This window comes from Lepisma saccharinum, chromosome 1, assembly GCF_977018435.1.
Source record: "Lepisma saccharinum chromosome 1, izLepSacc3.1, whole genome shotgun sequence".
Taxonomy (NCBI): Eukaryota; Metazoa; Arthropoda; class Insecta; order Zygentoma; family Lepismatidae; genus Lepisma; species Lepisma saccharinum.
The window spans coordinates 27904868-28455097 of NC_139229.1; the positions used below are offsets into that span (position 1 = coordinate 27904868).

Consider the following 550230-nt stretch of genomic DNA (forward strand, 5'->3'; position numbering starts at 1 on the left):
CGGAGGAACGCTTGGGCTTCCGATATGTCCGAGGCCCATTTTGACTGGTTCCAGCAACAGGTACGGTGCAAGCTTTATGGCGATTCAACACTGCATTGATGCCCTTCTTTGACACATGGAATGCTTTCATGTGGCACTGTTTAATTATCTGGCTATAACTATAACCAACATCGGATAACCAGATGTACCCATCCCAAAAGACTGGAATTTTTGGTGTCATATAAACTCTCACTCACACACTAATCATCGTCCTTGAAAGTCAACACACAATACTTTCGTCCTACTAGCTCTGGCTGCTCTGTGTTGTGCCTATGTGCTGCACCCTGGTGATCGAAATCGTTACCATCAACGTGAAACAACCTTCTGTATTCCAAAGAGTCAAAAATTGAAAAATTGTCTCACATGGGAGTCATAACGTCGTAAGAAGTAAAGAAACCGTAAGTCAGAGAGAGAGAGAGAGAGAGAGAGAGAGAAAGACGCTAGAGGCAGAGAGAATGGAAGCAAAAAGAAACAATACACAGAGAGAAATAAAGAAGTGTGGGGAATAAAAACATAAAAAGAGAGAAAGGGAAAATATGACAGAGAGAAGGGAAATAAGGAAGAGAGAGATGGGAAATAACAGATAGAAAGGGAATTATAAACAGCGAAAGAGTAGGAAAGGGAATTATATGCAGAGAAAGAGTGGGAAAGGGAAATAAAGAAACGAGAGAGAAGAGACATGAAAAGGAGAAAATAACAAAAGGAAAATATAAACACAGAGAAAGAGGTAAAGTGAAAAACAAACTATAGCAACAGGAGAGAGAGAGAAATAATGAGATATAAAGAAATAAGGGACATAGAAGAGGAATATAGAGAAACATGAGAGGGACGGGAGAGAGACAGAGAGAGAGAGAGAGAAATGACAGGAAACAAGACAAAATAGAAGAGGCTCAAACAAGAGAAAAAAGAATAAAGCAACCTAATTCCACGAGTGTTAAGTAGCCAGCCATGTGGGGGCAGATCGTGCCAATATACCCCCTTTTGCGCACAGCAGTGTCTACAATAATGTAAATAATTACAGCGATATAATGGCATGCTTTTGATTTTTTTCTTACAAGAAGATAATTTTGCATGAACGTTTCGTCAAACATAGATTAGACTGCTAAAAGAGGAAAGATACCACGCGTATTATGCCTCCTTTTTTCCTCGCGTTTTCCTCGACACGCCACTGCGGCGACATGAAAGCAGTTCGTTCGTTCAACAGATGAAAACAAACTTGAAAAACAGTTCCTGTTGATAAAAGTTCTGGCCCTGGCAACACCGTTCGAGAGGAAGCAGAGAGGAACCACCCCCTCGCCAAGGCCACGCGAAGTTCTTCCTCACTGGGGATCACCTACCAGCGCTGCGCCTCACCCACCAAGGTGTACGCATGAGTCATCTGTTTGTTATTGTGTTTCGTCAGTGTTTTTCCTCGTTGCTTTGGTGATTAGCATGTGAGGAAGAAGAAAACGGTTGAAGCGCGTGACCTCTTGCGCCTGTGCATTTCGATTTCTTTACTTCGCCCACTCTACGTCGAACGCTGAAAGCACTTACGTTAGTCGAGTGGCAGGCTGGAAGCCAAACGAACAAGAAATCCTGTTAGCGTGCAGTTGCTGTAAACGGATATTACCTGCGCGGGGGGGTCACAGCAGTTACTTCCCAGCAGTGTCGAATTGTGACGCAGTGTTTAAAGCGTGCTGCTGGACTGAAGCCAGCTTGTATCAAACGTTTTGTAGAGTTCAGTGAAGTGTCGCAGCCATGGAGTCCTGCGGGATGTCTTGCATCAAATACCTATTGTTTATTTTCAACCTCATATTTGCGGTAAGTTGTGTGGTGCGTGTCAAGGCGTAACTTAGGGAAGGAAAGGGGGTTGGTTGACCGACTGTACCCTCTCGAGAATTATGTCGAATTACTTTTTAATTGATGACTTTCGATGTTTCAGGGCATTAAAACACACATAACAGATATTTGAACCCAAAGTACAGTTCGCGTAAGTAAAAACCTCTATATCTTTGAGTACTTTCGCAGGGTTTTTTTTATTCGTGAGAACGGGTTGTATGCACATACAAATAGTGAAAAAACACATGTGCAAATAATGTCACGAAACAGCATACCTAACCTGACAAAAACGTTAGGTTAAGAGTGCTAAGTGCTGAACAAACACTTATACACGATAGTTTCACTTCTATTTTGGTTTCGTAAGTTTTGTCGTTCGTGTTTAGGCTACTCTATTTTATAATTTAATATAAAATAATATTTATTGTAAATTTATTGACTTTTGTCATTAGTGAAGCTGTGTAAGGTGATCATACGTCTCGTTTTGACCGGGACACTCCCGTTTCGAAGGCGTGTCCCATTGTCCCGTTGATGTTATTAAAAAATCACTAATTCTTTGTCCCGTTTTATAAAAGTCTAGAAGTTAGCTTGAAAATGGAGTCTAAATTTTAGACATTTCTTTCTAGAAACAAAATGTTGATGCAATTTTTAAACTAGCGTCACGGTAAAGCAGCTGAACTGCGTTTCAAACACTTCGTAACATTCAAAATGTTGCATTGTTGTCGAGAACGTTCTATCAGACAGTAGTTTACTGTTAGCTTGCATCCAGAGTTGTTTTGTTTTGTGTGTGTTCAGTCACTTGTAGAGCAGTGAATAAGCATGATGATAAGCGTACATGTAAAAAGAATTGACAAACCAACATCTTGACGCAAACTCAAAAGACAAGTCTCTCGTTATGTCAAATATGTGGAGTAAGTAAGTTTTTGGAGAGTTTTATGAACGGTTGTTAAAGAATAATGCTGTTCTCAAGAAGAATGGTTATTCTGCTAAATAGTTCTGGTATTCTTCAACTTCAGCGTAACACTATGTAAGTCGAGATTATAATAATTATTACCTTTTGACAACTGAAGATAATATTTCATTTATGTTTATGATGTACCATTCATGTGATCCAAACTTTACTTGGTACTTTAGTAGTATTATACGGACTACCTCCAATTAGTACACTATACGTACCTAACCTAACTCAACCTAACATAACCTTCATATATAATTAGTTAGGTTCTTATGGCGTACTAATTAGATATGAAGGTTAGATTAGTTACACCCACCGGCGAAAGAAACAGTAGGCGAATTGTCCACCATTTTCATTCGGTCTGAATTACACGATATGATAATAACGAATTGAAATAATGACTTCAATAAGCAAAGAACAATGCCTGCTTCGAACCAACATAGTTTCTTTCCTTAAAACAACACAGGATGTAAAACAAAAAAGTAATGAAAATAGCGGTGGACAATTTGCCTACCATTATCTTTGCCGTTGACTGTACGTATAGCGTACTAATTTGAGGTAGTCCCTATAATACTAAAGTATCCTTTAATTAATAATAATAATAATAATGTTATAGATACCTAACTAACCTACTTGGGCCAAAATATTATTGTTACCCATAGTTGTAGGCAACGTTCAGTTTTGTGTTTGGGATTGTCGTTTTGGCTTGCACCAAGCTGCAGGCTAGGAACCAGATGTACTTTACTTCACCATAACACATCTCCGCGAGTTAAAGAAAACGTACAGTGGGATCCACTAGTATTGCACAGCAAATTGTCCACGACTATTTTCATTAATTTTTCTCTTACATCCTATATGTTTTTAAATGATGGATTTTATGTAAGCTGGTGCAGAAGTTGTCAACAGCTTGTTTTGAGATTTATTTTAATTTTTGAAGCTCTTATTGGGTCAAATAAAGCGCACGAACATGGTGATGGACAATTTGCACGGTAATACTCATGGATCCCACTGTACGTAAACAACATAGGGTATAATATTCATAAATACCGTAGTGCAAAATTTCTCTTTCTAGCAGGGATAGCAAGAGTACTCCTGAGGTTAATGTTTTGGGAAAGTTTTTCTAAAAATTTCCCAATCGCAAGGGGAATTTGACTGTTCAAGATAGTGGTCTCGAACGATTTTCCTATAACGGGTCTTTTTAATATTCTTTTATTAGTGTGCTAACCAGTGTTAAACATGCAATAATAATTATTTCTAATAATAATAATAAGTATACTAATACAGTAATAAGTTTTATTATGAGTAGGTCTACAAATAATTATTACACTAGTAAGTAAAAGGTTGCTATAAAATATAAAAATAACAGGATAATGCGTTATACAGTATGTAAGCTTATTATAAGGTAAGGCTACTAAAATTCGCATAAAAATCAGGTGTACTCGTTTTTTCGAAACAATATATCAAGGATAATTATTGCAAAAACACTGTCAGGGTTCTAAATTGATCCAATAAACATAATGAAACAGTGTTGTATATAATTTTGCTTTAAAAAGCACACAACCATTAAGGGTTTTATCTGCCCGCTATATTATTTTATTAGTGTATTGAGTTATGAGAGATTCCTTACATGTACGAGGAAAGCAGACTTTTTGACCTTCGCGTTAAGTGATCCAATTTCGATCTTTCCACCGAAGTTCCCAGGTTCGAATCCCAGCTTGGGCATGGATTGCCTATTCATGTCCAATCATCACTCATCCTCATTGTCGCGATTAGCCAAAAGTGTGAGAAAAACGACGCTATATTCATTACGACACATGTTAGAGATTCCTTCTACAACCCACCCGTAACATTAAAGTTTCCAAAAGTGCCTTGTTTCTGTGATTTTACAACACACATCCCCTAACATAATGAAAACTTTCTCAACACCCCTTTATAGTTTTCACAAAGACTCAGTTTATTCTCGTTTTGGCTCTAAATTTACCCTTTCACGCACCAATATGCCAAACGTACACCCCTCAGATGGAAAATCTGGTCTATTCCCCAATCGAACCCTTATAAGTGTCAGTAGTTGATGTACCTTTACAAAAAGCTTCAGTAAATGACATTTGCATTTCAATAGTCAACATGATTTATCATGAAAAATACATTCAAACGTATTTTCCATGTATAGTTAGACTTTTAACAATTACTTTACAAGTTAGCATTAGTTAAAAAGGAAGAAAGACATTGCTTGCTCACCACATCCCTCCACTGCACATAGGCTACAACTGACCTACTTTAACCCAAGGTTATCTATTTTTATAAAAGGCAGTTCTTGATTGATTTCATTCATTTTACTTCGCTTTTCTACCACTTTTGGCTAATCGCGAAGATGATGATGATGGGATACTCACAAAAAACGCCAATACTCTTGCTGGGATTCAAACCCGAGACCCTTGGCGTCGTAATGTGCAAAAAGCAGTTCTTCTACAACACCGACAAGTTTGCAAATCGCATAAATATAATTTTTGGCGATTTGCTATAGAGGTCTCGTGAAAAACTTATCTCAATCCTGTATATGTATGTATGCAACCACGCAATACACATTCCGAATTGCCACTAAAATTCATATTTTTGTTCACTCTGGACAGAGCAAATAACAGTGTAATATTGATTAGGAACATGGTAAATGATAAAAGTATGTGAATTATACCATAACCGCACCCTAGAAGTTTCTATAAAGGGTTCTATGGGGGGTTCAACCAAATGAAAATTATGAAAGTAAAGTAAAAAAAAAAAATCTGTGGTTGTCATTCTCAAACAATAACTTTGGTACGGGATGTATTGAAAGTCTTACAAAAGGGTGCAACGATTTATAAATACTGCTGTGCCGTTCCAAACAGTGATTCTTGTTATTTGAAATTGATACAATCATGGTAAATTTTCAATTTAAATTTGTGTAAAAAAGTAATTTTCTGTATGACATGATGGCCCGGAGTGGTCTGACCTCCTCAATGATTAATACTTACATTTGTTTCTCCGCATTGATCAGGGTTGAATTTGAATGTTGTATCCCTGGTAGATTCACAGTGTACAGTCGCGATTAGCCTGATTAAGCATAGAGTGGATTTTAAAGGAACTTTTTGTTTGATATGATTTATTTTACTTCGCGTTTTTGCCACCTTTGGCTAATTGCGAACATGAGGATGAATGGTGATTGATGAATTAGGTGAAGGGACAATAACAAACACACGGGTACAGCACACAACACAAGTCCGAACGAGGATTATACTGGCAATGGATCCAGACGCCCGAGACTCGTTCGTTTGCAAAATGCAGTCCAGGGAGGCACTTACCCCGCCCTGAGATTTCTGGAAAGAGTTAATGTAATTCGAATGTTGAAATTGTAGTGATATTTTATAGCATTTTTTTCTTCTGTGACAGTAATTATTCCTATTATTATTATTATTATTATTTGAAGTAGGGTTATATTTAAGCTTAGTCTATTTTAAACTGATTATCTAAAAAACAGCTTTTTGTCAGTATACAGTTATGCTAATTGTATATGGTTATACAGAATATGGAAATTACAAATGTATATAACTTTTAAAAAACATTAGTAGTAGTAGTAATAATAATTATAATAAAAATAATAGCAACAATAAAAGTAATAATAATAAAAGTTTGTATGACCCTGCCCCCCCCCCCCCCCCCGATAAAAAATTCTGCGGGCGCCCTTGCTAGGGTGTACTACGTGGAAGTTGGGTTGATATTTGGGTGTCTTCAGAAAGTCATCCTTTACAACACCTCAAATGAACTTTGCCACACTGAGTTGAGAATTAACGTAATGCAAAAAATGTTTTACTTTGTACAATAATTGCGTTAGTATCGTGTTACTGAAATTGTCAGCAACTGGAACGGCAATGTGTTACTTTTTAAAAAGTAACGATCGTTAAGCCGCGTTTACACCGGGGTTGCTAACACATGTTACCAGCAAATGTTGGTAACATTTCGAAAAACTCTTGTGAATTTGTTATCAACTTCTCATGTTAGGGACAGATTTCCCGTGTTGTCAATAGAAATTTTGTTATCCACAAGAAGTTGGTAAAGATCAAAGAATGTTAGCAACATTTGTTACCAACACATGTTAACAAGAGCTAGTGACATCCAGCCAGCGAGTGCGGGATCATAGTTTCGTGTGAGGTGTGTTTTGTTTTGTAAATTATTCATCATGGAAAATCTTTTGAGTGAGATGGAGTGGTCAAAGGATCAAGTGCTGAACTTAGTTGAATTGTTCCGCGAGAAGCCTGTCCTTTGGGACAAAACTTGTCCACAGTTTAAAAGACAAAAACCAACAGGTCACTTCCGCTATAATTAGCTCTTGCCCGCAGTGAAGGTCTCACCGATCTTGTTGATCTTCTCTGTGCACATGCTGCCACATAGAGTAAATCTTCCTCCACAGTCGGCATCTTGCATCCAAAGTGTTAACAAAAGTTATTAACAAAAATAAAGTCAAACTAGTGTTCTGGTTACCAACATTTGTTGAAAACATCTGTTGTTAACCGTGTTGGTAACAAAAAGTTGATAACATTCGTTGTAAACGCGGCTTAAGTCGCAACTTCAACATTAAATTTGCTTCAGGCGGAAAACCATTTCACCCACTCTAGAACTTCTACCTCGTTGAATATAAATATGGCAACTTTCCAAGATGGCGGACATTCAATTTGGCAACAGGCATCGAATCATATATTTTGTCACTGCTTTATCCGATTTGATTATCTTTAAAAATAGTTTAAGTCGCTAAATTTAGTTACGAATAAGCAATGCAATTGTATTTTAAATTCTCGCGCACGCGCACACTGTGGTCGACACATGTGGTATCTTCCCTCCAATTTGATTGTCTGGCGTGGTTGGCAAATGGGGCTGTGCAAGTAATTATCCTCGTTTCTTAATCTACCCGAAACATCACCAGAGCGTTGCGTCGATTAGAGTGACCTCTTTCGTGTCGATCGATGCGCCCTCTAATTCAAAAACTCGAGTTTTTGTTCGTCAGAACACCACATTTGCTGGACTCAAGCGAGCCGTTTGCGGCTTACCAATTTGACGGAGTGACTTAGCCTACTTTCCTCCACGCTCAATATTCGTATGGGTATTGCATAAAACCTGCTTTTGTGTAGCTCGGTTTCGATCGAGGTGTTTGCGTGCAAAGCGGACGTGGACTGGTCTTGAGAAATCTGTTCATCGTAACAATCAAAAGCGGCCAGGACAATGAGTTTTCTTGTACATTGATTTATGTCTTACATTCTGGCGTCGTTTTTGTTGTTTACTTGACGTGGCATTTATTTCTACCTCGTTCGGGTAAGCCTACACAACCTGAACTTAATGTAATGCAAGGTAATGTCTAATAGTCCTAGGCCTATTCAGGGCATCGACTATATACATACGTATGTTTATGGTAGGCAATATTGATAAATTTTATATTACTGTTGTAAAATATTCACACAAACACACACAGACTAATTTATTTGGGGTTACCATAATGTTAGATTCAATTGCCTATCAGGGCTGTGTTAGCCTAATTATCGTAACTTCGTGTTCCTTTTTCACAGAAACTATTAGGTACATGAAGATGAAATTGTAACGTTCCAATTTCGTGATGCAAGCTGGAAGGCGTCTGAAATTTACACAGACGTTGACACCCCTTGCTGTTGCATTGCTTCTTTTGCCACTCTGATTCGTTCAAGGCTCTCAAACCTTTGTGATGGAAATTAAGGGTCGTTCTTAATAAAAGTTATTTTTGCCGGCCTCCGTGGCGAAGTGGTTAGCACACTGCGCTACGACGCCAGGGGTCCCGGGTTCGAATCCTGGTCTGGTCATGTGTGTTTCTGAGTGTCCATTCATCAATTTAATCATATCACTCATTCCCATCTTCGCGATTAGCCAAAAGTGGCAGAAAAGCGAAGTAAAATAAACCAAATCAATCAAAAGTTATTTTTAAAGTTAAGCGAATTGTTTAAAAGGCGTTTTCCAAGGCAAAATAGGGCTTTTAGGCATTTATAGGAATTTATAGTTCATTTAGGCGTTTAGGTCCTATAGAATTTCAGTAGAGGGGTGGTGTGTACATGAAACGCAAAGATCTCTAAATATCATATGTCTAGGACGTAGCAAAAGAAATAGGTATGGACCTAGAAATCCTCTCCTTAGTTATCATTATAGGTCCACTGCACGATAGTCTAAACAAATCTTTGTCCACCATACCCGATAAAATTACTTCTCATAATTTGCACTTATTAAACCGCTATTATTATTCCTTTGTGAATTGCACAGAGTAGTCCATAAATCGGTTTGCATTTCTTTTTCTGTGCGGTTTTGATTGCCACCGCAATCTTCTTGGTTTGTATAAATGTAAATGTGAAAAGTTGCATTAGCAATGGAGGCTGTGCTAGGGAGAGGGATAAATACGGGACGATTTGCGGAGGAGCTCTGTGCGATTTATAAAGTGGGGAAAAAACATCTAATTGTAAATAGCACCCCAGTGCTCACACCCTTCATGGTATTTCGAAATTAACAACTTATACATAAATGTTAAAGATGGTAAAATATATGTATGTAATACTGAAGTTCCATTCGATGTTTGGGTGTAAAGGGTGACCTTTTGAGAAGACCCAAAAATCAACCTTGCCAACGAGGCTCTGACGTCTGGACACTCAGCCAGTATAATCCTCTGTAGGGTTTTGTGTTGTGTCGCTCATATACGTATGTATTTGTGAATATCCCTTCATCCCCATCGTCGCGATCATGGGGAGTTCAAGATAAAATTTTCACGGGGCCAGGTTGAAATTTAGCACCCCCATATCTCTAAATTGGTAGCTATGATATCAAGACTAATGGTGGTAGTTGCATTTTTGGTTATAAATTACATTTATTCGTAATTGTTTCACATTGCATTATGTGCTCAACATATTGAAGATAACATTTTGTTTATAGTTTTTAATGTGTCTTGATTTAAAATTATGTAACAAACCTTAAAATGAAAAATTTCTATCTGTCCGAATATTTACGTGAGTCACTGTACATATATGCAGAGAAATAGAGAGGAGGTACATTAATTAGTGCAGTTAGTTGGACCTCCAAGTGATTTAAAAAATAAAATATAGTAAGCTTCTCTCACATACGTTAAATGTAGTAGTAGTAGTTTAGGTCCAATATAAATATAAACTTTTAATATATTTTAAGTATCTAATTGGGGAACCTTTTTAAAAAAATAAAAATAAAATATTTGACTCCAATTAACTGCTTTTTAGCGGTCGCATTTATAACAATTTTACCAGTTTGCAAGGATGTAACTAAGGAGAGTCTCTCCACAGCTTGGTCGTATATATTATTAATAATGTACTGTCGTGACAATGTTGGAAACAAGTTTCTCATCATGGAAAAGTTTGCTTCATCAGGAGAGAATGAACGTTAACTAGCGCCATCGTGAGGGGTCCCAAGTGAGATAAACTTCTGATAGGTCCTGTTAATTACATGTCGGCCTAGGTTCAAGTTCTGAACTAACAAGTTGATATAACCCCACAAAAAAATAATAATACTAAGGATTGAAGATCGATAACTTCCAGACCTTTTACACGATTATAAGCTGTGCATACTGAACTTGCAATTTTTGCAAAACTGTTTAGGTAAGTTGGTTTCATAAATTGTGTGTGACCGTGTACAATTTGTATTAACGCTGACTACACATTGCAATGCACGAAAACGATTTTACGAGACATGGCATCAAAGAACCTTTCAGTGGAAGCTATCATTTACCAACAGTCGTTTGACCTTGGCGCCATGTGTGTGTGTGTGTGTGTGTGTGTGTGTTAAGGATCAACTTTGCCAGTAGCATTTATGACGTGTTTTACTTCACGTTTAATCAGAAAAAGGATCTTCCGACATTTAATGGCATTTCCAAGTCGCAGTGTATTATTACATCCAGGAAATTCCAACAATCGATAATAACCGCATGCACGCTCATGCACAAAAAGTTTACTAAATACAGATCCGTCAAATCATGATAACGTATATCCTGTATAACGATATCGAAACATGCAAGGAAGGGAATAGAGAGATTCGAATCAAATATAAAAGTAAATATATTCAGTAAAGCGTCGAGGTGAAAAAAACTATAGGCTAATATAGATTTCTATAGGAGAGAACTTGTGATATAATTCTTTAGTTGTCGTTGCGTTATCTGTTTTGTTACGGTTATGTTATCCTTTCATATGATTATATTTTAGTTGATTGTCTTGATAAATGAAGCGTGAATGAAGTAGGACAAACATACACCCATGCCTTGCCCAGGATTCGAACTTAACGTATACTGCGCTGCACAAGCATTGATCGGCAAATTGTCCATGACTATTTTCATTAATTTTTCTCATGCATTCTGTGTGTTTTTAAAGAATAGAGTTACCATGGATGTTGATGCAGAGGTTATCAGCAGATTCTTTGGTGTTTTGTTTGTTTCAATTCTTGAAGCTCTCAATGTGCAAAACAAAGGGGATAAACATGGTGATCAGTAGCGAAGCGTAGTCTTACGAAGGAGGCAAGCAATGTTTCAGTACAACAAAACATATAGTACAATGGCACGCCAAGAGGGGGATTAAAGGTTTATAGCCTCATTGGCCCGGTCGCTGGATTTGTCAAAATATCATAATAAAGTGACGGTTCTAAAAATAAACCATATGATCCTCAAACGTCACATTTACTTTCGAAATTCCAGGTAACGTTATTCGTATGGTAGTAAACGTCTTACATATGCGAACTTTCCGCATACGACTAAAGGGGTACGTATTTTCTTATTTATATGTTAGTACTTTTATTTGTTCATAATTTTTTAATGTGGACAAACGGTGACCAAACGGATTTAGGTAAAATAACTCATTTATTTAATTTACACTGCGTGATTGTAATTTAGGATTTGTGGGCACCCTAAAAATCGCATTCGGAGTCAAACATTAAAATAAAAAGTTAAACACAAACTTTAAAAAATCCATTTCAAACAAAAGAAACACATGCATAGACGATGTACTCACCACAAAGAATTCCAAACTCCTTTGCATATATAGGAAATTTCCCGCTATCGAACAATTCAACAAATCTTAGGGCTTCAAGGTTCTCAAAACGTGAAGACACTCCTATGCTCTTTCCACAACTGGAAAGCATCCACGCAAGATCACTTTGGAAATCTCTGAAACGACCGAAAGTGATACCAACCTATTTCCTTCATTTTAACCCTCATGGGAAGGAAAGACATATCAGTATGGAGATAGAAATTAAGCGGTGGAATCAGAATCATTACAGCAGAAAGAGTATATATTTATTTTATAATATTTAAGTAATAAAGTGTCATACAGAGGCGGGGCCGGGGCCGGGGGAGGGTTGCCCCCCCCTTTGGCCCAGTATTCCTAAGAAAAGGAAAGTCAAAGGCAGGAAAAGATGACAAAATGAGGAGACTACTACAAAAAATCCTGGGAGCACCACTTGTGTCATAATAATAAAACTTAAAACATGTTCTTGTGTTCATAATGTGTACAATGTATACGATTTAATTGTGCTGTGTAAATATCAGTAGAGAGTTCTTTTTAGATAGCTTTATTTTCACCCCAAGTTTTATTCAAAAGCAGTCAATTTATTGAATGTGGTTGTAAAATTTGTGAAACAGCTCACTTGAATTACTGTGTAAATAATTTGGCAGTTGCAAACACTGGTGCGGTCAACACTTTTGACGTAATTTGAGCTGGACCGAGCTGGACACAGGCTGCAGACCAAGGTTCGTCGAATCTTCGCTCCCTCCCTGGGGAAACTCTGGGGTGCAGACATCTCACTTCCTGGAAACACAAACCCCCGCCCTTTACCATCTCGCCCGAACTCCCAATATCCATTTTTTTACGCGTTTTACAATTCGCGAAATCTAAAATAAATTGTAATATAAAATGATATATATATATATATGGAATTTAGAACAATGATAATAACTTATTTTAGTTATTTTATGACTAAGAAATATTTTTATATTCGCGATCTTATTTACGTGTTCATGAAGACAAATATTCTTTACTCCTAGTTTCTGGTGGCAATACTATATCCTTCTGCTTTCGGTTGAGCTCGGCTATTTTCGGGAATAACGCAAGCTCAGCAAGCAGAGCTTTTGGTATAAGCGTTGTGGACGGGTTCCACTCGAATTTCACGCTTCGCCATGTGACTCCTTCGGGTGCGTTATTTTCCCGCAGAGCAGCCGCAAGCATTGAGGCTGGTGCTTGCTACAGAGCTGCTGAGGGAGTTTGCGGCCTTAATTTTTCGCTAAATCGAGTGCGATGGAAACGAAATAAGGCTAAAACATTAAGTACATTAAATGATATTCGAATAATGCAAGCAGTGCTTGCATTGCTTGTACTATATCTTCGCCTCTGATGGTGATGGACAATTTGCTTGATAATACTTATACATCCCACTGTACATAGTATCGAACTGTTTTGTTGCGATACACATTTCCGCTACAGAAGACAACACTTTTATCAAATCAGTATGTGGATCTTGGTTCAGCACGCTCTCCCAGCTGTCTATGATAAAAGCCGTAAGAAGGTCTTTACTAACGCTAAAGTCGATGGCAATAGTATCGAACGGACAGCACGGGCAGTATTCAATCATGTTAACGACACGAGTTATGTGACCTGCGTTCTGTTCTAAATGGTTTATTTTGCTCGCCTCGTCTGATACTCTTCCTTTCTAGGCATCAATGTACGAGAAGTTCGTCGTTTACATTCTGAGCTATGCAAGTTCGAAAACTTTGAACTCCTTCATTGCCGAAAAAGATACTTTCTTAATATTTTAAGTGTCCAGAAAAGTTCTAGCCTTGAAGAAACTTTCTTCCCGCACAAACTGCTACTTGACACCACATGCGATAATAAGCTCAAGTCCTACCTTGGCACAGTTTCGTTTAAAAGTCCTCAATATGTAATCACCTTTTCCTCTGATTTACTTCAGTTTAAAAATAAACTAAAAAAAACTGCATGCGTTAGGATAATAGAAATGTAGACTGGTTCCTTCTGATTATACTAAAGCTTTAAGAATTGCGTGATTGTTTCTTGTACACTTGCTTCTAGTTTCTTTTCGGTAAAATTTGATCACGCTGAATGTTAACAAGCAGTTCATACCATGTATCGTGTAGTTAAATAGATGCCACACACAGCAAGCAGTTTTCACCATGACCATCTACTATAGTACACGCAGTGCACATGAGATTTTATAGAGCCACCTATAGTGCGCCTTTCTTAATCGTGCTTCTTATCTAGAGATTTTCCGATAATTCGCCAGCCAAATTGCGTTTTCCCTCAATAATTCATGAGGCAAATTAATATTCAATCTTTGGCTGTGTTATTTAGTGTAAAAACAGCCACAATAAATGTGTAATTCGTTATAGAACATATTCTTACCAATTCCACTTAAAGCCAGCCATAACTGGATATGGATATTAGTATTGAGTAATTACGACCCACGTGCGTGAGCTGCCATCTGACGGAACATTCAGAACTGATGAACATATGTCTCGAGTTTTGACATCATGGATGTGTTTCTTTATCCTCTTGATACTCTATGGCGCGTACCACAAGATGAAATTCAACGATAAAGAAAACCACACAGAAGCTTCAAGGTAGAGACATTGACGTTGCTTCAGTTGCTCAATAATCGATATCCAATAAAATTGATTTGTAAAAAGTAAATAACTGCTCAAGTGTTTATTGTGCCAGCGTTTGTAAAAAGAATAATATTTGACTGGACTTTTTGAACATTAAGATTATGAAGCCCTACTTTCCAGAGCTCTTCCATCAGTTTCGACATTTTTTCTCGTCCCAGTTTTCCATGACTATACGGCGTAAAATAGAACACACTCGTAAGTTTGAACACCAAGCCGCAGTTGAAAATATTTAAGTAAAAATTTGATCTTGCATCAAATATTGTACTTTTATTGTTTCACAATATTAATTTGATTATTTAAATATTTTGAAACTTCTAAGTTAATCATGACGATGTATCAGATTGCAGTGTACGTCGCGCGTATGCAGGCTGGAAGAGATAGTATGTCACTAAAATGTTCGGTCTTTTATCATCAAATTTAACAGGCTCGAGAATATTTTTTAAAGTTTGATTAAAGTCCACTTTAAGCTCATAGGCTGATCGGAACTTGATTTACAGTTTAAATTTGGATCCGAACCACTGTGTCTCAAATGGGAGATAGCATCCGAGACGCCTTGAGAGAATAGGTTTTTATTTTCCTAGTTTATTTACTTTACTCCTCATCTCATCGTTCGGTTTACCGTGTCAATTGGAGCCTACGACAACGAAATACAGTAATACCATTTATGCCAGCCCTGGACCCCTTCTTTTGCAAAACAATACTCTAATCTCTAGAATATGAAAATCAGCTTGGTTCCTGTTTACGTTACCAGTGCAAGTATAGGTTAGAATTGATTCTCGGCGAGCTGAGGTACCCGACTGAAATTTGCCCCTCCCAACTGTAGCTTCTGGATCCACTACTGGCTAGGAGAAAGATGGGAGCTCTAATACAGTCTACTTCGAGGTACGTGCCGCAATAATTTTTTTGCACGCCCAGAAGCAGACGCCGTATCTAATAATTTGAAAGGGGACGAAATTCCATAGGTCACCTATTGTAGAATGTCCGGTGGACAAAGTACACTGATGTAACACGTCCTCCAAGTGATAGAAACACGTATCTAACAAATTGAAAGGGGGCAAAATACCACAGGTCACCTATTGAAATGTTCGGGGGGGGGGGGGGAGGGTAATATACCAGAATTATGTAAGACCCTTTGTCAATCGTCCCCGTTGTGCTTTCAGAGAGGGAAATTCTACCGTGAAGGAGGAAAGTTTATAATGAACTTAATCCAGGAGTGGGGTACTTTTTCCGGAGGAACATTTAGCTATGGGACGTTCTATACTGTAACAACGACAGTGATCCACCAGGAGTGTGAGGTGTACGGAGGTCATCATCATGAGGTCAGACGATGGTGCAGACGATTTACGGAAGGCCAATCCAATGTGCACAACCCCTCAGCGGAGTGGTTAGCACAGTACGCTGCGACGCCAAGGAGTCCCGGGTTCGAATCTCCGCCTGGACATGGGTGTGAGTGTCCCTTCGTCAATTTTACCATATCATCACTCATGCTCGCGATTAGCCAAAAGTGGCTGAAAAGCGAAGTAAAATAAACCAAATTACTCAATCAATCCATACAGCTGAGCGCACGTGGGCTCTTTTGCAGAACTTCAAGTGAGAGATTTTCGTACAGTCTCGAGACCTCGCCCCTAGAGACTCTGTTGAAGCAATTTCTGGCAAGGCAATGTTTGGACAGCGACGCAGCGATGCGAAGTAATAACGACGGCTAAAAACCGCAAAGAATAGGCGATATACATTGGCGTACGCAGAGGGTCTACAGCCCCTCCGTAGAATTTTGAGAAAATGAACTTTTTCAAATTAAAACTGAAAATAACGTAGGAGAAAACACTGTGGTAAATACAAGCTCTCCTCAAAATAACCCCTGTTTATTATTTTTTGAGGATGGAAAGTTCTAAATATACGAAATATCTCTTATTGTGTATCTGCTCTCCGTGAACGCAGCTATGAACTATCAACTTTTACAATTCCAGCCCCCTCCGAAAAAAGAATCCAGCGTACCCCAGTGGCGGTGTCGTAATGGAAATCAACAGAGCCGCCCTGGATAGGGGTAACTCGGGCATTCGCCCGAGGCCCCGCACATCGGGAGGGGGGGGGCGGCAGCTCCAGATAAAATTAGTTGTGTACGGTTTATTACTAGTTTATAGGACGCTGGTGCTTCCAATTAAGCAATCAATCTGATTTTTCATGACTTCATGGTTTGCTTTGACACACTTAAAAATATCCAAAATTAATGAAATCATATTGTAAACAAAGTACTACATAAAAACCGTGTCCGAATATCTCAGTAAAAAATAGTTAATACAGTGGAACCTTCATAACTCGTACCTCAACAACTCTAATAAAACCTTGATTAAGACGAATCTTTGTACAGTTTATGGGATGCCGTTCGAGCCCAATAACTCGAAGGTAGACTATGAAAAACCTCTACGAGTCGAAGAAAAATTCTAATCACCTCTAAAACTCGAAGTTTTAGTCCCACGAACCTCAATAAGTCGAAGTGTAGTAAACTTTAGACCTCTCTAACTCGAAGTCTGCGATTTTGTCCCTCCATAACTCGAACCTTGGTAAGTCGAAATCCTTGATAACCTCGAATTTTCTCCCCCCCCCTCAAGTTCGAGTTATCTTTGTTCCGCTATACACTATTCGTTTAATTATAAAATGAAATGATGAAGTGATATTAGTTTATATGAAGGAATGTAAATTTACTACAGTGTCAAAATGTAAAGTAAACCAAAATAATTATGATAGCGAATCTTCTTTGAAATTATTAAAAATTGTCACTTTGATAGGTAAAATAATGGTTTGTTATTGAACAACCCAGTCTTGTAATTAAATAATATGATGTGGCACATCGGATAAGAAACAAAGTTTATAAACTGTAATTAGTCTTCCATGAATCTTGGTTTTAACTTTCATCACGTTCTGCTTATTGCTCTTAATTGTTTATTAAGTGGAATACTGTTTATATATATATATATATATATATATATATATAGGGTACCTGTACTTCAGATTAAGGAACAACAAAAATCGCTGATTTTTTCAAACTTTGAGAAACATATATTATAGGTCCCGCGCCTAATGTACCCCAAGCCCCGTACCCACCTATACAGCCGACCCTGGAAATCCACAGCCATCATCAGTTCCGTTTTAATGTTATTATTTGTATTCCACTAACGCCGCTCTTCTACGTCTTAGAGTTTAATCGCTACGATGAGACTGAATGTTGATTTTATAAAATGTATCAAAGAACAAGCATAGTGAAGCACCCGTGTCGTGGCCCACAATGGCACACGTCTGCTTTCCAACTCCCTGTGGAGTAAGAACGAAAGAACTTTTCATTTAAGCCAAGTCGATCAAGTTCTATCCGGGACAAAAGAAAAATATAGCTGTGGGAGTTTGAAACACCACTCAAGCACATGTTCCGTCGGCAAGGAAATGCTTAAAATGGAACATTGAATTTCTTGGAGCGACCAGGAATGCACTGTTGACAGATTGTCACTTGTTTTGAAATGTAATGCCTTTCATTTGTTGTTCCCTGGGAGTTGTTCAATAGACATGACTTGTAAAGTTGTGTAAGTCTTATTATGAATCGTGCTTAGTGCTAAACACACACAGTTCTTCATTGGAATGGCCTTGGCTGGTGACACTTAGCGTATTGACAGTTGTTGCGGGGGAAATGCTGCTCTCAAACTGTCAATTTGCAGTACGTTTTATGTACGCAAAGAGGAAAAAATGGCCGGTACGGTACTAAAAGTCAATATTCACAGGACTTCTTACGTAGGGACGGTATACGCAAAAAGAGACTTGTGAATGAGGAAGCCTGTATAATTCTTGGTCCCGTCTCAATAGCTAAACTCTGTCTTATTCTCAAGGTCTCAGCCTATTTATACATAATAATAACAGTAATAAAATCTGTCTTGAATAAGTTGCGTAGTAAAACAGTTTTGATCGGGCGAACTTTTTCGTACATTATATTTAATTCACTACAGATTCAACGAGACAACTCTCGACTGGGAATTCTCATATCGATTTTACATATGTTTGTCTCGTTCTCGACCTCGTCTGGACAAGTCTTGAAATAAGACTCGTTCTTATTGAAGTTTGAAAGAGATTCATTAGTTATTTTCCCGTTTTACAACAAATTTAGCTCTTTTTATATAACCCGAATTATAAAGTAACCACGTCTCGTGAAGCTCAGCCGATAGACCATCGATCCCAGATTTCAGTACTCCATTTGAACGATCAATAGTGCTGTTGAGTCACGCATGCGCAGAAACTGCCTGGCCACCGAGATCCCCAGATTTGTCACCATTAGTTTTTTTTTTTTTTTTTTTTTTTTGCTTGGGGCTTCATTAAAGATGTTGTGTACAAGACAAGAGATAAGTTCACGATTTGGGTGATTTGACACAGTGTATCGTTGCGCTAATAACGCCTCAAATGCTGGTCAACACTGGGCACGAGCTTAAGTATTGATTGAATATCTGTCGAGCTACGAATGATGCCCACATTGAGGTGTACCAGCGTACATAAAAACTTTGAGTTACTTTGTTATGCATATGTGTGTATTTTTGTATACCTCTAGCCCGGATACCCGTTAGAATGTTTAGATTGGAATAAAGCTGTCCTCCATGTAGACTGTATGGCTATCAAGGTATAGTCGGTGGTTAGAAAGAAAGAAACACTATTCCGTAAAGTGGTAGTTTTTAATACAAAATAATTGTAACCTACATACTTCTTAAAATGCCAAATTAGTCTTGTTAAACTTAGCATAAGTGAACTTCTTTCTGAGTTAAAAGTAAGTTCATGACTTCAAATAAAAACTGTTGTAATATTTTGTCAACCATGTACCTAGGAGTGAATTGTAGTCCTTTTATTTTCCAACTTTTGTACAATATAAACAGCTGTTATCAAATATTAGAAACTCAAACATTGTAGGCAGTAATGAAAGTAGTTTCAGTCAATAGCCAGAACGCCAATCACAAATGAATAGAGCATTTTGCACAGTAGTTCTGATCCACTTTAAACTGTAGGCTCGGTCCTGATTAGCCTTACTGTGCTTAAAGTGGACTTAACAACAATCAAACAAATACATGGACACTACTAATTCTACTACTAATAATAATAATGAATATTAAAATAATGTTTTTCATTATTATTATTATTGGTGCTATTTTCTGGGAGGAAAGGTTTCGACCTTCAAGTTTTTCTAAAATAATATATTTCTCCTCAAACCGACAGGAGTCAAATTTAGAACACCCAACGGCAAAAAAATAGTAGGCGAATGGCCCATCACCATTTTCATTGTCATTTTTTTAAAAAAAAAAATATCAAAACGGATTGAAATAGAGGACATCATCTGATTTGATTGAACAGGATTCCGTTCCTCAAGACAACACAGGATATAGAATAAAATAGATTGAAAATACCGAAGGGCAATTTGCGTACTATTACCTTTGCCCTTGGCTGTACAATAACTTTCTCTTTTCCTCTTCATCTATTATTTACAAGAATTGGTGTAACAATAGATGGACTTTTGTATAGTATATTAAATAAATAATACGTCGCAGCAGGAACTGAGTTTCGGCGTCCCTGATTTTCGGGAACTAAGTTCACGCTACAATCAGGGGTTACAGTTAGCCGGAATAATGTATCTTAGGAAAACAGTAAGGTACGGAACAAGGAATATTCTATCTGTATTGTTCTTACTGATGTCATTTACATATGGTAAACAGTTTATATCCTTTAGACATTTCAGTTTTGTCAATAAAATCATCTTATCTTTGTTTTATGACCACGAGAATCATTAACTTTCTTTTGTCTTTTTCGCAGCTGTCTGGTGTAGCGTTGGTAGCTGTTGGCTCTGTGATCAAGAGCAACATTGGCAACTATGGAAAGTTCTTGGAAGGAAATGTGAAAGCTCCGCCCATAGTTCTTATAGTCATCGGATGCGTCGTCTTTGTCATTGCCTTCTTTGGATGCTGTGGTGCAGTCAAGGAGAGCCCATGCATGTTGATTACGGTAAATAGTTTAACCTACTCTCCATTACGTCACAGTTCTGGCTTTATTTTGTAACTAAATGCATTTTTGTGTGCATGCTTCAAATGATATAAGCTAACTAACTCTCTAGCCTTCTTAAACCCGAAGTTTTATGGCTGCAGCAACACAAGCCTTCCTCCGTCTGTCCCTATCCTGGGCAAAATCAATCCAATCTTTTCCATCCTTACCGATTTCCTTTAGGTTCATCTCAACGTTATCCCTCCATGTTCGTCTTGGCCGGTCTTTTACCATCATGTTACCCAACAAGAATCCTGTAAACTCTTCCTTCCTCTCCCATTCATGCGACATGGCCTGCCCACCTAAGTCTTCTTGATTTAATTATTGTAAAAATATCTGGACATGAATACAAATTTTGCAGTTCTAAATTATGTAACCTTCTCCACTCACCTGTCACCTCCTCCCCTTTACGTCCAAATATTTTTCTAAGAATTTTATTTTCAAATCATATAAAAGTATCCCACATTACAGATAGAGGCTTTTATGTTACGAGAGTTTTCCTTCAAATAGGTAACAATTGTAATCTGTGTTTATCGCGTGTAATCTGAAAAATCTGAAGAAAATAAGCAGTACGAGTACACACATTCACGATCATGCCTATTGATGGACCATTGTTTTGAATAAGGGTACTTAAATCAATCAAATCACTAATATTTTTTTCAAGTATTCTCTGAAGTATTGTGTAACGTAAATAACTTCTTTGTTCATGTAAGTGTTTATGAAGCTACAATAGTTGTTTGTAAAATGTGAAATTTTCATTTTTGTTTGAAAATATTTTATGTATTCTGTAAATGTACAGAAGTGTCAAATATGTAGCAAACTTAAAGTGAAAATAATAATGTTTATGTAATTGTTTGCTTGCAGTTTTCTGTATTCTTATTGGTTATACTCATCCTGGAGTTGGCTGTTGGAATTGTGGCATACCTTTCAAGAGACCAGCTCAAAGATGAAATCCACAAAGTGATGTCTGAAAGCTTTGAATCTCAGAAAGAAGACGACATAGACGCATGGAATTCCATGCAGGAAAATGTAAGTGTATAACTTATTTTCATCAAAAGAAAATGATAGAGAATCATTGTTAAAACTCTTGACAAATCTTCCATAGTGTTCATTATCTTGCCAGAAGAAAGAATAATTGGAATTTCGAAGGACAATGCGAATGGAGGGTTTAATCACACTCTGAAATATCACTTTGTTTTTCAAAAGCCTTGAAAATTTACAGGTAAAGAACCTGTACAATTCATGAGAGTAAGTTTCTTTTTCTAAAATTGGACACATGCACTCTCTCTCTTGTATTCTTACTTGTACTTCCGCTTTTGGTATCTAGCATTGCTTTTCTGTCACTTCTGGCTAATCGTAACAAAGAGAATGTGTGAGGATTTGATTTGATTAAATTGATGGACACTATCAAAGAACCAAGGCATGGACTCGAACGTGGGAACTTCTGTAACAAGATCGAAAGTCTGCCACTTAACACGTATCACTGAGCCTTCAATTTTTATACACATTGTATGGGCGCAGTGATAAATGAGCAACTAATAATAAATGTGTTGATAATTATTACTTATGCTGCAAGATATCGCTAAAGCAGGCATATTTGAAACCTCGTATGCGGTACCTGTGACCTCCCTGAAAACTCTTATCTTTAATCGCTTATCAATTTTAGTGATTCTCTGCGAACATAATAATTTAAAAATATATAATTTTTCATAAGTAGCATGGAAGTATTATTATTATTGTACTGAATTTGCATCATTTTTGTACAATGAATATAAGTTATCAAGTTTTCTTTCAACCCAAACAATAATACCATAGAGTGTTTATTTTCTTTTTGTAGATGAGGGTAAGAATTCATCCTTTTCCACTTCCTAAAAATCTCCAGAATCAGACCGTCAGTAGTGTTTGTGTCTTGTGGCCTTATCCGTCCAAACTCACTTGTTCAGTCACTGAAGCATCCGAGTTGAAACATCTTGACTTTTAATGGGACTCATTACCCCTCAGTAGTGTCCGTGACTGTACTACTCCCCACAAACCCTGTTGGTCTCTTGTGATTGCATTTTACCAGATTACGGCAGAGTTCATGAGTTTGTTCCATATAGTTTTTGGGTTGCATAATTATTTTATATATATTGCTATATCAGGCACGTATGTATCTACAAATATTTTTTTGAAGTGTCTTAGTCAACTAAGTAAGTGTATTACACTTAATTATAACAACAACAATATATGAATAGTAAACAGTATAATAGTACATTCACTTAGCTAACATATTTCTAATGAAGACATGAAAATTTGTTTAAAAAATTCAGTTGTAGAAGAAGACCAGTCTAATGATAAACTCAAGATTCAAATTGTTGATAGTTTCAGCTGACAAAAGTAAAATCTCCCATAATGCATTAATTTTTCATAGACACTTAGTAAAAAACTGGTTCATTCAAACTGAAGCATTATCCTCATGTGTATAGCAGAAATTGTATATTACAAAACACACCAAATACAAGTATTTTGCCTATTATTTTTATTATTAAAATTTATTTTTTGTCCATTCTTTCAGATTAGTCCTGATGCCCTATCCATCCTCAAAATACATCCTTTTCTTGTTTTGCTAGATTTTGATAGAATTTATAATATTTTCTCAGGTCTAATTCAAAACCATATTAATGTTGTATTCTTTAGCTCAAGTGCTGTGGCCTTGAAGGACCTCACAATTACAAGGACCCACGACCAATCCCTAAATCTTGCTGTAAGGACAAGAAGGATTGCGACACTACTCAAAAAGAGAATGTGTACCAGAATGGTTGCGAGAATGAATTTGTGACGCTTGTCAAGGGATCAGCCATTATCATTGGTGCAGTTGGTATAGCTGTGGCCTTCATTGAGGTAAGAAGTAAACTGTGAAGATATTATGTTCATTCAGATTGTACTTTGTTAACATTTGAAATTCTATCACAGACCATTACTTGCCACACAGTGATGAATTATGGAATGGGCCCGGGGGTGGGTGGGAAACCCCCCGAAAATTTCAGCAACTGGCAGAGAATCCGACAATAGCTAAGAAAATTTAAAACCATCTTCACTTTGGCTTTCTTTCAATCACTTTAATTTTATATAGAACGTACTTTTCCTGCTTTTTTCGTTGTAATAAGCATCGATTCAGTTCCGTTCATAATTATAAAAGTCAAAATAATGAATGAATTTAAATTATCGTCCTTCTTGTTAACTGCTAAGTTAAGGAATATGATGGATCAGGATACACTTTAAGCGTGTGTGAAAGTATCAACTGCCGAGTGGGATGGGGAATCCTAAGAAAGCTTAATTTTTCATTGATGTCATGATCTGCGGCTCAAGTGTCGAGCCGAGCAGCTTCAAAACCTTAATTTTGATTATATAAGCGTTGCTATGTGTATTTAAAAAAGTTTTGAAACAATACCTCAAGATGGAAAGATAGTAGTTTTGAAAAAAGATCATAGATGGCAGCACAAGGTGAAAACATAACAATTGTTGGAAGATAAGTATTGATTTAATGAAAGTTAAAATATGGTAAAAAGATGTAGAAAAGAAGAAAGCAATGTGTATATATAATAGAATAAAAGATGGAAAGGGAAGTAGTAGTGGTTTTCATAATTCATAATTCATCAAGGGGCGATTCAATCCATATGAAGTTGTACAACAACATGGTTGCTTGACAATTTTTAAAAAAGTATATTTTTTGTGTGGTGTGAGCCTCATATGTTGACAGTTCAGAACCACTGCTATTTTATTTTTACTATCACCGATTTAAATATGGCGGGCATTTTCTTACCATGGCGCGCGTCATTTTCTCCATTCGTAAGCATCAGCGGCAACTTTTTTATTTCAGCTCTGGTAAGTCCTAGGACAATGAGACAAAATCTGTGATGTTAAGCATGTTATAGGCTACAATTATATTTGCGTAAAATATCCTGAATATTATTCCTTCATAATACATTTTAAGGTCAGAATTGTGTATCCTAAGCGCTCAAAATGTCATTTTTGGACATTTTTTTAGGGGGAAGGCAATTTGTTTATCATTCGATTTTTTTGTGCAAATAGTGTGTGTCAAAATTATTTGAAGCTCGAGACTTTATTTCTTTTTTTTTTCTACAGGGTGATAAACATGTACTTTTGTTAAAAAAAATTCCAAGTTCAGGGTTAAATATCTCTGGTGGGCAGTTGTTTAAAATCTGAAATTTTTACACAATACAGTACTCCATGATAAGTAACTTCAGTAAAATTTTTGAGTTTGAGATTTGAAGCTGAAGAATTCTCAGCGTATGTGAGAGAATGGAGTGGAAGGCTGCGTACTGCAACTGATGGAGGTCATCGGTATCGGGTTCAACTGGGGCTTTCTTTATGAGCATGAACTGCACAATATCGCACAGTACTGATGTCTACGCATTCAACCCCATAAAATTATTTCAGTCTCAGATGAATTTCAATTTGTAGCACATTTTCTGCGGTTAGAAACTCTTATCACCACATGATACTTCAGGTGCTCCATCGACATTGCATTGTTACATGCTGCCATTTTCCTCGCTATAGTTCAGCACCCCCTGGCGATAGAAATTTGAAACCTTCAATGGAGAAGCGGGAAAGTGTTAGAAGTGCAATGTATGGTTGTTCAAAATCCAAAATGAGTTTACAAGGTAACAAAAAAACAACAACATAGGAAGCTTTAATTTTCAGCATGCCCTCGTACATATACTTTATTGCAGAACAATTTCAGGATTGTAATGTTGTTGATTGACATTCCAAATTACAGTTTGCAGAATTTTAACAGAAAATGTTAAGAAATGAAATTAGGCATAGCATATTTAATGCAAAATATTGCATTTTTCACGAGTTTTGTATCTCTTAAACCAATTGAATCTCAAACTCAAAATTTTTACTAAAGTTACTTATCATGGAGTACTGTATTGTGTAAAAATTTCAGATTTTAAAACAACTGCCCACCAGAGATATTTAACCCTACACTTGGAATTTTTTAACAAAAGTACACGTTTATCACCCTGTAGAAAAAAAAGGATTAAAGTCTCAAGCGTCAAATAATTTTGACAGACACTATTGGTACACAGGTACTTGCATGAAAAAATTCAAGTGTTAAACAAACTGCCTTTCCCTTAAAAAAATGTCCAAAAAATGACATTTTGAGCGCTTAGGATACACAATTCTGACCTTAAAATGTATTATGAAGAAATAATATTGAGGATATTATACGCAAATATAATTGTAGCCTATAATGTGCTTAACATCACAGATTTTGTCTCATTGTCCTAGGACTTACCAGAGCTGAAATAAAAAAGTTGCCGTTGATGCTTACGAATGAAGAAAATGACACGCGCCATGATAAGAAAATGCCCGCCATATTTAAATCGGTGATAGTAAAAATAAAATAACAGTGGTTCTGAACTGTCAACATATGAGGCTCACACCACACAAAAAATATACTTCTTTAAAAATTGTCAAGCAACCATGTTGTACCACTTCATATGGATTGACTATATAGTTAATTGTTAGGCATGCATAAACAAGTACTCAACGAATTAAAAATTTAGGGACTCCACAAGCACAGTTCAAAATTTTAAATTTAGTTCTACATAGCTTAAATTGCTACATGGTTTTGCAATGTATGTATTAAAGAGGTTACTGTTAATTTAACAAGGTTTTAAATAAATGCATACCTACAATAAACATTTTCTTTAACAGTAATACTTTAAGTATTTAAAAATACAGGTATTATTTTCTTATTTAAAACCGTTAATATGTAACATGTTCCAAGTTTTTATTGGGAGTGGTGAAAAGTACTAGGGGGCACCAAAACTCCACCCCCCCCTGGTGAAAATCTTGAGCTGCCCCTACACGTCATCCACCGATATGCTGTAGAAAGCCTGGACGCTGTAGTTTGCTGTAAATTATTGCATGCTATATTATTATTTTATTGATTCTCATAATCTCATTCTTAAAATGGTTAATTTAAGCTAAGTACACAATATAATTTAGTTATTACATATCAGATCATCATCCTTCGCAGTTTCCTGCTTCAGATGTAAGGGACAATTTTAATAATGTATTGTAATTTGGTGTCTGTGAAGTCTTATTTTGCAGTTGTTTATTCCAAATTTATGAATTCAATTAAAATAAAATGTGATTTTGTGTAGCTTAAATTACGGCCATACTTTTTTCCTTGTAATTAGTTGAGTAATAAAAAGGTATAAGCCAATACCCAAAGTATATATTTAATTGGTACTGCTATGAATATGACTATACCAACAATCTAAATAAATAGTTCTTAAATGCTTGTAGACATTGTAAATTCATCATTGCTGACAATTATCTTACAGATAAAACTTGATAAATAAAAGTACTATTAAGTTATTTCAGCGAATATTTACCATTGATCTCTTGTCTTTTTCAGCTGTTTGGCATAATATTTGCCTGCTGCTTGTCATCAGAAATCAAGAAAGGTGAAAGATTATAATTTTTTTTCTTTCTTGCTGGAAACACTGTCAAATCACAAACTCTGTTTTTGTAAGTGTGTACAAAGATTTACTGGTCCAATCTCCACGACTTTCATGTGATTATTATTATGCAACGAAAGAATCTTTTGTAAATATTTTATTAATAAATAAATGTTTGTTTAATGGTTAGTGGGGTTTTGTTTTAAATATTTGTTTTTATTCCTCCTTAATGAAGTAATTGGAGGCCCAACTCTGCCACTCACCCAAGACCCCATACTTCAGGGGCCCCCGTGCCAGATAGAAATAATTGTGTACTGTTTCTTAGGGGTTATAAGATGCTCGTGCTTCCGATGAAGCAACTAATCTGATTCTTCCTGACGTCAATGATGGTTTTCACATAATTATACTGAAATCATATTTTGAAAAAGGTACTACATAAAAATCGAGTTCAAATACTTGAATAGAAAATAGTTAATATGCTCTATTTGTTTAATTATACAATGAAATTTTGAAATGACAAAAATTCACAATAGCATCAACATTCAATGAAAGTAAATGGGTATGATTTTAAAACTGCCACTTTGATAGGTAAAATAATACTTTGATATCAAACACACCAAATTTTGTAATTTATTGATTTGGTTATATTGTCACTTTTCTGCCACTTTTGATTAATCGCGACGATAAGGATGAGTGATGATATGATGAAACAGATGAAGGGACACTCACAAGGATAGCCCAGGCCGTGTTTCGAAGCTGGGACCCATGGTATCGTAGCACTCTGTGGTAAGCAGTCCGCCACTGAAGTCGCCAATTTTGTAATTAAATATAGCCAACGTCACACCAGTGGCCCATCGGAAATTAAAATAAAAGCACTAAAAAGGTAATTTTATTACCCTCCCATAATTTTTAGCCTTCAACATGTTATTTTTATTGCTCTTAGGTAATGCGCAATGAGTAAATTATTTTTTAAATTGTAATAATATTTATATTGTGATTATACAGAAGTTTGATCCGTCTATATGTGTCCCATTTTAAACCTTCACCCGTGCTCGCAGAATCGACCGATGTGAATGATTCAAACAGCAGGAGAAAGCCAAAGGCATCTAGTATCCCACCAAGTTCGCGTGTGTTTGGTGTGTGCATCGTGGCTCTCAAGGTGAACCGGTTTTGGGAAGGTTACGTCGTAGCACTTTTCCACGCCAAGTTTTCCGTGACAGATTGAAAAACAGTGCGGGGAAAATGGATGTGCATTGGGGTTAACAACCATCAAGAACATAATTAATCGACATAAACACCACGACGTTTCACCACTTCGTTCAGCCACAAAGGGGAGTAGAAAGCGACTGTGTACTACTGTAACTTCCACCTGTAGCTCGGAAGTTGCGCCGAATGACCCTACAGGAAAACTCTCCTACGCAACGTGTGATGGCAAGACGAGTGCACGTGACACAGTCAACTGTGAACCGCAACCTAAGTGACAAATTAAAGCTCTGGATGGTAGAAGTCGTGGACACTTCCTCGCTGCGGCCCATCGGAGGGCTAGAAAGAGTCAGACGTCCTCTTTTATCCGGACATGTCCTCCTTTTTAGGTGTCTGTCCGGCGTCCGGGCGGATTTTTTAGAAATCGGTAAATGTCCTTTTTAAAGTATGGCATCGACCATAGCAAATGTGCTACATAGAGAATGCTTCCACACATAACGATCATCATATCACTTGGGGTGCGTCAAGGATTCGAGCAATGCTCACCTAGAATCTGGGAGCCGAACACGATCACTTTCCCGACTGTCATCATTAGTAGGGTGCGGATTTATAGGCGCTAAAAACCTCTCAAATAGGCACAAAAATGATGAAAGTAGGCACTTAAAATGGTACTATATACTAAAAATTCACGAAAATACACCCTAAAATTAAAAAAATATATATTAAAATTGGTAATGAATGTGAACTTATTTCAATTTTCCTTTTACAATATCCAGTTATACTGTATTAGCACTTCAGTTTATACATAAAAGTGCGCTAACGATTAACAAACTATTAATACTCTTTTGATCGAAATTCACATTTGTGGGGAATCTTCAGATAAAGTAATTCTCACAAAAAGAGCTTGTGCTAACTACTGTGCGGATTTGAACAAACGATGAAAAAAAACAATTTGCATCATTGTGACAAAAAAATGTAAAGAGTGTTCCAATTGAGAGCCTCAAATCTGGCGAATACCAGATAACACCAACAAAGGCACGTAATACAAACCTGAAGTATGAAAAAATTGCAGAATAGCAATTTTTTGGCACGATTAAGCGAAATAGGTACTAACCCTTGAAATAGGCACTATAAAATGAGTTTTCGGACTAGAAACACCATGAAACGAACTTTAAACATTAAAGCCTGTGTTTTACTACAAATAAATAAAATAGGCAAAATTCGACACCCGTGTCATTAGTATTATTCTAACTCGTTGCTTCGCCCTTTGAGACTACAGGAATGCATGTAGTCTGTAAAAGTTAAGTGCTCCCCTGTGCTTTGCACCACGCCATGAATACTTATAGGGGTGTGTGGAGTTAGGGCCCCACACTTCCTTGATCGCGGTCGAAGGTGGGGGTGATGTGATCAGCACCAAGCCCCTGGCCGCCTTTACCCCCCAGAGTTTCCTCCAGGTATCCACTTTGTACGACGCTGGGTTAGCGTCGGAGCCGCTTGAACAGGTAGAAAAAATCCCGGATCTCCCCCGCCGGGGATCGAACCTCTCTCTCGCATGGTAGTCAGACGCCCTAACGACTGAGTCTGTGCAGTTCCTTTTCGATTGATTGATTTGGTTTATTTTACTTCGCTTTTCTGCGACTTTTGGCGGGCCGCATTTTTTTCTGGGGGGGTGGGGATTAAAAATTTTAAAAATTGTAAGTACTGAACTGAAAATTTAGTACTTTCGCATGACCTAAATTTCTAAAATGAGGCAATAAAAACAATGGAATCACAGATAAAAATTGTAAAATTGTATAATTACAATTTATTTCACAAAAATCCAATACTTATGGATGAATTGAAATAAATTAAAAACACACCATACAAATAAGAATCCTTCATAGTAAGTGTTCAGTGTGAAAATTGAGGCCGATCTGCTTCTTTTATTAAAGTTGGAATATCCACTTCAATTTCTGTTTTTGAAAGTCTCAGAAAGTGAAGCATCTGCCAGTTGGCTTCTGTAGCGGTTCTTGATGAACTTCATTGAAGAAAAAACACTTTCACACGTGTATGTGCTGCCGAACATCGATGTCATTCTTTGCCCAAAGCTACGAAGGTTTGGAAAGCGTTCCTTTGAAAGGTATTTGAAAAACTCTGGCCCCTTTTGTTGCCATTGTTGTTTGTAACTAGGTAGTCTTTTTCCCAACATTCTTGATAGGTTCTATTTTCATTTTGAATCTTACGTTTTTTGTAGATATTGCTCATTTCGATATTTGCACAAACTTTAAGAATCAGTCACAGTACAATCCGAGTTGGAACACTGGAAATCTCTTCGTAGTTCGTGCGTAGTAAAACACATCTCTATAGCGCCGCATTTTGTTTTCTAAACACAAAGAGAGAAGAAGCCTTTGCTGAAGCGGGTGAGTTCATTCCGCATAGCGAAGGGGTAGAATGCAGTGTGTGAAGAGAAAGTTACGTCACTTTAGATTCTTCTGATGATCATTATTGACTGCAGAATCAATTCTACCTGTGATATTGTCTTTCTTCACGGAGCTTCCGTTCCTTCAAATAGAACGTATTTTAATAAAAATACATAAAATTAATGTATTTTGCAAACTGGCTTCGCGGGCCGCAAAAAAAAGGCATCGCGGGCCGCCAGTTGGAAACCCCTGATCTAAACCTAAGATAAATTCACTTTCATCGTCAATGAAGATATATAACGCGTTTTTGACTTGGTTGAAATATTTTCCATTACTTCAGTTCCTGAAATTTCCTCGTCTCAGAATATTCGGCAAAACGAGAATTCCCATTTTGTCGCAAATTTTGCTTAGGCGAGATATTTGTTTCTGGGCCATTCGGCGAAAGGGGAGGTAATCCAGACGTACACAATAAGATGAGATTCACAATAATTATCCACGTTCTGAAATTCAAAATGAAACACAAGAATGTTTTTAACATGCAACTTGTATTTGTTGAAGCTCGTTACAGTAGCTATGGAACTACATTCAAAAACTGACGGCCCGACGCGCATAATAATTCTATTGTACTTTTACTTAAGGTAAAAGTTCTTAATACCGGATTTCCATTCAGAAGTGGAGGGATGCTGGCAGCTGCAGGATGGTACGCAAGGTTTTTTTAAAAAATATATTATTTTCAATCGATTTTCTGTACTTTCTGGCTAATAGCGACGATACGGATGAGTGATGATGTGATTAAATTGAAGAAAGGGTACTTACAAGGACACCTATGCCCAGATCGAGATTAGAACTTGGGAACTCCTGTGGCAAGATCGAAAGTTGGCCACTTAACACACTCGGTCACCGAACCGGCGTGTTTCTGTTATTAATGCTACATTGACTTGGCTTATATTACTTCGCTTTTCTGCCACTTTTGGCTACTCGCGAAGATGAAGATGATGGGACAGTCACAAAGAACACCCATTCCCAGGCCGTCATTCGAACCCGGGACCATTATTAATGTTATATGTAGAGCCCGGAAGTTCAGGCATTTATTTTCGTTAAAATAGGCAGGCAAAAAGGCATTTATAATGTGGAAAATAGGCACTAAAAATGAAAAAAAGGCAAAATAAACCGAAAAAAGGCACATTTGGAAGTCGCTTACTTTTATTTATAAATGTTAAGATCTACATTGGGAAGAGTATTTCAATTTTCTCCGTCTTGATTGCACATAACTACAAGGCGTTTTTTTAAGTTCTCAACATTCATTGATAGTCGTCTATCAGAGAGAATGTTTTTCATAATAGAAAATGATCTTTCTACTTCGACAGAAGTTATTGGAGCATACATAAAACAAGCTAATTTAGCTGGACTCATTTGGTAACAGCATTTTCACCTTTTAGAATATCACAAATTGTTTTCAATTGTTTCAAGTCCTCATTTGCACTCACTACCCGTTTACACTTTTCCGCAACAGCTGACCCCTTTTCTCCTGGCACTTCCATCATCTGCTGCATAGATTCCTCGTAGATTTTCATGGATGCTATGATTGTAATTGTCTCTGGCAATGCACCATAATGTGCAAAAACAAACTTGAATAGCACAGGAGTTTTTTTCACTTCACGAATTGAAGCCGCTTCATTTTCTGGAAGAGCATCTATCACCTCACTAATTTTTTCAAGGTTGTTAGCATAATATATAGCTGCTGATATCCAGGTTCCCCATCTGGTCAAGACTGGTTGCGGAGGTAAACTAAGCTCAGATGCAACTTCCTTAAATTTTCGGGTTCGATAGGGAGATTTCAGAAATATCTTCTTTGTGTTCGAAAGCAACCTGTCCCAAGTTCAATATTACTTAAATAAGGCGAAAATTATTCACATAATAAACGGAAGAAAAATAAATGCCAACAACGTCTTTTGGGAGAAAAATAATTTATATACACATTTTTTTAAAAAAATGGTCAAATTTCATTGAAAAAGGCATTATAATTAAAAATAGGCAGTGGGGTCCCAAATAGGCAAAATAGGCAAAATGAAAAGGCTTCTAAAACATTCGAAACAACATACGAAACGTATATCCGGAAAAAAATTATCAATATATGCAGTAGATAAAAAGAGGCATTTTGCCAAACTTCCGGGCTCTAGTTATATGTGTTCAAAGGTGTTTGTTTGTCTATATGATAGATAAACCCTCTGGCCAACAGGTCTTAGAGTGCCAAAGCCTGCCAACCAGATTTCAGTTAGTAGCCTAGTGAACTCATACAGTCCCATCACCGCTGCTGTACACAGCTTGATAGATTACATTGCAGAATGAATGATAGTTATTCTCTTTATCTGCTATTTTATCTTCTAGTTATATCCCGCGTGTTATATTTTGTGCTAACAAAATATAACACACAGGATTTCCCTGAAGTAACTTGGATTCTTGCCGTAAAACGATTGTGCCTTGTTTCCATATTAGACACACTATAGCCTAGTTGCTAACCAAGGCAGTTTTTTAAAAAAATTAAAAGCACTTTACAAGTTACGTTTCCACCCTATATCTCGTGGATTCCTGTTATTCGGATGTCAAGAAAAATTGTAGGACCTCTTCCGATAAGGTTTTCCCCTGCCGCTTGGTAGGAGACGTCGTGGAAATTCCACCTAGCACAATGGGCCTGCCTATGCGTTGGTGGCCCTATACTATGTTTACATGTACATGACGTTTTCCGAGATGTACGAGTTCGTCAGCTCTGGAATATTGCTGGGTTGAGAAGGTCCTACTCTGGCTCAGCATTCACTGTTGTTATGCTGGGGTGAACTTGGCCAGCTTACCACGGTACAATTACAGTAATAACAGTAATCCCTGAGATCTTTCCATGTCACTTCAGGCAAATGTAGCTACGTAATGAAGTAAGTGTATAGTTTTTATTGATGAAATTGATAAAATAGCTTCAGCTCCTAGTTCCGGTGCAAAAAATGCCGAAATAAGTAGAGAACCTGAATAAATAGCTTTCTCAAAACCTCTCTCTTGATAGCCAGTGTTTGTGTAGGTATGCAAATAGTAGGTATGTAATGTACATACGAGGGGCGATCAGGTTGCTCTGACCCTAACATAGAAAGAGCAGCAATGGGGTTTCAATTTTTTTTTATTTTTTAACATACTCCCCTACAACTCCAATGCACTTTTCCCATCGGTGCTCCAACGCCTGGATACCTTGCAAAAAAAATTCTTCCGACTGGTCCTCCAACCATGAGTCCACAGCCCTTATCACCTCAGAATCATCAGAAAATTTTTGCCCACGAATGTCATTCTTCAAATGTTTGAACAAATGGAAATCACTGGGGGCCAAATCTGGGAAATAGGGTGGGCGGGGCAGCAATTCGAACGATGCATATGCGATAGCGGCCCTCGCAATGCGTGAGGTGTGGACAGGTGCATTGTCCTGGTGAAGGAGCACACCACGGGTCAACATCCCACGCCTCTTTTTCTTGATGGAATCACGTAATTTCTTGATTAGGTCACTGTAGTATGTGCCAGTGATGGTTTGTACTCTTTGTAGATAGTCCACAAGAAGGACACCCTTGCAGTCCCAGAAAATTGAGGCCATCACCTTCTTGGCTGACGTTTGCACCTTGAACTTCTTCGTTGGTGGAGAATGTGGGTGTTTCCACTCCATGCTTCGTGATTTTGTTTCTGGGTCGAAGTGATGGACCCATGTTTCATCCATAGTTACAAATCGGGCAAGGAAATCGTCTATATCAGCACGAAACTTGTCAAGAAGTTCTCGACTGATGAGCACCCGGGTGCGCTTCTTATCTGGGGCGAGGTTTCGAGGGACCCATCTTGCAGCAATTTTTTTCATTTGTAATTCCTGGGTAATTATGTTTTTCATAGTGCCATATGACAGGCCACACATCTCAGCAACATGACGGATAGTGACTCGATGATCCTTCAGCACGATATCGTGGACTTTGTTAATGTTTTCGGTCGTCATGACAGTTTTTGGTACTCCACCTGCATGTTCATCCTCACACGACTCTCTCCCACAATGAAACTCACTACACCATCTCTTGACCATGCTGTATGAAGGAGCAGTGTCCCCTAATGTATCCACCAAGTCCTCATGAATTTTGGATACCGTCCACTTCTTCTTCACAAAATATTTGATCACCGCTCTCACCTCAGTTTTCCCCATTCTGGCACATTGACACAACTTCACTCAGTTAAACCCCTGTAAAAAGAAAACTGTACGCAACTCAGACTTGCAATTCAGAATGAAAGCATATAAAGGATCACTAAACAATAACAAAATAAAAAATCAATCGTAATGTCATTCCTTCTATGTTAGGGTCGGAGCAACCTGATCGCCCCTCGTAAGACCACTAACGCTTTTTCCTTTTGGATCTGTGAAGTAATTCTTTAAGCTTGTAGATTAGCTTGAGTGATAGGTATTCTAAGTGCTTTGTGCAATTTTTATTACCTTAGGTTTAAACATGTCAGTATTTGCAGACTCAAAGGAAAAATGGTGTATTACAAGAGATCGCTCTGGACATGAAAGCGAGATCTTGTTATACGCAGATGTAATCGACATTTATATCGAGTGTATTTGCAAGCGATATATCAAGTCGATTGCAGTTGGTTCTCCGGCGCAAGGCTGTAAGGTACAAATGGCCTTGCGTCCCTCTTCCAACTGAAAAAAGAGGCCCTCACAGATGGTAGAGACGTTGACGGCGTTGTGAGGCTTTGAACTGACATCTACCTGTACCAAGCAAGCCGCATCTCTTCAGGATCTTAAGAGACATAGATTGCCCAGGAACCATCAACAGAATTATGGAAGGTATTGCACCGACAGGAAATCATATCAGATGTCCTAAATTCACGGCCTCAAAATCAACAACACAAGGATGTTCACAGAGATGAATTCTAGGTCCAGAATTGTGGAATGTAAACTAAAACCATCTCTAGAAAAAAAGGAAATATTTCGAGATCAAAAGTACAAATAGACTATGCAGATGAAGTAATAATTGTAATATAAGAAAATTCAAGAACAAAGTTGAGAGGAAGTCCAGTATTGCGATAAACTCTTTCGAGGACTTGTGTGATACGACGAAATTGACGATTGCCACCCAGAAGACCCAATTTATAATCCTAAAGGGTAAGCTGAATGCTAATAAACACCTACAGATAAAACTCAGAGAAAAATTTTAGAAGAGTAAAGGAAGCTAAATATCTAGGTGTGAAATTACGAGAAATGCAACGATGACATGGATTACGTAACTTCAAGAGCTGATTCTATAATAAATAAATAGGTAGCAATAGGTTCGAACACATTCAGACTCCTTATGTCGCTTATAAACCCATACATATTCATAATCTACAACGCGACGTTTTCTGTCGACGAACCAATCTGAAAAGACTACCTAAAATATTCAGTCCGTTCGATTTGGCTCTGGGCCGAGATAGCGCTTGACATGGAGCAGATGCCGGCATTTTTGTCTCGTAACGTCTCGCTTATTTACGCACATATGTATCTCTAGCATGTAGACAATTATATTTATATTACATAACGAGTACTAACCTGTGTTGTAAGAGTTGTTCAAAGTTGTTCACGCGCTATATCGGCCCAGAACCAAAACGAACGCACTGTACAACGTAACAAAAATAGCATCATCACAAATGAAGTCGATCATTAGAATGACAGGTGCATTTCGAATAACATTACTGATAATTATGGTGCTATGGCCTATCGACAAAATAATCAAACACAGAGCCGCCATATGCTGGTGCAAGCAAGGCCAAGAAGAGAGAGTTTACGAAGTAATGGGCAGATATGCCCCCTACCATTGCAAAATTTACTCCCAGATCATTCAGGAGTGGAAGGACGAATGGACTAACAGCCTCCACGGCAGGAGACTGTACCACTTCTTCCCACGTATAAGCGAGAGGCTCATGACGACAGATTGCTGTCGTTCACCTCTCCAACGACGAACGGACACTTCACTCCGACCGTAAGAATAGCTACTGAACTCTTAGAACAGAATAAAGAATATACTGGACTGATTTTTCAAGACAAAATTTTACTACTTTTTTTCGTGAGTCTTTTGCAATGGTTGATTCAGAGTTTCCAAATTCCTCGGCACACAAAATAACTTTATGTTTAAGTACTGCATCATTATGAGTGATGCTTCTGTCTCTCCATTTTTAATGTCCGTTTGATGTGCACTTTGCAAAGGTTGGATCACTGACCAACACGTTACTGCAAAGTTCATAAGAACAAACCACAGATTTCATCAATGAAAATAAACTGACTCTTTGTTGTGAAGTGTCGATTATTCTAACACGATAAGTTTAAAGGAAACAAAATTTCGTTAAGGGTGTTTTCTTTTACTTCGGTAAAGCATCGAAGAGAAAACTTGATTATTGAAATTCGCAAATACTATATTACACTACTACCATGGTATACTTATGCACAGGGTTCGAAAACTAATTCAGGCGCCAGCTCCTTTTTCTCTGGAGCCAGGTTTTCTTTTTCTTTTTTTTTTTTCCAAATATGGTTTAAGATAAAGGTACACATTTTTAAATATGATCTTAAAACATTTAATTTAATTGGATTGGGTTCAAAGTAATTAATTCTTGCACCGGAGTGGCCTTTCTAAAGAAGGCTCAACTGGTAACAACGTAAAAACTATACAATAATTCTGACATATGGCCGACTCTACCATATCGCCACAGATTTTAAAATTCGGCTAGCAACAGTGAAAAAAAATAATGCCATGTTTATTATTATGATGTAATGTTACACGTGATACAGAAACACACACAAACGTTAAAAAAAAAATATACTGTGCTCGTTATTTTTAAAAAAGGTAATGGAAATTTCCATAAGCGAACTAGAAATATTTTTTTTTTTTAAAAAAAAACATTTTTTAGCACTGAATTTGAAAATTCAGGCAGCAGATGAAAAATTTCAGGCGCCCTGTATTTTTGATTGACTGATTGATTGATTTAGTTTATTTTACTTCGCTTTTGTGCCACGCCTGGCTAATTGTGAAGATAGAGATGAGTGATGATGTGATGAAATTGATGAATGGGCATTTACAAACAACCATTTCCAGGCCGGGATTCGAACCAGGGCCCCCTGGCGTCGTAGTGCGATATGCTAAGCACTCCGCCACGAGAGCCGGCGCCTTGTATTTCTCTACCCCTGTTTATGCATACATACTCTGATCAATAAGCCATCGATTCCACAGTTCACCTAAATTTTCAAGATGAAAGACCCGAGAAAAATGTGTGCCTGAAATTTGAAGCAATACCTACGGTATTTAAATTTGATAATACCTTTGCTGATGTATGCCTGAAGATTTTGTATCTATTCACTTTGAGATGTAAATTTTAAGGAACGGATTGTAACTTTGCATTCTGATCTCGCCAAGGGTCCCGCAATATGTTGCTACTCCAATGGATAACAATACACAATAATGACCATCTATTCCACTCTGGACCCCTTCAAAAAGCTAATCCGAAGAGCATAGCTGTCTCCTGCTAAAAGAACCATATACTCGTATGAACAACGCAATCCCATCATATGCCTCTCGAATAATTCTCCCTCCAGTACAAAATAAACGGGATGGCAGTTTTCAATAACAGTAATACGAAACTCAAGACAGAGCCGGGAAAAATATACGTAGCTATACCGCGTTTTTTACAACCTGTCCCGGTTCCCGCGCTAGCTGATTGCTGGCTTTTCTCGGTGCTGGGGAAAGTCAAAGCCAGGCAGCCAATTAAAATACGCAACGTGGCAACAGCGTCTACGTAAGCGCCTCTCTTCTGGCTTCCATTCGCTCCTCGCTGTCCAGCAGACTATTTTTTCCTCGTTTCTCATTGGCACCGAAACTGTCGAGCGATCCCTAGCGCGGGAAACGGGACAGGTTCTAACAAACGCGGTATACATATGGACAAAGGAGGGGGAGGAACGATACATGGGTTTTATGGGGGATGACATAACAAAAATGATGCGTGAACCTATGTGCGCAGCCTTAGACGAATCCAATGTAGACGAAGCGGTCCAGCTAAGATATCATATCTTTGAACGGGCAGGAAGAAATATGGTAAAGGGAGGGGGAAGGGCCTGTAAAGACAGGGTGGTACAACGTAAAGTGTAAAGCGATGAAAAAGAAACTAGATAAACGAGTTAAAAGGGTATAGATACGGAAATAGCATGGAAACCAGAAACAACTATATATCGAGTAGAAAGGCTTATAATAACATTTTAACGAATGAAAAGGAGAAATGGGAACAGGGAAATTTTGAAGATATAAGAAAGGCCGTAGCAGAAAAGAATAACACCGCTTTGTGGGGCATATTACGGAAATTACGGGGCCAAAAGAGCAACTGGGCACACATTGAACCTTACATTTGGGAAGCACGCTGTCGTCGTGTCGTCGGGGGAGGGGGCACCACGCCTAGAAGTTACGCGGGAAATATACTTTTTAGGGTATTTCGTTCCGATTCTCGACGAAGATATAGGGGTCGATGAGATAAAAATAGCGATAAGGAAACTGAAAAAGGGGAAAGCGGCAGGACTTGACTCATTGGGGCGGAATTTTTCAAAGCCAACGAAACTGACATTCATATGGTGGAAACACAAAGCAAATTAATGGACAAGATTTTTAAAGAGGGGTACTTTCCGGCAAGCTCCATAATCTGTCCTATTTATAAAGGGAAAGGGGACAGAAATGACGCAAACAATTTCAGGGCCATTTCTTTATTACCTATATGGAGTAAAATTTACACACACATCTTAAACCGTACGATTCAGAAATGGACAGAAATATTCGACAAAATCTCACCACTACAAGCGGGCTTCAGGAAAGGGTACAGCACGTTAGACAACATATTCATATTACAAACACTCGCACCGAGGAAACTAAAACAGAAGCGGGGGAAATTATACGCATGTTTCATTGATTTTTAAAAAGCATTCGACAAAGTTCATAGGGATATTTTGTGGGGAAAACTGTATGAGAAGGGAATGTCCACGCGTATGATCAGAGCACTGCAAGCAATATATGCGAGGGTAGAATTCGGAGTAAGATGCGAAGGAAACCAAGTCCCGGCACTTGTCCCAGACAATAGAGGGTCTTCAAAGGGGCATAGATAGCATATATGAGGGGTGCATCAAATATAAAATGAAGGTAAACATTAAAAAAACAAAAATCATTGCTTTCAAAAATGGCTACATATTTAGCAGACAGGAGACATGGACATGCGAGGGGATTTAATCGAGCGGGTTAAAAAACTTCACATACCTGGGGCAACATTCTCCATGACAGGGAGTTGGACACACCACATAAGGGCAAGAAAAACTAAAACAAAATTTGCAATAGAACAAGTCATAAGGACAATAAATAAGGCACCTCAAATGCCTTTCCCGGTCATTCAAAACCTCTATTCATCAATAGTATTAGGTACATTAAACTATGGAATAGAACTGTGGGGCTTAAGGGGGGTCAACACAATAATTGGCATACAAACAGAATTTTATAAGAGAGTAATGGGCGTAAGCAGAGGCACGGCCAACTGTGGGATTCTTAAGGAATTGGGCCTGAACAGAGACGCGGTACAAGCACGGATGAGGGTTGTTAAATATTGGATGCGATTATCACAAGAGGGCCAAACTACGCTGAGGGGACAATGTTTGGAAATACAGACAAGGGAGGAAAACGTTTACAGCTGGGGTCTGGAAGTGAAAAATATCTTATATAATAGCGGAATGGGTTGGGTATGGGAAGAGGGAGGGCATCTCAACAGAAAATCAAATCAGAGACAGGTTACTCGACATAGACAGACAAGAAATAATAGCAGACTGCCAAACAAAAACCTCAATCAGGGAACAGCTAAGAGTAAGAGAATGGGGGAAAGCGAAATATATCCAGGTTGTGGGAAAAAATGAGAGAGGCGCGTGGCATGGTTCAGATTAGGGGGATGGAAACAACTATAAACGCTAAACGAAGCAGGGGAAACGATATGTTCTTTGTGCGAGGGGGAGGAGACGGACAAGCATATCCTACTGAACTGCCCTTCTACACGTGACCTACGGGACAAATGGATGAAAAACTTAACAGGTAGGGAGATGATAGAAGTGGTAGACGACATAATAAAGATAAAGGAAGCGGGGCAGCAAGTGGGGAAATACCGGGAGAAGTAAGAGAACGGCGGGGGAAAGCTATTAGAGAAGGCAGCGAAATGAGTGATCATGCTCCAGACGAGCCATCTTTATAGTGTAAGTGTGTGTAAAGCAAAATGTATGCGTTTTTTGGCGAGAGTGCAGGAAAAGAGCAGTGGGGCGAGGAAGAAGGAAGAAAGACTGGAAGAAGAACTGTCGAGGGAGGGGAAGAATATGTATATAGGGGACAAAGTAAGAGACAGCTTAAAAGAAAACTAAATGTAACAAAATAATGTACAAAAATAAAAAAAATTGTAGTGCGTACAGCCTATGGCTCGCACACAAAAAAAGAAAATAAATCTAATCTAATATATAAAAAAATACAATTGTAGGTTCGGTGAGGTACCCGACTCTGAAATTCGCAACTCCGAATAGTAATTTCTGGATTCGCCACTGCGCCATATGCATATTCTATGTTCCAGGACTTGCAACCAAGGATGATGAGTGCAATAAGGGTTATCTGCAAGACGTTTTCAGGTTGCGGGGTGTGTGGGGGAGGGGACAAGCATCGAATTTCCCCCTACACCTGGACTCAGTTCGAAACAATGATCTGTACCAGTTTCTTTTTCATAACTAACACAAATTACTGTGACTGAAATGGAATTATATATGTGAAATATATAATATTAGACATTTCTTTTCCCGGGAGAAAGTATGTTTTGAATAAAAGGTGGTCAAGTTTGTAGACAAATATTCTTTTATACATACAAATTGTTGCCACTATTCTAGGGAGTTTTCAAACCAAAGTGCCAATCGACACTTCTCCACAACTGCCCTATAGTCAGCAAATAGCATTCACTGCGCATGCGCAACAAACAAATGAAGCCAACACTGTGCATGCTATTGAGAAAACAGTCCAACACGAGTGACATGCAAGCGACGTGTTGCAGTGTCTCAAGTCGCTGGTTGCTCGAGTGTGAACAGCTCTATTTGTTTATTAAGGCTAGTTGTGAATTGCTTGTTACTTCGCTGTGAAAGGTCCAGTAATAACACAATTTGAATCAGGTAGGAAAACCACCAAACATTGGGTTTGCCAGGAAAGGGCAACACAACTAGAAACAGAACCAAATGTTGCTAATCGTACCGAGAAGATACCATTATCAGCCTCATCTCGCAATTCGAGACCAGAGATCGGCCAAGATACGTCTGGTTCGAGACTTCAGTATGTAGTAAAGTATGTGAAGATTTCGCCTAAATCAATTTCGCCTATGTGACTTGTTGTTGCTGTTAGAATTGAATTACAATTTTTGGGTTTGCGTCGGCACATTAGGCCATTTTGCACCCTTCAGTGTGTGCGGGGAAATATCCCCTTATCAAAAATTCTTACTGGAAATTTTAAAACAGGTGGTGTAAAAGACCCCGCGAGAAAAGTTATAAGTGCAAGGTTGTAAATGGACCTGCACAAGACAAACACAACACATTCAACGAATACTTAAAACAACATCACAAACCTGGCCCATCGGAGGGTCCAGCCCATGCAGCAAGTGAATATGGGTTAGATGGCTGTGTCCAATACGCAGCCAAGTTAAAAGAACTTCTTCTCGACGAGAGAGAAGCGGGACGAAGAACGCCATGCACCTGTTGCTGTTAAACAGGTTATAGTCATTGTTTAACGTGATTACAAAACAAATGGACAACTGATTTCTTTTGAATTGTTAACTAGACGTTGGATTAGAATTTAAGATAGATAGGCTGATACGGTCCAGGTATTACCCGTATGGCTACAAGGCTTTGTCTTCAAGGCCAGAAGATAAATCATAAGCAGATGTATTTTGTGTGTAATCTTGCTCATGAATCAATGTACTTGAATGTTCCGGACATAACTCCAGTTTTCTATTAAATGTGTTAATTGTTCACCGTCGGTTTTTTATCTTGTGCAATGGATATTAATCTATCATACATTATCATGCCCTTCACTCGAACCTATCATAGGCCAGCAGCACATGAAAGTTTGTGCGTCCTTGATTTGGAGGGATACGAAGTTCAACCTTCATACATATGCATGTACGTACGTCTGCCTGTCTGTCTACCTACCTACCTCTGCCCCTCCCCCCCTCTCTCTTGTACAGTCATGGACACTTCTGGGTTGTAACGATTCCACTGAAAGTTAATGGGACTGTTGCAATCCAGTGTGTCCGTGACTGTACATACATACATACACATAAATTATATTTGTACATGAAGGGGCCATTTCATTTTAAAAATAAAATTTGCATTACCTTATACTTCCAATAACTTTAATTTTCAAGAAAAAATGGCTATTTTCAAGAGAGTTTGATTTAACAGGTTTCAAAAACATGTACGTACAATTCGGGAACAGACAAGCTCCAGGCTTCATTCCATTGTTGTCCCCTTATTTTAAACAGTTTTCACTTACATATAAAGTTTTGAAGAGCATAGACCAAGCGAGATAATTAGTTCCAAAATGTATTAGGGCTATAATAAATGATCTTCCCGATTTCAAAGTTTAATATCTCACGTTTATTTAGTTACAATGGCATGCAAATTATTTTAAATGAAAGAAAAACTCAAAAAGTTTTTCTTACATACAGTATGTAACATTGTTATTCGTACACATAGAATTTCCGAGGAAAAAATGTCATGTCTACTAGTAAATATAATCATTTTCATATGTAACTGGAAATTAATGTTAATGAAGGTTTCACCAACAAATGTCAATAAAAATGTATGTTCAAAGTGTATAAACAGATCGTATAATTTGTGTAAACAGAGAAAACCACGCTGTTTCATGCAACATTTTTATTCGTACAGGCAAGAGTTTCAATCTTCCTCGCATAGAGCGCCACCGCTTTTCGGGCGATTTCGTGCAGTTTGCAACTTCGTAACAAGTTTGAACATGCAGGCGCGCTCCCCGTCAAGTGGAATGCTGGGGTAGGTATTGTTGTAGGCCTATCGTCTATCTATCAGCGTATTCGAATTCGAAATGGGCAAGGTGAAGGAATGTAGTTCCGATCTGAAGGATGTTGTTATAAATTTGGCCCTTAGAGGTTATTCGTTAAGAAAAATTGGACAAACAGTCAATAAATCACACTCCAGAGTTCAATACATAGTAAACAAATTTAGAGAGGAAGGTTCAGCACAGAATGTGCCGAGAAAACCAAAAGAGAGACGGTTGAATAAACGTGGTGAACACTTTATTTTAAAAAGAGTGCGAGAAAACCCCCGACTAAGTGTTCCACAGTTACGACCGTTAGTAGAAAATGTTACTGGCAAGATGATGTCCGATCAAACTGTCCGACGTGCCTTGTGTAATCATGGATATAATGGCAGAATACCACGAAAGAGGCCGTATGTAAATAAGGTGAATCGCAGGAATAGACTTTCATTCGCAATAGAGCACATCCACAAGGACCAGGAATTTTGGGATAGTGTCATATGGTCAGACGAGTCCAAGATTAATATATATGGGTCAGATGGGATAAATAGGGTCTGGAGAAAATCAAATACAGACAATGATCACATTAACACAGTTCCAACACTTAAACACGGTGGTGGGTCATTATTGATTTGGTTCTGTATGTCGTCCAAATGTGTTGGTACCATCCAGTTTATTGATGGTATCATGGAAGCATATGTCTATTTGGACATATTGAAGAACAATGTAAAGCAGAGTGCAGCTTATCAACAGATTCCAACAAGACAATGACAGTAAGCATAAGGCGCGAGTTAACATGAATTTGCTAATATGGAATGTGCCCAAACTACTACAACACCAGCTCAAAGTCAAGACTTAAATCCCATTGAGCATTTTATGGGCAACTTTGAAGAGGCGAGTTCATAAAGCAGGCGTCAAGTCCAAACAAGAGTTGAAAACTGTTGTGCAAGCCGAGTGGAATAAAATAAGCTCTGAAACATGTCGGAAACTGGTTAATTCTATGAAGAACAGGTGTCAAGCAGTAATTAAAGCCAAAGGATACGCATCAAAGTATTAGAACTGTCAGTCAATTTGAACTGAATACACTTTTTTCTTTTATATTATTAAGTGTACGAATAGAAAAGTTGTAAAAAAATGGCATGTTTCTCTTTCAGTTTAATTTAATTTATTATTGTCATTGGTTATACAGAATTTGGGTAAGATTTTATGTTCGTAATGATATTAGTTATTGAATTGTAAAGAAACAATTTCAAAAGAGTGTATTTCCTTTCAGATATTAAAGCATTTTCTTTGAAAATCCGTGTGTACGAATAAGAATGTTACATACTGTACGTGTTATGTTCCACGTCAAAGATGCTCAATATTAGTGCCTTTTGTAATTCGGCACACATCAAGCCGATAGTCAAATTCTTGCCACACTCTTCCCAACATCAGTCAATGGACGCAACTGCTTCTTGGATGCGTACTCGAAGTTCAGGTAAGTTGTTAGGTAGGGGAGGCTCATACACTTGGTTTTTAACATAACCCCACAAAAAAAGTCACACGGGGTGATATCTGGCGAACGGGGGGGGGTGGGGAGGCAAGGAAGCAGAACCTGATCCTCACGACTAGCTCGTCCTATCCATTGATTTGGTAACCTTCTGTTCAGTTCCCTCCTGACATACCGGTGCCAATGTGGGGGCAATGTTCAATTCTCTGCTTGCACGAACCGTGGATTTTTTGGGGCTTCTGACGAAAGTCGCACGCACCCGATCAACTGTTTCATCACTAACTCCTGGCCGACCTGTTGATTTGCTCTTGCAGATACACCCACTTTCTTGAAATTGTCTATACCACTTCCGAATTGAGTGACCGCTTGGTGGATCTAACCCAAACTTCGTCCTAAAACTACGTTGGACACAAATAACTGACTGTTGTAGTACATGAAATTCCAGGACACAAAATGCTCTCGTGTCTTTGTTTCCAGCCATCTGGATTTACTGTCGCCCTAGCGGCAGAATGCGTAACTAAACATCAGCTTTGCCAGACACTAAAACTTTTTGAGTTTTTCTTTCATTTAAAATAGTTTGCATGTAATTGTGACTAAATAAACGTGAGATATTAAACTTTGAAATCGGGAAGATCATTTTTCACTATTTTGATTCTCTTGGGTAGGGATATAATGTCATATATCGGGTGTTTCAGAAATAATTGAGGGGTCCCAAAAAATATTGTAAGTAAAGTATTAAACTTACGTTAATGAAACCGGCACACATTGACACGATAATCTACTTCTTGCCACACTCGCATCAACATGGGACTGTCGATAGTGTCTATCGCTGTGATGATACGCTCCATTAGGCCTGCCATATCACGCGGCATTGGTTGGGACGAATACCTTGTCTTTGATGAAACCCAACAAAAAGAAGTCATAGTGTAAGGTCCAGTGAGCTTGGGGACCAAAACACTGAACAGAAAACACTGAGTGATGCGAGTGTCGCCTAGCTGCAGGAATGTGAACTCTCAGCTTAACAAAAAATACACGCACATGGACGTCCGCAGGATTTCTTCCAGGGAGGGGCAAGCAAGGTATTTTTTACCAGGGGGAGGGGGCAAACAAGGCAAATTTCTCCCTATAATAGTGTTGTTTCCTCAAAAGATATTGCTTCAATTTGAATTTATCATGTTCATGCAATAATTAACACACATAATTGTGGATAAAATGAAATTATGAAATTGTATGTGTGAAATATATAATTTTTGGTTGACTTTCGTTTCCATGGCGGGGCGGGGCACCCCTTTGTCCCCTTTTCGGACGTCCATTTACACGCACAAACTAAAAACTAGATAGTTTGAGCTGCGTCTGTCAGATTAATTGAAAGGGGGAGGGGGTTGGAATGGATACAATTCGGATCAAAGGATTTAGGGGGTGCTGTATCCAGTCTCAAAAATTTGGGGTTTACATTGTGTCCCTGTATGCCTCAGTTCCTGCGCCACTGTTCTCTTTCATGGGACAAGACAACGTGCCACTCTGGTATCTTCAGTCCATTCCTTTTGTACCGGTTTTATGGAGAAAGAGAACAATACCCAAATTAACTTCCAACTTCATACCATTGTGTCAACAATATTTAACTGGAAAAATCACGAGTATTTTCTTTTTTACCTGGAATCACAATTTATCTATAAATGCGAAGTTATGAAATATACATTTCCGGTCGTACATCGCTCTTCCTACTTGCTGGTGATAATCTGTCTCAATAGAGATAACAGAGATCCACCAGCTTGCTTTTATAGCAAGCATTGACACAGAACACCTTAGTACCTGAGTGATCCTTTCTTTACGTGCTGTCGTGATCGACTAAACGTTCACAATGGATTGTGCAGTGTCGTTTGTGAAGCTAATGCTCTTCATATTCAACTTCTTCTTCGTGGTGAGTATTTTGTTCCCCTTTATTATTCAGCTTCGTAACTTTACGAACAGGGCATGATATTAGTTGAAGGAATGACGCGTCAAGTTGTTATCGAACGGCCTGTCAGCCATTTTAAAATTCGTTGAACAGCAGTACAAGAATAAAGTAAAAGATACATGTACATTCTTCTTTACTAAATTACTGCTCATGGAGCAATGTTGGCAGATTTATTGCTTTGCAACTTGTTGATTTCAGTATCTTTTCCCCTGATAGTTTAAAGAGTAAGTTGCATTATGCACGAAAGTGTTATGCGCTAATGCGTTTTTGTGTGGAAAATAGTGGTAAACAGCTGCTGCGACAGGATCAATCATCTAGGGGTGCTGAGGAGGATGCGGAATGAAATTGAAGGGTTGCGATGTTGAAAATAATGGAAAAATGAAACATGCGTGTACGCTTTAACCACTACATCAAATACCAATGAACTTTTAGCAGCCTTCTATGAAAATATGCCAATGAAACTGAAAGTTACTTGTTACGTTTGTTCATCTTTCTTGCTTGCTTTCACTACAACATGTACAGGGAAGTAAATGCAGCTTCCCTTTCAAGTTAGTATTAATGGGTTCCTGTAGCACACAATACTAGTGGTGTTTCTTCAGTACCTAACATTCTACGCTCAGTATGACGATATGGTTTTCACAAGTCATAGTGTAGCATGACACTGTAAAGATTATAAGTGTTAGCGGTTAAATTAACAATACACGTTTGGTTAAGCTTTCAGGTAACTAAACGAAAAAAATTGTAGCATTTAGTAAATTTGGCAATTTTAAACAAATTATTTGGCAACCATAAGCAAATGTGCAATAATAAAAGAGCATTTATTACTAGTGAAAAACAATGTTATCGCCTGTTTACACATTTTTTTGGTTGCCATAAACTATTTGTGTGTGTGTGTGTGTGAGTGGTTATTCCAAACCTTTTTCTGTGAAGAGTTAAAAGTATTTTCGGATGAAAATAGCTTGTCAAAAAAAAGGGTGCGGAAGAAAATTAAGGCACCGCCCATAGTGGTAACGAACAAACTTCTGAGCAGTACACGAAGGTTGTTGCAATTATCAAACATAATACTGAATATGTTAGAAATCATTCGTAATTTTGTCAAAACTAATCGTGTGGTCTAATTTTGGAAGAGAGGAATTGTAACGTACGGTATAATGTGCACTTCAGCTTCAAATTTAAATATAGCGGTATTAAATAACATTCAAACCACTGAAAATAGAGCTTTGAATCACCTGAAAAAAGAAGGAAAGAAAGAAAAACAAGAGTTAAGACAGTCACAGACAGATGTTGCATGGTACGAGGGGGGGAGTTTATGAACGAACAAAAACAGATGGTGTATTCCATTGTCATGGGTGGGACACGCGGACTACATTTTTTATATTAAAGTAACTATTCTACTAATACTTAAGCAACATTTTTCTTACAGTTTTTGCTGTGTAATGAAACATGAAATACCGTTGATTAAACATAACTACTCTTAAAGGACTTTCCCAGATTTGTAGCTATTAGTGAAAAATTTTGTCACAGATGAAACAATGCCTTTTTAATTAATAAGAAATTTATTTTAATTTCTGTAAATTGTCAAATGATGAAAATTAATTATTTGAGACAAAAAGAAGGTAATTGACCTTTGAATATTCTAGTGTAGTTGAGGAGGGAAATGTAACAGTTAAAAGAGAAATTAATTGTATTTTGGTGTCACGGGTGGGACACAATACAAAACAAAAGAAAAGCAAAATGTTAAAATAAACGAACCGTCTAACTTAATTATGTATAATACTTGAATTTTTATGCAACTTACAATATTAGATTGTTCACTCACAAGGTAGGATGAAGTTACAGCATTGCACTTAATTTTAAAAATTGAGGTTGGAGGCCAGTTTCACATGGAATACCTCAGATCTAAGAAATGTCCTGTTCTGCGCTCGCAATACTACCACCAACTTCATGCTTATGGCTTCAGTACAGTTATTTAATACATATTGTTGTTGATACTGTTATACACAAGGTACAATGTGGTGATCAATAGTTTGTGCAAGGGCGTTTGGATAAGCGGAACTGACAAAATCTGGTAACAGGTTTATCATTTTGACAAAGTGATTATGATGGTATGTACCCAGTGCATAATTGCAATTCGAGATATAAAAAATCTCGGTACTGATTAATAATATAAATTAAAAAATAACAATACTTCCTGTTTGGTTGTTTGTCTTGAGTTGGGTTTTAAGTCCAGTTTGTGCACAGATAGGCTAATCGGGACTGGATCTACAGTTTAAGGTGGGATCCGAACCACTGCACCGGGTATCGTACCCGGGACCCGTTCTTTTGAAAAAAAGAAAGATAAGTTCATGAATCATTTTTACAATAGAAATACTACTGTGTTAACAATTCTCATGATTCTCTACTTATTGTACTCAATATACTGCATAGTAACACATTGTAATTTGTACAATAGGAAAGAGAAATAATGAAAAATGCGAATTTCGGACATTTTATGAGACAATTACGTCTCCAAAAAAGTGAACTTTGCTGCAATCAAGAGACAAAGGAATTTTGTTTTAGAGAAACGCGAATTCTAAAAATGAAGTTTAAACTAGGAGAATGACAATATTGTCCCAAGCGAGGGGCGCTGAAATCTGTGCGGAGAGCGCCAAATTCTACGCGCGCCTCGGGTGCATCAATTTCTAACTGATATGCCAATGTACACTATCTGGCCAATCGTCACCGGACACCCCTCAAAAAGTGCTCGGGATCGTCTGTACACGTCATACAATCTATAAAAGGCGTTGCCGGTTGAGAATATACTCATACCAGCTACAGCAGTCAATATGGACAGACGACGCGAACTGAGTGAGGCGGAACGAGGGATGATCATTGGAGCCCACAGGTTTGGGCATTCGACCCGTGAGATTTCCAACAAATTTCAGCTACCCCGGTCGACAGTGTGTGATGTTATTGTGAAGTGGAAGCGAGAGGGGGTCATGACATGCCAACCCAGACCCAGTAAACCGAAAATATTAACATATCGTGACTGTCGATGCTTGAAAAGTGTGGTGAAGTCAATCCGGATGGCCTCGCTCCAGACGGTGGCACAAGAGTTTCGTGCGGCTACCAATAGTGTAGCAAGTGATCGTACTGTCCGCCGGGAAATCAGTGCACTTGGTTTCCATGGTCGTGCAGCTGTTCACAAGCCGTTTATCACATCCCGCAATGTGAGCCGGCATGTCAAGTGGTGCAACGAACGCCGCAATTGGACCCCGGATCAATGGAAATCCCTCCTATGGAGTGATGAATCGCGCTACCAGCTGTGGCGGTCCGATGGACGCGTGTGGGTGTGGCGTATGCCCGGAGAAAGATTGCTACCAGAGTGTCTCGTACCCACGGTGAAATTTGGCGGAGGTGGCATCATGGTGTGGTCGTGCTTCTCCTGGTATGGTCTTGGTCCTCTTGTGTTAGTGCGTGGAAACATGAATGCAGATGCATACCTAACGATCCTGGACAATTCTGCGCTACCGACATTGTGGGCACAATTCAGTAGTGGTCCTTATCTGTTTCAGCACGACAATGCCCCATGTCATACGGGATGTGTGATCAACACGTGGTTAGAGGATATGGGTGTGCAAAAACTTGATTGGCCCTCCCAAAGTCCTGATCTCAACCTGATTGAGCATCTTTGGGACGAGTTGGAGCGCCGGTTGAGAGTCAGGCCACACCGCCCAAAAAACACTAAAGAGTTGTTCGCTGCTTTGCAAGAGGAATGGAGCAGGATTCCCGTCGAAACCTATCGCAATTTGGTGGACAGTCTTCCTCAGAGGGTTGCGGCTGTACTTGCTGCGAAAGGTGGCCCCACACGATACTGACGGACGCCTGAAACCGGATTAAAGTACTTGTTCCAGGTGTCCGGTGACGAATGGCCAGATAGTGTATCTTCAGATACTTTAAGAGTGACCATCACCTCTAATGTTATGCATTGTTCCCAACTAATCTACATTATCTTTATGAGTGTTTATGACCTAATAAACACATACATAACAGCCAACATGTCCATCATTAAGAACCTTAGGTTCTGACAAACTCACTTTGGGGCGTGGTTACATTATCAGGAACTTGACGTCAACAGGGCGTGTTATGTCTACGAAAAGTTCTATCAAAGGATTTGCTGTGTGGCTTAGGGAATTGAAGAGATAACGTGCTTTTTGCACATAAAGTATGTGCAAATGTAAATGGTTTCAATGGCTCTTGCAGCCTCATATTAATTCTGAAAAATATGCACAAAGTTCGTTTAGTAGCATTTTTTAATTACGCTATTGCCTTCTAATATGCACTTTTTCCATGATCATCTAGCTATGTATGGATTATTATTATTAATATAATTATTATCTCAATAGGGGTTCAATTAAGCCATACATCATTTCACTTAAAACAATATTATTACACATAATGGCTTGGTGCCCTATATATTAAGAAAACATAAAAAGGGCTACATCTAAGGAAAATGAGATGATTTTACATGAGTGCGTAGAATGTTCTATGGTAGCAACTAAAATAAAGAAAATTAGAGTGTTATATATATTTAAAAGGAATGGAAGTGTAAGGGTGCGTGGTTCTGGATATGAGTGGTTATGAAATTACTGTTAAAGGGATGGCGATGAAAATTTTAACATGTATGCGTGTTTCATAATGCTTTAATTAGTACATCGCGCTACGACGCCAGGGGTCCCGGGTTCGAATCCCGGCCTGGGCATGGATGTCTGTGAGTGTCCATTCATCAATTTCATCATATCATCACTCATTCCCTTCTTCGCAAATTAGCCAAAAGTATCACAAAAGGCGAAGTAAAATAAATCAAATATATCAATCAAACATAATGCTTTAAGTGAGCACGTACCCAGGAAGAAATTTCGGGAGAGGTTCTTGCATTGTCTCACATTTAATAAAATTAAAATTTTACTATTACAAATAATAACAATTGAATAATACATGTTGTTAAGAAAGTATATAATAATTATTATTTTAAAAATATATATGGCGTAAAATACGTACAGATATAACAATCATGGGCTTAACTTGGGGGCCCTTCCAATTTTAAGGTTTGTTAAAATTTACAAGTTCCGTATATTTTTTTTTAATCTCCTGGGCCTGAAGTTCATGTTCTGTCCTCCCTAAGTTAGGCCTCAGGTTACAGTTCTCATAACAATATACATTCATTATCTACCTTATTTGTAGCTGAGAACAACTACATTTTGTATTAAGAACTACGAAGGAAAATAATAAATAAAATATTTTAAACTTTTAAGATACCAAAAAATATTGATTTTATCAGCTGGAAATAACAAATACCCTGGTTATTATTTTATGCATATCATGAAATTTTATATTTAGCTATGCATTAATTTTCATTAACATTGTCAATAGAAAACTGATTTATCTCAAACGAATATTACGTGCGTTCGGCGAAGATATTATACAACAAACGACACACAGGAAATGTGATCATTTCGTTTTAGGAGTCAGAAGATTTATCGGAGGTGGGGGGAAGGGTGGTCCGGACCTCATGGATCAGCTGTGTTCTAGGGATGAAGACACCGAGGGGCTCAGCCATATTTAACAGCCCCATATACTCGAACAGGTGTTCTCGGGTTACAAGCCAGGTTAAATCTGAAAGCTAACGCCGATTTAACCTGGCTGGTAACCCAAAAACACCTGTTCGAATCACGTCGCCGGGAAACCTACACTTCCTATACTTTTACTACTTGTAAAAGTCCACTTTTATGAACAGCTAGGCTTAATGGTGCTGGACCTGCAGTTTAAAGTGGGATCCCAACTACACCAACCACCGGGTATCGACCCGGGATCCCTTGATTACAAGGCAACCACGTTACCACTATGCCATCGGCGGGAGGAGGTCCATTATACGAAAAGTACGGCCGAAAATGTTCTTTCGATTGTAAAATTTACGACTGGTTGGCGTTACTTCCAGGGATCCAAAGATAAATTCGATACGCGCCCTTCCTATAGTCTAATTCTTCTGAAAGTTGTGTTACTTAGAATGTAATCAACATAAGCTATTGACGTCATCAATGCGTAAATGAAAATACCCTCGTGTGTTGAATCTAAGATAAATCTTTTGCGAGATTATTACCGTAAATGATAATAGATAGTCTGGCACGCTGAAAAATTTCAGTACGTTAGGTGATATTGAGCATACTTTCCACAACATGTAATTTTTATCAAGATTTGAAATATTATCAGTAATTTCAAATTATATAACTGATTGCAATACTGTTATTCAGGATTTAGTTCATTTTCCCTCGCTGCGGCTGAATGAAAATTTTGATTAATACTAGGTATATGACATTGAACAATGTTGCACTGCAAGCTTCTCCCTGACGCCAGACATAATTATGGTTAGAATGTAAAGCATATCCTTGGAGAAACGTCTATTTAACCTGAAGGTAAATGTACGTTGATAAGTGTGAAGAAGAGCACGGAATGCTGAGTTCGACAATCACTAATGCTCCATTGTGAATATACGTGGCTAGAATTAGTACATAAACATTGACTGCCGTCTGGTTCAATGGTGTTGCTTTATCTATAGCCTATAAATAATGAATGCGTACATTACTTTCGCAAGCATAAGTATACATTTAACTAGCCACTATATTAACAAAGAGAAGAATTCATTACTGGCGATTCAATTAATGGAAAATACTCGAAAATCGCTGTATTTCTAGTAGTAAGTGATGACTTGGGCCAAAATATATTTTTGAAAAAACGCAATATTCTATGTTCGTTTTAATGTTTTAAAAACCCACAATGTACACGCGAAAATTTAGATTGATCAAAACATTAACAATGTTTTAAAATGTCAAGAAACTTGGTACTTTCAAAATACGACATTGGTTAATTATATTATATTATATTATATTATGTAATATAACAATGACTCCCAAAATATTTTTCTTCAGCTGTATATTAAAGAATGGAAAACCTTATGTCACGGTCAATATGTAGCCTACGTCATGAGACTTCACGAGTATATCAGAATATGATTGATTGATTGATTGATTGATTTAGTTTATTTTACTTCGCGTTTTGTGCCTCTTGGCTAATTTGCGAAGATGGGGATGAGTGATGAAATGATGAAATTGATGAACGGACATTCACAAACAACCAAGCCCGACCAGGATTCGAACCCGGGACCCTTGGCGTCGCAGCGCAATATCAGAATATGGAACAGAGAAAAGAAATAGAGAAGTTCACTACAATAGTGTCTCTGAAATCTTATGATCCGTACGTGTATAACCCTATACCAAAAAAACTACTTAGTTCTTTTCTGTTAAGTGTTCATAAAAGTGGGTTTAAGCAACGTCCTGAAGAAAATTATGGATGGCTTAGTTCTAACCCGGTTAAGGTAATAAATTAAAAAATTAAAAATGCCCTCTATCTGTATAAGTGTTATTGTTATAATTGTGTCTTTTGAGTGTATCATTTTTAATAATTACGAGTCATTTTTACTCAGCAATTGTGCAAGTACACTTTTAAAAATCAAAGCTATTTCAGCATCAAAAAATAACATTAACGTTTTGAAACAAAGTTAATTGGAGCCATAATTTTACTAAATATTAACATCCATTTCTATTGAGCTGATGTATTATATTGGGCACCTAATAGAAATTAAGGTCTAATATTAATTGTTCACCATGAAAATTCTATTCTATGATTACATTTATCGTTCCTATTTGAGTTTCAAAATATTCTATAGTGAAAGTGTCCAATAATGAAACATTTTTTTTTAATATTAGATTTTCCTATTGTCATATAATTTGTTCGCTTTCTATTTTGCAGCTGTCCGGAATTGCTATGATCACGGTTGGATCGATCATTCATAGCAACAGCGGCAGTTACAGCGAATTCCTTGATGCCAAATTTTCAACGCCTCCGATTACACTAATTGTTATCGGATGTATTGTCCTCGTTATTTCATTCTTCGGATGCTGTGGAGCCATTAAGGAGAGTCGTTGCATGATCATGACGGTATTCAAGTGTTTATATACCTATTTAGAATTAATGTAACTTTGTAATAAGGCTAGGATTCCTAAATAGGAGCAATTCCATTGTGACGAGTGTGACAATCAGACAAGTTTACATTCATTTTAAAATTACTTTCTTAGTACCTTCAAATATGCACCTCTATCAATTCATGTACCCTTGATGAAAGTTGTTTAATTTCAGAATATTCGTCCCCTAGCTCAATTTTCAGCTACAGGAAATACATTTTTTTGTAAATTGTAACGGGTGTGACACGTCTGAGACTTGACTTTAGGACCTTTCTCAGTCTTTCAATAAACTCTGTGAAATATATGGGTTTACTGAAACAATTTTATTTTCACACAAAGCAAACTTTACTCGACATTTATATGTTTTTAGTTTCTAAATATATTGCTACATACTTTTTTTATAAACATTTTTGCTTGTGTCGGGTGTGACAAATTTTGTAACGGGTGTGACACCATGCACATTATTTACTTCGTAGGATTATGGAACAATGCAAGGGCTATGAAAATTTTCATAAATAGATTCTTCAAATTCATGTTTGTTTCAGAAATGAAGTAGGATGCGTCAGAGATTAAGATACAGAAACAAAAAATGTTACAATGGCTGATAAGCAGAAATAATTAGAGCTATGTGAAATGAAATAGGTGAGGATAAAATAAATATCACAAACCGGAAACAATGTTCAAGGCAAATGAATTCTAATGAGAAAATTATGGAATAATGAAAACACACCTGGAAATTCTCATAATTTTTGTTCCTTTTTGACAGATAAGTCAAATGTTAAAAATCAAGAGGCAATTCTCGAAGCAAGGTTGTTTTTCAGTATTGTGTAAATGATTGAATTTTATATTATGACCACTTCAGCACATAGGAAATATTTGCCCGGCACACAATACGGGGATAAACCCCTCAACTAAAACAAAATTGAGGACAGACTTCTAACAAGTAAATAAAATATCTCCGTTAAAAACTTCCTGATTCAATTTTTAAAACTAATTCATTCATTTATTGCTTAAGTTCTGAAACTATACTGTCTGTGAGAATTAGCACCCTTACCCTTACCTTACGGAGGATTATACTGGCCGTAGGTTCAGACGCCAGAGCCTCGTTGGCATGCAACATTGCAGTTACCGGAAGTGATGTAACCAGTGTGGTATTAAGAAATTTCCAGTGGGGGGAAATTCTACTGACTGTCTAGGGATAAAATTTATCAAGCAGAGAGAGGGACACAAGTACCCACAGGGGGCAATCCCCCCATCCCCCCTACAAATACCACCCTGGATGTAACTTACCAGAAGATCGATCATTACACGCCAGTATTGCGTAAATGGTAAAGTTCCACGTTCATATAGCACCGTGCCATTTAGGGGGTGATCTCGATCTCGGCCATTTTGGAGGTGATGTGATCAGTACCACGCTTCAACTGCCTTTACCCCACTCCAAGGTACCTATTGATTTGAGGCTGGGTGAGCCCCAGAGCCGCTTCTTGCGGGGACAAAGCCATAAAAATCCGACATTAGATCACCCACCCAGGGAATCGAGCCCGGGTCTCTCGTGTGGCAGTCAGACTCCTTACCGATTAGATCATGGCGGCTCACAGTATTGTGTAAAAGTTACATGCTTTTTCAGCTGTTTTTTTAGCAAATTGTCCAATGCGTGTGTCACCAAAATTTTCTAACACCAAAATGTCCGACTCCCATTTCAGCGAGGATAGTATTTTTATATACAGGGTGTCCCAAATAAAACTATACCCGTAGTGGCCCAAATGAAAATGGGGCCGATCTGTGCCTTTTTTGGACTGAGGTTGAACATTTCCAACACCTGCTGTAAGCAGTGTCTTGGACACTATTGCAGTGAATAAACCTGTGCTTACTTGATCATTTCATTTCGTATAGTTTTGTTTGAGCCACTATGGGTACAGTTTTATTTGGACCACCCTGTACATCATGATTTGTTTTATGTTTTCATTGCAGTTTGCGATTCTTCTCCTGGTTATATTCGTTCTGGAGCTCACCATAGGAATTTTGGCTATCGTCTACAAGGACAAAGTGGAAAAATCTATAATGGATTCGATGTATGTAGTTCAACGAGACTACGGCAACAGCGAGGACGCCAAGAAAACATTCAATGCCTTGCAGCACGATGTAAGTAGCTACAGGGGTACAGAGTACGTATCACCTCAAATTTTCAGAAGGGAGTACTGGGGGTACATTGTACTCCATAAAGCCATCAATTCACATTGAGAAGTGTCAATACAGTTGAATGAATGAACGCATAAATGTTTTCGGTGCATCAGTACATATGACCATTTTGCACCCTTCAAAGTATAGGTATTAACAATTACATTATTTTTCATTTTGTATATTTCGATTTTTAATTTCAAATTTTTAATTTTTCGTATATATATATAATTTGATTTTGATTTGATTTAGTTTATTTTACTTCGCGTTTTGTGCCTCTTGGCTAATTTGCGAAGATGGGGATGAGTGATGAAATGATGAAATTGATGAATGGACATTCACAAACAACCAAGTCCGACCGGGATTCGAACCCGGGACCCTTGGCGTCGCAGCGCGATGTGCTAACCACTCGGCCACAGGGTCGGGCGTATATATATATATAATTATTGTGCACAAAAAATACAAGGCCATTCATTATGCCTGTGGACCACCTGTAAACTGTAAGTTATATTTGAAATATTAAATCTTACACTGTTATTTGATGAAATGTTGATGCGATTATTCAATTAATGCAAAATATTTATTAAACTAATGGTTTGGGCCCGTTAAACACTCCCCTTATATACCGACGGCTGAATACTGTTTTGTCGTATGTGCATCTGCACTAACTCTTCAGGAGGGCTGATTGAAGTTGGATTTATATGAATTTTGAATATATATATATATATATATATATATATATATATATATATATATATATATATATATTGATTACACTACATGCTTTGTGCAAACATTTTATAAATGTTGATAATTCACACCATTTGAATCCAGATACGTTGCTTCGGAACGTGACACATTAACATGTACGGAACACAATATCGTCATCAACATATTTCTGACGAAAATGTGGAGATATAACAAAACAGTATTCAGCCGGAGTTACGTCCATGCACACATAAAATACATATTTTTAATGTGAATGTTGTACCCCCTCAAATTAAAAACTTTCCTGCGCCACTGAGTACAGAATTATAATTAAATGATATCTGGCATCCATTTTGAGTAACAAGCATATCGCTTAGCGATAACGCTATCGTAAAGGCTCCACCCAAAACGATAAGTTTCCATGTAGTCCGAACAAGCTAGATTAACTGAACTTGGAAGCTCTGTTTGTCACGATATCTTGTATTTGTATTTTTTGAAAATTGTTATTTTAGTCTTATCTGATCCTTTATGGCTCACCACGACAATACCTATGAATGATGAAGTACGTGGGAAATCAACCAAATGCCTTGCTTGAACATCAAAATGCTTACAGTTGTCATACCTCTCATACGGAGATGTAATTCATATTTACTACAAGTACAACAAAAGAAGATGTTATTACACACACGCTTGCGAAGTGAATGCACATATACAGTGGCGGTGGTTAGGTTCCAAAAGGGGGAGGAAGGTGTTAAAACGGGGGGAAGACAGTTTACTTTCCCTTGGTACATAAGGTGTAGTATAGTTTGGGGACAAAAGTGGCAAAAAGTGTGGGGGGACAACTGGCCCCCACGCCCCCACTGCATATATATTTACTAATATTAGAATATGAAACACACTAGGTCCAGCATGGGAATCGACTTCTGTAGTGTTACAAAAAATATCCTATCCTACCATGCTGATCTTCGTTCAGTTGGTACAAGAGGAAAGGAGGGGGTGACGTATACATTTTTTTAATAGTCAGCCCCCATTTTGCCATATTTTCCAGCCTTTGACGTTCATATCTTTAAGAATATTTGACCAGGGGGGCTTATGACTCCCGTTAACATTCCCCCCTTGGGCACGCCACTGTACTGACACATCCAATTACATAAGACACAATGGTCCCCCATCCCCTTCGTAGCTTGGAACTTTCATCTTTTTTTAAGGATACACTAAATTTCTAAGTGAAAATATTAGGAGGGGCAACTCCTACTTTTAATCCAAAGTATTTAGTCGCATAAAAAGCTAAAACTTCGACAAATCATACTGATAGAAATGTCAAATGTCCGGAAGAATACCTCCGATATTAGTAGAGATAGAGAAAAATGGAAATAGGACGAAGTTGGAAATATGTGGGTTTATGTGCTTGAATTTTCAACGTAGAATGCACCGATGAGAGACCTAAAATGCCTTCTTGATACATGCATTGTCATTAAAGGACAAGAGCCATACTGTACTAAGCAGGAAAACGGATTATCGTCTGAATTCCTCATTTAACTAGTGCCGGACTTTTGAATCACCCTGTATTTTCACACATTTCAAATTATCCTACATATTGATTTTTACATAAAATTGTATATAATTTCAACTTTTCTAACTATAATTTGTATTTCTGCTACAACTTGTGTCAGATATATGTAAGATTCAGTGGCGTATGCTGAGACCAAGATCAGGGCTATCTCCAAATTTAGTAGTGTTTGAATTTTAAATGAAAATGTGTCCGGCAAAAAAGAGGGGGGGCTCTTCCTCATTCATTTTGGATTTTTTTTGTTTACATCGATATCTTGCCATTAAAAACAACAATAGTAGGCAATGGACATAAACTATTTCATGCTTATTTATAAAGAGGAGCGGTCTATAACATGCAATATGTAGGACCTTCATGCGAGTATGAAATAATAATTAACTTCTTACCTTACTTGAAGGTAAACTCCATTCTTCTCTCCTTTTCCGTGAATTTTTTGTCACTTTATCGAAGAATGTGTCCTCACATGAATTTCTGATGTTGATTAGAACCCCTTTCTCAATAGACATTATAGCTAAATTGCTAAGCCGCGCTTGTCCCTGTGTTGCTCATTGTGGCCCCTAAACGCACATTCTTGCTTCCCCAGAAATGCTAATGCTTCTTATAATAATTCTGTTTTCCTTCACTTTTTCTTTATGCAAATTGTCAGCAATCTTCTCTTGCAAATTCAAGGAATGATCAATTCTTAATGATTAAATCCATTTTCACACGCTCACGGAACAAAAACACAGCACAACAAAAGGATTACCATCCATGAACACGCTACGCGGGCGACACAAAGAACTCGGATCTCGGACACAACAAGTTTGACCATATATATATCCCTTCCTTTTGCGGAAACCACCACCGACCCGCGTGGTTGAAAACACGTGCGTGAATGGTTGCTATGACAACATGGATTGTTTATGTTGCCAAACGTATTTCATTGGGATGACTCGGGCCAAAACCCCCACCGCCAGGGCGAAGGTTTTGACATTTTGACAGCGAGGGGAGGTGGGAGGGGGTTTGCTTGAAACAGAAGTAAACAGGATGGCAACATGGCTGACGTCATCAGAATGGCCCATATAGCTGCGACCACAGTCGAATTTCATGGAGAAGCAGAGTGCCACCTTCAGGGGAAAATCACTAAATTGGGCGGATTTATAATGCTTGTATGTGACGAAATTCATGGAACTGGAAGAGAGACGGGCAATGCTCGAAGGGATGGAGAGGGGGGGAGGTGATGTAATTTTCATGAGGCATCCCCCTAGCTTGAATAATTTGCATTGGCACCCCCGCCTATATTTTTTTTTCCAGCGATTTAGCGAATTTCGTATTTCCATTGTTGGCAACACTACAATATCGCCAGGATGCAGCGAAGTCTTTACTCTCCAGCGCTTGGGGTTGGAAGCCAGCACCAGGACCACCAAGGTCGTCCCTGCCAGCACAAATACGTCATAGGTTGAAAGGACCGCCTGCTGGTTCAAAGACTTTATCCTCAGACGAAGAAGCCTGGCGATAAATAAAGACGACCTTACACTAGCGCTTTCCCCCGTGGTCGTTACGTGAGATTGAAGCATCGGTTAAATTTGCTAGTCTATTATTTCCTGTATTTTAATATGGGCTTCGGCGATAGCCTAGGTAGCCTAGAATATACGCGCCTGGTAAGATTCATGATCATCATTATTATTGAATATCTGACTAAGGAAGTAAAGCATTGACAGGTAAGTTATAAATAAATGCATGCTGTGTATAAACTAGGGATCAAAGACGGAAACACTCATACCTTTACGGGACTTTAACATTTTTCCACATTTAGATACTTTTAAATGTTGTGATCTATTTAAGAGAAGTCGATTCAAATTGTGTAATTCATTACATAAAAATGGATGTATGTGTGCATAACTCTCGAACGCCTGGAGCAATTTCAACCCAACTTGGTACACATATGACTTACAATCTGGAACGAAATACTGTGGGGTAAGACACCCCTGGTACCCCTAGGGGTGGGGCTGGGAAGGGGTGGCATGTAAAAATAATCTAAAACTACCGATATTAGTGTGGAATCTATAGCTTTCGGGGTCGCTAAGATGAATAGTGACACTCCCAATGCCGTTCAATTTATCTATTCTTGCTCCTGGAGGTGAAACTAAAAATGTTGTTTATAATCAAGTTTGGAGTTAAATTAATATTATAGTGAATTTGTAAAAGATTTTACTTTATAATTTGTAAACTGTACTTATACTTTTAAATGCCTGTAAATAAATATAGTTACATTTTACACTATAGTTAGAATTTATTATTTTCCTGGGATTGGGATAAATAAATCCCCGGGCAACGCCGGGTAATCAGATAGTTGACAATAAAAATAGCAACAACGTGCATTATTTAAGATGTTTTAAGGTAGACAAAATTATTTCCTTCTTAAAAGACTTCCCGAATAACGTAGTGTCGCCTCGTGTAAAGATTAACTGCACTGCAGTTGTAGTCAAATGTGCGACAGTTTCAGCGATTAGAGAGGACGTGGGGGACACAGTTGCACCTGCGCTATGGCCTCTAATGCTAAGCCTTGTCTACCAACAAAAAGAAAACAGTCCTTGCCGCCTCCCTCCCAGTTTTGTCCAATCGCCGCTACTGGTGCTAAATGTATAATTTTAGGCTGTCACTCATGTCCTTGGAGTGCATGCATGCTCCCTTGTTCCCCTTCTCAACTCCTATACTTGTAGGTCCATCCGTCCGGGCATAAAATTGACTTAAAAACGCAAAACAAAGAAAACTTTCCCTCTTTAAAATTAATATCTAATACTGCACTATTTGATTTTCTTGTCCCGTTCGGATCAAATTTAGATTGATTGATTGATTGATATGCTTTATTTTACTTTGCTTTTGTGCCACTTTTGGCTAGTTCGCAAAGATAGGGGTGAGTGATGATATGATGAAATTGATGAATGAACACTCACGGACATGCCGGGCTTCGAACCCGGGAGCTCTGGCATTGTAGCGCGACGTGCTAACCAATCCGCCACGGCTAGGATCAAATTTAGAAATGTAGATCTTGAGTTGTTCTTACAAGTAGACCTCAGATTTGTGTTCTAAAAATTGTGCTTTTAGGTTCTAAAAATCCCAAAATAGGTTCTAAAAATCCTAAATAGTCGCGAAAAATTCTGAAGTAGGTTCCAAAAGAAACTTAAAATGCTTCAAAATTCCTGAAAAATACTGATTTGGTACATCTTCAAAAACAAAATTTCAAAAGAACCATAAGAAATTTTAATAGCTATATGCAACAAACAAATATTAATTTTCTAACCATATTTTCATTACCATACACCATTTTCAAACTTATCCACAAATTATTATAATCCTATATTTGTTGTTAGCAAAAGTTACTTATTGATCTGAAGAATGAATTAAGTATCTATGATTTGCTGCACAATACCAGGGTGGCTAGTCACTGGGAATTCCTTGAATTCCGGAAATTGTCCGTGAATTTTTGGCTCCAGGAATTCTGCATGAATTTTTCTCCGTAGACGTGAAAAATTGCAACTTTTATTAATCCAAATTTCATTGAATTTATAAATATTTATAAAAGCCCTGACGCTTTTCACAGTTTAGCTTTTATTTTTATCGAAGAAGGAAAAGAAAAGAAACCTGCGTGGAAAATGAAGGGAGAGCAATCGACAGAAAACGTATTTCAAACACGTTAGTCATTGATTTTTTTTTATCAAACCGAGCAAATACCTCTGTATGACATAAAAACCTGAAAAACATTAAAATATACCGGGTGGTCCAAAAATCCCGGAACGGTCACATATCGTAAGAAATACACATCGAATCGGAAAACAAAAAAATACGTGTTTAATATGTGAAAGAAAGCTATTCAATGATATCACACTTGATTCCCCACCCCCGCCCCCTGGGGGGGGGGGGGGGGCGGAGGGCAAATGTGAAATTTTAAATGGAAATCCCCATTTTGTATTGTAGAATCGGAAAGAGGACTTCATTCCGAGTCCAACGAGCTATCAACCATCCTCCTAGCTCAATTAGGAACGGAGATATGGCGATTTTAAATTTTCAATAGATTATATGGAAGGGGGTATTGAAAGGTCTTGACGTGCAGATTCCGAATCTGCAATCGCTTTAGCTAAATTAGGGGCAGAGCGTCACTTTGAAAATATTTTGGGTTTCATGAAATTTTCACCCCCCCCCCCCCCCCCTTGCGAAAATTTAAAATCGCCATATCTCCGTTCCTAATTGAGCTAGGAGGATAGTTGATAGCACGTTGGGCTCGGAATGAAGTCCTCTTTCCGATTCTACAATACAAAATGGGGGTTTCCATTTAAAATTTCACAGTTGCCCCACGCCCCACCCCCAGGGGGCGGGGGTGGGGAATCAAGTATGATATCATTGAATAGCTTTCTTTCACTTATTAAACACGTATTTTTTCGTTTTCCGATTCGATGTGTATTTCCGGGACTTTTGGACCAACCGGTATATAAAAACCTAAAAAAAAGGTTTGATTTAGGCACATAAACCTAAAATAGGTTCTAACAAGCAAAATAGGTTATTATAGGTACTATAAAACTTCGTCAGTTGTTTCGTTTTTTAATGAAACGATGACATAACTTGTTATTTCTTACATACCTGCAAAGGAAAAAAAATAGGTTAAAAACGTAAAATCCGAGGTCTAGTTATAAGTCAACTTTATGTACAGATGGGCTAATAAGGACTGATCCTACAATTTAAATTGGGATCCGAACCACTGTGCAATGTGCCTCTTACCAGGCGACGACGCTACTACTACGTCATTGGGAATCCAGAGGTGGAAACACGATTAGAGTTTGTAAGTTCTATTTTATTTTTTTATTTTTCCGTAGCTGAAATGCTGTGGTGTGAAGGGTCCTGATGATTGGCTGACCACGTTCACAAATTTTCCCAGCTCGTGTTGCGAGAAGGACCTCACGAACCAAACATGCAACCGATTGTCGACAGACAACAAGGTGTACGAGATCGGGTGCTGGGCTGCTCTGAAGATGGCGTTGGATGAATTCGGAGTTGCTCTTGGTGCAGTGGCCATAACTGTGGCCTTTGTGGAGGTATGAGCTGTCGATTTTGTAGTTTTGAGTATTTTTACGGCGCAGATAACATCTAAGAGGGATTTCAAGGTGTATTACAGTGCTATAATGAAGTCGTTTAGTCCGATTTCGCCTAATTGCTTAATGTGATTTATGACCTGGTCGCCATTTTAGGCGAAATGGGATATCCTCTTTCGCCAAATCCCATTTCGCCTACACTGATTGAAAGGGAAATATTTCAAATTGAACTGTCTATCAACAGGGAGGTACCATATGTTAATTTATCCTCAACTCTTCCAGATGTCACATACCTGGTCCAGCGATCGGTCCAGCCAATAGAAAACGGTTAGGTGAGGTACAGCTAGACTGTGTGGCAATGCTCCTTTTTAGGAGCAACACTTTACTATTTGGCACATGTGACTGTTCGTAGTTACCATCAGACATGTTCCGAATTGTTCAGTGTTTATGTTGGTCAACGTCAAAATTTTCCTCACTGCAATATTTCCCTTCCAACGGGATATCCCATTTCGCAAAAATGGTAGACATCTGTCAGATCTGATTGACAGGTGCTGATAAGCCAGTAGGCGAAACGGGATTAGGCGAAATGGGATGCGATCAATGGAGTGCAAGTGGTTTGGTATAACGACGAAATATTCTCTCTCTCTCTCTCTCTCTCTCTGGCTTTTCCATTTCTCTCGTTTCATTATTTTCATTTCTTTTTCTCCCTTTCTGCTTTCGCAAGTTCTCTTTTCCCTCACATTAAATGTAGCTATACTTCTTCGGAAGTTCGCACAAAGCAGTGAATTTTGCTCATTTTATGTACAGTGTGATGCACAAGTATTGCTCGGCAAATTGTCCATGGCTATTTTCGTTAATTTTCCTCTAGCATGTTATGTGCTTTTAAGGAATAGATTTTTACTTGTGTTAGTGTAGAGGTGATCAACAGGTTGTTTGACGTTTTGTTTCAATTCTCGAGGCTCTCATTTCGTAAAAGAAATAGAATAAACATTGTGATGGACAATTTATACTTATACACCCCACTGTACGATAGACGGTATAACTGGTACTCCAGACATCCAAATATATCATTAAAGTCCAAATGTCTGCAAGACAATTACAAAACGCTAGCTAATTTTGCTTCTCTGTCAAGTACATATAGTAAGCTTTCATCTCTTTTCGTTTCAGATCATTGGAGTTACATTCGCGTGTTGCTTGGCGAATTCCATCAAGAATGAAGGTAGACGAGGGAGGTACAAATAAAGCATTTATTTTGTATATGTACAAAGTTAGTAATGAAGTTTTACATTTCAAGTATCCATTGAAGTTAGAGGTTGATTTTTTTGTATAAATTCATCGATAAATACTAAAAAGATAGGTAAACTTCATTTGTAAACACACACTATATACTTATTGTAATACAAAATATTAAAATAGTTGTATTTTTGTCAGTGTTACCTGCATCATTAGATCATCTACGAAATTATTGTGAGTGTCGTGTAATGTATCCCATCTTGTATGAACTAAAAATGTATCAGTTTTATATAAACAATAAACCCTGAAGTGAACTGTTTTGAATTCTAGCACATAACCTGATATCAATCCTCAAATCATTAACCTAGATAGGCCTATGTATTGGAAGTGACCTATTTAAATGTGGCGCTATTGGAGCCCCAGAAATAATATTTCCACCGACAAATTTTCTATTCTGATTATCCTCTTTTGTTTACAGTTTTACAATTTCTAACGTCTGCTTTCTACATATTAAATCCAACTATCACGATGAATAATGGTTGTATGTAATAGATGAAAGAATGAAAGCAATGGACTGGTTAAGATTCGAATCTAGAAAATTCTGAGGCGATCTGGTGACGTAAATAATTTTCTGACACATTAAACAACCTTAGATAATGATTTGCAGCAATTTTTGAATGTCATTATTCATAAGGTATGGTCATGAAAAAAACTGTTTTCGCCATCCACAAACAATTGGTCTTTCTGATCCCTCTTTTTGTTTCTTTCTTGCGAAGAAACTCTTAGTGAACAGACAAGTTCAGCCAGATAAACACTTATTTGACCTATTAAGTGTACTATCGAAGGCTCAAATAATAACGAAGAATGTACGCTACACTAACATTATTTAAAATGCTCAACACATTTTTGTTTCTAGTTGTACTTTAAAATTGAATAAACAACCTTCAAATTGAAATTGTGGAAACAGCTGAAGTAAAAGCGCTTTAAAGAAATATCTATGGATATGCAAAAACTGGTGGTTAATGAATCTCATATTTACAGTTAATGTTTAGTAAACTTAACAGCTCTACAAAACTTCGTTATATTTTTTTCTGGCATGTTGTGGAGTTGGCAATCTTGCTTACATCGAACCTGCTAAGAGGGTTCGTTTCCGGTTCAAGACTTGCCCGGACTTGCTCCGGTGGTGTGGTGAGATTAATGCAAGTGTGTGTGTTGTGCTGCGTTCTCGATTGAATAATCAACAATGTGTGTTCTATTGCTTGCTAAATACAAGATAAAAGAAGTGATTTGATTTCGTAATTGTAAGGTGGTTGGTGTAGTTCAATTATGGATCTCATGCGTGCCATTTTCGAGCTTATGTTGTGACCTATTTTTCATTCTCGCCTGGCTGTAAAAACTGGTGCTACGAATACGATTTCAGTGATCTGGGAAGACAAGATGCGTTTGTTTAGATTTTAATTGTTACTTTTTCGTTGGCAAGAATTTGACATCTCTTTTTGAAGCAGTTTATATCTACCAGCCAGCTCAGTTGCCTGATAAGAATAACGAAGTCTTGATATTCCAAAATACCGATTGCAAGGTAAATTTGGGTAAATTTCTCGTAAGGGACAAACAGATTTCATCAAATTTACAGGAGAAATTACTTACCGAATGCAGTTTCTTTATACTTCTGGAAGTTCGGGGAAGTGTTTTCTCGCATCGTTCATTGAATTTTGACGGTAAATCATCTATTTTTCGATATAAATGTGTGACCGTTGCACGAAAGCTCTTGCATCCATTTACTTCCAGGTGGATGTAGCCTGTGCGTGATGACGTAATCCGGGCCAGTGTTTCCAAACATGCGTTTATGTAACTGGTCACACGTTTAAATTTGAACGTGTTGAAAATTGCTCATTATTTACCGGTGAGGAGGAAAGTCGGAAATGTAGTTTTGATCCATTTTAATGCGAATGCATGTTGTTTTCTACTAAAATCTATTTCCGACGAGCTATTGCTGCTGCTGCCATTTGCTTTCTGCAGGAGAGCACAATACACTCTATTGCTGCTGCTAGAAGCCGATGTTGTCCGAATGTGGGAAACGTGTTCGGGAATGAAGTTTTGATCCATTTTAATGCGAATGCATGTTGTTTTCTACGAAAATCTATTTTCAAGGAGCTATTGCAGCTGCCGCTATTTGCTTTCTGCACGGGAGCACAATACACGCTATTGCTACTGCTAGAAGCCAATCTTGTCCGTATATGCTAAATTGAACGAAAGAAGTGCTAATGGAACCTAACCTAACAGGCCTAACCTAACCTAGTAGGCATACCTCGTCCCCGTGATGGTCCGTGGGGCTATCGTGAATTTTTGGGCTAACGTCAATGGTTTTTGGTGCTACCCGTGGATGGTTTCTGGGAAATAAGGATCAACAGTAATTACTCGTTAATGTAAGAAATATACATTATTTTGTATATGCTAAATTGAACGAAAGAAGTGCTAATGGAACCTAACCTAACAGGCCTAACCTAACCTAGTAGGCATAATTTTTGGGCCAAAAGTTCACGATAGCCCCACGGACCATCACGGGGACGAGGTATGCCTACTAGGTTAGGTTAGGCCTGTTAGGTTAGGTTCCATTAGCACTTCTTTCGTTCCATTTAGCATATACGGACAAGATTGGCTTCTAGCAGTAGCAATAGCGTGTATTGTGCTCCCGTGCAGAAAGCAAATAGCGGCAGCTGCAATAGCTCCTCGGAAATAGATTTTCGTAGAAAACAACATGCATTCACATTAAAATGGATCAAAACTTCATTCCGGAACACGTTTCCGACATTCGGACAACATCGGCTTCTAGCAGCATCAATAGAGTGTATTGTGCTCTCCTGCAGAAATCAAATGGCGGCAGCAGCAATAGCTCGTCGGAAATAGATTTTAGTAGAAAACAACATGCATTCGCATTAAAATGGATCAAAACTACATTCCCGAACACGTTTCCGACTTTCCTCCTCACCGGTAAATAATGAGCAATTGTGCCGATCTTGCACTTTCTACGCTAGGTGGGGTGGAAACATTGCATATTGACTACGGTGGTGAAACTGTGACGGCCATTTCCCGTGTTACGGAAGGGAAGAAGCAAGAAGAAGCAAGCAAGAAAAATTACTCGATATGTCGCAAATATAGCTATTTTCGGTGAAATAAGCGAAATGTCACCTTCAGCAATGTTCGTCAATGCAGAATACGTAAGTACGAATATCGAAATAAAGAAAATTAGGAAATTTAAGCTGTTTGTCCGATACGAGAAATTTACCTAAATTTGTAATCTTCCATGTTTTATACCAATATTTTGTTGTGATATTTTGTGACCTATCTGTGTTCTAGACCTAGGGTGTGTTGGGAGTAGCCATTTGTATCCATTCGTTCTACGTGCACAATTTTTGCAATACTGGCATGAAGCAATGATTTGAAGCCATGATAATCACTGTGTAGTGCATGACAAATACACGAGATTAGTACCTACAATTTTGGTTTCGCTATCTTATCGCTACAGCATGCAGACTGGGGGTCGAAAATGTCATATTGCACCTGCATTTAGCCTCTGTCGTGTGAATTCAACGTTCTCAAGTGAATTGGTGTTCGAAACATGTCATTAGTGTCAATACGTCACTTTTATACACGATATTTTCCCCAAACAAGTAGGTTTCCTGATAACACTGGATTTGCATAAAACTCGCACTTTTGTATGTGTGTAATGTACGGTCTCAGATTCATTGTCATTCGGAGGAAAAGTCCGAAAGTACAGTAGTCTACTTCGATACTGGGCAAGTCGAATGTGTAATTGTAATTGGAAAACGTTACTCAACATGTAAATGCAACGGTACGTACAAGAAACATAAGCTTTGTTGAATGAGTGTCAAATGTATGAAACGAAAGAAATTATGTTGCAAAGTCCAGCACAGCATCAACATGGCAAAAAATTACCACTACTTCTTTTACGACAGAAAATGAACTTACCTGTTGTTTTTTTCCCCCTGAACCTTCATTTGTACTTTTACTTCGGTTGCAATGAAACCAATATTACATGAATTAGGCCAAGCATTGTAGTGGGTTTTAGACCATGTAATTACAGGATATAACTGTCGTAAAAAATTAACTAATAAGTGGTTCATAATAAATAGTTGGTAAAAGTTGCATACAGTAAATCACATAAAAATAGAATATGAGTAGTGAGTACAGATTAGTTGCATTTATTCTGATGATACTCCCGAGATCTGCCACAAGATTGTTGAATAGTGATACTTTATTGTAAATTCAAGCTTGTGTGTTGCATTCGCATTTTTGTTTATTACATATTTGTTTACATACTTAGGTCAACACTTTTAAAAAGATATTCAGGCACGTTAGTTTTGCCGATATTCATACGATATACTACTATTGAATAGATAATAATTTTGGAATTTTATGTGATTTTTCATGCGAAACTAGCAGATTCCTATCGCAATACTAGCAGGTCCACAGTAAAAACTTTCCACTTATTATCAGGCACGTATCTAGAAATATATTTCGGCGGGGGGACGAACCAAGTGTGTCAGAGATGATAATGGTAATAATATAAAAGATTAAATTACAATAATAATTATATTAATTAATATTGTATTATTATTATATGAATAAATAAAAATACGGGATACGAATAGATATAACAGCGCATATTCATTCTCTAGCATACGTGTAGTTAACATGGCCAAACTTTCTATAAAACCTGCCCTGGCTAGGAAGCTAATGTCAAATAGATAAAGAATTGAATATTTATTAAATAACAGGAAAGGTTAGATCCAGTAGAAGAAAAGTAAAGTTCCTGATTCTGATTACGCATAAAATTATAAGTAGTAGTGGGCATAGATCATCTTTGATACTGCCATTTGAAACCGTATGATCATAATATAATTTTTGTCTTCCAATAACTTCGGCGGAAATAAATAAGCTTCGATTACACAACAAAGGATATTTTCATTATTTAATTTAAGTACGTGATAAGTCTTTCGAAAAGGAGGGGGGTCGGTACCCCCTGAATACGTCCTTGTGTATTGTAGTGTTACAATGAGTATTATTGTATTCTATACATTTGTAATAAATGGTTGATCTCCACTCTTAAAAGTACACAAAATGTAAGCATATAAACTATAACAGGATTCTCACTGTCTGGAAACCTGTGAAATTAGGAAAAAAATAATACGGTTGTTGTACAGTACTTCTGAATATAATTTTTTTCATTTATGTGAAAACATTCATTTGCAACAGTATGTGTTTTTCAGCTTCAGTTTCGAGGACTAGCAAACTGAATCAATTTTCAATTTCATGCACCTGAGAATTTTGTGAAATTGTGGTCACGTTCACAGCCACCCAGTCATTCTAAAAAATAATTACTATAATATTAATATTACTATAATAATTGATACAGACCAGAGCTCGAAACGGAACCTTCGCTATGGCGAGACCATGGGTACGCTGTAAAGAATCAGTACAATCTTTCAGGAAAATATACATTTATTATTTTCAATATTTTAACATTGATGAATTTCTTGTTCTGTAGTTCAACAAAGACATAAAACATAGTATGTTAATGAATGGATTGTTGCTATTTTTCTATTCAAAATAGAGACTTTGACAAGTTTTATTAATAAATACCATTCTACATTTTAAGAAGATTAAAAAATCTTAAAATACTTTAAAGTACTGCAAAACTACGCTTAACTTAGATGTTAATTATGAATTATAATTTCCAGGAAAAAGAGTAGTTTTGTGATGCTTTAATGTCTTTTAAAAGTTTTTGATTTGTACTAAGCATTTACAAAAAACCCTTCTTATGAAATGTATTTGGTTGAATGATTGGTTATCTATGGTACCTGTGTGTTGTATCATATCACTGAATCACACATTGAGGTTCACAGCGATAATCCTTGATTTCTTGTTCGTATCCGTCGATGCTCTGCCGGCATTCTAGTAGCAATGCAAATAATTACAACTGCCAATGCCTGAAATGAACGGAGGAGTTGCAAATTAAGTTCGCATCATGTGTCAAGTTTCTAAACTGTGCGTGAATATGAGGTCGTGGAATTGAAGTGAATTTTCAAAATGATAATAACAAATAAATAATAATAAACTCAACATACTCCCTAATCATGCCGTTTCGAGTTTACCATTCATGTCCTGTTTTTTTGTATTCGATCCTATACTCTGTTCCTGCTATCTCTGGAGCAAACAAAAACAAGTCTCTGCGCAAGCAGTGACGCTAGACGGCTCCACCAATGAACACGTGAGAGGCAACGGGATTGCTTGGAGGGGGGACGCGACTGCTGTTACCAGCCTTCGCAGCAGCGTGTAGTGCTTCGCTCTGCCAACTCGATTTCCCCTCTTTGCCGTTATGCGCGGCCTTGCTCCAGAGATAGTCGGAAAGAGTAAAAATGTGTGTTTGACCCTTTTATAAAGTACCGGTGATACTGATTTGCTCTCTAAAGCACTGTTCCGACCTCCGTGGCGGTGTTGCCATGGGTTCCGGGATCGAATCCCGGCCTGGTCATGAATGTTCTTGCGAGTGTCCCTTCATGAATTTCACCCATCTTCGCGATTAGCCAAAAGTTGCAGAAAATCGAAGTAAAATAAACTAAATCAAACAAACAATCTAAAGCACCGTGGGAGATTGTGTGGGAGAAGTAAAGGGTCGGTGTGACTGTCCACCCCTTTCCCCCGGAAATATCCTCTATCTCCCCACTTATTCTTTTCTGGCATCACATACAACCTGAGTGAAATCGTAACATAATATGCCACCACAGCTGCGTGCACAAACTGGTGTTGCGAAGGGAAGGGAGAGATTATTTCAAGGTAAGAACTTTATCTTTCGAATTTGTCCCCAGCTATCGCAGGTTCAGCAACGCATTTCCAATATGCGCAGAACGAGGCCGAACGGTACTGCAAACAAGGAAAGGAAGGGAGGGGGGTAGAACAGGAAGCAGGTAACTGGCTGTGACGTAATGCAAACCGCTATCAATCCTTGTTTTGCAATCTTCTTCACGCGGGGTCCCGAAAGGAGGAATGAGTGTTTGACCACACGCTGAAATATCTTGAAATAATAGCTTACAAATCACGGGAAAGGAGGGTCATTCTATGCTTTTGCGACACTTGCACTGATTTTTCATGTTCATGGAATCCCATCATGTTACATATCATTGTAAAGCTTAAATTCTGCTATTTCTGAATATGGAAACGGTTTTCCATTCAAGATTGCGACATTCATGTACAATGCCGTTCAAATAAGCTCATCACAAAATCAAGGAAGCTTCAGATTTTTACGGTACTTTGATGTAAATAAAGATAAGGAATAATAATAATTATAATTAAAATGTATTACTGGCCAAATAACATGACATGTATGGAGTGTGTAAATGCCTTAGTTGAAGAAATCGAGTGCTGCTAGCCAGTGGCGGCGATTGGGTACCAAAACCGGGGAGGGGGGGAGCAAGGTGCTAAAACTGGGGGAGCAAAGACAGTATATTTCCCTTTGCAAATAAGGTTTAGCATAGTGCAGTGGCAAAAGTGGTGAAAAGTGGGGGGCAACTGTCCCCCTAATCGCCATCACTGGCTGCCATATATTAATGTAAAAATCGACCATGACAGTTTGTAAAATATTACCGGCCATTAACCCTTCGTAAGGGCGTTAGAAAACTTTACGTCGATGGTCGCGCGTGGTGCCAGAGACCGGGTTTTTAAAATATGCTAAATTAATAGTCTAAAACGCCAAATCCATAATTTTTACGATTAGATCTTTTCTTTGAACATTTGAGATTCTACAAAACTATAAAAATTGAAATTCTACAAAACTATAAAAAGGCACTTTTCGTTAGTCGGGCACGGAACGGTAGACTGGATTTTCAGTAAACAGTAGATACGCCTATGGTCGTGTATGAACTCTGACAACAAGGGGATTCAACGAACCCTCCTGGCGGTTTCGAAGATGTTCCTAACATGAAAACAAAATATTGATGTTTAAGACAATCATTAATAAATAACGACGCTAAAACCACACACCCAGAACTAGAGACCGTGCGCTACCAACGCAGGGTTAACCTAATTAGTATATTTTTTTCAATGCTTGAGTTTTAAGAACTAAATGGTCCACGCAACTGCAATTTATAATCATTATCCATCTTTATGTATGACAAAATATTCGAATATAAATTTTAAAAAAGGTTGCATTTTTGGTGCTTAATAACGTTAAATTTAACAGCACAATTTTTTGTTAATTTTACGGTAACTTCTAACTGTTGATTAGAAAACTCAAAATGCATAAAATAAGAGTTGATGCGCTTTTAGTACATCAAGTTACCCAGTCAAGCGTGTAATTTTAGTTTCTTTGAAATAATAGTGACTGAACTAACCGACGCATTTTTGTGCAACACACTGACTAGCAGCTGAAAAAAGAGTACTCTTTGATGTATTTGTGTATTTTGCTGCACCAAACGTGCATCGTTAGCAATTTATGCACTTGAATCTATTGCTGGAGTATAAAAAAATATATAAATATTTGTGTCGATACATTTTGGGTACCGTATGTACCAATGTGCTCACGTAAATAGGTTAGGTTATGTTGGCTTCGTATTTCCCATCATCTTTTTGGCGTAAATACATTTTTGAAGCGCAAGAAATATAATCTCTGGACCCTTGGCCGACTTGTACACCCCTCCCCTCGAGAATTTTGTCGAGTTCTTTTTTAATGGATAGATTTCGACATTTTATATAATATAAAATTTGTTTCAGGGCACGGAAACCACAACCGAGATATTAGATCCAAAAGAATGGCCGCGGAAATATAAAATCTATCTCGGAGTACTTTTGCAGTTTTTTTATTTGTGAAAACCCATTGTATGCACACTCAAATAGCGAAAAGAAACCACATGCAAATGATAACGCCATCACGGTTTAAAAGGACTGGTTGACACTCCAAATCCTTTTCAGCATAAATTCGCTCATATTTTCAACTGCTTTCTTCATCCTCCTGTACACCTTGCGAATGTCATCCAGCACCAGTCAGAGCAATTACAGGTCTAGATTCAAATTTAGAACAACTGGTGTACATGTACAGTCACGGACACTTCTGAATTGTAAAGGTCCTATTTACTTTCAGTGGAATCGTTACGGCCCAGAAATGTCCGTCACTGTACATGAAGAGGAGGCTAAGCAAGTGCTTGATATAAACAAGTGCCTATTTAGTTATATCACCCGGACTCTTGAGAACTTTCCTAAAGTGGCTCAAAATCAGACGGTTGTGTTCTAAATTGGGTAGTGAAAGTCGTGATATTTTAGGAAGGGGGTAATGACTTCATTGACCCAAATTGCAAAAGTGGCAAATATATGCAAAACATTTTTTTTAAAAAAACAAAAAAAAAACTGTATTGTTATTGAACCGAAAATTGCAGTGGCTTCTCACAATAAATCTCAATTAAAGTGAACAAATATTTGGGGGAGTTTTTATTTTTTTAAAAATGTTTGCAAGTGAAGACTTGTATGTACATGGTACATGGAGAAGCTCCTGTCTACTTCCCCTGAAACCATTGGAGCATACTGAAAGCGAGAAATGTCTCTTGGATTTAATTCAGTCATCAAGAGAGAAATTTTCACTTGAGAAAACTTAATAATTGGGATAGGAGCTATTGCTATAAGTCTATTTTGTTTCATGGAAATACTGTTTTGCTCATATGTGGACAAGCATTAGCAAGCAATAATAAATACATTTTAAAAATCTCAAAATATAACGAAAATGTCATTGTCTTCAGAAAAAGTGTTAAAAAATGTTCAAATTTAAAGTGACCCAAAAATTGCCACAAAAATTATATATCCTCGACAATCACGAAAAATGCTAAAAAGAAGTTCCAAAGAAATTGCAGTCATTTAACCGATTATTTCGTTACGAAAGTTACTATGTATTTCAGCAATCTCTCCACGGGGGCCGGTGACAGACCGTATACTCTCAAAAATTTCGACTTTCTATTTTTTAATCGGCAGATTTTGATGTTTTACAAAGCCATAAATTTATTTCAAGACACGGAAACCACAATTAAGCGGGATACTTAGCCCCGAAGTGTGTCACCAGCGTACGTTCAATTACTCGAATCCCGACCCACTTTCGCCACTTTTTCAAAAGCAGATTTCACTCTACACTCACAAAAGGAATAACGTAAAATTACTATTGGCAACAAACCAACATTCCTAACATAAACGTCAGATCACTATCAACGTCAAACCCAACTCTCCTAACATTTACAAATACATTCAAATACCTTCTTTCCAAAAAAATAGATCACACATTCAAGAAAATCATTGTACAGTAACAAAATTATATACATTCCTTGGAAAATATGCACTTCCCGTTAAGTGGTTACAGTGGTTCCCACGTTTTACAAAGCTTGAAATTTATTTCGAAATATTCAAAATATTTATCACCGATGTGTGACCAGCATACGTTAATTTCTCATATCCCGCACCAGTTTTTCAAAAGCAAAGTACTTAAGATTTTGTGCTTTCGTAGTTAGGCAGGCCAGGTTTGGTTCTCTTAGCATTAAAATAAAGTCCCTAAATGCATTCTACTAAGGTTCCGATTTACTTCTACATTCATTCCCACTAGTCTACGATACTTACAGTCGCTTGTCAACGAAAAATACATTATCCATGGAAAGCGCGCATGCTTGCGTAAGGCATTTTTTTTTTTAACAAATAACTTTTTCGAAATCCAAACAGTGCTCATTACTTTAAGGAAGGTTCAAATTTTGTATGACAATGATTGCCAAAATTCTACAATAATTAGTCTTACTGCTAGGATAATTTTAAAAATATCGTAAAACAATCAGAACAGTTACCCATTTTTCGTTCTACACGCACAAAACACGTGCATATTCGAAGAATAACGTCATAACTAATAACGCATAAACCACTAATTTCTCGTTACACATCCCCGCGAGCTAAGAACGACGACAGACGCTCACGTGAGACACAATCTTCGTAAACCATGAAAAAATGTTTCACTTTCTTGCAGGTGTACCCTTTAACACTCGCGGACACACTGCACAGGCGTGGGAAAAAGAACCAAAAGACCAAGGCTTACCTTAGCTCGAACGAAGCTGCCTGTTGTGGACCTTTCATACTGTTTCTGAACAGCCGATTGGAAAACCTAGGGGTACTACTATGCACAGGTCTATCTTCTGAACAGGGATAATACATTACTTATCAATTAAGAATAATTTCCACAATACCATGAAATAGGCAGATTGAACGCCATGTCCAAGCAACAATTCACAACGGCCACATATACCTTAGCGTTAGCACACGATAACTCAATCAAGAATAATAACTGCCAGTTGCTCAAGAGGTGAACTGCCAGAAACTGACACGTGCCCTAGAACCGGAAAAGCATGACGTCAATTGAATTGGAAGTAAAACACATTGAAAGGGATTTTTTTAAAGTTTAAAAAGGGATAAAAACACGATGATTCACGCGGGCTGGAAAACATACCAATGCTAGATCGGTATTTTTGGTTACTTTACATAGTTTTCTGTGCCTTTCTAGGTCAATCGCGACGATGAAGATGAATGATATGATTTCTTTTACTTCGCTTTTCTGCCACTACTAATCGTGAAGATGAGGATGAGTGATGGGACACTCAGGAAGAACAATCCGTCCATTTAGAACCAGAGCAGAGGAACGTAACCCAAATAGACGGTTTTCAGTTTTGATTAAATTAACTCCTATTTGGAGTTAGATTGACAAATCTTCACTTCTAATCCTAAGCAGCAGTGTTGCCACATGAAGGGAAATTTCCCTTTCCCTAATTTTAAGCTAAAGGGGAAATTCGATGTTTTCAAGGAAATTTGAAGACATCTAACTCGACATTATCACAGTTTATGTTAAGTTTCAGTTTCATATCCGAATTTTAAATTAAATTTATTTATTTATTCTGCGCCTTCCTATTTCTGGTCCTTCGAACATAAGGCTATATCTATTTATATTTCTGCTAAGTTTTTTGTACGCCGCATTTCTGCATCTGCGGATAACAGTAACGATGAGAATCAATAATTTAATGGATTTCTGGCCAGGATTCAAACCTGGGACATCTGGCCATTAAGCGATGAAGCTGACAAGTATGTGAAAAATTTATTTTACATTTTCTAATCATAAGAACATGGACCCAACGGAAATACTACTACTGCTACAACCACCACTAATAATAATAATTACTACTATTGCTGCTGCTACTACCACTAATAATTATTATTATTAGTGGTAGTAGTAGTAGTACGTACCTATGCGATTTGTTTAGGTGAAGGGAAATATTGGTCCAACAAGGGAAATTTTACACCTTCGAAAGGGAAATTATCCCTCAGATTGTAGCAACACTGCTTAGCAGTAAGGTGGAGTCACTATATCTCCAATTTACTGACTCTTTTTAAGTCATACATATTTCTAAGAATTAATTATTTTCTTTCTCAGGGGGGTAGGAAGACATTGCCCGCCAATCTTGAAAAAAATCATTCTAGGGGGGCAAACATTGATGGACAAGGGCACCTTCAGGGGGACACAGAGGGACAATTGCCCTTTTCGATTTCAAATGTTATGCAAATAAAAATACATTTTGTAAAATTTTCTTGCTCGCTTCGCTCACAATGGCTCGTTTCCTTACTCTTACCAAGTTCCGAGCCGTAGTTAGGGAGTTACTGGTCGAAAATGTCGGCATCTCCGCTAGCGCCGCCCTCAACACTTCCCCCCATCTCTCGGCCTCGCAAGGAATTAAACTCATGGTATATGTTACTTGTAAAAAAATAATTATATTCGAAATACATTTATCATGCATTTTATGTCTTAAAAAAAATTGCACACGGCTGGGTCTCCAACATTTTAGTTACGATAGTGATTTTATGACATATGGTAGAACTGTAGTTTGTGAGGGAAGTGTACTGGGAGACGAAAGTTCGGGGAAGGGGGGCGCCGTAATGGCTTCCCGCCTCCTCCGAGACAACGTCTTTAATTCGCCACTGGCCCTGGCCGTGGGACAACACTACCTACCTCGATAAAGGGAATGGTGATCCCCACGTACATCGCAACGTAACACAAGCCCTCCAGGATTTTGGGTAATTCATAGCCGCAACTTTCAGGGTAGACTGTTTTTGTTGTTGGTTCTAGGCAGGAGTCGGGAAGATTATCACCCCAGTCTTTCGCGCTATCGGCTCCGCAGCAGGAAATCTTCAATGTAAAATACAAAATAACATTACAACAGACTCTTTGGTTTTACACAACGTATCTCCTCTGACTTAGAGGGCAAATTCTTATCCTCTCTCCTTCGATGTGCAACCAAATTTTCCTCTCTTCCTTCAAGTACATTACTCTGCTTGCTGATGATTCATCCACAGCATCACAAATTGCCCGGTGAAAGCGTGGAGCTGATCACATCATTTCCACTATGGCCGAGATCGAGAATGTGTGGATCCTCACTTCCACACCTTCTATGCTCCTTCGCGACACGTGCAATGCAAAATTACCAGCATTAATAAAAAGTAAGAACCAATTGTTCACTGTTGCTTGCCTGAGTCGGAACACACATCCCGGAGGGTGAGGGGGGAGGGAGGTTGATAGGCCCACCTCGTGAATTTTACCTCCTATGACGATACATTCATGATTTTATGAACGAAAGTAATGCAGAAAGATTTGGGACACTGTAATTTATTTTCATTTTTGCATAAAAATATTTCAGTGACAAAATCGAAAAAAAAGAGGCCGTGGGCCTGCACCCTTCTCGGCCAAACTAGGGTTACTAATAAATAAACAAACAAGTAAGAGCAAATGTGCTGTTGAGTATAGTCAACGAATTTAGTAGTATTGTGTAATTTATGCAGTACAATTTTGATGCACTCATTTTAATGTTGTTGTTTTTTTAATTAATTTTAAAAGTTTACACTTTCACTAAGACGAATTAAAGACTAATTACACTAAAAAATTAAAAAATCAACTTAAAAACAATCGAATAATGTTGGTAGCAGCTTGGACAAAAATGTTGCATAAGCGAATTGCTCCGGTACTCAGGCAAGTTGACACTGGTACGATAACAAAGCTCAGAATTGAGTTTAAGATATGGCAAGTTTTGCTCATTAACAGACACTTCTAGGTTGAAACAAACTTATTGACTTCAATAGATTGATTGATTTTTATATTATGGGCATTTCAGTACACATGCCATTTTTACCGGTCACACAATATTGGGCCTTATTTGTATAAAACAATTGAGGATAGATCCCTAACTAGAAAATAAAAATAGATCTCCTAAAAACTTCGTAACGTCTTAGAAAAAGTAAAACTATGCTATCTGAGAATCTCCTTACCCATGTTAAAAGCTGAGGCTGTAAAGGGGTATTCAGCACATGTAAGGACAAATACAGGACAACACGACCCCAAAGAGTGTTATCCTTGCCGTAGATCCAGGCGCCAGAGCTTCGTTAGTCTGCAAGAAGCCGTTACCAAAGTAACTTTCAATCACTACAACCCGGAAGTGTCCGTGACTGTACTACGTATGATACTGTGACTTTTTTCAACATTACCTTCACGAGACATAAGGTACAAAAAGATAGAGACACTTACATGTTGCTGAAGTGTGTTCCAAAGGTGTATCTCTTTCTGTGTCATGCGGGTGCCGTTGTCTGCAATGGACATCCTTAACCTTTCCCGAAGGTTGCTACCAAGATCCCTAAGTGTAAGGCGAGCCATGATTGCTGTCGCTATGTGCACCATGAATATCACAATGAGTAGCAGAGCCTGTGTTAGAAAGTAGCACAATTGAATGGGGCGTTCATGCGTGGTGGATTAGATTCAACCAGAGAGACAAGGGCTTGAGCGAATCGTGAGGCTGAGGGAGGTTGATTTAAAATGAACACCTCTGAATTCGTAGCGTTCCAGCCTGTAGAACGCGGGGATCGAACCAAGGGATGTTGCTCACCCCCACCGATTGTAGCACTTGATGGTAGAGACGGCCCCGAAAAGGCCAGGTGTGAATGCCTAGCTTAACATTTAGCAATTAATGTAAAACTCACGCTTTAGATTTAAACACTTCTGACTGAGCAATGAGAATGGCAGGTTAGGGTGAAAGTAACTTACCCTGCTCGGTAAACGAATAAATCTATAGCTCCAGCTGTTGTTCCTCTAGACGATTACCAACGGAATCCCCTGTGCTATTCTCCTCATCTGGTTTTGTTCCATTTCCTTGACCTTCGCTTACTTTGCTAAAGGTATCCGTTTCCTGTGTAAAACTAATTATTCTACAATATTCTAGGAGCAAGTTCTGGCAGGATCTTTATTCGTTTACTGGGCGGGGAATGTTATGAATTCAACACATCAAGAAATGTTTCAGTTCTCGGAAATCACGTTAGTTCTCGTCTCGTCTCGAATAAAGAAAACGATCTCGTTCTCGGTCTCGTATCGATATCTACTGTCGGATTAAAAATTATAGATACTCGACTAATAACTCCAATTAAAAATTAGCCAGTAGACCTACATAACAACGAGTTCCATCAAAATTTAGCTTATTAAATTCTGCATTAATCTATGCTAACCAAAATTTTCTTTCGAGTTTGCCTTATATTTTTTATCGTCGTGAGAACAAAAAAGGGCCGATTTTTTTGAGTTTTGCAAACGATCGCTCTTTTTGAACTTCTATAAATAAAAAAACGTGTTGTCCAATCGTGATGAAATTTTAGTATAGTGCAGGCAAAAAGGTTTTAAACACAATTCTAAATTTTCTGATTTTTAAAATTTCTAAATAAACCGTAATTATCAATTTTGTGAAACATTTCTATGCAGTACATCTCCTGTGTGTGCCTAATCTACAATAATTAACATCTCTACGCTGGGAGGAACCAGGCAACGTCGAAGTCTGCTGTGTTTCAAAGGCAACAGATCCCGTTGCGGTAGCACTGGCAGAGACGATTCCACGCAGGTAAAACAGCGATAGCGAAAAATCAGGCGAGGCCAGGCCGGCTCGGTAGCTCAGCGGTATGCCAGACCCGGGTTCGAGTCCTGGTCGAGCCTGCATTCGTCGCTGAAAATTTCTATGTAAACATTTTCTTAGTATTGGGTAGTCCTACAAATACAATATTTTCTTGCTTTGAAGCTCCTTGCATCTGTTTTTAAAATCAATTATCATTGTCAATTCACATTGTGAAACATATTTTAAGAAATTTTTTTTCACGGAGTAAAGCTGTACGCGGAACGTGGCAATCATAGGATTCCGGAAGGGGAACAAGGGAGCATGCCCTCCAGAGAAATGAGTGCCAGCCTAAAATTATACATTTAGCACCAGTAGCGGTGATTAGGTATCAAAACTGGGGGCGGCAAGGACTGTTTACTTTTTCTTGATAGACAAGGCCTAGCATTAAGAAGCCAAAGCACAGGGGCAACTGCCCAACATGCCCCCCCTCTAATCGCCGCCACTGCATGGCTATGAATGAGAAAAAAATATGGCATCGATGAACACCTGGAATTATACACACATACATATTCTGTTTACAGGGCATAGTCGAGTATTGAGACGCATACGAAATTTAAAAAAAGAAAAGAAAAATGTATCTTGCATGGAGATCGACAATGATTATAAATTGCGGTAAATATATTTTTAAAAACTTAGTAATTAAATTTATACTAATTAGCTTAACTGTGTCATGGTCAATTTTTTTTATCTTCGACCGTCATCTGTCTATTCAACTTTTTAGTGCGGTATGTCTGAATAAGTTGCACTCGAAAGAAATTTCGAGTATGACTAAATAGGACTAAATATTCCCTACATTTTAATGTACTAAAGTCTCGAAGATATATTTTCGGTACCGAATTTCCAAACGATATTGCGATATTATCCATTTATCCAGTTACAAGAGAAATGGAACAGATAACCAATTGAATAAAGAAACAAGGAAATGTGTGAAAAACACAAACTTGAAAACACGACTGTCAATATAAGTGTTTATATTATCTAGTTATGCTTAATTCCTACTTGTATAACGTAGCTAGACTTGCTTTATCTCGTTTTTAATGCCAGTAGCGTGACCATGATTTTCGAAAAGGAGGGGTTACGTGCAAAAGCGCCAGCAAGATTTCTTCTCAGGGGGGCAGTCGCAGAAACTTTTATTATTATTATTACTGATATTATTATTGTTTTAATTTTTGTTATTATTTTTACATTATTACTACTACTTATGTTTTTTAAATTACATACATTTGTAATTTCCATATTCTGTATATCTATATACAATTTGCATAACTGTATACTTAACATTAATTCATGTAGGACAAAAAGCTGTTTTTTATAGTGAGATAATCAGTGTAAAATAGACTGTAAGCTTAAATGTAACCCTACTTCAATTAATAGTTCCTGTAAATCACAGAAAACAATACTTTTTGTTATAAAATATCTCTACAATTTCAACATTCGAATTACATTAATTCTTTCCAGAAATTTCAGGGGGTGCAAGTGCCCCCCTACCCCCCCCCTTTCGGACGCCCATGGTTACGTGTACTTTTTAGTAGTCAGCCCTGATTTTGCCATCTTTTCCCGCCTTTGACGTTCTATTTTTAGGAAGGGGAGGGATATGACTCAAACCAACCCCTCCTAGGCATGCCGCTGATTTTTGCCTTATTCTGAATGTCGAAGTTAAAGTCATGTACGTACAGCCTTCTCTTGCAGCCACCAATAGGATAGCAATGCAATCCTTACCAGCAATACGATTTGATAATCTCTCACGAGATTCGTGGTCAGAAGGACGATGCCCAGGGTCACAATTAGAAGCGAGGATGCAAACAGCAGGACTCCCGGAATAATATCATCCTTGTCGAGGAAGTATGCATACTTCTGAATCAGCGACATTTCCAGAACGGACACTGCCATGGGACCAGTCATTGCTGCCTTGGTCAAGGAGACATCTGGAAGCAGAGGAAAAACATCAGTGGGCGTGTTACCGCGTTTAGGCAAACCAACTTTGCAATGATTTTGGGAATTAATCCTGTTCGATCACATTAAACACGAACTTTAGCCCTTTCAAGAATTACGGCTGCTGCACTGCCATGTATAGAACGGCCATAAGGAAAAGAACCTTCGGCCAAAATCCTCGCGCACCTTCCCCTCCATCGGTTCAACTCGGGCCATAAGGAAGCATGCTCCACTCTGCCCCTCCCCTCCACGCGGGAGTACAGGAGTCACAAACTCATTTGCCTGTGGTTCCACTACACATGTTTTATACCAGGATTGTTAAAGGCCCAGGAACCCATGGGTTCTATTGGGTTCCGCAACAGGACCGGAACCATTTCATTTAAATTCGGTCCAAGTTGCGTTTCGCTTTATTGAAAGAAAGATTCCTGGACCGTATTTAAATTGATCCGTAAAAAAGGTTTCTGGACTGTATTTAAATTCATCCGTAAAAAAGGTTCCTGGAGCGTATTTAAGTTGATCCGTAAAAAAAAGGTCCCTGGACCGTATTTACATTCACCCGAAAAGAGGTTCCTGGGCCGAATTGAAATACTTTAAACATAATGGGTTTTGGACCGTAAAGAACATACTTTACACTTGCTGATTTTCTCTCCCGGACCGAAATTGAATTTATTTAAAATTGCTGGGCCTTTAACATATATACGGCTTCATTATAAACACATTATCACGTGTTGCATAAAATATTTCACATAACATTCTTTAGTTCACATTTGTAGTCCACTAGTATCTGTAGCATTCCAAAGTGTATTATACGTGAACATGTTCGGATCACCGCATGTTCATATCTTACTTTCCTGAAGAATAATGGTATTAACAGTTTTATGCAACTAATTTCCCACATATACTCAACTTGGAAAAGCTTGGGCTGAACAGAGCAATTGTTTATTTAAATGTGTGAGAGTTTCAAGACCTACGTCACACGAAAATTCCTGTCCGTAGACTCAATTCTATGTATTTCACCTTTGTCGCATTTACAAATTTATGTACAGACGACTTTACATTGAAATCGAGTTGGAAGTTACATGCAGGACTGTACCAATCTCCGATTAGCTCTTCGATTACAACATGGAGTAAATTCGACTTCCCTTTAACTATTTCCAATCTCGAAACACATTTTATCTAAAGAATGTCACAATCACACTTTTAACTGTGAGAAATGTGGAATTGTTTCATCTAGCAGGATTTCTGTTTCAATTTTTTATCTAATCTTTCCTCTACCCACAATCACTAATCTCCATGGACACTATCAGTTATGGTCTGAGTGGCTCACATAATTCTTTCTTTATCGACTCCTGTTCAAATACCTGAATGGAAAGCCTATGACGAAATAAAGGAAATATCAGGGGTGTAGGTTGATCATTTCCTATCAGTGTTCAGTGTAGTGTTATAAACCATGGCTGCCTGCAGCGTGAGTGTATCAAAAAGTCTTCTTTTTGTATTCAACGCTATATTTGCGGTAAGTACTATGTTTTCTTGTTGACTTCTTAATAGTGAACTAGAATCATTTTCCATACAAAAAAAACTGCCTGTGGACAACCTAATGGTGGAATTTGAACCCGGAACCACTGACCAGTCGAGAGGGGTGTGTCCTTAAATTGGGTCACGAATCGTCAGCGAGTTGGCGAAATAATATGCGCGGACAGAAGTCACACTGCGTGAGTTTGTTGCACAACTGGACTATGGTCACAATGACTTACAAAAGATGGTGGAAGACTTAGGCCAGTCTCACACGGAACTTAGGTTCGTCTTCAGTTCCGGATCAACTTCCTGCTTGAAATTACCGTAAGATTGTTTTACGTCCTCAGTTCTCGCATGGTCATTAAAAACGCAGTCTTAAAATGGCGACTGCACAAACACGATACATCACTTCCAAACATTAGATGCTAACAACTTGAAGAAAAGGGAACATAATGTGTTCTCCAACAAAGAATAAAGGCATTGTTTAAAAATGCAGCCCGTAGCAGTCAGTGTGTGTGTGTAACAAATGTTATTTCAGGTTGATGTACCACTTTACAGATAGGTGCACAAGTTGCATTGACCGTATATTACGATAGGATTGCATCTTCTAATGAATCTTTTTTCCACACGACTTTGAAACTTATTCCCCAATACGGACTAGTCAAATATTACCTTCACAGCAATATTCAAAATACAGAAACCGTAGTGTTTACATTAAGTTTACCATATTTACATTACAATGATACATTTTTTGTTCATAAAATACTAGGTGTGAGATTTACTTCGAAAGCCATGAAGCAGTACATATTTACAGTTCGTATTTTAAAAACAGTCACCATATCAATACAGCAGATTTATTTCCTACAGCAAACATATGTGACTGATGTGACTGTTCAATTCAAAATATTCGTATGCTACTGTGAAAATAAAATATAAATGCCACAGGAGGAAAGTTAGATATGTTATCATGTGCCATAACTTTTCATAATTTACGACTTAACAATAGCTACATGATCTCCTCCACCATTTAAACACTTGAGAGTTTCATTTCCATGCTCTTCTTTCCCACATCTATAACACTTTATCCTTACATATTCGTACCTTCAGAGTTCAGAATGTGCAAATCTATAACATTTCTTACATTACATGACATTTCTAACTTTAAGTGTTACTTTAAAAATATGGCTCAACCACTACTATCTTTTTAGGCATTTCTTGAGAGCTGAACCTAATTGATATTAACTTGGAAGGAACAAAATACTACGATCATCATGATGACAATGAGAATTGAATTTTTTGAATTTTTGTTCTAAGTCCAGGAGCGAATTGACAATATAGAGAGTCTCCAATTTTGTTAATTTCCGGTATACTAGCTAATTTTGGTCTCCTAATCACGAATCTGTTGTAAAAAACCGGGGTCACGTCTGGAAATGTGAAAAAAAACGATTGGATTTTTTATATATATAGGTGTATATGTGTAATTTTACGAACGAAAATGTAATCTCCTGTCATTGTTTCCAACCACGCCGTTATTTTACAAGAAAATGATTTATGATGTTCAATTTTAGTACGAACCCAATTTTTTCGATGAATTCAGGGGTGAAATGAGTGCTAATGGGACCTAACCTAACAGGCCTAACCTAACCTCGTGTGAATGGTTCATGGCGCTACCCGTGGATGGTTTTTGGGGCTAACGTCAATGGTTTGTGGGGCTACCCGTGGATGGTTTTTGGGGCTAACGTCAATGGTTTGTGGGGCTTACCTGTGGATGGTTTTTGGGGCTAACGAACAATGTTTCAAAATGTACAATTTCCAGACGTGACCCCCGGTTTTTTACAACAGATTCGTGATTAGGAGGCCAAAATTAGTTAGTATACCGAAAATTAACAAAATTACAGAGGCTAACGTCAATGGTTTGTGGTGCTACCCGTGGATGGTTTTTGGGGCTAACGAACAAGTTTCATCAAAATGTAGAATTTCCAGACGTGACCCCTGGTTTTTTACAACAGATTCGTGATTAGGAGGCCAAAATTCCTTAGTATACCGAAAATTAACAAAATTACAGACTTTCTCTATATTGTCAATTCTTACCTAAGTCCATTTAATGCACTGGCTATTCGAGACTGGACCTACAGTTTAAAATAGGATCCGAACCGCTGGGCAATGTGCCTCCAGCGGGTATCGAACCAGGCGACGCCGTTGCCACTACGCCATCGGGAGGCCCTTGATAATGAGGAATATGTGCATAAATTCTCCTAGCTGGGATACCATCCTCTCGCTTCCCCCCAATTCGAGCAGGAATTCACTCCTAATTTTGATAACGTTCGTTTCACAATTTTCTAACATCATTGGCTTATGTCCATAAGAAGCCTAGAAGAAAAATACGAAGACCATGAGAACAAAGATATAAGAATGAAACTTTGAGAAAGTTCATACATACAGGAAGAATCGAAGAATTAGATTGATACAATAGAGTAATGGAAATGAACTGTCAGAGATCCTTAGAGAAGTCATGACATGAGTAATGTTGGGGTTACATTAGAAGGCTCAAGTTTCAAACACCATTTACTTCACTATTATCGGGATTTGACAGCTTAATCAGTTGTAAAGTAACGAAAGAAAAAACTTTACTGCGGAAAATTGACTTTTCTGTGGGGTACATTTCATTACTTGAATGGAAACTTTCGAAGTGTGTGTGTATGTGTGTGTGCTCATTTCATGCTTATTAATGAAACGTAGCGCTAGTATTAAGAGAAAAGAATAGTAAATCAATGCACCAGAAGAAAATGTCTATAAATTTAACTTACGTGGCGTGTATAATTATATTCTTGCTTTCAGTACTATTATTGATAGTTATACTAACACCTCCTTACAACAAGGCCTATGCCCATTTTGTTTACATACGTCATCATTCTTAGGTCATCACAACACGATATCACTATATTGCAATTATTGCACTTTATTCAGGAATTCACTTTATTTCAGAGTTGTTACTAAAATTATAAAAGAAAACTTAAGGAAATTATAATTTGGCTGTCAAAATAGTTGATACACGGCCGACTTATAGAATAAAGATGGCCGTGGTTCACACCGTATCTAAATATAAATCAAGTAGCCTAATTGCATAATTCGTTTCAAGTTTTACTTCTAGAAAGTAGATAAGATTGTGTTAAAACAAAGGCCCCCTTTCGAAGAAAGAACATTCTGAAACCTTCTGGTTCAATTGCCTAATGAGAGCGTTCAAGTTTAAAACGTATCTGTTCTATCATGCACGAAATACTTATTATTATTTTCTTTGTTTGGAAACATGTACCTATGTTGAAAAGCAATTCAGGATCGTTCCTTTTACAAGATATACTGGCGCGAATAATCGATAAACATTTGAAAATAATGAATACAGCTTTAAAGCATGTATCCAGGAACTGCCTGCATCGATTTTCAAGGTTATGTCTAGTGGCCGCGGTGGCTCAGTCGGTAACGCGTCTGACTACCATGCTCAAGGTCCCGGGTTCGATCCCCGGCCGGTTCAAATCCGGGAACTTTTCTAACGGTGGAAGCGGCCCCGGCGCCCACCCTGCGTCGAATAACATGGGTACCTGGGGGAAACCCTGGGGGACAAAGGCGGTCAGGGGCGTGATGTTGATCACATCAATCCCACTCACGACCGGATCAAGAAAGTGTGGGGCGTTACCCCCACACCCCCTATACGCCTTCATGGCGTGGTGCTATGCACAGGGGAACACTTTACCTTTATGTCTAGAGCCCGGAAGTTTGGCAAAATGCCTCTTTTTACCTACTGGATATATTGATAAAATTTTTCCGGATATACGTTTTTTATGTTGTTTCGAATGTTTTAGAAGCCTTTTCATTTTGCCTATTTGAGACCCCACTGCCTATTTTTTAATTATAATGCCTTTTTCAATTAAATTGGACCATTTTTTTTTTTAAAAAAGGTGTGTATATAAATTATTTTTCTCCCAAAAAAACGTTGTTGGCATTTATTTTTCCGTTTATTATGTGAATAATTTTCGCCTTATTTAAGTAATATTGAACTCACCCATGTTTCAACAGTGCTGAAGGAGAAAAGTGTGAGAGAAAAGTATTTCATGCTGAGTTAGGAAGAGAGCCTGTGGTTGATGGAAACTGAGCTGTTTGTGTAATATTGTGGTAATATTAATAGTTGTTAATTAAGTGAGTACTGTTTATAAAGAGAGAATTTTGTGACTGGAATTGAGTTAAACCCATATACTTATTTAAGTTGAAGTTTAAAACTACGGTAAAAGGAATTATACTCATTAATGTGATTTTCGTAAGGCAGTTCTTGTTAACGTCATGGCGGATGCCATAGGTTATATGGAACTTAATAATCAAGTAGAAATTATAACGAACTTGGTAGAAGACAATGAAATTGTTATAGAAGATAACATTATAGAAGAAACATCTAGAAAACAAGCTAAAAGAGTCAGATCTTCTGAAGATGATCAAGTTCCAGCAAAAGCGGTAAGGATAGACAGGTTAGATAATAGAGATAAAGTAAACACAGTTGGAGAAGGTCGAAGAGAAAATAATGTAGACAAGTGTAAAATGTATTATGATACACATAATGGGCCATATTTAGTAATAATGACTAGTACTAAAGGTGCAGAAAAGAAATTTAACTCTATGAAAATAGGCAATGAATTGCGAAAGAAAGATATAAGGGTCAGATATATCCAACCAAGTGGTTTATATAGAGCAAAGATTTATTTTTACACCAGGAATGAAGCTAACAATTTCATGAAAAATATGCATTTTCATAAAGAAAATAATATTGATGTGTTCATCCCGGAATCCTTATTGGTGAAGGAAGGATTGATATATGGTGTACCCACTGAATTTGAAGAGGAGGAAATTAAGGAAAGTATTGAAGACCCGACAGTAATATCAGTGGAAAGAATGAAAAAGAGAATTCGAAAAGATGATGGTTCATATTATTTTGTTCCTACTAAGCTAATATCAATCACGTTTAGATCTCAAGAAATGCCTAAACAGATTATAGTGGTTAGTCACATTTTCGATGTTACTCCTAAAGTTAGAAATGTGATGCAATGTAAGAAATGTTACAGGTTCGCACATTCAGCAGCCATATGCAAGGATAAAGCTAAGTGTGCTAGATGTGGAAGAGAGGAACATGAAAATTGTAATGAAACTCTGAAGTGTTTAAATTGCGGAGGAGAACATGTTGCTACTGATAAGTCATGTGTAAAATGGGAAATGGAAAGAGAAATCATGAGAGTTATGGCATATGATAATTTATCCCGGCAAGATGCAAGAGAGAAAGTAATAACAGGTAATGTTCCAAGCAATTATGTTGTTCAAGGCAACTCATATGCTGATCAAATAAAAAACCATATAAACAAAAGTCAAATAAGTGAAATTAACACAAGAAAGACTGGTGTTGTAGGAAATAGCATAACAATACAAAACAGATTTGAAGCCTTAAGTGATTGGGGTGAAAGAAAATCAGATACATACTTGGAAAATGTTTCATGGAAAAGAGTTCCTCCAGAACATCATAGAGACTATTCCAAATTTGAAAATAAATATGGAAAAAATTTCAGACTAAATTCCTATTCACAAATAAAGAATTATAATGGAAATTCTGAAGGAGAATCAAGTAAAGGTTCTCTAAAGAAATTACAAAGTAATCAAAAACAATTAAATGGAAAGTCTACAGGAACTGTAATTAAGACAAGGAAAAATGAGGAAGATGTGGATAGTACAAACAGAAGCATGCAGGAGGTGAGCACCGGAATCTACAACAATGAAGAACAGAAAAAAATCGTGTACTTTTCTCACATAACATCTCAGAAGGATCTTATGTATAATTTGTTACAATTAATGGCGAAACTTATGGCGACATTAACTAAAAATTCTGACTTATTAAGCATAAAAGAAATACTAACAGAATGCTCACAAATAAATGGCCAGGTGCAGAAAATTATTGAGGATTTGGAAATTTTTGGAGAGACACCTTAGGGTGTGGAAGGAAAAATAATGGAAAACATTCGTGGGGGTACACTGGAATGTAAGATCATTGAAAGCAAGAAAGCAAAATCTGGTGAAATTAATAGATGAATATAGACCTGAACTTTTATGTTTATCGGAAATCTCTGTGAACCCATCAAACATAAATTATTTTAAAGTAAATCATTATCACATAATTTATGAAAAGATTAAAGATGATAGTAAAGGAGTTGCAATTATGATTCATGAAAGCATTCCATTTGAACCTATATCTTTTGATTATACATTGTCTATATACGACACATACAAAATTGAAGTCGTAGGAATTAAAATAGCTTTTATGAATCAAAAAGTTAGTATTATATCTATATATATTCCTACAGGTGCAGAGTCACAGAAATTAACGACAAATACATTATCGCAAATGTTTCAATGCATAGAAAAGCCTTTTATTATAGCAGGGGATTTCAATTGCCATCACACAATATGGGGAGATCAGGATGAAGATAAGTTGGGGAAAGTGTTAGTAGAATGTATGGATTTGTACAACTTTACTGTAATTAATGACGGGTCTGCTACGTATATAGGAAGATTAGGTACTCGGCCAACAGCTATAGATTTAACGTTAATGTCAGATGATATATGTGGTCAATTTCAGTGGGAAACAGACAGTGATCAAAGAACCAGTGACCATTATCCATGTTTCTTTTATACTGATACTAATTCAGTGAGATCTTTCACTATTCCGCTCAGAAAATGGAAAGTTAACGAAGCTGATTGGAATAAATATTCTAAATTACTTACAATCTTATTTAAAAATACAGATTTAAATAATATTGATAAGAGTACATATGATTATTTTGTAGATTCTGTTAGTATTGTTATGGACAGATCATGTACAAGGGCAAAAGAGGAAGTTGTAAAAAAGTATCCAATAGTACACTGGTGGAATAAAGATTGCCAAAATTTTAAAATACAGAGAATTGAAGCTACTAAAGTTTATAAAACAATTCCAAATCAGGAAACTTGGATTAATTATAAGAAAGCAATAGCGCAGGCCAAGAAATGTTATATCAGCGCAAAGAGACAATCGTGGGCAAAGTATTGTGAAGACATAAATAACAAAGAGAGTATCAGTACCGTGTGGGCTAAATTTAAATCAATCCGCAAACCACATACCCCTCGATTAATACCACTCAAAGAAACCTGGAAAGATGAATTTATTATGAAGGTAACATGTAATAATAAACAAGAACCTGCAGATGCCCCTGATGAAATTTTCTCTTTCAGTCCTAAAGATAGACATTCACAAGGATTATATACCAATATCATGATCGATGAAATAAGAGATATAATAATAAGAGCCAAGGACACAACTCCAGGAAAAGATGGAATAACATACTCGATGATTCAAAACTTGCCGGAATGTGGTATAGTATATCTTTGTAACATCTACAACTATATAATGAATTCAGGAAATGTACCGCAATCGTGGTACACTCAAATGATTTTACCAATATTGAAACCTGGCAAAAGTCCACATAAAGGAGAATCTTATAGACCGATAGCTTTGTCTTCAGTACTGGGGAAAATTTTTGAAAAATTAATTCTAAAGAGAATAAGTTGGCATATAGAGGGACAGGAATTATTTTCAAGGCTTCAAGTTGGATTTAGGAAGGGAATGGGGTGTACAGATGCCTTGGCAATGTTATCATCAAAAATTTATGATACAATGAAAAGGAAAAGTAGTCTTATTGCTGCTTTCTTAGATATTAAAGGGGCATATGATAATGTAAATATAAATAAATTATTAAACATTCTACAAAATCTGAAAATACCTTATATGCATCTAAAAATAATTTGGAATCTATTAAAAAATCGTTGTTTATATTTTTACTTTCACAATAAAGTTGAGGGTCCTAGATGGATAAGAAGAGGACTTCCACAGGGAAGCCCTTTAAGTCCTTTACTTTTTAATATATATTTAATGGATGTTCAAAGAATATGTCCTGAGCCATTTGGATTTATACAATATGCAGATGATTTATGTATATATGAGAGTGTCAAGCAAGTAGATAAAGGAGTCACCAACATGGATGCGAAAATAATAGAGATAAAGAAATTTCTTGAGAATAGGTCTATGAATATATCGTCAGAAAAATCAAAGTTGATTATATTTAGTAAAAAAGGAGCTCCGAAAAATGTGAATCAATATACAAAAAAGTTACACATTCCCATAGAAAATTCAGTGAAATATTTAGGTGTTATATTTGATAGTAAATTAACATGGAAAGCTCATGTAAAAATGTTAGTGAAAAAGGCAGAAGTAATTTACAATGTATTTCGTTCTATGGCTACAACAAAATGGGGAAGTCATCCTAGTACCATGATGAATTTTTACAAAAACTATTACAAACCAACAATAGAATACGGGATTATAGTCTTTAATACAATTTCGGAACGTGTATTTCGACCTTTGGAAGTAATGCAGAGGAAAGTTCTTCGAAAGTGTCTAGGACTGATGAAGAGTACTCCCAATGTTGCTGTATACATGGAAGCATGCGAATGGAACTTAAGTTATAGGAAAAGAGAAATGTCTATTAAATATCTGTTGAAAACAATGTCAGAAGTTAATCATCCGTTTAACGACATTCTATTCGACTTGGTTGAATTATATGATACAGGCAAAATTAATAACTGCGAAGATATAGGATGGGTGCAATTATATAATGAGTACTATGAGGATCATCAAAAATTATTGAAAGTAAGGAGTAAGCCCATATATACTCTAGATTTTCCTGTTTGTGAATATAGAGATATTTATTTTCCTGAACAATATACAAAATATGATTACATGGAAAGATGGAAAGATTATTACTTTATATATACAGACGGTTCAAAAAGTAGTCAAAATGTAGGATGTGCTGTTTATGATGTACAGAAGAAGGAATCAATTATGGTACATTTACCGGAAGATTTTTCCATTTTTACAGCTGAAGCTTATGCAATTTACCAAGCACTAATTTATACATATAAATTGCAAGAAAAAAATATATTAATATTAACGGATTCCAAAAGTGTATTATATTCAATAAAGTCCAATTATGATTTATTATTTAAATGCTCCCCATACATTATAAACTGTGTAAAAACTTTACAAAATTTAAGGAGCAGGGGAAAGATAATTCATTTAACCTGGGTTAAAGCACATTGTCAAAATTTAGGAAATGATATGGCAGATTTGTATGCAAAACAAGCTAGGGTAATTCAACCTGTACTGGAGCTGAAAACCTGGTACACAGACCTTCTACCGAGGGTGAAGAAAAAGTTGAAGGAAAACTGGACGGAATGGTGCAAAGGTGAATTTCAAAATGCAGGCAGCTTTTATCAGAGGATAGCTAATTTTAATAGAATGAGGCCTTGGTTTACAAAAGTTCAAGGTTCACGGAATGTGATAGTATTACTAAATCGTATTAGGTCAGGACATACAACTACTAAAAGTCATTTACAAAAGATCCGGATTCTACAAAACCCAAACTGTATATGTGGCAACAAGGAAGATATACACCATATCCTATTTGAGTGTAATAGATACACACAAGAAAGAGAGACATTCTATAAAACTCTTATAAACTGTGAAATTCCTTTTCCTCAGTGTTTGGAATCTTTGATTTGTGAACCTAACCTTACAGTTGGATATATATTGTTATCTTTTTTTAGAAAATGTGGCTTAACTATTTAATAGAAAAAAAAATTGTTCATAGTATCTTTTAATAATAATGTACTAAAAAATGTAAGTTTATGTACAGTACATATGTATATAGATATGGGAAAAACTGCTTAGCGGTAATCCCAAGTAAAATGTAAATAAATAAATAAAATGCTGAGTTAGGATATTGCCTTTCGGTTAACGTTTCCTTGTGCATGATTGACTGCTGAAAACCTGTTGCAGAACATCTGCACAATTACGTCATCACGTCCAGCATTCGTGTCAGGACGTTATTGACAAGAAACAGCACTAATGCCCAAGGACCTTTGCATGGATTCCAAAATCAAGTTCTCTATCTATAGTTTAGTTCTGCACTTTGGAGGGAAAGGATCATGTAGTTGTCATCATGCCGAAATTTAGTGTGCCATTAAGTGGTAAGTTACACGGTTACGTGCGTGAATTTGGTGAAAATTGAAATGCTCTTCCCAATGTAGATTTTAACATTTTGCCAGAAATTATAGATAAAAGTAAGCGACTTCAAAATGTGCCTTTTTTTCGGTTTATTTTGCCTTTTTTTCATTTTTAGTGCCTATTTTCCACATTATAAATGCCTTTTTGCCTGCCTATTTTAACGAAAATAAATGCCTGAACTTCCGGGCTCTAGTTATGTCGTACTCTTGTTGAGAGAGACCTCTTTCGAAGTGCTTTGTGTGCAATGGCAGATAAGTTAGTTCACTTTTGAGTATATTCCTTCCGTTAATTTGAAATATACTGATTTTTGTAGGCTTACTTTCAAACTTTATTGGCTTACATTTATATTTTTCACACGTGAAGTAAATATCAATTCAAGGATGATTATAAAACTAGAAAGGCTATGGTCATAATCATAATAGGTGTTTCAGACCACGTCCAGTATTACACAATATGTTCTGTGAAAGTTTAGTTATAGTATTATTTTTAATGTAATATACGTACTTTGCCACCAGAGGCGTAGCAAGGCGTGGGCTAAGTGGATAACCACCCGGGATCTCACGTCTGAAGGGGCTTCGCATCCCATGGGGATTAAACGAAAAAATGTAATTTAATAAATCAGATGAAGGACGTATTTAGGGGGGTCCAGGGGTCCGGACCCCCCAAAGATTTATCAAGTACTAAAATTAAATAATGAAAAATACATTATTTTAGCCTTTGTTGTTTAATTTCCTCTGAATTCATTGGAAGACAAGGATTATATTGGGATCATACGGCTTTAAAGGACAGGAAGAACGTATTTAGGGGGTCCGGACCTCTCCCCCACCCGAAAGACTTATTAAGTACGAAAATTAAATGAAAATATACTCGTTTAGCATTTGTTGTATAATTTCCTCTGAACTTATTGGAAGACAAGGATTATATAGAGATTATACAGTTTTGAAAGACAGGAAGGACGTATTTAGGGGGTCCAGGGGTGCGGACCCCCACCCAAAAGACTTACGAAATAGCTACTAAAATTAAGTAATGAAAATATTAGCATCTGTTGCATAATCGATGGTTATTCATTTCCTTTGAACTTTTTAGAAGGCAAGGATTATATTGGGATCATACGGCTTTGAATGACATTACAAAGACGATTTATGTACTCTACTACTCAATATGCATAAAATATTAATCAGAAACTTACTTTTCTCCAACTGCATGTAACAACATTTTTGTTATTCGATAAATATTCAATTATTCATCTATTTGACATTAATTTCATTACCAGGGCACTTGTTTTTATGTAAATTATGCCGATCTTAACTACGTAATGAATATGCGCTGTTATATCTCTATTCAAATACAGTCTTTTTACCTATTTGTGTAATAATATAATATTAATTTATGTATTGTATTTAGTATTAATTTTATTTAATATAATTATTTTAATTTATTATTTTTATTTATATTTATTATTATTATTCCTGAGACACTTGGTCCGGACCCGCCCCGAAACATATTTCTAGATACGTGCCTGACAGCTGTCTGATTTTCAAAAGCAACGCCGCTATAAATAAGCTTTGAGAATTTCTCGTTGTCTGGTCTCGTATATGTGATTGTGGTTCGTGTTATGCAAAGAGTTTATATACGCTCTTTGGTGTTATGTTTCAATTAAACTCAGATCAAATTTAGAAGTCGTGTTTGAAGCACTCACCCGATACACAAAGAAGTTTGATTTATTTTTGATATGTTCGATCTGATAAAATTTACCAAAGAAACACGTTTAAAACATTCAATAGATTTGAAAATTCTTTTGTCGTTCGTGATGATTGTGATGTTGACTATTATGGACTATTTGAAGAATTACAAGTTCTTGTTGTGGTAGTTCCTTCAAATGTATCGATATGAAAGAAGTGTTTACATGCCTATATTGTGCGGCGAAAACTTTGGTGATGTGTTTCCAAATATTTGTATTTTCTAAGAATCATTTTGACTGCATCCGCTGAAAGGAGCTTTTACAGGTTGTAATAAATAAGAATCTAACTCCGAGCGACCATATCACAAGAACGATTATCGTGATCTGGCAACAGAGCACGATATGGCGTGGACTCTGAACTATTCAGAAGTCGTGAGAGAATTCAACTCCGGGGAAGTGGGAAATCATTAGATATCTTTTTAATCTGTGGTTTTTTTATTATTATTATTATTTAAATGTGATAAATACTTTTGCTGATGTGTTTGAAAATTTTGTTTCGTTTCACATTCAGATTACAAATTTGAAGAACGGATGGGGGCTTCACATTCTGATCTCACCCATGGTCTCGTTGTATGGTGCTTCACCAATATATACCACTACGACAAACCCCCAGTCGTTGTAGGTTTCCATACGCAGGTTACTGTAATGGCCACTTAAAGTTGTAGGGGTTGAGGGGGTAGAGGAGCAACTACCTTAAAAGGTAAAAAAAAAGGTAAAGTGCTCCCCTGTGCATAGCACCACGTCATGAAGGCGTATAGGGGGTGTGGGGGTAACGCCCCACACTTTCTTGATCCGGTCGTGAGTGGGGTGATGTGATCAGCATCACGCCCCTGACCGCCTTTAACTCCCAGGGATTCCCCCAGGTACCCATTTATTCGACGCTACCTTGTTGTTGTTAATTGTATACACTGACGATGCCAGGAGGGAGGGGCTTTCGTCCCCGTCAACGATTATATACAATCTTCTCAAAGGTTAAGTGATAAGGTTTACGTAACACGTGCAGTTCCTCGCGTTGTGGAAAATTGCTTTAAGTAGGCTTGTTTGCAGACATATCTATCATATGCATTATATACCCACGGAAGAAAAAATGTAAAATAGCAAGCTTGTGTGTTATTTGTGTAGAAATAACAAATAGGCTCTTTTATAATCACACAAAATCGGGCGTATTGAATATTTTTGCAACTTGTAGAATTCAAATATGTCTAGATAGTAGCATTTGTAGGACACTTATCAGAAATGTGTCGTCAATTCTCTCTCTCTCTTTTAGTGAAGCACTAAAATATACAGGAGATTCTTGCAATTACTGTATGACAATACCAACATGTCGGTGCGGAGAGACGAAAAATTAGAAGTTTCATGCCTAGCAAGAGAACGACAGTGCTAAGGATGTGTATTGAATACACGTATGACTGAATGCCAAAACTGGGGGCAAGGACAGTTTGTTTTCTCTTGGTTCTTGGTAGTCAAGGCTTAGCATTACGAAGCCATAGGGAGGGGACTGCCCCATTAGCCCCAATCGCCGCCACTGCATTTTTGAGAAGTAACCTAAACATGTTTCGATTTTAGTTGAGCTGTTTGTTTTAGGATGTAGTGTTAAAACATTATAAGAGGGGCGTAAGTAACACCCCTGCAACACGGGCTTCGGGGGCGCAGTAAGACTGATAAATTAACCCATAGTTCACAAAATTTTCATTTTGGGGTTAAAATATATTTTCAACCGAACATAATATATTTTTATGCCCCTACAATTGCAAACAGAAAATGTTAATCACTAGAAAAGTAGAAACTGAATTACCAGATTAGAAGAAAACCTTCATTAGCTGAATAGTTCAAGTCATTGAATACGTTCTCGAAAGGTAGACGACAGGCAAGGCAAGAAAATGTGCTTTTCTATCGTGCTTCAGATATTCTACTAAATGAAGTAAATAACAGATTTCAGAGTATGAAAGAAATGAAACAAAGCTTCACCTTTTAAAGCCCTAACGTAACACACTGACAGACAATTAGTGGAATTCGCTACTAATTTATGGAAGAAATATGAAGAAAATGTATCTTGCACTGTATATACAGAAATCGTTTGTTTTCGGAATGTAGTGTCAACTGAAATCAAAAGAAAAAACATGTCAAACATCAGCGAAGTTGCAGAATTTATCTTGGTAGGAAACAAAATTCTGGGTAGTAGCAGCAGTCCTGACGCATGCACCGTTTGTACGCTGTACTTGACCCCTTACCTGTAATGTCACCACCACCTGAGGGGTCGTTTTCCAAGCTAAAATTGATCAAAAATTGCTTGAGAAGCACAATGACAAGAGTAAGATTGAGTGGACTGGCGCTGTTAAGCATAGAAACTGATGGGGCTCGAAAACTGGACTTGACCAAACTAGCACGAGAATTTGCTTCCATCAAAAAACGCAGAGGACTGGTAATGGGCATTTAACAATATTGCATTTTTTTGTAGTAACAGTGTATTTTCATATGTAAATATAACATAATTGTTTACAGTTTGTCTGATGTGTGAACCTTTCGTATCAGTTTTTACATTCATTCAAATTACATGTATGTATTTTCAAATATGTATATACCAGTGGCGGTCCCTCCATGGAACAGAGGGAACAGGCTGTTCCCTCCTACTTATCGCCCATTGAAGCTATTTTAATTATCTATATTAACATAATAAGAACACTTCTTTCTCCCGAAATCAACACGCCGAAGAAAACTTTCACCGTGACTGGACGTTTGTTTACTTCACCCACCCTCGTCGTTCCACCCTCTACAAAAACAGTGCCTGACGCCGAGTATTTCCGACCAGGCGCGAAGGTAAACGAACCTCGTGGTCCCACCACGGAAGCTGAACTCTTTAGCTGTTCCCTACGAGACACAGCGAATTCGTTTTCCTTCGAGTTTTTGCTATGTGCTAAAGTTTAATTGCGTCGTAGTGATAGTTTTGAGGGTAGTAAGTCTATAGTTTCCTAATCTCATTGCAAAATTGCGTCTGACATTCATAACGAACTGGAAAAATCTTCTACAGTTAATCGTCTGCTAAATGCCTTGGCTAAATGCTGCGAAATAGCTTCCGAGGGAACAGCTCGCATCCACCTGTTCCAACAGCCCCAAGACCAGGCGCACGCAGAGGCAGGACAAGAAAGCGATTGTTGCGAGCGTAGGGTTGAGAATGTTGTATGATTGACCGGCTGAAGACGAAAGCTTTTAGTTCATTGAACTTTACAGAAAAGACAGCAAACTAAGACCTACCCTAACCGAATTAAAAACAAAAACGAAATCGTACACAAGGCATTTTATACAAAGTTACTACAACTCTGTAAAATGATTAACTGGATACTCTTCCAGTGGCAAATTATTGTTGTCCTTGTTTGTTCACGAGAAGGGAGTTTGGAACAGTTCGGGTTTTGTCACAATTTCTACAAATCTAGCGGACGTCATGAAAAAACTAGGCCATCTGAATGCCATTATTGCATTGAGGACGTTTGAATTACAAGAATGCTCAACTCTACAAAAAAATCAACTTAATCTACAAATAGAGAGATGAAACAGGTTTCGACAAAACATTTTTTTTCTGATCACTCATAAATTGCTTTTATTATTATTTTCTTTGTTGCGCATCAACAATTTTGTTTTTAATGTTATTTTTACATTATAGTATCATATATGCTTTAACATTGTTATTGTCCAAATTTTAACGTGCTTCATGTATGTTACTTCTGACAATTTGTAACATATGTATCGTATGTTTATTTGGTCAGGAGGAGTGCCAACTGGGGGATTATGGCGCAGGTTGCGCTATCTAGATTTTTTGGGGGGTTCCCTTCAAATAATATAAAATTCAACATTTATATCTTTTTCCAAAATATATGTAAAAATTTTACACCTTAAATGCACCATATTTAATCCATTAGATGAAGAAAAGAAAGTGTTTAAGGGTATTATCGAAGGGGGGGGGGGGGAGAAATATCCAACTGTTACATATTAGGCCTTAATTGACACGGGGTTCTGGGGGGATTGTGAATTAAACTTTGGGAAGAACAGTATCCAACTCTAGGTCTTAGATTATTGCGGGTATTTTAGTTAGAGGGGAATTGAGCCTTAAATTGAGGGCAATTATACAATTATTGTGTATTACTATTGTCTTAGACAGACTATTCGAGATTAAAATTACCACCTGAGCGCTAGTGTCGCTTCCAATATGGCAGCTCTAAGTAGGATAAATCTTTGTTTACATTCAGCAGTAGTACAAAATAGCAGCGTGTTGTCATGACTGGTATGGTAGAAAACGTTTCAATTACGCATTATTTTTAAATATTGGGAATGCGATGTGAATTCCAGGTACTCTAACAAACGTGAAGCTGTACTGAGAACGAAGCATTTAATAATGATAGGCGAAAATAACACGGAAAATGCAGACCAAACTATGTATACGCACTGGTTATCCAAAGCAGTGCTGTATCATCTGCACGTCATGTTGTAACTGGGGTTCTCGGAAATTATTTGAAAATAAAGGAATTGAAATTGACCTGTACTTGAAAAGCTGGGACAGGAGAAAATTGCGAACATATCGTTGTAGTTCTTTCTCGAAAGAGAAAGGCTGGTTTAATAATAATATTCACGATTTCATGACCAGGCTATACTCACTGAAAAATGACATCATACTGAATGAAACAATAACATTAACATGTCCACTTTTTTTTTCTGGTTACATTTGACATTAATTAATTCTCAAACTATTTTCATCTTCTCTCTTAATCGATTTGCACCTGTCCCAAATTTCACACATACGTAATACCGGTAATACATGGACGCATTGGGTAAGACGCTTCATGATTTTTCGAAAAAAAAGCTTTATTTATAAAGTACAATTTAAAACTTTACTCTCATGGTAATATATATTTATCTCTCGAAAAATAAAGTAAGCAGACTCGTGCATTCTTCGTAATTTCCTTGCCGGATTGCAGTGTTATATCCCCCATACTAATCTTCTGTCAATTACGTTTTCCCTGATTTATTAACAAATTTCATTTTGTTGATTGCACGAGGTGGAAACACATGAAAACTTTTAATTTGTTTTGACCCGTAAAACGATTTAGAGCAAAAAAAAAACCTGAACAGTAGACCTTACTCCCTCGCATATTCCCCATGCTTTAATCGACTTCAACACAACGTATCCTACTTAGAATACTTCCTGAAAATCCCACCAGATGACATATCGGTTAATTTTAGTCGCGGAAATTCTGGTGTTGAGACTGAGAAATAATTTTTTGGAGGAGGCATAATCCAATCTTCAATATCAACAGTAAGTCTAAACTTGGCATGGAAACTTTGGTGAAATCTCAGATTGTCAAGAGATTTCTGTAGTGTTTGGTTTTGGTTTGAGTTGGTGTTTGAAGTCCACTTTATGCACAGTAAGGCTAATCGAGACTGGACCTACAGTTTAAAGTGGAATCCGAACCACTATGTGCCTCCACCGGGTATCGAACCCGGGACCCCTTGATTACAAGGCGACGACGGTACCATAGCGCCATCGGTGAGGCCCCAGATTTCTGTAGTGGAGAGAGAGTTCGAAAATTAAATTTTGGAGACTGTATTAAGCGATATGATATCCACACGTTTTCGACCCCGAACGTGCCAAAGGGGAAGCTTATAAAGACTAAATATCTCGGGATCTTAAGAAAGTATTGACATCCCATTGAATTAATATTCTTGAAAGCCTGGAAAGGAATGGATTTAAAGATTTTCTTGCTCGCTTCGATCGCAATGATATGTTACTAGGATGCATGGCGCTTGAATGAGGTGAATGTGAAGTTTATGTACTATAGCTGCATTACAAGACAAGCTATATTCTCGATTATGATAAACGATTTTAGGGGTGGTCTTGAGTGATGGGCTCCCTGTTTAGGGAGGAGGGGCAGATCAAGTATGGTGTTCAGTAAAGCTAAGAAAGAAGTTACTTTCAGTAGACACGCTGTCGTAATTAAATACGTTGTGGGGATTACGTTATGGTTTAAGGGCACAAATTATATGATTTGGAGGGGATGCGCCATTGGCCTTGAGGGGGCATCCCTGTATTTAGTTCATTTCAATAAGGGTTGAATTTTACTTTGTCTACTGTATTATATTACGACGGGTATGGGAGGGGAGGGGGCAAGTGCAGGTCACCTGTTCCCCTGTCTGATTTAGCACCGCACGCCACTGGTATATACCTAATATAAATGTAGGAGTGAATTAATATTTTAGAAAGGAAATATATATTTTTTCAAAAAAAGAGTTAGTCTTAGTTACGCTACTGCATTATAAGCAATTTTCCACAACTGTAACTGTTCTTTACCTTTACCCTTTGCATTTTTCTTGTTTCAGCTATGTGGCCTAGGCCTTTTAATAGCAGGGTCTGTGATAGAAGCCCAACATGGAGGTTATGGTGAAGTGATTGGTTCAGATATACGAGGACCCCCTATTATCCTTATTGTCATCGGATGCTTTGTTTTCCTCATAGCTAGTCTTGGATGCTTTGGAGCCATTAGAGAGAGTAGACTATTACTCATTTTGGTAAGTGTTTTGTTTTGTATATATATATTTCCTTCTTTTACAACTAATGGAACAAAAAAACATGAGTGAGGAGGTATGGGGTAGTCACATTTAACAGGGTTTAGCCAATATTTTCCATCTGAGGGGTGTGGAGTCGATTTTAGAGGGATATATGAATAAATTTAGGATCAAAATGGCCATACACTGAGCTTTGTGATGAAAGGGGCGGGGATAAATTACTAGCATTTAACATATACCTAAATACCTTCGAAAATGCATATTTGTCTAAAAGTGCATTTATTTGTATCGTTTTTCTTGTTTTATGGGGAGGCATTCACACCCCTTCCAGTGCTATAATTGAACAAATGTTTTCATGTTCTCATCTAACAATTTTATTTTTATAATATGCGCACTGTAGGTGTTTTCTTTAATTGTATCACCCATACCTGTGCATAGTTTACTGCAAAGCCCATGGACCACATTTCTGGATCATTTCTTGACAATGATTCTATACAACAGTAATTTTCTGCTCGAGAGAATCCACTGTATGAGTTTGTATAGCTTCTCTTTTCTGTTATGACTTAGTTCATATTGATCAGTGATCACCGATAAATGCTCTCATTGAGGTATTTAAAATATCTGAATTACCTGTCCAAGATTCAAACCTAGAACCCTGGCCTTGTAGTACATTACACAAATCACACCACCATGTAAGCTCCCTTTGTGTTGAAATATTAGTTTTATGTCCCTGATAATATGCAATTGTGGATGAACAAACACTTGCAAGAAGCTCCAGTGCCCTGATCATTATTTGAAGGCAGGTCCCTTGCAGAGTATTATGCTAATCATACCTTGGAGGAGTGGCACCCATGGTGTATTTTCTGACAATTTTGGCTAATCACAACACTGAAGATGAATAGTGATTAGATGAAATTGATGAAGGGACACTTGCATAGAAACACCCACCCCATGCCCATGCAAGGACTGGAGGACTCAAACTTGATACCATCACAAAGTCCAGTCATGAACTCAGCCACCAAGGTGGCCTTAATATGGTTTGAATTCATTCGAAGACAAAATTGATTTTTTCTCCCAGCTACTCCTTAGTCTCTTCAGTCTGGGTAGGACTTCATATCTATCGACAAACTGTTTTAAAAACTGTTAAGGGTACCTGTTTTCTGCTGCTTATGCTCAAGAATGTGTTAACTCATTCAGACTGGTGGATGTTTGATTTGATTTGAAATGATTTATTTTACTTCGCTTTTTGTGCCACTTTTGGCTAATTTGCGAAGATGGGAATGAGGGACAATATGATGAAATTGATGAATGGACACTCAGAAACATCCATGCCCATGCCAGGATTCGAACCCGGGACCCCTAGCATCGAAGTGCATTGTGCTAACCACTCTGCCACAGGGGCCGGCAGACTGGTGGATGTCTGGTGGTATCTAAAGATTCAGTTGTGTGTGGCAGAAGCTAAATTTGATATGTATAGCACACCCAAATGTAGTTCTAGTAATTTTCTGAATACTTTGGGTAAATTACTGTAGTTTATAATATTGCTTCGGCGTGATTCAAATGTCGAATTGCACATATGGTGGAAAGTTGGAAACACATCATCCGGACCACAAGCTTTGGTCTACGGAAGTCACATATGCTATGTCGCAACCTCAATAGATGTGCTATTCAGCCTGTCAGCAAGGACGTATTTAGGGGGGTTCGGAACCCCCATCCCCGAGAGGTTTACCAAGTACTAAAATTACATAATGGAAATATACTTGTTTAGCATTTGTTGCATAATCGATCATTATTAATTTCCTCTGAACCTATTGGAAGGCAAGAATTATATTGGGATCATATGACATTGAAGGACAATACCAAAGATTTATGCTTGTACACTACTATTTATGATAACATGCATAAAATATTCATCAGGAACTTTTCGCTAACTGGATCTAACATTCTTTCTTTGGTATTCAATAAGTATTAAATTCTTCATATGTTTGACATTATTTTCTTTGCCAGGATATACTTGTTTTCATGCAAATTATGCCAATTTTAACTACAGGTAAGATAGATAATGATTACTTACTCTGGTATATTTCTATTCTTATACAGTCTTGTTTCTATTCGTGTAACTATAACAATATTAAGTATACATTTAAATTAGTATTTATTTAAATATAATTATTTTAATTTAAATATTATTATTTTTTCACTATTATTATTCCCGAGACACTTGCTTCGGACACCCCAAATATATTTCTAGATATGTGCCTGCCTGTCAGTAGGTGTAACATTGCGCTACGACACCAGGGGTCCCGAATTCGAATCATGAGCTGGGCATGGGTATTTATGAGTGTCCATTCGTCAATTTCATCACATCATCACTCATCCCCATCTTCGTAAATTAGCCAAAAGTGGCAGAAATATCAAAGTAAAATAAACCAAATCAATCAATCAATAGTCAGTAGGTGTAACGCTGTCGAACAGGAATGTGTCAAAGTTAACCATAGAGAACATACAACTGCAAATGCTTTTTACTTACAAGTATAAGCTGGGGCATGTCTAATGAATGCATTATACACCAATGGTATGTATGGCGATACAACACTGGGAATTGAGTTCCATAGTCACAGTCCAACAGCAGTTTCAGATGAGCTCCTGGAGAATACTATCATAGCTGACCCACAGCAATGTGTTCATGCTATTGCAGACAAGCTACGTATACATCATACCACTGCTGTTCAATGCCTCAGTGCCATCGGTAATATGAAAAAGTTAGGCCATTGGTGTCACATGAATTGGCACCAGTCAACAAACATGTCCTTTGGAAGTGTGCAGCTTTCTTAGACATAGGAATAAAGAGAAGGATTTCTGCATCTGATTGTCACGTCTGATGAAAAAATGCATATGGCATGACAATAGGAAATAATCAGTCAGTGGGTGGATAGTGATCAATGTCAGGGTGCTGTCAAAAGACAGCACCAAAAGTTTGCAACTTCTGTGGTGGTCTGCTGTTGGACAAATTCATCCACCTTCGACTGTCTGGGCGAGCTTAGCACTAGGGATAGTTACAATCCTGAAATGTATGTTAACTTGTCCATAGGTATCCAGCAGATAAAGTGTTCTCAAGTTGCATGACACTGTCTGTCCACACATTGCATAAAAGACTGTGCAGGTCCTCAGTGGCCCCACCATCTTCCCCAGTTTTATCTCCCACTGATTGCCATCTCTTTCACCATCTTGAGTGCTTCTTGGCAAAGAAAAATTTGCAAAATTGACAACTTCTTCACATCACATAGTCCCAACTTCATGGAATCAAGTCAGCAGAGCGATGGCAAAAGTGTTGATTGATTCATTAATTTGGCTCTTCTTACTTCGCTTTACTGCCACTTTTGGTTAATGGTAAAGATGAGTGATGATATGATGAAATTGATGAACGGAAACTGACAAAGAACATCCATGCCCTGGTCGGGATTCAAATGTGGAATTGGCTGCCTGCCATACATTTCATTCACACCAATCCAATAGTAGGCATTTTTTTAATTAAAGGGTCGTCCAAGTTTATGAGAGAACCTCAAGTCTAATCCCTTCCCCCCACACATCATTGGCTAGCTGTTGGTGTTAGCATCCCTGGTTCCACTGATTTTTAAAATGTATTATGGTCCCAGACTGGAGTCCTGGCATGACCTCTCAAAGCCTAAAGTTTATTTATATCCGTTTTGCAGTTTGCCATGCTACCTTGAGATAACTGTCTACAGTACTTGTTCTAATTATCCACTGTCATAATTTGTGCAAATTACAAATGACCCACCATCGTCACGAAATTGGGGAACTATGACTGAGTAGCGTAACCCCGTAACCGGTTGGGTGATCGCTCACCTCTGCTAATGCATGTGAGAGTGAGACCAGCAGTCAGGAGGTTGTTGCACCATGGATTATTATTATCTTTTAAACTGTTACTCTTTAAAAGTTGAGCCATCCAGTGTCAAAAATAAACATGCCTTCTTTCTTTGTAGTTTTCAGGGAGTCTTATCATCATCTTTATCCTACAATTGGCAGCTGGAATTACTGCACTAGTTGCTTCAGATGATATTCGAAAAGGTCTAAAAGATGCTCTGTACAGTATAAAGGATCGTTACAGCACGGACAGTACAGCACAAGAATTCTGGGACACCATACAGTCTGAGGTATTTTCCATTTATTATTTTTTAAATAATTTTGGGAAAATTCACTCCCTTCCCATTGTACATTCCCTGCTGATTTTACATTTCCGTATTTGTTTCCTGTGTTTAATATTTACAGAAGGGGTTTGTGGAACTTCTTTATATTGTATTGTTCTTTGTTTGTAGCATTTCTCCATTTCTTCATGCCTTCTGCTAATGTCATCATTTCTTTGTAGCTTTCGCAATTCACATCTTGAGTAATTTATTTGATATACTCCATCTTGGGTTTATACAGGTGTTTTCCCCCTTCTTTTCTCCTTCAGTTGCAGTTTTCATTATTCCTTCATATCTCAGGATCACGGCTGTATTTATAGGGAAATAATAGGAGGTCAACTTTCAGTAGTCTTAGGATAGTAAAATTTAAATACCTGTAATGTTAGTAACAACTGTTGATTATCTTTAAACACTTTTGAATCAATTTCATAATCTCACTGTATGTATATTTAACATTTACAATATTATTTTTCATTAACTACATTTAGATTTTTATTTTTCAAATTATATATCAAAATATATCTATAAACTTTGTTTTAAAATATACACGAGTAATGGACATTTTAGTTTATTTTTAACATAATTCATGCTGATACAGTTATTCTGAATATATGAATAAAATAAAATTATTATACATGAAGAATATACGAATCCATCTCAATGTTATCCCTCCATCTACGCCTTGGCCTTCCTACTGGTCTCTCACCATCAAGTTTCCCTACAAGAATCCTGTAAACTCTTTTCTTCTCCCATTCATGCCACATGACCTGCCCACCTAAGTTTTTCTTGATTTAATTATTCTAGTAATTTTTGGATATGAATACACATTGTGCAGTTCTAAATTATGTCTCCTCATCCCTTTTGGGTCCAAATATTTTTCTAAGGATTTTATTTTCAAATACTCTTAATTTATGTTAATCTTTTAAGGTAAGGGACCAATTTTCACATCCATGTAATAATATAGGCAAAGTTACTGTTTTGTATACACAAGAAGATAAAAGTATATGAAGAGAAAAGTAACATGCAATTCCTGAATTAAATCTGCTTTGAATTTCCTCTTTAATATTATTTTCATTTGTTAGCATTACTCCTAAGTACTTGAATTTGGAAATTGATTCAAACGAGTTGTTATCAATAATTAAATTTTGATTATTACCTAACACTTTGTTTCAGCCTGTACGCATATATTTAGTTTTCTCTTTGCTAACTTTCAAACCTATCTAAAAGGTAAAAAAAAAAAGGTAAAGTGTTCCCCTGTGCATAGCACCACGCCATGAAGGCGTATAGGGGGTGTGGGGGTAACGCCCCACACTTTCTTGATCCGGTCATGAGAGGGGGTGATGTGATCAGCATCACGCCCCTGACCGCCTTTACCCCCCAGGGTTTCCCCCAGGTACCCATGTTATTCGACGCTGGGTGTGCGCCGGGGCCGCTTCCACCGTTAGAAAAGTTCCCGGATTTGAACCTATCTATTAGCTGCTTTTTAAAAATATTTTAGCATTATTCTTAATTGTATTTATATCATCCCTTAGTAAGCCTACATCATCTGCATATCCTACTAGCGAAATCAAAAACCTTTTTTCTATGTGGTGGTGTACTCGGCTCCTGCTGCTTAGAGGGCATTGAACCCTCTCTATCCCTTTACATGCATTTTGGCCACTAAACTTGCTTTTTACCTAATCCAGTTAGGAGCTTCTGGTATAGATCGACCACAAGGAAAAAAACCTTGGGACGAAAAGTCCCTGCGCAGCTTCCCTTCTTCCCTCCACCTCCGGACATAAGGAAGCATGGTCCACTCTCCCCCTCCCCTACTCGCCAGGGTACGGTACACAGGAGTCGCGGATCTGCGCAAGTTGTTTTGCTCGTGGTTCCACTATAGTAACCAAGCAATTACCCGCACTTTATATTGAAAGTGGGCTGAAAGCAATCTCCGTCTTGGCCGACTGCATTAATGCTGCTTTCACCATCATTTTCAAAGCAAAGCCTCTAATATTTAGAACAGTTCAAGTTCAGCCAGGAAACCCAGGAAAAAAAATAATAAATACACAAATTTAGCTCAGCAAAAGGTCCTGCTGATTTTAATATTTTAATATTAAAAACATAATAATACATATACCAAACAAAAATGTTTGGTTAAATCACAAAAAAAGTAGAAATTCCTAGGTAAGCTTTTCAGTAGAGTTTGGGGGATGTTTATGCAAATTATCCTTATCCTGCCATTTTTCTTATCTGGCGCGATTCACCAGATATTCCCTTCCTCCCTGCACTGGCTCGATGCACATGCACTGGCATATACTGATGGGGCTACAGCTACCTCTTAAAATTTTGAAAAAAAAATCCAACATTTTCAAATGAAAGCAGTAAATAACTAAGGACAAAGAAACATATCAGTATCCACTTACAATGGCCCTGATTAATATTTTTGAGAGTGGAAAGTTCTAAATATATGAAATGTCTTATTCTGTATCTTGTGCCCCTACAATGCAGCTATGTAGCACTATCCTCCCTTACAATTCCAGCACCCCTCCCTTTACCCTGTGTATACCAGGCTGCACATGTTCTGTGCTTCCAAATGCAGCAATTTGTAATTTTCACAGCTGCTTTAAACACTTATGCACACCTCCTGTCATTAGAACACATACTTTTTATGTTACGGATCTTTCATTTTTATGCAGTTCAATCTTTGCTTGAACATTGGGAGATGCTCTTATATTTTAGCATGGGGCCAATGGGGTAGCTGGGAGGATACTTTGCATATTTATATTGGGCGGATATCACCTCCCTGCACACCCTTCCATTTCGAGCACTGCATCTATGAGGCACATTTCAAAAGAAAGGCCAATAATTTATAAAAAGGGACTGGCAACAGTGATCGGATTGTGCCTACACAGTAACTTCAGCTGGTCCATTGGCAACCTAACAATCATATTTTCACTAGTCAGCTGTTGGTTATCGTGCGAGTTAGAGCATGTTTAAAAATCTGCATGATTAACCCATTAACTGCTGCCGAGCTGTATATAAACTCTCTAAAAATGGGCCTGTTTTGCAAAGCATCTACATATAGACGGTATTTCAAAATTAACGGTTCTGTATTGCCCACTTTTTGGTGCTATTATTAGTCTATGTGGGATATTGGCAATCAAAAAAATCTATTGTTGATGCTTTGTCAGTTTGCAATATGGAATTAGCCATGGTGAGGCTAATTCTCTCACAGCCTCAAATCACTGTGTACCTGGGGGCAGCCCTGGAGGGTAAATGTGGCCAGGGCATGGTGCTGATCACATCACCTCCAAAATGACTTAGATCGAGATTATGTAGTGGGGGTGTGGGGATCTACCCTCACCATAAATGTGCCTTCAAGGCATGTGTTGTATGTAGGGGGAACCTTACCTAATATGGAATGTTTATTTGCGGCAGAGTCATCTATATATAGAGATTGTGTTCCTTAGCTTCATTTTGCAGCAAGTCTTTTTATAGTTAGTTTTTGCATTACTTACGATGACACGAATTTGCAGTTGCATCTTTATATATAGACATTTTCTTTTTTTGGTCGCACTTCTCTTCAACGTCGCCGCAGGGAAGGGGTTAAACAATCCCGCCAGCTGAGAACTATGGTCTGCGATTCAATTTCTTAATGCCAAAGGTCACAATGCTGTGGAAGGTCACAATGCTGTGGAAATTCACCGAGAATTGTGTGAGGTGCATGGCTCAAATGTAATGAGTGAAGGAAAAATACGGCAATTGTGTCCTGCATTCACACCCACCAAAGGCGAAACTCCATCTACACGAAAAGTCATAGCAACTGTGTTCTGTGACCAACAAGGTGTGCTTTTCGTGGATTTCATGGAGCCGGGGAAAACGATCACATCACAGGTGTACTGTGAAACAGTATCAAAACTTAGATATGTCTTGCATAACCGACTACGTGGAATGCTGCTGCACTCTGCAACTGTTCTTATCCATGACAACGCTAGACCACACACTCTCCAGGTGATTGAAAGTTTTGAATGGAAACTTTTTGATCACACCCAGACCTTACACTTTTTGATTATCACATCTTCCTACACATCAAAAAGTGGCTTTCACCTCACCTATTTGAAGAAACTGAGGTGTTGAAAATGGCAGTGAACTTCTATGCAGAGGCTATCAAAAGGCTTGTTCAATGGCACCAAAATTGTTTGGAAATAATGGCGACTATGTTGAGAAATGAAGTAGATATGTACGTGTTCTAACCATTAATACAGCGTTCCTACACTTCTTTTCTTCTTTGATATAATCAATCGGCCCTTATTTTTTAAATGTACCTCGTATGTACCTAGTCTTACCATAAATACTGTCCCAAAGTTGTAAGTAAATAGACACAAAATGGTGAGAGATATTGTAATATCAGAATAACATGAGGTGCATGGATGCATTATGAACCAAAATCACAAATAATTATTCGAAATGGCCACCTTTAGCACTGACACACTTCTGAAGTCTTCGTGGCCACGCATGAATTGAATTACGCAACACATCGACTGAACAATGAGCAACTGCCTTCAGAAGAGACCGACCGCTTTAAACTTTCAATATTGGGATGTCTCTTCTTACAAGCCATCTCCTGAATCTTGGACCACAATTTGTAGTCCAAAGGGTATAGGTCCGGTCTTGCAGAGGGCCAATCTGAAGTGGAAATGAAGTCTGGAACATTTGCTATGAGGGCACGCTCCATTTCTGTGAAAAAGGGGTAAAAACATCAGCCAAAGTGTACCAGCAGACAGTGCTTGAGAGACTATGCAATAATCTTACCGACACCATCTTCCATGGAGAGAACTGGAGCTTCCAGCAGGACTCAGCCCCAGCACACAAAGCACGCACCAACCAGCAGTGGTTGGAGGCAAATGTTCCTGACTTCATTTCCACGTCAGATTGGCCCTCTGCCAGTCCAGACTTAAACCCTTTGGACTACAAATTGTGGTCCAAGCTTCAGGAGATGGCTTGCAAGAAGAGACATCCCAATATTGACAGTTTAAAGCGGTCTCTTCAGAAGGCAGATGCAGAGTTTCCTCTTGATGTGTTGCGTAATTCCATTGATGAGTGGCCACGAAGACTTCAGAAGTGTGTCAGTGCTAAAGGTGGCCATTTCGAATAATTATTTGTGATTTTGGTTCATAATGCATCCATGCACCTCATGTTATTCTGATATTACAATATCTCTCACCATTTTGTGTCTATTTACTTACAACTTTGGGACAGTATTTATGGTAAGACTAGGTAGAACATTCAGGATTTCTACACACTCCATTTTCGCCTTTACATAAAGAAGTTAACATTTCTTTCTCTTTTTTAGTTCCACTGCTGTGGTGTTAGTACTGCTGCAGAATGGCTGCCTCAAGCCCCACCTTCTTCTTGCTTTGGAGACGGAATTTTGTACATCGATGGTTGTTTTCATGCAATGCAAGAAGAAATACAGGATGGAATCATTGCCATTGGAGGAGTTGCAATAGGCTTCATAATTGTCGAGGTATGGTTGTTTTATTGTCATTAGAATCATTAGTTCCTAGTTTTTGTCTAGAACATTTTGTTCTGCGATACAGTGCATATTTCAAAGATAAAAATGACGATACTTACAAATTTTTTTGAGAGATTTGTAAATTGTAATATGGCAAAAGAGGATTATTTTTTCACGACATGCATATTCTAATATGTCAGGGCAGCCCTGATGGATGCGACACTTGCTCATGTTTCCCTGAGATTTTGATGACCAGGAAGGACTCCAAAAGTAGGGGGACTGAGGGGGCTAGGCTGCTCAAGGGACCCAATTTATTGAAGAAAATGACGTTAACTCTACAACTTCTACAACCACTTCATGATAAATCCTAATTTTGTCCACTTTAATTTTACTCATTAGATTTGCTACAAGAAATGTGTTAGAGATCACTAAGTAACAAGTCAAAAGTTCTCTGACCCTTATAAACTAGGGCTAAGCCGATGTATTGGTATTGGTTGAATTTTATTAACCTTTTGGTACCAGACACTTTTTTGCCAGATAAGCCCCGGGTGCCCGGACCAATTTTGAACAAACAGCAGAGTTTTATAAAAATGACTGTAATCGGAGACTAATTGCTGTAGACAGATGAATAATATATCGTTATACATGGAATGAACCATAGATTCGGACCATATAAAATGTATGCACATTCAGCGTATATATGGAGGAAGGGGAGGGGATAAACTGGAAAATTCAAGAATTTTTTTGAAAAATGGGGGTTTCGCCCCCCCCCCCCCACCCTTTCACCTGACAAAAAAAGTACAGGACATTGTCAAAATACACATGGAAATAATAGCTGGAGTGTTAGGAACAAGAAAATAATTGCACTATTATCATATGAACGATAGTACATGACTTGTACCCCCAAAACAAGTGGTCTACATGCCAAACTAACTAACTAACTAACTCTCTAGCCTTCTTAAACCCGAAGGTTCATGGCTGCAGCAACACAGGCCTTCCATCTGTCCCTATCTTGAGCAAGATCTATATACTCTTTTCCATCCCTACCGATTTCCTTTAGGTCCATCTCAACGTTGTCCCTCCATCTTCGTCTTGGCCTTCCTACAGGTCTCTTATCATCTGGTTTCCCAACAAGAATCCTGTAAACTCCTCTTTCCTCTCCCATTCGTGCCACATGGCCTGCCCACCTAAGTCTTCTTCATTTAATTATTCTAATAATATCTGGACATGAATACAAATTATGTAGTTCTAAATTATGTAACCTTCTCCACTCACCTGTCTCCTCATCCCTTTTAGGTCCAAAGATTTTCCTAAGGATCTTATTTTCAAATACTCTCAATCTATGTTCCTCTTTCAATGTAAGGGACCAAGTTTCACACCCATATAATACTACAGGCAAAATTACTGTTTTGTATATTTTAACTTTTAGTTTCTTAGATATTAAACGAGAAGACAAAAGTTTACGAAGAGAGAAGTAACATGCATTTCCTGAATTAAGCCTACTTTTTATTTCCTCTTTAATATAATTTACATTTGTTAATATTACTCCTAAGTATTTGAATTTGGAAACTGGTTCAAACGAGATGTTATCAATAATTAGATTTTGATTATTACCTAACACTTGGTTTCGGCCTGTAAGCATATATTTAGTTTTCTCTTTGTTAACTTCCAAACCTATCTCTTTAGCAGTTTTGAAAAATATTTTAGCATTATTCTTAATTGTATTCACATCATCCCCCAGTAAGTCTACATCATCTGCATATGCTAACAACTGAGTCACACCATTTAATTTTAGTCCTTCTTTAGTTTCTTTTACCTTCCTTACAGCATATTCTAAGGCAAAATTAAAGAGCAATGGAGATAATGCATCTCCTTGTTTTAACCCATCATGAATTGTAAATTTGTCAGACATATTATTACCCACACGAATTTTACTTTCTGTTTCACTGGTGCATATTTTTATCATACTAACAAGCTTCTTAGGTATTCCAAACTCTACTAATATATTATATAATTTATCTCTTTGGACCGAATCATATGCTTTTTTGAAATCAATGAATAGCTGATGGACATTTTGATTATATTCCCACTTTTTTTCAAGTGTCTGTCTGATGTGAAAAATTTGATCTGTAGTTGATCTGTTACGCTTAAATCCACATTGATAATCACCTATAATTTCATTAGCATATGGGGTTAGTCTTGTTAAAAGAATGTTAGACAATATTTTGTATGTTGTTGAGAGTAGAGATATTCCACGGTAATTATTGCAGTTCATTTTATCACCTTTTTTAAACACAGGAACAAGTGGTCTACATGCCACTGACTCTTTTAGAAATAAACAAGACCTGAGTGACTAAAGCACGCCAAATATTGTACTTTCTTGCATGTGCGTCAGCAGTCTATTTTTAGACAATGCAGGTCACATTGCAGCCACTTGAGCTCAACAACAAAGACCTGTTTTCGTGCGTGCCTAAAGTTTATCTTCTGAACTTTAAGACAGAAATTTCGCTACCTCACCAACAGGCCATTACCAGGCAGGGGCCAGGGGGGGCTCAGCCCCCCCTGGAATCGTCGTCAGCCACCTTCCCTTGCATTGTCGTTAGCACCCAGTCATTAGGTAAAACTATTGTATAATTTGTTTGTAGTGACAAGTAAAAATGTAGACAGCGAATATTATGTGCTCATAACTTCATGAAGGGACAAATTCACAGAACGAAGATGAGCTATCACATTCCTTCATCTTGTTTATGAACTGAAGTTAAAGTAGCGGAAAGTACAGGGTGTCTACAAATGATTGAAAGCGGTTTCATGATGTTACTGTACATGTATTATTGAATGTATCACGAAGTAACTTTTCAGTTTTGTAGAGAAACTCAACAAATTTTGTGACACGTTACAAGTTATGGGAGTTTTCTGTTCGCTGTGGCGCTGTTGAGCATATTCGTGACTTTCCGGAACTCCATGCTTTTTGTGCAATCTCAAAATTTAGAGTTTATGGTCACTTGTTCTCCAGCGAACAACCATTACAAAATACGGGTATCTTGACATGTTAGAGACAGACAGTGAGAACTTTATCCACCAGTTGGATGGTGCTCTGCCCCACTTCCATCACGACGTCCACAAAATCTTAACCACCAGAGTATAAAACCCATGTGTCAGCCGTTGTGGGAATGATGATCAACAACTGCTGTCATTGCCTCACGGTGACTTTTTTGTGTGTGGGGTTATGTGAAGGATCTAGTGTTTGTGCGTCCATTACAGAGTGATCTAGCAGAACTGCGGGCTCGTATCATCAGTGCTTTTGATCGAATTGATAGGTACATACATGCTTCATCGCGTTGAATACTTGATTATAAAGTTTATGTCTGCAGAATCACGAAGGGGGCATATCGAACACTTGTAATGTATCACAAAAATTGTTGAGTTTATCTACAAAACTGTAAAGTTACTTCACAATATGTTCAATAATACACGCACAGCAGTAACATCGTGAAACTGCTTCAATCATTTGTAGGCACCCTGTATTTAGTAGGTTGTATAGAGTTTAGAAAGTTCTTGCATAGCAGGGCAGTAGCCAGGCTGAGTCCCCCCTTGACATAGGTAAAACTGTTTTGTACAATTTGTTTGCAGTGAAGAGTGAAACTGTAGACAGCAGATATTATTTTGCTCACAGCTTGGTGAAGGATAAATTCACAGAACATAAACTTCATCTTGTTTATGAGCTGAAGTCGAAGTAGCAGCAAGTATTTAGAAAAGTCTCTAGACTATAGAATGTTCTTTCACAGAGAAGCTTCTTTATCCGTACCTTTGCTGCCCCTGTTGCAGTCTCCCGTTTAGACAGAAATCTGTGACACTGACGTCATCATCCACATTCTTTCCATATCTACATCAAAAGTCAACAGTTCCTAAGTTTTGGGAACGAAGGGAAGTTTTATTCCTTCAGCTGAGGGTGGAATGTACGGTAGGCACTATGATTGAATATTGTGCATTTTTTTGTATGATATAAATATCTGTATCATCAAAAGTAGTGTGTAGTATGTAATAAGAGATGATGTAAATAGCAATTAACACTTCAAGAGATGTTTTAGAAGCTACCTATAGAAAAATGTACTAATTGTGTGATATTTTTAAATTTTATATTAACTTAATGACCCCCCCACACACACACATACAAATAATTTACCTTCTTTTAACATTGTTAAACTTTTGACAAATGGACTTGGTTAACAAAGCCCCTGATAACCTGTGAGCCCCCCCCCCCCCGCCCCGAGATCAATTCTAGCTACGGGCCTGCTCACCAAGTTGTATTAAGGCAAATTTATTTGAATCGACTGACACTAGATCTTTTTATAAATTAATTGACCTAATAGACCCTGTAAACTCTGGATTTAGAGCACCAGTCAGACCAGTCACAAGTCTTGATTGATTGAGTTAAGTGTTTTAAGTCCACTTTATGCACATAAGGCTAATCGGGACTGGACCTACAATTTAAAGTGGGATCTGAACCACTATGTGTATCCAACCTGGGACCATTTGATTACAAGGTGATGACGTTACTACTACAACATCGGAGAGGCCCTACACAAGTCATGAGTTTAGTAAAGAGAGAAATAAATGGTGAGAAGAATTATTACCAACTACATTACAGTTGTTTCAAGACACTTTACACAGTGGTGCAGATCCCACCTTAAACTGTAGGTTCAGTCCCGATTAGCCTGTCTGTGCATAAAGTGGACTTAAACCAATTCAATTTCAGCACTAAAACTGCATACACTTTTACAAAGTCCAAGGATGGCTGTTAATTAAATGCTAGCACATTAACTTTTCATCTTATTTTCTCTTGAATTCATCCTTTTATTTTGGAGAGAAAAGGGGGCATGGGGGAGCAGGGGAATGGGATTAGAAACCACCTCCAAAACAATATCCAGGCTGATCACTTCCAGTGTAGAAGTTCCTTGAAGTCGTCTAAGGCACTACACTATTGATTTGATTTCTTTTAGCTGCAAACTTTTACATTTGGAGTTGACAAGTTTGATTAGTGACATTTTACAAGTCTTACGGATAATTCAACATCTTAACTAATTATACTTTATACTTTTATAATTATATTTTAAGTAATTTTAAACTGAGTTTACCGCAACCATCATGAATTAACTAATTATGATATGGATTGGGTATAAAATTATTTTTGTTGGTGCTGATGTAGTTCTGGTGTCACTAGTTACAACCGTTCAGCACCTTTTTCGCAATGCCGTGACGAGCTATCACCAACCGAGGGAGCAGACCGCATTGAATGTCGCTCTGTCTGAACTTCAATCTGAGCTAATTTTTTTGTCCTTTACACAACACCAGTTCACTCTTTCTGCAAGCTATTGTTTGTAATATAAATTGTGATTGGCTCGCAAGTTCTCGCACAACTTGATTTCCTCCAATCTTACTACTGTTAAAAACCAACATAGCAACAACCCTTGTTCAACATCAAAGAATGCCAAACAAAGTGTTTAGCTGACAGTCATAGTTTTAAGCATTGCTATATGAAAAAAGACCTATACTCTCTCCTGAATGTGGCCGCGGTGGCTCAGTCGGTAACGCATCTGACTACCATGCTAAAGGTCCCGGGTTTGATCCCCGGCCGGTTAAAATCCGGGAACTTTTCTAACGTTGGAAGCGGCCCCGGTGCCCACCCAGCGACGAATAACATGGGTACCTGGGGGGTAAAGGCGGTCAGGGGCATGATGCTGATCACATCACCCCCACTCACGACCGGATCAAGAAAGTGTGGGGCGTTACCCCCCACACCCCCTATACGCCTTCATGGCATGGTGCTAAGCACAGGGTAGCATTTTACTTTACTTTACTTTTTACTTTTACTCTCTCCTGAATAGAAAACAAAATCCCATTGCTTGGTCCATGCATGAAAAGTCTAACTTGATCATTTATTCATGATTGAAAATGAAATCTCAAATGTGAAGCTTGGTGGTACTAAAGTGGTGGTAGTAAACATAGCCTTCATAGCACATAGCAATGCAAAAACTTAACCCTCTACTCTGTCTACAAATCCTTCATCAAAACTAGGGCCTCCCCGATGGCACAGTGGTATGGTCATTGCCTTGTAAACAAGGGGTTCCCGGGATCGATACCCGGTTGAAGCACATAGTGGTTCAGATCCCACTTTAAACTGTAGGCCCAGTCCCGATTAGCCTTACTGTGCATAAAGTGGACTTAAATCATCAAATCAACAATCAATCTACTGTTATGTTCGAACATTTCATGTGACATAACATTTATATGGAGATCAGTAACTAAACATATCATTGCAAACAAGTTAAAAAATGCCCTAGCTTACTCAAGGCCCATCAGCTCTTGTATTTCTATTCTTTTTTTTAACTGGAAATATTGTTATAAGAAATTGAAAGAAAACAACTATATTGTTCCACAGGGTGTTCCCAATGTTTCTGTATTTCTTTTGTTCATAAAATTCATGCAGTGGACATAGGCCCCCACCTCTTTGGGATTGTGTCCTGACATTGCACTATACAGTTGCTTAGCAATGATGATAATTTTTGTAATTATTATAATTACTATATAAATATACATATATAAACAAACTAAAAAGATAAAAAGAAAGAATTTATGCTCATTAAACATACACTTGTGATATTATGTTGCAAGTTTATTGAATGATAAAATGTGTGTGTGATACTTTTGCAATAATTGTTTCTTTTTTTATTAATGATGGTAATTTTTGTAATTATTATACAGGGTGATTATAAAGTCTTTATCCATTTTTGAGAAAATATATTTGAGATTAGAAAAAAATACTGAATGCACTCCCTAGTACACGGTAACACATAATCAACATTGAAAGAAAAAATATCTGAAATAATAAGTGGCGTACAGAAAAAAAATCCATAACAGTCACCTCAAAGTACTTCCACATGAGCACCCTTCACGTCTACACATGTATCCCCACGATGCATCATTTCATCCAACACCTTTGAGACAATTGCCAGTGACATGTTGAGCACAGCATTCTGGATATGTTGAGAGAGGTGTTCTTTACCCCATACACCTGTGATCTGATGTACCCCATGCAAAAAAGTCAAGAGGTTTGAGATCCAGAGATTGTGGTGCCCATATGCATTGTGATTCCCTACTAATCCACCTACGTGGAAATGTAGCATCCAAGTATGCACGAACAGTTTTTCCGAAGTGAGGTGGAGCTCCATCCTGTTGAAACCCACGGTTTGCAAGATGTCATCCTTCTCCAATAGTGGTTGAAGGAACAATTGCAGCATATCGAGATACTCACTGCCTGTCACTGTGTTCTGCGAAGAAGAACTGGCCGTATACCTTGCACTTCGTGAGCCCCAACAACATATTGACTTTGGGGGTGTTTTGTTCCCATTGGAGGACCTCATGTGGCTGTTCATTAGCCGGTACTCTGCAGTTGTGTCGGTTGACAGTTCCACATGTGGAAGGAGGCTTCATCACTAAAAAACACGTGTACCATCAAATCGTCCTCTCCACTGCCTGTAACAGCTCTGCATACATTATTTCATGACCAGCATAGTCCTCCCTTTCTAACTTGTGCACCTTGAAGGTGGTATGGTGGTTTTTTAAGGGTGTAATAGTCGGTTGTGGTAAAGTCAGCTCCAGGCTTAGCCTTCTCTTTGATGGTTTTGGGCTTCTGGTGATGGCATCTTCTATCTATTGCAGTTTCGGCTGCTACACTGGGCCTTCCAAAACATTTAGCACAGTGCATAGTACCTATTTACTTGAATTTTTGAACCAGTAGCCTGATATTAGCCCTGGTTGCAGTAGGTTGAAATTTCCTTTCGAAAGTTGCCTGGACGTCTTTGAAGCTTGATACCTGCAAATGTCCACACACCACAGCAATTCTCTCTTCTACAGTCAGCATCTTTCACATCACCCACAAAAAAAGAGGAAATCAGCAGTTTACATAAAAATGGATAGAAGCTTTATAATCACCCTGTATAACTGCACCTATATAAACAACAAAGGAAACAATGTTTCAATAACAAAACAGTTTCTTGAATTTTAGTGATAAAAAATGTGTGGGTCTCCGAGCTCCTTCCCCTCTCAGGTAAGAAAGTTCCTTGTATGGCATGGGCAAGCTAGGGTTAAGTTCAAAAACTTAAATCAGTTGCTTCATTTCAATGCTTTGTTCTCAAATATGTAATAACCAGCCATTCACGTTCTCTTGTTTTTCTTTTCCAAATGTTACAGCTTGTTGGGATTGCATTGGCATGCTGTTTGATTTCGGCCTTCAAAGAACCATCTGAGTTACCCCGTTTCAGTACAAAGTCATGAATTATATGGATCAGCAAAATCTATACTGTCATTTTCCCTCATTTTCATCGACTAGTGTTAGTTACCATAATTATAAACAAAAAAAATACTTATTAAAAAAAATACTAATTATGAGGCAAGGATCGTGCTCGTGAGTGACAAGTGCATTTATACTGAACACAAATTTACCACTAAATATCTCCAGTGGAAATCAGGTATGGAACAATGTATTTCAATTGAAGTAGGATTTTTGTTTTATATAACTATGCATTTTCTGTGTACTGTTCATATTTCAGTAAGCTGATTGACATTTCATAAAAATCACTGTCTTTTTTGTGCATACAATTGAAAATAAACTCCCGTTAATTTTTTCAGTTCTTTTTTTTTTTTGTTTGTTTTGTTTTGTTGTGTACAAATTTGACATGATGGGAGTTTTAAAATCAAGACTTTGTAGTGCTGTAGAGTACAAAAGTTTCCAAAAAATTGAGATTGCTATCTTTATTAGACACACTTTGTACAGTTTATTGTCTATCCCAGAGGTTGTCGAACTCCCTAAGGTATGGAGGCACTTCCGAGAGTTGGAAATACATGCTGAATTACCAAGAGTGGAATGAAATATTCATGCTAATTTCTTAAAAACTTATTCTTATTAACCAGTGGATAGAGCCTCACGTGCATGTGTAGCCTCTCTGGATAAGGGTGCGTCTTTCAAACTTGCACGATGAACAAAAAAATTGTAGAGATATGAAATCACCCCCCTCCTCCCAGAATGACAGGGTGTTTACCGAAGGTGAAATGTATACATTGTACCTCCCACGAACCCAAGTGGTTAGTGCTCTCGCCTTTGGTGCGAGTGGTTCCGGGTTTAATTCCCTGTTGGTGCTCCCAAAATTTCTTGAGTAAAAAAATAATAACAATGTATAAGAAAAGCAGTGTTGTCAGCTTACACAAAAAAACCCAGAAAATCGTTTCTAGCTGGATTGACAGGAACAAAAGAAAATACCATTCTTTGAGGACATGTAGTCCCATCCTCCAGTTTTGGGAAAAAATACTGACAATATGCAAATTTTAGAAAATCATAATTTTAAGTGTCCCACACTATGGCCATGCGGTCTATGGTGTCAGGCTTCAAGCTACATGATGCATTCTGATTCGAGTCTCCTGGGTGGAAGCGTAACAACTTTTCTCCCAAGATTTCGTCCAGTGTAAGGGGATCGGTGGCTATGAATGAGTAACGTAACCCGGTAATGGAAATTTACAATGACTGGGGATTTGTTGTCACCCTGTAACTGGTTGGCGATCGCCCACCTCTGCTGAGGAATGTAGGAGAGAAGCCAGTAGTTGGTAGGTAGGCCTTGGCCCACAAGGGCTGTTGCACCATGTGTTATTATTATTATTAGGTAATTTTGGAAATTGGACATCTCCTGCTTGCTGGACCTCTAATTGTAACCTATTGTTAACATTTTTTTGTTATAATTATTACATGTAAATTAAACCATATCAGCAAAAAGTGATGGTTGAAGAGTAATATATCATTCATAAGTTATATCCCAAAATGTTCATAAGGAAAACATTTTCAAATTGTGTTGGTGGTGGTTTCATACATTTGCTAAAGTTTTAATATTCACATTTACTAGTTTCCAAGATACTGACAAACCACTTTAGGCTGATTGTTGTCACATCTCAACAGACAGTCCAACTGAGTTAATTTATGTTGTGATGTGATGGTTAGAAGGAGGAGGGCAGCATCAAAATACTACACATTGTTCTCAAGTTCAAGTTACATGGAGAACAAGAGATCATAAAAATTGTTAACCATTCACAATAAATTATAGCATAAAAAGGCCACAATAGGCACTATCACCATTTGCACTATAAAATCTTTCCAAATGGTCTAATTTTTCTTTGAATTGTGAACATCAAACTATTTTTACTATATCGTATAGGAACAACAATAGGCATTTGCCCAAGATTCATAGGTCTAGACATCAGATATAAACGCATAGGTCAAGTGGACTTGTGGCATTTCAAAAATTCACTTAAGAGGGGCTCAAAAATTTTAAATTGAAAAAGGTGATTAGTGACCCTTTGTTGGATAGGTCTATAATTCATTCAGAAACTATGAACTTACACTAATTCAGTCATAAAACAAAAATGCTTGTGCAAATCTAGCAAAGTTTAGCAATGCTTCACTAATCAGCACATTATTATGATGTTTTATCTGAAAGAAAGAAATATAAAGTTAATTAATGTACACAATCAGCAACGGAAAAAAAAGGCTATGTGTATTAATAGGAACAATAATTTATTCCCACAGATGCATACTTTTAAGTACCTAGCATAGTCCTATAAAAATATGACTATACTGCTTAGAAAAAAAAGTAGAGGAAACATTTCAATAGACAGACAAGTTTTTTTAGTTCACTGTTCGTATGGCACAACTATTAATTTCCGGAGAAAATGCCTCTCATAAAACTACAGAAATACATTTTCCACCTAGAAAAAAACTGCTCTAGCAACTCAACCAGAGAACAACAGTTCAGTTCTGTACAAATGTCTAATAGTTCTATATACACATATATGTATATATTTATATATATATCTGACCACTATACATAGTATATATATTTATATATAAATATGAACATACTTCCTGATTATTAAACTTTACAATAATTATAATGGAGTTATATGTCAATATCGACATATATCCAGCACCCTGGCATAAGATTATTAACATTTACAACCATTCTAATGATGGAGAATTTAGAAAGACGATTACGTGTGAGAAAAGTAATGGCAGGGATCATTAAAACAATAATAATAAATCAGTCTTGTTTTTTTGTATCAATGATCAAATTTTCTTTAGAACAAATATTGTAGGCCTACATTGTTTTTTCTTTGTTTTGAATCCATAATTATTCCACCAAAGTGTTGCACAAAACTAGTGTGGAAGCCTCAATACCAGTTTTAAGGACGGGGGAAGATATCATTGCTCGTGCAACACTTGCGTGTGCTCTGTGGTGGACAGAGGAAAATAAATTGACAATTCAATCCACATTATCACTTAATTAGGCACAACAGTACTTTTGTAGCACTTGAATATTGTTAAATTTTTTCCCCAACTTTATTTAATATGTTGCCAAAAATACTTTTCTTTCCATAAATTACTTTGTATTCTTTCTGTATTTTGCTCTTTTTTTATTTACTAAAAAAAAATGATATTCTTTCCTAAGCTTCCCCTATTTTACTACATACACAGCTTCTCCAAGTAATTAATACCGCCTCTTCGCTATCGTATCTGCAATTTTTTCAGCTCTTATACTAGCAGCATCAAAAATAAAATATTTCTTTCACAACATTTTTACATTTTTCACTTGACTTCTTTTGTTTTTTGGACATTTTCCTCCCACTTGCGTGAAATTTTAACTAAAGTATCCTCGGTAGCATAGCGGGTAGCACCATCACCAAATAATCAAGGGAACCCACTTTAAACTGCAGGTCTTGTCTTGATTAGCACATATGTGCATAATGCTTGAGTTATGTGTCATACATGAAACGTATACAGTGTCATATGGACTAAATATGCATTTTTTGGTAAATGCAAATAATGACCGGGTCTTAGGATATTTTCCTGTGAATTCCAACATTGCATATCGTGATGTTCAGAGGGAATGATAAGATTACATACACAGATAGGGTTCAAGTCCTCTTATTCTCGAGAAAAGGCACTTGCTATGATATTCTCAACCCTTTGTCCACAGTTTGTATGGTCACAGGTTGGGTTCAGTTAGGCATTAACATTTAAGATGCAAAAAAATTGGTTATTTAACTTCCAGTGCATGCATGTTATCGTGGTAGTTCTTGCCATGGCACAATTCAGTGCTATAATGACAATGCAGATCATAATTTTAATTCAAGAAGCACTAAATTTGCTTCGGTAATAAAGTTCCATTGCAATATTATTCAACCTTGTATTTTCAAAGAATACTAATTTAGTATTTCACTGCAACAAAAATATAATTTTGGCATAACATCCAAAATAATTTAACACATAAGTAGTTATTGAAATATTCCCTGAATCTACTTTTGTTTATTTCAGCTTATTTTATATTGTAATTTTTTAACTGCATGGAAGCATAAAGAAAATTTTACATTATTTACTTGTGGTAAATTTAGTTGTAAGTATTCTTGCTTTTAAGTTATATGCCTGACAATGAAAAATTATTTTGTTGGAGATATTGAAAGCATGTTTACTGTGGCAATACTAAGATACCACTTACCAAAAGTTATTATTCCAATTATGTGGCATATGTTAGCAGGATGTTCAGACACTACACAATAGAAGACAATATGAAAAATGTAAAAATGCTGTGAAAGAAAGTTATCTCGAAACAGCTAGAAATAAAAAGATAATCAAAGACAGGTGTATAACCACACATTAATTATATTTTTAAACTCTTATGAGTAAAACAGCTGCTAATACAGGATGCAACAAAAGTTAAATACTTAGCAAAAAAATAATAATGTGCTTGCAGCTTATGGAAACATTTTTAACAAATGTATGTAAAACTACATTTAAGTATAGGTGACTGCAAGGAAACACATTTTAAATGTGTTTTCATTGGTAACTTTGATGTTTCTCTATAACCATGAGCTGATAGTAGTTTGTTTTGTAAACCATTTCTATTCAGAAAAGAACTTAATCACAACATTCAGGTTGAACAGAAATGAATTGTTTCTTAATTGAAATTAACTTTTATTGCATCCTGTACACAAATGTTTTATCAGTTCCTTGTTTTTATATAAATAGCTGCTGCTTAAAATAAATTGCTTCAGTCTTTGCCATCAAGGCTTGGAGATGAACCTGAGAAACTAGCGGCACAAGAGTCACTAAGGGACAACTGTTCGCCATGATCACTTTCGTCGCTTGGGGTATGAGTAGGGGTCAAGTCCTTGTCCTCGCATTCCTTCTCTTCTAGTTCTTCTCGCAGAGACAGCTGAGGAGGAGTTTGATGCTGAGATCGGGATCCTAACGTGTCCGAGGAACCAAGATCACTCAACGATGTCGAGAGATCCTCCAAAAAGTCAAAGCTCGCCACAGCCTCTCTCTCCTTCTCTCCGTAGCGTACAAAGAAGTCATCTCTCCCTAGAATTGTCGGACGAGATGCGGGGAGATAACGAAGAACGCCCAATTCTCTTGCCGATGCTAAGGGTAAAAACAGAGAAAAACAATTATCAACACAGCATTCTTTACATGGTCACTTATTACATGTATCACTTACATCACTTTGTAATTACAAGTAGTACATCTTGCCAAATATGAAATTGCTATTGGTACGATTACAACTATTGGCTCATTAACCTATGGTGTGTAATGGTCGTTTACTGATTACTGCAGTTAATATGTGTGTTTAGTTTTTCTTGCAGTTGCAAAATCTAGGTTGTGTATATGGTTGAGACACAGATGATAAAAATACTTTTAACAGGCTGTAACAGAAAGGTATGGAGTTTGGTCTATATTTCTGCAATAAAGCAATTACGAAGTTAAAACAAAAATAGCAAACAAATATAAAGATTCATAAAAGTCATATCAGTAACATGTTCCAGCCAATGAGGTAGAAGTTTTAGAGTGGCTGATGCAGTCCCCCACCACAAATTGCCTGTAAAGTTCTGACCAACTATTTTAGCACTGAAGAAAGAGACTACAGAAGAAGAAGAGGGCACATAGACTTCAGCCAGTACTCTTACTATTGTTGTGGCACCCATTACACTTTCATAAAGAAATGCCTTAGTTGAAACTTTCTCCAATGGTACTGCCTCCAATAGGAAGGGGAGTCACTTTAGAATTTCCCCATCAGGTGCAGATAAAAAATAAAAAAAAGTGACATTTTGCCACCACATGGCCCTGCATGCACTGAAAACTAATCTATTTCATGATTCTTCACCTGATGGCAGTGTCTGCAATGGGAATGGTTTGGATGGCATTGATATTATTGAAAAATGCATTTAGTTGGCATTTTGCAACCACATGACATTGTCTACAAAGTGGAGGGCTTAGTTCCGATTTTCGCCATCAGAGGGCATTGCCTGCATGAAAAAATATTGAAAGGGATTTTGCCACCAGAGGGCACTGCATGAACTAAAAAATGATTGACACTCTGCCACCATATAGCATTAAATGCAATGCTATATGTTCTGGATTTCCCAACAGGTGACACTATCTGCAAAACAGAGGGACTAGTTCAGAATTTTGTTACCAGATGGCATTGTATGGAATGCCAAAAATCATTTAGTTCAGAATTTTGCCACCAGATAGCATTGCATAAGAAAAAATATTAACATAGTGCAGGATTAAGCTACCAGATGGTACTGCATGCAATGAAAACTGCTCTAGTTCAGGATTTTGCCATTAGATGGCATTACCTGCAATGAAAAATATTGACTTTGTTCAGGATTTTGCGACCAGATGGTACTGTCTGCAAAGGGGATGGGCTAGTTCTGAATTTTGCTACCACATGACAGTTTGGTTTGAGTTCATGTTTGTTTCAAGTCCACTTTGTGCACAGTAAGGCTAATCGGGACTGGACCTACAGTTTAAAGTGGAATCCGAACCACTATGGGCCTCCGCCAGGTATCGAACCCGGGACCGTTTAATTATAAAGCGACGGTGCTATCAATGTGCCATCGGGGAGGCCCTGCCAGATGACAGTGTATGGATGAAAACAATATATTTAGTTTAGAATTTTGCCACTAGATGGTTCTGCATTCAGTGAAAAAAATATTTAGTTCAGCATTTTACCACCAAATTGCATTGCTTAAACAATATTGACAGTTCAGGATTTTGTCACCACATGGCACTGTCTGCAAAGTGATGGTTCAGAAGTTTGCTACCAGATGGCAGTGTATGGAATGAAAATTGATTTAGTTCGGGATTTTGCCACTATACTCTGGTGCAACCTATCTTGACAGTGACGTAGTAACAGCATTGCAATCTCCATTGTTGATACTTTCACTGTCTGCACTAAGAAAAAAGACAAACAAGGGAAAGAATTTCAATAGTTTGAAATGCAAGGGAAGGAAGATCAATATGTCGCAATGCGAGGTTTCTTTTAGAATGGAATCATGTAAAATAAAGAGCAATTAAAACGAGCCCGATGTATAAATACAAGAAAATGAACGGAATCTGATAATGAATACGAGATGGCAACATGCCTTTGAACGGAAAGTTCGCAAGGCTTGAGCACAAAAATATAGTTCCTTAATGAAAACACGTTACAGCATATACAGAGCATATAAATGTGTTAAAAATATTAGATACTTAAAAACTTGTTGAAATGTAGAGTATTCGGCACGATTATTTTCTTACAAGTCAAAGTTAAAATTATATATACTGGTCAGCAAAGAAGAGAAAACCCCCGGAAAATATGCGAACTAAAATCCACTCCCACTTGTTTCTGTCGCAGTGAACAGCAGCAGACAAGAATATGGGGGAAATTCTTCTTTTCCTCTGCTCTCAAATGGCACGCTGTTGCCACGATGCCTCACAGCTGTTCTCTGACAGATGAAATTCTGGCAGATCTGCCGCAAAACGCGATGTTCAGGGTGGCGAGGTTGAAGAAGTATGGATAGCGTTCGTGACGATTCCCGATTTAAATAATTAATAACAATAAAATCTATTGTCATAGTTGTGATTCTTACTATGCAATAGTAAATATTTCCATCTAAGAAACAGATTTTATCTTCAATTTAATTATTAATTATAATTATATCCTTGGAGACAGTGGCGGCGATTGGGGGGACCAGGCCAGAGGCGCTAACTTAAGATAAATTTGGGGCGGTAAGGTTCGCATAAACAATATTTATGTAAATAAATAACCCATCAAATATACACACAGCTTACATTTTAAAAAGAAAGAATGATTTGAAGAGGTTTTCTCGGGCAATCAACCATTGTTCAAAATTTTCAGCATTCATTTCCCCATGATAATCTCCGGTTTTCTGTTTAGCTTTGAACATAAGTAGACAGTTTGGTACAAAACCATTTTCACTCCCGGTGTGAAGGATGATCACCATCCTTCCAGCACTGGTATTTGATAAAGCACCATGTATACTGCCTTCATCCTGCCAACACTTTTCACCGTGTAGTTCTCAAGGGTAAATGTTTCCTCTAAGTATATAACTGGCCTTTTCACGTCACTCTTCTCATTTCGCCTCAATGCTATCAGAAAACTTGTTCGATTGGACACGATGTCACTTCTTTCCACCAAAGCACTTCTCACGTTTTTGCACTTTCGGAAACTAAATCCTAAGTCATTGCAAATAATGTTGAGAAGAGTTTCACGACTATCCCGAAAATTAATTTCTTTCTTTAATTTCGAAAGCACTTTTTTTACTGTTGGCACTTCATGTTCAACCGTATAAAAATTACCAATAGTTCTTCTAATCAAACACTTGTCATAGTCGTCTACAACAATTCTATGCTTTTCGGCAGACCTGTGCTTACCTGGTGTCGTAAATTTCCCCCCGGGAATTTCCTTCCTTTCTAATTTTCTTAATGAAAGTGTCCGACATTTGAACTGCAGCCGCCGCACGCTTTGTAGCTTGATTGATCGGAAACGTGCAATGCCCTTCTCTCGCTTCGTTGTCAAAAAATTTAACAACATTCGAAATCACCTCTCGACTCTTACTATGTACGGTTTTGCCCTTCATTTCGGTACAAACAACATACACAACAGACACACTCGTATTCAATTGACCTCTCGTCCATGTACGTTTGGCAACATTGAAAGGGTGTCAGAAGTCGAGCAGTCCTTGCTACCCCCACCTCCCACCCGACCCAACCCTCGAACAAACAAGTTGTTTACAGGACAGCAGCTAGGTTAAGCGAGAGCCTATATTTGTCTGCTGATTATCATGGCATCCTCATCGAGCGAGATCCGTACAGATGATGTTGATGTTTTTCAAAATTTTGCCACCAGATGGTACTGAATGGAATAAAAACAATATAGTTTGACATTCTGCCACTAGTTGGCACTGTCTACAAAGTTGATGGGCTAGTTCAGAATTTTGCTACCAGATGACAGTGTATGTAATGAAAAAATATATCTAGTTCGGGATCTAATAATAAAATTAGAATTTACTTGTTGAATGGTTTGAAATCAGAATCCCAAAATTGCAGATGATTCAACTCAACATCATAAAGAGAAAAATCAAAGATGGCTGGCTTGTCATTAGCATGACCACCACTCGAGTCATTAGCATGGAGGCTGAAATTTTCAATAATTCAATAAAAAGTTATAAGTGAAAATTCATTTTTGCTGCTTATGTTGCATTAAAATATTACACATCTAGCATCAAGAGAAAACTTTTAAATAAAACATTTAAGTGTCTCCTAGTTGTAGAATCACCCATATACAAAAAAATAAATAAAATCAATCTAAAAATATTGTCACTGGCTGTAATTTCCATTTCTTACCTTTCAATTAGATGAAACCATTACAAATAGCCTCCGAGAATGTATTAAAAGAGAAACTTTACAAGATATTATAACTGCATATTCTGCGAGTGAAGTGCAAGGCAAAAACCAAGCACACACAGAAAGACGATTTTCCATAAACACACACACCCTTACAACCAATGGAAATCTCTACGGATGATCACAGCATAGCGTAGCTACATTCAAAGCAAACTATTTTCTGAAAGTTCATTGTGTGCAATGTGAGGTTCAAAACACAATAACAAAATCATCCTTAATGAAAGCAGCCTTGCACTACACTGATGGCTGAGCAACATAACAACTATACTTACATATCCCAGGACATATCTAAGAATGTATATTTAACCATTCGTGACACGAATATGTTTTCAATAAAAACTTATACCATTGAACGCGCATGGACTCAACAGAACAGGACTTCAACGAATCATCCCCCCCCCCCCCCCACCCTTCCCCGTGGCTCAAAGATCTGATTACCACTGAAAACAAAATTGTGGAGTGAAGGAGGAAGGTCACAATCTCAGCAAGACAAAGAGAGGGTGTTGACAAAACAATAACGGATAAATGGTGACATTATAACCACACACCTAGAATTAGAGACCGTGCATGACCAATGCAGAGTTAACTTCAGCTTTCAGTTTGGTTCGTAAAAAAGGTAGTCTTGTAAATGTATATGCAAAACTTGGAACTCAGGACTTGCAGAACACAGCACCACCGAGGGGGACAGGATTTTATTTACAGACACCAAAATAATAGCCCAGTGTGCTAGTTACTTGGACCGACGAGTAAAGAAAGCATAGCCATTTCACAGAAAGCACCAATCTCAACAGAGATGTGGGACTCCACCTCAGTCACGCTTGGAATGCACTACTCCTTAAAAATAAGACACCAGCCAATGAGAACACCAGGATCCAGAGTCAGCCAATAGAAAGACAGCAACCAAACTACGCCCCATCATAGTAATATATACTAGTTTCCATTTTCACATTCCCTGAAGATGGAGAGCAATGTATGCACTTGAAATGTTCGAAGCTAACATCGATTTAACTTGGCTGCTATCTTGAGAACTCCTGTTTGAATCACGTCGCCAGGAAAGCGACAATTCCCATTTTATGAAAAATTCTGTACTATCAACCATGCTTTGTGTGTGTGTGTGTGTGTGTGAAACTTTCCAAAAAAAAAACTCTCTTCTGTTATCAGCAACACCTCAATACAAATGACAGACACCCACTTTCCTCTCCATTCTGAAAAAGGCATATGCAAAGAACTAGATCAAGTCTACAGAAAAAGTGCTCTGGTTTGAATGACACCCAAGTGGCAAGTGCACAATGACATGCAGAAAATTGCATTAATTTCCTAAAGTTTGTGTTCAACCAACATGTTATTCAGATGCCAGAGAACATCACGTAGCCTTCAATGTGAAATTTCCTTACATTTACTCACAATATAAGCAATTACATATGTTTTTATACTTCTAAGAATACCTGGACATATGAAAAAAATATACAATTTTTTATATTACTATTGTCCCCACTGCTCATGGATTTTTCATATAATTCCTGCACAACCTTATCCAAGGAGGAGCTGGTTTCTTTTAAATCTGAAGAACACACACAAGTTTCTTTTAAATCTGAAGAACACACATGAGAACATTATTTTTTAGAATTGTTAATGTACTTATATTGAAGAATTTGAGAACAACAATTGTAACAAAGTCAAATAAATTTTTAAAAGTCAAATTAAATGTTTGACTTCAATGTAGCCTATAATCAATTGAATTTAGATCAAAATGTAAATGTGATTGATTTTTTAATTATGGGCACATCAGCACATAGGCTATCACACATTATAGGGATAAGCCCTTTAACTAAAACAAAATGGAATCCAAGACACTAAGAAGAAAAAAATATATAATAGTGAATAAAGTCGGTGAGTTTTCGAAATTAATCGGAGAAAAACTATCCAACTGTGCAACACGGAAACACGAAAACTTCCATGTAGGTCATTGAAAAAATGTTCCTGGACCGTATATAAATTCAGCCACAAAAAAAGGTTCCTGGAGGACAATTTTAAAATTCATCTGGTGAAAAAGGTTCCTGAAGCATATTTAAATTTATCCAGAAAAATGGTTCATGATGATATTAAAAAAGAAAAAAAAAAGTAAAGTGCTCCCCTGTGCATAGCACCACGCCATGAAGGCGTATAGGGGTGTGGGGGTAACGCCCCACACTTTCTTGATCCGGTCGTGGTTGGGGTGATGTGATCAGCATCACGCCCCTGACCACCTTTACCCCCCAGGATTTCCCCCAGGTACCCATGTTATTCGACGCTGGGTGGGCACCGGGGCCGCTTCCAACGTTAGAAAAGTTCCCGGATTTGAACCGGCCGGGGATCGAACCCGAGACCTTTAGCATGGTAGTCAGATGCGTTACCGACTGAGCCATCGTGGCCACCTGATATTTAAATTCATCTGGAAAAAAGATTCCTGGACCATATTTAATTTCATCTGGGGAAAAAGGTTCTTTATGGTATAGAACCCATGTACACTTGCTGATTTTCTCTCCTGGATGGGAATTGAATTTATTAACAATTCCTGGATCTTGAACAATCCTGGGATTGTTAAAGATCCAGGATCCCATACATTCTAATGGGTTCCATTGGGTTCTGTAACATAACCTGAACCTTTTTTCTCTCACACAATTTAAATTCGGTCCAAGTTGCGTATTGCTTCATTTCAATTTGGAATTTGGACCCTATTTAAATTAATCTGGATAAAAGTTTCTCATCCAGAAAAAAAGGTTTTTGGACTGTATTCAAATTCATCCGGAAAAAAGGTTCCTGGACTGAACTGAAACACTTTACAGATAAAAATGTTCTTTACGGTCCAGATCCCATTTATGCTTGTTGACTTTTTTCTCCTGGACCGGAATTAGATTTATTTAAAATTCCTGGACCTTTAACAACCCTGGATAAAATCTCCATATCCTAGTTGAAATTTTCATCTGTAAAGTTCCACTCGCCACATATAAGGACACGCCGGGCAACAAGGCCCCAACAGAACATTATCCTGGACAACATGGCCTCGTTGGCCTGCGAGACATTGGGGTGCCTTGTCAGAACGCCACCCCTAACACCCCCAAAACGTAAATGTGAGATACCAAATCCTAATTTTTCAATATGCGAAATCAGAACAGCTTTTGTCAGTGGGTTCCTCGTGCAAATAATACAGTGTCGGCAATGGCAATGCCCAGTATAAAGACAGCACATTCATTTCTTTAGAAAAAGTGTATTCATGTAAAATAGGAATGCCCAACTCATTGGAATAAAAAAAGTACCACTTCAAACATGAATTAATGGAGTACTCACTTTTCAAACCAGCAGTGAAAAACTTCTGTGGCGTGACGAATCTCTCACCCAAACGAACAGAAGGGGAAAAATCTGTGGATGTTTAAACAATCGAACTAGAAACATGGGGTTCCTCCACAATGTTAGATTATATAAGAAAAAGTTACAGTCTATACAAATATGTTTACACAGCATGGACTTAACAGCTGATAAATTTTTCTATGCCGTACCTTGGAACTGAACCCAGATCTCATTTTTCAAATGATATACTAACTAACCGCTACATAATGAAGAGCAGCCTCAGACTGACATGAGAGGCTTCACACACCATGCACAAATAGTACAACATATTCATGCAATTATGCGTCCACGATTCACAGCTTAGATACATAAAATCAATTTAGACAGACAATTTCTCTACACTCCATCAAGGAGTGTAAACGTTTTTGAACAAATCACCACTACTCACGTTACATTACTTCTGTACTCTATGTGCGCCCACTGGAATATGATCACTGCAAATCTATATGAAACACGCGACTTTACCGTAAGTTTTCTTCCTCTGCTGGTTTAAAAAGATACATTGCAATACACACAAAACAAAACAATCAACATATATCTTTTTTCAATAAGTTAGTACTTACCTTTTTTATGTCGGCGGAAGCGGTGCAGCCTATGCAGATGTTGGTAGTCGGCCGGTTCCTCTCCGCTTTCACTTCCACTACAACTGCCTGACCCAGAGCTTCCACTCGAACTGCCGCTGGAGGCTAGCATCACATCCAAGAGATTGGCTCTGGCCTACTCATGGAGCAAATGCATGGGATTATTACATGTAAATGGATTTGCAAAATGTCTATTCAAAAACACTATGCAGAAAATTTAGTACCATGGAGTGAAACTGTCAACATTTTTTGCAAAAATCCTCTTGAATTAACAGAAATGTGCATGGAAATTTGATTGTTCATAACCACAACAATGAAAAGCTTAAATATGTTGGGTTTTTTTTTTTCAGTGAAATTGAAAGTAACAAATTTAATCACTCAATATATGTCCATCTTAATATATTCTAAATGCAATTGGCACTTTACTGCAGAAGTGCTGTGCAAATGCATCACCATAGCAATTTTTGTAATGATATTGTTGAGAAAAAAAAAATTCATCAATTATCACATTATAACAATCCAGCATTAACATTGAGTTCCGTTTTAAATCAACTTTATGCATATATGGGTTAATCAGGACTGGATATACTACTTTAAAATAGATCCAAACCACTAAGCAACATGTCTCCACAACAGATTGAACCCAGTACGTGTTGAATACAAGGCAATAACGTTACCACCATGACATTGGCATGTTTTTTACATGCAACCTGAACTCGAACATGAACATGTGTAAAAAACATGGGAACTGAAATAAAGAAACAATAGCATGTGGTTTTCTATACAAAACAATCTATCTCAGCATGAATTTCCAAGTAGGTGTACTACAATGGTTCCTTTGTTGTTAATATAGGTGTAGTAATATAAAATTACAAAAAATACTATTAATAATAAAAAATCATAAAAATCAAGAACCAGTTATTGCTAGTGTGCGTCACATTTTTTTTCATTGAGTAAAACTCCAAGAAACATTAGTTTTGCATCAATGTATTTCTTGTTTATATAGGTGGAATTATATAATAATTACAAAAGTATCATTAACAACAAAGGCAAGAAAATGGAAAAGAAACAATAAGAATGAACTGCATGAGTGTAATGTCTGAACACACATCCCAAGGGTGGGGGCTGATAAGGATTATAGAAAGATTGGGAGGTGGTGTGCCTGGCAGCAGCCCCTCCCTCCAAGTTAACTAGGGTTAAAACAAAAAGTTTTCTGCCTTTTGTAAGTCCCTGTGAATATAATAAAATAAAATCACAATGTGTTAACTATAATACATCGTGCATTTTTATATAACTTATCCTCCACATTACATAAGAGTTCAATTAGTTTAAACGATTAAAAAGAGAAACATTTCAAATTAATATGTATTTATCTTGATGAGAGCTAATGTTAAGTAACATTATAGCAATTGCTTTTCTCTAAACAAAGAAAACACTCAGCATTAAATCTCAAGCAGATATATAAAAGATAAATGTTCATGTTTCTAGTTCATGCATTTTGCAGCCTGGTGTTCAATATGTTGCATAGACACAATCCGACAGACAAATTCAATTGTTTGTACACCAACTGAAATTTGGTGATTGCCCAAGCAACATTGTACTTTACACACGCTGTATAGGAATGTATTTCATTTATTATTGTTATCACGTAGTCATAGTGTTTGGTTTTGATGATATGGGTTAACTATTTTTTTTTTTTTATCAAGAGAAGGCGTTTGTGATCTTAAGAATCAGCTGTTTGCGTAGGCGCCAAGGAGGGAAAACCGTTAAGTGTGCAAAAAGCAACATGGAGCGAATCACGGTGATAATTGTGCAGCTGGACAATACAAAGGACAATATCCGACTAATGTACTCTTAAGCATTTGTTTTCAGTGTAGTTACAACAGGTAGAATATAAGTATCCTAAAGAACCAGTGTGTGCTTTTTATCATTGTGTTTTCATGTGTGATCAACACAATCCCCAACACATGCACACACACCAATATGCATGGATCAATATGTAATCAATAGTAAACTTATTCTCTTGATGATAGATTTCAAACAATTGTCATTCATTTTTGATAATATTTGAAGTGACAAACAGTGCACCTTGACACAAGAGATGCTTATTTGATATGAGAAAAATTCAGGAGTATCAGCTTAGCGAATTTCAATAAAAGCAATTTTACACGGAGTTTAATATCTAAACAAAAAAAATAATGTTAAAGCTGATGCACACACTGCTATTTTCTTTTAATTTCATGTATCTGCAATAATACTAGAAAGACATATGGTGGAGCACACTACATTACCTTAGGATCATTGAAGTCTATGTCTCTTTCCACATGCACCCATCCAGTCCTGCAGCCTTCATCAACCTTGGAGTCATTCTGTGCGGCATGCTCAGCGGCATTCTCCTCGTCAACTTCTCCTTTCCTGATCATTCGATTCAGTTCCTCGATCACATCTTTGGTAGTTGCCTTCTCGTGGAAACTGGGAACTCTCGCATGCCCCAAGACGATGACACTTGATTTCTTGTCAGGTACCGAAGGATCACACTTGTTATTTACGGGCTGGTTTTCCTTGTCTTCAGGTGGCTCGGGTAAAGGTTCCGGAGATTCTTTGTTCATCACAGCATCTTCTTCCTCAAACTTGTCACCCTTGTGGATTGATTCACTGAACTTCTTCTTCAGGCTGGAACTTGTGATGACCGTATCTGGTGTGGAAACATCGGAGGGAAAACGCTCTGATCCGGCATTTGATGTTTGGGACGTTATGGAGTCTGCCATCTCAGAATTCAGGATCTCTTTTGTGTCTTCCATTTCTTCCTTTTCTTGATCTTTCTTGGATTCTTTTTCGCTCTGGTTAGGGATATTTTCTTGTGGAACCTGATTAACTTCTTCAACTTGCTCTTCGGTAACAGGATCCCCTGCATTGTGATCTGGCATTCTCCCGATAAGTTCCTGTTCCTTGGCACAGTCTTGAACTTCTCTATTTTGGCAATATTTTTGTTGCTCTGCAATAAAATTCAACACACTCTGCAAAGCTTCCTCTCTGTCCGGTGGTGGTATGTCGTTCTCCGATTCAGGAACGATCGTCTGGCCTCTTCTTAAAGATCCTCCATCTGAGAAAGCCAAACTTTTCGAAGACGATGCTAAACTTTTGCTGCTTTCAAACTTCACTAGCCTGTAAAAGTCTCTCGTGAAGTCTGTGCCAACATTTACAGGTTCACTTACGGAATCGTCGTACTCTCCTATGCTCCCATTTTCGCTAGACTTTGAATTTCGTTTGGATTCGCAACTTGGACAGGTGTCGCTCATGGCAGCTGAGCTACGCTTTGAACTAGAATCACAGCTATAATTGCACAGTGCTTCAAATTCAGAAGAAAACTGTTCAGAATCACAGCAAGAAAGTCTGTCTGAACTAGACCAACTAAGAGGAAAGTCAGATCTATCTGATTTTGGAGATATGAAATTTTGCCCCTTCTGTTCATTTATGTAAGGCCAGTTCTTATTTTGTTCCTGCCTGTATGGCCATTCCTGATCTTGGGAGTTCATAGGGCTGTCCAAAATACTTTCCGATTTTAGATAACTTGCGCTGTTCCATAAACATTCGTTAGAATCTTCCTCCAATTCAAGGTTGTTTTCCTGAATACTCGGAAGAGACCCTATTGTTCCCCCATAGCCATGGTCACTCCTGGCAGGTGTCGACGCTAGCCTACCTTCTTTAAAGTCCCAATTGAGAGCCTTCGCTTCAGAGTCTTTCATATCTGAAAATTTCCTCCAATCCTTATTTCTTGGAATGTCTTCAGAAGATAGATTCATACTCCAATCTTCCATTTCAGCCTGGTCGTATTCCAGAGATAACTCCTGATACTGCAAGGTACTTCGTGTATCATCCAGCCTTAGCCAGTGTTGAACGTAATCAGCCTGTTCCCATCCGTCCGATCCCTCATCGGATTCGGTACTGATGCTGCTCGACAAGTGTCCCCAGGAGAGGCCAAATTCTGTTTCAATGCAGACTAAACTCTCGTCATGTTGAGCTCCAAGACTCGCTTGCGCCTTGCTCCTTCTCAGTGGATGTGGTTGTCCCTCGAGATTTCCTTTCGGAGAACTGTAGCTGATATCTAGTGCCGAGGAAGACTGTTCGGGCAACCCTTGGTTGTTCCAGATATCTCCACTAATGTGAGACTGGGAATTCAAAGCACGCATGAATTTCAAGCACAAATGAGAATCTGAAAAGCTTCGCATTATATGCTGATACGGGTGTACGAATCTAGCAGGTGGAAAACTATGCCTTGGGTTGGCAACGTGTGAAAATAATTTGAATTCTAAAGGAATATAAAGTATATCTGAGTCATTGTCATCTTCGACTAATGGTAGCTGGTCGTCTTCGATTTCATTAAACTTTGCTCTGGCACTGATTTCAAGTACTTTCCTAGGCAAGTCAGATTTGTCGCATTTCTTTAGATGGCCATCACTATTCACAGATAAATTCGGTGCCTGTACATTGGCAACATTGGTAGGCTGGCACTGGTCTAAGTCCCATGAAATATCAGCTACAGTGGATGGATAGGTTTTAGGAGTCTTGGATTTATGACATGTTTCCCTCTCTGCTGCACTGTCAAGCGGCAAGTCTTGACTTGCAGTTATTTTGAAGTCACCTTCAAGACAAATGTTTCCCTTGAGAATCGTTGAAGTGGGCTGCGAGTACGGCACTTCAAAACTTCTCTCCTTGTTCATGTCATTTTCGTCACTCACTTCTTTTACATCTTCAAGACACTTCTGTATGCAGACACCTGAATCATGCAAAGAGTGAGTGCTGCTGTTCTTTGGTATGTATCGTGCAGTGCCACTTAAATCCAATGAACTTTCTGTACTTCTGTGGAGCTGTGTCGAATCTCCATCCTTCACTTCACCTTGAACATCACTCGACATCGTTGAGTACCCTTCATCCTTGTTTCCACTTTCGCCTGCAGTTGACACGGGACTCTCATTGCCTTCTTCGACAACTTCTTCTTTCACCACAGCATCCTCGCTTCGCACAGAAAGCAGTACAGTCTTCAACACGGTCCTACTGGAATTATCACTCACGTTTGTCACCTTTTGCTCTTGAGCACTACCCAAGAACACTTGGTCATAAACGACCTTGGAGTCGAGATCTCTGCAACTTGTTTGCAAACTATTGCTTTCATCATCATCTTTCAGTCTATTCTCATCACTAGCATTCTGGAAAGATTCTTCGAAGGAATTCTTGTGCACTTGTTCCTGTGCATACCTTGTCACTGGCGTGTTCACAGATTCGGCCATTTCACCAGCATGGGCAGAATTAGATTTGTTTGAAAGTGCTGGTGACAACTTACAGTAATATTTTCGACTAGGGGAACCATGGGAGGACTTCTGACTAGGGACTAGGTAGTCGATGTTGTACTGGTGGCATTTGGAACTTATGTTTAAGGTATGTGGACGAACTGGCAACTCACGCTTTCGACTGGAGCTTCGAACTTTCATAGACAAAATATCCATAGCATGTTTAAGCTTCAGTTTTGACGGCACTCCTCTCCACTGACAATGAAAATTTTCCACTGTCAGCGGCCAGGAAAACACGTGATTACTCTCGCAAATAGAGGGAGAAAAAGAGGAAGATTTTGTAGGGGAGAATGATGATTTAGGATTCTGAGCTATGTTTATTTCATTCTTTTGTATTATGGTGCTGGGGTCGTCGATTGAGCATTCTGTTTTGGCTGTGAACGTGTGCCACAAATTGTTCAGGGTGGGAGAATCTGAGGAAACAAAGTCACTTTTGTTGCCAACACGGGGACATGACAGCGAATGGACTTCTGCACTCTGCTCTTGATCACCAGTATCACTTTTCCCCACGCACAACACATCACTGTTCCTCAACGGAAGTTCAAAGTTGTTGATTGTTAACGGAAGCCCCTGCTGAACCTTTTCACAACAGTTGCTCTCTGTGTTTCTTTGAGCTCCGTGTTGGAAAAATTCATTTTTTTCCATCTCCGCTGCATAATTACACACTTCATCGTTTGCATAGAGGTCCTCAAGCTGCCGAAGCTTTTCGTTTGTCCAGATCAGCCCCTGCGAACTCGCAGCAGCGGCACTATTGTCTTTAAGCTTATCCACAGCACCCGGGGTTGGGTCCTTCAGCAAGTTCACTTTGTCGTTTTGACAACATGACTTCACGATCCAACCCCGGTCTTTCACAACCAGACGAGGGCTCGGGGAATCACAGAAAATACCACTGACAGACTGATGGACTTCATTGGTTCCAGCAGTGGGGTAAAAAGAGTCCTTATGATTTGTCTGCTTGTGGCTGTTCTTCGTCTCCTGAGTCAACCACAAGAACTCATTGATCGGGTTGCTGTTTGGAGTCGACGTGAAAGGAGATGCTCCGAAGCTCTTGCTTGGAAACGAAGAATGAAGCTGTGACAAACCAGGGGTTGATGCACTCTGAAAATATACACATATATTTTTTAAAAAAAGGTTGTACAGGAGTTACATTCAGCACAAAGAAACCAATATTATACGTGGGTGAATCAAAAAGTAAGTTACATCCGAGCCGTGTTCCTGTAATAAAAGAGAGAAAATAATCACACTTGGTGGCAGCACTGTCCGGAATGTATTCCCCCATACCCAAAGCAGCCATGCTGCAGCTGCTTTAATATGAGAGTTGTCACCGTGTCAGTTTGGCGTGTCGTACTGAGGTGGCGTCCAACATTGAGTTGTGCTCGGTCGTCCGATTTTTGTGGTCACGAAGGCATAATCAGAGTGAAATCCATCGCCAAATTGTCGATGTGTATGGTGGGAATGCAATGTCACATCCCATGATCAGGAAATTTTCAGATGTTCGAAAGAACGAACTTGAACGATGAACAGTGTGTAGGGCACCCTGCAACTGGAACACTATCGAAAAAGCGGAGCATGTGAATGCAATCATCCTTGCCAACCAGCATGTGAAAATTAAGAGAGATTGCAAGTGAACTGAACATATCATACAATAGTGTGTCTATGCTGATTCATGACCAGTTGGGTGTATAGTAAACTGTGCTCTCACTGGGTGCCACGATTGTTAACCAATGAGCACAAAAGTCAACTCAATTGAAATTGGACGGAATTTTTACACACAAGAAATCAAAAACTGGTCACATGATTCAAAAAGTGTTTGGAGGAATACCTTGGTGACTATGTCAAAAAAAGTTAAATGTTCGTGCATTTTTCTCCAATAATTAATTTTCTTTCTAATGTGTCTTGTTTGTTTTATACAGGGGGGTGTAACTTACTTTTTGATTTGCCCTAGTATCAGGGCTGAGCTGATATCGGTATTAGAAAGTATCAGCTGAATTTTATTGGATTTATTTACCAATGCCGGCCAATACTTTTCGAGCATTCTAGTTGTTTGTAGGGTCCACAACAATGGCACACAAAACTTTCACAGAGACTAATTATCCTGGAAGTTTTGCAAAATTTGAAGTTTCTATTGATTTTGTTCCAATACAATGTCAAAAAATTGTACTTTTTCGTTACATGTGTATTCTGTTGTAATTTTTGATATTTTATAGCAAAACTCTGGTAAATTGATGCTAAAAATTGGAGTGAAACACTCGGCCACTAATATTAATCAATATTTTGAACAAATTTATATTGTTACAATTTTCAAGAATCTGTATTGGTATTGGTTCAAAGTGATATTGGCTCAACCCTAATATATAAATTATGTACATGTAATGATACAAAAATAAAATTTTGCTCAAGACAAAAACCACACAGAAATTCATATTAAGAACAACATACATATTACCTATGGCTTAATAAATGTATTTAATAGGAACTTATCAAATTAATTCATTAACAAATTAAAAGCACAACTTCCTAATTATGAATAATGCTTATGTAGCTTCCCTTTAAAAAAAAATCATATCATAATAATAATATATTATTGCACTTCCTAGTACTGTTTTCTTCCTTAGCAGTGCTTCAGTATTTTTCCTACAGACCAAATTCTGATCTATTGTAAAAGGAAAAGAGATAAAAGCTATCCTGTGCATTCCACACAGGGGATTTGGAAGTATCGTTCCATATGTATCTCGTGCATGAGCATTAACAGAAAAATTCCCACCCACCTTTGGAATCAAACCTGGGTCCCTTGTGTGGTAGTCAGATACCTTACAGACTGGGGTAACAGAGACTGTGCTCATTTTACATCTCTTTTTTACTTAATAGTTAACCCCAATGCCAAATCACGATAACTTTATTTTGAATGAAGAGATTAACTTTTTAAATACCTATCATTGGGCAGTGGAGATGAAATTGTTAAGGAGTATATTGGGGAAGACTAGAAGGAATAGAATAAGGAATGAGCAGATCCGACAGGCACTGGGGGTGCTGAAGCTCCAGGACAGAATAGACCAGGCACAGCCAGAGGCAAAAAACTGTGAAGGATGATGATGATGTGCTTATTTAGATGAAAATTTGTATTTATTACGTGATGATAGTCAGAAACCCTACCACCTAGAACACCGTGGCTTCAGGACCATGGAGATTGAATGTATAGGGTTTTTTTTTAGAGTGATAGAACTTTGAATTGAAATAAAACACATAAAAAAATAAGTTTGAAGCCAATTGTGTTTTCATTTGAAAGATAACTTTCTGACATTTACTTTTTGAAAATAATTTCCAGCATATGTCCACCACGACTAGCTGTGATGAACCGGATTCGATCAGTCCAATTTTGAACCACTTTTTCAAGTAATTGGGGACGTATGTCGTTAATAACATGAGTTATGTTGGCTTCCAAAGTGTCAATTGTTGCTGGTTTATCAGCATAAACCAGAGACTTTAGATATCCCAAAGAAAATAATCCAGTGGCGTTAGGTCCCATGATTGTGAGGCCAATTCACTGACAGCACCGATATTTCCAAAGTGCTCTATACGTTTGGCGAACAGAACATTGATTTTGGAAATATATTTCCACAATTTGTAAACGTTGTTGCCGCGTCAGTCTTTCCATGATCATTTTTGCCAATGCTCACTGATATGAAATGACAAAACAACGTGTCATCAAAACAAAACGAATGACAGCTATCCCTATCGAAAGTTCTATCACTCTAAAAAAAAACACCCTTTATAAAGGAGGAAACTGCAAAATCCATTTTCCATTGCATTTAGTTCACACAATACTACCCTAATACAAAGCATTTATTGTTTCCATGGTCTATAAAAATTTTCATGAAAACTAGGAAAATCCTTCTCATTTTACTTCTGGTACATATAAAATCCGTTTTTGAATGCTTACCACAGTTCCATTGCTGCTCGTGCTGATGGAGTAGTTGCTGCACAGGCTGTTGGGAGAATCTGAACTCTCATCCAAGCTCTTGTCTCTTTTGCTCCCTTCACTTTTTGGAGTTGCAGCATTCGAAGTGGGGTGAGAATTTTGCTCACAATATTTCGATGACTGGAAAGAAAAGGATATAACATCAGATAGAGAATGAAGTTTGAAATATTTACTTATGCAAGAGTGTGTTCTTATAAATGCGTCACACAAAGACATGAACAGAGAAAATATAGGCTACTACTAGAGTCCTGCATGGGACCACTTTCACTTGCTCATGGGAGTCTCCCACCCCTCGAGCATGCTACAATTGAGAGTACCACACTCATAGTGGAACGATTGGCAGTTGTTATTGCCATGTGTACGGCCGTCCTATATTGAAGTCTAATAAGCAGCACTATCAAAACCTAAAAAACATACATGGAAGGAAACTAGTCCAAGCAATTCCAATTCCATATAATAAGTCCGACATTACTATGCAAGACACAAATACAATATATTTGAAATAATGCAATATCTATAGACCAAAATAAAATTGAACCCCTGGATACACATGCTGGCACACCTACCTAACAATTCCAAATATCTAATCACAGTCCATCAAATACTTGTACATCATTGTGCACTACGGAAAGGGATAATCATATTCTGTGAAATAATAAAATACAGTAATAACGTACCCTCAAACCCCCATTTTAATGTGACAATAATTGTAGAATCATATATAAAATGTCCACCTAGGATATTTCAGCCCACATTCATCTATTTTATTTTCATATGTCGCGGTATTGGTAAGATAGACCAAACTACATTTTAACATGGAGATGACCATGTTCACTTAGTCTTGCACTTTACGATCTATATTTGAGGGCCAACTGCCACCGACAAATTACGGTTATAGGTGTCCTACTGGGCTTTGAGTGTATACAGCTCATTTTGCCTCATTCACGTTACCTGCTCAAGTGAAGAAGCTCTCAATACTAGCTGTCTAGCAACATCCGTACAAACTATTGGGAGCTCAAGCAAAATCGCACTCTAGTGACTACGATTTTAATAATGTGTAGCTAGTCTTTCTGTTCAGACTCCTTAGTTGACATGGAGTGTTTGTGTCTGTGTTCAGGTGTGCGAGTGTGAGAGACAAGAAATGAAGATACCCAGAAGTTTAGATATAAAAAATAAAGGAAACCATTAATGTCATCAAGCAGAATGAAAATACATTTCATGGCATGGCTGCATTTTCATCAAAGATTCAATGATGACATCCGACTGCAGGGTAACCAGATGACTGTTGATAAGAGAACATGCACTGGGATGATACAACATTCACACTGCAGTGATGCCATTTTTCAATCCTCAATGTAAATATAGCCCAGCTGAGAAATATCACACTTTGATTTGTCTGACAAGTGTTGTCCCTTTTATTCAATTTATACTAATATATATTCTTTTCAGAAGGAATTAATTGTATAAACCATGCTGAGAATTCTTGCTGAGGCAAGCGTAATGTCCAGTCAATCTGGACGAGAGATGTATTTTGCGTGACACTTTTACCATTGTCAAGTGTACAAACTGACCCATATCTACAAGTGACACAAACAATAAAATTGAACACAGATAAGAGTTTCCACAGTACCTGAACGTGAAAAAGTGCATCAATGCCAGTTGAGGAGTTTTCATTTCCCTCGCCCAGACCAGATCCTTGTATCTGCTGCAGTAGGAGGGTGGTGAGAGTTCTGTTCTGATGCTCCAGTTCATGGATGCGATGCTGCAGAGTTGCTATCTCTTCACGTAGGCTCTGAGTGAAAAAAAAATATGAATGATTAAGTTACGTAACTATGTATATATTATTTTCTTGTAGTTTACGATTATTACAAGAGTAAGAAAACAGTTTTTCATTGTAACGTTTCAGGAGAACACATGCTCCCTTCTACAATGCAAGCAAAACTATGCATATATTGTTTCTGAATTCTTACAAGTATGATGCTACATCCTAGATAGCATGTAAGCATCGGCAAATACTCTATTCTTTATTACACTAACACAGGTATATTTATACATAGTACATACTCAGACCCAAGACGCCATTTAATCCAAGGTGCAGCTAAATTTTCAACATCCAAACCATGAAAAAAAATTTGAACAACAGATTCGAAGAAATACCGTATTTGTAAAATAACAATGTTTTGTGTAAACAGTAAAAATTCCACTTACCTTCTGTGTGAGAAGAGCCCTCACAACCTGATTGGCAATGTCATCAAGGCAGTGCTCGTACTGTCGACGCTGGGATTCACTTTCTTGGACAAGAAGAGCATTCTCCGATTCAAGGCTCTGAAGTCGCTCCAAAATTGCTGCTGGTACGTCACCAGCACCCTTCAAAGAAACAATGAAATTAAATTAAAATTCCAGTCTTCAAGTAACAAAGCAGTTTCACAAAATTTCAAAATTCTTAAGTTTAAAAATCTCTGTCTGACACGCTGTTTTTGCTGCTGCCATTTGCTTTCTGCACGAGAGCACAATGTTCACCGTAGTCAGTGTTTCAAACTCGCCGTGTTTTCACTAGAACATGACGTGTCGAGTATTTTTATTTTATTATTTTTTTTAAAATATGCTTGCCTAACCTAACCTTACGGAAAATGGTTTGTGGGGCTAATGTCAATGGTTTGTGGGGCTAACGTCAATGGTTTGTGGGGCTAACGTCAATGGTTTGTGGGGCTAATGTCAATGGTTTGTGAGGTATTAGCATAATTTCAAATCCGGGCACGAAAGTAGGTATTTTCCAGTGAACAAGGTTGCAACACTGCATAAATCGACAAAACACTCACACAACGTGCCCTGAACCAGTACGCTATCGCCCGCCATAATGTGTTACAGAATCGAAATAACAAGTAACAGTAAATACTCGTAAATGTAAGAAATATACATTATCTTAGTTAGAAATGCATTATTTCACCTTAGGAAATGTTCCGCATTCCAAAATAGTACGTTAGCAATGTAAAAAAGTGTGAAATATATGATTTATAGGTGTCACCCCCATACTATAATAGTACCTTAATCTGAAAATCATTAGTGTTTATAATTGCATTAAGATTTAAATGTTTGTGAATGCATATAATTTGCATATTTCACCAACAAAAATTATTATCATCTGTAGCATGTATGCTTTGCAGACAAATGAAGTATTTTGCTACATTTTTAGAGCATCACACATTTTCGTTAATGATAGAATTCAGATTATGTCACCACACTCATTTTTTTAAAAATTGTTAGCAGACACCACAAAGTACTTCATTATTCTATGAATTCAGTTCATTATGAATATTTTAATCCAATCTCATGTCTAGAACCTTGTATTTTGTGTGTAAAATGTCACACATATAATACTGGAATACCTCTATAGTTGTCGCTAGCTGCTTGTCATGTTATACACTTAACTTACAAATATAGTATACTAATAAAGTTATAACATTGTAAAACTTGTGTGTTTAGAATTCAACGGTGAAAGGGGAAGGTCCAGGGAAGGTAACGTGCACGGCAAGTGAAATTTTGCGAGACAGAAAAAATATTTAAAAAATTATATTTGAAGGAAATATTAACTTACAGCTGCTTCCAGGGCTCGGAGTTGTTTTCTCAAGGCATCATTTTCTTGGCTAAGCTTGGTGATTGTGTTCTGATACTGATGCACTCGTGTCTAAAAAGAAATAAAAACACTGATATCAGAAGGTTGCCCACCTCAATTTTACATCCCCCCTTCCTTTCAGTGATTCCTTTTAAAAAATATGCTGATTCAAAATAGTGGAAATCTCTGCAGGCTGCAGTGCTGGAGTAGTTTGCACAATGGGTGAAGCCACAGGTGAATTGTTTCATTAATTCATTATTCACGCTCATTGCTTAAATTAATCTCCAGGGATAGAAAAGTGGTACACAACAAAGTGTCAAGTCATGTGGCATCACATGGACGAGTTTACACTATTGTTTGAAAGTAGCATGATAGGCAAATATTAATCATAGCACATACATAGAAATTTGGGATATACCTAATGACAATGTGTGCATGAAACATTAAGATCTTTTATGTGCACTAATAGTGGCAGCGAGGGGGGGGGGGCAGTTGCTCCCCAATTGTTGCCACTTTTGCCCCCGCATTATGTTAAATCTTATCTACAAAGGGAAATATACTTTTTTGCCCCCCTACTTTTGGAACCCAATCGCCGGCTACTGTGCACTATTTGTATGTGTTGGGGGGGGGGGTTATAGAACTAGTGTGGCAAATTGGTGAGGTAAAAACATGTACAGGGAGGTTATTTCAGTCGTTTACCGCCAGAGTGACGGCCGTTCGGCGGACTCTTCATGCAACAGGTCCCGGCAAATTGCGTTCAGGAAGTCCGTAACAGAAACCGCTTGTTTTGTAATGTTTCCACTTTTCACAATTACAGTTACAATTACAATTGAAATAAGCACGTACCTTGTCGCAAGGATGCTGGAAAAGGTGTCCTGCCAAATACAAATATTTCTGGCACCTTATTTCTGACATTTAATCTTAGATTAGACATCGCTACTTTATCGTCAGTTGACAGAAATGGAAGACAGCATCCCGGCGCATAAAGCAAACCGAAAGCGTAAAATGATATTTAAAAGTAATAATAATGATGATCACTAACCTCCTGTGTTATAAGAGATGTTGAAAATGACCTCCTTGAACTTTCTTAGGTTCAAGAGATCCTGTCTCTCGTAATTCCCTGACCAGTTTTCTGCAAGAATTCGTTTTCACGTAATTATCGTACATAAAAACTCTCTGTTCAAGAGTATATTTGTTTAACGGCATAAGTAATGAATGAATAACAATTAACACACAATAAAGCACTGGCCATGAGTAGCACATTACAATAACACAGTATAAACAACACGCGTACTGATAAATGCAAACAGAAGTGAACATGAACGTACACTGACTACGTCTGGTAGCTGACAGTGTTGCTAACCATTTTTCGGCAATGTCCCTACAGACGTAGTCAAAATGTCCCTACAACTGACCAAATGTCCCTACGCCAAGTAAAGTGACTTAAAAAAACAACACCTCATGAGCATGCAAAACAGAAGATAAAATACACACATTTACTTACCAAATCTTTCTGCTCGGTGCTTCCACAATTAATGAAGGAGCGAATTTATAATACAGGACCCCTCCCCGATTTTTGTAATATTTGGCATACTCACTAATTGAGGCCTCCTAATCACGAATTTGAAGTTAAAATTTGTGGGTCACGTGTAGAAATTGCAAAATAAGTTAAATTGAGTGGTCCGCGATCGGCACGATTGCTCATTATTTACCGGAAGATTTTGTGTTTCCAATACTTAAAAAACGAAATATACATTCATGATATTACTACGACCCCAAATTTTAACTATGTTTGCCTATCCTAACCTAACCTAACCGTACCTGAATGGTTCGTGGGGCTATCCGTCAATGGTTTGTTGGGCTACCCGTTCATGTTTTTTTCGAGCCCAAATTTTAACTATGGTTGCCTTGCCTAACCTAACTTAATCTAACCTTACCGAGAATGGTCAGTGCGGCTATTCCTGAATGGTTTTGCGGTAATTGTGATTACGAACCGATAAAAAATCTTATTTTCGTAGCATTATAACGGCTAACGTTCATCATCAAAGACGCCATTTTCGTATCCTGCAATTTTATGATTGATGTACTGTTGCCAGATTTACCTGTAATCAAATCAGTTCTTCTACATCGTGATTGTCGCTGTCACATGTAAGGACGTTCTTTGGGCAATATACTGAAATCCATAAGTTTATTAATTAGCCCACAGCCATCCTCCTGCACACTCAACCTAACAATCTGTACAACATTAACAACTTTTTTACTGTTCTCTTCCGCCATTATTACACAATTCATGCTCTCCAAGTATGAAATCAACAGTGTGGCAACGCTGTAGAAAGCGTAACTAATTGCAAACGTCCATTGTTCATATCAACAAATATGGCTACCATACTTGTATACGGAGAATCATTGCGAGAATTGAAAAGCTTATTTTACAACTTCTACACGTTCATGAACAATTTTTTCACCTCACCCCAACATCTTAACTTGAGATAAATCATCACTACTAATTATTTCGTGAGTATAAGACGTAGCATAGAAATTACAGAAGGGTCCGGTATTGTAAATTCTTGCCTTAATGAATAATAGGGGTGTGCGGGACAGAATTTTTTGGGTCGGGACGGGATCGGGACGGTAATTTTTTTGAATCCCGACATTCGGGACTGAAAAATTTGCAATTTCCCGACCAAGTCGGAAAATTTTCGGGACGGGAAATGTTCGAAATTTCCCAAAGCACTTTAAATATAAGTCATTTTCACTTTAAGTGATTGTTTTTGCATTTCTAGAATAAAAATTTACAATTTTCGATAAGTTCCAAAAACTTACAATGCAGAAAACGTCGAGAATTAACGACTTTTTAAAGTGACCATTCGGTATTTCCCGACTGCTCGGGATTCCGAAAAGTCGGGAAGTCATTTCCCGAAGTCGGGATTGGGACGGTAAATTTTTTTCCCGATCCCGGTCCTGACTTTTCGGGATCCCGCACACCCCTAATGAATAACGTTGAGTCGTTTACTGTTGATTATGTTATTTGAAGTCATACATGTTACTGCTGTGAAGAGATAGATGTTGGTTGGTGATATATGCTGTATTTCCTGCGTCTTTAACAATTTTGGTCCCATTTTATTTCCCTTTTTTGTTTTTGTATCACTTAACATTGAAAATATTCTTTCCGTTTCCACGTTAGAATGCGGCAATGTTAGCACTATTTTCGCGAGAGTGGAAATTCTTTCAAAAAAGAACTTGCCTTGAAAGTTTTTGTTAACCGATAACATGTTCCAAAATTCTGATGGAGATTTGTTAGTTAGATCTTTTCTTTTCCTCCTCGCTAAAGTATCCAGATAAACTAATATATAAAATGTCATTTTCCAAGATTGAAAAAGTACCTACGATTTCCCTCATTTGGCAAAATCTGTCCCTACGCGGGCGAAATTTAGTGAAAAGTCCCTATGCGTAGGGACATGTCCCTACGGTTGGCATCACTGCCGACACGTGCATTATGTAGCGCCCTCTCGCGTCTGACAACTCCCCCAACCCCCGATACGCTGCCGGCGCTGTCGCGACAACTGAGGATAAAGTAGCGATGTCTAATCTAAGATTAGATGTCAGAAATAAGGTTCCAGAAATATTTGTATTTGGGAGGGCACCTTTTCCAGCATCCTTGCGACAAGTTACGCGCTTATTTCAATTGTAATTGTAACTGTAATTGTGAAAAGTGGAAACATTAGAAAACAAGCTGTTTCTGTTACGGACTTCCTGTAAGGCAATTTGCCGGGACCCGTTGCATGAAGAGACCGCCGAACGGCCGTCACTCTGACGGTAAACGACTGAAATAACCTCCCTGTATATACCCTAGACATTTATCTGAATCCTAATGTCTTACACAGAAATGCATTTAGTTGCCACAAAACAAAGAAAATGAAATACAAGCTTTGGATGGCTCTCTAAATCATATGTAATGACGAAACAATTACTCTCATTAACGTAATAAACTTCCTAAAGCATGAAACTTCTGCCCCTACCCCCAAATTCGTTTCCTCGCTCTTTAACGTAATGAATGACTTGCCCATGCTAATTGTCAAATTGGAGGATTTACTGCTAAAATTTTTCTACCCTCCTGTACTTTCAGGATTATGCTTCAAAGGGATCTCTGGGTAAAGGCACACAAAAAAAGAAAGTGTAAAGGGATTACAGCGGAGAAAAAATGGATCTGTACAGGCACCCTCTCCTGCCCGTATATAACCTTGTACTCTCAGCTGTGCCACCCTCATCTGATATTAACCATCCCCTTTTCCCATTAACAGCCCTTTTTTTTCGGGTTGCCAGAACAACATTGTTGCTGGAAATCAGATGCTCCTTTTCCTCGCAGTATCGCCATGCTAGAAATCTGGTCAAAGTTCTATTCATTAAACCACGCAGGTTTAAATATGTTAAAAACACATTGTTACAAATTTTTTATTGAAGGAAATTATATTATGAGGCGAAATTTGACATTTAGAAAATGTATGCACTGACGAAAAGTCTGGTATAAAAGTGGAATGTGTAACAACTTATTTGTAACAAAAATGATCTCTTTCCTAGACATACCCCACAAATGTTTTAATTAAAAGAAAAAAACTTTCTTTTTGGTTTGTTACAAAGAGTTTTCAGCATTGAATCCCTTTTTCCAGATTACTATCTGGCTACCCTGCTTTCTCTTCCTCCGGAAGCAAGTGACAATAAGACGGGTATGACTTCACTTCTGTGACTTACTGATCAATAAAACTTCCCCCCTCACTTCATTAAGTTCCCCCTTCTCTACTTTTGCACCATGTGTGTTACAATGGGAGAGAAAAAAGCCCCCTTGCACAATAGAAGAACCGAGGGCTGAAAGAAACTAAAAACGACTGACACGGTAAGTAGTGATGTGCACCGTTTGATGAAGTAGCAATTTGTCCACTATCACAGCGTGCAATAACGTATGGTACATTACGATTGACAATGAAACGCTTATCTTTCACCCCCCTTTTTTTTAAAAAAAAAAGAAAAAAAAGTGTGCTCTCTGAATGTTCAAAATAACAGTTCTTGAAATGGCTGTAGGCTAATGTCCACTAGCCTGGAAAAACGTAATAGCTCATTTTTACCAAAACACGGGGTGAGGTGAGGGGGAGGAATTATGAAGCATTGTAAATATTGACGCTGCCTTCTGACATACGCTGGTGCCCTTGCTTTTCCATTCCTTGGTTAATTGAGTTCTTTTGACGCATTTTGCGAGTGGAACATGTTCAATCGCTCGTGAATTTTTATTAGATTACCATCAAAAAGCTCCAATTTCAACCTGCATTTCCATGGAAAATTCGTTCGCGACCGTCGTTCTACCGCTAGGGGGCGAGTTGTTTGAATAATCCCCCGGCTTTACCTATAGCAGCGCCATCTGTTCGCTTTCCCCTCTCTTGCCCAGCAATATCAGTTGGTAAAAACTGAAAAGAATTATTTATGAAAGGCCATGAAATCAATCTTCTGAGCTTAAAGAGCTGCGGGTTTGGATTCAGTTTATCATTTTCTATACGCTGAAAAAAAAGCATGTGTAGTACACCACGATAAACGTGGTTTCCCTGGTGAGAAATGCGTTTACTAAACATCGTTCGCAGGCACAGAGGGCATTTAACGACAGAATTGGTGATGCCATGCTGCTAATAGAACGGATGCAGTGGCGGCGATTAGGAGGGGGGCGAGGGGGCAGTTGTCCCCCCACTTTTCGCCACCCCTTTCCCTGTACTATGCTAAATCTTATCTACAAAGGGAAATATACTGTCCTTGCACCCCTAGTTTTGACACCTTGCCCCCCCCCCCCCCCCGGTTTTGGAACCCAATCGCCGCCACTGAACGGATGCAATCGTGATACGAGATGGAGTCGAAAATATGCGTATCCAAAATATTCACTATCACATTACTGCACTTTGTTTTCCATAATGATAGGTTCTATAAGTGAATAAAACATCCAACGAAGTCAGACAATCTGAAATGAACTTCTTCAACGCAACGACAACTTTCTACGACAACTTACTAAACTCATGTCTGGATCGAAAAAGTTGTTCAAACAACTCTAGGATATTTTCTTACATCGATTTGGAGTTATTTGATCACAGAGAACTTGCACATTTATTTTCTTTATTTATTAATTAATTAATTTATTTATTTTTGTTAAGGTTGGTACAATGAGTTACATTAGTGTTACTAGGCAAATTGTCCATTGCCACAAAGAAAGGTTATAGAATTGAAACAAAACGTCCACGAAGCAGTTGGCAATCTCTGCATCAGAAGCAGTAAAACACGTAGAATGTAAGAAAAAAGGTGTGAAAATATCGACGGCCAATTTGCCTGATAAATTTTATGCATTCCACTGTACTTATTGAAAGTAGCCTCAGAAGCCAAGTTATAGAATTGGATGCCAAGTAAATTGGTTCATCACTAAAACCATTCTCTTTGTTTAAACTGCAGAAACCTGGAAATGTCACTTTGCCCTATGGTCTAGTACGGTGGGATCCATGAGTATTACCGTATAAATTGTCCATGACTATTTTCATTAATTTTTCTCTTACATCCTGTGTGTTTTTAAGCGATGGATTTTTATGTATGCTGGTGCAGAAGTTGTGAACAGCTTGTTTTGAGTTTTCTTTTAATTCTTGAAGCTATTATTGGATCAAATAAATTGCACAAACATGATGGGACAATTTTCACGGTAATACTCATGTGCTACGATGAAAATTTTGTTGCTAATATTGTTAATCAATTTGGGGTTCCCTTTGAACATTCGATCGATTTTTGGAAGGGTGTTGGTATTTCATGTACTATTTAGTGTTTTTGAGTAGACGGCTAAAAAATTTATCCCTCTTAGGGCGAAAGCTTCATCGCTTAACAAACCATTACAGCGAATAGCCGAAGGGGAGACAGCATGTCCTTCCTATCCACCGCTGCATAAATTTTGACGCTGTCAGCAGTTCCCTTGCACATATCAGGCGGCGCATAATACAGATAAACGAGTGGAAAATCCGGTAATGGCGGGTGCTCACGAGTTTCCGATAAACGCACAGTCTACTAAATAATGACGAGGAACACTCCACTCCACGCCGACTATCTCCGTGGAGGTTTATATCCTGCGAGAATAAACTCATTGAAGAAAGGCATGACATGTCCCCGTTTGGTGTGCTCTATCATATTGATCTACAGCGTTGCCAAATTTCCGCTTCAACGATCTTCCAGAACCCTGCTATTAGAGGGTGGAATTTACTCGCCCCTACCAACAATCCCCTACAGCCACCCCCGCCCCCTCCTCCCAAACCGCCGTAGCAGATGGAAACTCTCAGTAATAGAGGACTACCACTGGTCTGTGCATCCGTTTCATTATAACAAGGTTTCATATTAATTAAGTGCTTGGTCACGCACACAAACAGCGTAAAGCAGAAGAGATGGCCGAGGTTCGGGTAATGCACTAGTGTCCACCAGTGTTGCCAACTATGTCTGAGAAATGTTCCTACAATTGGCAATGTGCCGAATCTGTACAAGGGCAAGTTGGCAGAAGAAAAGACCTCGTTCGTTGGTGGAAAGAAAAACAAAACGAAATGTTGCGGAATTTGGAGAAAGAAATGTTACAATAGGTTTAAACTTACTGGAAAGGAAACGAGTGGTTAGAAAGGTAGATAAAGAGAAGTGTGTGGGTATAAATATCAGTGGCGTCTCGTGGCCTTAAATTTGGCCGGGGCTTATTATTTTAAGAATTTAAAATATAATGACAATTCAAATGAATTACAAAAAATAGGTATTTTTCTTCTTCTAGACTACAAAACGGGACTTATTTTTTTAAAAAAAAGTATTTAAAAGGTAATAACAATTCATATGAATTACAAAAAACAGGTATTTATCTTCTAAACTACAAAATTGGACTTATTTTTTCTAAAGAATTTAAAATATAATGACCATTCACATGAATTACAAAAGAAACAGGTATTGCTGTGAAACGTACCTTTCTACGAACGTTGGTTCTCATTTAAACAAGAACTATGCACTAATATGCTTCTGCTCAGCAAATTTTGTAATTGTTTTTTTTTTATTAATTTTGTAATTATTTTTTCATTGAAGCCCTCTAAACCTAATTGTTTAACAACAAGTTTTTCTTGGTCACTCAATGTCTGAAATGGTGTTGCCAACAAGAAATCCACTTTGTTCATAGCGAATAAAAGCCACCACAACGCTACACTACAACACGCGGGATCGAACGAACGCGACGCCACGGAAGTAGCCCCGAATCAACATCCAAATCCATTGCACCCCTCCCTTCGCTCTTTCTGCTAGCACGTGACCTTCACTGTAGCGTGTAGCGTAGACCACGCCTTCCTCTGCGACGAGCCCCGAGATGATAACTGACATCAATGCCGCTAGGAGCGCTGTCGTATCAGTTGCTGCTCACGATGAACTTACGTCGGTAAAAATCGCCTTTAAAAAGATTGTGTGATAGTTATGTATTATGGTGATTGAAAATTACGTCAATACGTCCGTTTTTCTTTAGGGGCTAAGCTCCGGAAGCCCCAAGGGACGAGACGCCACTGATAAATATTTACCCAGCACCGTGACTAAAGTCGAGATGTGAAGAGGAAATTAAAACATGAAAAGGAGTGACGTAACAGACTCAATGGGCAAGAGTTGGTGTTCATAATTGTAGTTGTACTCTGACGTTATTTTATGTAGTATTTTGTATCTCTTTTTACATTAAATCGGTGATTTTTGAAATTTTACTTTGCATTTTTGCTACTTTTGGCTAATTGCGAAAATGAGGATGAATGATATAATGTGATGAAATTGATAAACACTCACAAAGAACACCCACAGCCAGAACGGGATTCGAACCTGGGACCCCTGGCGTCGTAGCGCGCTGTGCTAACCATTCCGGCATGAAAGTTGACTTTTCGTTAATTGCAACAATGATTGGATAAACTAGAGAACAAATATGAAGGTACGTACATCCGTTGGGAAAACTCTAACTCTGAGGTTTTGGAGACTGAAGTACCGTGAGTGCGTAGATTAGAAATGTTACCTGAAAAGACTGGAGTATTTTGTGATATGGGTGAAGACTTAAATGTAAGACAAGATAGGGGAGGAAATACTTGGGAGGAATTCTGAAGGAAGATGGAGGAAGTGATTCGCTGACACAGAGGCGCCTGAAGTAACTAAGTCGTCAATTTTATATAGTTTTCTGTCTCTTCAGGTTAATCTCTGAGTATGAATGATGATTGGATGAAATTGATGAAGGAACACACACGAGAGTTTAAGCAGGGATCATAACCCGGAATCATAGGTGACGAGATCGTGAATCAACGCACTCTGCTACTTGGCGGTTAAGTCTTCAATTAAAATTGACGTAAATAGCGGCCCTCTCTTTGATGTCTGAAGAAGGTGACAAAGTACTCCGAGATGACAAAGTAACACACTAGCGTAAAACTTGGAAGTGCATGAACACCCCCTGAGAACGTTAATTCGCTACTGGAAGGGAGTAGTGATAATGCAAATAACATTTGTAAAAATATCTAGGACTTCCGAGATGGGTATCCATGTGGAGAAATATCAATGGGGTCGGCAACACTGCTGTCGGCTTATATCGGACCTTGCTGGCGCGAAACAAGCTGCATATTTTTTTGGTCCGCGGTTGAATGTGAGAAATTTGGGGTGATGTAAAATGAAAATGTACGGAACGTACTGCTTCCATTAACACTCGTTTGGATTAAGAGAAGGGGGTAGACAGGGGTGTGTACGTGTTAAGATAGCACTAGCGGGGATTATATACGGTGCTGTAAATGCATGTTGATGGATCCGGTGTCAAACATTTTTCAATCTGAATATGTACGGTAATTCTTGTTCAATTACACTATGTGTCCTTGCATATGTTTGTTTCGTATCAGTCTTACTCCGTTTGAAAACATTACTCCTTATTCTAAAGCAGCGGTTCTCAAACTTCTTCTCAGTGTACCCTTTTAGTCGTAACTAAACGTTTAATTATCTCCGCAATAGGTTTTCTCCGAATAATGGGTTTTGAAAAATCTTTTTGGCCGTCTGATTGGTAGTTTCTGCATTCTTTCTTTAGGGGTAAGCAAACGACAACTGATGTAATTTCCCAACACTCAACGCACGGCAGTTCTGAGCGGCACACTTTATATTTCTCTCCTCTTCACAGTCAAGAATCCATGGTCTGAACATTCTGTGACGTGTAAACGTCTAATATTCCATTGTAAACTGATTAGGTTTAGGCTCTTAACATTAGCACACTGCAATTTTTGTGACGTCACAAGCCGAAGGGCGGGGCGATGCTTGGGAAGTGTCCAATAAGTGAGACCAATTGTAAACTATGTATAACAGAATGGTTAAAGGGAATACGATCAATTATAATTTTATTATACGTCTACGAACGGGTCACATTCGTACTAATGATCATCTGCAATGTAGCTCTAGCACATTCCGACATCAATAATTTCCTTCCTCACAGATCCCTCTCCTATCATAAGGCTCCTTTACGGACATGCCGGAAGACTGTAACTTAGTGGTGCACAGTGGAATTTTTCACTGGGTATATCAAGTGCATAGTGAATTCATACTGTAAGAACTACATCGGTGCAGATTAGGTGACCAAAATCAACTCAAAAGTCGATAGGGTCAAAAACAAGTAGTAAAGAGAATACGCAAGTAGAATGCTTATGAAACCAAAAGGTTAGTTAATGTGGCTAGCTTAATGCTGGTTGGTTAGGTCACTGCGTATAAACACTTACCTCGTAGGCTACTGTAAGCGACGTCTTCTCTTGTTTCAGCTGCTCAGCTCGGGATTTGTACTGAAGCATAGATCGTACTGTGTCCTCCATTCTGAAAAAAAATGACATTTTTTCATTAGTAAACAGTTCACATTACAAATATTACAAGAATCTGACCAATTAATTATAAAGAGTTCCCTTCATGAAACTTAATCGAATGACCACAGACTTTCTGCTTACAATATGCTTTTAACCTCGTGGATCGTGAATCCAAGCGAAAATTATTCATTGAATTGCACGTAACTTCCGGTCGTCGTTTTTGCCCCGAATTCCATATCGAAAAGATATCGCTCCCGCTGTTGTGTCTTGGTCGACGATCTGCGGTTACATAATAATCTCTGGCAAAATCGGCCTATTATACCTTTCCAAGGTTAAATTAGAGGTCTCTGATTTTGCACATAAAACATGCCCAAATCAAGACTGGCATCTATGTACATAAGCTTAAGTCCAAGAGATTACATAATAGTTATAACGCAGTACTTGGTAGAAATATACATCAAGAAATACTGAAATGGCCTAAAAAAAAAGTACATAAACACAGTCTTTCACAAAAGACAGTAAAAGAAAATGTACAATAACATAGAAAATAATTATATTATATTAGTCACAGGTAACTTGAATAGTGTTTTTGTACTAGTTTACCAATGACGACGTCACAAAAATTGATAATATCACTAGAGCTTATTGTAGTTTTTGTTTTATTATTCATTAATAATTGTTAGTACGGTCGTCCCTGGTATTACAACTTAATTTAAAGCGAGAAGTTGATAACTGAACTACTAACATATATTACATCATTGTCAAGAGAAAGAATACGACACTTTGGTTACACAAAAATTAATTTTTGGGTAAATATCCGATATCGCCTGAACGGATTTCTTCAAATTTACAGGAGAAACTACTTACAGAAATCAGTTTCTGTAGCATTGTCGACGTTCTTGGAGGTATTTTCTTTCGCGGAAACTGAAAACTTCACCATAGTATGCTACAGAACAAGAAATAATCACTTGTTTATGTAAGGAACTTGCATTTTCTGTAACATTATGCCGTTGTTTTCATTGTGTACGTGCAGATGGCGCGAGCGTCGAAAGTCACGCGGTCTCGCCAGTGTTTCCAAACGTGCTGTTTTTTACGAGATTTTTTTTACTATGCTTACCTATGCTTACCGGAAATGGTCCATGGGGCTATCGTGAATGGTTTTGGGAGCTATCGTCAATGGTTTTTGGGGCTATCGTCAATGGTTTTTGGGGCTATCCGTCAATGGTTTGTTATGACATAATGAACACAAAGTAGGTATTTTTCGGTTAAGGTTAAAACTGCATACCCACTCCAAATCGACAAAACACAAGCACGACGCGCGATGATCCATGACGAGTGCACGCCATATTGTGTTACCCAAACAGAACAAGGAAGACAAATAATGACTCGTGTTGACACTATTTTATGGGAAAAGGCATAACTTCACCTTAAAGAATATTCCGCAATGCAGAATAGGTAAGTATCAATGCTAAAATTAACGAAATAAACTAGTGAGAGGTGTTCGAGCCTTATTTAGTCCAGTAAAAGTAGGCAAAATTTCATCAAAGAATGGAAAAAATTCCAACAGAGATAAAAATTGGTAGATATCACCAGTATGGTATTTCAAACAACATACTCAAAGTCCCCGACAATCCGAGTTGTGCTCTGTCCGCCATATTGGAAAATGGCGGATGAACGTTGACGTTTGATCATAATTGCTTTATTAACTAAAAATGGTGAAGGCTGAGCCGAAAATGTGTTCAGACATAAATTAAAGAAAATAAAATTTCCAATAACTGTAAGAAGATATTTTTTTGTGATTTAACCAACCTATCTAATAATGTTAAAAATAAGTTTAACCAATATAATCCAATAATGTAAAAAATAAATTTAACTCTGTGGAAACTTTTCCCATTATTTTGTAATCAAATTTTCCTGGTGTTGATTGAAGTTTTACACTTTTATTTCGCGACTTGTAACGAATAATATATATTACTGACCAAGCTTCTTCCAATCCGCTTCCCCTCATCATGTATCCTATCGCTCCCATGTACGACATAAGCATGTGGAATCCACCTAAACGAAGGACAACTGACGACATATCTCCGTTGTCTAGAGAAGCCGCAACAATTTCAGAGGCTTTCAGATATAGAGGTTGGTCGAAAGTAACAATACATGTCTTTTGACCATGTTTCATGTATTCTTCAACTGCGAACATAAGGGATGAGTATATGGCATCTGGACTTGTCGGCAGCAGCTTTATAAATGGTAATATACTTATTTCAGAAATGTGATATTCCTTGCTACCTTCAGTGGCAAGCTCCATATAAATACTCCAACTTGGACTTTGTGACAAGGTAAGGGATTTCCACACATTCATACAAAATCAAGAAGTGATGCAACATGCACTGATGGTGCTACCTGTTTGGTGTATTCAATTTCTTTATCTTGATTTTCTCCAGGCCACGGATAGCAGGCACAACGTATGTGTGTAATGGAACATTACCAAATTTGGCAAGGTAACATTCTGGTGGTTGCTTCTTCAATCGAACAATTTATTTTCTGGGATGAACAGATCTTGCAGGAGTAGTATTGTGGAAAGTTCCTAGTCTGTCCAAGGTCCGAACATTGACGTCTGCATTATCAAAAACAAACTGATTCAATAATTCCTTGTCAACAACAAATTCCTCATCACTTAACATTGCGGAACTAAGATACAATACGGCTTCATTGTAGGATGCACATAAACCCATGCTTGATAACATATCAATAATATTTCTTGAACCAAAATATCTGTGTGGATGAACTGCAAGTCCAATCTGAATCATTGAATTGAATGACCGTGGTCATACTGCTGATATAATAGCATGCTCAATACACGCACATTTTCTTTTGATGGAGTCTTCATTTCCTTTTATTCGTTTCATAATCACACCCTCTGTAGAGACCCCTAATGTGTCTGGAACCATATCATCAGCTGTCTTCAAGCATTCATGTGGATTTGGATACATATCTTTAGCATATGTTTAAGATCGTATATCTTCCCGAATTATTGCGGCAGCAGTTCTAACAATTCTAAGTCTTTCGTTCTTTGGATCTTCTTCTTTCTGTGTGTACCAACTTTTGGATAATATTTTATATCCTGTATCACGGAAACATACTGTAGTGGTTTGCCCTTTACGTGTTTTTATTATCATGTCTTCTCCATAGTGATCACATAGGCGTTTCTTAAGAGTTGTTTCTGAGATATCAGTATCTCGTGGAAGATATTCCTTCATCTTCGTCATTAGTGTTGCCCACGAGACGAGACTTTGGCCTGTCTCGTCTCGTGGAGTCTCGTGGAAATGCTGTCTCGTCTCGAAAATATTCGTTTGTCTTATGACACATGGTCAATCTCGTCTCGTCTCGAATTTTTAAAAGCCTGTCCCGTCTCGTCCCGTGGGCAACACTATTCGTCATAAGTTAATTCATCGAGTACTGACACTCGTCGTTATCATTATCAAGGTAGCAGCATAACTACAGAAATGCTATAGAAATACACTCATCTTCAGGCCTACCACGTTTTCCCGATGTAGGTGAGGATGTGTAAAATTTAGTGAAAAAGGATGGTGATACCTAGCCTCAACTGCAACTAGATCAATAACGGTATGCATTCGATCAAGCACTGTCCTTCCCCAACCATTGTTCCTCTTGATGGCAGCTTCAATGATTTTATCCTTGAATGTTAAGGATCGAACTTTAAATATTTTAACTCGTCTGTTCATTTTTTTTTTTTTAATTTCTGCTTGAAAATCACAAACTTCGCTGCAAGACAAGCAATCACATTTGAAGTGAAATATATGTACTGCTGATCGAAGGAGTATTGAATTTTGTGGTGAACGATTACTTGCAGCAGTAATACTACTCTCACGAGTATAGTCTTTACGGCACTTAATATGTAACCTCACATTCGTCTCATTTTCCAATTTCTCAAATATTCCATCTTTTCGACGTAAACTGCTGCTCTTTATAGCATTTAAGCCTTTTATCACAACCGCAGTGTCACCTTCACTCAACGTTTGTTCACAAATAATACAATATTGGGTTATATCCATTGTTGCCTTGCCGAAAAGGTTATTCAGTTTGTTTTCCGATGATCACATACACTACATCTAAGTTCCACAACGAGCAGCACTTGTAAAGAAATTACATATATTATTAACAGTGAAATGGTTGGTTAAATCACAAACATTTATCTTATTACAGTTATTGGAAATTTTATTTTCTTTAATTTATGTCTGAACACATTTTCGGCTCAGCCTTCACCATTTTTAGTTAATAAAACAATTATGATGAAACGTCACCCTTCATCCGCCATTTTTCAATGCGGCCAGAGCACAACTCGGATTGTCGGGGACTTTTAGTATGTTGTTTGAAATACCATACTGGTGATATCTACCAATTTTTATCTCTGTTTGAATTTTTTCCATTCTTTTTTCTAATTTGCCTGGACTAATTGGATAATTACAAATTTTTGTAAAGCTCTACAGATTTAAATAAATACAGCTTAAATATTACATTCTGTAGCTATTGTAATTGTAACGACAAAATTTGAGGTCTTGAAATTTTAAAAATATTTAAATATGGGGAAAGAAAATTCTGAAGTTTCTTCCTGTTCCTCGTCATATTAATCAATGGGCGAAATTCAACTTTACGATATCACCCATCTCATCACGCAGTGAACTTTGGGAAGAAACCGCTTAAAGTCTGGTAAACAGATTCGCGGATGTTAATAAAAACTTATGAGATGCCTTCATACAGCGACAAAATTTGCGATCTTGAATCACTTCAGCCAAGACCTCACACACAATATTTACCTGTCAGGTTTTCAACGCAAGCTCTGATCTGTTTGCCCGAAATATGGTGATTTCGCACAATGAATTCTGGGGGAAGTTGTTCGCTGAATATCATCAATTTCAACATATGTATACAAAGTTAAAATAAATAAATAGTGATAGTGGTAATACAACGTAAGTGTAAATAGTTCAAATATAGATAATTCCTTTTACAAAATGTTGCGTCTAAGCACACTGTAAGAATACAAAAATGTGTTCAAATCGCACAGAAACGTCATCTAAAGAATGGCGTGTAAAAATATGTCCTATTTCTAGTTATAAAATGTGTCAACATGAAAATTTTCCCAACAGCTCTGAAGCTGAACACAAGGAATCTCTCGTTACCAGATTAAGTCAAAATATAATGTAACTGAAGTTGCTGCCAGCGATACATTCAAATTAAAATATTAACAAGATGTGAACATTTGTTTCTAACTGGATTCATTGCACCACAAACCGGAAACGTTTATGCTTTTTCAACATGGGAAGCTTGAAGCCACAGTATATATATCTGACTCCCTGACCATAACACGATCGTCGGACCTGTATTCTGTGGTTTCAGACAGTATTAATGCTCAAAGCCTAGATGTGCGGGAAGGAGGGGCTTCAAATAGAAATACAGCTTTTTCCAGTCTGATTACTAGATGCCCGTGCTAATAGTCTCCAGCTCCTGAGCTCCAAGAAATTTCAGTTAAGAACGACACGGACCATTCTCATCTTGCCAAAGAAGAATACAGCAAAGTAGACTCCTCCCACCAACAAACTTATTCTCCCTCTCTTTCGCTTCGCTTAGCGAACGTAGCTCAAGATAAAAGCGTTTAAGCCAGCATTCAACGCAGACGAGCAAGGACAAAGAGAGCTTCATGGTTCATCAGATATCGACACAGGAAATAAACCCTTCTCTTTCCCTCGCTCCCCTTGTACAATTTCGTGCTACCCTTCTTCTGGCATGGCGTAGAGGACAATGTTGCCAGATAACGAATGCTAAAAGCCATGTGTTTTTCTTTATACATGTTCGTTGCTTCACTGCATTTTAAGTTGAGTTATGGATATACTTCCAATAATGTTAACTGATTGTTCAAATATACCTAGTCTTACCATAAATACTGTCACAAAGTTTTAAGTAAATTGACACAAAATGCTGAGAGATATTGTAATATCCTAATAACATTACTGAAATGGATACATGACAAATCAAAATCACAAATCATTATTCAAAATGGCCACCCTTAGCACGCACACATTCCGTAAGTCTTTGTGGCCACGCATCAATTGAATTACGCAACACATCGACTGGAAAATCAGCAACTGCCTTCAAAAGAGACCGCTTTAAACTTTCAATATTGGGATGTCTCTTCTTGCAAGCCATTTGTAGTCCAAAGGGTATAGGTCCGGACTTGCAGAAGGCCAATACGAAGTGGAAATGAAGTCTGGAACATTTGCCTCCAGCCACTGCTGTGTTGTTCGGGCCTCATATGCTGGGGCTGAATCCAGCTGGAAGCTCCAGTTCTGACCATGGAAGAGGGTGTTGTTGAGATTCTTCACTAGTCTCTCAAGAACTGTCTGCTGGTACACTTTGGCTGATGTTTTTACCCCTTTTTCACAGAAATGGGGCGTTCCCTCATAGAAAATGTTCCAGACTTCATTTCCACTTCAGATTGGCCTTCTGCAAGTCCGGACCTATACCCTTTGGACTACAAATTGTGGTCCAAGCTTCAGGAGATGGCTTGCAAGAAGAGACATCCCAATATTGAAAGTTTAAAGTGGTCGGTCTCTTCTGAAGGCAGTTGCTGATTTTCCAGTCGATGTGTTGCGTAATTCAATTGATGCGTGGCCACAAAAGTCTTACGGAATGTGTGCGTGCTAAGGGTGGCCATTTTGAATATTGATTTGTGATTTTGATTTGTCATGCATCCATTTCAGTAATGTTATTAGGATATTAAAATATCTCTCAGCATTTTGTGTCAATTTACTTAAAACTTGGTGACAGTATTTATGGTAAGACTAGGTACAAATTCGTATACAGATCTATATTCCCTTTCAAATCACTTGTCTATTGTCTATACTAAACCCTAACATGTACAGTGGGATTCACTAGTATTGCTCGGCAAATTGTCCATGACTATTTTCATTAATTTTTCTCTTACACCCTATGTGTTTGTAAGCGATGGATTTTTATGTATGCTGGTGCAGAAGTTGTGAACAGTTTGTTTCGAGTTTTCTTTTAATTCTTGAAGCTCTTATTGGGTCAAATAAAGTGCACGGACGGACAGGGTGATGGCCAATTTGCACGGTAATACTCGTGGATCCCACTGTACGTACAGTCAACGGCAAATAATAATAGGCAAATTGTCCATCACTATTTTCATTACTTTTTATTGCACACACTGTGTTGCTTTATGGAATGAAATTCTGATGACTGGAAGCAGGTTATTTAGTCTTCTGCTTATTGACATTTTTATATCAGTTCAATATCATCTCATCTCTTTGCGTACAACAGACCGAATGAAAATGGTGATGGACAATACGCTTACTTTTGGAAATATACTTCAACGGCTAGTTATGACGTCACGTACCACTAAACCTAACCTGCTTAACCTATTCACATGTTTATTTCTGCTATTAGATGCTTACGTGAGTAGGTTAGGTCAGGTTTAGTGCTGTTAGCATCTATATCCCAGTCCCCATAGCTGTCACTAGCCGCTCGTTATATACATGTCACATAGTAGCTTCTTTTGTAGCTAATGTCGAGGTGTCATTAAAAAAATACAAAGAAGATGCTTTATAGTTGTCGAGCATAAAAGCGAGCGTTTCTTTGGATGCTAATAGTTTTCTCTTTGTTAAATTATCACCAATCAAGCTTTCACAGTAGTTTCGAGCCAACTGTTAATCTTTCCTAACAGACAGACATTAATAATAATAAATTATCTTCTTCGAAGTATTTAACAACTGCTGTAAGTCGATGTGCATCTGAATTGTTATGCATATTATAGGCTATGTAATTTTAGAATGTTGAAGTATTAGCTGTCCCAGGTTCGATTCTCGGTAGAAGTGTCAAACTTTAGATAGTGCCCAGGCATTGCGAGTACAGGGGAACTACTTGGAAATTAAAAATAGTGAGCTCTGGTCTAGGAAAGACAAAACAGCAGCTATAGGACTATGCGCGTCACGCAATAGAAAGCTGCTTGGAAGGACCTAGCCCTCAAGGGGAGTCTAAAACATTCAATTTTCGTTCTATTTCTTACTCTGTAAATTAATGTAACAGAAATCAAACTCTGTTCACGACACTGCAGCACTGCTGCCTGTCTTAACATTTTGGACCAGACACCGTCGGCAAACTGGCGACAATGTAAACAAATGAATCACGCAAAAGGCGACAGCTGGGCCGAAATTAAGTGTCCATATATCGCATCTTGTCGCTTTGTAAGGGAGACAAAAATGCACAGAAGAGCCGGCAGCTTCCTCCATACAGACTGAATGATCATAGGAGAAAACTTTGTAAGAAAAAATAAATACATAAATAAAAGTTTCCTGGGATTCTTCTTCCAAGAAAAGGCGCTTGTCAAATCGACTGAGGCTTCCGCTGTCTCTCGTTACTCTCGACACCAGCTCCTTCGAGAGAAGGGAGGGAGGTTGTCAAAGTAAGGGAGAGACGAGCGCAAAGACACCGCCATCTTAAGTCCAAAAGTTAATTGTGCAGTTTCTTGGCGCATATTTGAATTTCTAATGAGAGAAGGGTCCTTTGGTTTTTTAAAAAAGGGCCAGATACTTGAGGGACAGTATTAATTTTCTCCCGAGTTATGCAAATACGTAAACAAATCGTCCGTTAAGTATCCAGGGACTGGTATAAAATAGCGGACATTAAAAAAAGATAGCGGAAAGGGAAGTGGGTTCAAGATTTGCGCAACGGACAAATCTTCGTCCGAGTGATGCAAATAGGGTATGCAGATAAAGACTTTAGCACGGCGGAAAGAAGAAGAATTGCCAGTTCAGCATCCTGGTCCGATTTAGGAGCATATCATACACTTGCCGGTGAGGATGGTGGAATTTCAGCACAGTGTTGCCAACCTACAAATGCATGTAAAAATGTCCAGACATGAAGTTCGTACTTGGAATTTACCCACATGAAAAATCCCTTTATCTATCTCACCAGAGCTTTCAAATTGTTTCCTCTAGTTCCAAAAATTTGTGAACATTGGAATTTAGACATACAAATGACACCGAGTCAGGCACTTTCCACTCCAGCCGAACCCCCCCCCCCCAAACTCTCTTCTCCCCTCAGAGTTCGTGAACACTTATTTTCACTGACTCCCGCCTTGAAATTAAGGCGTCCCGGGTTCGATTCCCGGTGGAGGCACATAGTGGTTTGGATCCCACTTTAAACTGTAGGTCCAGTCCCGATTAGCCTTGTGCTAAAGTGGACTTAAAACACCACATCAATCAATCAATCAATTATTAACAGACTCCCATTTAAGAAACACAATTTTTACAGTACCGCCACGCTAACACGCTTATAAAACCTTTTCCTTTTCGAGCAGGTCTCATCTCCAGGAAAATATCAATTAGAGGAAAGTCCCGGCATCTATTGACCTGTTGGGTGAGATGAGTCAAGGCTCCCTGTTTGGGTAACAAGCGGCAGCTTAGAATCCTTCCACCCCGAAGTAGCCAGCAGTGAAACAGGATTTTGTCAAAATAACCGTTATGTGCTGTGAATGGGGGGGGGGGGGGGTTTACCATGTCCGTACTCTAGTAAAAAGCATGATCCTGTCGCGCACAGTGATCGTGTAACAACTTTTCTAGCGCTTTCAGTCAGTGCATAGGACCGGCGGACACCCACAATCTGGAGGAAATTGGAGAGCTACGAATGAGTAGCGTAACCCGGTCATGGTAAACCTAAAACGACGACTGGGGTTTCATCGTGCTGACCACACGTCACCCCGCAACTGGTTGCACGATCTCCACCTCTTCTGAGGCATGCGGGAGTGAAGCAGGCACTGGCCCCCAAGGGTGGTTGCGCCAGGGGTTATCAAAAAGCATAATCCAATCGTGAGTTTTGGAACACTCTGGGATGCAAATTCCTTATCGCTGGTGAATTCTCATTTTACAACGAATGTGCCCCATAAACAGGGACGTAAACTATCTCCCACACCAAATCTTATTGTGCACTGGAATTTTGTGCTATTTTTCATCAATTAGTGCCAGATATCCCTGTTGCGTTAATTTTAAGGTTATTTCAATTTAGACAAGTCATAACTTTCCTAACAATATAAATTTTAAGTTAAACTCTGGAAAATATGAACAAGCTTATTCGATTTGGATTACATATGATCATTAATATCATGTAAATCTTAATGGAATTCTAGTTACACGCTTCACTTTCACACAATAAAATTTGCTATTTTACAATTACTTCAGTTCATCAAAGGAAAGGTTCATGATCATCTACGAACACTTTCACGTACACTTTTTCCTCAACGTTTGCTTCGGAAAGATTCTCACTTTTATTTGCTACACTAAGGGATGTACAGGGTGTCCCGTTGTGAAAGCGCCGAAATGTCAACCTCGCTTCCAAGGGTTACACCCTGGACGGCATTCTTGCAGACCAATGAGGCTCTGGCGTCTGGACTCCTCTGTGGGTTGTGTGTTCTGCTCACTCATCCAATTTATCTCATCACTACTCATCCTCACCTTCGCGATTAGTCAAAAGTGGGAGAAAAGAGAAGTAAAACATAACAAATCAATCAATCAGTCTTTGCAACCACATTGTAGTTACAACAATATATACGTATATGAGATTATTCGTTTGAGGTGCAAACATATTGCATTTAGGTAATCATTTTTTGCGTTACTGCCTTACGTTTTTTTAGTGAGTTTTAAGTCCGCTTTATGCACAGATAGGCTAATCGGTACTGGACCTACAGTTTCAAGTTGGATCCGAACCATTTTGCAATCTGCCTGCATCAGGAATCGGACTCGGGACCCTCTGATTACAAGGCGGAACGTTACCACTACGCCATCGGCATCCTAAAATTTGCTGTTATTCCGATAAAAACAAAATTACTTACGTCATGGCTCCGAAAACATCGAAACTTGCATCTTTAACCCCTTCGAACATATTTACATACTGTATTTTGCCGTCTTCAACTTTCGATATTATCGTTAAACATAAAAAGTTCTGGTTTGCAAAAGTTCTGATCATTAATTTTCCGCCGACAGTGACGTCAATTCCTCAGATGAACCTTTCCCTCGTGTTTGAAGAATTCTGTCGAGGCTTTCGAAATGAAGACGACACGAGGCCGCAACTGGCAGAACGCCCAGAATCAGACTCGACAACATCCGGCGGAGAGAATTTCCGACAAGAAGTGCGTTTTTCATCCGCCAGATGGCCAAAAAAGCGCGTTGTCAACACTGGAAATTATTTCTGTGATTAATAGAGCCTTCATGCATCTGTCACAAGTCGCTGTTCTTTACGGTTCAACGATTTCTGGACCGACTGTAATAAGGGAAGGAGATATCTTTCGAAATTAGGTCCCTTGGGATTGGGTTGATGGTTTATTACGGTTGTCACGTGCACTTCAACCGTAACGAACCTACTGAAAGTCAATACGGTCGTTACAACCAGGAAGTACTCGTAACTATGCCTTGGTCCCTTAAGTGGTACTTTTTACCAGAGTTGTTAAAGGTCCTGGTATTTTAAATAAATTCAATTCCGGTCCAGGAGAGAAAATCAGCAAGCGTAAATGGGATCTGGACCGTAAAGAACCTTTTTATCTGTAAATATTTCAATTCGGTCCAGGAACCTTTTTACCAGATCAATCTAAATACGGGCCAGGAACCTTTTTTTCCGGCTGAATTTAAATACGGCGCGGAAACATTTTTTCACTGAATTTAAATTCGGTCCAGGAACCTTTCTTCCGGATCAATTTAAATTCGATCCAGGAATCTTTTTTCAACGAAACAATACGCAACTTGGACCGAATTTAAATTGTGCTAGATAAAAGGTTCCGGTCCTGCAGCGGAACCCAACAAAACTCATTAGAATTTATGGGTTCCGGGACCTTTACCCACCTTGCTTTTTACAGCTACCTTGGCTGAGAAATACAGGGTGTTCCAAAAGTGTATGCACACTTTTACAGGACTGAACTCAAATATTCATTCCTTTGACGTAATTTGCTTACATTAGTAAATTTTGAAGGACAGAACTTTCTCCCAAAGTGATGAGGGTGTCTAGAATTTCATAAAAACAAAATTCCTTGACGTTTACAGACCAAGTCATTAGGGCAATTCATGTATATACACATGTGTGTAAGAAGATGTCTCTCTCAGTGGCGAAGCGTCCTAAGAGGCCCGGAGGCCTGGCCTACCCTAATATATTTGTCTATTACGGATTATTTTATTACTTATAATTTCATTAAACGACGCTTAATAAATGAAAACTGAAATTCTAGGTCTTCCGATAATTACCGCAAGTTTGCAACGCTGCCTGGAACCGTATCTGTGCATTCAGCGAGGCCCGCCTGAGAGTGCCTCAGCTGGTCCCATAACAACCTATGTAATTCATGCGGGAAAACAATTTCAGGGGCGCATTCGCCTGTAACGTACACGGAGAGACCGGCCTCCGACTTCATCCGAAGAGTGCCGATCGTGTGCGAGCGCGTGACGAAGCAGGCAGTGGACGTACAGAACTTGTTGAAGCAGCGTTTCCATGGAAGATTCAGAGCTGTGCCGGGAGCGGAGCACACCCAGCTGCTAACACGTCGCGAAAATGTGTTGCTAACACCTCTAAACCTGGCCTCCTAACCTATCAACGTAGGCATTATTAGAATTCTAACTGCAAATAATGAATGTAAGTTGGTTACCAGTATTAAGTTTGGTGCTTTCAGCTCTTTTGAGAAACCGCTTTTCGCAAAGTGTTAGCTGCTGGATGTGCCCCACACCAATCTCGATTCAGAGAGGGAAAGAATTTTATTTCTTTGAGAAAAGGGATATTGAGACGAAATTTCCATTCATGATTAGTGACTTAACTGAGAACGCGCTACTTTTAAAAGGGGGCCAAGTACAGTGCGTGCAAACGTATTGAGAATATCCATTTTACTGAAATTTTCTGGTCTGGACACAGAAAGGTGTCCGTGTTCTCATTTAGCATTTCATCATTTTCTAAATCGTATTACCCGGTGGAGGCACAAGTGGTTCGGATCCCACTTTAAACTGTAGGTCCAGTCCCGATTAGCCTAACTGTGCATAAAGTGGACTTAAAACACCAACTCAAACCACCAACTCTAAATCGTATTATAATTTTTAAAAAAAGTCGAGTGTTGAAGAAGAATTATATGCATAAAAGACTTAAAAAGAAATAAGTGAATGATGGATTTAGTTTATTTTACTTGGCTTTCTGCCATTTTTGTCTAATTGGGAGGATGAGCGATGATATATGACATTGACGAAGAGACACTCACAAAGAACACCCATGCCCAGGCACGGATTCGAACCTGAGGCCCTTGTCGTAGCACGCTGTTATAACCAATCCGCCGCGGAGGTCGGCATTAAAAAGAAATAAATACTAAGTGACGGTCAAGTGATCCATTTCTTTAATGCGAGAAACATTTACAATACTGTTATTGAAGTAGGAAATAATTTTTACGAGCAGCTTTAATCTAACAAATGTAAGATGGCTGGGCCTCACAGAACGGCTTTTTCATTGGGTGACGCGTGGTCAGAACATCGAGTCCCGTCGTCACTGTTTTCTGACCTTCGAGACAGAAGCGCCTTTATTCTCAGATATCTAATCGAGACTATATTAAAGTAGAATCTGAACCAATGCCTCCAGGGGGAATCGAACCTTCTACTTCTTGATTATAAGGTAAAAAAAAAGTAAAGTGTTCCCCTGTGCATAGCACCACGCCATGAAGGCGTATAGGGGGTGTGGGGGTAACGCCCCACACTTTCTTGATCCGGTCGTGAGTGGGAGTGATGTGATCAGCATCACGCCCCTGACCGCCTTTACCCCCCAGGGTTTCCCCCAGGTACCCATGTTATTCGACGCTGGGTGGGCGCCGGGGCCGTTCCCGGATTTCAACCGGCCGGGGATCGAACCCGGGACCTTTAGCATGGTAGTCAGACGCGTTACCGACTGAGCCACCGCGGCCACCATCTTATAAGGCGAGAGGCTTAATCCCTACATTATTCTTTACAATCCCTATCCCGACTTTTTCGAACAGCAGTAGACGAGATTCAGGTAATGTGTTATCTTTTATTTATAGGGGCTATATTTTAACATACTACTTTTTTTAAAAAAGTCAGCTCCCCCCCCCCCCCCAATCCCTGCTCCGTCCTGTGCCTACCCTTCCAGAGAAAGCACGCTTCGCCACTGGTCTCTCTACATTTTACCTGAACACCACACTTAGACTCCCACTGAGCCAAGACAAAAATAACGAAAAGGAAAACTGAACAGAAATTGATGGTTACAGGAATCAGGGGAGGGTTTTAATTAAAATTTGCCACGCACTATGACTAATGGTTACCTCATAAAGAATTATTTTTATTTAAAAAATCATAACAATTATACCCTAAGTAATACATACATAATTAAAGTGTATTAATCCCCATATCAACCAAACACAAAAATTGCAACAAAAAAGTGGTAAATGGCAATAGCCACTTTCTGTAGTACATTTCTACATGAAAATACATAGTGACATCTTTTCCTATGGAATTTAGTATACAATTCCTACAGTAACTTCTGGTAATACTCAATATATCAATGTGACTGAAGTATAGTTTGCCCACACCAAATTTAAAATTTCTTGTTTGTCCTTTTTTATTTGTTCAAAAAATTATTTTCAGTGTGTTTCTGTCAGAAACAAAAGTCGTTAACATTCGAAGAGAAAATAATAAATAAGCAAAAACCAGAGGAAATGTAAGGCTTTGATGGTCTACACCTTCTTTTGCAATTCGGACCATCCAAACAAGACGTTTTCCTTTCTTGGTTTTACCGCGATTTGGGGAGTTAAAACTAACAGCCGTCCGACGGTTGCCACTTGCTGCAAAATTGTGTTGGGAAGAGGGAAGGAGGCGGGGAATGTTCAGGCAAAAGTTCGTGAATAGGCTTCTGTCGGGTGTCAAGTGGTTTGTTGTTTGCGTGGGCGCTTTCTCATTTTGGGTATTTCTTGAAGAAATTTATTATTATAATTATTCTACAACAGCAAAATGGCAAGGGGTGGTATTATTAAGCATAAAAGTGTCCAGAGTCTTACAAGTAAAGAGAGAGAAATTGTAATAAATATAAATATACTTAAAGCAGAAAAATCCTGGTAAAAGTGTTAGTTGGACTGCAAGCGAAAATGCTGAAACGACTGGAATTTCGTTCAAAACTGTTTACAAAATTAACGAAGCGATTAAAGGTTCTCTTGCAACACCAAACGAGCAGAAAAACGTCAAGAAACAACAGGTACGCAAAATCCAACGACTTCGAATATAACTTTTATACGAGGCGATGTGCGGCGAAAAGTTCCAGGCACATTGTATATAATACATTGGCGAATTTTTCGGGACGAGGTTCCCTTGCTCTCCCAAAATGATGATTAAGTATTATGAAAAGTATTGATAGCATAATATTAAAAGATTAAAAAAAAAATAATCGAGCCGTTTTCCCTATAGGTATAGTTAAAAGAATGCCAGTCTCCTTCTTTCTGTAATTATCCTTGATATGAGTACAAATACAATAGAACTCCTTTTATTTCACACCTCTACTAATAATTGATTGATTGAGTTTTAAGTCCACTTTTATGCAGAGATAGGTTAGGTTAATTGGGACTGGACCTACAGTTTTATGTGAGACAAGAACTACCATTTGCCTCCAGCAGGTATCGAACCCTGAATCCCTTGATTATAATGCGACGACGGAAATTCTGCTAATGCTATCCCCTTAGAATCGAAGGGCCCTGGGTTCGTTTCCTGGCGGAGGTACATTCTAGGATGGATTATGCATTGAAGGTTCAGTCCCGATTAGTTCATCTGACCACAAATTAGGCCTACAACGAACCCTTGTAATTGTATTGATGTGAATGATGTGACGTGTCCAATAGGCGTATGTGCTGGTCATAACTCCCCTTTGGATAAGTATTCCTAAAAGAAGAGGGCCAACGGCAGGAGGAGATGGCATATGAGGACCGACTACTAAAAAGTATACGTACCCCCCCCCCTCCCCCTCTTCGAAAACACTGGGCACAACATTGATGTAAGGGCACTTTTTGATGTGTCGAATAAGTTGCAAATCTGCACATTATATTTCCAATATTACGTAATGCTTACAGCATATTCTGTGCACGTCCCAGAAAAGAAATCTAGACCCGGCTATGACTGTCGAGCTGATGCTGTGCAAAACGAATGGAGGGACAAAACAATAAAGACACAACAAGACTTTGTGTGCGGCCTTACGAGTGGTTTGCGAGCACCTACAGATCGGGGGAAAGATACATTTGCTTTGGTGCATGCCGCTAATGAACACGGTTTTGTCTCAAACGAGACAGTGTGCCGATCAATGTGAAACAGGCCTCCCCGATGGCACAGTGGTAACGTCCTGGTTTGATACCCTTTGGAGGATTTTAACTTGATCCACTTTTTTAAATGTCACGTCAGGTGGCTGTTCATGTTGTTTTCCTAATGTTAAGTAACACGTTTTAGTCATATTCACTAAGGCACCAGATTCTATTTCATATTGTCGTATACATTCCATTAAGTTCTTAATCGCTGCCTGATTTTGACATATGACTGTGACATCGTCGATATAAGCTCCAATCGTAAATTCCGTTCCTGTATTGTTATCATTTAGGGTCGTGCGACAGTGTTGAAGGAAAGGTGCCAAGGCCATTACAAAAAGCGTTAAGCTTAATGGGCTTCCTTGCGGAAGTCCTCTTTTGACTATGCATTTATTAGTTAAAAACCCATTGATTTTTGCCTTTAAGCTTATATTTGTCACTAATGTTTTAATATTTTCATACATTTGTCCATGAATACCCATCTTTTGTATCGTTTTTAACAAAAAAACTATGCCCCACTCTATCAAATGCCTGTGAATAATCAATCGCTACGAGGTATTTATTTGGTTGGGAGTCTGAGATTTTATTACACTCATGCTCATAAATTAAGGATAATGCTGAATCTTGTACAAAGAAATATTTGATGTGCACGTTGCAGCTTGAAATGATGTCTGGGTACTGTACCAAAGAACCTGTGTTGACTATGACCTTGATCCAGTTTGTTGTGGCGCTGTAAGCAGACCCATGACTCACAGGGGCGAAACTGCTGACCAGAGTACAGTGCCTGTAGGAAGTGTGCAGTTGTGTTCGGTTGTGCAGATGGTGAGTGTGTGTGTGTGTGAAATGGCTCAACAAACACATATTGATGAGGGTGGCTAGAGGCGGACCAAAGACAGCAGGTCATGTCACAGGTGCTCCATGTGCCACAAAGTGTCATCTCACGATTATGGCAACAATTCCAACAGACCGGAAACGTGTCTCGGCGCTACAGCAGTGGACGTTCACAGTGTACAACACCACGAGAAGACAGATATCTCACCGTTAGTGCCCGGAGACACTGACGGAGTACTGCCGGGGGCCTTGCTCGAGACCTTGCAGCTGCCACTGGAACAGTTGTTTCCAGACCCACTGTGTACAGACGACTCAACAGGCACGGTTTCTTCGCCAGGAGGCCTGCAATTTGCATTCCACTGTCACATGTTCACAGAGTAGCCCGTAACAACTGGTGTAGAGAACACAGGACATGGACAATGGAAGAATGGTCTTACGTACTCTTCACTGACGAGTCCAGGTATAGTCTCAACAATGATACTCGTCGTGTAACCATCTGGCGTGAACCAGGAACCAGATACCGACCTGGTACCATCGTCGAAAGGGCCCAGTATGGAGGTGGTGGTGTCATGGTGTGGGGTGGCATTATCCTGGGTTCACGTACACCCTTGCATATCTTCGACAGAGGTATTGTAACAGGTCAGGTGTACCGGGATGTTATTCTGCAAGACTACGTTCGTCTTTTCAGAGGTGCAGTCGGTCCTACATTCCTTATGATGGATGACAATGCCAAGCCACACCGAGCTGTTATTGTGGAGGAGTACCTTCAAACAGAAGAAATCATACAAATGGAGTGGCCTGCCTATTCCCCTGACCTCAACCCAATCGAACATGCTTGGGATGCTCTAGGCCGACGTGTCGCCGCACGTGTTCCACCTCCTCGGACTTTTCAGGAGCTCCGACAGGCACTGGTGCAAGAGTGGGAGGCCATACCCCAACAGCTGCTCGACAACCCCCTCCAGAGTATGCCAAGCCATTATACTCCATGTGTCAATGTGCATGGGCATCACATTCCATACTGAAACCTGTGCACATGCTCAAAGAACTGTGGAACAACATTTTACAATCTCCCTTGCTCTCTATCATATGTGCGCTCTTTGGTTTTTCTCACGTTTTCTGCAATAAACAGGGTTAAACAGGGTAGGTGGATGTCTTTCTTGTGTGTTCAACATGTGTCTGTGCTACCACAACTAGTTTGTTTCAGTGCTGTATCGTGGGGCACCAAAACCTGTATTATCCTTAATTTATGAGCATGAGTGTATTTCATCTCGTAATAGTGTCAATAAATGGTATATTTTTTTCTCCAACTACTCCATATTGATATGGTGTAGCCAGTTTTGTCAAAATCAACTTTAATCGATTTGCTACACATCAAATCAGTATTTTATAGTCTGTGTTAAATAATGTTATTGGTCTGTAATCTTTCATCTCCTTGGGTTGACTATTTTTTGGTATTAAAATTATTATTCCTGTTGTCTCATAATTTACTAAATTATTTTTGTTTAATACTGTATTAACCCATTTTGTTAAAGTATTACCCATTGTTGGCCATAAAACTTTATATGCATTAGTCGCTATTCCATCTTCCCCAGGTGCTGTTCCCCGTACTCCCTGTACTATTGCTTTATACACTTTTCATTTGTGTATGGTTGGTTTAATCCAACCATTTCTTCTGATTGGAGGATTGGTATGTATTTGTCTAAATATTGACTAGCCTTCTCATTATTTTGATATGCGTTTTAATATTTATTTTCCAAATATTTATACACTATTTGTTGTATTTGGTTCCCCTCATTATGGCCTACTCCATGATTATCCTGCAGTTCTGTTATCAGACTCTGTTTTTGTCGCTGATATACCGTGCGTCCATTTCGATCTGCAGCCGAGAGATCGGGAGAAGCGTGGCGGGCGGCGCTGGCGGAGATGCCGACATTTGCGGCCTGAAATGCCCGCTTATTTTTATGGACATATGCAGACATTTATATAAATATTGCAAACGAGCACTAACCTGTGTTATAAGAGTATGGTTTTAATTTTAGTAGCTTAGTGGCTGTATGTGCTGATGATTTTGACACTCCCATCTCCTGTGAAACACGGCGTAGAGGTTTGTTTGGATAACTTTCTAACGCTGCCCCAATTTCATCGAGTTTATCGAGGAAGCTCACGAAAACCATTGACTTTTAATGGTTGCGTCGGCAGCGTAATCTTGATACAGTGTTGCACATTCGAAACCTCCAAACGATCCCCACCGACACAAAACTCTTTCAAGGATATAAACTTAAGCAGGACGTTGCTGGTCAAAACTATGATTAAAATGTTTTATTATCTGTGACTCTTATCGTCACTTCTAAAGCGTATTTTTTTGTGTATATAATTGCAGAACTTGGATGAATTACAGATGATGAATTATAACTCAGGTTAGTGCTCGTTTTGCAATATTTATATAAATGTCTGGATATGTCCGTAAAAATAAGCGAGCATTACAGGCCGCAAATGTCGGCATCTGCGCCAGCGCCGCCCGCCACGCTTCTCCCGATCTCTCGGCTGCAGATCGAAATGGACGCACGGTATATTTGTTACGTGAACTAAATTTATTTCTTCTTCAATATATATGTTGGGGAGCGCACTGTGTATACGCATTCCTTCTACTTTTGTTGCCTGTAGGCGCAGTAGTTGTGCTTTTACTTTTTTTAATTTTCGCTTGCGTGTCACTGTCGTTTTTCTTTTTCTTATATAGGTCATGTAATACTGCATAATGGAAATTAAATTTATTATACCATTCGTGTTGTTTTTCCCAGGAGTATTGTTTACAATATCTTTGGAAATTTGGTTTAAAAATTTCTGTCCACCATCTATTAATATTTTGTTCATATAATGATCTCTTAGTCCGTTTTTCCCACTGTTTGTCAAAGCCATCTTCTTCTTCTTCTTCAATTAAATGTGATGTATTAATTTTCCAAGTTCCCCTCCCTATTCTAGTTAACCTTACCGGTGATTTCATTGTTGTAATTACAGCATGGTGATCACTAAAAAACACCGGTTCCATATGAACAGAGGTAATATTTGATTTTAGTTCACTTGAAACATATCCCCTATCTATTCTCGAGGCACTAGTTGCAGTAACGTATGTGTATCCGAGTTCATTGCCTCTTTTTTCTTGCCACACGTCCTTTAATTGCAAATTGTGCACCAATTTTTGCAAAGCATTTGAAAAATTATAACCCGGTGTTTGGTCCACATTACATAATACGCAATTAAAATCCCCTGCTAAATACATTGAACCTGCACTACCTGCAATGTATTGTGGTATTGTATATGTATAAAAAATACTTCTTTCGTTCCGGTATCTTGATCCCGACGGGGCATAAACGTTAATTAATGTCAAGGTTCCCAATTTCCCCATGATTAATCTTTCACTGGATTCTTTTTGTACTTGAATAAATGATAGTCCTTTACGAACTAAAATTGCAGTTCCTGTACCACTTGAATTATAATTGTTATATTCTATGTAATTTTGATTACATTCTAGCGAATTTCGGGCTACTTCTTGCAACATCGCAACATCTATACTTTTTTGATGCAAGAAACTACGTAGTGATTTTAACTTTGTTTCATTTTGTATATTATTTATATTTATATTTGCAACTCGTATTACTGATGTTTCCATATTCCTATATAATACTATTAATAGTATTAAAATAATCCACACTTTTGTATAATACATATTTTTCATATAAATAAATTACTCTAAGTACTATGTTCTTGAGCTGCCTTTTCGCTTTCATTACTTCTATTACCATTCCCCATCTTCACTACTGGAGAATTTAATCCAATAATTGGAGCACTATTTGAAAAGTTATTTCCTAATCGTCTGGTAGAACGCCGTTTTGCTATAGAGTTTTTTGTTTTTGTTTTTCGTTTAAGCTTAGTTTCACTTACCTTCATTTGATTACTATTTTCACTCCCACAAGTGGAAATGAGATCACTGTCTTCTTCTGATTCTTGTTTGTCACTCAGTGATTTAGTGGCGGATGCAGTTTCCTCTGGTGGTAAGGTAGTGGGGGGGAGGGATGTGTCCATGAATTCTTCCTTTTTCTTCTTACTCTTCATTTAATCTCTTGATTCTTTTTCTTCCTTCGAGTGTTTTTTATCTTGAGGTTCTGTCGTTTTTTCATTTGCTCCCTCCTCTTGTGTTCTTCCTATTTGTTTTCCCATCTCATTATTACTGGTTGGCTTCATTTGTGAAGTAACCTCATTTTTCTTCTGATTTGATGCACTAGCTAATCCCTCTGAGCTTACTATGTCGGTCTCATTGGGCAAAGCTGCCTTACTGTAGGTTGCCTTGACTTTCGGTGGGACCCGTAGGGTAGTCATTTGCCGCTGGTTACAACTGTATCTTAAATGTTCATCCGAACCACAGAACTCACACGTTGGAGTTTGTCCCGTATATATCACGTGTGCCTTATATTTGCCAATAGTTACAAATGATGGTATTGGCTTCTTTAATGACATTTTTACCATACGTACGCCACTGGGCACAGGGTAACGAAACTTTTCACTCCACATTTCTTCTGTCACTTCATCCACTGTTCCATATTCACTGAATTTCCCGTGCACTTGTCTTAATTCAACTTGCATAGGTAAATTAAATACACGTACGTATTTCACTATTCGACTTGCGTCCCTAATTTTGACTTTCACTACGTTCCCATTATCATACTTAAATTCTAATTTACCTGGGTACTGTTCTAGCAATTTTAACATAGTACGTTGTCGCACTAATTTCAAATAAACACCTCGCGCAGTTGTCGGTATTTGTATTGCTAAAATTTCATCAATACTAAGTTTAAACTGACTGTAAATGAACTCACGCATGTCCATTGCACTAGGTTTTCCTGCTCCATATGCGAAATTTATCAAAATGGTATTTTCACGATCCATTGCTATCCTTTTTGTTCTTATTAACAATTGTCAAATACTATTACCGATCAGAGTCCTATTTTCCACTTGGCTCAACACTCGCACTCGGTTTTACGCGTCACGCGTTATCTAAGCCCGCACGACTGCTTAGCTTCGACCTGCCTCTCCCGTGGCCAAGCACGGACTGACTGAGCCACCGCGTCCATTTTTATGAACGACACTTTATGTATTAATTCTGCTTTTACAATAAATGACAGTCTATTTGTTGATAAGTTACTATTAATCTATCTTACTTGCACAGAAGGTTTGCATTCAAATTTATACAATTCCAATTCTTTAACATGATGATAACTTATAACTAGAGTGCGGATTTTGCATATTTGCATATTTTATTCCGGTCCTCTAATTAATATACAACCGGGTTCTAAAGTTGTTTCAGAGCATTCCGAACCGAAGTACGGGGGTTTTAAAGTGCATATAAATGCATATTTAAGGTGTTCGTGCATATTTACTGCGTAAGCGCATATAAATGCATATTACGTGAAAAAATCATTAAATTGATAGTTTTTTTTAAATATATTTGTTTACTTGGTTAATGTTTCGTCTGTGGAGTGTGTCTGAGAGTAAAATTTTCAAGCACAGGTGTTCGAAAACAAGATCTAACGCCAGAGGACATAGCTGCATTGAAATATTGTCCAGTGACAAGTTGTAGTGTCGAGCACACCTTTTCTTCATACAAGGATAGATATACTAACTGATAAACGGAAAAAAATCACTCTAACCAATTTAGAGAGATATGTTGTAGTGCACTGCAATTTACATAAAGTCACAACTACTTAACGATTTTCGTTATATTGTATTTAACAACTGGAAATAGTAAATTCAATTTAATACAAGATTTTGCAACCTTACTTGAAATGGAAGCTGTAGTTACTTCGTCTTTACCTTCAATGGTCACTATGTGTGTGTGTAGTACTTTAAAAAATAAATGTATTTCGAGGAATTTTTTTGTGCCTATATTTATCCTTTAGTGCATAATTTCCATATTTGAGTGCATATTTTACTTGTTTTTAGTGCATAGATGCATGCATATTTTCCACTTTTTTAGTGCATATTGATCCGCACTCTACTTATAACTTATATACAATGCTGTATGTCGCAAGTATGTGTGACTTAGGACTTAAATTGGCAGCAATAGGGTATCTTCTTTTGTTCTTAGCCTAAAATACAATGTTTTCCATTGTGGGAAAAATATATATTAGTAGCGATGCAATTCTGACCATCGCATTGATATCCAGTGTTGTCTTGGATGCGTACGTTTATTTCTGTTACACTACTGCCACCTAGGGGCAACAAGTTTCATATATCAACGGCATTTAGTACGAAAGTCGGCGCCAGAAATAATAAAAAAAAAGCATGAAGAAACGATGAAGCGAGCTTCTTACGGTAAAACGTTTTCTCGAAGAAGAGCCTGATAAAAAAACAATGAAAGAAGTGGGTAGAAAACTGCCAATTTCTTAGCGAAATCGAATTAGGTGATTTATTGCTGCTAACTTTGGGTTATTTATCGACTTCAAATATCGTCTCGGGATACCCAGTATCGACTTTTAATACATCTCTATACCTAGGTATAAGGAAGAGAATCGATAGATCTATATACCCAAATATATGACTATCGACTCATCGAATTCAGTCTTTGTGGCCTAACTGATACGCCTAATGTCGTTGGAACAAGATTCCTTGTACAAGATTTGCCTACACTTAAAGGAAACCGTCAAATGGCTATATCGATATATTCGAGTGTTATTTTCTCAGAATCGAAGACTGGCATCGGTTTCTGGTGTTCTTACAATTAAATTTCAACCCTGCCATTGGTTTTCCGAAGATCTTCTATTTGAAAAAAATATGTAAAATTAAGGGGAGAAAGGGTGAGCCACGGTACACACTCACACATGTACACATTTCACACACACAATTTCATATCAGTCACAGCAATTTATGTATTAGAAGGGCAGTGCGGCAACTTGGTAACTTCAAACGGACAGCTTTTCTTTTTGAGGGGGCAAAACACAACGTGTTGTTCAACGTATTGATCAATATCAGTGTGTAAATATTCTTCTTCAATTATCTGCATCAATTTACCAAGAATTTTGCTTTTAAATGTTTAAGAATTACACCAGAATATTAAAATACACGTTACGTAATCACACAATCCAGTTTTTCACGCAAAATTGGTGCAAAATGAAAAGGGAAGTTTGAATTTTTCTTAATTTATAGGATAATTAAGACTCCGAGAAAGTGTCGGAACGGCATTTTTGCGGACTTGTGAAAGACCAAAAAGTCGCAATACAATCGGCTGGTATCGGTAAATAAATTCCAATCGTTACTGATACATCGGCATCGGTCCAGCCCCTAACTTGTACTCATTTCTCGAAATCTCGTGAAGAACTTGTCGATCTGAGTATATTTTTATGTAGTTGGATTAAGTTTCTTGCAGGAAAATACATTAAAACAGAAAAATCCTACAAACACAAGTTCACCAAAGCAATTTGTAAAAATACTTATATGGTAAATATGAATTCAAAAGAACTGAAAAAATATAAAACCACTATATTTTACAGAGCGATTATTCTCGGTAGCATTAACTTGTGGTGTGTGTGAGTGGAGGATAGGGGAGGAGGAGGGAGTTTTATTTGAAGTTCACTTTATGGCCAGAAGAGCCAATCGGGACTGTATCTACTGTTTAAAGTGAAATTCGAACTACGGTTGTAACGTACATCTACCGGGAATTGAACCCTGGACTCTTGGTTTGATTTGCTTTATTTTACTTAGCTTCTTGTGCCACTTTTGGCTAATTTGCGAAGATGGGGATGAGTTATGATATGATGAAATTGATGAATAGACATCACAAACGTCCATGCCCAAGCCAGGATTCGAACCCGAGACAGCTGGCGTCGCAGCGCGATGTGCTAACCACTCCGCCAAGCCTGGACCCTTGGAATACAGGTTGACAACCACTAGGCACGAACAAAAAGAGCCAAGGGTTGAGCTGGCGCATCAAACGGGCAACACCCGAACACTAGTTGCCCACTAGACACATCCATTTGGCATTTGTTTCTAGGATAATGAGTATGATGGAGTGGACGACCCGTCAAAGACCATCAATTCCACGTCACGACCAGTCACGGGAAGCGAAATGATGCGTGTCGAACGCAGTTACACTCACCTTCCGAATTCGTGCTGCAACGCTGAGAGCCTCGCACGGTACCTATCGGATTCTGAGTTCGATTCCCGGAGCCGACTCTCCGTCTCGGTCCGCAGCCGCCGTTCCCTCTCGACATCTCGCTGCAGCACCTCCCTCTGCAAATACAAAAATACATATAATTAGTGTTGTCGATCGATTAAAAATTGTAATCGATGCATCGATCGATAAATCGAAATGTCATCGATGTATCTACCGATTAATCGAAATCTAATCTATTCATCAAACGATAAATTGAAATGTAATCTATTCATCAAACAATTAATGGAAATATACTCAATTTATCGAACGATTAATCTATTTCAATTAAAATCAATTGATATTTTTAAATTTTATTATTTTATATAGATAATGCAATGCAGTATTTTCTTCCTAATAATTTCACACTTTGTGAAGAAAAGCATACACTTCATTACTGACGTGTATCAACTAATTAAGTGGTGTCATGCAAGAAACACTAGTTCAGGCTAATGACCTCTTAATCATAACTGAAGAGTCTACCTCACCAAATGGTATAGAGCGACCACAAATACATGAACCTTCGCGAATCTTCCCCTCCATACGTTCAGCTCGGTCCACGCTGAAGACTGCTCCATTCCGCCACTCTCTCCCTAACGCGAGTGCGATGCACACGACACGCGGTTCTGCGCAGGTTCTTTTGCTTGTGATCGTACAGATTTTTCCTCATAGAATTCAGAGCATTTGTGTTTCCTGCATCTCAAAGGATATATTTTATCGAATTGGTTAATCGCCAAGAAACACATTGGTGGCCTTTTATAAATTTGGTGATTTTAACTGAATTTTTTGGTAATTCTAAATAAAGAATTTGGTTGTGGTGAGCAATCACTTATTTATTGCTTATTTTAATAAATGTTTGGTTACGAGGGTTATTCCAAACCAAGTTCTCTCTCTGCGTAGTGATATTTACAGTTAACGCCGCCGCGCGCGTATACGTAAATTCTGAGTCGTGACGGAGCCTCCCCGATGGCGCAGTGGTAGCGTCGTCGCCTTATAATCAAGGGGTTTCGGGTTCGATACCCGGTGGAGGTACAGAGTGGTTCGTACCACTTTAAACTGTAGGCCTAGTCCCGATTAACCTTACTGTGCATAAAGTGGACTTAAAGCACCAACTCAATCAATCAATTAAGAGTCGTGACGGTCCAGTCGGTAGGGCATCTTACTACCACCCGGGAGAACCGAGTTTGATTCCCGAAGTGGGTGACTTCAAGGTGGAAGTCCCTACATGGAGTGGGTCTCTGGTTGATCATCCAAATACCGGTTACCACCCGGGGGCGAAGACGACCAGAGCATGGTGCTGATCACATCAATCCCCCCCCATTATGCGTCCACATGTTGGAATGTGTAGCTTATATAGGCCTACATGTACAGTGGGATCCATGAATATTACCGTGCAAATCGTCCATCACCATGTTCGAGCACTTTATTTGATCCAATATGAGCTTCACGAATTAAAAGAAAACTCAAAACAAGCTGTTGACAACTTCTGCACCAGCATACATAAAAATCCATCGCTTAAAAACACATAGGATGTAAGAGAAAAATTAATGAAAATAGTCATGGACAATTTGCACGGTAATACTCATGGATCCCACTGTACATACACGCACATTATATAACTCCACAATGACAGCGCAAGGATAACATGAATGTGGATGTAGATGATGGCGGGAACAATTTCTGGGAAGGGGAGGACAGTCGCATTTAGTAAACACACGATACGCAAAAGGGGCTCTGATGTAGAATCCCAGACAACAGTGGCGGCGACGAGACCCGATACCCTGATCAGATGTATACAAGTCTGGACTTGGCTGTAATATGTGAATTTATATCAACATTAGCTTTTGCCCTTCCCAGAAAAGAATACCACAGACTGCGGCAACGTCATCATTACGTTGCAATTCGGTCCAAACCACGCAGTTCCGTGTGTATTGAGAGCGAGCTGAGTGATGGATTCAAGATATCGCTACAGGAGTAACTGTTACCATGCGAGTGGAGAGGCAGAAAAGTGAAGTAGAATAAAAGGAGAATCGACACAACAAACAAAGAACAAATGCAGATTGGGATAAAATTGAAGCAAGACACGCGCATGCGCTGAAAAAAAAAATTACGACAGCTTGCCAGGAGATAATCTGACAGCATGGTAATTATCAGGCGCACAATATCAAAAGCCTATTTATTCACCGATGACGTCAACTCCCGACCGAAACAATCGCTCCGGAGCAACACTCGAGTTTCCCGTCGATTTCCTGTGACGTATTGACAATCTGACGCTAATGACGCGAGAACCAACGGTCGCAATTAGACCGGTCGCTTTCGTAATTATCCGAGCGTCGGGACGCCCACTCCGCCGCAATTTTTAACAGAAACAACGGGGAAGATCAAAGAACAAAATCCAAATATGGTTCCGCCAGTTACGAGATTTCACATCGAAGGCCAGGTCGTTCGTTAGTGTAACGAGGTGCCCTCTGGGGATTTGAAAGCGCGATATTAAAAATATTTCGCTCCCAGATGTCGACACCAGCGCGTACCGCTACGTTTTTCCTTTTGAAATTGGCAAATGCCCTCCTCCCCTCCCACGCTACGCAACAGTTTGTAAGATAGACACTACACAAAAAAGCATTATTACAGGTAATACACAATACAATTAATTAATTAACCCGTGGCGCAAGGCCTACCTACCGACTGCCTACATTCGTAGCTTCCCAATTTCCTCACGATGGTAGGTGGTCACCGGTCCCATACACTGGCCGAAATGTCAGGGGGGGAAAGTTGTTAAGCTTCCCCCAGGAGACTCGAAGATGCGCGCGTTTCATAACTCGAGCGCAAAGCCTCACGCTTAGACTTCTTAACAATAGAGGGCCTCCCCGATGGTGTAGTGGTAACGTTGTCGCCTTGTAACCAGTCAGTGTTGCCACATGAAGGGAAATTTCCCTTTTGCAGGGAAAATTCGGACCGAATCCTTAGTCAAAAGGGAATTTTGATGAAAAATACCACAATTCGAGGGAAATTTTAAGACGACTTACTCTACGCTATTACAGTTTATATTAATTTCCAATTTCATATCCACATCTTAATACTTTTGATTTCTTTTCCGTTCCTTCTTATTCTTATCCTTTGAATATAAGCCTGTATCTATTTATACATGTGTTGCTTTTATGCATCTTTGGATAATAGTAACGATGAGGATGAACGATTTAATGGTTGCCGACCAGGACTCAAATTTGGGACATCTGGCAAAATAGCGATGAAGGTGACGTGTATGCGAAAAATTTGTTTAATATTTTTTTTATTTATTTGAAATTGACCAACGTAAATACTACTACTGCTGCTACCATCACCATAACTAATAATAATAATAATTACAACTTCTGCTGCTACAACTTATTATTATTATGTGAAGGGAAAAATTGGTCCGAAAAGGGAAATTTTGACTCTGAGAAAGGGAAATTGTGCCCTCATATTGTGGCAACACTGTAACCCGTTCCGAATAGGCCACCTGCGCATAAAGTACTCAAAACTCAAAATCTGGCGCCGTGATTGAACCCAGGAACCAAGTTGGCAACATAAAATTGCTTTCACTAAACCAACGTCTAAATAATACACACACACATTTCGGCTCTCTATAAAAACGCTGAAACATGTTTAACATTCTGGGTAAGTACTTTTAAATCAAAGACCAAAAGCATATAAACATAGGCCGCCCGGCACGCTCCGACAAACGCCTAACCCAGCTGTGCTTTGTTCCACACGATGTGCTCCGTCGCTTATCGACCCAGCGGCAAGTTCAAGGAGAGGGAAAGAGGACACCCCTCAGCAGATAGGGGTAAATAAAGGGGAGGGGAGTGTTCCAGTTGCCATGCGACTTCCGATTTGAAAAAAAGAAAAGCGCTCCGCCGGCTTGAGCCTTCACGAAAACATCCCCGAGGGGCTAATGCGATCAAAAAGTGCCTTATTTTGTGTAATTAGAAGCAGTGGCGTATTTATACTTCATAATTGAGGATAGGTCTCCAGTCTACAAATTGTAAGATTGTGTTGTAGTTGTATCTTTGGAATTTATTCTGTCGAAAAGTGACGATAAGGGAAGGAGTCGAGGAAATTCTGAAAGGGGGTCTGTAACAGTAAACGTAAAGTTCCCCTTGTACTTTGCACCATGCAATATGTGATCATCATCCCACAATCTTTCCCCCCCCCCCCCCATCTCCCCGGATTTCCTCCAAGTATCCATTTGAGGCTGGGCAAACTTCAGAGCCGCTTTACATCACTCACCCCGTGTCTCCAGCGTGGCAGTGAAGAGGCCATACCGACTAGACTACCGTGGTTCAAGTAACAGTGAAAGTAGCTGTTAATTTCGTCCCTTATTTTTTTTAAAAAAAGCAGTAGCGTCAAAGGTAATTGCGTTAGGGTTACCCACTTCCAAGAGAAACCGAGTCGGGGTTACCCACTTGGAAAAGTAACCGCGTCGGGGTTACCCACTTGGAAAAGTAACCGAGTCGGGGTTACCCACTTGGAAAAGTAACCGAGTCGGGGTTACCCACTTGGAAAAGTAACCGAGTCGGGGTTACCCACTTGGAAAAGTAACCGAGTCGGGGTTACCCACTTGGAAAAGTAACCGAGTCGGGGTTACCCACTTGGAAAAGTAACCGAGTCGGGGTTACCCACTTGGAAAAGTAACCGAGTCGGGGTAACCCACTTGGAAAAGTAACCGAGTCGGGGTTACCCACTTGGAAAAGTAACCGAGTCGGGGTTACCCACTTGGAAAAGTAACCGAGTCGGGGTTACCCACTTGGAAAAGTAACCGCGTCGGGGTTACCCACTTGGAAAAGTAACCGCGTCGGGGTTACCCACTTGGAAAAGTAACCGAGTCGGGGTTACCCACCTCCAAGAGTAACCGCGTCGGGGTTACCCACTTGGAAAAGTAACCGAGTCGGGGTTACCCACTTGGAAAAGTAACCGAGTCTGGGTTCCCCACTTTCAAAAGTAACCGAGTCGGGGTTACCCACTTGGAAAAGTAACCGCGTCGGGGTTACCCACTTGGAAAAGTAACCGCGTCGGGGTTACCCACTTGGAAAAGTAACCGAGTCGGGGTTACCCACTTGGAAAAGTAACCGAGTCGGGGTTACCCACTTGGAAAAGTAACCGAGTCGGGGTTACCCACTTGGAAAAGTAACCGAGTCGGGGTTACCCACCTCCAAGAGTAACCGCGTCGGGGTTACCCACTTGGAAAAGTAACCGAGTCGGGGTTACCCACTTGGAAAAGTAACCGAGTCTGGGTTCCCCACTTGGAAAAGTAACCGCGTCGGGGTTACCCACTTGGAAAAGTAACCGCGTCGGGGTTACCCACTTGGAAAAGTAACCGAGTCGGGGTTACCCACTTGGAAAAGTAACCGAGTCGGGGTTACCCACTTGGAAAAGTAACCGAGTCCGGGTTACTCACATCCAAAAGGAACTGCGTTACAATTAATTGTTAACGTGACTACTAAACACTGCCATTGACGTTCGCTTAGACGCCTGCATTCCGTGACAAACTTTATTTGCACTCAAAACTTTATTTTAATTCAAAAGAGACCAAAACAATATGCTGCGAGCATCTCTTATTATATATGGTGACCACAGACAACGTCCCTTTGAACACGAACACACGTTCCAGATAGAAAATTGAATCCCACAAAAAGCTGACTTCCAAAAACCCTAGCCATCCTCGTATTTTACAAGCACCGAATGACGGAAACATCCTGCTAGCTTTATCCCAGGCAGCGAACACATGGACCTAAGAGAGGAGAGGGGAAGGGGATGATGAAATTTAATGCTTTCCGGTGTAGAGGGCACGCCTACAAAAAGACAAAAAAAAAAAAAAAGAGCAGACCATTACGATAACAAAATAGCGGTGGGAAGAGAGGTGGAATTGCGAAACACATTATGCATGATTTATAACTGGTGTTCCCACCAATTTGGCACGTGACCAAAACATCTGGAAAAAATATGCTTTTTTGTTTTGTATGTATTGGGAATGGCCAGCTGGGTGCTCCCAATTACAAACTCAACCGTGGAATTTTATATATTCGGTCATTTGCGTCCGTATTTTTGTTACGATATTTTCCACGGTTGCATTGAGACAATCCTACCGTGAACAGAGCGTCGGCATTTTCTCGTTTTTTGTTTGAGGAAGGCAAAAGTTCCACCAACTGTGGAAAAGGAGGACGGACGCCGACGGAGTGGTTAGCACAGCGCTATACGACGCCAGGTAAAGTATTATGGACGATATCATAAAACTGCTATGTATCCATTCTTACGTAACATTGAGCGTTTTCTAACACGTTGGGTGATGAGCAGATATTGAGGTTGCAGATGAGCAAGGAACGGTGTATTACATTGTGCTGTGGAAAATAGTTTATGATACTAGAATAACATAAGAAAAAATACAAAAAAAAATATTTATGAACAACTACTACAAAATTAGAAATTGAATTTTTGAGCCTCTCACACTTTAATAATATCTTAAGTACTGGAGAGTTGCCGTGAATGTGCCTATAGGTTAAGGAGAAAGCAGGACGTATGCGATTGCAATCAGTGTAAATTCCCCGCATTGCCACACGTATTACCAACCCTCGCTTCATTAGAACAATGTTAAATATTACGTCTCTGCTATGTACGGTTGCCTAACTTCATTATGATACACACACTTGGCACTGACTAAAAAGAGACGACGATGCATTAAAGAACGCCGCACACTTAGGCGACGCAGGGGTAGGATTACATAGTTGATTGCATCACCCACACGCTACCTTCGATCGGTTACGGTTGAAGACGGCTGTTGACGGAGCGATTCATTTGGTTTATTTTAATTTCGCTTTTCTGCCACACTTTGGTTAATCGGGACTGGACCTACAGTTTAAAGTGGGATCCGAAACACTGTGCAATGTGCCTCCACCGAGTATCGAACCCGGGACTCCTTGATTCGAAGGCAACGTTTTACTGGTTACTTTTTAGAAGTAATATCGTTCATTAACTTGCGATTCATTGCTGAATCCAGAACTGGCCACTTTACTTGGCCAGGATACTATTCATTTTGCAAAACCAAATTCCCTCACTTTTCCAAGATTTCCAGGTATTGTAAATAACCTTTAAGACCTTTTGAGGAATTAATCCAGGAATGAGAAAAAGGAAAACTTTTATACAAAACGTTCCCAAAAAAGAAACCAGTTAGGAGTCAAAAAGTTAAATGTGTTTTCAGTGTCCAATCCTGGCAAAAAAAAATTTGCCTCATTTTTCACGGCTTCAAACATTTTTACAAAATTCAGACTTTTCCCTGTCGGCAGAACAAAGACTCATTCCTTACCTAATCCAGAAACCAACAACATCGTGATATGATCGTACACATTTGTGTGTGGTGCGTGTGTAATGTTTGTACACGTGGTTCAGTTGAATAGGAAGTACAGTAACTTGCAAGACGTTGCTTTCTTATGGGTACTTTCCCCAACTATGGTGCGAGTATATGAAAGTATTTAAAGTCTGTGGTGCACCACGGGCGCGTTCAGCTATTCTTGGAATCACCGCTGTATCCACCGATACTCATCCCTGCAACTGCTGGGAGTTTCAAGTTTAGCGATTGTAGTACGTGGCACCAGGCCAGGGTCGTCACTGTAAGAGATTTTCGCGTGAAGTCCTTTTGGAGATGAATTTCTCAAGATGCGATACAAAAGTGAGCTGAATTTCTGGGAAAGCTACATTTCTCAAAAGACGAGAGAGAAAAAAATATGTGATAGAGAGAAAAGAAGAAAAACAAGACAGAGAAGGAGGAGATAACGAGTTAGATAGAGGGAACAAATAGATAACGGAATAGAGAGGAAAGAATAAATATAACGAGATAGAGGAAAATACGAATTAGAGAAGGAGTAGAAAGATAAGAGAGAAGGAAGACATAACGAGATAGAGAGAGGGAGAAAGAAAGATAACGAGATAGAGAAGGAAGAGATAATGAGGTAAACAGGAAGAGAGATAACGAAATAGAGAGGGAGAAAGAAAAATAACGAGAGAAGAAGGAAGAGATAACGTCATAGAGGAAGAAATTTAACGAGAGAACCTGGGTCTCTCGTGTGACAATGACCTCACGTCTTTATACAGTATTCGGCAGAACATAGATAAAGAATGTGTCACGAATTATATGAACTTTGGTCGAATCAGAAAAATAAAAAAATCAGTTGTGTTTTCTTCAGATTACATCGTTATGACTTTGGTTAGGGAATTGGATGCTTCGTAGAGGAAAACAGACATTATTTGTACCCTCCCATCTGCCAGGTATGTAATGTTTTTTTTAAGTGTTCGGCACATTCGATTTTAATATTCTCAGATGAACTTAACCTTCCCAACTGTTTATCTTCCATGCTGGGAGATGACAGTATTTTAACCATTTTTTTTTTAGATTTTTGAGGAGTACACGCCTTTTACGTGTATGTGATGAAGTTTTTAGTACCATACCTTTTCAATGTGTCGTGTCTGTGCAGGTCCCTTTACAACCTTGCACTTTGACCATTCTCAAGGGGGCTCTTTCAGTGGCGTGCCCAAGGGTGGGTTGGTGTGGGATATAACCCTCCCCTTTGGCCCAGTATTCCTAAAAAAAAGACCGTCAAAGGTAGAAAAATATGACAAAATGAGGGCTGACTACCAAGAAAAGGTATACATAACCACTCCCTTTCGAAAATCCTGGGCACGCCACTGGGCTCTTTACATCCCCTTTTTTAAGGTAAGGATTTTAGATAAGTGTGCAAAATGGCCAAGTGTGCCGACGGATCCAAAAATCTGAATTCACTCACACCCTTTCGAACGAGAGAAAAAGAGCTCAGAAATTTTGTAAAAGGTGATAAGACGTTTTGGACGAAAGTTTATACTTCTTTTTATAATTTTCAGCTTTGTCAGGTTACTGAGGGTTTGTAATCCATACTCTCCACCCCCGGACACCCTGTGCGTGCGACAGAACAAAGAATAGTGAAGGAGGTAGGTTAGGCAGAGATTGAAGTGTAAATTTGTCTGGGGGGGAGGATACTCCTCTACCTCGAGGACTGGAGCTTGGCAGAGAAACAGTGGCGTGCCCAAGGGGGTGTTGGTGGGGGTTATAACTCCTCCCTTTGGCCCAGTATTCCTAAAAAAAGAATATCACAAAAGCACGAAATCCTGGGTACGCCACTGCAGAGAAACAACCATCGCCACCCTCGAACAACCTGAACTATCCTAAAATACTTTCCCTCCCTGGAGACGCATAAGTAATTTCGCACGAAAAACAAATGAAAACAAAGGACACGTACACAGCGGCAAGCAAGCGTGAGCACATTATGAGATACAACATGGGTCGTGAAGCAGGTTCTGGGTTGGTAAAGGCGAGGGAATGAGCTCTACAGTAATACGAAAACAACATAGGGGTAAAACTATGCCGTTCAAGTCTACAAGTTTTAGTTCGGAAGCATGGCCGCTGCGCACGTTGTTGCTGTCCCCTTTCGGCGACTTCACAGACACGACCACCGCTGTCATGGTAACCGGGACAAAGCAACGCGAAGCGGGGGGAGCAAATTAAAAATTACGACCCCTCCCTCCCCACCCAGCTGCGAGAAAAACAAAAAATTATAAACACAATTTACATGCAGCATAACTTACTCTGCTCGTCTTCGAAAGAGTGGATCCCATATGCACGACGAACCTTCGCCGTTGGAGTCAAACCACTGCGACCAAAAAGGGCATTCCTACCGTGCATCACACACGAACACACACACGCGCACGCACTACACATACGCACTCAGAACTCGCGAAGGGGACGACGGGAAGGGTTGAAGCAGCAGTAGCAACATTGCGAAAAAAGTAAAAACAAAAAAAGCGTGCACGTGAATACGTCGCGTGCCAGCAAGGGGTGCGGGGGAGTGAGTTGCTTCATCTGAGTCAGGACGCCAGCCGCGAATCTGAGTCATTTCACGACCGAGAGTTGACGAACCTTGCCGAACGTCTCCGAACGTGTTCTCCATCTCCCCGATTTTTTTTTAACGTTTCACAGTGGGGGTGGGGAAGAGGAAAAAACGAAGCATCCAAGTAGGATAGCAGGGAAGCTAACCTTGGCGATTTAACACCGTCGATTCGAAAAATCAATAAAATCCCACCCTCGCTGTAGGAACGAGCTAATGTTCTGGCTAATTATTAGGAACAGTGGCGTAGAGACGCAGCTGTCTGTGGGGTGGTTGAATAAACACAGCGACCTGATAAAGCTAAAAGCCAAAGAATTTACACGTCTATTAGTTTCTATTAGTTCACAATCGTGGAGAAAAGTCAGCGACCAAAGACGGTGGAGAACAAGACGCTTCACCAGCATAGAAAAGCATTGTACGTAGTTTAGAAGCAGCCCAACAGATGTCTCTTGTCTCTTATCTTCGGCGTTATTCTTTCATCGTTCTAATACATTGTTAATAGTCTTCGAAAAGGAGGGATGAATGAACTCGCTCCCGCCTGGGAGAGACGGAGACAGAGAGAGAGAGAGAGAGAGAGAGAGAGAGAGAGAAAGTTCAGTTTCGAAACAGGTTTTAAGCACAAAAGCATGTAAAATGTACATTGTCAATCTGCCGCGCCGTCATTTCGTAGTAGCGTTAATCGTGACTCGGCTCTCTGGTAAAAGTCACTTTGAAGAAAAAGGTATCAGTCAAGGGTATCAATTTACCGACAAATCGCGGCATAACTATGATGATTCAATATAGTCAGCGATTCAGTTCATCTCTATTCTACTTCGTTAACGTTTTATTTTAATCGTCGCCAATATCGGTCACAACTAGAAAAGTGCCCAAAGTGAAATACAGGAACTTTTAATACGTTTCATACTATCTCACGTAAGAAAGCTGTGCAGTATTATGGCACATTTAAATAACATCGAATTCTAATGAAAAAAACAACAACTTTTCATTTGGTTATAAATTAGACAATTCAACTACACTCTTTTTAGCACTCTCTTCAATATACCTAGGTATTAGTATTACATTCTTCTAACTCGAATGTCACTATTTTCCGATGATACGATTTATATGAGAAGAGAGAAATAGGTAGATGAAATGGAAACGAGAGAGAAATGGGTAGATGAAATGGAAACGAGAGAGAAATGGGTAGATGAAATGGAAACGAGAGAGAAATGGGTAGATGAAATGGAAACGAGAGAGAAATGGGTAGATGAAATGGAAACGAGAGAGAAATGGGTAGATGAAATGGAAACGAGAGAGAAATAGGTAGATGAAATGGAAAGGAGAGAAAAATAGGTAGATGAAATGGAAACGAGAGAGAAATAGATGAAAGGGAAGGAGAGAGAAATAGAAACATGAAAGGGAAATAGAGAAATAGATGAAATGGAAAAGAGGAAGCGAGATGAAAAGGGAAAAATAGATAGATGAAATGGAAAGGAGAGAGAAAGCGATATGAAAGGGAAAGGAGAGAGAAAGCGATATGAAAGGGAAAGGAGAGAGAAAGCGATATGAAAGGGAAAGGAGAGAGAAAGAGATATGAAAGGGAAAGGAGAAACACCAAAGAAATAAAGAGAAACGAAATAAATAGAAGGAAGAGAAAGGAGAGAGAGAGATGACAGGGAAAGTACAGAGAGAAAGAGACCGAACGGAAACAAGAGAGATATGGAAGAAAAAGGAAAGTTCTATCTCCATAAAAAGAACATCAATATTAAGAGTATTGAGAATAAAAAAAGAACAAGCCAATGATCAACCAAAGTAGAGCGGTGCCACTCGAACATCTATAATAAAAACACAAGAGTAGACAAGTCATGGCCATTGAAACCAGAAACATCTTGATTACGAGCCCCCCCCCCCCCTTACAAGATCTGTAACACAAGTGACGAAATGAAACGCCCAGGTGAGACCTGAACTCGGAAACAATGGGAACCCGCAAGCGGAAATTAGAAGTGTTCCGGAAATAACATGGCATTGTCAGAGTTAATAAAAGTATATACGTTAAGATCTACATTCCACGATATACTGCGTTAAAATGACAAGCGGAAGTAGTTCGACTTTGTCGTTTCCACTACTTCCAGTACTTACTTTTTTTTCTAACTCCTGACAGTGAGACTAATTAGGGTATAAAATATGAATACCGTCCCTTATCTACCGGTGTTCTCCTTCCTGTGACAGTGCCAAGTATACATTATCGGAGAGTAACGAAAATACAGGTCTTTCTCTGGTATTTTCTGCACAAGCGAGTCTTGAAACTTCCGGCGACGGAATTTACTTGTATGCCAACCCACCCAAACAGGAACTGGCAAAGAAACTCGTATTTCTTTCTTCGAAAGCAAGGTACGACAGCTTACTTTCGTAGCATCCGCGGTGGAAACTTGGAACGGTGAGGCTGCAACACTGCCACAACAGCTGGAGCTAAGGGAGGCCGCAGGAAATAGAGGGTGGAAAACAAGGAGGTGCGGAAGTCAGAACACCAGACACAAGGGGAAAGTGTCTCGAACTGTGGAGCTGTTTTTTTCGGTCGGGAACGGACGGAGAAGCAAGTACAGAACGGCGACCTGCTCCAACGATTCGCTACAAAGTGTCTCGGGGGTTGCGGGCGCATGCGCGTGACCAGGCGGTGGCAGAGCATGACGAGGAATTCAGGTGGATCGGCGGTGTATTGTCGTCCCCCGGCATCGCGACCAGAAATTCATAATATCAGAGGGAAGTAACTGGGGAAGAGTTCCGTAACGTTCTGCTTTGTAACAGATTTTTCACAGGACAGTACTCTTTTTTTTTTGGGGGGGGGGGATAATATTGAGATCGACGATGTACCTTACAAAAAGCCTTGTGTCTGACTTCTTAATGGTTTACATGACGAATGCAACAGCTCTATTCATTCTCGCTTATATTTAATTCATCGATGGAGAGGGGTTGAGTGAGAAGTACAGACTGAATAGAGAACCACCCCACTCCATTGTGTTGTGGGACTCCTATTCCCGCTGGCTTCTCCAAAGGCGTGCTTGTAACGTCATCGCCTTGTAATCAAGGGGGTCCCGGGTTCGATACCCGGTGGAGGCAAATGGCACAGTGGTTCGGATCCCACTTTAAACTGTACGTCCAGTCGATGTGTGCATAAATAGAACAAAATCAATCCTATTTTCGCTTATCCAAAGAACGACAAGGTTCTATCTTTCTACCAGTTTAAATTACAATTCGCCGAACTACGTGGCGGAGTGGTTAGCAGAGCGTGCTATGATGGCAGGGATCCCGTGTTCGAATCCCGGCCTGGGAAATTTTTTGTGAGCATCCCTTCATCAATGCCATCCTATCATCACTCATCCTCATCGTCGCGATTAGCCATTCACAGAAAGACGACGCTAAATAACACGGAATAAATATGAGAGACAGTGAATAGGACATAAAACAAATAAATAAAGAGAGAAAAGACAGAACAGGAAAATCTATAAGAGAGTGGAGAACCTGCTGGTATCTATACGAACGGCGATGACATTAGGCGCGTGGCAGAAATTCGCGCTGTTGCCATGTCGGAGAACAACCTCGTGTGTTCGGAGGTTTAAGAGAACGAAAGATCTCGTTGTCTCTGTAATCCATGCGATACAAACGTACAGTATTTGCTCGAAAGGACAGGGACGACACGAAAGTATCCCGGAAAGAGGTCGGTCTGACGCTCGAACTAGGCAACGCAGCCCGGTTGACGTTGCCACACAGTGCGCGGGAACCAGCGTCTTTTGTTCCGCAGCCGTCTATTTTCATCGCCGTGCGTTTAGGTAGCGCAATACAGTACCCGTGACATCCAACTTCCAGAACAAAGCTATTTAGATTTCAGGATAGCGTAGCATCAAACATTAACGAATCAGATCAGCTTTAAAAATAAACTAATGAAACCACTCTCAGGAAGGAACCGAAAAGCGAGAAAAGAGAATACGGAAATAAGGATAATAAAGAGAATTGCAGAAAAACAACGTGATGGTTCAGCGATCAGAATCTAACCGATCACTAACAGGACACAGGATCAGACAGGAGCTACAGGATAGAAAAGACGAACAGCAAATGAGTGAATCGAAGCTGGGTACACTGGAAGAGAAAAAACAACCATTTGACCTCCCTTTGAACGCTATTTGCATGTAACGCTTTGCAATCACCAGTTCGAAAACTATTTGCGTCACTGTCCAGTTCGTGGTACGTCCAGGGAGGAAGAGGCAATGAATATTTAAAGAACTATTTATTGGATGGGGAGTGTACCGTGGGCTGTTTCGGCAAATGGTTTCCAAACCAGAAAACACGGTTACTGGGATAATGCATCGACAAACTCGTGCCTTGTCAGTCGTCGTACAAATTCGTAGTTGGGAGAACACATTCCTTCCTTTGATACTAGTAGTGTTTGGGACCACATTGACACGAAACTTTGCAGTCTCCTCCGCGCTTGTGAATAAGGAAACTAACTAACTAACTAACTCTCTCTCTCTCTCGCTCCCTCGCTCTCTCTCTCGCTCTGTCTGTCTGGAGTTGCAAATGGAAAATGGATATCTAGAAACCTATTAAAGAAAATGTGTCTACATACAAGCCTAGTAAAACTCGATCTTCTCGGATATCTAGCAAAAAATTCAGTCTCCGCCCGCACATCGTTAACATGCCACGGCTCCCACGTTCGAATCCCGGCCTGGTGGCGGACGTTCTTTGCGAGTGCCCATTCATTAGTTTCATCATGTGGTCATCATTCTCATAGTCGCGATTCGACCAAAATGGCAGAAAAGCGGAGATAAATAGAAAAAATCACAAAAATGTCGACCCAGACACGTGGCAAAAAACTAACCCAGTCTCGACGCGACGTGTGTGTGTGTGTGGGGGGGGGGGGGGGGTGGAGTCCCGGTCTAGGCTTCGAAAAAGACCAGCCTGACGATAAAGGTTGAACCACACATTTCAGGGACGGATGTACCGTGGTAAGACTTGATTTTTGTTACTTAGTGTCGAATTTCCAGCACTTCTTGGCTAATCGCTAAGATCAGAATTTTCATTGAGTTGGTGTTTTAAGTCCACTTTATGCACAGTAAGGCTAATCGGGACTGGACCTACAGTTTAAAATGGGATCCGAACCACTTGTGCCTCCACCGGGTATCAAACCCGAGACCCCTTAGATTACAATACGACGATGTTACCACTACGCCATCGGAGACAGAGGTGGCCACAGGGGGGTTTCATGACGCGCCCGCGTCATGGGAATTTTTGGGGGATACAATTTTATACCAATTCTATATATCTTCACTCAAAAATGGGGGGAATGTTTCGTTTGATTGACTTGTTATTGATATTTAGTTATGGTTATTATGTACAGTTTTTCTACCTACCTGTGGGTGATCGCGTCGATGGGGTTGAATGAAAAACCAATTCTTATGCACTTAGAATCGGTTTGGTTGGGGGAGGGGGCGTGCTGCTCGCGTTAATACAAGGTTAGTCAAGCAGACAAATTGCTAAGAATAAGGTTCAGTACACAAACAATGGCAGTGAGCCTGAACAGTTTTGTACATTTTATGTTAGCAAACATGAAAGTGAGCCAAAAGTACCTAAGGTAAACATATAATGCTTAAATATTGTTCCGCTAATTTTGTCTGACCAAAATAATTTTGAGTAAATAATTCGGCACAAAAGGGGGGGGGGGCGAATGTTCTACATTTTGGGGGAGGTCCTCTAAGATCATAATTATATGATGCAATTTATGAAGGGACACTCGAAAAGAACACCCATGCCGGGTTTCGAATCCAGTATACTTAGTATCGTGTAGCGCTGGGTGCTAACCACATCGTCACGGATAACGGTCGGACGTGGCATGAGGTCAAAGAACAGAAATGAAAACATTTGTTTACACATTTCCGTCACAGGACAGAAGTTTATCAATGCCTTGTCCAACAACGACTGTGATATACAGAGCATTCCCTGACATTCGCTACGAGACTCGGCGGCAAGCGGCCCGGCATCAGCGCTTGTCTTTCCTGGTGAACGGGCCCGCGACAGTCGCTTATATTAAACCTCGTAAAAAAGTTTAGAGTAACAGGGTCAGTTCTGAATAAAAGTGGAAAGAAAAATGGGGAAATAAAGTATACAAAGACAATCCGCACACCATCCGTGAGTTAAAGGAGAGTGTTGTACGAAAAATCGGGAGAATTACAGTAGACGAACTTGCACGTGTAAATGCCAATTTCCTTCGGAGATGCCAGGAATGTGTTGCAGCAGAGGGACATCATTTTCAACACCTTCTGTAGTCAAGGTTAGTACACAATATGAAAACTGTAATTTTAATAGCCGACTCTAGCGACTGTCTCCGACACGTTCACCGGGAGAGACAAGCGCTGATGCCGGCCAGCTTGCCGCCGAGTCTCGTAGCGAATGTCAGGGAATGCTCTGTATATGATATAAGGATAACGACAATAAGTTCCCTCTAAAACTCTAGGAAAATGGTCTTGCGAGTTTATACGTTAAACTCAAAAGACAAAAGTTTGGTTTTTGATTCACTTTATGCTCAGATAGGCCGATCGGAAACGGAATTTCTTGATTACACGAATAACGTTGTAGCGGTTTACAGGGTTAAGGACCATCGACGCAGTCTCCTGCTCTAGTGTTTAACTAGAGTCGCAGACAGTGGCGCTTTATTTCGTGGCTGCTGAGCGAACAGAAAGCTTGCTCACCGAGCAACGCTAATTCGAGCGTTGAGTACCTGAGCGATCACTTTGCTCGCTGAGCGCTCGACTTGCCTGGAGAAGCCTTCCAACCTAAGCTTCCTGCTTGTTAGGCCGGAAAAACTGGATTCAATATTCCTTGAAAATTAATGGCTCGTAAAAGCCACTTTGCGACGCCCAAAGGAGAAGAAGGGGGAGGGGGGTTAGTGCCCGCGTTAGGATACTTACTGGATATTCCTCGAGTTTCTGGAAAGGCGGTACTGATTGCTTCTAAGAGAGAGATCTTCTCGCGTCCAATACAAGGTTGCACCAGCCTCTTCGCCAAGAGGAAAGCTGTTATTGTGTTCCCCTTTACATCCATGCATTAAGGCTAAACACAAGCAACAAAGTTTTATTTTCAACTACATCTTCTTTGTAAATCAATATTCTATTTCTAATTAACAACGTTGAGGAGAAATAATTAGTGCACTTCAGAAGCAAAGAAAGGTTCACATCAAAGAGAACTGAATAATTCTTAAACCATCGAACGCCTGGAAATCGATAAGACTTTTTTGGAGACAAACTATACGCGAGGTCGTGAAAAAAACCTGCTAAAAGGTTGGTTGATTGGTTTCTTGTGCCATCGGGGAGGCCCACCTGCTAAAAGGCAATGGGGCCTTCTTCCCCATTTTGTTTATTTTGTACATCTTTTCTCTCTCTCCTACTTTCCTTTATCTTTCAATCTATCCTTCACTTTGTTATTCCTTCTTTTCCTCATTCTTCTCATTTCGTTATAACTTCGTTTGTATAACTCTTTCTCTCCTTACTACTCTAACGTATTTCGTTTATTTTCGTCTTTTGTTTCTCCCCAAATTCCTTTTCTCTCATTCTATCCTTCCCCTCTTTTTCTTTTTCATATATTTAATCCTCTCGCTCTCCGATTCCTCTTCTCTGTCAATATCTCCTCCCCTCTCTGTCATTCCTTCGTTCCCTCACTTCTTCGCAAAGGCGTTCCCTCTCTCATTTCTTTCCTTCTCCAATTCAGTTTTCTCTCATTCTTTTCTTCCCCCTTTCAATTTTTATTTCTCTGTCTCCGATTCGCGTTCGTCTTCATTTCCTTCTATCTTTCAATCCCTTCTCCATTTTCTGTCATTCCACCTTTTCTTCAATCTCCTTCTTCCGTTACATTAGCTTGTATTTCTCTCTTCCTTGCTTACCTCTCATTTCTATCGTGCTTTTCGACTTGCACCATTTCCCCCCATTTTCTTTTTTCTCAATTTTCCTTCCCCTTCCTGTCTTTATTCTCTCCCCCTATCCGGTGCCTTTTCTCTGTCTCCCAGTCTATCTACAACTATGAATATTGCATATCTCATGGTTAACCGTCCTATTAAAACAGAGTTGAAAATTTCTAATATAGGCTATGGGTGGGGAGGAAGATGGACAGAGCAGCATTTTATGGAGGGCTGCAGCCCACCTTCGCCCACCTGGCGACGACACTCTTGCAAGGATTTGATTTGATTTATTTTACTTCGTTTCTTGTGGCAACTTTGGCTAATTTGCGAGGATGGGAATTAGTGATGATATGATGAAATTGATGAATAGACATCACAAACGTCCATGCCCAAGCCAGGATTCGAACCCCAGGACCCCTGGTGTCGCAGAGCGATGTGCTAACCACTCCGCCACGGGGGGCGGCACTCTTGCAAGGAGTAAAGCACAATGACGACAAACTATTCCTGTAGTCCCAACGCATCACGTGAAGAGAGGCGAAATCCTCACATCCGAAATTGACACAGCGTTTACACGAGCTAGTACGGACTCCTTTCGTGCAATGGAACGCGAGAGCGCCTACACACTCCACGTGCATTACTGCTGCCCGCACCCTGTATCCCGAGAGTATAGTGCGTGGGTACGAGGAGCGACGCATTCCATGCAAAAATCCTCCCCCAGAGGGAGGAAGTCAGAGGCTGTATTGATTGCAGATTAACAGTGTAGCTAACTTTGAACGCCTCTTAAACTCAGATCAAAGAGATCTTTTCCCGGTGCAGCTGTGAGGTTGCCATCTGGCGGACTATTTCTCACGGTATCTAGTACCAGCATCCGTGTGCTTTTACCAAGACTAATCAATTGTAACAAAACGAATTCTCTTTCCAGACAATTTAAAGATAAATTAAGACGATACCGTGTTGCTTTAATATGCAAATTACCAGGTTTCAAGAGTTAAAACTGCACTTGTCATCAAAGAGAGTAAAGTTTATTCAATATTATTCAAGGGGCTTCTCGATGACGGAGTGGTAACGCTGTCGTCTTGTAATCAATGGGTTCCGGGTACGATCGCCGGTGGAGGAACGTTTCACAGTGGTTCGGATCCCATTTTAAACAGTAGCTCCGCCCTCGGTTAGCGGTTAGCTGAGTGTAAAGTTTATTTCAACTTTGTCGACACTATTCAACATAAATGTTCTTCTCAACGTGCAGGTTCTCAATAAGCATGGCAAGTTATCTCTTCTCTCTCCTGGTATTTTGGCAACTTCCTTCAAATCTTCTTCCCAAGCTCTTCTATACTCTGTCCCAGGAATCTGTGGAGCAAGGCCGCACATAACGGCAGAGAGAAGGGGGAAAACGAGCGGGCGGAGCAAAACAGTGCGCGCTGCTGAAAACTGCTTTTAGCTGCAGCCGCCTTGCAATCACTTTCTATGTCACGCGTTTATTGGTCGAGCCCTCTCAGTCACTACTTGTCTCGTTCGCTTGCTCCACACACTCCTGGGCAGGGTACAGCTCTGGTCTAATCACTTCTGATCTTTCTGTTCGCATGTGCTACCATACGAGTTTGCTGCTTTCTACTACCAGAGGTACCTTGTAATGAAAGTACTCTCAGGTTCGTTCATTTGACTAAGTAAATATGTGATAATCCTAACCAAATATGTCCGATGTGGTTAGAAGAACTTAAGAAAAAAGTTCTGCTGGTGAACAAACATTTGCGTGGCAATTTTTGTGAGGGGCTATTCCAAACATTTCTTTCTTGCGTACAATCTAACTCCATGGTATTCTTAAACTAGGAAATATATTGTCACAGCAACACCGTGACTCAATCTCTCTATTTCCAGTTCAATATCAATTCAATCTTGGGCAATTTTGACAATTTCCTTCAGGTCCGTCGTCACCAAAGACGATTGAGGAAACACAAGACACCTCGACTATTGAATACCCTGCATATCTAAGCGTCTCAGTGCTGCCATCTCTGGTCAAGCACGAAACTACTTTCCAGCAGTACGTGGAGGCTACTTCTGATTGGCTCATATCTTTTTCATCAGAATGGCGCGTACGGGAATCTAGTTACGATCGCGGCTACTAAGAAAGGACAGCTGCTCATGCGTCGTATAACAACAGGCACGGCAGATTGACAATTTACGTTTGATATTTTTTGAGCTTAAAACCTCTATGAAAACAGTTCGAAACAAATTTCTTACAATAACAGAACATTCTTGCGGTGGCGAGTTCACTCACCCGTTTTCAAATATTATTTGAACGACGAGAAAACAACGCGTAAGGCACAGACATCTGGTGGGCTGCTGCTAAATTACATGGCAGTTACATACGATGCGTTTCAAGGCCGGTTGAGGCATCTTGTACTCCACCGTCTTTGGTCCTCCACACTGTCCTTATAATACGTACTTTTCTTGGGACTTCACACATTTCTCTTTCCAACAAGAGTTCTATCTATGTTCACCCCTTAAAATTCCACTTAGCCGTGATGAAAGTTTCCGAACTAGCAAGGATACGCTAGCCACTAGCAAAAAAACCGAACTTCGAAATAACGGACAAGCTACTCAAATAGTACGAAGCATTCTTTATTGTGCAATAAACTTAATTTAATTTTCCCTTACTTTCATCGACGTTGCCAGCTCACCATTAAGAATTTTCGTATCCAATAAAAAGGAATCCAATAATTCGCGGACGTATTTTTCTCCTTTATAGCAGTACGCGCTAAAAGCATCGGGAGGTCGTTATGCTTTTTGATGTCGCATTCAATAAGGAAAGAGCGCATAAAAAAGGGGGGTTGAGGGGGGGCAATTCCTTAACTCACAGCGCTTCCTCCTGGCTCCATCGTCATCAGTCTTTCTGCAGGGGAGAGGGGGGGGGACATAGCCCCTAGCCTCCAAAAATTCCCTTTCAATTTTTTTTTTTAAAATAACAACCTAATCTGATTTGACCAAGGGAGGTAGAATCTCTCAAGGAAGAGGCCGTTTTCGAAACGGTCGGCACGCCATTATTACGTCATGGATAAAAGGGACGACGGGTTGCCAGTGTTGCCAACTCATCGAAGTTCAATTTTGGTGAGTGAATATGACGATTGCGGCGAAATTTATTGGCCGATAAAGAAGGAAATAAAGAACTTGTTTGCATCTTCAAGCGAGGGTCGTAATAGTGAAATTATTGTTGGGAAATCGGGACGTTCTCATCACTCAATTCAATTGGGTTTCCTGCTGGAAGTGGCAGGGAGAGGGGAAGCCTAGTTCTCCGTCGAACACCCTAATCTGGCCAGCTTTTAAGTTTAACCAAATCTAGTTGCACATTGCAACGAAAACTAAGTCATTTACGTCGAAAATGTAGTTCGCTATCTAGTTCAAGAACCTGTGGCATGTTTACGTAAGACACTAATTGCGTGGGCTGCATATTTCATGCGTCTGCCAACAGACCTGCTTTCCAGGGTTTGCAATTCGAAAGTATTATCGTATTTATTTATGAAGAACCAACCACCTTTCGTCTGCGAATAGTATTGTATTGCAACAATATTTTTGAAGCACTTCTTCCCAGAAACGTGATAACTATTTTTAGCATCATTTCCAGATAAATATAAAATATTTAGTAATTATAGTCTTGAGGCATCATAATAGTATTATATACAAGTTTATTAAAAAATCAATCTGGATTGGATGAGACAACTGGCCTGCTTAAGAGGGTTGAAAATTCGCTATAATTATCGGTTCATTCATGTCCTGCTTACTAACAGTATTTCGTCCAATCGAACAAATCTTCTTGGGTTACCAGCTAGGTTAATTCGACGTTAGCGTCCAACGTTTCGAGGGGATACATTGCTCTCATCAGACCGCCAGGAAAATTACAAATCCTATTTTCAATATTTTATTCAATATACGTTCATTCGGTGCACGCGTTAGTGTCATATCTTGCGTTCAAAATCGAGCAGCTTTTGAAAATGAAACGTTTGCCGAGCCATTCATTGTCCTCAAACCTCATGAAAGATCACACGTTGTACACTTTCGTATAAAGCGTACGTGGCTACGTGCACAACAATGTAGTAGTTCTCGTGAATTAAGTACAACAAATTTCAGCTAATGTTTGAATGATTGTTGCTGTGAAGTTTCGTTTCCCTGACTTCCATTGGCTAGTTTATTGGTGTTTTTCTTGCAGTATGGAAGTTCTGGGCCTGTAGCTTGTAGTCCATCTTGTCTTGGATTTGTGGTCCTTACAGGGACCGAATTACTCCCCGTAAGGAAGGCGTTAGCAGGTATGTGTGTATAGGTTGTGGTGCATTCCAGCATCTGGGTTGTCGTATGTTTGCAGGTTGCTCTAGAAGTCAATTTCCAGAGCGGTGTAAAAATCCTGGATTTTGGTGGTTGTTGGTGTATCTGGCGCTGATGAGTCTCGCTGCCCTACTTTGTAAAAGCCTACACAGAGTGGCTACTCTAAGGCTATGACGAAATTCAAGTATAATTCCCGGTTTTAAAGACAAACATTCCAAAAATTCAAGCGTACAAGCAGATGTTTTCTATATTTCAACCTTACATATTACCGCCTCTCACCACCCACACACATATATATTAACAATATAAAGGGTATGTGCGATTCCACTGTATCCAAAAATTATAATACAATTCAATTAAACGGTATATATATTTACAATATTTAATTTTAGGCGCGAAGTTTGCATTTGACATTTCACATACTCAGACTCCAAATACATCTACAGACAAGTCACAAATGGTGCGGGATACACTAATCTACGAAGAACTGTTAATGGTACAATAATTTCAAACACTAATTTACATAATCAACTTCAAGATATCATATTTTGCAATAATCTTCCGTCTTTCAGACAGATTGTTCTACAAATGACACTAAAAAGATGGATTGAGAGAATTCTGTTCTATTTTGCACGCAGCTGTCTTTACTTTCCTCGATAAATATAAAAAATAAACTATGAAATACCTGCCTTAGAATATGTATAAATTCAGTGGGCTAGCTACGTTCAATTTCCCAAATAACTATATTTCCCAGCAGTATACGCCGTATTCCCTCTGGTCAATCTTACTCATTATAGTATACCTTCTACCTTAGTTTCACTTATCTACGTCATTTGACCAATATGTTTCACGTGATGGGGACATAATGTTGAGAATGTCCACCAGTTGATTAGTTTCAGCCCAAGGAATATGTGACGCTGTGACTGGAAAACTGACACGTTAAATATGACTCTAATCCAATACTTTGTGCAAAACGTTCTTGTGACAAGTGTAGTGACGTATGGATGGTGTGTTTTCGAGTAGACAGGTAGAAGACTATTACTCAATGTAATTAGTGCGGTCTTCAAAGCATCAACAAGAAAATAAAATACAACATGATGAACTCTAGCCTATAAAATACTACTATAGCCCTTACGTTTAAATGCAATCATTAAAATTCAAATTTTAAATGTGCTTTCTTTATTGTAACGAACCTCTTTTATATCAATTATATCATCACAACCATAATAATCAACGGATTTTTTTTAATAACTTATTTCCTACACATATTTAGCGTGAACATCCAATTTACAGTAATGGAAATATCCAAAGTTATTGAAAACAAGGTTTCTACTCAAACGTTTCACGAAACTTGGAGTATACCCTCTGAAAATTGGGAAACAGCAATGCTTCCTAACATTGAATGTGAAACTTTGTATGAGACAATTCAAATTCTGTTATTCTACTCTAAATGTACACTAGGTGTTAGTCTGTGTTTTGAATTTCAATCTCTTCAACGTATTAAAACAATCAGAACCATCTATTGACACACTTTTAATGTACAGTGTGTTTTAAAAGTCCTGCAACATCCTAAAAATCTATAACGAAATAAATATTGTTTTTTTTGTTTTTACACAGAAAATCTATTATTATTTTAAGCCCACACTGCTTAATGACATGTGTGCATGTAATCACGTGATCCCAAGATGGCGTCCATTGGCCGCAGAGTACCCTCACCTTGACCTTGGCCCGCAAGGTCACCAGATCTTACGCCTTGCGATTACTGGATGTGGAGACATGTCAAGACCCAGGTGTATTCACAACATTCCGGACGAGTACCGTCAGAACGAAGGTTTAGATCAGATTCAAACGAAGATTGCAATCGTGTTTGGACGTGAATGGTGCCCAGCTGGAGATAAAACCAAACCACATCAAACATTAATTTTCAAGTTTCCTCCGCTTAATAAACCTATTACTTTAAAAGTTATAGGTTTTTAGAATCCTGCAGGACTTTTAAAACACACTGTACAATATATTTGGAACATCACAATACTTTTTAGAATAACACACAGGAACATGCACACGATTCACACTGTTTCCGTTTCTAGTTAAAAACAAAACACAAACCACGTTGAACACCAAACCGTGAATTTTTCCATCTTTCGGTCACCATAAGCAACGTTTGGAAAACTCTACAGAGGGTAAAAAACGGAAGCGAGTTAATTTTTCAACATCATCCACGCCCGGCGGAAACCTTTAGCTGCAGAAGTTTCACGAACTGTAAAAAATCCTCAAAATCCCTGCAAAAACTCGAGAGAACCCTGTCGACGGAACATCAAAGTTACAACAAAGGATTTTGTATTGGCGATTTCAGATACCTGGTATGCCATCTGGTGAGAGTTTTTGGAACTACCCGTAGTGAGAAAATTTGCTTCGGAATACACATGAACTGGATATATCTTAGGAAAAATAAGAATTGAAGAAACGATATTTGTACGTTGTGTTCAGAGGATATGTGAAGAAATACAAGATAATAATAGACAAAAAGAATCAATATACAGTCTCTAACAGCTTTCCACATTGTAATAAAAAGGTTTCCTGACTTCCGTTCACAGGGGTGATACGTTTCTACTGTTGCACGGCAACAAACGAAATTTCACAAAATGCACACTTGTCAAAATGTTTTGTCAATTAGTCCCGCGTGAGGTGTATGCACATGATAGCTTGCCACAAACCACTTAGCTTCTTTCCGGAGGAAAGGAGGCTGGAATTGTAGAAGTGGATATTACAAATACATCTGCATTCTAGAGGGGGATACAGTATTTTAAAAATCGTAATTGCCATTAAAAGTTGTTCAAGGTCAAAAATTGGTAATCGGGAGTCACTTTAAGGTGGGTTTGCATTTACTAACTTGGTTTCTTCGAGTTCTTTACTGTTTTCAATTGAAAATATTGATTTCCTCAAACTTTCTGGAAGTGATGTAGCCCCACTAGCTCCCCCCATGTGTACGCCAGCGCCACACCACCAATTGTCAGTTTCCATAAAGAATAACGGTGCATGGACCCAGAATGTACAGTTGGAGCCAACATGGCGTGTTTCTTGTAGCTAAACTGTGCGATGCTTACGTTCAAAGATAAGAAGTAGTCTTGTGTGCAAGGAAAAAGGAGCTTCGAGAAGTCTAATCTTGTGGTCTGCATAACGAACATTTGTGTGCAGAATGTTGGTGTACATCTTGCATATGCCGAATCGTGCGTGCGTAATATGCGTGTTTTTCTGAATGGAATTGTTTTGGTAAATAAACTAACACAGAAACCAGAGGCGCTCGTACCCACAAACGGTGACTATATGTATAATTTCCCTCTTGGAGATTTTAACCTAGATCCTGAAATACTTGCGGCCCTGCATAGTGTTGTGCGTGTTGCATAACTCTACGGCGGTGACCGAAGTTGCCATTGTGGGGATGAATTGTACAGCAAAGTCTAACGTTTCTCCAATTTGAACATGATCAACTTGGTATCCCACACCCATCAGCAATATTGGCAGCGACTGTAGCGCCAACGGTGGCAGTTTTGAGTCCCGAACTGCGCCCACGAAAAATAATAAGCGCTGGCAACACTGCGCCGCAGGGAACATTTCAATGAATTTATCAGCATGTCCCGACAGTACTTTTAAATCTGTTATACGACCGGGACGGCAGGACGTAAACACTGCAGGAATGGGTGTGGTTTGATCTTCACGTTATCATAATAGACAATCTTCGCGGCCAATTTGTGTTCGAGGCAGTTGGAATAGCTGAAGCTCTCTCGTTGCCGCTGCTTCGCTCCTTTTCCATCCCTGCATCTTCCTCTGCTCCTCTTTATCTCAGCCGTGTTTATCTTTCTTTCATCCCCCACCGTTTTTATGCCCTCGGATGGAAGATGCTCATGCGAGTCGCAATCTCCTTCATCCAAATTGAAAGGGGAACCGGTTTAGAGGCGCATTTCGTTGTCAACTACCGGAAATTATTCTTTTTCTTTTCTTTAAGGCATCTGCAGTTTCCGAGAAACCTTAGCCTCCCTGCTACTTATCTCCGATGCGCCTGTCTTGGAAAAATAAAGCCTCGTTCGTTTCATTGTACCCACCGGGGAACAATAATCCCTACCTCACACTTTCCTACAGTTCTAAGGTAGGAAATTGCCTTGCGTATTCTCTTAAAAATTGTTCCGAAAAAGTTCTTTCAACGATTACACATACAAACGACAATGTGCGTGTATGTTATAGGATCGTATAACCATTGCAGTGAAATAATATGTAACATAATCGTTGCTGAATTTCGCCATCGCGACTATAAACTGAGATGGCTGTGTATTGTTGCCAGCTTAAAATAAGAGCCACAATACTAAGATCGTTCTAGCTCCATTTTGCAGTTACGTCCCTGTTATGGCTCCAACTACAACGGATATCAGATACTTTCTCAAAACGAAGAAGCATCAGACGGGTTCTGCAGTTCATAGAGCAAGCGTTCGGAGCGACAACAGGAGGGCTCTACTGATTCCAGAGCCAACACTCGGAGAGGCAACAGGAGGGCTCTGCTTATTCCAGAGCCAACACTCGGAGAGGAAACAGGGGGGCTCTGCTGATCCCACAGCCAGTGCTCGGAGAGGCAACAGGAGGGCTCTGCTGATTCCAGAGCCAACACTCGGAGAGGCAACAGGAGGGCTCTGCTGATTCCAGAGCCAACACTCGGAGAGGCAACAGGAGGGCTCTGCTCATTCCACAGCCAGTGCTCGGAGAGGCAACAGGAGGGCTCTGCTGATTCCAGAACCAGTGCTCGAAGAGGCAACAGGAGGGCTCTGCTCATTCCAGAGCCAACACTCGGAGAGGAAACAGGGGGGCTCTGCTCATTCCAGAGCCAACGCTCGGAGAGGAAACAGGAGGGCTCTGCTGATTCCAGAGCCAACACTCGGAGAGGAAACAGGGGGGCTCTGCTGATTCCAGAGCCAACACTCGGAGAGGAAACAGGGGGGCTCTGCTGATTCCACAGCCACTGCTCGGAGAGGCAACAGGAGGGCTCTGCTGATTCCAGAGCCAGTGCTCGGAGAGGCAACAGGAGGGCTCTGCTCATTCCACAGCCAGTGCTCGGAGAGGCAACAGGAGGGCTCTGCTGATTCCACAGCCAACACTTGGAGAGGCAACAGGAGGGCTCCGCTCATTCCACAGCCAGTGCTCGAAAAGGCAACAGGAGGGCTCTGCTGATTCCAGAGCCAACACTCGGAGAGGCAACAGGAGGGCCCTGCTGATTCCAGAGCCAACACTCGGAGAGGCAACAGGAGGGCCCTGCTGATTCCAAAGCCAACACTCGGAAAGGCAACAGGAGGGCTCTGCTGATTCCACAGCCAGTGCTCGGAAAGGCAACAGGAGGGCTCTGCTGATTTCACAGCCAGTGCTCGGAAAGGCAACATGAGGGCTCTGCTGATTCCAGAGCCAACACTCGGAGAGGCAACAGGAGGGCTCTGCTGATTCCAGAGCCAACACTCGGAAAGGCAACAGGAGGGCTCTGCTCATTCCAGAGCCAACGCTCGGAGAGGCAACAGGAAGGCTCTGCTCATTCCAGAGCCAACGCTCGGAGAGGCAACAGGAGGGCTCTGCTCATTCCAGAGCCATCGCTCGGAGAGGAAACAGGAGGGCTCTGCTCATTCCAGAGCCATCGCTCGGAGAGGAAACAGGAGGGCTCTGCTGATTCCCAGAGCCAACGCTCGGAGAGGCAACAGGAGGGCTCTGCTGATTCCCAGAGCCAACACTCGGAGAGGCAACAGGAGGGCTCTGCTGATTCCCAGAGCCAACACTCGGAGAGGCAACAGGAGGGCTCTGCTGATTCCCAGAGCCAACACTCTGAGAGGCAACAGGAGGGCTCTGCTGATTCCCAGAGCCAACACTCGGAGAGGCAACAGGAGGGCTCTGCTGATTCCCAGAGCCAACACTCGGAGAGGCAACAGGAGAGCTCTGCTGATTCCAGAGCCAACACTCGGAGAGGCAACATGAGGGCTCTGCTGATTCCAGAGCCAACACTCGGAGAGGCAACAGGAGGGCTCTGCTGATTCCAGAGCCAACACTCGGAGAGGCAACAGCAGGGCTCTGCTGATTCCAGAGCCAACGCTCGGAGAGGCAACAGGTGGGCTCAGCTGATTCCAGAGCCAACACTCGGAGAGGCAACAGGAGGGCTCTGCTGATTCCACAGCCAGTGCTCGGAGAGGCAACAGGAGGGCTCTGCTGATTCCACAGACAGCGCTTGGAGAGGCAGCAGGATGGACTCTGCTGATTCCAGAGCCAACACTCGGAGAGGCAACTGGAGGGCTCTGCTGATTCCAGAGCCATCGCTCGGAGAGGCAACAGGAGGGCTCTGCTCATTCCAGAGCCATCGCTCGGAGAGGAAACAGGAGGGCTCTGCTCATTCCAGAGCCAACGCTCGGAGAGGAAACAGGAGGGCTCTGCTCATTCCAGAGCCAACCCTCGGAGAGGCAACAGGAGGGCTCTGCTGAATCCTAGAGCCAACACTCGGAGAGGCAACAGGAGGGCTCTGCTGAATCCCAGAGCCAACACTCGGAGAGGCAACAGGAGGGCTCTGCTGATTCCCAGAGCCAACACTCGGAGAGGCAACAGGAGGGCTCTGCTGATTCCCAGAGCCAACACTCGGAGAGGCAACAGGAGAGCTCTGCTGATTCCAGAGCCAACACTCGGAGAGGCAACATGAGGGCTCTGCTGATTCCAGAGCCAACACTCGGAGAGGCAACAGGAGGGCTCTGCTGATTCCAGAGCCAACACTCGGAGAGGCAACAGGAGGGCTCAGCTGATTCCAGAGCCAATACTCGGAGAGGCAACAGGAGGGCTCTGCTGATTCCACAGCCAGTGCTCGGAGAGGCAACAGGAGGGCTCTGCTGATTCCACAGACAGCGCTTGGAGAGGCAACAGGAGGGCTCTGCTGATTCCAGAGCCAACACTCGGAGAGGCAACAGGAGGGCTCTGCTGATTCCACAGCCAGTGCTCGGAGAGGCAACAGGAGGGCACTGCTGATTCCACAGACAGCGCTTGGAGAGGCAACAGGATGGACTCTGATGATTCTAGAGCCAACACTCGGAGAGGCAACAGGAGGGCTCTGCTGATTCCCAGAGCCAACACTCGGAGAGGCAACAGGATGGACTCTGCTGATTCTAGAGCCAACACTCGGAGAGGCAACTGGAGGGCTCTGCTCATTCCACAGCCAGTGCTCGGAGAGGCAACAGGAGGGCTCTGCTCATTCCAGAGCCAGTGCTCGGAAAGGCAACAGGGGGGCTCTGCTGATTCCAGAGCCAACACTCGGAGAGGCATCAGGGGGGCTCTGCTGATTCCACAGCCAGTGCTCGGAGAGGCAACAGGAGGGCTCTGCTGATTCCACAGACAGCGCTTGGAGAGGCAACAGGAGGGCTCTGCCGATTCCAGAGCCAACACTCGGAGAGGCAACAAGAGGGCTCTGCTGATTCCACAGCCAGTGCTCGGAGAGGCAACAGGAGGGCACTGCTGATTCCACAGACAGCGCTTGGAGAGGCAACAGGATGGACTCTGATGATTCTAGAGCCAACACTCGGAGAGGCATCTGGAGGGCTCTGCTGATTCCACAGCCAGTGCTCGGAGAGGCAACAGGGGGGCTCTGCTCATTCCAGAGCCAGTGCTCGGAGAGGCAACAGGGGGGCTCTGCTCATTCCAGAGCCAACACTCGGAGAGGCATCAGGGGGGCTCTGCTGATTCCACAGCCAGTGCTCGGAGAGGCAACAGGAGGGCTCTGCTGATTCCACAGACAGCGCTTGGAGAGGCAACAGGAGGGCTCTGCTGATTCCAGAGCCAACACTCGGAGAGGCAACAGCAGGGCTCTGCTGATTCCGGAGCCAACGCTCGGAGAGGCAACAGGTGGGCTCAGCTGATTCCAGAGCCAACACTCGGAGAGGCAACAGGAGGGCTCTGCTGATTCCACAGCCAGTGCTCGGAGAGGCAACAGGAGGGCACTGCTGATTCCACAGACAGCGCTTGGAGAGGCAACAGGATGGACTCTGATGATTCTAGAGCCAACACTCGGAGAGGCATCTGGAGGGCTCTGCTGATTCCACAGCCAGTGCTCGGAGAGGCAACAGGGGGGCTCTGCTCATTCCAGAGCCAGTGCTCGGAGAGGCAACAGGGGGGCTCTGCTGATTCCAGAGCCAACACTCGGAGAGGCATCAGGGGGGCTCTGCTGATTCCACAGCCAGTGCTCGGAGAGGCAACAGGAGGGCTCTGCTGATTCCACAGACAGCGCTTGGAGAGGCAACAGGAGGGCTCTGCTGATTCCAGAGCCAACACTCGGAGAGGCAACAGGAGGGCTCTGCTGATTCCACAGCCAGTGCTCGGAGAGGCAACAGGAGGGCACTGCTGATTCCACAGACAGCGCTTGGAGAGGCAACAGGATGGACTCTGATGATTCTAGAGCCAACACTCGGAGAGGCATCTGGAGGGCTCTGCTGATTCCACAGCCAGTGCTCGGAGAGGCAACAGGGGGGCTCTGCTCATTCCAGAGCCAGTGCTCGGAGAGGCAACAGGGGGGCTCTGCTGATTCCAGAGCCAACACTCGGAGAGGCATCAGGGGGGCTCTGCTGATTCCACAGCCAGTGCTCGGAGAGGCAACAGGAGGGCTCTGCTGATTCCACAGACAGCGCTTGGAGAGGCAACAGGAGGGCTCTGCTGATTCCAGAGCCAACACTCGGAGAGGCAACATGAGGGCTCTGCTGATTCCAGAAGGAAGCGCTTGTGAAACATAAAAACTCCGGTGTATTAGAGGTTTCGTAAAGTGCAAAAGTTCTCAAATTTATCAATCAGTTCACTTTAGCTCGGATATGCTCATCGGCACTGGAACTATAGTTTAAAGTGGGATGTGAACCACTATATGCCTCCATTGGAAATCGAACCCGGAACCCGACGCCATCGGGGACCTAAATCAAACCCCGTGGTGCAAATAGCCTTCTGTAGGTTGCAGCTTTTCGTTGAGTGACACGTGTTCAGCTCAACGAGTTCCATCGCCGCTACTATTGCTTCTAAGTAGCTCCCAACTGTCGTCCTCAATGGGAATCGACTCCGAAATTTTGGAAGCTCCAAATTAAGGACTGCTCGGACTTTAGAGGAAAGCGCTAACCATAAAGCTGTGGAGGAGCTTTACGTCATGGGGTGAGACCCTCAGAAGTTGTTTTGTAGCATAATTACGGTGGTGTTATAACTAATTGTTTCAAAGTTACTCTAATGAGCAGTCACAGCATCATAATTTTCCTGCTTCTCATCTGGCCATTACGAAGAGAAACTTGTCTATCACGAGAAACCGCGAACTCTCTCCACTGCTCCCAACAAAGCGCTTCGGGGCAACAGTGTCAGATGCAGACAGACACTTTGGAATCGTAGAAGCGCGCGTGAGGTGGATTATCGCCCATAACCATCACTAATGTCATTCTGCGGCACAATGAGCTGACGTGATCCTAATCGCGTGATTCGTTGGGTTTCACGAAAGCACGCCCGTTGACTCTTTCCCATTTAACATCTAACTAGCAGGAAACAATGCCTTTGTTGTTCCCAGAGACAGGCGGACGGGATCGTTTCCCGTTTATGCATATAGGTGGCGGTACACAACCCGGGTCAGCGGTCGTGGACCGTTCTAGAGGTTTCCAGGAAACGACCGATGATCCCTCAGCACGAAATAGGCACGTGGAGGCGACTCCGTGTCTCGCAGGCTGGAATCGAGCCGAGGACATTGGTGTCGGTGCTCATGCAAGGTACTGTGTGCGAAAACTGCATAGCATCGCGTGTTAAATTAAGGTCTGGCATGTGATTTATCGTACAATTAAGATATACAAGTATGTATCAATCGCACAACACACAAAGGCTCAACAGATATTCTAACAAAATACGACTGAATTAATTAAAAACGTCCAGTCACACCTCCGTGGCGGAATGGATAGCACAGCGCGTTATGACGCCAGGGGTAGCAGATTCGAATCCCAGGCTGGGCATGGATGTTCACTGTAAGGGCCCTCCATCACATCACACATCCTCATCGTCGCGATTAACCAAAAAGTGGCAGAAAGCGACGCTTAACAAAAATCAAATCAAAAACGTCCAGATGTACTGTTCATCTGTACTCCTAAACGTGTCTGAAGATGCTTACTATGTAATCTTGCCCCTGCGTTGCCAAAATGTGTGGCGCTCTTAAACACATCGTCACCTTTAAGAGGGGAGGGAAACCGTGCACAGCGAGAGAGGAAGGGAGGGAGGGGGAAGAAATAGATGGAAACAGAAAAGATAAAATTAAAAGAAAGGAGGGACAGCAAAGGGGAAGCAAGAGAAGAAAACAAATGTCCATCGACTTTAGTTCACGAGTTTGCCTGGGTTTTTCTTACTTTGGTAGAGCTTCTAAGCCAATTCACAAAATAACATTACCGATATCTCCTGGACGAACAAATTGATGTGTGTCCGTAGGATATTCATGATAGAAAATGTTGGATAATTATCTCTAAAAACTATATATATATTTTTATATATTCTTGTATTCGCATATAACAGAGCTTTTATCTTGCTCATTTTGCTATGCATTTGTTTCTATATAACCAATTGTTTATTTTGTGTACATCCAGTGCTTTAAGAAACCTGCACTTCCATTGGTCAGTTCATATCGGGTGCGGTGCCTAGTTGCCGCCATCTTTGCGCGGTAGCTTACTTCCGCCAGTGTTCGTGCAGGAGTCACTCCGGCAGCAGCCGAAAGTCACCGCGTTCCGGATATTCATAAAAAACGTAAGCCTAAGTGGTTACGTTTCATTCGGCATATCAGTGAAGTGCAGTGATATGTGGTTCAGTATCACAGGAACATTACAGTGCTGATATCATTCAGTGAAGAACTAGTGACGTGTTATTGCAAAACCGGCTTCCAATTTCATATACACAGTTTACTGAGGCAGGAGTGCAGGACAGTGTAATTACGTGTTATGTGTACATATTTATTATTAATATAACGTTATAGTTTTAGTAAGTGCCTTCATTTTCTTTACACCTTAAGAAGATCGCGGTGAACTCAGTTCTATGGTGATACAATCCATTCCAGGGAGACAATCAGGGTCCTACCGGGCTGCAAACGCAAACAGAAAATTTTGGATATCCTAACATTCTTCATGGATATTTCCAATGGATATCCCATATGGATCTGTAATGGTATTTTGTGAATTTCCTTAGGGCACGTTTTGCACATCTTAACGGTTTTATGTGTGTGCATTTATCTTACTTTACGTCGCGTTTTCTCCTCCTTAGGCTAGTCGCGACAATGAGGATGAATGATGATTAGAACGAAACTGGTGGCGAGATGGTGAATGGACGACTCAACGTGCTCCGCCATCGAGGCGACAGGAAAACAATAAGATCCCAGCTCTTGGGCACAAAGAAAATTATTTTGATAGAAAGCTCAAATTTCTAGTCTGTAAACATAAGAAGGGATGGTGATTAGATTAAATAGATTTTGATTTCTTAAATTCTTGTTATTTAGCGTCGCTTTTCTCCTCGTCTAGATAACCGCGCACCAAAATGCATAATTTCAGACCAGGGTTGTTAGAGGTCCAGGAACCCTTAAATTCAAATGGGTTCTATTGAGTTCCGCTGCAGGACCGGAATCTTTTTCTCGCAAAATTTAAATTCGGTCCAAGTTTAATTCCAATGCGGAACTTGAACCGGATTAAAATTGATCCAGAAAAAATGTTCCTGGACCGTATTAAAACTGACCCGGAAAAAAATGGTTCCTGGACCCAAATGAAATACTTTACATACAAAAATGTTCTTTACGGTCCGATTTACGCTTGCTGATTTTCTCTCCTGGACCGGAATTGAATTGATTTAAAATACCTGCACCTTTAGCAAACTTGCTTCAGACGATTCGACATGATCGTTTTAAAGAAAGCAAAATTACACGTTAGCTGCGTCAACTGACGCGCCAAAATGCATCCAACTTGCTTAGATGCATATCGAGCTCTGTGTGTGTGTTTGTACCAGGCCAGGACTCGAACAAGGAATCTACCGTGGCGGCTATTTTCCTCTTGACGTCATGATATTTCACCACATTTTCGCATTGGAATTTGACGCCAATGGAAAAAAAACATTGCTCCAGGACTCGAAATCGACAACGAATTATAGAGACTCGCACCCAATCAGCAACAGCCGGCAACTCGTCCATCATAGTCTCTTCAATCGGATATTTCTCGGATAAGAGAACCTGCCAATAATTTTTCTCGCGTCTCCTTTTACAATCAGCCTCGCCCGTGACATCACCACGACAGGAGGTGTATTATTCGGGAGGGTTGATAGCCAGCGTGTTAATCTCCGACGTAAATTTCCATGCTGACGTTAATGATGACCGATCGTCAGGGGTCATATAGATATCCAAGTGAGAACGGCTCGTTGTACACATCCCGTCCCTTCCTGCTGTCCACGTTAACCGTGTGGCTATCTCGAGGCAAAGAGGACGACGCAGTAACCAGCTGAGGGGGTGATGCCTGCAATTTTACTGAATATCAAAACCAAGAAAGAGCTCAACACTGAACCCTTCTTCAGCAGTTCTTCCGTTGCGAACGTCTGAAGTCACCGTACAATGGCAGGTGTCCCAGGTTTGAATCCTGTCCTGAGCATGGCCGTTCCTTGTATTCCTTTATCGGTTTCATCACAATCAATCCTCATCGTCGCGATTAGCCAAAAGTGGCAGAAAAGCGAAGTAAAATAACATAATCCAATCAACCAATTCTGCAGTCACCGCGAGGAAGTGGATTTTGATCGAGTTTTAAGTCCACTTTATGCAAAGAAAGGCTAATTGGGACTGGACCTACAGTTTAAAGCGGGATCCGAACCAATGTGCTTCCACCGGGTATTGAACCCGGGACCCCTTGATTGCAAGGCAAAAGCGCTACCACTGCGCCAGCGAGGAGTCCCTCGCGAAGAAGTGGGGTTCGGGAGAAAGGAAAGGGCGTGTTGTGGCGTTACTCGGAAGAGAAATTCCGAGAATACCCACACGACAACATTTTTGCTGCAGGTGTGTAGAGCAGACTTCATAGCTTCAACACTCAACAGGAAAATAAAGCCGATTTTGTCACTAACACACTTATCTTTGTTTCATATCTTTTGAAATAAAATACTCGTTCGAAATCTATAATAGACTAAATCTCCGCTTGAAAGCCTCAAGTGCAACAACCAGGCATCAAGAAACTGTGTCGGGATATGCAGGCACACCTTCTCACTAGAAACTCTTAAGAGTTTACAATAAAAACTCCAAAATTGTGCTTGACAGTTTGTATACAAACTTATTTGTGTTCTTACTTTTTTCAATATTTCTGAGAAAATATATGAAAATTAAAGTTCTGTATATACTTCTTAGCATATACAGAAGGTTGATCCGCGTATGTGTGTCCGATTTTGGACTAGCACTTACCTTATGAAAATCCATGGGACCACCATCGGTTCGCCTCAGTGTGATCACTGTGTGTCTTGGCAATAGCCCTGCACCGTAACTTCCATTGAAGGAGGCTACGAGGAAGTGCAGGAAGCGGAATCTTCTGCCAGTCCTTCTGACAGGCTTTCCACAGGCCCCCGGAGAGTGGTGACACTATGAGAGGAAAGTGCCAGTTTCAGTAGACCAAACCCACATAAATCCATGGGACTCGCATCGGGTGACTTCACCAGTATATCGTGAAATGGAATAGCTTGAATGCCGGTATCTGTCGCCATCTGTTGCAGGAAGTTCTGGGTAGAACGAGATGTATGTGATGAGACCTTACACAGATAGGCCTCACTGAGGTAATGTTCATGGCTTTTAAAAACCTTCCGGAGGTTTAATTTCTCACACAGGGTGTGGTTCACAGTTGACTGGGCCACGTGGAGTCGTGGGGCCATCACACGTTTCGTCAGGGGGTTCTCCTGTAGTGCATTCGATGCAACTTCCGAGACACGGGTTGCATCACTGCAGTGCACGCTCACTTCCTCGTCCCCCTGGTGGGTGACTGGACAGCTGGAACCTCGTGGTTTTTATGCCGCTTGATTATGTTCTTGATGGTCTTCGAACCCAAGGTGCATCCATGTTCTTTGCACTGTTTCTGATTTTTTGGCACTGAATATTTGGCGTGGAAAAGTGCAACTATGAAGCCCTCCCAAAAAAGGTTCACCTTAGGAGCCATGATGCCCACAACACACACTTGCGATAGTGCCACAATACTACAGTCTCTAACTGTCCTCCCATGCTTTTAACCGCTTGGATCGGTAGATTCTGTGCACAGGGGTGACGGTTCAAAATCGGACACATATACGCGGATCAACCTTCTGTACATTAGGTTCAAATTCTTATTTTTTTAATCATGAATATCATAAAGATTGTAAACGTAGGAACACCTAATAAATATTAAACGTAGGATTGTAATCTTTATTTGTTTAACACATTTCTACATACAGCCCCAACGACATATCAAAAACGTCCCACCAATCAGGGAGCCAAAAAGAATCCCTAAAATCCCACTGAGAAGTCCTATGGTGGGGTACATTAGATGCTTGGTTCCGACTAAAGAGTAGATGAGAAAAAAGTGTGAGAACCGCTGCTTTAGCCCATTACCAGATGTTGCATGTGAAGAGAATGACTACTTACGTGCCGATCGGTTTATTAACCTCTCTCGCCACATAATCACTAGCGACCGGTTATAAACCTACGACACGAGTAGAATTTCTGTCACGACCCTAGCACGATCTCGCCAATCATACAATCCAGCGCACTTTTCTGCACAATTTGTCATGTACTTGAACAACAACCAGCTAGCACCCTGGCGAGAAAACAAGCAAAAAACGAGAAAACGATGATCGTGCCCTCTGCCGGCAGGATCTTTCAACCGGCACGACATCGGCTGCCATGTGGATTCAGTTAGGAACGTCATCATTTGACATCTAGCATGCTCGTTTCCTCCAGTTTTTCAGAGCCCGAGACGAAACATGCCGAAGATTCTATTCGTGCCCGGTCGTGATTCTCACTCCAGTCGCCAGATGTCATTACAATCGCTTGCTACTTCGCCCTGATGGACGTCAGCGATTTGACATCAACAATTGAAGAGCAATGTTATCGGCCTCGTAGTAAAGAGAGGGGGGGATGGGGTGGAATGCCAGACGTTTTCGAGGATCCCTCAAGCGTCGTCATGGAAACCAGTCTTGTTTCTGGCGTCGGAAAGGTTGCCACGCGTCGACCTGATTTTTGTCCTCAACCTCAATACCAACAAAGTATTTCGGAAACTTTCGGCAGTATTCGTAGATTAGCACGATCCCCCACGATCTTCAAGCGTCAATTGAAACTAACGCTTGGACTACTAACTTTCAATATACGCTCCTGGTCATAAAAACGGCACATTCTTCAACTGTTTAACATTACAAATTCTACCACTTTGCGTGAACAGCAGTGTACCCTCCTGTTCACATAAACTGGCAATTTTATAAGGTTGGGTAGTTGAAGTATGTGCCACTTTACATGAACAGGAGTGTACATCGGCTGAAATTTGTAACTTCTAGGCCCTGCCGTTTCCAGAGGCAGTTAGTTCTCGGTGAAAATTCTCTTGTTCCATTTATTTATTTATTTATTTATTTCTACACCAGATATGCACTTGTCAAAAACCCCGAATAAGTACAACTAAGTAACGATTAACAATTTTATAGCTAACAAATATCAACAACTAAATAACATTGTGTTGTTCATTTTTATAAACGCCAAAAGAGGGGGCATTCGAGACAGCTTTCGTGACAATATAGTTTTAGTAACTGCTAGTTACTTGTAATGAACTGCAAATGTTAATAATTAAATAATTTTAAATCGGCAACAAAACAAAAAAAATATGTATTTTTATGCATTTTTTATAATTTGGCGAATGTTTTCAACTTTCGCGTCAAAATTTGATGCATTATGAGACAAATACATCAGTTACCAACACTGCTTGTTGCTACAGCATTCACGATTTCTAGGCAGAATTGTCCCTTAGTATGTAACAAGAGTTTCCACTTAAGTCCGTGAAGCACAGATGACTGGGAACCTGTGTAGCTGACAAGTTAACGTTCTTGCTTGAGGTAGGACCGGTCCCGTCTTCGAACACCGGTGCGAGATATAGAGCTTTCGGCGTTAACAAACAATCGCTGAGTACAACTGGGAAGCTATTTCGGTGTAGAAGGCCAGGAAATGGCGGCGACGGCACTCTATAACCCCCCCCCCCCTCCCCGAAGTGGTGTATAGGGACTGAAGAAGTGCGCGCCTGCCAATGGAGATCTTCGTTGGGTGTCGCGTGGTCAGATATTAAGAGTTTCACCACCGCTACTTTCTGGCTTTGGAGAACTGAGTCCGCTAATATTGCCTTCAAATGGTACATTGGGAATCGAACGTGGGGCCTCTGGCACCAGAGGCGAGAGCGCAATAGGAAGTCGCGCTTTGCAGACGTACCACAAAGTACTTTGTACTGCATTTGACGAGTGATTGGATACTGATGTAGCGTAATCCAGGCAGCTCTTAAAAAAATAATCCGAAGCCAGCCATGGATATCACCGACAGAAGGAAAATCAATTTCAGATTTTTCCCCCGTCACTGGCAACCCTGCTGAAATTTCGAGGGCGCTCCTTTTCAAGTTGACATGGAGTTATGAGTTTCCACTCAGCTTCAATTTCTCCACGTCTCCCACACCATATGAACTCTCTCTCTCGTTCCGAGAACAGACGCTGGAGCGTGTTTTCTTTAACTGGGGGTGAAGAATGGTTGGCAGTGCGCTAAGTGACGCAAGAGTCACTCACCAGAGGTCTCTGCTCTACCAACCCTCTTGAATGTCTTGTTTGGTTTCCCCGTCTTCCGCCCGGGCGCACATCTTACTCCACTTATCGTCTCCCTTACCACTACTTCTCTCCTTCTGCGTCAGGGCATTTCAAGCTGGCTGCTTCTTTCTCGTTCTTACTAGGGATGGCAAAATTCGGATAAAATTTTACTAAGATATCAGATAATCGGATATTTTGATATCCGGATTATCCGAAATACCCCATGCCCTACCTTCCTTACCCCCAAATTACTGGAAAACAAAGGGAGAAAACAGACAATACATGCATTGGTTTGTCTGTTCACGGAAATCAAGGAGAATCCGTTGGAAACGTTCCTTCTTCACCCCAACGTCTAAATGTTATACATATCCATAGGCAGGTCTGAATTCTTCTCGCTTACAGCAGGGGTTTATCCAGAATTCCCTGCTTACAGCAGGTCGTTCTTAGGATAAGTGTAATGTAAAGGTAAATTTAGAACCAAGATGACCTGACCTGATTGATTTGTTTTATAGTGTCGCTATCCTGCGTCTTTTGGCTAATCGTGACGGTGGGGATGAGTGATGATATGATGAAACTGATGAAGAGACGCTCGCAAAGAACACCCATGCCGGGATTTAAACCCGGAACCCCCGGATGTCGTAACGCGCTGTGATAACCAATTCGCCACGGAGATCCGACTCTGGCCTGACCTGCGTACGGCCTAAGTGGAATTCGTCATACAAATTGAACCTTTGCCCATCATAAAAATTATCTCTGCTCTGGATAACCCCTTTTTGCTTGTGACTGTGTGTCGGGTACCTCGACACGTCGTATTTTTCCAATCGACGAGTTAAAATTAATGTTCCGGACAAAACAGCCATGTAAAAACCATTTACTGCTTTCTGATCCTGGTTGACAATCACTAATACCAATTCCGATATCCGCAGAATCAAATCATTCACAAGGACAGAGCACGGCTTCAGAAATTAATTTGAGACGGGACATCATGTAATGGTAGGGTATCCTGTAGGTCAAAGTCTTGCGAGCTTCATTAGGAGAAGGTATGGCCAGACTTGTGCTCAAAATTCTGGGCTCGAATCTCGTTCCATTGACCCAACGCTCCAGCAAATACTTATTTTGAAAATTCGTTTTTATCTGCTGTTCGAATTGTCTAGTAATGTTTTGAATACGATTCCAATCTGGATCGTCTACAAAAATTGTACATTAAAGCATTGCTTCTGAATAGTTTTTTTTTTTTTTTTTTGTATTTGTTTCTTCTGAAACATTAAAATTTGCACCATTCGCTATAGATAATATTTTGTCGGAAACAACACGTAGGTATTTTAATATGCAAATGTTTGTTTATAAAATGACGAGAAAATTAAAAGGACCTCCCCGATGGCGCAGTTTGATTCGTTGTCGGCTTGTAATCAAGAGGTCCCGAGTTCGATACTCGGTGGAGGCACATAGTGGTTCGGATCCCACCTTAAACTGTAGGTCCAGTCCCGATTAGCCTTACTGTGCATAAAGTGGACTTAAAACACCAACTCAAACAAAATGAAAGGAGAAAATTAAAATAAACATTAAAGAAAGGAGTACTTCCCCCCACAAATAAAAAATAAAATTATATTTCATATTAATTTCAATAAGTAATTAAATAAAATGTAATATACAGTTGCTCGAGTTAATAAAAAAAAGTTAAGGACAATCGAACGGGAATCGAACTCAGAACCGTCGACACATGAAACTGGTACGCTACCATCTAATCACCAGGCACTTGACAGTAATATTTTCGCCTCACGAAACTCACTTAGAAATCTTCGGAACTCCGAATAAAATTATCCGGATTTGCCATCGCTACTCTGGAGATACTCTCGTGGTATCGCAACAGCAAGAGACTCTTTAGGAGTACCAAGCACTGACGGGTGGTGCCAAAGCACCACGTTCTATCTCGACGTCCTCTCTCCACCGTTTCCCGAGCGAGCATCTTGGGGAGCGCAGAGATTCACTTTCATACAAGGGCAGTTTCGACATCTGTTGAGGAGTGAGACGAGAATGGGGGAGTGCTGAAATTAAGATATTGATAAGACAAGGGACTCTGGGAAAACGGATGCAATTGTGCGGTTTCTCCAAGCTTATATCTCCGCTCCTGCGCACGCGCAGGTCGGGGACAACGTGAAAAACCAGAAGATAATATGGTTGCCGTCATTCAGGCGCCATTTGGGCCGTTAGGAGAGTAACGTCTCCCCGAAAAACCAGAATATCGAGGGTGAAACAGAGGGGGACACGAGAAAATATATACAGACGGCGACGAACGACACACAAAGAAACAGAAAGGAAGAAGGGGCGGGGAAAGAAGAAGGGAGGGGGAAGTAAATTGAGATATGATGAATTATGGGAGGTGCAATTGCGATCGGCGGGAGGCGGCGCGGAAGAGTATCGGAGGGGATGAAGGAACGTGTAAGAAACGAAGGGGAAAGGAGGGGGAGGGGAGGAAATCTGTTCGAGTGTTACAAAGAAACGCAGCGAAGTGCGAGGGCTGGTTGATTTGTGAGGAGACGGCGTCACGGGAAACAACTGAAGCTTGAGCAGATCCACTCTTCGGAGCGGGCTCTGTTATCCTTTCGTTCACAGTTCGAAACCAGATATGGAGCCTTGGAGGTGCATTTTCCGCGCTACCTAATCTCTAAAATTTGATCCATCATCAAAAAATATAATGTGAAATCTAGTACATAAGGAAACAATTCGGGTGTGTGCTGAGAAGCCAGGTTTTCAATGCTAAAGTGGAATGAGAACCAAAAGGATTTTTAATTTGTTTCTATTTGCAACGCTGCAAACTTTGTCTGGGCATTTCTAAAAACTCTATTGGAATAGCGTAATGCATTCAAAAGTATATGATTTCAGGTACAGTCACCGGCAATAAAATTTTCGCTTCTCTTCAAGGCGTTGTGTGTCTTGCATAACTCTACGACTTGGTAGAAGATGCCATTGAAAATTTACTATTAAAATCCACTTATCGCCGTCGAGTTAGGCAAGACAACGCCTTGCAGGAAAGCAAGAATTTCAGGATATATGTGTCCCACTTTTATTGCCGGTGACTGTACACAAAACATTCACAATATCATGTAAACTGTTTTTGAAAACAAATTGTGTTTGATTCGAGTATTCCAAAATCAGTATTACTTCCGTTTTGTATGCCTTCCTACATAAAGGGTAAGTGTTGTGTTGTAAAGAAAAAAGGAGGCACCGAAATACAAAAATGTAAGTAAATTTTAAACTACACACAAACTAGAAGAATGTGAGGATTCTTTCTTTACCCCAACCAACAGACTTAAGAAGGCAACCAAATCCAAAATTCAATCTTACTTCCGCGTAGTACACTTCGGTAACTGTAATGTTGAGGTCAACGAGGCTCTGGCGCCTTGACCCATGGCCACTAGAAATATATGTGGGATCCAGTGGCGTATGCTGAGTCTTAAGACATGTACTAGCTCACTATGACACCTGGTCCTGGGCTATGGAGGAAGGGAGGAGACTAGACTCATCAACGAACCCACGTTGCCAACTCCTAAGAATCCAGGTTGCCAACTCCTAAGAATCCAGGTTGCCAACTCCTAAGAATCCAGGTTGCCAACTCCTAAGAATTCAGGTTCCAACTCCTAAGAATTCAGGTTCCAACTCCTAAGAATTCAGGTTCCAACTCCTAAGAATTCAGGTTCCAACTCCTAAGAATTCAGGTTCCAACTCCTAAGAATTCAGGTTCCAACTCCTAAGAATTCAGGTTCCAACTCCTAAGAATTCAGGTTCCAACTCCTAAGAATTCAGGTTGCCAACATCGCATTGAAATCAGATTTATTCACAATTTCTAATCGATTTTTCTTCAGTATTTTACTTTCTACGCTTCAGGCTTTGCAGATAGCTTAGCTAGCCTGGAACATACGCTCCTGGTGGGATCGTATTGTTCTGCTTTTGTTCTTATTTGTGCGAATGCCCCTTTACAGTCTCAGCTTTTAAGTATGGTATGGAGATTTTTATGCTCCGAGAGAAAGTATACAACTTGTTAAGGATTTTTGTCTTTATTAGTTTTAAAAATTGAGTGTCATGTTAAGAAAAAAAATTCAATCGGTCAATACATATCGCTTCTTTTCCCCGCCTGCATACATTCACGACATTTGATCACTAGATGTAGAGATTTTTTACGTTTGTTAAGAAAATTCACGTAGAATTACAGGAATTAAAAGAATTGATGCGTTCCAAATTTTAATCGTACAAACATGTCTCCCACATCAACAATATACATGACTGATGATTTATTAAGAAATAACCCTTATCTTTATACATCGTGCTTAGATATTGCACTCGTCTTACTTTAAGGTTGCTTTCCTGCATCTTTGGACAAATCGTTACGATGAAGATGAATTCTGATCAGATAAAAGTTATAAAGATACACTCAGAGATGTCCAGGTCAGGATTCGAACCTGGAATCTTTGGTAGCGAGTAGACCACCAGGACGGATACACCATGCTCGGAACTTCCAACAAAATATATCCTAGATACACCAATGTAGGAAACAATGCTAACACGAATATTACAAATTTGTAAAATTGAGATTCTGGCCTGACTGGAGGGTAAAAACAAGGATGGACTTGCCCACGGCAGGGGAAGAACTGATGCTGCAACAATGGAGAACTTCTGCTTCGATCATCCCAGATGTCCTACGGGTGTGCAGTCCCGTACAATTAGCATGTCCGCAGTTCGGGAAACGTCCCGCACGCACCTGGCATCCGGGAGTGACCATTATGCATCACGCCAGGGAGGGCAAAGCGACATTTCCGCTGTTCCCTCGGGGGACGGAAGTTCCAAATGTGCGTCACCATTCCTCCCCCCTCCTCTCTCTCGCATAATATTTGCTCTCTGGGACTGCAAATCATCCACAAATACGCGGCGTTTGTATTCGGGGCCGGATCGTGGAGAATTGCTGTTTACTTTTTTTTTTTCCTCCAATGGATTTCCGACGAAAATACCTGAACATCGGCCGAAGTGTGCATCTCCATTCACTGATGTCTGGGAAAGTAGCTTCTCGACAAACCTCCTTGGTTCGTGTTCGATGTGTGTATATTTGACGACAAATAATAGGATGCTGCGAAACGTCACTCGAGCGAGGAACACAATTTGACAATTTGATAGTACCGTGTAATTTGTACGGCCTAATATTTATCCCTATTTCACGCTTTACAAACTTGGTTCTAGTTTGTGCGAGTAAACGTGGAAAAGACAGTACAAGGGAAGAACAAGTCAAACGGTATAGCGGTAGTAAGCTTTCAATTGAAATAAACTAGTAAAAAATGGGAAAAGATGCATTAAGAGAAACAACGCAGAGGTGAGAGAGAGAGAGAAAGAGGAAAACAGAGAGAAGTAATAGGTAAGGTGAGAGAGATAGAAATTATAGAAGAGGTGAGGTGAGACAGCGAGATGATGAGATATAGAGAGAGACGCAAATATGATTATATATATATATATATATATATATATAGACGAGGAGAGGATATATATATATATATATATATATATATACAGAGAGAGAGAGACGAGGAGGGGAGACAGAGAGATACGAGGAGAGGGGATACAGAGAGATACGCAAAGAGGGGATACAGAGAGATACGAAAAGAGGAGATACAGAGAGATACGAAAAGAGGGGGCCTCCCCCATGGTGCAGTGGTAGCGTCATTGCCTTGTAATCAAGGGGTCCCGGGTTCGATACCCGGTGGAGGCACAAGTGGTTCGGATCCCACTTTAAACTGTAGGTCCAGTCCCGGTTAGCCTTACTGTGCATAAAGTGCACTTAAAACAGCAACTCAAACCAAACGAAAAGAGGAGATACAGAGAGATACGCAAAGAGGGGATACAGAGTGATACGAAAAGAGAAGATACAGAGTGATACGAAAAGAGAAGATACAGAGTGATACGAAAAGAGAAGATACAGAGAGGTACGAGGAGAGGGGATACAGAGAGGTACGAGGAGAGGGGATACAGAGAGGTACGAGGAGAGGGGATACAGAGAGGTACGAGGAGAGGGGATACAGAGAGGTACGAGGAGAGGAGATATGGAGATATACGATGAGAGGGGATTTAGAGAATTGCGAGGAGAGGGAATATAGAGATACGAGGAGAGGAGATATAGAAAGATGCGAGGAGAGAAGATATAGAGAGATACGAGGAGAGAAGATATAGAGACGAGGAGAGACAGAAGTACAGAATGGAGAGGAGATATAGAAAGATAAGAGAGGTGACGATGTCAGAAGAGGGAGCGGGGAGGATAGAGAGAAGACAAAGAGAGAGAGAGGAACAAAAAAAAACAGTCAAACCCGACACACCTATTTTCTTCGCATCTCCTTACAGCCATCAACAATCCGCTGTCGACTATCTGTTTACACACGCGTCCGCAAGGTGGCATCTTAGTCGCGGATCAGCGGGCGACCGCTAATTGAACCAGAAGCGCTGGACCATGCAGCGGCCGGGGACAGCCGGGATTTCAGACAAGAAAAATGGACAGTGGAACGGGGAGGGAGGGAGACAAATCCCACCGTGGTCCAGGACTTATCTTCCTTCGTTCGAGAGCCTCAGCCGGGAGGGATGCTGGGGGCGGGCTTTATCTCCTCCTCGCACAGTCATAAGCATCCCTGTCTCCGTGTCTCCACATAACATTAGCACTGGGGGAGAGCTAGAGCGCTGGAGAAACAGGGTTGCCAGGTGATGAAAAATTTATCTGGATGCCCGATTTTTTTTCACGGTTGGCCCTTTTGCAGAGAATCTACATGTATATCAGTAATGACAATGGATGCGAAATTCACTAAGAAGGTATTCTAGGAGCTTTAGAAATAGTATTTTAATGCATAAACGTCTTATGGAGGATCCTATGGGTGGATCTAAGGTGGGAATTTCTACGACCTTTTCCATTTATTCTCCGAAATCTCATCTTTACATTGATGTACGATACGCATCACAATTTTGTTTCATGACTGCTGTCACAATCATCACAGATGGAAAATTCAATGGCTTAGAATAGGAGAAAAACACGTGGCCGCAAGGTTTGCACTCAATCGTGCTCTGTCGTCTGCTGTGACTAATATGGTCCACGGGAAATTTTCTCGCACAACTGAAACAAAGCAAGAGTCTCTGAAAACTTGTATCAGTGTGTACCTAAAAAAAATCATCACTGGATATCGTGCACGGTCTGCAACACTGAAAACAGCCATCGCCACGAAGAGGACAGCGGCAGGCACCGTGTCATCCGGAGCGCGATACACGAAGAAAGCGACCAAGAATTCGGCGATTCAAGCAAACCGCTTCGGACGCCGGAGGAGAACGACGCTGGGGGAATTGCTGCCGTCTCCGGGAATCCCGGAGATAAAGTTTTACGTCATGCCATCCGCATAATTGTCCGGGACAGCCAACAACTCCCTCCTGCCCGGGAACGTAAACCCTACAGCGTTCCCGCCGCGCTATGAAATGTAAATTCGTGTCTCCGGTCCGACGTTAGCTCTCGTACCAACCACCGTGGCGATGAAAGGATTCTTTTCGCTTACCCAGACTTGTTATTGTGATAACCTTTTGACATTACGGCTTGTGTTGCGTAAAACCGTGGGAAATAAAGAAAATTCTAAATTAAGTATTCCCCAGGGCCTTCTAAAAACTAGTGACTTTAAAATCCAGAAATACGTCACAAGTTACCCAGATCATCAACGCAACTGTCATGGTGCAACACCCTTCAGAGTCAAGTCTTGCCAAAGTGACACGTGGTCGAAGCATCGAATTCCTCGCCGCCGTTATACTGGCCTTTTGAGACTGGAGCCTCCTATCTATTTTGAAGTAACTCCCAAAATGTCCACAAATAACGAAATTTTTGGGGCTCCCACAGAAAGCTGCGCCAAGGCGAGTGCTCACCACCTGGCAACGTGGAAGCAACATACAATTTGAATCAAAAGAATGTCTATATAAAAAAAAACAATGTCGTCATTAAATAAAGGGTTAGCTGGAAGAAAGGTATATGTCAGAAATAATAGTTTTGAAATAATGAACGGAAACTATCTGCACCCTGCATCTCTTGCTGCGATATGAATATATCCACATATATGTACTTGCCTACAATATGCATCAATACTATCATATTAGAGCAATATATGCAGGATGCAGACATTTCTCTGATTATTTCAAAACTATATCTATATCTCCAGCTACGGGACGCGCAGTTTCGAGTCTCCTGTAAGGGAGGGGGGGAGCGTAACAACTTTTCTCCTGAGATGTATGTGTATGGGCCCGTGGCCACCCACCATCGTGAGGAAATTGGGGAGCTACGAATGAGTAGCGTAACCTGGTCATGGAAACCTTCAACAACGACTGGGGGGTTCGTCGTGCTGGCCACACGTCACTCCGTAACCGGTTGGATGATCACCCACCTCGGCCGGTGGGAGTGAGGATGACAGTCGGTAGGTGGGTCCTGACCCTCAGGGGTGTTGCGACACGGGTTAATTTGTTTTCATTTCACATCTGCACGGACTTTATAATGTAATGACAAAGATAAGTGACACTACACGCAAATGAAAAGGCAACGTAAAGGATAAACCATCAGAGATGTTAAGTCAGTCACAAGCGTTACATTACGATTGCATTAGGTATATCGGAAACAGGATTAGCACAATCCTGAAGGCTATGCAACACACAAGACCCCAGAGTTAAATGTGCTGCATATGCACCAGGAGGAACATCAATGTAACTGATGGGCGAAACAAAACCTCCTTGTCCATGAATTGGGCGCTGTTTAAATTATAGCATCTTTCGAAATCTCCAGTATCATTCCGAAAGAAATACAGATAGTTCTAGGGCCAAATGCCTAGCCATTTTATATCCGTGTTTTGCATCGTACGTGTGTAAAAGCAATTTCAAAATGATTATAGCCAGCCGATTGGTTGGTTGATTTGGTTATTTTACGTCGCTTTTCTACAAATTTGGGCTAATCGCGACGATGAGTATGAATGGCAATAAGATGAAGCTCATGAAAGGGAAATGACAAACATACATGGACAAGACAACACAAGTCCCACAGCGAGTCCAGTGAGACCAGACGCCAGAGCCTTGATAGTGTGCTACAATGCAGTCCAGGTATACTACGGGGAAGTGAGGTTGGTAATGGAGTGCATTCTGAAAAAGTTACCACATAAACCCCGGTTAGCCAGCAGAGAAAACAAATGCAAAAATATTACTATCTTGCGGTTTTTATTCAGATTTAGAAAAAAAATAATGTAAAAGAAATTACAATGGTTAATGTTCAGCTGGAGCTTTGACCTATGCCAGCGATTTTTTTGTTGGGAATTTCATTTCCTTTCGAAAAAACACTATGATATTCCAGATTCTAAAAGAATATCATCTGCTTAGAATTCCTTCTAGGAAATTCACGTGAATCTTCATGTGTGGTATGTTTTCGCTGTTCTTTAGATATTTACAAAGGTTTCGTGGCTACGTAAGCCTACTAGACTACTGCAAATATCTAGAACAGTGAAAGGAAACCACGAGAATTTTCACATGGAATGTTCTGGAAGGAATTCTAAGTACATTTATTTTTTCAGAATTTTGAATATCGTAGCGGTGTTTCGAAAGAAAATCTCGAAAACGCTTCGTTGGTGTCAGCCAAAGATCCAGCTGATCCTAAGTTAGAAACCAAGTAAGTTTAGATAAATGTGGATAAAAATTACGACAGTACGTGGCAACAGTGGCAGACTCTCGAGAGGAATTACAAACGAACAAGAAAGAACGAGTATAGTAGTATGCGACTCAAAACGCGATGTATATGCGACCATCTACATATATAATACCTGTCCGTCTGTTTCTTCCGTAAAGGCACAGCGTCCTCAATGGGAGAAGCCAAGCATCGACGTCGCTTATCGACCCCCTCACCCCGCAGGGATCACCCACCGCCACGGCGTTCCTCCAGGGACAGGAAGGAGCTTTATCACGCGGCGGAACTTAAGTCATCGTCCTCTTCCTTATGAAGCCCGTCCTTCAGTCAGGCTCCGCCATATTAAGCCATCCCCATCCCCTCGGCTTGAGGGATAAATTTAATCCCGAACGCTCTCGTTTTTGAAGATCGCATCGCGGCGTAAAATATTAAAAAAACGAGAATATTAGATTCTTAAATTTTGCAAGACGAGGCTTCCGTAAATATACTTCAAACCGGTGGTTTTTTCTGCGAAAAAATGATCCGATACCCTTCAATCTTTCTCATTGCGTTCATTGGCGTCCGCAAGGAGTGTCAAAGGGGCGCTTCACACACTTGGAATAAACAAAGAAAGGCCTACTTCTCTTTACACCCTCCCTTTTATTTCTAACTCCTCTGTATTTTCTTTCTATATTTCGACCTTTTCTCAGTTTTAGCACAGATAAAGATATACACAAGCAGATCTTCATCTAAGGCAGGAAAACCGGTGCACTGGCCTCCTGCTGAGAATCCCCATTCGCAAGAAGTTTTGTAATAATCCGCTAAGAGGCGCTGAGAGCACCACTAGCACTTTTGCTTCCACTTCTTCTACCGAACAGAATAAGAGATGGCGCTGCTGAATTTCACCGATGTCTAGGTCCAAAACTGACGTCACCAGACTCCCCCCTTCCCGGAGAGATGGGGGTTTCCGAGGAAACAGTTTTAGTACATATTCGTTCGTGTCTCCTTCCTTTCTTCTTGACCATTTCTTTTCTACGCTTTCCTACACATTTCTATTTTTTCTTTAATCTATCTTTCTATAGATCTTCTGCTACTTCCCTTCTCTCCCTCTCTCTCTCTTTCTACGCGGGTGATTGTAATGTCGCGCTTCTTTATCTGTTTCTCACTTATGTTTCGTTTACTTTCCTTCTCTATATCTATTTCGCTTCTTTAATTCTCTTTCTTTTTCCTTCTCACACTTCTATTAATGTGTGAAACATGGATCGTTTGTTTCTAGTGGTTCTAGGAGCATGGAAAAGGGAGATGGTGGTGAATGTGCAAAAGATTGATTAATTGTTATTTAAATAATGGGAATTTCAGCAGACAACCTGTTTTTGCCCGTCATACAATACAGGGAAAACCCTATTAACTGAAATAAAATTGAGGACACGCCCTCAGAACAAAATAAAATATGCCTGTCAGATTTGAGAATAGCACTATCGATTCGAAAACCGAGACCGGTTTCCTCATTCACGAGATTAACTAGTCTCGTCTCGACACCTACTGGATCGCAGGAAATAAGTTCGGTCCTGGTAACCTTGTCGTGAGAAAAAGAAAAAAGAACACGCGAGTTAACAGGTACGACAGAGTCCATCGTCGCCGGCGCGTGATGTACTTCCCGCGATATGAGTTTTCTTTGTGCCGGGAGAGAAAACTGATTCAGCAAATTTTGCGGTCGCCCGGGACGACATGAAGGGGGCGTGGTGCTGATCTGGCAACATTGAGAGTACCAGGTGGCTCTAGTCAAACAAAGGAAGATGAGGGTTTTATCCCCTCACCAATTTTGAACCAGGCTCTTTCCTTCGCTCTTCCACTTGCCTACATAAAGGAGAAAAAAATGATTTCGCGAGGATTCCCCCCAATGTCCTATCGGGATGTCCTCTAAAGCTGCATTCTACTAATTGGCCATTTAAAACTGGATACAGGACCCCAAATGTGAAAATTCATAACGATGCATTTTTCGTGCATCAAAATACACACAAAAATGCATGAAGGGGTACTTTTATCTGTTGCTGTTCCGTGTGATGCACTAAAAATGCCAAACTTGACACGATCATTTCAAAGAATCCAAAATTACCCGTTTAACTGCGTAAACTCGTGCACCAAAATGCATCGAGTTCTCTGTGCGCGCTATCCACAGCGAAAAACGTAACACACTGCAACATAACGTAAAGGCATATGATGTGGATATGGTCAGCACCACGCTCCGTCCTCCTTTATCTTCATTCATTAAGAGAATGGGCAGCTCCATGCAGGGGCTTTGCTGGAAAAATTCTCCATCGGAAATTAACCCATGCCGGGAATCGAACCCGGGTCCCCTGCGCAGCTGTCAAGACACCCTAGACTGATCACCGCAGCCACTGTAGATTGCAATTTCAAGGAGAAGTGACTGGTTGTATCTCACACCTGCATAAGGCTGTACTTTCCGTGCTTGAGCGAGATCTTAGTCTCTTATCAAGACAACCTTTAGCGTAAGACTTTGAAGCACATGAAACTCGATGTTATTAACATGAATCTTCTTGTTAGTTTCAAATATGTCCTGTTCCGCTTCCAAAATAGTGAACAGGCAACAGGGATGAAATATCTTCCTGTTTCAAACATTAATTAAAAACTTTTAGCACCTCTTATACCGTGTGGTGTATTGGCTTTTTACTCGGTAACTTTGATTCATTTATTGATTTGGTTTCATTTACTTCGCTCTTCTGCCACTTTTGGCTAATCGCGAGGATGGGAAATGAGTGATGATAAGAAATTTATGAAGGAACACTCACAGAGAACACAAATGACCGGGCCGGAATTCGAACCCAAGACCCCTGGAGTCGTAGCGCAACGTGCTAACCACTCCGCCACGGCTTTCAGCAGCTTTCGTTGCATGTGTGGTTTTCACTGAGAAGTATACTCTGTCCCGGGTATCTCTGGAGTAAGCGAACGGAAACAAGTCCTCTGCGTAAGAAGGAACTCGAGAGGGCTCGACCAATGAACGCGAGTGAAGCTACCAGCCGTTTGCAACAGCGTTCACTGGTTTGCTCCGCCCACTCTCTCGCTTTTCTCGTGTAATCACGAATCCTTCAACATTCGATAAAGGAAAAAAAAGACAATTTACTGACCAATTTAACTCAAAATTACAGACTAAGATGAAAAACTGACTTGACTGACCATTTTCCAACCCTGACTGAGGCCACCAATATGGTTTTCAGTACGCGCGGATTGCTATTTTCATTTTCACACGGCAATGCTTACGTCACCGCCAGAATACGTCGTCATTAGGTACAGTTTGGTTCCAAACAGAGACAAGTGGTTCCGAACGGAGTCATTAGCAGCGCAGAGCACAAGGTTGCAGAATGGTAGACGCTCCATTGTTTTACGGTTTCCTTAATTTCATTGGTGGGTTCGCCTCATTCTCCAAAGTCGGTGGAGCAAAGACGACCGCAATATATATCCCGAAATTTATGAAGCTTTTCCGCCTATCGTACGTTAACATCACTTTTCGATTTACTGCCTTCTGCATCGAATGACGATGACTTTTCTGAATGCGGGAGCCGAGGGGGAATTCCTCTGAGGCGCCCGTCTCGGCCCAGTGTTGCCAATCGATGGGTGCGGGGGCGCCAGAACAAAAGGCAATGCCAATCAGAAGAGCTGGGTATAAGAGAGAAAGGGTTATACGAGGGCGTGTCAGAAAGTTTGTGCAATCACCTAGAAGGGAACAACTTTGGACAACGATGACATCGTGGCGGGATTGGTCGCTGTGCTTGGTGACATTTTTGTCAGTGGTCTTTCATCTTGCGTAAACAGTTTGTATAGAACATTGCACTTTGTGTGACATCACTGTTCCACCTCAGCCTGGTGTCAAAGTGACGGCCTTCGTGAGGAAGCTTCATTTTCCGGAGAGAGGAAGAGTGCCAAGGGAAATGGTGGGTGAGGCAAGATTTCGATTCTCCATTCAAATCAATCCACTTGCTGATGGTCATCTCATAGGATAGGCTTTCCTCCCCGCACAGTACTTTCATCTCGTTGTGTATTTGCTACGCTTCTTTTCTCTGGAGATGCAGGAACTTGATAACGCTCCGTGCCTGAATTTTTATAATCATGACACTTTCGGGCTTTGCGTGTAAAAAAACGAACAAAAGTAAACATTCAAGAGAAACACAAATTTGTGTACTTAACCTAAAAGGACCAATGGACATATCTTAGGTGGTTTCTAGTCCCATTCTTTCAAGATGATTGCACGAACTTTTTGATACCGCCTCGTATATACACTGTTAGTTCCTGTGCACAGCCGCGGCACAGCGCTAGCATCGATAAGCGTTGGCAAAGTCTGAACATTTTACTGCTAAAAATCTGTGCATGAAAGAAAGCTTGAAGAAAAAAACACGCTGGTCGTTAGCAGCTATGCTCTTCAGTTTAAAAGAAGCAGTAACTTTGTACTTTAAGAGCAATTTACACAATGAATTGCCAGTGAAACAACTGTTCCAGGAATCTCTGGAGAGGGGGAACAAAAGCAAGTCTCTGCACAAGTACTAACTCGAGAGGGCTCGACCAATGAACGCGTGGAAGGGGAAGTGAGTGGAGATACCAGCTTTTTGCTCCGCCCACTGGATTTCTCCCTTTCTCTACCGTTATGCGCGGCCTTGATTCAGAGATTCTAGACATAGTGTAATTCCAGTCACTGGACAAGCTAGTGTGCCAGCAGCTGTCCTTCCAGTAACTGGAAGCCAATTTTATATCCAGCTATTGTCCAAGTGCCATACCAATCACTGGCATTGTGCAAATCAGGTTGTAGACTGATTGGTTTATTTTACTTTACTTCTTCGGTTTTCTGCCACTTTTGGCTAATCGCGAAGATGAGGATGAGTGATGGCATGATGAAATGGATGAAGAGACGAAAGAACACCCATGCCGGGATTCGCGCCGTAGCGCGCTGTGCTAACCACTCCTCCACGAATGTCGGCAAATCAGGATTTCGAATGTCCACTTTCATTGCATCTGAACTACCAATTGCTGCAAATGCAATTCTGAAGACTACAAATAAATCCAGTACCAAAAGTACTGGTCTCATCTCAACGAATAAGAACTGGAAAATTCAAAGTCCAGTATAGGCGCCGAGCCGTGCTCAGTGCAAAAAAATCAAACCAAATGAAATCTCCACGGTTGTTCTATCAACCGAAACGCTATGGTCTGGCGCCATGGTGATGTATTTCCGTTCCATAATTACACACCATTCTTCATCTCCCACTCGAAAAAATTCCATCACGTTGTGGTTCGGCAACCCTGCTATCATCCCTCCGAAACGGAAAGGGGAGGGATGTTTTCTCTCAACCACCCTACTTAATGTCAACTCACTCGTCAGGGGGGGTTAGTCTTTCATGTTGGCGCCGGGGCGGCCGACCCTCTCTCCATTTTTTGAGGGTCTTCTCGGTTTTTGGTGCTTTTCCCGTAGCGGTGCCTGTTTATCCCGCCAGAGAGGCGTTGTGGGGAATCCCCCCTTTTCGGCTCCGGTGGGTCCTTTTTGCTTTCACCCCCTCGGCCGCAGAATGAAGCCAAAACGACGGGGAATCCCCGTGAAACATATACGCGAAAAGGTCATCAAGGATGTTGGCGCCAGGATTCGGTTGTGAATCTCTAATGGACATCTTTTGTACAGTCGCAAAAGGGTTGGACTTATGAAAAATGTCATTGAATACACAATGCTACAGAAACCGATAACATTTTGTAACTTATGGAGGTTTATATACGCATCTTCCCGAGGGGTCGGATGATTTTTCCATAATTACTTTAAAACAATTTTTGTTGGAACTCCGGGCAGGACGCAGCCGTCTAACCCATGGTCACTTGCTGCAAGGGCTGGACCCTCCGATGGAACGTGTTTGTAATGTCGTTTTAAGTTTTCTGCATATTCTTGTTGAATGTGCCGCTCTAGATTCCCTACTACGGTAGAATTTTAATCTTCCCAGCTGTTTGTAATCCCCGTTGGCCGATGACAACAGCGTTTTATCAAATGTGTTTAGCTTTTTGAGAAGAGCTGGTCTCTCCCACTGCCTGTGATTAAGTTCTTAGTTTGTTCTTACTTTTTAATGTGTTGCGTTTGTCTTGTGTCCTTTCACAACCTTGCACTTTTAACTTTTCTCAAAGTGTTTTTTACATCCCTTGTTTAACATTTTAAGCAAGAATCTTAGATAAGGGTACATTTCCACAGATATATAGAACACTGTAATTGGGCATCAGCCTGTTGAGGTCAATTAATAAAATAAACATTACTGTAGATTTATAAATGAATAAAAAGGGACTGTAAAATGATGCTAATATTTATTAATTAATAGTTTACCAAATGTTTTGTTTTAAATATCAACTCAATCAAATACTCGGAACGAATGAGGACTTCAGTTCCAAAATGAAGTTTTATTCTAATTCACTATATTTCATAATGTAATAAAGACAAGCCCCTAGGTTATATCTTCCATCCTTGAATTTTACTGTATTTATATCAATTTCGTATTTCATGTAAATTATAATGCATTATGTAAGTATCTCTTTAGATTTTGTTTTGTCCGTGGTGGTTCAGATCTGAAACATTGAGTGTAAAGATATTATTTGTACATTGTAATATTTGAAATTTTGTGTTCATGTAGGCAATTCTTGTATTGGATAGTTACGTCTGACATTTTATGTTACTCTTTCAATCATACTTGTATTATTATTTTAATGTTCTTGTTTTTAGTAACTATACTTTCTTTTGTGTACATTTACAATGTACTTTAGCGTTGACATACTTTATGTTTATCAGAAAATATGGAACACTATAATTGAGCATTTGTGTTCAAATAAATAAATACATATTGAAGGGTGCAAAAGGGCCAAACATGAAGACGCACCCAACAATTTTAAATCAACCAATCAAGGACCACAATTTAGCAACTCGCACCTTCACAAACATGCAGTTACACTTCGTCTCGGTAATCTCTGGAGCAAGCGAACGAACACAGAGTCGAGAAGGAAAGAGAGTGCATGAAGGGGAAAACGCGCTGCAGCTACCAGCAGTTTGCATCAGTGCGCACTGCTATGCTATGCTCTACCTACTTGCTTCCTCCCCTTCTCTATCGTCATTCCCGGCCTTGTTCCACAGATTCCTGAAACAAGAGTACACGCGGATATCAGCACAGGCATAGTTAGTGGGTAACGTGTATGTAACATTCCACTGCATGGCCTTGAAGCTAACAGCTGGACAGCAGTTCTCAACTTCGCCATTGCACAACAAGAAGTTCTAGGAAATTCTTCTCTAAGGCAAAATTGCCTCGTCCACAGAAACAATATTCATGATTAAGTACAACGTAGAAGGGGGATAAACGGACTTGCAGATTCACTGAATTCGTTTGCAACAATTCGGAAAAAAACAAAACACGAATACATATTTCTCTCTCCACTCGACAACCTCCGTAACGAATGCATTCTGGGAAAACGAAAACACTCTCTGCCAAAACTTCCGTAATGATGAGACGAGCAAGAAAAGGAAGTTGGAAGAAAGAAAAAATCCTTGAAGATCGAAAATTACGATTCCCCGAACTTTGCCCCCTCCCCCCAAGCTTCTGCAAAAGAAAATCTCCGCTTCTTGGGAATCACGGAAAAGTTTCTCGGCCAACATTAGAAAAGAAATCCTCTGGGAGGAGGAAGGGTTCGTATTGGCAGTGTTGCCAAACTTGCGGAACTGTTTCAAGCAATGTGTAAAAGGCCGGAAGTAACTTTGTTCACCTATCAAAACGGAGCCAAGAGAAAAAATCTAATAAAGCCAATGTGGCTCGTCAGCAGTCACGGAGACCACAGGAAAAACCTCACCGGGTTGGGCGCAAATGGAACTTGGGGGATGGCGCCACTGATGTTTTCGCAATCATTTGTCACTGGCTCGGCAGACGGGTCCGAACGTCCGCTTGATTTTTGCGCTCCCGTAGTGAAAAATGAATACACCGCCTCCTGCCGACGCCTTCCTTGAAAGTTAACTCTCCAAACGAAGGAAGGATCATAAAAGATGAAAGAGCTAGATGAAAACAGACTAATAAGAGAAAGAGAGAGGATTCAATCTTCTCTTAGACGAATTTCCTTGATGCGTTTCTTAATCAATTTTCTTCATTTCCACTCCCCCCTTCCCGCCTTAATCCTCATCTCCCCGAAAACCTTCTCAATTGCAAGAACCTGAGCGCAGGGAAAATTGCTGCATGCTTGTAAACACGCAGAGTGTGTCCCCGTTATGCAACAGCCGGTTCTTGCTAGATTTTCCACCGGAGCAGAAAACTTAATCTCAGACACCCAAAGGAAGAATCAAATTTCAGTTACGGTCCATTGTGAGATTGCTGATAGCAATTGAAATCAACATTTTCCGAAATTGGACAAATTTTCGTCACAAGTCTCGTACTTTTTAAGGTCGATTGATTATGGGAATCGCTGCCAATGAACTCAAGACTGAGCTAGCCCCTTGAAGCACCCATAACTATACTCTGTCCGCTGTAAGAATGAAATTAATATAAACAAAAACATCTAGTGTGAGAAATTTTATTGGTTGTTTAAACGGCAGCTGCGCACGAATCTTGCGCGTAGGAACATGGTGCATTTTGTCAAAGCCGCAACCAATCAACGTAGTAGCTATATTGGAAATTCTGGCACCTTATGAACTGTACAGTCAACGGCAAAGATAATGGTAGGCAAAGTGTCCACCGCTATTTTCAATACTTTCTTATTCTACATCCTGTGTTGTTTTAAGGAATGAAACTGTGTTGGTTCGAAGTTGACATTGTTCTCTGCTTATTAACGTCTATTTCAATTCATTGTCATCACATTGTGCAATTCTGCCGAATGAAAATGGTGGTGGGCAATTCGCCTACTGTTTCTTTCGCCGGTGGGTGTACAGCTACCACCCATATAATAATGGGCACAGTAACAACAGAACTAAAGCCTGTTCGGCAAAAAAATAAACTTCAAAATTCTACTTTTGTCTCTTCCGTCGGAAGCCAGGGATGGTCACGTGATCCACTGAACCAATCGGCTTGGTCCAGTTGTCGTGGTGAGGGGAAATTCTCGTGGTATTCTGCGTTGCGAACTTTTTCGTTTCGTGTCGTTTTCGAAACAGGTGGAACCCTAAACAAGGCCAGGGACGGCAAAGCCTAATACGTAGTTGCCGCCGCGTAGCAAGCGAATTGGTCTCAGATTCCCTGCCTCTCCCTGAAATGCGAGCGAAGGGTGCATGTGGACAGCAAACGACGTAGTGTACGACTGTACAAAAACAGACGTACAGCAACACCGCTTCTCCTCCTTGAAACTCCCACAACTGGGACCGAAAAGTCTGGGTTTCCTGAAGTATATTCTTTGGCCGGTCGGGCTTTAACACACAGAAAATAAACCTTTCACACTCACGTGTCCTTATTTCCATTGATTTCATGCTTGCAGTGAATGGAGAATAGTTTTTGTGGAACAGTTCTGGTGCTCTAAACTCGTACAAATCCAGACGTATTCATCCTAGAGCCTCCGAAATCACGGTGGTTCAGTGGGTAGAGAAGCTACGCAGGAGACCTGGGTTTGATTAACGAAGAGGGTGAACTAAAGTGCGAACATTTTCAACAATATCCCTGCATAAAGCGCTCAGAACACCAGGCACCAGGAGGCAACCCTGGAAGGTAAGGGAGGCCGGATCGTGGTGCTGATTACTTCGTGTTCATTACGGCCCCTGCCTCCAGAATCCACATACGGTGTAGTGTACCTTTACCAATCAAAGATGATGGCATTTTTCAAAATGCATCCTGAGGACTTTCAGCTGTAGAGAGAGTGGGGGGGGGGACTTCACTATGCGCCTTCACCAGGTATCGAATCCGAGTCCCCTTGACTACAAGCGAAAAGTCAAGACGAGAACGAGACCTTTTTCCATTAACTGACTGATTTCACAATCATCCAATCGAAAAAGATCCATTTCCCACAAATCACTATTGTTTACACAGAGTTCGTTTCTAAAGCAGATGAAGAATAGTTTCTCAGTTCCTTTTGTTCGTACAGCATGAAGAGTATTCTGCATTCCGTTCTCTTGCTTTCGTCTACTTTTTAACTGCAAAAACTGTTATTGCCGCTAATGGCGTTTTGCACAGAATTAACGTTTCGTGACGTCTTTCCTCGTCACCTAATGCCAGTTCATTATCAATGATCGGCTCACCTGCATGCACCCACCTTGGAACAATGCCAGTGGCAAATTATCCGCGATGGGGCGCCACAGCCGACCGCAACGACAGCTCCAGAAGAATGAGAGATCTGGGAGAAGAATCTCGGGCTTAAAAATGGCCGATTGGATGAGATTTATTTTTCCTTCCATCACGAAGGCTAGAGAGCTCCGCAAACAGGCTTCGAGAGCTGCCTCGTCCCCTCCTCCCTTTTACGAGAAGCAGAGAGATTCTCGGTAATGTAAAGTTTACATTGGCGGGTAAATTCCCTCCAGCGGTCCTTTATCTCTCTCTCCCTTCCCCTTCGCTCTTTTCCCCCTCCCTTGTCTCTTCCTTCCTTCGGAAACTAAAACCCCTATCGCTCTTTCATGATAATGCCAGTTATTGTCCGGCTGAAAAGAGACAAGCAGAATTCAATACGTTGTAGCTCTGAGACAAGTGTTTCCATCTCACAGATGAAGTGTTCAAAAATGTTTTTGTTTTTACTTGTAACCTTTTTAAGTCCGTTTTATGCACAGTTAGGGTAATCGGGATTGTACCTACAGTTTTAAAGTGGGATCCGAATCACCATGTGCATCTCCTGGGTATAGAGCCCGGAATCCATTGATTAAAAGGCGACGACGTTACCACTACGCCATCTCCACACACAACCAAAATGTGTCAATCGCCACAGATATGTTGACTCCAGTAACACAATGTGATATACTTCTGGTGCATAAAAGTACACACACAATTGCATCAAGAGTACTTTTAGCAGCGGCTGTTATCAGACCCATTGCTGATCTACGCATGCATATTCTAGTCTAAGTTGCTGCGTGTATACCTCTTTGGGTTTGATAGAGATTGATTTGGTTTATTTTACTTCGCATTTTGCAGCCTCTTTTGACTAATCGCGAAGATGAGGGTGAGTGTATGATATGATGAAAGGACCCGCAAAGAACACGCACGCTCAGGCCGGGATTCGAACCCTGGATCACTGGCGTCGTAGCACGCTGTGGTAACCTCTACGCCACAGAGGTTTTTTGTACAGGCACTTATGAACGAGTGCGAATGTCTTTCAATCCATCTGCCTTTGACGTGATGCCATTGTCAAATTTCCTCCTCCATTCGTAAACTTGATTGTGTGGTAAGCACGTGTAGATATTGAATTTTCATTTGCAGGAGAATTTATGCAAGTATTAAGCACGCTTTAGCCATGACCAAAACGCTACCGTGTAAGGCGAAAAATCTTTCAGATGCCATGGCATACTTCATGGCATTTCTCAAGGATAGAACCCGTCCTATTTCCGTAGCATAACCAATCAGAAGCGACCTCTAGGTCACGAGTGCAGTTGTAATGGCGGCCGCGTGAGATTTAAACAATGCATCACTTCACATCTTTAAAAGCTGATAACTATTCAACCGAGAGGAATATAGTTTCGTATAAAACGTTATTAGATACAAAACAATGGCGCTGCTTAAATACATACTTTACAACGTTTACTAGTACACGTATCGAAGAATATTTGAGTTATTTCAAATGTAAACACCCTGCACTCAGCATAGATGGTGTAAATCGACGTGTCTTTCATGCTGTATATGTTATACATTGTTATCGCAAAAGCTAGCCGAATAGATACATGAAATGCTTGCGTGTACTTGCGTGTAAAGTACTTTCTGCTATAAGATTCTTGGAAGCTTTTCCATAGCATTTATGCTAGCAAAAATGCTAAAGCCGGCTTTAGGCTTCCAGAGAACAAGAAACCACTGTGTTGCGGAGACGCCGCCATCTTTAAAACGATAAAAATGGCGTTTTGAAGCTCACTTCATCAGTGTTGCAGCCATGCGGTCGTTTTGTAGATATCACATTTAAATTTGAGCTGTCGACAGTGTGTTATAAAATGTTTTAATTTGACTGCCCCTAGTTATAGTGACTTATGTGGATGACAGACACGCACCTAACGAATTATTTACAGGCACGACAGTTGGGTGCCAAAGAATTTCCTAAAGGACTCGGTACGAGCATCCCCCCCTTTGGACACACCTCTCTTTCACAGTTTCTGCACCAGCACACCGCTTTGAAACGCTCTCCAATTGCCGCTCAACAGGAAAGCATGGTTTCTAGAGCGACTCGCACGTCACATCATTCAATGTTTCATGCTACAGCCCACATCCGCCCTGGATACCACAACACCGGGCTTTTGTTCTCGTCTCCAGAAGATGAGCGCCGACCCTCTCCGTGTCTGACAGGAGACATAAAAAAAATCATCCCCCTTCCCCCCCAGGCAAGAGAAGGGGGGGCGAGAAAGAAGCATTCTTTCCTTAAACAATGTAACCCATCAGCCCAACAAAGCAAAGAATACGAAATAAAAAAAAATCACGGTAGACAATTCCCACCCTCTCAAAACAGGAGTTACCCCTCCGCATCTCAAATATTTAGCATCACTTCATTTACCTGTGAAGACGAGAGAGAGGTGCGTCCCGAAGGAGTTCCCTCAAGGCGAAACTTACAGGAGAATCTCATCTGGAACGCCACCGGAACTGACGTCATAAGGTATCCATTATTCATCGCCGAAAGGAAAGGGGGGTAGCTAAAAACTAAACGGCCCAGGTTACTCTCTCTCTTTTCATCTACGAAAAGGTCGAATGAATTAATTATAAGGGGAGTAAACTCGACATAACGAAGTAGACGGAATGGCGAAAAAAACGGAAGTGAAAAGTTGGGGGGAGAGATTTGGGGGGGGGAGTCTTGAAGCTGAGATTCCTTCCCACGCTTGATACGTGTGCTGCGTTGCTCAGTGCATCCCACACATGAACGTGTCCCCGTGAGACAACGTTGTAGGTTCGATCTTTCCTTAGTTTGGTTTCTCTAGACGCCAATACGAACTCAGTGCCCAAGCCTGACGAAAATTACAACCCCGTAGCACTTTGACTGATTTGATATATTTTACTTCGCTTTTCTGCCACTTTTGTCTAAGATGAGGATGGGTGATGACATTGATGAAGAGACACCCACAAAGAACACCCAGGCCGGGATTAGAACCCTGGAGCAGTAGTGCGATGTGCTAACCACTGTCCCACGGAGGTCGGCCACCTACAACTTGAAAGCATCCGTAGCTGAGATGAGAATGTGGTCAAGTCGCAAAAAGCAGTTGACAATCTTCTCTTTAGTGCCTACTTAGAATTATAAAGGACTCAATTTTGGCGATTACATGACCACCACACAGATTTTTTTTTTATGACCAAAAACTGCGTGGCGGAGCGGTTAGCACAACGAGCTACGACGTCAGGAATCCCGCCTTCGAATCCTGGCCTGGACATGAGTGCTCTTTGTGAGTGTCCCTTCATCAATGTCATCATATCATCCATCACTTATACTCGTCTTCACGACTAGACAGAAGTGGCAGAAAAGCGAAGTAAAATAAACCAATCAATAACAGAAAAAAAATTGTTTCTCGTAACCAAAAATCTGTTTAAATAGGCGACAAACAAATTATTGTTCAGCAGAACCGAATTCTTTTAGTTTTAACCAAAAAATGAGTCAAAATTACCATATTTAGTGAAATCTATCAATTTTTTTTTATTTTCGTTTACCAAAAGCTTAACCAAATTAAAAATTCTTTGAATTAACAAAAGGAGTTTTGTTAATTCAAAGAATTTTTATTTTCCTATTTGGGTTATTTTACATCGCTGTTATACCTCTTGGGTTATAGGTGACGATGATGAAATCATGAACCAGATAATTTGACAAGCCCTTACCCAGAATACCAAATTGAAGCTTCTGGCTGTGTAGTGCATAAATTATCCTTAAGATCATTAATAAAGACAGACTTCCGAGCACATTTTATGTCAGTTTATAAGAGCAAATAAAAATGCTCGTACTCACCCTAGCGAGCTGTCGCCGCAATCGGGCTACGGCCAGTCGGTCCTTTTGGCCATTTTTGGTCTCCTGCTCTAGGGCCTGCTCAAGCTCCAGAACACGAGCTTCCAAATTCTCCTGCAAATACAAAAGAGCAAAATATATGAAATAACTTGGCTATACATGAAAAACATTTACAAGATAAACCACACATTCAATCCTTATCCAATATCCATAAAGTCCCAACCCAATCACTCACTCAGACATGAATGTTCTCCATGAAGGAAGCCCCTAAGGCAAAAAGTGCTCCAGTACGTCGACGCACGAAATTCTCACAAAAGACCGAGAAAGGCGCTGATGTTACAATGCCAGATTTCAGTTTGTGCACACCGAATCAGATTAGACTGATAGAAAATATAAAATAGAAAATTGAGAGTACATAACAATTATCATTAACAAAGCATTGTTACAAGATGTTCAATTTTAGTGTTTTGTAATTTTAGATGCTTTTCTAGCTGCATTCTTATCCTCGAGATCATCAACAACGCAGAAGATTCAATTCCGAGTTAGAAACCGTGCATCAAACAAGAGTGACATTTACATAAGATGATTCAGTCCAGAGAATCAATAAACATTTACATACAACTTATTACTCAAAATATGAAAAATAGCTACATCATGGCTATTTTAATGAAACACTGTCTTGTTTTTCAATGTTTGTTGTTGACCAGGGAAACGGGCGTTGCTTGGGAACATAAAGAAAGGTTATTTCCACTACGTATTTCAAAATATAAGCGTCAGAATTTGCTATTCCTATTTACCTGTTGTCTCAAAGTCTAGTGTGTAATACTCCTGTTTTCTGATTTGATTAGCCTCTGTAGTCCACGACTGTCACCAAGGCAAGTCTCGTTCCCGGGTTAATCTGGACTGGAGCTACAGTTTACAGTAGCATCAAACCACTATGTACCTTCACATAGTGTATCGAACCCGGGATTCCTCGATTACAAGGCGACGACGTTGTCATGGAAAGTATAGTTTTAAAATGTTGTAATACCACAGTCGGTATAAATCTTATATTTAATAACTTCCATACTACTTATATTTTTCGCAAGACGTACAATTTGCTAACAATATTCTTCATTATGTGTTATTCCTCTCTCTAGTTGCATACATTTAATCTAATCTAATGTTTCACATAACTGAATGATCTACTACTGCTGCTAATAAAAATAATAATCTGTTTGAATACCCCTACTCACTTGTGAATTCGCATTAAATGAAATTATGCTGTTAATCGAGGGATGATTAATTGGTTGCCTTTTCTATTTAATCTCGTTATGCGACCCATCGAAACGGCATAACTCAGGAAAGGAACTACTAATATGCAAAAACATATGTTTGTCATGGTATCTTCTTTTAAAAAAATAAAGTGGTAACACTGCAGCTGCGTAATCAAAGGGTTCCAGTTAGGCCTACGATGTACGTTGCACAGTATTTCGGATCCAAGTTCAAACTGTAGGTCCACTCACGATTAGACTATCTGATCATAAATTGAAACTGAAATTGTTTTTCAAAAAAAAAAAAAGAAAAAAAAAGTTGTCTATTGTTTCGAAACTGAAGGCGAGATTGAGACGAAAATGGGACAGGCTTTATCACTGTGGCCGAGCATGTTTCATCTTTGATATTTGAACACCGAAATTCCCGAGTTCGAGTCCAGAGACGCTAAATTATAAAAAAATACAAACAAATACGTGAGGAGGGGCATCTACCCTCACTATCATGGTCCAAGGCAAGATTATCGCCTAAAAAAATCAATGACAGAAGGAGGATTCAGTTTCGTTTGTTTTCACTATACTTTGCGATCAAGAGGCCTAATTAAATTAAGCCTTTACAAACTTTAAGAGGACTTTCATTAGCATCTCCTCCTGCCTGTCGCATCTTGGGACGAGAAAAACAACAATGGTGCCGAATAGTCATTACTCAACAATTAAAATCCCCCAAACAATCTAACGAACCTGAGCGAAAGGCAACACTAGGCTTGAAAGTGGGATAAATCTTATATCCCAATGAATCCTTAATTGTCTCCCCCAGGGAGAAGAGCTGGAGGAGGACACTTTTTGAAGCGGGGGGAAAATTAAGAAGGAGCCGGAAACTATTGTGGAAAACCAATTTCGAAATCCAATTTCAGGTGGTCGGGAAACTTCTGCCCGGAGTTTCTCGGAAGAAGAAGGGAGGGGAGGGATCCATAGGTTCATGAGAGGCAAATATTGGTTCAAGAATATCAGAAACTCTCCTCCCCTGGACCCGTTGTTCGGCGAGCCTTTTCTCGTTAGTCGAAGTCACCCTTGCGAGTAATTTTGCTGGCCTACCGTAGGCAAATTCGGCCGTGACGTCATAAAATCTCGGCTCATGCAGGTGGACATTACTGTTTGTTGGTGCGATTCTGGAAATATCAACGCGACGTAAGATTCTCATGATAATTCCCCATGCAAATGCAAGCAGCCGCAGTATAGCAGCCAACGGCACCTCCGCCGTGGAGCAGCCAACGGTACCGTCATCAGTGGCTGTGACACTAGTACGACCTTCCGTTGAACTCAATCAATACTGTGGAAACGAAAATTGACTTGCCATTTTAAAAACAGGATCCGAACAATTGTTTGCAAAACCTGGCGTTAACATCTATGCTATCGGGAGGAAGCGTGCTAGTGTACTGACAAGAAAAAATTGCTTTAACTTTTAAAACTGCCACATGTTATCGGGAAACAAACAAACAAACAATTTGACGGCCACATGGGTCACACGATGTAAATTCTGGGGCAATTTCCACCTGTAGGCAATATCTGGAATTCGCATGTCTATATAGAATGAACCACATCATGTCAGACTCCCACAGCGAATAATACCATCGTCCCAAGATGTACTGTACCGATGTTCAGTCCCTGATTTAGCTCTTTTCCCCAAAATAATCTTCCAAATGCTCTACAGCATTATATTAGTAGCGTGTATTCATGTACCATTGCGAATTCGTATTACATGGTAATCATCTTCCTTTAATAAAACAGGGTTCTAAATTTGCTCCTGCTCTCTATAAACAACGAGTGATTACTGATGAGGATAACATCACAAGAAACGAGAGAAGTTGCGAACCACGTATCGCCGGGTGGATAATTACTCAGCCGAAGCAGGCAGCCGACAAATCAGAATCGTAACTCACCCTTAACTGTCCATTATGCTACCGACCCGCGCCGATGACGCAACACTGGAGCTGTAATTTCATTGTCGCTAATGGATATTTTCGGTTTTACAGTCCGCTGGATTTCCACGCTGGATGGCGAATATGCTCTACTTAATGACGAACAGAACGACACGAACGGGATGGATGTTCCCACCAGGGCAGGCAAAACGTAAACACAGAGGCGGCGCTCAAATAAATTGTTACGTACGAGGGTCGTTCGATAACTAAGCTTCAAGAGAAGTGTTTAGGATATGCATGATGCAAGGCTAAGTTGAAAAGAGAGACAGGGATGTCTGCAAAATTGAGACGTTCTCCAGCTTGTTGTCCAAGTCTCATCTCCAAAATTGAAAGTATACGAATATAACGTCGGATATACCACGTGGACCGTGTCTTATTACATGAAGGTAGGTTAAATGCATTGCATAATGTGAAAAAAAAAACAGTTTGTTTTAGTTTGCTTTGATAAGTCTACTTCATCTTACATTTTCGTATCCTAAATCGAGGGTCGAGACGAAACCTGAGCAGAGGTTCTCATAAAAAAATAATAATTAAAAAACCGATTCCCCGTCCTCGAGGAGAGAGTTGGGATTACAGTTTCCCCAAGGACCGAGAAAAGAGTCCTGATTCCTCGTCCACGAGGAGCAAAAAAAGGGTCCTGATTCCTCGTCCACGTTCACCGAGAAAAGAGTCCCGATTCCTGTTCGCCGAGGACCGAGAAAACAGACGAGATTATTGTTTTCCGAAGACAGAGAAAAGTAGTCGAGATTCCTCGTCCATGAGGACCGAGAAAAGAGTCTGGATTCCTTTTCCACGAGAACAGAGTCGAGATTCACCACCCACGAGAAGCGACTGTGCTATCGTGTTCTGTTGCCATTCCTTCCAAATAACGAACTCCCTTTTCTCAAAAGCCCTTCCCTGCCTTTTTCCGCGATGAGCAGAGGCGGCAGCAGCCACTCCCCGTCCTCTCGGCACCGCGTCACAACCAATACCTTCCCGGATAAAGCCTGGAATCAATTTACGAAGAGCCTTAACGCCACGGAACCAACTGAATCAAAGTAATCCTTCACAGAATTCCCGTCATCCCTCATAAATATTCCCCCAGACGTACAGCAGGGTTGCCAGCTTTGAGGGAAATTTTCAGTGCCCGAGGGAGACTGAAACCGGGAAAGATTTATATAAAAAATAAAGAAAAATTCTTCCAGCAACCAAAGTCAGCATATTCAATTGCATCTCATGTTTTTGACTCGAATTTTTTCGAGTCTTATTTTTATACAAAGTTCATGAGGTGCTTTAGTCAGTGTGTTTCATATCAGTAAATGTGTTTCCGCTGGGATTCGAAAATGTGATCTTTAGAATACAACCGTCCCCTATACGTGACAGCATTACACTACAATTGACTTTAGAAATGTACTAAGCAACATCCTCTCCTTTACCAGGACACCTAAGGTAAAGGCAACGTTCCCCGTGGAAATAGCACTGTGCCATGAAGGTACATTTAGGGGATGTGGGGTAAGGCCTAACACATTCTCGAGCTAGGCCATTTTAGAGGTGATGTGATCAGCACCACGCTCCGTCGCTTTTTCACCCTAGGGTTGCCTCCATTGATTTGATGCTCGGTGAGCCCAGAGCCGATTTATGCGGGGACAAAGCCGGAAAAATTTAGACCTCAGATGACACCTCAGTTGAAAATTTCCAATGCGGTTAGAAATAGGAGGCGGCGTGGTTAGCGCAGTGCGTTACAGAGCCAGGGATCCCGGGTTCGAATCCAGAACTATTGGTGTTCTTTGTGAGTGTGTCCATCAATTTCGTCATCTCTGATCCTCATCGTTGCGATTAGTCAAGAGTAACAGAAGAGCGACGCTATTTTTTTTTTTTTTAAAAAAAAAACAAATCAGAAAGAAGAAAATTTCACTGTCGGTGGGAAAAAGTGAAACATTCCCTCGAATGCCTGGAACAACACTGTTTCGCGACACAATTCGCGATGTCGCAGCGGAACAGTGATGCTCGCGTCGTCATCCCGCGGAGAAGATTTCCCCTCCTGCAGCAATCCAGGTTTCTCCCGCCTGGGACTCTCGGGCCAAATCTTCTAAATCCGGCCTCTGCACTAAGAGATGACCGAGTTCGCATACGAATTGCGTCATTATGGGCCTCCAAAACACCTAGCCCCGGAGAGGAAAGGCTCTATACCGGACCTAGTAACGCTGCCTCGATGGAAGCAAGTGAATTCTTCCTCTCCGGGTCCCCTTGTCTTACGGGAAGCGGAAGCGACGGCTTTTGCTACTCCGAAACTCAAGTATTATGCCGACTGTAACTTCCACGGACTTTTTAAGTCCGGAGTTTCCAAGATGGGAATCCCAAATGAGTGCAAATAAGGTTGGTTCCTGCCTTGGCGGAAACGACGGTCCAGAAAGGGTTTTCTAATTGGTCATTATCACGGCTCAGAAAGTTGTTCTGGTCTCCGGGATGCGGTTGAAAGTATTCTTCTCCTCTCAAAGGTACTATTTCTGCAAAGAAATCGACTCGTTATCGAAAACTTCTACTCAATTATGACGAGTCTAATGAAGGACTTATTTCTCTTACATCTTTGTTCTTTCCATTTTTCACATTGCATTGCTACCGTAACAAGTTTTGAATTGATGAAATAGACGATACAACAAGATTCGAACGCATGAGCTCTGATTTTGTAGTGCGCTACACTAACCACTACGCCGCGGAATTTGGTTATTTTTTTCTAATTTCAACTTGACTCAATCGTCACAACTGTTTATATGACCGATAAAAGAACTCACGTCAATACAGTGCTGAAACTCAATTAAAAAAACCTTTCTACAAACCATTTTTTTTTTAAAGATTAAAACGCGAGATATTCTCGAAGAAAATGCAATGCTTGAAAATTCATTCATCTAATAACAATACTTTACAAGACGGGAGAGAGAGAGATAAAGAAAGAAAGAGAAAGTAAGATAGGGAGAAATAAATAAAAAGAGAGAGAAAGATAGGGAGAGAAAAAAAAAGAGATAAAGTTATCAGCTTCCTTTCAACTTGCCCATCCACTACCGCAAAGTAATACATCCTGTGACATAGGCTACCCACACCACGGTACAGCTTTGCGGGTAACATACTCGCCAGGTTACACTTCGATCACAATTTCAATAAATACGATTCTTTGAAAGCAACGTTTTCAAATTTAGTGGTATAATTCAATAATCACAATCTGTCTGGATGACCTGCCAGCGGGGCAGGGTGTCTTGGGATCCCATTTTTGCTTTCATAGTGCAATACACAGCGCAGAACTTTACTTTATGATAATAAATTTTGCAATGCCAGTTCGACAAAGTGTCACATGTTTCATGGGACATTTTTGGATTGGATTGATTTGTTGTTTTAAGTCCACTTTATGCACAGTAAGGCTAATCGGGGCTGGACCTACAGTTTAAAGTGGGATCCGAACCACTATGTGCCTCCACTGGGAATCGAACCCGGGACCTCTTGATTACAAGGCGACGTCTTTACCATTGCGCCATTGGGGAGGCCATGGGACACTTTTGCTTGCGCTTGGGAAATTGATTGATTGGTTTGTTGTTTTAAGTCCACAGTAAGGCTAATCGGGACTGGACCTAGTTTAAAGTGGAATCCGAACCACTATGTGCCTTCATCGGGTATCGAACCCGGGACCGCTTGGTTACAAGGCGACGACGCTACTACTAGCGCCATCGAGGAGTCTTGCGCTTGGGAAATGTCTGCTGCATTTTGAAAATTAGAAAAAGTTATTTAAAATCTCTCGAGAGTTCTGGAGAATTGGATTCGCTGTTTTCTAGATACTTTTAGTTTCGTATTTTCAATGGTGCCTATGTAACAATAATACTGCTGATCTCCGTGGCGGAGTGGTCAAACGCCAGGGGTCCCGGGTTAGAATCTCGGCATGGTGTTATTTGAATCCCTTCATCAATTTCATCATATCATCAGTCATCATATTTGCGATTAGCCAAAGTGGAAGAAAAGAGAAGTAAAATAAACGAAATCAATCAATAAATATAATACTAAGTAAACTGCATGCGAAACGACCCTTTAGAGGGTCAATATCTGCCAAGCAGCTATTAATTGGGTGAAATCTGGTGGGTACATCGAGTCCCATCGACGCTTCTATCTGGCTTTCTATTCTGCAGCCCCCCATCACTGCTATCAAGTAGTTCCCCATCGTCCCCACGGTGACAGATCAACACAGATTTTTTTTTTTAAAAAAATGCAGGAGTTCGAATTATTGGAGCACGGTAGCTCAGTTGGTAGAGCACGCGCAACGCCAGGGTTCGAATCCCAGTGCAGGTGATATGCACCAGGAAACTTTCCAGTCATTTCCGTTTCTGTGCGGCTCTGAGGTCCACCCAGCCTCGTATAAATGGGTACCTTGGAGCAACCCTGGAGAGTAAAGGAGGCCGGGCGCAATCATATATTCCTAACTATGGACGAGATCAAGAATAGGTGGAGCTCTACACATCCAAATCACCCCATATGACATCGTGTGCACACACACACAGGAGTACCCTTACCACGGGGTTCGAACCGGTCGCACCAAAGGCACGATGGCTATCCAGGAGCCAAAGTATGTAGACAACATAAGTAAGACACATATTGAACACTCCAAGAAATATTCTAGACATTTGTTTTCACAATTCAGAACACCGGCTCAGGTCTTTTAGTAAGGTGCAAAGAACATTTCAAGTGCCCCCTTCTTGGCATTTGAGGTCAGCCCAATACCTTGAGTTTCTCCCGGCAGGTCAAACAAAAGACCCCGGATCCGAAGCACAAATCCCCTCACACGCCTCGACTCACAATATGGCGGTCCTACATCACCTCCTTATCGGGAAGGAGGAAATCTCCGAGATTAGCACGTGACTGCATTACGTTTGCAAATCACGTGACTACTCGGGAGCCCATTCCGCTGCTAACGAACTTAAGGGGGAGGGGGCGCGATTTATAGAGGGCGCAACAATAAACCAAACCCAAAAGGTCGCCCACAGGAAATCTCATGCATTCTCTCTCTCCCCCTACGCGAAAGAGACACAAGAAAGAAGGATTGAGATTTTTTTAACACTACACTTATCATTCCACAATGCAATTGAAGTGGAATGAATCCCTTTCATAAACTTTGCTGACGTGGTAAGAATATACGTATATATATATATATATATATATATATATATATATATATATATATATATATCGTTACAACTATAAAAAGGCTATACGTTAGATTAATTAGAGAATTAGTAAAAATCTTCTAAATGTAATATATGAAAAACTTTTCCGTTTTTATTGAGATTTGAATACTTTGAAACATTTTACTTTCATTATACAGCGCTTTTAAAAAAGGATGGGGCAGAAAACCTATAGCGAGAGCGGTAAAAATTTAAAGTCAATGAAGAAAAAGAACATGAGAGGTTGCAAGTTCTAAATTATGTAACCTTCTCCACTCACCTGTCTCCTCATCCCTTTTAGGTCCAAATATTTCTCTAAGGATTTTATTTCCAAATACTCTTAATTTATATTCCTCTTTCGAACCCAAGACTCAAGGCGTAACCACCATACCACTAATACCGGTACTATTCCCAATGCCCCGAGTTTCCTAATGACACAGCTCGCGATCTTAAACCAGTTTCAATGAGGCAAAGTACTTCACTTTAATGCATTGCCCACAAGTCTGTCGTTCTTCTAAAATAAAGAGAGCCTTTCAACAATGGTTCTTTTGTTTCTGCCTTAATTTCCGCCAGGTTCCGAGGTCCACGACGTCAGGCTCTCGTTTTAATCCTGCTGCTGTTTCAATAGGAGCTCGTAAGTCTCCTTTTGTCTTCTGGGAAAGCTCCAGCTTCCATTTCACAATGTCTATCGCTGGAACACGCTCGGGAAAAAAGGGACTAAGGACCGCGTATAATATATCGAATGTGAACTCTTACATAGGTCAAACAAAATTTCGTAAATTACATAAAACTAGAATCTGTGCAAGTGTGTGGGGGGGGGGGGGGGAGGGCAAGCCGCAGCGCGAGGAACAATGTTCAAAGCACCGTACAGGCTTCAGTGGATTGATTTTGTTTTTACGTCGCTTTTATTCCGCTTTTGGCTAATCGAGAAGATGAGGATGAATGATGATGTGATGAAATTGATGAAGGGACATTCACAAGGAACACCCATGCCGGGATCGAACCGGGAACCCTGGCGTCGTAGCGCGCTGTGCTAACCACTCCACCATTGAGGTTGGTAAACCTGACACTGGGCAGCACCAGCACCAATGTCAAAAACTGCAGCGAACTAGATTACGCTACCAAAAATGCATCACCGAACAGATCATGCACCAAAAGGTGTAGCAGCCTTAAGCAGATGAATTCCAAGTTGTGTATACAGCTCAGAGATGTTCATTTTAACTCACCCTCACACGTCTTCGGGAGGGTGAGAATGATGTGTAGCCTCATGAGGGTCGCCCTCCGGATGGTGAACACCTCTGATACAGGTGTTCCCACGAGTGCAGCGAACCAGACGGGGCTAAAATCCGGCCAAGCTAAGAACCGGAGCGGGGAACGCCTTTATGACAGTGACCCGCTGTTCCCGCCTTTACCTACGAAGGAACTTGCGGTCAAATATCCAATTAGCACTACTGCGGCCCCCATGTGTTTGGGCAATAAGTAGCAACCTTAGAATACCTCCTACCCGAAGCGACCAACAAGTAAACAGGACTTTGTCAAAATAACCGTTCTGCGCTGTGATTGGGGTCCGGGAGATAATGTACCACACACACACACGCTTCTGTATTATTGTTAAAATAAGAGCTGTATCGAGCGAACAATGATGCTGGTCTGCCACCACAAATTAAATCACGCGCATATTGATACCGGAGCTCACGAGTTAACGATTAAGGCATATAGCCCTCTACTGTAGTCAGCCAATGCTAATAATCCGAGATGAAAAACAACTGCGACACCCAAAATAATAAACCCTTTCCCCCTAGCACTAACGAGCACTGTCACGATAAATTTCCGCTTCGAAATAACTGGAGGAGACGCGAGAGCCAATAACCAATGACAAGCAAGCAGCATCCGATAAAAGAGCGACGTCACACACATCATCATTAACGCCGCCGTTCATTTGTACTTCCTCGGCTCCAAGTAATCATCCGCGACAACGGTGCCACCTGTGAAGAGATTCTGCGCTGGAAATTCCGGTGTCATGCTTGTTAAAACGGTGCGAGGACCTCTTCACGAGAGCCTGGTATGGCAGAATGGCCATTAAGGGGATGGTATACACATATATTTCAATTCTGTCAAATTGCTCGCGAGTTTTAGAAAAAGTGAACAGTCGAGTTTTGGCTTATGGATTTATCCTCATGTTACTGTTGCAAGCGGATTTCCAAGTCGATAATTAAGCTTTGTAACGCTTATGAAAAATATGATTAATAAATGTGTCGATTCGCATATGTAGTAATTTCTTCATCATGGCAATGCTCGTCCGCATGTTGCAAGTGTTCAGGATACGCTTACGACAAAAACGAGGACATCTTGCGTCCTACAAGCTTACGTAGCCGACTCTTGATAATGTTACTTTCATTTGTTCATTTCAAAGCTCTAAGCGAACGGTACACAACGCCTTCCCACACGATGGGATTCTTGTCTGAATGTCCACGGAGATATCTTCTGATAAAACCTACATCACTGTATACTTAAGACAGTCTATTATCTTGTTGTGCGCCTACATAAATAAATGCAAAAATCAACTCGAACGGGTTCCATTTTATGACATCTCGTGCTATAGGTTTGGAATAACTGGTGTCTTGTAATAATTACGATATCTATTGTTCTCAGGATTATTGTTTCACTACGATGCGGCCTCATACTGGTTAAAAACTTGTTGAAAGATTCGACGTCGTGGTTAGATTACATATACGTATATCTTACCATAGTTTAGATTAATAGCAATCACCAGAACACCTGACTTATGCGGGCGGGGACCGGGACAGCACCCGACTTATGCGGGCGGGAACCGGGACAGCACCCGACTTATGCGGGCGGGAACCGGGACAGCACCCGACTTATGCGGGAGGGGACCGGGACAGCACCCGACTTATGCGGGAGGGGACCGGGACAGCACCCGACTTATGCGGGAGGGGACCGGGACAGCACCCGACTTATGCGGGCGGAGGCTGCAGTACGTATATTTTTGCATGTACACTTTGAAGGATCCTCGAGAAGAAACTCCCAAGTTGTTTCACGATAAAAATACTCCAGGATAGAATATACCTACTGTGGGTTACATTTCTCATAATCGCAAGCTAGTGGCCTGCCTGGGAGCACATCATCTATCTCCCCACAGTGACCACTCAACAGCGTCTCCGGGTGTCGTTATCATCAACGTCACCTCGAAAGACATGTCCGCCCCAGCCCATCTTTTCAAGTGCCGCGTTACCGGCACGTGTCAGCGTCCATCACGATTGTCCGGGAAGAGAACATTGTGGCACCGAGGCCGCAAAGAATTACACGCCGCCTCGACAGCTGAAAGAGATGTTTTCATTTGGGACCCCTTCGATTAAGCAAAAGGGGGACGTCGACCAGCGATATTGCCCCCGTTCTCATTCTTGCGGGGGGCGATTACACCAGGGGCTGTTGCTTTCAGGCGTGACGGAGCTGGAGACATCCAACGACGAAAATTTCATTAGGACCCCCTTTGGAAGGGGGGAAAAAAGGTAGGCGATGTCCATCAGTGTTGTTGGTGGCAGCATTGCCAAGTATATGGGGGAGAAAACGACGCCACAGCGAGGAAATTTAATTATTGTGACTGCACTCTGCAGTTTTATTTATGATGACTTTTACGCTATGAAGAGGCATAGGCGATTTCTCCCGCGGGAGTCTTTGTTGCGTGTTGGTCTTCCTGCCGTCCTTCAAGCAGGATCCGCCTCGTGTCAGTCTCTATTCTTGTCATCCGGCCCTGGCTCCATCTCCCCTCCTGCCGAAACAGCCCTTCGAGTGTCGGCACGAAATTTCAGAGAGAAGAGTGCGAACGGAGACCTCAAAAGGCTGGATCTCTCTCTCTCAACTTCAATGCACTGCGGTACTGAAGCAGTTCCATCAGGCATCTGCTTCCGGAAATTATTCTATCGATCCTGGAGTATCAGATCACCCCTCGATGAGTGAACTCCTTATAACCCATGCCCTAAATTAAAACTACACTACGTCTGGAGTAAAACCGCGCTTAACGGTAGAAAAGAGAAGAAAGCGAGTAGGCGGACCAAAGCAGTGGACGCTATAGCAAACGGCTGCGGTCCCGTTGTCTCCTCCATGCAGTCCCATTCCTTCTCACGCGTCCTTTGCGCAGAGGACCAGTGTTAGTTTGCTTGCTCCACATATTCCTGGAACAGAGTGGAGGCCCGTTATTCTGCTGGACAGGGTATGACGGGCTTCGTGTCCTCCATGCTCAGAGGAACCCCTGCCATGATTTTTGGGATGAAGTGGACAGCAACAATGGAAAGCTAGTTCAGAGTTGCAACTCTCCCTCCATTTAAGGTAACAGGAGGGTGACGCGGGTGGACATTCTACACGTGATCTTTCTGATCATTCGTGCCTTCATCCCACCCACCATAGTTATGTCGTTGGGTGCTGCAGTGGCTGTACCCACTGGAAAGGGCAGGTTGCTTCAGTCATGACCCGAGAAGAGGAAGATGTGGCAACCCTTCCGACAAAAGTGCGGCAGAAGGAGGTTGTTAGAAACTTTTGGCTACTCGCGACGATGAGGATGATTCATGATATGATGAAAGGACACACACGGCATATATAATAGTAGACAAATTATCCATTACTATGTTATTTAATTGTTTCCAAAATGTGGAGCTCAAGAATTGAAACAGAGGCACGAATAAGCAGTGTGTCTGGCGTTGCAGGCATCGGTCGTATCACCATCCAACTTGGAAGGTGGCGACCAGGGTATCAGACTTGGCAGTCGGCGGCCGCTTTGTACAGTCATTTAAAAAAAAAAAAAAAAAAAAAAAAAAAAAAAAAAAAAAAAAAAACTTACCCCATAGAGCCTTAATACCAGTAGCCTTATGGGGGAAGTTTTTCTTTCCACGACTGTACATATGAGCCTTTTCAAAAGTACGACGTCATCCCTCTTCCTGCCAAAATCACAACCGTGTTGCAGTTATCAGTCAGAAACGTTTGCCACATCTTGTTCCTCTTCTCAAGAGGAAAGAGCGAAAATAGCGATGAACAATTTCAGTTTTGTTACTCTTGCGAATACCACGACTTGTGTAGTATCAATGTCATGAAATGTACAGTGTGTAGTGTCCGTAGGAGTCTTAAGGTTATCTAGAATAGAAAAGTTTACCGTGTATATAGCACCGTGCCATGAAGGCATATTTAGGAGACTTAGGGGTGGGGTCACACACATTCTCGAACTGTTGACATTTTTGGAGATGATGTGATCAGCACCACGCTCGGCCGCCTTTATCCCCCCGGGTTGCCCCAGGTACAAAGTGAGGCTAGGTGAGCCCCAGAGCCGCCGAAAATTCCGACCTTAGATCACTTATATATAGTGACCAAATACGTTGAAATGTGCGTGCTGAAGTAACTTCACAATGAAACCAATCAAGCAGAGAAAGACTGAAAACCTAGATAGAGTAAGGTGGGGCAAGACTGCGCAGTTTGAGTTCATAATTTTATATTCAAGCTATGAAACTACAGACACATATGAAAAATGCAATACACATTGCACTATCCTTTGCTGACTCACAGTAAATTTCCGAAAGCTGAATGAACAATATTTCTGCATGAAACAATTACAAAACCGTGACCATGCAAATGCGCAGTCTTACCCGCACCGCGGGGTAAGACTGCGATCAAGTTGGGGTAAGAATGCGCACTTTCTACACAGAGTCACATTTGTATAAAAAGAAACACAAATCACCTAAAAAAGTTCTTCTATCATATGGGATACATTTCTCGTGGCATTCTCACAGTAGGCACAGTGAAGGTGAATTCCGTCCTTCACTTGGGTTAGGAATCGCTAACACAAATCACAAATAAAGGTTCCTGTTTCATACGAGGTGCAATTTTCATGCCACCACTCGTCACATGTGGAACACTGGATCCAATCCTCTACTGGAGGATCGCTGTACTTCTCATTACAACCTGGGCAATTGTACTCTTTCTTCTGGCGTTTTCTGCTTGCTACATTGCTTCAACAATGATGTTCCGTTTGTGTTTCCCCTGAACTTTCTTCTTACTCTTCTCAGCCAAGGAGGCTTCCAAGTTGACTTTGAATGGAGATCCAGTTAACACCTGAGACTGCCTTCCCTTTCGTCGGCGGTGCTGAATATGCTCTGCACGTGGAAGTGGTGATATCTGGTTAACGGAAATGTGCCCGTATGATCCAGTATTGTTAACCCCACTTGTTGAAGGCTGCTCAAATGGAGTTGGAGCTGATACATTTGTCACAGTAGAGGGAAGAAACTCGTCCTCAGTGAAGATGTCTTGATTGAATGGGCATAATCCAGTCACTTCAAAGCCCTTCATGGCATTCCCAACTGTAGCTGCCTTCCCATATTCCTTTGTAAAAATGGATGCCACTTGGAAAACTGTGATTGGGCGACCCGGATGGTTACTCATCCACTTATCACACTCAGATGAATGAAACGACTTCAGTGGACCAAAAAATAATCTAATGGCTGGGCCTTGCAAGCCACACACTTGCACCTGCAAGCCACACACTTGTGGGGTAAAATTGTCCACGTGCGCAGTCTTGCCCCGTGCTGCTTTCCTGAACAAATCACGTGATGCTGCCCAGCCATTGCACAAAGCAATGGAAACTAATACACAGGTGGGCTCGGCATTAACACAGCTTTTTCTATCCATGAAAATCGTAATATTGTATACATTCACAGTGACGTAGTACTCAAAACACGAAGTACCAAAATAAATAGCAAACACCTTCAAAATCTTTTCACTTACCTCTCTCATCACAACGAATTTCAAACGTATCTTCACCACTGTCCACAGCTAGCTACCATCTTGGACGAAGTAACGGTGGCGCAGTGGTGCCAACTGTGTGTGATTTTCACCTCGAAAAACCGGTGCGCAGTCTTACCCGCCGCGCAGTCTTACCCCACCTTACTCTACTGTTCCTTTCTCAGGATAATCGCCATGATTTACACATCATGAACCATCTCAACAGAAGCACTCTTTAAATTACAATGTCCAAACAAACAGGATTTAGGAAACCCAGTCCGTGATGCTCAGTGGCGCTCCCACCATTAAGAAAAACAGGACTGGGAACTTCACAAAACGCGTTTAATTAAGGAGATATCTTTTTGTCCTCTCTCCGCAAGCACCACAGGCGACAACACGGGAAGATAAAAGAGAGGGCAGGAGGAAATATGGCGACCGACTGGGTAAACCGACCTGGGATTCTTTTTCTGAAGAGCGGCGCCTTGCAAGGCCTGCGAACAGAAATCACACAAGGAGGCCCTTAATTGCTGTGACTCGTGATTTACACGTCGTCTTTATCCACGGTTAATGCGACCGCGGAACAACAGGTGCGCGCATACTTTCGCGGGATCCTGGTGCTTTGTAACCTGTTCCCAGGTTTGCCTTCCCCAGAAACCTGCGAGACGGAAAATACAATTTATTTCCAACTTCTTTTGTCTCATAAAAATCGTGCTGAGAGAAACCATTTTGCGGGGGCCTTGAAACTAAAAGATGCCGTTTGTTATTCTGAATGGGGTCGTCATTTGTTTCTCACGATCCTCTCCCGTGTATTTATGAAGGGTCTTCCGTATCATGGTTCAAGCTGTGGTAAGTGTTGAAAGGTTGCCAACCTGGAAGACGTACAGGTTAGAGTACGATGCGCCGTTCAACGCGCATTGTTTAAGTTCACTTTTGCGCTCGGATACGCTAGTCAGGACCTAGCTTGCTGTTTCAAGTGGGATACGAACCACTATGTGCCTCCGTAGGGTATCGAACCGGGAGATCCTTCAACGGGCGACGCACTGATGCTGTCGTTTAAGGAATTCGCCCGTGGCAAAACGTGTTGCGGAAAGACTTAATTCTTGGTTGGAAAGCTGGCAAGACATTGAGGACCCCTGACAACTTTATGCTTCCTTGCGGAAAATTCGAACATATTTATTCCTATTTATAGCCTAGGACCACGTGACATAGTGAGACAGGCAAGATCTTGGACTCAGTATACGTCACTGCCATCCACATTCTTTTATTCGTCATTTTTGTATTTCACTGTACGTATTTTCTACGAATCCTTCATCAAAACTATCCGGATACCCGAATTATGCGTTGCATCCGGAACGATATCGGATAATTTAAAATCCAGTTTTCCGGATGTGGCCATCCCTACACACGGACCCTTCGAACTGGTCAAAGCCGGGCATCCTACAGGATATCATTTCCGGCTGACCACAACCAGACACCGAACTAACTTACTGATTCTCTCCACTGGTATTGGACGATATTATCCAATCGTATTATACTGGTACCTCCATATACAAAGAAGATGACCGACCAACCAACCCACTGAGCACCAACTCAAGCAGAGACGGCATTTCATTTACATTCCGCCGAGGCCCAACCCGTTCTTCGTATGGACCGTATCCGACTACAAATCACCTTATCGCGAAGACCATCTGAATGCAGACACGGTTCCTAACTGTCGCCCGAATTTTCGCAGGTCACGCTCGCCCAGTATTTACGTGTAAGCGTAACGTATTGGAACGGCGGCGGGGGGCAGATTTAAAGGAAACAAGAGCTGGCAATAAGAACGTTTTTATCTGCCTATTTTTCTTCTGCTTATCACCTCGACTCCCTTCCGATTCTATCATTTTCTGGCGCACTGTATAAAAGTTCTTGCCGTGTTTCTAATAATAGTGCAGCATATTAATAAGGAGAAATGAGATGAGGAAAACCGCTACTGTTCCGTTCATTCTTATCTCTGTAAGCATTACATAAACAGGGTGTCCACAAATTCTGAATTTATTTTTGTTTCTCTCGTTGTTGAAGAATTAGGGAAATATTCACCACATCTCTTCCTTTACAGCTCACCAAAACGAGAAATATCACAGATAGTTCGATAAGTGAAGAGTCATTTGTTTTTCTACTCTCGCATCCCTTTCGCTTGTGCCAGTATGTCCTCGTGTTGCCATGTTTCAACTTAGATCCCTTGCTCAATTGACAAAGAAAATCAATGTTAAAACACGTCTCTACTTTCGCTGTGTACGGTTCTCTCTTTCATCATGTTACAAGCACTGGATAAAGGTGACGACGATGTATTGAACGCCGCACGTTTTGTTAAGTAGCTGCAGCCGATTTCATTGTCCACGCACCCTCTACGCATGCACCTGTATATGGTAGCCTCCGCAGATTGGTCGCCGAGACCGGCATTTATTGGCGATACAGATAGTGGCACAAACACACACACAAAAAAATATGCTTTATTAAGAATTTGAATCGGATAACCTGGGTTAACATTGATCGTGTTACTACTACGATACGCAGACAGAGAGAGAGAGAGAGAGAGAGAGACAAGAGATGCGAAAAAGAGAGAAAACAGACGCGAGAGAGAGAGAGAGAAAAGAGACGCAAAAGAGAGGTAGGGAGAGAAAAGAGGGAGGGATAGAAAAAGATACTCAAAAGAGAGGGAGGGATAGAAAAAGATACTCAAAAGAGAGGGAGGGATAGAAAAAGAGACGCAAAAGAGATTGAGGGAAAGAAAAGAGACCCAAAAGAGAGGGATGGATAAAAAAGAGACCCAAAAGAGAGGGATGGATAAAAAAGAGACTCAAAAGAGAGGGAGGGAGATAAAAGAGACTCAAAAGAGAGGGAGGGAGAGAAAAGGCGCGAAAGAGAGAGGGCGAAAAGAGACGCAAAAGAGAGAGAGGGAGAAAAGAGACGCGAAAGAGAGAGAGAGGGAGAGAAAAAGAGAAAAGAGACGCGAAAGAGAGAGAGAGGGAGAGAAAAAGAGAAAAGAGACGCGAAAGAGAGAGAGAGGGAGAGAAAAAGAGAAAAGAGACGCGAAAGAGAGAGAGAGGGAGAGAAAAAGAGAAAAGAGACGCGAAAGAGAGAGAGAGGGAGAGAAAAAGAGAAAAGAGACGCGAAAGAGAGACTGAGACAAAAGACTCGAAAGAGATAGGGAGAGATGGAAGAGACGCGAAAGAGAAGTGAAAGACAGAGAGAAGAAGAGATGTGAAAGAGAGAAGAGCGAGGAGAGAGAGAGAGGGTGAGAGATAGAAGATGAAAGGGACAGATGTAAGAGTAAACTTTACTGCTGAACTTGCCTATATGTTATCGTTTGGAAGAAAAACAGCGGATATCAACTATGGCAGGCGCTGCTCAGCAACCGAAAACAATAGCTGTTAACAGGGCAACGCACAGCTCGTAAGTCACAGCTCCAAGGCGGAAACTGACCCAAAGAAAGTGCGGGAAGACCAAACCACGTGCTCTGGGAACAAATGCGCCTCGCAGGAATAAATCCAGGCAAGAGACATGACGGGAATTCGGATGGAGAAAGGTGGACGCTACCAAATCGCGATGCTGTTGCGGAGCCTTCGAATTTCCGACGGGAGGTTCATTGATGATGACTGCCTGTCTGTCTGTCTGTCTTCTTTCATGGATTTGTGGGAAAACTCAGAACGAGAACACGGTAAGTGAGAAACCTGGCACTAGATAATGTGGAAAAAAAAATTGAACATAAGAAGTGAAAGTAACACACTGAATGGGAATAAACAAACAAAAAGAAATGGGAAAACTACTACACAAAGAGGTTAACACCGAGCGAAACCTGAAAGAGGGGAGGGGAACGGTGAAGCGGACAAAGAGGAAAGTGGTGAAAAACAAATAATAATAACCCGTGGCTCTACAGCCCTGGAAGGGCCTTAGCCTATCTCCCACCTACAATCCTATCCAGATGTGTGGAGATATTCAACCAGTAATGGGGTGACGTAGGGTCAGCACGTCGAACCCGCAGCCGTTATAGGAGATATCCCAGATCGGATTACGCTCCTCACTCGTAGCTCCCCAATTGTCTAAAAATGGTAGGTTGCCACCGGTCCTATACACAGGCCGAGAACCCAGAGACTGAACCCAGGCGGACTCAACCCATGCCGTCCCGCAGTCGGGAGCTCAAAGTGCAGTGCCTTAGTTAGAGTGGTGCACGGAGGTACACGGTGAAAAAACAAAGGGAAAACTAAAAACGACAAGCGGGAAAGATCAACAGCCAAGGGGGGAAAAGATCAACAGCCAAGGGGGGAAAAGATCAACAGCCAAGGGGGGAAAAGATCAACAGCCAAGGGGGGAAAAGATCAACAGCCAAGGGGGGGAAAGATCAACAGCCAAGGGGGGGAAAGATCAACAGCCAAGGGGGGGAAAGATCAACAGCCAAGGGGGGGAAAGATCAACAGCCAAGGGGGGGAAAGATCAACAGCCAAGGGGGGGAAAGATCAACAGCCAAGGGGGGGAAAGATCAACAGCCAAGGGGGGGAAAGATCAACAGCCAAGGGGGGAAAGATCAACAGCCAAGGGGGGAAAGATCAACAGCCAAGGGGGGGAAGATCAACAGCCAAGGGGGGGAAAGATCAACAGCCAAGGGGGGGAAAGATCAACAGCCAAGGGGGGGGGAAAGATCAACAGCCAAGGGGGGTGAAAGATCAACAGCCAAGGGGGAACCAAACAAATTGAGAACTGGTAAAAGCACACAAATAAAAATGCGGAAAAAGGACAAGGATAAAAAGGACAAGGATAAAAAGGAAAAAAGGACAAGGATAAAAAGGATAAAAGAACAAGGAAAAAACGAAAAAATCAAGGGTAGAATGAAAAAGCAAGGGGAATACGGGACAATAGCAAAAAAAAAAGCCACTGGAGGGGAAAACTGCAATAGAGGATGGAAAACAATTGCCACAAGAAAGTTTACAAAAATGGCAATGAAGAGAACTGCTAATATTACACAGTACAGTATACACCGACGAAACAACAAATTATGACAGCTTATATTGCACAGCAAATAGCCATAAATAGAAGGGAAAAGTAACTAAAGGAATAGAAAATAGGTCATCCAGGCAGTTGCGAGCGATAACCAGTGAAAACATGACCAAGATACAATCACTTAGTCGTGTTTTTCAAATTAATCTGGTGCATTAGCAGAAAGGTTATTCGGACTCACCGAAAATTTATCAGGAAAGTTAATCAATGTAATACGTCACACACTACAGTAAACAACACGGAGGTAAAGTTATATATCATAAACAGTATAAAAATAGGTTGACTAAGTAATCAATCATATCTGCCTTAAAAGTCGATGCTTTCACTTTAAATCGACCAGTGCACCGGGGGGGGGGGGATGAATAAACTCCTTTTTTGGGGGATTATTTGTTCATCATTGAATTTAATCACGTTTGGTTTGAGTTGCTGTTTTAAGTCCACTTTATGCACAGTAAGGCTAATCGGGACTGGACCTACAGTTTAAAGTGGGATCCGAACCACTTGTGCCTCCACCGGGTATCGAACCCGGGACCCCGCGATTACAAGGCAATGACGCTACCACTGCGCCATGGGGGAGGCCCAAATTTAATCACGTGTTCATACATTTAGTGGCTGTTGAGGTTACAACCTGTAACACTGTCCAAATTAATGTAAATAAACTTTTCTTTTGCATTGTTTAATAATTTGAAATAATCAAATAGTTGATGCTCCTGCATTAAACAAGAATGAATGAAGGGAATTATTTTTAGTTCGAGTTTCTTCCACTTTTGGCTAATTGCAAAGACGAGGATGAATTGTGATTATATGAAATAGATGTAGGAAAAATCACAACTGGCCACGGGTCCTGACGCCAGAGCCTCGTTGGTCTGCACAATGCAGTCCAGGATGTAACGTGGAAAAGAGATTCACATTGCTGTGTCTCCACAAAGAATCACCCCTACACCCCAAATATCAAGATACCCTAATTTTTCCACAGTTTTCTATTAGGACAAGTCGCTAAACTGGCGCCCTGATCACTTCAGTCTAGCGCCAAAATAAATATTGTTGCATCTAATTCCGAACACTATCCTCCACTCCCCCCCTTCCAACAAGAACGTATAACGATGCAACTCTTACAAACTTGGGATTGTGTTCGAAAGAATCGTTGTTTAGCCGGTTTCATGATGTATCGGAATTTCAATGGTTGATAGATTAATTTGGTTTATTTTACCTCCTTTTCTGCCACATTTGGCTAATTGCGACGATAGGGATGAGTGGCAAGTGTCAAGCACATGAAGGGATTTCAACCCGGGACCCCTGGCGTCGTAGTGCCATGTGCTAACCTCTCCGCCACGGCCGGAATTTCAATGGACAAACCTTTGTGCTTTTATACTTTTCTCATCTCAGGTCTCCATTATAACAACCGACAAGGTGTTAAGCTGGGTGTCTGGGGGGATTCTGGAGTAGTATAGGCGATCGGAGACTGGTGCTAATCACGCCAGTGCATGGAGTTCTGCCTCCTTCCTCGTTATGTCTTTCCATGGTAACGTCGTAGCGCACTGTGCTTCAACCACGATTGCACGATTCATAACTTAAGGTTCATCGCGACGATGGGAAACAGACTGAGAAAATATATACCCGGATTCGAACCTAGGAACGCTAGCTTCGTAAAGTTCTACGCTAACCACTCTGTCACGGCGGATGGCGAGAGAGAAGGAATTGTGCGAAATTCGAACACTTTTATATCACACTACAATGCAAGGTAGTTTGTTTTCGGACTGGACCTACAGCTTAAAGTGGGTACCGAACCCAGAACCTCTTGATTACTAGGCAACAGCATTACAACTACACTATCCAGCAGGCCGAAGAACAACAATAAAGAAAAGTTTTTATCATGGTACACTCAGTTCTTGCACAACGCTTTAAGTGCATCTGTAATAATAAGAGAAAATCAAAACAATACCTGTGACGTTTCTCTTGTTATTCCAAAAGCCTGTCCAGAACCTCTGCTCTAGCTGTCACGAGCCGTACTACACCGACCACCGCCAAAGAGTTCCTCTGTTGTATACTCGGACTCTCGCTACGAGAGTCCCGGTTCGCAATTGCCGAATCGATCTCGATAAAAGTGCCGCTCCCGTCATCTACCGGCCGCCGGGGAAACTAACAGCTCCGGCGTGGGGATTCTTCTTCCCCCAAGGGCATCGATCGGGGGAGATTTCTCGCCGGGAAGGGAAAAATACGGATTCTCTTTTTACGGCCCGCGGAAACGTGCAAATCAGTGCCAAAAATGGACTGCTGGGAGTTAATCTGCTCGCCGAGCGCGTGGAGTATGACCGACCACTTAAGATTTATACGGAGGCCGATACTATTCCGGCCTCTTGTTTTTAACAGCTCGTCCAAGTTCGGGACGATTCGGGAAAGAACGAGCAGATGCGAGAAGCACAAATGAGCGACGTGGGAAGCAGTTTCCTCATAACTATTCTCCTTCTTTCCTTTTAAAATGGAGCTGCAAAGTCTTTTGCGCCATCCTTGACTGTAGTTGCGACGATGAAGATGTGCAATGACTAGCCACTTTACGCGCTGAAAGACTAATCGGGACTGGACGTACAGTTTAAGTGGGATCCGATCCACTTCTTGATTACCCAAAATGACAGGACACACACACTTTAATGTCCCTTTTCTGCTACTTTTGGCTAAACGCAACGATGGGGATGAAATAAAACGTAATGGACGACACAAGCCCCTGACTATACTATGTCCGAACAGCAGAGCCTAGTCAGCCTGAAAAAAAATCAGCCCAGGCATGGAAGATAGGTGAACATTTGAGTGCGTTCAGAGACCAGCCCTTCCACCCCAGGGACTCGAATTTGGAACCTTCGGTTTGAGGATCAACAGTTTTTCGAAATGAACATGTTTCATGAATGTTATATTGATTTCAAGAACAAGAGTACAAAAACAGATAAGATTTTTAATAACGATACTCAAATTATATCATCAAAACTTTAATACTTCAACGACATACACAGCTAAAATTTCATAACTCTTTAAGTATGATTATGACATAATTGAATGCCTGTTACCTTAAAAGAAGCAATACAGGGTGAGCATAAAGTCTTTCCCTGATTGTTAATATTTATATCTCAACTTCCACGGTAGATAGGCAAATAAATCCTATGGCAATAAGTAGTGCAGTCTGATTCTTATTCTCTTGTCTGACGATCCCATACCATGGCCACCGCGTTCGCCGGACATAATCCCTCTTGGCTTTCCTTATGGGGTTACGTTAAGGACACTGTGTTTAGTTCACCAGTTCCTGATATGCAAACTCTTCAGACACGAATACGAGATGCTATAGAGACGGTGACGGAAGAGATGTTGGCAAAGACATGGCGACAAATTGAGTATCGCCTAGACGTTCTAAGGGTAACAAAGGTAGCACATGTCGAAGTGTACTGATAAAAAACTTTATGAGTTAAGCTACCATTTCCAACAAACCGCATATATGTATCTAGCATAGTTCTTTAGCAATAAAAGTTTGTAATCAGGGAAAGACTTTATGCTCACCCTGTTATTATGCATCATCCACCGTCCAAGGGGCACTTTTTTTTTTCTGATTTTGGATGTTCAAAACTTAGGTCCGCCGTGGATTCTATTGAGTCTTGGATCCGTGAGTGTGTGTGTGAATTGTGGCCGTGCGGTCTAAGGCGCTGTGCTTTGGGCTCAGACTGCGGGACGACATGGGTTCGAGTCCGCCTGGGTTCAGTCTCTGGGTTCTCGGCCTGTGTACAGGACCGGTGGCAACCCACCATCGTGAGGAAATTGGGGAGCTACGAGTGAGTAGCGTAACCCGGTCACGGACATTTCCTATAACGGCTGGGGGTTCGACGTGCTGACCCCACGTCACCCCCTTACTGGTTGAAGATCTCCACACCTCTGGGTAGGATTGTGGAAGGAAGACTGGCAGTCGGGAGATAGGCCAAGGCCCTTACGAACTGTAGAGCCACGGGTTATTCAGTTATTATATTTTATTATTATATTTATTATTATAATTATTATTATTATATATAATATTATATATAAATAAGCAAGTTCTTTTTGCGATGTTTCACCGAAACATCGGTAAAAGTCGCCCGTAACAAAATTTTCTTCCCATTAAATTTATTGTTACAACAATAACTTTTTTTTCAACAAGAAATCAGTCTGTTTTTAGCAGTGAAGTACAAGATGTATAAATAAAGAAGTTAGCTCAAAATTATCTGTTCTAACCTCAAAATGAAAGAGTATAAGAGATGGTGTGCAGTCTGCAATCTTTTATCTTTAGAAAAAAATCCTCTCAACTTCAAAAGAAGCTAAGGAGTCATATTTCAATTAACGAATAATAATATATTTTATCTTCCACTGTGAAAGCCCTAGCTCAGTAAAATGAAAAGTCCTCAGCGCTGAACTGGGTTTCCATTTATAACTAATGTGGCAATAATTAAAGGAGTACAATTTATACTTCCCAAGATATTATTTCACTTTTAAAAATTCAATACACACTCAGTTGCAGCTTTTAACGAATTTGGGAATCAATCTTCCAAACCAAACAAAGACGAATCGAAACCAACAACTTTTAAAACACTGACAGGGTTCTTAATCTCAAGGGCTCCCTGTTAATTAATAAACATTATACACAATAGAAAGTTATTTGCTAGTGAAGAATACAGTTATAAGCAGGGCCCGGATTTTGACGTCGTCTTTTTTCCTATGTAGTATGCATTGCTCTTATGTATTAAAATCCAGAATACGAACCTCTGGTTATAAAAATGTGAATTTTATTGTGCATTTTTTTCACAAAATTTCCCATTTTTACGTCATTTTTTGGTAAATTTTCACGTTTTACGTCCTTATTTTTGTTTTTGCAATTACATTACGTTTCACTCTCTCATATTTTTAGCCAGGAACAGATTTATCGCTTTGATGGCGGTAACAATGAAAACAAGAATGCTATTGCCACGCAATTGTAGGAACAAAGTAGCATGCAGCTCGACAATGCTCATGAAAATCTGTGTCTTGGGGTTACTTATTGTCACGCCACGCTTTTGATTCGTTGATTTTCACTACCACACTTTTAGCTAGTGGAAGATCTGATTGTATTTGAATTTGGAGATGTTTTTCTACGGACGGTTCAGTATTATTTAAGATATGCGAAACAAAGGTGTATGAAGAAACCCACGCAACTTTTACTACAACAAAGTGAAGGAGTGTTTTCGAACAACAGGCGTTCCCTTACTTTCGAGAACCTTCGCAAGCTGATTGTTACCTGTTGCAATAATTATAAATAAGATTTTTATACCTAAAATTCACATGTATCTTGTAATTTCAGTGCTAATGTTACAGAAGTAAAAACTGTGCCGTAGTATCATATCCTGAAATGAAGACTAAAGACATTTTTAAGTCATTTTATGGATCATTTTTCAGATATTTTTATGTCATCAAAATCCGGGCGCTGGCTACAATTAATTAAAATAAGAGATCCTTTTTTCGCCTCAAATTGTGTAAATTGTTAAAAAAAATCAACCATATTATTACCGTATTTAGCCAACATGCAATTGTCACTCAGCTCGAGCACTATCTTGCAAAATGTTTTTTATATTCAATGGAACTTCACGTTAATTTTATCTTCATTTTCGTACTTGGGCGAAATAACATTTTTGTGCACTAAATCTTAATGGAACGTGTACATCTGCTCTTATCGCAACATTTCTGTAAACAATCTTCACAAGATTTTGTCCAGAGAAACATTTGAAACTTACATCCGACCGTACGGCCATCTATCAACACTTTCCTGTACTACGACGAAGACAAGAGAGGTAGCTTCCTGAACAGCTGTTACCGCTTTACACAGCTGCTGCCACCTGGTATCGGACAAGGGAACCAGCTCCGGTATCAGCTGTTCGGCAAGGCAGCATAGTGATTCGCTTCAGCCGTTTGCCAGACAAGACTGATCTGGCAGTGATTTTACCTGACGAAGCACGAATTCGAGAATCACACCAGCTTTTACGCAGCAGTGAAATTCGGAACGATAAAGAAAATAGAGAGACTGGAAGCTTGTTTCTTATAACGATACGGATGACGGTCAAGTGATGAAACTACGATTCTGAAGTACCAATTTCGATTCGTTGCTCACCCAGTGCTGGAAAAAGCAGTTCGAGAAAATACTGATAAGGTAGGATGGGTGGGTATAAAGCATACTTTGCTTAATACATCTGCATATCAGGGGTGTACCCAGGAGGGAGGTTTGTATGAGTTAAGCCTATAGCCCGGTTTTCAGCCACCAAACTGCTCAAGTGGTCAGACAAAAAGGCGCCAAAATTTGAAAATAGGAACAATAGATACTAAAAATATTGATGGATTGATTGGGTTGGTGTCCTTACGTCCACTTTATGCACAGTAAGGCTAATAGGGACTGGACCTACAGTTTAATGGGATCCGAACCTCTATGTGCCTCCACCGGGAATCTAACACAGGAACCCTTGATTGCAAGGCGATGACGATACCACTACGCCATCGTGGAGGTTGATACTAAAAATAGAATAGCCATTTAACAGGCATTCGTTTTCAATATTGTGAATACTGAAAACACTCAAATTCAATCATCCAAAATTTAATACTCCTATAACACTGACAGCTGCAATTTCATAAAACACAAATATGAGTGCTATAACTGTTACGGTAACAGAAACAATATTTTCTATTTATGCATTATCTATTCATTTTCAAAACAAAAATCTCAAATATTAACTGCTTTTCTCAAATGATGGAGTTATCAAGTTCCAAAGAAGCTATTGGGGCAAATTTCAATGAGGAAGCATTAACAATTTATATCTTGCATAGCTCGTGTTAGTATTCTCTAGATGTATGCAGCTTCCCCACCCCCTTTTGACTAATCGTGATGATGAGGGCTAGATTCTATTGATGATGGGGTATTCACACATGCAGTCATTCCCAGGCCAAGGGGGAACCACATGAACTTCCTTATGAACATAAACGTCAGCCTTGTCACTGTGAAGGACTTTTAATTCAATGGAAGCGTCACACTGTAAATTGTTCATGACAACCATTCATAATGTGCAGCTCTTTGTGGATGTATCCGATTAAAATCGTGTGCAATGGCATGCGAACGTCTCTCCATAGACGTCACTTCGATCTCGATGCATTACCGATGCGCTAAACAAATTTTAAGGCATTTTTCTAACACCTCGAAAAGGAGCAAATTGGTACAAGAATTCAGTCATAAGTTTTTACTGGTTTAAGATGAGTCGAAAAAACATTCACCATTGCATTTCTCGTGAAATTCTAGCCTGATTTGATGTATCATATCACCTCCTTCCCATTTAAAATTCTAAAGTTGAATTCAAGATGGCCGCCGACCGCGCGGGTGGCGTTAATGTGGTTCCTCCTGGGCCTGATAACGATTGGTCATCACCATTTCCATGTTGCGCGCTGCAGTGGCCTTGTACCGGGGGTGTTAAGTGACTTTTTGAGCCACCCTGTACATTATACATTGTGATTGCAAATGTTCCATTAAATGCTTCCGTGTAAAATACCATCTGCTATAAGATTTTTGGAAACATTTACATAGCATTTATGCTAGCAAAAATGTTAAAGGAAATGAACGAACGAACAGCACCCACCCATCTCTTACCACCACAGAGGTACAGGCTTCTTCGGTAGGGCGCCCCCAGTTTCAGATAGTCACAACTTCGTCTGAAAACTACATGTGCGAGCACGCATTACGGGTAATAAAAGAGCGCACAGTTTTGTTCTCGCGGCAGGAACCCCTTGCACCTTGGAAAAACACATTCCACGCACGACACACTACAACGAAGGCTTTAGTTAAATCATAATTACTCCAGCCGGCGAGCCGTCGCTTGTAACCCACTGGAAGCAAATGCGAGGGAGGGAAAAACTCGCATCAAACAGCAGAGCATCGCATGATCTCGGCGCCAACTTGTCCCCCTCGCAATAAATCTATCACGTTTCTTAACTGCAGGAAGAATTAGTGCCCAATTTGGGTTTTGGGTTCCCGGCTAAATACTTTACACACTCGCCAAACGATGTACTTCCGTAATGGACGAGTGGATAGCAAGAATTATGGGATGCTGCGCGGAAATTTTACCGAAGGGACGGAGCCGACCCTCGTCGTGAGACTTAATTAACATGAATTAATTAAGTTGCGACGGGAGTTAATTGCAACCGAAATAAGCTGGGGTTGAAGAACATCGTGGTTGGCCAAACAGTCGTAATTCAACAATAACTAAGTCAAATAAGAGGTGGGAAAAGAGAGAGAACACTGTGAACTTTCACACTCGTACCTTATTTTTGCTTAGAAAGTGCTCAAACCTGAATCAGTTAATTGTGTGTGAAAAACATTCGTACGTGGTCATACTTCATATGTTACAAACATAAAGCATTTTAAGCTACTTTTCTTCAACAGGAATTGTGACCAGCACCTGAGAACCCGACTGACTCTTGAGCCTTCCGGAACCCAACGACCGAAACTGCGCGTTCGGAAACCAGAGTCAACAACCGACATGGCGTATGGCGTATTCGAAAACCAGAGTCAACAACCGACATGGCGTATTCGGAAACCAGAAACTTTCTATTTGGTAACTTACTTGTTCAGGTCAAAAAGTAACTTTCCGATCATTATTTTCGGAAAGACGACTCAACTGTTCCAACCAATGGCGTTTGGACTTTCGGTCGACGGGGAAAGAACTGTAACACTTTTGATCATCTCCGCTGTTGTTTCAATCTGCTCCAGCAGGAAACCCGATACTGTTGGTGCTGCCCAGGTATCTTCTCAAAGGAGGCGGAACAGCATCCTCAGACAGAGGAGCGTTGCAACGTGTGGACGCCCACCACCGTTGCGCCCTCCTTGGCCTTCCTATATATTTAGCCACCGTCTTTCCCAACCCCGTCTCTGCCGGGCCAAGCATAACACCCGCCACTTCCGTATTCAAACTCTGGATATAGAGCCGAGTGGGGATTTTTTTCCGTGTTCCTCCATCCTGCTAGCGATCTCCACGAGCGGATCCAGACTCCTTTGGCCCCTCAAAGCGCCGACTGGCGGTAAAAGAGCCTCGCCGTGCGTTTTGTGCATCTTGGCCGGTTGCCATCGACACCCAACACCTGTTGAAACATCAGGAACACCGGGAGACGTCTTGAGCGATCGGAATGCTCCATCAGGGCCAGGTTGCGGCGCTCGTGTTTCCATCTGAGACGGCGTACCGTGTAAACAATCGCTTTGTGAAGCCACGAAATATGGTCTTTGAGTCGCTTTGTATTGAACTGCAGTGTTGCCAACAGTTTCAACAAGCACTTTCTCCATTGCGGTGAATTTAGACATCACTTTCAAACGGATGAGTTTGAGGTTACGTTTCAACAGCGTTAAGCATTTCCAGTGCTATTAATAAATGTTGTACTGGTAGTTGTAAATAGTCATATAGGATCCCCCTCACAATACCAAACTAAATTCCCTCACCAGGCAATTTCAAATTAACTTTCCACGTCATCTTATAATGCATTAACATATTACTGAAATTAAATTAAAGAAAAAATATAAAACAGTTGCATATCAAGACGCTTGTTGGGGAACAATATAAAATGTGCTTCTATCAGTCTAATCATGGTAAACTCAAAAACAATCACATTTCCCTGGCTAGTGCAGGTTTTTTAAAGTTTTCACAAAAATTCCTGACTATTTCAGGCCAGTGGGAACCCTTTCATTTGTATTTGTTATATAGCGTCGCTTTTAAGCCAATTTTGGCTTATCGCGACGACGAGGATGAATGATGAAAGTATCAAATTAATAAAGTTTTCCGGAACACGAACCTTCTGTAGTGAGATCGTTTGACGGTATCTGAATGTGTCTATAAATGTCGGCCTATATAAAATATCCTTGAAGCGGAACCAAAAAAATTAACACATTACCTCAATATTCGAATTGCTTGAGGAATTATTCTGCAGTTAGTAACACTGATGACAATTGTAGTCATCCGTCTTGAAAAACAATTGCTGCTGGAGAAGGAGGTCTATTGTTCGATCCCATAGGAACACAAGCTGTTTTTTGGTGTTGTTTTGTTTTCGTCAGAAGGGTAGGTTTTTTCTGCCCAGTTTATTTCTTCGTAGAGACATGTACACACTTCGATGCTATAAATCCCCATCTAGTTGCTTCGATTTCTTCCAACACGTGGTGAGAGTTCATACAGAAAGGTGTGGGGGTCTAATCCAGGAAATCGTGTTTGAAAACCGCTTTCATTCGTAATGAAATGTAAATCGTTATTGTTGAAGATCGAACATTATAATGAAGCCAGAAGAGACATTTGCAGATGAGCTTAACAATGTCCCTGCATAGAGCAGCTCTGCGACTCGCTCAGCCTCTACTCAATGGGTACCTGGGGGTAAAGGTGACGGAAGATGGAGATTATGCGAAGCCCTATCTCCACATCCTGTACGGCACGATGCAATCAACAGGGGATAACTCTGCCCCCCCCCCTTTCAAACGTTACAAACAATGGGGCACTTTCCCGAGTGGTATCTTATGGTAGTGGACCCTCAAGTATTAAAGTGAAAGACGCAGTGAAATTGAAATTTAAGTAAGCATAGTCATCATCTACATGTTAAAACATAGTTTAGTCATCTTACCAATACAGTGATATATGAAAATGAAATAGACGATTGTGGGCTGCAACTGCCAGGACGGATATTTTGCATAGGTTGCGATTATTGTCACATTAAAATGATTTCCCATTGTAAATGTTCGATCGTTGCCAAGATTGAGAACGTGCTGAGCCTTTATAAGGTGAGGAATAAAGAACAAGTGACGATCGCTTTATTCTACCCGGACAGTGGCGTGCCCAGGATTTTCGAAAGGGAGGGGTTATATGTACCTTTTTTTAAGTAGTCAGTCCTCATTTTGCCATATTTTCCGGCCTTTGACGTTCCTTAGAAATACCGGACAAAAGGGGGGGGGATTATAACCCCCACCAACACCCCCTTGGGCACGCCATTGTACCCGGATATATTCACCCCCTCGAAGAATCATCCACGAAGTAAAACAGGACGCAACTTGTCCATCGCTATTCTCATTCTTCTTCATTGTATACGTTTCTAGAGAAATGAATCATACTCCTGCTTAAGCAGAGGTTATTCGTGCTTTTGTTTCTATTCCTGGACCGCACATTGCGGGAAACAATGAACTGAGCATAGCGATGGGACAGTTTGCCTATTAATACTTGAACGTGGCTAACACGTAATCAAGTCGTCACGCGCTCGATTCGGACTTTTCGCAACGAAATTGATCGGATGCCTCGTCTGTAATGCTCTTTTCCACGGGTGGGGTTACAACATGCTTCGGTTCGTGGAAGATGTGCGCATATTTGCTTTTCTGCAAGCCTGGAGTTCGTTTCCAAGTATATAATCGATTTTCACTCCAACTTTCGACACATCTTGCTCCTTGTCGCCAAACTTCAGAACATGGACAATTTAGCCCACCACAGAGAATTGATTTTTATTCAAGTAGCACACGGGGTGGTTGGCACAGTTAAAAATAATGTAAACAAAAACACCTACACATACAAATTGTGTGAAAATTTTATACAAAAGCAGTTTATTCATGTACGTTACTTGCTTTGCATTACTCCCCAAATGATCAATAAGAATATCGACTGAGGAACGTTTACAAATTGATATATCCGACAATGTGCGGCGTAAGAGGCTTCGGCGCATATTACTGCGCATCCACCATCTGACGTAGGAGAGGCAACTCCACCCACTCGCCTCGTTAATCCACAGACGCCAACGAAGCAGTTTTCCAAAAGTCTTCTCTCGAAAAACCGCCATGATATTCCAAAATCGGAATTATTAGATCTATTCCTTGCAGACCATCACTTGAATCTTCGTGTGCCTTGTTTTCGCTGTTGTCTAGATATTCGCAGTAGGTTTCGTGACTACGTAAGCTTAATTTCAATCACTGATATATAGACAACAGCGTAGCTTTTCTTCAGGCTATGAAATACCATAGCAGTTTTCCCAAATTAGAGCAATTCTCGAAAACTGTTATGGGTGGTGCAGGCCAAGGTGGCCTTAACGATGCAAGTAGGTGGAGCTTCCTCTCTTACGTCAGGTGGTGGATGCGCAGTAATAATCGCTGTGACCTCTTACGCCGTTGCAGAAGAGGAAGACAAGCTATTGTCGGATAAATCAATTGGAAGATGTTCTTTCCTCCGATCCAGCGCGGCCAGTTCTCAGAAGCGTTAACTTAACGAAGTTTCGTTCCATTATTTTCAGTTGCAATTGTTACATGATGAAAAAAAATGTAGCTGTGCCGATCACTTTATCCGGGAGGATGAAATTCGTAGTGCCTACCGTGACCAGTTCAGCCTGGCAATCCTGTTCTACATCGAGTGTGGTTCTTGCTCTACGATTATCTATGTTCCCTTCAGAGTTCACTACAATCAGCTAGCTATCTCTCTCGCTGCTGGACGATTCCTCAAGACGGTAAGCAAATTGTTCATTACTATTTTCATCCCACCTTATATATCCTATGTTTGTAAATGACAGACTTGTTGTATAGCAGCGGATATACTCTGCTTATTGGTGTTTGATTCAACAGAAAACACCGTGAATAAGCAATCTGATGAACAATTTACCAACTATTGTCTTTGTCGCCTGCTGTACGAGAGGCGGTGAAGGCCGGATCCCGAGTCAAGATTGCTGTTCCAATGTATTAGCAGCAGAGAGCGAGCGAGAGAGAGAGAACTCTTCGTCTGCTTCTCCACAACACCCAGAAGATTAAGTCTCCGCCGAGCTCTTGCAACTCAAGGTTCCAATCACATCGCTATTATCTCGTCAGCTGATGATTTAGCTTAGCACGATGAGGATAACTGCAAGACTTCCCTTCTTCCCTTCAAGGCGGAGTCCCTTCATAACAGGGTCGCATTCACTCCGTAAATTACTTCTGGGTTGGCAGATGCAAGAACCAAGGTGAGACATACCTACTAATCCTGAGCTACTTGCTACCTAGAAACTTTCGAGCACGACTCATTCTGACCAAAAGGGTGGAGGCACATAGCAGTTCGGATCCCACTTTAAACTGTAGCTCCAGTCTCGATCAGCCTAACTGTGCATAAAGTGGACTCTCAAGAACTTGACACCTCATTCCGAGCAAGACCAGACACTAGCAACACCAAGGATGGGAATGAGACAATGGAGACTTACTTTAACCTTTCCTTCCTCACGCACAAAATAGGCAACAGCCAACTTCGATAGTCCACTGACTTTAAAGATTCTGCGTCTCGACAGACAAAACCTGCCACTCGCGAATCCTGTGAAAATTTAATTTCTTCCAAATTCAGCCGCATGTCTAGACTCCCATGTAAGTTCCTTACTGTGGCTCCAGTAGTTTTCAGTTTACTTAACTTCGTACAAACTGTCTGATTTTGCTTATCTCAATATGATAAAGTGCAAGAAGCAAATGAATGTTCATTTTTTTCCCCTCTTGGAAGTGTTGCAAGTCAGGTTCCTGAGAATCCTCGAGCTCCAGTCCGTTATGAAATTCTTATTAGATTTAAGCTCTGAAGTGCGACATTCATTTCCCTTCGTTTGGCACGTAAATTAATCTCATTTGAAGTTGGCTTGGCTTTCACTTATCCAACTTCTAAATCATAAAATTATACTTTCAGGATGCTTTCGTAATCTGGCCAGCCATGCATAATGGTGGCAACAGTGGAGATTTACCTCTGACCCTGCTCCTCCCCCTTTTTTTCTCTCAATACTGAATTCAATTTCACATCACATCCAAGATCCTACACATATAAATATGGATTCGGAACTTAGGGATCTAATGCATATTTAAGTGGAAATTTAGTCGCCAAATTTTGATCCGATAGCAAAAAGTTAAGAGGGACAATTACAATTACAGTTGTGCATTTATTGCAATATCGTTGGATTGGGCACTGCTATTTAAAAAAAAAAAAAAAGATTAGTATGCAAGGAAGTATGAATGTTGCAAGTGGAAACGGTTTTTCCCGATGTTTGAAAAATATGATCCCATGTATTCCTTATGGGAAATCAACTTCAAGTTACGGCTCATCAAATGGGAGTTTCGACTTTTCCTACTACTATGACATAGTTCAACGTGTCCCTTTTCCGTCCATGTACTTTTCTACGTCATTGAATGTTTGATATTCCCGAGAGAACGAATAAATTAATGGTCCCATAAGCGTAATGCATTTCTCATTGCCTCCTACGGCCATCCTGGCAGTGTTGTCAAACCTGATGTGCATAAAAGGGCTAAACTTCACCTTAAACAGAGCTAAAGATGACTTTCAAGTTGCTACATTAACGAAGGCTGCATAAAGTGCCTTCTAGGGTAATTTTAGGTGTCAGAGGGGTGGGGGCGCTGCTATTACCGTTAGCTTTAAAGTGATGGCAATTGATTCTTAATTTTCACCGCCTACATCTGGCGGCATCGCCCATCTCAATAATCCACTGATGCTCATATGAAATCGAAAGTAAAGAATTTCCGGATAACAATATTGTCATTTTCACCTTAGCCACGGAGATATATAAAAGTAGCTGGTGAGGTAAGAGGGTGGAGTGACGGAGCCAATATAACAATATCACGTCACGTGCAAAATGTACACTCATGGCAAAAGCTGGTATTTGTGGGTCGGAGCCAGTGGGGGCATCATAGTGGGGCAGGGGGCGGGTGCCACAGTTCATAGCCGAAAGAGTGCACGAAAGAGCCAGATCTGGAAACAGTGATCGGCAGCTGCCGAAGAGAGAAGGACCTAGGGGAAATTGTCCCTCATCCCATTAAATTAAAAGAGTATAAAATACCTTCAAAACCCATTCAAAACATTCGAATGCACGACACGAATTTATTTGGAAATTCGAAGTCACGAGTTCTAATTGTACTTCAGAATGAGGATTTTTTTTTACAATTTTCTCTTTTACAGGTCATTATCATTTATTGTAATCGTCACGAGTAATCGAAGAGAGGTAAAAAAAAAAACAAATACAGCTATACAAACAGGTCAAAGCAGTAGTTCAAATGTCCTGAACATTGCATTACAATTGTATGTTACCTAACTTTGAAAATTTGAGATCGTTCATTTTTTTTTTATCTTGTAAACTGTTGAGTGTGTCATAGACTACCAGAATCACAAAGACATGTAGATAGACTAACCTATAGACGTCAACCTGTAGACAAATAATCAACTTGTCAACAGTCTGGCAATATCCATAGCAACGAACTAAAGCTAACAGAATTGGGAAGAAGTCGAGAAAAATACCGAAGCGAACGTTTTTAAACAGAAACAAAGGTAAGATAATCAGTTTTCAGCACCTTTGGCTACAAATTGCTTGACACTTGATCATGGTCTCTTAAGCTTGTAGAAACGTTAAGTGACTATGAAGAAAAATCATTTTATTGAGGTCAAATCGAGAGTTTCGTTTACCACCACTTGGAATTAATTCCTACTAAAGACGTAAAGAAGAACGTAACATATAATATTTACCAGTATCTGAAAATATTGACTATTCAATATCTGAAAAGAATGATCAGTGACGTCGCAAAAAGTCCACCTAACAGCCTGAGGTGAGAGAGTGAACCAAGAAATTAGCCGCATTTCACGACGACGAATTTCCAACATTGGCAAAAACTGCACAGGTCATACACCACAAACCATGAAAATCCTACGTCACTTACCTTAGCGAGGTCATTCTTCTCGTTGTCGCTGCCCGCTGACTTTTCCTCGACGGAGAGTTTCCGGCTGGAGTCTGAGATGTCAGCTATGTCAACCGTCTCCCCGGAGTTCACGCTCCTAGAGTCGAGTTCCGTCGGTTTGATGAACTCGATCCTTCCTCCCTCGACGCATATGTTAGGGGTGAGGGGGTAAGTGCTGTTGGCGGAAGGGTAGGAGTTCGAAAGGGGTCTCTCTCCGCCTGCTCCAGGGCTGGACGATTTTCCGCTGTCTTCCTCGTCCTCTTTGTTCTCGAAGCCGAGGAGCTGAGTCTTCTCGCCTGACAAAGGATGGATTTGTCTGCAACGGAAAAGGGGAGAAAACTTCATCATTTAGGGAATATATGTACCCATGAGTGCATTAGAATACTATAACGACAGTAATTTTTAACTAGCTATCTTACCATTTCCGTTTAGCAAGTGATTTGTGGTTGCATCATTCCATCGAAGGTAAGTTCGAAAATTATTCCCGCATCTTCGGACACTCTACATGAAAACTATTTCTAAAGAAAACTACTGATTTATTATTTCGGTTGTGCTAGCACAGAGGTTACTTGCATGAATAATGATCTCATCCACATCAGATTGTATCCAGGTTACTCTTTTGTGGAACACCAGTGTTCTCGAACCCTCAAAGTAATCAACTGGCTACTATTATTATTGGTGACTCCAAACTGGTACCTCGATTACCTGCGGCGAAGTTATCTCAAGCTGGTGGCTCGATTGCCTCCGGCGAAGTTGCCCCAAGCTGGTGGCTCGATTGCCTCCGGCGAAGTTGCCCCAAGCTGGTGGCTCGATTGCCTCCGGCGAAGTTGCCCCAAGCTGGTGGCTCGATTGCCTCCGGCGAAGTTGCCCCAAGCTGGTGGCTCGATTGCCTCCGGCGAAGTTGCCCCAAGCTGGTGGCTCGATTGCCTCCGGCGAAGTTGCCCCAAGTTGGTGGCTCGATTGCCTCCGGCGAAGTTGTCCCAAGTTGGTGGCTCGATTGCCTCCGGCGAAGTTGTTCCAAGTTGGTGGCTCGATTGCCTCCGGCGAAGTTGTTCCAAGTTGGTGGCTCGATTGCCTCCGGCGAAGTTGTTCCAAGTTGGTGGCTCGATTGCCTCCGGCGAAGTTGTTCCAAGTTGGTGGCTCGATTGCCTCCGGCGAAGTTGTTCCAAGTTGGTGGCTCGATTGCCTCCGGCGAAGTTGTTCCAAGTTGGTGGCTCGATTGCCTCCGGCGAAGTTGTTCCAAGTTGGTGGCTCGATTGCCTCCGGCGAAGTTGTTCCAAGTTGGTGGCTCGATTGCCTCCGGCGAAGTTGTCCCAAGCTGGTGGCTCGATTGCCTCCGGCAAAGTTGCCCAAAGCTGGTGGCTCGATTGCCTCCGGCAAAGTTGCCCAAAGCTGGTGGCTCGATTCCCTGTGGCGACCAAGTTGGTGGCTGGATTGCCTCCGGCGAAGTTGCCCAAAGCTGGTGGCTCGATTCCCTGTGGCGAAGTTGTTCCAAGTTGGTGGCTCGATTCCCTGCGGCGAAGTTGCCCAAAGCTGGTGGCTCGATTGCCTCCGGCGAAGTTGTACCAAGCTGGTGGCTCGATTGCCTCCGGCGAAGTTGTCCCAAGCTGGTGGCTCGATTGCCTCCGGCGAAGTTGCCCAAAGCTGGTGGCTCGATTGCCTCCGGCGAAGTTGCCCAAAGCTGGTGGCTCGATTCCCTGTGGCGAAGTTGTTCCAAACTGGTGGCTCGATTCCCTGTGGCGAAGTTGTCCCAAGCTGGTGGCTCGATTCCCTCCGGCGAAGTTGCCCCAAGCTGATGACTCAGTTGCCTACGGTGTAGCTGACCAAACCGGTAGCCCGATTCAATAAAAAATAGTTTGGTTTGGAGGTTATTCGTTCGTTCCATAGGGAACTTGAAACTTAATTTTTACGTTCAGTTTATCTAACACCAATCTTTCGGGTTTACATACTGCTAATCCATGGTTTCCGGCATTGTGTTCCTTAATAGTTTTAGTAGTTAAAAGACTGACTATACATTTATTACTAAAACATTAACAAAACGACAGCTACCTATTGGTAGGGTCGTTGTCCCGTCCACGACATTTACGACTTCTGAGAAAGGCGCGTAACTGTCGAAAGTTTTGCAGAAGTTCATAACTCCTGTGTCTTTTTGATTGAGTCTGGGATGCGATGTTGGACAACATGATTGGACGTGAAAGAAGGCAGTCTACTGGCTGTAACAGTTGAAAGAAGACGAGGAAAACAGACATCTCGAGAATTTTTCTGTAAGGAAACAATGACATATGGACCTACTGTTTAAAAAATATTTTTCTCCATTATTGCTGAAAGGAACTGGACAAAAGGAACGACGAGAACAAGGCTTTCTGGTTGCATGACACTGCAGAATCTGGCACCTGGGCAAAGTTAACTGGCGTCGGCGAGTGCTGTAATTTGCCTCGATCTAGCAGGGTGTCGGGGCGGTGGTCCAAAGGAGACCCATTGCGAGGGAGAGGGAGGTAAAGATAAGCGGAAGACAGGCGTGAAAAGGAGCTTAATCATCACTCCTTTCTCGGCTTCCAAAGGTCACGACGTCAACTGGACGTAAACGGCGGACAAATTACAGTGGGCATTTCGTGCAGGTACCTACCTGGATTAGCAAAAAGATTGTCGATGTGTGAAAGGAACTAGAGACCGCTGACGGGTACTAATAGTAGGGGAAGCCTTGTTAATTTAAAGGAACTGCCCTATTTAAAATTCATGAGGGAGGGGGGTCAAGGGTTCGATACCCGGTGGTGGCACATTAAACAGTGGTGCGGATCCCGATTTAAAATGTAGGGCCAGTCTCGATTAGCCCTTTTGTGCATAAAATGGAGTTAAAACAAGAATTAATATTCATAACGAATGAACGAACTCCTTGCAAAGTCTAAAAGGACCAACAGGACTGACAACTGAACGCTTTCAAGGGTGGTAAATTAGAGGGGGCACAGTGGGCCATGGCCCTCATATTGGCCACGCCACCCTGCCAGGATGTAATATACAATTTCCGTGATTAAAATATAAAGTGTATATATAATTATGACTATGTGACGGGATCTACTAACTCCTGCATCATAGAAGTGTGTAGTTTAATACAGTGCCTTTATTAGGTTATTGTGCCGCTCCCTGTAGCTGCTGGACCACGCCACTTGCCGGCGAAATCGGATGTGCATAACCTTTCAACTGAAGATTTTTCAAAAGAGCTTTCATCTTAATTATTAAATTTTGAAAACAAAATTACTGCCGTGTATTTGCATTAAGTATGTGTAAAATTTATGGCACGTGCATAGAGGAAGAAGCTTGTTTGAAATAACCAAAAAATTATCTCTGATAAACAAATCGTTGTTTAAATAGGCAACAAACAAATGATTGTTCACTAGAACCACATTCTTTTAGCAATGGAATGCTTTTGCTTAGAGTCAAGATTAAGATTAAATCAAGTTGATTTAAACGCGATTTTTTTTAAAAAAATCACATTTAAATGACTTTAAAAAATAATATAAAGAATAATGTTACTAAGAACATTGTAGATATCAGAATCACTTTTGGTGAAAGTACATTAATCTCGTAATCAGTTAATGTTTATTACGCTCTAAGATAGGAAAATAAAGGAAATAAAATACATGTACTACTGGAGTGAAGCTCATACGAAAGGAGATGTAAACACATTTATCTTGATTTAAAATTCAATCATTTTTATAGGCAAAAACAACAAATATTTTGTGTAGAAAAATATACAAACTACTAATCATGTTAAACAATAAATAGTGTCATTATCATTAAACTAAAAAAAATATGGCAGCTGATATTTTTCAAACTATCATTTAAAAAATTCCAAAATTCAGCTACAAATAAAAAATATATTTAAAATAATATTTTAAGTTACAATTATAGAGTATAACACCATTAAGCCTTGTTTCCATGATTATGAAAAACTAAATATGCTGACCAAGGCAGTAATTTATTTTATTAAAAACATAAACTAAAAACGTAACGTTTCAACCTTCTAGCAAGGTCTTCATCAGACTCTGTATCAAGTACAAATACAAATACTTGATACAGAGTCTGATGAAGACCTTGCTAGAAGGTTGAAACGTTACGTTTTTAGTTTATGTTTTTAATAAAATAAATTACTGCCTTGGTCAGCATATTTAGTTTTTCATAATTATAGAGTACATCCACTGGAAGAAAAGTTACTGAAATTATTATTAGTTTAATGTACACACTCAACAAGCATTTCCATAGTAGGTACAGTATTAGAAACAGAAAAATGTATGTTTACGTATATCTTTTATTTGCTTTCATCAAACTATTCAAATATTTTACAGGGCAGTTTATTAGAAAAAGCCTTTCTATAAAAAAAAATATATGTATGGTGCCGAAAAGCAAAGAAGCAATTTTAAGTGTGTTTTTTTTAAAAAAATCAATAAAAATATTTTTTTAAATAAATATCATGGTTTTTATCTACTCTGGTTAGTTAAAAAAAATTGGTTAACGTAACCGAATTTAGAAAAGACTACCAAACCTTAACCAAACGCATTTTGTTACTTCAAAGGAATATGTTCTCTAGAACATTTTTTTCTACGTCACCCAGTAATACGTTTGTATTAAGAAATTCACTCACTTTACTTCGAAAATCGCCAGAAGAATACAATCAGTTCCAAAAACCAACAAATCGGGACATTCACCCCCGTCCTCGCAAATGCAAAACACACATCCTCCCAATCCGGCCCCCGTATTGTTCAAATTAAAACATTTGCACGCCGTAAGCCATATACGCTCACAAAATCGCCGACAACGACAAGGGACGGGAAAAAAAAAAGGATTTGCAAAACCTGTTTTAATTGCAAATTCAGCCGGACGCGCATTCGTGTACTGATAAATATAACGAGCTCTATGTTCGCCTCCGCAGGTCTGCGCACGAAACAAAGTATAATAATTATATTTTTTTATGAATATGGATGGAGACAGAGACATGAATATTCATGACCTATTGCCGGACCACATTGTCGGCTGAATTGTAAGCTACACGTAACAAAATACTAAATTGGACGGAAGAAATGTATTTTTCCCCCCCGTGCTGGACGCTGTTGAAACACCTGTCCCCACAGGAGAAACTAGACTAGGCTTAGTGACAATCTCGTTGTAATCAAGGGGTCCCAGTTCGATATCCAGTGAAGGCACACAGTGGTTCGGTTCAACTTGATTATTTTTGTAGACAGCATCGTTAGGTTGATATATCAAGGTTGGTCCATCCACTTTTTCTATCGAGTTAAATGTGACATCACCGATGAGAGATCATGACGCAATTTGAAAACTGAGTCCGGAATTGTTTAAATAGTTGATCTTCCAGTCTTAAAAATGTTTTGTCACACAATTAACATTTAACGAAGTAAACGTGGAATTAACATAAACAAAAATATAAAGTGTTAAATTACATTGTGATGCTGAAGGACATAAGATCCAGTGAGACAGAATTGCCATTCGCCGACCTCCGTAGCGGAGTGGTTAGCACAGCGTGCTACGACGCCAGAATCTCTGTGTGAGCATGGGTATTCATTGTGAGTGTCCATTAATCATATCATCCTTATCTTCGGGATTAGCCAAAAGAGAGAGAAAAGCGAATGAAAATGAACCAAATCAATAAAGAATTATTATTCCCACAGAATAAACACAACACACACCTAGGAGTAACTACAGGATGCAAAATCCTTTTTCAGGATGGGATTCTGGTACTAAATCTACGGAAGAATATTTCTTCAGCAGGCCCCTCCGGTACAACTTGTTTGTCTACCGATAGACTGGTTTCCACCGGTAGCTACCAAAAATCTCAAAGTTACATGCAGCCGACCTTGTACTTTACAGCCTCTTATATGTTGACAGGCCTCACGCAAAGGTCTTATCCCCTCTCCAGAATCCCAATAGACGACGTTAACATACCTTCCACATGCAAACTTGACAGGCACCAACAGAAACTTGAACGCGTGTTTTCTGTTTAAAATAACGACGACACGAACGGCTGAGAGAGAGAGGCTTTTCGGGAAGAATTTAACGAGGAGGGGAGTTCCCAAGGCGACCACATCATTAACCGCGTCCTTCGCTTTATGTTTCCGAGATGATGATGATCTCCTGGAGGTCTCCAGCAAGCTCCAGGCGCTTTGCATGCGGCGGAACCACGCGGATATTAAACGTTCGTTGTCTTCGTCGGCTGATGTCGAGGTTGCCGTAGGTTCGGATTTCCAAACCGTGATTCTGGGAAGTGAATTCATTGTTGAGCAAGCCATTTCAGGACCAACGCCTGTTTACGGGCGATTGCTGAGGAAAAAAAATCACAAAGAAATCCTCGAAAGCAACTTCTATTTAATGCAGGGCCAATCTATCGGTAAGCAGTTTACCGATACCGACCGATACTTTTACGCAGGCACGTATCCAGGAATTCCTTTCGGGGGGGGCTCAACACCAATTTTTTTAAGGGGTATAGTAAGAACCTCACAATTGTATGTTCAAGACCAGTGGTGGCAATTGGGTTCCAAAACGGAGGGGGTGCGGAGGGCGTTGCAAGGAAAGTTTACTTTCTCTTGGTAGACAAGGCTTAACATTAACAGGGCATAATATTGAGGCCAAAAAATTGGGAGCAACTATCCCTTAAATCGTCGCCACTGTAAGGGTGTCATTTTAATCAAAACGTGAAATCGGAACATTTTTTACCACTCAACTCCTCTGTTTCCATGCATTGTCATTGTGTGCCGGAACCATCTCAGTATGTGTGTTTGTCCATTTCTTCTCATCAGGCATAAAAACATCTATGGTGTCTTTGAGTGTTTTTTATGAAGCTGTTACACATGCATGGGATGGGCAATCCACTCGACAACGCGCGATTCAAATTGTGGGCTGCCAGCTGATGCAGACAGCTCTCGAATATTTCTCTCTGATTCGAGCCTGAACACCACTAACGTGTCTTGTCCTCCAATGTTTGCAGCTCTTATAAAAGCAGAAACCTATCAAATTGTTCAGATTCAGGCCTTAGCATTCACAAGTGTTCAAAAATGACTGTCACAGCTTCCTCTGTCTTGTCATATATCGGCACGAAACAAAGGAAGTCTTCTCGAATACGGCTGGATCACGAAACAATCAATGCACAATGAAATCTTTCGTTCCCAACACATATAATGTTTCGTCTCCCAGTATGATCAAATGCTTATTCATTTATCTCCAGTGATGTGCCCAATTGAGGGTTGGTGAGGTCATAACCCCATTTGATCCAGTATTCCTTTTCTTTAAAAAAAAGAACGTCAAAGACAGGAAAACATTGGTAAAATCAGGACTGACCACCTAAAATAGTATGCGTAACCCCTCTCCCTTCAGAAAATCCTGGGCACGCCACTCTTTATCTCGGACACATTTTTAAAAATCAACTCACCAGAAGTTTTTATCATTCCGTATTGGAGATTGAAGTACGAAGCGTTCTTCCTGCAGTTTTGGATATGATCCTTTGCGATGCTGTCTGCCTGCCTTCACACCTAACCTTAACAAGGCCCTAATTTTCCATCCTTGTGACTTCGATTTTGAAGACTTAGGAAGGTTTCAGACCAAAGGAAAAGGCGATACATGTCCATTGGAATGGGCCAATCAACAGCAACGTTTCACACCCTAGCGACACAAAAGGCCTCACAAACCTAATTTCGAATTGTGAAATCCTCAGGCGACACGGTGTGAAATCTCCCGTATTAAGCCACTGTCATTGTCACCTCGAAATAGTAGCTCTTGTTGACCACAGAAGAAATAAAAATCTCCTCAACCGGTGGGAATGCTCCTCAGTTTTATTCTCTCTCCTATATTTTCTGTGCTTGTTCACTATACAGGCAACACCTTACAATTTGATATACACAGGACATGTACTATGTAGACATTTTAACGAAAAATCGGTTGAAGTCAAGGATGGCTAGGTGGCTCAGTTGGTAGAGCCCTGATTCGGGTCCTGGTAGAGCCTGCAATTTCCGCCTAAAATGTCTACATATGCAACATCTTCTTGCTTTCTCTTCTTGACATTCATAAAATTTTCGGCTGTCTCTTTATGGTAGTTAAGTGTTTGAATGTGTTTCGAACCCAGTAGGCTTAAACAAAAGTATTTTTTTATACCATGAAATTCTCGGACTGCATATACGAAATTTAGTTCTGGCAAAACTAAATCATTACTCAAAACTTTGATTTTCAGTTGATCTATGCAGCTTATTTCTGTTTTAATAAACCACTCCAATATCCGGTACTGCTGAAATATTCACTTTAGAGAGAGAGGGGGGGGGGGGCTTGATCTCTTCAGCCCTCGACCCGAACTAGCATTACACTGAGGTCCCGGAAGTTCTGCAGTCGTCAATGTCTTCATTTTCCGAATCACTATATCTTATAAAGCAACCAGAGGACGCTGACTGATCAGTAATCGAAAAATTGAATTCGTGTATTTATATCCTCATTATATTCTAGAACATTCCTCAGATAAAACGATTCGTTAATATTGCCAGTAGTTGACTTCTTCTCTCATTCAAGAACATATCCTCTCCCGCCTTCCAGAGATTAGAAATTACAACGAATCGCCCTACGTGTGGCGCTACCTTTGTTGTGCAGCTTCCAAATGCTGACAAGTCTCTACATAGTGCTCAAGTGCGCTGCGACAACACCGAAAGCGCAAGAAAAGTTTACGTGCAATATTATGAACAACATGGTTATAGAACATTCTCCGTCTTGCTTCGATAATTGTCTATCTCCTTAAATCATAGTCACATTATTCAAGAAGTCAAAAACCTAATTTTATCTAGTAAAAAATAAAAAAAATTCTGAGGGTGGCTCGAGCCACCTCAACCCCACCTTGGATACGTGCTATTAACAATAACAGGGTTATATAACATTCTCCGTCTTGTCTCGATAATTATTTCTCTCAGATTTATAAATCACATTATTCAAGACGCCAAAAATCTAATTTTATCTAGTGTAAATTGAAAAATTTCCTGAGGGGGGCTCGAACCACCTCATGCCCACCTTCGATACGTGCTATTAACAATAACAGGGGTATAAAATATTCTCCGTCTTGCCTCGATAATTATTTCTCTCCTTAAATTATTTTCACATTATTCAAGAAGCCAAAAACCTAATTTTATCTAACTTAAACTGAAAAATTTCCTGGGGAGAGGGTCAAGCCCCCTGTGCCCCATCTTGGATAAAATATTCTCCGTCTTGCCTCGATAATTATTTCTCTCCTTAAATTATTTTCACATTATTCAAGAAGCCAAAAACCTAATTTTATCTAACTTAAACTGAAAAAATTCCTGGGGAGAGGGTCGAGCTCCCTGTGCCCCATCTTGGATACGTGCTATTATCAATAACAGGGTTACGGAACATTCTCCGTCTTGCCTCGATAATTATTTCTCTCCTTAAATTATTGTCACATTATTTTTTTTTCACACCACAAGAAACCAAAAACCTCATTTTATCTAGTGTAAACCTAAAACTTTCGGGGGGGGGCTCGAGCCCCCTAAGCACCCCCTCTGGATACGTGCCTGCTTTTACGGCATTTTGGTCTTTCATATGCTCCGCCAAAATGCCTCTCGACACTTTCCCGAAGTATAATTATCCTATTATATAATTATGATGATGATGATAATTTGTCTGCCTGAAGGCAGGTCTTTTGACCGGAAGGTCGCTGGGCAAAGTGAACCCATGGTGGTTTGCCATTGCCTTCCATGGGATGAGGATGAAATGGACATTTACAAACAACCATGCACGAGCGGGATTCGAACCCGGGACCCCTAGCGTCGCAGCGCGATGTGCTAACCACTCGGCCATGGGGTCCGGCTTATATAATTATAATAAGTATAATTTATTTCCACAATGGCTTAAAGTTTCATGAAGCTCTAGCCCAAAATAGTTGTATAAAATATACCTCCTACGAAACAACCAAAAATTGGCAATTACACACAAGAATCCACACGAACTAACTCCAACGCAACCACAACAAGCGTCTGCGATGATGTTCCCACCACTCCCCACGCAGTGGTATACGCGGAAAGTAACCCCTCTACCCGAACGGAGATTTGGTTTGGACCCTATCTCCTGACTACCTTTGAAACTATAAATGAAGTTGTATAAATTTATTTTCAAAGTTTACGAATTAATTTGAACTCTTCATTTATGCCTCATGTAAGATAAGCTCGATTGAACAAAAGTTTGAAGTGGGATACAAATCACTGCGCGGTTCCCCATCGGGAATCGAACCTGATACTCACTGATAAAGCAGCGCTAATGGAGAAGCACGAAGAAGAAAGTAATAGATTCTACATCAAAAATAAATGGAAGGCAACGTTCCTTTCCTGGCTGAGGGATACTTTCTCGCTGCTGTACCACACTTCCTTCAGCGTGGCGCAAGTTGATTAATGGCCCTCCCCAAAAAAGGAAACCGGGGGGAAACATAGATCTTCACGACCACCACATGCACAGATGCCCGAAGGAGCACGCTGGTAGGTGGATGTCGGGTACTTCCCTGATGATCCGGAGGCAGACCGTGTAATTTTGGCGCACCTTTGAGTGGAGCAAAGATACATTGCAGCTTCGTGGAACTGTGTTCCAGGTGGCCCGCGTGTAGGTAACTGCGTTGTGGATCGTTAACCGAACCCTTAATTACCCATCTGCTGAGAACGCTGACCTTCCAGCACCGGGGCAGACGTGTTGGGATGCGAGCTTCCATTAGTCATCCTCCAAATAAGTTTCAGACGGATCTACGGAAGATACAATTACATGCGGAACATTTTCAGAACACGAGGTGGTCAGTAATTGGGAAAGCTTGAGGTATGGGGAGGAGGCCCATAATTTCTTCTATTTCAAAAAGGGTAGTTCAAGGTTACATCGAGCACGCAAAGTGAAGGCCACCAATGCATCGAGCGGCGCAAAATTACGGTCGGCGTTGCATCGAGCGGCGCAAAGGCACGGTCGGCGTTGCATCGAGCGGCGCAAAGGCACGGTCGGCGTTGCATCGAGCGGCGCAAAGGCACGGTCGACGCAGTATCTTGTTGCATACACGGAGGCCACCGTTGCATTATGCTACATTCCTCCCCGAAGGCGTAGTGGCAACGATCTCCGTCGCCTTATAATCAAGGAGTTCCGGGCTCAATACCCGGTGAATGTACGTGGTTGTTCGGACTCCACTTTAAACTGTAGGTCCAGTCCCGATTAGCCTATCTGGGCACAAAGTGACCGTAAAACAAAAACATAACATGCATAATGCTACAAACGGGGAGGGCAACTATATGGCATCGAAGTAGACAAAGAAGAAACATCATCTCCTCATTACATTGGACGATATTTTGGGAAAGAAATTGAAACTAAGAAAGCAGCAAAGAAAATTAATTTGGAAGTACAAAATATAAGATAACCTTACGCTGGTATTAAGTATTTGGTATTGCAGGAAAGAAGTATAAAGTCTGCCCCGTGTAAAAAAACAACCACGAATGAAGGAGTCATGAATTTCAAAGAGAAAAACGTTCTCTTGAAATTAATTGCATGGCGCCATCTCTGTTACTGACGCTCAATCCTTTACTTCAAAACATTTCTATTCGTCGAGTTAATTCGCCTACGTCTCGTGCCGAACTTACGGTCCCATCTAGCGATGCTGTTTTTGTCCAAACGTTTTCGAACAGAGGGAGGCGGTTCAGTCAATTACGGATCGCTCAGCTTTTTAGCCTGTTGCATTCGGCGCTGGTGAAAAAAAAATCTAAATCCATTACGGTGCGTAATTAATTTTGCCGGAGGTGCGCCCGCAGGGGGAGGGGTGTTGGAGTGCGTGGGGAAGTGCAACGACTGTGTCGAAACACGCCCTCCAATTGAAGCTTATTAAGATATTTAATGGCACGCTTGTGCTCACAATTACATGACAAAACCGAAAGGTAATTTTCGCACGCTCCATTGTTTTTGGCACGAACGCCGCTTGCGTGATGCGGAGGGGTTGCGCTTCAACTCGGATTGTTTTGTAGCCAGACGTTCGTTGTATTTCCTAGCCAGTAACTGCAGGAATATTAGAGCAGAATTCGGCGGGTATTTTAAGTGTTAATACATTTCTGAAAACCATACTACGAGGGGCGTTCCGAACCCAGCTCTTCAGTTTTGAAAAAAAGGGGAACACAGCAAGATGAGTTTTCTCCAAACAAATTGCGTGACACAACAAAAGCAAGGCTTTTTTCTTATCAAGCACCTATTCGCTGGATGAACTCTGGTCAGTACATTATTCACTGTGCACCAGATTTCAGCGCCATACTACCACTACGTGGTAAAAATTGGAACTATTCTTTTCGTCAGCATTAGCTTCCCCATGGTCTCCATAGCCAATATACCAAGTTTCACCGCAATCCGTTGCTTCGAACGAGCTCCAGAGGGGTCTGGGTAGGGAACTTCACTTGGCATCTGGTACCTTACGTAGTGTTGCCGGTCTTCGGATTAGTAAAGTGTGGCCTCCCCGATGGCGCAGTGGTAGCGTCGTCGCCTTGCAATCAAGGGGTCGCTGGTTCGATACCCGGTGGAGGCACATAGTGGTTCGGATTCCACTTTAAACTGTAGGTCCAGTCCCGATTAGCCTTACGCCAAGGCTGGACTTAAAACACAAATTCAATCAATCGATTAGAAAAGTGCTTTTTAAATTACGCTATTTTCTTTACAGCTGCGCAATTTATTGCCACCTCCAACTTTATACCGATTTAGTGCCGTGTAATGTTTCTAGCGAGCTATTTGTGGGGGAAATAAAGAAAATATGGACAGAATAAGATGGCCAGTGACGTGGTGGGAAAGTTTGTCCATGGGTTGGGAACGACATACTTCCATTTGTTTAAAATGTGTCCGCTGGCTTAGGCTTAGGAACATTATACTACGACTAACATCGCTGGTTATTGCAGAGAAACGTTACGAAAGCCGATTTATAAGGGCCCATCTTCAGTTTTACAATGGAGAACAGAGTGTAGTTGCAACTTCATGTTCAACTTGTTTTCCTCTCGCTGCTCTCCGCTTTTGGTGAGATTATCCATCCCGGAATATCATGCTGGATAATATTCCCATCTCGTCTTCCCAATCGCTCCAATTTGCTGGCTTAGCCGGCTGTAAAAGAAAAGGATGAGCGCGACGTTTCGCATGAAGCGTTCGAAATGTCATTCAACTCTTCTCGAGTGGAGTTTGTCTCGCTCGCAACACATCAACGCCACCTGTACGGAGGCCAGCTGAACTCTCCCAAGGTAAGACCGAGCGAGTGGAGGACTTTGAAGCGATGCCGACGGGCTACATGTGCAGCTTTTATTTTTAACCTTAACTCGCCTTGTTTTTCTTGGGAAAGCGGGTCGCTTTAGATCTTTGAGGAGACCATTAGGAAAATAATTCAAAACAAAAAAAAGGGGGGGGGAGATGTCACTGAAGAAATTGGTTAGAAATGTGAAAAGTCCGATTGGGAAATGATGCCAATAAATTTGACTTTTTTCCAAACAAAATCTGTCCACCTCTCCTTTCTCTATGATGCACACGCGTAACTTGTGTGGAGGGCAAGGGGGCACTTGCCCCTCCCCCTCAGTTTTCATGTTTATTAAAATTTACACGTTGTTAACCTCCTCTGTCCGAGAAGCAAAGTAATAAAGAGGATTTTTTTTTGTGATTTTACAAGAGTAGAAGATATTTACTAAAATAGTCATCGATGGTTTGTTATTTGGCCTCGACTTCTACCTTTGGCTAACCGGGACGATGAGAATGAGTGATAAAACTGATGAAGGAATACTCGGAAACCACTCCGCCAGAGAGATCGGCTAGTCCTGGTTGGGATTGAAAAAACTTTTTTCGATTCTTCCCTCACAAAGTCTACCACCCCACCCCTAACAAAGAATAATTTTACAGCATTGTTTCAGGCTTCGGACTTACCGAAAACCATCCGAAAATCAACATGGTCCTTCCCCCTAGTTATAAGCTGCGGTTGTAAAGAAGCATTCAGAATAAATACGATCAACACGACTTCCCAGAGGATTATACTGGTCGAGGCGACAGAGCCTCGTTAGCCTGAAACATTGCAGCTACTGGAGTGTACTGAGAGGGGGTCAGGTTGACTCTCAGGTCGACCCGAAAAACTTGCAAAAAAAGAAAAATTCCGTATTGGCCTTTGCATGCAGTATATATCGTGTATCGTAATAATGTAAACAACTCATCAGTTTTATTTAAAAAATGTCTGGAACACAACAATGAGGTTTGTTGTATAACAGAAAATCTTCAAGGTTTGTTTTCATGCGCAAGACATTTGTAAACACGGTCATTGTGGCGCTGGTGTAGTGTTGAAGAAAATGGCGACTATCACAGGTGCAGAGAAAGCCACATGTCTCAAAGTTTCCAGACCTTACACCCCTAGACAAAGTCTATGTGCCACCTATGCCGCAGAATGTGCAACAGCTAAAGGAGAGAATAACAAACGAGGAGCTCTTGGAAAAAGTGTGGCAAAAACTAGAATTTCGATGGGATGTGTGTCGCTTAACTGCTAGAAGCCACACTGAACATTTGTAGCCATTGGTAGACAAGTAGCCATTGGTAGACAATCACAGAAACATACACAACAACCTATTATTGTTGTATTCCATATAGAGGGTGATTCTTATAGAACCGGCCTGATGAATTTGCTAATAATCCGTGGGCCATGCTGAGTCGTACGCTGTGCAGATGGTCTGACAGGTGGCAGCACTTATGCTGCAAGGTTAAAAGACGCATAGGAGTGCACTACACGTGCGAACGTGTTTGCAGTGCCCTCGCGTCAGGCCCACAAGATCACCCGACCTTACCAGCCCGGATTTTTTCTTGTGGGGTTTACTGAAGAACACGATGTATGGAAACAAACCGCGAACGTAACAAGCTTTAAAAAACAACATTTCGGCTGAAATCAGGAACATCACAGAAAAAACAAAGCGGCGATTCACGACGAATATGCAAACGTGGGTGGAGGCGCGCCTTCTTGGAAACGGCGGACACTTTCAACAAATGCTCTGATCAAAATCAACGGCAAAGAATCCAAGGTACATCATGTATAAATTACGTTAATATCTGTATGGTATATTTCGTATTACGGCTCATTTTGTCGGGCAGGTTCTATAAGAATCACCCTCTAGTTTAGTCGAAATAAATTCTTCACGTTGTTTACTATTATGATACACCCTGTATGTTGCTTACAGTATATTTTGAGAGAAGAGGCAGAGAAAGATATAAACTTGCTCACACACGAGACGAGATTGACATCTCATTCCAATACCATCCTTATCATGATGGAACATTTTCACTCACTAACCTTGTAAACGAACGTAAGCAAGAGTCGACGATGACTCTCGAGTGTTTAAAAGTTCGAGCTGTCAGTTTTCGATAGTTGCCTTTTGCTAAAAGAAATCCCCCTACAATTCCCGGAATATAAGACCCCTGTTGTACCATGTTGAAGCTTGTTAACTCTTTATAAACCCATCCAGCAGTCGTCACGGCAACAAATTCAGACGCTCAGGTGACGAAACCCACCCGTGACGAGCGGAAGTTGACCGTCCAACCGAGAGCGCAGATATACGAACATTTCCTTTCGATTATCGTTCCTGCTGGGCACCCTACCAAACAGGTTGGAACAGTTCCACGGACACATTTCTACAGTTTCTCCGGTCTTCGCCAAACTGCCAATTCGATGAAAGGCCAGTTTCTCGTTTTTAAAAACAACACGTACAGCCAACGGCAAAGATACAAGGCAATCCGTCGCTATTTTCATTCTTCTATTTCTATGGCCTATCGTGGAGTAAACTTGGGACCTCTGGTTTGTAGGCCGTTACGATGACCACTCTGCTGCTAATATCGGCTATTTAGTTCCGGAAAGCCAATACAATAAATGTCAAAATAGTTGTTGCAATACAGTGTAATAGTTAAAAGTAAGATGAGTAGACCTACCTGGCAGAGGCTGTCGTCTTGGGCTTCTCCAGAGAATCACGACCCGGGTCCCAGGGGGCAGCATTTGGCTCCAGCTGCTTCTCCTTCCCCCTCCTCCCGCTGGAGGCTCTGGAAAGACACGAGGGAAACGTCAGAAGAGAAGACTTACAGGAGCAAAATATGAGCAGTTTGACTATGCTGGATTGCTATATAAAGACATGAAATTCAGATCGGTTAAACAAATTCCTTAAACTACATTTCCACTGAGCATTTCTTTCCTACAGTAGAATTTGTAATGGGATGTTTGATCAATTTAAGGATAAGCTGGCAAATACGAGAGTAAAAAAAAATTGCATAAAATTATATGAAAGTAGGCTCTTGCAAAACAGATCTATCTGAAGGGGAATCGGGTTGCTTGGAGAGGCTATCTGAAGAGGCATCGGGTTACTTGGAGAGGCTATCTGAAGAGGAATCGGTTTGCTTGGATGAAGAGGAAACTGGTTACTTGGAGAGGCTATCTGAAGAGGAATCGGGTTACTTGGAGAGGCTATCTGAAGGGGAATCGGGTTGCTTGGAGAGGCTATCTGAAGGGGAATCGGGTTACTTGGAGAGGCTATCTGAAGGGGAATCGGGTTACTTGGAGAGGCTATCTGAAGGGGAATCGGGTTACTTGGAGAGGCTATCTGAAGGGGAATCGGGTTACTTGGAGAGGCTATCTGAAGGGGAATCGGGTTACTTGGAGAGGCTATCTGAAGAGGAATCGGGTTACTTGGAGAGGCTATCTGAAGAGGAATCGGGTTACTTGGAGAGGCTATCTGAAGAGGAATCGGGTTACTTGGAGAGGCTATCTGAAGAGGAATCTGGTTACTTGGAGAGGCTATCTGAAGAGGAATCTGGTTACTTGGAGAGGCTATCTGAAGAGGAATCTGGTTACTTGGAGAGGCTATCTGAAGAGGAAACGGGTTATTTGGAGAGGCTATCCGAAGGGGAAACGGGTTATTAAAGAGGCTATCCGAAGGGGAAACGGGGCACTTGCACAGGTTTTTCGTTGTAGAAACCGGCACTTGGAAAGGCATTTAAATAAGGAAGTAGGTGGTTGGGAGGAAATATTTATCTGTTCATCCGATAGTGAGTAATGTTATTTTTTTTTTACTTCGTATTTCTTACATATTTTGGTCAATCATGTATATGAGAAAATAGACTTAACAATAATGAAGGGAAATAACACAAAGTATGTAATATACACCACAAAGTAATGCCCCAAACCGTAACTACTCATCTCGCTACGCTAATATGGCTGGTTTGAAATATGGACATTCAGAATCAGAACCACTCTCTCAAACTTGTTTGGAAACAAAGGAAGCGGAAAGGGAATATGAAAAGAAAAAACAGGTCACGACCAGATTTATTTCGTCGCAACACAAAACAGCAGAAAAAACACGAAGTAACAAAACGACTGGATCGAAGACTGGGACAAATGCACTCTACCTCGGCCGTCATAATTTTTATCCCCAGCATTCTCAACCTCGCAATCAGAGGACAATAAATTACACTGCCACTGTTCCCAGAGTCTCCTTTTTTTCCCTTTTATTACGAAACAAGTCCAAAAATAGCAGATAAATTACCTTCTCGTTCTTTATCAACTCCATCTCTCGTGGAGACGAAAGCTCAGGTGGGCTCTAGAGAAGGCAATGAACGCTCCCGTCGGTCTGTTTCTGACAACTGGATAAAAAAAAAAGTACAAAAAAAAACACTTGTTGGAGCAAGTACACCTGTTGGAGAGCGGATAACAATGGGATTGCAAGATTCTCTCTCTGCAGTGTTGCCAGTCCGGTGCTGAGAAATTCGCTTCGTCAAGCTGATTTTAACACTTTTATGTCCTCGCGCGGAGACAGTTTTGGAACAGTTATTCTTGAAACAAAGAACTTTGGGTTTTCCCCACGTGGGCCTTGCTCTGATAGCATGGATACTTAGATCCTCTATCATCTATTTTTCTTTCTCTCTCCCTTTCCTAGTTCATTTCTTCCTCTGTTTATCTATTCCTTTCTTCCATCCATGTTCTTTTTCTCTTTTTTTCGTCTCTTTCCTTTTCTGCTTACATTTTTCCTTGGTCCCGGGTTCGAATCCAGGCCTGGGTATGGGTGTTCTTTGTGAGTGTCCAGCAATTTCATCATATCATCATTCATCTCCGCGATTAACCAAAAGTGAGAGAAAAGCTAAGTAAAACAAATCAATCAATCCTGCTTTCCTTCCATTTTCCCCAAGAAATGTTTGTAGGGGGACAGGCCGTTGACATAAATAAGATGTAACAATAGTTATCAAATTACATTGCAGTATTGTTATGTAATATTTTATGTGCTTATAATGTAATATTGTTATTATGCTTTTAGGCTCAAATAGGATAATCGGGACTGTGCCTGTAGTTTAAAGTGGAATCGGAGCCACTGTGAAAGGTGACCCCTTAATTACAAGGTGACGGCGTTATCACTGCACCCTCTTTAATTTTTCCTATGTAATCTTGTACTATGACCATCAGCTGAGAGAGAGTGGTTTGTTTGAAGCGCAGCTGTACTGAAATTTTGGGCGACGTAACCAAAGGTTGCCGCGGTGGCTCAGTCGGTGACGCGTCTGACTACCATGCTAAAGGTTCCGGGTTCGATCCCGGGCCGGTTCAAACCCGGGAACTTTTCGGAAGCGGCCCCGGCGCCCACCCAGCGTCGAATAACATGGGTACCTGGGGGAAACCCTGGAGGGTAAAGGCGGTTAGGGGCGTGATGCTGATCACATCACCCCCACTCACGACAGGATCAAGAAAGTGTGGAGCGTTACCCCCACACCCCTTATACGCCTTAATGGCGTGGTGCTATGCACAGGGGAGCACTTTACCTTTTTTACCTTTTACGTAACCAAAATAGTTTTCGAAATATCCTCTCCTTTCGAAAAATTTCTAGGATATTTCAACTTCCAAAAATTTCCACGTGCTTAGAATTTCTTCTAGAGCATTCACGTGTGCTTTGCTTTCTCTCTTATCTAGATATTCGCAATAGTTTAACCTCTTGTTTACCAAATATCTCGATCGAGATATATCGACATGTTCGTAGTTTTTACGTCATAATGTCGCTATTATTCGCTGGAATTGCGATTTTCTTCTTTTATATTATTAACACATATTCTGCACCGTAAAGACTCTTGCACGTCTTGTTCTTCCATAAAGGAGGGGGGGGGGGGAATGGCGGGAAAATGACGGTTTCCTTTGAAACTGAGTCAGTGGCACATAGACATGTCGTTTGGGAGGTACAAAGTCGTGTTCTATTGCTCGTATGATAATAGTGAAATTATTTTCTTGTTCCAGACATGCCAGCGATTATTTCCATGTGTATTTTGACAATGTCCTGTACTTTGTTTGTTGTCCAGGGGCGGAGGGGAAGAGGCATTTTTCTTTAGAAATTTTGGAATTTTCCGGTTTCTCCCCGCCCCCGCATCCATATATATATACTCAATGTGCATAAATTGTATATAGTCCGATTCTATGGTTCATTCCGCGTATAACGATATATCATTCGTCTGTCTAGAGCAATTAGCTCCGATCTACAGTCATCTAAATGAAACTCTGCATTCTGCTTAAAATTGGCCCGGTACCGGGGAGCTTACCTGGCAAAATGGGCTTGGTAAGGTTAAAAATACGCATCCGCAGCGACGAAATCAAGAGGTCCCGAGTTCGATACTCGGTGGAAGCACAGTGGTTCGAATCCCACTTTAAACTGTAGGTCCAGTCCCAATTAGCATTTATGTGCATAAAGTGGACTTAAAAAACAAATTCAATCAATCTAGAAGGAATTCTAAGGAAAAAGTAAACTCCATGGCGCTACTGCCCTCTAAGGGCCAGGTCATTGGGTTGTCAGCGGATCGAGTCCCATCGCAGCTTTCTTTTTACTGGCTTTCGAGATCGAATCCCCATTTGTCCTCACGATGCTGAGTCAACGCCGAAATTTGAAGGCCTCCCACTTGGAATCGTACCCAGGACCGCTCGCACCAAAGGCGAGAGCACTAACCATTTGGCTACGCGGGAGAGAGGGAATTCTAAGTAGATGTAATTTTTCAGAATTTACCATATCAGAGCGGATTTTCGAAAGTGACTTCGTTGGGGTCGGTCAAATGTCCAACTGACCCTTAAGGACAGTTTTCCCTCCGTCTCCTGGATCTCACCAAGGAGTTCGGGAACCTCCCCCATCCATATACGGAGAAACGCACAATTTACTCACGTACACACACACACGCGCGCACCCCTGGCTCTTCCGTGGCGAGGCAGATCACGTAGCGGGCATGCTACCGGCTCCATTGTTGCATTCGTCGCGCCGTAGGAAGTAACGCCCACTTTATCTCTGCACGCATTACACGCACACAACGCATATGGAAGCGCATGACTATCTGTATCCCTTCCCCCGTCGCCCTTGAAGGTATCATAAACATAACCCTATGGGCATATTTCCCACGCATCTCCCCTGACTCACTGTTGCCAACGCTTGATACGCAAAATTACCTAAATCTAAAAATAGTTTGCAATATATATATATACAGGGTGCTCGGAAATTCCCCTTACAAACTCCTAGGGCTAGTAGAGGGGACTGAGTAGACAATATTTGGAATAGGAACCCATGTCCGGAAACGTACCGTTTCCCTGCTACAACCATGACAATGTGTCGGATGTGCCTGTGTTGGTATGCAACCGGTAGGCAGTACATGACGTCAGAAGATCATCTGATGACCTAAAGTGACATAATTTATTACAACCATGTCAAATGAGGTGTTACGTAAGGTACAGAAGTGAATGACGTGTGACTCAGTCCATAATACAAACAAAATTATTTGGTAACAATTCCAAGGGAACAAAAAAGAACAGTACTATTCATTGATCAACACCACACCTGTGTCGACAGTGGAATGCGACAATTTGTAGACTTCACGTGCCATCAGGTGATCGTCTGACGTCAAGTACTGCCTACCCGGTTGCATACCAACACAGGCACATTCGACACATTGTCATGGTTGTAGCACGGAAACGATACGTTTCCGGACATGGGTTCCTATTCCAAATATTGTCTACTCAGTCCCCTCTACTAGCCCTAGGAGTTTGTAAGGGGAATTTCCGAGCACCCTGTATATACACACACACTTTCCTTTAATCTGATTGCGAGGGGTGTTCAATAAGTGCTTGATTAACATCTCCCCCGTGCATTTCACTCCTCTATGAGGGCTTCACACACTCGATTGGGGGTGACGTGATCAGTACCACGTTCCGAATTACTTGACACCCGATACCCACCGATAAGAGGCTACGTAGGCCGCAGATCCGCTTATGGAAGAACATTATCGCTAATATTCCTTTTTGAAAATACGTCGCTAACCTGATATGAAAGGGAGAGTATTTGTACTTTATATTTGTTATTCAGCGTCCATTTTCTGGGCATGGGTATTGTGAGATTTCATACCGAAGCGACACGTGTCGCTTGAAAACTAACTCTCAGTAATAAACACAAACTTTCGCACCGAAGCGACACGGAAAGCTGTACGTGTCGCTCGGACGGCCCGTTTTGTTTTCTCAATATTGTGCATCGTGTCACTCCAGTCTTTTGATAACAGCACGGTGAACGGTTGTTATAGACTAAAGGGGAGTGTGTTGCTTGTCGCTTCTACCTTAAATATGAACTTTTCGTGCAATATTTATAGATATGATCAATATTAGTGCCCTTAAAAATATCAATGATGAAGTTACTTATTGGTCGATTCAAATAGCGACGTTCCCCCCCTAATTGACCATCACAAGTCAAATTTCCACCTTTTCATATAGTCTCTTGGAACAGTGAAAATCAAAAATTAAGATACTTGCCCCTCGATGAACTTTCTCGAGCTTCCAGTAAAAATGCGCAAGATTCGGTGACTTCCATCCATAGATGGCAACTATGACTCGACTGCGAACCATCGCACGCTGAATACCAACGAAGGCTGGCTTTCTTTGTGAGGGACTGAAATACGACCGGGTAGCTGGGATCTTACCTAACGCGAAAGTTACGAGCTCCTCCGGTAATGGACCGAAAGTGTGGGTCCACGAGAGAACGGACCAGTTCGTATCTTGAGAGCCGAGGAGGCCAACAGGTTCCTTCATTACATTCCTTTACAAAGTGTTAGGAAGGTTGGTGTGTGTTGGGATAGAGAAGAGAGAGAGATAAATGCTTTCTCCATATTTTTCTTGTTTTTCTCTGTGTGTGAGGGAGGTAGAGGGAGAGAGAAAAAAGAGCGAGGACAGAGAGAGAGAGAGATTGCGCAAGAGGGTGAGAAAAAAGAGCGAGAGAGATAAAGGGATAAAAAGAGCTAGAGAGAATGAGAAAAGAGCGAACGATAAAAAGATCAAAAGAGAGAGAGAGAGATATAAATATCGAAAGAGATACAGAAAGAAAAATATCGAGAGGGGAAGAGAAAAGAATGATTGAGAGAGAAAAGGAGAACGGGAGTGAGGAGAAATAACGAGAGGGAGAGAGGAAATAGAACGAGAGGGAGAGAAGAAATAGAACGAGAGGATGAGAAGAAATAGAACGAGAGGGAGAGAGGAAATAGAACGAGAGGGAGAGAGGAAAATAGAACGAGAGGGAGAGAGGAAAATAGAACGAGAGGGAGAGAGGAAAATAGAACGAGAGGGAGAGAGGAAAATAGAACGAGAGGGAGAGAGGAAATAGAACGAGAGGGAGAGAGGAAATAGAACGAGAGGGAGAGAGGAAATAGAATGAGAGGGAGAGAGGAAAATAGAACGAGAGGGAGAGAGGAAATAGAACGAGAGGGAGAGAGGAAAATAGAACGAGAGGGAGAGAGGAAAAAGAACGAAAGGGAGAGAGAAAAACAGGGATAGGGAGAAAGAAAAAGGGCGAGAGAAAGAGAAAAAGTGCAAGAGAATGAGATGAAGACACTGACATCAACACAAAAATTGAGCATCCGTTAAACTGTATATCCAACCAATGTATGTAATGCATTTTAAAAACTAATTTTCCTAAACTTCCAGGCTCTACAGACCAGCACTAACAAATTTGTTAATTTTAAAAATCAAGGTTAAAGACATAAAAATGGAACAAATTTCACGTTTAACAGTTGACATTGCTGTATACGACGGACTAATGGGCCCTCACAATATGATTTTGCAATGGGGCTAAAATTACCCACTCTGAATGCTTACATAAAACATCAGGATACGATATATTCGTACTCGAGTGAAGTCAAATGTAATTTTAGAACTATCGCATAAGAGTTATAAAGGGAATGAAGTATTTATGGTAGTCTAGATCCAAAATTACCAATTTCTCCCCACGTTCCCTTCGCTACTCCTTGTGATCTGGAGAGTATTATTTTTTTTAAATTTCCTTAGGTCCAACAAGCACTGCTGTACCAAATACACTGCTCATATAACTTGGGGCACAAGGGCGACATCTGTTGGCAAGCAAAGCAAGTAACATTGCAGAAATGAACGCTGCTGCATCGTACGGAAAGGTCAAGAATTTTTAGCCGCGCGCCAAAATATTTGCACGTAATCTAAACAAAGTAAAGACTGGACGACATTGCGAGATTTTGCAAGGGTATCTTACCTAGCAAGACACAAGAGGAAGGCCGTTAAATAGGGAATATGGAAGGGGGATGAGTGAGCATAGCTTACTGCAACTCCCTTGGTTATAATTACATACAATTGCGTAATGCGGTTCGACCATCTTGGATAGGCTTTGCAGCTCGAAATGCGTTTGCCAAATCGGAACCTGCATACACCTTGCTTGCAGGTTTGCCAACTTTAAAGAATAAAGTTCTTGGAGATTTCTTTGCAGTCTTCAAACCCTTTAGATTAAAATGTTCCTGGTGACTAGTGTCCTGAATATCAGCTGTAGGCCCGTAGATTTTACCGATCTGATATATATGTATATATATAAATAACTTATAATTTAGTGCAAAATTCTGCCATTTTGTTATAATTTTGATGGATAATCTCCATGGCCTACTTTCTTAAAAAGTGAATGTCTTGATATGCAATTTCTTTCTCACAGAATTCCTGGAAACACATTTATTAACGAGATCAATGAACTATTAAAGTTCTTCAAGAACAATTTGGAATTTTATATCGGATCGGTAAAATATCGGTTAATGGTATCGGTAAATTTTATCGGTATTTGTCAAAATTCCATATCAGCCCATCCCTAGTTTGTTATAACTAGGGCTCGGATAGATATGCACTAAAAAACGCAAAATATGCATGCAAATATGCACTAAAAAGTGTAAAATATGCACTTTAAAAACCTGTTTAATTTATAAATGCTGTATATTACAAACTATGAAAGATTACATGCCAGGCAATGAATATACATTATTCTGAATGCTCACTCGCCACACACGCCACACAGATTTTTTTTTCAATTAATATGGTTCTGCGTACTACAGATCAAGATCATGATTGCATTTGATAACAACATGTCTTAAATTTTCGAACTTGAAACTCCTTCATGTTTTCAGCTAGAATAGTCTTATATTCAGAAACACACGTTCCACTTCGCAAGATACAAGTGGACTGTATTTTAGGGCAACAAAGTCAGACACATCAAGTTCGAGATCATCCACACGTTGTCCATCTGCGATAAGAAACTTACACGCGGCGTTGCCAGCTTAGTCGATTGTTGAGGTGAGAATGGTGTACTTGCCACATTTCATACAATCCAGGAAAAAGGAAAGAAGAACGACAGAAAAGCTAGAGAAAAGAGAAGCGAGGAGATGCAAAATAAATACAGTATATGCTCGGTGTTGGTTGTGGGTACAAAAATATGCACATCAACACATTTTCATACAAATATGCAACTGCTTAAAAATCCTTAAATATGCATTTGCATAAGCAATATGCATAATTATCCAAGCCCTAATAATAACAAATTTCTTCGCTCTGCAAATGAACGCCAAATGAAACATAAAAAAATTATATTAATACTAATCAGTCCGCCATTCCGGGAGACAAAAAAGTTTGTTCGGGAGTCCAGGAGAGAGTTCGATTCCGGGAGACTCCCGGCAATTACAGGAAGGCTGACAATTAATTCCGACATTGGTGAGCTCACGAGAGAAGGAAGTATTTTGAAGTTTAGCACGATTCGTAAAAAAACGCGGTGGACCAACAGAACTACGCGATATCGATTTTCCTATATCGAATGAATATCGATATTAAATCGACATATCATCTATCGAAAATAACAACGCCGATATCGAAAATGTCAGAATCGTCGATGACGATATATATAGACGCTTCGATATTTTAAAAATATCGATCGATTCTATACAGATATATCGCAGTATCGCAGAGCCCGATATGGTGTTTGCATGCCACGCGAGAAACCCGGGCTCGATTCCCAATCTCACGTGAGATTTCTTCTGACAAGAGTCTCTGAATAGAGCGGCTCTGGCCTCTGGGTACACCCAGCCTCCAATCAGTGGATACCTGGCGGCAAACCTGTGAGGTAAAGCCGGCTGGGAGCATGGTGCTCATCGCCATACGGCCACCAGTATAACCCGAGATCGAGAATGTGTGGAGCTCCGCCTCCGCGCCCTTTCGAGACTCAAGAATTCACCGGCTGATGCAGCATAGATGGACGCTTGAATGATTCGCAATTATGTCAGACTAATCATGACGTCATCCTTTGGCACCTGGTATGGAGAGCTGGTGCTGGCGATGCAACAAAATTGTGTCGTGTGTTTCCAAGCTTGTTTTGATATTTGGCCATCCGTTCTGCAGGCAGCAGTACGAAATATAATACTTTTATTATTATTATTATTATTATTATTATTGCACGGAGGACAAACCGTTTAAAAGTAACTAAGTTACAGTTACTGATACTCGAAATAGGGATTCGGGTTCGAATCCAGGCTAGGACATGGAATGTTTATTTTTCTGTGACGAAAAAACCGAGAATATAGCAAAATTGATATGGGTGAAAGTTGAGAAAATGTGTGAATGACGGGGGATACTACCGCGTAGGGGCTTTTTATTAACAAAAAAAAAAGTCTGTGGGGCATCTGACTTCCACGCGGGAGATCCGGATTCGATTCCGGGGTGGGTGATCTATGGTGGGAATTTTTTCGGCCTTGTCCTCGCATAAAGCGGGTCTGGGTCTCACCCAGCCTCAAATCAATGGGTACCTGGAGTCAATCCTAGGGGGTAGAGGAGGCCGGAGTGTGGTGCTGATCACATCACTTCCAAAGTGGCCGAGATCGAGAATGTGTGGAACCCTACCCCCACATACCCTAAATGTGCCTTCGTGGCACGGTGCTACATGCACGGGGAACTTAACTTTTCTTCATGAAAACTTGCACGCGTTCTATTTCTGTTTGTAATACATAAGTCTATCTAACAAATAAAACAAGAGATAGAGCAAGGAGTCTGCTACGTTTCATCGATAAATTCATTTTAGTTTATATGTGCATATACCTTAACACTGTTATTAAACAAGAAAGTTTATTAACTAATAAATCAACATTTTATTATTTGAAAAGTAAATACAGGGTGACTTGTAACTAGATTTATTCCCTGAAAGAGGTTAAATTTGCAATAAATTTGACCATATGATTCCCCGTCCGAAAATTAGTATAGTTTTCGAGATAATCGAATTTCAATTGTTTTTTTTTTTAAATGACAATTTTCCACATAAAAAGATGAATTGAGAAAAAACTGCTCATTGTATGGAACTTATTTCAGCGTTTTCTGATAGCTAACGAATAAGTGGTTCGTTGAAGAAAAAAAGTTTTTCCCAAATAACAATCACATGTAAGTAACGGGTGGGTCTAAACTTACAAGTGATGATAAAAAATGCACTCTTAGTTTACTTGGAAACGTATTAATAACAAAAATGGTATGACACGAAGCGTACAAATTACTTAAATTACTTCCTTGTGTCATCAGTTATCCAACAAGGAACAAATGTTGCTAACATTCACATTTGTGTACAAGAAATAATACTTCATTCATCTTCATGTGAATGGAATCAATGAACAATACAATTAAAGAACATTACACGTCTTGCTCAAAGTGGGCACCTCCGTTACGAATGCAGGCACGCAGGATTTTACGTATTGTAGCTAGATCCACATCCTCCAACAACATTGCCATCCCGTTCCTCAAAAAATGTTCATAAGTGATGCCATTTAAGATTTGGGGCAGGAAAAATTGCTCGATCAAATGATTGTTGATGACGCCTATCCATACTTCTGCCTGGGCGTGCGACAGTGGCTGGATGAAAATTACCCAAAGAAATGGATTGGCCGAGGCGGCCCGATTCCCTGGCCGGCTCGATCCCCCGATTTTACGCTTTGCGACTTCTACACTTGAAGCCACATGAAAGACTTAGTTTACAAGACACCGGTAAACTCGCAAGAAGAGTTCAGGGAGAGGATCTTAACAGCTGGTCAACACATCAAGGACACCATCACATCACGAGTTAAGAGAACAAAAGTCCGTAAAACCTTCGTGCCTGCATTCGTAACGGAGGTGTCCACTTTGAGCAAGACGTGTAATGTTCTTTAATTGTATTGTTCATTGATTCCATTCACATGAAGATGAATGAAGTATTATTTCTTGTACACAAATGTGAATGTTAGCAACATTTGTTCCTTGTTGGATAACTGATGATACAAGGAAGTAATTTAAGTAATTTGTACGCTTCGTGTCATACCATATTTGTTGCCAAGTAAACGAAGATTGGATTTTTTTTATCACCACTTGTAAGTTTAGATCCATCCGTTACTTACATGTGATTGTTATTTTGGACAAACGTTTTTTCTACGAACCACTTATTTGTTAGCTATCAGAAAACGCTGAAATATGTGCCATACAATGAGCTGTTTTTTCTCAATTCGTATTTTAATGTGAAAAATTGTCATTTAAAAAAAAAATAGATCTCGAAAACTACTAATTTTCGGACGGCGTATCACACGGTCAAATTTATTGCAAATTACCTATACTTTAACCCTTTTCAGGGAATACATCTAATTACAGGTCACAATGTATATTAAATTCTTCCTAGGAGCTGCAACGGATACTGAGAGAATTGTATTTCTTTGTAACCCGATGTCAAGTGGTCAAACACCTCAACGATTCTCTTTTATCTCCTAGTGGACAAAAACACAATCAATGTAGAAGGGGCCGGGAAACACGATCTCGCATACTTTACGTGAAAAGGGCACGCAAGAGCGTCCCCATGTACGCGTACTTTTGTGGCCGCAATTTGTTTACTTTACGACCCCATTACGCGACTCGTTTTCCCCACGGAGTAATGTATTCCTGCCATTGGGAGCTTTACGACCACTATTTTAATTTTTCCGTCTTCAACTGTTCGCCAGGTTTACAGTGGGATCAGCCTCACGCAATAATGGTTCCAGACTCTTGAAATGTTTGGTTAAATCTGGGAAATTACGGGTGGTTCATGTGTTTCGTCAGTAGGATAAAATAATAATTTAATTCACATTTCTTGAAAGAATGTAATGTTAAATTTGGACTTCTCGAGCAATCTCGCTTTTGAGCAAGCCCAGACACTTGCAACAGCGGGGTGTGAAAGAGAAAGGAGAGATTAACTTTTGTCGATACTTGACGGTGTGTGCTCATTGATCAAATTACCAGTGCCTTTGAGTAATCTGTGATCAATATGGCTGCGTCGAGTATACAAGATTTCAGTGATTTTGGAAAGGGGGGGGGGTGGTTGACGTGGACAAAACTCGAAATTTTCCTTTTCACACACTTGCACAACTTTCCAAAACTACGTTGAATACTTGGAATAACCAACTTTTATTTTAATACAATTACAAAAAGTGGAAAATGTTATTACCTTCTGTTACTTGAGCATCCTCTGTAATTACACTATATCGCAAGTCGTTAATTACAAACACTTCTTCATTAGCGGCAATCTTACGCAATCTTCCTCTTGTTACTATTTGCCTCACGAGATCGAAATACAAAACGGATACATTCTGTGGCGAGCAAGTGAACAGAGCTGCTCAAGTAGCTGAGCGATCGCGCTGATACTGGAAGCGCCCCAGGACTCTCTCCTGGAAGCAGGCCCGTACCCAGGGAAGGGGCCAAGGGGGGCCATGCCACCCCCTCGAACTATGAAATATTAAATGTATTCCTGTAAAAATTTTCAATTTTGTTCTTGTATAAATGAATGTGTTTGTTGTGAAGAAAGGCAGACTCCAGAAGTTTGCAGCCTGCAATATTGGGTACTGTTAGTTTTATAGCCATTGATGCAAGGCTACAAGACGTCCGATATACCGATTACGTTTAATCCCTGTCCAGACTTCTTTCAACCTGCAGTCGTGGTGCGAAAAATGTCTCTTTCTCTGTCTCTCTCTTTTGTTAACCCACATTTAAACATGCTCTATATTGTAATAATAATTGCAACATTTAATTTATGCATATATTATTTTCTAAATATCAAATTATCATGACTTGTTTATTGTTGGGACGAAGGGGGTGTGTTGAATTTCTTTCGTTACTTTGGACCACAACTTGCAACTCTACAATTGTAGGTTTACCTCTAACGGTATTGCCATTTCATTGGTGGGCACCCCTAATACCAACAGCATTTCTCCGACCACCGTAGCGGAGTGGTTATCAGAGCGCGCTACGACACTAGGGGTCCCGGGTTCGAATCCCGGTCTGGTCATTCTTTGTGTTCCTTCATCAATTTTATTATATCATTCATGCTCATCTTCGCGATTAACCAAAAGTGGCACAAGAAGAGAAGTAAAATAAAGCAAATCAATTAATCAATTTCTGATCTCCTTGTTCCACATATTTGGATCCACACCTTGCCCCTTCACAAATCCTGGGTAGGAGCCTTATAGCAACATATATAAAATAAGATAAAACACGAATGCAAAGTATGAACCAAATAAAATCTAACACTTAAAAAACGTTTCAACATTTTTATAACCTCTCTCCCCCCCCCTTCCCTCTCTCATATATAAAACACACTTTTGGATATGGCCCCTACCTCAAAAAAAAACCTTGGTACGGGCCTGCCTGGAAGCCATGATATCTGAGCAGGCCCAGACCCCGGCAGCATCGTAGGTGACAAAAGAGACAAAAATAGACTCATTCTCTCGTTGGAACTTTGTCGTCATTTGAAATAGTGATGGAGATAATCGATTAAAATAATCGATTAATTTGAGTTATTCGATCTTTCTTATCAACCATCGATTATTCTAAGAACATTTCAAACTGTCCGTAATCGATGTGTAACCTATTAATCGGATGACCTTAATCGGCTACAGCAAAGAAACAGTATCCGATCCATTCAGTTGCCGAATCGAGTGATTTGAATGAATGAAATCGTATGATCCAAATCTATTAGGTACATAAGGTTCATTTTCCATGCAGTCAAGGAGAAAAATGAACCTAATGTCAAAATGGAATAAGGACCAGAAACGGCGGTTAAATGTTAGTGAACGATTATCTTTCAGTCAGTTGAGGTTAAACTAGCGGTGCGTGTGGGTTGCCTAATCAGCATTTTTCAGGAATTTTGAACTATTTTAAGTCTTTTTGAACTTTTCAAGATTTCTCGAGCCTAACTTAAGATTTCCAGGACCTATTTTAGGATTTTTAGAGCCTATTTTAGGAACCTAAAACCATACTTTTTAGAACCTAAAAATCAGAGGTCTAGTCATGGCGTACGCACGTTCGAAAATCCAAACCGCTGTTGTGTCTGAAAGATTGCTCGGTGAATGCAGTGAATTTTGTGTCAGTTTTTCAGCAAGACAGCCTGTTAGCGCAAGCACAACGCACGAGTGAAAATACATTCTTTGTCTAGGCTAAGCCATTTCTTTTGCGTCTTGGTCGTAGGATTGACAACACGGACAGCACGAGTTAGTCGAAACAAGAAATATTTGTTTTTCCAATTAATATGCATGAGGTTGTGAGAGGGTGATTAGGAAATTGGGGCTTGGCATTCGTCGAGATTTTTCCGAGATAAGTGAATAATTATATGAATTTTCCTCTCATGCAGTTTCTTCGTTGCCGCGTGGTGTTTGTTGAAGTGGTTGGTTTTGTCCAACAAAACATTTGGTAATGATAAACAACAATGCAAGATAAAAATAACCAGATTGGGTAATTTTGATTAAATTATTTGATTTTCCTAAACAAGTGGGACAGATTTTGATAATTTACCAAAATCATATATTTGGTATTGGTAACGAAAAAATTGTTTGTAACAAACAAATAGAACAAATGTTTTGGTACTGGTGAACAATTATTTGGTTCATGCCTATTTAAACAAACGAATTGTTCGCCGCTACATTTTTTGGGGGTTAATCTAAACATTTTCCTCTGTGTATTACATGCATACGTGGATAAGTTAGGCACTTCGGGCTAGTTGCTAAGGCTGTTGCTCGTTGTAGAACTTAATATTTTCCTGGGGTCTTCCATATCACAGCATTGACTGAGTTTGTGCAGTGTCGGGCCATAAAGAACGCGATTTGTTGGTCTAATGTTTATTTACAAGATCTTTGCCATCTTTGCACGTAAGAAGAAAATCGTTGCGATTTCAGTACAAAAGTAATAAGGAAGAGTTGTCGGACAGTGAAAAACCGCAATTTCGTCGACCCAAAGATCATGTCGTGTGCAACAGCCGAGGCCAGCGACTGGCAAACACGAACGGACGACCGTTATTGGTATTCGACCAGAAGAAGAAATGTTTGTCCTTCCATCGTCGGCCGGAGACAAAGCTCTCTCAGCTGACCAGAGAACGGGAAAGGAGAACGTTCGCAGAATACACGACGAAGGGAAACAATGAGAAACGGTTTTGGCAAGCGGCCATGAACGGAGGAAGTAAACAGCCCGAATTAACATTGAAAATAACTCGTTCCAAATAGTGGTGGATTAATGACTTACCGCATGGGGACAAGTGATTTCCCCTCTTTATTTTCACCTGTTGACAGCTAGGTTCATTAATGGCTTATTGTCAGTTTTAGGCTTGGTTCCTGAAGGTCCCATCGCCTGGGGCGATCACCTGATTCTACACATCGAGATGAGGCGCTCGTCCAACTGTAGGCACCGAGATGAGGCGCTTCACTAATTGTAACTCCGAGATATAGCGCTTCCGTAACTATGGACGTCGAGATTTAGCGCTCGCCTAATTCTAGACATGGAGATGGGTAAGGCAAAGATAAAGTTTCCCGTGGTGCATATAGCACTGCGCAATGAAGGCACATTTAGAGGACGTGGGGGTAGGGCCCCCACACATTCTCGATCTCGGCAAATTTTGGAGGTGTTGTGATCAGCACCACGCTTCGGCCATCTTTACCCCCCAGGGTTGGCCCTAGGTATCCATTGATTTGAGGCTGGGTTAGCCCCAGAGCCGCTCTGTGCGGGGACAAGGCCGGAAAAATTATGACCTTTAATCACCCACACCGGAAATCGAACCGGGGTCTCCCGTGTGGCAGTCAAAACGTCCTACCGACCAGACCACCGCGGCACATCGAGACGGGCGATAGACTAATTCTAGACATCGAGATGAGATGTTCGTCTAATATTACAGCGTTACTACCAGTGTGCATAGATGCATAAACAAAGATAGTTACACCTACGTGCATACATAGATCATGAAATAAGCGTCGACATCGTGGCGACGTGCGTGTGCTTAACAACTGGTGTTGCAGAAGTGAAATATCATTATTCTGTATTCTGCACCTTCAAGAAAGGTGAGAAGTACTTGCACACCTTATTACAATTACAAACATTAATTATTATAAGTATTCAAACACAAATGTTGGAGAATTATCTCTAGAAACTAACCACGATATATCTTTTTATATATTCTTGTATTCGCAAATAACAGAACTTTTCTCTTGCTCATTTTGCTAATGCATTTGTTTTTATATAACCAGTTGCTTATTTTGTGTATATCCAGTGCTTTAAAAAACCTGCACTCCCATTGGTCAGTTCATATCGGGTGCGGTGCCTAGTTGCCACCATCTTTGCGTGGAAGCTTACTTCCGCCAGTGTTAGTGCAGAAGTCACTCCGGCAACAGCCGAGTCACCGCGTTGCGGATATTCATCAAATACGTAAGCCTAACGTGGTTACGTTTCATTCAGCATATCAGTGAAGTGCAGTGGTATGTAGTTCAGTATCATAGGAACATTACAGTGCTGATATCATTCAGTGAAGAACTAGTGACGTGTTATTGTAAAACCGGCTTCCAAATTCATATAAACAGTTTACTGAGGCAGGAGTGCAGGACAGTGTAATTACGTGTTGTGTACATATTTATTATTAATACAACGTTATAGTTGTAGTAAGTGCCTTCATTTCCTTTACACCTTAAGAAAATCGCGGTGAACTCAGCTCTATGGTGATACAATCCATTCCAGGGAGACAATCAGGGTCCTACCGGGCAGCAAACGCAATCAACAAAGTCTAAAATATTCTTCCGGTACGTATGTTTCTTTTGGCTGACGACTGCCACGTGGTTTGTCTACATATTATCTTTACGTGTAGAAGTGCACGCAAACGTAAACTTAAAATCTACGGCACATTACTTGTTGCCACTAAGCCATCAGGAGTGTCACAAGAGTAGAAAGAAGCAATGTGTCAGTATTTCGGAGAATACAAACAGACTATTGCTGAAACGAGCTTAAATTTTTGTAAGCAACGGATACAAAGCTAGTTTTTGAAACAAGGTGTGAATCACGAAGATCAACTGTTAAGGCGAGGAGATACAGTTACACACCATGTGTGCATTTATTTGAATATCTTCGGAATGGGCAATGCTACTGAAGAAAAACGTGGGGGTTCAAGAGAGTATGAATTTCTCCACATGTGGCAGGTCGAAGCGTTTTTCAAAGTTGATTATTAAGGTAGATACGACCTGTAAAAAATATGACTAATAACAATTTTCGGAATCCCACGTATTCCTTATGGAGAACAAACTTCAACATCAAGTTACGGCTAATCAAATGGGAGTTTCGACTTTTCTGCTGGGCAATCAATTCTTCAAACTGACCTTTTCCCGTTGATATCGTCTTCTATTCCATCGGAACTGTGATATTCCCAAGATAACAAATCAAAAAATACTCCCATACGCCCAATGCATTTATCCTTGCCCCCTGGCAGTGTTGCCAAACCTGGTGCGCATAAAAGAGCTAAATTTCAACTTAAATGGAGTTAAAACTGACTTTCAAGGAGCTAGATTTACGAAGTGCTTCATAAAGTAATGTTAGTTGTCAAAGGGGTGGGGCGCTGCTATTCCCGTTAACTATAAATTGATGACATTTTTTTAAGTTTTCACTATCTAGATCAGGCGGCATCACCCATCTCATGGTCTTACGAAATCGAAAATAAAGGATTCCCTGATAACAATATTATGCCAATTTCACGTCAACACAGCGCTATAAAAAAGGTAGGTGGGGATATAAGAGGGGATGGGGCGACGCAGCCAATATAACAATATCACGTCACGTGCAAAATGTATAATCATGGCAAAAGTTGGTCTATGTGGGTCGGAACCAGTGATGGTATTATAATGTGGCACGGGGGCGGGCGCCCCAGTTCACAAGCAAAAGAGTGCACGAAAGAGCCAGATCTGGCTCCAAGACAGCTAAGTTGGCAACACTGACTCTGAGGAAAAAGCCGGGTGGAGACTGTCGCATGCCCTTAAATGTCACTTTTGGCTAATTTCGACGATGACGAGCAATTATACAGGGTGGCTCAATAAGTCACTTAACACCCTCAGTACAAGGCCACTGCGGCATGGAATTGGAAATTGGCGATGACCAATCGTTATGTGGCCAAGGGGGGACCACATTGACGCCACCCACACGGTCGGCGGCCATCTTGATGTCCGCCATCTTGAATTCAACTTCAGAATTTTAAATGGGAAGGGGGTCGTGCGATATATCAAAATGGGCTAGAATTTCACGAGAAATGCAATGGTGAAGGTTTTTTCGACGTATCTTTAACCAGTAAAAAGTTATGACTGAATTCTTGTACCAATATTCGATGATTTTTATCTGATAACCCATTTTCGACAGATCAAAGCTGAATGGTTAGTGTTGGTAAGTTAATGGTCTGGCGTGCTGTGTGGAACACGATTGGTTAGTTAATTTTCCATCAACGGAACCTTAAATGCTTAGGACTACTTGGATTTGTTAAATAAACAGTTTTTTTCATCCTTGCTTATGGAAGAAGGTACTTGTTAGAGTTTTTTCAATAGGGAAGAACACCAGAACACTTATGGGAACGTTATGAACCAGTTTTTCTCCAAAGTTAGTTATCAGATGACAAGGGTTACATATTCTGTTTATGAACTTCCTTATGAACATAAACATTAGCCTTGTCACTGTGAAGGACTTTTAATTCAATGGAAGCGTTACACTGTAAATTGTTCGCGACAACCATTCATAATGCACAGCTCTTCATGGATGTATCCGATTAAAATAATGTGCAATGGCATGCGAACGTCTCTCCATAGACGTCACTTTGATCTAGATGCATTACCGAAGCGCTAAACAAATTTTAAGGCATTTTTCTAACACCTCGAAAAGGAGCAAATTGGTACAAGAATTCAGTCATAACTTTTTACTGGTTAAAGATACGTCGAAAAAACCTTCACCATTGCATTTCTCGTGAAATTCTAGCCCATTTTGATATATCGCACGACCCCCTTCCCATTTAAAATTCTGAAGTTGAATTCAAGATGGCGGACATCAAGATGGCCGCCGATCGTGTGGGTGGCGTCAATGTGGTCCCCCCTTGGCCAGATAACGATTGGTCATCGCCAATTTCAAATTCCATGCCGCAGTGGCCTTGTACTGAGGGTGTTAAGTGACTTATTGAGCCACCCTGTATAATGAAACTGATAAAGAGACAAGAACATCCATGTCGGGTTTCGAATCCGGGATTGCTAGCGTCGTACTGCGCTGTTCCAACCACTCCGCCACGGATGTCGACTTAAATACAGAGGAGAAAGACTGATGATCTCTGTACTTCAGAAGATTGGCACAGAAAACGTAGCCGGACAATTGCGATGAACACAGAAGTGAAAGGGCGGGTGGACAATTGTCATGACATTTTAAATCTTCTATCAAATTGAAGGGTGACTTAACACCCAGTACAATACCTCTTACAAGAGAATTATGTGAAATATTGATACTTTCTTATAGAACACCGATTCCTCTCACACTTTCTCCAGGCTTTAGACTGGCAAGGTAGCTTGTAAACGTACTTGCATTACAACCACTTTTAGGTTGGGTTAGGTAGTCATCCTGATCGTCGAAATTGTCCTACCATTAATTTGTAAAATGACCTTCAGCGTCAAAATCATCGCAATTGTCCGTGATTTTGACTTCATCGCAATTGTCCTATATTCACAGAAAACACGATGTTACGGAAACTGGACAAATGCTTCGACTTGAAGAGAACTACAGGTAAACTCTTAGGTCCAAGGAAAGGAGGGGTGATGAAGAATCCTTACTGATCAATGGTTGTTTACCGAAAGGAAAGCTGAGAGTTGGGTGTAAAGGAGAGACAAGGTCAAAGGCGGAGAAGTGGTCGTTCCAAAGACCATGGGAAAATAGATCGAGAAAGGGAAGCCTCCTTTTGTCCTGTCGGAGCGGAGTTTCCGTGCAAACACATACAACAACAGGACAAAACACTCAATTTGCAAGCGCGACCAACTCTTGTGTCCCTGAAGCGACGGACGAGCCCGGCCGTGAGAAAGTGCTAGCCCCAACCGGCAGATGTAGGTTGCGGGACGCACGCATCTCAGCCGGATTAAGCCAGACTTCGCATCTCTTGTGCGGCAAAACCCACTGGGAGAAGGGTGGCGAAAAAGCAATTTGCATGCGATTGTGACGTCAGTTCCTGCGGATCTGCAAGGCTCAGAGAAGAGCGCACCTGCTGGCTGTCTTCAAAGTCTATGTCAAAGCAGCTGGCGTCGAGAAAAACAAGTGAAGTGCAGGGTGCGAGTTACGGCGTTTGTTACTCGTCAGAAGACAGACGTGGAAACTGATGCTTCCGGGATCCTTTGCGTTCGTCAAATTAAGGAGATGGTCCAGACTGCGCGGCTGCTGGGTGTGCAAAGGGTGCCGGTGACAGAGAAAGAGAAAGTGTTGTTTTCGCACACTTGAATCCAGTTGATTGATTCATGACATGATTTATATGAAAGAGAACTGAACCTTCGACAGTTTAAGAAAATGTTCTTGCACTAGTACCAATTCACTTTCTCAGTTTGGGAGGATTACATTTAAAATCTTCCACCCCCACCCTTTCCCAGTCTGTATTGACTAATCGAAGGATACGTATTGTACTTTTCTTTTAATGGATTAGCAAGGTGGATATCGATTATATATAAGGGCTGCACAAAAAGTAATGGCAAAACGTCCATAATAGTGAGACAGTTTCATTGGCGGAAGCAAAACCACTTGCATATCTTCAATCTCTCTCAAAACCGCTTACACTTCTTCAATATCATCTCTTCCCATGTCTACCACTCTGCTACACTTGTGGAAAGTATCTTTCACCACCACGTCCATCTCTATCGATGTCCCGAAATGACCGCCCTCTTGCATTGATAATCACATCCCTTGTGTTCTAATGCTTCCCTTTACGCCTCTCCTTTTTCTCTCTCGCTAGAGCCCTGCTGCTCTCTTCTAGCTTCCCCTCTCCCTCACCTTTAAAAGTTGTTGTACATAACAAATGACAAGAACCAAAATGAATCATTTCTACATGAAATATTCGACCAAAAGAAACCAGTTGAAAGTAAATTTAGTTTTCAATTTTGGCAAGCAGAAAAAACAAATTTTCCCGACTTTTTCAGTTTTCTTTTAACATTTTTTTAAAAACAAATATCAGTTTCTCCTTCACTCTTAAATTGATTTCCTGTGACTATTCTCTCGGTTTCAAGGTCAGTTGAGACCCTGCCTATATGCCTGTATTGCACTGATCATCTTTAGCAGAAATTGGTTCGTATGACGTCTTAACCTACTCCGTCTAAGATTTTGGTTCTCAGGCGTCGGAGCCAAATACTACAGAAAGAGCTTTCAGATGTCAAAATTGGTAACTCATAACTTACTTGCTGGAAACAAGACGCAGAACAGGAAAGTGGGCGTTGAGAGTTCACACGCGCATACGCGATTCCTCAGTCTGCTGCCAAAACAAAAATTATTCAAGATTATTTTTAAGGCTCGCACATGTCGGTTTCCGGCGAAAGGAGGAATATTAAGCATCTCTCCTCCTCTTCCGCGCTGTCGTTTCTAGAATCTCCTCCACTTGAGCCGTGTCCTTCTTCTATTTCTCGCTCTCTCCGTCACGTGGCACCCAGGCACACTCACGGTGCATTGTGGGAACAAGGAGGCTCCGGTTTCGCTGCCAAACAGATTCCAATATTTATCCACGGTTCACAACTGAAAAGGGTTCTTCTGGGTCTTCTTTTACGGCGCCTTCTCTCTACGGCTCCTCAGCATCTGTTACCGTTCCTCGAGAATCGATGACGTAAGATTTCCGCGGGCGAACGACGGATATGTGAATTCATTGCTCGTCTTTTCTTTATCAATACTGTACACATTGAACCGTCGGGAGACTTTCCACGACGCCTGACCGGTGCACAGCTGCTTTCCCCGACGACTGACCGCTGAAGAGCCGCTTTCCCCGACGACTGACCGCTGAAGAGCCGCTTTCCCCGACGACTGACCGCTGAAGAGCCACTTTCCACGACGACTGACCGCTGAAGAGCCACTTTCCACGACGACTGACCGCTGAAGAGCCGCTTTCCACGACGACTGGCCACGGAAAAGCAGCTTTTCACGACGACTGACCACGAAAGAGGAGCTTTCACGACGACTGACCGCTGCCCGAGCCGCATTGCACGACGACTGACCGCTGCCCGAGCCGCTTTTTACGACGACTGACCGCTGAAGAGCCGCTTTCCACGACGACTGGCCACGGAAAAGCAGCTTTTTACGACGACTGACCACGGAAGAGGAGCTTTCCACGACGACTGACCGCTGCCCGAGTCGCATTGCACGACGACTGACCACTGCCGAGTTGCTTTCTACAACGACTGACCGCTGAAGAGCCGCTTTCCTCGACAACTGACCGAACCGAGCCTCTTTCAGAGCATCTCCGATGTCATAATGACACGCTGTCACCATGTAATGAGGGTGCCCCTTGTTCGATACTCCCAATTAGTAAATGCGAGGATAAAATAGACTTAAAAGGAAACAAGAAAAACAAAAGAAAGCAACGAGCCACTTTCCACAACAACTAACTGCAACTGAGCCGTTTCTGGAGTGCCTGTACGAGTAATTAACTTTCTTAACGAACAATCAACTGTTATTTTATTCTAGATAGTTACTTTTAACGAGTAAACTCTCCGAAGATCGGTTCATAAAATAAAATAATTCTCGCAATTGTTGTCTGCTTGCAAAAATACGACCTTATCACAGTAGCATATTGTGATGGGAAAAACTATTAATTATTTTTCTACGTATAACTATTCCACGCTCTGCACAACGCACATGGGGCAACAGAAGAAAAATCAACAACCACGTGGAGAAGAGTGAAGGAGGAGAAGGGTGGATGTCACCGGGGCTGAGTAATAGGGAAGGTGGCGTGTCTAATTGGATTTCCGCATTTGCCCCATTCATCAACACGTTAAGATTCGTTTCGTCGCGGGGAAAACAAGCCAAAAAAAAGAAACCAAGGCGCAGCAAAAAAGAGGAAAAGGAGGACAGATTTAGAGCGGCATCCGAAAAAGGCGTTTCGAGGAAAGAGACGGGAGGCGGCGCCTTCTCGATGCCTCATTATCCGTCTGAGGCGCTATCAGGCGAATGCCCCGCTATTATCAGGAATCTGTCGCTTTACCTCTTTCCCGAGGAGGAGGGGCGGTTAATCACTGGAGTCACCCACTCGAAACCGTTCCACGTCCCTAACATACGGAGCAATTTCCGCGTCGGTTTGTCTTTGGCACCTACCAGAAGGCAAAGGGTGGGTCCCCGAGAGCTGGGGAGGAATTACACGCAGGTTGAAGCTTAGAGGGCGGCTGAAGTCCGAAGGCGTTCCTTAAAATGTATTCGTTTCTTTACGGAGCTGCTCAGTGAAGTCTATAGAATTGTGAGTTTCCATATCCCTTTCTTCTCTTTGTCTTCTTCCCATCTTACCTCAATTACGAGTTCACAATCAGGGTTTCTCACTTTCGCTACACTTTTCAACTAATTTCTTAGCTACTTGGATTCTTAGAAATTTTAACAATCTCACTTCACTAATTTTCCCATCTTAGCGTCTTTGCTCGCTTTGTCCAGACATAATGTAGGAAAGTTCCCAGATCGCATCCTCTATTTTCTCATAACAGTTTTCACACACTTCTCCATGTTACAGTAATTTACTTCCCTAATAAATATTCGTCTTGCCTCCCCGGTTTCCTTGCAGTAGAGGAGAATGTGAAATGTAGTCTCTTCTTCGCCGCGTTTTGCGCTTACGTCCTGTCGATTCAGTCTAACCTGTGTACAACCCCTCAGTCTGAACCAGGTCAATCCAGATCTCTTGCTCCATACAAATCCACCCAGTTCCTCCATCTCCAATCTGGATCCCTATCCATTATCATTGCTAATGTCAAAAGATATATTTTTAAACACGATGAAATTGAACGGTAAAAACACACAGACAGGGCCTGATCTATAGGTACTGGCGGAGCGCAAACTCCACAGCTTCGTTATTCTGGAAGAATGCAGTTCAGGGTGTACTACAACTATCAGGTTGTTAATAGGGTATTTTAGGGAAGTCACCCATTATACACTACCTCACCCTGCTAAGTGGGCCGCGAATCAAATGAAGGCATTGTGTGTGTGTGTGTGTGTGTGTGTGTGTGTGTGTGTGTGTGTGTGTGTGTGTGTGTCAAAATTGAACTTAATATCTAATACAGTTTTCAGGGAGGTTTTTTTCAGGCAGGCTTCTGCGCTGGCAGATGTTCCATTCAGAATGGAAACCGAGCCAACCTACGTGATGGAGTGGTTAGCACAGCGCGCTACGACGCCAGTGGTCCACGGTTCGAATCCCGGCCTGGGCAGGGATATTCTTGGTGGCTGTCCCTTTATCAATACAATCATCATGCTCATCTTGGCGATTAGCCAAAAGTGACAGAAAAGCGACGCCAAATAAAAAAAATCAAATCTTCTTAAAGCATACAGAGCCTACATCAAAGATGTGAATGTGTGTTCATATAGAAACTGTACTGCATTTATTTTTAATTTTACTCAGATATATTTTTCATTGTGTTAGTAAAGAATAATCTACTAGGATTAATCGTTAATCCACTGTTTGACTCCTCGTATGAAAACTGTATTCTTTTATTTTTATTTTAATTTTACTTTTATTACTTATTTTTTATTGTCACTTTATTTTTCATTTTTTAATTGAATACAATTAATTGTAAAGAAAAAATGCACTCTATAATTAATGGTCAAGTGGAAGAGAAGGCATTAATGCCTTAACTTCGCCATGTAAAGAAAGTCGTAAATAAATAAGATGCATACAGCTCAATCAAAAAGACCCTCTGATGCTGTTGTGAAATTGTCAACGGTAATCGAGAGGAGGGTTCCTGGGTGATGCAATCAGCAATATTGGGAATGTTACTGATCGCAAAATTATACACTGTCATCAATGATTGCCATGAATATAGATGAATCTTGTGAGCGGGCGAAAGGGGACACGGTGGAAAAACTTGTCTAGTTCATTCACTTCGTGACTGAAGCGAATTTCTAGCTGTACTACTGCAGATTTATTTTTGGCGACTGCAATTCCCATTCCAAACGGCGCCTAAGTGTTATAGTAGTGTAAAATACAATATTATAAACCCAAGAAAGGAAGAGCTCCCCTCAAGCAGAATTGTCTACACTTAAACCTAGCTCAACATGCCCATATGAGCTTTTTGCTCAAGTGTGGAACCCCCTCTAATCCAAGAATTTTTGTAAAAAAGCCCTCATGGATTCCATGAGAAAGGAAGAGCCCCTCAGATTGATTTGCCTATACTTACAAAAAGGCACTTCCGTGAGATTGTTGTCCATAAACTTGTCAAAAATTGATATTTTTTTTTGCTCACACTTAAAACTACGCCAAACGTATTAATATGCACATACACACCCACACCCCCGCACATACTGATCTTGATCTTGACATGACCTTGACCTTGATCTTGATTTTGACTATTTTTTCGATTATTTTTTCGATTATTTTTTTTCGATTATTTTTTCGATTATTTTTTCGATTATTTTTTTCGATTATTTTTTCGATTATTTTTTTTCGATTATTTTGACCTTGACCTTGATCTTGATCTTGACCTTGAGATGACCTTGACCTTGATCTTGATCACACCCACCCACATACACACCCACACCTACCCACACACCCACCCACATACACACACACACACACACACACACACACACACACAGCACAGTGTTGAACCCAACTGATCCAGTATAGAGTTTTGATTTGAATCCCAAGAAATTGTATATAATAAACAACAACAAAAATTCCATAGCCAAACACACACACACATGCACTAGGTATACACACTAGGTATACACAGCACAGTGTTGAACCCAACTGATCTAGTATAGAGTTTTGACTTGAATCCCAAGAAATTGTATATAATAAACAACAACAAAAATTCCATAGCCAAACACACACACACATGCACTAGGTATACACACTAGGTATACACAGCACAGTGTTGAACCCAACTGATCTAGTATAGAGTTTTGATTTGAATCCCAAGAAATTGTATATAATAAACAACAACAAAAATTCCATAGCCAAACACACACACACATGCACTAGGTATACACACTAGGTATACACAGCACAGTGTTGAACCCAACTGATATTTTTATCCAGTATAGAATTTTGAATTGAATCCCAGGAAATTGTATATAATAAACAACAACAAAAATGCCAAATCAAAAATATTGTAATCAATGCAATAAAAATATATTTAGCTCTAATTGGGCTAGACACCAAAAGATTTGTAACCCAGACAAATGCAGAGCTCCCACAAAAATTTGCCCCAAATGCCATAGAAAATATAATATGCAATACTTCACATATACACATAAAGATACTTGTTCTGTACAGTCATCAACATTGCCCTCACAACCATCTACATCTGGTCTGAAAAGAAAGCATGAAGCACCTGTTAATGCTGGACCTGCAAAGCAGCCACGCTATGAACCTATCCATAGCAGTTTTAATGCCCAACTTAGGGATTATCGGTTTGTATCAGAGCCAAGATGTGGTATTGAGAATTTCTTGAACAATATAAATCCTGATCTGCATGCAATTCTAAATGCACAAAATGGCTCTTATAAGCTATCCCTCAAATTGTTTGCACAATATAAGAAACCAAATGGCACAAAATTTACACAGCCCCACATAACAGAAACTGTACCGGTATATTCAAATGTAAATTCAGACAGAATAATAAGCAGTTTGATAGATCAATTGAATATTAACCACTCTGAATTTGCGGCAAAAGAATCTGGATGGAGCCTATGCGGCTCTCCACACAAGTTATATGTTAATATTTCTGAATTCAGCCCATTACAAGGATCTACATATCTGCCATTACCGGCCAATATTAAAAACAAAAGAGCCGTGGTTAATATAGAAAATACCGACCAGAAATGCTTTTTGTGGTGTATATTAGCTGCTTTGTTTCTAGTTTCAAGGCATCCTGAGAGAATAAGTTGTTTTAAACAACATGAACACTTTTTTGACGATGCAATGGAGGGTTTGGAATATCCAATGTTAGTTCAGAATATTGATAAATTTGAAAAAAGGGCCAGGGACATGAATGGCAAACAATTATCTATTAATGTATTTATTTGCTCCACTGGCCGTGGCAATTGCTTGATAGAACCTCTCAGAATCAGTACATTTCATGATGATTCTACTGTTCCGATTGATCTGCTCTTAATTGAAGAGGATGGCAAATATCATTACACTCTGATACATAATCTTGAAGCTTTAGTGAGAACACAACTAGACAAATCCAATACAATATTCAAGTTGTGCAGAAGATGTTTAAGTGTATTTGATGGTCAAAAAATAGTGAATGGGGTTCGGGAAGTGAATGCAGGAATTGCCAAAAACAAGTTAATTGAGCATCTGAAATACTGTGGCAACCATAAACCTGTTCATATGGCGATGCCCAATCCAAGTGAAAATTGCAAATTTAAAAAGTTTGAAGCCTTGTTGGAACACCCAGCATATATTGTCTATGATTTTGAATCGAACCTCAAATCTCTTGCATCCTGCAATCCAGATCCTGAAGAATCCTCAATTACACCATACCAGCTACATGAACCTTCCAGCTTTTGTTATGTGGTTGTACAGGATGGTGTTGTTAGTAAAGAATATTCATACATGGGGCCAGATGCCATCAAAATATTTGCACATAAAATAGAAAATGAGTGCCGTGACATATCATCTAACATCTTATTAAAATCAAAACCCATGTTGCCTTTAACAGAGAAACAGATTGAAGATTTCAACAATGCAGAAAAATGCCCGGTATGTGATTCTGGATTTTCAGATACAAATATCAAAGTGAAACACCATTCTCATACAGATGGTAAATTCTTAATGGCCCTGTGTAATAGCTGTAATATTAAGATCAAGAGACCTAAATTTATCCCCATATTTTGCCATGGAGCATCCAATTATGATTTACATCATCTGATCAGATACGAGGGGTTTGAGAAGCAGAATTTAAATATTTTAGCTGAAAATGATGAGAAATATATATCTATTAGCAAAACAATTAAAGTTAATGGTGTTCCTATTCACATGAGATTTCTTGATTCTTACAGATTTTTATCTGCTAGCCTGGATACACTGGCCACTCAATTACCTGATGATCGATTCAAAATCACACGTGCATTGTTTCCAAATCAGGATCTGAAATTAATTAGGCGGAAGGGTGTATATCCATATGATTATGTTACAGATTTTTCTAAATTTGATGAGTGTTCCCTGCCTCCACAAGAAGAGTTTTACAGCAAAATCAGAGGATCTGGAATCACTGATGATGATTATCACCATGCCCAATTGATGTGGAACAATTTAAAATGCAAGACATTTGGTGATTATCACATGGCATATTTGAAACTTGATGTGACCCTCTTAGCAGATATATTGCAGGCATTCAGAAAATCTTCAATGCAAAATTATGGACTGGACCCAGTGTATTTTTACAGTGCCCCGGGCCTAGCATGGTCTGCAATGTTTTTAAATACCAAAAAGCAATTGGATCTGATCCAAGATCAAGATATGTATCTGTTTATGGAGCAAGGTATAAGAGGAGGGATGGTGCAATGTTCTCAGAGATATGCCAGAGCAAATAACAAATATATGCATGATTATGATCCAGCACGGCCATCAAATTATATATTGTATGTGGATGCAAACAGCCTCTATGGTCACGCAATGATGCAAAAACTGCCATATGCAGGGCTTGAATGGGTCGATTTCAATATTGAAGATCTTCAGGGTTTTGATGACAGAGACTGTGGCCTCTTCTTAGAGGTTGATCTGATATTTCCAGATCATTTACATAACAAATTTTCTGATCTGCCCCCAATTCCTGAGGTTCAGTGCTCACCTGGCTCTAAACAGAAGAAGCTCATGATGACACTGGAGGCAAAACAGGGTTGTGTCATATATTACAAGAACCTCCAGTTCCTGATGAAACATGGTGTTCAAGTGACCAAACTTGGAAAAGTTTTGAGATTCAGGCACTCAGAATGGTTGAAACCATATATTAATACAAACACGGAGCTTCGAACATCTGCAAAGAGCGAATTTGATAAGACCTTGTTTAAATTGATGGTAAATTCTGTATATGGCAAAACAATTGAAAATGTCAGAAAACATACCGATGTTAAAATAATTACTGACCCCAGCCTGAGCAAAAAATTGGTTGCAAAGCCTAATTTCAATTATAGAAGAATTTATGATGAAAATATGGCACTTTTCAACATGAAAAAAACAAGGATTAAGTTTGATAAACCTATTTATGTAGGGGCTGCAATATTGGAATTGTCCAAATTACATATGTTAACATTGTATTATGATGTGCTGAAACCTTTTTATGGTGATAATGTAAAATTGATGTACATGGACACGGATAGTTTTATTCTTGATATTAAAACAGAAGATGTTTATAAAGATATGACCCAGCCTGAATTGTTTCAATACTTTGATACCAGTGAACATAAAGAGATTCAACACCACCACAACAAAAAAGTGCCTGGCAAGTTAAAAGATGAGACACTTGGTGATGTTATTGTGGAATTTGCTGGGTTAAGTGCCAAGATGTACAGTTTTAAAACATGTAATGCTGTTGTCAAAAAAGCCAAGGGCATTGGCAAAGTAGCTGTGGAAAAAGAGCTCCAATTTGAAGATTACAAAAATTGCCTCAAATCCCAGAATTTAATCAGAACATCAGAATCCAGAATTCAGAGTGTGGATCACTTATTGACTTCAAATGTTGTAAGAAAAGTGGCTCTGGACCCACATGATGATAAGAGATGTATTTTATCATGTGGCATACATACTCTACCATGGGGTCATTGTGATTTGAAAAATGGGAAACAATGCACAAGCACAGAGCATGATTTGAAATAAATAAACATGCCTATGAACTTATTTGGGTTCAAAAAACGTACTGTTATGGACCTGCCAACACCACAACCCTCTTCTGATATGCTATCTAAACTGAGTGGTTTGTTAATTATTCATCTGAACAGCATACTTACAGATATTGATGATGAAACAGGCAAAATATTGTACATATTTAACAATAATTTAAATCATTACCAATTACCTGTAGGTGGGCAATTGCAATTTATTACAACTCCTGAGGGTGATGTTAAAATTTCAGTAGGGAGAAATATTTACAGAATTAAGCACTCAAACATGATTTCTGGCACTGTTTATACTGTTTCTGCTGGTGACTGCTTATATATTGAGGTCCCTGGATCTTATGACAAGCTTATACCCTTTTTTATAGAATTAAGAATCAGATACTCAATAATAAATAACTACTAAATCAAAAATGCCTAATGATATTTTTGGCCATACAAGACATGAAGATCACAGTGATGAGATTTTGATGCTTGATGTCAGAGTCAAGAAATTAAGAAGTGATTTACAAGCTTTACAAACCACACTCAATGCCAGTCTTCAATTAGAAATTACAAATTTGCAATCACAATGCATGGACCCTCTTCTTAAAATTGATTCTGAACTTAAATTATTGCTTCAGAAATATACTGACCTGGCCACATTGGATAATTTTCAAAGTTTGGAAGAAGCTGTTGCAGCTCTTCAAGCCAAATTTAAGACCCAGGCCACCAATTCTGAGCAATTGAAGCAGCAATTAGAAGAGCAGATAAATAATGTCCAGACACAGCTCCAAACAATTGTCAAAAGCATAAAATCACAAGAAGATTTTGATCTAGTGATTTCCACTCTAAAGGAACAGATTCAGTCACTCCAAATACCTAATCTGGACCCTCTGAACAATGCCATAGCCGAGGTTAAAGAAAAAATTGAGACACTTGAAAATTTTATGAACAATTTGCCATCTTCTGATGCTTTGAATGCAATAACTCGGAGTGTCGCAAACATCAAGCTGCAACTTGAAACATATGAAGATTTTGGAAAAATTCAAAGTTCCATAACCCATCTTGAAGGTACAATAGCAGCAGTGCAAAGTGATTTGGCAAATGTACTTGAATCCCGATTGCCCGGAATTGTAGATACCCTTGTCAGTGTCCAGCAACAAATCACAAAGCTTGAAAACCTCAACACTGAATCTGAACTGTCTCATTTTCATCATTTGATCGATGATATCCAAACAAAACTTGAAATTTTACAACAATCCACACCCACTCAGGCAGATATAACCCTGCTCCAAAATGCTATGCAAAGTGTGGCTGATGCTTCTGAATTAAACAATGTAAAATTGGCACTTGAATCTTTGCAAAATACAGTATCAAATCTGCCTACATCACAGGAACTTAAAAATATTAAGAGGGCAGTGAATCGCATATTGAAATCAGAAGATATCAAGAATATCCAGACAGAGATCAAACAACTCACTCAGACAGTGGCCACTCTACCAACCAATCAACATATTAATAAATTGCATGCCCTGTTTGAGGATATCAGAAGGCAGGTCCATGATCTTACAGCTCAAAATTCAAAATTGGCAGTTGTTGAAAATTTGCAACAAATTGTAGCTAATATCAAGCAACAGCTAGGGACCATGGAATCCAATCAAGCAAATGCTCTGTCTGTTTTTGCCACCCAGCTACAAGAAATTGTGCAACAATACAAGAGACTTGCTGTGGACATAAAAATAAAGCCAGGCCATGATGATGTTGTTAGGACCATCAATGAGCACCTTGAATCTGTAACAAGCAGATTGCTCACAGCAGAAAAGGAAATAACAGGCATAATTGAAAATCCAAAACATACAGTAATTCTTGAATTGTACAGCATCCCCAACAAAGAATATGATTCTCCATTTACACCAGGTGGCAAAATATATATGCTGTCCCCTGCACAATTTTATTATCAATTTTTTGTTGGGGGCACATTGAGACCAATCAAGATCAAATATTGGCTACAGCCACAGGCACACCACTACCCTACATTATCAATAACAAATGCTGATAACAAAGTGAAAATCACCAGTGTAGAATTGGAGGATTTTACAGACCCCAATACATTAGAAACAGCCTATGTTGAAGATGATGGCTCTTTGGAATTTAAAATACAGATAGGGGACAAATTATATTTAGAAAATCCTGCAGTATCAGCTGCTGAACACCCCATAGTTGCAATATTCTTGTTTACATATTATGTCTAGACAAATTATTGTTGATGAATTACACAGACAGGCCAGACATAATTTTAAGAGACTCCCAGTAGTTACAAAGGGCATAGATGATTTATGGCAGAGCGACTTGATTGAAATGTCAAGTGGACAGTTGAAAAACTTAGACAAAATCAACAAGGGCTACAAGTATCTTCTCACTGTAATAGACACATTTTCAAAATTTGCCTGGGCTGTGCCACTCAAATTCAAGACTGGGGCATGTGTTACAGAAGCCATCAGGACAATCATCAATCAGAGTGGAAGATCCCCGCGCTATTTGCAAACAGATAATGGCAAAGAATTTTATAATTCAGTGTTTCAACAATTTATTAAAAGCCAGGCAATAAAACATTATTCGAGTTACAGTGATCTCAAGGCCTCAATTGTAGAGAGATTCAACAGAACCCTAAAAAATCTTATGTATAAACAATTTACACTGCAGGGTAATTATAAATGGGTTAATATTCTTCCAGAACTTCTACATAAATATAACAACTCGGTCCATTCTACAATCAACATGAAACCCTCTGAAGTAACTTCATCTGATGAGCAAAAATTGATCAGAACTGTTTATTATCCTAGATATCAGCCAACAACAAGAAAGGCCAAATACAGGGTGGGTGATCAAGTAAGAATCAGCAAATATAAGCACTTATTCAAGAGAGGCTTTACAAGAAACTGGAGCACTGAATTATTTACAGTGGTTCAAGTTAAACCCGGGACCCTTAACACATATATAATAAAGGATCACCGAGGAGAAATTCTCAAAGGCCGATTCTATGAACAAGAGCTCAGCAAAACTAAACAGCCTGACACATATCTCATAGAAAAAATCATCCGCAGAAAAGGCAACAAGTTACTTGTCAAATGGCTGGGTCATCCGGAAAACAGCTGGATCGATGCAAACAAAATAATAATATGAGCACCTGGGATGTTATAAAAAGGCTGCCAGAACCTGAACAACAGAATAAGAGAAATGGAAAATTGCTACCTGATAATATTAGGTGTCTTATTGTTGGGCCATCTGCTTGTGGTAAAACTACACTATTAGTTGATAATTTTTTATTGGCACCCAACTGGTTAGACTGGAAAAACAGGCACTTGTATATCTTCTCTAAGAGCTTGGAACAATTAAAATATCAGCAGCTGATGAAACTATATGATGGATTGGATATTGCCACTTTTGAACCAGATGTTAAGCCACTTCATGAATGTCTCGATAATTCTGTTGTTGTGTTTGATGATATTATATTGGATAATCAAAACAAGGTTAGAAACTTCTTTACATAGGGCCGGCACAAAAACATTGATTGCTTCTACCTGGCACAGACTTTTTCAAAAATACCCAAGCAACTGATCCGAGACAATAGCAATTTTATATGTGTGTTTCATCAAGATCATACCAACCTCAAACACATACATGATGAATATGTAGGTGGGGACCTGAGCTACAATGATTTTTCTAAGTTTTGCAGCAGGTGCTGGAACCAGGACAGTTATGGGTTTGTCACAATTGATATGACAAGAACACCCAATAGTGGCAAATACAGAAATAAAATTAACAATTTTCTAGACATTGAAACATATATAAATAAACATGAAAAGGCCAATCATTGATGATCTTAAATTAAGAGATTATCTTGTAAAAAGATTTAAGGGATGGAAATCAGAGAACCGAGGAATTTATGAAAAACACAAACAAACAGAACAGCCTGTAATTGATGCTATTAATAATTTAGGTAAGAATATCAAAACTGTTACAGATCAAAATCAAAATTTGCTCACAGAGCTTGTACCTGTAGCTGCAAGGAACATATTAGATTATCCATTCACCCCACTTTCAAGTATTCATACACCTACTCCTATTGCTCCTAGAAGAATTGAGGCTAGTCAGGATCCTATTGAGTTGGGTCTTCTTGCTCAAAAATATTTAACCACACCTAAAGACAATAAAGATGAGGTGTTTGGCTTATATGCTGACACAGAGCTTGATGGCAGCATCATACATAGAATTGGCAATTTCAGAGTAACATTTATGGGAGATGATATAATTGTATATTCAGAATCTCGACTTGGAGAAAAAGGTGCTTTTGTTAAGTACACCGGCACACCTGGATTGTGGGAACTGATGACTAGGAAAAGGCCTGGCAGCTATACAGATCAAGACTATGAGGATTACAAAGAAATATTAATAAAATCAGATGCTCTATACCAGAACAATGATCCCACACAAAAAAGAGTCAAGTCTAGCAGTGGGGCAAAATACAACAATTTAATCAAGCCCATATGGTCACAAATCAAGACTGGAAGTGGAATCAAACAATACAACACCCTGCCTAAAGAATTTGTGTGGGTTGATGATGTCAGGAAACTTGTAGATAGGTTATTGGTGATAGCTGGGGAGGAAAATGCTGGGAACCACAATTTTTACAATGAAAAAGTTGGAATTATGGACATGATAAGCACAAAATTGTCTAATTTTATAGTGAATGACACTAAGGGGATTGGATATCTCATAAAAATAATTAATACTCTACCCCCCAAATTTTGGAATATTTCTGAGGGCCGGGGCTTGGTTAATGACATTATAAACAAACTGCCATTTGAATTACATATTCCAGGCTATCAGTATTGTGGTCCAGGCACAAAATTGGATCATAGATTAAACAGAGGTGATCCTGGTGTTAATCCCCTAGATGCTGCTTGTAGAGACCATGATATTGCATACAACACACATTCTGATCTTGACAAGAGACATGTTGCAGACAAGAAATTAGAAGAGGCTGCATTTGGCAGATTTGTAAGCAAAGATGCATCTTTGAGTGAAAAAATAGCAGCATTGGGAACCACCATAGCTATGAGCACCAAACAAAAACTGGGGTGGGGGTTGTGAATATGTATATAATAAACCTACAATGAAGGCCAAGGGTGTTATGTATCAAATACCTTATGCAGGTCTGAAATCTCTTGGACCTATTAATAATCTTCTAACCAAGAAGCAGCGCAAGAAAAAAAATTCTTGTATTGCCAAGGGTCATGGAATGAAATTGTTACTTAGCACCCCCCAATTAAAAAAAATACAGCAATCAAGAAAAAAATCACATGTGGGGGGATTTATATTTACCATCCCTGCCATCTTAGCTGCTCTCGGGGCTGTTGGGAGCTTGGCCGGGGGATCAGCTGCCATAGCAAAAACAGTAATAGATGCCAAGAAGAATAAGGCAGAATTAGATGAGCAGAGGCGCCATAACCTGGTCATGGAGAAACAAGGCAAAGGTGTTAAAAGAGCCATGAATAAGTTTAAAAAAAACAAGAAGCACTTACAAACCAAGATATTGAAGCTTTAATCAAGCCACTGGGGATCAAACATTTTAGAGGTGTGTACATGTCTGATTCTTTGCCAGAACAACCACTCAACAAAGAGTGTGGCATTGTTAATTTGGATGAGTACAAAAATCAGGGCACTCACTGGATTTGTTATCTTAAATATTTAAAAGATGAGGCATTTGTGTTTGATTCATTTGGAGGTGTTCCACCTGAAAATTTAATAAAATATTTAAATTCAGCTAATCTTTATTACAATAATGCCCGTGTTCAAAATTTCAAAGATGTTAATTGTGGACATTTATGTTTATCTGTTCTTAGATACATGTCTCAAATAAATAAACCATCAATTGAAGATTTTCAAAAAACCTTGTGGTATCTGAAACATCATGGGGGTATTCCATCTCACCAGCCAAAATTCAATATTGAAACTCAAATTACATGATGACATTGTATATCCCAAAACAATAGCTCTCAGAGCATTTTACGGCATGTACCTCATCCCCAATATTACACACCACAACAACACAATTGCAGTTGGGGATGAAAAAATTGTCATCACTCCAGGGCAATATAATCTGTCCACTTTAAATGCTCAATTACCCAGAGGTATAGTGTTAAGTCAAAATTCTGTCACTCACAGAGTAGAGATTGTATCTGCCACAGAGACAGTGGATCTGGGTACTATTGGAGAGCTGTTAGGCTTTGAGAACAACACAAAACTTGAACCAGGCATCAAACACACTGCTATGAATATACCTAAATTCTTAGCCATAGAGACTCTGAATATTCACTGTAATGTGGCAGAAGGTATGATCACCAAATCAAATGGCATAGGCACTCACAAACAAACTGGGATCATTGCAACATTCAAGCCTAATTCTGAATTTATGGAGCCCATCATCTACAATCCATCCCCAACATTATATTTTCCTGTGTGTCATAATAGAATAGATTACATCGAATTGATGGTCACTAATGAAAAAGAAGAATTAGTTGATTTTGCTGGAGCCACAACAACTGCAATCATAGAGATTAATATTTAAATAAAAATACATACAAGAAAAAAATGGAAAATATTGAGAGTTATGAGCTACAATCATTCCCCCCAAACAGGAGGACCTTTGCAAATTTAAATCAACCCAACACAGAGATTGAGGTTGATCTTGATGTAGGGGATGGATTTATACACCCCCACAGAGCAGATCTATACATCAAATTTGATGTTGTAAAGCTCGATGGTACAGATTATCCGGCAAATTCAAATATAAGACTTGTAGACAATTTTGTGCCCCATCTATTCTCTGAAATTGAGATCAGAAAGCATGGCGTTGTTATAAACAGAGTGGATTATCCCGGCATTACCTCCACAGCTTTGGCCACACTAAAATTATCTAAAACCGAGGCTTCTTACTACAAAATAGGAGGATTCGAGGCTGGTGAGAAAATTATATCCAAGAGCCACACAGTGCTGTTCCCGATGCGCCTATTGCCAGGATTCTTCTCAGATTACAAAGAAATTATGTGGAAGGGTGGGTTAAGAATTACATTTAGAAGAGCTGCAAATGATAACAATGCTTTGATGAGGTACAGTGCAATAAACTCTACAGGGGAAGCTCTGCCTGATACCTTACCAGATGCAGGCAAATGCATTATTCAGACTATGGAGCTAAGAATCCCTGTTGTTGAGTATGAGGCCAGCTATGGTCTTAAATACAAAGCAGATATTCTAAAAAATCCACAAATTCCTCTGCAATTTTATACATATCAATGCGTACAGAAGCCCGCAACTGGTACATATTATGAGTTTGATGCTACAAATTCATTCTCCAGTATTCAATATGACATGCCTGATTTTGTAGTAGTACTGTTTCAGACTGGGAGACACAATAATCAGGAAAAAAATTCAAGTAAATTTGATAGCTGCAACATCAAGAACATATATCTTAAAAATGGCAGAAATGAGGTATTTCCTAGAGAAAATTACAATTTAGACATGTCCAAGGATGATTTTCTTAAATTATATGAGGCATTTACGGCTTTCAAGAGGGTCACTACTGGCAATACTGACATGTATTACACACCAGATGAATTCAAAGCACAGAGACCCATGTTTGTAATCAATGCTTCAAAAAGAAAACAAGTTGTGGTGAATGACAGAACAAATATTAAAATTATCTGTGAATTCCATGAGGCATTACCTGATGACACCATATGTAGTGTTATTCTCATAGGAGAAAAATCATATGTTTATGATGTAAGAAATGAGAGAGTCACGGAGCAATTCTAGAGGGTCTCTGCATATTACATTGTTTTAATATTGGATATGCAAGTTGAGGCTGGGGTCCAATTAAACTTAAATTGGAAGTAAATATGTGTGTATATGAGTGTGTATGTGTGTGTATGTGTGTGTGTCTTGGCCTAGTTTTAAGTGTGGGCAAAAAAAATATCAATTTTTGACAAGTTTATGGACAACAATCTCACGGAAGTGCCTTTTTGTAAGTATAGGCAAATCAATCTGAGGGGCTCTTCCTTTCTCATGGAATCCATGAGGGCTTTTTTACAAAAATTCTTGGATTAGAGGGGGTTCCACACTTGAGCAAAAAGCTCATATGGGCATGTTGAGCTAGGTTTAAGTGTAGACAATTCTGCTTGAGGGGAGCTCTTCCTTTCTTGGGTTTATAATATTGTATTTTACACTACTTGTTATGCACTGGTCGCCAAAGGGCGGCTAAAGAACAAAGTTTCGAATCCTGGTACGTAATATACATTAATGGATACGCCCAGATCTATTTTCCTGCTCCTAAAAAGACAACCGGGAAAAAGCGGGAAGTTTTCTACACAAGAACAAAAAAAGGGAGAAAAATACCACGTTTCAAGCCGTTAATAGTACAATTACCTCGACCTGTCGCGGACACAAGTTTCTGGTTTGTCAAGTCACGGTAAGTGGTCTAAAAGAAATTTCAGAAACGTCAAAGGGTATTAAACAGCTTCTGTCAAATCGATATCGGCCATTTCTTCAAGTTGCATGTTCGACTCCCACGTAGACATTGCGGATGTTGTCGAAGAGAAAGCTAGAGCCCATTTCCAATGAGTGATTGGAGGTTTTGTTTCTTTCTTCTTCTTTTTTCCATCTGAGCACAAATGAACCGTTTCTTCCAATGCACGGATTCAGAAAGACGTTGCGCTCGCTTGCTGGTGCATTCAGACATAGAAAGTAGGTCTAGTTTCCCACCTTACTTTACTAACGGAGCCCATACGATGTCCAGAACAGATTTCAAAACAGGAACCTCCCTTATAGCGTAGTGGTAACGTCGTGGCCTTGTAATCAAAGGGGTCTAAGGTTCCATACCCGGTGAAGACACATTGCGCAGTGGTTCGGATCCCTCTTTAAACTGTAGGTCTAGTCCCAATTAGCCTATATGTGCATAAAGTAGACTTAAAACAATCCAAATTCAACATTTCAAGACAGAAGTATGTTTCAGGGTAAATTTAAATTCCGCTTTGCCTTCATCTGGTTATTGCGTCGCTTGAACGCAGCTCGGAAGAAGTAGTAGTGATGGCAGTGCTAATAACTTGCAATATAACTATTATTTCAGAGGGTTGGAGTAGAGAACTAAAGCCAACCTCCGTAGTGAAGTGGTTAGTACAGCGCGCTACGACGCCAAGGATTCCGGGCCCGAATCCCAGACTGGGCATGGTTGTTCCTTGCGAGTGTCCCTTCATGAATTTCATCATATAATCACTCATCCTCATAGTCGCGATTAGCTGAAAGTGACTGAAAAGCGACGCGAAATAACAAAAATGATATCAAATTAGACAATTTAAGATATTTCCGTTCTGAAAACCAGAATACACTAAACTATAACCTTTAGTATTACAGAACTGTTGCATTTCGGATAAGACATTTTGATTTTTTTAACTTGTCGTTATTCACAACATAGTCCCGCACCGTGGCCGTAAGGCGTCAGGCTTGGGCTACGGGACATACGCTGGTTCGAGTCTCCTGAAAGAAGCTTAACAACTTTTCTCCTGAGATTTCGGCTTGTGTATGGAACCGGTGACTACAAAAAAAACCTACAACCAACAACGTCTGGGGGGTTCGTCGTGCTGACCACACGTCAGTGGGTGGGAGTGAGGCTCGCAGTCGGTAGATAAGCACTGGCTGTCACGGGCTGTTGTGCCACGGGTTATTATTATTATTCACAACAGGCATATTTTCGCCTTTATAAATTTTTGGTGCCTGTAATCGTGTCTTTTATCTTGCTTATCTGAGCAGTTTCTATGGTCTACAAATCTTGGGCCGGGTCTTTTGTGATTATCGCAAGGTGATGTAAAATAAACATAGAAATACAAATACTGTTATATCCTGCATATGACACAGCTCCAGTACACAAGAGCATAACTTTCACATCCGAATCATCGTTCTCGGATTACCTGGAGCGTAACAGAAGGGAGGGGCCGCGTAAGTAGAGAACCTATCCTTTGCATGCAACAAGCCACCGAGCATGTAATTTGCAGCCTCCGTCGTGTGTGATCAGCAATGGAACGGATGTTCTTACTATCTGGGCTGCAGCGATGCGTATCGTACTCTCGGTGGTACACAACAGTGAGTCATGCAAACAATGCAGGATGGAACGTTAGGGAAGGGGAGCTGCCTGTGCTCTACACACACATCTCTACCTCGTGGCCTATGAACATAAGTCTGTTGTTGGAGAGCCAAGGCTTATGCAGCTTTTCCTAGAGATATTCTCAGTGCAACGAGAGTTCAGAGCTGTCAGTAGGCAGACTTTTGTCACTCTTGTGCAACAATTTCACTTCGAAAGGAGAAAAAAATCTCTTCTTCACGCATATCCCGTTCATCTAAATTAATAATTAGTAGTATTTTCGTTGGCGCATTTTCTTGGACGTCAAAAATGTTAAATTAATCACATATTCTTCGAGCTAGCATCATCGCTACCGTACCAGATGTCTCAGATTCGAATACTGGTGAAGCATGAATGCACAATTGTGTTTGTTCCATCACCATTTTCGTAAGTTCATCATTGATCCTCATCAGCGGGCGTCAATAAACAAAATAGAAATGTTAATACAGAAAGGAGTGCAAATAATATAACAGAAATAAATGCTACTTTCCAAACTTAATAAATTATATCTGTCGGCAAAATTCAACCAATGGTGATTGATTTTTATATTATGGGTACATCAGCACAAGGGCTATTTACACCCGACACACAATACGGGGATAAGCCCCTTCACTAAAACGATTACGTGGGAGGAGCGCACGTGAGATCAGCGCACAGCAAGATTTCGTGGAACTAGCGCAAGTGATGTCCGTCCAGTAAAAGACAAGGTTTACCCTTAGCACTGGTAATAACTTCCATTGCGCATTCACCTGCAAGGAAAGAAAAAGAACATTTGAATGTGCGCTTCACCCACGATCTTTTTCTCTCAGTGCGCAGATCACACTGTGCGCTCATCCCACGTGCGCTTCTCCCACGACACCCACTAAAACAAACTAAAGACAGGGCCTTAGTAAGAAAATGAAATGTCTCTTGAAGAAAAGAAAAAATGAGCGAGGAATTTTTAACTAATACAGTCATAGATCCATTAACAAGAATTGCCTCTAAAGACGAATTATACAATACCATAGTTCTAAGCTGAGACTGTAAAGGGACACTCAGCTTAAATAACAATAAACACAGGACAACACGATCCCACAGGGAATTATACTGGCTGTGAGCGCCCAGCCGCCAGAGCCTCGTTGGCCTGCAAGGCTGCAGTTACAGGGATACCATTTGGGTGCCTTCTTGTATCACCCCTTACACGCCCCATTCAACCTATGGGTTCGAAGTTACATTGTAAGGTGAGAGTAAAGTTAAAACATGTTATTTCCAATGAACCTGAGAGATTGAAAAATGCAGTGTATTGCTGAGAACGTTGTTCCTACTAAAATTTTGGGGGAAAGGGTGTCGCCGCAGCTGAACCAAAGCAGGTGATAAGCGAGAGAAAAAGCAGCTGCCCGAATCATTCGCCGCAAGCAGGGAAGGGGTCATTCTCCTATGCCACGATACGGGCCATGTGAGACAAAGGCCGACTGTTACGAACATTTTGTCTATATGAGCAGTGTATACATAACCCGTAGTTATGGGAAGCAATGACGCCAAATGTTGAAATTTGATCGGCGATTACATGAGCGGACCTTTCGTTAACTACGAGAAGCATAGAATTTTATAAAACTGATCAGTTTTACGGATGACACCTATAGCATCCTTTCAAAATCAAGACCAGAACGAGACGCACATGTGGAAAGTAGAGACGATGGTACCTTTGGTAGACACAAGAGAAGCCATTTTCGAAAATGCCTCTGCTTTCCAAAAACCGCGTGGCTACGTAGGCCTATTTTCCATAACGGGCTCTGACCCTTAGAGGGCCCTTGTACAGTCATGGACACTTCTGGATTGTAACAGTCCCACTAACTTTCAATACAATCGTCACAAACCAGTGAAGTTACATATGGTTACTAATATGAACGGATATACTTGTTAACAACATAACAGTGGATGAAATAACGTCATAATTAAGGCAGGAGGGAAGCAAATTGACGGAGTATAAGGGAAACAGGACGTAGCCTGCAAATTACTATACTCTATATCGGGAAACTCTGGAGCAAGGTCGCGCATAACGGCAGAGAAGGGGAGAAAGCTAGTGGGGAGAGCGAAGCAGGACACCCTCCTGCAAACCACTGTTAGCTTCAGTCCCTTCTTCCCCTCCACTCAATCCCGTTCCCTCTCATGCGTTCATTGGTCGATCCTTTGCTCCAGAGATTCCCGAGTCAGAGTCTACTTTCTCCGCCGACCTCCCGTGGGTTAGCGCAGCGCTATACGTCGCCAGAGGTCCCAGGTTCGAATCGCCGCCTCGGCATGGGTGTTCCATTTGTAAGCGTCCTTTTATTAATTTCATCATATCATCCCTCATTTTCGCGATTATCCAAAAATTGTCCACGCGCAAGGACGCATATAAGGGAGGTCCAGAGGGTCCGGACCAACCCCCCGAAAGGCTTATCAATCACAAAAATTAAATAATGAAAATATGTTTTCTTAGCATTTGTTGAGTAATCGAGGGTTGTTATTTTCGCCGAACTTATTGGAAGTCAAGAATTAGATTGGGATCTTACGGCTTTGAATGGCGGTACAAAAGAAGATTTATGCACGCTACTAGCTATAATAAGATGTATAAAATATTAATCAGGAACTTTACTTCTCGTCATCTGAATCTAACATCCTCTTCTGTTGTTCAATAAATATTCAATTAATTATATATTTAACATTAATCTCCTTCTAAGGGTAGTTGCTTTTATACAAATTTTGGCGATCTTAACTAGCCACTTCTAAGCTAGATAACGTATTGTTTTTAACTATTTATGTAAAAACACCAATACAATATTTATTTTTAAATATCTTAATTACTCTAATAATAATGTGATTTTTTTAATTTAAACATGTTAGTATTATTATTATTTACGATTTTTTTTAAATTTAAACATGTTAGTATTATTATTATTATTAATTGACACCTGGGTCAGATCCCCCCTCCCAAATATATTATTAGATACGTTAGAGTCCTCGCGATTATACAAAAATGGCAGGAACGCTAAGTAAAATAAACCGGACCAATCCAACCAAATGATTCCCACAGTAATTGAAAACACAGCAATTCGCTCTGAGCCCAAACAAAACAAACCACGGATCGTTTCAGCAGCGAGCATGCAAAGAACCGGCTAACGGAGAAAAGAAACCAAATAAATCCTTCCAACATGAGATTTCCTTTAAAAGCCACACTCGAGAGGCTGGCAACAAGCACTCCCTGCATTCGACACATGTTTCCTCTTTCTCACGCCGACCTCCTCCAACCCCAATTAAAAGCGACCGGCTCGTTAGGCCTTTCACACTCGGCATCCTCCGTTACAGAAATCTCTTTCCAGCGTTCTGCAAGGCTGCTCCGTGGAAAGTGGCATTAGAGGGCACAGGCTGGGAAGAAACAGTTACTTTTTAGAATGGAAAACATCGGAGAGTGTAAAATTAAACAAAAGTGTGAATTATTCAACATTCCTTAAAAACTCTCTAAACTATGTCGATTGATTTAGTTTATATTTTCCTACCCTAATCACGAAGATGAAAAATCCGGATATCGGATAATTTTCTATCTGGATATCGGGATATTCTGATATCCGAATTATCTTTAAATGTGTGCACTTTTATCGTTTATCCGATTTACGGATTATCAACAATCTTTTATTCGCCATTTTCGTATTTCACTGTATGAATTTTCTACAAATAACTCATCAATTGATTTGTTCTAAGTCCACTTTATGCACAGAAAGGCAAATCAGGACTGGGCCTACAGTTTAAAGTGGGATCCGAACCACTGTGCCATGTGCCTCCTCTGGGTATCGAACCCGGGACCCCTTGATTACAAGGCGACGACGTTCCCACTACGGCACCGAGTACTTCATCAAATCTGTTCTATCCAGATATCCAAATTATCCGGATATTAGGATTATCCGTTGCATCCGAAACGGATATCGGATAATTTGAAATCAGGATATCCGTTATCCGGAATTGGTGGCCATCCCTAGACACAATACGAACCTCTTAAGAGGATTATACTGAATGTTAGTCAAGACGCCAGAGCCTCGTTAGTCTGCAAAATTTAGTCCGGGGAGCACTACTTGGAACGTAGGGTGGCAGAAAATATGTAAAATAAAATATGCTCTTATGACCTAAAATTTTACAAAATATGCACTATAATTTGAAACATATGCCCTTATACTTAACTAGACTGTTTCAAACATGTATATCTAAATGCTGAGATATTTTCACATATGTACTATTTTTAGTTCACTTTATGGGCCCTGAGTTGCAATGCACAAATAATACTTTCTCTAAATTTACAAATAAAGATGAAGAAGATTTTGCTACAGTCCAAAATAAAAAAAAAAACTCGAGTAAACGTGGGTGTAAGAACGAATCTACTTCGAAAATGACTGTATATTTCTTAAAATGCAAAAATATGCTGAATATGACCTAAAATCCATCAAAATATGCTCCATCACGCAGAAATAGCCAAATATGCCCTTAAAAAGCACCTTAATTTTATTAGTTTCTTCATAATATGAATTTCTATATGTTCGGGAACACATCACCCTTACCAAAAAAAAAAAAAAAAATATGCTAAGTCATAAAAATCCTAGCCCTATTTATCACTCAAGTGTCGACGTTTATGACCATAACAAATTTTTAAAAAATTACCTAGGAAGTGACAAATTAATATGAAAAAACTAGCGACCTGTCCGCGTTTTATTACATTTAAGTTTGTACACGAGATGAAAGAAAACGTCGAAATCAAATCATCGAAAATGAAATCACCAAATTCAATTTTCAAAAGCAAAAACTCAATATGCTGACCAAGGCAGAATTTACTCCATTTTGAAACAAACAAAACGTTACGTTTCAACCTTCTAGCAAGGTCTTTCTTCAGACTCTGTACCAAATACAAAGTGTGAAGAAGACCTTGCTAAAAGGTTGAAACGTAACATTTAGTTTATGTTTTGAAATAAAATAAATTCTGCTTTGGTCAGCACATTGACTTTTTGGTTATCATGGAAACAAGGCTTAATGGTGTTATCGTTTGAAAAGGAATATTTAGATTTCAGTTCGCATCAGAAAATAGCATCCATATTAATAATTGTGAAGCATTAATTTAGTAGAATATCAATTGGCATCAGAAATTATCATTAATAAGAATAAGGTTCGTGTTCATTAGCTGTTTATATAGATATCTGTAAAACACAACCATTTCGAACTGTAGTACGTACACAGCTCCATCTACTGAGGACTTTTGTCAGTATTTCCATGCTTCCAGGCGGTTTGGACTACAAAAAATTAAGACCAGTTTTATCCCCTTAGCGTTTAAATTCGAAAAATCCCTTCTCGCTTATCTGACACTTTGGGCTAATTGCGACGATAGAGAAGACTGCTTATACGATTAGATGGATCCTACAGAGGATTATCCTGGCTGCAGGTCCGGGCGCCAGAACCTCGTTAGTCTGCAAAATATATTCCAGAGTGTACTAAGAGGAAAGAAGGTTGGCATTTGGGTGTCTACTGAAATCTATATATGTACCCCTTCCAGTATATTCTACACTCAATGAAAAATGCCGGAAGTCTATTTCGAAATCGAAATTCAACGGATATGACGTCATGGTGCACATTTCAGGTACCAGGACGAGCGCATATAGGGCGACCACAAACAAAAGAAGCTTCGGCCAAAAGCATTTGCACATCTCCTCCTCCATCCGTTCAAATCAGACTACAAGGAAGTGTGCTCCACTTTACCCCTCCCCTCCACGTGCGAGTACGATGCACCACAGGACACGCGGTTCCGCGCAGGTTCTTTGCCTTGTGGTTCTACTATACCACTAACTGATTGCAAGGGGTATGACTTTCATAAAAATAACTGTCCTTGCAAGAAACTAACAAAGATGTTAGATCCAGTTCATGAAAAGTAAAGTTCCTGATTAATATTTTATGCATATTGTTATAATTAGTAGTGTGCATAAATCTTCTTTGGTACTGTCATTCCAATGAAAAACTCAATATGCTTACCAAGGCAGAAATTTATTTTATTATAAAACATTCTTGATCGTATAACCATCCACGAAAAGCCCCAACAACCATTCAAGATAGCCCCACGCACCATCACGGTAAGGTAAGGTTAGGTTAGGTTAGGTTACGTTTAGTTTAGGTTTTATAATAAAATACATTTCTGCCTTGGTCAGCATATTGAGTTTTTCATATCATGGAAACAAGGCTTAATGGTGTCATTCCAAGCCTTACGGTCACAATATCCTTGCCTTACAATAATAAAAAAAACATGTGAAGCAACAGCCCGTGAGGGGCAGCGCCAACCTAGCGACTGCGGGGTGACGTGTGGTCAGCACGACGAACCCCTAAACGTTCCTTGTAGGTTTCCATGACTGGGTTATGCTACTCATTAGTAGTTCCCCAATTTCCTCACGATGGTGCGTGCGCCACTGGTTCCATACACTGGCAGAAATCTCAGGAGGAAAGTTCTTACGCTTCCCTCAGGAGACCAAAGCACTGACGCCAGACAGCACGGCCACTGCGGGGGACTATTGAAGGGTGAAGGGGTCGGGTGTAAAACATGGCAAGTAACACTTTGGTCATTTCTGAAAAGAGGTTATTAGAAGCTATACTGTAGAAAAATTGTTATTGTTTTGTGCTTACCAATTTCAGAAAGCTTCATTGAATCCAATGGCAATTTCACTGGAAAATTGAAGGATGACACCTTTTACTTTGTAACTCAAAAATGACAAAAATGTCACCATGTTTTACACCAGAGTCCTTCAATTAGTAGTGTGAATAAATCTTCCTTTCTACTGTCATTCAAAGCCGATAGTTCGGAGGAAATTAGTAACCTTAGATTATACAACAAATGCTACACAAGTATATTTAACACCATTAAGCCTTACTTCCATGATATGAAAAACTCAATATGCTGCACAAGGCAGAAATTTATTTGTACTTGGTGCAGAGTCTGAAGAAGACCTTGCTAGAAGGTTGAAACGTTACGTTTAGTTCATGTTTAATAATAAAATAAATGTCTGCCTTGTGCAGCATATTGAGTTTTTCAAGTATATTATCATTACTTAATTTTAATACTTGGTAAGCCTCCCCCCCCCCCCACGTCCTTGATCTGAACATCTACATCGTCGAGAACGGCAGCAGTGGGGAAAAACAACTCCAGGCATAAATTACACCGAACCACATAAGGCGACATATAACCCCAGCGAAGAACATAATTACATCTCATCTCGCGTACTCTTAACCGAAATCTTGGAGAAGCATCTCCGAGTGGAAATCCCCGAGATGAAAGATCCTAAACATACGAAGCAGAGCAGGGCAGTGACTGGTTAACAGGAGTCTTGTCTCCACATATGGTAAGTACGCGGCAACTTTTGCGACTGCCTTTTTTTCCCCCCACTAGTTGTAACGAAACGCTCGAGAGGAGAGAACGTGATATAATAATGCCAACTCGGCGAAGGAATCTGGTTTCGGCATGGACAAAGCTCTTGCTCGCTCCGCTGTGAAAACTAGTCCACATTTGCCACATGCTTCGAGGTGTTCGGCCCAAACTTGTGACATGACGACCTTTGTTCTTTTTTTTTTTAATCTCTGGATTCCTGGAGTGCTTGCCACAGCAACAGCTGGGATGGCACAGCGAAGAAGAAAAACAGTTTGATGTGAATGTAGCCATCTACGTAGTGGCCTTGAAATACAATGTTTCTTTCTTTTTTCGAATTGCGGACACACAATCAACAATTACACCAATTTCAGTACGTGAATCTCTAGGTAATTTTATTCATGATACAGAACAGTTTCTGGCGCCAACAATTCTAGTATATGCCATCCCCCCCCCCCCCCCCCCGAAAAGAAATGTTTCCAGGTAGGTTCAACAAAATGAGAATTGGAAGACGTTGTTTATAACTCCACTTAATGCACAGATGGGATATTCGGGACTGAACTTACAGATTAAAGTGAGATCCCACCCAGTAGCCTCGTCTAGTTAGTTCGCTACATTTTTTTTACATCAGATGTAGTGCTTGATGGTGCTTCTCTGTGTCAGGTTGGTTCAAGGCAGTGATTCCAACCGTAGGGACATTTCACTATATTTCACCCGCGTAGGGACAGATTTTGCCAAATGAGGGAAAACATAGGGACTTTTTTCAATCTTGGAAAATAACATTTTATTGTGCAAAGGTGCAAAGCTTACTCGCCAGTCAGTTGCACTTTATTCGCGCTCAATCTGTAATGAATGTATTCGTTTACCTGAACTTTGAAGGCAAGTTCTTTTTTGAAAACATTTCCAACATTTTGCTAACTTTACCACATTCCAACGCGGAAACTGAAAGAATATTTTCAATGTTAAGTGATACAAAAACAAAAAAAGAGAAATAAAATGGGACCAGAATTGTTAAATTCTTTGCTAGTGATAAATTCTTCCCTTAAGGCACGTGAAGAAGACTGCAGGAAATACAGCATCACCAACCAACATCTATCTCTCTCTTCACAGCAGCAGCATATATGACTTCAAATAACATAATCAACAGTAAACGACTCAACGTTATTCATTAATTGTGGAAGCAGCGAGCACAAAGATTTGGCGAGTAAGTGTGTATATTTTATCTTCTGTTTTGCATGCTCATGAGGTGTTGTTTTTTTTAGTCGCTTTACTTGGCATAGGGACATTTTGACTACGTCTGTAGGGACATTACCGAAAAATTGTTGGCAACACTGGTGCAAGGAAATTGCGTTCACCCAAGTAGATGCTATATGCAAGAATATCGGTGTAGATTCAAGAAATACCTGCCTCCTGCTTTAAACATTCATTTCATTGGTTAGCACGCACCACGTGGCCATACGCAACACCGTGCACCAGTCCAGAACGTAGAGCAAGCGATGCAGAAGCGATCGACAAAGTAAACAGCTCGGGGTTGCACTTCGTAACGAACTAAAGGCGATAGTGCAGAGAGTCAAAAAGTGCCACGAACTAGACAGGATTATTATGTGCCTCCATTGGGGTTCGAACCCGGTACCTCTTAATTCAAAAGCAACAGCCAATATGTCATCGAGGATCCCTCGTTGGATAAGAAATTACATAATCTATACTCTGTCCGGGAATCTCAGGAGCAAGAGAAAGTGGTGACTCGAGAGGGCTCGAAGAATGAACACGTGAGAGGGAACGGGATATAGAGTAAGGAGGGAAACGACTGCGGCTGGAGCTTCGCTCCGCACACTCGCTTCCTCCCCTTTCCTACCGATATGCACGGCCTTGCTCCAGAGATTTCCGGCACAGAGTGTAGGCACTCGTGGGTTTAGGGATGGCCGAGTTTCGTCTCAAGTTGTAAACGTCTGTCTCATTCTTGGGTCCCGAAATTCAGGTTTACCTTATCTCGGTATCATTCCTATACGTTGGTTGTAGAGCGGGATGCACACCATGTTCAATCTTTGTTTTATAGAATGATAGCTTCCAGATTTTAGACTAAACGCCGAACAAGCTACTTACACCCTCTGTACAGTCACGAACACTTCTGGGTTCTTATAATGACCCCATTGACAGTTCGGGATTATTGCAACCCAGAAGTAGGATCCAAGAGAAAAATATGCCGACCGTGGCGGAGTGGATATCACAGAGGCCCGGGTTCGAATCCAGACTTAGACATGGGTGTTCTTTGTGAGTGTCCATCAATTTCATATTATCATCAAAGTAAAATAAACAAAATCAATTAATATAAAAATGAATGAAAAATTTGCCGAGCAATACTTGTGCATCCCACTGTACGACACTAGGTAAACCAAGGCTACATCTGACCAGAATAACATAAAGATTCGCGGGCGGCATACCGCCCTCAAATACGTATTGCAGGGAGTCAAGATACCGACAACGAATTTACTACTGCTGTATTATTTACATGTAATTATGACAGTTGCTTTCACACTTTATTAACTTCATTAGAAGACTTTCCACTTTCACTAAGGAATGGAAGATAGATTGCACAAAACAATAGCAAATACAATGTAATTGTAATCAAAGAATAGAGATTTGCATATTTCGCAAATGTACAGTACAATGGAACCGATTTCCCCCGCATTACCAAATGAGGTAATGTGTACTAGGTTGGAAATCAGGAAAATAAGAAAGTGAATGGTGTCGCCATATTATCAAGGCAACGGCATGGTTGTAATTGCATTACAAGAAACGTATTACCCCAACACTGATTTCTAGACAGTTATTTTTTTAAATACTTCCCCAATTGTGGGGTGTTACCCCCAGACCCCATATACGCCTTCATGGCGTTGGAGCGTCATGCTTAGCTATGCTTTTCCGAAATTCCTATGGGTTCCTAAAGTTCGATACATACTTGTGATGTCCAATAAAGAATGAAAGTTATTTTTTTTCTTCGCATAATTTCTCGCGCTAATATTTAATTTTATTTTATGTTGTTAGCAGTGGCGTATATTGAGTCCAAGGTCTGGGCTATCACTATGTCACGTGGTCCTAGGCTATGAATATAAATAAATTTGCCAACTCCTAAGAAATCAGGTTGCCAACTCATAAGGAATCAGGTTGCCAACTCATAAGGAATCAGGTTGCCAACTCATAAGGAATCAGGTTGCCAACTCATAAGGAATCAGGTTGCCAACTCATAAGGAATCAGAGTGCCAACTCATAAGGAATCAGGTTGCCAACTCATAAGGAATCAGGTTGCCAACTCATAAGGAATCAGAGTGCCAACTCATAAGGAATCAGAGTGCCAACTCATAAGGAATCAGAGTGCCAACTCATAAGGAATCAGCATCATCATCTCACTGATATGAATAATATTATTTACAATTTCTGATCGATTTTTCTCTTGCATTTTATTCTCTAGACTTCAGTCTTCGCAGATAGCCTAGAATATACGATCCTGGTTGTTAGCTTAATGTGTAGTGTACACGAGGTACTAGTTTCCTTGTTTTGATTTCGTTTGTGTGCCTGTGACAGCCGTGCAGGTTGATACATGTTCAGTTCCGCCAACGGCAATAATGCAGGCAACACGCGACGAACAATACACTGCGTTGAAATTTTGCTTTCGTCTGAACAGCTGAAGCCTATGCAATGCTACAGGAAGCCTATGGACACCCTGTTCTTCCCTACACACACACACATAGAAGACTGTTTAAAATGTTTAAAGAGGGGAGACAATCAACGTCAAAGGAAGTTGAAGCCTGAGCTCCGGTCAGTGCTCTAACGGAAGAAAACATCTAACCTCTGCTGTCATTGTGAAAACAAATCGTCGAATAACGATAAGAGTACTATCAGAAATACTAAAAATCCCATTGGGTGTCACTCACACATTGGTAACATGCACGGCCGAACATCGCAAATATTGTTTCTGAATATCTCACGAAAAACGATGTGAAGAGTGTCCTTCATCCTCCCTATAGTCTAGACCTAGCCCCATGCGACTGTTTTCTTTCCCCCAATTTGAAGAAACGGCTTCTCGGGAGCCATTTCCTATCATCAGAAGCAGTAGTGAAGGCGATTCTTAAGGACCTACCCAAAAAAGGCTTCCGGCATGTGTTTGAAGACTGGCAAGAACGGTGGGACAAGTTCATAGCATCCAATGGGGACTACTTTGAGAAAGATCATCAAAATCATGAGGAATCATTGTTTATTGAACAGGCCTCGTACATTAAAATACGACATTTGCTAATATCCCACCGAGGAAGGCGACACTAACTGGAGAGGACGAATCTACGCGCGATAGGAAGTAGGTAGAAAGATGTGAAAAACAGAGCAGCAGATTTCATATTAGCATTTCGTTGTATCCGTTCTGTTGATTTGTTTACTATCGTTCACTTTGTGTTGCGTTGAGTTTGTGATGACTGCTACAACTCTTATATTCTCCTTATTGTTGTTTTATGAGCAGACGATTTTCACGGAACCTGGTTCCCGTCTTCGCTCAACCCCTATTCTGCCACTGGACTCGTCCAATTTGCGCATGCGCAGTTCCGTTGATGATCTTGAGTAACGGAGACTGACTGCACCGTATCAGTGTGCTGACTAAATGCTTAGCAAAGGCAATTTGTTGTAACTTTATAAATTTAACAGTGGAAAATTTCGTTTTCAGTATACTTTATGCTCAGATCGGCTACTCGGGACCTACAGTTAAAAGTGGGATCCAAATCCGTATGCAGCGAGCCTCAAGCGGAAATCGAACCCCTTCATTGCAAGGCAACAGCGCTAGCCACTACGCTATTCTTAGATTTGAAGTTTTAAGTCCACTTTATGCACATATAGGCTAATCGGGACTGGGCATACAGTTTAAATTGGGAACAGAACCTCTATGTGCTGATTGATTGATTTTACATTGCCTTTCTACCATTTTTGGCTAATCTTGAAGATGCGGATAAATGATGATGAGATGAAATGGATGAAGGGACAATCACAACACGAGCCTTACAGAGAATTAGTGAGTCAAGACGCCAGATCCTTGCTAGTCTGCAAAATTCAGGCTCATGGGTACGTGGTTTTACAGTAAGGTTTGCATTTGGGAGTCCTCACAAAGCCCCCGACTCCAACAAGGGGTCGAACACGGGACCCCCCGATTAGAAACACAGCGTTACCACTACTCTGTCGAAGAGGCCAGTAGAACAGCTGTGTGTCTATTCCGCCTGAGCAGCAAACAATTACCAGAAACCAGTAAAGCCAGTGCCTACGAGAATCTGCCGTAGCCCCGCCAGAAGCCATCCGCAGGTACTATTATTGGACCGACCGCTGACTCTTGCACAAGCTAATTAACTTTCTCAAGGTTACGCAGCGGTAGGTAATGGGGGGGAGGAGGAGATGAAAAAAGGTGTGCCCAATGACTTATTGGGACGTTGTTTGAAGAAGCAAGTCTGCACAAGACGAGGCTAAAAGATCCATTACAGGTCTCTTGCTCCTGTGCATTGTTTCGCGTGGACCTGAACGGTTAGAAACTTACAACGGCGTACCCAAGGCAGTGGATTGAAGGGGTTGAAGTGAAAATAATCAAAATGAGGAACGAGATACACAATTTAGAGGCTAGTAGCCTGTACATATCTTCAAAAGTACGAAATGACCATTGTAGTAAATAGGGATAGCCTAATCCGGATAAAATTTTATCCAAATTTCAAATATCCGGATAACATTCTATTCGGATTTCAAATATCGTATATCCTGGTATCAGGATATACGGATTATCCCAATTATCCATATATTCGTATTATCCGAATATGTGTTCATTATTCTTTATTCGCCTGTTCGTAATTCACTGCATATTCTACACATCCCTCATCAAATCTGTACTATCCGGATTATCCGTTGAATCCGAATTGGATTTCGGATAATTTAAAATCCGGATTTTGTCGCCATTCCTAATAGTAATAATTCGTCCGTTTTAGCTCACCGGGAGACACATATTCTTCCCAAAACAGCCGACCTTCGTGGCGTTGTGGTTATAACCGCGCAACGAAACCAAGGGCCCTTGGTTCGAATCCTACTGCAATGGGTGTTTTGTGAGTGTCCCGTCATCAATTTCATTATATCGCATCTCATCTACGCGATTAGCCAAAAGTGGAAGAAAAGTTAAGTAAAATACACCAAATCAATCCTATGTTCAGGACAATTCGACTCTAAAAAAATGAAGCCTCTTAAATTGAAAATTGTCTCCAAAATAGATCCCTGGTAGAGGTTGTAACTTATGTATACAGACTAGGCTGTTGTTGAATTTTTTAAGTAGGTCAGAAAAAACGTTTGAGAAATGGCAAAAGAAAATGAAAAGTAGTTCCTCGATAGCGATAAGAAAGCCTACTTTTCGCTTCGTCGATAAAAAGAGCGATAAAGGTGCGAAATGTTGGGACGAACCTAGCCAGTTGGATCTCCTACAGAAGGATATCCCACCGTCGGTTTCCGCCGTGTGAAGCCAAACATTAACGGTCCCATGGAGTAGATGGATCGAGGTTAGACGACGAAGCAGGAAGGAAACGACAAGGAGAGAAAGCGCTTACCACACATGCAGGTGTGCATATCTACACACGCGCGCGCCTAATGTTCGCTGGAGAGAAGCTACACAGAGCCCACAATCATGCACTGCCACGCTGCAACTGTTATTACATTCCTAGAACGAGTAACCCAAGGAGATTCTTAGTAAGTCATAAGCCCAGAGGCGGCTTAAGGGTGGGGCCACTGTGAGGCGCCAACCCGGGACGGTCCCCTTGATAAGGGAGAAGACATTATTTCTAATTACATAACCGTTGCTGGGGTGCAAGCTACATCCAATTGCCAACCTCACTTCCACGTAGTACGTACACCCTTGACTGCATTTAGCAGGCTCTGGCGTCTGAACCTACGGCCAGTATAATCCTTGTAGGGCTGTGTGCGTGTTGTCCTGTGTTTTGTCCTTGTGTGTGCAGAGTGCCTCTTTACAGCCTCAGCTTTTAACCGAAGACATTACAGTTATGTTATTTAGTTATACTTTAGTTATAGTAAGGGGCTGGACCCTGTATAATTTGACGGGTGCATAATAGCCTAAGTGCTGACGCACCCAAAATTCCAATTAATCAATCAATAACCGTAGCTATTAGTTTAAGGAACTGAATTGCGTAGACAAAAATTAATTCAAATTACTGCTGTATAACATAACAAGCAGTGTGTGAATTAACCGGGAATTGTCCCCACAAAAAAATATCCCTGGCAAAATAATTGTTTTTATCCCTGCCAGGGATGTTTTAATGGCCCCAAAGAAAATTGAAACCATATCGTATCATCTTTTTAACTATGTAACAATTTAAAAATCATTCGTGTCCATTAATGGTTCAGTTATGAAAGATTTCCTTCTAGCAGCCTTTTGAATTCAAAAAGAACAATTTTGTAACTGAATTCACCTATCCAACAGCCGGATATTTTCCACTTAAGATTTATGGCACAGTGCTGATATTTTATATATATTAATGTTCACAAGAAACTTGTAGGTAGGTTGGCAATAGAAATGTGGTCAAGATTTCGGTGTTACTATTTCGATAGCTGTTCTTGTGTATGAGTTTGGGTTTTCTTAGAATGTAAATATATGTACTAAGTGTTTCTAAATTACGTTTACATGTTATCATAAGATTTAATATACTAGGTTAGAACCAGGCTTGTTAAGGTCCAGGAACCCATAAATTCTAATGGGTTCTGCCGCAAGACCGGAACAGTTTTTTCTCTCGCACAATTTAAATTCGGTCCTAGTTGCGTATTGTTTCATTGAAAAAAAGGTTCATGGACCGTATTCAAATTGATCCGGAAAAGATGTTCCTGGATCGAATTGAAACACTTTACAGTTAAAAAGGTTCTTTACGGTACAGGACTCATTTACGCTTACCGATTTTCTCTCTTGGACCGGAATTGAATTTATTTAAAATTCCTGGACCTTTAACAACCCTGGTTAGAACCAATGTTATAAGGTAAACAGAACTGACAGGCATAACTACCTGGTAACATATACTAATTTGGGCAGTTTAAATGGATCATTGATAATAAGTATATTGCAAAATCATGTAGCAATTAAAGCAATGAGATTACTGTTATTTAGCTATCGTTATGGAGAACCTGAATAAATACATACAGCTACAATAAACATGTTCCAGGGTATTTAAAAATAAGGATATTATTTTTTATGTTGTTTTTTGTTTTTTTTTAAGTGAGGGGAGGTGGAAAGTTAGGGGGTGGCATGGTAGAAACTACAGTGGGTGCCAAACATCCATCTCGTCCGGGTGGAAATTTTATCCTGCGTCACTCCTGCATAAGCTGCATGTACATGATTCAAATGTCATTGAAACGATGGCTTTGATACCTACAAATGAAAGCCTCTTGAACAACGTTCTTATTAGCAAACCCTGAAAGGTCTGAAATTGCATCGTTGCACGATTAAAGACAATTTACGAGCGGCTAGCGACAGCCACAGCAAAACTTGGGATATGTTTGATATATCTACATTTTACCAAAAAGTGGCAGTGTGTACGGCAACAAAAATAAACTTGCCACAGCAAAGATAATAATTTTGTCTCGGCATTACAAACAATTCTAATCTGAGACACCAAGGAAACTGTGTGACCACAATGGCATAAAATAATTTATTTAAATATTTCCTCAGATATATAGGTAGTTTTTCATTTTGTTTATTTGAACTAGAATTTAAGATGAACAAAAAAATATTGTATTTTAGGATTGAATGTCGAATATACATTGTCGCATTAGTGCTAAGACATTCCTCGTATAACTGCGATTAAATAAATACAGCAAAAAATATTCCACAGCTCCTCCATTTCTTTCTAACAAGCCGAAAACCACGTGTTTACACTTCCTGCGTCGCTTTCTCTTCACCACACAATAGAAATAAATAGCATTCTGTACATGGATGCTTTTTTCGATAACCGATTCCAATAGCAAGAGCGTCAGTTGGTCGAATGTGTCTTGAAAGGCTTTATTTACTTACAAGTCTCCCTAAATATAAATTCTTGGACGTTAACCGCAAATTCGAGAAGAAACATGACGTCACTTCCTTGCAGTGTTGAATCCAATGTGTTGTTCGTGGCTCACCGGATCGTCAGATAAAGTCAAACTGCCCCTAAATCGCTGACAATATATAGACGGTTTGCTACACTGCCACGCCGCAAAACGCGAGCATGTCATGTGCACATGTGCTCCAATGCAGCCGTTAAGTTGAAAGAACTCGGAAGGTTGTTCTCAAACGTCAGCACCCGACTGAGAGCAACGAGACGTGTGATCGATCCCGTATGTCGTAAACACTTAACGAAGCTGCAGGGAGAAAGCTAATAAAAATGACATTACCGTTAACTTTGAATCAACAGTATACTCTTTCTTTTTAGCTTACTTTATGTGAATTTCTTATTGGTTCGTTAGAATTGCTTCTCGTGCCTGCTTCCGTGATATAGCGGCGTTTTCAGACTGGAATAAGGTGTGGGAGGAATATTTTCAGGTTTCTATCTATATTTCTCTTTATTCCTACATTGTACTCTTCGTCCCTTTTTACTCTGTCAAGACAACCTTTCAAATCTTGACCAAATGGCATTTTGTGGAAGATGCTATTCTTCGCAAAATTGCAGAATGTGTGTTTGCTATTCTAGTTCGCAACGAAAATTTTGAGCGGGACTTTCCATAATTTGCTCTGATGAGAGAAATCATTTCCTCAGATTCTATAAAAGGTTCGGAACGATTTGAAAAATTTTACCTGTTCAGAGAGAGAGAGAGAGAGAGAGAGAGAGAGAGAGAGAGAGATGGAGAAGAGAGAAAGAAAGGAAGGCAGAAAGAGAGGGGGAGGGGGAGAGAGAGAGGAAGAGAGAACTTCCCTGGAGAAAGAAGTCAATTCTTTGTCTCTCTCTCGCCTCCCTCTCTGCCGAGTTCTTTGCTCTCGCTCTCTCTCTCTCTCTCTCTCTCTCTCTCTCTCTCATATATATATATATATATATAATCTTCCAGGAATCAAAGCTGTTGTGAAGAGGAAAGTTTACAGGGTGCATGTTGGGAAGCCTGATGGTAAGAGACCTTTGGGAAGACCAAGACGATTGATTTATTGATTTGGTTTATTTTACTTTGCTTCTTTGCCACTTTTTGGCTAATTGCGAAGATGGGAATGCATTTTGATGTGATGAAATTGGTGAGGGGACACTCACAAAGAACACCCAAGCCCAGACCGGGATTCGAACCCGGGACCCCTGGCTAAGCCAACACGAAGATGGAATGACAATGTAAAGATGGACATGAAATAAATTGTTAAGGATGGGCAAGAGTGGATTCGGATAGAACAAGTAGAAAACAATTTGCTGCTACGACAATAAACCGTCGGGTTTAGGACTGTCAGAGATAAATACTTGAAAGCACACACAGCAATGTTACTGATTATAAGTTTGGGAATTCTGTACTCCAGAATTCAGTTAAAAATATGATCTTTCAATTGAAAATTTATCAACATTTTCACCGTATATTACGTACCGTCCTACATTTTGGAACAGTGTGGAGGAGAATGACACGAAAACCAGACACACACAGAACCCAAAATTTGCCATTGACAAATATGTGTACTCCAATAACACAAAAAACTGCTAAAAAAATCAAAATTGCACGTTTAACTATGTCAATTGATGCATCAACCTTGATTTGTTGCACTCAATAATACATTCTCGAGTTCTGTGTGTAGTTCTGTATGTATTATTGCGGGTCGAGAAACTTAACAACTTCAGACGAGACTGCGAACGACAGACGCTTAATCGTTCAAACTTGAATAACGCGGTGAAAAAGTGTACGGACAGAACAACGCCACAATGCAGTCGAGATTTTTTTTTCTATCGCGCTGTCGTTATCTCCCCAAGGTGACCCAGATACTTTCATCGATCTGCGAGGTCCGGGCGTCGACTCCTGCAGGGGTCTGCTGCAGAGTTGCTCTGAACACAGGCATCTGCTCCGCACCCTAATAAGAGATGCAGGTTAGGAAGTGTAAAATACATACAAGCCCATACTCAAAAGTTTTGCTTACTTACAGCATCTTTTGCGCAGTATTTTATCCGGGATGTAAGGGGGTTACCCTCGCTACAGTCTGGAGACTAACGAGGCTCTGGCGCCTGAACTCACGGCAAATATAATCCTCTGTATACTCTGTCCAACCTATCTGTGGAGCTGGCGAACGAAAACAAGTCTCTGCGCAAGTAGTGACGCGAGACTGCTCCACCAATGAACACGTGAGAGGGAAGGAGATTGCGATTGCAGTTACATCTGGCCTGGATGTTTGCGATGTCCATTTATCAATTTCACTCATCACTCATCTGCGCAAATTAGCCAAAAGTGGCACAAAAAAGCGAAGTAAAATAAACCCATCAACCAAATCAATCGAAGAATGAAATTCGCAGACAGGAATTTTCACTTCGAACACTGCAGATCACAAAATCGTAACACATTGGAAAAGAAAACTGGCTCCACAGAAATGTCTAGAAAATTTCAATATGTAAGAATAATGAACTTCACAAAATGACACAAAATAATGATCCCATTTAACTCATACGCTGTACACACTGCGTGGCAGAGGATGAGACAATAGCCCTTAGGGTAAAGGGATAATTGCCCCTGGGCTCTACCTCCTACTGAGATTTTTGGCCCCTTTTGAAGTAAACGTAATAAGTGTGGACAATGTAGGAAATTAATTTCACCCTTTTCTTTTCAAAATGAAAAGGTTTGGGCCCCCTTGAAGTTACATTTTATATGTCACTTGTTTATTTTGTAGCAATAAGGAACCGACTGGTTGAGCAACTGAATCTTTCTCCTGGATTCATAACTGCAGACAATTAACACACTACACTACGTTTGCGACAAATTATGTATCTATATAGGTATGAGGTGAGGGATATTATCCTATCGATGGCCATCTGCGGAGAAACTAAGTTAATTCTGTATTTCGGATGAGACCCATAAGACAAGTTACCCGGGCCCCTCTAGCTGAGATAATACGCCACGGCTTATTATTGCAGATCGTCATTTGATGTTACTGGGAACCATATTAAATACTTTTTTTTTGTTTTAAGAGACACTGGAATTTCTGCCATTACATAAAATTTCAGGAGCACATTGCGGGGCTCTTGAACCTTGGGACTCATCCCGCATTGTGGGTGTTGTGAAGGCGGCCGCTACGCCACTGCCCAAAAGTCAACCTTACTTCCACGTTGTACACTCTGGATGGCACTTTGCAAACTAACGAAGCTCTCACTTTTGGATCCATGGCCAGTATAATCTTCTATGGAACTTTTGTTCTGTGTTGTGTTTGTGATTAACTCTTCATCTATTTCTTCCCATCACTATTCATCCTCATCTTCGCGATTACCCGAAATTAGTAGAAAAGCAAAATAAACTAAATGAATCAACCAACCAAACTTCACAGTCTATACGCTGTCCCTGGAATCTCTGGAGCGAACGAACGAAAGGACGTTTCTGCGAAAGTTGCGGCTGGAGAGGGCTCGACTAATGAACAAGTGCGAGGGAACAGGGCTGCGTGTACTTCGCTTCGCCCACTCACTTTCTCCCCTTCTCTGCCTCTATGCGCGGCCTTGCTCCAGAGATTCCAGGAATAAAGCACAATTTGTCCTTCCGGAAAGGTCACCTTTCACATCCCTACACCGATGCTGTGACCAGTTTATAGAAAATCTGGAAATACAGTTCAGTTGGAGAGCTAGATCAATTTTTGGAGGAACATCTTATGATACTCTGGGCGCACCTGTCGCAATGACGACGTTGTAGCGAGCATTCGTAAGACTGCCAGCAGTTACGTAAGTAGTACTGTACCTCCCCTCTTTCTTCAGAGACCAGCCAGTCAATACATGCTATTAAGAGCAGCCTGAGAGAAACGAGGATTATTTATAGCCACTTGCAAGGGTTGTTGACCCACCACAGGAGAACGCTTGTTTTCAAGGAGACTGCATACACACGCTGACGGATGAAAACTGTAAATGCTCTCAATTTGAGTAACTCTGATAACATATTCATTCGCAGTTAATTTAGTGAGAAAAACGAGCTCCTGAGAACCAAGCCTGTTGCCTTGATCCAGTGGCACCGACCTCTTTGGTGAAGTAGCCAGTACAACGCGCTACCACGCTAGGAGACCTGGATTCGACGCCCGGCCTTGGTGAGTTTCCCTTAATCAACTTCACTGCATCATCACTCATCATCCTATTAGCCCAAAGTAGCAAAAAAGCAAAGTCAACCAAGCTCAATCAATCAATTGATTCAGTGGCGCATTTTGATTGCGTTATAGGGGGGGAAATGTGTAAATCCGAACCACCGGAGTGTCTGCTCCAAGCCGGAATCGAAACCAGGGTCTCTTGTGCCATCTCCACTGCTATGGGGGGGAGTAGGAATGCGCCGAAATGAGTAGTGCGTTATGAACGGGCAAAACTACAACTTTTGGACTTGCATTTGTAGAAAACGTAGAAGCAAAATTCTTACCCATCTTCCCAATTTCCATATGTCTTATTCTTATTATAGGTAACTTTCCTGCCGCTTTAAGCTCATCGCGACGATGATCAATGATTGGATAAAACTGATAAAGGTAAACTCACAAATAAACAGTCATTCCCAAAGCACTTTACCCAATCCAAACATACCCAAGGCTGAAGAAACACCCGGCCTTTCCGCTTCTGGCACTGCTTGTGGTATTAAGATAAAACTTTATTAGATTTTTGTCATTTAGCGTCGTTTACACTCTATTTTGGCTAATCGCGACGATGAAGACTGATGGTATAATGAAATTGAAGAGATACTCACAAACACTATCCATGCACAGGCCGGGATTCGAATCTATGGGAGGCCTGGCGTCGTGCAAACCACTCCTCCACGGCGGGCGGCAGGATTAAGGAAAGGAACTCAAGCTCGTATTCCATATCGTGCATCACTGTGCTTCCCACCAGTGTAAACACACCGATAGATTACGGCAGCAAACAAAATTCTCCCCACGCTGCTTTTTATGTTGCCATACAACCTTCCTGTTCCCATCAGTATCAGTGAACGAACATGTGCGTGTAAGACAGCATTGTAAAGGGGGAAAATTTCGAGGAAAATCTATGCTATTATCACGAGCCATATTTGAAATTTACACCCAAAATGTGACAATTGACACATATGATTCCAATAACACATTCAAGCGTATAAACTGCTAAGGATGCATCAAGATAGACACAAAAATGCATAAAAGGGTACTTTTCATTACCTGCTGTCCCATTTAATGCATCAATTGTGAAGATCAGACACTAACATTTCAGAGAATCCAAAATGCACCATAATGCATGAACCGTGATTTGATGCCTTTCGAGTTCTGTGCATAGTACGGTATAGACATACATAATATTTTGTATTTGTATTTTCCTCATTGTACGTTCCTTTTCTGCCACTTTTGGCTAATCGCGACGATGACAACGAAATGGCGATTAAGAGGAATTTTAGAAAAAGTGGTCAGGACAGGAGCGATGAACCACTGATTTATCCACACACACACCCTTTCAAATTCCTCAACAGCGACTAAAATTTTCCACAGGCCTAAATTTGGCCCATTTTGGCTCTAAATTCTCACTTGCATTCCCTAAATACAATCTTACACCCAGGCCCGTAGCCAGGTAGGGGCATTGGGGGGGGGGGGGGATCAGTGCCCTTGACATTAGGTAAAACTATTTTGTTTGCAGTGAAGAGTGAAAATGTACACAGCTCACAACTTTAAGGATATATCCACAGAACATGAACAGCAGCTATTACATTCGCTCATCTTGTTCATTATCTTAAGTCCAGTAGCTGCAAGTATTTAGAAGATTATCTGAAGCTAGACTTTGTAAGTTCTTTCATAGGGGAACTTCCTTATCTGTACCTTCACTGTCCCTGTTGCGGCCTCCCGTTTAGACAGAAATCTGTGACTGTCATTATGCAAATTTCACCTATGCATCTCCATCAAAGGTCAACTGCTCCCAAGTTTTGGGAACGAAGGGGAGTTGCATTGCTTCGGCCGGGGGTGGAATGTACTGTAGGCATTGTGTCTGAATATTGTGCATTATGTATGTATATGTATCATATAAAGTAGTATGGAGCGTGTAAGGGGTGATTTCAGTATCAGAGAGGTTTTAAAAGATGTAGAAAAATTTAGTATTTGTATGATATTTTCATAACTCAATAACCCCCCCCCCCCCCACACACACACACATATAATTTACCTTCATTTAACACTGCTAAATTTTTGAAAAATTAACTTTGTTTACAAAGCAGCCCCCTGATAACCCGTGAGCCTCCCCCCCCCCCTTGAGATCAATTCTAGCTACGGGCCTGCTTACACCTCCTCTCCCTCCCGACAAACCCTTGGGAGAAGAAAGCGCGAGTCTACTTCTAAACATGTTTGGCCACTAACGTGGTTGATATAATAGGAACTTACTCGTACAAGCCATACTTATATTTCACTTTGCTTTTCTGCCACTTTCGACTAATCGCGAAAATGAGGATGAGTAATGACATGATGAAACTAACCACGAAAGAACACCCATGCCGGGATACGAACCCGGGACCTCTGGCGTCGTAGAAATAAAAATTCAAATGACAAAACGCACGAATCAGAAATCGCTAACGCAGAAGATAACAAGACAAGGAAGTGAGAAGAGAAATAAAATACGAAAATAAAAGGCTTACCGCGTAGATAAACTGGAATGGAATTACAGGAAAACAACCTTGCAGAACGAAATGAAAGATACTGTTCACAAACACAGCTCCTCAGGTTTACCAGCCTTCGTTAAAATTCTAATTACTTTTTCTGCTCTAATTTCCTCGCGTATTTATAGGTTACACGATCCGCAAATAATAATCATATGTGGCGACAGTTCTAACATCCTGTCCTGTTCAAGGTTATCATTATCTAAACAATTATAAACACATTTACGGTCTCATGTGGCGTAGTGGCAACGATATCGTCTTGAACATAAAGGGTAACGGGTTCGATCGCATCGATCGAGGATTATAAGTGGGGCCATGCACGTGGTTTGGATATGATTTGAATTGGTTGCGTTTGTTTTAAGCCCACTTCATGCAGAGAGAGGCTAATCGAGACCGGACCTACAGTTTAACGTGGGAAACACAATGTGCCTAACGTAAAATACGGCTTGAGGTACAGAACGTACGTACTCCTTTAGAATTCAGAGAGCTGAAATTGCTGTGGATGTGCAGTCGGTCATCGGCCATTTTTTAGCACTGATAAGGTCGTACAGGATCCCTGGTTGTCATGAATCACGTTCAGTCAGTTATTGTTTGGTTACATACACTTCATTCCCAAACAGGTTGAGCTCAAGTGGGACAACACCGAAACTGTGATTTATCCACACATTTTCGTGATGGTTTATTTTCATTGTCGTCTTAAATATTCTCAAATGTTCAATAGTCTTACGTAGCTACGAAACTATAACGAACCCCAAGTGGAGAGGGTGTTAGGTTAGCCGGTACTAGTTTACTATCCTTCGGACAGATTTCTTCATTTCTACAGAAGAAACTACTTACCGTAATAAGTTCCTGTAGTATTGTCTAACATCTGGAAGGTGTTTTGTGTGATGTGGGAATGTTTCATAGCGGAAATTCAACCATTGACGCATAGCCCCATGAACCATTTCCGGTAAGGTTAGGTTAGGTAGGGTCACAATAGGTTACAATAGTTAAAAATTGGTTTCGAAAAAATATGCGTAGCCCCACACACCATTCTCGCATAGCCCCACGAACCATTGACACATAGCCCCACAAACCATTTGCGGAAACGTACGTTCTTCAGTTACAAAAACATTTTAAAAAAATGATCAAAAAAACGTGAATACACGTTAAAAAATGATCCGCGAAGCAGATAGGTAGGTACAAATGTCAAAAATTGGCGAAACTCGGAAGTTATAGGTGTCCGAAGGATAGTAAACATTTACCGATATATCTAAAAAGAGCTAGTACGAATTTGGGTTTTGGAATGTAAATATACTCTTTCTAAATTACGTGCAATTCTAAGTTACTTAGAATCGCAAGGCTATAGTTTACTTTATTGACTGGTAACATACATACAAAATCCCAGGAGCGAATTTGACAATATAGAGAAAGCCTCCAATTTTGTTAATTTTCGGTATACGAACTAATTTTGGCCTCCTAATCACAAATCTGTTGTAGAAAACCGGGGGTCACGTCTGGAAATTTGAAAAAAGGCGGATTGAAGTTTTTGATTAAATATAGGTGTATATGCGTAGTTTTATGTACGAAATGTTATAACTATGCTTGCCTAACCTAACTGAACCTAACCTAACCTTCCGTGAATGGTTTGTGGGCTATGATTACTTTCATTAACTCCACGAAATCCTAGTTTTGGCATGTAACCGACGAAAAATTTTTCATCACTACGAACAGCGGTGGAGTATATGCGTAGTTTTACGAACGAAATGTTATAACTATACTTGCCTAACCTAACTGAACCTAACTTAACCATCCGTGAATGGGTTGTGGGCCAATGATCACTTTCAATAAGGAATTCCAAGTTTTGTAGCGCGTAACCGACGAACAATGTTTATCACTACGGAATACGCTTTTTTTCCTGAAATGAGCGGTGGAGTATATGCGTAGTTTTACGAACGAAATATTATAACTATGCTTGCCTAACCTAACTAAACCTAACCTACCTTACCGGAGCGAATTGACAATATAGAGAAAGTATCCAATTTTCATACCCAAAAACCTATTTTGCAAAATGAAATCCCAAATACGCCATTGGGTGGGCATCAACCCCCCCCCCCCCTTCCCAAAGCAAAAATCTTAATTCGCACAGTGAGCTTCAGAACCGAAAAGAAGTAGGGCAAATGGTATTTCTGAAAGCTGATGACCACTGTCAAATGCTAACAAAACAACAGTACCTATCAGTAATGTATTAACTACTGTAACGGTCTTGTTGGGAACAAAGGCCTTTTTTGCACGCACAGACACCACTTTCACTTACCTGGGACTTCCAGGAGCCGAATGCGACGAGTCCCTGCGGAATATTCCCAACTTCCACCACCCCTGAAGCACCATAGTGTACAACAGAAACTAGTGGTGGGGTTCAAGGGGGACCACCACCACGTAAACCGTGTTCCAACACTGCACTACGTAACAAAACTTAGACTGCGTATTAGATAAATAAAGCACACGGACACACAACGACGCACATAAAAACAACAGATCGCACCGGCCCAAACTGAGCGGTTCCGCGCACGAGTTTTGCAAGACAACTCACTTTGGTCGCCTTCCTTCTGTAACTGACTCCACAGCTCGCTCGCTTCTTTCATTCAAAGTGTGTGTGTGTGAGAGCGAGAGAGTTCGTGTCTGCACGCGCAGTGGTGCCAACTCGCGAGGTTAAGATGTTACTGGCGCGGGCGAGAGGTTCGATTTTCCATTGGGTTTGCCGGACCCACGCAATTTTATTTGAGTTGGCTCAAAAGTGGGGACAAATAGTTCCAGGTGGACTGTGTCTGCTTTATTTGGTGTTCGTGGATACTAATGTTCTTTCTTTCCCGTGCGTGTCAACTAGCAATCTTGTCCAAAAAATTTTAAGGGGGCAGCGTGTTTATTGTGACAACAAATATATTTTGATTGATTGATTTGCTTTATTCTACTTCGCGTCTTGTGCTACTTTTGGCTAATTTGCTAAGATGGAGATGAATGATATGATGAATGGACACTCACAAACATTCATGCCCAGGCCATGATCCGAACCCGGGACCCCTGGCGTCGTAGCGTCTAACCACTCCGCCACGAGGGCCGGCAACAAAGATATTTGAACCATCAAGCTCATAATTTATGAAGTTAAAAAAAGGAGAGAAAAAAGTATTCTCAAATCAAAAATTATTCTTTCATTACGAAACCATAGGTTGCAATCTCACCTATCATCTGAGATCAGTTTTATGTTTGAGTTGTATGTTACAAAGATTTTCTTCAGTTTGGTGAGGGACAATAAACAGTGGGCTTATTTCCAGGAAGATCGGCCCATTAGGCTTATAAATACATGAAAAAATAAATCAATGTTTTAAAGAATCATTAAATACAAAAATATTTAATCTCCAGATGTAAGAAAATGACCTACAATGGATAATTTCGTCAAAAAGGGACAAAACTGCCCCAACAAATTAATCACGAAAGGCTTAATTTGTGTTTTAAACAAGTAAAAATGTTGAAGCAGATTTGTTTCTGGATAGCCAGAAAGATGGAGTAATGAAAATCCTGAAATTCTCAAGAAATGTTTTCCAAATCACAATGTGATTCATTTCTCGTGTCTTTCATTGAGATTTAATAGCTGAATGGCTAGAGACAAACACCTGGCTAGACTATTCCTCTTATCAGCCCCTCGCTTATCATTTTCTGAGGGGTAACCTTACTCATGCCATGAAATTCCTTAGCGATTGCTCGTTGCTATGATTCAAATCTCACCACCATTTTTTCATAGAACAACGGCGTAATCGCCACGACCAGTGATCTATCCACACCCTCCAAACCCAAAAAAATCTCATTACGCCTCCCCCCACCCCTCACTTAAAATGTTTAACAAAATTTTGATCATTTTGGCTCTAAATTTACATTCGTGCGCTCCCTAAATACACTGACACCCTTGCCCCAGTGCTAAGTTCTGCATAATCACCTGGCAGCCAGAACGATGAATGATGATTGGGCGAAACTGATGAGTGGACTGGACACACAGACAAAGTAACGCCCGTGACTTGGGCCGGGACTCGAAAACAACTTTCGGAGGAGAGTTCATGAAACAAGTCCGCGCGTTCGAAAACAGAAATGACACCGGAATTTTTAATTCAAGCAATTTTTATACAAATTTTACTCATCTTAAATGGAAGTAATGTAGATAACGAATAACTGCTATTATATCTCTATTCCTATATCACCTTTTTAACTGTTCATGTAATAATAACAATACTTATTGCTAACTGAACTATTTTATTAATATTATTATTATTAATGGATATATTAATCTTATCAAACCATTAATTATAATTTATATTGTTATTATTATTATTATTATTATTATTATTATGCCGTCCTCCGTGGTGTAGTTGTTTACACAGCGCGCTACAACGCCAGGGGTCCCGGGTTTGAATCCCGGTATGGGTGATCTCTGTGAGTGTCCCTCAATCAATTTCATCATATCATCGCTCATCCTCATCGCCGCGATTGCCCAAAAGTGGCAGAAAACCAACGGTAAATAATAAAAATCAAATACATTATCATTATTGCACGTGAGACACGTCGTCGCCTTGTAATCAAGGGGTCCCGGCTTCGATACCCGGTGGAGGCACATAGTGGTTCGGATCCCACTTTAAATTGTAGGTCCAGTCCCGATTAAGCTTTCTGTTCATAAAGTGGACTTAAAACACCAATTCAATCAATCAATGCATGTGAGACACGGTTCGGATCCATAGACGTCCGAAAGAAGGGGGGAGGGGGGAGTGGAGGTACGGCCCACCCTGGAAAGGAAAAATAATGTTACCACAAGATTATATATTACGCACATATATTTCATTTCAGTCACAGTAATTTACGTTATTTATTAGAAGGGTATTGGAGGAACCTAACTTCAAACTGAAGAAGTGTCTTTTGAGAGAGCAAGACTATTATGGAGTGCTTCGTTTGCTCCACCCCCTTTAAAGAAAATACGTTGCTTGTCCCTCCGTGGGAAAAATTCTGCGGTCGTTCATGTGGGACCCCTCCAGAAATATGGCTCGGAACACATCGTTTCAGCAACGCAGAAATGCAGTATCTTTACGGGGAAAGAATACACGCTAGGAACAAATCTTCCGAGGAGGCAACACTGACCCAGTGTGCCTGCCGTCTCGGCAAGCGACGTTGCCATGTGGTCGGCCGGTAGCACCGGCGTTGCTACTTCAGGTGAGTGACTTCCCCCACCGGATGGGCTAATTTAAAGCATGGTGATAATATCCTCCTCTCCTTGGTCCTTCCACCAGAGAGAGAGGCCTCGGTCAGAAAGGCAACGGCTCGAAGAGAATGGAGGAATCGGCAGGTGTTGAAAGGAAGGGCTCCGAGGAACGTGGACAAGAATACCGAAGCCCTTTTAAACAAGAGGGAGAGCGAAGGGCAGGAGAGGAAGGGTGCGTTTGTGTGGAGCAGAAAGAATGTTCCCGGCAGGATATTTTACCAAGGGGTAATTTTCAGGACAACTCCTTTGTGGAATGGGGAAGGAACGGGAAAATTTTAACTTTCTGTCTTTATAAAGGGCCAGAATTTGACTGAGTAAAGCTACTCAAAAGTAACTTGTTATAGTTACTTTGCTTCCAAAAGTAACGTGTTACCTTGCATCTAAATTGAATATGTTACCTTCACTCTGATACACTGTGGACATTTCTAACTGCTTACATAAGTATCGGATCTGTTCATGGACGTCGGGAAGGGGGGAGCCCCTTTGAAAATGACTGTCCATCTAAAATCATAAATGTCACACATATATGATTTCTTTTTCAGGCACAGTAAATTATGTTAATTATTATACGGGCATTGCAGAAACATGACAACTTCAAAGTGAATGAGTGTTTTTTTTTAAGGGGGAGACATTATTGTGGGGGAAAATATGTCACGTTTGCCCCGCCCCTGAAGAACAGTAGCTTGCTTGCCCCTCCCTGGGAAAAATCCTGCACACGTCCATGCATTTGTTGCGTTTTCCCCAGTTACACACATCACTTGGAAACGAACTTACAGGATTGATTGATTTGGTTTCTTTTGTGCCATGGAAGTCGGCATGACGCCTTCAGAAATAAATGCAACTTTGAGTGGCACTCAAGCTAACGGATTTGCCCTAAAATCACAGGTCTGCCTTAGGTTCGATCCCCAAATTTGTTCACTTGAAGACGAGAGAAGATGTGCATAGTAAAAAGCACTAGACAATGGATGATGCCCACCTAACATTGCATGCTAATGTAGAACCATTGTCACAAACGTTCAGAGAATTACTGGTAGAAACATCATCGGAAAAGATCCAACATGGGTGTCCAGCATGGCGTAAAGGTAAGGCCGTTGCATGGTAATCAAGGGTTACCGCGTTGAAGGCAAAAGGCACAGTGGTTCGGATCCCATTTTTAATTGTAGGCCCCGTTCCTATTCACCTACATGAGCTTAAAACGAAGTTCGTTATCCAATACGGATTTTGTACAGATCTGAAGACGCATAATGAACATCAAAAAGAAAAAGTTCCTGAATATAAGGGGAAACATAAAAAAAAAAAGGAATATGTAAGTGAATGAGAGTGTAGTCTCACAGATTAATTCCAAAGAGATTAAAGAAGCGATATGAATTCTTAATTGATCTGCTTCATGTTTTCGTAATGCAATTGCCGTGTTGGCGCGAGCATGGGTCGTTGTTCTTTAGGAGAAATATATGTGTGGAAAAACATTTTTAAAATGTAACAGTTCGCCACTGTCTACTGAAGCGACCAACGAAACCTTTGCATCGCTGCTCTAGCCGGTCTCCGTGGCGTAGTGGTTAGCATAGCGCGCTACGACACCAATTGGTATCAGGTTCGAATCCCTGCCTGGACATGGATGTTCTATGTGAACGTCCGTTCATCATATCATCACTCATCCTCATCTTTGCTATTAGCCAAAAATGCAGAAATGCGTAGTGAAGTAAACCAAATCAAGCATCGCAGTTCAAATGCATTTGTAGCACGCATGGGAAGAGAGGATTAGTAAAAAAAAATGTGCTAAATATGTAAATACATATTTAGTTATTTTCACCAAAATATGGAGTTAAATACGGACTAATTGTATAAAATTACCTTTTTAACAATATAAGACACTACACGAGCTACATAATATACAGTACGCTTACATTGACATTAATTGTAAAACAACACAAAATGTGTTTTCATTTTCTGTTTCCAAAATAATGAATTAAAAATGTTGTTGTAAGTGTTCGGACGTGAATTTCCTTCTGTTGTTAATAAAATGAATTTACGTTGGCTAAAACTGCGTTCAATATTGCAAGAAGTAATGGGAGTGTATTTCAAATTTGTCAGTTATTCGCAAAAAATTCACCCAACTGTTTTGGTCACACGGGGACATGTAGTTATTGAGTGAATATGGAGTATATGCTGAGAAATGTTCTGAAATATGGAAATAATATGTAAAAATAAGTAAAATATGAAAATAAAAACTGAAATTTTCGAGTCTACATGCTATGATGCGCAAAGATAATACAAAATATAACTAATTTCAGCTTCATACATAAATAAATCAGCAAGCCAGGGATTTTAATTCAAATGTTTGAAGAAAATTGAATTATTATTAAATAGAACCATATGCCGGTGTTTGTAATATTCTTCCCAGTAATCATTACGTTTTGGCGTCATTAATGCTTAACCGACTCTCTAGTAAATTCTGCAAAGCGGCCATTATTCTTTCATTTTGGCAAAATCCTTATATCTCATGTTGTATATGGTAGTTTAGTAGGATGGTCCTGGGTTCGATTCTCGCGTTTCTTTGTTCTCGCATTAAATTCGTCATCTTGTCGGCTACCTAAAGGTAAAAGCATGACGTAACAACAAGTATAATACAATACTAAGGGATTTGTTGTAGTACACTATGGAAGATTCTAACATAGAGTGGGATGCATAAGTATTACCAATAAAATTTATCACCGTTTACTCTCTTTGTTTTACCCAATGAAAGCTTCAAGAACTAAAATAAAACGTGAAACAAGCTGCTGAGCACCTCTACACCAGCATACATGAAAATCCAATCATTAGAAACATGTAAGCAAAAAAATATGAATGGAAATAGTAATGGACAATTTACCGAGAAATATTTATGTATCCCACTGTACTTACAATGAAATAAGGTGTGATTTACTGTCTACTTACTCCAACTGGCAGTGGACAAAGGCACAGCAAAGATAAAACGCCGTGGCTTACCTATAATAAGAAAGAAAAACCGGTTGGTAACTTAAAAATAATAAATGTCATACAAATTTAGTATAAAAATGTAAAATACAGGGTATATGCACATACGGGAACATGAGAAGGCGAGGAAAATGATAATTTTCACTCTCCGATTCTTTATCTTTACCGTTCACATGCATTTTCATGTTACAATGTCCATCCGAGTGCTTGTTTTACAGCTGCAGCTGTGGAATTATAGTGGAAGTATGGCGCTATTACCTGAATGATGATGAGGAACCACTCGTTATGTTGATTGCCACGTTCCAGCCCAAAGGATGCATGGGACAGTATTTTTTGTACAAAATTGTGATGTGGGGTGGAGTGGGGAAGAAGGAACAGCTGCCATTCTCTGTTTTTCTTCTCCGTCCCGTGGAAGTGCTATATTTACATGCCTTCCAGTCCAAACATTGAGGACCAGGTGTTTTGTTTATGTTAGTCCGTCCCTCCCACACTCCTTACAGGCTTCACAACTTGTCTTTGGTCACGAATATGCCTTGCAAAGTTAATAATGAGTTAGACCAAGCCTCGTCAATCCTATATGTTTTGAAAAATGTCATCATCAGCGATATTGTAAAAAGAGTTTCATTTTTCTTTCGAAAACTTTATTGATCGTGGGCATAATCTATGCACCAGTTAACAATTTATCAATTTACAATATATACATGCATGCATATAATATTTATATACACACACATGACTTTCATAATAAATAGGTAAACAAACCATTTCTTTACATATTTATAACATTATTTTTGACTTTCTGCAGTAAGAATATTGATCATCGAGGATGAAGGAGAAGTCAGTAAACAAGGCAGTGTCAGTGGCGCTTGATATCCACTCCTGTACAGTGGGATACATGAGTATTACCGTGCAAATCGTCCATGACTATATTCATCAATTTTTCTCTTACTTCCTATGAGTTTTTAAGCAATGGATCCTTGTGTATGCTAGTGCAGAAGTTGTCAACAGCTTGTTTTGAGTTTTCTTTTAATTCTTGAAGCTCTTATTGGGTCAAATTAAGTGCACGAATATGGTGATGGACAATTTTCACGATAATACTCATGGATCCCACTGTACAAGCCCTGTAAAAATTGTTCTCAGTATGTTTCATGAAGTTTGCATTTAAATATAATATGGTTCGGAGTTGCAATATATTCACTACACAAACTGGTGAAGGCACTAAGTTCTTGTAAACGTGAGCTTCGGTGATGTAAAAGAATAAGTCTGTTATGATTTATTGGCTGTCCGTGTCCAGGATGGGTGCATGCAGGTGAATAAATAAGATGTACCGAACGGACATTGGTTGATGAAACGACGTCATTTGGAGGTTTGTGGGATTCTGAACCGTATGGAAAGAGAACTACACTATACTCCATCCCAGGAGTATGTGGAGCATAACGGCAGGGAAGGGAAGAAAGCGAGTGCACGGAGTAAAGCAGTGCGCATTGCTGCAAACGACTGGTAGCAGCAGCCGCGTTTTACCCTCCATGCAATCCCTTTCCCTCTCACGCGTTCATTGATCGAGCACTCCCTAGTGACTCCTTGCGCAGAGGACTTGTTTTCGTTCGCTTGCTCCAGAGACTCCTGGGAGAGAGTTGTACGTGGTTCGTGAAATTCAACACAGACATTGTTAACTGAAACAGCAACATGTCAACGATGAAAAGCCGTAATATAATGTAAGCATGTATCCAGAGAAAGACTTTACCTACTAGAGGTTCTTGTGATTTGCTGGTAGCATCATTCTAGACGCAAGCACGAACTGCATTTGTGAACAATCTGCGTATTATCCGCAGACACATACCCAGTCACAGTTAACTAAGGTGGAATTTACATAGGTTAGTCTATTGAACTCTATAATGGTTAACCCAGTGTTTTGGAATTTTCCTGTGAAGTAGGTTTCATAGAACTCGCAAATTTGCACAAAGCAACAATTCAATTATAAATTGTTGTTTTCTCCAATTGCGACTTTCCGATATTAATTCAGCATACGTTAACGCATATGTGCACAATAATTGGATAAAACTATTAAAATTGGAATGCTATTGTTTCGTATTTTAACGTGTTTATAAATTAGTAATAAACACACATTATCCAGTAGGCTATTTATTGGACACTGCGTAAGAAGCTTACTCTACATGTCATTCGCCATGATCTTACGATGACGTTACTAACTAATGTTGCCAGCACAAATTTCTGTTTCATAATTATAATGCCCATATGTTACAACTATGATTCTCTGAAAAGGGAAAGCGACGTTAGGTAATAGTGTTAACTGAATATCTTGGAAGGACACACCTGTATAAATTCCATTTTCGTGTTACGCCTTTTATTAGCATTAATGATTTATGTGTAAAAAATTCACTTATATCTTGCATTTTTATAACTTGTTTGAGTAACTGCTTTAAATCAACTTAATGCACATATAGGCTAATGGGGACTAGAACTACAGTTTAAAATGGGATCCGAACCACTAGTGCCTCCATAGGGGATCGATTTAGAGGAGACGACGTTGCCACTAAGCCATCGAGGAGGCATTTTAAATTGTTTCCCTTATTTGTAACTTTTAGCTAATCGACACGATGAGGATGAATGATAATTTGAAGAGTGAATGTGAAGGACGTAACTTCGAAATATAAATATGTTAGGGCGCTTGTGAAGTAATCCGATTCTGTGCTTAAAAATCCAATCTCGTGGGTGTGTGTGGGCACCAGGGAAATGGCTGAGGCTCTTCACAACATAACAATGCATTGTTTAAAAACTAACTCAAATGTCGAGTTACATCAAGCCTTCATGCGGGCAAAATTAGCTAGTAATAGGGAGAAGTTCTTACTGTTAGCAACACTGCCGAGGATGCTCCGAATGATCCTCTCCTGTCCCCCATCACAGTCTCATCCCGTATTGTTTGTCGTGCTTGCGGAGGTTTAAAAATGGAAGTTATTGCCGCCCCCAAAGTGTTGTTTATGTTCCCAGCCTACTTCCGCTGGTGCCGTGTGTGTGAGAGAGGAGAGCTTCAAAGACAAGAGGGCGACAGGGTTGGAGATAATGGGAAGTTGTATATAATGGCGGGGAGACTGTACCCATTTTGGGTAACGCGGTCTTCCCAAAGCGTCTACAAAGCAACTGAGCCGCTTTTACGTCCCCTTTTTATGCCCTTCCCTATCAGGAGCGGAAAGGACTGATTTGTAAAACCTCTTTGTATTGAAAGTTCAGTTTTGGCCACTTCAAACAACTGAATTTGTTACCTGTCCCAGTAGCTCTACTCTTTGGGTTTTATTATATCGCACAATAGCTACATTTATTTGTTTATCCGGTTCTATGATACTTTTTATTCTCACCAAGTCCTATTGGAACATACGAAACTTTATTGGCATTCAAATGTATGCCGTTATTCTTAAGGTGATTTGATATCCTTGCATTTTGCTCATCAAGCTTGTATAAATTTATGACGTAACTTTAGTCACGATTATCTCGAGAACAAGTCGACAGAAAACTTTCAAATTTAACCTCATCACGGAGAAAGAATGTTTCTAGGGAACAACTTTATGATATTGTGATTTAAATCATGAACGGACTGAAAATTACTTAATTAATTTTACTCTTGAAACGTCTTATATTCTATTCACTTTTCAATACACCAAGGAGACAAGTGGGACATGTCATTTGGAAACCAACCTTCAGAAATTACCAAAGCGACACGACAAGCTGTACGCGTCGCTCGGACTGGACCGTTTTCTCAATAGCGTGCATCTTGTCGGCTCGGTCTGTTGGTAGCGCATGCGCAGTGAATGCTTTCGTATAGACTGAATAAGGACAGCGTCTCTCGTCACTTCAGTGTGAAAGCTCTGTGTCGCATGCTGGCTGTCGCGTGCTGCTTCAGTCTGAAAGATCCCTTGGGTCTGTAAATAAAACATTCACTGCGCATGCGTGAACTTTAGACCAAGGAGTCACGATGCACGCTAGAGAAAACGGCCCAGTCCGAACGACACGTACAGTTTGCATATATTTCTAAAGGTTCGATCCCAAGCGACGGTGTCGCTTCAGTCTGAAAGCTCCTTTAGAAGCTTTTCCGATTCACTGAGTTTGCAACGCTCGAGCAAGAGACGGAATCGACATGCGAACGGGAGAAAAAAGCGTGGGGGCAGAGAATAAGACAAAGGGGAACTGGAGGAATTCCCATATGCTGTGACAGCCGAAAGTAAAGCCATCACGAAACACTTCCTTATGGCATTCCTAAAAACCCTCCCAACAGGAACGAAGCAGTTTGTGTTTGATGCATGTAATGCGATTTGCACGCTCGTCCCTAGCCTTCCTTTCCGCAACTGTTTACAATTAACAGGACAACGATTAACTGGACTAGTGAGGGTCATTAGTGGAAACTGTAAAAACAAACCATGCAGTTTTACAGGAAGCTTGGATTAACTAAAATTTGACAAAATGTGCAATTTAAGTACTAGAAAAACATTTGAAACTCAGGGTGTATTGAGTTGAGTTGGGTTGAGCTGAGAATGGGATCCGAACCACTATGTGCCTCCATCGGTATCGAACCCGGGACCCCTTGATTGCAAGTCGATGACATTACACTGCGCCACAGCTCTAAAAGAAACAAGCAATATTACATTCTACCGTGTACTGTGGAGAACCAAATTATCGAAAAAGCCGACATTGGAGGAAAAAATTAGGCAATATCATGGCCAACAGCACAGGAGATCATTCTCGTTCAACCTCCCTCATCCTCACGACTCGCCCTCACACGTCCTCACCCTAACGGCTCGCCCTCACCGTCATAGCTCGGTCTCCCATTCACCCTCACAAGTCTTCGGAGAGTGAAGTTGAGGTCTGGCCTCATGAGGGTCGCCCTTCGGAGCGTGACCATCTCTGCCCAACAGACACTAAATATCAAGTTTTGAATTTATAGACATTTGTAAAAATGCGATATCGGTCCCGATAACCCAAAAGTTTTGGTTGCAGCAACACAAACCCCCACCTGCCCCTATCCTGGGCAAGATCAATCCAATCATTTCAATCCTTACCGATTTCCTTTAGGTCCATCTCAACGGTATCCTTCCATCTTCGTCTTGGCCTTTCCACAGGTTTCTTACCATCAGGATTCCCGACAAGAAACCTGTAAACTCTTCTTTCCTCTCCCATTTGTGCCATACGGCCTGCCCACGCAAGTCTTCTTGATTTAACCATTCTAATAATATCTGGACGTGAAAACAAATTGTGCAGTTCTAAATTACGTAACCTTTTTCGCTCACTTGTCTCATCCCTTTTAGATCGAAATATTTTTCTAAGAATTTTATTTTCAAATAAGTTTTATTACAAAGGAAAAGAGGCAAATAGGCAAAAGTATACACCATTATCATTACTGAAATTCTAAATATCACATTATAACACATTTTTATCCTCTTGAAATTCAAGTTAACATAAAAATGGTGGGTGTACACCAATTTTCCACTTCTTCGGCCAACCGTTTCTTCTCTCGCGAGCTCGTCGTTTCGCAGGAGTGGAGATTGGCCGGTGCATTTCCCGGGAACAAAAGACGAGAAACAGATCCCTCCATCCATTACAGGGAACACCTGCTCAGATTTCTTGAAGCGTCGGTGAGCATTTGCAATGCGAATGGCCAGGAGACGAATAGAGCCTATACGTCTTCCTTCCATTTGGACGCGCACCTTCTCCAAGTCACGAACCACTTAAGGACTTTTATCACAACTGTCTCTCTTCCTCCTTTCCTTGTGTTCTTCTCTTTCCGTCCGAGGAAGCATTTCTCAGCTTCAGGAACTCCAAGAGGTTCCTCGGAGACGTCGACTGGAAGAGCCATCTGCTGATCAAGGCAGAGACTGTATGTACAGTCAGTGACAATAAAAATGGGACACCTATATCCTGAAATACTCACTACCCTGCATATATGTGTTGCCATTGACAATTTGCTATTAAAATCTACTCGTCGCCTTAGTGTTGGGCAACACACACAACTCCTTGCAGCGAAGCGAGTATTTCAGGATGTAGGTGTCCCATTGGGGGAAACCCTGGGGGGTAAAGGCGGTCAGGGGCGTGATGCTGATCACATCACCCCCACTCACGACCGGATCAAGAAAGTGTGGGGCGTAACCCCCTCACCCCCTATACGCCTTCATGGCGTGGTGCTATGCACAGGGGAACACTTTACCTTTACCTTTAGGTGTCCCATTTTATTGCCGGTGACTGTACATTCCTGCTGCAACTCCATTGCCGGCATATAGCTGACATCCACACAAATAACATGATTCTTGGAATGGCATTTTATGCTACAAGCTGTTAACATCGCTATGAAAATAACTGTGCTACAAATGTCATATAACAAACACTCTGGCATAACTTCACCTAAGACCTTCCCGATAGCGTAGTGGTAACCTCGCCGCATTGTAATCAAGGGATCCCGGGTTCGATACCCGCTGGCAGGCACATTAAACTGTAGGTCCAGTTCCCATTAGACTTTCTGTGCATAAAGTGGACTTAAAACATCAAATCAAACAAACAATCTTTGTGAGTGTCGCTTCATCAATTTCATTATATCAACACTCATCCCTATCTTCGCGATTATCCGAAAGTGGCAGGAAAGAAGTAAAATTAACCAAATCAATCAATGAAAACAATGCACTCACGGGTGTGCTACATGAAAGTGACGTTGACAATTACATGGAAGTGAGATTGACAGGTGGGTGGCTTCTGAAAAGGTTACCCGATACACCCTCCACATCTGCATATAAAACCGTGGCTGAGGCAGGAAACAGTTTCTGACGCATCTGTCATGCCTAGATGCAAGTAAAGCCCTTTATTCAAAGTAGCTATCTGGAATCATTGAAAATGTACGTGAAAGCCTTCCCACGCTATGCAGCAGATATCTGGAAGCATCTGTTTAAAAAACACAGATTACCTCGTTCGTTGAGAGTATACCGGTGGGATTTAACGCTAGGAAGCTTGATTCACGACGAGCAGATTTCGAGAATCGAAAGTCCGCTTCCTGGAGTTTCCTTTGGACTACTTCTCACAAGATCTGGGAGAACCGAACGAAGGTGAAAGGTTTCACAAAAGACCGAGGGAAGTTACCGATGCAAGTAGAGCATCAGTGTGACGGTTGGTTGGCTCCTGTTTCCCGGAGGCTGCGGGGAAATCAAACGGACACGATAAGTTTCAGAGGAGACGGTAGAGAAGGGGTCAAAGCGAGTGGGCGGACCAAAGCAGTTCAAACAGTGGGTAGCTGCAGCCGTGTTGCCCACTCACCCGTTCATTGCTCGAGCCCTCTCACTATTTGCTATTATCATTATTATTATCACTAAACAGTTTGTAATTAATCAATAATATATTCTCTTTTAAAAAATCTCATGGTACGTAATATATTAATAACATTATTATTATTCATTATGTTTAGTGTAGGATTTTCAACTTTTGAAAAAATTATCAAAATATCTCTGAATTTAACTTTTTGAGACCACATACTAATTAATTTATAATTACAAATTTTTCATAACGAATTCTGAAACATGCTTGGTCAAGTTATGAAGAAAATAAGTATTATTGTAATTGAAGAATATGTGACCATCTATTAAAAATAAACCATATATTTTTTTTCTCAAAATTCTTACAAGAAATGGTATGCAATGTTAATTGTTGATCTGATTATGTAATTAATGCAAAATGTTTACTGAGCCAATGGGGGGAGGTTTGGAGTGTTTGAACCCGTTAAAACCTCATCTGTATCAGTGTACTTTCTTTCCAGAACGCACAGGAGACGTAATGAAAGAATGCTGGGCTGTCAAAACCAGCTTATGATAAAAATATCAACGCTTTCCGCTGCCCCTTGGCATTTCACGTCTCCTTAAGCCCTGACTGAGTCAGCCAAGAGTGTTCTGTTGCTGCACGACAGGTGAAGTTGCTGTGGCACCAGGTGCAAAAGAGCAATGTGGAAGAATTTGGCCAAACACCAGAAGAAGAAAAAAAAAAAGTTACAGATTGCGTGCACGTCTCAACTTGCTTGACAACCCAAGGCAGATGGCGTGCCGAGCTCCCAAAAACTGGCCAGCGAGCCCATCACGTGTTTGTCTTTTGGGTATCTTCCTTCTAGTGACGTTCCTAGAGGGAATTTTTCCCCCAAGGGCGGGGCATTTTATAGCAGAAAATTGCAGGAATGGAGAAAAAATATGAAAAGCGTATTGGGTGCCAAAACTGGGGATACAAGGGAAGTTTACCTCTTCTTGATAGACACAACTTAGCATTTACAGGCTATATTCTGGGGTAAATTTATAGAAAAATTTGGAGGGGGGAATGACTGCCCATCCTTGCCCCCCCCCCCTAATCACCACCACAGAAGTTCTGTTTAAGTAATTGTAAAGACTGAAGGCAAAGTAAGTTCTGTAAATTTAATGCCTAATAGAAAGGAAATGAATTGAAGGATGATTCGGGGGTAAAACATGTTGACATTTTGGTCGTTATTGAGCTACAAAGTAAAAATAGCCATCCTTCAATTTTCGCATGTCATGCAATTTTCATTGGTCTCATTGAACGCTTCTGAAATTGGTAAACACGACAGGAAAACAATTTATCTGAATAAAGCTTCTAATAACCTTTCTGCTTAAGAAACTCAATAATGACCAACATGTCACTAACCATGTTTTACCAAGGCAAGGCGAGGGGGAAGCAGCAGTGCTTAAAGTTGGGCAAAGGGGAGTTGAAGCATTCCCAGCACTACGATAATTTGAATAGGCACTTAATCTGTTTTCATTGATTGATTGATTGATTGATTTGGTGTTTTAAGTCCACTTTATGTACAGTAAGGCTAATGGAGACTGGACCTACAGTTTAAAGTGGAATCCGAACCACTATGTGCCTCCAAAGGTTATCGAACCCGGTACCCCTTGATTACAAGGCGACGACGCTACCACTGCGCCATAGGGAAGGTCCTTAATCTGCATTCACGGCACCCTCGTCCATGTTTTGACTCTACAATTTCAAAATTTTGAATTATTTGAAGTGTTTCTTAATATGTCATGAGTAGTGTTGCCCACGGGACGAGACGGGACAGGCTTTTAAAAATTCGAGACGAGACGAGATTGATCATGTGTCCCGAGACAAACGAATATTTTCGAGACGAGACAGCATTTCACAGCATTTCCACGAGACGAGACAGGCCAAAGTCTCGTCTCGTGGGCAACACTAGTCATGAGGGGGGAGCGCCCTCCCCCCCCCCTGCGGGTTCCCTTGTGCTGTACCCCTGAGCCTTTCAATTAATGAATGACTACAAAGTACAAGCATAAAATTTATCCACCCCCAATTAACATACAAATCATTTTTTTTTATGACACGCCCCCATAAAAGTGTTCACAAAGGCCTAATTTGATTCTAAATTTGCCCTCATTACGTCTAAAATCGTTCGCATACTCTCCTAGATGAAAATCTTGCAATAAACCTTCAATTACTGTCCTTTTTATTATTATTGTTCGTGAAAGAGGGAATTTCAAGGACGAAAAGGGAATTTTTGGAATACGACGGGGAAGTTTCCCTCTGGGCTTCCATTCTCGAATTAAGATTCTCGCTATGGCCGCTCCTATATCTCCGGCAGCGAAAGGAAGACGTATAGCCTTCGATTAGTACATCGTCTGCATACTTAGCAGAACGTTCGCATGAGATAATTCATCGTTCGGCACTTGTTTTGACAAGACGTGGAAGCTGGCGACCTGTTAGGATCACCTCGCTTCGTTAACCATCCATGTTCGTGGAGGACGCCATCTTGGGGAACACAGACTCGCACTTGATTTGGGCATAGCTGCTTCTTCGTTCCAGATCATAACCCTGAATCGTTTTTTTTTCACCCTCATTGACTCTACAAGGTTTTGAAAGAACAAAGAGATTGTAACGGACCACAGCTCGGAAGCTTGAAGCATTTCAAGCGGAACCTTGTTTAGGATAAAAATCCATCGGAACGCTTTATTCAATTATCCCCTTATTAATTCAGTTTCATAGATGTAAAAGTATTGTAAACAGAGCTGTGTACAGAGCTTGAATGCCTGCTTGATGGTGTAGTGGTAACGCTGAAATAAAAAAATTAAAAATTCGGCTTATTTCCAAATGAAAGCTCACGGTACAGTTGTTCCAATGCCACTTAAAACTGTAAGACTAGTCCCGATTAGCCTATCCTGAGCATACAGTGAACTGGTGACAAACTTAAGGAAAGCTTTCAAGCGCAATAGGAAGATTGGAGAATCTCCAGCAATAGTCGTATTTAAAGGGGGCCTTGAGCCCCACACAAAGGCCCTTCAACTATGTAAATTAATTGTTTATACGAAGGGGTATCGTAAAGTTTTAAATATCATTCGGAAGTTATTGAGTCGCGGTGGCTCAGTCGGTAACGCGTCTGACTACCATGCTCAAGGTCCCGGATTCGATCCCCGGCCGGTTCAAATCCGGGAACTTTTCTAACGATGGAAGCGGCACCGGCGCCCACCCAGCGTCGAATAACATGGGTACCTGGGGGAAACCCTGGGGGGTAAAGGCGGTCAGGGGCGTGATGTTGATCACACCACCCCCACTCATGACCGGATCAAGAAAGTGTGGGGCGTTACCCCCTATACGCCTTCATGGCGTGGTGCTAAGCACAGGGGAGCACTTTACTTTTACTTTTTAGTTATTGAGTTATTTGAATGAAATTTCGCCAGTGTAATCTCTGGTGTGCATGATGGTGAAGAATTGTTGGTAGTATGTCGTTTACTTTTCTTGACAGGTGGGGGTAGATGTCAGTAACCTGCAAGATTGATAAGAGTGTGGCGCGTAGCGTGATTAAGTTCCTGCATTTGAACGGTTACAGTGCTTGGCAAATTAATGATGAAATGACGACTGTCTATGGTGATGATTGTCCATAATGTGACACTGTTGTGAGGTGGAAGAGGGTTTCCAAAGCGGCCACATCTCCCTCACAAACTAGCCAAGAAGTGGACGTCCACAGACTCAAAGACTACAGTGAAGAAAGTGGAGGATCTTATACTGGAAGACCGACGAGTAACTCCTCACATTATCATGCATGCAACTGGTCTTCGTTACGGCAGTGTGTGGAAAACTAATCACGACGAACTCCACGTGTCTAAGGTGTCAACACGCCAGGTTCCGTGGTCCGTCTCCTTGCCGGCAATTCATCCGCTTACTCATCTCAAGCTGCTGCTGTGGAAGCAAGGCCATGCGGCTATGAAATCTTGCCGCATCCGCCCTATTCTCCAGATCTCGCCCCAAGTGACTGTTTCTTGTTCCTTGAAATGAAAAATCCACTTCGGGGTCGGCGATTCGACAACACAAAATGTCAAGTAAGAGGAGGAACGTTGGTTTTCGACGCAATATGAGGCCTTCTACAATGACGGCTTGAGGAAGGTCAAGAAACTCTGGGAGAAATGTGCGCTTCTGCACGGTGACTATGTATAGAAGTCTTAAGGACTACAACTTGAAATAAAGCTTCGGTTTCGTTTAGTTCGTGTTGATAATTAACACTTTACGATACCCCCTCGTAAATGGTAATAATGTTTGCAGTGTGATTCTAAGGGACACCTGCAATTTAGACTAAGGAACAAAAATCTCTTGATTTTTCAGAGAACTAGAAATTTTGATAATACGCACCCATCGGCCGGCCCTGATATTTGACCATCGATGTCGTGTTTGACTGTCAAAACTCAACCCTTTTCTTTCCGATTTTCTGCCTGGCGTCGTAGAAAGGTTCGTGAAAGTGAAGAGAAAAGTATTCATCTCTTGTAGGCCTCAGGTGAGAAGATGTTCGTAGCGATCCAAGTATAGGTCTGTCAGCTTTAAGGAGACTTTAAAAATAAACTGAGGTGATGGTCCTTTCTCAGCCCCCTCCCCCCTTCTTCCGTCTTGATTGATGACTTCGTGCTCGGAGGCGTAGCTGCTCTTGTGAGAAGCAACTCCGCCTCCGGGAAAAACTTCTTGATAGAATGCACGGAAAAATACACGTTGAATTGTTCTTGACGCAGACGACACGAGATGATATTTCGCACAATCTTGAAGGTTGGGAAGGTATAGCTACGCAGACGATACGAGATGATATTTGGCACAATCTTGAAGGTTGGAAAGGTATACGCAGACGATACGAGATAATATTTGGCACATTCTTGAAGGTTGGGAAAGTATACGCAGACGATTCGAGATGATATTTGACACAATCTTGAAGGTTGGGAAGGTATACGCAGACGATACGAGATGATATTTGGCACATTCTTGAAGGTTGAGAAGGTATAGCTACGGAGACGATACGAGATGATATTTGACACAATTTTGAAGGTTGGGAAGGTATACGCAGACGATACAAAATGATATTTGGCACATTCTTGAAGGTTGGGAAGGTATACGTAGACGATACGAGATGATATTTGGCACATTCTTGAAGGTTGGAATGATCATCGTGGTTCATATAGTAGTATTCACCTACGTACGCAGACGATACGATGATATTTGGCACAATCTTGAAGGTTGAGAAGGTATACACAGACGATTCGAGATGATATTTGACACATTCTTGAAGGTTGGGAAGGTATACGTAGACGATACGAGATGATATTTGGCACATTCTTGAAGGTTGGCAAGGTTGGAATGATCATCGTGGTTCATATAGTAGTATTCACCTACGTACGCAGACGATACGATGATATTTGGCACAATCTTGAAGGTTGAGAAGGTATACACAGACGATTCGAGATGATATTTGACACAATCTTGATACAATGATATTTGGCACAATCTTGAAGGTTGAGAAGGTATACACAGACGATTCGAGATGATATTTGACACAATCTTGAAGGTTGAGAAGGTATACGCAGACGATACAAAATGATATTTGGCACAATTTTGAAGGTTGAGAAGGTATACGCAGACGATACAAGATGATATTTGGCACAATTTTGCAGCGTCTTCTGAATTAGAGAGCCTATCCATTCTAGCTTCTGCCTCGAAGAAAACTCGAAATAATAGCCACAAAAATGTTGTACACACACACAGACATAAAAGGGAGAGAGAATGAAAAACGTGGGCAAAAATAATGTTCTCTCTCTCTCTCTCTCTCAGTCTATCCATCTCTAGAGCTGTGATCCTCAACCTTTAAATTGGAATTGGATTGACTTGGTTAATTTTACTTCACCTTTCTGTCACTTTTGGCTAATCGCGAAGATGAGAGAGAATATGAGTGCTGATTAGATGAAATGACATGGGCGTCCAGAAGGGGGGCAAGGGGGGGCCGTGGCCCCCCCCTGGAAATGAAAGTCAACCAAAAATTATGTATTTCACTCATATAATTTCATTTTAGCCACATTAATATGTGTTAATTATTGCATTAACATCATAAATTCAAATTTAAGCAATGTTTTTTTAGGGAACTACACTATTTTGGGGGAAAATGTGACTTGTTTGCCCCCCCCTGGAAAAAAATACCTTCCTTGCCCCTCCCTGGAAAATATCCTGCGGACGTCCATGTGAAATGATGAAGGAACACTCACAAGAAACACCCATGACCAGGCCGGGATTCGAACCCGGGACCCCTAACGTTGTCAACGTTTGCTAGACCACGGCCCCGGTAATTTTGCTTTTACGTCGATGCCCCTATCCCAACAATTTTACTAGTAGATACATTATTAATTTTTTACCTTTACACATTAATTAATATGGGCGCTTGAAATTAAATATTAATAATTATGTTTCAGTTTGTTAATGAAAATATCTCCGCAAACTAAAATGACAAAATTTCAGGACTACCTTCACGGCCCGGTGTGATTGATGCCAGGGCACGGTACCGGGTAGCGGCCCGGTGATTGAGAAACACTAGTCGAGATTGTACAAAAGTTAGTCTGCCTCTCTCTTTCTCTCTTCTTAGAAAGAAACTAAAGAAGAACAAAGGAAAAAGAAAGAAGGTAGAAATATGTAACAAGATAAGAAAGGAGAGGAACAAATTTTCTTCGGAGACAGGGGTGGCACAAAGAAAGAAAGAAAGAAAGAGAGAGAGAGAGAGAGAGAGAGAGAGAGAGAGAGAGTGATTGAGTGGGGAGAGGGGCTAAAGAGAGTGAACGATAAGTGAGCGAGAAAGAAAGAGAAATCTCTCCATAGAGAGAGAGAGAAGAAAGGAATCTCTCTCTCTCTCTCTTTGGAGAGAGAGGTAATGAGGACAAGTTATATGTGTATACACACACGCACACTAATAAACACCCTCCCCCCCACACACACACATATATACTATGTACAAAGAAAGAGAGAGAGATGGAAAGGGGAAAAAGGCGGAGAAAAGAAAAAAATAGAACGGAAAGTAGTGAATCGGCGGAATTATTCAGAAGAGGGGCTGTTCATTGACAAAATGATCACCGTGGTTCATATAGTAGTATTCACCTCTACGCGCAAAGCTGAGCTCTTGAGAGAGAGATGTTTCATGTCATCCGTGAAGGCGAGGGAATGGAGACCCTCGGCTCCTTTTACGACCGTCCTTCTATCAATGGCAGTAAACGTCTAAGTGGACTCTCCCATGGAGCAAGGTGCTGGCGATGCTGCTCCCCGCCCCCTTACAAGTCGTAAAGCTGCTGGTCTAGACGTGCGATATGGTGGAGAAGACATGTTGGGAGGAATAGGAACATGAAGCTCGACACTGTCTCTAACCACCACCAATTGCGTCACGCAATACAAATACCAACAGAAACGTCATCGGATATTCAAAGAAAACTAAACCAGTGGTCTGCAACGCACTACCCGCGGTCAGCACGCGGTCCCTGTAATGGTTAATGAAGGAATAGTCTCATATTTCTTGACTAGGCTACATTTTTCATAGATTAAGAAACACAAGTCTCAGCAATGTTAGGGCATCACTTGAAGTTTAAGTTTTTTAAATTTAAAAAAAAACTGTAATATATTGCCTGGTTTACGAAGGGTGCGAGAAGCAAGTCACTAATTCTGTGACCACGATAAGTGCATCGAATTTAGAGAAAATTCATATCGCAACTAGATACACCCAGAAAATGATTTGGTTTTGCATTTGAGTGAAATCGTTGAAAGCATTTCAAGATGGTGATGAAAAGTGGATTTTTTTCGTATGTACAAGTAGCTCCAAATTCTGATGACACTTTCCTAATCTACATTCTTGGTAAGAAAAGAGACACTTTACAATCTTAGGTTCACTTTAAGTTATAGTTTGACAATACATACACCACACACGTGCGCGCGCACGAATAATTTGTCAATCTTTTACACCACTTTCAAAAGTCATATAGACTCGAGCCTACTGTTTGACACAATACAAACTACCATACCACTTAGGTAGATCGGTTGGTGGTTGAAATGGGTCGAGAAAAGACTGCGTATATTGGCTCCACGCGGCACAGCCTCTCCAGAAATCGCCTGGGAAACTTCCTCTCTCGGGTCAGTACGTGTCAACTTATTATTCCCCGTTTACGAGGGGGCGTTCGAGCGAGCCTAACTTCTTGTTGTACAATTTGGATGCCTCATTAATCTTCAGCCGAGATCCCTCACCCACAGCATCTGGGGATGCGGCAGGTGTTCCGATCCCTGCAGTAGGTAGCCGTGTCTTGGCTTTCGGAAGAAGTGGATGACCAACTTCATCTCCCTCTTCTGAGGAGAGAATATTGCTGGGCATCAGTGTTGCCAACGCTGATGTGAGTGTTCTCCCGAAACTCGATAAGACTGAGGGTCCTGTTCCACCAACATACCTGTAGATGTGACCTAGAAGCGATGGCGCTAGTATCGGATATGTAATTCTCGGTGGTGCGGAAGTTCAATGGTTTTAGGACCATATCCGGACAATTAGTCTGTCCAAGTCTACGGAGCAAAAGAACGGAAATCAGTCTTCCGCGCAACTATACTTTGTCCAGGGAATCTCTGGAGCAAGTGAACGAAAGCAAGCCTCCGTGCAAGTAGCGACTCGAGGGAACATGATTGCGCGGAGAGGGAAAGCGGCTACAGTTATCAGCCTATGGAGCAGCATGTAATGCTTCGCTCCGCCCACTCGCTTTCTTCCCTTCTCTACGGTTATGCGCGACCCTGCTCCAGAGATTCCCGGGATAGAGTACAGTAGCTCGAGGGCTCGGTCGACCAATGAACTCGTGAGAGAAAAAGGTATTGCGTGGAGGAGGCTACGCGACTACAGCTACCACCAGTTTGCAGCAGGGCGTGCCCACTCGCTTTCTCCCCTTCTCTACCGCCATGCGCGGCGCTGCTCCACAGATCCCTGTGACAGACTGTACGACTAAACTGTCAATATACAGAGTGCAAACCTCTTCACCCCGGTCCCAAGGATCCCTTTACAAGGGATTTTAGTCCTTGGATCCACCCCCTCTCAAAAAAAAAAAAATATATATATATATATATAATAGTCACATTTGTGACAAATATTTCCATTAAATTTCAAATACATGAAAGTATACGTAAAGTATAAAGTTGTTCATCAAGACAGCTCTATTTTTGTGCTTTCCTACGTCAATAGTTCCGTGGTTCATATATCTGACATACAATAGTACTCAATAGATTATTATCGATATACAAATTATATAATTGTTTATCCCTCTGTTCTGTAACTCGGTAAAATTATTACGCCAGAATTTAGCTTCTTCATTTTCACTAAAAATGTGTCAATCCCTCTTCTATGTAGCACAACCTGGACTGCATGCTTGCATGTTATCGACGCTCCGGCGCCTGGACTCAATCCTCTGTGGGACTGAGTCGGTATCCTGTCGATGTGATCTTCTGATTGTTCATCAATTTCCTCATATGCCCATTCATCCTCATCTTCACGATTAGCCAAAAGAAGCAGAAAGCGAAACAAAATAAAGTAAATCCAAATCCGTTTTCAGTCAGCATTCCGACGAGTCTTTGAGTACTGGTCTAAATCCATCAAATGACTGAATTCTTCCTGTTTCTTTGACAGAATTTTCATTCCTATCGTCATATTTTAACGTCCCTTTTCGCCTTTTTCTGTCCTTCTAGCAGAGTACATTCTAATAGTTATTGCACTCTCTTGGAACCTGCGGTAGTCTAGTCGGTAGGGCAACTAACTGCCACCACGAAGACCTGGGTTCGATTCCTCAGATTAATGATCCGGATTCTTTTCTCCCTTATCCCTGCATAAAGCGGCTCCGAGGGTTACCCAGTCTCAACTAAATGGATACCTGAAGGGGGACAGGTGGTCGGAGCGTGGTGCTGATCGCATTACCTCCAACAAATACCGACGTCGAAAATGTGTGGCCCTCAACCCCACCCCACCCCCGGTTGCATGGCATGTTGCGAAGTGCACAAGGAACTTTTCCTTAGGAAAATATTTGGGCCTAAAAGGGATGAGGAGACAGGTGAGTGGAGAAGGTTACATAATTTAGAACTACATAATTTGTATTCATGTCCAGATATTATTAGAATGATTAAATCAAGAAGACTTAGGTGGGCAGGCCATGTGGCACGAATGGAAACGTAGAAAAGAGTTTACAGGATTCTTGTTGGGAAACCTGATGGTAAGAGACCAGTAGGAAAACCAAGACGAAGATGGAGGGACAACGTTGAGATAGACCTAAAGGAAATCGGAAGGGATGGAAAAGAGTATATAGATCTTGCTCAGGATAGGGACAGATGGAAGGCCTGTGTTACTGCAGCCATGAACCTTCGGGTTCAAGAAGGCTAGAGAGTTAGTTAGTTAGTTAGTTACAAGGAACTTTACCTTTTTTACTGCCCTATTATACGTATTATTTGCACTCTAACGCGTGTCTTGCGTTTTGAACCATCTTCCACAGATGATGATGATTCTGTCTTAGTGTGGATGTGGTGCGAATTTCAGCTGTAGGAACACTGTGTCAACAGAGATGTCGAGGCAAACTGGGGTGTGTGTGTGATTACACTACGGTAAACAACGGAGATTCCTTTAGTTCGCATGTTTTACGAGAACATACATAACCTTGACGGCATAGGTAACTATGGAACGTCATCTAGTGGAGAAATCTGCCATGCTATTGAGAACAATCGCGCTGTTGCCAGATCGAACGTCACCTCAAGTGCCGAAATGTATTTCACTGTCAGGTTACAAACTGACCAATACATCACTCCACAAACGCGTAGGCCTCGCAGGTGGCGCAGTAGTAACGTCGTCGTCTTGTAATCAAGGGATTCCGGGTTCGAAACCCGATGGAGGCAAATAGTGGTTCGGATTCCATTTTAAACTGTAGGTCCAATCCTGATTAGCCTTCCTGTGCACAAAGTGGACTTAAAAACAAACAGAAACTGACCCGAGAAGTATGCGAGTCTTTCTCCCTCCCTTGCTATAAACGGGGATGAAGAATCGGCAACAGGGCTTGTTGGATTTTCGCCCACTTGCCCACAAACTTTCTTCTTACCACCTTCGTAGTTGGCGACTGCGCAATATAATATCACTAGATTCAGTAATTTTCCTCTGGAGTTGGCAACTCTGCATGGAATATGCTTTACAACCTGTTCGCCTCTGCAAAATATAGTCTGAAAGGAGGCATTATTGTTTCCCCCCCTCCACCTTATCGGCTTACGTTGTTACAACTGCTGTGCCTTGTACGGCAAAACCTCTTGGAAGAGCGGCATATGCTGTTACCTTAAGGGTGCAGTGTTGCCAAATATGGATTTGTAAAGCTAAATATTTTCTATTAATCATATACTAAGGTAAACTAATATAGTACAATCGTGGTATGTTACTACTGCATAAATAAAGAAGGAAACGGTAATGGTTTGTTTGTGTTTACACAGAAAAATACTGATATGTTTGTATTAACAAAACATGTTTTGTTATGCTTGCTGGAAACTAGAAAAAAAATGTGATAGCTTTTTCTAAATTTGATAATTTTGACCAAATTATTTGGTGAGTCTAAACAGATGTGCAATATTACAAAAAGAATTTGTCGCCGTCTGTTTACCAGAAATAATTCTTTGATTATTCAAAACAAACATTTCTCTCTGTATGATTTAGAATAGATATGAATTTATTTTAAGGCTCCTCTCGACGTTTGGTCTGAGCTAGCCATGACGTTTTCGAAACGACCTCTCCTTTATAAAAACCGCTATGATATTCCAAAATCTGAAAATTGCATATGCTTAGAATTCCTTCTAGAGCATTCACGTGAATCTAGATGGTTTGCTTTCGGTGTTGTCTAGTTATTCGCAGAAGTTTAATACACTTACGTAGTCACGAATTCTAAGCATATGTAATTCTCAGATTTTGGAATATCTTAGCGGTTTAGAAAGGAGAGGAATTTAAAAATCCATTCTCACAATAGTAATGTTTCTTTCTTTATTCCTTCCTTCTTTTTGTACTCTACCTCTTTTGTTTATCACGAGTCCACTACTATCATTTTTACCTATGTTCTCTTGCACGACACTTTCATTATCACTAGTAAATGTGACAATAAGAATCATTCATTTTCACTCCTCACTCTCAACGTCTTTGGCTTTTCTTTGTCCAGATAATGTACGATAATTCCCAGATACCTTATTTGTTTCTCGTCTCTCCTCGGTCCTTCCCAGCATCTTGAATGTACTCTCCAGTTTAGATTCATTCATTTCCCCTTGTTTTGACTTGTTTCTATGCACCGGGATACTGGGAAATGTGCCTCTTCTTCAACATATAACTGACATTCTGCGCTGTCGTCCTCCAATTTGCGATTGACTTGCGTCCATATCCCAGTCTCAACCAGGCCATATATATAATTTTGTAAATACACATAGTTTCTCCTTCCCCGTTCTCCGTCCGTGCGCACTATTGTTGACGATATTAAATATATTTTGTTTGTTATCTGATGTTGCAGGTCAGGCTACTCCCACGTGCCGTTTTGTTGTTCTGCGCATTCCAGTGCGCATACGCCGCCTGACGCTTTTCTGCGCATGCGAACGAACCTAGCAGGCGATAGTACGACACCGACACGAAAGAACATCCGCTTCTCGCGGTTGTTAATCCGGCACTGAGAGACATATATCTCTGGCATATACTTTCCTTCGAGTTCTAATAGGAAAATAATGGACCTTCTAGGATTACCTAGTGAAGTCTAAGACAAGGACGCATGGGAAGTGTGATTTATATGCTTTTTCAAGTACCTCAATCTGCCAAATGGGTACAGGAACTCTGTCACCCACACCCCTTACTCTGCCGATGAAATTTTCCCTGAAACAACACACACCCGATTTCAAATTCAAACAAGAACTCAAGAGGGGGACAGCGCAAGCAAAGGATGAAGAAATAAAAGAGAAAAAGAGGAGGGATGAGCAAATTATTCTCCCTCTTCCCCTACCTCCCCAAAGCAGAACCAGCCTCCTTGTTCTTGCCTCTCACGCACTTATTGTTTGTAACCAGGCAGCTGTCCAAACACACTCCTAATCCTACGGGTTTCATCTGTCAAAAAACAAGGACCTCGGGACGCGGCTCTTGTGAAGTTACTGGATCCACAAATATCTCGCGAGCTGTATTAGGATTAACTCATTTCGTCCCCGGGGAAAAAAGGAAGGGACCACCAAGTGCGCGCGTTTCGTACAAAAACCGGATGATGAAGGAGAAGATGGAGCAAGCGGACAAGAAACAAATGATCTTGCAAATAAGGATTACCTTCTCGTAAAATACTCATAAGCGGAAGAGATGAAGATGTTCTGCCGCCTTCCTGACCTATTGTTACCTTTTCTTAATGTGTTGTCGACCAATCTGAATTGCGGATGGTTTTTCTGCGTGGTCGCCCTGCGATTCTCTTCACGGTTGGAGATTGGGAATGGAAACCCACACTTCTTTGTTTCACAGCGAAGCGATACGAGGCAGCCTCTGAGTGGTGGACTCTAAATTGGACCGTTGCTGGAAACACTTGTTGGTTCTCTCGCTGGACCTGTTTCCAAATCCGCTTCATCGGACTTGAAGAATAGTTTTCTTCAAGAAGCTTCAAGATATATTAGTTTTCTTCATTAAATTTGCGGACCCTGTGGCCCAGTGGTTAGCACATCGCGCTACAACGCCAGGGGTACCGCTCCCGGGTTCGAATCCCGGCTCGGACATGGATGTTTGTGAATGTCAATTTATCAATTTCATAACTCATCCCCATCTTCGCAAATTGGCCAAAAGGCACAAAATGCGAAGTAAAATAAACTAAATCAATCAATCGATCAATCTTCATTAAATTTGCAGAGCTCGTCGACAAATAGAATTATGAATAATTTAGACTGTTTTGAACTATGTTTAAGCGTAAAGTTAAGTACTTGCTTGCGCGCGCGCGTGGGTGTATGTGTGTGTGTGTGTGTGTGTGTGTGTGTGTGTGTGTGTGTGTGTAAGAACGAGAAGATGTGGATGTATAATGGTGTGTGCAATATGCAGTTTTGTTTACGTGTGTGAAAGGGTGAGCATGTGCCTGTGTTTGCGTTTATAAACGGTATATTTTTTGTTGATTGATTGATTGATTGATTTAATTTATTTTACTTCGCGTTTTGTGCCTCTTGGCTAATTTGCGAAGATGGGGATGAGTGATGAAATGATGAAATTGATGAATGGACATTCACAAACAACCAAGCCCGACCGGGATTCGAACCCGGGACCCTTGGCGTCGCAGCGCGATGTGCTAACCACTCGGCCACAGGGTCGGGCGAATATATATATTTTTTGTTGTATTCCTTTTTAATTCCTTTCTTTTTATTTATTTTATACTTTATTTGTAAACAGATGTAAGCAGATGGTTAAGTGGAAGAAAAGCATTAATTAAAGCCTCTACTTCGCCATGTATACAAAGTCGATATAAATAAAATGAATAAATAAATAGTATTTCTTTCAGCAGACTTGCTTGTTTGTTGAGTCTACATTATGCACAGCAAGGCCAATGGAACTAGACCTAATGTGGAATGTGAACCACTGTGTGCCTCCACCTAATATCGAACCCGGGACCCCTTGATTACAAGGCAACGCCCTTACTACTACGCCATTGCGAGGCCTCTGTAGTATATCTGATTAGGATCAGTAGTTTTTTCAACGAGTTTGCAGAGTTAATTTACAAATAATAGTTTTCTTCGCTGCTTCCGTGGCAGAGTGGCTAGCTCAGCGTGCTACAAGCATGGGTTTCTTTATGTGTTGCTTCATCAACTTCATCAATCATCCTCATCATCACAATTAGCCAAAAGTGGGAGAAATGTGACGCTAAATAACAAAAGATAAACGAATCAAATAGTTATCTTCATTACATTTGCAGACTTCATTTAGAAACAATGGTTTTGGAGACTTATTTTTGAAATAGTCATGTTCGTCATTGGGTTTGCAGAGTTCAACAGAAACCTCATTAAGTAAGCAGGGATGAATTAGAAATTGTGGTTTTCTTCATTGGATTTGCAGAGTTCAGTAAGAAACAGCAGCTTTCTTCACTGGATTTACAAAGTCCATCTTTAAATTACTATTTTTAAGCTGGAATTTTCTCCTTTTACTTTGATATAGCCGAAATTATTTTCTAATAATTCTTTAATCTTACTAGAAATCTCACTAACGGAAAATTCTATAGGTTTGCGGAGTTTAGTTAGAAATTATATTTCCACAGAGAGTTTGCAAATATTATCAAGAAATTGTATTTAACTTATGTATGTAATTTGAGTCAACTTTATGCACAGATAGCTTAATCTAGTTTAAATTGATATTTGAATTGCTGTGTGTCTCCACCGGGTATAGAGCCCAGGATTCCTTGACTACAAAGCGACGACGTTACCACTACGTTGAGAAACCTTTACTCTCGTGTTTACGAACACACATTTCCTTGGGTACGTTTCTAGAAGAAAACTAACTGTAGTAAGAACAACAGTAATTACTTGGGAGTGACTGATTTGGCTTATTTTACTTCGTTTCCCTACATTTTGGGTAATCGCGAAGATGAAGATGAGTGGCGATATGATACTGCTGAAGAAGCATGGGCGTAACTTGGGACCTAACTTTGAGGGGACAGAAACAAATTGGGCCTAATTTTGACGGGTCAGAATTAAACTGGGCCTAATTTTGAGGAGGTCGAATCAAATGGGCCTAATTTTGAGGGGGCAGAATCAAACTGGGCCTAATCTTAAGGGGGCAGAATTAAACTGGGCCTACTTTTGAGGAGGTCGAATCAAATGGGACTAATTTTGAGGGGGCAGAAATAAACTGGGCCTAATTTTGAGGAGGTCAAATCAAATGGGACTAATTTTGAGGGGGCAGAATAAAACTGGGCCTAATTTTGAGGGAGCAGAATTATGCTGGGCCTACTTTTGAGGGGCAGAATGAAACTGGACTTGATTTTGAGGGCGTAGAATCATACTGTGCCTAATTTTGAGGAGGTCGAATCACATGGGTCTAATTTTGAGGGGGCAGAATTAAACTGGGCCTAATTTTGAGGATGCAGAATCAAACTGGTCCTAATCTTAAGGGGGCAGAATTAAACTGGGCCTACTTTTGAGGAGGTCGAATCACATGGGTCTAATTTTGAGGGGGCAGAATCAAACTGGGCCTAATTTTGAGGATGCAGAATCAAACTGGTCCTAATCTTAAGGGGGCAGAATTAAACTGGGCCTACTTTTGAGGAGGTCGAATCACATGGGACTAATTTTGAGGGGGCAGAATAAAACTGGGCCTAATTTTGAGGGAGCAGAATTATGCTGGGCCTACTTTTGAGGGGCAGAATGAAACTGGACTTGATTTTGAGGGCGTAGAATCATACTGTGCCTAATTTTGAGGAGGTCGAATCACATGGGCCTAATTTTGAGGATGCAGAATCAAACTGGTCCTAATCTTAAGGGGGCAGAATTAAACTGGGCCTACTTTTGAGGAGGTCGAATCAAATGGGCCTAATTTTGAGGGAGCAGAAATAAACTGGGCCTAATTTTGAGGAGGTCAAATCAAATGGGACTAATTTTGAGGGGGCAGAATAAAACTGGGCCTAATTTTGAGGGAGCAGAATTATGAAGCTGGGCCTAGTTTTGAGGGGCAGAATCAAACTGGACTTGATGTTGAGGGGGTAGAATCATACTGGACCTAATTTTGAGGAGGTCGAATCACATGGGTCTAATTTTGAGGGGGCAGAATTAAACTGGGTCTAATTTTGAGGATGCAGAATCAAACTGGTCCTAATCTTAAGGGGGCAGAATTAAACTGGGTCTAATTTTGAGGGAGTAGAATTAAACTGGGCCTAATTTTGAGGATGCAGAATCAAACTGGTCCTAATCTTAAGGGGGCAGAATTAAACTGGGCCTACTTTTGAGGAGGTCGAATCACATGGGTCTAATTTTGAGGGGGCAGAATCAAACTGGGCCTAATTTTGAGGGAGCAGAATTATGCTGGGCCTACTTTTGAGGGGCAGAATGAAACTGGACTTGATTTTGAGGGCGTAGAATCATACTGTGCCTAATTTTGAGGAGGTCGAATCACATGGGTCTAATTTTGAGGGGGCAGAATTAAACTGGGCCTAATTTTGAGGATGCAGAATCAAACTGGTCCTAATCTTAAGGGGGCAGAATTAAACTGGGCCTACTTTTGAGGAGGTCGAATCACATGGGTCTAATTTTGAGGGGGCAGAATCAAACTGGGCCTAATTTTGAGGATGCAGAATCAAACTGGTCCTAATCTTAAGGGGGCAGAATTAAACTGGGCCTACTTTTGAGGAGGTCGAATCACATGGGTCTAATTTTGAGGGGGCAGAATCAAACTGGGCCTAATTTTGAGGATGCAGAATCAAACTGGGCCTAATCTTAAGGGGGCAGAATTAAACTGGGCCTACTTTTGAGGAGGTCGAATCAAATGGGCCTAATTTTGAGGGAGCAGAAATAAACTGGGCCTAATTTTGAGGAGGTCAAATCAAATGGGACTAATTTTGAGGGGGCAGAATAAAACTGGGCCTAATTTTGAGGGAGCAGAATTATGAAGCTGGGCCTAGTTTTGAGGGGCAGAATCAAACTGGACTTGATGTTGAGGGGGTAGAATCATACTGGACCTAATTTTGAGGAGGTCGAATCAAATGGGCCTAATTTTGAGGGAGTAGAATTAAAATGGACCTAATTTTGGGGGAGCAGAATCAAACTGGGCCTAATTTTGAGGGAGCAGAATTATGCTGGGCCTACTTTTGAGGGGCAGAATGAAACTGGACTTGATTTTGAGGGCGTAGAATCATACTGTGCCTAATTTTGAGGAGGTCGAATCACATGGGTCTAATTTTGAGGGGGCAGAATTAAACTGGGCCTAATTTTGTGAGGCAGAATCAAAATGGGCCTAATTTTGAGGAGGTCGAATCAAATGGGCCTAATTTTGAGGGGGTAGAATCAAACTGGGCCCAATTTTGAGAGGCAGAATGAAACTGAGCCTTATTTTGAGGAGGTCGAATCAAATTGGCCTAATTTTGAGGGGGCAGAATCAAACTGGGCCTACTTTTGACGAGCAGAATCAAACTGGGCCTAATTTTGAGGAGGTTGAATCAAATGGGCCTAATTTTGAGGGGGCAGAATTAAACTGGGTCTAATTTTGAGAGGCAGAATGAAACTGGGCCTACTTTTGACGAGCAGAATCAAAATAAGCCTAATTTTGAGGAGGTCGAATCAAATGGGCCTAATTTTGAGGGAGCAGAATTAAACTGGGCCTACTTTTGACGAGCAGAATCAAATGGGCCTAATTTTGAGGATGCAGAATCAAACTGGTCCTAATTTTAAGATGGCAGAATTAAACTGTGCCTAATTTTGAGGGAAGAAGAATTAAACTGGGCCTACTTTTGGGGAGTAGAATCAAATTGGCCTAATTTTGAGGGGGCAGAATTAAACTGGGCCTACTTTTGAGGAGGTTGAATCAAATGGGCCTAATTTTGAGGGAGCAGAATTAAACTGGGCCTACTTTTGGGGAGCAGAATTAAACTGGGCCTAATTTTGAGGGGGCAGAATCAAACTGGGCCTAATTTTGAGGAGGTTGAATCAAATTGGCCTAATTTTGAGAGGCAGAATGAAACTGGGCCTACTTTTGACGAGCAGAATCAAATGGGCCTAATTTTGAGGAGGTCGAATCAAATGGGCCTAATTTTGAGAGGCAGAATGAAACTGGGCCTACTTTTGACGAGCAGAATCAAAATAAGCCTAATTTTGAGGAGGTCGAATCAAATGGGCCTAATTTTGAGGGAGCAGAATTAAACTGGGCCTACTTTTGACGAGCAGAATCAAATGGGCCTAATTTTGAGGATGCAGAATCAAACTGGTCCTAATTTTAAGATGGCAGAATTAAACTGTGCCTAATTTTGAGGGAAGAAGAATTAAACTGGGCCTACTTTTGGGGAGTAGAATCAAATTGGCCTAATTTTGAGGGGGCAGAATTAAACTGGGCCTACTTTTGAGGAGGTTGAATCAAATGGGCCTAATTTTGAGGGAGCAGAATTAAACTGGGCCTACTTTTGGGGAGCAGAATTAAACTGGGCCTAATTTTGAGGGGGCAGAATTAAACTGGGTCTAATTTTGAGAGGCAGAATGAAACTGGGCCTACTTTTGACGAGCAGAATCAAAATAAGCCTAATTTTGAGGAGGTCGAATCAAATGGGCCTAATTTTGAGGGAGCAGAATTAAACTGGGCCTACTTTTGACGAGCAGAATCAAATGGGCCTAATTTTGAGGATGCAGAATCAAACTGGTCCTAATTTTAAGATGGCAGAATTAAACTGTGCCTAATTTTGAGGGAAGAAGAATTAAACTGGGCCTACTTTTGGGGAGTAGAATCAAATTGGCCTAATTTTGAGGGGGCAGAATTAAACTGGGCCTACTTTTGAGGAGGTTGAATCAAATGGGCCTAATTTTGAGGGAGCAGAATTAAACTGGGCCTACTTTTGGGGAGCAGAATTAAACTGGGCCTAATTTTGAGGGGGCAGAATCAAACTGGGCCTAATTTTGAGGAGGTTGAATCAAATGGGCCTAATTTTGAGGGAGCAGAATTATGCTGGGCCTACTTTTGAGGGGCAGAATCAAACTGGACTTGATTTTGAGGGGGTAGAATCATACTGGGCCTAATTTTGAGAGGGCAGAATTCAACTGGGCCTAATTTTGCGGGGGCAGAATCAAATGGGCCTAATTTTGAGGGAGTAGAATTAAACGGGGCCTAATTTTTTTTTTTGGGGGGGGGGTAGAATCAAACCTGGAGCTAAACTTTGTGGGAAGAGACTCGAAACGTTTTCCATCCAATAAAAACAGCGTCTAGGATTATTTGCTAAATAACTGTGACGTTTGCGAAATCACAAATATTACTCTTTATTATTTGCTCCTCAGGTCCCCTAACTTATAAATTTTAATTAACCGGATTTTTTGGGGGGGAAAGTGCCCCCTTGCTTCTCCAAGTTACGCCTATGTGAAAAAGGAACACTCAGGAAGCACACCCACGAGCAGGCCTGGATTCGAACCCAGGATCCCTGGAGCCGTAGCGCGTTGTGCTAACAGCAATCCTTTTTATTTAATAAGTCCACAGAGACCCTGATGTAATCGTGCTCAAGAGCGTGAGAAAAATCTACCAAAAGCTTCCACAGACATCAGGGGAGCAAACCCTTAATGATATTTGGAGAACTCTTTTTTGCGGGGTTCCACGGCACGCATTCGACCAGCGAAACCGGATTCCCTGAACGCTCCGTTGCACACAAGAGCCCTGTGACTCACCGTTGCGTATGTCACGGTCCGAGATGCCCCCTGCGTGCATAAACGGCCCATTCGTGCTCTAGCGTGACTCGGACTGCACCGCCCACAGTTAACTTGGCAACGTGGCGTGTCTGCCCATCATATTATGTTCCACGTGAACCCGTGGAATATATCCAGAAGGGTCATCAACAATGTGGAAGTAGGGAAAGAGCCACGCATGTTTGTTTCACAAAATGTCTTACGTTGAGGTGCATGTGCGTGTGCTGTACGATGCTCTTCGAACAATTAAAAGATGCGGTACCGTGTGTTTCAATCAATACCTTATTTGTATGCTGGCCAAATGTGCGTGATTTCTTAAATTAAAAAACAACAACAAAAAAATACTTGTTTACTACAGGTAATAATAGGGTTCCCACTCATCGTGCAATAAAGCTCCACAATTTTCCTGGTTTTCTTAAAAGAATTTCCAGGCCATTTTGTAGTGATTTGAGAGAGAAGAAAAAGGAAGAAAGAAATAAAGAAAAGACAGAAGAAAAGAAAGAAGAGAGAGAAGAAAAAAGAAGAGGGAGAAGTTAAGAAAGAAGAAAAAGAAAGAAGTGGGAGAAGTAAAGAAAGTAGAGAGAAAGAAAGAAAAAGAAGGGGGAAAGAACACGGAAGAAGAGAGAGGAAAGAAAGGAGAGAGAAAAGAGGGAGAAGTAAAGAAAGAAAGAAGAGAAAGAAGTAAAGAATGAAAGAATGAAGAGGGAGAAGTAAAGAAAAAATGAAGAGAGGAGAAAATAAAAAATAAGGGGGAAAAGAAAGAGAGAAGAGAAGAAAAAAGAACATAGTGGAAATGTGATCTTTCCTGGTTTTACATCATCACCAGTGCAAGAAAATGCAACATGACCTTCTATAACCGCGGAGGTCCAGTCGGTTGGCGTCTGGCTTGAACGCGGGAGACCGGGTTCGGTTCCGGAAATGGGTTATGATAATCCAACATTGTCCCTCCATCAAGCGGATCTGGGATCCACCCAACCTTGGGAGAGGTAAAGGCGACCAGATCCAGAGAAAGGAAAATATACCAAAACGCATGGCCGTATTTAGAGGGGGGTTTCTAGGGTTCAACCCCCCCCCCCCCCCCGAAACTTCTGACATGTTGGATTAATGGAAGTTCATAAACCAAAATCTGTAACTCATTTTCAAAATTTTTTTCGAAGAATCACAAAAAATACAAGGAGACAATATTGAAACGATCCATCTAGAATTTTCATACATTTGGAATTCTGAAACTTGAGTGAAACAGGATTTATTCTCGAAATCGCAGCCCACCGGCGACTCCTCCATTTTCACTTGTGCTGTCCTCTTTCAGTGTTCCTGCGTCACAAGGAATATAGACTGCAAAATTCCCTTTCCAACTTTTAAGTTCCCCGTCCGATAAAGTCGAAAATCCCCCTTGATAGGAGTTCAAACCTAGGATCTCCAGTTTCGTAGCGCATTACATTCGAGATTGAGGTTATACAATCCATGCACCAGGCTAAGTTTTTAAAAAGAATAATTGGTTCCACACTTTTCAAAATTCCAAAAAATAAGTTTTAATGCCAAACAACAAAAACTTTGACTAAAATTTCTATCTAACTTTTAAAGCTTTTTCTAAAAGGTATCTAAAATTTAATAACAAAGTATAATTATTGTGCATTTCAGAACGCACTCTATGAAACGTAAATAAAAAGCCTTGTGATGGATATTCACTCATCTGCTGCATTGAGTAAGCCCCCTTGAGGATATAACAATAATAATAATTATTATTATTGGTATTATTATTATGGAAAATAATTGTTTTATTATTAAATTTTAATTATTATTGTATAATTGTTATTATTTCTATTATTCAAATTTCTGGCAACACCCATGAGAACAATTATGAATGAACCCCTACCGAAATTTTTTCCTGCCTACGGCCATGCCAAAACGGAATGAACATGAAAGTTAGAGGGAAGGGGAGAGCTTTAAAGGTACAGAGAAAGAGTCTCTCAGTAACCATGACAACCGAAAGTCAACCCACATGAACGAAACATTCTGGACTGGCAACTATCCCCTCCCCCTTCTTTCCCACAAAGCAAAGAAAAAGTTTAATTCGCACACTGGCCATTGTTAACGTCTCTATCCACAAAACCAGGGTCCTTCATAAGAGCGCGAGTCCCATGTCTATTTGAAGGTCACGCACCCGGCTTCTCCTTGAGCTAGCTCTGCGAGGCCTTTGGCTGAGTCATTGTTGCTGCGGTTATGCATCTCCGACGGCTGGAGACAATATGGCTGTGGTTTCTGTCGTCTCCTGTCCAGTGTTGCCACAATCTGAGAGAATAAATTCCCTTTTCGAGGGGCAAAATATCCCATTTGGGATATAATTTCTCTTTTCAAGAGGCCGGCATCCCTGGCAGAGTGGTTAGCACAGCGCGCTATGATGCCAGGGGGGGCCGTGTTCGAATCTTGTTCTAGGCATGGGTGTTCCTTGTGACTTTCCCTTCATCAAATCGTCACTCATCCTCATCGTTGCCATTAGCCAAAAGTGGCAGAAAAGTGACGTAAAACAAACTAATTCATTCAATAAATCAAACCTTTTCAACGGCCTCCCTGACGGTGTACTGGTAACGTCGTCACCTTGTAACGGGGTTCGAAACCCGGTGAAGGTACATAGTGGTTTGGGTCCCACTCTAAAGTGTAGGTCCAGTCCCAATTAGCCTATCTGTGCATAAAAGTGGACTTAAAACTGAACTGAACAACAACGACAAACATTCTCAGGGGACAAAAATCCAATGTTCGTATGTATATAAAATATTAAACAAATTAATCACATACAGTATATGCTTAAAGCAGGTCTAATCTCTACCAGGTCACATGTTCCAGGTTCGAATCATGGTCGGCACGAATATAGACCTCCTGTATTTGGAATCCACGACTTTTGCGACACCGTCGTATGCGACACTAGCATTTCTGCCGTCATATGCGACACTGTATGGAAAATATATTCCATGACAGTTGCGACACCGTCATATGCGACACAAAGTGTCACACTTTATCCAGGTTTAGGACTTCAGCACCATGGAAGCTGGTGTGTTTTTGAAAACCTTTATTAGTTTTCCTTCACACTGGCATCATGGAAGCTGGGTGTTTAAAAGCTGGATGTATTTATCCTTTGTCAATGACGGATTGTTTAGATCTCTTGTCAGTATAGGAGCAGACTGCAATCCCTTGTCAATGTAGAAATGTAGAATGTGTCGTTTCTCTTGTAGTTGAACCAACATCTTACTATTTTCATTCTAATTTCTGAACGTACGCCATTCTCCTCAAAAAGCGCTTAAGATCTCTATGCATTTCATAGTCTGCAAACGCTCTTTGTATTCTCTCATCTAATGTATTGTACTGACGTCGTCTACGTTTCCCTTTAATATTAAAGGCCCTCCTCTCACATAAGTACACAGCTTCTATTCTTAAAGTCTTCACTAATTGGTACACGTTAGGACTTGACTCTTCCGTCAATACATTAACTGTATGGTTCCATCCCTCAACTGCATTGTTAGTACTGTGCCGCTGTTGGGAGCAGTTCCACATGGAAATGTCTAAAACCTAGTTTTTCATCCACTGTTCAACGAAATAATCCATTTTTCCTCTCAATATGTCGTGGTTTGGAGCATCTTCCATCACACACAGCCATCATCGACGTCAGCCACAGGGAGGTAAGCCAGAGCTGAACACATTCTTATACACAGCCGCACGTCTGGATCTGTTTTGTAATCGTTTGTCAGTCCCTACTCCTGCACCTTTCGCCACAAACATTGGTTAAAGTGATAATTACAACCACTGATTTGAGCCTCTGGAAATACTTTCTTCAGAGACGCTATTGCTGCTGCACGTACGCAAATGTCGCTAATTCTGGTAAACAAATTAGAAATCGTAGGGGAAAATCCAAGCAGTGTCGCTTATGACGGGAAAAAAAACCAGTTTATGCCTTAGTGTGGCAAATGACGGTGTCGGTAATGTCGTTACTCCCTGTATTTGTTCCATCACTCATTTTTTAAAATCGAATTTCCCTTTTCCCTTAAAATTTGGTCCTAATTTCCCTCCAAAACGGAAATTTTCCCATCATATGGCAACTCTGCCCGTCTCCATAGAGGTCGCACGGTGCGTGGGCGTGAGGGAGGTCGTAGCAGCTGCCCCCTTCCCTCCGTGTGGACATGTCGGCTGAATATCGCCGGTGTCACAAAAGGTGAAAGGATCTCCCCTGAGGGACATTTCGAGAGTTCGGTAGAGATAGGGGACTTTGATATTTCGCGAACGGAACAACTCGTTTTATTATTGCAAGGAAATGTTTGTATGCGTCCAATAGGTTCAGATAATGTTTTCGATGCTTATGAAATCGCGAAATAACACGAACTTGGCATTTTTTCGCGAATTTCTGCACTTTTTTTGGCGTATTTCGACACATCTTGCACTTATACAAGTGAAAAAAATTAAACATTCATACTTGCTCAAGTAAAAATCACGATTTGTTAAAAATGCAAAAAAATTGGTGATATCTTTGAGTTTTTACCAGGGTTGTTGTCAAATGTCTTCCGCAACGGGACCGGAACCACTTTTCTCGCAGAATTTAAATTCGGTCCAAGTTGCGTTTTGTCTTATTGAATAAAAGGTTCCTGGACCGTATTTAAATCCATCCAGAAAAAATGTTCCTGGACCGAATTTAAACTGATCCGGGGAAGAAGGTTCCTGGACCGAATTGAAATACTTTACAGATAAAAAGGTTCTTTACGGTCCAGATCCCATTTACGCTTGCTGATTTTCTCTCCTGGACCGGAATTGAATTTATTTAAAATTCCTGGACCTTTAACAACCCTGGTTGTTACGTCCACTTTATGCACAGAGAGGCTAATCGGGACTGGACACACAGTTTAAAGGGGGATCCAAACCACCATGTGCCTCACCGGGACCCCTCGATAAAATGGCGACGTCACAACTATGCCATCGGAGTGGTCCCTGAACAACTCTTTATTATCCTTTTTGTATTTGTATTTTTGTAATTTAGCGTCGATTCTCTGCCAGTTTTTGCTGATTTCGACGATAAGAATGAGTGATGTTTATAGGATATAGGTGAAGGGACACCAATAAGATCCATGTCTGGACTCGAACCAGGGAACATTGGTGGCAAATCCGAAAATCCTGGTGGAGTGGCAGTTAGTGTAATTCCATGATACTGAATTCGAATCCATTGTGGTCCACTTTTAAATGTGAAAATTAAAACTTACATCAACTTCGTTTACGGTACAGCTCGTTGTATTCTCGCACAAAGAGGAAAAAATAATATCTACACACGCAGGAGGAATAGGGAGAAAACGGGGGAGGTGAAAGCAATTAGTGAAGCGCTGGAGCTTTTAGTAAGGTCGTAAGTTCAAGATGTGCGCATTCACACTTGCTTGCTTCCAAACAATCCCTCCTCTTCTCCTCCCTCCTATTTTGCAAGCATTTGTAATGCATTTGCAAACATGGATGAGGTGCCATTCGCTTCATACGTCAAACTCATGTGAGCGACGTTGAACATTAGAAACGAGGCGAAGAGAGGAAATAAAGGGCCTCATGAAATGAATTATTTTAGATATTTTCCCTCGTCGTAGAAAAAGGATTATTTAAGATATTTTCCCTCTTAAGATCTTTTCCCTCGCAGTAGAAATGGATTATTTAAGATATTTTCTCTCGTCGTAGAAAGAGATTATTTAAGATATTTTCTCTCGCCGTAGAAAGAGATTATCTAAGATATTTTCCCTCGTCGTAGAAAAGGATTATTTAAGATCTTCTCCCTCGTCGTAGAAAAATGATTATTTAAGATATTTTCCCTCTTAAGATCTTTTCCCTCGCAGTAGAAATGGATTATTTAAGATATTTTCTCTCGTCGTAGAAAGAGATTATTTAAGATATTTTCTCTCGCCGTAGAAAGAGATTATCTAAGATATTTTCCCTCGTCGTAGAAAAGGATTATTTAAGATCTTCTCCCTCGTCGTAGAAAAATGATTATTTAAGATATTTTCCCTCTTAAGATCTTTTCCCTCGCAGTAGAAATGGATTATTTAAGATATTTTCTCTCGTCGTAGAAATAGATTATTTAAGATATTTTCTCTCGCCGTAGAAAGAGATTATCTAAGATATTATCCCTCGTCGTAGAAAAGGATTATTTAAGATCTTCTCCCTCGTCGTAGAAAAATGATTATTTAAGATATTTTCCCTCTTAAGATCTTTTCCCTCGCAGTAGAAATGGATTATTTAAGATATTTTCTCTCGTCGTAGAAATAGATTATTTAAGATATTTTCTCTCGCCGTAGAAAGAGATTATCTAAGATATTATCCCTCGTCGTAGAAAAGGATTATTTAAGATCTTCTCCCTCGTCGTAGAAAAATGATTATTTAAGATATTTTCCCTCTTAAGATCTTTTCCCTCGCAGTAGAAATGGATTATTTAAGATATTTTCTCTCATCGTAGAAAGAGATAATTTACGAACTTTTCCCTCGTCGCAGAAAGAGAATATTTAAAATATTTTCCCTCGCCGTAGAAATACATTATCTAAGATATTTTCCCTCATAGTAGAAAAGGATTATTTAAGACATTTTCCCCTCGTCGCAGATAGGGTTCATTTAAGTTATTTCCCCTCATAACACACACACAAGCCCCACAGAGGATTATACTGGCTGTGATTCCAGACGCCAGAGCCTTTTTAGTCTGCAAAATGCAGTCCAGGGTGTACTACGTGGCAGTGAGAATTGGTCTCGTAGAAATGTACTATTTAAGGCCTTTCCTTCGTCGTACGAGGAGATTATTTAAGGCATTTTCCCTCGTCGAGGAAATGGATTATTTAAGATCTTTCACCCGTCGTAGAGGTTCGAAATGGGCAACCACTTAAGATTAGGTGCACTTTCCGCAGACGTATCTCGGTTTTTACGATTACGACCATTAAAAAGTGTCCAGTCAACGACCCGCATTTTATAGAGGGAGTTTGCCAGCGCGAACACGACCGGGAGTTCCTCCCCAGTCACGTGCCCAGCCATCATCCGAAGAAAACAGGTGTTTTCCGTGTTCGTGTCTATTTTCAAACCGTCTTCTACCTACAAGTTGCTGACGAGGTTATGCACAGACTAATCGGGACTCGGGAACAGTTTCACATGTCTTGCTTTCGGTCTCATCTCGAGTTGGAAATGCCTGCCTCGTCACATCTTTTTTTTTTTTAATCGCGACGATGATTGATGAGCGAATGCATGGATGAGAGTGCAGTGGGATCAATGAGGCAGAAGTTCAAAGAGTGGCTGAACAGTTCTCCCGCCCGACGTAAATTGAACGCGAATTTATGACTGCTGGAGGAGGAGAGAATGAATTAATTAATTACAATTTTTTGGTACATCGGTACATATGCACGCTTCAATCTACGTGGAAATTGTCCCTTATCTAAAATCCTTACCTGAGAGTTGAAGAAGTGGTGTAAAAAGAACCTTAAAAAAACAAAGTGCAAGATTGTAAAGGGACCTGCAATGGACAAAGACCAGACATAAAAACTTCCTCAGAGACGGCAGTGGAAGGGACCAGGTCTTCTCCAAAAGCTAAAAACATTGTGATACGCACCCACTTATTGTATCATTTTAAGTGTTTGGTATGTTTAAAATGTTAATTGTCTATTATGACGTAATTTGTTTTGTTCAATTGGGTAGTCTTTTATGGTTATGGACTAACCTTAAAACATTCGATTGTGAGTTGTTAGGAGAGAGATATTATTATGAAGGTTGCTGGAATAATGGAAGTGATTTAAAAAATGCGAATGTGTTAATTTGTGTAGTGAAGAACAATTATGAACTTAATACAATTTTGTTTCTAATAAGGAGTTTAATTGGCAAGTTGGTAAGGTTTACGTAAGCAATTGTTTAAAACACTGTCGTCATCCTCCAACAGGGAAGGTAAACAAATAGTTCAATAAGAATTTGCCGAACACTTAAAACAACATTACAGACAAGGCACATTGGAGGGTGCAGCCCTTGCAGCATGTGACCATGGGTGTGTCCAATCTGTAGTAGCAGCAGTTACAGTCTGTCCCGGGAATCTCTGGAGCAAGCGAACGAAAACACGTCCCTGCGCAAGTAGTGACTCGAGAGGTCTCGGCCAATGAACTTGTGAGAGGTGAAGTAAGTGCGGAAACCAGTCATTTGCAGAAGCGCGCACGGCTTCCCTCAGCCAACTCTCTGTCTCCTCTTCTCTACCGATATGCGCAGCCTTACTCCAAAGATTCCCGGAACAGAGTATAGAATTCTTTCTTCATGAAAGAGAGAGAGTAAAAGAGATAAAGATGAAAGGAAGAGAGAGAAAGAGAAAAGATAGAGAAAGAAGAGAGAAGAATACTCTTTCCCCCTCTCCCCCTAGAAAGAAAGGAGAATTGGAAAAAAGACATACAGAGAAAGTTCTTTCTCTTTCTCTCTCTCTCTCTCTCTCTCTCTCTCTCTCATATTATCATCGCCCCAAAGCCTAGAAATTGACAACCGGAGAGAGATAGCTATATATCCAATGGAATAAATACAACCCTGACTGTACGCAATGAAAAGTATGAGAAATTTATTTTCGGATCCCCGTAGCTGTTCCCAGTGGGATTTAAATTACCCTCAACAATATGTAATCTGAGCATAATAAGGGGAGTGGTCGTAACAATGTCAATGCAACAATGCGGAGGACGCAACACACTAGATAGCTGATGCGTAGCGAGAGAGAGAGAGAGAGAGGAAGCCCTTATCAGTCACTCACATCAAGTGCTACTGCACGTGTTTTACGTCGCCGAACCTGAGTCGGTCACATGATCGCGTAAATAACACGTGGTACCGATCCAGAAATAGGCCTCGTGTCGTGGCCGACAAAACAGGCTTCAGCAATAAAGCATTTACGGTGCTGCAGTTTTCAGAGTTCCCCGGCAGGTGGAAGCACTCATCTATGACTGGAGCTATGCTACATATAACAACCCTCTTCCTCGCTTTCGTATATCAAAACTGAATGGGGCAACAACCAACGCTTGGTCTTTTTATGGTTCGTTATGTCATTAAGGGAGGTTAAGAATTGCTCTAAATAGGAGAGACGATGAAAGCCTGGTTGCGGATACGATGACACGCATAGCGATGGAGTTACAGGCAGGTCTTTCTGGATGCAAAATTGCCCGTAGCCGCTCATTACTTCCGTGAAGGGGGAGGGAAGATGGAAACATTTTGGGATATCTCCTACAAATTCCATTTTTTGTTGTTGTTGTTGTTTGCTATGGCAGATTCTGTGGATTAATCATGTTTTTCTTTACTACTTCAAATAATAAATAATAATATTTCTTCTCCCTCTCAGTGGCACAACCTCATTCCCGAAGGTTCATGGTGTTACAGGCATGTATGTCATTTTCTGGATTCAAAATTGCCATAATGGCTCATTACTTCCGTAAAAAGAGAAAGAGAGAGAGAGAGGGGGGGGGAATCATTTTCGCAAATTTTCCTTTAATACGTGTTGATATTTTCTTTTGAAAGGTCTCCCCGATGGCGCAGTGGTAGCGTCGCCGCCTTGTAATCAAGGGGTCCCGGGTTCGATACCCGGTGGAGGCACAAGTGGTTCGGATCCCACTTTAAACTGGAAGTCCAGTCCCGATTAGCCTTACTGTGCATAAAGTGGACTTAAAACACCAACTCAGCAGCAGCTTTTTAAGTTTTGTAATGGAATATTCCGGGTACCTTCATTCATTGATTTGCTTTATTTTACTTCGCTTCTTCCGCCACTTTTAGTTGATTTGCGAAGATGGGGATGAGTGATGATATGATAAAATTGATGAATGCACACTCACAAACATCCATGCCTAGGCCTGGATACGAACCTAGGACCCCTGGCGTCGAAGCGCGATGTGCTAACCACTCTTTTTTTTTTTAAAGGAAATACCCCCTACACGGAGGTATCCCCCACCCTTCACTCTTTTTCTCACTTTTACACTTTTCAATTCTTACATTTTCTTTGTTTCTTATCAACTGGACGAACACAAATACCCATGCCTTACCCGGGACTCGAACTCAGAACCCCTGGCGTTGTAGCGCGCTCTGCTAACCACTTCGCCACGGAGGTCGACATTTGCCATAATGGCTCATTACCACTCCGCCACTGGAGGCGGCTGATTCTGTATACTAATCCTGTTTCCGTCTGCATTTCGTTTCTGCCATCTCGGCGACACATTCTCGCTCCCGGAGGTGTGGATGTATATTTGTGTCCATTCATTTAATATAATCGTCCTCGCTGTCGCGATTAGCCTTAGAGGTAGAAAGGCGACGTAAAAATTAGTTGTTGCTTAGACCACGTCATGCAGATGAGCTTATCGCGACTGAACCTACAATTTAAAGTGGGAGCCAAACCACCACGTCCCTCCACTGCGTATCGAGCCCGGGACCTTTGATTACTAGACGACGTTACCACTACGCCATCGGGAGGAAACTATACAAATAAGAAGATTTCTATGGAGGATGGGAGAAGATTAGGCTCCCGAAACACCGTGTGTTAAGTGGTTAGGCACACTAATATATGTCGTTCTCGGCGCCCTCAAGGAAGGAACCAACGACAGACAGGTTGCAAACTGCTAAGAAATCATCTTATTGAAATGAACAATTTTATTCATGATTTCTAATCGATGCTTCTTCTGCATTTTAGTCTCTGCGAGTCTGTCATCGCAGATAGCCTAGCTGCACTCTTGTCTCGGGAATATGTGGAGCAAAGCTTTTCACAACGGTAGAGAAGGAGAGAAAACGAGTGGGCGAAGCAAAGCAGTCACGTTTGCTCCAGCACGCACTTAGTTCCCATCTCACGAGTTCATTGATCGAGCCCTCTCGATGTCTACTTGCTCAGAGGACTTGTGTTTCCTTCCCTTGCTCCAGAGAGTCCAGAAAATGTACGTTCCTGTCCGAGGAATTTGTATTTTTGTTACTTTACGTCGCTTTTCTGCAACTTTTGGCTAATAGCGACGATGGGGATGGGTGATAATTGGATGAAATGCATGCAGGAACATTCGCAAAGAACATCCATGCCCTATCAGGGACTCGAATCCTGGAACCCCGGTGACAAAATCGAAAGTAGGCCACTTAATGCGCTTGCCCACCGAGCTGGCACATGGACCATAATAATTTAAATCTCAGCTTCAACCTCGTGTTTATGCTGTAGCGCCGCATCCACTTTAACACTGTCGGCAATGTAACGACTGAACTTAACCTTCGCAAGTATCCACGTGTTACAACAGAGCATAAAGGAGAACACGGTCTCCATAGCAACAGCATCCGAACTCACTCCGTGGACCACGCCTTCCCGCGCTGGTCGATATGCATAACACTGCCCCACTGCGAATGTTCTCGAAATGTCGGAATCACTTGACAGATCTACGCCTCGGAAAGAGCTAATGGGGAGAATGGAAGCAAGATGTTTCTGGAAGAAGATTGTCCCTAGCCTCCGCCTCGCTAATGCTCAGGAATTCCTATACCCGTGGTGTTTTATTGCCGCAGCGTCACAAGGCTTCAATCAATTCTTATTATGGACAAGATCTATCCAAACTTCAGCATCCTTGCCACTTTTCTCCAGGTCCATCTCAACACCTTCGTGGGAAAAACTGAGACTTAATCTTCCTTACCTTCGTCGTTATACAGGTTGTACCAGAAGTGACAGCGCAAATTGAAACGGTGAGAAGTACACGACAGTAGAAGCAAAAAAGCTTCGGTAAACATGGGGTCCCACATGAACTGTTTGCGAGATAATTGCGAATGTATTGTTACGATCCGCAACTGACTTGAGTTTGAGTTGCTGTTTTAAGTCCACTTTATGCACAGTAAGGCTAATCGGGACAGAACCTACAGTTTAAAGTGGGATCCGAACCACTTGTGACCACTGACTTGAAAAAAGTAACAATGATGTCTAGCGAGGTGAACCTTTTAATTATGTTACTTGTTACTAAGTAGAACTAATGACACCTCACACGTGAAAATAAAGTAAAATAAAATAAATCAAGTGTCGTCCAGAGGGTGAAGGTGACGGTGACAGTGAAGGTGACGGTGACAGTGACAGTGAAGGTGAAGGTGACGGTGACGGTGACGGTGAAGGTGATGGTGAGGGTGAAAACCTCTATTGTAACTGTACACCAATAACTGTACACCTACGCCCAGGTTATGAATTAGAAAGTGCTGCGTTTGGCCTAGTGCTCGGTCATTCTCCTGGTACACAGGCTGGCATGGCAGATAGTCTAGGCAGGCGAGGTGACTCACCAACAATAATTGCAGGAAGAAATGCGACCGGTGGCCTGTTCCGCGCCGCCAAATTAACAGTCGTAAAGTGATTTAGACCACGATGAAAGCCCAGAGCTGCTTTCCCCCCTTCCCCCTTCTTGAAGTGACTCGGCTACCGTTTCTTAACACGCCACTTACGCCTCTTTAATTGTGGTCAGCCGCACGAAACGATCCGGTCTTGCAAGCGGGACAGGTTTCTTTGGAAGGGAGGAGATATTTTCTCTCAATGCACTCAGCATCCGCAGCAGATTTTTCTGAGAAGTACAGCAGCATGGCTTATATGTTTGGTTTGAGATTCAACACTTGGTTTGGTCCCGAAGACGAAATCGAGAATAAGAATAGATTACTCTTTTAATTAAATCTTTTTAGAAGAATGAAAGTTTGATCACTCTTATCCACAGAACAGTTGTAGAGAAAAATCTCTAATTTCACGCTAGAACTGAAAAACTCTGAAAATGTTTGACTTACTTTAGTCTTAATAGCAATTTTTTCATAATGTTTTGGAAAGGGCGGCCTTGATTTCCTGGATTATATAGATCCAGAATGAATTATTACCTGCAATGAAAAAACGCTAGTGGAAACGTTATCCTCAGTGAAAAGGCACGAATGAAAGTATTGTCTCCAGTGAGGAGGTACTAATGGAAGTGTTGTCTGCAGTAAAAAGACACTAATGTAAATGTTGTCTGCAGGGGAAAGGCATTAATGGAAATATCTGCAGTGAAAAAGCATTGCAATGAACATGTACTACAGGGAATGTTGTCTACAGCGAAAAGATACTACTGGGAATGCTATCTACAGTGAAAAGGCATTATTTGAAATATCTGCAGTGAAAAGGCAATAATGAGAAAGTTGTCTGCAATGAAAAGGTACTACAGGGAATGTTGTCTACAGTGAAAAGGGAATAATGGGAATTTTGTCTGCAGTGAAAGGGCACTAATGGAAAAGACTATAGCGAAAAGGCACTATTGAAAACGCTGTCTGCAGTGAAAAGATACTAATGGAAATGAAATTCTACAGTGAAAGCGCAATAATGGAAATTTTGTCTGCAGGGAAAGGCACTAATGGAAATATCTGCAGTGAAAAGGCAATAATGGGAATGTTGTATGCAGTGAAGAGGTACTACTGAGAATGTCGTCTCCAGTGAAAAGGTACTACTGGCAAAGTTGTCTGCAGTGAAAAGGTGCTACTGGGAATGCTATCTACAGTGAAAAGGCATTAATGAACATATCTGCAGTGAAAAGGCAATAATGAGAATGTTGTCTGCAGTGAAAAGGTACTACTGGGAATATTGTTTGCAGTGAACAAGTACTACTGGAAATGTTGTCTACAGCGAAAAGGTACTATCTACAGTGAAAAGGCATTATTGGAAATATCTGCAGTGAAAAGGCAATAATGAGAATGTTGTCTTCAATGAAAAGGTACTACAGGGAATGTTGTCTGCAGTGAAATGGGGCCAATGGCAATATTACGTTTACAGAAAAGATCCTAATGAAAATATTACCCGCAGTGAAAAGGTACGAATGGAAAATCCTACCTGCAATCAAAAACAGGAACGAAAATATTACGTGCAGAAAAAAAAATACCCTGAAGCCAGAAAGTACGCCATAAATAAGGAAAAACAAAGGCTACAATGAACCCGGTTGAGGCGGAGAATTATTTAATAATAATAACCACTCTAGCAGCATATCCTCCAAGCGGATGCGTTTACAATCGGTCCCACCTGTGCTTCTTCTTGCATCATCTCCACTTCCGCTCCTCCCATCGGATGTGAACAGATGACACGTCAAGGACTTCCCAATCAATCCTCGTTCGATATTCGCGAAGAAAACAAACGCTTCCCTTGGTTATGCAACCGAGAACGAAGGAAGAATAGGGTCGGAAGTATGGCTGGTTCCCTCCCTGTTGTGTCTTCAAGGTGGGTTCGATGGCTCAGCCGGAAAGTTTCAGTCAGAGCTTCAGGCTCTTGAACGACATTCTCGGAAGTCAGTGCGAAGTTAATTGCATCCATACGATCGACGCTATCAAAGTACAGAGTGTTCTGCAAAAAGGATATGTCTGATATCATTGCTAGATAACGTCATCAACTCTACTTGTTGACAAACAAGTTGTACACAAGATTCAACAAAGTTTGATCGTTCTATTCAAGGATTTCGTTGATTGGTTTGGTTTATTTTACTTCGCTTTTTATCCACACTGGGCTAGGCTTGCCAATTTTCAAGAAAAAATTCCGGGAGCTGTTTTTACAGTCTCCAAACCCCAAACTCTTTACATTAAAATGTACTGGAAGCCTTATTTCTCGAATATCAGCTGTTATCTGTTTGCGGTCTTGCTACTGTAAATACAAAACTGATTGAACTTGATCAAAACAGCCTATCAACAAAACAAAATCAATATAATGATACAGACTTTTCTGAAGCTGTAATTCTTGTTTATATCAAACACTAAATTTAAAAAGCATTTGAAATTCACTTAATCTAACTGTAACATACTACGAACTATATCTATATAAAGAAGCATAATTGGGTGAAGGGAAACAAAGAAGTCTCGAGAGTTTGACGCAACAATGCGTTTAAACTTCATACTTCTCTCCTTTCCATTTACTTAACCTTCATCCGCTCGCGCAGTTTGCCGTCTCACTTGCGCTCCCGCTACAGCTATCCGCCGTTCGTCGCTTTTTATTGTGTTTTTCATGGGTTTTTCGCACATAGGAATTTTTTTTATGCTTCCAGTTAGATTTGGTGCTTTCGAAAGTAATTTCAAAAGGACATTTTTTTTAAAAAAAAAACTTCATTATATAAACTCCAAAACAGTTTAAAGTAGAAGTATACAAATTCACTTTCGTCCGGAGAAAACTAGAAAAACTTCGAAAGATGACTAGGAAAATCAATTAGGCATTGTTCCGCAAGGTGCCGAGTGAATCTCTTTTTCCGACGCGCCCTACGGGTTCAGTACAGTGCTAAAATTTGATCCGTCCAGTTCGAACGGCAGATTTTAGCATGTATTTTTCACATTTGTTTTTATTTCTCTCTCTCTCCCTCTCCCTCTCTCTCTCCCTCTCTCTCCCCCCTCACTAAAAACTGAAATATATACTTACATTTTTTATCAAGTGATCGAAGAAAAGTTCACACTTCCGCTCGCGAACGGCAATTTGCAGTTCGAACAGGACAGATCAAATTTTAGCACTGTCCTGAACCCGTAGGGCACGGCGGAAAAATTAGATTCGCTCGGCACCTTGCGGAACAATAACGAATTAGAGAATACATCCACCGCTGCGGCCCCGCCCGATCGTGGGGAACAAGTCCCGCGTTTTTTTAGAAAAAAAAATACGGCAATCTGCAGGGTGCGCGAGCGGATTAAGGTTAAACAATTATTTTTTACGATCTTCAAAATATTATTGTGAAGTTTAATTGTCTCGTTTGCAATAATACGTTTCTTCGCTCGACAAATCCATATCAAAGAAAAAATAAAAAGTTAATAATAAAAATTCCGGCCATTTCGGGAGAGTTGGCAAGCCTACATTCGGCTAATGACGAAGATTAGGATGAGTGATGATATGATGAAATTGATGAAGGGACACTCACAAAGAATACCCATTTCCCGGTCTGGGTCTGAGAATCATCGCGTCGCAGCGTGGAGGTCGGCTAGTAATTTAGGGGAAAATGCATCTGCAACAACTGATCAGATTGCATCACATCGGTTTACATATCCACCGAAGGAAAGGGCAAAGCTCTCAACCCTTCATTCAATGAAAGAGGTTTCGCGTAAAGGATGCAGCATGTGTTGCTGGCTGCAGTGAAGAGATTCCACTGTGAACCCTAAACAACCTTATCTGTTTCCCACCCAGAAAAGGTAGGCCATTGAGTTTTAAAACCATTCCAATTCATTTCTGAAAAGAATAATACACCAAATTTGTTTTGCTGTCCATTGTTGCTTATTTGAATGCCTACAACCAAGCTGACTGCCTAATACGGGAAAACAATGAAAATCTGTTGATGTCGAATTTTAGAGGTGCCTTTTATGCTTGCGTATCTTGAAAGTTTTTCGTGCCTGTCGATTCGTAGCCTTATGATAATGGCCTGAATAATTACATAATTACCAGTTTTTTTTTTTTCTGATAACATTTTTAGATCAAATCAGTTAAATGTTGGCATTTCATACCAAACTGAGCCTAAAAACATGCAATTTAAAGTACATATATTTACATAGCTGATGACATTTTCATATTTAAAATTCACATATACACATGACGGAACGTATCAGCCTTGAAATCGTTCACTCGGCAGTCGCCTCTTTGGAAAGTGTGGAGGGGTCAGTTGACGACGAGGTGAAGAAAAAAATGTCTTTTGTTTTGGAGAAAAAAAGCACGCCTTGGAGATTGAGTACCCACCAGAAGATTTGTGTAGTTGAAATATGTACCATTTAGCCAATACAAAGCCATGCATTTTAAGTACATAACTATCCGAGCCCTAATAATAACAAAATACAATCTTTACATACAATATTGGTGCAAAATAAATGAAAATTTCGAATTTTGTGTAATTTCCAGGATAATTATAAAAGTCACGCGGCATTTTTGTGGACCCTGCGAACAACCAAACGCCGAAAGAGTTTCGGTAAAATACCGATGCACGGCCCAAAATAAAATTGACCGTAAAATAACTTAATTCAATGAAACAAGCAATAAACATTCCGAAGTGAACATCACGTGGATGGATGGGTTTTGTTCCTGCGCCGGTAGTGAATGCGAAATCAGGATCAGCTGCAGGAGAGTCGCATTACGCACACGCGTGGCACAAGACCTCCTGTTGTCATTCGATCCGTCCCCAGCCCACGCGGCCTCCCAAGGCTCTCGCAAAACTTGCCAGGTATACATTATATCCTCCGGGGCAGATTTACGCGCCTATTTTGGAATTCCTCGCAAAGGCAAACCCGTCTCGATCGTGCATTGCCTTGGCCCAGATCGAGGGTGATCTACGGCGCTGGCTCTGTCTCTTATAAGGAAGAGATGCGATGAGGTAAATAGACTTTTACATTCAATCGTCGGCGTCTCTCATTGGCTGCACGAATTAATTTCAGATGAACCATGCGCCCACACGAATGGGGTGATCGGAAAGTAATGTGACAACTTATGTTGTCGCATTGCTTGTGCGACGTTACAACCGATTACAGCGTTTTTCTTCAACGCAATTTTTGTGAAGTATCAAAGTTGAATTACACGTCTCCCTTTTGATTTCATGCCAGAAAATGTAAAGAATGCAGTTGACAAGTTGATTGATACTAAAAAGGGTACCAAGTGCGTTGCGTACAGACACACGATGCAGCTACTGAAAGTTTTGGGTTCGAGTCTTGGTCTGGGCAGTCTCGCCTAATTATCACTCATTCTCACCGTCATGATCAACCTAAGAAAGCAGAAAAGTTACCCAAAATAAGGAAAATTCGAAGAAATAAAGGAGGAGAAGTATCGACCAACAATAATAATACGAAGAACAGGAATCACATAAAACAGAGAGATAAATGTAAATAAAATATAAGAGAAACTAGGAGGACCATATCCAAGTGCAAATCAGAAAAGGGGGAGGACGATATGAAAGTACAAATCAGAGAAAATAAGAAGACGATATGCAAGTGCAAATAGGAGGAGAAGTTCAAATCAGAAAAGGTGGAAAGACGACACCGAAGTTCAAATCAAAAATGGTGGAAGGACGACATCAAAGTTCAAATCAGTAAAGGTAAAAGGACGATATGAAAGTGCAAATCAGAGAAGCTGGGAAGACGATATGCAAGTGCAAATCAGAAAAGATGGGAAGACGATATGGAAGTGCAAATCAAAGAAAATGAGAGAACGATATTCAAGTGCAAATCAGAAAAAGTGGAAGGACGATTGTTTAAAGTCAAAACCAGGAAAAAAGTTGGAGGACAATATGCAAGTGTAAATCAGAAAAAGTGGGAGGACGTTATTTAGGTACAGATCAGAGAAAGTTGGAGGACGATATGAAAGTGTAAATCAGAAAAATCCGCAAGGATGTAACCCTGCTTTCAAATCCCCAGGATAGGCTTATGAATGCACACTTGCAGTGTTTGTTATTTAGCCTCTTGCGTCTAGACTGCCCTGAGCGAGCCGCTATGCAAGACACGCCAGTTGATGCAATGGTGATGCATCACAACAAAGCCTTCATTGAGAGAGGAGTAGAAGACTTGATGCTGGTGTAGATTTCCTCGGTCCGCGATGAAATCCGCAAGATGCAGCCGGTTCCCACGAGTTTTCTCTTACTCGGAATGACTTTGGGATGACGCTAACCGGACGAGAACCGATGCCATCGAAGATTTTCCCCACATCAAGATGTTATCCTCAACATGGTGTAAATTGTTTTAGTTGCTAGAGACGCCGTCCAATAAACGAAACCGCATATGCCTCAAAATTTTTCAAATAATCGTTCTTAATTTGAGGATTCCTACGTAGAATGCGGAAATTTAGTACAGTAAACCCTCGTTAACACAAACTCGCTTAAGACGAACACTCGGTTAACATGAACAAAATATTGGTCCCGGTAGGGATGTATTATATCTTATAGAAGGTTTTATCGGTTATCACGAATTACGAACCTTTCTTTAGTCCGTTGCGTCATTAGATCTCATTTAACACGAACTTTCAAAGTTTTTCATTTTTTTTTTTTTTGTTTCTTGTTCCTCTGTCGTTCCTCTGCTACGTATGTAAGAAATCGCTCAATAATCTCTATCATCTTGCCAACAATCTACTATTGTAACCAACAGATTCAGATCAACAATGTGTTGAAATGTGTTTTTCTATTCTTTAAAACATAGCCAGTACGATTAACATCAAAATTAAAACTTGGGTGCAATTGCTCGACAATCGCGATCATCGCATCAACAATGAGCTTATACGTATTTAACCAACAAATTCAGTTGTGTGTTCAGATGTGTTTTTCTATTCTTTGAAACGTAGCCAGTACGAGTTTGATCCGAATTGACTGCTAGTTTCACGGAAGCGATGAGTACAGTTGGCCATGAAGTTACCAGGTATTTGCGTTCCCGTCTGCGACAGCGCAATATACAGATTTTTGTCACCAGAAAATGATCTATGAGTACTTTTAAAAAAAGTTAATTACTGTAGTACTGTTTTCTATGATGACATACATAATACATATTGTAAATGGTTAATGTGTAGAAAGAACTGTATCGCAACAATAAAATTTGAGTCCCCGTTTAGCACGAATTTTCTTAACACGAACTCTTGATTTTTCGGTCCCTTGGGATTCGTGTTAACGAGGGTTTACTGTATCACTCAATTAATGGGTTTGACAGTACTGTCGATGTTGAGAGCTGGATTCCTGATCTTGATAGTGACGTGCCTGAAAACGTGACATTGTCGACGTAGAGTGTGATCAGCCAATTCACAGCTGGGTGCTTCGGTGAGCGCAGGATGTGATATTATTCTCACTGTATAGGCATGTGCATTGTGCAAGCAAATTGCGCAGACGCTGTACGCAAGAATAGCGGTGTTCAAGTTCAGAAGCCAGAGATCCCGGGTGTTCTTTGTGAGAGTCCGTTCATCAATTTCATCATATCATCACTCATCCCTCTCACAAAGAACACCCATGCCCAGGTCGGGGTTTGAACCAGGACCCCTTCCGTCGTAGCGTTGTGTGAAAACCACTCTGCCACGGAAGCCGGATACAAAATGAAGACGCGCTCTTATATTTCTATAGCCTAATATTTTTACATATTAATGTATAATAATAATAAAACTTTGTTTTATTTTCATTATTAATAATAGAGCCGATACCACTTTGAACCGATATAATCATCGATTCAAAATATTGATTAATGTTAATGTAATGTTCCTCACAGTGGCGGCGATTGGATTCCAAAACTTGGGGGGGGGGGGCAAGGATAGTTCACTTTCCCTTGGTCGATAAGGTTTAGCATAGTGCAGGGGTAAAAGTGGTAAAAGCGGGGGGGGGGGACTGACTCCCTCACCCCGCCAAATCGCCGCCATTGGTTCCACATAAATTATATTACACCAAGTTGCTTCAAAATATTCAATAGCTACATTAGTTAATTAAATGGCATGTTGTGTTATCACAAAATTCAGTGTTTTTACACAATAGTGAAAAATAATTAGAAACTTCGAATTTTGCGTAATTTTGAGGACAATTAGAGATTAGACCCCTCCAAAATTTTCGGAGGTATTTTAGCAGAGCCCGTGAAAGACCAAAATGCCAGAAAAGTATCCGCGAGTATTGGTAAAAAAAATTCCAACCGATACTTTATGATATCGATACCACTGGATCAATTAGGAACATTCTTATTAGGGTTCGGACCACTCCCGAAATATATTTTTAGATACGTGCCTGGTGGTGAGATCACGAGTCGACCTCTCGAAGTGTTGGACCACAGAGCTAGGCTTACCTAAAAATGGTCCGAACGGGTTTTTAGGAAAATGGGGAAATGTCCGACTTTTTGGGGTCACGAGCGTATATTCCAGCCTAGTTAGGCTATCTGCGAAGCCTGAAGCCTAGAAAGTAAAATACTGAAGATAAATCTCTTAGAAGCTGTGTGAATTAAGCTGATTTAAAAAATAAGATAATGGCGATTCCGAAGTTGGCAACCTGAATTCTTAGGAGTTGGCAACCTGACGACCGTTGGGATGGCAACGTGGCTTCCTTGAAGACGTCAAGAATGAGCCTAGTCTTCTCCCTTCCTCCATAGCCTAGGACCAGGTGTCATAGTGAGATAGCACAGGTCTTAGACTCAGCATACGCCACTGTTTGGGGTATCGTATCAATCTCTTCTAAATTGAGATTTATAGCTAGCCTGAATTCATAACCCCTGTCGCCAGCCGTTGCTCTCTCAGGCATTCAAAGAATGTCACATCAGTAATTTACAAATCCTTCCTGGTCTATTGGAGTTAAGGTGCTGATCAGCAGGTATTTCAGGGCAACGACCAGGGAAGGAGGAAAGAGAACAAAACAGAGAGCAATGTGTGGTGTGGGTTTTTTTGCCTGGAATCGCCGAACAAGAAGGAACTGAGGAGATTGAGCCATCAAACACGTTTCGATATGAACAGCTATCAGCGGGGAATTGTATCATCAGAGACAGACAGGTATTGTTACTTCCAACCATGTTGATCTAGACTTGAAGGTATAAATCCGAAAGCTTGTGTTTTGCCATTTCCAAGTGTGTAGTTAGTACCTCTCGCCCATTACCATTAGGCTTACCTTGAAGGGCGAGTGCTCAAATGAGGAGGATGAATGATTAAGCGAGCTACATCACCCCCCTCAATGGTGAAGGTTCTTGGTTCGATCCCACGTACTCAGAGTACGTTACGTGGTGGGGGTGCGGGGTATAGACAACTGCTTTAACATCATGATTCATAACAAGATTTTAGATTTGTAAATAATTGTTAATATTGTTTCCGTGTTCAATATCAAAGTAAGGAAATACAACACTCTCAGTTGCAAACGCAAAGACAAGTAACTTCTCTTTCAACAAAGAATGAATATAGTTTATTGCAGCTCACTATTATATATAATAGTCTCCATTCCCGCGTTCCTTCATCTCTTTTAGGTCAAAATATTCTCCTAAGTGCTTTATTTTCAAAAATTCTCAATTTACGTTCTTCTCTTAATGTTAGAAACCAAGTTTCCCAACCGCATAATACAACCGGCACAGTAAATAAATATTAGAATATTCAGAGATTTGCCTGTAATGAGGTCTATTATTAGTCATACTGAAACGGTGTAAAATTATTTTACAGAGGTGTGTGATCTAAAAGCTCACTAAAAAATTACTAAATACAAAACTTGTGTTCGAAGTGCTGCATCTAAAAATGTCCTCTTCTTTTAGAGTATGAAATCTTAAAATGACCTCTTTTTTAAAGTTTGTCATCTGGTATCCCTCAGAGCCGGAGAACACTCATAGAGATGTAAAATAACTGAAAAAATCCAGCATACTATTTTCAACCTCACAGGTGCTCGAACATTAAATTCCAGCTCGTGCCTGCCTCAAAGAGATCCACCACGCGGGATAAAGAAAGTGGAAGGAATGCTTGGCAGAGAAATGAAAGGGAAAAGAAGGTGGGCGAGACGTGAATGAAGATAAACCTCTCCGAGATCTTTGTATTGAATGGGGGGACCCTCTTCTCAATCGACCCCTGAGAGTCACGTGACGATGACGTCCGCTACGAGTCCGCATTTCCATTATTTATCGTCCCCGTGCGAGGGGAGTTGACCTGCTAAAGGGGGCCTCACCTGTCGAGGCGACGGAGAACGTGAGGCGCATGGAGACGAGAGAGAGAGGTCCCTGCCCACACCCACCGCCGCTTGTTTATTTTATGGGGGTTCCCGAATGGAAACCAGAGAATGGCCAAAGTTACCAACCGCGACGGGAAAACCCTTAGGTTTACCACTTATGGTGGATGGCAAACTAAACTGGCAGTGACACATGGGCCTCCCCGATGGCGTAGTGGTAACGTCGTCGCCTTGTAATCAAGGGGTCCTGGGTTCGATACCCGGTGAAGGCACATGCTGGTTCGGATCCCGCTATAGGTCCAGTCCTGATTAGCCTATTTGTGCATAAAGTGGACCAAAGACAACAAATCAATCAATCAACCAACATGGGCATGGGTATTCCTTGCGAGTGACACTTCAGGAATTTGATAATATCATCGCTCATCTTCATCTTCGCGATTAGCCAAAGGCGACAGAAAATCAAAATAAAATAAACCAATCAATTAAAAATCTGGCAGGATTGCCAAAGTTCAACTGTGCACCGTTTATATTGTAAGATGGTTCGAGAAACCTCTGTGTTGAGGTTCGGTTGGACCTTTTGGCCGACTCACGATCACGGCCATTGATGCGGTCAGGACCACGCTCCAGCAGCCTTTGCTCCATCACAAGTTAGACCCCCCAGGTACCAAATTTTTAGGGTTTAAGTGAAGCACAGAGCCACCCTATACAGGGACTTTGCTGGAAATCGAACCCGGCTCTTCCGCACGGCAGTCAGATGTCCTATAGAGGCTTGAATTTGAAATTCATGCTGAATTTATTATCTTGTATAGCAAACGTTAGGAGGTTGAATTCAATCTGGCAACTTTTACAGTGAGATTCAAGAGAATTTTGTGCCTCACACGTTGGCAACACTGTTGAAGATATAAGAAAGGGGGCCATCACTGCCTACGATATACGTCAAAGTCTCCAGGTATGGTCAAGTTTCGACTCCCAAACAATAGGCTTGCCTTCTTCATGAAAAAAAAAATCTTCGGACTGCCTGCCTAAATTTGTCTTCGGCAACGTTGTTACGCAATTGCAACAAGCGCACGTGTAATTTATTTGCATGAGAAGCAGGTACGCACATGTGTGGGAGGATATTACTGCCAATTTGTTCTCAAATGGAGGTTTGAATTACCTCAGCCATGTTCGTGAGAACAGATATATTATAAGTGTAGCTTCATGTGATAAAGAGGGTTGCATTTTTTGTTTGTTCTATTACTTTGTTTCTACAGTTTCGAGACCTGGAACGAGAGAGACATTTCCTTCTATAGATTGGGTGACCATACGTCTCGTTTTGACCGGGACAGTCTCGTTTCAGAGGCGTGTCCCGGTCGTCCGTGATTAAAAAGCCACCATTTGTCCCGTTTTATAAAAGTCTACGAGTTATCTTGAAAACCAAGTCTAACTTTGACACATTTCATTCTAAAAAGATGCATTGTTTTGTACGTGTTCTGTTATTTACCTAGGTATAGAGCAAAATAAACATGCATTTCCTTTACGGGATTCCAAAAAGAATTTAAAGTTCCTGCGTCTTGACACAAACTCAAATGGAAACTCTAGAATTGTGTGTTTGATAGGGTGGGGTAAGGTTTTCGGGGCGAATTATAAACGATTGATGAAGAAGAATAATACAGATGCTCTCAAGAAGACTGGTTCTCCTACTTCTGTCATTACTCAACTTCAGAATGGGACTAACATCAAAGGGTGATCAGAAAGAACGAGAAATGCTATGTAAATCATATCAAGATTATAATAATTAATACCTTTTGACATCGAGAGATCATATTTCATTTATTGTCTGTGATGTATCATTTATGCGATCCATCCTTTATTAAATAATAACAATAATTTTATAATTAGGCCTAACTTATATTTCAGGAAGGAGGGGGGGGGGGTAAACTGGTCTCCTTGGGATGCTCATTTTTGGGTCAAAATAATTGCAACTGCATTCACGGCACACTGTCCTCTGGTGCCTCCCCGATGGCGTAGTGGTAACGTCGTTGCCTTGTAATCAAGGGGTCCCGGGTTCGATACCCGGTGGAGGCACATAGTGGTTCGGATCCCACTTTAAACTCTAGGTCCAGTCCCGATTAGCCTTACTGTGTATAAAGTGGACTTAAAACACCAAATCAACCAACCACACTGTCCTCTGCAAGAACGAGGTTTATGTAAACAAAACCACGTGACTTATGAGAAGTAGCCCCTTTCCTGGTGGCGTTATTTTCTCCATGAATATATTGCGCCCAGCTGGACAGTTCATAATATGAAGTCCTACTATTTCTATACAGCAGATGCGTTGAGTGATATGGCTTCATCACATGAACTATATTTCTACGCACAAGATTTCTGCACAGCTACTCTGAGAAATAGTTCCGTTCCTACTTGTTAGTTCTGGTCTTATACTGTTATTTCGCCCATGAATATACAGGGTGGTCATACAATATTTCCAACATTATAAAGGAACTATATAGTTACAACAGCGCTTCCTATACCAACTCAGCCTCTAATGGAACAAAGGGGGAAAAACTTTAGACTTTCTCTTTCGTATGCCAGAAGCCATGCAGATGTAACTGTAATAGTTTCTTTGTAATAAAAATGTGTAATGTTGGAAAACTTTATGGCAACGTTCAGTGGTATGGTTTTATTACATGCACTGTATTCCTACGCGCAATATCCTTGCGTAACTGCCACTCGAACAACCAACACCATTCCTCAGGAGTCACGTGCTTTTGTTTACATTGACTTCTTTCTTACAGAGGATAGAGGATAATCATATTCGTGTGGGGTGTAAGGGGGGTGAACTTTTAAGCCTTGGAGGTCAACGAGGCTCTGACGCCTGGACCTACGGCCACTCTGTAGGTTTGTGTGTTGTCGTGAATTTTGTCCTTATAAGTGCAGAGTGTCCATAAGTGCAGCCTCAACTTTTAACATGTCCTCAGACAAGGAGCTTGTATAATGCGACGGGTGCAAAATAACCCAAATGTTGACGCACTCAATTTTTTAATTGCAATCAATCATATTCGTGTGTACTTACCAAACTGATAACAGACATTCAGCTACAGAAGCAAATTCTACCTACCTGCAATGTAAAAGAAAATGTATAAGAATAACTTAAAATAATAAAAAGAACAGGAGAGTGTAAATAAGCAATGTTAAATTCAATTATTACCTGAGACCAGGGGCGCCGACTTCTCAAAATTATTGGGGGATGGGTCTGATCACTGAAATAAATTAATGAATGACTCACTCCCTCCCTTTTTTAAAAATAAAAATTACGTCTTCGTTTAGCAGTTTTTAAGCAGCTACTCATGCAAATGAAATGTAATATGAAAAACGTGTGTCTGCTCATTTGTTTTTTAGATAACAATTAACATTTTTATTTAAAAGTAGGCTATGTATTTACATTAAGAGGCCAACATAATAGTTTTATGCCGGCCTCGGTAGCCGAGCGTGTTGGGTGGTCGACTCAACTCGCTTTGATCCGGAGGTCTCGGGTTCGAGTCCCGGCAAGGGAATGGGTGTGTTTTAATGTCCGCAACACACTTGTGAAGAAAGGACATGTGACGGGTGCAAAGAACCTTAGTGTTGACGTACCCATAAAAATAGCGAATATTTACAATATTTAACAGTTTTATTTAATTATTTACATAAATGCTAACACAAATCGCAGGCAAATGGTTTTACTTTTTTGTTCTTGCTACAATATTTTACTTTTTAAATTTAATTTTGCAATAATAAATAAACACATAGCACACCGTGCTTCTGCAATAATGCCTTTGATCATAGCCGTTCCCGCTTTCGCAATACAAAGGTTTCATAAGCTTTCCTTGCGTACTTCACTGCAAGCCAGTGTTAAAATAAACTCAAAGACTTTAGAATTATTTTCCTCTTATTCTTTGGACTAGAGGAAGAGATTTCGAGGATATCTAAATATCGTACATATCAATATTGCCTGAAAGTCGTGTTTACGACCTCAAATTGTTCAGAATTCACTAAACAACATACTGGTATAATTGTCATATCACCTCGTTATTTTGAAACTCTTTTTAGTAAAAATGTTAACAATACTCATAATTATATACTTAGTATATAGTAATAAGTCATGTGTTTTGCTGTCTCCGTTCATAGCCCCCCCCAAAGTTGATGGTTCAGAGGTCTCAGCTCCCCAAATTTGATGGTCTAGAACATTTCAAATGTGTATTTAAAGTTAAGTTTATGTTGCACAATTCAGAGTAAACTTTACAAGAGAAGTAAAATAATACATTAGATCCTCTTAAGCAAAATTATTTGAGGAGATCTGCCCCCACATCATTAACATTGGGGGGGGGGGGGTGCTCAAGCCCCCCAAACCCCATGGAGTCGCCGCCTATGCCTGAGACCATTGATTGTTTGATTGATTTCGTGTTTTAAGTCCACTTTATGCACAGTAAGGCTAATCGGGACTGGACCTACAGTTTAAAGTGGGATCCGAACCACTATGTGCCTCCATTGAGAATCGAGCCCGGGACCCCTTGATTACAAGGCGACGGCGGAGATCATTGAATTGAAACACATCAGAATTCTGAGAGCAGCAATTTTAACATAATTATGTTACTAGCAAGGTGCATTGATTTAAATCAGAAGATTAAAATCAGAATCACATTTGGCCAAAGTACATCAATCTAGTAATCATTTAATACTGTTTAATATGCTCTAAGAAAGGAAGAGAAACAAAATATATGTACTGACGACGTGAAGCTCGTACGAAAGGAAATGTAATATGTAAACTGCAAACACACTTAAATTCTCTTGATTTAAAATTCAATAATTTTTATAGGCAAAAGTAGCAAAACAAATTGTGTAGAATAATAGACTCGTATAAAATACTAATCATATTAAACCGTAAATAGTGTCATTATCATTAAACTGTATATAAAAATGCACACTAATATTTTGCAAACTATCGTTAAAACATTGCCATAATTCAGCTACGAAGACTTTAAAAAAATATTTTAAGTTACAATTATAGAGTATCCAGAATGTTTTATTTTCACTGGAAGAAAAGTTAGTGAAATTATGTATTATAGTGTCATTAACACACTCAAAAAAACATTTCCATAGTAGGTTCATATATACAGTATCAGAAACAGAAAAATGTATATTTGCATGTCAATTTTTATTTGCTTTAATCAAACTATTCAAATATTTTACAGAGCCGTTTACTAGAAAAATACTTTCTGTAAAAAAACATTTCTATATTTGAATGGCTTATTGCAGAAAGGGACCTGAGTCACATTTTTGATGTATCTGAGTTAATGGTATTTTTGATTTTCCTAGTTACAGACACATATGTTAGTGCAGAAAGGATGTCAGTCACACGAGGATATAGCCAAGAAAATGCACAGTGAAAAGTGTACTTTAATGCAGAAAGGTACCTGAGCTACTGACTCGGGTCCTTTCCTGCACTAAACTTAGCCGTATTTATACGTTGTACGAACTGTGTACGCTAATTTGTAATACAGCTCGGGCGGTAAAAATACTGTCAAACTTATTGACACCAGTAGCATTATTGGTCTCGCAACGTGGTGGCCTCATGTCTACAAAAACAATGTGGCATCTGTGAAAACTACCATGTGTTCCTACAAGAATAGGCAGTATTTTCAGATTTCCAAGTATCATTACTTTGAATACTATGTTGAACATAAGGGTACTGTCAAGGTTTCCAAATTCATCAATGCTTTGTCGTCTTACACCTTCTATCTGTCCAAAGGTGCAAGAATTGTAATTCGTACGCCACGTACGTTCCCGTTGCACGTATGACGATCAAGCTTACTAACTTGAAGGACATACGAACTGCCTTGTCGTATGAACCAGACGACGTCAAAGGATTTTATGTAGATATTCTTCAGTGGCCCACTACACACGGCAATGAAACAGACTCAGATGTAGAATAACACATGCATGTATGAGCTCGTACATTATTGTACTTCAAACACCGACAATAAAGTCCAGAAAGTGCAGTACACTGTCATTTATTGCGGAATCTATAATTTTCTGTGGCATATATAACATAACCTAACCTAACCTAGCTTATGTGGCAATGACAAACGGGCGTTTGTAGGATATTTCTCGTCTTATTTCTCGAAGTTTCCACTTTTATTGCAGAAAGGTACCGGAGTCACAACCTTTTCATCTCCACTGTCTCTAGCAGCATGCTGCGGGGGGCCGCATTGAGGGTTGCAAAATTAAATATTCATTATGCTGAATATTTGAGCCAATAGCGGTGCATCTCTTTCTTACACTATCAATATTATACGATTTTCTTGTTTTTCTCAGAATTGTGCAAAAGTGACTCAGGTCCCTTTCTGCAATAAGCCATTCATTTGTGGTGCAAAAAAACATACCAGCAATTTTAATCGTGTTTTAAAATATTTAAAAATCGATTTAAATTTTAAAAAATCATAAAAAATGATTTTTAAAATAAAAATCATGATTTTTGTCCACCCTGGTTACTAGTATTATATTTGTCTGTTTTGGTGCTTAGTCTACGTCGTTCTTCCACCCTTCGAGTTTATCGTGACGGTGAGTACTCGTATTAATGATGAACTGTTGTAGTAGATGAGACAAACATAATGACACATCCAAGCTTTGCTCCCCATTTTGGTAATCACTCGGCCGTAGAAGATTAGGTTAGTACGACAATTATCATCCTAATTACGTACAGTGTCTGAGTGAGAAGGGAGGGAGAGAGAGAAAGAGGAGAGGGAGAGATAACTGTGGCGATCCAGTAGTTGCCATTATGGATTGAAAACACAAAGCACGACCTTCGGGAGCTCGCTAATCGGTAAATTAGTTTTTTAAAAGCCGATCCCAACAATTTCACTCGTAAATACTTTTCTAATTTTATAAACTTTATATGTTAATTAATAATTAATATGTATCTTGGACATTTAATTTTAGTATTAGAAGTAGTTTGATTATATCTAGGCTTGATGACAAATATGAAATCTTACAACAATTGGATCTAATGGACTATTTAGTTTTCTATGCCTAATACTGTATAAATTAGGAGGCGGAAAGCAACGAGACCTCCGGTTAGGCCATCCTTTAAGATGGTTGCCAGCTCGGGCTGCAAGCCGCTTCTCCCTGCCGTCCCTAGCTCGAGAATGGTCCTACATTTGTAATTCAAATTTAGAGGCTGCACTACTGACAGTCTCTATCAGCGGCTTTGATTTCTCACAAGTACTGGCGAGAAAGCTGTTACAACAGTGGAAACAGAACGAAAGGCAATCTTTTCAGGTGGTTGCCAGCTCGGGCTGCAAGTCGCTTCGAACTGCCGGCCCTAACATCATATCTAACTCAGTTGAAACTACATCGCCGGTAGTTAAGCTTTCTCTAGCCGTGCCCACTATTTTCGGCTCAGGGGCGCATCCACGTGGGGAGAAAAATGACCGCCTCGGGTCTGCTGCTACGCTGGGCAAGAATGATGCCTTGCCTCAATCATCCGACCGCTTGTAATGCGCTCCACCCGCTACCTTAAGTGGACCAGAGCGTTGTCTGTTATCTCGGGAAAAGAATCAGAAGTCTCTCGCGGGGATGAACTACCACTCATCCCGCGCGTGTGTTCCTCGGGAGGGGTGACGCTGAGAAGTGGGGGTGGGATCTCCCTTCACAAATTGATGCTAGGTGCGTGATGTCTTCAGGCCCCTTTCCAATATTTACCTTCTTTAAAGGTTTAAAGGTCAGAGGCAAGGAATCGTGTTGGTTGATTTGCAGGCCAAAGTACTCGGACCACCGAAGGAGATGGAGCTTCATTTCTCTCCCCCAAATTGATGGTTTGACGGAGAGGATCAGTGGTGCGTGATGGTCTTGAAAGGTTAACGTCAAGTGAGGGACACGCATGCGTGGATACGCAGAGCTCACACTGCTCCGAGTGGACGAGAACATGTATCTTATCTAAGTACCCTAAGACAATAGCGATGCTATTTTTCTCTACTCCATCCACTGCAATAACGAAGCTAATGTAAACAGCACCACGTGACCGCTGAGAAATAGTTCATCTCCTATGTGTTAGTTGTGGAGTTACTTTGCCCATGAATATACAATATTAGTCTTAATTGTGGAGCTCATACCACAAGATCCCACAACGTCAATACAGTAGCTACACTGAGTAACATGACTTGCATTGTATTCCTACGCGCAAGATTCCTGCACAGTTATTCTCAGAAATAGTTCCTTTCCTATGTGTTAGTTCTGGTGTTATTTTCACCACGAATACACTGGTCGGAGTTGTATGCAACTTCAGTATAGCAGCTATGTTGATTGGTATGGAGGGCCTCCCCAATGGCGCAGTGGTAGCGTCGTCGCCTTGTAATCAAGGGGTTCGATACCCGGTAGATGCACACAGTGGTTCGGATTCCACTTTAAACTGTAGGTCCAGTCCCGATTAGCCTTACTGTGCACAAAGTGGACTTAAAACACCAAATCAATCAATTGATTGGTATGGGTTTATCGCATGCACTATATTCCTACGCGCAATATTACTGCACAACTGCCATTCCAACAACCAGTAGGATTTTTCACAAGAAATAGTTCTGGTGTTATTTTGCCCATGAATATAATATAGGTCGTAGCTGTACAGCTCATAATAAAGGTCGCCACAACTACCTAGGTCATACTAAGAGCTACATTGTGTGATATGGCCCTATCACATGCCTTCGTACGTGCATTATTCCTGCACAGTCATTGTAAGAAATTGGGCATTGATTGATTTCATTTCGCTTTTCTGCCACTTTCGGGCTAATCGCTAGGCTATCTGCGAAGCTTGAAGCTTAAAGAGTAAAATACAGAACGAACATCGATTAGAAACTGTGAATAAAACTAATTTCAATAAGAAGATAATGGCGATTCTGAAGTTGGCAACCTGAATTCTTACGAGTTGGCAACCTGAATTCATAGAAGTTGGCAACCTGAATTCATAGAAGTTGGTAACCTGATATCTTAGGAGTTGGCAACCTGAATTCATAGAAGTTGGAAACCTGCTGCTGTTGGGATGGCAACGTGGCTTAGCAAAATCTGTGTGTCTAACCACTTATACCGGGGGTTTACGCGAGCCTAATCTTCTCTTTTCCTCACAGCCTAGGGCCATGTGCTACAGTGAGATAGATAGTCCAGGTCTTGGGCTCAGGCACCACTGGCGTTGTAGCACGCTGTGCTCAAGTGCTAACCACTCAGCCAGGAAGGTCGACTGGGTATACAGTTTGAGAGGCGTTCAAACCGAAGCTACAATCGTCACGCGGCACATGTCGCGTGGGAACGAACCAATCAACGACAACATTACACACCGCAGCGGCATGACAATTCGCATAAACTTGTGTTCGATTGGTGTAATCCTGGAGCGACACGCCTCTCCAAAGCGGGATAAAAGACACCGGAAATCGAACTGGGGATCACATGATTACAAGACGACAGTCTTATCTACAACGTTTGAGAAGAGGGTAGCGTCATTGCCTTGTAATCAAGGGGTTTCGGGTTCGATACCCGGTGGAGGCACATAGTGGTTCGGACCCCACTTTAAATTATATGTCCAGTCCCGATTAGCCTTACTGTGCATAAAGTGGACTTAAAACACCAAATCAATCAAACGCTTGAGAAGAGGTGCAAAGAATAGGAAAAGAGAAACAGGAAGGAAAGCTACACAAAATGCAGCCAGGCTATAACTGACACCAGCATGCACTCGAAACATGAAGTCACGCGGTGCGTTCTTAAAATATCCCTCCGCCTACGGTCGTGAGATCGTGCTGTAGACGAGTCTTACCTAAAAGGCGACCTTGGGAGAGAAACTATGCACTGCGACGTAATCAACGCCTTTGATACTTCCTTATCTTCCTTCACCTTTGCGGAAGAAAACGACGACCTTCGCGTTTTGTTTGTGTTTACTATTCAAGGTATCTATTTTTGACGCAATGTTTGATTGATAAAAAAAGGATAAACAATGCATCATTAGGTTTGTCTCTGAATACACGCTTTTAAGATGATAGCCTATCTCACTATAAAAAACACCACGGACAGATAGAAAGTACTGTACCGTGCGTTCTTAGTCAAGGCAAGGTGGCTGGCTACCACTGCGCCATTGGGGAGACCCCTCTCTTAAATAATGAATGATGTTCTAAGAAAGGAAAATAAAGGAAACAAAATATATGTACCTACTGACGGGGTGAATGTCATATGTAAACTGTAAACACAGTAAAATTCAATAATTTTTATACGTAAAAATAGCAAACCTTTTATGTAGAATAATATACAAGATACTAGTCATGTTAAACCTTAAATAGTGTTATAATCATTAAGCTGTAAATAAACAAGGCAGCCGATATTTTGCAACTTAAAGCTACCACAGAATTAAGAACACGGTGGAGGCACAAGTGGTTCGGATCTCACTTTAAACTGTAGGTCCAGTCCCGAGTAGCTTCCTTTGCATAAACTGGGCTTAAAAACCAGATTCAAAACATACAAACAAAAAGAAAAACAAGAGAGTGGAAATTTAAAAATACATACAACATGAAATAAATTGGCCTCTAAGTTATAACTGAAATTGTATATTTGTGGGGGGAAGGGGAGCTTCTGGCATTCTCATATATATTCCATACCTGGTTTCAGGAAGGGACCGAGAGAAGAGAACCAGTGGCTTTACATACTCATACACATCCCCCCCCCCCCCCCACACGGACAGAGTAAGACTGCGCGGGGACGAGAAATTTGGTTTCTAAAAGTGGTTTTACACCTCCCGGACAAAATTAGCACGAAGGAAACTCAAAACAACCAACAAGCAGAGATTGCGAAGGTTTTGTTTCTCCGGCAGATTGCATTTCAACAAACCTCTGGGGGACATCACCTGCGGAGCGAGGGAAACCACAATCTTCAGCTGCTGCTAGGGTTTTGCCCTCGGCCCGGAGGCTCTTAATTCTGTTACAACCAGGAGGAAGGCGACGGGGGTAATTGGCGTTCGGGATGCTCGCTCAAGGAAGGATTCCCACGGGAGAGGGTATTCGGGAAGGAAAGGAATACAGGGACTGCGATCTCGCCGCATTGCAGGCTGGAATTATCACGTGGGGTGTGGGAAGAGGGGATGAGAGCTCGTCCGTTTACGATGATGAAGGAGCAAAATACACGAGGTGCAGTAATGATTATTTGTTGGGACTGCATATTGTATAGGGAGATGAGAATGAGGTGAAATGGGCAATTACTCGATTTCCTTCTCGCTCCAGATTTCATGAAGCATTCTTCCACTCTTGCCCGATCACTTTGATATTCTTACATTTTCTTTCACTTTTCGCCGGTCACTATCATTCTTCCAATCTTCATCGGTCACTTATCTATTTTCATTTTCTTTCAGTCTTCGTCGGACACCATCATTTTTCCATTGTCTTCCACTATTCATTGGTCAACCCCCGAGGGTTGCCCATTTACGAGGCTGGATGGGCTTCACAGCTGCGGAGAAACAGGGAAATGACTGGAAATATTCCTGGCTCAGATCACCTGCCTCGGGATTGATTGAGTTTGTATTTCAAGTCCACTTTATGCACAGTAAGGCTAGTCAGGACTGGACCTACAGTTTAAAGTAGGATCCGAACCACTATGTGCTGCCTCCACCGGGTATCGAACCCAGGACCACTTGATTACAAGGCGACGACGCTAACTCCGCGCCATCGGTGAGACCAGGGTGACAAATCATTGAAGACTGGTGGGGAGGAAGATCTTAATCTACACCCCCATATACGTATATATATATATATATATATATATATATATATAATATATATATTATATATATATATATATACATACATATATATACATACATATATATACACACACATACACATATACATAAATAAATTATTATGATATGAATATTGATAATATAATAATATAAAATATATGTCAATTAATTACTAAATATTTTTTAAAAACATTATTATTAAATACACATAAAGAAGTAATTAATTAGTTACTTTTATATATATATATATATGAGATATGTGTAAAGTAGCAAATTAATTCTTTTACTAACCGGTTAAAGATGTCAATAAATTACGAAATATGGAGGCACATAGTGGTTCGGATTCTACTTTAAACTGTAGGCCCAGTCCCGATTAGCCCTACTGTGCATAAAGTGGACTTAAAACACAAATTCAATCAATCAAAAAAATACGAAATAGTTTTGTACTGTAAAAGCTTTTGTTTAGTTGTTGTATTAATACAAAACTATTATTGCACGCATATTGTTATTGGTGTAGACAGAGTAATAATCTCTTGAAAAAGAGAGAAAGCATTCTGCACTCACAATTTTGTGTGTTTTCGATATTATCCTTAGTAAAGTACATAAGAAGTAAATACTAATTGCTTATAATTTGTTGTTACAAGAAAAACTCCCCCCCCCGATTTTTTTTGGTCGGGGGATTTTTGATGTCAAGATTGTTAGTGGGGGGAAACATCCCCTGTAGCCCTCAGGATTTCGCACCCTGGGTCAGACCCTCTGCCCAGGGACTCGACCGCGTGGTAACCAGATGCTCTTACAACTTAGCTACCGCTGCTCCAAAGAATAAGAATGTATCGTTTTTAAATTCTAATAGTAGCAGTAATACTTTTTTCTACAATCCATATACTGACATCACGTTACTAAAAAATACCCAAGTATTCTCTGTAATCTAAACTATATATATGGCATTATATATAATGACAGAAAATTCAACAGTGATTTTGTAAAATAAGATCAACTTAGATCAACTAGCCAACTACCTTCCGTCTTGAACAGGGTAGTCCCCGAAGGAATTTATGTCCCCAGAGTATTTTAATTTTTAATTTCAAATTTGGGGTAGAGGTCGGCTGCGCAGTCACCCTGCGAGGAGAAAGTGAAGCTGTCCGGTAACGGGGACGAGACTAGCGAACTAAATGGACCCTGCCACTTTCATTCTCGTCCCATTCCATCTCTCTCCCTCGTCTCCATTGTTGCTGACCTCCTTGGGGTCATCCAATCTCCCCATATTTTTTATTATTATTTCTCGCACGTGACGAAAAGCCGTATCGCCGGCTCCAAAGAAATCAGCAGATGCCATCAGGAGCGTTTTATGCGGCGCAGGAGTCCTCGACCATTGTTCCAGATGACAGGTGGAAGGGAAGGCAACGCGAGAGCATTGTTTCCCCCTCCCCCTCTTCTGCATTCGTCGATTTGACCTGGAAAAATACGATACCGCTCGCTGCGAAATGCACCACAGCCCAGAGTCAAACGATAACATAAGAGTAGGCAGAAATGGGTATTTTTATCAACAACGGACCTAAGGCTGAAGTTCTGCAGTACAACAGAGGTGCCAACTACAGCGGAAAGACGCCAAATCTGGTGGGTTTATGAGAATTTATTGAAATTCATGATAAAAAGACGCGACCTTAATCTCGTTAGTTTTCAGCAATGGCGTACACAGAGACGAGCTGGTGGGGGCAACAGCTTCCCCAAAATATTGAGAAAATGAAAATTGTCAAATGAAAGCAGTAAAGAACTCGGGGGAGGGGGGGGGCAAAGTGGAGTGAGTGGTTAGCACCCCATACTTTCTTGATCTCGGCCGAAGCTGGAGGTGATGTGATCAGAGTATAGGAATTAGCTCTGCACTGAAATTCCAGAAGTGTCCCTTTCTTATTTCATTACAATTTTTATATACCTGTCATCTTCAAATATCAATATGGTATGCGAAATATCAACTTTATATTCGTTCTACTAATAAGTAGAAATTACAATAATCACTGCAATCTCAAAGTAAATAAATTTTAATAAACCAGTTATGTATGGAAAAAGCTACAGAATTATTCATTTGCTAATGAGTGGCTTATCCTATTTAGAAATCCTCGTTCCACACATAAATTTGCCACATGAATCAGCCGAAAATGTCAACAGAATATGTAGATGCAGCTGAAGTAAAGAAAATAAAAGTTATATCACGAAGCATCCAGAAGACGATTTTGTTAAGTTTGTTTTTAAGCCCACTTTTATGCTCAGATAGGCTAATCGGGACTAAGCCTACAGTTTGATGTGTAGTCCGAACCAGTGTGCATTGTGCTTCCACCAGAGGGGGGGGGGGGAGTCGAACACAGGACCTCTTCATTTTTAATGTGACAGCGTTATGCCATTGGGGAATAAATATACAGAAAGAACTCGCACCAAACGTGTCATTTTATCACCACAGAAGATGCGTCCATTTTAAGAGGGTGATTGCCTGAGACAAATATTTGAGACTTTCGAAAAACAATGTCATTGTTCACGTAATTAGCTGCCTTGATCCACTAATGAAACGCTGTGCAATTGAAACTACCACCTCAACTTTCTAAGAGGTATGAACTAATGAAACTCCATTGATTTGTTTTATTTAGTCATTTTTTTGCTAATTTTGATAATAACGACGGTAAGGTTCAATGGTGATTAGATGAAAGTAACGATGGGGCGAAAACAAACACATGCTGACACTCAAAATAAAAACCCTCATAAATTTTTACTTTGACAGTGGTTCCAGGCGCCAGGGACTAGTTGCCCTGAAAGAATAAAGTTTCCAGGGTATGCTGCATAGGATAGAGGTTGACATTGTAGTGTGTTCGAAATGGTCATGCCATACAACCCAAGACATCTATGAAAAATAGATGAATTATTACTGGTACGGTGATCAACTTCAATAAATTCCTTGTCTCCTAAATAATTTTGTTACCTCAAAAAATATGTTCATGTAACCATACGTGTATTGTTTCTCCCGCATTAGTAACATGACTGTTCAGAAACGAATAGCAACTTAGCTAATAATCTCTTCAATTCTGAACAGATTTTTCAATCTTACTTGTTTATTACTTATGACTGACATTTTGTCAAAATAGCCTTTCATTATCCTAGGAATACTTCATGGACAAGGAACAAAGAATTGGTTTACCGCGTGTGTTTTAAATCATTCCTAGTAAGACGTTTATTTTAATCCAAACATTCAGTGGCGGTGATTAGGAGGCGCGGGAAGTGGGGGATGCAGTTACCCCACCACATTTTGCCCCCGCACTATGGCCTCTTTATGCTAAGCCTTTTCTACCAAGAAAAAGTATATTGTCCTTGCCCCTCAAATGTTGGCACCCAATCGCCGCTACTACAAACATTCAGATAGATTTGTCAAACCTTGAATACTAAGAAAAGTGACCCCCAAGGAGTAAGAAAACTCTTTTAGTCAAAAACTCATACGATGACAATACTATGCTCATGAACATGCATTTAAATTACGAGAACCTTCACAATTGTCTACCATCGCACTTTCTATCGTTGTCGCCGAATACATAAAATCAAGAATGTGCCTTGTATTTGCAACACAAGCTTAAACCTAATTCACATTTATTTCACTGTATTAACATCCATGAAGGAATGTGATTAGAATGTATGGCTGTGCGTGGGTAAACACTTCCTTGAAATAATTGTGTCCATCAGAGACAAAGCGAAAGGAAATGGAACAAGATGCGACAATAGATTAGAAAAGAATAAAGAGGAAAACAAGAAAAGGAAAGGAAAAAGAAGTAACAGGAAAATCGGGAGTGTAAGAGAGAGGAGATACATACTTCTTACATACACATACGTAACGTATATACTATATATGGTCTTACATTTATACTGCCCACCCTAATCTATCAATATGGAGCTTCTGCCCACCCGGTCGAAAATTTCTGGCGCCGCCCCTGCGATAAGACTTCTTTATTCGTCCTCGCGTGAACACCCAACCACTCTCTCTGTCAGGCGTGGATTCCACGGGGTGGACGATCACCCCTCCCAACTGCCAGGTTCTTGCACACATTATTTCATCTAATATTTTTCAAGACTCAACTGTCCCATTTTATATCACCAAGTTTAGAATATTTCTTAAAGTTTGATTTAAGCCCACTTTATGGTCATCATAGCCTAATCGGAATTCGACCTACAGTGCTCAAAAAGGGGGTCAAACCCGAAATCACTGCAGAGAATAGGTTTATTTTTGTTTATTCATTTTACTATTCGTCAACCTCCGTGGCGGAGTGATTAGCAAAACGCGTTACGTCCCAAGGGTTCCCAGGTTCGAATTCCGGTCTGGGCATGGCTATTCTTTGTGAGTGTCCCTTCATCAATTTCATCATATCATTACTCATCCTCATCTTCGCGATTAGCAAATAGTGGAAGTAAAGCGAAGCAAAATAAACCAAATCATTCAATAAAATCGATCATTTTACTATTCATATCGTCCAGTTTACCGTGAGAAATTATGATAATTGATTTCCTTTATTTTACTTCGATTTTTGTGCCACTTTTGGCTAATTTGCGAAGATGGGGATGAGTGATGATATGATGAAATTGATGTGAATGGACACCCACAAACATCCATGCCCAGGCCGGGATTCGAACCCGGGACCCCTGGCGCGATGTGCTAACACTCCGTCACGGGGGCCATAGTGTTGCCCACGGGACGAGACGGGACAGGCTTTTAAAAATTCGAGACGAGACGAGATTGACCATGTGTCATAAGACAAACGAATATTTTCGAGACGAGACAGCATTTCCACGAGTCTCCACGAGACGAGACAGGCCAAAGTCTCGTCTCGTGGGCAACACTAGGGGGCCAGCTGGAATTATGATACAAACAACATGCAATAATAACCATATATTCCACTCTTGGACCCATAGTAAAAAAGCCGCCCCCCGTGGCGGAGTGGTTAGCACATCACGCTACGACGCCAGGGGTCCCGGGTTCGAATCCCGGTCTGGCCATGGATGTTTGTGAGTGTCCATTCACATCAATTTCATCATATCATCACTCATCCCCATCTTCGCAAATTAGCCAAAAGTGGCACAAAAAGCGAAGTAAAATAAATCAAATCAATCAATCAATCAAACCATATTAAAAAAAATAGACACACGAAAACCCAAATCTCTATAATATAGGTGCTTCCTGCTAACAGAATCACATTGTTTATCTAGCGTAGGTTGGAATTGATTTTCGGTGAGGTGAAGTACCCGACTGAAACTCGCCCCTCACAACTCTAAAAGTCTGGGTCCGTCACTTCCCCTTGAGACAGAGAAAGGACAACAATGCAATGGACAGTCTATAGATGATCTTAAACTTGGAGAGTCGGATACTGTTGCCTGAAAATATCTTGTGAAGTGGAGTGATTTTCTTCTGAGTAGAAAGATATTCTTACGGAAAACAGAAACAGTTTTGAAAATTTAAGATATCGTGCTGTAATCAACTTCAATCATGATCTGTAAGGAAAGTAACTTTTCTTTCATTTATAAACCAGTACTTGTTACACTTATAAAATAAACAAGAGTGTATGGAGGAATTCAGAACTGCAACTTTTACATTTATTATGTATATAATATTGAGCTGAAAAAGGAACAAAATATCTGCTTACATGTATGATTTTGGCGGTAACTGAAGGAAAACATTAAAAAAGGTAAGATCTTTTCATAAAGCGCATATTTATTTTCATATCTTGCACCCTTTCAGTGAATATTTGCATGCATATTTTAGATAAGTGCATAACTATCCTGGCACAAGTTGCTAATAACAAGAGATTTTGGCAAAAAAATATTTCTCAGCTGCTCTAACAAATGAACGTTTGAATAGGGTTAGCTTTGGTTTAATCATGTTGCCAACTTGGTTCTGGATGTTTTAGTCCTATTTTTAAGTGATCTTTAGACCTTTTATGCTAATCCGATTTGGCAAAATCTTCAACAACAATAATAAGAAGAAAGAAGGAAAATTCACTTCGTGAATTCGTCAATCTGGAATTTCCTTTTAAAATGACAAAATGTTTATTAAAATACTTGATCTCTATCTGACCGGGATAAAAAGTGGATTAAGCAACCAACCAACCAACAATCAACGAAAGAATGAAAGGGAAAAAGAGGAAGATGGGATTTTTTTCTTCGTTTATATCCATTATTTCCTCACGATTAATCTTTGTGGAAGTGGAACAACCGCTAGCGAACTCATAAGCCCTGTAACCCTGTTGAGATTGAATAGCCGAATGATTACACCTTAGGATCAGATATCAATTATGGATGATTGCAAGCTCAGAGGATATGTGTGTGTGTGTGCGTAATCTTGAGAGATGATCGTGTTGTTTCTGATCGCTAAGGAAGAAATAACGACGTGAAAGTTTGTCAGAAATCGTGAAAACTTTTTCTTTGCCCTGCCTGTGCGCAATGAGCTGTTTGATAAATAAATTACTGGTGAAAGGTCCCAGCGCAATTTCCTATCAAAGTGATTTTCAGTTTCCTCGCCAGTATAACTGGGAAGCAAATTGCTCTCGGATGTTTGAATTTGCATTTTATTATAGTCTGTAAGGTGCAACTCGTTCCGCTTTTGGGCTAAGGCATCAGGGACTGTGTTGAGGCACATCCACACTTCGCGAAAATCGGTAGCTAAGAGTCCTAAACCTGGCCTCCTATCCTAACAACATAGGCAGCGTCAGCGTCGTGAGAACAATTTTGGAGCTACCTGAAAAGAAGTAGGGGCTCTGGGCTCGAAAGCCAGAGAACATCGGCGATGGGACTCGATGCGCTGACCACGCGTCCCCCCAATTAAGAAACCTCTTGGCAAGTCTTGCGGCATGGATTTAGTTCTTTCTTTTAATCTACCTAAAAGAAAATTACAGTCACTCTGTCATTGTGTCATTTTAATACCAACGGTGGGTAATGAATCGTAGTGGTGAAATTAGTAGACTTCTGACTACCACACGGGAGACCCAGGTTCGATTCGTGCGTGGCTAATCTAAAACCCCCGAGATGAGAGAACCAAACTAGACATTTCGTCTCCAGATGCGAGAGTTACAAAGTGCAAAAAGCAGAGAATGGGAGACCCATTCATTTACTAACAGTCTTAGCCGTGCTGTCGACCTAGAACTGTTCTGAGGCGGCATAAGTTTGGCAAGAGAAGGAAGGGGGGAGGGAGTTATAGTAAAGGAATTTCCTGTCCCCATGGACACTGGAGCAACCTGACCAGTATAAAGATTCACATGTCCCGCCCTACTTACTTTTTAAGTACCAGTAACTGTGAATGAGCTACATTTTAAAATAAGTAACTGTAATCCGGTCACTTTTTGAACTACGTAACTGTAACTCAGTTATTTTTTAACTATGTAGCTAACCGTAGCTGTATCTCAGTTACTTTTAAAAAGCAACTTTTCTATAGGGTGACCATAATATTTTGACCCAAAAAACGGGACATCCAAGGAGATCAGTTTACCCCCACCCCCTTTCCTGAAAAAATCGGTTAGGTCTAATTATAACATTATTGTTATTATTAAGGTATTGTTATTATTTATTAAAGGATATATCACATAAATGATATTTCATAAACAATACATGTTATGTGATCTCCCGTTGTCAAATGGTATTAATTATTATAATCTTGGTATGACTTACGTGCATTTCTCGTTCTTTCTGATCACCCTTTGATGTTAGTCCAATGCCAGAAGTATTTAGCAGAAGAACAAATGTTCTTGAGAGCAGCTTTATTCTTTATCAATCGAATTCGCCCCAAAAACCTTACCCCACATATCAGACACACAACTCTAGATTTTATTTTGAGTTTTTGTCAAGATGCAGGAACTTTAAATTCTTTTTGGAATCCCGTAAAGAAACTGCATGTTTATTTTGTTCTACAAATAACGGAACACATACAAAAAATGCATCGTTTTAGCATGACGTTTCTCTCAAAGGTAGACTTGGTTTTCAAAATAACTCGTAGACGTTTATAAAACGGGACAAATAGTGGCTTTTTTTTAATACTATGGATGGGACAACCGGGACACGCCTCTGAAACTGTCAAAACCTGGTGAAAACGTGACCTATGGTCACCCTACTTTTCGAACATCAGAAACGTTCGTGACTCACACCATTGCAACGGGAAAGGGAATTTAGAAACGGACAACGCAGCATTTATGCCTCCCACTGGCTACTTTCGCATACGGAATAGAAAAAACAATTACTGACAATTGGATGTGTTCAAGGAAGTTTACTGGTACTAGTGCAACTCTACCGTTTCCTCTGTCATACATGTAACGTTCAGGAGAAGGAAGGGAGGGAGGGAGTTATAGATTAAAGTGTCAAAACATGTTTTCTACGACCTTGTCAGTCAACGTAATCTTAGCACTGATAACTATTTATTCCCGTTATAAACAGTAGGAATTCAACTACAAGTGAGTAGCGGGATTTTGACATTGTGCTCATGGACAAATTGTTTTATGTCGTTTCCGCATAATGAGCAAATTAGGGCTATTGTCAAACTTGAAAGTCAAAACTCGCTTCGCTTGGTAGTGCAATTCGCATCTTTATACAGCATTCTTGTCCAATTGCAATCGAATTGCACTGTATAAAGAAGCAAATTGCTGTACATTTAATGGTTTCGGTTTTCTACAATGATCAGAATGTCTACTTCACTTTACTATCAATTACTTGGGTTGCAGAAACTGTGAAAAGTGCACGTTCGACCGGAACTCGAACCTGGACCAATGGCATCCCGTGACATTGCTCTACCGTGCTACAGAAATGATACGATACTACAGAAATCCTGGTTAGCAATACCTCCTGTGTGCGTCAAAACATAAGGTAACATTTTGCTTTGGTATGTGAAAGTTCCTTGTCAACTTTCAATCCAGCAACGTGCATTTGAACTAAGCTGTCGATTTAGGAAACTAGATTTGAATGCAAATTCATCATGTTCTTCCTTGTTGCGATACGAATGTCTAAAAGCCAATTACAAAACCGGGAAGCTTAGCTGTAGGTACGAACAGGGAACGTTTTCCGCATGCAAAACTCATTTCGCTCTTCGAGGGGAAGTTAGAACTCAAAATGCAATTCTGCTTCTGGCTGCATTCCGCAACCAACTGACCTTGCACCACTGCTGACCTCAGCACCACCAATTTGCATATTTGCATTTATATTACACCTTCCTTTACTTGTAGCGTTGCCAATTACAAAGTGCAAGGTGTCTAAGTTTCCTTTCACCCTGGCCTTGGACATTGTCTTGCCTCTCCCACGTCTCTGGCAGTCTGTACAGTTGAAGTCCTCATTCGAACGCCAGTTCGATATCTTTGGCATAGCTCGAGAGGAAGCCGACGGGACGCGTATCTGGTTTCGAGCCAACACCTGTTTTTCTGAGAAGTGCTCTTGTCACTTTTGCATGCAGTGTTTAGACATCCAACACGAACCGCGACGACATTACACTCCCAAGGACTTCATGCTGTGCATGTATATATAACACAACACAACTAGCAAAGATAACCGCAACCTCACGTTATGAAATCTCTAAAGAAACTGAATTGGCAACATTTCATTTACTCCACGTGGACTTGACAAGTACTGTCAGTTCCTAAAACGGACGCTATTGGTGGGAAAGGTTTGAGGGAAAGATATACTGGGCTCCACGTGGACTTGACATATGGTTGTCAGAGGGAAACTGATCTTTCGGTACTTTCTTTGAAGTCAAGTGGCGTTCGAATCAGGACTTCAACTATACGATTATACAGAAATCCGTGGTTGGATTTTGCAGATTTTTTTTAAATCCCATGAAACAGGTTTTTCACGAAGATGATTGATTGATTGATTGAATTTGGTTATTTTATGTCAGTTTTCTTCCACTTTTCGCTAATCGCGAAGATGAGGATGAATGATCGCATGATGAAATGGATGAATAGACTTTCAAAGAGCACCCATGCCCAAGCCGAAATTCGGCCCGGAACCCCTGGCGTCGCAGCGCGCTGTGCTAACCACTCCGCCACGGAGGTCGGCTGATATTCGGGAAGATGAGGATGGTGAGATGGTTGAAGGGACATACACACAATCCTTAAAGTTAGCCATTGCGATGAAAATAAAAACAATGCTATACCTTGTCCCAGCTAACTGTAGAGCAGGGCTGCGCATGTCGGCAGAGGAGGAGAAGAAAAATCGAGTGGTGAAAGCGAAGCGTTGCCAACCATAGGGTAGAGGTCTGCACGGGCTCGGGCCAGGCCCTCGGGCCTAGGCCCGGCCCGGCCCGCGGGCCGGACTCGGGCCATAAATAACCAGAACTTCTCGGGCTCGGGTCGGGCCCGGGCCTCGTGGCTATTTTGTTAGCGAATATTGTCATCGAAAAATAATTTTTAATTATTGAAATTATGGTTTACTTCGAGAATGAGAATACATTTTTTTATAACAGCTAGTTAACGAAGTACAACAGTGCCCATTTTTTTTTCAAATGCTGAATTGGAAAGTAATTTTAATTATGTTTTCGGGCTCGGGCCGGGCTCATGTTTACTTATTATCGGACTCGGGTCGGGTTCGGGTTTCTTTTCCTCGGGCCGGGCCGGACTCGGGCCTTACAATTTAGGCCCGTGCAGACCTCTACCATAGGGCCCTGATCGTACATGTATGGACGTACGATCCAGACCTTAGTCCGTACGCTAAATGTACGGCTTGTCAAAGTTTGCTCTTAAAGTTTTATCCCTAATATTTCCCTAAGGAAATCTTAAACCAATCGTACGGACCTGGAGACAAAAATATGGTCCGTTTGCCATGTACGTTCGGTATTATCCTTTTCAAAAGTTTCCAACGCTGCATAGGAAATCGGGTAAATCCCGTCGCCCATTACACAATCCCGTTTCTCTCACTGTTCATTGGTGGAGCCGTCTCGCGTCACTACTTGCGCAGAGACTTGTTCTCGTTCGCCTGGTCTACAGTTAGCTGGTACGGGAGTTTAGAGTATAGGCCAAAACCACGTTGTTATCTTTATTTGGACTAAATCGTGTTAAGTTGTCTTCTGTTGACGTCATCACTAATATGGTCAATACCGATTTCTCTGCAATGTGTTATGTGTGTTGCCTAAGTTCGCGGCGATACTAGAAACGGTTATTAAAAAGTCGCTACTGAGGCCGTGTCCGAAAGGTGCAAGACCATACTTGAAGCGAGCATCCTCCGAGTATGTTCTTGCAGTGCGGTCTTCAAGTCGTACACTGGAAGTGAAAGTCTTACGAATTGCACTTTGACTGCAGCGCCAAATACGATCAGTAGATAAAACTGAGAACACGTTGATTTCCTCGCGATTTAAACACTTGTTTTTCACCATAGACATCACATAGCATTTTTAAACGTTCTTACACATACATTTCCACACATTAGAAGCCCTTTAACCAACTTGCTGACCCATAACGTATATTTAACCCGTGTTGCTGGCTTTCTATCTCCGCGATTTTAAACAAATGAACAACGAGTGTGGATATCACGTGACCTAGTCACCAACCATCTGTGCTGCGAGCTGCGTACTTGTGTGCTTCTGTTCTTGGCGCTTTCGAACCAGAGCTTGAAGTTGGCTCACGCAGCGAGCACTTCTGGAGCTAGGTGACCCATTTATATTGCCGTTGACTGTATATCGGAGCATCGGCTTTAACAAAGAACGAGCTTCTGCCGTATCCGCACGCACAAGCCGAAGACTACTATACCGGAACTGCACGGAGCGATACAGCAAGCAGTCCTGCGGAAATGCAATCAGCAGAGGACATGGTCAGCGATGAATGATGGGAGATATTCCCAGGAGGAAAAAGGATCCTGGGGATGATTCATGCCTCCTCAATCGCCATGCAAACTAGTTGGCCTGCACCTCAAGGACGCGTCGCCGTGAATCATAGAGATCGATACACTACCTGCTCCACAAACCGCCTGCCCCTTCGCTGGTGGAGAAATGTCAACGGATTTCTGACCGACTGAAGTTTCTGAGAGTTAGGGAGTGGCGTAACCAAAGTAAAGACACTCGTGTACGCAAGGGGGAGCCGATGGGGCTACAGCCCCTCCCGAAATGTTGAGGAAATCATTATTTTCAAATGCAAATTCACCTTAAAATGACGCCATTACCATTTTTGACTTTGAACAGCTTTTAAAACGAAGTTTAAAAATGTTAATAATTAGGGATGGTCAGAAGATCCGGATATCCGGACTTAAAATTATCCTATACCCGTTTCGCATGCAGCGAATAATCCGAATATCAGGATAATTCGGATATCCAGATATTTGAAATCCGCACAGAAAATAATTCCGTTATCCGGATAAAATTTTATCTGGATTTGGCCATCCCTACACACAGAAAACTAAATGCATCATGTCGATTGATGCACCCGAATGCATCGATTGATGCACTAAAGTGTGTTCTAAGGCTTCTTCAACGAATCAGATTTCCATTTGATGCATTTGGTTGCATTTTTGTATGTCGTGAAAGAAACACCAAAGTGCATCATTTGATTCAAGTGAGGATTTCTTTCAGTCGAGATGCACTCCAATGCATCAGTTGATGTTCCTTGATGCACCTTCCTGCATCTTTTTGGATGATGCACCTAAACGTTTGGTCTGAGCTACAGAGTTTATGTAGCTCAGACGAAACGTTTAAGTGCATCATCAAAAAAGATGCATTCTGGTGCATCAGAACGCATCAACTGATCCATTGAAGTGCATCTCAACTGAAATAAATCTTCACTTGAATCAAATGATGCACTTTGGTGTTTCTTTCACGACATACAAAAATGCACCCAAATGCATCAAATGCAAATCTGATTCTTTGAAGAAGCCATTGATTGATTTGTTGTTCTAAGTCCACTTTATGCACAGTAAGGCTAATCGGGACTGGACCTACAGTTTAAAGTGGGATCCGAGCCACTTGTGCCTCCACCGGTTATCGAACCCGGGACCCCTTAATTACAAGGCGACGACGCTACCACTGCGCCATCGGAGAGGCCCTTTGGAGAAGCCACAAAACACACTTTAGTGCATCAATCGATACATTCGGGTGCATCAATCGATATGATGCATTTAGTTCTCTGAGTGTAGTAATTACGAAATACTTTATAGTGTGAAACGCCCACCGCTTAGAACGCAGCTATGTAATAATGATCTTTACAATTCCAGCGCCTTCCTAAAAAAAAAAAAAAACATTTGTGTTCGCTAGTGTACAAGAGTAGTACGGTACCGGGTGATCAGTTTGAGATGTCAGAAAAGTAAACTGTTATCTACAAGAGGTTAATGTAGATATCTGTGAGTAATTTGTTGTAATAGAAGCAGAAAGGATGTAAGTTTCGAATGAGTGGAGGTTTACAGTCTTCAGCTGCGTGGCGGCAGTATAAATTAAATACTAAATATTAAATACTCGAAAATTTCGCATACCATACGACATACTGTGTGCGCTGTTGTGACGTGATCACCACCTTTGTTACCATGCACATTAGCGCCGCCATGTGGCTGAATTCGAAACTTACATCCTTTCTGCTTATATTACAACAAACTGCTCACAGATATCTACATATTAACCTCTTGTAGTTAACGGTTTACCTTTCTGAGATCTCAAACGGATCAGCCGGTAGTTTTAACGACATTTTATGTTTCTTCACTTGAGTTGTCTCCATAATTTCAGGACTGGAGGGTTGATTTGTCACGGAGATGCATGCTTTCTTATGTTGTTTCTAAACTTGTGCATGTAAATGCACTACAGAGAACAAATGTGCTACTAATGTAAACAGTTAAATGATTTTATTGTATGACAAAGGAATGGTAATGTGCGAAATGAAGTCATAAACGACATTTGATTTTCCACTGTTCAGGGTTATCAAAGAGCCTATCCAATAATTAAAAAAAAGAGGTTATATACCTGTCTTGTTTAATCTTGTCCTTAAAACTTGCATATTAATAAGCATTGTATTGATGACTATCTAAAGCTTGTATTCATGTTTTAGAACACCCTGTGTGTGTGTGTGTGTGTGTGCGTGTTGTGCGAAGTTTCTTGCGATCGAGGCCGATGGAAGAACTTCCCAATGAAGTGTGTAAGAATGACATCTTTGGTATATAACATATTCGTATCCTACGCGCTTCCACATAGCCAAGTGCTTAGCGCTTCCCCCCTTTGGTGCGAGCAGTCCTGGGTTCGATTCACTGTGGAATCCGAAAATGTCGATGTTGACTTGAGCGTCGTGAGAAAAATTGGGGAGCTACTTGAAAAGAAAAACCAGCGAGCTCCGGTCACGAAAGCCAGAAAACTGCGGTGATGGGACTCGGATATTTTACTCGGATTGTGCGGAACATCGGATTATCGAGACTACTGTATTGTGCAAGGAAAATGGAAGCTGTGTGCATCAGTTCGAAAACCCGCCAAAAAAACAAAGGGTTGACCAGTAACGCATGAATCCAGGAGGGGAAAAAAATATTTCTGTGGCATCTCGAGGGAAGAAAGAGGAAGTGGTTTTGGGGGAATCGCACCTGAGGAATCACAACCGACAGATGACTCAGACCTCCCCTCTCCCCTTGAGTGGCGCCGTGCTTTGCATGACCGTGACTGCGAGCCGTCTGGCAGTGGATTCGTGACACAGAACCTCGCAGAAGGTTCCTGACCCTCGCAGGGACGTGATCGTCTGGGCACGAAGCCAGAGGACACAGATTCGCAGAGGTGAAACTTCTCTGCTGGTAGAGAATAGTGGATTGTATAGTTCGAAAACCGCCGAGAGATGTCGCCATTGTTGCTGTTGCAATATCTATTGTTTCATTCGGGGGGGAAAAGGCAAAGTTTGGTCGAGTTAATCTTCAGATATTTAGGTGATATTACTCGCTCTTATATCTCCATAAATCGCAATGTTCAGGACCATAATCATGGAAAGGACAATTCTGAATCACAGAAGCACCAATGCTGGTAACTCGGAAACTGGAAACATGTACAGTGTGAATAGAGGCTTGCTTGTTAAATGAGATACTTTTAGTGTGGAATGTTTAGTGTGTTACTTTATTTGCAATTACAAAACGATAGTTATCATACGTGTCTCGCATCCGAGCGATCAAACCAGTTTTACAGTACAAATATCAGAGTTTTAGTTAAAACATCATGGTCATCCGTCAGTTATCAAAAAATGGTCGACAAACAATTACCACAATAACCATCCATAAACAAACAGTATCTATATGTTTATATTATTACAGAAAATGTAATTCTTTGTGAGCGTCTCTTCATCTAAAGTTACTCATCCTCATCTTTGCTATTAGCCGAAAATGCCAGAAAAGCGAAGTAAAATAAACCAACCGAAAGAAAACCGTTAACCCTCCATTGCCTCCCGATGGCAGAGCAGTGACGCTATCGCCTTCTAATCCCGGGTTTGATAGCAGGTGGAAGCACATAGTGTTTCGGGTTCCACTTTCAACTGTAGGTCTAGTCCCGATTAACCTATGTGTGCATAAAGTGGACTCGAAACTAACTTCAATAGTCAACAGACATAAATCAACCTCCAAGATGTCTAAAATTAACAACTATCAATAAATAAAGAATGCAGATTCGACAGTTTAGAAATTATAATCCAAATGAGAAAAGTCCCGAAGTGCCAAAAAGTAACAAGCAGAGGGGCGGGAGTTCCCCTCATCCCCCGTTCAAATACCACCAACAATTACATGATGATGCGTAGTTGTAATGAGAACTTTTCTAATTCTAATTCTATTCTAATAATCCTTGTACTTAATCGAAATAAAATAAATCTGAAATACCTTTTCGTAGCCAGTCACACCATTTTACGAGTACATGTTTGTTCCAAATATAAATTAGACTATTTACACAATATTGAAAACATTATGGCAAGAAGCGATTCGAATTTCGTTTCACAGATACATGTATTTGACACATTTCTTTTAAGAAACTAGCTTCTCAAGGCCTTCATTTAGTGAGAAGGAAAATCTGAATGCAGACAATAAATGTTGGGCCGTTCTCGTATGAATCTACATGTTGGAAAACATACACAAACGTAATTGCTATCAAACATCGCTAAAATTCCAGCAACAAAATGGCGTATTCGAGGATACTGCTGTGGGAGATATAGGAGCGGTGCCAGGATAATGCAGTCAGCTCACGAGAAGATCCCCAAACGATGGATGACGGGGTGCAGGGGTAAAGGGAAGGACAGGCCCATTTGCAGATTTTAGGAGTAGCGAGAAGTCTTCCGGTGCGGTCAAGTGTCCTTTAGGAAGTCTTGGGAGTTGATTTTCGTCAGTCACACAGAGCGCGTGCCTGTGACAACAGGTTGCTGCTTTTTTTTTCCAATGTCCAGAATACTTTTGTATTGTTTATCCTGTACATTATTTAGCCAGTATTTCAAAGAATTTCAAAATGTAAGGTTACTAGACATCCTCTTTTACCCGGACATGTCCTCTTTTTCGGGTCCCAAAAATGGTCCGGGTGGGTTTTTAGGAAAATGGGGAAATGTCCTCTTTTTTGGGGTATAGACAACTGCTTCAACTTCATGATTCGTAACGAAATTTTATATTTGTAAATAATTGTTGATATTGTTTCTATGTTCAATTTCAAAGTAATGAAATACAACACTTTCAGTTGCAAGCGCAAAGACAAGAAACTTTTCTTCCAACAAAGAAAAATTGTTGGATATTAGCGTCTCTTGCCGCCACCGCGCCCCGTGAGGTTTTGATTTCAAGTGACCCGCAAGTTTCTAACAGTAGGTAAGAATATGGGAGACGTCCTTTGATTTGAGTCTCATGACTTCAAAATTCAGAAAAAACCCCGTCATTGTTAACTGCTGTACTCTTAGTTGTTACGGCCTCCCCGATGGCGCAGTGGTAGCGTCGCCGCCTTGTAATCAAGGGGTCCCGGGTTCGATACCCGGTGGAGGCACAAGTGGTTCGGATCCCACTTTAAACTGTAGGTCCAGTCCCGATTAGCCTTACTGTGCATAAAGTGGACTTAAAACACCAACTCAACCAACCAACTCTTAGTTGTTACATGGCAGTGGTGGAGGGTGTCGATCAGCGATTTGATGAACTCCGAAACGAACATGTGACTTAGCGACGACTTACAAAACTGTTTCCCGACTTTATAGGCCTGGAAGACAGGCTCGTAGCCACGATTTTATTTCGTCTCATCCTTTATCAGCACAGGCGTCGCCATAAATATTTGTAGAGGGGTTCAAGCCAGTGATAAAACTTGATTAGTAGAAATAATAATGACAACAATACTTATTACCAGGGTTATAATTGTTATTTTACAATAATAACTATTATAAGTTATTAAAAAGAAACCAATTTTAATCCAAATTAATTGTTATTATTATTATTATTGTATAAGTGGAGAGACTTTGATACTCGATCCACCGCATGAGTCATAATTCAACACAAGTGTTGTCCACTAATTTTCTTACATTTTGGACAGTTAGTGTACTGAAATTCATAGTTATTGTATTTTCTTATTAACTTTTACACATTCCATTTAAGAAAGGATTTAAAAGTTAGAGCCAAATTTTACTCATAAAGTTTATATTGTGTGACCTCTCACAAAGAAAACTATACATCTGGAGACCTGTGGATCAATATATTCTTTGGATTAAATGGTAGAATATAAAAATATAACTTGGTCCCTCTATTATATACCAAACGTTTTTTGATCTAATGTTTAATCATGTTAAGGAACTAAAATTAATTACCACTATACACTATTTAAATTAGATATTTGGAGAATTTCGGGAGGGGGCCTTCAGTCCCCCTTAGCCCTCCCACTGGCTACGTGCCTGCTGGAAGAAACAACTTCGAAGCAGAATGTCATATATGTCCACCAGGCACATTCGTTTTAGTTGCTTTAAAGTTAGTTATATGGTAACCTCATATATAATGCAACGACTTGCGTCGCTGAAGTGTCAGGTTGCACTCACTCCCCAATCCTAATAGTGGAGTCGTCTGCCGATACGTCACTTCACTTTCGTCGGGGATCTTCTCCTGAACGGTCAGCTATACGTACGTACTTCTGAGGTATGGAAAGTTCTTACAGACACCACTGACAAAGAAAAAACACTTGCAGGAGCACAAGGGGATAAGTTCTTACGGGTCTCTGAAGAGGAAAAGAAAAAGGAAATCGTTTCGAAAAAAACATTCCATGCTTGAATTCCAAGTTCTCATAAATATATCGCCATTCCCTCTCCATACTGGTACCCAGAGCCAACTTGTAAAAAGAAAAAGTCCGGAAAAGATGGGAAATATCAGAGAAACGACCATAAAACGTGTCTTATTACATCCGGCACTGCGTTAGCAGCCAACGCAGAACAAACAGCAAAACGTTTCCGTTGTGATTTCTTCCCACGGATTTACTGCACAAACTCAAGCTCGCTCCGTCAATCCTCGCTAAATGCGGCACTTACAAGTGACCACCAATTCGCCGTAGCGTGCTTTCAAGTGCCAATAAGGAAGTTTTCAACATATGCTCGCAATTAGTCACAGGGAAAGCAGGGTAAGATGGGGCGGGGCGATAAATTAGTTCGGCTAAATCGAAGCAGATCGCATTCCGAAAATTGCCAAGTAATGTCCAACCTAGGAATAACAACAGCACTCTTTCAGGATGAGTGACACTTTATGGCATATGTTCGCGCGAAGGAAGAGCGTTTATTCTCATGGTGCACAGTGTTTCCAACTGCAGTTGTGTTGCCACAGTTGCCATCCCATCACAAGGTTCAAAGTTGTTTTGTAGCCCACTTTATACACGCATAGGCTAATCGGGACTGGATCTACGGTTGAAAGTGGGATTGGAACCACTGTGTGCCTCCACCATCATTGTTGTATTTGTCGCTTTTCTGTCAATTGTGGCTAATAGCGACGATGAGGATGGGTAATGTTCAGCTGATACTGGTAAAGGGGCACTCAGAAAGAACGGCCATGCTCACTCCGGGACTTGTAGCCGGAAACTTATGTTGCCAGATCGGGGACACTTGTGGAGGTGATGTGATGAGCACCACGTCCCGGTCGCCTTTACCACACATAGCTACTTATTGGAGGCTGGATAAACCCCAGAGCCGATCCATGCATTGACATTGCTGGAAAAATTCTCATGTACGAGGGGAAGTAAAATATATCCGCACTTTGGCCATAACTTTTTTTTAGGTTGGGGGCACTGCCTTCAGCGCTCGCGTGCTAAAAGGTGGTACCCTTGTTATTACGTGGCCGAGATTTCATCTTAATCGCACCATTATTCTTTCTTATCTTACAGAGTAAACATGACCCCTCTGCTGGTAGTGTGCACCAAGAAAAAACAGTGTGGCTAACCTAAAGAAAAAGTTATGGCGAAAGTACGGATACTTTTTGACTTACCCTAGTATATAAGGTAGGGTTTCAGATGAAGACCTGCAAGAAATATTCATGAAAACAATTACAGCTCTCGCCTAGCTTAGCGGCTCTCAGGCTTCTCTGAGTGATGGCAGCCATTGAGAGCTTGCCTGCGTCTTCGTGTCCTCTTGTACAGTGTCTCTCAAAAGTTTTAGGACAACGACATTTTAAACTAGGCAACCCAATTTACACAAGCCGTTGGTGGGTTGCGTGCAGAGTTAGGCTCAATTTCAGGGTTGCCACGTGCACAATAGATATTTATAAAATACGCGAAAGAAATATAAACAATTATTATTGTATAAAATTATTAAAAATATCACTATTATATCGCAAATGACAAAATTCTTTCTGAAAGAAAAAAATAGGTTTTCTAGTATTTCAAAGAGAAAGAGAAAGCGAAAGGAGAAGAGGAAAAGTAGAGGAGAGAAGGAAGATAGGATAGACGAGGAGAGGAGATGTAGTGAGGAGAATGGAAAAAGATTCGAGGAGAGATGAGGAAAAAAGAACAAAGAGGAGGAAAATGAGAGGAGAGGAGGAGACGAGAAGAGGGAAGTGGAGAGTAGAGTAAAGGAGAGAAAAAGAGAAGAACGAAAAAAGAGAGTGCCGTGGAGTCGGAAATCTAAGACAGGAAAGGAGATAAGAGGAGTGGAGAAGAGTGGGATGGAGATAAGATGCGAGAAAAGTAGGTAAGGCGATATGAGAAAAAAGCAGAACAGAAAGAGGGGAGAGAAGAAGGAGAAGGAACTGGAGAGAAGAGGTAGTTGCAGAAAATATCGTCTGAGCGTCAAGAATGGTTGCATTGGTCAAATAATCGACATGAAACATTCAATAACATTTTGAAATGTATTGGAGAATATATTAGATCGGTGCGAAATGCCTTTTGGCTGAGTTCAGAGCAAATTAAAAGTCTTCCATGTAAGATCTTTGATTTTACCTGCGATTACACCACTAAAAAATGAACTTAATTTTTAATATTTATAAGAATTATTCAATTTTTCTCCACCTCTCGGTTCGTTGAAATTGAGATTTTGTAATTCAATATTTCTCCTCCCCCCATCGTTAATTCCAAACTGAATCATTCCGTTTCACACGGCGTGGACAATGAACACAATAGAATATGTCTAAAACTTTCAAAAATTTTCTGCCACCGGAAGGGTTCGAACCTACGACCATCAAATTGACAATTCTGAACGGTAGCCACTACCCTGCAAGCTTTCGTTCCTTAAAACAGGTAGAAGAACCGCTACACCACGCCTTTACCTTCGAATGAAACAACAATTTTTTTCTAAGTATTCTGTCCCTTTGATATTGTAAATGTAGTTTGGTATACGTGTAGTTGAACTTTTACTTTAATTTTGATTTGCTTTCTTATAGTAGTATCACAAATATCTTCGAGAAATAATTTTCGAAGTAATTAAAAACGAGAATATTGGTAATTGTGAAAATGCGAGTTATTTCTTCTAACTTATTATTGTGATTAGACATTACTAATGGAAAATATCTAGAGGCTTGAACATTGCAGGACGATGTTCTTTTCCTGTGATACTGTAACAGACAAAATGCTTGTTTACTGCTGCAAGTCTTGTGTCCAGAACAGTCTTATGAAATGTATTTACTGTTGCGTAAGGTAACACGAAAGAATTACACCGTGTGCGAACTACCAAATCTGTGCAACGTTATACGTAAAATTTTATTCATAAAATCATGTCACATGTCAAGAGAGACTTGTGGGACACTGTGTTAAGGTGCTGGACTAAATCCTTCTAATTTTTCTTACTCGAAGAACAACAATTTCTAAGGAAGAGCAACAGTGATGATCTTTCTTATTTCTTTTAAATGCTTACACTTTCCTTTAATTGGGTTAAAAATAAATAAGAATATTGCTTGTGTTTCTGTCATTGACGTAGACCAGAGAGAGAGACAGACAGACAGACAGATATTACAAAATAGTTCAAATAGTGCGAGCGCCATTAAAAAGTCATGATAATTCTATGTTGCGTACTTAGAATTAACCATAACCCTACAGCTCTACAGCACCTTGGCGGGCCTTGGCTTACCTACCGACTGCTGGTCTCCCTCCCACACTGTTCCTCCGTCACCTGTTATAGCGTGGAGGTCTTGCGTACTTAGAATTATTCATACAATAAAGAACATGTCTAATTGTGAGTTAACAAAAAAACAATAATAAAGAGACATTTTCGCATCCCGATTGCAGTTCGAAAAAGTCTGGACGGGGATTGAAAGTAACGCACTGTCCTGACTAAATCGGTGAATCGGACGTCTGCTAGCCTTGCATCAATGATTATAAAACTAAAACCACCCAATATTGCAGCTTGAAGACTTTTGCGCAAGAAACAGATTCATTTATGCAAGAGCAAAATTGAAATTTTTACACATTTCAAAAATCGACGATGTTATTTTCGTATTTATTTATTTAGGTTCACATTTAAATATTTTAGGGTTCGAGGGGGGAGCATGGCCCACATGGCCCATCCCCTGGGTACTGACCTTACGTAGACAGTGGAAGAGAAATTTTGGAGAACCTTTCTATTAAATTTAGTATTTACATTCACCTTATGCTCAGATAGATGTGAAACGCCCTCCCTTGCCCGGGAAAACAAATGCTACCACTACCAAGATAGAGGCGGCAAAATCTCCCTCGGACAAGCGAAATAGCGTTACGGTCCAGGTTAAATTCGTGTGTAGGAACCGGTGACCGACAGTGCATAGTGATAAGCCATATCGAATAAAAACAAAGACATATGTACTTTCAAATAACCACCTCTTTACCTGTAGCCGGGAAGCGGCTAGCTGCATACCTGAAAATCACGGGTAGCGACATGCGTACGAAATGATATAGCCCAAAATTAACATGAAAATAAAAAGTATATTCTATTCATAATCAACAAAGATCAATTTACTACATCTCCCCCTCTTTCACTCTCACTTTCACTCACAGAATCAATCCTCACGGGGTCATCGACACAAAGAATGATACATGACATGTACAGGTGTTATGACGATAAGCCCTAATTATTGCATTCTCAATTAATTTTACCTTACTTTTTGTCTAATCAGGTCATTTGTGATTTTGCTCCAGTGCTACTCAAATCCTAGCCAGCCCTTCCTTAAGTTCACCTTTTTTAAAAAGAAACTAGTCGGCGCGGTGACAATACATTATTTGATCAGCATAAACAAAGGCGTCTCAACGGCAATTACATTCACGTGGGCGGACGTTTTCCTTTTGCAAGACCTCACGTGGTTCAAACATAACAAATAACCTCCGTTGAGTGACGCAAACGTATACTCTCTAGCAGGCGGGACTTAAACACTTCGCCGCGACGAGCAATTCATATTATCAGGCAAATACTTTTAACAAATAATCACACATGCGGCCTGACATAGCTAGCAGCGACACAGCACTGACACATAAAAATGAACAAACCTCCAGTAGATTAAACAATTAAGTGGGCGGCGCTTTACTCTAATGGTACGCACTGTAAACAAATACAAAGGAGCACAAACAACAATGAATTTAAGATCATTAAAAAAAATATCACAAGGAATAAGAAAAATTGACCTGAGACGAATAGATTACAAGTGACAAGCGCGACGGGAGTTTGATATGAAGTTTCGAGTTGAGTGGGCGTTTTCAAAAATGTTGACGAATTTCAAGGGCGTTCTCTAAATCAATCGGGCCGTCACGTGCTGACAATCACACAGATGAATACATTACCATCTCTCAGCTTCCGAGGTGCATCCTGGCGTCTTTATGGGCGATTGAAAAACACATAGTATTCACGCGAAAGGTTTCCTTGGTCGCGACGATGAAGATGCGAAAAGTGTTCATACTTCTGGTTCCTCGGTTTCTCTTCCCCTCGGGATCGGTGAACATCTCCGTGGTCTGGGCGTCGGGACGTCAACGTGGCGGCTGGTAGGCATCATCGGCGTATCAATAGGGCGTCGTCGGGGCGTCGACAGGGCGGCGTTCAACATCTTTCTCTCTGTGGCGGCTGGTAGGCATCATCGGCGTAGCTCGTCGTTTCTTGGCATGTTGTAGGCATGGCTCGTCGTTTCTTCTGACATCGGGCGAATCGAGGGTAACGCCCTCATCTTTCTTCTTCCTCTAGCCCGCCATAGTTTCCGGTGTTCCTCGTTTCTCAAAAATTATAAACGGCGTAAGGTAATCTCGGAAACACGGTCTCGCTTCAACTTCCCCCAGCGGTTGAGGTAGGCGCACTCGTGTAGACTTACTGTCTATCACACACACTAGTGTTCGCAAAACACAACAAAGTCCACTGTACACGCAGAGGTAGCACGAAGGTGCTCTCGTTACAAGAATCGCGGCAAAACTGTACACGGAGAGGTAGCACGGAGCTGCTCTCGCTACAAGGATCGCGGTAAGACTGTGAATCGAAAAACCATGTCTTTCGTTTTATTAGGATTTTGAAAAAGGACGCTAGGCGTTCGTTGAAGTGACGCTTCCGAAGAGGTCATTCCACTTTGCTCTATTGTCTCCCAACTGGGACGAACCGTGCTCGAAGTTGAGTTTCTGCGGATTAAGCCTCAGCCTCGCTGTCGCCATAGCTCAATTGCAACCGGTGTCCACAAACTGATCAATTACAACCGATTTGATCTGGCGTCCGTAATTGTTGCTTGATCGCGACGAAACTCCACACATCCGTCCTTGCACACATGCCGCTGTGCTGGTATAAGTTTCACATGAATCTGACCGCTGGAAACCGAGATATTTAAATGTTTGTCACTACGGTCGAATTTCCTAAGCTTTAGACGCATAACGTGACCCTTCAGGTGCTCACCCTTAAGACACGCGAACGTCTCGTTCCTCCCGTCGGCTTGGCAAAAATCAAATATGTATTCTTACAAATTAAAACTCTCAACGCTTTGAATAAACACATTTTTTACCGCTATGGACAATAATAATAATAATAATGACGTCGGTAAATCTGACTGTCACATAGATTAAACCGTTTATTGACAATCGTGAATTTTTCGTTTAATAGATAATATTTGGTTTTAGACGACGGGAGAACATTGGTCGAATTTCCTTTCTTGCTCTTTTGAGAGAATATTTACTTCTACAATAGCAATCGCGTTCGGAAACCGTGAAAAAAATGACTTGGTTTTCAAAGGCAGACAAGCTTGGTAGTCTAGCTTGCTCGCGATCAAAGTGACTCACTCACGCTATTCAAGCCCGCTTCTTATCGCAAAACACTGTGCTTCGATGCACAGTGTCTGCACCCAGCACGTTACAAGTGACCAGAGTCGAATTTTAAAGAGAATCTGAAGAATGGTAGATTTCATCAGAAGCGGCTAGGTAGGCACCAGCTCAACATGCAATAGTTTAAGTGATAATTCCTGACATACAAAAAACCGTATTGAATAATTATTGGGATAGTAATACGTGTATCCGCTCCTTTTTAACAATGTAAGCTCGAAGACAATCTGTATTCCATTTATTTATATTGGCAACTTGGTCAACCGGAGGTTATTTTATCGCCTTCGATAATCGAATTGTCTGATCGATTATTTTTTGTTTACCCAGGAACATGCCCAATAGGAGATTTCCGAGACCGGGTTACGCTACTCACTCGTAGTTCCCCAATTTCTTCACGATGGTGGGTTTCTACCGGTCCCATACACAGGCCGAGAACCTAGAGAGTGAGCATAGGCGGACTCGAATCCATGCCGTCCTGCAATCGGAGTCCAAAGCACAGCTCCTTTGACCGCACGGTCACGGAGGAGGACTTTTCTTATCTTACCTTTGGCTAATCGCGACGATGAGGATGAATTATGAATAGAAAAATAAAGAAGGTCAGGCACAAAGTAGAGGACGATCTTCGACCTCTTTGGATGACGAGTTCAAGCCCGAAATATGAGTATTTCAACCTTAGACGACCTCAATTTCAAAATTATAAACAAAATGCCTACTTACACTAAACTTCTCATCAAGGCCAAAATAGTTTGTAAGTGTGAAACTACCCCTGAATACAAATTGACATTTTTTTTTCCATGTGAGTAAGAATTCAATGTGTGGCATACAGACATAGATAATACCTTTTGAGAAACAATTAACTGTACCCTGTCCCAGCATCTCTGGAGCAAAGCCGCGCATAGCGGAAGAGAAGTGGGGAGAGGGGATCGAGTGGACAGAGCGAATCAGTGCACGCTGCTGGGAAGGCTGGTAACTGCAGTGGTTTTCCTCCTTCCACGCAATCCCATTCCTCTCACGTGTTCATCGCTGCTCAGATACTTTTTTTCGTTCACCTGCTCCAGAGATAAGTGGGACAGAGTGTAGTTCGCATACATGTAGTATTGGTTAGAGTTCTTGAAAACTTTGCGGTCCCACGTTCGATCCTCCATACTGGATGTTCCTTAAAAAGAATCCCTTCCATTAAACAAGAGCATGGTAACATTATTTGTAATAGCAGTATGTAGTAGCTACATTGTTCTGCATATGAAATTTATAAAAAAAAAATAAACAAATAAATGAATTGACACACGTTCAACGGGATATTTTTATATATAAGATCGTGAATTATGATACTCTAACGATAATTGTGTACTGCTTCAAAGACATTGACAAATATTAATGAAATAACTATTTTTATGTGTGGCAATTCAGGACATGCTAATTTTACCCCTTTTCCCACTTGAGTTCAATGCAAGGATACCTCCGCAAATATCGAATGAAAAGTTCTCACCATGTGCAATTCTCCATTAAATGTTTTCGCCGAGTCGTACTACTTTCATTTTCTTTGTTGCAAACAATACTTGTTTGCACGTTACATGCAGGAGAGTTACATCTACATTTCACATTGGTCAGCTCCTTCTACCTGGCTTAAGGAGCGAAAGCTTGTAGGGTAGTGGCTACCGTTCAGGATTGTCAATCTGATGGTCGTAGGTTCGAACCCTTCCGGTGGCAGAAAATTTTCGAAAGTTTTAGACATATCCTATTGTGTTCATTGTCCACGCCGTGTGAAACGGAATGATTCAGTTTGGAATTAACGATGGGGGGAGGGGAAATATTGAATTACAAAATCTCAATTTCAACGAACCGAGAGGTGGAGAAAAATTGAATAATTCTTATAAATATTAAAAATTAAGTTCATTTTTTAGTGGTGTAATCGCAGGTAAAATCAAAGATCTTACATGGAAGACTTTTAATTTGCTCTGAACTCAGCCAAAAGGCATTTCGCACCGATCTAATATATTCTCCAATACATTTCAAAATGTTATTGAATGTTTCATGTCGATTATTTGACCAATGCAACCATTCTTGACGCTCAGACGATATTTTCTGCAACTACCTCTTCTCTCCAGTTCCTTCTCCTTCTTCTCTCCCCTCTTTCTGTTCTGCTTTTTTCTCATATCGCCTTACCTACTTTTCTCGCATCTTATCTCCATCCCACTCTTCTCCACTCCTCTTATCTCCTTTCCTGTCTTAGATTTCCGACTCCACGGCACTCTCTTTTTTCGTTCTTCTCTTTTTCTCTCCTTTACTCTACTCTCCACTTCCCTCTTCTCGTCTCCTCCTCTCCTCTCATTTTCCTCCTCTTTGTTCTTTTTTCCTCATCTCTCCTCGAATCTTTTTCCATTCTCCTCACTACATCTCCTCTCCTCGTCTATCCTATCTTTCTTCTCTCCTCTACTTTTCCTCTTCTCCTTTCGCTTTCACTTTCTCCTCTCCTTTGTAACCTTTCTTTTCCTCTCACCTCTTTTCCTTACTGTAGACTCATCAGCGATGAAATACTAGAAAACCTAGAATTTTGTCATTTGCGATATAATAGTGATATTTTTAATAATTTTATACAATAATAATTGTTTATATTTCTTTCGCATATTTTATAAATATCTATTGTGCACGTGGCAACCCTGAAATTGAGCCTAACTCTGCACGCAACCCACTAACGGCTTGTGTAAATTGGGTTGCCTAGTTTAAAATGTCGTTGTCCTAAAACTTTTGAGAGACACTGTACAATATGCCATCTGTTGAGAGATTAGCACGTTTAAGTACTCATCAAGGCAAGTTAGGTTCCGTAGCAACGAATCGTTTTCCAGCGTTTAGGAAAGCAATGACATTTCTCCTCAAAACAGTAAGAAGTGTTCCTCAGAGATCCGCTTTCTAAGCAAGCGGGAACGGCGGAAGTTTACTCAAAGCACTCAACCACGAATCCCCTTTCGTTGCTCAATGCTTCAGGGATGGAGTGAAAATGCAGTGTGCTTCAAAAGTCACGCAACCCAACGATGGAAGAACCGGGTTGGAATCTGGCTATTGTGCAGGAGAACCCATCCGTTTTGTCAAGTTGCCATGGTGACGGGTGGCATTCTGCATTGTCAAAATTACGCCTCGGAACAACAGCTCGGGTTCCATGGCAGTGGCGTATATTGAGTCCAACGTCTGGGCTATCTCACTATGTCACGTGGTCCTAGGCTATGAATAGAAATAAGTTTACCAACTCCTAAGAAATCAGGTTGCCAACTCATAGGAAGTCAGGTTGCCAACTCATAGGAAGTCAGGTTGCCAACTCATAGGAAATCAGGTTGCCAACTCATAGGAAGTCAGGTTGCCAACTCATAGGAAGTCAGGTTGCCAACTCATAGGAAATCAGGTTGCCAACTCATAGGAAGTCAGGTTGCCAACTCACAAGAAATCATGTAGCAAACTCCAGAATCACCATCATCATCTCACTGATATGAATAATTGTATTTACAATTCCTGATCGATTTCTCTGTTGCATTTTATTCTCTCGACTTCAGGCTTCGCAGACGCTCCTGTTCCAAGGCTAGTCTTAACTTTAATCCCGGTAGCCGCCGGTTAGCAGCAAATGAATGTGTCTCCCATTCCCTGTCTCCCACTGAACTGCAAGCGGTTCACGTTAACAGCAGAAGGTATCGTTTGCGATAGAGAGAGGGGGGGGGGAAGTAGTGTGGCAACACTGTTTTTTTACAATTGAAAGCCTCGCATCTGGAGACGAAAACTGATTGACTGATTTGGTTTATTTTACTTATCTTCTGCCGATTTTGGCTAACCGCGAAGATGAGAATGAGCGATGAAACTGATGAAGGGACACACAAAGTATCCAAGCCCAGGCACGGATTCGAACCCTAACGTCGTAGCGCGCTGTGCTAACCACTCAGCCACACATGTTGGCTTAGTGGGTTAGGGAATAACGATCGTGTGAGCGAGATATAGAGCCACCACAAACAAAAGAACTTCTCGCCAAAATCCTTCGCGCACCTTCCCCTCCATAAGGAAAGCACAGGAGTGGCGGGTCTGCGCAGCGTCTCTTGCCTGTGGTTTATAAAGAGAGTTATAGAATAGAATAGAATTTATGTCAAGTATGAGCCTTTACAGCTGTACATACCATACAAGGATGGAAAATTTTTAGTATAATTTTCCTACACCCTTCCTCTTCTCAGTCTACTTCCACATTCACACTGCTTGGGAGTTCACAAACACTATTTCATTTCAACTCTTTCACTACACTTGCACTGTTACCTCAGTGGTTCCTAAATTTTCTCACATTTATGTATTTATTTAGTAGCCCCCCCCCCTCCTTTTGAACACATGATTCGCTATCCCCACTGAACTTCTTTGCTCTCTTTACCCAGGCGTAGTGTAGGAAAGTTCTCAGATTCCTTATTTGCGCCTCCCACCTCTCGGTCTCTCCCTCCTAATAACGCTTGTCATTATATTCTCGAGAGTTATACCTTGGTGGCGTATAGGGTTAGCAACACGATCGCGCCAGAGTCCCGACCTGAGCGTGGGTGGTTTCTTGATGAGCATTTGTTTCATCCAATCGCCCACTGTTCTTAATCGTCGCGATTAGCGAAAAGAGACAAAAAAGCGAAGTAACATAGCAAAAACAAACACTATACACACATTCAAGCATAAATTTAAACGGTGTCCACTAAAAATCTAACGAACACACTGTGGAACAACAAATTAAACTGACCCCTCAACGTAAACATCAGCCTGTTCTGTGCACCCACGAGATGTGTATCAAGAGCCGGGATAAACCTTCCCAGCAATTAAACCCAGACGTGGGAGTACCAGTTACCCAGCACCTTTCCTTTTCGGAGCGAGTACCCTGTGGGCGAGGGAAATGCGTCCCACTATTTATGCACACCATTTCCAACGGGCATGTCTTGAATAACAACCATTATGTAACGTGGCATTTGGCGCGGTGTTATCTCCCGCGACGAAGATGAAAAATCGCATTGTTCAGGTATGTCCCTTTCATCTTGCAAGGCGATAAGTGTGGTGAGAGGAAAAGTGCCGTGTAGCGGGAATGATCCTTGCACAGCTGTGTTGATCTCGTGCGGTATGTATCGGTCAATGGTCGATGCTTTATTGGAGCACGATGTCTTATCTTGTCTTCCTTGCACTCTCTCTCTCTCTCTCTCTCTCTCTCTCTCTCTCTCTCTCTCTCTCTCTCTCTCTGATTTGAGAGAGAGAGAGGAGAGAGTGTGTGACGAGGGAGAGAAAGAAGAAGAGAAAGGAAAAAGATGGAGAAAGTAATTCTCTCTCTCCCATTACTCTCTCCTCTTCACTGTGAGAGAGGTGATGCCTCAACTATGATGAAAGTTCCGAAATCAGGAACCGACATTTTCACGTGGAATGTTGGAAGTTGAATTCTCACCACTAAGGAACCGCTGCCTCGGGAAGGAAGGGGGGGGGGAGGTAAGGGAGTGGCTTTTGAGAGGTTCTTATCGTTATTTCACAATACCCTGAAATGTTACCTACATCAATTTGCAGAAAAAGTACTGTGCTTTACGGGGAGTCCTTTCCTTCCTCTAATATATTTTGAGTATATTGCAGATGTTTTGCAAGTAGGTTAGGTTAGGTTAGGTCACACCTAACATATAGGTGTGCATAATATCATTTTTTTTCAAAACGACAATTCATCCTCCCCCAGGCAATTAGCAGGACTCCCTGAGTTGAGAAGACATTTCACTAAAATATCCAACTGGTAGGGACCAACATAAATTGAGAGTATTTGAAAATAAGATCCTTAGGAAAATATTTGGACCTAAAAGGGATGAGGAGACAGGTGAGTGGAGAAGGTTACATCATTTAGAACTACATAATTTGTATTCATGTCCAGATATTATTAGAATGATTAAATCAAGAAGACTTAGGTGGGCAGGCCATGCGGCACGAATGGGAGAGGAAAGAGGAGTTTATTCTTGTTGGGAAACCTGATGGTAAGAGACCTGTAGGAAGGCCAAGACGAAGATGGAGGGAAAACGTTGAGATGGACCTAAAGGAAATCGGTAGGGATGGAAAAGAGTATATAGATCTTGCTCAGGATAGGGACAGATGGAAGGCCTGTGTTGCTGCAGCTATGAACCTTCGGGTTTAAGAAGGTTAGAGAGTTAGTTAGTTAGTTAGGGATCAGTTCCTGAAAACGCACTGCTTTCACTGGAATTTCCATAGTTCCCGAGTCGGAAAATGCTGAATCGAGAATAGATCGTGAGAGAAGGGGGAAAGAGAGGAGGAAGTGATGCTCTCACCTCTCTCTTTCTTACTCTGCAAGAAATAAGAGAGAGAGAGAGAGAGAGAGAGAGAGAAAGAAAGAGGCAAAAAATAGTAATTGTATTCTCTCTTCTTCTTTCTCTCTCGCGCGCTACGACGCCAAGGGTCTCGGGTTCGAATCCCGCCTGGGCATGGATGGATGTTTGTGAGTGTCCATTCATCAATTTCATCATATCATTACTCATCCCCATCTTCGGAAATTAGCCATAAGTGGCACAAGAAGCGAAGTAAAATAAAGCAAATCAATCAATCAATCTTTCTCTCTTTTTCTTATTCTGCGAGACAGGGAAATAGAGAAGAGAAAAGAGAAGGGGAAAGTAATTCGTTTTCGCCACTTTTCGCAGCGAAGATGAGAATGAATAGCGACAAGATGAAATTGATGAAAGGACAAACACACATGGACAGCATCCCCCCCCCCCCAAGTTTATATTTGCTGAGAGACCAGACGCCAGAGCCTCGTTAGTCTGCAAAAAACAGTTCAGTGTGTAAAACGTAGAAGAGAGATTGACATTTGGATGTCCTCAGAAAAGATCACCCCTCTACATCCCCAAGATTTCTAAAGATTCACAACGTTCAAACCGGTGAAGTCCACGATGGTGTGGATCAAATGTAGCCATTTGACCTTTAATAGGAACAAAGGAAAGTAATCGTATTGAGCAATAAATTTGCATTGCTTTTTTTGGACGTCGGTTTCCGAGACTGTTTTTGGGTGGTCCAATTATTAAACCTCCTTGACCAAGACCGTATAAGGAATCGCTTTCATGTCTCGCTGAGGATGGGGAAGGGAATCAGCAAAAATCCGTGACCAAGAGAAGGCCGAGAGAGTAACTTAAGAACGCAACACAAAAGAATGAATGGTAGGAAACAATCAGCGGCTGGGCAGGGTACGTTTGTCATTTCCCTGCGGTGTCTTGGTCGCTGCACGTCTTTAGGAATATATTTGCACGTGTGCTTGAGAAATCTGACATTCCACTGGAACCTCAATGAAGGGAAACTTCCCTCATTGTGGGTAAATTCAGTCCAAATTTTAGATGAAAGGGGGGGGGGAGGGGAAACTCCATGAAAAGAATAAAAATTGCATCAAAATTTTGCAACCATAACAATAGTAACAACATTAATAATAACAATTTGTAACCGACCTCCGTGGCAAGCACAGCGCGCTATGACGTCAGGGGTGGCGGATCGAATCCCGGACTGGGGATGAGTGTTCTTTGTGAGTGTCCCTTCATCAATTTCATAATATCATCACTCATCATGATCGTCGCGAATAGCCAAAAGTTACAGAAAAGTGACGTGAAATAACCAAATCAATCAATCAAATGGGTAAAAATTTGACCTGGGAAAAATATCTTACCGTTAATAAATTTTTAAAATTATAGCAACAACACAACTAGTTAAACCATTGTAAAGTAACCGTTCAAATATACGAGAAATTTTCTCGTAAACTTCCGTATGTTATATGTAAGATACATCGCAAAGTATGCAATGTTATATTAATATTCTTAATTTTATTTTATCTTTGTTCTTTCAGTCAGTCCTAATATTTCTTACAGCTGATGCCTTCTATGGGTTACTTAATAATAATAATGCTGAAGTTTTGTAACGGCTGATCTCAATTTTTTCTAATAGAGAGGGAATTTTAGATGAAAAGGGAAAATTTTGTACCTCAAAAGGGAAATTCTGATCTGATATTGTGGAAACACTGCCTTAGGCGCACTTGTAGCCTTGAGATTCGCGATGTACAAAACTAACATGCGCACTTTTTCACGGTCCGTAAGACCGCCTGTGAACCGGACGCAGGCGACTACATGCAGGCTTGCGAAGGAAGGTGGAAAAGCTATTGAAACAACATGACCAGAACTGGTCCCATCCACCATTTTGAAATCGAAACCAATGGTGGTCCAATGAAAAAGGGTCTCACATATTGCAAACCGTATTGAGCACTTTCGTCTACTAACGTCAGCGCGTATTGATTTGTTGTAAGGTTTAAGGCTCTTAGCATAATTACAGTGTACTTTTTCGATAGTTGACGAAAAATGTATTATTTATGCAGAGCCCGAAACTTAACATGCTTAACCTAAAAACGGGAACATTTATCGTGACGTCAGTAAATGAAGGTGCTCAATACGGTGTGCGGTAAATGCAAAAAAAGGCACTGCATTGGGTGCCAAATCAGGACTGTACGGCGAATGACCCATCAATTCGATATTTTGACTGTTCATAAAGTCGGTTGTTAGACGAGATGTGTGACAGCTGGCACTGTCTTGATGAAGAATGATCCGACGGCGTTTGTTTGTTTTCTGTATTTGACCGAAGACCTCTGGCAAACAAATTGTTGTGTACCATTCAGAGTTGACCGTTCTATGTTCCTCTAAAGGCACAGTTGCCACATGACCAGTTTTCCAGAAAAAACAGGCGACCATTTGTTTCGATGTGCTTCGAGCGAACAACTTTTGTTGGATTGGGTTCATCTTGAAACACCCATACAGTCGACTGCTGTTTACGTTCCGGCTCATATGCATATATCCATGATTCGTCACCTGTTACAATCTTATATACGTCTTTTGAAGTACCACGATTGTATTTATTGAGCATTTGTTTGCACCAATTGACGCGAGCGTCTTTTTGAGTTTTTGTCAAATTGTGTGGGATCCAACGAGAACATACCTTTCTTACAGCTAAATGATCATGTAATATTTTATATATGCTGGTGGAACTAATGCCTATGGTTGCCTCAATCTCACAGTATGTCACATGACGATCTTGCAGTATTAGGTTTTGCACAGCATCAATGTTTTCTTGAACAACAACTGATTTTGGACGACCTTAGCGAATCTCGTCGGTGAGCGAATGGCGGCCTAGATTAAATTCGTTATACCAGCGTTTCACAGTGAAAAAGGATGGGGCTTCATCACCAAATGTGGAAGTAAGTTGATCGATGCACTCTTGTCTTGATAATCCACGTCGAAAATCATAAAAAATCATCGCACGAAAATGTTCACGAGTTAATTCCATTTTATTGTTTTCGCGCAATCTCCAAGGCAACATAAACAACACAAATGAAGCTATTGACAAAACATTTGAAGTACGTTATGGTCAATAATGCCAGGCGATTCCGTGCAAACGTCAAATCGCGCCTAACTTCAATCAGTGTTGCCAAGGCTCAAAATATAAATAGTGACCCTCGTAGTACACAAAACACAAAAATTAGTACACAAAACATCCAAACACTGTAGCCGGACCCTGTGGCAGAGTGGTTAGCACTTCGCGATGCGACGCCAAGGGTCCCTGGTTCGAATCCCGCTCGGGCTTGGTTGTTTGTGAATGTCCATTCATCAATTTCATCATTTCATCACTCATCCCCAACTTCGCAAATTAGGCAAGAGGCACAAAACGCGAAGTAAAATAAACTAAATCAATCAATCAATCAATCCAAACACTGTACAACTAATAAAAACTGACAAAAATAGAAGTAGTACGCTTGGCAACGTTGCAACGCGACAGCGATGTTACCCCTACAGCTTTTTCTTCGCAACTGAGGTTGTTGACACTCATCGAGCGACGCACACCCCCGAAGATGATTGGTGGACACTGGACAGATGGAGCTATGTAGCACAAAGGTCAGCCGTCTGTTGGGCCGCGATCAGTACATACTTCTTTGCTGAATGCCTTTTTGCTGAAGTTTCACACGGTTCTCTAGAAAAGCATTACATACCGTCATTATCTCTTCAATGTCGTCGCTATTAGCCAAAAGTGACAGAAAAGCGACGCTAAATAAAATAAATCAAGTGTAATTATCTCCAAAATATGTTATTGTAAAATTTAGTACAACTTTTTTACAACACTACATTTCACTTGCAATTAGTTTTCCCCTTCTCCACATAAAAACAATCGTGTAAATTTTCGTACCTAGATACAATATCTTAGGGAAATCAAATACGTTACAAAGGTATCAGAAGACTTAGGAAAGGTCGATGAAAGTAGGCGTCATCCAGTTGCATGGAGAGATGCAGTCGACAAAGATATAAATTATAAATTTTATGGTATCTCATTTATTGAATCTATCTGAATAGTTTTCCGATTTTAGAATGTACGAAAAGACTGACGTAACTAAACATTTTAAGGGTCCAGTAGTATTTTCATTGCATCTGAATAGAAAATATACAGTGATACATATCTTACAAGTTTTCTGAAGTGCCACAGATGCCATTTTCAAAATTACATAGGGTCCCGATTTCGGTTTAAATGACCTTTCACTAACTAACTAACTCTCTAGCATTCTTCAACCTGAAAGTTCACGGTTACATGTCCCTATCTTGAGCAAGATCTATAAACTCTTTACCAACCCTACCAATTTCCTTCAGGTCCATCTCAACATTATCTCTCCATCTTCGGATTGGTCTTCTTACTGGTCTCTTACCATCAGGTTTCCCAACAAGAATCCTGTAAACTCTTCTTTCCAAAGTAAAGTGCTCCCCTGTGCTTTGCACCAAGCCATGAAGGCGTGGCTGGGGGTGATTTGATCAGCACCACGCCCCTGGCCGCCTTTACCCCCAGAGTTTCCTTTAGGTACCCACTTTATACGACGCTGGCCTTAAAAGGCCTTTCACGTTTCCGCAAATTCGTAATACATGTTTTATTTATAAATATATATATATATATAAAAAAAAAGTCCACTATGTACAGATAGAGTCCTCCTCTGTGGCCGTGCGGTCTAAGGCGATGTGCTTTGGACTCCGACTGCGCGACGGCATGGGTTCGAGTCCGCCTGAGTTCAGTCTATGGGTTCTCGGCCTGTGTATAGGACCGGTGGGACCCATCATGGTGAGGAAAGTGGGGTACGAGTGAGTAGCGTAACCGGTCTCGGAACTTTTCTATAACGGTTGAGGGTTCGACGTGCTGACCTCACGTCACCCCATTAGTGGTTGAAGATCTCCACACCTCTAGGTAGGATTGTGGGAGGGAGATTGGCAGACGGGAGATAGGCCAAGGCCCTCCCAGGGCTGTCGAGTCACTGGGTATTATTATGTACAGATAGGCTAATCGGGACTGGACCTATAGCTTAAAAGTGGGATCCGAACTTGCAAGGATGTATTTAGGGGGGTCCGGACCCCCCCGAAACACTTATTCAATACTAAAATCAAATAATATTATCAGTACAATATTGTACTCGATTGTATTATAATCAATGGTTATTTATTCGCTATGAACTTTGTAAGGCGAGGGTTATATAATTAGGCTATGTATTTCTTTATTATTATTATTTGGATCATACTTCTTTGAAAGACAGTGCCAAACGAGATGTATGCACACTACTACTGATTTACTTTTTGTCAACTAGATCTAACTAACATAGTTTTTTTTTATATTATTCGATAAATATTTCATTCTTTATTTATTTACCTTCATTTCCTTGTTTTTATGAAAATTTTGGCTATCTTAAGTAAATGCAAGCTGGATAATAAATATATGACGTTATATCTATATTCTTATAGCATGTATACATGTAACAATAAATATGCAAAATTAATAAATGTACATAATTTAATTAATATTTGATTGAATTATTGCTTAATTATTTTAATTTATACATTTATATTATTGTTGTTATTATTATTATTGAGGTTCGGACACCCCCGAAATATATTTCTAGATACGTGCCGAACCACTATGTGCCTCCACCGGGTACCGAACCCGGGAACCCTTGATTACAAGGCGACGACGTTACCATTACGGACTGTTTGATCACAATGGTCATTGAAGTGACCGACAGTAAGGCAAAGGGGTTCAATGTTCTGATCAAATAAAACACTCAAGATGCATTTTTATCTTCCCAGGGAAACACTGTCAGAATACAGCAATTAAGAGCGGTTCGATACGAACGTCCCGGAAGTATTAGGAGGGAGCCCCCAGCCCCCTCCCAGAACGCCGCACGTTTCATTTGAAAGCGAGACAATGAGGGGGGGAACAAGACTTCTAATGCGGTGTAATTGCTTTTCGTGGCGAAAACATGTTTGCCGTGTATACACCGCGATCCGCATAATGCAATGAGCGCTGATGACGTTGATCGTTTGTACAAGCTGTGTCAATATTGGTTAAATTCCTTCCTGATGGGACGTCAATGCGCTTGAGATTATCGAAGTGTCAAAGGTAACGATGCAAAGCGCTATTATTGTTTGTTTGTTTGTTTGATTTACTTTTATTTTACTTCGCGTTTTGTGCCTCTTGGCTAATTTGCGAAGATGGGGATGAGTGATGAAATGATGAAATTGATGAATGGACATTCACAAACAACCAAGCCCGACCGGGATTCGAACCCGGGACCCTTGGCGTCGCAGCGCGATGTGCTAACCACTCGGCCACAGGGTCGGGCAACAAAGCGCTATTATGTCATACGCGTTTATTTTAAAATGCTGCGGATGAGACAAAGCGGAGACAGCTTGCTTCCTTTTCACATCTTCCATTCAATTGGCTGGGGGACTGTCCTTCCTCCTTGATTGGTCCTCTTCATATTCTTCGTAGCTCCTCATTGCAGACTTTTATCGTTCGGAACAAGACGCCATTTTTCTTCCCTTCTGCGTGCATTAAGCTCCATTTATTACCACTTCTCCTTTCAATTTCTAATTTTCTTCTCTTCTTCAAAAGTATTCGTTCCGCTATTCCCTCGCTTCTCTTCTTCGTTGTTCATCTTTATTTTTCCATCTCCATCGACATTTTCAATTTTGTTTATTACATTGTCCATTATTCTCATTTTCTTTAATCTCTACAGTTCCATTTTATTACTTAATCCTGTATATCTCGCCTCCTACAAGCTTTCTATCCTGCTTAGTTAGTAATTCTTTTCATAATTTGCAACCGCCTATGGCCTGATTTGATTTGATTTTTGCTATTTGGCCTCGCTTTTCTGCCACTTCTGGCTATCGCGACGACGAGGATGAGTGACGATATGATGAATTTGATGAAGGAACATTCACAAAGAATACTCGTGCCCAGGTCGGGATTCCAACCCGGGACACCTGACATAGTAGCGCGCTGTGCTACCCACTCCCCTACGGTTGATTGATTGATTTCTTGTTTTAAGTCCACTTTATGTACAGTAAGGCTAATCGGGACTGGACCTACGGCTTAAAGTGGGATCCGAACCACTATGTGCCTCCACCGGGTATCGAACCCGGGACTCCTTGATTACAAGGCAACGGCACTTCACTGCGCCATCGGGGAGGCCCACTCCCCCACGCTCCCCCACGGAGGTCAGCCTGTGCGCTATACGCACAGAATTTTAACGTAAATAATCTTCCAAAACATTCCACTCGTTTTATCATATTATCTTATCAATTATATAGTTTTGTATAATTTACTAACTTTTCTGGTGAGTTACTCTCTCTTTATAGCATTTTTCCATTTCCCTATGTACCTTTTCCTCCTTCCCCTATACATCAACTGTTCTCTCCAGGGTTTACTTTATAAAATGAATGTATGTTACTTAGTCCTTAAATGTCACAAGATATATGATGTTCCATCCAGATATTTGCGTAAACATCCAATGGGGTATAGTCTAAGCACAGATAAACGTGGTCTAAGTATATCTCAGTACGTGACGTAAGTTTAAAGTTGAATTTGGGAACACTGTGGCTCAAATAGTTCTGGAGTATGTGTTTGTATTGAGGTGGTGAAAGTCGCAGGAATTTAAAATATGCATTTTCTCGGTCTATATGAGGATTTTTTTAAAATTTACACCTTCTCCTTCTTCTAATAACTGAGTTATAATTCCTTCTTTTTGCAAACATTACAGACTAATCGATTCTGAGCAAAGCGAGGTATCAATCGTAACTATAGTAACATTAGTCTTAGATATACATAATGTTTTATTTAGAGACGTACATAATTTCAAATTTCGCGCTGAAGAAAGCAAGACATTGAGGCTAATACCCTCAAAGCAGTCCCGAGCATCGTTACCAACTCTTTTCCCTTATTCTTTCTTTTGTATCTGAAGTTTCTCGCCTTATATGTTTGGTTTTTCTTTCACTCGTTTGCACTAGAACAGCCGGAGACACCTCTGGCTGAAATATGCCCTTGTTTATTCTTTCTTCTCTTTATAACAATCAAGAGATTAGACAAAACAGGCAAATTTACAAACTGGTAATTTTCCCAACAATGGAAGAGCCCTGTTTGCTTGCTGAGTCATGTTGTTGGTTTGCATCCCAGTTCACTGGCCAAACCTTAACAAGATAAAAAGCCTCTCGAACTGTCTCCAAGTAGAGAGCGGGACTGTTTTATCTCAACGTTTCCACCGAGCTCTTCGCTTTCTGGAATGCGGAAAGACGTTTACGTTCGAGCTACACGTCACAGCGAATATGTTAGGAAGTGTGTTTTTAATACTGATTGGTTTTAAAATGGCTGCTACGAGCTTTATCTGAAGCTCTATGAATAGGTGAATAGATAAATTAGGCCCATGGTTTATCAGTGTTTCCAACTTCCTGGGTTCTTTCTTGGCTTGGCACGTAACAACGCGCCACAGAGGGTGGTAATACTTAGAAAGTTACAGGCCATCCTCGCGACTGTGGACACAAGTGTGCATGCGACAACTGGACGAGTCCATTCGTGAATTAGGGGACGCCTGCGGTTGGAACGCAGACGGGGAAGCAGGTTCCGAGAAAATTGTCCGCTGCTGATGTGACATTGAAGTTTCAAACGTAGTGACGTCACTGTGGTGGAAAAAAAAGGCGAGCGTTAATGAACAACCGAATGCAAACGAACGAAAACACTACATCAAAACGACAGCGCGGTCTCGCGCATGTTTCTACCCACCCCACCTTTCGTATTTGGATTCGTTCGTTCGAGCTAGGCACGTGTTCTACGGTCAAACAGTGATTCTTTCGAATGCCGTGGAATAGGAGAGGCTGTAAAATCCTTCTCATGGAAAAGATCCAAGCACACAAAAGGCGGGGGGAGGGAGGGCAGATCGGTGTAATGCAAACGGCGAAAGCACATATAGAGGTGATGTGGAGGTCGAGAAAGGAAAATCCATAAGCGGTAGTTCCCCCCCCCCCCCTCGTCATTCTCTTTCTCTCTTACTCAATTCTCTATTTTTTCAAGTTCAGAAGAACACAAACATCCATTTATCAGCCGGGATTCGAAACCAGGACCTCTGGCTTGAATTGGTGTTTTAAGTCCACTTTATGCACAGATTGGCTAAGTGGGACTGAACCTACAGTTCAAAGTGGGATCCGAACCTCTGGCGTCGTAGCACGTTGCACTAACCACTTAGCCACGGAGCTCGCCGCGGTTCCTAGAGGCGTATAAAGTAGTGCAATTCTTTCTGTTCTATTCATTCCTTCTCGGAGAGGGGGAGAGCGTTCATTTCCCCTTAATTTATATCTATCTTTGTTCTTGTGTGTGAGTGAGTGAGTGAGAGAGAAAGAGAGAGAGAGTGAGTGTATGTATGTATGTGTGTGTGTGTGTGTGTGTGTGTGTGTGTGTGTGTGTGTGTGTGTGTGTACGGGCGCGAAGTTACCCAATCCCCACACAAAACCAAACTTTTGCCTTCAATTCAGGATACGCATCTCCCCCTCTCTTGCATCGTAATCCCCCTCACCCTGAGCGCTGATACCCTGGAAACGTACAACCTGGACCGAAGGGTGACCCACCCCAACCCCTCACATTAAAGTGCCGAGTAGGAGAGGGAGGAGTTTAATTTACGACCCGGCCCAGGATAAGTTACCACAGCGAACTCTAATTACATTCAACAAAATGGCTGTTCCCCTCCCAAAGCCTGCCACCGAGCGCAGGTAGGCAGGAAATTGATTCGGAGGGATTTCGCCTGCCCAGCCTCTCCCCGTAGTTCTTGGTTTCAACACGCTGACCGCGCCTTCGGACATTCATCAGCGGGCGAAAACGTTCCCTCGCTTGATTCGGTCGCCCAGCGAGTTGTCTCCCCATGTCGCCACATATCTTCCCTCTTTATCCCCCGTGGCTTCTCAGGCCAATCTTTCAGACGGCCGGAACAACATTCGAAAGAGCTTGGAGCAAGCCATCTCTATTCTTCACCGCAACGAAGGCAATCCACAAAATATCACGGGTTGTCGTGGTAACAAACGTGTTGAACCTCTGCACGATTGTGGACGCACAAGGTGTTCCATCCTGCAGCCAACAATATTTTAATTCAACTCGTCCATCAGTGGCGGATCCACAAGTTACAGTTGGGACGGCCGAATTTAGGTCGGGTAAAGTTCGAGTCATGATTCGAACGCCACTTTGCTTCAAAGAAAGTTCCGAAAGATCAGTTTCCCTCTGACAACCATATGTCAAGTCCACGTGGAGCCCAGTAAATTCTCTCGTCAAACGTTTCCCACCAATAGGGTATGTTTTAGGAACTGACAGTACTTGTCAAGTCCACGTGGAGTAAATGGGATGTTGCCAATTTAGTTTCTTTAGAGATTTCATAACATAAGGTTGCGGTTATCCTTGCTAGTTGTGTTACGCTATATGTACATGTACAACGTGGAGTCCTTGGGAGTGTGACGCCGTCGCAATTGGCGTTGGATATCTAAACGCTGCAAGTAGAAGTGACAACAGGGCTTCTCAGAAAAACAGGTGCTGGCTCGAAATCAAATACGCGTCTGGTCGACTGCCTCTCGAACTATGTCAAAGATACCGGACTGGCGTTCGAATCAGGACTTTAACCATACCTAACCTCACCGAGAATCAATTCTAAGCAACACTTGGGAGTGTTTTATATAAACAATATATAGTACTGTAAACAGGAACCAAGCTGACTTCCATGTTTTAGAGATTAGAGTATTAATTTGCAAAAACAGGGTCCATGGCTGGAACGGATGGGTACATTGCCATTGTACCATTGCCACGGTACACTGAATGATAAGAGGGAAAAGGAACAAGACAAAGTGAGACAAACAATGCGAAATAGCAGAAAACAATGAAAGAGAGAGAGAAATAACACAAATTAGAGAAAGGAGAAGATAAAAAAAGATCGAGTGAGGAAAAAGACAAAATAGGAGTAAGCAGAAAAGAAAACGGAAGAAAAAGGTAGTAAAAGAATAATCAACAAGAAATATATATAGTGATTGATTGATTTGATTTATTTTACTTCGCTTTTTGTGCCACTTTTGGCTAATTTGCGAAGATGGGATGAGTATTGATGAATGGACACTCACAAACATCCATGCCCAGGCCGGGATTCCAACCCGGAACTCCTCGCGTCGTAGCGTAATGTGCTAACCACTCCGCCACGGGGAGCGGCCAGAAGAAAGAAGCGAAAATGTATAGAAGAAAGGGAAAGCAATACAAACGACAAAAAAAATAATGACAAGTAAGCATTTTTTAAAAAAATTATTTCGGGGTATTCCTTGACCCTCTCCCTGTGGGTCACCGCACGCAGCCCCAAGTCTCTTCCTCTAACTGACCTCGCCCCAATGCTAAAGACAAAGCTACCGTCCTCCTAAACAATTACGCATCAACTCCAGCAACAATGTTCCATTGTCTTGGAGGAGAAATGTTTGCCCAAGAAGCTGATCTAGCATCCGTTCCCTTGGTGTCGTGTGATCTTTTGTGCAACACTATGTGGTCAGGGACAACACGTATTCCCTCCTCGCACGCACACCAAAGAGCATGAGGCACTGAGTCTGTAGCGATTAGGTGCGTCGCTTTCACATGTCGAGATTGCTGTCGTCTTCAGCAAAGTCCAGATCGTCTTGCAACCAGTTTCAGAAGACTGCAGCAACGTGAAGCAACGTGCTACGAAACCAGGGGTTTTCGATTCGAACCCAGGGAAAGAAAGTCGTCATTAGATAGGTGAGATGGGCTCTTGTCCCCCGTGCAATAATCTTAGCTTATCTTCCTGCATACACACACACACACACAATTTTTTTAAATATCTATTGTGGAATAAGAATCATGAACATACACAACAGAGGTATACAGATTAATTCATTGGCTTTATTGTAGAACGCTATTCTGCCACTTTTTTGGTTATCGCGAAAATGAGCATGAAATGTGATAAGATGAAACTTGTGAAAGAACAATCACAAAGGTACATGGACAGGACACGAACACGAGTCCCACAGAGGCTGTGAGTCCAGACACCAGAGCCTCATTAGTGTACGTGCAAGAGAAAGTGACATTTTGGTGACTTCAGAAAGGTCACCCCTTAAACCCCAGGTACACAGATACAGAAAGAGAAGACTGGGGCAAGAAAGATAGAAGGTAACCAAATAGACAAAGAAAGAATGACAGGATAAAAGAAACAAAATGAGGAAAACAGACGAAGAAAGAGACAAACATGAAAGAGAGAGAGAACAAGGGAAAGTTGAAGGTAAGATAAGGCAGAGGTAGAAAGGGGGAAGAAACAGAAAGAAAAGAATGAGGCAAGGTAGAAGGTAACAAAAGAGAGAATAAAACAAACAAAATTAGGAAACAGAAAGAGAAACAGGAAAAACAGAAACACAAGGGGAAGTGCAAATATAAATAAGGCAGAGGTAGAAAGAGGGAAAGAAACAGACAGAAAAGAAGGAGGCAGGGGAGAATGTAACAAAACACAAAATAAGGAAAGAGGATCAGAAAATACAGAAAGACAAGGGGAAGTGGAAAGAAAGATAAGGCAGAGGAAGAAAGAGGGAAAAGACGGAAAGAAAAGGCGGAAAAATAAAGTTTTAGGGAAAAAGATAAACAAAGGAAGATAGAGAGGGAAAGTGGAAAGAAGGATATAGAGAAGCGGAGGAAAAAGAAAGAAAAGTTGGAGGAGTGGAAGAGAAAGAACGAATCCAAGTAAGGAGGGAGAGAGAGGAATCCTAGTGGAACGACGGTAACTTGGCAGAGAGTTGAACCTAGAATCTACAGAAGCAAGACTGTGCTCTGTAGATTAGTTTGGTATATTTTATTTCGCTTTTCTGAATTCTTGCTTAACCGCTAAGATGAGAATGAGTGATGAGACGGTGAAATTTATGAAGGGACACTCACAATGAACTCATGTCCAGGCCTGGATTTGAACCCAGGAACTCTGGCGAGAGAGACTACTCGAGAGCATTCAATGAATGTCTGCAATTCATCGACCGCCTTGTTCATATAAAGCAAACTTCATTTCCTAATTTCTGATTTAGTCCTAAGTTACTCAGTAGTTCTGAGGAATTCTGTGTTACATCCGGGATTTGAAATATTTCAACACATTCTATCGTCCCCTCAACTTCTCCAGCTCCTTCTCCTTGATTTATCTGGATCAGTTTTCCTCATTCCTTCCTCCCTTCTCTCTTGGCTCATCAGCTTCATCGATTATTCTCTCTCCTTCCCACGTCCTTATATTTCCTTATGTCATTTCTTATCCTTGAATTAAACGTTCTACCGATGAAAACGTATGAAGAGGAGAGGATTACAACCCCCCGCCATCCGCACTGAGCACGCCACTGTTGTTCCGCAATCTCTCCTACCGATGAATCAGAATTAAAAGGCTTGTTTGTGTAGCTGTGTTATCAAAAGACTGATATTTGCATTCCTGGTACGGTTTAGATAGCAACCTCGAAGAATGAAGTATGACGTCGATTTCCTAATCGGTGATCTCCTTGACAAATATTGGCAGTACGTGGAGAACAGAACAAAGAAATCCTGTTTGATTTCCCAGGTGTATAACACTGGTAAGGCCGAAGATTTAACTGCACCCGTTTTCAAAGCTCAGACGCAGTGTTATTCATAATTTCTTAAAGTCTGGAATTTCTAGAAAATACAAGCGACTATAAAGTGTGAAACCACATTCTGGCGAACTAGATGTATTTAGGGGGAGGGTTCAGGGGGTCCGGACCCCCTTCCCCAAAAGATTTACCAAGTACTAAAATTAAATAATGAGAATACACTTGTTTAGCATTTCTTGTATAATCGAATGTTATTTATTTCCTTCGAACTTATTGGAAGGCAAGGTTTTGACAATACCAAAGTAGATTTATGCTTAATATATACATACTTATAATAATGAGTAAGGCTCCGATAGTTATGCACTAAAAAAAACGCAAAATATGCACTAAAAAATTGTAAAATATGGACTTTAAAAACCCGTTTAATTTATAAATGCTGTATATTACAAACTATGAAAGATTACATGCATTATTCTGAATGCTCATTCGCTACACAGATTTTTTCAATTAATACGGTTCTGCGTTAAACGAAACATGCATTTGATAACAACATGATGTCTCAAATTTTCGAACTTGAAACTCCTTCTGTTTTCAGCTAGAGTCTTATATTCAGAAAACACACGTTCCACTTCGCAAGATACAAGTGGACTGTATTTTAGGGCAACAAAACACATGAAGTTCCAGATCATCCATACGTTGTCCATTTGTATGCAGAACTTTCTTTGCAAACTTTCACCATTGTTGCATACCCACTGTTCTTTTTCAATACTGCATCCAATTTCTGTACATACACAGGATCTTCAACCTGGACGAGGGTCTCTTTAACGTCTTCTATAATTTTGATACTTTTCTGAAGTTGTAACTTGTTTGAACTTGTTTAAAGAAGAAAGACAGAGAAAAGATAAAGAAAAGAGAAGCGAGGAGAAGAAAAATAAATACAGTATATGCTCGGTGTTGGTTGTGGGTAAAAAAATATGCACAATATCAACTTATTTTCATACAAATATGCATTTTTAGTTAAAAATCCTTAAAAATGCATTTGCATATGCAATATGCATAATTATCCGAGCCCTAGTAATAAGTAATGATGAAATGAAATTGATGAAGGGACACTCACAAAGAATACCCCCGTCCAGGTGGGTATTCGAACGTAGCGCCCTGTGCTAACCACTTCCCAACGGAAGCCAGCATGTAGATGGACCAAGATCCTTCTTGATGGGGAACTGCAAGTGAGACAATTTACGTGGGAGGAGGGAAAGGGCAAATAGGAGTTATAGAATCGGTAACCTCTCGATTACGAACGTACCGTGCTACCCACCAGAATCATCTCATTCATTTCTCTATTGACCACACCGCTACGCAGAGAATAAACACATTATGCAAAACAAGCGCATAAGGGAACAGCGTGACTAATGTTTCCGCTCGTCGCATCTAGGTCAAAGCTTTTCATTCCGAGCACCGCTCTGTTTGCCTCGTCGACACCAAAATGGTGCGTAAACTGTTGTCTACCTCACGCTCCTCCGCGTTATGAAACGTTTGTGAAAGCTCAATGTGCAAGTACTTGTTGTTATGCATTGTTTATTTAGCGTCGCTTCCGAGTGCGGGGATGGAATGCACACACACAAACACACACACAGTGGAACGTCAGTTACTTGGCGAAGGGTCTAAACCTACAACTTTCGGAGGCGAGACTGTACTCGATCAGGCACGTAGCCAGAGGGAGGGCTAAGAGGGCTGAAGCCCCCCCCCCCACAAATCCTACGAATATCTAATCTAAATATTATTTTTATTGTTAATAACAGAAAAAAGTTATAACCACAGTAAAAACTGCATTACATCGAAAAAAGGTTCCGTGTATAATAGGGGAACCGTGTTATGTTTTTATATTCTTCCATTTAATCCAAAGAATAAATCGATCCACAGCTTCCAAATCTTATAGTTTTCTTTGTGAGAGGTCAGAGAATATAAACTTTATGAGTAAAATTTAGTACTAACTGTTAAAGCCTTTATTTGAACGATCGTGTAAAAGTTAATAACAAAATACAATGACTACGATTTTCAGTACACTAACTGTACAAAATGTAAGAAAAATAATGGACAACAATTGTGTTAGATATTCACTGACACGGTGGATCGAGTAGAAAAGTCTCTCAATTTATGTAATAAATAATAACAATAAATTTGGATTGAAATTGGTATATTTTTAATAACTTATAATAGTTACTATTGTAAAATAACAATAATTATTATTGTTATTATTATTTGTACTAATCAAGTTTTATCCAAGGCCTGAACCCCCTCTATAAATATTTCTGGCGATGCCCGTGCTGATAAGGGATGAGGCCCCCCAAAAATAAATTCTGGCTACGAGCCTGTACTCGATAGATTGATGTAGTCTATTTTACTTCGCTTATCTACCACTTTTGGCTATTGGCTAAAATGAGGATGAGTGATGATGTGATGAAAGGCCGGGATTTTGAACCGGGTACCTCTGGTCATAGACTGTACTCGAGAGCATTCAAAGAAAGTCCTAGGCCATATTGGAGACGTTCCTTTTCTCACAAAATATAATACTAATAGCTACATTATGACCTCCATGGCGAATTGGTTAGCACACCACGCTGCGACACCAGGGGACCTGGGTTCGAATCCCGGCCTGGGCATGGGTGTTCTTTGTGAGCGTCCCTTCATTAATTGCATATCATCATCACTGATATTCATCTTCGCGATTAGCCAAAAGTGGCGGGAAAGCAAGGAAAAATAAACCAAAAAAATTACCTCTTACGTTATGTATAGCCGCATCTTCATGTTATTAGGGCAATGCAAATCTTTGAGTAGTGTTAATTCATCGGAAAGTCATTGACACTGAGCAAGCCCAGGCACCTGATGATGCCCCGAAAAAATATACATAAATGGCTACTTGACCAGGTAAATCCCCACATGTATGGGGAAACCCAGAGGTAAGGGGAGAAAGAAAACATACAAGGTGTTACTCGATCCTTGTTCCCATTGAAGATTTTTCAAGTAATGAAGTTTCCCCTATACCTCATCTGGCGCGTCACCTCGTGAAAATAGATGTCACCATTCAACTCGATGCATAAAGTTCATTGTTTGATCACGCCACGAAAAGATCTCCAACATAAATCATTTTCGATTATGAGGTTGATTTTACATTATGATTACTTATTGACATTCTTAACCTGCCCTAAAATGAGAAACTAAAAGAGAAGTGGCAGAAACAGAGAGAAAGACTGAAAGAAAGAGAAGTGACAGAGAGAGAGAGAGAGAGAGAGAGAGAGAGAGATAGCAAAGGAAGGAAATAATAGTGAAAGAAAGAGAGTAGGGAAGAGAGCGAGAGAGAGAGAGAGAGAGAGAGAGAGAGAGAGAGAGAGAGAAGTCTGAAAAATAGAAAGATTAGTGACAGAAACAGAGAAGGATGAAGAGAGAGAGAGAGAGAAAAATAATACTGACAGAAACAGAGGAAGACAGCAAGATTAAGAAAATGAAAGAAAAAAGGAAGCGGAAGGAACGGTGGCGTGCTCAGAGGGGGAGGTGTGGGGTCAACCCCCCTTGGCCCAGTTTTAAAAAAAGAAAGTCAAGTGCAGGAAAAGATGCCAAAATGTGGATTGACCACTAAAAAATGCATATGTAACCCCTCCCTTTCGAAAATCCTGGGGACAGCAAGGGTGGGAGTAAAAAAAAAATAATCATTGTAGCATGGCCCACCGAATTAGACCCACGTAAGATTGGGTCCACCTTTGGGCCCAACGTTACGAAATCTCTCTAGTTATCAGCGCGTAGAAAAGCATTATTACTATGTACGTTTCGCAATAACCTTTGAATTTCTTAGGAGAAACTTTCCCAAACTTCGGAATGACCAGATTAAGTTTTACAAGGAGGGAGACTTTATTTGTTTCACCCAGTGTCCATCTGTCAAGACACTTGGTTCTTGCAGTGGGGGAGAATTGAGGAATGTACGTACCTTTTAGGCTTCCAGCGTTTCTTGAAGACACCCAACATCCAAGCGATGAAGTAGACCACAAGAACGACCCTCCTGAAGGATTCGAACCAGAAAACAAAACCTTCCTCCTCCAACCAGCTGTCTCCTCGCCGGCACTGTAGATCGTCCTTTGACGGCTCCTCCAGGCCGCGTTGTCAAACACACGCGCTACGCACACGCGTCCGCTGCCACGGTCCTTCGAAACACGCACCGACCATTCTTCGGAGATTGGTGTTGCTTGGTTGCATCGGGCTAGGCCATCTCGTTGTTCCGTTGAGGCGAATTACAAAAATAATAACAACAACGCACACTACTCAGACGTTCGGAAACGGGCACACGCGAAACGCTGTTGCCACAACCGACACGGCCAACATGGCTGCTCCTGCAGGGTTGCCAGGACACAACAGGTAAAGTTACTGGGAACCGGAAGAGCCTTATCTCCAGCTGGCGCCTGACTGCGTTCCGTTTTATCTCTTGGTGTGTATAGGGAAATGTAAATAGGGCCTTTGCCCATCTGTATACGTCACCTGATTTAATCGTGCCGCTAAGCGTAACAATTGATACACACACACACACAGTACCGACCAGAGAGAGCGAGCGGTACCACTACAACTTCGAGGAGGCGCGAGAAAATAACCCGAGACCCCTTTATAACAAGGCCATGATACCGATTTCCCAAACAAACTTACAGTAAACCAAGAATCACACACAGAGAGGGACAAAAATAGAGAAAAATGCCACAGAAATAGACGAAAAATAAAGATAGAGAGATAAGTGAGTAGAGAAGCAGGGAAACAAACAAAGAAGGAAAGAGAAAATTATTAAAACAAAGAAAGTGACAGAACAGAGAGGAAAAGAGAGATGAGAGAATAAGACTGGCAGAAAGGAGGAAAGAAACGTGACAGAGAAAGAAAGAGTGAACGGCTAAAAGAAGGACAAGCGACAGAACAGAGAAAGGGGAGAGAGAGTGAAAGGCTAAAAGAAGGATAAGTGACAGAACATAGGAAAGAGAGAGAGAGAAAGAAATAAAGAAAGATTAAAAACAGAGAAAGAAAGAGAAGTGACAGAAACAGGGAAAGACTAAAACGAAGAGAGATAAGTGGCAGAAATAAAGAAAGACAAGTGACAGAAATAGAGAAACAAAGAGAGACAGAGAGAGAAAACAAAGAAAGGGAAAAAATAAAGAAAAGAGGGACCGGAAGGCATCGGAAAGAAAGAGAATATTAGCAGCAGAGCTCACCGAAGCAAACCCACCTGATAATATTTGGTCCACCCTTGATTCCAACAGACAAAATTTTCTCGCGACGCAGTCAGGATCGGGATGTCATTATTACAAGCCCATGCTACCACCGACAAATATAATGGTGTCAGCTGGCCAGGCCATGGACGATATAAATTCCATTAGAAGATTCACTCACTAGGAAACCCACGCAAGGTCCAAGGGCGCGCCAATCTGACGAACATTTACAAGGTTTCATCCTGGTGTTTATGCAGTAGTGCACAACAAGGACGCAAATTTGCTGCATACCTACTCTGCAAACCTACAGCGATTATAGCAGCTCTTGGAACTGAAGTTCGTTTAATTCCACTTTATGCACAGTTGGGATAATCTGGATTGGATCTACAGTTTAAAATGTGCCTCCACTAGGTATCGAACACGGAGCTGTTGCTTACAAGGCGTCCTCGTTACCACTACGTCATCGGAGAGGTCCTAGGTTTGGGAAGCCCTGTTCTAAAACAAATGGCATAACATTAGATGCTAAATTAATATTAAAACACGCTGAGTTCTGTTGCCATATGATATTTTTCAGTCAAAAAACGCACAAAAGAAAATCCCAACCATCCACGAAATTGATAGGTTATGGATAGGTTATATCCCATAACGATCTATCCAGTTTGAGAGAACGCAGAAAGTAACTGGATGGATGTTTAACAGGTTCGATTGATTGATTGAATTGTTGTTTTAAGTCCACTTTATGCACAGAAAGGCTAATCGGGACTGGACCTACAGTTTAAAGTGGGATCCGAAAGACAATTTTTTTTACACCGGGTATCGAACCCGGGACCTCTTGATTACAAGAAGAGGACGCTACCACTGCGCCATGGGGAGGCCCTTTTAACAGGTTCGGATCTTGGCCCGGTTGGTTACAAGTTACTATGGTAACAAGACATGTGCGTCGAGAAAGGAGTGGGTCGAACCAGTCCGTAGACTTCCTTTGAATTTGGTATCGTTCATTTCAAGCTCCAAAAATGTACAAAGCTTTTTATTTCTCTTTTTAATAACAGAACTAAATATTAGTTACCTCGAAGAGGATAGCCAAAGCAAAGAAAATAGTATAAAGTGTAGGGACCAGGTTATTTTTTTCGTATTATGTTACCATTTATTTCAAAGAATAAATGTTTCAAATTTTTTAAAAAAATAAGAGTTATATGCGAGATGTCAAACAACATAACATTATGACTAGAGTGCGGATTTGGCATATTTGCATATTTTATTCCGGTCCTCTAATTAATATGCAACTGGGTTTTAAAGTTGTTTCAGAGCATTTCGAACCGAAGTAGGGGGTTTTAAAGTGCATATAAATGCATATTTAAGATGTTCGTGCATATTTACTTCGTAAGCGCATATAAATGCATATTACGTGAAAAAAATCATTAAATTGATAGTTTTTTTTAAAATATATTTGTTTACTTGGTTAATGTTCCGTCTGTGGAATGTTTTGAGAGTAAAATTTTCAAGCACAGGTGTTCGAAAACCTCTGTTTATGCGCTGCAGGGCAGATGGTCTCCCTTCCCTGTGCAAAGCCAATTGGCTTTCGTAAATGCACACTTTGCATCCCTCCCTTCGATTGTGTTTTCTGCTCTCACTCTTTTGGAAAATGTCAAGAAAGAAATTGTATCCGTTCCAACATCAGTGGGGAGAATTATTACAGAAAAGGCAGATAAAGTTCCAAGAACCCAGGTTTGAATTTTTTGTGCATAGTGAAAGCTATGCTACAAGGTGACCAACAGAACTACTACAAGATCTCACGCCAGAGGACATAGCTGCATTGAAATATTGTCCAGTGACAAGTTGTAGTGTGGAGCGCGCACCTTTACTTCATACAAGGATATACTAACTGATAAACGGAAAAATTTTAATCTAACCAATTTAGAGAGATGTGTTGTAGTGCACTGCAATTTACATTAATTCAAAACTACTTAACAAGATTTTGCAACCTTACTTGACATGGAAGCTGTTGTTAATTCGTCTTTACCTTCAATGTAGTACTTTAAAAAAATATGTATTTCGAGGATTTTTTTTTGCCTATATTTTTCCTTTAGTGCATAATTTGCATATTTGAATGCATATTTTACTTGTTTTTAGTGCATAGATGCATGCATATTTTCCACTTTTTTAGTGCATATTGATCCGCACTTTAATTATGACTAACATTTTCTACTAGATTTTAAAGTTTTTCTTGAACGAGATGTGTAAAAGTTAATAACAAAATAGAATAACTATGCATTACAGTACACTAACTGTACGAATTGTAATCTTAAAAAAATTGGCTTAATTTAGGTCCCTTTTCTACCACTTTGGGCTATTCGCGACGATGAGATGAGTGCTATGATGAAGGGACACTTACAAAAAACACCCATGCACAGGCCGGGATTCGAACCCGGTACCTCTGGCATCGTAGCGCGCGTGTTTAACCACTCCGCCACAGAGATCGGCAAAGAAATAATGAAAAACTGTTGTGGATGAGTCACGTGGTGGACCGAGTGGATCCCTATTATTAATTTGTTATAATAATAGTAACAATAAAACAGAATGAAGTGGGTTTATTTTTATTAGTTTACAAGCAATTATTTTATAATTATTATTGTTACTATTTCTACTATCTAAATTTTGTAAATGACCGGACTCCTTACAAAAAGAGAAAACATTGGCTATAATTGTTATGATAAGTCCCCATTGGATTTCAGACTTCACATAAGCGTTATATGGAAAGAAAGATCTAAGCTTTAAAAAAAGAAAAAAAGAAATTAGAGCAAAGCTATCTAGCTCACGCACATACTTCAAATCAAACAAGTAAACAAAACACACTTTGAAACAATGTAGCAATTTGCCAAGTAAATGTAAAGTGGCTCTTTCGCCTTACGTAACGAAAAAGTCTATAATGTTGAACATAATTTTACGACGTCCTGCAACCCTGCCATTTCACTCCACCGGGCGCTCGGGAAGGATCGGCGAGTCTTCGGGTAACTTTCCCTCGTGTTTCAGAGACACCAACAAACCGATCGATATACGCTCGTCCCCGGGCCTAGTGACCTTGAAACCAGGTGACTACGTTCGATACTGCAGCCTCCGAAAGCAATTGCAGGTCGTGTAATTAAACGAAATACAAGTTGCACGCAGGAAGAGAGTGCAAAATTGCCTAGATGCTCTTACAGGGCCGTCGGGTCGGAAATATTCGATGCATGACAAGTGGACGGTAATCCTGCACATCGGAAGCAGAAAAGGAAAAAAAATATCAAAGTGGGTGCGGCTCCAGACATGAACAACAGTTTCCAGACGTTTCCAATAAAGAATGAAATTGAAGACAAGAATTGCAAGAAAATATCGGTAAAAGATAAGAGTTTGATTGTTTGTACCAGTTTTGTTTTAATGTTGTCGTTCATTTTGTTTAGTTTACTTCTTCCTAATTGATGAAGGAACACTCACACAGGCCGGGATTCTAACTCGGGACCCCGGGCGTAGTGCCAACCACTCCGCCACAGGGGTTTGCGAGTTTTGTACACTTCTTTGCATACATAGGCTAACTCGGACTGGAATTTCAGTTTAAAGTGGGGTCCGAACCACTATGTGCCTCCATCCGGGTATCGAACCGGAGCCCCTTTAATTACAATGCGACGACGTTATCCCTACGCCACCGGGAAGGCCCTGTAACAAAAGACTTTTCAACTACCTACAAACGTTGTAAGCACGATAAACGTTAAACGTATAGCAAAAATTCCCGAAATATATAACAATTAGTGTAACACAGTTTCACAATCGTAAATCCCGAAACAGCTCTGAAAAAACTGAATGACGTCAAATACCGGATGTCTCAAAAGTCACTATTTCTATCACACGATAATATATATATATACATGTTCTCATAATGGTATGTATCTTGAGTGCAAATGTTTACAAAACGTTACTTTGTGTCGAATTTTGTGTAATGGTTAATTTTCCACTTCAGAGCTATATCCCTGGTGATGGACGTGCAGGGCCGATTTAATCAAGAAAATTCTGTTCAGTGATGAAGCGACTTTCCACACATGGAAAGAATTGTCGCGTTTGGACTAACGAGAAAGCAACAAATTTTATGGAGTAGGAACCAGATACACCGAAAGTGAATGATTGGATTATCGCTTTGAGCTCTGTAGAGACAATGATAGTCGCCATATGGAACTATACTGATTTCGGGCCCAACTGGCAGCTGGCCTACTTTTTGCTACGTAGTTATATCTGTACAGCAATTGTCTCGGGAAGGGGGGGGGGGGGTCGATGAGTGTAAACAACCTCAGTTGCGAAGTAAAGGTTGTAGGGGTAACATCGCTCTCCCGAAGCAACGTTGCCAACCGTACGTCTGTTTTCGTCAGTTGTTTTTATTGGCTTGTTTGTACAGTGTTTGGGTGTATTCTGTACTAATTTTCCGTGTTTTGTGTACTATTGTACAACTTTTATCTAGTAAAGGCGCTGATTAACTCTCTCTCTCTCTCTCTCTCTCTCTCTCTCTCTCTCTCTCTCTCTCTCTCTCTCTCTCTCTCTCTCTCTCTCTCTCTCTCTCTCTCCAGTTTTACAGTACGTTTGGCAACATGCTGTGTATCTGACGCTCATATGTTTCGTCCCGAACCAGGGTTGTTAAAGGTCCAGGAATTTTAAATAAATTCAATTCCGGTCCATGAGAGAAAATCAGCAAGCGTAAATTAAATTGGTTCTGGACCGTAAAGGACCTTGTTATATATAAAGTATTCCAATTCGGTCCAGGAACCTTTTTCAGGATGAATTTAAATACAGTCCAGGAACCTTCTTTCAATGAAACAATAAGCAACTTGGACCGAATTTGAATCGTGCGAGAGAAAAAAGGTTCGGTCCTGCAGCGGAACCCAATAGAACCCATTAGAATTTATGGGTCCCTGGACCTCTAACAACCCTGCTAGCAACTTTCAGTGCCTAGTGACTCGAAAATGCCCGATGTCAGTCGAAGCGAATTCAACTGATCGCTGATTCGTTGTTTCCCAGCCGCCATCTGGAAATGCGAGCAGTATAACATGAGTTGAAGCAGTATTTAGTGTTGGATGACAGGAAAGATATAATGTAATGGGGACATGGGCGTCCGAAAGGTGGGTAAGGGGGGGGGGGACAAGGCCTCCTTGGAAATGAACGTCAACCTAAAATCATAAACTTCGTACATATAATTTCATTTCAAAGCAATTTACGTTAATTATTATGAGGCCGATTCAGTAATATGGGTTCTTGAAGGGATGTCGCTACTATGGGAGAAAATATACGTACATCGTTTGCCCTTTCTTGGAAAAAATCCTGCGGACATCTATGAGTGCAGATGCTTATGCTATTTCATCCAATGTCTTAAGGTTTATCCCACGTCTGAGGTAACCTCAGGGTAGGCTGATGTTCTCCGTACGTCTCGTTCTCGCGAAAAAAGCCAATGCAGATTTTTACAGCGATAAAACCGGGTAACGTAACAATTGTTTATGTTGATGTCACCGACCTATCACCTTGGCGACTCCAATGTCTGCAGGAGCAGTTCACCTCAAACAACTGTGTAGGGTTTAGAATGTGGGTTTTCGCTGCACCCCCGCGAAGCCAGAAAGGGGAGCGCTATGTAACTAGGTGCTCTCATTTCTCGATAATTTACGAGAATCGACCTTATCTTTAATGTGGCATGGCCGCGACGCCTACCGACGTAAGAAGCTGAAAGCCCGCTCATGTTATGTCAAGGACTGAGGGGAATTATGTTGTCGGTATTTTTCTCCTTCTTTCTTCAGCACGCTCGTTTCGCATGAGGTCCAGCACTGATAAAGCAGCAGCGTTGCGAAAAGTAAAGTCGCATTAAAAAGCTATTCTTGGAGCCACGAGTGTCCAGAGAGTGTAGCAAATTCGTGCTCCGTATCTGGGATTTAACGTTAACAGTCAACTTGCTTGCGCTCAAATAATGCGACATGCCGATATCTTATCTCAGAATCAGGATAAGGACAAATATGCTACTTTGTAGCAAGTCTCTTGTTTATTTCTATTACTTATTACTAGAGCCCGTTGGCCGCGGTGGCTCAGTCGGTAACGTGTCTGACTACCATGCTCAAGGTCCCGGGTTCGATCCCCGGCCGGGACGTTGGAAGCGGCCCCGGCGCCCACCCAGCGTCGAATAACATGGGTACCTGGGGGAAACCCTGGGGGGTAAAGGCGGTCAGGCGCGTGATGCTGACCACATCACCTCCACTCACGACCGGATCAAGAAAGTGTGGGGTGTTACCCCCACACCCCCTATACGCCTTCATGGCGTGGTGCTATGCACAGGGGAGAACTTTACCTTTTTTTATTACTAGAACCCGGATATTCAGGATATTCAGGTACAACAAAAAAATTGAAAAAAGGCATTGTATGTCGAAAAAAAGGCAGTCAAGTTGCAGAAAGAGGCAGTGAAAATTGAAGAAGAGACATTACAAATTGAAGAGAAGGACTTAAATTCTTCTTGAATCTTTAAAAATGTATTTACGAATAATAATTTGAATAACAAGGGTTATTGAAAAAACGAAATCAAATAGAAGAAGAGAAATATAATTTTAAAAAATGCCTTGTCGGAATGACTAAAGAGGCAAAAAAAGGCAAAAATGTTTGAAAAAGGCAGCGTAAGGTGAAATAGGCAAAAAAAAGGCAACATAAAGTATTGTTCAGAATGTTAAGAACCTACGGATCGGTGTATTTTTCTGTTCAATTTTTGTGTACCTATTCGGAAACGAATAGGCACTTTGCCTAAAATCCGGGCTCTACTTATTACCAATATATATTTGGGGGGGGGGGGGCTCCGCGATGGCGTACTGGTAAAGTCGTCGTCTTGTAATCATGGGGTCCCGGGATCGATACCCGGTAAAGGCACATAGTGGTTCGGGTCAGGGTTGTTAAAGGGTCCAGGAACCCATAAATTCTAATGGGTTCTATTGGGTTCCGCAACAGGACCGAACCTTTTTCCTCGCACAATTTAAATTCCGTCGAAGTTGCGTATTGTTTCATTGAAAAAAGGTTCATGGACCGTATTCAAATTGATCCGGAAAAAAGGTTCCTAGAATGAATTGAAATACTTTACAGATAAAAAGATTCCTTACGGTCCAGGACCCAGTTACGCTTGCTGATTTTCTCTCCTGGACCGGAATTGAACTTATTAAAAATTTATGGACCTTTAACAACCTTGGTTCGGATACCACTTTAAACTGTAGGTACAGTCCCCATTGCCCTTTCTGTACATAGTGGACTAATAACAAAAATCTCAATATTTTGACCACCCAGGTACACCGCAAGAAGTTACCTTTACATTTACAATATTGTACCGTTAAAATTTAACCTGCCTGTTAATATACAAAAAAGGGGCACACAACCATTCTCTATTTAAATTTGAATGTTTTATCGTGTATAAAGATAGATAATGATTATACATTGCAGTTATGTGAACCACAAATACGTTTTTGAAAACTGAGCTATAGTGACAGTTAACAAATTAAAAAAACGGTCATGGTCATATTTTCATGCTCTTAACCGTTATTTCTCAACTTCTTGTAGTGTTTAAGTTTTCCTTTGACACCCTAAACTTTCTTATATGTTTCGTATAACAGAAATACAAAACACGAAAATTCTATTATGTAAACATTATACGAAAAAATAGTTATTTAGATGCTGTCTCGGTCGCCATAGCATCATTAGTCTGCAGCAGATGATCTTTAGAATGGCATGGCAGTAAGGGAAGTTGCATTTCAAGTGTACTCCGTGTTTTTATGTCTCTACGATATTTTTCGGTGTCAGAAGCCAACAATAGTGATTGTAGTTAAGGTTGGCTACACTGCTCCAAAAGAAGTTAATTTTCGTTCCGTATATACGTATATTCCATTCGTGCCTCTATTACTTTCGTGGTCCTTACAACTGGAAGAGAAACGTGAAAAACAATAAATTGAAAAAAAGAAGACGAAGGAAGTGGAAACGCGGTCATTTAACTGTGTCCGTAAGTTGGCCAGTTCGTTGACGCCATTATGTTCCCTAGCAATAACATGGTTCTTAGACATGGTGCGCTAATGAACGCTTTTAGCGAGGTTATAATTCTTCGTTCAGCCACCAACATTATTAAATGTTAGCCCCCTGCTGCTGCGTTCACAGAAACAACAGTTTCGGATCCTGTCTGCCAGATGTCGCCACCGTAGAGGTTGCTTTTTCCCTACCTTGACTGATTCGTGTTTCTTGTTCTGTGCTTGTATGATGATGCATGAATGAATGAATGTATGAATGTACTGCACTGCATGTTAATGTCTAGACCAGTGGCCTTCAAAGTTTTTTCTATACTGGGCCATATTTACATTCTCTAAAGGACGTTCATAGATGAGCTTTACAAATAACTGTACTCATTTCTTATGAGAGAATATATCAACATTGGTAACTATTTCAAAGAACAACGTCACGTTCTGAATTTAGGATAGTCGCTGCAGAGTTACAAATAAACATAATGAAACAATGTTGTATGATATTTGTAAATGCCATGAACTGTCATTTCAATGAGAAGAATTGGATTGTCTTTTCTTCAGCAGCATGCCTTGAAGCTTGATAAGGCTATAGCAGACTTTTTTGAAGACGTGTGCAAGTCAGTCGATTCTTCAACTTTGATTCCACATTCTTCATTTTGGAAAAAAACAGTTCGCAGGAATAAATTATACTAGAATAGAGGCCAATGATTGTACAGAAGAGGAAATTCTGACTGTTTTACATAAGTTTGAATTTACTGGTTTGTATATTAAAATTTATTTTTACTTCATTACGGGCTCGATCGGGCCGCTAAATTCCAGCCAGGGGACCGCATGTGGCCCGCGGATTGAAGACCACTGGTCTAGACAGCCAGTGATGATCAAGGTGAAATACATATAGGTGAGTCCGTCGGACGCGTTGTATCTTCGGGAATTTTCACGTGACGTGGACGTAGCATTTGTACAAAACGTCTGTATTGGAGTATTAGTTCAAATTAAGTCTTTCCTGGGATAACTACGCGAATTAGGAAAATTAATCGCATTAAATTGCTAAAATTATAATACGATTATTCTTCATATTGTCAATGAACTTCACGGGACATCGATCAAGAGTGTTCGTTGAGTATCTTAGACCTACTTTTATAGATTTCACTTCGTTCTATAGACTTAAAAGTTTAGATTTACGCACGTAGCTTCTTGTATGGGTTATTTATATAGTGACCAGTTTGTTCTGTCTACACCTTCTGAAGCATTATTGAATAACCCTATTGTAAATGCGAATATCTTGATAGCAGTCGGCGTCTCAGCTGTGACAGACCGACCTACAAATATGAAGTCTACATCTTGATATGTCTATAAACATTTTACTGAAGCTTGTCATATACCCAGTTTGGGACTGGTGGAGGTCATAGTGTCATAAACCACGTCTCATTATCTCATCTTTCATATTTTTAAAAAAGATGGAAAAATAAAAGCTCTCACATAAACAAATTCTCCACGATATATAATGGTTCTGCTCTTAAACTTTCTCTTTACATATTTGTATGTCCAACTTAATTCTACTTTATGCACAGAGAAAAACGGGTAATATTTGAAGTATTCTTTAGCAATTCTAATAGCTTTAAATTTTTTGAAAGTATAATTCTTTAATTTAGTGGAATCGCGTAATATTTGCAAATATTTCCTATCTTTCAAATGGTTCTTATCAATGTTGGTGCACCTATTTATGAATAATATTTTTAAAAAAACTACTGAAACTTCGTTCGTTTAATAAAGAATGAACGCTCTTTCTACGGAGCGCATTCATTTCGAGCTATGAGTTCGAGGATAATCTACACACAACACTTTTACTAGTATTATAAATGTATTATTGCCAAACGAAGAACTGTGGATGAAAATGAAAATTCAGTACAGAGAGAGACAGCGAATTTTCGGAAAAGTGTTTCGGGCGAGAAAATATACGATCATTATCATTACTATTATTATTAGTCACACATTCTATGCTTATTCCCTGTGTTCATCTGCATCATATAATGGATGCTAACACATTCCTCGAAAAGCAAAAGTTAATTCACGCAATAACCCCGTAACATATGTCGACCAATAACATCGAAATGATGCTATTGTATAATTATAATGTTATAAACTTTGAAATCCGTGCTCGTTTAGAATATATACCGCATTTTAACACCATGATTTACCTTAAATTAATGTCCTCATTTTTTGTTTTAACTTTGTCCCGAGAGGGAGCATAACTTTGCGCGTTCGGCCTATATGTGCAGGACTGTTATTGTCTCGATAAATGTGCAGGAATGTCGCACGGTCACCTGTGAGATTGGTTGCAGCCTCATCTTCTCTTCCGTCCATTAACTGCTGGTTGTAATTGCATGAATCCGTGTTGTCAAGCGCTCCGATAGAGGAGCTCATTTCATGCGAGTCCGATAGAGGGCTCTAGTAGTTGCAAGCACTGCCACCGCATTAGATTGTACCGAAAAAGCGTAAAGGTTATTTCGGCATTGGTTCAGCAAAATCGATTCGAAAATATGCCTTTAATCTACAAGAAAACGGACTCTAAATGACTGAAAGTAGTTTCTCTCCGCGCTAACTCATGATTGCTTTTCACAAGGAAGGAAAATTAACAACGTAGCATCATATTTATTATAATAAAATATAATTATCTATCACGACCTGCAAGTGAAGCCAAGAAACTTTCAAACTTGCACGTCTTGTTAACAGGTTAAAACTTAGATCACAGTAACATCTATCATATTGCCCTCCTCCTTTTCTGTAATGCAAATAGTTGAGTTGAGTATTACATTTAAGAAAATAGTTCAAACATGATACAGTTTTATTTATAATCTTGATATACACAACACAGAAACTGTAGGCTCAGTCCCGATTAGGCTATCTGTGCATAAAACGGACTTAAAAGAAAAATTAAAACATTTAAACAAAGCAACACAGAAACTGAAACAATTTGAATTTGGATTTAAAAGTTTGGGTGCGTCATCACAGCACTTAGGTTATTTTGCACCCGGCACGTTATACAGGGTTCAGCCCCTTACCATAACAAATAACATAACTGTAATGTCGCATAACTAAAATATTAAAATATTCTAACTTAGGTTAAAAGCTGAGGCTGTAAAGGGGCACTCAGCACACATAAGGACAAAGCACAGGAAAACACACAGAATTATAGTGGTCACAGGGCCAATCGCCAGAGCCTCGTTAGTCTGTAAAAAGCAGTCCAGGGTGGAAGTGAGGTTCACAATTGTGTACTACGTGAAAGGTCACCACTGACACCCCGAAACTGAAACAATGTTTTCAACGTTTCACAGACGTCTTTCCTTTTCCTTCATCATCTGTAAAGACCGGATTTTAAAGAGAATTCCTTTTTTTATTTTTCAACACGTATCATGGAAAAAATAACAACAATGTTGATAAATATCTTCCACCAACAAGATTACATGGTTTTGACTTCCCTTTTCTCCACCTTTTTCAGTCTACATTATTTTTTCCCTTTTTAAAAAACATCTTCCCTATTGACAATATATCAAATATTTTGTACGACTGTATTTTCTCTAAACAAAACATTCAACAAATTGTGTATTTGGTGCAGATAAGAGGAAAGAAAGAAAAAGCGCCTTCGACCTTACCTTCCCTCCATGAGTGTTTGGAGCACGTTGCAGCGATTGTTGCAACAATGAGATCTGTGCTTAAGCCGTAACTTTGCAAGCTGCACGCCTGTTGAGTTGAAAGTGTATTTATCTGCTAGATTTACATTGTTTGTTTGATTTGGTGTTTTGAGTCCACTTTGTGCACAGTAAGACTAATCGGGACTGGACCTACAGTTTAAAGTGGAATCCGAACCACTAAGTGCCTCCACCGGGTATCGAGCCCGGGACCCCTTGTCACTGCGCCATCGGGGAGACCCCTGCTAGATTTAGACTTTTATTGTGAAGTTTTTTAGAAAGGTTTTAACTTTACTCTGTGACAGTGACAACAATCTTGAGTGTCAGTGAAATGGCGAAGCCAGGTGCAGTTGGCAGCAAGCTATGGAATGCGGTAAGCTGTTTCAAGGGATTTCATCAAAACAGATAGTAAGATTATTCGCTGTACTACTTTACCTAAAAAAAAAAGGAAATGAAAAAGACCATAGTTTATTTTTCCACTCCACTAAAAATATTATATGTATTGGGATACATTAAATTTCTTGCATTTTTTACGTTACTTCATACGAAATATAATATTTTAGTGGAGTGCAAAAATAAACTATAGTCATTTTTCATGTCCTTTTCTTGGGCAATAATTTTCCCTTTTTTGTCCTTTTTAGACTAATTTTTTCCCCTTTAAAATCCAGTCTCTAATCATCAACTGGAGGAACAGCGTGAGAAGGTGATCAAATCCATTCCCTGGAAACTAAAATTTAGAATTTACTTCATGTGTGAGCCTTTACAGCTGTACATACCGTACAAGGAGGTGGTTCATTTTTCATTATCCTTCTCTTTACCTTCCTCTTACTTTGCCCCCAAAAGTTACGCTGCCTCCAAAACTAAAGCGTTACCTTGCCTTGGAAGTCCAATTTATGCACAGAAAGGCTAATCGAGACTGGACCTATAGCTTAAAGTGGGATCCGAACCACTATGTGCCTCCACCGGTTATCGAACCTGTGGCCCCTTGATTACAAGGCGAATATGCTACCACTGCTCCATCGGGAGCGAAACATGTTTCATCCTGGCAAATAAAATATTCACTTACGCAGGTAAAGTAACAAGTACCGTCAAACTTTATCAGTTCAATTTCGACAACGCGTTAGTAAAGCAACTACCGAAAAGTACTTGCATTGTGAATCTCCAATACTGCACTTCCCCGTACCCTCAATTAAAGTGGATCGTGAGACAAAGCAAATCCTCACAAACCAGGAAAGTTGATTGACTGAATATGAATCAATCTTTCTTATCGACTCCCGTCACGAGAAGGATATCTCTTTTTTATGAAATTCTCCATCGCTGATAAAGAATTCGTCCTTGTTGGTTTCTATGATAGCGCGATAGTGAGCGGTGCTTTCTATAATAAGTAAATAAACATTATGAAAATTTTTCAAATGTCTTTAATTTTGAGAGGCCTACGTAATTTTAAGTAGATACGACTTATCAGAGGGTGAACCTTTTCTGCCTCCACCGGTTATGGAACCCGGGACCACTTGATTAAAATGCAACGAAGTTACGAACTACTACATGCCCCGATTAAGGTATCCGAGCACAAGCTTTTCACGAAGATCTGGGTGCGAAATACTGAGGGGGGGATTCCCTCCCCACCAAAAGCTTCCCCGGGGGAGAGTTCTTGTTGTAACTATAGGGAGCGAATTTTAGGGAAAAACGTATTTCTTTTCTGTTGCTTCGAAAATCGGCCAAACTCGGCAGGAGTGCCATGTTGTTGCAATGTAATCTGCGAATCACGTATGTCGCATAAAAATGCATACTTTTAGCTTTAGCACAAGAAACACATATATCTATGGAAAGAACAAAATGTGCTCCCCTGTGCTTAGCACCAAACAATGAAGGCGTATAGGGGGTGAGGGGGTAACGCCCCACACTTTCTTGATCTGGTCGTGGTTGGAGGTGATGTGATCAGCATCACGCCCCTGACCGCCTTTACCCCCCAGGGTTTACCCCAGGTGGGCGCCGGGGAATACTAACAGGAATACTCATCACACACTAATATTAAAAAAAGATTTTGAACACCTTTTAATTGTTAAATTTTCAAGCGTCGGTATCGGTTGAAAGTGATATTGGCTCAGTGTTAATAACAATATATCCACAATGAAAGTGAAACAAGAATGCAGGACAAATTTAGGAATGATATCTGATTTATTTTCAAAGCAAAATATGAACAGAAACTTATACATAAAACATTTGAAGTATATTGTAATTTGTTGACATGTTTAACCAGCTCATAAAGGAATTAGTTTGCCACTTTGTAAATATCTGATTGATAGAGTTTGTGTTTTTTCAAGTCCACTTATGCACAGTAAGATTAATCGGGATTAGACCTACAGTTTAAAGTGGGATCCGAACCACTATGTGCCTCCACCGGGTATCAAACCAGCGACCCCTTGATTACAAGGCGACGACGTTAGCACTACGGTATCGGGGAGGCCCTGTAAATATCTGATATATATAAATTACAATTATATATATATTGTGGAACGGTCAAGCGACAATTTACAAACACAAGGTAACATTCCACAAATAGCGGAAACACATGACGTCAGGGGACACGGCATTCTTCGATACTAAAGGGTTCAAGCCCGTCATCGGCTGGCAAATACGGAAGTGCTGTCCAAGCAGCTAGGAAGTATTTGCCAGCAGCTTAAAAGAGATAAGCAGCAGAATTCGAGGCTCAGTCAAGTCTCAGAATTCAAGGACCACCAGAAGAATACCAGCTACCAGGCGAAGACCTCGAAACCTTTCAGGTCTCAGCCCGTCTCGGGAAACCGAGACGAAGCTTTCGCCTAAGACAACCGCAGTACATTCGCGAGTTGACTATCTTCAGTAGCCTTTTCTAGAACCGATACTTCAAGACCAACGTGTGCTTCGTCGCCAAGCCACGGGCAAGCAGACCGTGGGTCGTCGAATTCAGGACTCCGTGCTCTGTCGCCTGACGTCCACACTCAACCGCTTGGCCGAGAGGTAAGATGTACGTCGTCTACATCCTTTGACATCATTCCACTCCCTGCCAGAAGCCTGTCAGTGAGATTGTATGGGGACCATAAACGTAGCCTGGCTCAACCATCTGACCCCTAAAGCGTTCACAGTAACGATCCCCGTTGTTTAAGTAGGCTAATTGAAACCAGTGAACGCATCAATATATATATATATACACACACACACACACACACACACACATACATAGGCCCTACAGTAAAACCTCGTTAATCCGGACCCCGATAAGCCGGACTTCGCTTAATCCGGACAGGCAAAAGCCCTCCCCCCCAAAAAAGCAGAATGCAAGGTTCTAAATGTGGCTAGAAGTCAACAATCGCATTCGTCATATTGCTCCGTAACAGACTCCATTGTATTGCTTTACATTTTACTGTACGTATAGTGTACTTAGGCCTATGCCCTTTAAATACACCCTAATGAACATGTTTTGTTGCTATAAACGGGGTTTTCAGGCACTTTCTACTGTTCTTTTGGGATATTTCAGTTAATCCAGACTTTCGTTAAACCGGTCAACTTATCCCCCCCATTAGTCCGGATTAACGAGGTTTTACTGTATATTTTTTATGTCATATAATTATAATCTAAATGAAGATATTCCTTACCATCCGCCATAAGTTGATGATAGAAGGACGTAAGGCAGAAAAATGATTTAGCGTAATAGTCAAGATGAATTATCGTCAAAGTATATCGTTTTGGACTGTGTTTTAAGTATGTGTAATATTGGACTGTGCTTAAGTAAGTGTAGTGTTATGTATTTGCTTGTACGCGTGTAAGGGCAAAAATATGTATGTGTGAGTGTGAGTGTGTGTGCCCGTATCTATAGGTTAGATTACCTTTCTTATATGTAATTTGTCTTTGTATTTTTTATTTCTCTGTAATTTTTTTTTCATTCTTTTTTTCAATATTTTAATTATTTCATATTCATTTTTTTTTCTTATTGTAAACATGGTCAAGTGGAAGAAAAGGCTCCACAGCCTTAACTTCGCCATGTAAAAGAAGACGAAATAAATAAATACGTAAGTTTTCAATGACTTCGCATCCTGATGAAGATCCATTCCACAATCTGATTCATTCGAACAACTCATTTGGATGAATCAGTTCACAGAAAAGAATCGTTCTGCCAAAAACGTGGATCCGGCCCTGACACGTCCCCTCAGCGCCTCGGAGCGTGAACCGTGTCTTCCCACAAAGGCTCTCGCACTAATGTTTCGTGACTTCCAGTTCTTTTTCTCTGCTCAGCATAAAGAAAGGGGGAGATATCGGGACCCGTCTATTCGAGGGTCGCCCGTCGGCATCCTTCACGAACGATTGCTCCGCGGAGAGACACGTCTTTTGTGACCGGCGCTGCGGTTTCCTGGAAGGAAGAGCAACTCTTTCGACGGAAATTCGCTCCTCTTTTTGTTTCCCACGTGAATACCGGAAGGCATCTACCCGCCAGTGATTTACTAAGACGAGGAAGCCGATTATCTCGTTTACGGGTATTCGATTGGTGATTTTCCTGTGGGGACAAGGCAGTACGGTATCTTTTGCGATAGCCCCCCCCCCCCACGCACACGCCCCATCCAGTAACAATGGATAGCAATTGGTTATATTAGTGTGACGTCACACAGCAAGGAACACGGACCTCTAATTACAGACTGGAAACGATGCACTTTTGTTTGAAGCCGCGCATCTTCGCTCGCGCATAGCCCTGGGGATAGAAATATGGCGGAGATGCACATTAGAGCTTGTTAAGTTTTCATTTTTATTTGTACTCACTTGTGAAGTGTAATATGTAAAGTTACATACTTCTGAGTAAGCTTAAAAATTGCAATATTGTGTAGTGCAATGACTCACAATCTTCAAAATAGTTGTTACAAGTAGAAATATGAAGATATGCTCGCCGCAAAGATATCTACCCCTCCTCTTCGAACTGTTTCAGTACCTGGACGTCTGTGGTAGGCACGTGAGTCCTACCAGGATTGTCAGATGCAACATAGTACTAGGGATGGCCAAATCCGGAAAAAAATTTATCCCGATTCCAAATATACGGATATCGGAATTATCTTGATATTCGGATTATCTGGATATTCGAATTAATCGTATGTGTGAAATATCCGAAATTTCCACGAATGCGCATTATCCTCTCTGCATATTTTTTTTGTCGCCGTATTGATACCGTACGAATTCTAAAAAATATATATATATATCACCAAGTCTGTTCGTTTATCCGCCCTTACGGATTTTAAACATATTCCTTAAGTGCTTACCTTTCTTTCTGATACAGATCTCTGCATTATTAAGTTCAGTATTTGTCACGTTTGTCTGCCAATTTTTCAGTGTGGTTCACTTCTGCAAGGATAATCTCGAACCTTTATTTGGTAATTATTTCCTTAATTTCAGAAACCTTTCTTATCACTTACTCAACTAAAAAAAAAGTAAGTAGCGATCTGCACACACGGATTATCACAATATCCGGATAATCCGGTATTCAAATTATCCGTTACATCAGAAACGGATATCGGATAATTTGAAATCCTGATATCCGTTATCCGGAATTTGTGGCCATCCCTACTTAGTTCTACAGCTGTTTGCATTTGCAATGGGAGTACAGTATTGGCCATATTATTGGACTCATTAGATTAACAGATTAACTCACTTTATGTAGAGAAATTTGACAGATTTAATGTTTTGTGATACACATTGCATTGTTATACACACTGCAAGTACCGTCAGTACCACCTTTGGCTCTTTTGGAGCCCTAATCATTGTTTGTGCACAATTCCTTTTCACTCTTATTTCCAAACGTCAAACCACGTGGTTTATGAAATCACGCGTTGCTCCGAAGATACAAATAAAGAGAACCCTTCCAACAACCAGAATTAATATTACTTCCTTTGTTATAACAAAAAATAGCATAAATAACACGGTAAATAATGTACGTATTGTTGCAGGCATTTCTGCGAATAAGCAAAGAATGGTGCTGCCATCTATGCTTGTGACACAGTAACAGAAAGGATTGTAGGAAACAAGATTATATCGAAGCAGACAAACAGTTTAATCCCATAAAAAGTTATAACAATCGTCAAATATATTTAGTTAGAACACTTTCAAAACAAGGAAATGTGCTTCCTTTTTTACATAGAGTCCAATAATTTGGCCAATACTGTATATTACAGGGTGAGGCAAAAGTCAGGTTACATAGGATACATTGAATAGCCTCTACGGTTGCCAGACTTAACACCCGAATTTTTATTTGTGGTGACACGTGAAGGTCATCGTGTACACTAAGAAGAGCCTTGACCACCTCAAAGAAAGGACAACAGGCGCCATTTCCCAAATCACCCCCACCACACTAGCAGACGTATTCCCCATCTGGGAGCGTCCAATTGAAGCATGAATTCAAGAAAATGGTGCGTATATTGAACATGTACTGCAATCGTAACCATTACATCTCAGTCACGTTTGTATGCACATATTAGTGGTTTCCTATGTAACCTATTTTACCTCACCCTGTCTGTAATAAGGTGGATTGCAATTTACTACAGTAGTGTGACGTCACACAAGTACTATCAGGATTGCCAGAAGCAACTAAGAACTCCTGTTCAAATTCGCAATGGAACTACGAAATGCAGCATTTTAGAAGCAACTTGCTGATGTAGAGGGTTAACGAATTTAGAAATACGGCGCGTTTTATACAGCGTATATTGACATGCTTATAGTTCGCTCTTAGTACACACGGTTAGAAGCTTTTCCATCTTCAATCTATATAGCTAAATAAAAATGGATGTGTGTGTGTATATATGCATGTATGTTTGTTCTGGCATAACTCTCGAACGCCTGGAGCGATTTCAACCAAACTTGGTACACATATGACTTACAATCTGGAAAGAAATACTGTGGGGGTAAGACACCCCTGACACCCCTAGGGGTTGGGGTGGGAAGAGGTGACATTGTAAAAATAATCAAAAACTGCCGATATTAGTGTGGAATCCTTAGTTTTCGTGGTCGCTAAGATGAATAGTGACACTACGAATGCCTTTCAACTCCAAGTTCATCACCTATCGGCATGGGGGTGAGTGAGAGAGGGGTTAAAAATAAAATTTCAAAAATGACCTACATTAGTGTTGAATCCATAGTTTTCGGAGTCGCTAATCTAATTGGTGACATTCACGATGATATTTAAACTATAGTTAGAATTCATTATTTTCCTGTCTAATAGAAGATAGGGATAAATAAATACCCGGGCAACGTCGGGTAATCACCTAGTTATAACTATAACAAAAAATATTGCATGATGGTACTTATGCCTTTAACGAAATCCAATCATGAAAGTTTTATTGGAGCTCTTGAAATGATCAGTGCAGTCCATGGATCTATGTGTATGGTACTGGATCGGTGAATGATTGTTTCGGGATCCATGCCAACCATCTTCCCTCTAATTTCGCCTTCACATGGGAGACTGTGCGTCCACAAATCACAAGTTGTCGAACAAACCCAGCATGCGCTCACGCACAGGATACAATCGCTGTTTAGGACTCTTGAGAAATTCCAGGTTACAAGCAACTTCTAATCATGGCTTCATGTAGGACGCCAGCGCCGTGGGAGTCGTAATTGATACTAACGTAAATTCGGGTTCGTCGAACTTCGGAAAACATCATGTGAACGGGAACTAGTAATTATGCACACACGCGTTGAATTCCACGCATGTTGGTGATGTTAAGGTCTGGAGTTCGGAGATAAAGGGATAGAATGGAACAGAGAGTAAAAGAAAGAATTGCTGTATTAGGCCCAGTTTTTGCACAGATAGGCTAATCGGGACTGCACTTACTGTTTAAAGTGGGATCCGAACCACTATGTGCTTCCACCGGTTATCGAAACTGGGACCCTTTGATTACAAGGCGACGACGTTACCACTACGCCATCGGGGAGGCAAAATAGAGAGAAAGAATAAAACAAGAGATCGAAAAGAGAGAGAGAGAGAAAGAAAGAAAATAGAAAAAGACAAAGAGAGAACACAAATAGAGCGGAGGAGAGAGAGGATGAAATATAGAGAAAAGGAGAAAGAGAATGGAAAATATATAGAGAAAATGAAACTAGAAAATCACAATGAGTGAAAAACAAAACGAGGAAGGGAGAAAATGAAAAATAGAGAGAAAGAGAAGGAATGGATAAGGGAGCGACAAAGGAAAGGAGAGTAAAAGAGAGGGGATGACAAAGAGTATACGAGAGAGAAGGAAATAGAAGAAAATTGAGAGAACGAAGGATGGAGAGAAAGGAAAAGAGACAGGGAAAGAAAAAGAATGGAAACACCAAAAAGTGAGCGAAAAAGAAAGTAAGACAGACAAAAAGGAAACTAGAAAAAGAAAGAGAATGAAAAAGAAAGATAGAGAATGGAAAAGAGAGAGAAAGAAAATTGAGAGAAGAAAGGGGGAGAAAGGAACGGAAACGAGAGAATGAGGAAGAGAGCATTGAAAATAAAATATTTCCATAGGCGATGTTATAGTTTACAGTGGGATGTGTCCATGATACCTGGGAAAATGTCAATTACCAATTCATTCTTTTTATTATAATGCAATGCGAGTTTCAAGAGTTGATACAAAATACAAAAGAGGCCTTTCACCACCATTGTACCAAAATCATCACAATTCCAATCCTTAAAAACGCATACGGTGTAGAAGAAATAAGAATTAAAATAGAGGTGGTCAATTTGCCTTGTTTTTTTAGTTTTAAGTCCACTTAGTGCACACATATGTGCCTCCACCGAGTATCCAACCCGGAACTTCTTGATTACAAGGGGACGACGTCATCACTGCGTCATAGACGGGGCCCACTTTGTAATATATATACATCCCTCTGCTCGTATGAAAAAGTAGTATGACAAAGCTACTAACCTTTCCGATGTGAACCAGTTTCCATGATCCAGCGTTGCTAGTTAAGGTACAGTCAAGACGTAATTTATGTTGTTCTTCTATTCACCGCATTATAATTAATCCATCTTCATTCCTGAGGTTAATCTAGAAATAGAAATACACTCGATATTAAACGTGTAAGGTACATTCACACAAGCTAACAGAGACTAATATAATCTAGTAATATTCCTAGTTCATAAAAGTGAAGTTATGTATGCTAGCAATCAAAATTATTTGACTCAAATTACTGGTGTCGTGCCTATAGGACAGGAACGTGGAAACTTTAGTTCTGAGCGAGGGGCCAGGATTTCAAAATCTAAACTCTCCTTTATGTATATGTGTGTATGATGAAGGGAGTGACTAAATTTACGATTTCTAGACTGGTAGTGTTGCCAACCAAGACAAAATGCGCCTAAAATAGACCTTCTTCCAATCATCCCATATACATGCTATTCCCAAATTCATCAGACGTTGCACATGACTAATATTGATCGCAAACCACAGATTGAAATTGTATCCGTCACGACCTTCCAGAAAGCCGGTCTCAGTGGCGGAGTGGTTAGCACAGCGCGGTACGACGCCCGAGGTCCCGGGTTTGAATCCCGGCAAGGGTATGTGTGTTCTTTGGTAATGTTCTTTCATCAATTTCATAATATCGTCACTCATCCTTATCTTCGCGATTAGCCAAAAGTGGCAGAAAAGCTAAGTAAAAAATAAACCAAATCAATCAATCAAACAACGACCCTGCAAGAAAAAGTTCGACGTCACTTCTCTTCTGAAACCAGTATTTGGAGAAAAACGTGATCCGATTTAGCTCATTAATGAATTTCTGGACAATTCTGTAGAAAATAAATTGTCAATCCAAAGTACTAAAACCAGTATGGTACAGTACGAAACTAGAAGACGCAAGAAACTCGGTGTAAATATCATGATTTTCAAGTTATTAATTCCTTGAATGTCATTGTGACAATGGCTTTAGATTAGCATGCAATATTAATTAGGCATTATCCATTGCCTTGTACTTTAAACTATGCTTATTCCAACACTACGCTTCAATAGAGCACGTCTTACCTCGTTTTCAGATAAATAAATTTATACCGGGCAGCCGTCGGGTAGTTTAACATCGGATTTCCAGTAAAATCACAGGTCTATCGTATCACCGTCGGTAAACAGAAATTTGACCCCCTGAAGACAAGAGAAGAGGTGCTTTCTCGTGGCACAGTGATAGAATATGTATAGTTAAAAGCACTAGATAATGGATAATGTCCAATTAATATTGCATGCTTTGAAGTAGTTGCCGATGAAACGGTTGCGCGATTTTGAATCACCCTGTAGAACATTCATTTTATTTGATGTGAACAATCCCATTTCGCTTACGATTGTACAGCCAACGGCAACAATAGGCAAATTGTTCATAGTTACAATCATTCATTTTAATTCTACATCCTGTGTTGGTTCAAGGACTGGAATTCTGTTGATGTGAAGTAGATGTTGTCATCCACTTATTGACATTATTATGATCATATTACATTGAGGGAAAACATATTGAATGAAAATTGTGAACAATTCGCCTACTAATACTTCTGCCGTTCGGTGTACAAGTGTCTGACCTTTTTAAAAGCAGGACATGGAAAGACATCCAGTAAAAGAGTTACGTCAAGTCGTTGTAATTATCCAAGCGAGGGAATGGAATGTCCGCTTAAGAAAACTTGAAGGCTGTATAAAATCTCGTTAGTTCCACTCGCTACGGCAATTTAAAGAGAGGAAGCACGGTCCCTTTGCATGCGCCGTCGATATATGGAACTCTGGGCTAATACAGACCGCTAATCACCTTCGCTTTGATTCAGGCGCTTTGTCAATATGTCGCTTGGTGCATTAAGCATATTAACGAAGAAGCTGTGGGATAATTAGTTTTCGTGTGAGATGGAATTGCCTACGGGTAGCTCGAAGCTGTGTTTCGAATCATCACTTTGTGCTGTAAGAACGTCAAACTTGAAGCGATGCGGGAACGTTGCCGGCTTATAATCAAGGGATCCCGGGTTCGATATCCAGAGGTGGCACTTAGTTGGATGCCACTTTAAACTGTAGGTCCAGTTTCGATTAGCTCCTCTGTGCATAAAGTGCACTTAGATGTCCACGCAGGCCGGATCATGATTGTTCAGTTTAACTATTATATATTACCTAATTCTTTTCCTTTCTTTTGTGCTGTAACTTTCCGTTCACTGACACAGAAAATACACATAACAATACAAGTTTTATCTTGTTTACGCCTTAGGCCAATTTCAGAAATGACATCCTCGACCTAATGGGGAAAATTGTCTTTTCACGTCTAACGTCGTATCACATTGTAGTTTTGACAGCAGCCACTTTGGCAGCAGTTAACAATAGTATGTACTATATATTTAGCATATCTATAGCACTTGTTAGAGACTTAAAAACGCCAATAATGTATAAAAAATCAATTACTCTTAATTGGCTAATTGTCAAATCTATAATACTTCGTGCGGGTACAGATTTTGAACACAACGGTGCAAAGACGTTCAGTAGCGACACAGCGGCGAAATCTAAAATTACACGTGGAACCATGCTGCATTTAGTCTTTAAAAGCATTTGAGGAGGAAGATGGTAGGTAGATGGGAGGAATGTAATTCAGTGGCACTTTAAATTATTAAAAAATGCACGACTTAAATTGTTTATTACATCTGTAATACGAGCATAAACGGTAAAGTCGAATGTTCTAATATTTGTACATAAAACAGTCTGATTCAAGTATTCGCTACTTTATCAGGCATCATATAAATAAAAGAAAGTATTGAATTAAGATAGACGTGGAAAAATTCGTTTGAATAAAAAAATGCTCTTTTTCTGCCTTGAATTCTTCTTGGCTGTATGAAGTGAAGTAATGATTTATTGTGCAGATAAAAAGGGCTAACTCTATCCTAAATTGTGCTGTAACCCCCTTAAAATTTTTAAACATAACATACAACATTACATATCTCCGTTAAAAATATACCTTTTGCTTTAAATATCGTATCTAGTATTTTACATGTTCATTTTCTAAAAATAAGTGTCGCATTTGTAACATCTTTAGAGCACACACAGTGTACTAAAACAACAGGGAGAACAAAAAATCTTCACTAATTGTATTGTCCTTGGTGCTAATTTTTAAAAGGCTGGTCACTGCTTGTTTCATCTTTGGGCGTGTAGGAGAGCTAGTGTTTGTTTTCCTTATGTCACGGGATAACATACAGCACCAGTCTTCCCATCAGGAACTGTGAGCTTTGAAATAAGAGGAGGAAAAAGATATAAGAGACAATGATAAGAAAGAAAAGCATGTCAATATGGTGTGGTTGGAGAAAGAATCCACATCAAACAACCTTTACGAGGATTTCTCATTAGAGCCGAGGGTGAAGGAGAAAGGGCTCTAGCGTTAAAATAACAGATGGAAGTTTTTTTTTCTTTTCCGAAGCGAAGACGTGTTTACAGATCGCCCCTGTGATAGCGGTTTAATAGCTGTGGGAGGTTGAGGGTTTTTATAAGAACGGTAACAGAAAGGAGAATGTTGAGGTTCGTCTATTTATAGAGTTGACATGTAGCCGAGAAGTAGTAACAGATGCAGTCGATTTGTAAGGTTGTGTTCTTATTCCAAATGAATTCTGGAACAAGTTTCTGGTAAAGGCGGACTGTGCTCTATTTTCAAAAATTAAATTTTTCCTTGTGTAACAATCTGTAGATATTTTCCCAGGCTTATGACCCTTGGATTGATTGATTTATTGATTGATTTTTAAATTTTACTTCGCGTTTTGTGCCACTTGGCTAATTTGCGAAGATGGGGATGAGTGATGAAATTAATGAATGGACATTCACAAACAACCAAGAACGAGCGGGATTCGAACCTGGGACCCCTGGCGTCGCAGCGCGATGTGCTAACAACTCAGCCACAGGGTCCTGCATAGACCCTTGGAGATTTGTAAATAGGTGTTTCTTCGTGATGTACTAGAACAACAACTTCTTTAATAACATTACTAATGTTTTATTATTGTTAATGTCAAGTTTTAAGTTTTGTTCTTATTGAATGCAACCACACTTCAAGGTAGCACTTACACTATATTTTCTTGTCTCATTGCTTGTGTCTGAGTATGACGTATGAATGTAGATCTGATATATTAGTAGACAGCAGTGCTTCTCAACCGTTGGTCCTCGGTCTGCTACAGGGCCGCAAGAGGGTGTCCTGGAGGAGTTTTTCTACAACCAACATCATTAACATCATATTGATAACATAATTACCAGATTTCCGAGTATAATAATATAGTCATCAATTTCCCAGTTGTAATTTTTCGATGTTCATAATGTAACATGCCTATGAAAATCACCACTACAAATTAATTTAATGATGTTGGCCTGAGGAAACTACAACATTTCATTGGATTGAATTTGTGTTTTAACTCCACTTTATGCACAGTAAGGCTAACAGGGACTGGACCTACAGTTTAAAGTGGGATCCGAACCAGCATGTGCCTCCACCGCGTATGGAACCCGGCACCCGTTGATTACAAGGAAGATTTCATTGGATCCGTTAGTTGACAACTAATTTACAACTAATATTTCTATTTGTCAAAAGCCTAGATGCCATAATTTATCTATAAACTAATGTATAATGCTAAAAATTAGAAAGATAAATGCATAAGTAAAAATGTTGGGATCCGAGCATCGGGTCTCACGAAGAATCAGAACCGCTGGTCTACAGGATGTTTTAATGTGCAAGTTCTATGGTTTACGTCACAGCTTGAATATGAGTCCGGATAATCCGCACGGAATAAAGTGTTATACCGGCTGCAAGATGAGTTTATTTATTTATTTATTTATTTATTTCGTCTTCTTTTACATGGCGAAGTTAAGGCTGTGGAGCCTTTTCTTCCACTTGACCATGTTTACAAAAAAAAATTGAATATGAAATAATTAAAATATTGAAAAAAAGAAAGAAAAAAATATAAAAATTACAGAGAAATAAAAAATACAAAGAAAAATTACATAATTAAAATATTGAAAAAAGAAAGAAAAAATATAAAAATTACAGAGAAATAAAAAATACAAAGAAAAATTACATATAAGAAAGGTAATCTAACCTATAGATACGGGCACACACACTCACACACACACATACATATTTTTGCCCTTACACACGTACAAGCAAATACATAACACTACACTTACTTAAGCACAGTCCAATATTACACATACTTAAAATACAGTCCAAAACGATATACTTTGACGATAATTCATCTTGACATTAGTCACAAACTATCTTAGACCTCCTCGATGACTAAGTGGTAATGTTGTCGCAGGTTCGACACCCGGTGGAGGCGCCCGACCCTGTGGCCGAGTGGTTAGCACATCGCGCTGCGGCGCCAAGGGTCCCGGGTTCGAATCCCGGTCGGGCTTGGTTGTTTGTGAATGTCCATTCATCAATTTCATCATTTCATCACTCATCCCCATCTTCGCAAATTAGCCAAGAGGCACAAAACGCGAAGTAAAATAAACTAAATCAATCAATCAATCAATCTAAACCCGGTGGAGGCACGTTGCACAGTGGCACGGATCCCACTTTAAACTGTGGGTCCAGTCCAGATTAGCCTATCTGTGCCTAAAGTGGACTTAAAGCGCCAATTCAAATTAAAATCTCTACGTTTTTGTGTGAACTATTTCCCCACTCCTCTGATTATCTTAATGGTGTTTCGAACGTAGAACCTTTGGATCGGGGAGAAGGATTGAGGTGGGTTAAATTTACGATACTATGCATAGTTGTGGCATATTTTCATCCCCAAGGGGTGGGACACGCTGACTGCATTTTTGATATTAAAGTAACTATTCTACTGATAGTTAATAGTTAAGCAAAATTTTCTTACAGTTTCTGTGCGATGAAGTAATAAACTTAACACTGTTTTGTAAACATAACTACCCTTAAAAATCCCAGATTTGTAGCTACAAGTGAACAATTTTGTGTCACGGGTGGATTAAATTTCTGTGAATTGTCAAATGATGAAAAATAAATTAAGACAAAGGTAAAAATAAAATGTAAAGTGCTCCTCTGTGCTTAGCACCACGTCATGAAGGCGTATAGGGGGTGTGGGGGTAACTCCCCACACTTTCTTGACAAAGAGAGAAGGTAATTGACCTTTTAATATTCTAGTGGAGTTGAAGGGGAAATGTAACAGTTAAAGGATACATTAAATGTTTTTTGGTGTCACGGGTGGGACACAATAGAAAGCAAAAATAAATAAAAAATTATAAACGAACAATATGTAAAATACTTTCTAAGTTGAATTTTTATACAAATGACGGCTCGGGTACCCTATTCTACACCCTCGAATTTTCAATATTTTTTTTTCTTTATGAAGATTATGTGATCCTAATTGTGAATAAAAAAATTGGAGCGCGGAAAGAAGTATTTACGACTGTACGTACAATCGTTTAAAGTTGAGATCTTGTCGTTTGAAATTGTGGAGTCCAAAGTTCCCACCGATTCCGGGCTCCGCCCCTGGGGTAATTGACTTACCGCCCCCTACCGCTACCGCGGCCCCGCCTTTTTCTATAGAGTACCTTTTAAAGGCATGTTAGAAATTGGCCGGAGTCACCTGCCCCCAACACTATTTCTCACTGTTTTCCGAAATTGACACATGAAGATACCAAAAATGAAGGCTAAAATTAAACCTAAGAAGATAACTTACCTCTTTTTACCAAGGCCAGACACTGAATTGTGGGTCGAAGCTAAATTTGTAAGTCCAAAAATGAAGTAAATCCTCCGTTGAAAGTCCTTGTTGTCGTTTTCCACAGAATACCACCCTCCACTCCCTTCCCATCATAAAAATAAGAAGTCGCAAATTATCCCATCCCACAAGTCATTTAGTGCATGCAGTTGCCAAAAAGAAATAATTAATTCCAATTTCTGAAGTCGCATAAATGAAATCCAATGTCTGAAATGTTCAATCCGCCAATATATCACACAAATAACATATCGCAATCGCAAATAATCCCATTGCACAAGTCGCCCGACCCTGTGGCCGAGTGGTTAGCACATCGCGCTGCGACGCCAAGGGTCCCGGGTTCGAATCCTGGTCGGGCTTGGTTGTTTGTGAATGTCCATTCATCAATTTCATCATTTCATCACTCATCCCCATCTTCGCAAATTAGCCAAGAGGCACAAAACGCGAAGTAAAATAAACTAAATCAATCAATCAATCAACCATTGCACAAGTCAATCATAAGAAGAAAAAGAAAAAATCAGACGTGCGCCTGTGACATGAATCCATGATCCGAATTCTTCAGACTTGCGCCTATGACATGAATCCATCATCCGCCATCATAGAAGTTCTGAAAAACATTTTTGACGTTACGTAAGGAATTTTAATTTTATAAAAAACGTAAGTTTTGTAGCACATAGATCTAATAACTTCCGCGCTATTTGCAAACACTGTTTGTTATGAGGAACTAAATATTTTCACGAAAATATTTTAAATGTGCCTGAAATCGAGGGTTTAGAAAGGGGTACCGGAGCCCAAATGACAATTTTAGATAAGATAAAGTAACAGCATTGCATTTAATTTTAAAAATTGAGGTTCAGGAGAACGCTTACATGGAATGCCCCCCAAGCATATAATAGTAAAAAGTTTAATGTATTCGTTTATAATAGATATTCATTTTACAACAGCTGTTACTAATAATTCCATATCAACAAGTTGCCCCCCCTTACCTACAAAAGTTCCTCCCACGCCCCTGTTCCACTTGACACGTTCTTTAGTCAAAAGAACATGATTTAACTAAAAGAGCAAATAATAAGTTCACATTAAAGACTCGAAAGCATTCTCTCTGTTAGTTCGTCAAATAAAAATCAAAGTTACGTTTGCACTAAGAAAAAGGAAGTCTACTTTACTTCTTTGCAAACTAAATACTTATATGCCTAACATATAATCCATGCCACTCAGAGAAATTAAACTTCTTATAATTTAACTTGATCACTCTATTCAAAAACCGAGCCCGAACTTTCAATTCAAGACAAAACACACCCGTAATTGCGATGGTAACAGCCCTTACAAGATAAGTATATATAGAGGTTAGTCACTATCCTCACATTATCAGTGATAGGTAAATTACAGAAATTAAGATTAAAGAAAAATAAATATTTGTACAAGAGAAAAGATAATTAATAACAATAAATATTAGTGCAATGGGAAAGGACGTGTCACACTACCCCTGTATTCTGCAGAAACACAAATATAGGGATATCTTCCACATGAGAGCATACCCTCAAAGTGGGTAAAATGATTCAGGTGTCAGCCCCCTCCCCGCCCCCCCCCCCCTAGAAGCATTCGACAAAGAAAGATTTCAATCTTAAAGAGGTCATTCCAGATGACCTGCTGTGTCAGTGCGTTGAGAAAAAATGACTCGGATACCTCTGTCAAGTTGCAGATTACCATTGTTACCTCGAACAATACAAAGAAGAAAAGTAAGTGGAAGGAAGGAAGATCTTGAAAGCGAGCCCGAAATACAACGTGGCAACACTGCAAGAGTCACGCCCCCCGCAGTGAAACAGCCGAAGGTCGAGGCATGCAAAGGGGATTCTCGATATGAGACCTGGACACCTTCATTAACATAGTCCACAGCGGGCACGGACTAATCCTATTAGTTCCGCATTCAGGCGGTAGATGGAAGCAAAGTCTAGCGTGGTGCTTTTTCCAGTGCAATCGGCTCATCTGCTGTATTACAGGGACGGTAATTTCGTCTGTATATCTGGCCTCAAACATTGATCCACTAGAACATTTTCGTATTAAACATATCTTTAACCATAATTCCCTTTCCGCTCTTCTTTTTCTTTCGAGGGATTTCTTTCCTGACGTCAGATTTAAGGCGATTTGTAATACCGAAAAAGAAGAAGAAAAAGGAACTCGGGTTTTACGACTGTGAATGACCCAATTTACATAATCTTTTCCGGGCGATACGCGTAGGAGGGGTTCTCCTGAGTGTGACCAATTATAAGAACTGACAGGGGGTACAATACACGTGAGTCGAATTTCTAGTTCGTGTGTGTAGGAGGCTAGGAACTAACATCTCAAAAGATCCACTACATGAACTTTGCTTGTGCTGATTGGGCAAACATACTGTTTCGATAAGTGTGTTTATAAAACAAACTCAAACAAACAATCAAACACTGTAAACTCAAACAATCAATCAATCAAACACTGTGTGTGTGCGTGTGTGTTCATCAACAAATCTGTGACCAGTGTTCAGTCTTTATCAGTAAATTCATAGATCAAAAACAGATTAAAGGCTATTAGGTCCAAAATAAAAGAATGAATGAATAGTCTCTATCCTATCCAGGATTGTTAAAGGTCCAGGAATCCATAAATTCTAATGGGTTTTATTGAGTTCCGCAACAGGACCGGAACCTTTTTTCTCGCACAATTTAAATTCGGTCCAAGTTGCGTATTGTTTCATTCAAATGCGGAACTTGGATTTACGCTTGCTGATTTCTTTTCTCGACCGGAATTGAATTTATTTAAAATTCCTGCACCTTTAACAACCCTGATTGTATCATTAAAGAATTTCTCCTAGCATTTGAAATTTACTAAATTTCGCAATTCTTAATCCACATTAACATGGCATAGATTCAATTGGCTGTTTGACCGCAAGTTCCGTCGTAGGTAAACGCGGCAACAGAGTGTCATTGCAATAAAGGTGGTCAAAGACTAACGGATAGGCCCAAATTCCTGTAGACAACCGTATCAGTAATGTAGATTCCGTAAGGAAGAAATTTTGTAACGTAAAATATTGTTTTATTTACTACACTTTGGAATAATTAAAAACTTGTTAAAATTAAATGTATTTAAGTAAATAACAGAAAATATATGTTCAAACTGTGCCGCATAGATGGTGCTGTAATGGTAGTTCTTGCTAAGGCCAGTGCATTTTTCTTGCTTTTATGACTAGTAAGCAAAATAGAGAGTCGTTTATGTCCTTTCCGACTTCAAAATTTATTTTCCAATGAGTAGAGTTGGTAAAGCTCAGATGGAAATAGAAAAAAAGCAGTTTTCTCGTATCTTCAACAAAAGGTTGTGTAACTATTGTTTGTTTAATTTTCAACTAACTTTGGTTATCACAGGTACATAAATTGCAAACGATTTTTACTGCGTAAGGGAGTTTTCAGACCGAATCGACAAGTTACACAGGTATCTTGGAAACCAAACTTCCGAAATAAATGCAAGTTTTCCAACCGAAGCGACGCAACATGCTGCACGTATCGTTTTGTCCCTTGCGTGTCGCCCGAACTGCGCCGTTTTCTCAATAACATGCATCGTGTCGCCTCGATCATTGGTACGTCATGCTCGGTGAATGCTCGCTCAAAAACTGTCGCTTGTAGCTTCTCACTTCGCTGCGAAACCCCCTTGTCGCTTGTCTCCTGCCGCTCATGCGTGAACAACGAATTTAGGTAAAAATGGCAACGGAAAAAATGGCAAAGTGAAAATGGCACGCGGAAAAAATGGCAACGGTAGAAATGGCGAGAATAAATATATTATGATTTTACATGAAAATTGAGAAATTATATGTCTTGCATTTCACTGTTTGAAATTAAAAGTTAATAAAATTTTTAACACTAATATGTCTTTGAATGGATACATTTTATTTGATGTTTCCAAAAATAATTATAACGTCGTGTATTTCTTTATTTCTTCTGGGAAGAGTTAACTGCCGCTATAGAATCACATGTTAATAAAAGGTAACGTTTCTATATAATTTGAAGCATGTGTGATTGATGAAACTTAGAAGGGGGAAGGGTTGCAGCAGGACTTCAACAGAGCCCTTATCTAACCCCCTCGCACTCATTTGTGTCGCTGATTTCTCTCAGAGAGACGAACTTGTTTACTTTTTCAAAATGAAAATTGTTAAATTTCGGAAAGCTACGCGTGTACAAAACCGTCTGATCTGAAGAATGTTATAAGGTGGAGGAACAAATTCAAGCGTCGAGGTTCGAAATTTACTGAAACAAAAAATCCTGTGTGTTCCTATGACCATAATCATCCACCTGATTACAATGCTGTAAAGATAGCCAAGTGTCGTAATGATATGAAGAATCGAAATCAACATCCGTGCAATCCAAGTGAACCTAAAATATTAGATGATTTGATTTTGGACGTTATAAGAGAACATTTCATACAATATGCTTGGAGCTAGAAACTATAAAATAAGCATGTGCAGCGAAGCGAGCAAGAAAATTTTTACATTCATTTCTTTGCAGGCTTTCAAGAATATTAATTTAATTGGGTGTCAATACTTTCTTAGGGTCCCGAGATATTTAGTATTTTCCAGCTTCTATTTTGGTACGTTCGGGGTAAAAAACGTGTGGATACCATATCGCTAAATACAGTTCGAACTCTCTCTAGAAATCCCTTGACAATCTAAGATTTAACACTTTATCAAGAGCTTTCTATCTACCTCTTTAAATTTAATACTCAATCCTCCCACAAAAATTTCCATGCCAATTTTAGACTTAATGTTGATATTGAAGAGTGGATATTGCCTCCTCCAAAAAATAATTCTCAGTCTCCACACCAGAATTTTCGCAACAGTATAAGACAATAGAAATACACAAGAATTGGATACCCCCTCAATTTTATGGTCAATCCCCTCTAACTAAAATACCCGCCATAATCTAAGACCTATAATTGGATACTGCCCCCCAACGTTTAATTCAGGACCCCCCCCCCCCCAGAACCCAAGTGTCAATTAAGGCCTAATATGTAAGAGTTGTATATTTCTCCCCGCCCCCACCCATTCGATAATACCCTTGAACACTTTCTTCTCTTCATCTAATAGATTAAATATGGTGCATTTAAGGTATACAATTTTTACATATATTTTGGAAAAATATATAAATGTTGAATTTCATATTATTTGAAGGTAAAAAATCCCTCCAAAAATCTCGATGGCGCAACCTGCGCCATAATCCCCCCTTGTGTGCACCCCTGGGTCGAGGCGAAACGATGCACGGTACTGAGAAGCATTTGTTTTTGAAGGCTAGTTTCCGAGAGACAAGTGACGTTTGTCACTTCGGTCTGAAAGCTAAGATAAAATATTATTTTAAGTTGCTGGCAAACTGCCTGACCTACAACATAGCGGTCGCGAGTACTAGTATACATAAGATGTGACGTCAGTTTCATCCAGGGACTATTCTCTTACACATATTCACGCCAATTAACATAGGTTGTTTGAGGACTTTGGCGTTTCGGCTCTCACTTTTCGGGCACACCACTGGCGTATGCAGGATTTTAATTTCGGGAGGGGCTGCAATTGTAAAGGTGGTAGTGCATATTTCCGTCCGTGTATTTGGATTAAAATTGTGCTCGAAGACAAAAATGGTAATCGGATATAATTTTAAGGGAGGCTGTAGCACCAACTCGACCCCCCCCCCCCCCGGTATCAGAGTCTGCGCCTTCAGTAATGTTCCCAAGTGCTATGTTTGTGTGTGCTTAACAATCATCCCGCATCACACAGGAGGATCCTATGAGACTAACCGAACCTCTACAAGCTTTAAATTCATATTTAGTGGTTATCCCGCATTTATTTCAATGACGCGCTTCTCGCAGCCTGCAAACGATGATTTGTTTCAAAGCCACATACATTAATCTCTATCATAACGAAGTGCCCACACGTGTAAACACGTACGAAGAGTTGTTCCACAAGCAGAAGGGGACAAAGATACATACTATGCGCAGTGCGGCTGTTCCAAAACATCCATCCCACCTTCGGTACACCAATAAGCACCGAAAGAAACCATGCGTCGCGTGACAGAGAAACACTTGTTAAAATGTTTGCTCAGTTCACCGACACCCAGCGATGTATGTATGAGCGCTTCCCACATGGATCAGGACCTTTGTGTGGCCGTCAAGGCGCCTTTTGTATGCTTGCTTCTTCTCGCATGTGTAACTATTATGCAAAACCTCTTTTACGTCTTGTAGGTTCGTGAGTACGTGATGCATTATTCCCCTGTAGATAACACCATGTTTCTTGCTTCCTTTTTCTTTTATTTTTTTTTTAATACTCTTCTGGCAGAGGGAGAGTGAAAGAGTTAAGAGAAACGAGGATAAGAAAGCTTCTTTCTTCCTTCGTCCAAAAAAACTATATCATCTATTTTCCCAACTTTACCTCTCACTTCCCTACTCTATCTATCCTTTTCCCACCTCTAACTCTTCCTTTCCCATCTATCTCTCTCTCTCTCTCATTACTATTCTATTTCTCCTTTCCAACTCTATCTCACCCTCTACTAACTCTATCTCTTCATCTTCCTTTCCCAACTCTCTCCTCTCTCTCTCTCTCTCCCTTTCCCAACTCTTTCCTCTCTCCCTCCCTTTCCCAACTCCTTATCTCCCTTTTCCAACTCTATATCTCCATTTCCTAACTCTATCTCTCCATTTCAAAACTCTATCTCTCCCTTTTCCAACTCTCTCCCTCCCTTTCCCAACTCCTCATCTCCCTTTTCCAACTCTATATCTCCATTTCCTAACTCTATCTCCTTTTCCAACTCTATATCTCCATTTCCTAACTCTATCTCTCCATTTCACAACTCTATCTCTCCCTTTCCCAACTCTCTCCTCTCTCCCTCCCTTTCCCAACTCCTTATCTCCCTTTCCCAACTCCTTATCTCCCTTTTCCAACTCTATATCTCCATTTCCAAACTCTATCTCTCCATTTCATAACTCTATCTCTCCATTTCACAACTCTATCTCTCCCTTTCCCAACTCCTTAACTCCCATTCCCACCTCTATCTCCCCCTTTCCCATCTCTATCCTTGATCTATATCTCAGAACGTGATTGATATATCTGTCTGCCAATCAGAAACATTTCCATTTTGTATCATCGTTCGCATTGGACAATCCCTAAGTCCTGCTTGCTACTAATTTACCACTAGATGACACTGATGAATTTGCAAGCCCATTGTCCATACAATAATCTAGGCCTATAACTAGTGGCATGCTCAGCAATTTGGTGTGGGCCGACCTCCGTGGCCGAGAGATACGTCGCCAGTGGTCCTGGGCATGGGCCCCTTCATCAATTCCCTCATATCATTACTCATCCTCATCTTCACGATTATCCAAAAACAAATAGTAAAATAAATCAAATCAATACACAATAATTTCGTGTACGTGGAACGAGGTTACACCTTTTTATTACCCGGTTCAACATTTACCATTACAAAAAATCGACGTTCTTCATACGTAAAAGCTGGGTCAAACCGGAGATCAGGACCCCTTCTGGTCACATCAATGCCTAGAACATTATATTCTGCTACAGATGGCAGCAGTGTTTCAATGTGCACACGTTTTCATCCCAATCCCCCCTTCTGCGAAATATAATACTGGGACTGGGAGGAAATGGTTGGAAACACACTTTGACAGGCAAGACCTTTGCTCTAGAACAAGCATCAATCTCAATCCATAATTTCCCAGCGTCTTCCTACTGTCAGAGTTGCAGATAGTTCCTCCAGATGGCTCTCCCTAATTGCCTGCTCTCTACTCGACAGGGGAACAATGCAACAGTGAAGGATCGACATTTAACAAAAATTAGCTGCTATTGTCGGTACTCTTGTGACTGAACAACATATATACACAATGAATACTGCCCCGATGGTGGAATGGTAACGTCGCCGCCTTGTAATCAAGGAGTTCCGGTTCGATACCCTGTAGTGTCTAGGCACATAGTGGCTCGGATTCCACTTTAAACTGTAGCTCCAGCCCCAATTATCCTTTCTGTGCATACATTAGACTCCAGCAAAGAATCAATCATATATTCTTACATTCCGATAGAAGGTAAGTTTGTTTGTTAAGCAGTTAAGCACTTCATAGGCAATTCTTAGGGGATCTTTGATAGATTACATTACTTACGCAGACAGGAAAAGCACTTTCCAGTACTATTTAAAGGCAAACTATTAATTCAGATTCTCTCCGGCAAATTTCAACTGGCGATAATTATAACACGCACGCGCACATTTGTTTGCGATACTTTAAAATCTAGGAACCTGAGGGCACCTTATTTCGGGAATCCTTTTATATTGCGATCTTCGTACGTACTTTTCTGGCCATGGGGCCCGAGATATACGTTGAAATCTCATAACGAGCTAGACTTTGCAGCAGTCCTTTAAATGAAAGAATGTTTTTCAATTACTTGTACATATTGTTATTTTCTTTCTTATAATCTGGAAGGAATGAAGAAAATTCTGTTCTATAAACTTTACGAACTTTGACGTTTCTTTGTCTTCTTGTTACTGGTTACTATAGTGATTGTAGTAAAATTGATTCTTCTGTTAAGTGGCAATTTCGATTCTTCTTCCTGCCAGTGAACACGTTTCCTACAGAATGAACAAACTGAATCCTTGGCTGCTGGCTGGACGTTGTCTTTGGAATTATGTTTTTATGTACAGTTAGGACAGCTGTAAGTTGTATATGCCATTCCGTGACTTGTTGGAGCAGAAGAACCATATGTATGTTGTTGACCCTCACGACAATTTCAATTACCTCGCAAAGTCGTCATATCATAAGAACAGAATGGATAACAGCATTCAACAAGTCATAGTGAGATATATTCATCAGTTTGGAACATATATAATAGTATATAATAGTATAATGCCTGAACTCAGTAACTTTGGGTAGAAATCGCAAAAAATACGCGGTGTGAGCCAAAAATAAAAAGGAGGGCAATTTCGATTTCTTTACCCATTACAGTATTGCAACCCAACTGTCTCACACTGAGCTTACACACTTTCGCATTTGCGCTGCCGCCTGGAAGGCTTGATGGGAACTAATTTACACATCGTTCTTGAAAATTTTCCACTATTTGAGGAACTTTTCAGAATGAATTCAAAATTATACCAGGACATTATTCATAATTTTCTGTTGCATCTTGGATGCCAAAACCAATATGTCACCTCACTTTCTCCCCCTCCCTCTCTATCTCTCTCTTTCCCTCTCTCATACACATATACACTTACATGCATACCGTGCATGCGTGTGGGTGTGTATGTATATTATTGTACATTGTTTTTCTACCTCTTGAAGCTGAGGATGAATGATGATTAAATGGAACCGATTAAAGGATTCGAACAAGGAACTTTAGGCGGCGAGATAAAGAATCGAACATTCAACCTGCTCGGCTGCAAAGGCAGCATTTGTGTGTATGTGTCTGTACTAAATTAACTGTAATGAAGAATGCAAGTTATACAATCCTACCTTATAAATACATTTCATTGTAAAACAAGTTTTATATCCTACACCATTTTTACACCGTTCGCTATGTTACACGCTTCAACACGAATAAATATTATTTAGACAAGAGAGGTATTTCCTATTGAGAACTAGGCATACAAATAATTGAAACTCACAAGCAAATGGAACGATTTGTTTAGAAAATGTACATACACAAAAATCGACATGAGACAGCAGCCCCTTGAGGTCTACTAAATCGTGATGTCTATGGACATTACTCCCATAAAATCGACTTCGGGCTGCAAGACTTCGCAAAGCAGAAATGAACATGCACAGGGACATTGAAAATCACAATTAGTCATCATAACAGAACCCTCAAGCAGTGGAAAAACAGTGTTCAGGGCAAGAATTACTTTTCAACGTGTAATTTGGTGACATCCCTAGCCGGAATATTTCATCCAGCTCCAGGGAATCTTGAGTTACAAGCAGTAATCATACGCAATGCATGGCTTATTGATAATGGTGGGTTAAAACGTTCGGCATAAGGAGTCCTAAAATCTCGCGGGGTTTATGTCTGGAAATTGTTGGAAATTAAAACCAACAGATCGTTGTAGCGCAGTCTAGACAAAGCACGACCATATTACATTAGTTTAAGGCGTGGGGAATAAGGTTACGATAGATGTCATTAGCCGTAACTGCCATGGGGCTTCTCTGATATTATAGCTGTAGCCACAGGGGGACTTATGTCAGCTGGAAAATCTGTCTTTTGTTTTTGCAGGTGGAGCGTGGGACTTGCACTAGACTTCTTGGAAGTCTTTAGTTCTTCTCACTTACTTTCGTGTATTGGAAGATCTTGTAGTGAGATGAATGAAGGTTAATTAAATGCGTATAATGGAAGGCTCAGAATGGAATCTCTAGTAGGCCATTGTGTTATTTGATAACAAATCGTCAATTTATTAGATTTGTTTGAAACAGCATAGTAATTCTCTTGGTTAGTTTAACTAGGAAGATGAATGGCGAGGCTTCATTTGACCTTATGCTAACCATTAGAGCACTGGGCGTGGCATATTATTTCCATTACTTTATTCAACTTTAATGGCTTCCACGATGACCTTCGCCTTTTGATCAAGGTGTCCGTGTTCAGTACCCAGAGGAGGCACACGGAAGTTCGGATTCCACTTTAAGATGTACGTCCAGTTGCAATGAGACTATCTGTGCCTATGTGGACTTAAACTTCAACTTCAACGTTACATAATACGTAAAACAAAGTATATTGTGTCAAATACTACGAGTTCAAATCACTTTTATTCCTCACGTACATTCTGTGGTTGCGAGAAAATTCTATGTAGGCATTCCCGATGGGGTAGTGAAAATGTCGTCGCCTTGTATTCAAGAGGTCCCGGGTTCTATACCGATTGGAGGCACGTAGTAGTTCGGATCTCACTTTAAACTGTAGAACCCGTCCAGATTAGAATATCTGTGCATAAAGTGAACTTAAATATCTGATTCTATGTAAAATATTGAAATAAAACTTAGATCATTCATTTCTTCATTTACTGTTCTTTTAATTCAGGACAATTCTTCGTGTTTTCAAATTGACTTTTACCTGTTTTTACTAAAGCTTCTAAACATTCGAGTTCAGCGTTTTTGGCGTTTCTGCGAGAGATCCCAGGTTCGATCCCCGATGCTTCAAAATGTCGATATTAACAAAGCATCTAGAGGACAATTGGAAGCTACTCTAAGAAATAATAGCGAACCACACAACAACAAATAACAAGATGTCACGTAGAGAAAAGACCCTTACCAGGCTTTGGTCCACAGAGGACTGTTGAGCGAAACGGAGTTAAGTTTACTTGTATTCTAAATTAACCTAGTAGTAATATTTATCTATAATATTCAGCAAGTGATAAAATAAGATGAAGTTCACAATTTTTTTAAAAAATTAACACAGAAATTTATTCTTAAACACTAATCAAATAATTAGCAATAACTTAAAAGAGTTACGTGCTTTGTCCCCGTCTCTACCTATGGAGAAAGGGGAAAAAATAAGAAAGTTGTCAGCATATTATATAATAGCATTTCATCAAACAAGTGTAATCTCTAAGTTACAAAACGGATGGAAAACGTGAATTTTGATTAACATTTACGTTTCCAAGTCTGTTATATTCACAGTCGCACGTTTTCAACCATTGACGAATGTTGCTTTGCCTTGTTCCATAATCGAGGGACAAAAACTAGCTCTTACTTAATCGGATAAAAAGATCTTGGACCTCAGAACCAAGAATTCACGAGACTAAAAATTGAATTCCCCCCGTTATCTCACCTCTGTCATCTCATTACATCACAATTTTCTTTCATGGCCACGAAATACGACTGGAATTATTCCTCAGTTGCCATAATTCGTCTGTTAAGAGCTCCGGAGATATCTTCCATCAGAATTTGCCCGAGCGACGTCTTCGCCAAATGCCTCTTTTATTCTCCCAGAAGCACGAAAACGACCTCTCCCTCTCAACCCTTCGACACTAGCGCCAGACGAAGGTAGCGGCGGGACCGAAACCAGGTAGACCTTTGCTACATAATTGACACTTTTTGTTCCACCCTGCAATTTATTCATCTTTTTCTTCCCGCAATTTGCTCCTCTCTATTATCTCCCGTGCATCTTCTCCACCGTTCCTATTCATTCTTATCCGTGTTCTTCTCGAGGGCAGATATTTGAAGGCAGTGTTGCCAACTCATGGTTTGATAATATTCACATCGTCAGTGGGAAATTTCAATGTGATCGGCTACAACTGATAAATAAAGTTCAGAAATGTTATCTATTATTGTATATACAAGACGCTGGGATTTAAACCCAAGTTTATTATGCCTTAGTTATTTCTTAGTTCTTGTAAGTGAAATAAACGTCGATTTTTGGAATCGATATGAAACCGCGTAAACGTCACTTGCTATGATTTAATTTAGTAGTGCAGCGAATCTTTCGACGGCTCCTGTACTTATGTGCCCGGGCTGATAAGTCCCTAGTTACGTGGGCATCAAGGGAAACGAAGCAGCCAAGTTTGCTGATGCAGACGGCGATGTTCTCGTCCATCTTCTGCCAGCCAGGGACCTGCAGAATTCGTTTCGTTGCTCCCTTTTTGACATGTGGCAGGAAGACTGGCACCAGATAAGGGCGAAAACAAGCTTCGTGCTATCAAGCTCACAACTGGCGCTTGGCGTTACTCGTACCGTCCCTCACGTTGAGAAAAGGTCATTTTTAACTCGACTTCGAATTGGACACAGCATGGTCTTTTCCGCTGTGTCGTGTATGTAATGTTATTTTAAGTGTTCGCCATTTTTTCTCGAATGTTCCAAGTTTTAACCTTTCCAACTGGTTATCATCCATGTTGTGATAAGATGAGAGCGTTTTAACAAATATTTTGAGGTTCTTTGGAAAGAGCATGCCTGTCTTACACTGAGAAAGTTTTTAGTCTCTACTTACCTTGTTAATGTGTTGTGTTTGTCTAGTGCACGGCCCTTTACAACCTTGCACTTTTAACTTTTCTCAAGGGGCTCCTTACACCCCCTTTTCAAGTTTAAGGTAAGCATTTTAGATAAGATTTTTTATCGTGTACTTTGAAGGTTGCAAAATGACCACCTGTGCCGATGGACCCAAAAAATTTAATTAATTCATCCATTCACTTAAGTTGGCCAGACTAACAGAAAACAGCCGGACTCAATTGTGTTGACCGAATGTGAAAAATGAACTGAACCCATTAACTAAAATGTATTTCTGTTATTGACAATCAAAATCAAAATATTTTTTTAAAATTTTTTTCTAATTTGAAATGAACGATGCCAAATTTCCAGGGAGGTCGGCTTCCTCCCCCCTCCCTCGTGATAACCATGCGTTTGACAGGGCGAGCCCTAGGTTGGTGCCGGGCCTGGAATTTACAACATACGCGGGGCCTATAACCAAAAATTTTCGGAGGTCCGAAAAAATCAGAAATTTTTGTCCCTTAGTCTGAAGTACAGGTGTCCTATATATTCACAATACGAACGTTCTTACAATTAATAAAATTTAATTTCTATATTTCGTATTATTACCCACGATCTAAGCAGAACGTGTTCAAAAGGATAAAACAAAGAATTGTGGAAGGCTAATAAAAGTTTCTATGCGTTTCTTTTCATTTCGATGTGCCACTAGCGCAACGTTAATTATATTTAATTAAAAAAACTGCGTTCAAAAAAAGAAACTATTACCTTACGATTACCTTATGCATCAAAGTGCCAATATTTAATCTTATCCAATAATATTCTCCATCATAATTCTCGTTTGTTTACTTTCATCGAATTTTTATGCTGTACTGAAATTACATTTTTTTCATGTAAAATTTTATCTCTTCATGATTTCATTTTATAATTAAACGAACAGTGAATTAACTAAGCCTCGCGACAAGTTAAGTTTGCAACAAGTTTTATGTATTAATCCACGCGAGAACGGCGCTCAGCATCTCCCTTGCCACTCTTACCTCAACCGTCGAGCTGTTCATGCCACAGGCAGCGAGCAAATCGGCAGCGGAACTATATTCTGCGCGCACGCTTTGGTCTACATGTGTGAAACGTTGCTGCAAACTTAACCTGTCGCGGAGCTTATTTTTGATTGAAACATTTGAACACGATTTTTATGTATACTCTGTCCCAGCTAAATGTGGAGCAGGCAAACGAGAACAAGTCTCTGCGCAAGTAGTGACGCGAGACGGCTCCACCAATGAACACGTGAGAGACGGAATTGCGTGGAGTGGGGGAAAGCGACTGTTGTTACCAGCCTTCCCAGCAGCGTGTACTGCTTCGCTCTGCCCATTCGATTTCCCTCACTTCTCTGACGATGTGCGCTGCCTTGCTCCACAGTTAGCTGAGACAGGGTATAGTACTTTGTTTAGAATATGATTTCAGTAATTTTGGATATTTTTAAGTATGTCAAAACAATCCATGAAGTTGGAAAGGCGAGGCCTGGCCCAAGTTACCCTTTCTGCAGCCTGAAGGAAATTACTTGGGTTTATTCATTATTAATTTCGAATTTCCACTCTTGTCACCATTTCTTCACTTGTTTTTACAGACACTTCTGATAATTTTCCGTTTATATAAAGGCGCACGGAGTTGGCAACTTGCACTTTCCCTCAAACCGTAGTAAACAGTGACTGCAATGAGCAGCACGATGTGTGCTTCCACCCTCAGAAGACCTAACCCTTGTCGGAAGATCTCTATCTTCCTGTAGGTTCATTTGCATGGCTCACAGCGACTGGGAAAACCTCCTGACAGGCAGATTTTATCGCTTTCGGCCGAACACGCATGAGCTTCCTCGCGCTGACAAATTACCAAAACAAAGAACTTGTAAAGGCTGTTCGAACGCATGCAATAAATCGAAGAAGTTATGTATCCATTCGTAACAATTTCATATGTTCAACCTTAAGCTGCCCATACACGGTCTGAATTTGAAAGCACAGGATTGGAACGAAGTGGATTGATTTGGTTGATTTTACTTCCATTCCATGTCACATTTGGCTAATGGCGATTAGATGATATTGATGAAAGAACAATCACAAACACACATGGACGGGACACAAAGGACTACGCTGGCTGTGCGTCCAGACGCCAGACCGTCGTTAGTCTGTAAGGCAGGGCGGACTAAGGGTAAAAGAGGTTGCCATTTGATTTGGGTGCCTTCAGATTGGGTTGCCCGTTATACCTCAGTCTCGTCTCCAGTCTGTGTGTGTGTGTTTGAGTTCTTGTCTTTATACCGCGTTTGGTAGAACCTGTCCCTCTTCCCGCGCTAGGGAGCGCTCAACAGTTTCCGTGCTGGGGAAAGTCAAAGCCAGGCAGCCAATTAAAATACGCAACGTCGCAACAGCGTCTACGTAAGCGCCTCTCTTCTGGCTTTCATTCGCTCCTCGCTGCCCAGCAGACGATTTTTTCCTCGTTTCTCATCGGCACCGAAACTGTTGAGCGCTCCCTAGCGCGGGAAGAGGGACAGGTTCTACCAAACGCGGTATAGTCCACTTCTTGCACAGATAGGGATTCGACCCACTATGTGCTTCCACTGGGTATCGAACCCGGGGCTCTTTGATTACAAGACAACGACATAGGGGAGGCCCGTGTATGTATTGATTGATTGAATTAGGTTATTTATTCCGTCACTTATGGCTAATCGCAACGATGAGGATGAGGGATGATGTGATGAAACTGATGAAGGGACACTCACAAAGAACACCCATGCCGGGATTCGAACCCGGGACCCATCGCGTCGTAGCGCGCTGTGTTAACCACTCCGCCAAGGAATTCGGCCACATATATCGCCCTCCTCATCGTTGCGATTGGTCAAAAGGGGCATAAAAGCGACACTAACTAACAAATATATAACAGAAAACGGGTCTCTTCACTGCACATTCACACCACCTTGTTCTTTCGTTGTTGAAACATGGCAACAATCGCTCGGAGTTTCCTCGTCGAAGAAACTTCCCTACAGGGGCGGACGGCAATAACAACCAACCCCAGGTGGGGTCTGTGCAACGGCTCGTTGACGTTTCTAATGGGGTACTTTGTTTCTTCCTTGCCCTGCGATATATCTGACACCCAGCTCTCCTCGTTCGCATTAATCCCGTTGGAAAGAGATGAGGGCGTCATGCCACGGTGCGCGACCGAACACATATGTGACTTATGTCGCCCCGCTGCGACGATACGGAAAACTAACATCGTGATTGTTTCTCATGAAGAAATATAGGGTGTTCGGGGGAAGAAAAAGCAATTTTACAGCAGGCACTTATTATATTTATTCTTCAAATAGCAAACGTTACAGACATGGAAATCTTTACACATGCCCAGTACAAAATTATACTTATAATATTTTCTTGGATTCGGTGTGACTTAAATGTAAGTAACAGACAATTGTAGTTTGTGACTTATGTGCCTTTTCCCGAACACCCTATATATATTCTCGATTAAACACATTAAAAAAATCCAACGTGAAGTAAAAGTAGGGCAATTTTTGCATTTAAAAATACAAGACTTCACGAGCATATTTCTCGCTTTAGCACTATATTTTCACGTGTAATAGATCAATTAACTATTGTTACAAACAGTATTTTTTGTGTTTGTGTATAATTCTGTATGCTTGGGTTTCTTCCACGGTTCAGTGTAGTTTAAAAGAGGCAATAAGATTTGAACTTTCAGCCCTCCCCCATGCGACGAGGGAGGAAGTATAAATATGGCCTCTCTGACAGAGGACAGGCACAGGACAGTGTGTGTGAAACGGATAGTAGATGGGAGAGTGATTTTTACGGACTTCAGCGGCTTCCCATCACTCACAAAGCATCCCGAGGCGGTTCCGCCGATGCTTAGCTTCCGCGGTTTCGCCGTGGAGCTCAAATTAAATAAATGTAAATAATGTAAATTAGCGAAATAATGGAAGAATCCGAGCCCTGTTTGTTGAATTGTAAACAATGTATAAAGCCCACTTCGGCGAGTTTCAGAAATCACCCTGCAACATTAATTCAGTAAGTTCTTGCTTGAGAATTGATTCTTTGGTTCCGAGCGCTCGGGTGAGGAATGGGATGGGAACCCAGGACTAACGAGCCAATTTAGTTGTTTATTTGGGGGTTTTCCTACCAGAAGCGACCCGGTAAGGGTGGTGGGTTGCGGAACACTATAAAAAGTAGTGCTGAGCCAATACCACTTTCAACCGATACCCATACCAATATCAATACTCTTACAGATTTCCACCGATACTGATGCTTGAAAATTGTAATACAGTATAACCTCGTTAATCCGGACTAATGGGGGGGGGGGGTAAGTTGACCGGTTTAACGAAAGTCCGGATTATTTGAAATAACCTAAAAGAATAGTAGAAAGTGCATTTAAACTCAGTTTATAGCAACAAAACACATTTATTATGGTGTATTTAAAGGGCATAGGCCTAAATACACTATACAGTACAAAGTCTGCGGGAAACATAATTTCATCAGTGGTTGACTGCTTTTTCTTTTGGAAGTTCTCTTGTTGACTTCTAGCCACATTTAAAACCTTGCATTCTGCTTTCTTTTTTCTTTTTGCCTTTTGCCTGTCCGGATTAAGCGAAGCCCGGCTTATCGGGGTCCGGATTAACGAGATTTTACTGTAATTAAAAGTTGTTCAAAAATATTGATTAATATTAGTCATACATACATACATCGATTTAAGAAGGGTTTTGATTTAAAATATTCAAGAATAACATCAGCATATTCAAATGCATGTTACATAATCACAAAATGAAATTTTTCGCCTCCAACTTTGAATTTTACATAACATCCAGGATAATTAGACTCCGCGAAAGTGGACCCCGTGAAAGAGCAAAATGCTGGAAAAGTATCGGCGGGTATCGGTAAATTATTTCCAACCGATACTTTCCGATACCGATAGGAACTTTACTTTTCATCAATTGAACATAATATCCTCTTTTGTGTTCAATAAATATTCGATTTTTACTTCTTTGACATTAATTTCCTTGCCGGGATAGTTGTTTTCGTACAAATTTTAGCTATCTGGACTACACGTAAGCTAGATAATGATTACGTGTTCTTATATATTCATACTTATGCCGTCTTTTAATCTATTCATGTAATAATAACGAACTATACGCATCAATTTACCTGTTTCAATAAGTATTATTGTGACAGGCCGGTTAATTATGTTTATGGATTAAATATAAACATTTATATTATTATTATATGAGATGATTTATTGCTTGATTTGGTTTATTTTCTGACATTTTTGGCTAATCGTGATAATGAGGATGAGTGATGATATGATGAAGAAACACTCACAAAGAAAAGCCAGGCCTGGATTCGAACCCGGAACCTCCGACACCGTATCGTGCTGTGCTATCCACTCTGCAACGAAGGTTGACTCTACGTGTCTGGGTGTCAATTAAGATTATCTGTGGGTCTGGTGTCAAATGCATTTCCGTAAGACTTGAACACAATTACTAGAAATTAAATATAAAAATGACGCGAGCTGAAATTCAAAAATACATGTTTTTTTTAGTCTTGCCTTCAATATAGACTCCCCTTTCCAGGTCTTGTAGAGTGGAATGACTTCTTGGCAGAGCATATATCTTCCTTCTCTTGAATTGATTTTCGTTTTTTTTATGCATATCTGGAATAAAAATCATTACATATAATTTATGTTTTTTTCAGTTAAAAAAACAACATATTTTTATGTTGTGTATTTCCTATCATGTTACAAATCTGTTAAAGAAAAAGTCACCAAGTACTAGTGTATATTTCTTTTACTTTGATTTCAAGATTACATTCTATGCACTTGATTAATTGAATTAGGTCATCTCATGTCGCTCTTCTGCCACTTTTGGTTAATCGCCACAATGAGGATGAGTGATGATATGATGAAATTGATGAAGGAACACTCACAATGAACACCCATGTCCAGGCCGGGATTCGAACCCTTATATGCCAAGCAGCCAAAGTAAAAATTGAATTTCCGTGCTGAAATTTTGGGAGTCGCAAATGTACGAAATGACACTTAAGGAGCAAAGTGCAGCTAAGGTGTCTTAAAAATCATTAAAATGCAACAAAAACTATAAAAAAAGACTGAAAAATTACCAATAAGCTAAACAAAAGGCACCAAAATGCAAAAGGGTCAATCTATATCACCCACCGACACGGATCTTCCAAGAAAATTTCAATAGGATCATTGATGTAGGTAACAAACCATATATATTTTTATTGCCCTGGGCCTTATAGTTCTACAGTTACAGGAGGTCAAAGTTATCAGTATTTGCTTATATATGTCGTTGCTGACTCTTCGTAGTACACTAATAAAAAAATATATGTTTCAGCAAACAACCTTCGTAGCTACATGATTTTTTTCTGAAAGCCAATCAAAGTGCGCAGATTCGAAGAAAAGAATGCTCGAATACTTCAATGCTTTTCTCAGTGTTTCAAAAAATGATTTTGCATGAACAAATCACATTTCTTAACGCAAGAAACATCATATTGTTATTATTGATTTTAATATTTAGCCGAAGGAAGTAATTTGAGCCTCTCTCTATTTACTTTCCATGAATCCTTTAACTATGTTCTAACCAGTAACTGAGTTACAGTTACTTACAGTGGCGGCGATTGGGCTCCAAAACTACGGGGTCAAGGTACCAAAACTAGAGGGGCAAGGACAGTTTACTTTCCATTGGTAGATAAGGTTTAACATAGTTCTGGGGCAAAAGTGGCAAAAAGTGTGTGAGGGAACTTCATCCAGGTTCCCCCTAATCGCAGCCACTGTTACTTGGTTCAAAGAGTAACTGAGTTACAGCTACAGGTACAGTTATATAGTCAGGAGCAACATATATAAGCAAATACTGAAAACTTACACTTCCTGTAACTGTAAAACTACAAGGCCCAGAGAAGAAAAATTGAAATAGTTTCTTAACTAGGTCATGGCTACAAGTAAACAAAATTTCATGGATATCCGTGTTGGTGGGTGACATTTCAATACATTACGAGGAGAGGCTGATAAGTATTGAGCCTTACCAAGAAAAAAAATGAGCTAGGGGGGCGTACTGGTCAATTCCTTTATATGTAATGGTGCAAAAATCGACTTTCTATGATTTTAACTTTCCTTTGTTATTCAGGTCCAAAGTGAAAATGGCAGCACCTCCAGCAAGGTTTAATGCAGAAGAGCATGTTGTTGCATGACAATGCCTCGTCACACACTGCAGGTGAAACTATGCCGACACTGACCTCCTTAGGCTTTCAAGTGTGGCCCAATCCACTCTATTCGCCTGACTAGGCTCCATCTGACTATCATCTGTTCCCCCATCTGAAAAATCTAAAGGGACAACGATTTGGGAGTGTTCAGGAGGCAACTAATGCTGCAAATTAGTGGTTACACCAGCAGTTTGAAGAATTTTATTTGTAGGGACTTAAGAAGCTGCAGGACAGATGTCGCAAGTGCTTTGACTTCCTGGTGGAATATGTAGAATAGCGTGGCAGTTAGTTTCCTAGCTATTTTTTTTCTGGGTAAGGCTCGATACTTATCAGCCTCCCCTCGTATTGGGTGAATTGGCATGGAATAACAAAAAATAAAACCAAGGCTTTCTAGTTCTACCAAGACAACAAATCCAAACTTCATGCCTTTTTCTTGACCTTTCTTTCGATTTTCTTAACCTTTATCGAATCGACCCCTACTAAGGTAAAATTGGAAATTATCAGTAAAGAAAACTATTTTATTTAATAAAAACTCCTACCAAACGGCGAGATGAAAACTGAAGCTGTACTTTAACAAGAGAATTAGACTTGCTTTATCTATTAAGGTATGCAAAAATAAATGCTATACCCCTGAACTTAAAAGTCAACTGTTCAAATTATCACCCTAAATTAAGAATAAGAGGTGTAAGAGGCGACACTTTCCGACGACACCAAACGTCAACTTCCTTTCCATGTAGTATACTCTGGACTGCATTTGGGAGACTAGCAAGGCTCTGACATCTGGACTCATAGCCAGGATAATCCTCTGTGAGACTCGTGTTATGACTGTTCCTTCATCTATCTCGTCACCATTCAACCTAATTTTCGCGATTAGGCAAAAGAGGCACAAAAGTTTCAGGTAAGTAAAATAAACAAGATAAATCATCATTGTAATATCATTCATGACTTTTTTCACTGGAAGGCACCCTGTTCTAAGTGAAGGGAAATCGACTATTAGTATTATGCTTAGAATCGTCTTCAAGGTGCCGAGGGAAAGAAAAAAAAATCATTAAATTCCAAGCTTTGCATATTAAATAATTTACGTTGAATTGTCCTTCGAATTGGGAATTAGACGCTCTATATAGAGAGATTATTTCCGAACATCTCCAGCTAGCGAGCCTACCAACAGTGCAGAGCATGAACAAGAGGGTTAGGGACGTGGGCTGACGTGACCGGCTCACTTGTTGATTGGAGAATTCGGGAGCTGAGACTCGCTCCGAAGCTGAAAATGCATTGTAGCCAGGGACGGCGCTACGGGGGGGGGGGGGGGGGGGCTAGGGGGCGCTGAGCCCCCCAAACCAGGCCTCAGTCCCCCCGGTAGCCCCCTCTAGATTTTTGTAGTACGGTAGACGCATGTCAACCGAAAACTTAAAAAGTAAAATTTATATTTTCCATTATGAAACTTCCATTGGAGCAAGCAAAATGTTCATGTACATTTTCTAGTTCGGTTAGATCGCAATTACTTCATTTCGATGTGTTCTCAAATCAATGGGCCACGGTCATTCGATACTAAGTAATTTGCCAATCAGGAGTCGCCAAACTTGCTACTAAATCATATGCCTGCCTGGAAGATGGACGGACGTATTCAGTGGCTGTGAGATTGTTATTTGATTGTTGTTGGCAGCCTCTGTAAATCGTAGCACTATATTTCGGAATAGGTCTAACAGACGTGACAAATGAATTATAAGTAGGATGACGTTCAAAATCTAAAGAAGCGTTATGTTTCCTTTCTGTTTGTTAGTTCCTCATTGGAGTACCGACAATTGCATGAGAATTAAAGATGTTCTCTCATTCATTTCATCGTTGTATCTATTCTTAAGTAATTAATTCTCCAGCATTCTTAAACCCGAAGGTTTATGGCTGCAGAAACACAAGCCTTCCTATCTTCCTTATCACTGCAAATATTCGACAGGGAGAAATACGAAGTCAAAGGATGAAAAAGTACAAAAACTACCTAATTCCTAAATGCTTAAACACTGGAAATATGAAAATTGATCTCCCAGCCCCATAGTCAAGCGATAGAATTGCTGCCTTGATATCAAGGGGTCTCACGTTCGATCACGGTGGAGGTAATATTTCATTTTATTAAGTCATTCAGATTTCGCTAGAAGGTCTTTCCCTATGCGTAATGCCAACGTCATCGACTTGTAATCAAGGGGTCCCGAGTTCGATACCCGGTGGAGTCACATTGCACACTGGTTCGGATCCCACTTTAAACTGTAGGTCCAGTCCCAATTAACCTATCTGTGCATATAGTGGACTTCAAAAAACAATTCAATTCCACTAGAAGCTGTAGCTCTCGTCCCGATTAGCCTCTGTGCATATAATAGACCTTAATACAAATTCAATCAGGTAATCATTGAAATACGGTGTGAATATCAGCAGGTTTGGGCAATTTTCTTGCTCGCAGTCATAGTCCTACATGTTAATTAATTATAATTTGTGAGGTTAGGAAAAAAATTCTGCAGTACCACCATAGAGGACAAACTTTATTCAGTGCAAAATAATCAATCTTTGAAGCACATGTAAAACTATTGATCCAGTTCTGTGCAGTATTTATACACAATATATTCTGAAATAAAATTAAAATATTCAGCAGTTATTTTCACTAATAAAAATGCCCAGTACAAGAGTTGCAACTATATTCCACTCCTAGTGGAAGTGAATTTGTAGTAAAAATATTCTTGTTTCTTGTGAGTGCACCTCCTACGTGGACGGCATTTCGGCATCCTCCCCATTTTTAGCCCTAAGTTCTGAACAAGAAAAAGTAAGATATTTAATCATGCTGTATGGCATCATTAACATACTTGCTATTCAAGGGTGGTTTGTTTATTTGATGCCTACTTTATTAAGTTAGTGGCGCTTTTCTGATGCACGAAAAGCTACAATCTCTCGCCGCTCCCTACTGTTGGAATTTGAACAGTTTAGAGTTATGGCACACTGAGTCAGAAAGGAACTAAAAATAAAGACCCTTCAGCAGCTGCTTGCAATGGTTGAAATATTTAAAATTGCCTTTTACGAACTTGATAAGTTTTGTGTTATTGAAATGTGCACACACCCATCAACGGCTGCTTATTGGAAATCAAGTGTTGCCTTCGTAATCGAAATGGTAATGAGAGGTTGAATGCTATATCTATTCTGTCCTTTGAGAAATAGCTTGCAAAATCTTTGGATTTAAACAAGGTTGTAGCTGCTCATAAAAACAGACGTATAGTCGACGCGCTAGCTACGCTAACGAGCGGCTGGCTTTGAAGTCGACGGAGCGCGCCCACCAGCTCCAACAATACATTCACCTCACGGTTGAGACTCTACGTGGACTAGACGAGCAAAATGACAGCTGAGCCCATTGGCTGAAGGTTGACTGTGATTGGACGAAACAACTCGCCCGCTGCTTATCCCCACCCACGTTCGTGGCGGCATCTCGCTTCAGATCTTACATGTTAACCAAGTAAACGCGTCAACTATACCTACCTACCTTACCGTAGTTTCTTGCTGTGGTTATTTTCTTATTTGAACAAAAAAGTTCTCACATTCTTTACTTATAAAGAGTGGTACGTGTGGTATTTATAACCGGATTTAAATTGTGTGAGAGAAAAGATTCCGGTCCTGTTACAGGTGCATTCAAATGAAAAGGTCCATTTCCTTGCAGAAACTTTATTACAGTAGTTGGCTAGACATATTCACCGTATGAGGTAAGACACTGGTTCCACTTTGAAACAAGGTTATGAATTCCTTGGTAGAAGAAGTCCTTGTGCTGGGAATGAAACCATTCCCTGACAGCTTCCTGCAGCTCAGGACTCGAGGCAAAGCGTCGTCCTCTGAGGTGTTTCTTCATAGATCCGAAAATGTGATAATCACATGGACTCAAGTCAGGACTGTAGGCAGGGTGGTCTAGCACTTCCCAATGGAATGATTGCAACATATCCTGTGTCTGTCTGGCTGTATGAGGACGAGCATTGTCCTGGAGTAAAATGATGCCTTTGCTGAGTTTTCCTCGACGCTTATTCTTGATTGATGTCCGTAGACGATGCAATGTTTCACAGTACGTGTTTGCGTTAATTGTGTGTCCCTCCGGAAGGAACTCCACTAGCAGTGGCCCTTGGTCATCGAAAAATACTGTCATCATAAGTTTGCAGACTTTAGGTTGTGACTTGCTTTTCTTTGGTTTTGGTGAACCTGTATGCTTCCATTCCATACTGTCCCTCCTTGATTCTGGCTGGTAATACGGGCAGATGGATTCATCTCCAGCAATGATTTTGCTGAAAAAGTCCTCACCTTCATTCCTGTATCGCATCAAATGAGCCAATGACATTCCCATTCTGCACATTTTTTGTTCCTCTGATAAACACTTTGGCACCCATTGTGCGCACACTTTCCTGTAACCCAGTCTGTGCCTCACAATGTCATGCACACTACAAAATGACACGTTCACTTGTTCGCTAATGGCTGCCAGGGATATTCGTCTGTCTTCTTGAATAAGGTTGTCAATAGCAGCCACTGTCCAATCAGGAATGCGATTTTTCAAATGTCCCGGCCGAGCATCGTCCTTCAACGTGTTTCGTCCACCACGAAAACGCCTACACCATTTTCTCGCTGTTTTGTCCGATACACATTTTTCATACACAACTTTCATTCTCCTATGAATGTGTGCTGGATGTACTCCTTCGGCATGAAGAAACCGAATGACACCCCGCTGTTCTTCCTTGGACACGTCCCTTAATGGCAGCTCCATTGTTCAGCACAGCGTTCCACCTGGGGGGGGGGGGGAAGAAAGTGAAGGTGATTAGATAACGGACACGTGCTACCTGGACACACTTGCGCATGCGCAGATGCCTCATTACTAAAACGTCACATGTGCCTGTGTGTATACAAAACACATGAAATTACTGTCTCGTATAAAACGCTTTTTCAGAAAAAATGAAATGGACCTTTTCGTTTGAATGAACTAAGTACATATATCCAGCGAGTTGATAATGAGTGTATTTTTTTATGGTGTATTTTGTTTACTATTCATATGAATAGTAAGTACGAGTATGTAATACTATTCCTCTCGATAATGGCTTAGGAAAAGAAAACAATACAATTATTGCATTTTAATTGACATAAAAGGTTCATGCTTGTGGAACAAATTCCAACATAACATCTAAGTGATTTATCTTTGGATTTGACTGTAAAGTACGTATGTCTCTGGTAAAATTATACCGTAGTAGTATAAAATACAATATAACCAGGACCACTTACAAGTGTAGAAAGTATGAACCCCCCCCAAGCAGATTTGTCTACACTTAAACCTAGCTCAACATGCCCATATGAGCTTTTTGCTCAAGTGTGGAACCCCCTCTAATCCAAGATTTTTGTAAAAATGCCCTCGGGAATTTCTCAGAAAGTATGAACCCCTCAGATTGATGTGTCTATACTTACAAAAGGCACTTCTGTGAGATTGCTGTCCATAAACTTGTCAAAAATATGCCCTTCTTGATATTTTTTTTGCCCACACTTAAAACTACGCCAAACGTATTAATATGCACATACACACCCACACCCCCGCACATACTGATCTTGATCTTGACATGACCTTGACCTTGACCTTGATTTTGACTATTTTTTCGATTATTTTTACGATTATTTTTTCGATTATTTTTTCGATTATTTTTTCGATTATTTTTTCGATTATTTTTTCGATTATTTATTCGATTATTTTGACTTTGACCTTGACCTTGATCTTGACCTTGAGATGACCTTGACCTTGATCTTGATCACACCCACCCACATACACACCCACACACACACACACACACACACACACACAGCACAGTGCTGAACCCAACTGATCCAGTATAGAATTTTGAATTGAATCCCAGGAAATTGTATATAATAAACAACAACAAAAATTCCATAGCCATACACACACACACATGCACTAGGTATACACACTAGGTATACAAAACACAGTGTTGAACCCAACTGATCCAGTATAGAGTTTTGATTTGAATCCCAAGAAATTGTATATAATAAACAACAACAAAAATTCCATAGCCAAACACACACACACATGCACTAGGTATACACACTAGGTATACACAGCACAGTGTTGAACCCAACTGATCCAGTATAGAGTTTTGATTTGAATCCCAAGAAATTGTATATAATAAACAACAACAAAAATTCCATAGCCTAACACACACACACATGCACTAGGTATACACACTAGGTATACACAGCACAGTGTTGAACCCAACTGATCCAGTATAGAGTTTTGAATTGAATCCCAGGAAATTGTATATAATAAACAACAACAAAAAATCCATAGCCAAACACACACACACATGCACTAGGTATACACACTAGGTATACAAAACACAGTGCTGAACCCAACTGATCCAGTATAGAGTTTTGAATTGAATCCCAGGAAATTGTATATAATAAACAACAACAAAAATGCCGAATCAAAAATATTGTAATCAATGCAATAAGAATATATCCAGCCCCAATTGGGCCAAGCACCAAAAGATTTGTGACCCAGACAAATACAGAGCTCCCACAAAAATTTGCCCCAAATGCCATAGAAAATATAACATGCAATACTTCACATATACACATAAAGATACTTGTTCTGTACAGTCATCAACATTGCCCTCACAACCATCTACATCTGGTCTGAAAAGAAAGCATGAAGCACCTGTTAATGCTGGACCTGCAAAGCAGCCACGCTATGAACCTATCCATAGCAGTTTTAATGCCCAACTTAGGGATTATCGGTTTGTATCAGAGCCAAGATGTGGTATTGAGAATTTCTTGAACAATATAAATCCTGATCTGCATGCAATTCTAAATGCACAAAATGGCTCTTATAAGCTATCCCTCAAATTGTTTGCACAATATAAGAAACCAAATGGCACAAAATTTACACAGCCCCACATAACAGAAACTGTACCGGTATATTCAAATGCAAATTCAGACACAATAATAAGCAGTTTGATAGAACAATTGAATATCAACCACTCTGAATTTGCAGCAAAAGAGTCTGGATGGAGCCTATGCGGCTCTCCACACAAGTTATATGTTAATATTTCTGAATTCAGCCCATTACAAGGTTCTACATATTTGCCATTACCTATCAATATTAAAAACAAAACAGCCGTAGTTAATATAAAAAATACCGACCAGAAATGCTTTTTGTGGTGTATATTAGCTGCTTTGTTTCCAGTTGTAAGGCATCCTGAAAGAATAAATTATTACAAACAACATGAACATGATTTTGACGATGCAATGGAGGGTTTAGAATATCCAATGTCTGTTCAGAATATTGATAAATTTGAAAAAAAGGCCAGGCATATCAATGGCAAACAATTATCTATTAATGTATTTATTTGCTCCACTGGCCGTGGCAATTGCTTGATAGAACCTCTCAGAATCAGTGCATTTGATGATGATTCTGCTGTTCTGATTGATTTGCTCTTAATTGAAGGGGATGGCAAATATCATTATACTCTGATACATAATCTTGAAGCTTTAGTGAGAACACAACTAGACAAATCCAATACAATATTCAAGTTGTGCAGAAGATGTTTAAGTGTATTTGATGGTCAAAAAATAGTGAATGGGGTTCGGGAAGTGAATGCAGGAATTGCCAAAAACAAGTTAATTGAGCATCTGAAATACTGTGGCAACCATAAACCTGTTCATATGGTGATGCCAATGCCAAGTGAAAATTGCAAATTCAAAAAGTTTGAAGCCTTGTTGGAACACCCAGCATATATTGTTTGTGATTTTGAATCAAACCTCAAATCTCTTGCATCCTGCAATCCAGATCCTGAAGAATCTTCAATTACACCATACCAGTTACATGAACCTTCCAGCTTTTGTTATGTAATTGTACAGGACGGTGTTGTTAGTAAAGAATATTTATACATGGGACCAGATGCCATCAAAATATTTGCACATAGAATAGAAAATGAGTGCCGTGACATAGCATCTAACATCTTATTAAAATCAAAGCCCATGTTGCCTTTAACAGAGAAACAGATTGAAGATTTCAACAATGCAGAAAAATGCCCGGTATGTGATTCTGAATTTTCAGATACAAATATCAAGGTGAAACACCATTCCCATACAGATGGTAAATTCTTAATGGCCCTGTGTAATAGCTGTAATATTAAGATCAAGAGACCAAAATTTGTCCCCATATTTTGCCATGGAGCATCCAATTATGATTTCCATCATCTAATTAGGTACGAGGGGTTTGAGAAGCAGAATTTAAATATTTTAGCTGAAAATGATGAAAAATATATATCTATTAGCAAAACAATTAAAGTTAATGGTGTTCCTATTCACATGAGATTTCTTGATTCTTACAGAATTTTATCTGCTAGCCTGGCCACACTGGCCACTCAATTATCTGATAATGAATTCAAAATCACACGTGCATTGTTTCCAAATCAGGATCTGAAATTAATTAGGCGGAAGGGTGTATATCCATATGATTATGTTACAGATTTTTCTAAATTTGATGAGTGTTCCCTGCCTCCACAACATGAGTTTTACAGCAAAATCAGAGGATCTGGAATCAGTGATGAAGATTATCACCATGCCCAATTGATGTGGAACAATTTCAAATGCCGGACATTTGGTGATTATCACATGGCATATTTGAAACTTGATGTGACCCTCTTAGCTGATATACTTCAAGCATTCAGAAAATTATCAATGCAAAATTATGGACTGGACCCAGTGTATTTTTTCAGTGCCCCGGGCCTAGCATGGTCTTCAATGTTTTTGAACACTAAAATGCAATTGGATCTGATCCAAGATCAAGATATGTATCTGTTTATGGAGCAATGTATAAGAGGAGGGATGGTGCAATGTTCGCAGAGATATGCCAGAGCAAATAATATATATATGCATGATGATTATGATCCAGCACGGCCATCAAATTATATAGTGTATGTAGATGCCAACAGCCTCTATGGTCATGCTATGATGGATAAATTGCCATATGCAGGGCTTGAATGGCTCGAAGATTTTAATATTGAAGATCTTCAGAACTATGATGACCGTGACCATGGCCTCTTCTTAGAGGTTGATCTGACAATTCCAGATCATTTACATAACAAAGTTTCTGATCTGCCCCCAATTCCCGAGGTTCAGTGCTCACCTGGCTCTAAACAGAAGAAGCTCATGATGACACTGGATCCAAAACAAGGCTATGTCATATATTATAAAAACCTCCAGTTCCTGATGAAACATGGTGTTCAAGTGACCAAACTTGGCAAAGTTTTGAAGTTCAAACACTCAAAATGGTTGAAACCATATATTGATACAAACACGGAGCTTCGAACATCTGCAAAGAGCGAATTTGATAAGGGCTTGTTTAAATTGATGGTCAATTCTGTATATGGCAAAACAATTGAAAATGTCAGAAAACATACCGATGTTAAAATAATTACTGACCCCAGCCTGAGCAAAAAATTGGTTGCAAAGCCTAATTTCAATTACAGAAGAATTTATGATGAAAATATGGCACTTTTCAACATGAAAAAAACAAGGATTAAGTTTGATAAACCTATTTATGTAGGGGCTGCAATATTGGAATTGTCCAAATTACATATGTTAACATTGTATTATGATGTGCTGAAACCTTTTTATGGTGATAATGTAAAATTGATGTACATGGACACGGATAGTTTTATTCTTGATATTAAAACAGAAGATGTTTATCAAGATATTTCCCAGCCTGAATTGTTTCAATACTTTGATACCAGTGAACATAAAGAGATTCAACACCACCACAACAAAAAAGTGCCTGGCAAGTTAAAAGATGAGACACTTGGTGTTGTGGAATTTGCTGGGTTAAGTGCCAAGATGTACAGTTTTAAAACATGTAATGCTGTTGTCAAAAAAGCCAAGGGCATTGGCAAAGTAGCTGTGGAAAAAGAGCTTAAATTTGAAGATTATAAAAATTGCATCAAATCCCAGAATTTAATCAGAACATCAGAATCCAGAATTCAGAGTGTGGATCACTTATTGACTTCAAATGTTGTAAGAAAAGTGGCTCTGGACCCACATGATGATAAGAGATGCATTTTATCATGTGGCATACATACTCTACCATGGGGTCATTGTGATTTGAAAAATGGTAATCAATGCACAAGCACAGAGCATGATTTGAAATAAATAAACATGCCTATGAACTTATTTGGGTTCAAAAAACGCGCTATTATGGACCTGCCACCACCACAACCCTCTTCTGATATGATGTCTAAACTGAGTGGCTTGTTAATTATTCATCTGAACAGCATATTTACAAATATTGATGATGAAACAGGCAAAATATTGTACATATTTAACAATAATTTAAATCATTACCAATTACCTGTAGGTGGGCAATTGCAATTTATTACAACCCCTGAGGGTGATGTCAAAATTTCAGTAGGGAGAAATATTTACAGAATTAAGCACTCAAACATGGTTTCTGGCACTGTTTATACTGTTTCTGCTGGTGACTGCTTATATATTGAAGTCCCTGGATCCTATGACAAACTTATACCCTTTTTTATAGAATTAAGAATCAGATACTCTATAATAAATAACTACTAAACAAAATGCCTAATGATATTTTTGGCCATACAAGACATGAAGATCACAGTGATGAGATTTTGATGCTTGATGTCAGAGTCAAGAAATTAAGAAGTGATTTACAAGCTTTACAAACCACACTCAATGCCAGTCTTCAATTAGAAATTACAAATTTACAATCACAATGCATGGATCCTCTCCTTAAAATTGATTCTGAACTTAAATTATTGCTTCAGAAATATACTGACCTGGCCACATTGGATAATTTTCAAAGTTTAGAAGAGGCTGTAGCAGCTCTTCAAGCCAAATTTAAGACCCAGGCCACCAATTCTGAGCAATTGAAACAGCAATTGGAAGAGCAGATAAATAATGTCCAGGCACAGCTCCAAACAATTGTCAAAAGCATAAAATCACAAGAAGATTTTGATCTAGTGATTTCCACTCTAAAAGAACAGATTCAGTCACTCCAAATACCTAATCTGGACCCTCTGAACAATGCCATAGCCGAGGTTAAAGAAAAAATTGAGACACTTGAAAATTTTATGAACAATTTGCCATCTTCTGATGCTTTAAATGCAATAACTCGGAGTGTTGCAAATATTAAGCTGCAACTTGAAACATATGAAGATTTTGGAAAAATTCAAAGTTCCATAACCCATCTTGAAGGTACAATAGCAGCAGTGCAAAGTGATTTGGCAAATGTACTAGAATCCAGATTGCCCGGTATTGTAGATACCCTTGTCAGTGTCCAGCAACAAATCACAAAGCTTGAAAACCTCAACACTGAATCTGAACTGTCTCATTTTCATCACTTGATAGATGATATCCAAACAAAACTTGAAATTTTACAACAATCCACACCCTCTCAGGCAGATATAGCTTTGCTCCAAAATGCTATGCAAAATGTGGCTGATGCTTCTGAATTACACAATGTGAAATTGGCACTTGAATTTTTGCAAAATACTGTGTCAAATTTGCCTACATCACAGGAACTTAAAAATATTAAGAGAGCAGTAAATAGGATATTGAAATCAGAAGATATCAAGAATATCCAGGCAGAGATCAAACATCTCACTCAGACAGTGGCCACTCTACCAACCAATCAACATATTAATGAACTGCATGCCCTGTTTGAGGATATCAGAAGGCAAATCCATGATCTTACAGCTCAAAATTCAAAATTGGCAGTTGTTGAAAATTTGCAACAAATTGTAGCTAATATCAAGCAACAGCTAGGGACCATGGAATCCAATCAAGCAAATGCCCTGTCTGTTTTTGCCACCCAGCTACAAGAAATTGTGCAACAATACAAGAGACTTACTGTGGACATAAAAATAAAGCCAGGCCATGATGATGTTGTTAGAACCATCAATGAGCATCTTGAATCTGTAACAAGTAGATTGCTCACAGCAGAAAAGGAAATAACAGGCATAATTGAAAATCCTAAACATACAGTTATTCTTGAATTGTACAGCATCCCCAACAAAGAATATGATTCTCCATTTACACCAGGTGGCAAAATATATATGCTGTCCCCTGCACAATTTTATTACCAGTTTTTTGTTGGGGGCACATTGAGACCAATCAAGATCAAATATTGGCTTCAACCACAGGCACACCACTACCCTACATTATCAATAACAAATGCTGATAACAAAGTGAAAATCAGCAGTGTAGAATTAGAGGATTTTACAGATCCCAATACATTAGAAACAGCCTATACTGAAGATGATGGCACTCTGGAATTTAAAATACAAATTGGAGACAAATTGTATTTAGAAAATCCTGCAGTATCAGCTGCTGAACACCCTATAGTTGCAATATTCTTGTTTACATATTATGTCTAGAAAAATTATTGTTGATGAATTACACAGACAAGCCCGACATAATTATAAGAGACTCCCAGTAGTCACAAAGGGCATAGATGATTTATGGCAAAGCGACTTGATTGAAATGTCCAGTGGGCAGTTGAAAAACTTAGACAAAATCAACAAGGGCTACAAGTATCTTCTCACTGTAATAGACACATTTTCAAAATTTGCCTAGGCTGTGCCACTCAAATCCAAGACTGGAAAATGTGTTACAGAAGCCCTCAGGACAATCATCAATCAGAGTGGAAGATCCCCGCGCTATTTGCAAACAGATAATGGCAAAGAATTTTATAATTCAGTGTTTCAACAATTTATTAAAAGCCAGGCAATAAAACATTACTCGAGTTACAGTGACCTCAAGGCCTCAATTGTAGAGAGATTCAACAGAACCTTAAAAAATCTTATGTATAAGCAATTTACACTGCAGGGTAATTATAAATGGATTAATATTCTTCCAGAACTTCTACATAAATATAACAACTCTGTCCATTCCACAATCAACATGAAACCCTCTGAAGTAACTTCATCTGATGAGCAAAAATTGATCAGCACTGTTTATTATCCTAGATATCAGCCAACAACAAGAAAAGCCAAATACAGGGTGGGGGATCAAGTAAGAATCAGTAAATATAAGCACTTATTCAAGAGAGGCTTTACAAGAAACTGGAGCACTGAATTATTTACAGTGGTTCAAGTTAAACCCGGGACTCTTAACACATATATAATAAAGGATCACCGAGGAGAAATTCTCAAAGGCAGGTTCTATGAACAAGAGCTCAGCAAAACTAAACAGCCTGACACTTATCTCATAGAAAAAATTATCCGCAGAAAAGGCAACAAGTTACTTGTCAAATGGCTAGGACTTCCAGAACACAGCTGGATCGATGCAAACAAAATAATAATATGAACACCTGGGATGTTATAAAAAGGCTGCCAGAACCTGAACAGCAGAATAAGAGAAATGGCAAATTGCTACCTGATAATATTAGGTGTCTTATTGTTGGGCCATCTGCTTGTGGTAAAACTACACTATTAGTTGATAATTTTTTATTGGCACCCAACTGGTTAGACTGGAAAAACAGGCACTTGTATATCTTCTCTAAGAGCTTGGAACAATTAAAATATCAGCAGCTGATGAAGCTTTATGATGGATTGGATATTGCCACTTTTGAACCAGATGTTAAGCCACTCCATGAATGTCTCGATAATTCTGTTGTTGTGTTTGATGACATTATACTGGATAATCAAAACAAAGTTAGAATTTTTTTTACACAGGGCCGGCACAAAAACATTGATTGCTTCTACCTGGCACAGACTTTTTCAAAAATACCCAAGCAACTGATCCGGGACAATAGCAATTTTATATGTGTGTTTCATCAAGACCATACCAACCTCAAACACATACATGATGAATATGTAGGTGGGGACTTGAGCTACAATGATTTTTCCAAGTTTTGCAGCAGGTGCTGGAACCAGGACAGTTATGGGTTTGTTACAATTGATATGACAAGAACACCCAACAGTGGCAAATACAGAAATAAAATCAACAATTTTCTAGACGTAGAGACGTATATAAATAAACATGAAAAGGCCAATCATTGATGATCTTAAGTTAAGAGATTATCTTGTAAAAAGATTTAAGGGATGGAAATCAGAGAACCGAGGAATTTATGAAAAACACAAACAAACAGAACAGCCTATTATTGATGCTATTAATAATTTAGGTAAGAATATCAAAACTGTTACAGATCAAAATCAAAATTTGCTCACAGAGCTTGTACCTGTAGCTGCAAGGAACATATTAGATTATCCATTCACCCCACTTTCCAGTATTCATACACCTAGTCCTCCTAGAAGAATTGAAGCTAGTCAAGATCCTATTGAATTGGGTCTTCTTGCTCAAAAATATTTAACTACACCTAAAGACAATAAAGATGAGGTGTTTGGCTTATATGCTGACACAGAGCTTGATGGCAGCATCATTCATAGAATTGGCAATTTCAGAGTAACATTTATGGGAGATGATATAATTGTATATTCAGAATCTCGACTTGGAGAAAAAGGTGCTTTTGTTAAGTACTCCGGAACACCTGGATTGTGGGAACTCATGACTAGGAAGAGACCTGGCAGCTATACAGATCAAGATTATGAGGATTACAAAGAAATATTAATAAAATCAGATGCTCTATACCAGAACAATGATCCCACACAAAATAGGGTTAAGTCGAGCAGTGGGGCAAAATACAACAATTTAATCAAGCCCATTTGGTCACAGATCAAGACTGGCAGTGGAATCAAACAATACAACACCCTGCCTAAAGAATTTGTGTGGGTTGATGATGTCAGGAAACTTGTAGATAGGTTATTGGTGATAGCTGGGGAGGAAAATGCTGGGAACCACAATTTTTACAATGAAAAAGTTGGAATTATGGACATGATAAGCACCAAATTGTCTAATTTTATAGTGAATGACACTAAGGGGATTGGTTATCTCATAAAAATTATTAATACTTTACCACCTAAATTTTGGAATATTTCTGAGGGTCGGGGCCTTGTTAATGACATTATAAACAAGTTGCCATTTGAACTACATATTCCAGGCTATCAGTATTGTGGTCCCGGTACAAAATTGGATCATAGATTAAACAGAGGTGATCCTGGTGTTAATCCCTTAGATGCTGCTTGTAGAGACCATGATATTGCATACAACACACATTCTGATCTTGACAAGAGACATGTTGCAGACAAGAAATTAGAAGAGGCTGCATTTGGCAGATTTGTAAGCAAAGATGCTTCTTTGAGTGAAAAAATAGCAGCATTGGGAACCACCATAGCTATGAGCACCAAACAAAAACTGGGGTGGGGGTTGTGAATATGTATATAATAAACCTACAATGAGGGCCAAGGGTGTTATGTATCAAATACCTTATGCAGGTCTTAAATCTCTTGGACCTATTAATAATCTTCTAACCAAAAAGCAGCGCAAGAAAAAAAATTCTTGTATTGCAAAGGGCCATGGAATGAAATTGTTGCTTAGCACCCCCAATTAAAAAAATTACAGCAACCATCAATTGAAGATTTTCAAAAAGCCTTGTGGTATCTGAAACATCATGGGGGTATTTCATCTCACCAGCCAAAATTCAATATTGAAACTCAAATTACATGATGACATTGTATATCCCAAAACAATAGCTCTCAGGGCATTTTATGGCATGTACCTGATCCCTAATATTACACACCACAACAACACAATTGCAGTAGGGGATGAAAAAATTGTCATCACTCCAGGGCAATATAATCTCTCCACTCTAAATGCTCAATTACCCAGAGGTATTGTGTTAAGTCAAAATTCTGTCACTCACAGAGTAGAAATTGTATCTGCTACAGAAACAGTGGATCTGAGTACTATAGGAGAGCTGTTGGGATTTGAGAACAACACAAAACTTGAACCAGGCATCAAACACACTGCTATAAATATACCTAAATTCTTAGCCATAGAGACTCTGAATATTCACTGTAATGTGGCTGAGGGTATGATCACCAAATCAAATGGCATAGGCACTCACAAACAAACTGGGATTATTGAAACATTCAAACCTAATTCTGAATTCATGGAGCCCATCATCTACAATCCATCCCCAACATTATATTTTCCTGTGTGCCATAACAGAATAGATTACATTGAGTTGATGGTCACTAATGAAAAAGAAGAATTAGTTGATTTTGCTGGAGCCACAACAACTGCCATCAAAGAGATTAACATTTAAATAAAAATACATACAAGAAAAAAATGGAAAATATTGAGAGTTATGAGCTACAATCATTCCCTCCAAACAGGAGGACATTTGCAAATTTAAATCAACCCAACACAGAAATTGAGGTTGATCTTGATGTAGGGGATGGATTTATACACCCCCACAGAGCAGATCTATACATCAAATTTGATGTTGTAAAGCTCGATGGTACAGATTATCCGGCAAATTCTAATATAAGACTTGTAGACAATTTTGTGCCGCATCTATTCTCTGAAATTGAGATCAGAAAGCATGGCGTTGTTATAAACAGAGTGGATTATCCCGGCATTACCTCCACAGCTTTGGCCACATTAAAATTATCCAAAACCGAGGCTTCATACTACAAAATAGGAGGATTTGAAGCTGGTGAAAAAATTATATCTAAGAACCACACAGTGCTGTTCCCCATGCGCCTATTGCCAGGATTCTTCTCAGATTACAAAGAAATTATGTGGAAGGGTGGGTTAAGAATCACATTTAGAAGAGCTGCAAATGATAACAATGCTTTGATGAGGTACAGTGCAATAAACTCTACAGGGGAAGCTCTGCCTGATACCTTACCAGATGCAGGCAAATGCATTATTCAGACTATGGAGTTAAGAATCCCTGTTGTTGAGTATGAGGCCAGCTATGGTCTTAAATACAAAGCAGATATAATAAAAAATCCACAGATTCCTCTGCAATTTTATACATATCAATGTGTACAGAAGCCCGCATCTGGTTCTTATTATGAGTTTGATGCTACAAATTCATTCTCCAGTATTCAATTTGACATGCCTGATTTTGTAGTGGTACTGTTTCAGACTGGAAGACACAATAATCAGGAAAAAAATTCAAGTAAATTTGATAGCTGCAACATCAAGAACATATATCTTAAAAATGGCAGAAATGAGGTATTTCCTAGAGAAAATTACAATTTAGACATGTCCAAGGATGATTTCCTCAAATTATATGAAGCTTTTACGGCTTTCAAGAGGGTCACTACAGGCAATATTGACATGTATTACACACCAGATGAATTCAAAGCACAGAGACCCATGTTTGTAATCAACACTTCAAAAAGAAAGCAAGTTGTGGTGAATGACAGGACAAACATTAAAATTATCTGTGAATTCCATGAGGCATTACCTGATGACACCATATGTAGTGTTATTCTCATAGGAGAAAAATCATATGTTTATGATGTAAGAAATGAGAGAGTCACGGAGCAATTCTAGAGGAGCTCTGCATATTGCATTGTTTTAATATTAGATTGAACCTGGGGTCCAATTAAACTTAAATTGGAAGTAAATATGTGTAGGTGTGGGTGTGGGTATGTATATAGGTAAGAGTGGCCTAGTTTTATGTGTAGGCAAAAAAATATCAAGAAGGGCATATTTTTGACAAGTTTATGGACAGCAATCTCACAGAAGTGCCTTTTGTAAGTATAGACACATCAATCTGAGGGGTTCATACTTTCTGAGAAATTCCCGAGGGCATTTTTACAAAAATCTTGGATTAGAGGGGGTTCCACACTTGAGCAAAAAGCTCATATGGGCATGTTGAGCTAGGTTTAAGTGTAGACAAATCTGCTTGGGGGGGGTTCATACTTTCTACACTTGTAAGTGGTCCTGGTTATATTGTATTTTATACTACTTACCGTAATAAAGTATTACGTAATTACCTTTTAGCCGATATTTGTTAGGCCCCCGAGAATTTGACTCCGAAATCTGTAGCACCCCCACGTATTTTAGGCTGGCGCCGTCCCTGATTGTAGCCAGAGATGTTATAAAAATAATCTTACTTTATCAGTGCAAATTTATGAATTTCACCGCACGTGATACGAAAATTCCCGAAGACAAAAAAGTGCCCGATGAACCCATCTGTATATATTCAATCTTGGACCACAACTGAAAAATCATATTATAGATTGCAAAACCAAAGACTTGGTTGCATTCTAGACTAATCCATCGCGTCAATCGTAGAGTAATTTGAACATTGTATCTATCTACAATTGTTCGATGTTGTATGACATAGTTGATGGAACAATTACAGTGTTACTATTTAGGGGTGAAGCTGAACATAATTAATATTTAATTATTATAATTAAATATTTATATTAAAAAGTATAATTAATTATATATAATTAATCATATAAATGAAGGAAACAAAAACGATGTAATTGTAAAACACTGCAAAATGCATGCAAGTTGAACTCTAAAATTTTGAATTATTTACGGCGTTTTCATTATAAATTACGGCACGTCCCAAATTTATCTCATTGTTAAAATTTAACACATAAACGGAAGAAAACCAAAATCAATAAACCATATGATTTTGACATTTTCTGTAACTGACGCAGAGACGAACAAATCGTGGTTATTTTTGTTCAATTATCTTATATTTCGACGCATCACAAAATATTATCTTCGTAGTTATCTGCACGTTTCTATTAATTTGTGAGTTTTCATGTT

General features: G+C 40.3%; 5 protein-coding genes across 7 annotated transcripts; 3 read left to right on the plus strand and 2 right to left on the minus strand.

Moving 5' to 3' along the window:
- The first annotated feature begins 1361 nt into the window (after positions 1–1361).
- LOC145988547 (23 kDa integral membrane protein-like) lies at positions 1362–27247 on the plus strand. Its single transcript, XM_083123507.1, has 5 exons — positions 1362–1839; positions 20358–20546; positions 21447–21611; positions 23259–23462; positions 27016–27247. Exons 1-5 carry the CDS (start codon positions 1777–1779, stop codon positions 27076–27078), a joined length of 684 nt encoding a protein of 227 aa, XP_082979633.1. The 5' UTR covers positions 1362–1776; the 3' UTR covers positions 27079–27247.
- Positions 27248–47060: 19813 nt separating this feature from the next.
- On the plus strand, positions 47061–66358 carry LOC145988602 (23 kDa integral membrane protein-like). Its single transcript, XM_083123640.1, has 5 exons — positions 47061–47209; positions 55091–55279; positions 57274–57444; positions 64609–64827; positions 65992–66358. The coding sequence occupies exons 1-5, from the start codon at positions 47150–47152 to the stop codon at positions 66064–66066; spliced, it is 714 nt and encodes a 237-aa protein (XP_082979766.1). The 5' UTR covers positions 47061–47149; the 3' UTR covers positions 66067–66358.
- Positions 66359–69026: 2668 nt separating this feature from the next.
- Positions 69027–116882, plus strand: LOC146001485 (23 kDa integral membrane protein-like). The gene is made up of 5 exons (XM_083138898.1): positions 69027–69275; positions 103853–104041; positions 108043–108213; positions 113576–113749; positions 116751–116882. Exons 1-5 carry the CDS (start codon positions 69240–69242, stop codon positions 116880–116882), a joined length of 702 nt encoding a protein of 233 aa, XP_082995024.1. The 5' UTR covers positions 69027–69239.
- Positions 71669–88439, minus strand: LOC145988662 (uncharacterized). Its single transcript, XM_083123765.1, has 5 exons — positions 88367–88439; positions 83832–84037; positions 80711–80884; positions 79145–79321; positions 71669–72068 (listed from the first exon to the last, which is right to left on the minus strand). Exons 2-5 carry the CDS (start codon positions 84012–84014, stop codon positions 71979–71981), a joined length of 624 nt encoding a protein of 207 aa, XP_082979891.1. The 5' UTR covers positions 84015–84037; positions 88367–88439; the 3' UTR covers positions 71669–71978.
- A 7487-nt stretch (positions 116883–124369) lies between the features above and the next one.
- Positions 124370–482983, minus strand: LOC145994027 (uncharacterized). Of its 3 annotated transcripts, none has more exons than XM_083130114.1 (14): positions 482612–482983; positions 299550–299657; positions 283551–283884; positions 247595–247705; positions 184732–184865; positions 159287–159377; positions 148479–148568; positions 147092–147250; positions 146514–146675; positions 144845–145003; positions 137848–142002; positions 135539–135692; positions 134916–134987; positions 124370–127259 (listed from the first exon to the last, which is right to left on the minus strand). In XM_083130114.1, the coding sequence occupies exons 1-14, from the start codon at positions 482647–482649 to the stop codon at positions 126886–126888; spliced, it is 6141 nt and encodes a 2046-aa protein (XP_082986240.1). In that variant the 5' UTR covers positions 482650–482983; the 3' UTR covers positions 124370–126885. The 3 variants fall into 3 exon arrangements, with proteins under 3 accessions (XP_082986240.1, XP_082986236.1, XP_082986245.1); XM_083130110.1 differs by lacking the exon at positions 482612–482983 and adding an exon at positions 366007–366324; XM_083130119.1 differs by lacking the exons at positions 134916–134987; positions 482612–482983 and adding an exon at positions 366007–366324.
- Between the last annotated feature and the right edge of the window lie 67247 nt (positions 482984–550230).

Bases quoted from the DNA above. Each gene is read 5' to 3' on its own strand.
- LOC145988547 (XM_083123507.1), top strand. From the start codon at position 1,777: ATGGAGTCCTGCGGGATGTCTTGCATCAAATACCTATTGTTTATTTTC. The intron at 1,840-20,357 runs GTAAGTTGTGTG...TCTTTTTCGCAG, and splicing joins TTTTCAACCTCATATTTGCG to CTGTCTGGTGTAGCGTTGGT. The intron at 23,463-27,015 runs GTAAGAAGTAAA...TGTCTTTTTCAG, and splicing joins TAGCTGTGGCCTTCATTGAG to CTGTTTGGCATAATATTTGC.
- LOC145988602 (XM_083123640.1), top strand. From the start codon at position 47,150: ATGGATTGTGCAGTGTCGTTTGTGAAGCTAATGCTCTTCATATTCAAC. The intron at 47,210-55,090 runs GTGAGTATTTTG...TCTATTTTGCAG, and splicing joins TATTCAACTTCTTCTTCGTG to CTGTCCGGAATTGCTATGAT. The intron at 57,445-64,608 runs GTAAGTAGCTAC...ATTTTTCCGTAG, and splicing joins TCAATGCCTTGCAGCACGAT to CTGAAATGCTGTGGTGTGAA.
- LOC146001485 (XM_083138898.1), top strand. From the start codon at position 69,240: ATGTCACCTTCAGCAATGTTCGTCAATGCAGAATAC. The intron at 104,042-108,042 runs GTAAGTGTTTTG...CTTTCTTTGTAG, and splicing joins GTAGACTATTACTCATTTTG to TTTTCAGGGAGTCTTATCAT. The intron at 113,750-116,750 runs GTATGGTTGTTT...CTTGTTCTCCAG, and splicing joins TAGGCTTCATAATTGTCGAG to CGAACAACCATTACAAAATA.
- LOC145988662 (XM_083123765.1), bottom strand. From the start codon at position 84,014: ATGACTGGTCCCATGGCAGTGTCCGTTCTGGAAATGTCGCTGATTCAG. The intron at 79,322-80,710 runs GTAAGTGTCTCT...TTTACATTGAAG, and splicing joins GGAACACACTTCAGCAACAT to ATTTCCTGCTGCGGAGCCGA. The intron at 72,069-79,144 runs GTAGGTAGTGTT...CGTTCATTTCAG, and splicing joins TCACCATTCCCTTTATCGAG to GCATTGGCAGTTGTAATTAT.
- LOC145994027 (XM_083130110.1), bottom strand. From the start codon at position 366,080: ATGGTGCTTCAGGGGTGGTGGAAGTTGGGAATATTCCGCAGGGACTCG. The intron at 147,251-148,478 runs GTAAGTTAATAT...GTTTCTTTGAAG, and splicing joins TCCGAGCCCTGGAAGCAGCT to GGTGCTGGTGACGTACCAGC. The intron at 146,676-147,091 runs GTAAGTGGAATT...TTTTTCACTCAG, and splicing joins GGGCTCTTCTCACACAGAAG to AGCCTACGTGAAGAGATAGC.